Genomic DNA, 576,716 nt, shown 5'->3' with positions numbered 1-576,716 from the left:
CTCATGTCATCTCACATGATTCGCTTAAATTACGAGAGGTCACAGGGCTGGATTAAGATGTGTATTAGTGGCTGGGTGAGGCGGCTTATGCCTGTGATCCCAGCACTTCGGGAGGTCCAGGCAGGTGGATCACCTGAGGTCAGGAGATCGAGACCAACCTGATAAACATGGAGAAACCCAGTCTCTACTGAAAATACAAAAAGTAGCCAAGCATGGTGGTGGGCATCTGTAATCCCAGCTATTCAGGAGGCTGAGGCAGGAGAGTCGCTTGAACCAGGGAGGCAGAGGTTGTAGTGAGCCAAGATTATGTCACTGCACTCCAGCCTGGGTGACAAGATAGAGACTTCATCTAAAAAAAAAAAAAAAAAAAAAAAAGATGTGTCTTAGCTCTAGAGTCAGGAACCATAGTAAGAAGAGGGTAAGAGGAGGGGCTAGGAACATAGGAAGTAAGAGGAAGGCTAGGGAAAGGGATAACTTTGAGAAAGCCAGATTCACAAGGCTCAATTTGCTTAACAAAGAAAGATAGAAACACAACAACAAAGACTCTAAAAGCCAGTGCTTCCATTCTGTTTTGCATTTTCTGAGCACGAGGATGGGTTCCCTTTGAGACCACAGGCATCTTGAGTCTCAGAATCCCCATCTTAAGGGACAATCATTCTCTGTTGGAGAACACTCTTTCTGTCCCCTCTGCCCCTTTAATAAGGACCTGGGTATCCAGGAACCTATGTCAGGACTGACGTATGAAATTAGCTAATCCACAACCTCCCGCAAATATTCACTGAGCTCCTACTTTATGCCAGCATATTTTTCTACCACCATAAATTTGCAAAGTAATATTATTCTTCCTATTCACAAATGAGGGAACCATGCTGGGAGATGGCCAGGCAACTCTCTGAGGTCCTGGTACAAGGCAGAAGCTGACTTCAGATTCCGTCACGTCTGATGCTACAAACCATTGCTTTTTCTACTGAATGGCACTGCTCAGTGTGATCCTGACCGTTCCCAAGGACTGTTTCGTTTTTCAAGACATGAGAGTCCACAGAGGCAGCTGAGCCCCATGAAACACCTTCAGAGAGGGGACTGGGGCAAGTTGCAGGTGCCTGTGTGCATCCTCAGTCCAGACTCCAGACTCATTTAGGGAACGTAGTCTGCCGACGGGGAGGAGAAATGATGTTTTTGTCAAGACCTGTTTTTTTCAGATGTTTAATTGCAAGCTATGCTAGTCCTGCCTGAAACCCTGAAGTACCCGCTAATGAGAGTGATGGAAGTACATTTTCCCCTAATTCAAGATGAGAGAAGAGGGTGGAGACTCCTGGAATGTATGTCTCCGTCTATTGCGAATGGTATCCTAGAGCCTATCTGTGAAGTGACGGAACAGTTTTCATGCCAGGCTGTCTACTGTCCATGATGACCACATGGTCCTGACAAGCCTGGGTCTGGGCTGTCCTCTGCTGTCATCCCAGAACTCATGGTCTAGTGACTAGCATCCTTTTACCCTTGTCCTTCTAAAGGATAAAACTGTTCAGCACTGATGAACTGCAATGTACCATCGTACCCAAAGAGACCCCCAAATACCAAGTCAGTGGTCAGTGTGAGTCCTGACCTCCACCAAGTCAAGCCTCAAAGTACCTTGTTTACATGGCCTCACTTCAGGAAACCACTTTGGCTTTATTTGGTGGCAATATTACTGATTTGTCACACTCATTCAAAAATAAAATCGGTTGTCAACATAAACTTCTGTAAGCACTTTGTGGTCAGAGCAGGTGAGTTTGAATTTTAGGCAGGTCATGTTCACCATTAGTCACCTCCCTCCCTGCCCAAAGGGGGTGCCAAGATGAACTCATCTCTATCCCTACCTTGAGGCCAAGAATTTAAAATTTTTGTATGTAGGTCCTTCTAACATGAAATTCTTCACATTGCCATACTCTCTGAAATCCCACCAATTAGAGAAAATTCACTTATCCTGAAAGCCGCCTGATTCTGCAGTAAGTGACTCTTAAATGCACTGATCTCAGTGTGGCAGTGGGAGTGTCAGAGACCAGTCATTAGTACAGGACCAGCAGAAAAGGGGTGCTTGCCTGGAGGCTTGGCAGTCCTGACACACAAGAGGCAACCAGAAGAGCTGGCTGAGTTGCGTGTGTGTGTGTGTGTGTGCGCGCGCGTGTGTGTGTGTGTTTGTGTGTGTGTGTGTTGGCAGCTCCCACAGCTCAGAGGCAGGAGGTATCACAGAGCGAGAACTCTACTATATTGTTTGGAGTGAAGAGTAGAACACTATCGTATTGGCTGGATTGAAGAGCAGAAACTGTACCGTATTGGCTGGATTGAGGAGCAGAAACTTTACCGTATTGGCTGGATTGAAGAGCAGGGACCCTACCATATTGACTGGATTGAGGAGCAAGAACCCTATCATATTGGTTGGATTGAGGAGCAGGAACCCTACCATATTGGCTGGATCGAGGAGCAGAAAGATTGAGAAAGGACTTCCTAAATAAACACAGAAATCATGCAGCAAAGGGTAGCAAGACTTGGGCACAGGAGAAGCAAGGTACAAACTCAGGTTCCTCCTTGATAGGCAGAGCAGAGAAAGCTGATGATCTGAAGCAGCAGGGGCTTCCCTACTGCCGCGAGGCCCCTTCACTTTTCTTACCTGGATCAGCACTTCTGTCATCGCTTAGCTCCAGGCTTGCTGTCCATAGGTCAGGGACAACTGCTCCAACTGTGGAGGACAGAGAGGCTTTGGGGACGGGAGACAAGTGTAGAACTCTGGTGAAGATGGAGCCTAATTTCATAGCCCGGAGAACCAAGGAAAAGGAAGCCTGGGAGTTCTCCCAGATACAGGCTCTCTTACCCTGGTGTGTTAGGGCCAATCCTGAATGGCGTGATCTGGAGAGAGGAATTACAACACTTTGCCTTTTCCAAAACCAAACTGGTTTGCTCTGCCCTGATATCATTGCTTTTAACATTAGGGAAAAGTCTGACTATATTTCCATTTCTTAATCAGCTGAGTGCTTATGTCAATAATTTTTATTTTGAGACAGGGTCTCGCTCTGTTGCCCAGGCTGGAGTGCAGTGGTGTGATCATGGCTCACTGCAGCTTCCAGCTCCTGGGCTCAAGTGATCCTCCCACCTCAGCCTCCCAAGTAGCTGGAATTACAGGTACACAGCACCAGGCCAGATAATATCTTTTGTTTACAGAGACACGGTCTCACTGTGCTGCCCAGGCTGGTCTCAAACTCCTGGGCTTAAGCAATCCTCCTGCCTCACCCTCCCAAAATGCGGAGATTACAGATGTGAGCCACAATGCTTGGCCAGTGATTTTGTTCTGAACCCATCTGTGTTACTGGAGGGGCTGCAGTTGGGTATTGGGTTGTGAGGCCCCAGTTTGCTTTTCTAGATAGCAGGCTTAAAAATGATTGCTGCTTCTCAGGGAGGTAGGTAATTACTTCTTGCAGGTTTTGCAGTCCCTGTCTTTTTAAAGGGAGAAAATGATTGTTCATTTGCCCACTACCACATATGCCATATGTGTCCAATGTCTCAATTTTAGTTCATCAGCGAAGTACGAAATTATTTTAAAATGACATATCTTTCGATATTCCAATGAGACTCAATCTGGCATGGAAAATTACATCGTGTTAATTATTCTTTGTGCATATAAATCAGCTGTGAAATCACTTGAAACTCCTGTGTGTCTGGGTTCTTTGTCGACAGTGCCGAATAATTATCAACAAACCTCAGTAAGCCTCACTTAGCAAAAGGTCTCACTATTCAATGTGAGTGTGGCTTTGAACTTGGAAGTAGAGGTACTCTCCAGCATGTGAAATGCATAGCCAAGCTTGGCCTCGGGCTGAGCGTACCTGGAAAAGCTAAGTGATGTCTGTCCAGTTTCCCAATAATCAGAATCATCTTTGGAGAACAGAAGATGTGAGGAACTTGATTAGAGAGAGAGAGAGAGAGAGAGAGAGAGAGAGAGAAACCGAGCCATCTGTAACAGCAGACATGCTAAATCAAGAGTAGAAACAGATACTTAGAAATTAGAAGTTACTTCTTACAATGATATTCAAAGTGTGACTCTCATCACATATAACCCCTTCCCACTCACATTTTGCTTCTCTCCATCCTTCTCTCTCCCCACTGCAAACTCAGAACATGGCATTGAGTAGAAGAGGACAGAAGTGAAATCTCCTTAAAAAGATAAACATTATTTATTGTTTTCTTGTTCATTTCAAGCGGCACAGTGGCTTTAGTGATTGCAACAGGCTCTGAAAATACACTAGCAGGCTGGGCGTGATGCCTCATGCCTGTAATCCCAGCACTTTGGGAGGCTCACCTGAGGGTGGGCAGATCACCTGAGGTCCGGAGTTTGAGACCAGCCTAGCCAACATGGTAAAACCCCGTCTCTACTAAAAATACAAAAATTAGCCTGGCATATTCCCAGCTACTCTGGAGACTGAGGCATGAGAATTGTTTGAACCTGGGAGTTGGAAAGCTGCAGTGAGCCGAGATTGCACCACTGTATTCCAGTCTGGGCAACAGAGTGAGACTCTGTCTCAACAACAACAACAACAACACAACACCAGTGACAGCCACTGGCCTAGTGACTCTCACCTCCCCTGAGATGACCCACGCCTCCACATGGAGCAGGCACAACTTCTACATAAAGTCATTATGGTGCCCTCTCCCTGAAATCACCTTTTCTCCATTGGGACCAGCCCTCACTGTGTGTGCAAGGGGGGAATTCTTCCTTTCTTCCCACATACCTAGCGTGGAGGTCAAATCCAGGCTTCTCTCTTGGAAGAGCTGCTCTTTGGAAGGCAACAGACTACACTGTCATTGGCTCCACTGCATTTTCTTTGGAGTTCTTGACAAAAAGAGTCAAATAGGGGTTGGGTGTGGTGACTCATGCCTGTAATCCCAGCACTTCTGGAGGCCAAGGCAGGAGGATCACTTGAGCCAGCCAAGAGTTCAAGACCAGCTTGGGCAACATAGGGAAATCCTGTCTCTACAAAATATCCAAAAATTAGCCAGGCATGGTGGCATACCCCTACAATCCCAGCTGCTTGGGAGGCTGAGGTGAGAGGATCACTTCTGCCTGGGAGGTTGAGGCTACAGTGAGGTATGATTGCAATACTGCACTCCAGCCTGGCTACCAGAGCAACCATGTCTCAAAATGAGAGAAAGAGGTGCGGGGCGGGGGGATGGATGTGGGATGGATGCTCCATTTCTCTACCCTCATCAATTCTTTTCTGCTAATCAACTAACTGAAAAGATTTTAGGGGACTCTTCTCTAAAATGGATCATCTAGAAAAGGGAACTTTGCCCTGCACTCCCTCAAATCACTTCCTTTGCAAAGGGCATGCATTAGTCCACTGCTCTGCTCAGGGGAGAAGTCCTGTGCATCTCAAAGACAGGACAGGGCTGCTTCGCCCCATCCGATAGAGAGAACTAGCGCCTCTCTTTCCTGCCAAAAGAAAAAGAGAAAGTGTGCAGAAAGCCAACTCCACAAAAATAGCCCAGTTTCTGGGGGATGTCTCAAAGAACCAAGGCCCTTGTTCCTAAGAGTGTTGCAGACACCTGCAGATCTGCCTCTGTGCTCCAAGATCTCTCTGCCATCCTCCTTCTTCTGCAGCTCTTTGTAGCTTTCCTGGAACACTTACCATAGTCACCTAGGTATGTGTCCACCTCCCCACCAAAGGGGGGCCCTGTGAGAGCACAGCTGTGTTTTCTTTCACTTTGTCTTTCTTCCCTCATTTAAGCTCCTACTCAGACTAGGGAGAAAGACTTTGCTCCCAGCCAATTAAAAGGCCAGTTAATCTATTCACCAGGGAAGCATTCTGGATGGTCAAAATTGTTTGCGCCTTAATTAAATTTTGAATTTTTTTTTTCCTGTAAAGAGTTTGGAAGTATTAGCAACTGGCAAACCAGCCTACGTGTACAAAATTCGAACTGTAAGTTTTAACCATTCAGGGACCCACCAAGATTCCAATCCCAAAGCAGCGAAAGATAAGAGAGGAAGCTTAAAAGAGACTTTCATTTATCTCCTTGGAGCATATGAATTTTGGTGACAGACTGTGTTAAGAGGAGAGAATTGACTAATTTCATTTCACTGGCCTGAAGCTATGGGGACACAAGGCCTCAAGTTTTGTCAACTCTTTTTTGTAAGTCTAACTTGCAGCTAATGTAAAGCAGGTCCAGAGGAAGCCGTTGTTCACCTAGTTAATAAAGTGGAAGGAAAATATCCAAGAGGACTCAAAGCTACAAAGGCAAATCTTCAGCAAATGTGCTCTGCCTGTTCTCACCATGAAGCACGTCAACTGTACTCTGGAAGAACTCAAGCATTACCCACGGTAAGAGAGTCACCCGACTGCAAAGAAGCCTGACATTCTTGTTAGAATTTGCAGGAAGAGTGAAAGAATACATACAAACCAGATGGCAGTAAGTTAATAATATTTTACAAATTAACACAAAACATCGCTGAAAAACATTTAGCCTAAAAGCATCACTACTAAAATCATCTCTTTGAACATATTAGATTTATAAAATATAAATGAGAAGTACAGTGAAATCTCATCCCCAACCCTCAATCCCAACCCCATGGCCAAGAATGTGGAAATGAAAAAAGAGAAACTTTAAAATCAACACCTAATGGATTAAAGCAGATACGCAATTGTTTCAGAGAAGGCAAGAGGTCCTAGGGTAGCAGGAAAAGTCTTCCATCTGATTGAAGAGATTAATATTCCCAAGGGAAACTGGGCCTTCATTTACACGGAGTGGGTCATCTATGGAAACAGTACAAATAGCAAAAGGAAATTCTTTTAGATGAGATTTGGCCCCACTTCCATGCACTGTCCAGGGCAGAGGGCAGCCAGCTGACAGCTGATGGGACAGAGGGAGGTACAGTCTGCTTGGCAATCCCCTCCCGATTGTGGCGAGGACAACATCAGGCTATGGCAGCCTGGTCTCATTACAAATGCACACTATTAACTCCTTTGTTCTCACTGCATGTGCACCAAACAACCTTCTGATGATTTGCTTCCCGCTGTAGCTCTTCTGTAAGTGATAGAAGAGGCTGGTTAGACAGACACGTGTATCTGTTCTACCTGCCAGTTCAATTTCTCCTGATACATGAATAAACTGGTGTTTGGGTTCTAGATATTGTTGCTAAGTTTTGTATGAGTCAGAATCTCCTAGTGTGATCTAGGGCCATCTCGAAGGGGCCATTTCTTGGCCAAAGCTGGCCTCTGGGTGGTCAGTCATTCTATGGATACGCTGGTCTCGCTAGTTCCCGCAAGTAAATATTCTAAAGCAATGCATAATGAGGCTTTTTCGTCTGCTTCATGTGTGAAGAAAGTGTCCGATACCAAAGTTATAGTAGTGTTCTCTCTCAGGTCACCTCCTTTGAATGGTTTTTCATTTTAATTATTTTAAATTTTACTTTAAGTTCCAGGATACATGCGCAGAATGCGCGGGTTTGTTACGTAGGTATGCATGTGCCACGGTGGTTTGCTGCCCTGTCTACCCATCACCCAGGTTTTAAGCCCTGCATATTTCCCCTTGGTGAGTTACGTGCAGCTGACTCCCCAGTCAGAAACTCCATGCCCCGCTCTCTCTCCCAAGCCTGGACCACCCAACTGCTCCCTGTACCTCTCTCCTTGGAGATCACACAGGCACCCAAAGCCAACATGTTAGAAATGACGTTATCATCATATACGTCTGTGTGTTTCAGCTCCTTTGTTTCTGTTCCAGAGACCCAGTGGCTTCAATGATAGAAATGTATCCACAACGGTTTCGCAGTTCTGGAAACAAGAAATGCCACAGCTAGGTTTTGCAGTGTTGGCTCCTTCGAGCACCACACTGGAAGGATCCCTTCCAGGCCTCTGTCTCCCTGGCTGGTAGATGGATGTCTTCTCCCTGGGGCTTCACATCTTCCCTCTGTCTGGGTCTGTGTCCAAACTTCCCTGTGTTCTAAGGACATGGCTGGCTAGGACTCCAACACAGAAATGTGAGGAGAACACAGTTCAACACAAGGCACCGTCCTGCATTCCTCAGCCTCCCCTGGTCACCACAGCAGATGCGTGGACCAGCCTGCAAGCCTCCACCTCCTGAGGGTCTCTCAGTCATGCCGCTGCCATCTGCTAGGCAGTCATCCTTCCTGTTTGTCTCCTGGCCCACTTTACTGCCCTCCTGCTCCCCACTGCCTCCCAAAACCCCAGTTGACTTCTCACACCTAGAATGAGATGTCTTTCTTTAAAACACCTGCCATTACCTTTAAAGCACTTCAATGGGGCCCAAAGACCCTCCTATAAAGTTAAAAAGTTTTATCATAGTTCTTCACGCCTGTCAGGGTCTAGTGCCCACTCACCCAGCCTCATGGCCGGGCCACTCCCCACAAGGGCCATACATGCCAGCAAGACACATCTCCTTCCAATTCCATGAAGGTGCCAAGCTTTCTCTTGCACCCAGGGGCTTGGGATGCTCTTCCCTCAGCCTAGAGCACTCTGGTTCCTCTCTTTGGTCTCCTCCTCCTCCTCCTCCTCTTCCTTTCTTCTCCTTCTACTTCTCCTCCTTCTTCCTCTTCTTCTTCCTCCTCTTCTTCCTCCTGCTCCTCTCCATCTTCTTTTCTTTTGAGGCAGTCTCACTCTGTCACCCAGGCTGGAGTGCAGTGCCATGATCTCAGCTCACTGCAACTCTCACCTCCTGGGTTCAAGTGATTCTCCTGCCTCAGCCTCCTGAGTAGCTGGGATTACAGGCATGCACCCTCACACCTGGCTAATTTTTGTATTTTTAGTAGAGATGGGGATTTTGCCATGTTGGCCAGGCTGGTCTTGAACCTCTGACCTCAAGTGATCTGCCTGCCTGGGTCTCCCAATGTGCTGGGATTATAGGCATGGGCCAGGGTGTCCAGCCTCTCTTGAGTCTTCTGGCCTCCCCATTCCTATGCTTTCAGCTTGGGCATCACTTACACCGAGGCTGCATGAGGTGTCCTCTTTCTGTTTTCTCATAGCATCCTTTCTCTTACTCATAAAATACCAAATTACCCCATTTCTGCATCCACATTCTTCACTAGATTGGAAGCTCTGGGATGCGTTAGACGCTATTGGTCACATAGTCACATCTCTAGACCCCAGCAGAGTTTCCTGGCTCAATAGTTTCCTGTTGACCAGCATAGCTAAGAATTTGTTGAAAATAATAACTTTATAATTATTTTGCTTTCTCACAAAGTTTTCTGGCCAGATTTTTATTTATTTTTTATTTTTTTATTTTTTATTTTTTTGAGTTGGAGTTTCGCTCTTGTTACCCAGGCTGGAGTGCAATGGCGCGATCTCGGCTCACCGCAACCTCCGCCTCCTGGGTTCAGGCAATTCTCCTGCCTCAGCCTCCTGAGTAGCTAGGATTACAGGCACACGCCACCATGCCCAGCTAATTTTTTGTATTTTTAGTAGAGACGGGGTTTCACCATGTTGACCGGGATGGTCTCGATCTCTTGACCTCGTGATCCACCCGCCTCGGCCTCCCAAAGTGCTGGGATTACAGGCGTGAGCCACTGCGCCTGGCCTTTTTATTTTTATTTTATTTTTTTGAGACGGAGTCTCACTCTCTTACCCAGGCTGAAGTACAGTGGTGCAATCTCGGCTCACTGCAACCTCTGCCTCCCAGGTTCAAGCGATTCTCCTGCCTCAGCCTCCTGAGTACCTGCGACTACAGGCATGCAGCACCACACCTGGCTAGTTTTAGCATTTTTTGGTAGAGATGGGGTTTCACCATGTAGGCCAGGCTTGCCTTGAACTCCTGACCTCAGGTGATCCAGATGCCTCAGCCTCCCAAAATTCTGGGAATACAGGTGTGAGCCACCATGCCCTGCCCAGAAATTTTAATCAAATCATTTAGATTCAAAGTTGTTGATGATGTTGGAAGATTTCTGTCATTGTTTTTGTTGTAAAACTCAAGCCCAGGAATTCAAATCCAATTTCTATCCTCACAGAGGGTATACAATGACAATATATTCACAAAAAATACAGTGAACATATGTTCCCACTTGATTGGGACCATCCAGCTTAAGTTTATTGTCTGAGCATAATTATTAATAATGTTCCCACTGACTCTCCTGAGGGGTCTGGCTTGGGTGATTAATTACCTACTCATAAGTCAATTTGCAAACGTTTAATTTTGTAGGTGAAAATAGTGTTTTGCTAACCCTATTTTCTTAGAAGAAAGCACAAAGTTATTGTCCAAAATGCAGAATGAAGTTTGAGAAAATCTCATTTAGAAACAAGAGGGCGATATAGCCAAGGTTTGTTAGATGCAGACTTTTAACGTATAGCAAAAGTGAAACAAAGAATTTGAGTCCACTTACAACCAAGCCAACAGGAGGTTCCTACATATGGAGTAAGAGTTAAAGCAGATAAGGTTCTAGATTAATACAAATCACTAAATTCTATTTGTTTGCTTTTTTAAGTAGTTGAAAAATACATGCAATTAATTTCTGACATGAAGAAAAATTACAATCAATCCCTCACTGTCCAAAAGCAGAAATCTAGGTAGGTCAGTTGTCTAGACCTTCTGCATCCATTGGTCCAAGGTTGCTTTATAATTTAATTTTAAGCACTGAGTATTCCCACGATAGCAGTTTAACCACGGTATGAGAGTAGCATTAAAACACACCCCACAGTCTAACATGAACCCTGGTGGAATGATCTGTTCACGTGGACTTTTCTTATCTTTGCTCCCTTCCAGCAGTACTAATGTTGGAGAAATGTTTTTTTAAGATGCTAAAATCAGGCCTTTTGAATGATGGGAGGGGAAGAGACCCTGAATTCATTTCCAGAATAAGACGACTTTCTCATTTGACCAGTTCAATTTTTAAAAAGCCTGCTTAAGAAAATACATTCTAATAGAGGTAATAAAATAAAGCATTGACCACATAAGCATTGACCTAGGATTTAAACACATTATTTAAAATCAAGTTGGTTGCATGGGTGGATATGTGAGTTGCATATATCCTATCAATCATTTAAACTTGTGCTGCTCAAAATATTACATTTTTTTAAGTAGACCCACTTTTGAAACTGAAATCACCTATGGAAATACAGCAACCAGAAAACCTTATGTACTCTTACAAAATAAAGTATGTACTCTTATGATTTGAGCAATCATAGCTCACTGCAGCCTCGACCTCCTATGCTCAAGAGATCCTCCCACCCCAGCCTCTAGAGTAGCTGGGAATACAGGTGTGCACCACGATGCTCGGCTAATTAAAAAAAAAAATTGTAGAGACAGGGTCTCAATAAGTTGCCCAGACTGGTCTTGAACTCATGGGCACAAGCAATCCTCCCACCTCAGCCTCTCAAAGTGTTGGAATTACAGGTGGGAGCCACTGCACCCAGCAATACACACACATACATACACCCACACCCACACCCACACACCCACACACACACACACACACACACACACACAAAACACACATTTATTTTAAAAACCAAGCCATTTAACATCAGCATATCCTATATAAAATATAAAATTAAAGTTCTGACTCCCTAGAGCTAACACATTGAAACAAAACTGAACGCTCACACAATCCAGCTAGCCTGGCCTCTCTACATGGGGTCATTCTGCCCCAAATCAAAACATGAATTGTCCTATGAACTATAAAAGTTGAGTTCATGCCCTTTGAGAATTGGTGGAAAATCCAATTTTCTTCTTTCCATCTCAGTCTACAGAGGAAGGCTGATCTAATTGTGAGAGAGGTTTTCCGAGCTCAACTGCGTAGGGAGCTTCTTGTAAACAGTCACTGCCCGTCTTTCTAATGACAGCTGTGTATACACATTTCTAAATAAAAAACAAGCAAAGGTACACAGCTCTTCTTTACAGTCTACAGAGGTTCACCACAGTTGCTCATTTCCCAGATCAGAGATGTGGGCCCCTCTCCCTGCTAGCATCACGGGATAAAAACAAGGACTTCAGGTATCATTTGGCCAGCTGCTGTCATCACTAAAGAATGGTTAAGAATGTGGAATCTGGATCCTGGGTAGACCTCAGTTTGAAGCTCAACTCCACTAAGAAAAATGTGTGTCCTGTGCACATTTCTTTAGCTAGTCTAGGTCTCACTTTCCCAGTTTTTGAAATGGGAATAAAAACAGTCTCTAAATCACAAAATGACTGTGAGCATTATTAAGACAATGTACATAAAGATCCTGGCTCCTAGTAGATGCTCGATCCATATTAGTTGTCATTATTGTCATTTGTTTTGGTTGTGGCTGTGTGATTGCTACTCACAGGAGCTGTCATTGGTACTCCTAATTCCTGACAATAATTTCTTTTATTTTTTATTATGTTTTTTTTTTCTTTCCAACTTTTATTTTAGGTTCAGGGGATATATTTTGGAGTTTTGCCCAATTGCTCTGGTTAGGACTTCCAATAATTTTAGTTCTACAGATAGAGTTGTATAGTAGAAAAAAATACATGAGACAGGTATTTCAACCCAGTCTGACACATAGTAGTTGTATGCTTCTCTGGCATTTACTTAATCCTTTTGAGACTCAGTTTCCTTATCTGTAAGATGTGAATAATGTCAACAGGATTATTGTGAACTAAAGGTAATGCATATTACATGTAACTGAGACAGTGTAAGCAGTCATTAAATGGTTGCTCTTGATATGATATGATTAATTATTCTACCCCCATTGAAAAGCAAAAAATATATATCCTCAGAACCACCCAATTCCATGAAATCCTCCTCCAACAAAATTCAATCATCCAGCTAGGTACAGTGGCTCATGTCTGTAATCCCGACACTTTGGGAGGCCGAGGCAGGCGGATCACCTGAGGTCAGGAGTTCAGTACTAGCCTGGCCAACATGGTGAAACCCCATCTCTACTAAAAATACAAAAAATTGGCCAGGCATGATGGTGCATACCTATAATCCCAGCTACTCAGGAGTCTGAGGGAGGAGAATTGCTGGAACCCAGGAGGTGGAGGTTGCAGTGGGTTGAGATTGCACTACTGCACTCCAGCCTGGGTGATAGAGCGAGGTTCCATTTCAAAACAAACAAACAAATACCTCAATCATCCTGAGTGCATTTGTGGCCCTAGTTAGTACAGGATGTGAGAGCTTTGGATATTCACAAGAATCAGAACAGACTGGAAAAGAATAAAAACAGGCCTGCTGAAAAAGACTCATTGCGTTTGCTGCCCTACAAAAGACTGCGTTCAGCACAGTTGGGAGGCAGGGAGAAGGAGGGGAGCGGCGATTAGGCCGCACAGCCATGCAGTTGATTGGCTTTTGCAATTTCAGGAGCTAAAGTCAGAATCAGAATCTGCTTCACATTTTAATTCAGCATGTAAAAGGCTGGAGAGATGTTTTTGAAAGTGAGTCTGCAATAATAAATCAATGTGACACAGGGAAAATACTCTAAATAGGCAACATTTTGCCACTGCTGAAAATTTAAATCTCTCTTCCTTTCTGCTGTGCCAAGATAAAGGGCTAAGAAAGAAATCCCAAGCTAATGGCATAGAAAACTAATGTATTACCTCTGAAGACTAAGCACAGAACACACATTCTCACTCTGCTCAGCCGCAGACAGGCAGATAAATGAAATGCATCTTTTCTGCCTGAACTCTTGACATAGCATCTCTGAAGACAAGCATCTAGTAATATCTATTCCCTATACAGTAGGACTTCAGGGAAGAAGAAAAAACAATCCAGCAGTGGCTGAACCAACCACTGCAACCCTACGTTTCTGGGTTGGTTTGTTTGAGTCCCTGGCATAATGTCTGTAAGTTTCTGAGGCCGCCCATCACACTGAACAAAACATCAGAGACCGACTTTGGTTTTATCTCTGTGCATTCAACGAAGTTCTTATCAGCAATGTTCTCTTTTCCATGGGTCCCCTGGATCTCAGAGGGATTCTGGGGTTGATGTGAAATTAAGCATGGGAGAATTCCTCTCAGGTAGGAGTCAGTCCACGTTACCCTGGGATGTCAGATACAAGTCTGTGGCTCTACTGGGGACGCCATAGCAGGGCTGGAATTCGGCATTTCTAAAGGCACATTTAATGCCAAAGCCAGTCTTTTGTGACTAGGGTCTATGGATTTGTCATGTGGGTCCCAATTAGAAGGGACTTGGCTTTGTTATCCAAACAGAACCTGATAACCACAGTGTGAGCTCGATGCTAAACACCAATTCTCCCATACTAAGATGGCTAACGCTTTTTAGCCAGAGCAGCTGGGGAGGTGTCTCTAGGCTGGGCATTCAAACCTTCCCCTTTGATCATCAGATGCCGCATCCTCATAATCCCACATCTACTAACAGCCCCTGTAGCTCTCCGTTAGATCAGGTGCGGCTGTGTCTCATGCAGGATCCACGAATTACAGGGAATTTTTAGCATCGCACTAGAATCGCTCCAAGCTCCGACTTTCAAGTGTTTATCTTTAGCAACTGTACTTTTGTAGTGCTCGTTGCTTTGTTCTTATTTGTTGCTATATAGGTGCCTGCAGAGGCGGAAGGGGTAGTTCCCTTCCAGTTCTGTAATTAGTTCACCTGTTGTTGTTTGGGCTGGCACAGCAGGGTGTTTTCTGGGTCTGCGTGATGTAAAAGGCAGGGCTTTAGAGGTAACCTAACCTGCCTTTTACAGGTTAGGGGCAGTACCCAATGGCATCATTTTTCCACATACACTCATCTCTGCGTCGCCAGGAGGTGCTCTATTTTATGGTTGTTCCTGGTTGACACTAGAATACATCTTCCAGAGCAATGTTAACACCTATCCATTTGTTGCTTGGATAGAGTGTTTGTTCCTGAGCACTTGTTACGCCTGCTAACACGTGTATTACAGAATACACCACTGCCATGGGTTCAGTGGGTGAGCTTCCCACCAGTGATTCTCCTGCAGCTTGAGACAGCTGTGCTGTTGCAGCCTTCACACAAAATCAGCAGAGGATCCCAGAGCGCAGCAAAATATCTTCTGTCCTTGGGACTCTTTGCTGGTGTTGCCATGTAGTAGGCAAAGGACATAATTAGGCTTGAGCTGCCATGATTTTCTAAGTACTGTATGGAATTAGCACATACCATGATCCCCATGCCAAACTGTATTCACCCGTAATTCTTGCAAGAATCAGGTAGCAAAGCCAAACTTTGACATTTAAAGATGCAACAACCCAGGCCAAAAGAGAGAGTTTCTAAGTCTCACTAAATCCTGGCAAGAATTTGGCAGGTCCTGGAAGAAGGTGAAACAGAGAGGGCTTCATCTAGCTTCACACATGATCATCCGCCAGGGAGTCTCTTTGAGTCTTTCTTTCCTATTCTTGAGGATTTCCTAAAAGGGATGCTCTTCGTGTACTTGCCTTCAGCCTGATGGCAAAAGACATCAGAGTAAAACCCTTTTCCTCAGTCCCATTTCATCCTCAGCCTTGTCCCTGTTTACAGGTCTTTAGGAGGAGCTGGGTCCTGGGCAGACCACACCATCAGTAGAATGTACACACGAAGCATGGATGAGGAGCTCTTGGTTGTAATCCAAGAAGGAAATTCAGGCTGATCCAAGCAAAGAGGTGTGATTGGAAGGATTTGAAGAACTCACTGAACTGGGAGTGAGACTAGAGAACTACAGGTAGAGGATGAGCAGGAGTCGGATTCTAGGTGGCAGAAGAGACAGCTGATGTCCCAGAGTCACAACCAGGACACTGCTGCTGGCCCTGTACTACTGGATGCTGCTGGAGCCTGGGCCAGCTCTGAAGATCTCTACCTGCCCTGCTGGGGTACACACTGCCTCTGCGAACCCCAGAACCAGACAAGGGCTTCTAATCAGCTGGGTCTAGGTCACAAGTTTGTGCCCAGGTTCCTGAGGGCCAGAGAGCCCCATTCAGGTGTCATACTGCCTTACCTACTGGATGAGAGAGTACCTAAATCAGCAAGGTGTTCAGAGGATGGTCAGCCAACAGATAAACAAATAATGCGACAATGAGCAAACATCCAGAACAGATGCTATTTAATAACAAGGACAGATGGCGTTTCAAGAGAGACCCACCTTCCTCCTGTGTGATCACGGTTCTGTGTTTGGGTCCAGGTCTGCTTATCTATAAAGTATAGCTAGTGAAACTTGTATTTTAAGAGTTTCTGTGAGAATTAGAGGTACTGTATTTAAATTATCCTTGGAAGGAACTCAGGTCAGAAAAAAAAATTGGTCTTTAAAAAAATGTTTAAACTTTTTTGGTAGAGACGGGGTCTTGCTATACCGCCCATGCTGGTTTCGAACTCCTGGCCTCAAGCAATCCTCTTGCCTCAGCCTCCCAAAGTGTTGAAATTATAGGCATGAACCACAGTGACCAGCCTTGATTACTGTTATTCAACCATAAAAAAATGACTTCACCGAAGAACACTTTCGTAAGAACAGGGTCGACACCTGTCTGGCTCATTCTCTTTTTCTATAGGACTTAGAAGCAAAATTACACAATTGAAGATGTAAAAGGGTGACAAATGCTATAACAGGGAGGAACTGGAAAGGGAGGGAGGAAGAAGGGACTTCGGGGGTCTGTAGTAGTTTTCTGGCATAGTTGAGTGTGTAGCAGAGAGATCTTGTTAAGCTGGGAGAAGAGAGAGGAGGGTTGTGGAGGAGGACAGGTGTTTGTGAACACTGGAAAGGGAGACAGACATTCTGAGCAGATTTCCCAACCCGGTGCCAGTTCGGTGTTGAAGAGCTAGGCCAGGCAAGAGCTCCACAGCCCTGAAGGGTGGGGTGTGGTCGGGTGGGGGCCGTAACTACAGCCAGACAATGGAGTCCGTGGCTCAGTTCCTGGCCCAGGATGTACAGACCCAGGAATAGCTTAGAGAATGACAGAAATTACTTTCTGCGTTTCCTCCCAGACTGTAGGTGGCCAGCAGTCCCAGCTTGTCTGGGATTAAGTGGGTTCTTCAGAAGAGTCTCTGGAGTACTTAAAAGAACTCCCTTTACTGGAGCTGTTGCAGAATAAGACGCAGGGAATCCCAACCCTGGGGTCCTGGTGTAAACTCTAACGAGGTACCCATAGGAGCAATGCCAACTAGTGTCTTTGGTAACCATCCTCCCTGGACCAGACCATGGATGGAGTGGGTTTCTTACCCAACCGAAGAGGAGCTCCATGTCCCTTGGGGATGGTACTCCGGAGCACCTGGTTTACTGCTGAATGTTGCAATACCTTCTTGAAACTTTCTTGTTCTCTAGCTACATTCCAGAGCTCATTGTATGCAGGGCATGGCTTTGAAAAGCACGGGCATGCTGGCATCGCTCAGATTCATTTCTCCATCCCAGGCATCTCTCCTGAGGGCTGCATGCAAATATCCAACTGCATGCGTCATCAACACTTACATGCGCTTAGTTGGGCTAAGCTGCGTTTAGGACGTGGAGCCCTCACAAGCTTTAGCAATACTCATTGACTGTAATTTGACATCAACTGCATCAAAGACCTCACACCGTTCACATTCTCTGCTACTGAGTTTGGCAGAAAAGATCAATAGCTAGCACTGCACGATTAGTAGTACTTCTCACGCTTATTGCAGCCAAGATGAGCTACAAATGTGAAAGCTGAAGGGAACTTACATGTGTGTTAAATCACTAGAGAGACCACTACTGGACTGTAACTTCACTGAGCATGATTTGCCCGAAAGAAAATCTGATGAAAAGACTTAGATGCTAAGTACAGAGCAGTCAAATTTCCGACACTTAAATGTTAAATGTTAAGGTATTTTAAAAAGACGTACATTAAGTAAAGGTCAAAATTTCCCAAGATTCTGTCTATTCTTTTGTTATAATGCTTATTGTGACTAAATAAAGACAAATATTTCTTCTATTATGTGAGTAGATGGAGTGGGAACTTACTTTTTAATATTTCCTATATATAGCACATTGATATGAAGGATTATTGATGGCATTTATTTTGTATATTGACGTATTTTCAACAGGCAGTGATATGGTTTGGTCGTGTTTCTGCCCAAATCTCATCTTGAATTGCGGCTCCCCTAATTCCCACGTGTTGTGGGAGGGACCTGGTGGGAGATGATTGAATCACGGGGGCAGTTTCCCTCACACTGTTCTCATGGTAGTGAATAAGTCTCATGAGATCTGGTTTTTGTTTGTTTGTTTTGTTTGTTTTTGTTTTTGTTTTTTTGAGACGGAGTTTTACTCTGTCGCCCAGGCTGGAGTATAGTGGTGTGATCTTGGCTCACTGCAATCTCCACCTCTCGGGGTCAAGCAATTCTCCTGCCTCAGCTTCTGGAGTAGCTGGGATTACAGGTGTATGCCAGCATGCCCAGCTAATTTTTGTATTTTTTAATAGAGACGGGGTTTCACCGTGTTGGTCAGGCTGGTCTTGAACTGCTGATCTCGTGATCTGCCTGCCTCAGCCTCCCGAAGTGCTGGGATTACAGGCGTGATCCATTGCGCCAGCCAATCTGATGTTTTTATACCAGGTTTCCCCTTCTGCTTGGCCCTTATTCTCTCTTGCCAGCTACCATGATTGTGAGGCCTCTCCAGCTACATGGAACTGTGAGTCCATTAAACCTCTTTTTCTTTGTAAATTACCCAGTCTCGGGTATGTCTTTATCAGCAGGGTGAAAATGGACTGATACAGGCAGAGTTTACACTACAGATCAAGTCTCCGTGAGTGCAATATTCAGAGCTTCTTCGCCTTCAGCAAACCCTGTGCTCTTCATTCTAAATTTGAATGAAAAAAATTCTAATGCCCACAAATACTTAAATGTTGTATTTCTCTACTAGAAAAATATTCTACCCAGTGGTTTGTGCCTTCTGATGTTTTGATAACTACAGCATGTAATTACTAATGAAGTTTGAAAATTCTTACTATGGAGTGATTTAAGGAACATAGCCATGCACGCATGAGTCATTTTTCAACTTTTTGGTTTTCTGAGACCGAGTCTTGCTCTGTTGCCAGGCTGAAGTGCAGTGGTGCCGTCACAGCTCACTGCAGCCTCCACCTCCTAGGCTTAAGCGATCCTCCCACCTCAGTCTCTCCTCCTCCTGAGTAGCTGGAACTACAAGCATGAACCAACATACCCGACTAAGTTTTAAATTACTATATTGTAGAGATGGAAGTCTCCCTATGTTTCCCAGGCTGGTCTTGAACTCCTGAGCTTAAGGGATCTTCCCACCTTGGCCTCTCAAAGTGCTGGGATTACAGGCATGACCCACCATGCCCAGCCTTACCAACTGTTTTGAGCTCGCACTATGCACTCAGCCCTGTGTCAGTTACTGAGATGCTGTCTTGACCAGGGCATTGCCTTTGTGGTGCTGTAGAAAATGCAGACAAAGCACAGGCAACAACAGCACTGTGTGGGAGGAAGGGCTCTGACAGGTCAAGTTCAAGGTGGCAGGAGGTCACAGGGGCACCTGTCAGAGACTTAGTGGAGGGGTGGTCAGGGTAGGCTTCCTGGAGGAGGTGGCCTCTAAGCTGAGATGTGAAAGAAGAGAGCAGTGAGCCGGGCAACGAGGGCCTGGAGGCAGAGGGTGACATGGGTGCCCAGTCAGAGTTCACAGCAGCCTCAGCAGATGGGATTTCCTGGCAGGGGACTTGTTATCTTTTCTCTTCCCTCTTTTTCCCTTTCCTGTCTTCTAAAGCTACTAACTAAAGGGGGTTTTATTCCCTTTGGTTTTCCAAGCCTTTTTACATCTGTCTCCACATCTGTGCCTGCAACAACCCCCCGAGGTCTACGTCTTTCATGCCATAGCTTCGCCTTTGCAAAGGAGGACGATGGAGCCTCAGAGGGCAGAACTGACTTGCCCATGTCCAACAGCAACCAGAGAGAAGAGTCTGAGCCCCAGCCCAGGGGTGCTTCCCTGACAGCCCCTGCCCGTCCCATTGGGTAAGGAGCCAGGGAGAGGCGGCGAAATCCAGGAGCTGAGCCGGCCCTGATCCAGTGATTCTGACCTTTTACTCCATGCTTTGTGGTGGGATTTTCAAGGCTGAAGGAGAGGGAAAGACTTGCTCTTAACATTTCTGTATGATTCCAGCAAAGGGAATGGACGCTGTGGGGGCCGTGCTTCAGCACCCCCTGCATCCGGGCAAGGCAACAGCCCAGGGACGGCATATCCACAGGGACACAGGCCACCTGGCCCCACAGAAGGCAAACCCATGAGCCAGCCCAGCAACCGCCCAGCAACTACACATCTTCCTTTTACCCTGTTGAATGTTGCATCCCAGTGGAATTTTTTTTTTTTCTTACAAAATCTACAAGCTGAGCATCTTCAAATATTAAACTGGCACCTTCCTAAGGCTCTGGCCTCTGTTCTTCCTGGTGACAGATGCCTTATGTTGTTAGAGCTTGTTAAAGGTTTATAAAGCAGTCTGAGTTTGGGTTCCCTGAAGGCAGGGTGTGAGAGGAAATCCCAAGAATTAGTAGTGAGGGCAGGAAGGTGAGACAGAGAAAGAGATAGCCACAACGTTTCGTTGCTGAATGGAGTGCCACAGTGTACTGGTGGGCTGAGGCTTGCTGGGGGCCCTCTGAGCAGCCTAGCAGAATGACCTCAGAACTGTCCCTCCAAGGACGGGAAGCTGGCCCATTTATCTACCACCTCCCATCCCTCCTGGTTAATGGTTTCCCCTAAGGTTGTTAACTTCCCCCTTCAGGGTCAAAGTCTTCTAGGGAAATCCGGGAACTAGAAAACAACGAGAGCAAGATACTGAGAAACCGAGATACTGTTGTTTTTGGTGAATTCTTGGCCACACGTAGGGTGCCACAGTGGCACAGAAGTCAGGTGGGATGAAGAGGTAGAACCTGGAGTGACGAGCATTGCCACGGTAAGCCAAGACCCTACAGTACAGAATTTGGGGTCAGGAGATGTGTTTCTTATATTTTTCAGCTGATGCATTTAATCAGGGACAAGTCGCACATTTTGAACATCAATTTCTCTTTTTTTGAGATGGAGTCACAGCCTGTCGCCCAGGCTGGAGTGGTGCAGTGGCACAATCTCAGCTCACTGCAACCTCCGCCTCCGGGGTTCACGTGATTCTTCTGCCTCAGCCTCCCGTGTAGCTGGGATTACAGGTGCACATCACAACACCTGGCTAATTTTTGTATTTCTTGTAGAAACGGGGTTTCACCAGGCTGGCCAGGCTGGTCTTAAACTCCTGATCTCAACTGATCCATCCACCTTGGCCTCCCAAAGTGCTGGGATTATAGGGGTGAGCCACCATGCCTGGCTGCATCAATTTCTCTTCTGTTGCAAGAGACAGATAAACAAGGACAGAGAGAGAGAGAGAAAGAATTCCAGCTCGGTTTATGCTATACGGCTGTTGCTAGGTCCAAACAGGATAATGTGAGGAACAACCAGCTGGTAGGCAAATGTTATTTATTATGTTGACCACTTAAGGTCCCTTCTGGAAATCCATTATTTACTCTGGGTCCACAGAACACTGACCATGATGAGGGGGCTAAGGCTGCTGGCGAGGGTCCTCCTCTGCCAGCTTCTCCTCGCAGCAGGGCACACACAGCCCTGGTTTCTCATATGCTTTCAGTAGCATTTACCTCCTATGCCACTCGGGTCACTCAAGGTTCCCACGATAGGTCTGTGCATTCACAGGACCCCTCCCACTACTGCTCCCTCCTGGAGTTCGCCTGAAACTCTCCCAGTAATGTAACAGAACAACAAGGTACCAGTTACACTTCTCTACCCTCTACTGCCAAGTTACAATGGGCCAGACACTATACTAAGCACCTTATATGTAGGGTGTCATCTCATTCTCATAATAATTGTGCAAGGTGGATAGAATTATCTTTCCAAGTTTCTGTGAGAAGTGGAGACTTACTTAGATTAAATAACTTGTCTAATCAAATGTTCTGGCGCTCAATGCTGAAAACAGTCAGTGGGTCCAGGTCTGAGTCTTAACCACTGTGTGAGGTTGCACAAGAAATCCGATAGTCACCAACTTTATTTCTTCCTTAGGAAAATAATTGCATACTGTGTCCCATCATGTCCTCAAAGAATCTGTTAACATATCTCTTTCCTTTCCCCCTTTCTTTCTGAGCAAGAGGCGCTTTTAATTTTTATTTATTTATTTATTTATGTTTCAAGTTCTGTGATACATGTGCAGAACGTGCAGGTTTGTTAAAGAGGTATACCTGTGCCATGATGGTTTGCTGCACCTATCAACCCATCATCTAGGTTTTAAGCCCCACATGCATTAGGTATTTGTCCTAATGCTCTCCCTCCCCTTGTCCCCATGACTCCCAACAGGCCCCAGTGTGTGATGTTCCCCTCCCTGTGTCCATGTGTTCTCACTGTTCAACTCTCACTTATGCGTGAGAATAGGTGGTGTTTGGTTTTCTGTTCCTATGTGAGTTTGCTGAGAATGATGGTTTCCAGCTTTATCCATGTCCCTGCATAGTTGCAAAGAACATGAACTCATTCTTTTTTATGGCTGTATAGTATTCCATTGTATATGTGTGCCACGTTTTCTTTATCCAGCCTATCACTGATGGGCATTTGGGTTGGTTCCAAGTCTTTGCTATTGTAAATAGGAGACACTTTTATCGATTAATTTCTACTCTTCCTTTCTCATGACCTATAAAAATGTATGTCAATATTGAGAACACACAGTTAGGCTTGACATTTCACCCTGAAGCTGCTGTCATTTTAATTATCTGGCACACTCATAGAAAAGCATCCCAGAGATGCCTGACTCGACTTTTCATCTGTTGGATCATTTAGGAATTAAAATCTCAGAAACAAGAATGCCACTTAGGTTGTGTAACACTGCATGGCTTAGTAGACTCATTAATCTCCTTCATTTGCTCTAATTAAAAGTGCCTTTTAAATTGATAAAAGCAAAACGTTTTGTTGAGAATTGTTCTTTCAAAACTGGCCAAAGCCAGGTAGGGTAGGCAGGTTTCTATTGATCTAAAATGTAACTATTCAAACTACCTGAATTTCAGCCCGACTGTTGAGATTGCACAGACTGGCCAAGGGGAACAGAGAACAGGAGAGAGAAAGGGAAAAAGAAAAGAAAAGATGCTTTCTGAGTGAGTGAGTGCTCAACTCAAAGCATGGTGTGATTTTTGGAAATATCCATTCATGCTAGGATTACTTTTAGCCAATCTGTTCAATGAATAGAGGTGTTTTTGCTGGAATGGATGTAACACCTTTAGAAAAGTAAATAACATGGTCCTTTGCACCTCAGAGAGTGCATTACATCATGAGACATTTGGTGAACTGTAAATCAAATCAAGTATCGATTTAGAGGATGCTCCAAATGTGTGCTCACCTGGCTACTGTTAACAGATTCTACTATGTTGATGGTCCCTAAAGTCACAGTCCCAACACTGATGGAGCAACAGCATCTTCATTATTCTCGCCCGTGCTCTCTTCCCTTCCTCTCTGAACCTTCCCCCAAAGAGGCAGGGTGGTTACGCAGTAAATCTAACGCTGTCGCACAACGAAAAGGCCCTGTTGTAAGTTTCAGACAGAAATCACAAAGGCAGATGCATGACGATGACCTATGATTTCTCAGACTTTTCTCCAATGCTTTCCTTTCCCAGTGTGTGCGTGACATTTCTATCATGTGGCATTCTCAGTGCATGTGTCAGGCCTCACCCTTAGCAGGCCTGCTGGTGTATGAAGATAAATAGTGCCATGATCTGCAGTGATTCCCACCCCTCCACATCCTGGCAAAAGTCGCCTAGCAACTGTTGTTATGGGCAACACCAGCAGGTTCAGTTTAATTCAGTGGCTACAGGCCATCTTTGGTCTCCTGATGGAGGTTCAAGTCTATGCCCTGGAGATTCGGATCCCCTCACACATGTAGACACCTGTGATAACTCCCCTTGCACCTGCACAAGATTTAACCATTATTACTAAATTTGTCCATTTAGCAAGACGAAAACTGCCATTCTGAAGCTTCTGCACCTTCCACATAGGCAGTGAAAAAGGGCCCACATCTGAATTTTACCACAAGGTAACAGCTTGGCTTCTTTCTCTTTGATGTTTAATAGTCACAACATGGACTTTAAAATGGTTTCCAAACTGTGGTGTGTGGTATAAAAACAAAAAGTAAGAACAGAATAAAAAAGTCCTTTATTAAGCCCCTGCTGAGATCCCTTTCTCTTTAATGCACTTCAAAAAAAAAAAAAATCTGGGCAATTTTGTATTCAGATGCATCAATGGAACCAGGCTGCAAATGTCTGCAATGGTGGATTACATCACCCCCTACTGATTGATCCTCTTAATGGCTCAGCATTTTGCAAATGAAGAAGCAGTTACCTCTGTTCTGTTGGCTATTAATTCTGTCTATATAGGTTTCTGCTGGTTTAATGAGGGCTGAATATCTTCCACCAAAATGCAGTGCTTTCAAGGTATGCAATAAAATAGCCTTTGTTAAAACTAGCCTATAAAAGTAGCTTATAGTAAAATTGCCCAGCTAATATAAAATTTAATTCCTTCACTGTATTTAGGAAATAAGCAATCAGTCCCCATTCAGAGAAAACAGAATGCATACCAGTGTATACCAGGCAAAATCAGCTTTGACCTGATCTCTTTAAACTCAACCTTAACTCACTTGGAACCATCTGAACTTTTTTTCTGAAAAAGCTGCTAGAAACTTCTTGTGACTGTCAGCATTTTCAGAACAAGTTTGTATTCAGGTGAGCCTGATTATTCAACGCTAATTAAGATTTCCATTTGGCATAAAAGAGATGTTCAGTTATGAGTTTATTTTTAATTCTCTGTTAAAAACGTTTTCTGTTCTTGAAAAGCAGAAGTACAATGGCCTGCAGGACTACTGTGCATTCAGACGCTGAGTACACAGTAGCCAACACCGAATTCCACAGTGATTCGAATCCCCTTTTGCAGAATATTGGAGGGGGATTTGTTTTTCCTTCCTTAAAAAAAAGCCAATTGATGAGAATTAAACAGAGGTGTTGCCAGAACACACATTACAAATGTAAAATGAATAGAACAGAAGAGCTATCGAGGTGTTTGCTGTCCATCTGCCTGCAGCATGGGAAGAGTGGCTTTCTGACGACCCCAAGGCCGTGCATGCTGGGATTTCTGGAGTGACAGGATGAGTGAGACCATCCTAAGGATATCTTTTGTCTTCCTAAGCTGCATCACCACCAAGCTGCTTTGCCTGTGACGCTGAGCACAGGAGAAAGAGGGAACTGCTGTTTTCTAAGACAGTGCTGATGCTCCAGTGGGTATCAGCCTGGAGGAGGACCTGGTGCCTAGCTCTATACTCACTCCTCAAGGTACTCGCACCTGCTGTCCCACACTAAGCACACCAGGCTTGAGACCTCAGACGTGGGGAAAAAAATAACCACTTTCAAAGTGAAAAGGGATAGCCAGCTCTGAGAAGACAGAGACAGAGTCCATGGGTTGGATATTTATTACCATCGGGAGTCGTATGGAGCATAGGGAGGGGAAGGAGAACGTCCAGAGATGATGCTTTCCTTATTCCCCAAGAGTTCTTTTCCAGTATGTTGTTAGATTTATCTAGCACACCTAAGAGTCAGACGCTAAACTCACATCAGAAGCATTCCTCAAGCTAATTTTATTCTCACAAATCTCTAAGGGACTGCATTATTATATTAGATTTTGAAGATATTTCTTACACGCTGTTGCTAAGGATGTTGGAGAAATTCAGTGATAGATAGCCCACAGGTATAGGTAGTATATTAATGGTAATAAAAAATGACAAAAATCCAATAAAGACATACAAAGGATAACTTCTGCATTCACATGTTCTTTGTAAGGATTTAAAGTGTAACCTATGCCTCTAGCGCATGACCTCTGAACAAAATTACAAAGTAAAACAAGGATAAGGAGGCAATAAATGCCAAATTAAGTCAAGATAGATGGAACACAAGAGGGGCCCTGTCCTTTGTACAAATAATCTGAAACAAAACAACTATACTCTCGGACTCTTCATGGGGAGGTCAGACATGGAGTTAGAAGCCAAAAAGATGCTGCTGATGACAGTGAAAATTGTGCATTCACTGTGGAAAACAGTATGAAGGTTCCTCAAAAAATTAAAAACAGAATTACAGAACAATCCCACAATTCCACTTCTGGATATAGATCCAAAGGCATTAAAAACAATGTCTCCAACAGATACTCTGAGATATCCATGCTCATGGAAGCATTATTCATAAACGGCTAAAAGGTGGAAGTAAACTTTGTACCCATTACAGATGAATGGATAAACAAAATATGGTGTCTATCTATCCATCTATCTGTCCATCCATTTATGTATTCATCCATCCATCCATCTGTCTATCCATTTATACACACAGGCTGGAATATTATTCAACCTTAAAAAGGCAGGAAATTCTGACCCATGCTACAACACAAATAAACCTTGAGGACATTCTGCTGAATGAAATAAGCCAGTGATATAGTTTGGCGCTGTGTCCTACCCCATAATGCTCACGTGTTGAGGGAGGGACCTGGTGGGAGATGATTGGATCATGGGGGTGGTTTCCCCATGTTGTTCTTGTGATGGTGAGTTCCCATGAGAGCTGATGGTTTTATAAGTGTTTCACAGTTCCTCCTTCACATGCTTTCTCGCCTGCCAACATGTAAGACACACCTGTTTCCTCTTCTGCCATGATTGTAAGTTTCCTGAGGCCATCCCAGCCATGCAGAATTGTCAGTCAATCAAACCTCTTTTTCAAGTAAATTACCCAGTCTCAGGCAGTTCTTTATAGCAGCGTGAAAACAGATTAGTACAGCCAGTCACAAAAACACAAATATTATGTGAGTTCATGTATATGAGGTACCTAGAATATGTTGGTCAAATTCATAGAGACAGAATGTAGAATGGTGGTTCCTAGAGGCCGGGGTGGGGAAATGGGGAGTTCTTGTCTAATGGATACAGAGTTTCCATTTGGGAAGACTAAAAAAAAAGAAAATCCTCTAGTGATGGATGATAATGACAGTTGCACAATATGAATGTACATTCACATTGCTATTAAACTGAACACTGAAAAATGGTTCAAAAGATACATTTTTGTGTTATGCATATATTACCACAATAAAAAAAAGGAGTAGTCAGCCCCAGGACTGCAATCTAATTACATTTAGGTGGGCATTAAGAAGAAATGGGACCCTCAGTTGTGTATCTAAAATAAAAGTGATCATCAAAATCTTCTTCTCAACCTGTGGTCAAAGGCCTTCTTTATCAATGAATCTACACAACTCCACCTGGAAAGCTCAGAGAGTAACAGTTGACTTTGGTATATAAATGGCTAATTTTCCCCAAAGATGAGGGAGCAAAAAGACATGTGAACAAATCAATTTGCCCTTTTAATGAGTATGAATTAAGTCTTGCTTGAAAGAAAGCAAATGGAACAGAACACAATCACTTTTTAAAAAGCAGGAGGAGGTGTAATAATTGCTACCCTTCACTGAACACCTCAGATGCTACCCTGTGCTAAGGGGGCATCCTCACTGCTGTTGACCAGCCTTCCACCTTCTAGGCACCAGAGTGCCTACCCTCTGGCCCCCTCATGGTTAGGTGGAGCCCAGTGATTAGTGTCTAACGAGCTATAAGCAGAAGCAACAAATGTCATATCCAAACTCAAGCATCTCATTGCTGGTGCAAGAGTCCAGCAATCTCTGCCCATTACAGTGCCTGAGATGGGGGCTCTTGTATTAGAATGAGGAATCATGGTAGACATTTGACATTTGAATATGATATTTATATGATATTATAATTTGATGTGACATTTAAAGGTAGCTATAAACTACTAAGATCAGGGATAATTTGTTACCATGTTTTAGCCTACCCTATTTTTCCTACAAAATAAAATGAAAAACCAACCTGAACACTGACCCGGGCACATTACCTATATAATCGATAATCCTATAACAACCCTGCAAGGAAATATTACATACCCATTTTCCAGATGAAGCAACTGAATCTGAAACATCACACCCAGGAAGGCAGCACTTACTATCAAATACAAATACATCTGACTCCACAACCTGTGCTCTTTCCATAGTAATACTGAGTTCTCTTAAATGTTCAGGCTTGCTTTGACCATTAATACGCATCAAGAGTCATTTTCTGTCACCTCTAAACGGCTATAATGCTCTTTCTCCTCAAGCAGTAAAAGATGGTTTCTCTGGCTCACTTTATTGGCCTCTAGTTAGGCACAATCTTTCTCGAAGAACAATCTCCTTTGGTCAGCAGAGACCTTCTGAGCTCTTACATTCCTTGAATATGGAATCTTGTACTAAAGACTCAGGCTCTTAGTTTGCAAGCTGTGAAATGGGAGTACTAATGACTCATCACAAGCTTGCTCATGGACATTGCAAGGTCATAACCACACCTGTGCCTGGGTCCCCAGAAGCAGGTGAAGTCATGGACCTTTCTTAGGCTGCCAGAGCTGGGATCAGAGGTGATGGAGGACATGGGCCATAGGTCAGCATGGGAGGAGAGTGTGGGCACTGGCCTCAGGTCTTGGGGTTCACTGGTCAGGTACCAGCTCTGAGGCATGAGCAGTCTGTCTTTTCTCCAGTTTCCTCTTGAGTAAAATGCAGATGACCAAGGGATTGCTTTGTGAAGGAAATTAGTTCAAACAAATAAAACACCCAGGGAGTAATGTAAAGAGGAACATCTAGAGTATCTGCAGCATTTCAGAAGCTGTTCAAGTCCTGTCGTGGGCTAAATTGTTATCTCCCTTTCCCCCCAAACTCATCTGCTGAAGTCCTAACCCCCGCTACCTTGGAATGTGAATGTTTTCCGTGACAGGGTCATTAAAAAGGTAATTAAGTTAAAGGAGGTTATTAGGGTGGCCCTAATCCAATAAGGCTGATGTCTCTATAAGAGAAGGAAATTTGGACAGACATAGCAAGACCATGTGAAGACACAGGGAGGAGACAGCATCTACTAGCCAAGGAGAGAGATCTCGGAAGGAACTTCTGCCGATGCCTTAATCTTGGACTGCTGATCTCCAGAACTGTAATAAATTTTTGTTGTCTAACCCTCTCAGTCTGTGGTACTTTACTATGGCAGCCCAAGAAAACTCATATGAGCTCCTTCCAGTTCCAAGAGCCAGATTAACTCTGAAAACCCTCACTGGATGCTGAGGCTGAGCCACTTAGCTGGCTGTGCCTGGAACAGGACACAGCAGCATATCAGCCACGCAGAACTTCCCTCTGTCTTCTGCCTTTGCTGTCATCATTCCAAAAACCGAGTCAAAGGAGGCTCAAGGGCTGTCTGCCCTGCTACTGCGAGGGGCTCCTCAGATGCTCCCATCCCCAAAGACTGACGTGGTCCCAGATTCAAAAGAGAAATTCCATGTCAATGCTTAGTTTGCTGTTGAATCAACATTGGTCTCCCAGGTCCAATTAAAGAGTTAGGTCTTCAATTTAGAAGTGTTACAGAGAGATGGGGGCAAAATCAATTTACCAAGAAGAAACTCGGTTTCACAACTAAGCACAAAACCTAATGTCATTGGCATCAGGAAAGCAGTTTATGAGCAGCTACGCAGATCCATAAAGTGCTGGTTCAGAAACAAATAAACACACACACACACACACACACATTACAAACATACACACATGCATACACACACATTCATGCACTCATACACAATCACACACACATGTATATACATGTACACACAAATACACACATACATACGCATACATGCACACATGTGTATGTATACAATCACATGTGCATGTACATACACGCACACATGCATGCACACATATTCACAGTCACACATGCAATCACACATGTACACACATACACGCTCATATACACATTTGCGCACACACACGCATATACAGCCTTAATGCCACTGATATAATATTGAGCTGTAAGTAATTAAGTTACTTTGACTAAACTCCAGATCCACCAGGGAAAAGTGTTTAACACCAGTCCCAAAGGACGTTCGGTGCCAAAAAGCAAGAAGGGAGGTTAGGTCCTGCCTCGGGGAAATACAAAAGAGAGAAAACACAGAGACAGTGAAGTCTAAACGCTTACAGGAGGAGAAAGACTGTGCTTCAGGTGGAAGGGGAGGGGTGTGCAGCAGGAAGGGAAAGGGCGCCCAGGGACCGTGGCAGGGAAGGGGTGGTCACCAGGTAGTGCAGCTACACTGTGTGAACACGGCAGGGGCAGAGGGAGCGGGCTGCCCTGAGGGTCTATCAGGCTCTAGAATGCTTTTTCTTCACAGGAGGTTTTAAAAGACAACCTAGATAGTTCTCCACTTCCCTTTCTGTACAGACAGGACTCATAAGCTCTTCCAGCGCATGCACCGATCTGGGTTGGAGCATAACGTAAACCACATCTCAGCTCAACCCTGCCGATCCCCGCTGGCCACACAGAGAGACTAGTGACCCAGAAACCAGTGGGGGACTGTGATGGCCATGCTCAGCGTTACCCCACTTCCATCCTGGTGGAAGTCAGTTTCCCAGCTACACGACTAGAGAGAGACATTCCCTTTTAGCCCAGACAGTCCCCCACTGCTAAAGCACTGGGCCTGCAGAACTAGATTCCAGCCTCAGGCCCCGGGGTACAGACATTTACACGGTGCCCAGAACAATGGCAAATTGAAAATGCAGCTCATAGCACCTGTCAAAAGAAATAAGATCACATTAAAATTCTTGCCATTTCCTTTTTTTGCTACACTAGGTAGGTTAACATGCGGATAGGCCCCTCTCTTGCTCTCTCACTTTCTCTCTCTTCACTCCAGTCAGTTGTCTGGAGTGTGGCCCAAAGATCCATATGTCAAAACCTGGCAGAGGAAACTGGTACCACAACCACATTTATTTCCTTCCTTTCAAAAGGCCTTGGGAAATTAGCCCCTTCATTTAGGGAAGTGCGGCTGAAGAAGCGGGAAGAGAGGGGAAGGCCTTATGGGGCACAGGACTAGTTCTGAATGCTGGAAGTCTCAGCCTTGGCCGAAAGCCCGGCCTCTGCTCTCTGCTTAGAGTGCCTGCGAGGGAACAGGAGATCTTGGTTGTAATTTTTAAAATGCTTCCAAGCGTTGTGTAAAAGTCAGAGAGCTCTGCTGGACCTTCACACAAAACAGCATCTTCATGAGTCAAAAAAAAAAAAAAAAAAAAAAAAAGGAAACAAATGACTCTCTGTGGCCAAACCCCATCCTAAGCCAAATGATAAAATAAGTCAAGTTTGCCTTCTGTTCCCTCTGTTGTAAAATTTCCTGTTGTCCCTACCCCCAGCACCTCGGTGAGTGCTTGTCTGTTCCGGACCTCAGCTGCCCGACTCTCCCCACGTAAAATGAGCTAGCATTAATTGAGCACCTGCTGTGTGCCAGGCAGAGACATACGTGCCTTGTAAACATCACATTTTTATTCCCTCACAACATCATGAGTCACAAAACGAATACATCTGCCTAAATGTAAGCAGACCCATCTTCTCCAATGAGAAGCTCTCCCATCAACACTTTTAAAAAATCCAGTTGACTATATGAATTCAAGGATATAAATAAAATAAATACGACTTAGAAAATGTATTAATTCAGTTGCACATGCATATTTAAAACCACATACCATTTAAATAATACATTAATGTAGAAATAGTGCCATTTTCCAGTCTTACATATTACATAACTTTATTCATCAATGTGTTCGTTATCTCCAGAGCCAATTTTAGAGTCATTCATTTCATTTTTTGCAGGACACGTCACCTTCATTTCCATCTCAATTGTCTGAGATGTAGTGCACTGTCACTGGAAATTTTTTTCCCAAGCTGAGAATAAACATGCATTAATATCACATTAGGACAGCTGTTTGATTTATTCACGCTATTGGTGTATATTAAGGAGTTCCACAATATAACTATTTACCTTATTGCTCTTTAAAAGAATCTTCACATTGTTTACAGTGGCCTCCAATGCTTGCATTCATGAGGTCATACTCCAAGGAATAATTGCTAAATGGGTTTTCAATTACTTTGCCTCCTTTCTGTTCACTGATTCCATCAGAATACCTCAGTAAGTACTCCTAACTGGCACTGATCAAAGTCCTTTCAGGCCATGTGCTGTCCTTGAACAATTCCACGTTTGGCAAGTTAAACTAAATGAAACAGCATCCCAAGGTCTGAAACAATTGGTAAGAATTCTTTTATTTGGAAATGCCTTCTTTTTTAAGGTAGACTTTTGGTAAAATCATTTGGACCTATGTTTTGACATACATTTAAGTCCATTTTACAGATGACCAAACTGAGGTTCCGATATTGAAACAACTGGCCTGTTGCGGCGACTTGAGCCTCTAATCCCAGCACTTTGGGAGGCTGAGGTGGTCAGATCATCTGAGGTCAGGAGTTTGAGACCAGTCTGGCCAACATGGTGAAACCCTGTCTCTACTAAAAATACAAAAATTATCCGGACATGGTGGTGTACACCTGTAATCCCAGCTACTCAGGAAGCTGAGGCAGCAGAATCATTTGAACCCGGGAGGCAGAGGTTGCAGTGAGCCAAGATCGCACCATTGTACTCCAGCCTGGGCAACAGAGCAAGACTCCATCTCAAACAAACAAACAAACAAACAAACAAATCCCCAATAGACACTGAAATAACTTTCCTAAAATCAAAGAACCAGTGTTTGTGTGGAATGAAGCTGGGACCAGAGGCCAGGACTGTCTTCCTGTAGGACCCCCGTGCTGAGCCCCCAGGGTGCACTGCTCATACCACCCCAGTGTGTCCATCACCTCATGTCCACTTCTGTAGCTACTTCCCTTCCAGAGCCTTCAATGCTGCTCTCAGCATCCGTAATAATGTCCACTTCTTCTGACCCAGAAATTTCACTTACAATAATGTCACTGAAGAAAAGCCTCACAGATATGCAAAATAGTTTAGCACAGGGAGATTCATGACAGCATTATTCTTAAGGGAAAAAAACTTGTAAACAAAGTAAAAATTCACGATGGGGGATCCATCACACTAAGCTATAGGCACATGATAGAAGACAAAGCAATCATGCTTAACATTCATGAAATCTTAAGCAGAAAAAGCGAGAGGTTCATAAAGTAATTCTAGTTTTATCTTTTAATAAAAATATGTGTCAAAAAATAAGAAAGAATCACAACAACATATTAATGTAGTTACTCTCTGGGTGATGGAACTAAATAAGATGATTATCTTGTTTTTACTTTTCTTATTTATTTGTTATTTTATTTTTAAGATGGTGTTTTGCTCTTATTGCCCAGGCTGGGGTGCAATGGTGTGATCTCAGCTCACTGCAACCCCCGCCTTCTGGGCTCAAGTGAATTCTCTTGTCTCAGCCTCCCGAGTAGCTAGGATTGCAGATGGATGCTACCACGTCTGGCTAATTTTTGTAATTTTAGTAGAGATGGGGTTTCACCATGTTGGCCATGCTGGTCTCCATGCTGGTCTCAAACTCCTGACCTCAGGTGATCCACCCACCTCGGCCTCCCCAAGTGCTGGGATTATGGGTACGAGCTACCGCACCTGGCCTGTTTTTACTTTTCTATTCTTCCTCCTCATAAAAACTGTGCCCATTTCAAAGGAAAAATTCCAACAGTGAAAATTTGGGAGTAAAGAAAGAGGAAACACAGAATAGCAGGACAAATACTACCTGGTGAAATGGCATCTTGTTTTATAAGCTGCTGCCTACTCTACTTTTTACAAAGGTGTTGCCCTATGAAAGGATTTTTCCAATTAAGGGGAAAAGATTAGGGCTGTAATCCTGGGATGTTACCAAGTCTATAATCTGCTTGGCCTCTCTATTACAACTACCCAGGTATAATAGCCTGTCTTGTAGAACCAACAAAGTGTATAAACCACTCAGCCATATGTCAGACGCTCTACAGGGCCAAAAACCAAGCAAGCTCTCCTAGAGAATTCTCTAGTTCTCCTTTAAACCACTCCTGGCTTCAGGGCTGTGCTACGTGGGAAGGAACAGATTTAGCGAAAATGACACATTTCCCACCCTCGGGGAGTCCACCATCGGTGGCTGATGAAGACATGGGCACAGTGAGCAGAGAGGGAATGGGCAGTCTGAGGGGGAGGCCCAGGAGTGACGGCCAGGCACTTGCTGGTCTCTGGGAGTGATGTCCAGCACCTACAGGGCTAACAGTACCAGAATGCAAAACATAATACAAGGCCAATTTGCATGCATTGCCAGGAAGAGGCAAAGCTGCCTCTTAGAAAGTTAGCATTCCATGCCCTAGTTGCACAGTTTCTAGCTGTATTCAAAACCTGGCCTCTTTCAAGAGATCACAATCCCCAAAGGGAACAGCCAAAAATATGTCCCCTGCCAGTATCTAAACTCTATAGTGGGCAGCCTCAAGACAGCCCCACCTCCTAGGAGTTACCTCCAGTGTAACCCCTCTCTTTCAGAGCAGGATAAACTTACTGATTTGTTCCTAACTATTCGTTAGACTATTAATTAGAAACAAATCAATACAGCAGAAGTGAAGGAATGTCACTTCTGGGATTTGATTGTAAAAAGATTGTAGCTTCTGTCTGGGGTGTGTTCTCTTTTATTCTTTCTTGTTTTGCTAATCCAGGGGAGGCCAGCTGCTATGTCATGAAGCAGCTCCGTGGGAGGTCTACATAGTGCTGAACACAGGCCTGCCAACGATGACAAGAATGGTCTTAGAAGCAAATATCTCCCACTTGAGCCTTCAGATAAAACTGCAGCCCCAGTCAAATTCTTCACTACAACCTCAGGAGAGATCTTGAAGCAGAGGTATTTTGCACCCAAATTCCCATCCACAGAAACTGCAAGATACTAAATGTCTGTCATTTCAAGCCACTAAGTTTTGGGGTAATATGTGAGGCATAAACAGATAACTAATACAGACTCCAAATAAAGACTTTCAAAGAGGAGTTCCAGATGGTATTCAGGAGTTTTGAAATAAGAAGACTCTTTGATTGGCTCAGTCTTTACATGGACCCTGGAGCCAGATTCTTGGAGTTCATATCCCAGCCCTAACACTGACTAGGATTAGTCTAGAGGCAAATCACTTAACCTTTCTGTCCCTTCATTTTCTGCTGTGAAAATGGGAATAATATTGCTAAGTTTATGGAAGGAAGATAAATGTGTATGTGTACACACATGCATGCTCACACACACACACACACACACACACACACACAATTTAAAACAGAGGCTGGCAGAGAGTAAATGCGGTATATATGCTTATTGTGATGGTTATTAAAGCATAAGAATAGAAAAGGAGACATTAGAATCATACTATGTATTTTTAAGTTTTTAAATTGTATTGCATATTTTATTTGAACAAACTTTGTACTTATAGAAAAGTTTCAAGAATAGAAAAAAATAATGACGAACGCTCTTATCCTAGATTCCTCAGATGCTAACATTTTATTAAGTTTGTTTCAGCCTTCTCTTTCTCTTTTCCCCTCCTATTTTATTTTTGGGTTGATTTAAGACAAATGCATCCATAAATACTCCAGGATGTCTTTCCACAAAATGAAAAATTTTTCTACCTAAATACAGGAAATTATCAAAATGGACATATGAACATTGAAGTAATATTATCATCTAATTAAGACTGTCCTAAGCTGGGCACAATGGCTCACGCCTGTTATCCCAGCACTTTGGGAGGCTGAAGCAGGTAAATCACTTGAGGTCGGGAGTTTGAGACCAGCCTGACCAACATGGAGAAACCCCGTCTCTACTAAAAATACAAAATTAGCAGGGCATGGTGGTGCATGCCTGTAATCCCAGCTACTCGGGAAACAGACAGGAGAATTGCTTGAACCTGGGAGTTGGAGGTTGCAGTGAGCAGAGATTACACCATTGCACTCCAGCCTGGGCAACAAGAGTGAAACTCACACACACTCTCTCCTCCCTCTCTCTCTCTCTCTCTCTCAAAAAAAAAAAAGTCCTTTGCAGGAAAAGAAAAACCAAAAATCATGGGCTACATTGAGATTTCATGTCTCTTTAGTAACAATTCTTCACTTTTTGGGGGGTATTTTATGACATTGATGTTTCTGAAGAGCATCAGCCAGGCATTTTGAAGAATATTCCTCAATTTGGGGTTGCCCAGTATTTCCTCATAATTAGATTCAGGTTATGCCCCTTGGGCAGGAGTACTCCAGAAATGATGGTGAGTTCTCAGGTCACTCATAGGAGGAGGCCCATGCTGTTGATTCATGCCATTTCTGGGAATGTTAACTTCGATCATTGGTTAAGGTGGTATGCACCACATATCTCTATCGTAATATTACTTTTTATCCTTTGTAATAAGAAATACCTTAAGGGAATATACTTTGAGACCATGTAAATATTCTTTTATTCCTCAAACTTTAATACACTATGTTAGAACCAATAATTACTATGATGGTTAGCAAATTGATATTTTTCTAATTCCATCATTCATTCTATATTTATCTGTTAGTATTCTACTAAGCATAAGGAAGAGCTTTCCCTTCTTCTCCATCCATCCATCCATTCATTCATTCATTCTTTCTTTCTTCATTCATTTATATCAGTGTAGACTCATGGACTCCCACCTTAATAGATAAGTTGTAACCTTTCATTATACATAATTTACATTAAACCCAAATATAAATCTAAAAAGCTTTGAGTCAAATAGATTCTTTCAACATTTATTGACCGAGAAAAGATATATTTATCTCTAAAAAACACAGATATATTTTCTTTTATGAGAGCAGAAATTTTGCTCATGTTAAAAACTGTTGTTTTTGTCCATGCTCTGGTCAAGGTTAGTACCGCTGAAGACCGAGAAACTGTGTTGGCATCATTATTAATCATCACTGCAGAATGTGACAGTAAGAAACTTCAAGATAAATACTGGATGTCTGCTATGAATTTAAGAAACCTGGTTTTATTCCCATATTTTCCCAGAAGCTTAGCAAAGAATTCCCACATGACTAACTTTTTTATAGGTGTTTCTGTGCAAGTGTAATTGGTATAGCAAGTGGACTGATTTCATAGAGTGGAATATGAGAAATCAACTTTTTTTTGAAAAGCATTTTCTTTAGATAAATTCTAATTCTTTATCATAGTCCTGGACAAATCATTATAGCTTTAGTTAATTCTTTCTGGTATCAGAAGGACTTCATGACAAAGTACCCAAAACTCCTGCTCAATAGAAATAAATGTCTCATACTAGGCATGGTGCCTCATACCTGTAATCCCAGCACTTTGGGAGGCCAAGGTGGGCAGACCATGAGGTCAAAATATTGATGCCACCCTGGCCAACATGGTGAAACATCATCTCTACTAAAAATGCAAAAATTAACTGGGCGTGATGGCACACGCCTGTAATCACAGCTACTCAGGAGGCTGAGGCAGAAGAATTGCTTGAACCCGGTAGGCGGAGGTTGAAGTGAGCTAAGATTGCACCACTGAACTCCAACCTGGTGACAGAATGAGATTCTGTGAAAGAAAGAAAGAAAGAAGGAAAGAAGGAAGGAAGGAAGGAAGGAAGGAAGGAAGGAAAGAAAGAGAAAGAAAGGAAAGAAAGAAAGAGAAAAGAAAGAAAGAAAGAAAAAAGAAAGAAAAAGAAAGAGAAGGAAGGAAGGAAAAGAAAAAAGAAGGAAGAAGGAAGAGGAGGAGGAGGAAGGAAGGAAGGAAGGAGAGAGAGAGAGAAAGAGAAAGAGAGAGAGAGAGAGAGAGAGAGAGAGAGAGAGAGAGAAAGAGAAATGCAGAAATGCTTCAGTTGCTCGTTCATTTAAAATTCTTCCCTTCCCCAGGAGCTCTAGACAAAGATAAAGAGACTTCAGTGGAGTTCGCAGCGACAGACATGGGGACAGAGAACATGGTCTGTTCACTCTTCCTTCACCTTGCTCTTTTTTAGCTTCTTCCTCTGCTTATTGTTTTACTCTTGGATTCTCTAGCACCAAGGACAGGGCAAAGTGTTGAATAGGGAAGCAGGGTGAGAGAGCAAGAATCTTGCTTGGCGGGTAATGTAATTTGGTTTATGTATCCTCTGTGGGCCAATTGCCCAAATGCCAACTCTCTCTCTTTCATAGGGTGTTTCTCTGGGCCCAGCAGAGACAGCCACCTCTCTGACACCTCCAGCATGCAGTTCCCCTCTGCAGATGATACACTCTCGCACTAACCTCTCATGACTCTCCTGACACTAGGTTCCTCTGTTGGCCTCTGTCATGCTCGCTGGCTCAAGGAAAAATGCTATGTCTTTGCCCCTACACTCTGGAGGTGCAGGCTACTCCTCCTCCCTCAGCCCTCCATTGAGCTCCAATCAGCCTTTCACCCTTAGACATTCTTCCAGGCAAAAATCCACGGAATGTGATGGCACCTTCCTCCTACTTCAACTCCAGAAACCAAGTCAATTTCTTCCAGAAACTCATCACTTTACACCCTTAGTTGGGCAAACAGGATTTCTCCAGTTCAGTATGCAACTATTCAGGATGATATGTCAAGTTCTCTTTCTGGAAAGTAACCCTACTCTCTACAAGTAATTCTGTTTAAATGTCCTTTGCTTGGGCTAAGGTGGAAGAAGGACATCCTTCAGGAGGGAGAACACAGGACATGCTGACAACTTTCTCCAGGGAAATCTTGGCTCTCCCTCACCAGCACAATCCCTCCTTCTCTTATGTACCAGGCTTGAAGTGGGAGCCAGCTAATGGTGGAAGATCCGTTTGGATCACATGTTTTTTTGTGGATATGTCTAGCACCTTTCTTTAGAATGTGGGCGTTCTTGCCACCTTCTTAACCTCAAATACTACAAAAAGTCTAATATTTGCAAAAGAAATGCTTTGCAAATTGTATTTCTTCTCATCTATTATAAGAATAATAGCCTAGGTTTTAATGGGAAGAGTAGATAAGGCAGTAATGCAGGAAGAGCTTGTACAAATGTTCAAGAAAAAATCCTCTTTCCATAAAACCTTCTGAGCTTTGATGGAGCATTCCAATCAATCAACCCCAGTCCTTAAAGTCTCAACTTCATTTTTCTCCAAGCTGCTCATCTTCTCAACTTCCTATTAAGAATGGCATTCTTTGTAGGGACATGAATGAATCTGGAAACCATCAGTCTCGGCAAACTGACACAAGAACAGAAAAAAAATACTGCATGTTCTCACTCATAGGTGCCTGCTGAACAATGAGAATACATGAGCACAGGGAGGGAAGCATCACACATCGGGGTCTGTTGAGGGGGTAAGGTAGGGATGGTGGGGTTGGGGAGGTTGGGGAAGGATAACATGGGGAGAAATGCCAGATACAGGGGATGGGGGAGGGTAGAGGCAGCAAACCACATTGCCATGTATGTACCTAGGCAACAGTCCTGTGTGATCTGCACATGTACCCCAGAACCTAAAGTACAATTTTAAAAAGAAATTGCAACTAGCTTATAACTCCCTAAGCAAATGCTACCAGCTTCCCATTGACATGCCTATGAAATAGGAGGAAAAGTTCAGAATGTGCAACCACCTCAAAATCAGCAGCAGAAGCTATTTGTTTCTAAAATCTGGAAGAATTTCCATTACCTGCAAAAACGACAGAAAAATGCCAGCAAAGGAACTAAACCATCCTCCAAAAAGCGAAAGAAAAATCGTTCCTGCCTCTTCCGTTGTCTGCTTTCTCTGTTTATAAATCTGGACCAAGCTGAAAGCCAGACAACCTCCTCTATTGGCTATTTGCTGCCTTCTCACATAGCCACAGCGCTGCCCACATCAGCCCTCTTCCACATGTGGACAGAGTCATTCTCAGAAAAACACACAAGGCATGAACTAGGATAGAAACTGGTAACGGAACATTGTACCAAAATATGGCATCAAAAGGGAAGACCTCTAGATGGGGACAGAAAAAGAACCCTGCTTGCACCACATACTTGGAATTGTACATTTTGGTGCACCTCGATGTTCAGAGTTTCAGAGACCAATGCAGCAAGGCCAGGAGACAATCGAATTGGCACAGTGGCTCTTTGCCGGATTCTGGAAATTAAGCTATGGCTAAAGACATAAACCTGCCCTCAGATTGCAGCTCTGAAAGGAACTTAGTCCAGCCACCAGAAAACAAGTCAGCAAGAAGACTAGAAGAAAAAAAGCCTTAAGTTTAAATTTTGGTTGCCAGGCCGGGTGCAGTGGCTCATGTCTGTAATTCCAGTGCTTTGGGAGGCCAAGGCAGATGCATCACTTGAGGCCACTTCAAGACCAGCCTGGCCAACATAGCAAAACCCCATGTCTACTAAAAATACAAAAATTAGCCAGGCCTGGTGGCATGTACCTGCAATCTCAGCTACTTGGGAGGCTCAGGCATAAGAATTGCTTGAACCTGGGAGGCAAAGTTTGCAGTGACTCAAGATCATGCCACTGCACTCCAGCCTGGGCAACAGAGAAGCCACCATCTTAAAAAAAAGAAAAGCTTGCTAAAAGGAAATGAAAACAATTTTTTAAAACTATAAATTAATAAGTAATTTTAGTAAGTGACCAGATAAAAGATAAATGTACCAAGCACATCTGTGTTCCTATCTACCAGCAAAAACTGATTTTTAAAATATAATAGGAAAAGATTTATAATATATGACAACAATTGAAAAATATCTCAGAATGCCTTGCTAAGAAGAAATGTGTAATAGAAACCCAGATGATGAAAGCTATGAAGCTTTAATGAAAGACATAAAAGACTTACAAAAAAAGAAGACATATACAAATTTCTCTATGGCATGACCGTAATTGAGAAAGTGACAGTGATCCCCCAAATCGTGCATTGGTAAAATGCTATTTCACTAGAAATTATGATGGACTGGAATCTGACCATTTAAAAATAATTATTTTAAACCTCATCTTGAAGAATAAGCAGAGAAAAAATGAAAGTAATGGGAAAACTTTTCTAAATTTTTCATGGCAATTATAATGTTATAATGAATATAAGAGTGTTGGTACAATGAATCTCAATAATAGGAACATAGTAAAATAATCACTGAATTGGCCCTAACATATAAGTTTATAAAAACTTATTATATTGTAAAGGAAATCACACAAAGTTAATGAGATAAATTATTCTACAAACAGAATTTTTGTTAAAGTGTATGTGAGCTGGGTGCAGTGGCTCTTGCCTATGATACCAATACTTTGGGTGGCTGAGGTGTAAGGATTGCTAGAGGCCAGAAGTTTGAGACCAGTCTGGGCAACAGTGAGAACCTCTCTCTTCAAAAAACTTTTAAAATAAATATGTAAAATAAATGTATATGCACTAACATATAAGTATTTATGCAAAGTTATAAACATGCATGCGTGTTTAGAAAAATTTTTAAAAATAAATACTAGGCAGTAGGATAAGAGAGATATTGTTTATTTTGGGGGGAAAAAATCTTTCAGTGTAACCAGACACCATACTCCAAAATTTACTACAGATTTTTGAAAATTAATTAACCGGCTGGGTGTGGCAGTTCATGCCTGTAATCCCAGAACTTTGGGAGGCCAAGGCAGGGCAGATCACCTGAGGTCAGGAGTTCGAGACCAGCCTGGCCAACTTGGTAAAACCCCATCTCTACTAAAAATACAAAAATTGCATTCTCTTCCTTCTGTACTGCACAGACTCTCATGTGCTTTAAGTGGAATTGGAATTTGGCATGAGGATCTATTTATCCTTGAGTAAACAGAGAAGTTTTAGTCCCCAAAGGCAAAACCATCCAGCAGAGAGAGACTGTCCAGTCTGCAAATATTGACACCAAATGGTGTCTGTGTCAAGAGGTCAAGCCACAGAACAGCTGCAGTGATGCAGGGAAAGCATGAAATGTCCTATCGGGCTCAGAGTTCACACACAGTACCCAATCAAAGGCGTATCAGTCATCCTACATGCTCATTAAATCACAAGAATAGAGTGTTTCCTTTCATGGCATGGCAGCTCAAGGACAGTGCTGAATAATTTTTAAGATTAGACCTGAAGCCAGAGCAATCACTATTCAAAGCACATTCAGATCATCACCACTTCAAATGGGCCACACCTGGCTATCTCCCTTCACTAGACAAAAATGTTCACAGCCTCACGGCCAGAACCTTTGCCTTTGTTCTTAGGAGAAACACCCAGAGGTGATGAAACAGGGATTTTGTCAAGGCAAATGATTTCCTTAACTATAAAAGTGCATTAAAAATAAAACATGAATATGGGTAAAAACCTGGATGCTTCCCCAAGGACCCAAGCAGAGAGACATAAAGCTCAGAACACTGGATTCTGAGAAGAGTCCTGGGGTCAGGCTTGGCCACTAACTCCGCTGAGCACTTCATTCACCTCACTTGGTCTCAGTTTTTTCATCTGGTAAAACGAGTGCATGGAGGTGATGTCTAAAATCTTTGTACCTGTTAAATGCTAGGTGTATGATTGCTGAAAAACACTGAGTGTATGACAGAATATATTGATTGCTAGGAAGAACGATAGCAAGGAAAACCTAGCCGGCCTCCCACAAGTAGAAGACTACGTGGGCATTCTAAAGTGGCAGGACGATATATAAATATCATACACCAGTTAAAACAATTCTTTAAGCGCAGGACATCTGACCCTGCCCCCGTGGCTCCCTCGTGGAGAATACCTTTTAGTTTGCCTATGATCAGTGGCAGGAGGACACCAGCTGCCTACTTGGTATATTTTGTGTTATGCAAAAATACAGAACATCTGTTTGTTAACGGTTATCACCTGTTCACAGAGAATAACTAGGTGGGTCAGAGTCTGCTGGAGGCCCTCAGCCCGGAATGCGGTCAGGCCCTGAGGCTCTCAGCTTGGAAGGCTGTTGGTGCACCCAGAGTCCCACTTTGCTGTTCTGTCTGGGTGTCTGCTTTTCAATTCCTTCAGCGCTGCCTCAATTCCTTCCATGGCTAAGCTGGACTTGGTATGCACCTAACCATCTAAATGGAATTCAAATACAAAATAGGATCTCATCAGTAAACACGTGGGACTGAGAGGGTCAGAGCTTGGCTTTGAGCCATAAGCAGTTTATGGTCTCTCTGCTTCAGGCAGGGCCCATCCCTCCTTCCCTAGGGCAGTTCGCCTCATGGTTCAGCCTTGGAGATAGTGGCTTCGTGGAACCGTGATTTAGGAGGGTGTCAAAACATCCTGGTTAAACACTGGCAAATATGATCACCATTATATTTGCTTATGTGCTTGATTATGAGTTACTTATACATGATGGGTTAAATAACTATTTACAGAGTGAATGAATGAATGAATGAATGCAGTATGCAGAATTCTGTGGGCCATGTTTTAATGTAGCTAACCTGACTGCTGTTGTCCACTTGGGTATTCAGTTTTCCTGAACCAAAAACTGACTTGCTTACCAACGAGTCTAATATTTTTTCTTCCCTGAGGACTCAAATCAAAGCTGCCACTTCTGTCAATGAAATGGCTGTCAGACAAGGAACTTCCCAACAGCTGCTACTTCCCAGTAAATGCTCCTCCAAGGAGCATCTCATTGCAATGCTATCCTATCCGGCTTTAACCTGGGCTCTACAACCCCAAGGGAGGGAGGCAGTGGGCACCAGCCTAGGGAAGACCCGGGCTCTCGTTCCGGCTCTGCCCATGGTTAGTTGTGCAGCCCTGGGTCCATCATTCAGTTTCTTTGGATCTTAGTATCTTTGTCTATAAACTGAGAGCTGGAGCCAGGAGGGATCGTTTTCCCCCTCAGCACTAATGTAGAAACTGTAAAGGTCTCTTAATCCTTAATCTAGGTTATTTGGTGCTAATCTGTGTCTCAGACATAATAAATTAGGTGCTCCAACCCAGCTTCTATTATTTCAATGTGGCTTGTTAACCAGCCAGGGGCTGCTGAGAGGCAGATATTCAGATTCCATTTCTTACCCTCCCACAAAGACACACACACACACACACACACACACACACACACACCCCATCTCACTTTCCCCAGTTTCTCCCGCCCCTGCTTCTCTGTCTCTCTCTCCATCTCGTTTTATCTGTCTTCAGCATAATTCCTCTCCCTCTGTGCAATTCCAAAATTTGAAAAGCAATCTTTGATTGATAAGAGTTTGGGGGAAAACCCCTCTTTCAAGTGGCAAAACCACAAACTGCAGAGAGATTTCACATTTCAGTTTATGCCTTTCTCCAAATTTCTAGGTAGGGGCTGAGAGATCACTTTCCATTACCTACTTAGCCAGGTTATCTCTTCTCTTAGCCCCTGACCCTAACTAGGTAGCTCTGGTGAGTTACCCACCGTCTCTGAATCCCGGTTCTGTAACAAGGGGGAGGAAATGCCAACTTCATCGGGTAATGTGCATGTTAAAATTCCAGGGCTTGGCAAAGGGTAAATTCTTGGTAACTATTATATAGAAATACTAGTAATGATATTACTGACCTCACTTGTGTGTCAAGGCTTATCTGAAAGGCTCTGGAAGGCAAGTATATGTGGTTCTGTTAGCTCAGTCCGGCTGGAGTAAGTACAGAACTGGGTCTTCCCCATCCTGGGGCTAAATCGCCCTCACCTCATTCTCCTGACTCAGTCCCTTGCCAGAGCTCATGAGTTAAAGACACACAAAAGGCTCCAGGGCAGTGAGGAGCAGAAGGAATTTAAAATGAGCCTCTTTTCTTTCTTGGAGAACTTAAGAGAGAAATTATAAAGCTCCAGTAATGGGAAAAAAGACAGAACCCCTCCGACCTGAGAGCGGTCATCTCGGGGTCTCAGACCACCATGCTGGTTCATAAGGACGTAGGTGCACTCAGCATCAGCACACTTTAAGTCGGTCTTAAAGTACATTTTCTTTTACAAGTAAATCAAACAAGTCAGCACGCGGAATAGTTCCCCTACTCATCAGGAAATCCAGAGGGCAAGCTATGAAAGAAGCAAACAACAACCAGCCCATGCTGTTCTCATTCTGTCAGCGCAGGCGACGGGGGAAACACACCAGCCCAGTATTGCCCTGGCCGGGATCCTTGCCCATCCTTGCTCAGAAATTTTCTTTCGGGACAAATGGCCTGTGAAGGGGACCCATGTGCTATTTTCTGATGACAGCTTTAATGTAAATACAGCCATAAGGCTTGGACTGACTTGATTCTAGAAAGCAGGAAATGAATGCCCATTTTTAGGAACTGGCATGAATGCCCACGTTTAGGAACTGGCATGACAGCCCGGTGGCCCAGCTTGGTTCCCTCCCTGCCAGCCCCGTCTGGGTGAAGTTCCTGCTTGGTAGAGCTCAGGCCTCTGCACAGGAACAGGGCATATGGCTTTGACTTCACCCGGCACAGGAGGGGGAAGGGGAAGGACCCCATAAATCACTTGCGAGGCTGCCGGCCAGACTTGCTGTTAAGAATCGCCCCAAATTTCCTTGGTCTTCCTTGGTTTTGTGAACTGTTTTTTAATTTCAAGAAGCGTCTCCATTCCACGTGCTCCGAAAATATCAACATTGCTCATTATTGATTGCCTTCACCCTTCACCAGAAAGTCACCCTTGCCCACAATCAGCTCTGAGTCCCCTTAATCTCTTCTCTCATCACAAACTTACTGTCCTCTGCTCCAGGAAGATGCTTCTGTGACTGTAACAGAGATGAAGTCATCAAGGATGGGACCTTTGGATCCCAGAGGTGGGCTCTCTAAGCTCCTTTGTGTTTCAGGGTTAGGGCACGGGCGGAGCACAGACAATGTTCAGGGATGTCCCTGGAGTCACCAGAGGATGACTATCAGGTTCTTGGTTTTCACCGTGACTGGCACCCACCCTTGATAAGCTGAAGGCAAATCCAATTAAGACATTCCAGCAGCCAGGTCAGTTGTCATTAAAGGCATCACAGAGGAAGGCATTTGGGGCAGATTGGAGCTGGGGAATAAGTAGTCATTAGGAATTGAAAGGAAGTAACCAGCGGAAGCAGCACCAAGCCCCTCTCCTGTGAGCAAGCATTGCACCAACAGCAAAGAGCAGTTGCACTAATTACATGTCTCCTTGCTAAGATTCGCTCCCAGAGTGTCTACGAAAACTAATCACTGCAATCACAGCACCTCTCAAGAACTTTTCACCTGCCAAGCGCTTTACAAGATTAGCTCATTAATCTACTCTGCCCTCCTGTGAAGCTGGTAATTATCATTGTGCCCAGTTCAGAGATGGGGCAACTGGGCAGCCATGAAGCAGTCGCCTGAAATCCCTGGGCACATCACAGCCTCTCTCGTTCTGCAAAGCAAAGCACAGGTCTCTGAGCTGTCTTATTTCTATTTTGCCTTTTATCCCAGCTTCCTCACTCATACAAGCAGCCCAGAAGAGGGCAGAAAGTAGATGAGCTGGATCTTCATTCCATGCAACTGCTGAATTAATTCCCCTTTAAAGCAATCAGTACCAAAAGCAACAAAGAAAAGTGACTGTTTTATAAACGAGGTATTGCTGGACCCTAGCCACAGACCTACTTATTGCCAAAACAATGAATTAATTCAGTCAACAGGTACTTATCAAATACCTCCCATATTTCAAACACTATACCACGTACTGTGTACAGTGCTTACTGTAAATAATACAGATGCACCTTATTTTGTTGTAATGTTATTTAATCCAAATATAGGGAATTCATATGCACTATTTAATTAAAATACCTATTGTGTTTTAATTCCCTTTGACCCTAACTTTTGCTTCCTCTAGATTGCATTGATACAAGAACTAATTGTTTCACACTGATCCATCAACACTGTCCCAGGTCTTGGAAAAGAAACACAACTTTTTCCCATTAATGGCTCTGAACTTTTTCTACAGAGACTTCTGCTAACTGACCCAAGTGGGTGTTTCTCCTCTCAGTACCCACAGTTGAGCAGGCAATGTGAGAGGAAAACGTAGAGTGTCAAAGATTTAGGATGTTAATTTTCGTTATGATCATGGTCCTTTTTTTAAAAAACCTCTCCTTCAATGCCTTGAGTTTAAGGTTCTGGGAGTCTGGGAGATGAAAATGAGGTGATGTTTTATCTTTGGCTATGTGTCTAGGATCATAGGAATGAGACAAGATTTTTGTTTTGTAACCTAAAGGTTTCCATAAGGATCCAAGGCTGACACATTTGTATTTGTGAAATATTAAATACATGCGATTACTTCTTGGATTGAAATTTTAAAAAGGAAATCATACGAATTTTGAAACAAGAACCCATGTACACAAGTTTGTAGAGGCTAGAAACTGTAAGAATAAAGTTTTTAAAACCTCAGTGCATTCTGAGGGTAGAAAAGCAAAACTGATGATTTCTCCAGTGATTTCTGATGATCCCAACTGGGATTAAAAGCAAGTGGCCAATGTACGAACATGGGAAGGATAGAGGAATGATTCCAGCTCAAAGACGCAGCTATGGAAGTCTAGGATATAGAGATAGTTCAGATCTGCATATTAAAATCCCAAATCAGTTCCTTCCAGAAAGGTCTGGAATGTGACTGCCCCTGTATGTACTGTTGGTGGCCAGAGCAGCTGGGAAGGGAGAGGGAAGCATTTATCATAAATCCCTCCTGGGATGCCTTATCACATCCTCCTTGTGTTAGGCAAACCACCTCTACCAGCCCCAAAGGCACAGTAAAGACCTGATCACATAGAGTCATTGAGAATGAATGATCAAGGTGTCAACTGGGCCAATATCTGCAGTTCGAAGGAGGAAGACTCAAGACTTGGAAGCCACAAATGCAAATACTGTGGGGCCACTGGAACCAGTGAGCTGAATGGGTGTGGGTTTCGAGCAGCTTTCCCAACCTTGGTAGCAGTGACTCTCTGGGCTGGTTAATTCTTTGTCCTGGTGGTGGTGGGGAGGGGGGTGTCTGCCCCTTGCATTGTAGGATGTGAAGCAGCACCCCCATCTCTACCTACTAAAAGCCAATAGTGCCCCCAAACTGTGACAACCAAAAATCCCTCCAGACAAAGACGAATGTCCTGGGGGTGAGAGGAGTGAACGAAATACCCCAATTAAGAACTACTGTTTATCTCAAGTTCTTTTTCCCAAAGTTAGATAAAATCTGGGGAGATGCTTTCAGAGTCTATATAATATTTTCTGTTAAATGCCATTGAACTACTGTATGAGGTAAAGCTCATTTCTAGTAGATGTTGTGCTCTGTGTATGTGGGGGGGGGAGGGAGGGGGGCTATGTAGGGTTGTTTCACACAAACACTCAGAAAAGCATAAAGCAGACAAATCTGTTTGAAAATATTCCCCAAAAGATTCAAGACATAAAGAGAATGCGTTCATAAAAGAAAAAAATGGGAGGAGAAAAAAATCATGTTTTTATACTTCAGATATGCATCAATTGAACTGCCTTTATTTTCTTTTTTATCATAAAGAGACTCCAAGATATGTAACTAAAGTTAATTATACTATTATAAATTATGTCCTTTTACTACTTCCCGGGGAACACTAAGAATTTTAGGGTGAATAGATGTGTATAAAAATACCTGGAGTAGTCAATATAGGACTCATAGCACTGAGCTAGCATAAATATAATGAATCCCACGATGTGCCATGGAAATAAACAAGACAAGACTCTTTCTTCTTTGGAATTTCTAAGAAGCATTTAAGGTTTAGTGTCGCTAGCGCTGTGTATTGACAAAACACATTTTGTTCGAGAGACTCCGCCTGGGGCAGGCAGATAGGTGCAGTTAACAGAGTTAGCACAAATGTACACAAAGAAGATATAATGGGCTTGAATTCTACAAATAGCATCTATGGCTTAAGAGAAAATGTGAGATTAAGAAAGGTATGAGGTCAAGACCTTGGGATTTTTAAAGTTATTTCATAAACCACATGTCTCTTTCAGACACACGAGGCTCTGTTGGAGTTCCAGGGAACACACATCTCTCTGGAGGTCTACAATAAGGAAGAGAAGAAATAAGGAAAAAACAAGCAGCTCAAAGGGACATCTTCATATATCACCTCATTTTATTCTTATGATATCCCTGGTCAGTAGCTATTATTACTCCGTTTTAAAGATCACAAAGCTAGAGCCCTGCAAGTAACCTGTCCAATGTCAAGGAGAAAGCAAAGATGCCAGATGCCACAGCCTAAGCTGAGGTCTGTCCAATTTCAAGGCCCTTCTTTTACTCATTTGCCATTTGGCAGTAGCCTTTCTGGCCGGAATAACTATGTTTATATCTCGAATGGACTACACCCTTCATTTCCTTTCAACATCTACAATTCAAGCAATTAGGAATTCATTTAGAATAAATAAATTTAAAACTACAAATAAGTCTTGGTTCAAAACATACAAATCAAGTATGCATTCAGATAAATAAATATAAAGAGATGAGCACATTTTTCTGAATTTTAAATCTGAGACCTGGCTTCTTTGTTTACCAGCTAAGTGTAGTGGAGAATATCACTTAGACATGGGAAAACTCAGATGCCATATGTTGACACAGGACCTAATCTAGATACCTAACCACTCTGTAGGATTATTTTATAGGAAATAATGCATTCTGGAACCTGAATCACTGCATTACAAACGTTAGACTACAGCCCCTCACATTAAACAGAGGACATTCATATCTTAAATCTAGCTTTGGTCTAGTCGTTTGTTAATGAGTAACTAATCTGGGTTTTATAATTTGTAAAATAATATTTATGCCACCTCTGTCATGACGGTGTTGTAGGCATCACATGGGATAATGTATGGCAGGCTTCTCTGGAACATGATGAAAAGGGTGTCATTATTGCCATTATTACTTAAATGTGTGTGTATGTATGTCTGCTTTTCAACTACAAAAAGAAAAAAATAATTACTGTGTTCTCTATCATCTATACATTTGTGTTGTTTTCTGTTTTTTTGTTTTGTTTTGTTTTCATTTTGCTTTAAAATCTAAAATACAATGGTCAATTCATGGCATAGCTACAAACTACAAAAAAAAAAAAATACCTTTCAATATAAATGTCACAAGCAAAAGGCAGTTTCTCCCAGCATGACAGGCCACTTGTGCCATCCACAGCAATGCCCACGACAGATCACTGAACAGGATTTCCTTTTATAAATGTTGTCAGTCTAATCAATGCACACCTTACATGCTCTTCATCCATACTGCTTCAGCCCGAGATCTATTTATTTCTGCAAATAGCCCTAAACAGTGCAAATGTAATATATTGTAACACTCCCTCAATTTATTTATTTTTTCATTCATCTTCATAAGAAAAATACAGCAGTGAAATAGCTGTAGTTCTTTACACGCTACCTACCTGCCAAGGACTCCAATGAACTAGTGAAGATTAACTCATATTTTGAGAAAGCCTTTTAAAGCCTGAAATATTTGATGCATCATGAAATCTATAACACATCCCTGTGGAAATACAAAGCTTGGGGACACTTTATCTGCAATTCATGTGTATGCATGAGACAATCAGAGGCAATATTCTACCCAGGCTAAGCCAATAGCCAATAGAGGCATGTCAGCATTTCCCGCTATGTGAAAGCTCCCAGGGAGCTCGGCTAATTTTTCAGAGTTTCCACATATCTTGTGCTTCTAAACATTTCAAATCAAGTGAAAGTTGGGCTTAACAGTCCCCCCATATTTGAAGCAACAATTGGATAATAATTGCCTACCAAGTGTATCACGTTAAGATGAAAGCCAATGACAGGTAGCCAGTAACGAGACTTTCTGAGGTTTGGGTAAAATAATTGAGGGCAGAAATGGGGAGCCTCAGATATATTTCTGTTTCTAGTTGATTGCATGCAGAGCTGCGAAGTCCCATGACAATAGCTCTGGGATGCCATTGGATTGGGCTGGTGGGATGGGCTGGTGGCTATTCCTGAAGTCATGAAAGCAACTTTATAGGCAGCATCACTAATGCATCTATTCATAGGCTCAGCACAGAACATGCTCAAAACAGCAACTGTAGCATAGGTTAGCTGTATCTGAAACTGGCTGCTTTATGGGTAGCCTGAAAATCACCCATGGTTGGATTCATTGTCTATTGCTGCTATACAAAAAATAGCACGAGTTTAGCAGCTTAAACAACCCAACTATTATGTTACAGTTCTGCAGGTCAGGGTCTGAGATTTCATGGGGCTGAAATCAGGGTGTCCACAGGGCTGTGTTCCTTCTGGAGGCCCTAGAAAAGAATCCATTTCCTTGCCTTTCCCAGCTTCTAGAGGCTATCTGCCTTCCTTGGCTTGTGGCCCCTTCCTCTGCCTTCAGAGCCAGTGGCATAGCACCTCTCTGACCCTACTTGATCATTGCATCTCTTTCTCTGACTTCAACATGGAAAAGTTCTCTGTACCTAAGGAACACGGTGGGATTAAGGTCTGCATTGCCATAATTAGACCAGGACCATCTGCATAATTAGGATACTCTCCTCTCCCTATCTCAAGGTGCTTAACCTTAATCCCTTTTGCAAGGTCCCTGTGATGGATGATTTTGGATGTCAATGTGATTGAATTAAGTGATAATAATTAACGGATGGTAATTAAGGGAATGAATTATTTATTTTGAATCATTGCATTAATTATTCTCAATGCTTCATCAGGATGGAACCAGCCCCTCTCCTGCAGAAAGGGAAACCCAGGTAATTTGGCATTTGATTAGAATGTTTGGGCTGCCCCAGGGGTGGGGAAGATATGCCCTCAGTGTGGGTGGGCACCATCCCATTGTCTGGAGGCCCAGATGGAACAAACAAGCTTAAGGATGGATTTTTGCTATCTCTCCTAGATCTGGGGTGCTGTCTTCTGTCCTTGGATGTCAGGACTCCAGGTTCTCTGGCTTTGGGACTTCAGGAGGAGAACCAGTGGCCCTCCCAGGCTCTTGGGCCTTTGGCCTCAGACTGACTAAGAGTGACACCATCATCATCTCTGGTTCTGAAGCCTTGGGACTCCAACTGAGCCATGTTATGGTTTTTGCTGATTGTCCAGCTTGCAGATGGCCTATCATGAGACGTCTCCCTGCACAGTCAAATGAGCCAATTCCCCTGATAAATTTCTTCTCATCTCTCCCCCTAAACATTTATCATGTCAGTTCTGTCTCTCTGGAAAACCCTGACTCAACAGTTTCTTTTGCAATATAAGGTAACATTGTCATGGGTTCTAGGGATTAGGACAAGGGCAGCTTTGGGAGGCTGTTATCCTGTCTACTACCATGGTCTATGATCTAGAGATGACCAAATCTTTTACCTATCTATCCACTTAGTGGGAAATGCCTCCCATCCTCTGCAGAGAGCCATCTGGAGTTAGGCAGAGCATAGCTGCAGAACTCATTCTCCCTGCAGCATATTAACCCTGAGAACCCATTATTGCTATTAATCATTTATACAACAAACTCTCAAAGCTTCTCGTGACAGGTGTCATTAGGACAACTGTTAGAGCACAGGAAATTCTCATTTAACGTTGTCAATAGACTCTTGGAAAATGCAACTTTAAGTGAAAAGACGTAAAACAGAATGACTTTCCCATGGGCTAAGTGATACACATAAAAGTGACATTCACAGGGCATGTTTCAGGTTACAGAAACATCACCAAACTTCTAAGTAAAGATAAAATGACTCCTAATACTAAACATTAAGATAGATGTGAACTACATGTATTACACTATTCTTGAATTGTTGTAAAGATACACCTGAGACTGTGTAATTTATAAGAAAAGAGACTTCATTGGCTCATGGTTTTGCAGGCGGCTGGACAGGAGTGTAACACCAGTATCTGCTTCTGGGGAGGCTTCAGGAAGCTCCCAACTATGGTAGAAGGCAAAGGAGGGTAAGTGTAACACATGACAGGTGCAGGGACAAGGCTGGAGGTGCCACACACTTTTAGATGACCAGATCTTGGGTGAACTCAGAGCGATGGCTCACTTGTCACCAAGGGGATGGCCCCCATGATCCAAATGCCTCCTACCAGACTCCATCTCCAACACTGGGGATCACATTTCAACATGAGATTCAGGCAGGGACAAATATCCAAAGTACATCACGATACATACATTTTGTTTAAAGATTAGTAAAAATAAAATTATTTACCCCATAATTCCCATTCAGGGTTGCAGGTGGCTGGAGCCCATCCCGGCAGCTCAGGGCACAAGGCAGGGCCCAGGCCCTAGATAGGACACTACCCCTTCACAGGTTACTCACACACACACCCGCACTCACACTGGGACACGAATCTCACATGCACATCTTTGGGATGTGTGAGAAAACAGGAGTACCTGAAGAAACTCCTTGCACATGGGTGGTACAGCAGGCCAGCTCCACAAAGAGAGTGGCCTCCACCAGGAAGCAATTTTTTTTCTCATCAATGTTATGAAGAAATGCTGTTGAGTGAAAAGTCCTTATTCAAGGATCCAGTGGATAGCTGTGTTCTATTATTGCCTCCTTTGTTCATCTTCTGACAATACTGGATCTGGGATAACTTAGCATTAAATATCTTTCTTATTTAATGACTGGCATCTATAAAAATGTAAAGCTCACTGGGAAGGCAGGGAAGCAGTTTTCTGAGGACCTGAGGCATGTTTTGCATTTTTAAAAATCCGCTTCCAAAGCACTTAGCTGGAGTGAAATAAAATTGTAAGTACTCTGAGAAACTGCAGAGTGGCCGAGGTCACGGCATTTATGAAGTCTTATCAGTGGAACTCTTATGGCTGCTACCTCGTAATTAGCTTACTTGGTACATTATAATTAATTTTTATAATAATTTAATTTAATGATTAATATTTTGTTCTTTCACCCAACCACACTGGCAAAGAAAAATCAGGAAAAAAAAAAACAAAAACAAAAACACAAACATACTGATCAGGTTAGGATAGGCCATGCAGCAGCATGAACAAATCCTGGTATCTCAAAACAATCTAATAAAATAAAGGTTTAGATTTTTCTTATGTAAAGTTGGAGGCAGCTCAGGTAACCTCACCCCAGCTTGCAGTTACGCCATCAGGAAAGCACAGTTGCCCAGCTGGGAGGAAAGAGATGGAATGGCCATGCTGGCTCTGAACTGCTGAGCTAGAAAGGGACACATGTCACTTCCCCTCACATGACCCTAACCTGCGTCCAGAGGAGACCAGGTAATCCAGGGGTGCACATGGTCATGGGGTGAGGGCTGTTTGTCACTGCCAATCTATGACTGTCAACCCTTTCATTGACTCCATTGACCTTCTTGTGAAAGATGATGAAATGGAGGTCAATGTGATCTACAGGCAAACTGACCAAGACACTCTCCATCCTAACACGTCTATTAGCATCCTGACATTTTGATTCTCTAGAATTTTCTGAAGGTAGGATCACTTTCTCTATGACCAAGTCTCTCAAGAATTTATAAGAAAAGAGGTTTAATTGGTTCATGGTTCTGCAGGCTATACAGGAAGCATAACCCAGTGCAACTAAATTCAATTAAAGTCATGGCAATTTCAGTGACTGGCACTTTGAAGCCACATCATTTGTCTTTCTCTGGCTGACTTTCCTTGAAGGTGGCCAGGAATATTGACTTGCTTTAATCTCTTACTTCACCATGGGGCTTGAATTCCACTTCCTCAGATATGTTTGAGGTTAGTATTGAATCAGTTTGATTTATGATTATTTTACTCAAATAGACATCTTGGTCTTTGGAATACCTTCCTGTTACCTTTTAAAAACATACCTTGGCTGGACACGGTGGCTCACACCTGTAAACCCAGCACTTTGGGAACCTGAGCCAGATGGATTGCCTAAGCTCAGGAGTTCAAGACCAGCCTGGGAAAAACATCCAAACCCTGTCTTTACCAGAAATACACACACACACACACACACACACACACACACACACACACACACACAGAGCCAGGCATGGTGGTGCATACCTATGGTCCTAGCTACTCAGGAGGCTGAGGTGGGAGGATTGCTTGAGCCTGGGAGTTGGAGGTTGCAGTGAACAAAGATCGTGCCACTGTACCCTAGCCTGGGTGACAAAGTGAGAACCCGCCTCAGAAAAATATATATATATATCTTTTTAGGAGGCAACGAAATAACCAATTCCACCACTTAAGAGAGCTTGGGTAATTTGAAATTACATGGCCAGATTAAGAAATGTAAGGACACCCCTTTAGTCTGTTGATCTGTGTTCAAACATGCAACTTTCATCTCTTGGTCATAACATTTGCTTCTTACAACATTGCAAAAAATTATATTTCCAAATGAAATACTAAAATTAGTAATATAAATGTATCAGCTCACATGAGCTGAAGATTTTTTTAAGTGAATGAAATTAGCAGTCTTCCCTGCTCATCTTTTCAAATTGGAATAGAGCCTGGATCAAGATAGCGATGAATTCTAACCTCTTCATAGGCTCTTCTAGATTCAATCACTAGGCACAGTCATGACCAGAGATGTGATGAGATCTAATCACCACACACCTATGGCTTGAGGTTCTAGATGGTCAATGTAGGCTCCAGGGTTCTTGTTTACAAAGGGGCTCCGTATCCTCCAGGAAGAGGAGAGAGGAGGACTCTGGGTCCTCTGATTAAAATTGACGGATATTAATAGTCAGGCTGTCTCATAGAGAAGTTGAGACTTATTAAGTCATTCAATAAACACTTTTGAGCACTTACTAGTGCCAGGCACTGTGCTGGAATCTCTTCTAGAACAATCAGTTATATGAAGAAGAAAACATCAACCCTGACCTTTGAAGGTCGGGAGTTAGTGAGAAAGAGGATGCTGAGGGAGATGGTGGGGGAAGAAATAAACTCCAAAATATTAATTATGAATAATGCTCGGTGCCATTGGGGAAAATAAAAAGGGTGTTTGTGCAGATAATCCCAAAGCGGGGTGCTGTGTACAGACAGGGAACGTGCCCTGAAGCAAGGCCTGGAGGAAGAGCTGAGTCTTGCCCTTAACACAGAGAGGTGCCAGGCAGGCCCCCAGTGACCATCAGTTCAGGCCTGGGGCAGCCACCCATGAAAGCCAACCCCTGGAGGGATGGCAGAACTTGATGACCACCCTCTGCCCTATCTCTACAGATTATGATCACCAGGAAGCTTCTTGACGATGACCCCAGTTCTAAGCTCTTCCTATGCTTCATATGGGTAAGGACACAGAAGCACAGAGAGGTGAGGTAACTCACCTCAGGTCACACAGTGGTGGATCCAGGGCCCACTTTTTTTTTTTTTTTTTTTTGCTCTGTCACCCAGTGGAGTGCAAAGGCATGATCTCAGCTCACTGCAACCTCCACCTCCCAGGTTTAAACGATTCTCTTGCCTTAGCCTCCTGAGTAGCTGGGACTACAGGCACCCACCACCATTCCCAGCTAATTTTTAGTTTTAGTAGAGATGGGGTTTCTCCATGTTGGTCAGGCTGGTCTCAAACTCCTGACCTCAGGTGATCCATGCACCTCAGCCTCCCAAAGTGCTGGGATTACAGGTGTGAGCCACTGCACCCAGCGGGGCCCACACTCTTATCCACTCTGCTATTTCACCATAGAGAGGTTTGCTCCGAGGAAAGGAAAAGCTCGTAGGAGATCTCAAAGCTTGGCAACCAGAGAAAGGAGCGCCCAGCCAGTTCCTGGAAGGCTGTTAGAGCTGCCGCTCCAATGTGGCTGCAGCCAGAGAGTCTCAATGAACAAGGGTTCTTAATATTTCTACAAGGCTGGAAACACAAAGGCTGAACCTCAACCAGGGATGCTGAAGGGAGGATTTGGAGAAAGGAAGAGACAAAAGAGGATCCTCTCCCGCATCTTACCAACATAATAATTAACGTATTGCTCAGCCAGGGTGCATTTTTCAAGTGCCTCCTGTCCAACCCATCTCCACATCATGGTGGCACCTGGAAAGTCCCTGGCCTAGCCAGCCAGAAAGGGCTGCACCAGGGCTGCTCCCAGGAGTACCTGACCCTTCCTTTGCCAGGTCCTCACCCTTCTCCCATTTTGGTTTGGGACCTGAATTCTGAATCAGTTCTCACTCCTGTCCTTGGGTCTTCACATTGAAATTTCAGTTTACAGGTTGACTTCTGTCTGTCTCTCAAGGTGTGATCTTAGATGGTTCTAGCACGTCTGCCCTGTTTGCAACAGTCTCTGGTGCACACTTCCTGCCCGGGTCAATCCTTCAAAACCCAAACTGAGACTCCAGCTGCTGGTCAGCACCAGTCTATTCCCCCTGAATCCTCCTGGGGGTCAGGCTCTCGGCTCCATCCAGATGCATGGAGACCACACAAGAAGCCTCTCCTTGACTCTGACCTCCCAGGACTTACAGTCAAGTCATAGCAACTAGACCGACTGAAGGAGAGTAACAGCGATTGCTGGAATCCCAGCTGCTCCCAAACAGACTGAGACATTTAAAAATCCACTTAACATTATAAGAAGAGTCTAAACACCGGACATGATTACATGGTGAAGATGGGCAAAGCACATCGCGGAGACGTCACAACCTTGTTTTCCTTTTTAACCAAAATGTCCAGACACAACTTGTATTTCCATAAGCACCCACATGGTCGGTGGCCATTTGAATATTTTAAGGCTAGGGACAGATGTCAGGCAGTGCAAAGAAAGGGAGAAAGGACGACGACAAAATCTAAGAGAAGAATAAAGCCAGTTTACACTTTCAGATGGCATTTCTTAAGTTCAGTTTGTTTTAAAATTTTTTCCTTTTCTTTTGTATAACCAGACTTCCACGAGATGATCAAGGTGGAATGTAAGTAAATTCAAGCATCTCTGAATTTAAGTAAAGCGCTAAGCCTTTTTTCTCAAGCGTCCACCCCCTGTCTTCAAAAGTACAAAATGGAGAGTGGCCGGGAGTGGTGGCTCACACCTGTAACCCCAGCACTTTGGGAGGCTGAGGCAGGAGGATCACTTGAGCCCAGGAGTTCGAGACCAGGCTGAGCAACATAGCAAGACCCCATCCCTACAAAAAATACAAAAATCAGCCAGGAGTAGTGATGCATGCCTGCAGTCTCAGCTACTTGGGAGGCTGAGGTGGGAGGATCACTTGAGCCTGGGAGGAGGAGGCGTCAGTGAGCTATGATCGCACCACTGCTCTCCAGCCTGGGCAACAGGGCAAGACCTTGTCTCCAAAAAAAAAAAAAAAACACAAAAAACAAAAGCAAACAAACAAAATGTCAGAGTGAGTCAAGAGACCTGGCTCTGGCCTTGGCCCTGCTGATACTTGACACTGGTCAAATCACGTGACCTCTGGGGGAAGCTGTCCCACAGGAAGGCAGTATTTTATATCAGTCAACCTGCAAGGACGCTTTTTGCTCTAAAATCCCTGCCTCACTATCAGGCCTGCCAGATGCTGCCTGTGGCACTGGCCAGGCAAGGGCATGGAGCACTCATGTGAGCTGGGGAGGAAGAGATGAGAAGAAGCTGCAAGTGAACAGCTTCACGATCTGGTACGGTTTTGAGTCAACTTGGCGACTTCCTCTGTGTGGCCTCCCGAGACGGCCATGAGAGCCGCTTGGCGCAAACCTCACCACACGTCTTTTGCTTTGCTCCGGCCTCTTGGGAAACCTATTCAGAAGGAAAGCTCCCTTGAGAATCTCTTCATGAAAAGGCCCCAGTCATGTGGCCTTTTGGCTCAGAAACTTCGTGTCCTCATTTTAAGGTACAATTTGCCACTTTGGCCCTCTGCCTCTGGCTACTGTTCCTGCCCAGGGAAGCCCAAAGTTGGGTAAAATCGTGTGAGAAGAGACAGCCCTGGCGCCGGTCCCCACGGGCAGAAGGAAACAGAAGAGAGGATCCTCGCATCTCCAGAGCCAGCCAGGGGGATCCTCGCATCTCCAGAGCCGGCCAGGGGGATCCTCGCATCTCCAGAGCCAGCCAGGGGGATCCTCGCATCTCCGGAGCCGGCCAGGGGGATCCTCGCATCTTCGGAGCCAGCCAGGGGGATCCTCGCATCTCCAGAGCCGGCCAGGGGGATCCTCGCATCTCCAGAGCCAGCCAGGGGGATCCTCGCATCTTCGGAGCCAGCCAGGGGGATCCTCGCATCTCCAGAGCCGGCCAGGGGGATCCTCGCATCTCCAGAGCCAGCCAGGGGGATCCTCGCATCTCCAGAGCCAGCCAGGGGGATCCTCGCATCTCCAGAGCCGGCCAGGGGGATCCTCGCATCTTCGGAGCCAGCCAGGAGGATCCTCGCATCTCCAGAGCCGGCCAGGGGCCCCCACCTTTCTGTTGGTTTGCTCGCTTCTCTGTGGTATGAAGCCTGACCTTCCCATCTGCCCCTCTGTTATTCATGCCCCACACTACTCACATCTGTGAGGATGTTGCAGGCACGATCTTAACCCCGAGCTGGGATTTTATTATTATTTAAATGTTTACTTATTTGAGACAGGGTCTCACTCTGTCTTCCAGGCTGGAGTCCAGTGGCACAAACTTGGCTCACTACAACCTCTGCCTCCCGGGTTCAAGTGATCCTCCCACCTCAGCCTCCCAAATAGCTGGTATTACAGGTGACTGCCACCACACCTGGCTAAGTTTTGTATGTTTTGTAGAGATAGGGTTTTGCTGTCTTTCCCAGGTTAGTCTCAAACTCCTGGATTTGAGCAGTCCTCCTGCCTCGGCCTCCCAAAGTGCTGGGATTATAGGGGTGAGCCACCACACCTGGCCCCAGGCTGGGATCTGAATGTTGACCACATGAGAGTCTCAGAAGAAGCCCTCACAGTAACAGGAAAAAAGGTTCAAATATGAACCTGAGCTCCAGGATGGATGAAAGAGGCTCTGGTCTGAATAACTGTGTCCCCGCCCCCAAATTTACATGTTGAAATCCTCACCTGCAAGGTGATGGTATTAGGAGGGGGGTGGTTGGGAGGTGAACAGGTTATGAGGATGGAACTATTATGAATGGGATTAGCGTGCTTATAAAAGGAACCCCAGGCCAGGTGCAGTGGCTCATGCCTGTAATCCCAGCACTTTGGGAGGCTGAGGTGGGCAGATCACAAGGTCAGGAGTTCAAGACCAGCCTGGCCAATACGGTGAAACTCCATGTCTACTAAAAATACAAAAGTTAGCCAGGAGTGGTGGCGGGTGCCTGTAATCCCAGCTACCTGAGAGGCTGCAACAGGAGAATCACTTGAACCCAGGAGGCAGAGGTTGCAGTGAGCTGAGATCGTGCCACTGTTCTGTCTCAAAAAAAAAAAAAAGGGACCCCAGTGAGCTGCCTCACCCCTTCCGTCCTGTGAGAATGTGGAGAGAAGCTGCCACCTATGAGCCAGAAAGCAGATTCCAAATTCCCAGATTCCAAATCTGCCAGTGCCTTGATCTTAGACTTCCCAGCCTCCAGAACTCTGAGCAATAACTACTTGTTGTTAAGTCACCCAGTTCATGGTATTAGCACTGATTTTGTTAGAACAGCCTGAACAAACCAAGACAGGGAAGTCAGAGTTCAAGCATGAACATAAGCATCTCAGTGAACCAGGAGGCCGTGCCTCGCCCGTTTCACTCTTCCCTCCAGCCTCTCCACTCCTCACGCTGAGTTGCCTGCTGAAGACACTGTGTGCTGATTCTTAAGTTCTTTGCCTGCTGAGGAAGGGGGGCCCAGATCAGCAGGACCCAGAGAGAGGGGAGCTCAGGCATTCTCTGACTCCTCAAGGTCATGTTCTCCCAGTGGCCTGAGCTCCCTTTAATGAACACTACAGTTGGTTGGAAACATACCTATTGAAATTCAGCACAAGGGAGTAGGTCATGCCCTGCCATGTTTCAAATGGTTGCATGGTGCTCAGTTACCCCAGTACCTCCCTCCCAGCTGACATCTGGCCTGAGCTGCCCACCCAACCCCCAGCACAATGCCCATCACTTTCCCTGACATTCTCGACCACTTTGGCAGGTTGGGGTTCTCCATTCCTCATCTGTTGGGAGGCTTTCTGGGTTCAAAACCGGGGGCTTTCCCAGACAGAGCTCTACCCTGTTGGTTCTCAGGTCACTCAGTAACGGAGTCCAAGGAATGACCTGTCCTTGAAACTGCATTTGCTAAGACTAAACAGCTGAGAGCTAAATAACGTATTTTTAAATTTCCTTTTTCCACCCTACCCTTGTTCCCCTGATTGACAGATAGTTTCCAAAATCAAGATTGTTGATTTCACCACACTGCTGTCTCCAGGTTCCCCAGCTGGGTAATTGAGGCTAAGGCTCTGATTGTGGCTTGAAGTGCCATCGATGGTTTATTTCTTGTTACTGTCTTGAAAATACTTATCAACGGTCATCATAATTTAGCATGAAAATGCGACAATTCCCCGACATTCCCAGAAGTCTTCCTTTCAGTGACGCCTCCAAGTAGCTTTAAAACATTTACTCTTACAAACCTTTCTTGAAATAAATAAATAGGGCCAGGCTGCACTTTCTTAATTGAAACAAAAGCCGAAAGAAGTGGCACGTGTTAAGCGGGTCTGCAGGTAAGAAGGGGAAAATAACCTGGCTTGCCTGAGCCTGGAATTGGAATGGGGACGTGTGTTTTCCAGCTGAGCACGACAAACAGGCTGTGCAGGCTTCACATCTCCCAAGCTCTGTGCTGGCCTAATGAAGCCATTGATTTCCTCCCGTCTGACAAATGTTACAAGGAGACCGGCAGCCAGGAGAATGAGAAGGCAATCTTTTTATTCTCTGCTTTTTTGCTTTTAATTTTGTGTACTCAGGAAGAAATGTATGGATTTCTTTCTTCTAGCTAATCACAGCGGCACCGCTGTAACTGCCTCCTCTCCCTTTAGGGCTTGTTTTCCTTGGTTCATCACCTGGGAAAGGTATGGACGTTTCTTTCCTCTCATGCATCTAACAGGGTTGGGGCCGTTTCAGGGAATGTGGAGCACCCATGCTGGGCTCCACTGCAGTGAACCTGCTGGGATCGATCTGCGGGTATTTGGAAAGCGAGGTGGATTCACCCCAAACCCTCTACCAAACCACCATGTAAGTGATTCGTGCATAGAAACAACATAACCTACCTCCATTCAAATCAATGCTTAAAAATTAAATAGAATCATCACTCCCAAACATATCCCAATAACAAACAGCTCTAGTGTTAGCTATCAAAGGGACACTGATTCTGTCCTTCTGTCTTGCCAGACTTTGCTCTCAGAGAGGTATTTGAAAATATCTTGGTCTTTGTATGGAGATTCTAAAAGTCCCTAGGTACGTGGATTTCCAAAAAGCCTGCAGGAAACTCTTGCGCTTCATTTGAGAACCTGAGTGAAAAGTCTGAAGTTTTGGGCTCCCTCTGATAACCAAGTCCCATCTGCTCTATTGTTAGGGTTGCTGTGACAGGCTCCACGGTGTTCCCCCAATATTTATTTGAAGCCCCAGCCCCTGTACTCACAAAGTGACTATATTTAAAGATAGGGCCTAAAATGGAGTCATACAGGTGAGCCCTGATCCAATCTGACTGGTTTCACTGTAAGAAGAAGAAATTAGGGCACAGACTGGTACAACGGGAAGACCACTTAAAGACACAGGAAAGACAGCCAGCTATCAGGTTGGTGCAAAAGTAACTGCGGTTTTTGCCGCAAGTCAAGGAGCAAGACCGTGGAAAAAAACAACCCAGCTGACATATTGATCTCAGACTTCCAGCCTCCAGGACTGTGAGAACATGAATTCCTTTTGTTTAAACGCTCCAGTCTGTGGTACTTTATTATGGCAGCCCTGGAAAACTAACACAACTGTGGTAAAAGACACACATCATAACATGTACCAATGTAACCATTTTTCTTTTTTTTAGATGGAGTTTCACTCTTGTTATCCAGGCCAGAGTGCAGTGGTGCTATCTCAGCTCACTGCAACCTCCGCCTCTCGGGTTCAAGTGATTCTCCTGCCTCACCCTCCTGACTAGCTGGGACTGCAGGCGTATACCACAATGTCCAGCTAATTTTTTGTATTTTTAGTAGAGACGGGGTTTCACCTTGTTGCCCAGGCTGGTCTCAAACTCCTGGCCTCAGGTGATCCACCTGCCTCAACCTCCCAAAGTACTGGGATTACAGGTGTGAGCCACCGTGCCTGGCCAGCATTGTAACCATTTTTAAGTGTACAGTTCAGTGGCATTAAGTACATTACAAGGTTGTGCAACCATTGCCCCATTCAACTCAAGAACATTTTCCTCTTTCCCCGCTGAAACTCTGCACCCGTTAAATATTACCACCCCATTTTAATTTAGTCTTAAATCATATGCAGTGCAACTGCCTACCTTCTAGGCCAAAACCACCTTTTCTCACCTGCTTCCAATGCACGTGGGGTAAACTCACACAGGGACGTGTAGTAGCAAGTTGGTCTATACCAGGTGTCCCCAAACTTTTTACACAGGGGGCCAGTTCACTGTCCCTCAGACCGTTGGAGGGCCACCACATACTGTGCTCCTCTCACTGACCACCAATGAAAGAGGTGCCCCTTCCTGAAGTGCGGTGGGGGGCCGGATAAATGGCCTCAGGGGGCCGCATGCAGCCTGCGGGCTGTAGTTTGGGGACACCTGGTCTATACATTAGGGGCCATGTGTGAAAATATATGTATTAGTCCATTTTCACACTGCTGATAAAGAAATACCGGGAGGGTAGGTGATTTATAAAGAAAAAGGGGGTTAATCCACTCACAGTTCCACCAGGCTGGGGAAGCCTCATATCATGGGGGAAGGTGAAAAGCACATCTTACGTAGCAGCAGACAAGAGAAAGAATGAGAACCAAGCGAAAGGGGTTTCGCTTTAAAAAAAACAATCAGATCTCATGAGACTTATTCACTCCCGTGAGAACAGTACGGGGAAAACCACTTCATGATTCAATTAGTTCCCACTGACTCCTTCCCACAACACATAGGAAATAGGGAAGCTACAATTCAAGATGAGATTTGGGTGGGCACATAGCCTGAACATCCATATCCATTAGGGACCAGCAAGTGACCCTCCTAGAGGCACGGGGGCTTGATGTAGACTCTGATCCACACCCAGAAGCTTCACAGTCTCCTAAGTCAACTCTCCTGCTTGCAGACAAGACAAACTACCAATTCTGATTCATCTATCCTTCCAGAAGGCTGAGCAGTCTCCAGGCAAGTGCCCTAATAAAATGAGTAATCGCCCTTGCTTTAGCCACGAGGAAGCGACAACAGCTCAGCAGCTTAAGTAAAGGTAGGAGGGATGGGGAAACTGATAAATTCTAATACAGCCTCGTCACAGGCTCCCAAGGAGATTCTCTGCAGTTACCCTCCCTACTAACTGGAGCCAAACACACTGTGAAAAAGTGTGGGGGCCTTCCAGCATTTAAAGCAAAATCAACTATATAAGGAAACTGAGAAATCAGTGGTGCCCAGACTACAGGTCTTAGTAGAAACAGGTTTAATGAGAACACATCTACAAAGGGACCTGTACAGTACAAGTTTGCTCATCAATTGCTTGATCATTTGGCTGTGGTAAAAATTTACAATCAGGGTTCTCCAAGCAAAAATTTATATAAACAACCTTCCTTCTGCCTACTGCGCTGAGAGACACCTTATTACACAGACTGATAAGTTCTCCTGAGGTTGTTGAGTCGGGAGACATCACTTAAGCCTTAGCTACAACCAGAAAAAGTGGTTTGCTAGGATTTGCTATATCATTAAAGTGCATCCCTCCAGAAAGCACTGCAAAAGCTAAAATCCAAATAACATTGCCACTGGACATTTAAGAGCTACGTCTTCAAGGGATGTCAGTGTCTCCTACGAGTTCCGGGCATCAGCCTGAAGCTTAAACTCACAAATTTGAAGGGATTATCAAACAACAGTGTCAACAGAGAACAGCACTTGCTAAATGTCATTCACAAGCTTCTCCTTCAACCAGAATTCTCAGCTGAATCACCCAACCTCAGATTTGGATTTCTTGTAGAAGCTAAGTTTAGTAAGATTTCAAGGTTTAAATGGTTTTCAATTTGAATGACTTCTGTCAAATTTTGTGGCTGTTAAATAGCATTGTCCAAATTGTCAATGGCTGAAAAGCTGATCATTGAAAACACAGTGAAATGTAAAAGAAACTACATAACAGGCCTAATTACAAGCTTATTTTATTATCTTACCCTATAGATCCCTATATTCATGGTAAAGACGGAAAAGACCAAGAAAAACAACCCAGATAAAATAGACTATGAAAAAGATAAAACACAGATAAAATGGACTGTGAAAAGCAAATCCAAGAAGGGGAAATTTGTGTATTGGCTCTGTGTATTGCTTTTCAAAATTCTGGAGCGTTTCTTTTCCCCTGTGCTCAGACCCATTTACTCACCACCTCATAATTACAAGGATTCCTTTGACAGTGTATAATGTTGATCTTCACTTATTTGTTTATAATATACATCATTTCAACAACTTTGTTTTCTTGAAAATTTGCCTGTAGGTCATTGCATCTGAGCTCTGGTTTTAAAACACCCTATCCTGGGCAAGTTTCTCAACCTCTCTGAGAATAAGAATAATTAAAAATATCTATCATTTATTCAGATTTATTATGGAGCCAGGCCTGGGCCAAGGGTCAAACAGATCATCTCAACTGATCCTTTGACAAGCCTTTGAGGAGTGTGCCGATATTTACTCTCAATTTGCTAATGAGGAAATTGATACTTGAACAGATAAGTCACTTGCTCATGGTCAAAAAAAATAGCTGGTAAGCAAAGAGTTAGTGTCTACACCCAATAGTCCAACTATCCTATTTTACTTCTCGGTTATCTCAACTATAAAATATGGGTAAAAATACTCAATATATAAGGCTGTTGTAACATTTAAAAAATTGCTTACGTAATCAGTTCCACAAAGGCTGGTAAATAGCAGGAACTCAAGAAGCATTAGACTGCTAATACTGCCCACCCTCCTACAGCGGCCAAAATTGTCACAATGCCCACAACCATCAAATAAACTCTACCAACACGTACTTCATGGAAGTATGCCAAATCACAGTTTTAGACAGCGAAGGTGATAGCTGAAATGTATACCAACAAAACCCAATTTAAAATCTTGTTGCAGACTATATACATTAATAAGGATCTCTCAGCAATAAAATATAAATGTAGTGACCTAAAACTTGTGTGGTGCTATATGCACTGGTGTACTACTTATGTTATATGCTTCTATGGTGGTAATACAGCTCCGGTCCTCATTCTTGCCTTCCCTGCCTGGAAAACTCCTATTCATCCTTCAAGCTCCCACTCAAATGCTTCTTTCTCTGGGAGGTCTTCTTTTATGCCCACAGGAGGAGGGAACTGCCCTCTCCTCTGTCCTACTACAAAAGTACACTAGATGGTAGTCTAGAACAGGGACCACGTCCCAGGAAACATTTGATATCCAGGTCCAATGCAGAGCCCGATCCAAAGAATGCATACAACATTTGTTTATTTAATGAAGGAACACTTTCAACCTGCTGATTTTGAATTTTTAATAGTCTGAATATCTAAGATTGTATAGAGTAAGGCTTAACGTGTTAAGTATTGCGAAGTCCTCCAATGCTCATTAGACTTTTCATAGTAGAGTAAGTGACACAGCTTCACAGTGTGGTAAGAGTGAGGGTCAGACAAGCAAAGTAGGGCTCCTCCAACTCAGCTTTCCTAACTTCCATATTCACGTTCTTGGGTCTGAGCCCAATTACTGTCTTCACAAAGCCCTGTCTAGGGTTCCTAGTTGCACTGGGGCTATAGGCATCAGCCTGCATTTCACAGGCAAGAGAAAAGATGCAGGTGAAAAACACAAGCTTGAACAGCAAAGCTCAATAGGGTCACCATCGGAGGCACTGGGGTCAGCTCTCTCTTTAACCTAAATGGAGTTTTACAAGATTTCACTAGCAGGACAGCTCCTGGCCCTGGAGCCACGTGGAAAGCAAAATCCTAACATCCCTTGTTGCTCCAATCACTGCCTTCGTGTTGTGGAAAGACGGCAGCTTCAGAGTGACACTGGTCTGTCCTCTGGGTCTATCACGTGCTGTGAGACTATAAGTGATTGAGTCAACTCATCTGACCATCTGTAAAATAGGCATAATAATACATCTCAAAGTTGTGAGGTCTACATCAAATACCAGGTATTAAGTACCTACTGTGGAACTGCAGAATGAATATGCTCAATAAACATTAATTCCCTTGTTGATTTCCTTCCCCCTTCACTAGCTTTTTCCACTGAAGTCATCTAAGTCATGGTCCAACGTCGTGGATCACTGCCAGCAGACTGGCAAACAATCCATCACATTCTCAATTTGCCTCAACCTCCAGTAAACTAATCAAAGGGTAATGATGACCTTTTGGTCTTAACAGGTGGAACGGGGAAACACTATTCTGCTACCCATCTAATCAAAAACGCAAAATGGCGGATCCATAAAATTCAAAATGGCGGATCCGTGAAAGAACTTCCAAGTTCCCAAAATATCACATCAGTGTAACATGTGGATCATTAGAATTCTCCTCGTGTTTTGTGGTGCTAATTTAAGATCAGAAATTGTCCTTACTTATTCTTAATTCCAAAGTGTTGGCATTCTCATTTAAGCTCCTGTTCTTCTTGGACTCAGTAAATGGATCTGTTTTTGGCTGGCTGAGAAAAGGAATTGCAAATGCTCCATAGAGCTTTCTTCTCTCATCCTCTCAACACTAAGAAACTCAAAAAGAGAAAGAACGGATATGGTAGCTTTTGATTCTATTCTCCCACAACCATTCCTTAGACTGTCTCTTGAATGGAAGCATGGGAAGGAAAAGACCCTCCTGTGTCCCTCAGAAACATTGCCAAACCTCCTGGCTGAATGAACCTCTGCATCTTGGCCTCTTGCCTTTCCAAGTCTTTGCTCAAATGGCATTTTTTATATTCATGCTGCTCCTTTTTAAGTTATGGCTTGAGAAAAAGTGTGCCAGGAAAATCAAATTTTTTATGATGGGAAAAGAGCTACCTGAAGAGAAACGACAAAATCTCCCACTCCTGAGTGAGTCTGAGAATCTAATAACACCCTAGAAGTCAAACAGCTGTGTTTTCCAGCAAGATGCAAGAATCCTGGTATGCACCTGTCTCCATTGCCAGAAGTCACTATCACTGTTGCAGACGTGCCCTTTGGAGGCCATAATTTTTCCCCAGCATGAGGAGTATGAAAACCCTTCGTCTGCTCTATGTAAAATAAGCCTAAAAAAAATTCACCCTTCAGAAAATCCATTTGGTTTGAAGGCAGCGATGAGACCAAAGGACGTGATGGAGGGAGACAGAGTCCACAGTGGGAAGCTCCCTTGACGGGGCAAACTATCAAACAATAGGACTCTCACTGCCCTCGATGCTGAGGCCACCGGAAGAAGTGAAATGGTAATGGTCACATGGCCTCCTGTTAAATGACAGGAACAACACATTTGCATTCTCACGTAGACTATGTTTCAAGTCACTCTTGACATTCTGCACTGTAAGGATCAATCTCTAATAAAATTGCAAAGCAGGCAAAGTCTGTCTTCTGACTTCACCCACCAGTGTCCCAATATTTCTTCTTGCTGCCTTCTCACTTTTTGACAGGGTCCCCTGTGATGCTTTCATGCTCTCAGGTGATCATCAGGCATGGACCTGCTCAGATATAGACTGGCCTATATCTGGCCTATATTGTGCTGGTCCTCTTCTGTGTTTCTATAGAGATTGTATGTGTGTCTATTTGTGTAAAGAAACTGATCCCATTGTTAAGATTATAGTTTTCTTACATGAACTGCACTAGCCTGCAAGTTCCTTAAGGGAAAAGGCTCTGTCTCCTTCGTTTTTGAATCCTCTCAGGTTAGCTTTGATTTTTACACTAGTAGTTACAGAATGCACTTTTTAAAAAAATGAATTGAATGAAGTGATTAGGATATTAGTTGATAAAACCTCAAGTATATTTTCTCTGAGCCATATAAATATTTCAAAAGAAGATAACAAAGGACCACAAAATCTTTAGGATCCAAAGAGTAAGATGTCAATCAATGGGAACAGGAGACTGCACCCAACAACTTCTCAGACACAATTGTTTGGATAGTCACCGCCAACATTTACAAAGGAGACGGTTTGTATTGTGAAGGTATTTGTCTTTTCACTAGTTAGGAAATACGGTGCCTCTCCATTGCCACGCCAAAAAATAAAATAAATAAAATACTTAGAAATGAACCTACCTTGTTACTCACCACTCACAATATACTCCACCTTCTTAGGAATGCTTTCTCTGCCAGTTCTTGAGGTCTTTTCTGCAAAGACTTAGCAGGTAAAATGAATGACAAATGCCAGTTTTGAGATAAATAGGATGTTAGAATCATAATTCTTTAACTTCAGAATTGACAAAACAGCTCTTATTCAAAAAGCTCAAAATGCCTTAACACATTAACCATATGAATTCTTCCTAGACTCCCATCAAAAAACAAGATGTTTATCCTTCATTTTCAGAGGAAATTGACTCTCTAGATGAAATGACTTTCTACAGTGAAGAGATGTGGATGAAAAGACACTGGCCCTGAGAAGAAAGACTTCTGCCAGCCCATCCCCTCTCATTGCCCTTGTTCATCTTTTCCATTCCTTTTTTCAAGATATGTGAGTATGACCTGGAGAGTTTAATCAGGTTAGTTAAGAACGGGGGGATTCATAACAAAGCTCACAGCTGAACTTCCCAACAGTAAAGCAGTAGGATGCCCCATTGCTCCCAAATCAAAATCGCAAAATCTTTAAAGTGAGCCTTCAGCCCTCTTAGAATGTACTGATGTGGTTTACCTGGAGTTGGGGGTGATGCGGGGTGGAGGTAAGGGAAGGGGACACAGGTTTGCTCAAATTAAAATGAAAGCTAACATACGAAGGGAAATATGTACAATTGTACACTGGGAACTTAGACTTTCTATGGCCTAAAGAAGCCATCACCATGTGTTAATAATACCCCAATTGGCTAAGGGATGCTGCATTATGGTATGGAAGAAGAACGATATTGTGGGGCTTCATCTTGTAAGATTTTAAGCAAGTTATGCAACCTTTTAAAAAATATTAACTTATTTTTTAAATTTCTACTGTGCCAAGAACACAACATGAGATCTACTCTGACAAATTTTTAAGTGTACAATATTTTAAATTGTTAACAATATAGCTATTGTTACCTATAGGCACAATGTTATACAGCATGTCTTAGGATGTATTCTTGCATGACTATAACTTTATGCCTGCTGAACAGCAATGCCCCATTTCTCCCTCTCCTCCAGACCCTGCAACCACCTTCAACTCTCTGTTTCCATGACTGACTATTTTATATTTCTCAGGGATGTAATCGTGCCGTATTTGTCCTTCTGTGCCTTGCTTATTTCGCTTAACATAATGTCCTCCAGGTTCAACAACCCATGTTGTTGCATATGACAGGATTTCTTCTTTTTCTTAATGATGATAACATTCGATGATATGTATATACTACATTTTCTTCATCTTTCAATGAACATTTCCATTGTTTCTATATCTGGACTATTGTAAATAATGCTGCAATGAACATACGAGTACCTATGTCTCTTCAAGATCTTGATTTCAATTCTTTTGAATATATACCCACAAGTGGAATTGCTGGTTTATATGATAACTTCATTTTTAATTTTTTGAGGACTCATCATACTGTTTTTCATAGTGGCTGCACAAATTTTATATTTCCATGAATGGTGTACAAGGGTTCCAATTTCTTTATATCTCACCAATATTTGTTGTCTATTGTTTTTTTGTTTTTCTAAATAAAATAACAGCTATCATAACAAACGTGATGTGATATCACGCTGTTGTTTCATATGCATTTTCCTGATGATTAGTGACGTTGAGCACTGTTGGCTATTTATATGTCTACTTTGGAGAAACATCTATTCAAGTCCTTTGTCCAGTTTTTAGTTGAGTTATTACTTATATGCAATTCAGTTGTAGAAATTCCTTGTATATTTTGGATTTTAATCCCTTGTCAGATATATGGTATGCAAATATTTTCTCCGATTTTGTAGACTGCCTTTTTACAACAAACTAAGTAGAAAAGTAGTTTGCCTCAACACAATAAAGTCCATATATGAAAAGCCCCCAGCTAACACCATACTCAATGGTGAAAACTTGTAAGAGTGGAAACAAAGCAAGGATGCCTACTTTCATCACTTTCATAAAATGCAATATTGGAAGTCCTAGCCAGAGTGATTGAGTAAGAAAAAGAAAGAAGTCCAAATCAAAAAGGAAGTAGTTAAATTACTACTGTTTCCAGATGATATGCTCTTATATACAGAAAAATTCTAAAGACTCCACAAAAAAACTCTTAGGACAAATAATAAAGTTGCAAGACACAAGTCAACATACAAAAATCAGTCGTCTTTCTATATATTAATGATGAACTATCTGAAAAGGAAATTGAGAAAACAATCTTATTTATAATTATGTCAAATCAAATAAAATACTTACAAATAAGATGTGCTCACTTTGGCAGCACATATTCTAAAATACTTAGAAATAAGCTTAACTAAAGAGATGAAAGACTTGACACTGGAAATTATAAATCAAGATACAAATGGAAAGATACCCTGTGTTTATGGCTAGACTTAATATTGCCCAAATGTCCATATTACCAAAAGCCACCTATAGATTTATTGCAATCCCTATCAAAATTCTAATGGCATTTTTATAGAAATTTTTTTAAAGTCCTAAAAATCATTTGAAGCTACAAATGACCCTGAATCACCAAAGCAATCTTGAGAAAGAACAACAAAATGGAAGGCATCAAACGTCCTGATTTCAAAATACAATACAAAGTTATAATAATTAAAACAGTATGGTGCTGGCATAAAAACAGACATACATACCAATGGAAGAGAAAAGAGAGCTCAGAAATCAACTCGTATTTATATGCAGTCAACTGATCTTTGACAATGGTGCCAAAAACACATACTGGGGAAGGGACAATCTTTTCAACCAACAGTGTTACCAAAATTGAGCAACCACATGCAAAAAAATAAAATTGGACCCTTATCTTACGGCACACACACAACATAAATCAAATCAAAATGAACAAAAAAACGTAAGCACAAGACCTGGAACTATAACACTTCTAGAAGAAAACAGGGAATAGCATCATGAGATTGTGCTTGGCAATGATTTCTTGGATGTGATGCCAAAAGAACAGGCAACAAAGGCAAAATTAGACAAGTGGAACAACTACAAACTAAAAAGTTTCTGCCTAGCAAAGGATATTCAAATTCTTTTAAATCCACTCTCCTCGCCTGTAAAATGGGAATAATGGTACCTATCTCACTTATCTTGGGTTCCAAAATAAGTAAAATACATGATAAATGACTCAGCACAATGTCTGGTAAATAGGAACTCAATAAAAGGTGTCTATTACTACTAGTAAAATTATTTTTTTTACCCCAGTATAATTAATGGACACTTCAGGAATGTGGCAATTATCCACAGCAAGTTGGAAGATAAATAAAGTGAAACAACAACAACAACAACAAAACTATGATCTTTTTCACTCAACCATTACTTCCTGAGAGTGATACTATGAAGAAAGGGAAGATTCAAGTTAAACCAGGGAATTCCTTCCTATTTTCAACTTTTATAACAATAGAAAGAATGAAGAATATTTGCTTTTTCCTGGATATAGATCCATAATATTGGAAATAACAAAGAGATCACAAATTCATACATTTGTAATACCATCTAAAATTTGTAATTACTTTCCAATTTTCTTACAAAAGAGGAAACTGAAAATAAGAGATTGACAAATTAGAAAATTAGTGCTATTTCAATTAAAATCAGGTAGCCTGACAACAGCACGTGGGTTTTATTATGAAAAGCGTAAGCTGGAGAAAGACTTAAATATAGATATCCTGACTCAGGGTCTAGATCTTTCTACTACACTACCATGTATAAAAATGGCTAATCATCATGTTTTTTTGGTTTTATGCCAAAAATGCAAGGTTGGCTTAATAGAGTAATATAGTTTACCTCATTAACAGCTTAAAGAATAAATACCATCTGATCATTTCTGCAGATGTCAAAATAATTCAACAAAATATAACATTTATTTATAATAAAAATAAACAATTTAGGAATAGAAAGAAACTTCATCATTCTGATATCTTTAAAAAGTTTATTTATATGGAAACCTCTAGAAAATAACTTATTTAATGGCAAAATGTTAAAAGCATTACATTTAAGAGCAGGAACAAGCTAAAAATTCCCACCATTACTACTCCTACTGTAGTAGCATGGTAAGATAAAAAACTATATACATATATAGGAATTGGAATGATATTATTGTTAATATAAAACTTAAAAAAAATTAGTGAATAAATTATTAATAGGTAAGCTTAAAAGATTAAATGATTTATTAAATTCAGTCACTTTAAAATGTTATGTGTTAAATTTACCATCATTCTAGTTATACAAGCATACATATTTCTTAGGAATAAATCTAAGTACATACAGGTGCTTTGTAAAGAAAATGAGAAAACTTTAATCAAAGACTACAGAGACCTAAAGGGACATCTAAATAATTCATGGATAGGAAGATTTGAAGTGGTAATTTCCCCCAAAGTGATCCATGTATTTTATGCAATTCCATTGAAAATTCCAAAAGGGATATTTATAAAACTGGATGAGATGATTCTGCAGTTTATATGGAAACATAACTTGGAAGGAGGATTTGTCTTACAGATGTCACATGTTTTATGAAACTATAGTAGTTAAGACAGTGAGATATTGGCATATGTATGAGAAATAAGCCAATGGAATAGAACCGAATGCTCAGAAACAAGCCCTTGCTTATATGGAGATTTATCACAGAAGGACATTGAAGACCAGTGGGGAAATGACAGACAAGTCAATCAATGAGGCAGAGACATCATTCCAAATGCAAAAACTTAAATGGCATATCTTCCCCACATGCTACAAAAAATACATTCCTGGTGAATTTTATTATATTTAACAAGAAAACTGAAAACTTTTTTAGAAGAAATAGGAGTCTATGACATTCAGGCAGAATTTCTTTAAAAAAAAACATGAATACATAATCCATAAAAGATTTGTAAATTTGATTACATTAAAATAAAAAATGTCTGTTCACCAAAAGCTATTAAGAGGAGTGAAAATATAAGCCACCAAATGGAGATATTACATTTATAGCTGACAAGGGATAAGTATCATGAACATGTAACAAACTGAAAAAATTAAGAAAGAGACAAACAAGTGATAGAAAAAATGTGCAAAAGATATTGCTATGGTTTGAATGTGTTCCCCAAAGTTCATAGGTTAGAAACTTAATCTCCAGTGCAACAGTGTTGAGAGGTATGGCCTAATAAGAGGTAACTACATCATAAGGGCAAAGCCTAATAAATTCACGTTGTTATCATGGGAGTGGGTTGGTTATCACAGAAGTGGGCTTTTTAGATCCTTTCTGCTCTCTTACACTTGCACTCTCTTGCCCTCCCACCTTCCACCATAGAATGATGCAGCACAAAGGTCCTCACCAGATGCTGGTGTCATGCTTTGGACTTCCCAGCCTCCAGAACTGTGAGCCAAATAAATTCAATCTGCTTATACCTAGCCTCATTTATTTCACTCATAGCAACACAAAATAGACTAAGCCATACAATGACTGGGATTTTACAAAAGAGTAAATGCAAATGTCCTATGAACAAAAATGCTGTACTTCACTGATAATCAGGCAAATAACAAAAGTCATCTAACACTTAGCATTGTATTATCACTTTACACCAGTCATCCCAAAACCACGGCCTGCAGGCCGCATGCAGCCCCCTGAGGCCATTTGTCCGGCCCCCCGCCACACTTCGGGAAGGGGCACCTCCCTCTTTCATTGGTGGTCAGTGAGAAGAGCACAGTATGTGGCGGCCCTCCAACGGTTTGAGGGACAGTGAACTGGCCCTCTGTGTAAAAAGTTTGGGGACGCCTGCTTTACACTATCAGGTTGGCAATTTTAATTTTTGATGAAGATAGAGAAAAAAACAAGCAATGCTTGTTGACTGCTGATTAGAGATTAAAATGTAGTGCAACCTCTTAGGAAACATTTTGACATGATTCAAGTTGTGTTTATTCTAAGATCCAACCATTCCACTTCTTGTTATAAACCCTGGACAAACTCTTGCACCAGGAAACATAATTCAAGAATGTCCACATAGCATCGTCACACTTATGAAAATCTGGAAACAACCCAGATGTTTATCAACAGTAGAATGAATCAATAAATGTGGTATGTTCACAATTGAACATTATATCAATGTCAAGGAACCTCAAAGATAATGTAAAGTTAAAGAAGAAAGAAGAATACATGCAGGATGATGCCAATTATATAGAGTTAGGCAAAACTCATTACACTCATACACTTAGTATTACTTGGGAATAATTACACAGAACAACTACCAAGAAAAGCAATGAAATTATTAACACAAAATACAGGCTGGTTGATACCTCCAGGTGGGGTGGGAGAGTGTGCAGTCAGGCAGAGGCACCCAGGGGATTCCTAAGTGCCACTAATCTTGTTTCCCGATCAGACTGGTAGTTATATTGATGTTTATTTTATCCTTCTTCTTTACACCAGCCATATGTTTGCTATATTATTTTGTGTGTATGATGTATTTTCTAATTTTTAATAAAAGAAATAGGCATGTTTTGCTTTAAGCCATCGTGATTCTAAAAGTCAAGACCTCATAGGCCAGAGGTCCAAACAGCTTAGTGTGGAATAATAAAACAGAAACAGGTAAACATACATATTAGGTGCCCTCCATGTTCACAAGGCTTGAGGTAGATAAAATAATAAGGCCATGGGGCTTTGCAGTAAGTGCAATATCTCTGCAAAGTATTGCAATCCATAGTTCACTGACCCTCGATATAGGCATGATTATCATGGTCTCTTCATGCATAGCGTAAACTGGCCCCCAATTCAGGCAGATTCTAAGGGACAAACCAGTGAAATGGAAGCTGCAGTAGTCTTTAAAAAAAAAAGACTAATAAAGACATAAAGCCTTTTTCTCTACAACACTGAGCACATTCTGCATTGCGTTAACCTGCTGACACTATTTGTAATGGCATAGAAAGGTCACTAAAACCTAAATCCGCTCAGCAAGATTCGCTACCACAGTCTTCAAAAAAAAAACAAAACAAAAAAAAAACCACGAGCTTTATTAAATATCAGCTCTCATCTTATTTCCAAGAAGGCAATTCAAAGGTTATGGTGGGCTCAGGTGTGAGGAGCATGGCTATTATTGCGTCTTGCATTTACATAGCATCTGCCCTGAGAATCATTCAGCACTGCCTCCTTTACGGTCTCACATTAATCAGCAATCTATCCTGGTAACACAGGGATGGGTAAGCTGGGATTCCCTGCTTTTTTGTAAATGGTGAAACCAAAGTCAGACAAGAAGACAAAGTACTTTTAGTAATAAGATGAATTCTCTCCCTCGTTAAGGCAGTAATTCCAAAGGATGTCAGCCTCTATGAACTCAGGTCTTGGCATAGTTTTACATGGAGTGGAAGAAATGAGAGGGCCCAACATCAACCTGTGTGCGGTCTTTGCAACCTTCCAGATTATCCCAGTGGGTGAGCCCCTTGGTATGGCATCAGGTACGTGGAAAAGCCACTTCCTGATTTCACTCCTGCCTCTATGTCATGCCCTACTTTTACTGGGAGGATTTACTCAGGGTGGTGAAATACCCAACTTCTACTAAAGACCTAATTCACTCTGGTTTTTTTCTTAAAGTAAAGTGGTTGACAAACTTCCAATCAAAAGAACACTGCAAGCTGGTTTCATTTCTGTTTTCCTTGTTGAGATGCAAGAAGGAGAGATGTTGAAGTCACCCTGGTCCCGTTCCTTGAGCTTTCCATTTCAGCCTCTGCCGCCTCAGTCTCTCCATGTTTCCCAATTCCAGACCAAGAAAACGGCTGCACTCAGCTCCTGTTTTGTGGCAGATCTATTAGAGTCGTATGCTAAGGGCATTGTCTGGACTCTGGGCTACCCCTTCTCCAGTGGGGCGGTGGTGAGAAGAGATGAGGAGGGGATGCACCTTATAAAATACAGCTGCAGCATGTGGGCTGTGGGTGGCCGGCTCTCCCTTAGGTGGAGTTTGGGAGAGGGGGAGTGGGCAGAAATATAGTTTTTTGTTTATTTCACATCTTAAAGAAATGTACTTCAATGTACTTAAAGAAAAAGCCTCTGCATATACTAACATGTACATAAATTCAACATAACAAGCCTTCAAAACAGAACTGCTAGGTTATCTCAAAAATAACTAAAGACAATGAAATGCAGCAGTTTAAACACTATCAACATAAACCAGCGAAATGATCTTTTTCAAAGCGCCGTGACATGTTATGTCTCTCTTTGCTTAGGTGCTTTATTTAAAAATTTTTTTCCTATGACTGTTTCTACTTTTTAAATTGCTTAACAAAAAAATGACTTCATGGCTGTAGGAGAAAATGCAAAAGTAATCAGCTAGCCTGGCAGAAGAGGGGCTGTGGTCATAACTCACCTCCTACTCCCACCAGAAGAAAAATAGAGCCAAGGGAGACTGGGTGATGTATGCAAAATTTTAAGCACTTTATTGGGTGAGAATATTTCCTGCAAAGGCCTTTGGCCAAAGTAATAAAATTCTAGCCTGGCTGCTCATGGGCAGGAACACACAGACAGAAACCCCGGGCCAGGGCTCTGTAGCAAGAGCTAATATTTGACCTCCTGCTCTGAGATGTGGAGGGCAGAGTTTTTTGCCCTGCAGTAGAATTCTCTGCTCAATTCCCTGGCTGTCTCCTGAGAAAGCCCTTCCTGCCCTTTCCTCTCTCAAGTCTCTGGGCCTGACCTTCCAGAGGTCATGTTTCTGATCCCCATGCCTTTGTGACTCGCCTCCAAACTGCCCCCAAGTGTCAGCTGGCTCCATTTCCCTACAGTGTCTGTAACACTCAGATGATCCCAGACACACCAGTAAAATGGGTTAGTGTCTCTGATTCCCTAATATAAAAATGCTAACATGGAAACCAAATGAGAAAAAGAGAGATCAAGTGCTTAATGCCAAAAGGGAATTCATTCATGAATTCCTGTCTATTTTCTCATTTATATTCTTGAGTCATTACCATAAATTACAACCACTCTCTCCCCCAACCCCGCCCACCTGGAACATTTCTCCATCATCGAATCTTCAGTTTTGCAGCTTAGTCTTCATTATCACCTCAGGGAGGAACAGCAAAGGGAAACGAAGATCATACAATTGTCTTCCTCCCGCCCCCAGTTCTCATCCTGTCCTAACTTAGGGAAAGGAAACACATGGCCTTCGTGCTCTAGTCCTTCCTTCTGTGCCAGGGCAGACATCACCAGTCAATCACAGAGCTCTCCAAGCCTGGACACAGCTTCCAGTACTTTTCATCATAGTGCTGCAGGTATCAGGGACAACTGAACAGAAACAGCTCGCAAGATGATGCCTACTTGTCATCTCCCACCAACCGTCCTTCCAGATCCGGAGAATGCCAGCTCACCATAGGTTCTTTTTAGATGTTCTCTTTCTCATTTTTTTTTCTTTGAAAAAGTCAAGAAGATATAGAAGAAGAACATGCTTATCACTCAGGCTGCCATTTTAGGAAATCATACTTGGAGCAAAAGCGATGGGTACTGTACTTCTAAGGCACATGAGTCAAGTCATTACAGACGAATAAGGGAGAAACAGCCCCTTATCACACGTTTTGCTAAACTTCCGTCCTTATTCCTGCAGCTCCAATCATATCACAGTATCCAGAAAGGTAGGGGTAAAATCCAGGGTGGGAAGCAGACCCAGGAGTAAAAGTCAGACCATGAGAACCAGGGTCAGAAAGGCAGAGAGGGAACGGTGTAAGGAAGTAAGGATGGCTCATCATTATCAGAATCGCTTCAGGGAAACTTCACTGGTGAGGTGAACAAATATTGTCATCAATGCTTCCTACCTCCCCACACCCACTGGAACCTATTCCAGGTATCCAACTGACTAAATAGTGGCTACTACAAAAAACATTCTGCATCTAAAGATTTCTGTAGGATTTTTTTTTCATTTACATTATCTTCTATAATCTCAAACCCTATTCATAAAACTGTATTTCATATATAGTTCCTTTTCTATAAGAAAACATGTTTTCCAATGTAATGGCAGGCTTCAGAAATGCCAAATTCACTAAGGACCAGAAAAGATTCATGAGCAGTAAAATTTGATACTGCAATTCAAGAAGGGGAAATTGAGCCTCTGATTGTTAAAAAGGTAAATAGAAATTGCCTGACGAATAGAATATATAACACTGGATGTTGGGTGCAGGCTGGAGGAACTCAGTGAGCAGGAGTTCAGTGGTCCAAGGATGCCAAATAGGAAAGGATTGAGAGAAGAAATTCATTCCCAGGGGAGTATTTCAGACAAATCTGGGGAGAGAAAATTCTGAAACCATCACCTCAAAGTCCAAATAGCTATGGAAATGACCCCATTGTAATGGAAAGGGTTTGATTTTTATATAGTGCATTTGATGGTCATTCTTCTTAAGTCCCTTTGTGAATTTCTCATTTACTCCAACCCTGTCCTTAAATGTCAGTTTCCCTCCAGGTTCTTTTTTCTACCCACCTGCCTGAAGCCAACTCTAGGACATGACAAATCTTGACCATTATTAGAAGCTGATCCAGTTGGTTTGGGGAAAAAAATACAAGTTGTAACTGTTACGAACCAAACTTAAATGTCAAGCAGAGCCAAGCTGGATTCAGCAAAAGAGCCACACAGTAAAACCCCCTGCCCCCACGTAATGTATCGACTCAGGTCTTCTCACTTTGTATTAAAGAAACTTTATACAAAAATAGCATCATGGTTAAAAGTATGGTCTCTGGAGTCAGACTCTGGATTCCAACTTTGCCACAAACAAGCTATGCTACTTTGAACAAGTTACTAAACTCTGCACTTCAACTTTCTTCAATACACAATGGAGATAAATAGGTTTTTATGAGGATTAAATCAGGGAACATATATGGACTTCTTACAATAGTGCCTAGCACGTAATAATAGCACAAAAGATAGAGAATGGTAGGGTAAAGGCTCCACTTTCCATACAGTCAGAGGCGAAAGTCATTCTAGTGTCCAAATATGGTATAACAGTTTAAATCCTAATTACAAAAGTTAATACTAGAATATCTCATTAGATGGGCAGGGACCGTATACTTACATGTCCTGACTGCTGATGGTCAGGTGATCACCAGCCAAGAATATGGTACACAGGGACAGAATTTGGTTAGGAGTAAGCCCTATATCAAGGCAGAGGTCCAGGTCCAGAAAGAGGGACTCTCAAAAGCAACATTAGACAGCAGGACTCTCCAGAAAAAAAAAAAAAAGACTGATCTTGGAGGAGCAGTGGGTAGGGAAACAAGACATTGAAAAGAATGGTATCTCAGGCAGGAATCCTATTGTTCAAATAATGTCAATGCAAGGTGCCAAAACTTGCCCTATAGGAGTCGATCCTGGCCGTAGCTGCATGGTAGAATTCCCTGGAGAGCTTTTGAAAAACGTCAAGGCCCATAGTCCATTTCAAGGCAACCCAATCAGAATTTGAGTACTGGCAATTTTCAGATAACCTTCTCATACGCCTTAACCCCGCAATTCTAATGGGTAATACAGGTTAAGATCCACAGCTCTGGAGTCTACCCAACTGCTTCTTAAATTTTAACATGCACAGGAATCACCAGGGGTCCTTGCTGAAATTCAGGCTCTCAATGGGTCAGGGTGAGACACAAGGTTCTGCATTTCCCACAAGCTCCCTGGTGATGCCACTGCCACTGGTCAGCGGGTTGCAGGCGCTAGGGCCTGGCAACACAGGCTGTGTTTGGGAAGAAGCCTAACGTGGGTGCTAAATAATTGCAATTTGGCTACCAAGTCTTTGGATTGGAGAGTGTGTTCAATCCTAAGCCCTACTGGACAAGAAGAAAGGAAAATCCATCATACCTTTCTCATGCCCTGGGGTAGGCAGAAGATTAAATTTATGGGCAGTCAGTGAATTCAGCTGTGCAGAACTGGGGAAGCAGAGGACAGGGGCTGACGCAGACAGCATTTGTAGCCAGGATGAGGGCGTCTAAGACTTCAAAGTAAAAAGAGGTAGAGGAGTTAGAGGAGTCTGGTACATGGCAGCAGTAGCTTTCCCCCCTTCATTCCCCCTTTCTCATCCTTGGCAACCATCATCCTGATTTCTGTCTCTATGGTTTATTATTATTATGGTTTATTCTTCTCTAGAATACATTCTAGTTCCTCTTATAAGTAGAACCATGCGCTATTTGTCCTTTTGTGGCTTACATCCTTGAGTGCAATGTCATCGAGGTTTATCTATGTTGTAGCATATGTCAGAGTTCTCTTTCTTTTTAAGGTTGAATAATATTCCATTTTACATACATAGCACATCTTTGGGTTGGTTTGTTTGTTTTTGCTTTCGTATTTTTAATAGAGACAGCATTTCACTACGTTGGCTAGAGGCTGATCTTGACCTCTTGACCTCGTGATCCATCTGCCTCAGCCTCCCAAAGTGCTGGGATTATAGACGTGAGCCACGGCACCTGGCCAGCACATCTTTTTTATCCATCCATCCACTGATAGACACTTGAGTTGTTTCCACCTTTTGGCCACTATGAATAATGCTGCTATGATATAAAAATATCTCAATACCCTGCTTTCAATTCTTCTGGATATATACCCGGAATTGCAGGATCATATGGTAATTCTATTTTTAGGTTTTTGAGGAACTGCCATACCCACTTTCCAAATAGCAGCTGCACCATTTTACATTCTCACCAACAGGGCACAAGGGCTCCACTTCCTTAGAACCTTGCCAATACCCGCTGTTTTCTGTGGATTCTTTTTATCATTGCCATCCTGATGGGTGTGAAGGGGCATCTCATTTTGGCTTTGATGTGCATTTCCCTAATGATTAGTGATGTCGACAGCAGCTGTTTTGGTAAAAACGGAAACATCTCACTCTTGGCTTCATAGGCTGTATCTCCTGATTTCCTGCTTCATCATATACTTGCTCACGTTACCTGCTCAGGCCAGCATGAATGCTAGTCTTACTTCCAATCTAGGTTGAAGAATGCTTGGATCAAGGAGATGTCACTTCTCTCCCACGGCCTGGGAGCACGTTGAGTCTGGCCAAGTTCATGAGGACTTCTCTGTTCATTGATTTTGTGGAAGGGACTGTCTATGTCCCACCAGATCTCCTCAATCATGCTACCATTTTAAAACTGTCTGCCTGAGGGCTCTGGGGCTAGGCAGTATGGGAACTTTCTTTCCCCACAGAGCATACTATTAATGCCAAATCAGAAATGCTGGAGAATTAATGGCCCCAGAACTCACTCCACCAGTGGTGATGGGAAGCTGGTGGATAAATATCCCGGCTACATCTCCCTTGAGCTGGGATAACTCTAAAGTGTGTTCTAGACTGTCTCCCAGAGTGTCCCGACTGTGAAGCAGCTGCTCACAGTGGAAAGAGGTTTGATAAGGCCTCTCTTTTTGGTTTCCCTACCTTGCTTCCCTACTTTCCCACAAGTGTTTGCTGGGATCACCCCCTTCATAAACCACCTGAGCTTGAATCCTTATCTTAGGGTCCACTTCTGGGGGAAACCAACTCAATACAGATAGTATGATGCCTCTTTCAGCTATCAATACCTGTTACCAGCATGTGTCCAGTCTTGGTCAGTGTGAAAAGCAATTAGTGAAAGATTTTTTAGGTCCATAAAAATGCTCAGGGGAACCTGTGCTTTTTCCTTAAGCTATTTACCAAGTTCCATTATTTACATTTCCCCAAAATATGTATGTGCCTAAGGAAGATTCCTGTGTCCCATATCCTCACCTCTAGTTACAAAATACTCTAAGGTAGCATACGGCACACAGGAAATTGCTGAAAAATAGTGAATAGATTATATATCTAAGAAATATGGTTTGTAATCTCGCCCATTAAATACTGAGGACAGACATTAATCTGGGAGTTTGTAATCTCTCCCATTGTTATACTGGGGACAGACATTAATCTGTGGTGATGGGAAGCTGGTGGATAAATATCTGTTATACCGGTGGACATTCATCTGTCCCCAGTATAACAATGTAACATACATTGGAATCCACAAAGCTCCCATGCCAAGGAAACATCCTTGAAGAGTTTCATGCTGGTAACAAAATAATACGCTTGCTAATCAAGGCAATCTTGAAGGCCAGATGGTATCTCTGCTGGGCTCTTCTTGGGGCTTTCTGTACCTTCAGAAACGTGGCTCTTGGCTGTTCTACAGAGAGTGAGACTCTATAAAAATTGTCTTATAAGTATACATGCACACATACGTTCACTGCAGCACCGTTCACAAGAGCAAAGACATGGAACCAACCTAAATGCCTATCACTGAGAGACTGGATAAAGAAAATGTGGTTCATACGCACTAGGGAATACTATGCAGCCATAAAAAGGAATGAGATCGTGTCCTTTGCAGGGTCATGGATGGAGCTAAAAGTCATTATCCTCTGCAAATCAATGGAGGAATAGAAAATCAAATACTGCGTATTCTTACTTATAAGTGGGAGGTGAATGATGAGAACAAATGGACACATAGGAAAAAGCAAAACACACCGGGACCTGTTTGGGGGTTGGAGATGGGAGAAGAGATGGCGTCGGGGAGAATAGCTAATGGATGCTAAGGCTTAATACCTAGGTGATGGGATAATCTGTACTGCAGATCACCATGGCACACGTTCATACAACAAACATGGGCATCCTGCACACGGACCCTTGAACTTTTAAAATAAAATCTGGAAATTTAAAACGGGGAAATCTTGTTTAAAAAGAAAGAAATTCTCTGTTCACGCAACTGTTAGTTGAGAAGCATAAAAGCTTTTCCTGTAGGAGATTATATATACATTTTAAAGCAGAAGAGTGAAAATCAATATTAGCCAAGGTCAAAATGGAAAAGAGAGGAAGGAACAGCGAAATGCCCGTTCCCAACACAGAGAGGTCATCAGAGCTATCATCGTGGGAAAGGAAAAGTTTACCCAAGAGAAGCCCACAGACTGCTCCAAAATGGAACCATAAATAGTGACCAGTTAATGCTTGTAATACAGCAAACAGCTGAGCAAACTGAGATGACACAGAATCTTGTCAAAGCTCTGTTTCAAGGTTATGGACATTATACTAGCAGGTCCTGAGCATCTTTGAATTTCAATATATGAAAAACGGAAGCCCTCCCTACCAGGCATCTGTTCATTTTCTCCATGGAAAAGCATTTAGGGAGCCTATTCTGATATTTTATGAAGTTTGTTTTTAATCCTATGCCCTGTAAGGGGAATGCACTAGTTATAAAAAAAAAAAAAAAAAAAAAAAAAAAGAAGAAGAAGAAGAAGAAAGGCGGAGATAATGACTCAGTAGACATTCAGCGGAGGTTTCTCTGTTTAAGGGGTAATGGTTGCAAATTTTATTTTAAATGTCTTCAGCTCTTGAAAGGGTAAAATGATCTGTCCATGATTTTAAATTCATGATGTTACTTTACCTGTATATATTTGAAACTCTGAACCTAAAGCAATTTTAATGTGTATAGGTGGGGGATGGGAAGAGAAGGCAGAGGAACCAAGGACAGGCACAACATTTAGCAAATTCCTAATCCTATTAAAAAACATTTTTAGCTTCCAGTAAGACCATACTCCTCTTACTAACATAGGAGCCAGGAAAATGCAGAACATGTGAAATGCAACCATGCTGATGACAGGCAAATGTGTCTGCTATTTACAAATCCATTCACATTTATTAGCCATTAATTCTGCTTATTAATTTTCTTTGATTCATGGTTTCTGACTTCTGATACTTCTCTGAGAAAACATTTGCATTTATGCGTCGCTAAAAACAAAATATGCATTATTAAAGCTACTAATTTAGAACCCAAGAATGAACTCGAGAAAAGTATACAGAGAAGAAAATTGACACTGCAGGAAGGATCAGAGCCTTGCAGGAAGCACTGTTAGCCAATCAGGGACAATGTCTGCCAGTGACAAATCACTCCCCCCAAAAATTAGCCATCAAAAGAAAAAGAAGATGAGCACACGACAGATTTTATTTGTCCTGGCTTGTCATTAGTGACATGCACACAACATGTTTGAAATCCATCTTGAAGAGCAAATGCTAAGACTCTGTTTCTTCTCTTTTTAATTCCACACCATCCTGAACCGGAACAGCAAACCTAAACTCTGTCCCTCTGATTGGAACATTTCTCTCACCTGCTACACATGTTCAGCTAATGCAGAAGGAAACCTACAGGCAAGAAACAAGGTGGTCCTTCCTAGGGTGACAACTTGCGTGATAGGCATAGTCCACCTCCATTGGAGGGGGGGGCTTTCAGACATAAGAAGCAGAGATTGTGAAAACCCACAGACAGTTTCTGTCCAGTTACATTGATTTACCTTCTCAACCATCCCCTCTTCACAGAGCTCCACAGAAGGTAATGGAATTAGTCCTAGAGGAGCCGGGAGTTACAGGCACACTGGAGAGAGAGAGAGATGTTTGTCTTCATCTTAGAATAGACTCTAGCCCTGGGTCCTCGTTCTTTACTGGGGTCCTTACTTCAATTTCTTACTCTCTACCTTCTCATTCTTTCCTTTCTCAACTGAATTCATTATGAGATGAGTTGTTGAAAATCGGTGCCAAAATCTGTGTGGCAAAGGCACTAAAGTACAGAGACACAGTTTGCCCCCTCTGAGTCGACAACTACAATAAAGTGAAATACTAATTTTCAGGGCTCTGAGGCTTAGTCTTTCAAACAAAGGAGGACTTGCTCAATAAAGTTTCATTTGGAATCCTTTAGCTATAGTTAAACAAAGCCAATTTTGAAGAGCATTTCAAAATGTACTGATGACCAAATTGCACTATTGATTGATACCAACTGTAAACTCACAGCTCCTCATCCACATCCCTTTAATTGGTCTTGAATGACACTTTTAATTGACTTTGGGAAGTGAAGGGGAAGAAATGTGCCAATGATAATTTGCACAAAGAAAATTTACATCTCGTCTTTGTTTCATTTTTTTCTGGCATAGATACTGACTACCAATTTATTATTTATTTTTCCTTGAGGAAAGTAATGAGAATACGAACGGCAGTCTGGATTTTTCTTGTTCTGTTTCCATAATTAGAAAAATAGACTAAAATTATGCAGCAGCAGATTGAGGGAAAAATACAACCTGCTCTCCTATGATATAGCTAACTCTTTTTTAAATTCAAAGATCTCCCCTCTCCCCCCCCGCCACAGGCCTCTTTTTATCTCTGCCTAGTTACTGTGTCTCTTAAGTTTATTTTCAGGTTTAATGACAAGAGCATTATTCAAAAAGGTTTAAGCAATGAAGTGTGTTCATCATCATACCACTGTTTGTTTGAAAACAATATACTAATACCCTGCTGTCTTCCCAGTAGACTCAGGCAATAAAAACCAGCACCCCACAATCACAGGGTACTTACAAAATTAGGTTGGGCTTGAAGAAACTAGTCAAATTGTTTTCATATAAGTTAAAAATGTGACCTACCAAATAACCCATTGGTTAGTCATCCTAGAAGGCACAGCTAGTATGGGGAAAAATTATGAAAATTCATTCAGCAGATGCATTTTTAAATGTACCTAAAAAGTCATTCAAAGATTTGGTGGTATTTCCACTTCGACACCTGCCTTTCTTTCCATCTCCTTTTTTTTTGAAAAAATAAAAAGCACTTTATGCAAGCCTGAATTCAAACCACAGTCAGCTCACAGATAAAGACGCTAGGAGACAGAAGATTTCTCAACATGCAATCACTTGCAAAACAATCGCCTGTTAAAAATTATACATATAGACTGGGCATGGTGGCTAAGGCTTGTAGTCCCAGCTACTCAGGAGGCCAAGGTGAGAGAATCATTTGAGCTTAGGAATTCAAGACAAGCTTGGGCAACATAGTGAGACCCCATCTCTACAAAAATTTTAAAAATTAGCTGGATGAACAATGAGTTCGTGTCCTTTGTAGGGACTTGGATGAATCTGGATATAACCATTCTCAGCAAATTGACACAAGAACAGAAAGCCAAACACTACATGTTCTCACTCATAGGTGGGTGTTGAATAATGAGAACACGTGGACTCAGGGAGAGGAGCATCACACACTGGGGGCAGCTGGCAGGGGTAGGGGAGAGACAGCGGGGGGTGGGGGTGGGGTGGGGAGGGATAACACGGGGAGAAATGCCAGATATAGTATGCACCTAAAGTAAAATTTAAAAAAAGAAATCAGCTGGGTGTAATGGCTCACATCTGTAATCCCAGTTACTCCGGTGGCTGAGGCGGGACAATAGTTCGAGCCCAGGAGATTGAGGCTGCAGTGAGCCCCGTGATCATGCCACTGCACTCCAGCCTGGGCCACAGAGAGACACTGTCTCAAAAAACCAGCCAAACAAACCAACAAACAAAAACAATTTTTAGAGCTACCCAAGACTCAGAGAATTAGAACCTCAGAAGTTAAGGCCCTGAAACATGGATTTTACATAAACTGCCAATGCAGTTCCTGGTCCATTTAAGTTCTGAGGACCCCCGAGGTAGCCACAAGTCATGACGGCTTCACCGAGCAGCATGTGAACCTCAGCTTCTTGGCTCCGCCTCCCAGCTCTGTATCTAACAGTGGGTACAGGGTTTTCACCGCTCAGGCTCCCTATGCCTCCCTCAAGTCCTGCGGTCACTTCCTAACAGATCAGCCCACGACCATCTCCTCTTCCCAATGTAGTCTTCTCATCACATAACTGCCTGCTCAAGAATCTGTCATGAATCCTCGCTTGCTTCCTATTTCAAACCTTATTCTTCAGCTTAAACATCAAGAATCCCTTCTAACCCGATTCCCTCCCGGCCCCCTGCACCCTCCCCACATTCCCTCCCTCTGAACCTCCAGCAGGACTGGCTATTCTTCCAGCACTTGCAATGTCCTTCGCCCTCCTGCATCTCGCGGTGCTGGGGGGCTGCTCTCCCAGCTCCTCTTCTGCAGCCCTAGGAGTTGACCCCAATGCATCCTCGAGGATCCTGCGTTGGATGAGGGCCTGCCTCCCCCGCTGGCTGGGATCTCCCTGGTCTTTGGGCCCCTGCAGCATTTTGCTTAGCCTTCTCTGGAGCTCACGCCTTACTGGGTTTTGCTGTTCATTTCTTTAGCCACTCAATTTGCCCTTCACTGCCCTTCACATCCTAACTCCTTGAATGAACGAGCTCTCCTGGTTGGCTTTTCACACCCCTTCGGCAACTGATGATATACAGGAGCTAAAAAGAAATTATTTAGGCAGATAGTGAGGGCAAAAGAGTTCTTGGCAGAATTTCCCTTTTAACAAAAAGCAGCCCCAAAGTAATTTCTTTCTTAACAAAGAGCAGCCTGAAAAATCGAGCTGTAAACATAGAGAAGCAAGCTAAAAGCCTGCACAGGTGAATGCCAGCAGCCGCGCCAATAGGAAAAGGCTGCCTGGAACCCAGGTATGTTCCGCATGGAGGCTCCATCCTCCCTTTTCTTCGTCCACAGGTACAGTAAAGGAACAGGCAACAAGGAGCCAGCCAGGTAGCAAATCCATCTGCATAATAAAGGTGGGGACTACCAGAAATTCATGCCCTATGCAAACAGCATACCTACCCTAACCAGTTTTTTTGTGCCCTATGAAAATAGCACACCTCATCCGACCAATCATTTGTGCCCTATGTAAATCAGACACTACCTCCTCAAGTTTAGCCATAACCAAAAATCCATTCAGGAACCCCTCTCTGCAAGCGAGAGAGCTCTTCTCTCTTCTTTCACTGTTAAAGTTTCTGCTCTTAAGCTCATTCCTCGTGTGTCCGTGTCTTAGTTTTCTGTGGCTGTTAGAAAACAAATCTTGGGTATTTACCTCAGATGAATGACACCACTTCACTAGCGTGGGTTCAACCACAGCAGACCCTCAAGGAGGGCTTACTAGGTCGTTTGATAGAATCTCCTGCCACCTTCTTCACATGTCTCCCAAGCGGTGGCTCCTGGCTTGGAAACCCCTCTTGCATCTCCCTGCGTGTCCGTGGGCACCAGTGCACCAGCAACACAGCCCTTTGCAGTCCCACACTTCAAATCCCACACAAGCCTCCCCACCTGGCTCCTGAATTTCCACCTCCTCCTTCCCCCACCACCACAGTCCCTAGTGGAAGAGCTTCTTGAACATCTCCCTGAGTCCTGGAAGACAGCTATCTTGACCTCTGCAAACTTGACACATTTAGATAAATTCATAAAGCTTTGGAACATAAGAAGGGTCACATTTTCTAAGAAAGTTCCAATGCCAATTCAACCGGCTGAGTGTGAGATCCCAGAACATAAGCCATCTGGTTCTACAGGACCACGCTGTCTATAGAGCATCCTCTCGTCTCCCAAATGCCCTTTCCGGTATGGCCAATTCATTTTACATTATTTCTTATATTTTTCCTACCAAGCATGGCCTTCTGCCACATAGTACCCCCACCCTCACACCCACACTCATTTCTGTATCTCTCTCTCTCTCTCCCCTCTCCATCTTTCCTCACCTTCCAGCTCATGCTTTACTCAGCTCCAGGTGGTCATGGCAGCCACATCTTGCTCTCCAGGGTGTTCTATCTTCTCCCTCCTGTCCCACAAAACCAAGCCAACCCCCCCATCTGTCTCTTAGAGGTTCCTGACAGCTCCTATGCACAATGATTTCTTCCTTCTTTGTATTTCCAAGATGAATAAACTATGTAGTTTAGCACTTACATATTCTGTTTCATCTGTCCTTTCATTACTTGAGTTGTAGAGAGTATGTTGATTTTTCCACCCAGATCATAAGGTCATTGAGGGTAGGGACCACGTCTTAAAATTTTTCTGATATGGAACTCCCTGGTGTTAAACAATTACCAGGGACCAGCATGTATTCATAGATGAAATTTCAAGCTTCAAAATCTGCTCAGTAAAATGTGCAAGGTTTCTTTGTGCTGTTGGTTAAAATTAATTTGATCTCTGAAAAGCATAATAAACCATTTCCTCAGTGAAAGTAAGAAAGAGCGGGGAGCATTCTGAGAATGAGAGTGAAATTTGGGTGTGATTCGTGGGATATAAAATTAAAAGGCCATCTGCCTTTGAGAGGCAGCAGATGTGTAATTGATATTCGCTGCTCATTTGCCACTCGAATTCTGCAGACATTTAATGCTGTGATTGTTTAGACAGTAAGATTCTAAACGCCCTTTGGAGAATAGCTTACTTTTCCTACAGTTCCCATACTTCCAATCAGCCTATAAGAACCAGTCCTTATTTTCCTGGAACTTCAAAAGTAGAATTTTTTAAAAAGAAAATGCATGCTATCCTTTTGAAGACGATAATTTTACAATATCTACAAGAATTTAAAATTATATACCTTTGATCCAGCATCATCCACTTACGAATTTATTGCACGTTATACACAAGCCATATGCACAAAGATGTATGCACATAAATGTTCACTGCAGGATAGTTTATAATTATAAAATATTTAAAATAGCTTAAATGTCCATCAATGAGGGACTGATTAAATAAATTATGAGTCATTTATACAATATAATACTAGGCAGCCTTTACAAAGAATGAAGTAGCAAAACCGTATGTATATTTAAAAAAATACAAAAAATTAGCCAGGCATAATGGTGGATGCCTGTAGTCCCAGCTACTCAAGAGGCTGAGATGGGAGGATCACCAGAGCCTGGAAGATGGAGGCTGCAGTGAGCCGTGAGTGTGCCACTGCACTCCCGCTTGGTCAACACAGTGAGACCCTGTCACAAAAAATAAATAAAAAAGAGTGAGGTTGCACCACAGGAATTGACAAGCAAAGATGCTGCATATGTGCCAATAATTTCTAGAAGGATACACAAGAAACTACAGTATTAAGAGTCTAGAGTAGTAGGCAAACCTGGTTTTATTGTATAAATGTTTGTATTTTTTTAACCATGTGAACGCATTTTTATTTTCAAAAGCTAAGTCCAGGAGTGGTGGCTCAAACCTGTAATCCCAGTATTTTGGGAGACTGGGGTGGGAAAACCACTTGAGCCCAGTTCCTCACCAGCCTGGGCAACATAGTGAGATCCCATTTCTAAAAAAAAAAATTCTTTTTGTTAATTAACCAGGTATGGTTGTGCATGTCTGTATTCCTAGCTATAAGGAAGGCTGAGATGGGAGGATCACTTGAGCCCAGGATGCTGAAGGCACAGTGAGCTACGATTGCACCACTGCACTCCACCTTACATAACAGAGCAAGACCCTGTCTCAGAAGTAAATAAATAAAAACTAATTTAAAAAATTAACATGCAAAAAATGGTAATAGTTAAAAGGATTTGGATTCAATATTGGCATGGCTAATTATCTACCCAGAGTTTCAGAAATGTCTTTGTCATATTGCCTCTTTGTCTACACAATCGTAACTAAAATTATAATACTTACGTTTTTTCTTTTTCTATTTTCTTTTTGCTCATTAGATTCCAACTATTTGGGAACTATTATCTCTCAGATTTGGACAGGGTTCTGACCACTGTCAGCTGTGTGAACAGAGATGGAATAGGGACAGATGTTTGTATGAACAGTTCTTTCATGGAATGATGGCAATATTTTCAATATTTTGAAATCCTCCTAAGAAACTCATGTACCAAATAAAAGAAAGCATGTCTCATCTACTCTATTCACAGAATTATCTATATCCACACTTATCTAGAAGATTCTTTTGGTTGTCTGCACAGCCGCCATTGCTCTGAATGTTCTTTCTTACAGGAAGAGCCTAAAAATGCAGCTACTCTGTTCCCAGCCTCCATGACAGCTGCCTTGTGTATTGCTCAGGGTTGTTAGTTGCAGACAACAAAGTCTACCCTAACTAGATTAAGCAGAAAGGGATTTCTTATTGAATATTAGGCAGTTTAAGAACATATGGGAAAACCAGATAACAAAGTACATTTGCCAGAAAGGCAAAAGAAATGCCCAACCACAGCTCAAGACTGTTACAGCAAAGATGCCACTACTGTCATTCAGCACCACCCCTGACACCAGAGAGCAGCCACTGGCACTTCCACAGGAGCTGGTCCAAAACAATCTAACACTTCAGGCACCTCGCTTGCTAGAAAGTCTGATCCACAATTGCTCCTTCAAGTTAGTCACTTCACCTCACCTCTCCATGGCAGGCACCAGTGACCTGGCATGGTGGAAGTCAGATCACATGCAGGACCCTAGCTGTAAGGAAGGCAAGGAAATGCATCTTTTAAGATCCCCAGCCTCTATTGTTTAGAAAGGAATTCTGGTGAGGGGTTATGGGAGGAGGCCCTGTGAGCTAACCTGCCCTATTTTGGCCAGTGAAAAATAAGGGGAAGTGCTCTGGGGGAACTTCTGGGAGAGATTTTCCTCCTTGATAAAAAGAAACACAAGGAGAGCTCTCTTTACCATTCCTCCTCTTTTCTGCTTTTGGACACAGGTGCAAGGGATATGAAGAGTTGTGAACAACCTTGTATATATCTACAAGGTGGGAGGTGCTTTTGCTTTTTTTTTTTTTTTCTCCAGTGGGCTAGATTCAAGCCCTCTATTTTGCCTACCTTGGAATAGACTACAGGGGACCATGGGACGGTAAGTAGACCAGTTCTTCCTTCTTGGGAAAAAAGAAGGCCAAAGAAGTCCAGAAAACAGTCACAGATTTTACTCTGAACGGCCCAAATAACTAGTTGTCCTGTCTAGATACAGGGTCTGAGATTTAATGCATTTTCTTGCTAGAAAATTCAAAATATATAAAAGGATGTTGCACTCAAAGGACCTCAGCTTCAAATTTTCCCTGCCATTGGTGCTTCATGCCTGTGGGATGTATGTTGAAGAGGTTGCCTCACTCAGTCATCGCAGAGAATGGAAGGAAAACAAATAGTTGTTGATACAGGTAATGTTCATGTTTCCCCACTGCAGCAGCATATGGCACTAGTTGTAATGGCCTAACGTAAAGCATTCCCGGACAATATTAATGACCAGCTAGGTTAATGACCAAAGACTCAGCCTCAGGCCCCAAACATATTCTCCTGTTCATTAATCCCTAGGAAATGACCTCAGCCATGTTCATTATGGCTCAATTACACTCACATTCCCTCATGAGAAAAGAAAGCATTGCAGTCCTAATACCAAACTATATCCTTTTTTTTTTTTTTACTTTGACATATTGGCAATAAAGACACAAAACATGTTATTGGTCCTAAGGTCAAGCACGTAAAGGAAGCAACACGATTGCCTTATCAGCTCCCAATCATCAATAAGAACTAAATTTGGGACCTCAGAGGTCACAGAGCAGGCAGACCAGGACTGATGAGTGTTCTTGGAAGGCGTGATATGCACTAAGCTCATGTTAGCCTCAACTGTTCAGGGTCTGGACAAAAATCTGAAAACTCAAAAGGCAACTCTTTTCTAGTGTGAAAAAAAAAGACTTCTTCAGATATCAACCTATCGTTCAATCAATCAATATTTATATGTTTCCTCTGAGTAAAGTCCCATAGACAGGTTGTAAAAGAGCATCAAGGAACATAAAATCATAGAAAGTTACATAGAATGAACATACCCCATGGTGGCTTGAAACATGTCCTGAACCACATTGATGCCTCCTGCATCAACAGGCAGTCTACGTCCTTTCACCTTGGATCTAGCCGTAACGACTTGTCTGTAACCAAGAAAATGCAACAGGAGCAAGTCTGCATGACTTCTGAGACTAGGTTATGAGAGATCATGCAGCTCTGCCTTGTTATCTCAGATACTCAGTTTTGGACCCTGGGCCACTGTGCAAATCCACCTACCCTGAAGCAGCCATATTTTGAGGATGCCCACACCATGTGAGGAGGCTCTTGTGTTATGGTTCACAGAACCAGCTGTGGTCCAGCTGACAGTGGCATCCACCACCATACATATGAGTGAAGACTGATCTCCAGAAGATTCCAGGGCTAGCTGTTTAATCACCCCAGCCATCAGCTCTTCACAGCTGAGGCTCCGGTGTGGAGCAGAGACAAGCCATTCCCATTGTAACCTATTGAAACTCCTGACCCACAACAATTTTTGAGGGTAACAAAATTGTTGTTTTGTACTGAATTTTGTAAAAAATTACAAAGAGTGAGACAGTTTGTTATATAGCAGTAGTAACTGAATCTCTCCTCTCTCTCTCTCTCTCTCTCTCTCTCTCTCTCTCTCTCTCTCACACACACACACACACACACACTAAATACATACCAGCCACCTCGTGAGGTTTAGTAATAGTTTGCATGGGTATGTTCCTAGTTTGGCCACACCTACAGAAATCTTTGAGGAAGCGCCATCATCTAATGGAACTACATTTAACTTGCATCTATTAATAGCAAAAATCATCAAGACTTCTTCAATGGGGCCATGTGACACTTTCAATGTGAAGAAAATTAGTTCCAAAGTCAAGGGAACATTGATCGGGTACAAACACTGCCTTGCATCATAAGGTGATAAACTTCTGACTGTCCATTAGAATGTACCTCTCTCAGGCCTGGCCTCCTGTTGTTTCCTCTCTATAGTCTCTAGGATTGCTGAGCTTCAGTGTCACTGCCAGATACGCCCCCCATACCAAATCCAATCTAGGACCTACCCCAGCCTGTACCTCCAAGTGCCCACCCTCCACCTCTACTGGCAAATCTCATTATTTCCTCAGCACCTTCAGCTCTGTAGTCCTCAGTCAATAGGAAGCTACTCTCACTCAAATAGTATTTCCCACTCCAGAGTGGCTTGTATGTGTCATGGTCCCTGCACCTCCAGAAGCCATAGAGTGGTCCCAGCTGGCTCCTCCCTGTGTACACCCCTGTCATCCATCTCCCATCCAATCCTGATACTTCTCCCTTCAGAATGTTCCAGAATTCATTCCCCCTTCCTCTTTTCTTACTGCCAGCCTCGTGCCACCTCTTTACCTCCCACCCAAATTCATGCAATTGCCTCTAAACTGGCCTTCTCCTTCCAGTGTCTCCAGCATACCCTGCCCTTCACCACTAAGTTAAGCATTACGATTCCCATCCCCGCCCATTAAATCAGTCGCATCCAAGAACCTGGAGAGGCTTCAGTGTCTGCAGCCACAATCCAGATGCTCCTGAGAGCACTTGCAATGCCTTCCCTTATTCTTTAGCCAGCATTCCACCTCCTTCATGAGACAGACCCTTTAGCAAAATACCAGTCCCTCCCTTCATACTCCCACATCTGCCCTCCCCAACCCTACCCTTGGCTGTTTATCATTTCCTCCTGAATTTCCTAATGATTTTGTTTCCTCCACTGGGAAGCTACTCTTTCCCTCCCTTCCCTAGTCAACATGATATATACTCTTCAAAATAGTTCAATGCCAGTTTTCTACAAACTATCTGGACTAGGTTTCTAGATCTCACACCCCTGTCCCTGCCCCTGCCTCTGATTTCTTCAAACATCTTGTTAGTAAATACCACACCTTCCATGTGGGGCGATTTCCCATCATGCAACGAGCTTCAGTGACACTGAAGCTCAGCAATTCTAGAGACCGTAGAGAAGAAAGAACATACAACATGCATGTTAACCATGTTCAGTGCTTCTTATTTCTCTAGTGAGACATAAGAGCCCAGGCAAAGGCCATGCACTGTACTCACCAGAATTCCTCCCAGAGCCTGGTGTGAGGCTAAGCTACCAGGAAGCAGTCAATCAATACCTCCATCTACCAATTATATTGAGAAGAGCGCATGTTCCTGGAACCTGCTGAATTCCTTCCCACCCAGGGGCCATGGCCCTGGTTGGAAGGCACGCACATGACTTTTCCACCCTTGGCTGCTTCTTGTAACTTACCCTTCAGCTCAAATGTGACCTCTTCTAAGAAGGCATCCACAATCACTCCTCGAAAGCTGTCTTCCAAGCGCTGTCTCCAAATAATTTTTAATTCTCTATAGGGCCCATATAGTATAGTTATCCTGTTTATTTTCAATGTGAGTGTGTGTGTGTGTGTGTGTGTGTGTGTGTGTGTGTATTCCTCCTATTGAAACACTGTCTAGAAGAGAGTATGTGTTTAATAAATATGGGTTAAATGAATGGATGAATGAATGGAATGAATAAAGTATAGAGAAACATTCTATACTCATGAAGCACTCACAATCTACTAAGAAAAAACAGATACAAATGTCAAATACCATGTAGCAATAAGTAAAATTATGTATATATGAAATAAAGGAGAAAGAGAGGAAGGTAGAATAACATTCCAAATAATAGAAAGTGTACAATTCAGAAGTGCACAGGCTTGAGCCTGCATATCATCTGTGGGGGATGTGCAACACTTCATGAAAGTATGAATTTTGAGGGGTGGAGAGACTGTGGGACATGAGGTTGGGCAGGTAGGCAGAGACCAGATCTGTAAGTGACTAATGTGGTATATTAAAAAGCTAGAGCCTTATCCTATGTAAAATTAGGCACAATTGAACAATTTTAGGTAGAGAAATTAAACCTTTATTTTATAACTATCACTCCAGAGAAAGTACAGAAGACAGGCAACAGTGTTAAGAGACTAGAAGCAGGAAGACCAGGTAAGCGGCCCTTGCAGGTAGCCAGGTGTTATGGTTTGCCACTGTACCCCTGCCCAAATCTCAAGTCTGAATTGTAATCCCCGGTTATGAAGGAGGGGCCTGGTGGGGGGGTGACTTCTCCCTTGCTGTTCCTGTGACAGCGAGTGAGTTCTCATGAGAGCTGGCTGTTTAGAAGTGTGTAGCACTTCCCCCTTTGGTCCCTCTTCCTCCTGCTGCCATCATTTAAGACGTGCCTCCTCCCTCTTCATCTTCTGCCATGACTCTAAGTTTCCTGAGGCTTCTCCAGCCATGCTTCCTGCACAGCCTGTGAAACTGTGAGTCAATTAAACCTCTTTTCTTTATAAATTACCCAGTCTCAGGTAGCTCTTTATAGCAACACAAGAATGAACCACTATACTAGGTATGAGAGAGTGGAGGCCTGGACTAAGGCAGGGTAGGTGAGTACATAGGAGGGGCCAGATTCAAGAGAAAGTGAGACATCAGAAGCAGCATGGCCCAGCTCAACCAGGTGGATAAGAGAGAGCAAGGACTCAAAAGCTAATCCCGGGGTAACGAGCACAATGGTGCCACCACCAACCAAGGTTGGGGAGAAGGTCATAAATTCTGCATTTGAGCTGGGCTGAGGTGTTCTGAGTTTCACATCCCTGTGGAACAAGCAGGAGAATAAATCTAATAAGCACTCGGACTCACAGTTACTAGGAGCCTGGGGCAAGGCCTGAGCCAAAGACATGATTTGGGAGCCGTTAGGGTAAAGATGACAGTAAAAACCACAGGTGCACATGATGTGCTTGGAAAGATGAATTAGATCTACCACTCAGGAAATTGCTTCTCCAGGTCCAGCCTCTGAGGCTAAGATTTCAATATCCAGGATTATAAAAAGCACTCATCACAATGCAACAGAAGTTGCAGGCCAGTGTTGCCTTGACATTGGAATTCAGTCTCCCCACTCAATGGGAACCACATGGTCTGGGTAGAGCGTGTTTTCAGGACCTTTGATTACTATCAGGCTAAATACCATATGTTCCATTAAGCTTCATATTCTGGCATAGAAGTCAATGAGAAACTGCTACCTGCACCAGTAACATATGCTTTCCAAACCACTATTACACTTTGCAAAGCTGCTGTACAATTAATTTTTAGCAGAGATGCACTCATAGCTGCCCCATCATGTGTAAAATGTACGCATTTTGCCTTTGCCAGAGAGAACATATTGCAGCCCATATTTTAGTCATCTCCCTTCAAAGGGTAAGAAAATTTTGTGAGTTATTCAAGATAGGAGTGCAAATTTAAATTTGCTCATGACTAGAATGGCTCACAAGACCAGAAGAACAACTGTTTTTGTGAAAGCACTAGCTGATTGTCTAGAGGTGGTCACTCATTGTCCAGAGACTGGGATGAAGAAGGAGAGAACTGGACAACTTGTTTTTACATTTATTTTGTCTCATGCAAGAGTCCCATGAGGTGAATTCAGGCAGACGATCATTTCATACCTTTTTAAGATGAAGGAAGGGGCTGCTAGTATGTACTGCGCTATTTGCTTTGGGCCAAAAATACCACTAGGAACTCTACATGCATATCTGGTTGAATTATCCCAAATCTCACATAGTAGCTGCTATTATCTCATTTTACAGATGGCGAGACTTGTTCAACCTAGCATAAAATATTTAGACAATTGTGCTTCTCCATTTATGTTTATTTTGGGGACAACTGAAGCCATGATTTGGGATTTACCGACGCTTTACCTCCCTGACTAGTTTTGCAGATGACCTATCAGGGTATACCACTGTAATAGGTATCTATAGGTATCGACAGTTTTTACCTTCCTGGCATTCCCTTCTGAGAAAATAGCATCCTCTCTCCTGATAATGTAACTCTTCTTTTTTTTGCAACCTGCCCCTCCCACCTCATGTGATTCAGACAGAGTTATCTGCCAGTTGACTCCTTCCTTCCTCTCAACAGATCTAGACACATTAGCCAGCCTGATTACTCAGGAATCTCCTTCTCTATACCCAGTAATTGGCCTGCAACAAGGTTATTATTCAAGAGATCCAAAGACAGCTTGTAAAAGATGACCGTGAAAGAGAGTCCTGCTCATTTACCTACATTCACTAACTCCAAGAACAAGTAACCCTGCAGCTGCTAGGGGAAGAATCTGCCAAACCATAAAGTCAACACAAAGAAAAGCAGAGCCAAGACATGGCAGAGCCAGAGAAACAGGGTTCAGTTGCCACCATTCAAAGTCCTTGATCCAGCTTCTCCTGGAGCTGGTTTATTCCTGAGACTCTCTGGTCACGTCAGTCAATAAATTTCCCTTTTTGCCAATGCTAGCAGTTTAAGTTAGTCTCTGAATTAAACTTGTGGAAATGGGTCTGGCAGAAAATGAAATCAAAATATATTTGGCAAAATATTATCTGAGTTAGTTTTACAGTCATTGATTTCAAATTTCACCATTTGAGACACCGATTTATATACTAAATAGTGACTAAAAAATATTAATAGCAAGATATCAAAGATACCCATTGGTAAATTTTATCTTGAGTGCAATAATTTAAACTTAAGAAGGATTTTGCCACTGACTTAGATGTAACAATGACAGGATCATTTCTCAGAGATTTTTTTTGACACTTGTCTTACTTATGAATAAACCAGGAAGATAGATGATAATAAATATCAGTATCACCCTTAAACCCAAATATCTAGGACCTCTCCCCTGGGCCCCAAGCCTGGCCGGCCCTACTCTGTATACAGCGCTTTGGGTGGCTACTCTGTATTACCATGTAATTATTATTCTCCAAATTTCTATAAAAGTTGTCAATATCACTTTTTTCAAATGTATGCATGAACCATCATGACAACTGGAGTAATATCTCAATGTTGTGTTTTTATTTATTTGTTTATTTATTATTTACTTTTTTGAGATGGAGTCCCACTCTGTCACCCAGGCTGGAATGGAGCAGCATGATCTCAGCTCACTGCAACCTCTGCCTCCTTGGTTCAAGTGATTCTCCTGCCTCGGCCTCCCAAGCAGCTGGGACAGTAGGTACATGCCATCATTCCTGGCTAATTTTTGTATTTTTAGTAGAGCTGGGGTTTTACCTTATTGGCCAGGCTAGTCTCAAACTCCTGACCTCAGATAATCTGCCTGCCTCAGCTTCCCAAAGTGCTGGGATTATAGACATTAGCCACCACACCTGGCTTGTATCTCAATTTTATCACAAATTATCTGAGTCATCTTGGGCAAGCCCTTTGACTTCTGTGGACCCCTGCTTCATCAGATAATAGGAAGATGTTGTACCTAAACTGCCTGGATTGTTGAGGATGTCTGGTGGGACAAAGATGGAAAAGCACTTTGAAAAACACAGAGATTATTGATTTAAGAGCAAGAGTCCTTAAGACAGAACTCAATTATATTCTATGCTTTTTGCCAGTTGGGATCTGGGGAAAAGCCATAGGCTTATTCAAAATTCTAGCTCTCTTTTCAGGATCTATTCTGAATCTGTCAGATTAGACCTGTCACAGGTCAAATGCAGAGGATTCGATTATAGTAATAGAATTAGGATCTTGGTCACACCTCCAACCTGCCTTGCTGACCTTGCAACCCTTTGTCATCTACAGGGAATCTGCCCAAACCAGTCTACTCCCCATCTCCCAAACACGACCTAGATTTTGCAGTGATTCAACCACTCCTCTCACCTCAAATCTGCTCTCTTAACTCATCCATCACTCAACAGCTTACTTGAACCTCAAGAACAAGTTCCTCCACTCTGACAACCAGTGCCCCCTAGGGCTCACTTGGTGATGAGTTATGCACTATCTTGTTACAGTTCTTATGTGATTCTCTGAAGATATCCTGTAAATTTCCGATTGTTATAGTTCCGGTGTATCTCCAACCTGTCTTGCCAATTAGACTCTAAGTATGCTAAAGCCAGTCACTGCCTTGTATTTTTCTTGCACAAAGTAGATATTCAGCAAATATTTGTGGATTAGTTAAAAAGAAAATTGTCCAAAGGAGGAGAATGGCTAAGAAAAGAATTTATAGGCCGGGCACGGTGGCTCAAGCCTGTAATCCCAGCACTTTGGGAGGCCGAGGCGGGTGGATCACGAGGTCGAGAGATCGAGACCCATCCTGGTCAACATGGTGAAACCCCGTCTCTACTAAAAATACAAAAAATTAGCTGGGCATGGTGGCGCTTGCCTGTAATCCCAGCTACTCAGGAGGCTGAGGCAGGAGAATTGCCTGAACCCAGGAGGCAGAGGTTGCGGTGAGCCGAGATCGCGCCATTGCACTCCAGCCTGGGTAACAAGAGCAAAAACTCTGTCTCAAAAAAAAAAAAAGAAAAAAAAAAAAGAATTTATAATGAAATGAAATGAGGGAGATAAAATCACAGAACAGCAGGTTATCCATTGAAATCTATTCAACATAGACCAGGGAGCTGGTCTATTCAAAAGAAGCCCAGAAATCTGAAATCAAATTTTTAGAATGGAAAGAAACTTCAGGATAATCTACTTGACATTCTTCATTCACTGTGGTTAATCACTCACTAATTTCTCTGAGTTGTGAATTGAATTTTTACATATTAAAATTTTTATATTATAAAACATGACTCTAGGCAATTTCCTAGAAACAAGGTCTGAGAGAATAGAACCTTGAAAAATGGCAGGTATTTCATGGATATGAAAAATACTTGTTAGAGTCAAGCCAGACATCTTGAGCCAGACTTGCATCACTTTTTATTTTACACTTCAATATGGAAAAGAACAGATGATTTACAGAAAGACAGGATTCCCCATCTAGAAACACAGAAAATGCTGACTGGTTCAGAGGGGAGATCCCTTCAGGAGAGAATCCAAAGTGTTTGAAGGTCCTAGAAGTCAAATTGTTGAACTTTGATATGTTGTCAGAGAAAGCACTGGCTTGGGACTGAGAGGACCTAGATTTTTAGAGCTTGCTTCATCAATTTCAGTTGTGTGACCACTGATGGGTTCCCAGATTCTAATTATCAGAATTTTGGGGGTCTAAAAATAGGGTCATGGATGGAATTAAATGAGATGATGTACGGAATGACACTTTGTTTATAGAAAAGCATAATTTGCATTATTTATTATCCAGTTAATTTACATTAAAAACTATTTTAATCTAGCTGTCCCAAAGGTGTGAGCTTTTAGAATCTAAGAACCAAAATATCATCATACCACTACTGAAGACCCTTGGTTTTACATCCTTTTCCTGGCTTTAAAGAAATGATCAGGCTGGGCACGGTGGCTCACACCTGCAATTCCCGCACTTTGGGAGGCCAAGGCAGGTGGATTGCGTGGTCAGGAGACGGAGATCAGCCTGGCCAACATGGTGAAACCCTGTCTCTATTAAAGACACAAAAATTAGCTGGGTGTGGTGACATACATCTGTCATCTCAGCTACTCAGGAGGATGAGGCAGGAGAATCATTTGAACCTGGGAGGCAAAGTTTGCAGTGAGCAGAGATCACACCACTGCATTCCAGCCTGGGCAACAAAGCAAGACTCTATCCCACACACACAAAAAAAAGAAAAAAAGAAAGAAATGATCAATGAATCCTCAGCTCTAGCATGTTCCAGCCCTTGCAAGTTTCCCTGAACTCATACGCCCTCAACAAATGACACACAGCCAAGAGTTTCCTGCTCGACAGTTAGTCGCATCACTCTGAAGGCTCCTCACAGTTTGGTGAACACAGCAGTCTTTTCTTTCACTTCCTGAGATTCTTGCAAAGATGGAAGAGGCAGCTTTTCAACAGCCTGAAAGGCCACCTCCACCACCAGAACCTGTGTTCTCTCCAAGCCTACCCTCCTGTGGTCATTTGACCGGCTCCATCTTACATGGAGAGGCATCACTGCCCTCTGTGAGCTCTCGGCTAAAAGAATCAGTGCGGTCCTCCCACGTCAAGATGGTCCAGGCAAGCTCACCAACCCCTCCCAGCTGACCACAACCCAGCCCGAGCTTGGAGAAGCCGCTGAGACATTGTTCAAAAGTCAATGGTTTTTGTCCCGTAGACTAGCTTAGGTTTTTGTGGGGTAAGATTCCTGACAGCAGAGTATGAATGAACACCAGTGATCGTCCATGTCAGCTAATAATATGAAACATATCTGCCCTGGCATAAAAGCCAGAGTGGGAATACACTCCACCATTCTCAGAGCAATACTGCTCATGTGTGAAGTTGGAAATCGAGACATAATGCTAAATAAAGCCCTCGAATCGGCTAACCCAGAACTCCATCTGTACCTTGTTTCTTAGAGATCTTAAATTGTGTTTAACAGATCCGAAGGGACCCTGGACATCAGACAGCATGCTCAGTTAGCAAATGGCATCACTAAGGCACAGAAAAAGTAAGTGACATTCCCAGGATCACTCAATGAGAGGCAAGGCTAGCATGGAGCGCAGGGCTGTCCAACCCTCCAGGTTCTGTGGCCGATTCTCTAACCGAATAAACATGCTCTTCCCTGAAGCATTTAGCATCTCAACTGAATGTAACCTCTGGTTGTCTCCTTGTCCAAAAGCAAGGGGTATGGCCAGATAATTTCCCCAGCTATCCCTTAGCCCCGATGATTCCACAGCACGAAATCAGAACAGTAATCCAGCAACCTGGTATCAACCTTCCACAGCCTGTGAGGTGACGAGATCTGGCTCTTGCTATTACACCAGGCTACTTTCCGCAGTGAGCAGACACTCGATAAATACTAACAACTGATTGGCTGATGAACGAGCAATAAATAATACTGTTTACAGCTTCCTTCCTGAACTCACAGCCAAAGCGACTCCGCTAAACAGCCTCTTTCCCTCCGTTCTTTCCTCCTCAGCTTGCTTATAAATTTTAAGACATATCATACAAGATGTCAGGGAAGCAATTACTTCGGGGTTTACCCTTAAAAAGGAAAAAAAAAAAAAAAGTACCACCGAAGTCCATAGGGAAAAATTTCCCTGAACTAAACCTGAACCAGAAAATGTACACTGACTTCAATTACACGCAGTGCTCCAGGGTTCTTGAATCAAATGGTCCATCAAGGTATCAAGAGCTCTTTTCCCTGGTTTCCGAGAGATGAGAACACCATCCTTTATTCCGGGCGAGAGGTGAGTGCCAGGGAGTGAGCTAAGGTCAGAGGCCACTGACAAACTGAAGGTAAGGTCTGAGATGTAGACCCCGCCACGACAGCAGCCGCAGTATATGGAAGACCCAGGGACAGAAAAACCCTTAGTGTGTGCGTTGTGTGTGTATGTGTGTTTGTGTGTGTGTGTCTGCGTGTGTGCCTATGTGTGTGCATTTAACAGCAGAAATGAATGCTATTCATTCAATTTGGATACCGAGGATTTATGCTTAGGGGCTTGGAATAAAGCAGATACACATCTTTCCTCTAAGCACAGAGGAAGGGTCCAACCAAGTAGAAGGCTAAGGCAAGCAGGTCTAACTCTCCCTGAAGCTATTTTCCAAGAAAACTTTTATCCTCTATATTCATATTACACAGGATTTATTTGTTAAGTATACTAGATACCGTACATATGCATGTGTGTGTGCATGTGTGTGCCTGTATTCCAGTGCATACAACCCAGGTTCCCAGGTTCCAAGAAGTCTCCTAGTCCCCAAAGAGACTGCATTTTAGTGCCAGATACCATCACGAATACTCAATGATAGTCTAAAAATTCCCATCCAATTTACTTGACCATAGGTAGACAATGGAGGATAAAGTATCATCAGACGATAGAATTAGTAAGGGAAAGAAGTCAGGTAACGGGTAATTTCTCTTGAAAATGACAATTTCATTTCTTCTAGTCCTTCTCCCCTAGTGAAATCAGAAGTCAGCAGAGGCCCATGAGATAGATTTCAGGTGATTCAACTAGCTCTGTGGACCCAATGGCATTCTGAGCAACAAATAAGGAAGATACCAGTTCCTTTGCATTTGACCTGGCTTCCACCCAGGGGGCCAGCTTGCCACTGACGGCTCTTCCAAGTCACCTCCACAAACTCATCAGGCCTTGCAAAGCTGCATTTACTCTCCTCAGTCAGAAGACACAAATCAATATACACAGAAGCACTTAGGCTTGGTTCATAAAATCTCCTGTGCAAATGCTGGAACCATTTCCATGCCAAACCTGAGGCAGGCTACTTCCGAAGACAGCCAGCATCACTGCGGTGTGCGGGGGCGGGTGGGGGGAGCTCTAGGAAAGGAGAGAGAGTGCAAAACCATGGCAAAAGCCAATGCTGAACCCAGTGTCAAGCCAGAAGCCAGCTGGGCTGGAACAGGACAGCGCCTCTGTCCTTGTGCGCTTTCATATGACAAGAGCAAAGGCTTTCTTCACATGGTGAAAATCCCAGAGGGGCATAAGGTGAGTCAGCTGCCCACACCCAGATAAATGCCCGGATGAGGCCTGCCAAGGTTTGCCATCAATGGTAGATAAGAAACCAGCTGCACCCAACTCAGCAGCCCAAGCGTCACTGAGGCCACAGCCAACCTCCTCCGCCACCTCTACAGGAAAATACGAGCAGACATGTGGGTGGCTAGGAAGAAGACCTCACTCCATCACCCCATGGGCAAAAGATTCCACACTTGCCAGGAGAAGATACCCAAAAACAAACAAACACAATTTAGATGCAAAAGACAAGGGGGAGAGGATGCCGGGAGCTGGAGGAGGCATCCCAGCAGTCTATTTCGAGGGGCTCTTAGCACCTGTTTGCAAGCACAGCTCTCAAAATAGCATTCAGCAACAAGTTTCTGAAATGGCAAATCTAGCTTCTTTTCCCCGCGAGTGCTTTGTCATGCTGATACTCTGACCCAAGAAAGCATTTTCAAAGAGCCTGCGGGATAAAGCGGAGCAACGCTGAACATGTCTGCAGCCACTGCAGCGGCGGCGGCAGCCCACGGAGCAGGGGAGGCTGGAGTGGACTCTGCCTAGGCCCCACCTCCTCGCTCAACACTCACCATCAGCAGGCCGAGAGCGGAGTCGGGCACCAGCTGCACTGCCATGGTCTCCGATTCCCATGCACGAATCTTGCTGCGCAGTCAGTCCGCCTGGGCCCCGGGTGGCTACAGAGCATCCAAAGGCACCTGCAGGAAAAGCAGCGGAAATCCGGACTTAGGGAGCAAAAGGCTCAAGGGGAAAGGAGGCCACCTTACACAGGGTGGGGAGGAGGGCAGGGGATATTTGGAAAGAAGACAGGGTGGGAACTGTGCTTAGGAAGAAAAAAAAAAAAAGAAGAAGAAGGAAAAGAGGAAGCTGCAGGTTATTTAAAGGTGAGCCCTCCCTAGCTTCACTAAGCTGCACAGACACAGAGACCGCATCAAACACAAATGTGAAAGCTTAGAACATGGAATTTTTAACTGCTACCTTCACCTTGGCAGCAATTCTTCCTTTAACTGACAATTAAAATGAAACATTCCTTATTGCAGATAAATCAAGCAGCCGAGCCATCCCCCCCACTCCCCGCATCTCTCAGCAATTCTGCTGCATAAACATGCTGAATGTCACAACATACCGCTCGCAATCTGGTCAGTGTCTTCTTTGCTGCGGATAGGTGTGTCCCTTTTTGCAAAATCAGATATCTTAGAGTGAGGGAGCCGGGTCTGACCATGAGGCTCCAGCAGTCACTGGAGATCAGCAGATGCCCTCACCATCCCCGAGGAGGAAGTCACTGAGGGACTGACCCTTCCACCTTCCCCTAATCTACTTTTCCTCTCCAAGTAGACTGGCCAGCTCAGCTCCCGGAAGGGCTAACATACTTAGGAGGAACATGGAATTGCACTGCCTGTTCTGTGAGCGTTCTGATCTCCCTGGCTGTACCACATGTACGCCGCATACAGACACACTCTACCTCTCTCTCCTCCCTTCCTCCCGCCCTTCCTCCCTCCCATCCCTTCCCTCCCATCTCTCCACAGGGCTGCTTGTTAGGAATTTTGAAGGAGCCTCCCTAGCTCAGGGAGGCAGGGGAGGCAGATTTGTCACAACGGACACTGCTTGAGAGAAAAAGACAAGTTAGCCTTGAAAATCCTATCATGCAGCTTTTTCCCTGGAAGATGTCAATGAAGGGAAAAAAAGAAAAAGAAAAAAGCCTGCCGAATCTTGTTATATAATGGGTGGCTCAAAGGGCTTTCCAGAGTCAAAGAGTTAAGAAAATTAGACATCTACTGGGCACAGTGGCTCATGCCTGTAATCCCAGCACTTTGAGAGGCTGAGATGGGCAGATCACAAGGTCAGGAGATCAAGATTATCTTGGCTGACACAGTGAAACCCCGTCGCTACTAAAAATAAAAAAAATTAGCCAGTGTGGTGGCACACACCTGTAATCCCAGCTACTTGGGAGGCTGAGGCAGGAGAATCGCTTGTGTCTGGGAGGCGGAGGTTGCAGTGAGCCAAGATCGTACCACTGCACTCCATCCTGGAGACAGAGACTCAGTCTCAAAGGAAAAAAAAATAAAAGGAAAAGGAAAAAAAAAGAAAATTAGATATCTTTTCATGAGCACTGTCAAGCTTGTAATCTTCTTATGAAGTCCATGTATTCAACTAAAAATGGTGATTCCTGGTACCCTTAGGGTGTTCTTTTCTGATCTCTTTCTTTCCTTACCTCCTGCAATGGTTCCAAAAAATCCTTAAAATTAACTAGATAGTGTGAAATGTAGAAACACAGAGAGCAATTTTCTAAATAAGAAACTAGGGGGAGGAAATTAATGACCTTTAAATGTTTCTGTGCATGAGCAGAGCAGTTGTTTCTATATTACTTATACTTTTAAAAGTATCGATTTGAGCCAAGCATGGGAGCTCACTCCTGTATTCTCAGCACTTAGGGGGGCTGAGGCTAGAAAATAGCTTAAGCCCAGTAATTCAGGATGAGCCTAGGAAAGATAGCAAGACTTCATCTCTACAAAAAATAGAAAAAAATTAGCCAAGCGTGGTAGTGTGTGCCTAGAGTCTCAGCTACTCGGGGGGCTGAGGTGGGAGGATCAGGTCAGCCCAAGAATTTGAGGCTGCAGGGAGCTATGATTGCACTTCTGCACTCCAGCCTGGGGGACAAAGCAAGACTCTGTCTCCAAAAAAAATTAAAAAGTATTTGCTCATTGCAGTGCTTGGCACAGAGTAAGTGGTAAAATACATTCAAAAAGTGAGTGAAGGCTGGGTATGGTGGCTGACGCCTGTAACCCCAGCACTTTGGGAGGCTGAGGCTGGTGGATCACCTGTGGTCAGGAGTTCGAGACCAGCCTAGCCAACATGGTGAAACCCTGTCTCTACCAAAAAAAAAAAAAAAAAAAAAAAAAAAAAAAAAACCACAAAAAAAACCCACAAAAATTAGCCAGGCTTGGTGGGTACCTGTAATCCCACCTACTTGGGAGGCTGAGGCAGAAGAATCGATTGAACCTGGGAGGCGGAGGTTGCAGTGAGCTGAGATTGCACCATTGCACTCCAGCCTGGGCAACAGAGCGAGACTCTGTCTCAAAAACAAAATACAATAATAAGTGAGTGAAAAGGTTTCTCCCTCATTGTTTTTCCTATGGTGGCCCAATGAGCTTGAAACTTCATTCTACCGTGTGTGGATGGAGTCTAATGTTACTGACCTCCAGAACACCTGAGAGCATCACTCCTTGCCAGTAGGTGGCTGGATTCAAAGTATGACCTGTGTTGTATGCATGTGGCCTTGCACAAGACTGTCAGGACATACTGGCCATGCTGTGGATTGCAATACTATCCAAAATAATATGTATGTTCGCAGTTGAAAAATAATAGCAATCACTTAAGGAACAAGTCTATAATAATGATTTAAGGGACTTTATCCTAATGTAACTTTACAGATGGATTTCTAAATGTATTCAACTGATATTTGCACAATGCTGACTTTGTACCTCTGCCTTCAAGGAACTTTTAATCTGGTAGAATCGTTTATGATACAAGATAATATGTAACAAATGCAAAACAAACAAACAAACAAAACCCTCCAAATAGTTTAGATTCCATGGAGTAGGGATAGTTTACTTTTCTTTTTTTTTTTTTTTTTTTTTGCAGCTTTTGCGCTGGAACTTCAGGAACAGCAGACTATCTTTTTCACGACGTTTGTTTTCTGACTCTACATGGAATTTTGGAAAATAATGAAAGTATAAGAAAAAAAAAGTTAATATTGGAGCTATTGCCACTGCTGGATATGGGCAGAGGGAGGACAAGCCCTGAGGAGAAACAGGCAGGAGCAGCCTCACGTTCTGAGGAAAATGTGATTCTCCTGAGAGCTGTGGTGCGGTGTGGGTGGCTTTGAGCCCGGAAAACCCGCCAGGCTATTTTATTCTCAGGAATCTGAAGGCTTATTCTGTCATTTTCTCTAGGATCTAGAGCAAAAATTACAAGGGTGAGGTGAGACTCAAAATATTATTTATGGCCCGGCGCAGTAGCTCATGCCTGTAATCCCAGCACTTTGGGAGGCCAAGGCAAGCGGATCACCTGAGGTCAGGAGTTTGAGACCAGAATGATCAACCTGGTGAAACACCATCTCTACTCAAAATACAAAAATTAGCCAGGCATGGTGGTGCATGCCTGTAATCCCAGCTACTTGGGAGGCTGAGGCAGGAGAATCGCTTGAATCTGGGAGCAGGAGGTTGTGGTGAGCACTCCCACCACCAACCAAAAAGAAAATATTATTTATTAGACCTTTTTTCAAGTTGCACATAGTAGACATTCAAAAACTGTGAGTTCTCTTTCAGTCCCCTTTTAATTCTGATAATAAGAATAATGCACCTAATCACACTTGGCACATTTGACTGTTGGAATGCCCAAAACCTAATTTCACTTTCAATTACAGCAGATATTATCATAGTTGGCATTATTACTTCCCTCGTTTTTTCAATCTTATTTTTCCTTCTAATTCATACTGTATTACTCTTATTTAGTAGGCCTTTTTGCCAGTAAGCCATCTGAAATTCATTTTTAGAAAGAGATGGGACATAAATCATTCGTTAATGTATAAACTGTGCTCAAGTAGATTTGGCACACTGTGAAATATTTTGCAGCTATTAAAATGGCAATTATGAAACTATTTAGAAGTATTGCAAATGTCCGAGATGTTTATTTGCAAGTAATATGAGACATATTCTCTAACTTCAACTATGTCAATATTTGTATTTTAAGAATATATAAAGGAACTCCTGCTTCTATCCAAGATGGAATTAGAGGAAGCACGTCTACACTTCAAATGAAACAAACAAAAAAAGGTAAAATAAATGAAACGTTACTTTTCAAGACAATGGACAACAAAGGAGAGTGATCCATGAAAGATAAGAAACAAATGAGATAAGCCTTACAATCGTCCTGGATTACTGAATTAAGAGTATTTCCAGGCCACAGAGCAGAGTGGGGCTACGTGGAAACAAGTATTCTCCCAGAATCATGGAGACAGAGCGGAGAGTCAGGAAAGACTGGGATGAACACAGTTCACAAGACAGAGCACCAAAGAGGAGAAAGGTGCAGAGAGAAAGAGAACTTCCGAGGTCTTCAGAGAGGCCCAATGAGCATTCAGTTGAGTGCTGATCACCATATAGCTGTAGGGAAACCACTCGAGGCTGGGGAAAGAGCCACATAAGAAGACTGGAAGGAATGGTGACCAGTGCTCACCAGGGTCAGGAACAGTGCATGCTCATAGCCGCCAGACTGGAGAACTTCATAATTCCTGGTACATCATTAGAACACTCAGTGAGAAATAATTGGTCATAAATTGATCACTGTCCTGAATCTGCCCAGCAATTCTGAAAAGTGAGACCCAAAAGGATTAAACTATTTCCACATAACTGCATTCCAAACAAACTTAAAGAACATTTATAAAACTACAAAAATATCCAACTTTCAATGAGGTTAAATTTAGAATGCAAATTTACATTGTATATAGTTTACATGTAGATTTACAAATTACAATATCATCGGATAAAAATTACCAGGTATGAAAGAAGTAGGAAAATATGGCCACTAAATAGAAAACAAATCAACCAAAATCTTCCAGAACAAACATCGATGTTAGAGGAAGCAGAAAATAACATTAAAACAATTATTTTAATAATTGTATTCAATATATTCAAAATGTTAGAGACATGGAAAATAAGAATTCCAAAAACAAAAGAAGCATCAGTCAGTTATGGAACATTTTCAAATAGCCTAATATATATTTAATTTATATACTCTAAAAAAGAGAGACATAGAAAATATAGTTGAAGAAATAATAGCCAGTATGTCCCCAGATTACATGAACAAATTCTAAGCATTAGAAACATGAAGAAAACTATACCAAGGCACATCATAACTAAATTGCTCAACATCAGTGATAAAGAGAATCTTTTGAAAGCAACCAGGAATGGAAAAACATGTATCAAATACACAGGTTCAAAATAAGGATAACAGTAGATTTTGTTTTTGGAAACAATGCAAAGAAGAACCCAGCATTCTTCTAAAAATTTAAAGAAAAATTATCGGTATGAAATTCTATGCCTATAAAACTGTCACTCAAAAGTGAAAGCCACATAAAGATTATTTTAGACACATAAAGTAAATAAAAGGCAAACCGATTGGAACAGAAGTAAAAATTCTCACAAAGAAAACCCCAGGCCCAGAGAGTTTTACTGGTAGATTCTAGCAAAGATTTAAGGAAGATTATACCAACTTTGCATACATTCTTTGCGAACACTGAAGAGGAGTCAATATTTATGAACTCATTTATGGGACACCAACATTACCCTGTTATCAAAAACAAAGACAACAAAAGAAAAGAAAGCAGCAGCTCATTGTCCCTCATAAGCAAAGATGCAAAAATTTTCGACAAAATGGCAACATATAGAACCCAACAATATATTAAAAAGTTAATGCATTGTGACCAACCAGGCCGTACTGTAGGACTGCAAGGTTAGTTTATAATTCTAAAAGCATTCAGTGTAATTTACTATATTAACTAAAAGTAGAAAAACCATATGATTGGCTGAATATAGGAATAAAAAGCATTTGGTAAAATACAATGTCTATTCCTGATTTTTTAAAACAATTCAGCAAACAAGGAATAGAAGGGAACTTCCTTAATCTCAATAAAGAACATGTACAAAAAAGTATAGCTGTGTTTACAATTAATGCAAAAGATTGCATGTTTTTCCCCTAAAATCAGAAACAAGGCAAGGATGTCCATTTTCAGCACCCTTCCTCAACATTATACTGGAAATTCTAGACACTGCAGTAAGTCAAGAAAAGATAAAAGCTATCCAGATTGAAAAAGAGAAAGTAAAACTATATAATCATAGCCAATATGATCTTTTTTGGGGTGGTAAAATTGTTCTAAAATTGTACAGTGTTGATGGTTGCAGAGTTCTGGAAATTTACTAGAAATAACTGAATAATATATTTGCAATAGGTGAATTTTATGATGTGTAAATTATACCTTCATAAAGCTAGAATTTTTAATAATGAATGAGTTATTAATACAATCAGCAATGTGCATAAATCTCAAAATAATTTAGTTTTCAATGTTAGTTTCCATGAGATGGAAAAGAAAGGAAAACAAAGGTAAAAATGCCAAGAATTATGTGAAAGGGTGTAAAGAGATTTTAATATGGTAAGAACTGGCAGATCTCTTCATTCAAGCGTCTTGATCTCAGCAGAGCCTCTGCATGTTTCTGCTCCCTTCTTCTTCTGCCTTGACCATGATAATGGTATACCCTGATAGCTGCTGGTCCCAGGTTGATGGCTCCTGCCTCCAGCATCCTCCCCTGCACCAGGCCCCTCCCTCAGAGTTGCCGCCTAACCTGACTGTAGAAGGCTCCAGAGTGGATGCAGAAAAAGCTCCCAAGATGCAAGTTGGAACCTGCTCTACACACCCAGAGCTCTGGGGACTGAGAGGAAACTGACTAGGGAAGATCTGACCACCCAACACAAGGCCTGGTTGAGCCAGGTTTCTCTGGACACTCTCCCTATTGCTGTCTGAGAGTCCTGAGCCCAGGTCTGGACTAGTCCCCCTGCAGCCCAGCCCCAGGCTGAAACACCTACCACTCTGAAGTAGAGCTGTCCATGGTAGCCCCACTCTGGTCTCTGCCGGGCCTCCTAGGAGGGTCAGGGATGCCTCAGCTGTCTCAGCTCTGAGTCAGTATAAACCAGAGTGAGGGTTCCATAGGTATCATCCTGCATTGCCCCAAGGGGACCTGGTACTTGCAGCCTTCACTGGCCACATCCGTGCTTGGGCAGCTGGACTCATAGAGCTGCTTCTTTCCATGTCCTCTACCAAGCATTCCGGTCTCACCAAACTCCATCCCTGGCCCCAACCCCTAGGTCATGTGGCTGTGGTCCAAAAACCCTAGGAAGCTCTTGCCTCTTCGGGCAGGCTGCATCCTCTTTGGCCCTCATTTTCTCCAGCCCCTTGCCCAGCTACTGACCACTGTCCTACTGGCAAACAACCTGTCTTCAAATGGCAACATCTGCTTGGGGGGACTCAGCTTGATGGCTCCCCCAAGACCTAGAGTCTCACAGCTCAGGTGCCTCCTCAGTGCCTCCTGAGTCAACTTTCCCAGTCCCACACACCCCATGACTCCCTGCCTCAAGAAGCCACAAAACAAAGGTGTAAATAGACTTGAAGTTCATGCCCATCCCAATTCTAAAAAAAAAAAAAAAATGACCAATACTGTCTAAGGAGGTCAAAGCATAGAAAATGCTCATTCAATACATTTTTTTTGAGACAGTGTTTTGCTCTTGTTGCTGAGGCTGGAGTGTAATGGCATGATCTCGGCTCATTGCAACCTCTACCTTCTGGGTGGAAGCAATTCTCCTGCCTCAGCCTCCCAAGTAGCTGCAATTACAGGCATGCTCCACCACACCCAGCTAATTTTACATTTTTAGTAGAGACAGGTTTTCACCATATTGGTCAGGCTGGTCTCGAACTCCTGACCTCAGGTAATCCACCCACTTTGGCCTCCCAAAGTGCTGGGATTACAGGTGTGAGTCACCGCGCCCGGCCTTAATACATTTTTTTGCAACACCCAAACATCGCCTACCAATCCACTAATACAGTATGTCGATGTTTACATTAGTTCTTCAATGTTAACTTTTGAAATTTCACACAAATTACAATCCAGATTTCTTCACCTAGACTCAACCGCCTTTCTCGATAACATCTTCTGTATTTATCCATATGTAAACATTTTCCTATACCTGGATCATGGGGAGAATGTCGTGTTCTACTTTTTCTATTTTTCTACTTTTCTACCTCAGATTCACAGTAAGCATAAATCTGATTTAGGCATCAGATTATTAAACTATAGATTACTTTATCATCGTTCTCCAGTTTTTAAACATTTATTTGGTTTCTAGTTATTGTTTATAATTACAGGTAACCCAATGCTACTATAAGGCATCTTTGTAAAAGTAGCACTTATCTCCTTTTAAATTATTTTCAAATAAAAACTTCCCTTCAATAGGTCTCCCAAAATAAACCTCAAAATATTTTATTTTTATTTATTTTTGAGAGGGAGTCTCACTGTGTCACCCAGGCTGAAGTGCAATGGCACGATCTTGGCTTATGGCAACCTCCGTCTCCCAGCTTTAAGCGATTCTCCTGCCTCAGCCTCCTGGGTACCTGAGACTACAGGCATGCACCATCACACCCAGCTAATTTTTGTATTTTTACTAGAGATGGAGGTTCACTACATTGGCCAGGCCGGTCTTGAACTCCTGGCCTCAAATGATCCACCTGCCTTAGCCTCCCAGTTCTGGGATTGCAGGCATGAGCCACCATGCCTGGCAGCTAAGAATATTTTAATGGTGCCTAAAACATCACTCTATTAAAGGACTGAGCTCATAAATAATGTAATTTCTAATGCAGAAGGCACCTTTCCTTCAAGATTCACCAACACTTCCCCCAGATTTGGGCTTATTAAGTAGGTGTGAAATTTACCTCAGAAATTATTTAATTTCTATTTCTTGCCTTGTAAATGATGTGAAGTAATTTCTCTTTTGTGTGACTTATTTGTGTGTGTGTCAGTATATTTGTCTATTGGAAACTAGGTGGTAATTTTCGAAATTTTATGAGCTTCTTAAGTCTCCATCTGTTGTAAGGAGATTTGAAAAATGTCAGAAACTCTAAAGAACATTTGGTAGAACTGCCCAGATGATACTTGGACTTCCTGCAGTTACTTAAAACAAAATATTTAATTTTGCTACTATTTTGTCTTTTAATTGTACAGATGTTGGAATTCTACTAAAACACCTTTGTCCATTTTTTCTTCAAAACGTCTTCAATAATGTAACCTGGTTTCTCCATTTGGTTAAACAAACTATTTCTTTGTGTAAGATTTAATTTTTCATTGCAATTCTTTGAAATAATTTTTGCCATATTGAAAGTTATTCCAGCAGCACATACAAAATAATTGTGTTCTTTATGATTTTACTATACTCATTTGCCATGTTTTCATATGTATTTAAAATTATTAATGCATACTCTTATTATATTTCAGCAGCCTATATTTCTCCTTCTAATCCAATGTTACCCTGGTTCAGTTACTGTTGTTTTTAAAAACAGTCCATTTTGTGAGATAATTATTACTCTTTCATTAGCCCTCTAATATTCTTATCTATCTTTCCCAGCACACTGTGGAATCAATTATTCTGAATTCTATAAAATGGCAATGATAGCATTAGTATTTTAACTGAAGTTATATTAAACCTACAAATTAAACCAGAAATAATGACAACTTCCATTTGATCTCTCTACCCAGGAGCAGAACATATTTCTCGTGTTTTCAAGCCGTTTTCCCCCATTAAACTTTTGTAGACTTCTTTGATACATATTACACACTCTTATGTAAGTTTAATTAATACGTAATTCAATTTTGTGGCTATGATAAATCAGAAGTCTTCTATTACCATAGTTTTGGCTGGCTAATAAAGGTATTTGAGTATTGAACTGACTTGTTGTTGTATCTTTTGAACAGCAGTTTTTCTGTGCTGTTCTTTGCCTCTAATAGATTTCTGGTTGATTCATTTAGCTCTTCTAAGTATTTAATCACATAGGCTTCTAACAGTGTTCCTTTTAAATCTCCTTTCTTTCCTGCACTTTATTATGCTGCCAGAAAAACATAAATCTCTATCAAATAGTCATTACAAAAGTTCTCCCTTCATTCTTCCTGTGACTCATGCCAAAAAGAAACTTTAATTCCGTATCTGACCTGTCAGTAACACCTGCTGCTGCTCCCTTCAAAACAGCTCCATCATCCAGCTCCTTCTCTCCACCTCCCCTCTACTACCCTGCGCTCGGCCACCCACCACTCTCACGTGGATGACTGTGCTGTCCCACTAATCATAAGCCCAAGATCGCTAGAGCTATTTCTGAGAACTGTCAGATATGGTCACCGCACTCAAAACCCTCCAGAGTCCTGATAGTCCCTCGCACAGTCCCGTGTGCTCTGCCTCCTCCACCTGTCTTAACTTTACTTCCTACTGCCCAGCCCCGGCAGACTTTTCTTTCCAGACCCAGGAGACTCCGTGTTATTGCCTGAGCACAGCAGCTACGCTCCTGCCTCAAGGCCTTTGCACTGGCTGCTTCCTCTGCCTGGAAAACCCTTCCCTGGGTATCTGCACCAGCCTCTCCACTTACCTCCTCCAAGGGTTTGCTCAAATGTCAGAGTCTCAGGGAGGCCTTCCCCAACTCCCTTATTTAAATTGGCATCACCTTCCTCTTTGTTCCCTAAGCCCTTCTTCTTCCATTGTTTTCCACTGTACTTTTTACCATCTGACGTTCTATGTATTTATTTCTCATCTCCCAATCTTCTTTTTATAGACATACTACCAAACTAAAATATAAGCTTCAGAGAGCAAGGATTTCTACCTCTTTCCCTCTTTATTGTCTCCTTGGCATGAGAAAATAGATGCTTAATAAATAATTGTACTGACTTAGAGCACATCCATGTTTTTATCAGGTTATGTGTGAGCTGCTCTGAAATATCTAAATGATTTTTATCTGTGATATTAAGTGGACCTTTTTATCATATTGATGAAGAATACTTTTATCCATAATTTTCATGGGTGAGGTTAGGAATAGGTGCTGAATTTTATTAAACACTCATTAGGCAGATGTTATTTTATGTACTATGGCATCCTACTGAGGGGTAAATAGGTCACTTAGGGTCTCTCTTCAATAATGAAATAAAGTGTCTCCAGGGATAAACCTAAAACTATTGGATGTGCCAGGCACAGTGGCTCATGTCTGTAATCCTAGCACTTTGGGAGGCTGAGGTGGGCAGATCACCTGAGTGAGATCGGGAGCTTGAGACCAGCCTGACCAACATGGAGAAACCTCGTCTCTACTGAAAATACAAAATTAGCTGAATGTGATGGTGCATGCCTGTAATCCCAGCTACTTGGGAAGCTGAGGCAGAGAACTGCTTGAACCCAGGAGGCAGAGGTTACGGTGAACTGAGATCGCGCCATTGCACTCCAGCCTGGGCAACATAACCTTGTCTCAAAATATGTATATAGGATATATTGTTCAGCTAGGCTTATTTCCTTCTCATGATTACAGACCAATGGTTGGTACACCAGAGAGCAATAAGAGGAAATTCTAGTGATTTAACAAATATGAAAATTAAGCAAGATGAGAAGATGCCTTGCTGACATATTTCAAATCGACCCCTGTGAATGTTTCATCTATTTGTGTCTATAGCACTGATTAATGGTTGTGTCTGGATTTGTTGATGGGAGTCCAATGATCAACAATGACTTTTATGCAGACAATATTTCATTGTATTATACAGCCTAGAGTTGTCATTTCTTTTAATCTCTTTGATCGCCTGGAAGTCTCTCTATTGCCTATATTCTTACAAATAATAGACACACAGGTAAGAAGATGTAAAAGGTAAACTTACTCATTTGGGTTTTAATTCTAACATGTATCTGTGATTCTAGCATGGAAAGTGTACAAGTATTTTAACAAATAAATTGCATTAACATTTGTCTTTCAGTGGTAAAAATCTGCTGTTTACCATAAGAGTCTGAAGACTTAGAATTTTTACATTTTTATACTTTTAATATTAAAAAGCCAGTTGAAATTTTAACCATCAGAAATTCAAATATTTTGCCAATTTTAGGTAGTTTGGGTTCATTTCATGTCAATATAGTCTTTCACTATCCAAAGTTAACATTATGGTCATACTTTGTTTCAAGTTAAAGCTGTGTTCTCAGTAGGTAGCACATAAACTTCTTTATCATCTTTTAAGCATGCAGCGGAAATTTGTCATTTATAAAAGGCTATACCTGGCAAACACTACCTCAGCTGGGTGTAATCAATGTCAAATCAACAGCAATAAGTCATGTTGGCATTATGTGCCCTTAATACAATACGATAAAATGGCGCCCCACCTCTGTGATCTTTCCTCAAAACATACAACTCCAGTCTAAGAATGAGAAGAGCATCAGGCAAATCCCAATTGGGGGACAGTCTACAAAACACCTGAGCAGTATTCCTCAAAGCTGCCAAGGTCATCAAACACAAGGAAAGTCTGAGAAACTGTCACAGCCAAGAGAAAACTAAGAGATATGTCAGCTAAATGTAGTAAGGTATTCCAGACAGGATCCCAGAACAGAAAAAAGGACATGAGAAAAGAATATGGCCTTCAGTTAATAATTACACATTAATATTGGTTCATTAATTGAGATGACCATACCCTAAGCTGTAAGCATTAAATATAAAGAAAACTATATGGAAGTTCTCTGTACTATCTTTGTAACTTTTGTGTAAATCTAGTATTACTCTAAAATAAAAAGCTTATTTAAAAAAATAGAATTGTTAACATGGCTGAAACTTGGCCAACGTTTTAATTATTCTTGTGATTGGTTTTCATAACTGATAATGAAAAGAGTTTGAAACCTGTATGTGAATATTTGAATCAGATATTTTGTAGGTAAATAATAATATCCATTCAGGTAAATGACAGTATGCATTCAGGTGACTTTTCCTTCAATTTTGTAGAGATTTCACAGGAATCTTTAGCTTGAATTACCTAGATGATTATCTCAGTATCCCATGCTGCTTATATTTGTGAAAATAACCTATCTTTATAAAAACTTGAACAAAGAGATAGCAAATCAAAAAAAAAAGGTAACAGAGCAACATTGGTTTTAACTGGTAAATGGAATAATAAAGAATAGATACGGATCCTACTCAAAAGAGAAAAGAATGCTGTGAGAAATATTTTTGAAAACTGGTGACCTTGTAACATATACAACCATTGGGTTTTTTCTCTTCATAAATACTGATTTTTACATACTATGTTTATTTAAGGCAATGTGTATCTCTACAAACAAAAAACTGTAAAGTATATCCACTAGTATCAAACCAAAAATCACCCTAGAAAGCAGGGGTCACCAGCCAAATAACCACAAAGATCAGAAAGCTCTGGGCCTATTTACACAGTCAGAAACAGAGCACCAGCCAGAAGGAAAACTTCCTGCACTTGTGAATTGATAAATCCATCAATATCCCAGAGGAGCTAATGGGGTTGGGCCCCATCAGAGCAACAAGCTGAATACACACGACTTCACACATCAAGTTAGCCTCTTTTTTTTTTTTTTTTTTAAAGGTGGAGTTTCACTCTTGTTGCCCAGGCTGGAGTGCAACGGTGCCATCTCACCTCACTGCAACCTCCACCTGCTGGGTTCAAGCAATTCTCCTGCCTCAGCCTCCCCAGTAGCTAGGATTACAGGTATGTGCCACCATGCCCAGCTAACTTTGTATTTTTCATAGAGACAGGGTTTCTCCATGTTGGTCAGGCTGGTCTTGAACCCCCGACCTCAGGTGATCTGCCTACCTCGGGCTTCCAAAGTGCTGGGATTACAGCCATGAGCCACTGTGCCCTGCCAAAGTTAGCCTTTTTACTCATCACCCTAGCTAGTGTCAAGGAAGAAAACAAATGCAGCCTAATTAGATCTTGAAAAATAATTGCAGAGAATGTTTGACATAAAATAATTAATGCCAAAAGCCCAAAAGGTCAATAACTACATGGTAACATTCACGTTTACTGTGAAATAGTCTTAACCACATGGTTATGTTAAATATTTGTGTTTCTATACACCATGTGTTAATATACAGCAAGAGAAAACACATAAATGCTGGGAGTTCTACTTTAATTACTGGTTTTGCCCATTTGCTTTATAGTTGCTGTTGGGGATTGGTGTTGAGTACCTGGACAGAATATGGTTAAGACTAATTTTACGTAATATCTAAGTACTCCTCTCATTTTTCCACCAAAGTGGCCAAACACATCTCATTATGTCCCAATTATCTGCTTATAAAGGCTCTGTAAAGCCTTTCCCAGGCTCACACGCTTGCTAAACAGTTTTATAAACAAGATTAGCCCTCCTTTTAGAATCTGCAAAGTGACAGCGTCTCCAAGTCTCAAAAGTCCATTCCAAGAACTTCATTTCCATACTGGGTCATGCACTGCTTCTTCCCAGGAACACCACGGCCATTCTGTGTGGGGAGAGAGCTAAAGAGCTCTGGGTAGGGGGTACCCATCAGGGGGTGTGCTGGCTCCTTGCCCAGGACAAATCCCTTGTGACAGCCTCCTCGAATGGGAGGCAGGAGGCAGGAGGCAGGGCTGCCAGCAGGGAGTTGCATCCACAATGGTTTCCTCCATTTAAACTTTGGAAAAATAGGGGCTAAAAGCATCTACAAGAAAGGGGAGAAAAAGGATGCTGAGTCATTTGTTCTGGCCAGGAGTGTAGAAATTCAAGCAGCATTCTGCAGCAACCAGCACTATGCTTCTGACCTCTTCTAGTCTCAGTATCCAAATCCAACAACTTATCCCAAATACAGAAAGAAACGCAGGCCCAAAGGTCCAGAATTTAAAACCCACTGATGTCCTGGTAGACATTTGGCAATGAGCTTATTAGAAATGTAACGTATTTTTTAAACATTTGCTCCATTTTCCTCCACTTTTTTTGGTATGGGCTTCTGTAGTGACAGGGACATTCTAAGGGTATATGCAGTAGACAGAAGATGGAATTAGTTGGAATACCTATAAATGGGCTTGGGACCAATGCATTGAAATGAAACGGCCTGTGAGGTTACTCAGCTTTCTCAAACTCAGAGCTGCTCAGTCCATTGATGTCTTACATGATGTGTTAGTCAGGGTTCTCTAGAGGGACAGAACTAATAGGATAGACATATACATAAAGGGGAATTTATTAAGGAGTATTCACTCATAAGATTGCAAGGTGACATCCCACAACAGGCCATCTGCAAGCTGAGAAGCAAGGAAGTTAGTCCAAGTCCTAAAACTTCTAAAGTAGGGAAGCCAACAGTGCAGACTTCTGTCTGTGATCAAAGGGCCAGGAGTTCCAGAGCTGAAGAACTTGGGATCTGATGTTCAAGGACAGGAAGCATCCAATATGGGGATGGAGGGATGGAAGACTAAGCCAGTCTAGTTTTTCCCCGTTCCTCTGTCTGCTTCTATCCTGGCTGCACTGGCAGTTGATTAGATGCTGACCACCCAGATTGAGGGTGGCTCTGCCTCTCCCAGCCCACTGACTCAAATGTTAATCTCCTTTAGCAACACCCTCACAGACACACCTAGAAACGATATTTTGCATCTCTCAATCCAATCAAGTTGACACTCAATATTTACCATCACAGACAGGGAGAATGAGTCTAAGAGGAAGAGCAAGAGAGTGTCCTTAAGGTGAGTTCAAACAAGTTCTTAAAGAAGAGGGCCTCTAGAGCAAGAGAGGAGTGGCGCCCACTGCCAGCTGAACCAGTTAGACTGCGTGCTTGCACCCCTCTTCTGGATTCTGACGCTCCAAACACAAAGAAGTCCCCCGAAAAGCCATCTGAGTAGGTCTACTTTAAAATGCCAGAGCCTGTGCTCACAACCAGTTCATATTCCATTTGTGATTTTGTAAATAGGGTGTGATGACTGATTTTCTGTGTCAACTTACCTGGCCTAAGGGATGCCCAGATAGCTGGTAAAACATTAATTTTGGGTTTTTCTGGAAGAGACTAGCATTTGAATCAAAGGCTGGGTAGAGATCCACCCTCACCAAGGCAGGTAGGCATTATCTAATCTGCTGAGGGTTTGAACACAACAGAAAAATCAAAGGACAGGCAAATTCTCTCAACTTGATCTGGGACTTCCCTTGGACATCTGAGCTCCCGATTCTCAGGCATTAGTGAAGCGGTGCTGTCCTTTGGAGTAATAGCTAAAGTTCGTCCTCTCGTGCCAAGGAAAGTGAGTACGTGGACACAAGAAGTGAGTTTAGGAGTGGAGGTTTAATAAGAAAAAAAAAAAAAAGGAGAAAGGAGAACAGCTCTCACTCTTCCAAGAGAGAGGGGCACGCAAGTGGGACTTCCAGCCGACACCAGAGTGCTCTGGATTTTATCGATTGGCTGGAGGAGGCGGTGTCTGATTTACACAGGGCCCAGAGACTGGTTGGATCAGGTGCGACGTTTACATAGTTCGTGGGAAAGCTGGCTGTCCCATCCTAATCTTATTAACCAAATGGGGTCTTTGCCCGGCCGGGCCATGTTTTCTGCTCTCTACTGTGCATGTGTGGTTGACAAGGAAAGGGGAAGAGGGAGCCTCCACGTTGACCATGCCTAGCCTCAGGTAGCCTTTGCCTACTGACACAGCTGCCAGCATTCACCTGTGCAAGGGTCCAGCTTGCTTATCTATGTCTACAGCTTGATTTTACAGGCTGCTCTTTGTTAGAGACGAAAGTATTTTGGGGCTGCTCTTCATTAAAAGGGAAATCTTACCGGACTTCTTTACCCTCCCCTATTTTCCTAAATAATTTCTTTTTCACACACACACACACACACACACACACACACACACACACACTTGTTCTCAGGTTTTCAAACTAATACTAAATTACAACACTGACTTTCTTGATTCTCCAGCTTTTAGGTGGTAGGTAGTGGGACTTTTTGACCTCCATAATCATGTGAGCCAATTCCCATAATAAAACACACACTCTGTGTGTATGCATTATGTATTGTCTGTCTGTCTCTCTCTCTCTCTCTGTCTCTCTGTCTCTATCATCTATCTAATCATCTATACTCATCCCTCCGTATCTATGAGGAATTGATTCCAGGAGCCCCCACAGATATCAAAATCCACATATAATCAAGTCCTTATTTAGAATGGTGTAGTCTTTGCATGTAACCTATACAGATCCTCCCATGTACTTTAAATCACCTCTAGATTACTTACAATACCTAATACAATGTAAATGCCATGTAAATAGTATTTCTATTTTTAATTTGTAATGTTTTTATTGTTGTATCATTATTTTTATTGCCTTTTTTTCTCAATATTTTTGATTCAAAGTTGGTTGAATTAGTGGATGTAGAATCCCCACTTATGAAGGGCCAAGTGTATCTATCTATCCAATTGGTTCTGTTTCACCAGAGAACCCCACTGATACATAGGGCCAATCCTAAGTAAAGTGCAAGGTGTGTCAAGTGCTCCAGTGACCCTCATGTCACTGGACCCCCGCGCCCTCAGGTCCCTATGTAGGCGAGCAGTGGCCGGGGCCTCTGTAGATGCTCTTTTAGTGGGAATAATTTACTCTTCCTGAAGCCCCTTCCTTCACCACTTCTAACACACAGCCTATGTTGCTGTGCATACTTATTAACCTGCATGTGCAGCCTACCAAGCTGCATGTGCTCTAGCAGAATCAAGTTTATCTGTATCTTTATGTTCTCCCACAGTGCCCTAACAATGTTGATCGCAATAAAGATTTGCTGAGTCAACAAACGCATGCATAAAATGGACAGGCACTACTTCAGAGGCTGAGGTGCAAGGACCACTGGCCTCTAGGAGTTCAAGGCTGCAGTAAGCTATGATCCTACGCCTGCACTCCAGCCTGGGTGACAGAGTGAGAAACTGTCTCTTAAAAAACAAAAGGACAGACAATGTATAACCCAAAAGAACAAAAAGAATGATCTCTAATGGCACGTCATTCTCCATGACACCTGAGTGCTATAAAGAAGGACTTTCTATTTGCTTGTATCTAGAAGTGTTTTCTTGTGAGTCTCATGAGTTTCTGCAGACATGCATGAATTTTTAAGCATTTTTTGAAAGAGACTTTGAGGGACATAAACAACAAAAATACTGAAATCACTCTTTGCTTCCTGGGATATAAAACATAAACATAAATGATTTTCTCTGTTCTTCTTTTACATTGAAATTTGACATTTCATGATCCATAGTCACAAATCACAGCACAGCATAATTTGTCTTCTTCTACCCCTAGCTTGATTTGCCAGCAAAGCAAGAGATATCCCAAACATCCGGCCTACCAGAATCAAAAAAATCCGTCTTTCTAGATTAATATTTGTCCCTTCATGATTGTGGTGTCAATATATAGTCCTATCAGTTACCATTACATTATTACAGATGGTTTCAAATCTCTATTCTCAAAAAAAAATTAGAGAAAATTATTCCTGTTTGTCCAAACTTTATACATGCAAATTGGCAGATGAAGTGCAGAGATTTTTTTTTTGCTTTTCTTGAGAAAGCTCCTTCTGCTTTATATACACATGGGATCTTACTGTTAATTAGGTTTTAGCACATGAACAAATTTTCTCCTTATATAAACAAAGTTAACAGATGATAGATCAGACAGGTAGAGAAACATAAACATACATGTGTGGAAGAGAGGATTGACATGACTTGATTCAGTGTATATTCATATTGTATCAAGGCAAAATTCCAATCAATCTAGGAAAATGCCTTACAGGTGGTGAGATATAACTTAGGTATGAAAAAAAATTGAAGGCAAAAGGCTGACCAGATGTAAGTTATCCAGGCAAAAAGAGAGGCTTTCTTAGAGGGTCAGGGAGGGAAGAGTGATGAGCTCTGAAGCCAGGTGAGTGAGTGGTGACAGATGGGTAGCATGAGGGAAAGCAGAGCCAAATAGTTCTAGTCTTAATCATTTTAACTCAATTATGTTTATTAAGATCATTAAAGATTCATGCAGTAAGGATTCATTTACTAAAGACATTATGTCATTCATTTTTCTAGCACTTCCAGTAGAAATGATGTTTATATATAATGACATATGTACAATTATGGACAAATATAATTTATTCACATAAAAAATCCTTATAGCTTAGCAATAAATTATATTCATGATTTAGCTATCATAATCATAAATGTAACTGTACACATACACACACACACAGAGAGAGAGAGAGAAGAGGGCTGAGGGAGATCCCACAGATACTCATACGGGTAGGCTGAGATCCCTTCTGTTAAAAGATATAGAAAGCCATGGTACAGGTGATTTGTAAGAAATTAACTATGTTTTGGTTTTGTTTGGTTTGATTCTTGTACTGAAGTTTCCTCACAACAGAATGATGTATTTTCTCAACACTTCACCATTTAAGAAGACAGTCCAAAGCCTTTGAGCCTTAGAAATCAGGACTTACCTTATCTGAAAGGAATGAACAGATTCTGTTTTCAAAAGTGTAGGCTATCAAGAGGCGAGCAGAGACTTATTGAAAAAGAGGAGAGCTCTGAGAATTGGAAGACAGAGAATTGGCCCAGCCAAGGAGATAGTAGGAATTCCTCAAGACAGGGAGGAGGGAAAGGGGTAATGCAGTCCACCTGTGGTAGGGGCTTGCCTTCTGTCTCCATGAGGCTGCCTGGAGATGGGATGGCAGGAAGGCTGGACACTAAGCCCATAGCATTATGATCTAAGCAAGGGTACCCTCAGTTCTCAGTGAGGAGCTCCCCACAATCAGTGCAGCTGTCTGGAAATCAGAACAGCAAGGGCTTCATGTGGCAGACGCAGCTGTGACAACACTGGTGTACCTGTCAGGGTGTTCTGATTGTAAGCAAATAATGCTGGCCACCAAAAAAGGATAAATAGGGAGTATTTCACAGAATCAGTGAGAAAGCTGGAAACCAGGCCTCAGAAAAGAAAGAAATAAAAGCAGTTCAGGAGACCTAGATAACCAGCCATGCCCACTCTCCTGGGGACTCCACTGTGGCAAGGCATCAGTTTTCACCCATCCAGATATCAAGAACACAGCTCCAGTTTAAACTCCCAGAAAACTGAGTGTGACTGGCTTGGCTGGATTGGTCACCCACCTATTGGCCCAGGAGGGGCAGGTCACTTGATTGACAGTCCCATTAAGCTATATACAACTGGGGAGGAATCATTTGCCAAATGAACACGAGAAGCTCATGGCTAAAACAAGGGAGCATGCTGGCAAAAACGCAGGTGTCCACTACAGATGGTGATCACTGTAAGCTAAAGGAACGGCCTCTTCCAATTTTTTCCCATACTCACACAAGATCCAGGATTTTTATATAACCCATTGTCAAATAGTGGAGTCTCCTGAGGACAGCTATTTGTGATCTATGATAATAATGGCACCTTGAGCCAGTTTTATCGTGATTGCATAAAACAGTGAGGCATTTCTTATGCTTGGCATAGTGGGGAAAATTCATTCCTACTGTGGCTGCTGGTGATCTTCTGTTTGTTTCTTCACATCCCCTTTCTACCCTTCACGGATACCCACAAAGGCTGACCTATGTGAGGTGCATACGGGCTCCCTGACCCTCTGGTTTCTGACTGTGTTGGCTTCTTCACAGGAGGTAACAGCTTCATCTCATTGAAGGGGACTTCATTGTCTCTTGTTGGTATTCCTAATCCCCCTAACCTCAACTTACATAAAGTCCCTCTCGGAGTTTAACTCCATCATACTCCCTTACTACAAAACCCCAGTGCAGTAGCCTCCCTTGAATAGTCTTCCTTTCCACATTGAACACATGTCAGGAAAAGTTTTTATTTAGCAGCTATGGCACCTGCAATTTGGACAGAATCAGATTCATCACTGGATCCTCAGACCTCGCTCAGAACCCCAAATATGTACCTTTGAAGCCCTGTGTTCACTCCTGGCCAGCTGATTGGAAATCGTTTGTGAGTCCAACTCCTGAGCCAGTAATCTCAATGGCAGACCACTGAAGTACAAGATTCCCCCCATAAAATGCCAGATAGCTTACACTATTCACCAGATATCCTCTACCACCAAGTCCCAACAGATGGGCTGCCTGATCCTTAATGAACAAATGGCAGCTGAAGGAGAAAATGGACTTATATTGTTCAAAGGAAAGAAGCCTGTCTCTTCTTGAATGAGAAGGGGGACTGGGGACTGAAAAAGACTATCTTTTTGACCTACCTCTAGTCAGGCTCCTCCACGTCCTCAGGGACCCTGAACTGGGGCTCTGTCGTTGGCCTGTTTTGTCCAGGTTTAGCAAGAATCCTGCTCCATTTGTTTAGCAAAATCTCCATGGTTGATATCTGATCAATTGCTCATCATCTGCCCTCAATACTGGATCACACGGGCCCTTCCTCAGCAAGAATCCTGTTGAGTGGATTAAGCAAGAATTCCCTATTCTTGATCTTAGTAATTTCCATCCATTGACCCTATCCTGCTTCGTGGCTGTAAATCTCCACCTGTCCTTGTTGTATCTAGAGTTGAGTTTGATTTTCTACCTACTGTAAAACTACATGGCAGCAGACCCTCTTGACTTGAATAAAATCTTCCTTGCCATCTTAAAAATAAAGTCTCTTTGATTAACCTTCTGTACTTACTCCATTGGAGTATTCCATCTGTTTCTTGCCAGGACCCTGACTGATACATTACAGAACAAATTCAGATAATTCAGATTGAATAATCAGAAAACCAATAACTAGCGTGACTCGATCAATCACATCCTGTTGTCCAAGCATGTGCTCGTCCCTCCTTCTCCCAAGATTAAACATGATCTGAGCAGCTGTGAATCTGTGTTTAACAAAGAGCTCAGGAAGGCCAGGGAGCAGCTTTCAGTGCAGCTTGCTCTCAGGAGAGCCTGGAGCCAAAAGTCACAGGAGTCCATAAAACTCCCCAGCTCCTTACATCAAAGAAATGAAAATGCAGGGTTAGCTCAGCTCACCTGACACCCATAAAAGGGCGAGATGGCTGCTGGGTTTGGGCACCACTGCACCTTCATGCCCTTCCTCACCACATCACATGGGGCCATTGCCAGAGCCCATTCTCACCCCACTGGCTGTCAAGCGCTGTGTCAGGGCCACCTTGGAAGGTTTGTGTCCAGTTGAAATAGTGGAAGTGGGTGGCTAGGCCACACGCATTACATATGTGAAAGTGAGTGCTAGTGCCAACTGGCAGCATATGCTATTGATCCTCTTTCAAAACATGAGACAGTCAGTGGCATCAGGAAAGAGAAGAAGGTGGAGCCAATCAGAGGTAGATTTGGAGGCAGAATACCATGCAGTGTTACTGTTAGAGCTGCAGCCTGTCCCAGGAATAGAACTGTGAGAATAAAAGCCACAGCAGAGGGATGTGGTGCTTAGAGGTTTAAAGAATCACCTTTTGCTTGTAATATGCTGGGAAGACAGATGCAACAACTGTCTGATAGTTTTTTCTACAGGTTGGAAAGTAGCTGCTATCAATTGTCAGAGCCTTCTAATGTAAACTTCATAGCCTTCACAAAGAAAAGAGCATGAAAAAGTTAAATCTCAAATCCCAAATCTTTGCTAGATGACAAAGAGGGGGAGGGAGGCAGAACTTAAGGGTATGCCAAAAGTAGAAACGATGGAGAAGTCTAAAGAAATGAGGATGTCTAAAATCACTTGGAGGGTTTTCTCCTCTAAACAAAGGCCAAGGCAGACGAGAAATGTTGTGCCACCTCTGGCAGACGCTAAGGCTGGCTGACTTGACACCAATCCAGCTTATCCAGCTTCTTTGTGTCCCTTGCTCGATTACAGATACACAAATGTCAAAAATGACATCATTCCTCAGACTCTCCTGCATCTGGAGTTCTGCATATGAGTTGTGTTCAACTAATTCAGTGCATCCACGACAGACATAAATGCAGCACTAGTTACAAGGAGAGATAGGAGGTGAGGAGCGTCCACAGTGCTGGCTCAGATCATGGCAGAGGCAGGATGGCTCTGCAGTCAGCAGTTTCCTGGGTTGTGTTTATCCTGTGGCAGAAGCAGCGATGCCCCCAGTCTCCCAGGATTTACATAGATGTGTAAGGGTGGAGTATGGTGAACAGGGGATCAGGCTCAGTTGCAAAAAGCAAACTTTTCTAACTAGTTTAAGCAGAAAGAAATTTGACATCAGATTTTAAGTGGCTTACATATTTGGGAGGTGTAGAGGAGCAAACCCCAGGCCAAGTTCTCAGGACATTTTCCTGAGTCATGAAACCACACATCATGATAAATGACATAGGAATTAGAGCACAGGACCTAAAGAGAAATAAGAGACAAGAAAAGACCCAAGAGCTCCACATCATGCAGTCCTTGTACTGGTTTCTCATGGCTGCTAATGAAATACTACAGACTGGGTAGTTTAAGAAAATAGAAATTTATTGTCTCACAGTTCAGGAGGCTGGAAGTCTGAAACTGAGGGGTTAGTAGGGTTGGCTCCTCCTAAATGCTCTGGAGAATAAACCTGCTCATGCCTCTCTCCTAGCTTCTGATGGTTGCTGGCAAGCCTTGGTGCTCCTTGGCCTGTGGTGATATAACTTCCATCTCTGCTGCCGTTGTCACATGGCATTTTCCCTGTGTGTGTGTGTGTGTCTGTGCCTCTTCTCTTCTTATGAGGATACCAGTCATACTGGATTATGGCCCTCCCTACTCTAGTATGACTTCATCTTGATTACATCTATAAAGGTAACATTCATAGGACAGTAGAATTTGAACTTCAAGATATGTTTTTGGAAGATACAGTTCAACCCACAGCAGTCCTTTTTTCCTCCTGAAAAAAAAATGGAAGTTCACTCCAGAGTCTTACCGTGGTTATAGCTGTGTAGTTTGGTGGTTGCTGAATTAATCGAAAGTTTAACTGTCACTCAATAGAATGTGTTTAGCTTCTCAACTCATCTTTTTGTTCCCTTTGAAACAACTCAGAGCTTTCAATAGCCCCATGGTATGCAAAAACTCTAAGTTGAAAATAAAACATATATTATTTAGAGAAAATGAGAAAAATCTAAAATGATCAAGGTCTATACCCTGCCATCGTGAACAAGATGAACCAAACGAGAGAACTTCCAGACTTTGTACGTCCTATTTTAAAGCTATGGTATTGGTATACTATATATTACTAATATAAGGCAAGAATAGAATAGACACAAGAATAATCAAAATGACCAGTGGAATAGAAGACCCACACATATACAGTCACATAAGTACAAACTTATGACTTTGAAGTAGGCAGAGATTTCTTAAACAGGAAACACCCACAAACCTAAACTTAAAGGGAAAATTGATAAATTGTACCGTATTAAAATCAAGAAATTCTGTTTATCAAAAGTCATCTTGAAGAAACAAAAAGACAATTCACAGAGGACTTCCACCAAGATGGTTGAATTGTAACATCTCTGGTGCGCAGATCCCAGTGTGAGAGATGCAGAAAGCGGAGTGATCTCTGCATCTCCAAACGAGGTACCAGACTCATTTCAATCAGACTGGTTGGACAGTTGGCATAGTCCAAAGAGGGAAAACCGAGGCGGGGCAGAGTGCTGTTCCACCTAGGAAGGGCATCTGATTGGAAGATCAGGGGCTTCCCCCTCCCCTGGCACACGGGTCCACATACTGCACTTCTCCCATAGCCTCTGCAACCCACAGACCAGAATATCTTCACAGGGCTGAAAATTGCCCGAGTTACCTGCATAGAGCTGAATAGCAGCCCTGGTTGGTGCTGCGGATTGTCGGAACAGATCTAGGTGGACGCATTGGCTGGTCAGAAGGATCGAGTTTAGTGTGGGGAAGGGTATCCGTCATTACAGAGGAAGGCCTAATCTCCCTGTGTAAACAAAAGGCACAGGAAGTCTAAACAGCAGCAGGACTGCATCTGTGGCAGCCCAGCAGCACCTCTACAGACAGACATGGGACAGACTATATCATCATCAGCTCCCTAAGATCAAAGCTAGATAAATCCACAAAGATGGGAAGAAACCAGCGAAAAAAAGATGAAACCATCAAAGACCAGAATGCCTCTCCTCCTCTAAGGGATCACAACTCCTCACCAGCAAGGGAACAAAACAGAATGGAGAATGAGTTTGAAAAATTGATAGAAGCAGGCTTGAGAAGGTGGATAATAACAAACTTCTCTGAGCTAAAGGAACATGTTCTAACCCAATGCAAAGAAACCAAAACCCTTGGGGAAAAAAAAGTTAGATGAAATGCTAACTAGAATAACCACACTAGAGAAGAACATTAGCAACCTGATGAAGCTGAAAAACACAGCACGAGAACTTTGTGAAGCATATACAAGTTTCAATAGCCAAACTGGTTAAGCAGAAGAAAGGATATCAGAGATTGAAGATCAACTCAATGAAATAAAATGAGAAGGCAAGACTAGAGAAAAAAGAGTAGAAAGAAATGAACAAACTTCCAAGAAATGTGGGATTATGTGAAAAGACCTAATCTGTGCTTGATCAGTGTACCCAAATATGACAGGGAGAATGAATCCAAGCTGAAAAACACTCTCTAGGATATTAACCAGGAGAACTTCCCCAACCTAGCAAAGTAGGCCAACATTCAAATCCAGGAAATACAGAGAACACCACAGAAACATTCCTCAAGAAGAGCAACCCCAAAGCACATAATGGTCAGATTCACCAGGGTTGAGTGAAGGAAAAAATGCTAAGGGCAGCCAGAGACAAAGGCCAGGTCCTCCACAAAGGGAAGCCCATCAGACTGACAGTGGATCTCTCTGAAGAAACCCTATAAGCCAGAAGAGAATGGGGGCCAATATTCAACATCCTTAAAGAAAAGACCTTTCAATTCAGAATCTCATAACCAGCCAAACTAAGCTTCATAAGTGAAGGAGAAATAAAATCCTTTATGGACAAGCAACTACTGAGAGACTTTGTCACCACCAGATCTGCCTTACAAGAGCTTCTAAAGGGAACATTAAACATGAAAAGAAAAAACCAGTACCAGCCAGTACAAAAATATATCAAATGGTAAAGACCAATGACACAATGAAGAAATCACATCAACTAATGGGCAAAAAAACCCAGCCAATAACAAAAATTGCAGGATCGAATTCATACATAACAATATTAACATTAAATGTAAATGGCCTGAACACCCCAATCAAAAGACACAGACTGGCAAACTGGATAAAAAGTCAAGACCCATCAGTGTGCTGTATTCAGGAGACCCATCTCACAAGCAAAGACACACATAGACTCAAAATAAAGGGATGGAAGAAGATTTACCAAGCAAATGGAGAGCAAAACAAAGCAGGGGTTGTGATCCTAACCTCTGATAAAACAAACTTCAAAGCAGGAAAGATCAAAATAGACAAAGAAGGACATTACATAATGGTAAAAGGATCAATCCAAAAAGAACACGTAACTATTCTAAATATATATGCACTTAATGCAGGAGCACCCAGATACATAAAGCAAGTTCTTAATGACCTACAAAGAGACTTAGACTCTCACATAATAATAGTTTAACTATTATTTAACACTCCACTGTCAACATTAGACAGATCAATCAGACAAAAAAAAAAACACCTTGCCATGTATATACCTATGCAACAATCCTGCAAGACCTGCACATGTACCCCCAAACCTAAGGTACAATAAAAAAAAAAGACAATTCACAGAACGGAAGAAGGTATTTGCAGTACACATATGTGACAAGTAATTTATATGCAAACAATATCAAGAAGTCCTACTAATTGATTTAAAAAAAGAAAAGAAACCCTAATAGAAAAACTGACTGGAACCAACACTTCACACACACACAAAAAGACTGGAACCAACACTTCAGAAAAGGGGATTGCCAAATGCTAGTAAACAGATTGAAAGTGTTTGTCATCACTGTTTATCAGGGAAATGCAAATTAAACCTACAATGTGATACCACTACACACCTGCCAAAATGGCTACAACAAAAAAGGCAGACTATATCATATCACATATTGGCAAGGATTTGAAGGAAGTCCTTAGAACCTGCAAAGTGATAGCTTCTCCAAGTCTCAAAAGTTCATTCTAAGAACTTCATTTCCATAAACATTCGAAACATGAAGAAAACCACACCAAGGCAAATCATAATCAGACTGCTCAATATAACTGACAAAGAGAACGTTTGAAATCAACCAGGAGAGGAAAAACGTATTTCACAAACACAGGGACAAAGATAAGGATAACAGAGTTCTTCTAAAAATGTAAAGAAAAATTAGTGTAAGATTCTATACCCTACAAAACTATCTTTCAAAAGTGAAAGCTACTGCTGAAGAGAATTTAAGTTTGTACAATCACTTTTAAAATCCATTTCATAGTATCTTCTAAAGCTGAACATATGCAGAAACATCCCGGATTCTAGTAATATTCTCTACCTTCACCTAAGTGTTTGCTTCATGAATATCCTTGAGCCATATACTTTTCTATGTGCACTCTATGAATATTACTTTTAAAAAGTTTGATGTATTGTTTAATAGTTCTTTTGAATATTGTTAAGCAAGTAGCTTGGCTTTATGAACCTACCTAGATAATCACGAGAACTTTGGAGCCTAGAGTTAACATAGGTGTCTTAGCTTGGGTTTCCCCAGAAACAAACCCTGAGACAGAGAGATTTAAGAAGTGAACCCAGGAAATACTGATATGAAAATAGGGAAGTGATACAGGGAATGAAAGAAGCCAATAAAGGATCCATAATCAGAGCAGTTACCATTGAGGGCAAGTGAAGCTGAAGGGTACCCTAGGAGATGCAAGAAAGTTGGTATTTTTTCACCAACTTTCCACCTGTCATGTGCCCAGAGCTGCTCCCAAGCCATTATTAAATCTCCAGCATGTCTTGGTTTTCCCTGAAAGTAGACTGAGCATGCTCACCAAACAGACAGTTGTCTTGAGGCAGAGTCTCAGTTGCTCACAGTATGCACTTTGGTGTCTAGAGGAAAGCCAGAGGATATAGTTATGGTGCCAGCTCAAATCCACTCTCCTGCATGTTAGGTTCGCTGTGTCCTTCAAGATGGTGATGACTTACAATTAAAAATATTTTTTTAAAGGCTTGCATTGGGAGTATCAGTGGGGCAAGCTATGACTTGATTTCTGCAGTTGGCCTCAACCCTAATGGACACTCACCTTCTTCTCCTCCACCACCTACTCTCGATTCCTCACACCCTTGGTCAGCATTTCTGTTGTTGTAGTTTGCCTGCATGGTCAGTAACCCAGACCTTCCTTCCTAAAGAGATCTGAGTCCTGGGTACCATGCCCTTATCAGGCTGTGGTTGTTGCCATTGTCTGTTTTCAATAGTCAGTGGTATGGACACACCAATATGTTCCCAATTAATCATCTGGTTTCCAGACATGCAATTCCACTATGGTTCGAATAATGGCATTACCTCCAAAATTTATGTTGAGACTTAATTCCTATTGAGGTGGGCCTTTTGTGAAGGTGATTAGGTCATGAGCCTTCATGAATAGATTATGACCCTTATAAAAAAGCTCTTCCACTCTTCTACCTTGTAAAGGACACATTATTCATCCCCCCTTTTGCCCTTCAGTCTTCTGCCATGTAAGGACACAGCAAGAAGGTTCTCACTAGACACCAAATGCTGGCAACTTGATCTTGGACTTTCCAGCCTCCGGAACTGTGAGAAAGAAATCTCTGTTCTTGATAAATTATCCAGTCTTAGGTATTTTGTTACAGCCACACAAATAGACTGTGACACCTTTCCTACCCCATTATGTAGTAGCTGCCATAATTCCTCATGACAATCTATGCCAGTTATGACTGCCAGTGCAGTAACACCTTTGCCTGCTAGACTACTGGCAGGAGGAGCCCAAAATGACCAGGAGGTAGTTGGAGCTTTAGATTTAGTGGTATCCTTTTAAGGTATCCCCTGCTAGGAGAACCTCACTTCCCCCCCACCCAAAAAAAAAAAAAGAAAAAACTTGAAATTAAAACAACGGTAAGAAAACATTCCCCACTGGGTCACTAGGGTATGATGAGAGAAGCCAATTCTACCTATACCCACTCCTGATTGCCAGATCAATTTATTCTCTTTCTCAAGCACACAGCATCACATAATAGCCATTGGTTCAAAATATGGCATCTTGAAAAAGAGTACCTTAAACCCCCAGGGTTTCATCTCTAAGCTGGCCCCTTAGCTGCCCATTTAAGGGACGATTCCAACATTCAGGTTGGCAATTTCTGGCAGATTCAGCATTGTAGGACTCGTGGACCCTGTAGTCATCTCTTTTGTGATAAAGTTGGTCTCTTGGTCCAAGATGATGCTATTGAAGATCCCATGACAATAAGACAGACACTGAGTGAGCCCTTGGAGAGATTTACTGTCTGAGACACAGTGGGCAAAAAAGTCAAACTCGTATCTATAACATACAGACTCATTGCAATATAGAAGAATTGATGAGTATATTTGTAAAAAGTATTGATGTCAGCCAGGCACAGTGGCTCACACCTGTAGTACCAGCACTTTGGGAAGCTTAGGTGGGTGGATCACAAGGTCAGGAGATCAAGACAATCCTGATTAACATGGTGAAACCCCGTCTCTACTAAAAATACAAAATAAAATTAGCCAGGCATAGTGGCACGTGCCTGTAGTCCCAGCTACTTGGGAGGCTGAGGCAGAAGAATTGCTTTAACCTAGGGGGCGGAGGTTGCAGTGAGCCAAGATCATGCCACTGCACTCAAGCCTGGGTGACAAGGCAAGATTCCATCTCAAACAAACAAACAAACAAACAAACCTTGATGTCATAGAAGACAAAGAAAGGCTATGGAAATGTTCTATTAATAAATGGAAGGAGACTGAAGAGACTTCACAATAAACGCAATACCTGATCCTAGAGCAGCTGCTATACCAGAGGGAGAATATAAGTTATAAATAACACTTTGGGATAATTAAGACTGTTGAAATACCAGTGATAGAACAGATAAAGTACTGGGTTAGTGTTAAATTTGCTGAGGTTAATTATACAGTTTCGTAGAGAATATATTTATTCTAAGCAAACACACACTAGCATTTGAGGATAAACAACCATGGTATATGCAACCTAGTCTCAAATGATTCCGGAAAAAATACTATTATGAATACAGAAAGAGAGAGAAAGCGAGAAAAACAAAGCATGTGCAAATGAAAATGTCAACAAACAGTAGTGAATCTGAGTCAAGTATATATACTTTTCCTTGCGTCTATTCTTTCAGTTTGAATTTCCAAATAAAAGATTTTAAGTTCCAACTGAGTTCAGCAGAAAAATACTCACAGAGAACTTACTATACACCAAGCCTTGTGGACACGAATCTGACAAAGACCAGGCCTCTGTCTTTTAGGAGCTCTTGTCTAGTGCAGAAGGAGGAACAGCCCTTGAATTAGGACAATGTGTTGCATTCATTTTCTCTAGGACCAAAATTTCGTTTGACCCACAGGAATGGATAATTCCCTCTCCTACTTTATGAATTCCTTCTGCTCACTGGCCTAACCACCCATTGAATGATTCTTTACCACTTGATTTTTTGTGTGCAACAAAATCTCCCACATGTACACCACACCAGCTGGGCTCTACACAAAGGGGCCAAGCATGGAGCCCTGGATTGAAACCCACAGCCCACACAGCCTCTGTTGTCTGTTTCCCTTCTAGGCCACCTGAAAACCAGACCTGAAAGCCATAGGGAAGATGCGATTCACCCTAGCATGTCAGGGGTCTCCAAAGGCGGAGTGGCCTACAGAAAAGCTGAGCTGCCCCCAGGAAGGCTGACCACCTCATTTGGGTCAATGGGCTGGATTTTTGGCAGAACTTTGCTTGCCCTCAAATTTCAATTGCAAATGACCCTTCTGGGCCAGACTAATTGGCTTTGTCTTTATTGTACTCATTACCAAGGGTTATTGGAAGCTAAATAAGTCAACGTGTTCCAACTTGCTACATCCACCTCCAGCTCAGAGCAGGTGTTCTAAAAAGCAACTCTCTGAAATCATGCGCAATGAATGAACGAATCCTTTCTGTCTGCAACACAGTTGCTGTGGACTAAGACAGTGAGTGACAGGACGGGACTTGTAACCTGAAATACACAATTCTCCGAAAAGACTGTTTTAAAATGGGATTCACCATAACCATGCTGTTGGCACTGAGCTTCCCACTGGGATTGAGTTTGTGCTTTACTTTTCAAACAGCATGTTTATTCTGAAGGGAAAGTCTGTCCTATTTTACAGGAGTGATGGGTCATTGCACCAGCCACCTTGCTTGTAGTCAGTTTTGAAGCCATCTAGATCTCACGGGGTTTCATCAATGCTGGCAGAGCCTGAGCTCTGCCAGATGTCAACAGTATCTTACATATTTTTTCTGAAATTCTCTTTCTGTACCACCTGCATTTGGTACAATACATTGTGTCTCTCCACTAAAATGTTAAACTACTTGAGACTGCTATTTCTCCACTGTATTAGTCCATTTTGTGCTGCTATTACAAAATACCTGAAACTGGGTTATTTATAGACAACAGAGATTTATTTCTTATAGTTCTGGAGGCTGGTCAAAAGGCTGGCATCTGGTGAGAATCTGCTTGCTACATCATCTCATGGCAGAAGGTGGAAGGGAAAGCAGGCACATATGCCCAAGAAAATATGTGCATACACAAGAGAGGGGAAGAGAGAAAGAGACAGAGAAGAAAAGGGGGCCGAGCTCATCCTTTTATCAGAAACCCATTCCCATGATCTCCCACGATGACACCATTAATTGGTCATAAGTTCAGAGCTCTCATGACCTCATCACCTCTTAAAAGTCCCACCTGTCCACACCATTGCATTGGGGATTAAGTTTCCAACACATAAACTTTGGGAAATGCATAGAAACCATAACACGTACCTCCCACCCACATCTTGGCTCTTCAATGTCAAGGTATATTGGTTGTTGAGGGAATAGAAGCACACTCATTGTATAAACACATGAAAACCTGTATCTCCTTTCAATCCAAGACTTACTGGAATTATGTCAAGCCTCTTGTGGTCAGAGATGAGAACTTCTCTTTATTTTGTCATTCTTCTATTCCCATGAGTCCAAATAACAGTGAAATGTTAAGAACCTAGACAGCCTCCAATAAATGCCCACTGCCTCCCTTGCTCTCAGCAGTGGCGGTTTCTCTGCTGATCTTCAGCTGAGTGCCACCCAGATTGGGAGATGCCAGAAGCATGGCTACAGAAAAGCAATCTTTCTCCACAGTGACTGTCACGCCGCTGCTGCTGTTCCCATTTGTATTTCTATCACCACCACCATGGTTGGGAAGCTGCCACGCCAGATGATGTCAGAGCACTTTACAAACATGCCCCATTTACACCCTACGATATACATCCACAGTCTCAAACATTTTTTAATCTCAGTATGAAAATCTGAAGAATTTCCATCACAGAAATTTAAACTGGTAAATTTTTTAAATAGTTACTAACTTATTTAACATAATAACAAAACCTTACATTACCCAAATAACGATATTTTTTAATCCAAGCACACTTCAGTGAAAAGGGTGGCATGAGTTTACATTTTTGTAAAAACTCTTAAACGTCTGGCTCAAAAGGAAACAGCTGGCATTCTCATATCTGCTTCTACATTCAATCAGTTGAGCTATTATACATCATGAAGCCTCTGGAAAATTCCACCATACACTTGTGGGAGAATGAGAATGATGACAATGTAAAAGGAAAATATGCTTTGTATTACTGTACACAATAGTTTTGGCCTTTCAGATCCCCTAAGAATAGCCAGTATAGATATGGTAGTTATAATCAAAGTATGGTGGTTGAATTCTGGCTCCAATATCTCTCTGCCCTAGCTCAAAATGTACCACTCACTCACTATGTACCTCTTCCTCTCCATTAATTCTTTTAATCAGAAAAAGTATATTGAGAGCCCATTGTGGGCTACGTATAGTTCTAGGTGCTGGGAATACACCACTGAGTGTTTCTGTCTCTGCAAAATTTCTGTATTGAGGTTTCAACCCTCAGCATGATGGTATTTGGAGCTAGGGCCTTTGAGAGGTAATTAGGTCATGAAGGTATGGCCCTCACAAATGGGATTACCCCCTTAAAAAAATGGACTCCAGAGAGCTCTCTTGCTGTCCTTCTACCAAGTAAAGATACAAGAAGACGATCAAATGCCCTCCCCAGAACCCAACCATGCTGGCACTCACGTGATCTTAGACCAGCCTCTAGAACCAAGAAAAATAAATCTCTGTTGCTGGAAAGCTGTCCAGTATACAGAACTTTACTACAGCAGCCTAAATGGACTACAGCACTGAGCAAAGCAGACAGCCCTTGTACTGAGGGAGCTGATATTCTAGAGAAGGAATAATAAAAGTTCCTAAATCATTGCAAAGACTCACCAGGGAATTCATGTAAAGTGCCTTCGATATAATCATGTTAGCCACCATTATTATACCTATTTTATATATGAAGAAATTAAGACAGATAAGTTAAACAACATGTCCAGGGTCACATGATACAAGGTGACAGCCAGGATTTGAACCCAAGTCTTAACCACAAGCCCTATTACTGGCGTTCAGTCCCTGCCCCTCTTGTCTGTCACAAGGTGCAAAAGCGAAGACAAGAGAAAGTGGCTAAGGAAGGATGATCCTTGCAGGAGTACCCTGATAGAAGAGCAGATGGCTAGCACCTTCTCAAATGTAACTAAGAGAACATGATGAAGGCATTAACGTTACATTTTAAGATCCACTCTCCCCCAAAAGCTGCTCTTCCACCTAAATCTTAGGATGCTCAAACTGCAAAAGATCTCAGATGTATTCACACCATATCCAAATGTAACAGATGAGTCAGAGGAGGTTCCAACTGAGATATTTTCAAAAATTAGATACGCATGCTTTCTACATATTTGCTTTTCCTACAAAACCCAGGAGCTACTCAAGGGGCTACCAAGAACCCAGCTGGGGCTACAGAAGCCAAGTCAGGGCCCAGCAGACAGCATGAGTTTCAGACTCTGAGGTCATGACAGATTGGAAGCCCCCACCTCTCTGCAGCAGCCAAGGCTGGCCCCTCGTGTCCTCTTAAAACATTCTCACCCTCTCTCGTGGTAGCTTCCCTCCCTCACACCTCTCTGGTCCTTCTTTTCAGTGTCCTCTTCATGGACACTTGCATGAAGGATTCATGTGTCATTTTTAAATTTTTCATAAAGGCAGGGTCTCACTCTGTTGCCCAGGCTGGAGTGCAATGGTATAATCACTGCTCGCTGCCGCCTTGATCTCCCAGGCTCAAGAGATCCTCACGTCTCAGCCTCCTGAGTAGCTGGGACTACAGGCGGCATGCACCACTATGCCTGGCTAATGTTTTTATGTTTTGTAGATGCAGGGTCTCACGATGTTTCCCAGGCTGGTCTCAAACTCCTGGGCTCAAATAATCCTCCTGCCTCTGTCACCAAAAGTGCTAGAATTACAGGCATGAGCCACAGTGCCTGGCCACATAGAGCTTTTACATTATATCTGATGACTTCAAGTCTCTCTCTGTAGCCTCAACCTCTCCATGCACTTGAGGTTTGAGTAGCCAACAACTGACACCCACTTCCCCTTGTGTGCCCCACAGACACCTGGTGATAGCCAAGACCCCTCACAAACCAACCACTCAGGTGTCAAGGCCAGAGAAATGTCGCCTCTTCAATATCATTCAAATATGTCCAGATGCCTGAAACTACCCTCCAGTTTGGGGCTTCTCCACTCACATGAACTATCATGATTCCCTTTTAACGGCACCCCTAAAACAGCACCCCTGACCAATTACTCCTAGTGGTACAAGCACCTAAGGAGGGCCTACTGCATGCCAGGCATGAGGCTCCACGCACAAAAGTATCCCACCTGGTCTCCTTTAAATTCACCATTCACACCGTAGGCAGAGGTTTCAAGTCCTAGCCCTTTCCCACTTAGGTAGTATCGAAAACGGGCTCGGTGTGTGGGTTTTCGAGACAGACCTGGGTAAACATTCTGGTTGTTCTATTTGGACCTGCATAACCTGGGGAAAGTTGACTTCTTGGTACTTCAGTTTTCTTCCTTGTAAAACGGAGGACGATCATTCCTAACCACAAGGTTATTTCCAAAATTCAGTAGTCTGTGAAGCGCCCGGCGCACTGGATAGCACATAGCAAATTCTCATTACGGGGTAATTATTGACGGCCATGTAAAGCCCTTACAGAGCATGCCAGCCTCAACAGAAAGTCTTCTGTGTGCCCCACAACAGCATCCAAGGCTGCTGCTGCTGCCCTCTGAGCCTCAGTGCCCAACGCCCAGCCTCTGCTACTCGTAGTTCCCACTCAACTCCATGGTGCTGCCCCTGTGGTCTCTCCTCCCCGAACATGCTCACCTCTTCTCTGTCATCCATCAGCTCTCCCGGGAAGCCTCCTCCAGTGCCCTGGGTGGGCCAGATGCTGCTCCCCAGCAATGTTGAGTCTGCACATGAGGTACAGCTGCAACAAACGGGGTGAAGTCAAGGCCCAGCAGACCTACGCTGTCACAAATCTTTTCTTTTTTTAAACAGAATCTTACTCTGTCTCCAGGCTGGAGTGCAATGGCATAATCTCAGCTCACTGCAACCTCCACCTCCTGGGTTCAAGTGATTCTCCTGCCTCAGCCTCCTGGGTAGCTGGGACTACAGGCCTATGCCACCACATCCAGCTAATTTTTGTATTTTCAGTAGAGACGGGGTTTCACCGTATTGGCCAGGATGGTTGCAATCTCTTGACCTCGTGGTACACCCACCTCAGCCTCCCAAAGTGCTGGGATTACAGGCGTGAGCCACCGCACCCAGAAACCTACACTGTCACCTTGGTGAAGAGCTGCTGCCCAGGCCCACTTCATGCCCCTCATCCTAACCACTCTGGGCTTCCTTTTCCCACAAAATCTCTTCAGCTGGAGTGAGCTGGACAGTGGGAGGAAGAGGGCTGCCCTGGTGAATTTCTGGCACCCTGGTAGGCAAACACCCAGTGCCCCCAAGTCTCCCGAGGGGGTGACCACCCACCGCCAGCCAGGGCTGCCCCAGTGTCACTTCCACCTGTCACCTTATGGGAACTACAGCCTCTGTAGGACACTACGCAGACTGCTACATGTCGGGGCTGCCATAGCCTAGCGCTCCAGGGCTCGTCGTGAAATCGTCAAATCCTTCCCTGCCCAAACTCATATACCTAAATGATGAAATGTTTCCTGTTTTATTAACTCCAGTTAACAGCTGATTTTCCGCAGAGTTGACATTCAGCCAATGATGTGCCCCATGACCTAGCTCATCAGCTGTCCAGGGGCAATGGTCACTTGCAGAGGCCCACATTCCCAGGCAGGATTGACGTCAACAGTCGCCACCATCACCATCTCATGGCTCTATCCAATCACCGCTTGTCACCCTGAACTTGCCTGTTCGCCTTCCTCTGACACACTGTTCTGTAGGTGGGGTCAAGATGAGGAGGGTGTTTAATGCGTCTTTATACCCCTAGCACCAAGCCCAGCCTGGCACATCAGCAGCAGCCAGTGAAATGCTGAATTCTTTGCTGACTGGCCCAGTTCTCCTCCCCACCTCAGGAAGCTGAGAGTTGGCTGCAGGGATTCCAGAGGCAGCTTAGAAAACACAGCACTCAGAGCTAAGGAGGGCAAATGGAGCTGCCAGTGACCCCAACTTCTCCTCCGACCCTTTCTAAAAACAGAAGACTCCGGAAGAGGGGCTGACAGCCACCTCCAGTCAGTGGAGCCTTCCGGAGGTGCCACTCACACAGGCAGACTGCAGACAGAACAGACCTGGCACCATATCATTCATCCTAAACAGAAATAAAAGCCATCACGTGTCACCGAACATCCTCTGTCCCATCCAATTTAAATAATACTGGCTCCAGGCTTGCTGGCGTACTCCATTTTAATAGCTCAGCCTACTGTTTTAGTTGTAGACGGAGATATCGGCTGTTTTCAAATTAGCCTCTAGTGCCCATCATTAAGTCATCAAATCTTTCCTTGCCAAAACTCATATACCCAAATGCTGAAATATTTCCTGTTTTGTTAACTCCAGTAAACAGCTGATTTTCCCCAGAGTTGACGTTCAGCTGATGATGTGCCCCATGGCCTAGCTGATGCGCTGTCCCAGGGCACGTGGTCACCTGCAGAGGCCCATGTTCTCATCTATGTTGACAACTGCTGTTCCCGATGGGCAACCTGCCTCTAGCAAAGAATACTTGGGGAAAGTGTAATAGACAAGCTGTTTGCTAGTCACTTGGCCTCTGCTATAACACAGCAGCGGGGAAAAGCTTTGGCACCAGAAATCCCAGGGTTCAAATCCCAGCCCTATTATTTACCATTCATGTGACCCCAGGCAAGAGGTTGCTTAACCTCTCTGAACTTGTTTTCTCTTCTGCAAAACCTGGGCTAATCATACCCACCTCAGAGTTTGGGGTGTGAACACTGAAGGAGTTAATATATACTAAGTGCCTGGTGCCTAATCAGCCTTAGACAAATGCTAGCTCCCTTTCCATTCCTTTCTCTCAACTAGAGTGGTATTCATTGGTGTTTTATGTTTCATGAACCACTGAGAAGGTTAGAACTGGAAGAAAACTTATTTGAGAGTTTCTGCTGTGAGCTGCTAAGTTTACAGTTGATAAAGACGAGGCCTAAAGCTCAAATCCCTCCTAAAAAAACCTAAGAATTAGTGGCTATGCAAACTCTCCCCTTCTTTCTTGCCTTAATTGTGACATTGCTCCTCAGTTGAGTGGGAAACCCTTCACATCCACCAGAAAGAGACTCTGCTTATGGCTTCAGCACTGACACTTATGCACTGCACAATTAAGTAAGTGCATTCACACAGACAATGGTGGGAATGGCACCCCCAAAATTTTGAGCCACAGATCCTTGGATGTCCTATAAAGAAAGGGATACCCCTTGTCCTGTGAGGTGGAACCAACCTCACACCTGGCTACTGTTGTGGAGTTCGTGGAGCTCAAGAGGGCTGACCGGCACCTTGGCCTCAGAGAATGAGGTGGAAATTCTGGTTTCTGACAGCACCTGAGCTTGAAACAGGAGCCCGGCCTGGCGTGGTGGCTCACGCCTGTAATCCAAGCACTTTGGAGGCCAAGGCAGGCAGATCATCTGACGTTGGGCGTTCAAGACCAGCCTTACCAACATGGTGAAATGAAAGAAAGAAAGAAAGAAAGAAAGAGAGAGAGAGAGAGAGAGAGAGAGAGAGAGAGAAAGAGAAAGAGAAAGAGAAAGAGAAAGAGAAAGAGAAAGAGAAAAAGAGAAAAAGAGAAAAAGAGAAAGAGAAAGAGAAAGAGAAAGAGAAAGAAAGAAAGAAAGAAAGAAAGAAAGAAAGAAAGAAAAGAAAAGAAAAGAAAAGAAAAGAAAAGAAAAGAAAAGAAAAGAAAAGAAAAGAAAAGAACAAACAAACCAACAAACGGGCCAGATTACTAATACTCAAGGGGTAAGCAGTCACAAAAATTCTATGGGGTGCTACAGCACACTACAACAGGAACAGCCCCCATTTGCTCCTACCTCCTGGCATCCATGCCTGCAGGTGTTCCCTCTCATGCTGACTCTGGGCTTGGCCATGTGACTTGCTTGGGTCAATAGGGCAACGGACAAATGTGATGGAACTGGGGACCTGAAGAGGGCTTGCAACGCAGAATGTGCCATCTTGGTGCTCCTGGACTCTGCAGCCAGCATGTCAGCAGGCCCCAGCCAGGCTGCTTGAGGACAAACGACCCTGTGGAAAGGGCCCCCAGCCATCCAGCACCCAAGCTGACCATAGACTCATGAGCCAGCCTAGCTAAGATATGCGGAGCCCAGCCAAGAACAGAGTCGCCCAGCCATATTCAGCCCAAATTGCCAACATGCAAAACGACCAAGGGTTCAGCTGGTTTGTTACACAGCAAAAACAAGCTGATGCAGGTGCCACCCTAGGCTTCTCAGGGGAGTCCTGAGATTGATAAAAGGAGAAAGAAATAAACTATAAGACCCATCATCTACTTGGACAGAAAGGCTGTGTGCATATGAAGAAACAGGTAGATTAAAGCTAAGAGTCAAATGAGGGCTAAGTACTCAGAGGAGCCCTCATGGAGGAGAAACTTGAGCTGTCCTTGAAGGACATCACTAATTCCCTCCAGCAAACACTTATCACATGTTTATCACATAGTACTGCCTGGTCTGCCCCGCAGACTCTGCTCAAGTGAGGGATGGAAGGAGCTCACAGACACAGTGGTTCTGCCTGTGAGCACGGCACGGGGACCAAATTGCTTAGCACAGCTCCCAGTAAGCTGCAGATGCTCACATTTATTCAGTACAGATTTAATGACCAAGGCCTAGAGCAAACACCATTTGTGGGTAATTAACACTGTCAACACCCCCCCCCCAACCCCACCCAGAAGGAGGCAGTCTACGAAAGGATGATCAAGTCAGTTTCCAGAGAAATCGGTAAATGAACTTATCTAGAAAAATTCCTTTGCCCTCCCTTGTTATCTGCCCTCTGCCGTTAGCTCAAGGTAGGAGGATTAAGCTGCCTTCAGCCATAACCATTTCCCAAAGCTTTTGCAAAACTTCCTGGCCTTCCAAGAGGGTTTGCAGCTTTTCTATAATTTTTCCACCACCCTGACCAATCTACACAGTACTGGGTGCTACACTGAGTGTGCGCCTCAGGTATAGCACCCCCCGCCCCCAGCATTCTCATCTCCTATGTGAGGGTGTGATTGTTATCTGTACTTGCAGATAAGGTTCTTGCCGAGATTCACACAGAAACAAAGTGGCAGTCCAGGAATTTGAATCCAGACAGTCTCACTCCATAACTCAACATCTTTATCACATAGTTCTGCCAAATTCAGGGGTAACTGATACAATATCCAACATGTACCTTTGATTAGAGCCGTTCTAGTGCCCTGCATGTTAGCTCCAAGACACAGCCATGTGGAGCAGCCATACAATTCCATAATGAATATTTTATTCTCATCTCGTTATTTTTCTTTCTTTTTTTTTTTAGAGGCAAAGTCCCACTCTGTCACCCAGGCTGGAGTGCAGTGGCACAATTCACAGCTCACTGTAGCCTCAACCTCCCCAGGCTCAGGCAGTCATCTCACTGAGCACCCTGAGTAGCTGGGACTACAGATGCACACCATCGAGTCCAGCTAATTTTCACATATATATATACAGTAGAGATGGGGTCTTGCCACATTACCCAGGCTGGTCTCAAACTCCTGGGCTCAAGCAGTCTGCCTATCTCAGCCTCCCAAAGTGTGTTGGGATTATAGTTGTAAGCCACTGTACCTGGCTTTTTTTTTTTTTTTTTTTTTTGCCAAACAGAGTAAATGACTGAAGGGACCATTTTCCACATTTATTGTACCAATTTTGGGTGGGAGGAACTTGGTGTCAGACGATGATGGCAGCCAGTGGAGAAGGAACCTTGCTGGCCCTCCACTAAAGCTTCTGTCATCCAGTAGGGTCAGGTGGGAAGGAGGTCGATGGCTACAGGAATGCAAGAGGTAAGTCCAAGCATTCCAGTGCCTGCCTGTTACTAGGTAGATGAACCCAGGAAAAGGGAATAACATGGTTATTCCCTTTTAAGAATAAGATCTGCTTGATGCTAGGAAGATGGCCGCCTAAGAACAGCGCAGGACTACAGCTCCTAGTGAAAGTGCAGAGGGTGAGTGGACGCCGCATTTCCAGACGAACCCTTATTGCCCACAGACCAGGAGATACCCAGGCAGAGGGGTCGCCAGCGTCGCAGTCCCAGCCGGTGCGGCTGTTTTGGCCCCTGCGCGGCTGATTCCGCCCACACGGCTGCTGTGACCACGCCCTGTTGCTGCGGTTCTCCGTACAAAAGCCACTGGTCTGGGAGCCCTCTTAGCTGGCGAGCAGAGCCCTGAGACGGCAGAATAGCCCATTCATCTGAAATAGCGAGTCAGGCCAGGAGATTCCTAGGCAAAAAATCCGCCAGGAGCCGGCGCCGCAGTTCGAGCCGACTCCGTGAGTCGCAGCGTGGGAGATCCCGGCGCCTTTTCAGCAGGCGACCCGAACGCGGGGTCGTTCAACTTAAAAGAAAAGACTCTGAGTCAGGGAGCCAGGTGATCAGGCTCGGTTGGTCCCACCCCTCCACCCCCAACAACAACGAAAACAAAAACAGTAATTGGAAACCCTCTGGGTTGAGCCCTTCAAACCAAGCACAGCTGAACCGGGGGACGGTCCGGCTCGGTGGGGGAGGGGCTTCCGCCACTACTGAGACTCTACGGCTACGAGGCAGGCTGCCGTTGCCGAGGCAACCTGCCACAACAGAGAGAGTCCGCCATAACAGAGGCGGGGCCACCATTGCCCAGACAGTTCTAACTATGCCCATATAAAAAGGACTACAGGGAAGAGCTCAGGGCAGCTGGGCGGAGCCCACAGCAGCTCAGCAAAGCCCCTGCGGGCAGGCAGTGGCTAGGCGTGCTGCTAGCTGGGCGGGTCAGACCTGAAAGAAAAATCAAAAAAGGCAGTAGTGCAACGGAAACTCATAAAGCTCCAACTCCCTGGGACAGAGACAGACAACAGGTGGATAAACCCACAAAAATGGGAAGAAACCAGTGCAAAAAGGATGAAAACTCCCAAAACCAGAACACCTCTCCTCCTAAAAGGGATCACAACTCCTCACCAGCAAGGGAACCAGACTGGATGGAGAAGGAGGGTGATGAAATGACAGAATCAGACTTCAGAAGGTGGGTAGTAAGAAACTACAGTGAGCTAAAAGAACATGTTCTAACCGAACGCAAAGAAAAGAGGAATCTTGAAAAAAGATTGGACGAACTGCTGACGAGAATGGACAGCATAGAGAGGAGAATAAGTGAATTGATGGAGCTGAAAAACGCAACACGAGAACTTCGTGAAGCATGCACAAGCTTCAACAGCCGAATTGACCAAGCAGAAGAAAGGATATCAGAGGTCGAAGATCAACTCAATGAAATAAAAAGAGAAGGCAAGAACAGAGAAAAAAACGCAAAAAGGAATGAACAAAATCTTCAAGAAATGTGGGACTATGTGAAAAGACCTAATCTACGTCTGATAGGTGTACCTGAATGTGATGAAGAGAATGAATCCAAGCTGGAAAATACTCTTCAGGATATTATCCAGGAAAACTTGCCCAACCTAGCAAGGCACACCAATATTCAAATCCAGGAAATACAGAAAACACCACAAAGATATTCCTCAAGAAGAGCAACCCCAAGGCACATAATCGTCAGATTCGCTGGGGTTGAAATGAAAGAGAAAATGCTAAGGGCAGCCAGAGAGAAAGGTAGGGTTACCCACAAAGGGAAGCCCATTAGGCTCACAGCAGATCTCTCAGCAGAAACCCTACAAGCCAGAAGAGATTGGGGGCCAATATTCAACATCCTTAAAGAAAAGAACTTTCAACCCAGAATCTCCTATCCAGCCAAACTAAGCTTCATAAGTGAAGGAAAAATAAAATCCTTTGTGAAAAAGCAAGCACTCAGAGATTTTATCACCACCAAACCTGCCCTACAAGAACTCCTGAAAGAGGCTCTACACATATAAAGGAACAACCAGTACCAGCCACTCCAAAAACACACCAAATGGTAAAAGAGCATCAACACAATCAAGAATCTGCATCAACTAACCAACAAAACAGCCAGGTAGCATCAAAATGACAGTATCAAATTCACACATAACAATACTATCCCTAAATGTCAATGGACTAAATGCCCCAATCAAAAGACACAGACTGGCAAATTGGATAAAAAGCCAAAACCCATCAGTGTGCTGTATCCAGGAAACCCATCTTACATGCAAGGATACACAAAGGCTCAAAATAAAGGGATGGAGGAAGATCTACCAAGCAAATGGAGAGCAAAAAAAGGCAGGAGTAGCAATTCTCATCTCTGATAAAATAGACTTTAAAGCAACAAAGATCAAAAGAGACAAAGAAGGACATTACATAATGGTAAAAGGATCACTGCAACAAGAAGAGCTAACGATCCTAAATATATACGCACCCAATACAGGAGCACCCAGATACATAAGGCAAGTTCTTAATGACTTACAAAGAGACTTAGACTCCCACACAATAATAGTGGGAGACTTTAACACCCCATTGTCAATATTAGACAGATCAACCAGACAGAAAATCAACAAGGATATCCAGGACCTGAATACAGACCTGGAACAAGCAAACCTAATAGACATTTACAGAACTCTCCACCTCAAATCCACAGAATATACATTCTTCTCAGCACCACATCACACCTACTCTAAAATTGACCACATAATTGGCAATAAATCACTCCTCAGCAAATGCAAAAGAACAGAAATCATAACAAACAGTCTCTCAGACCACAGTGCAATCGAGTTAGAACTCAGAATGCAGAAACTAACTCAGAACCGCACAGCTTCATGGAAACTGAATAACTTGCTCTTGAATGTTGACTGGATAAACAATGAAATGAAGGCAGAAATAAAGATGTTCTTCGAAACCAATGAGAACGAAGACACAACATACCAGAATCTCTGGGACACATTTAAAGCAGTCTCTAGAGGAAAATATATAGCAATGAGTGCCCACATGAGAAGAAAGGAGAGATCGAAAATTGACACCCTATCATCAAAATTGAAAGAGCTAGAGGAGCAAGATCAAAAAAACTCAAAACCTAGCAGAAGACAGGAAATAACTAAGATCAGAGCAGAACTGAAGGAAATAGAGACACAAAAAACTCTTCAAAAAATCAATAAATCCAGGAGCTCGTTTTTTGAAAAGATCAACAAAATAGACAGACCACTAGCCAGATTAATAAAAAAGAAAAGAGAGAATAACCAAATTGATGCAATAAGAAACGATAAAGGGGATATCACCACAGATTCCACAGAAATCCAAACCATCATCAGAGATTATTACAAACAACTCTATGCCCATAAACTAGTAAACCTGGAAGAAATGGATAAATTCCTGGACACCTGCATCCTCCCAAGCCTAAACCTGGAAGAAGCCGAAATCCTGAATAGACCAATAACATGGTCTGAAGTCGAGGCAGCAATAAAGAGCCTATCACCCAAAAAAAGCCCAGGTCCAGATGGGTTCATAGCTGAATTCTACCAGACATACAAAGAGGAGCTGATACCATTCCTTCTGAAACTATTCCAGACAATCCAAAAAGAGGGAATCCTTCCCAAATCATTTTACGAGACAAACATCATCCTGATACCAAAACCCAGCAGAGACTCAACAAGAAAAGAAAATTTCAGGCCAATATCCATGATGAACATAGATGCAAAAATCTTCAATAAAATACTGGCAAACCGATTGCAACAGCATATCAAAAAGCTCATCCACCATGATCAAGTAGGATTCATCCCGGGGATGCAAGGCTGGTTCAACATACGCAAGTCCATAAACGTAATCCACCACATAAACAGAACAAAAGACAAAAACCACATGATTATCTCGATTGATGCAGAGAAGGCTTTTGACAAAATTCAACAACACTTTATGTTAAAAACCCTCAATAAACTAGGTATTGATGGAACGTATCTCAAAACAATAAAAGCTATTTATGACAAACCAACAGCCAATATCATACTGAATGGGCAAAAACTGGAAGCATTCCCTTTGAAATCTGGCACTAGACAAGGATGCCCTCTCTCACCACTCCTATTCAATATAGTACTGGAAGTTCTAGCCAGAGCAATCAGGCAAGAAAAAGAAATAAAGGGTATCCAAATTGGAAAGGAGGAAATCAAATTGTCTCTATTTGCAGATGACATGATTGTATATCTGGAAGACCCCATCATCTCAGCCCAAAATCTCCTGAAACTGATAAACAACTTCAACAAAGTCTCAGGATACAAAATCAACGTGCAAAAATCACAAGCATTCCTATACACCAGTAATAGACTTCAAGAGAGCCAAATCAAGAACGAACTGCCATTCACAATTGCTACAAAGAGAATAAAGTACCTAGGAATACAACTAACAAGGAACGTAAAGGACCTCTTCAAGGAGAACTACAAGCCATTGCTCAACGAAATAAGAGAGGATACAAACAGATGGAGAAACATTCCATGTTCATGGTTAGGAAGAATCAACATCGTGAAAATGGCCATACTGCCCAAAGGAATTTACAGATTCAACGCTATTCCCATCAAGCTACCAATGACCTTCTTCACAGAACTGGAAAAAAACACCTTAAACTTCATATGGAACCAAAAGAGAGCCCGCATAGCCAAGTCAATTCTAAGCAAAAAGAACAAAGCAGGAGGCATCACACTACCGGACTTCAAACTATACTACAAGGCTACAGTAATCAAAACAGCATGGTACTGGTACCAAAACAGAGATACAGACCAATGGAACAGAACAGAGGCTTCAGAGGAAATACAACATACCTACAACCATCTGATCTTCGACAAACCTGACAAAAACAAGCAATGGGGAAAGGACTCCCTGTTTAATAAATGGTGTTGGGAAAACTGGCTAGCCATGTGCAGAAAGCAGAAACAGGACCCCTTCCTGACACCTTACACCAAAATTAACTCCAGATGGATTAAAGACTTAAACATCAGACCTAATACCATAAAAACCTTAGAAGAAAATCTAGGCAAAACCATTCAGGGCATAGGTGTAGGCAAGGGCTTCATGACCAAAACGCCAAAAGCAATGGCAACAAAAGCCAAAATAGACAAATGGGACCTAATCAAACTCCACAGCTTCTGCACGGCAAAAGAAACAGTCAGTAGAGTGAATCGGCAACCAACAGAATGGGAAAAAATTTTTGCAGCCTACCCATCTGACAAGGGGCTGATATCCAGAATTTACAAAGAACTAAAGGAGATCTACAAGAAAAAAACAAACAAGCCCATTCAAAAATGGGCGAAGGATATGAACAGATACTTTACAAAAGAAGACATACAGGAGGCCAACAAACATATGAAAAAATGCTCATCATCACTGGTCATCAGAGAAATGCAAATCAAAACCACATTGAGATACCATCTCACACCAGTTAGAATGGCGATCATTAAAAAATCGGGAAACAACAGATGCTGGAGAGGATGTGGAGAAATAGGAACACTTTTACACTGTTGGTGGGAATGTAAATTAATTCAACCATTGTGGAAGACAGTGTGGCGATTCCTCAAGGACCTAAAAATAGAAATCCCATTTGACCCAGCAATCCCATTACTGGGTATATATCCAAAGGATTATAAATCATTCTACTACAAGGACACGTGCACACGAATGTTCATTGCGGCACTGGTTACAATAGCAAAGACCTGGAACCAACCCAAATGCCCAAGGATGATAGACTGGATAGGGAAAATGTGGTACATATACACCATGGAATATTACGCAGCCATCAAAAACGATGAGTTCACGTCCTTTGTAGGGACATGGATGAACCTGGAAACCATCATTCTCAGCAAACTGACCCAAGAGCAGAAAATCAAACACCGTATATTCTCACTCATAGGCGGGTGTTGAACAATGAGAACATATGGACACAGGGAGGGGAGCACTACACACTGGGGTCCGTTGGGGGGAAATGGGGGAGGGGCGGGGGGTGGGGAGGTGGGAAGAGATAGCATGGGGAGAAATGACAGATACAGGTGAGGGGATGGAAGGCAGCAAACCACACTGCTATGTGTGTACCTACGCAACAATCTTGCATGTTCATCACATGTACCCCAAAACCTAAAATGCAGAAGAAAAAAAAAAAGAAAAAAAAAGAAAAAACAGAAACAAACAAACAAAAAAAATCGACTTCCTTGGGGGAGATTTCCCTTAGATCCCAAGTCTCTGCAGATAACTCCTGTGTACACTCTACTCCCTTTGTAGCAGCAGTTCTATTGCCCATGTAATATCTTTCTCCTCCATGATGTCTGAGCTCTTGAGGGCAAGAATCACAACGAACTTGTTCACCTTGTGTATCTCCAGTGCCCAGTACAGTGTCTGGCACATTAGTTTTGCTTAGCAAATATTGAATAGATGGATGGAGGAAATAAAGAAGATTGGAAAGGCCAGAAAGAAATTCCATGAGCTAATTTTCTAGATTAACTGTTACAGGTTATTGTCTCCTTACTCACCAAATCCTGGAAGACTGGCTATTCAGTGTGAGACCTAATGATTGTATTGAGCTAGTCTTTCATTTGGCCTGTAGTTTATCCCTGAAACATCTCTATTTTCAGAAACAAGAGATGTAGTTGGTAGATGTGTAGCAGGGTATATGTACATGAGGATATGTATTTTTCAGTTCCTCATTCCCTTTACAACTAGTTCACTATAAAAGTTTCCTCTCTGGTCTTCCTACATCCAACGCCTTTTCTCTCTCCTCTAACCTACATATTGTTGCCAAGTAATTTTTTCTTTCCACACCATCGTTTACATGTTCAAGGATCTTCATTGGTTCTAATTTAGAAGATCTGGCACAGAACTAAAACATGTAGAGTTTTGCAAAATTCCTCCAGATAATTCTGATGTGTAACGATGGCTAAGAATTACTGAAAAACGTAAAATATACCTCAGTTTTCTGAAGAAAAGAACAGTCTAAATGGACATGGGCTCAATTATATTTCTGACTCTTACTAGTTGTGTGATCTTGCACAAGTTACTTAGCATTTCAATGTGTCAACTTTCTCATTTGCAAAATGAAAATAACGTCTACTACATAGGATTATGGTAAAGGGTAAATTAGATAATGTATGTAAAGTGAATGCACAGTGCATTGTATATACTAAGCACTCAACAAATGTTAGCAGTTATTTTGTTGTTAGTCATTCAATTGTTCATTCATCAATTATTCTTTCAGTATGTGTTAAACACTGTGTTGGGGCTATGGAAGATATTAAGGGGTACAGCATATGAACCCTGCTCTTGAGACTCTTAGAATTAGTTGGGAAGATAAAACTTTCATAGCACTATACAACTGGAGGATAATAAAGTGAAATGTAAATATTATAAAAGATAAAAAAAAAGATCTTGCCTTTATAAATCTCATAATAACCAGTACCATCTTTTCTCCTGTATTATGCTTAATCTGGGAATGTAATAGATCTGGTTCTAGTTATGCTTTGTGGGAGTTATAATTTCACTTGTTTATACCTATAAAAAGAGAGGATATTATTTACTCACATCATTCTAGGCAGGGATTATGATGATGTTGATAAGACTGTGTGGGCATGTGCTTAGACATTCTCAAAAATGGAAGATACATCTAGACCCCAGATTAAACAGTAGTTAATATTTATTACACAGTTACTAAGCACCAGACACTGTGCTAATTGCTTTCCATGTATTATATCAGTTGAAACTCTCAACAAGGCTGTGAAAAAAGGGCTATTAGTTTTTCCATTTTAAAGATGAAAAAATTGAGACAACAGAAATAATTTATCTGAGGTCACACAGCTAGTAAGTGAAAGAGACAGAATTTAATCCTGGTAATTTGGCATTATAGCCCATGCTTTGAGCCACTCTTCCATTCTATCTCAATTTAAACAGATGATATCGAGCTCGAAGAAGAAGAATTTTCAGGGATTCAAAATACATGTAACAAACAGGAAGAATAAGATATTCTCTCAAAGACATTGTGCAGACAAAAAACATTTACAGGCAAACTCAAGATTCCTAGCTTGAGACAGAGCTATTAAAGGAAATTTAGATACACTAGAAAAATAACCCTAAGCCACCTAGAATAATATATGGTAGAAATTTAAAATCCAGGCTAGTTAGTATTGAATTTAGCTGCAAAGAACAAAAGAACCCTCGTAGTGATATAAAGCAGGTCAGCAATTTATTTTGCTCTTATATAAACAAAGGCACTTAATTTTTATTGCTCTTCCCACCTCCACAAGTATCTTCGATCTGGTTCATGAGGCTACTGTAGCTCCAGCCATCATATCTGCATTCCAGCTAGCAGGAGAGTGGAAAGGAAGAGACAGACACACCCTCTCCCTGAAGGACAATTCCTGAAAATTGAACATACCACTTCCATTTACAGCCCATTGGCCAGGATTTCATCACATGATCCATATCCATTTGCAAGGGAGGCAGAAATACATGGTTTTTATTCTAAGAGGCCATATACAGAGCAGATTTGGTGGAGAGAATGGATGTCGGTAGCACAATGAGCAGCATCTGTCACAGAATAATAAGACTTTACAGTCAGGTCACTTCTCTTCTGTCTTTGACAATCCACCAGTCCCAAGTCAACACCCATCCCCTCCGTTTCAACCATGTTTAACTATATGTATTTACCTAAGCACATGAGACCCTCCCCACACTCTGGGCCTTTTCTCTCTGCCTGGTTGAGTTTCTGTGCCTCCTTTCTCCTCTCCAACTTCTTCCCTCCTACCTCTTTGTCAAGCCCATTCTCCTGTGGGCTGCCCTGATGACCCTCTCTCCCCTTTCCCCAGCAGCTGCCTCTTCTCTGAGATCCACAATCCCTGTGCTTCCCTCGCATTTGGCTCTCAATACATCATCACTAGCCGCTGTAGTTGGAATGAGTCCCCAAAAATTCATGTGTTGGGAACTTAATCTCCAACGCAACAGTGCTGGGAAGTGGGGCCTTTGTGGAGGTGTTTAGGTCATCAGGTGTCTGCTTTCGTGAATGGATTAATGCCACCACAAAAATAACTCAACACAGGGAATTCATCCTTCTTGTCCTTCTACCTTTCACCTTGTGAGGACATCGTGCTCCTCTCCTCCAGAGGAGGCAGCAACAAGGTGTCATCTTAAAAACAGAGACTGGACCCTTACCAGACACCAAACATGCTGGTGAATACACAGAGGGTCATGCGCCCATGTTTCTATCCACTCCATTTCTACTGCCTCTCAAAGGAACTATTTTTATTAGTTTTCTCCTACCCGCCAGGGTTTCTTTCTACATATGTGAACAAATATGAATATATGCATATTTTCCTCTATTTCTGCTTCTTGCTTTTTTTCCACTGAACATATCCTAGCAATCTTACTACGTCAGTAAAAAGAGAGTGTTCCGATTCCTCTTTCCAGGGGCATAGCACGCCGTTACGCACATGGAGCACTGCTTTTCTTCACTAGTCCTTTGTCATCAACAAAAAAAGATACAGATGATATTTCACATGCATGAAAGTGAACCTATGAAATACATTCAGGAAGTGGGCCTTCTGCATGAAAGCGTAAACGCCTTTCTCATTTTGGTAGCTATTGTGGCGTGGCACTCTTAAACTTAAAAAAAAAAAAAAGAAAGAAAGAAAAAAAGACTAAATCTGAAGAAAGTTCTTCGGTGAGCACTGGAAACATCATTTTCTCTAAGGAAATAGACCAAGAAAACAGGGCCAATTACTTCAGTCACAGGGATATTTTCTCACTTCCATAGGAGATGAGGGTGGGCACCAGGTGTGAGAAATTACTCTGGTTTTGCTCCTTTCTATACACACAGGGCCTCTCAACCCAGCGACTTCCTTGGCATTTATAAAAAGACCATTTCTGTCCAGGGCTTGTGCTACTACAAAGCTTGTAATGGACTTAGAGACAAAATGACACATTTTCCACACTGGGGGCACTTTCCTGGAAGCATGTACTTGAGCTTCATGTCCCATTCTGGGAGCTTTGGAAACACTGCAATATATCAAATCACTGTGCCATCTGTGGTTTCCTGTCCATGGGTAGAGATAGAGGACAGACAGAAGCTGCCTCTCTGGACCTCAGCAAATGTGCTGGGCTGAGGCCACAAACCAGGGCACCAGGACCCTTCTGTTCCCAACAGATGCCATTTGTGAGTTCAGAGCTTCTGCCACCTGTCTGAACAGGCACCCAAACTAGCAGCTGAAACATCCTCCACTCCACAAAAGCCAGTCTTCCAGGAGCTTATACACTTAGCAGCTTATCCACAGTCACACAGAAACCAGAGCTGTCAAGGACTAGAATGAGGTAAGGAGGGCCGATGCCCCCAACCTACTGCAAACAAGCCCGAAGCGCCGGCATGCCTCTGCATGAGGTGGGGATGTCCCTGCAAGTCACGGCTGCTGCATGAGCGCACTCAGGGTGGTGAGGTCGCCTGGCCCGTGCCCCAGGGCCTGGTACAGCAGGGTCAGTAGTGGGTGGCCCCTCCCATGGACTTGCAGGTGATTCTGCAGTCAGATGCGTCTTCAGGAGGCAGAGCAACATGGGGCAACACCGGAATAGACAAAGTTACAAAGATGACAGCTTCTTGGCTTCCGGGTCCTCGAATCTAAATCCTCCTTTGCATATTTCCCTTTGCCGCATCCCCCACTGTCATTGTCACCTGGATCATGGCCACAGGCTCCCCACTGACTCCACCATTTTCCCATGCTATCCTAAACCGAGGGGCCACAGTAATAAACAGTCTCAGTTTAATCTGACTATGTGGATTCTCTGCTCAAAACCTGTAACAGCCCCTGTTCCATTCAGAGCATGATCTGACCTCCCTGGGCTTTCTGGCCTCCTCTGCCCGCCTTCTTCCAGGGCCCTGCACTCCCACCATACCAGCCCTTTGCTGCTCTTCCACTGCCGTCAGAGACCCACCTCCGGGCTTCTGCCCTCCCTGTGCCCGTGGCCTGGGACAATCCCCAGCATCTAATGACACAGGTCTCCTCTTTCAGGTCCTCATTTATCCCTGGACCATCTGCACTTTCCTGTCCAGGGGCTGGGATAGAGGCAGAGTGAAGCTGCCTTTCTGGACCTCAGCAAAGGTGCTGGGGCATGGCCATGGGCAGGGGCACCAGGCTCCTTCTGTGCCCAACAGATGCCATTCACGAGCTCAGAGTCTCTGCCACTTGTCTGAGCCGGCAGCTAAATCAGCAGCTCCAACCTCCTCCACCACATAAAAGCCAGTCTGTGCGCTCTGTTCAAACATTGGCTCTTTCCTGACCAACCTTCTCAAAAAAGGCACCACTAATCCCCCTCCCATTGGAAACCTTTACCTCCCTCTGCTTTTTCTCCAAAACTCTCAGCATAATCTATATAAATTGTTCATTTTATATAATTATGTGTTCATCATCCCCTCCCCACACTAGACTAGAAGTTCTGTGGGGGCACAGACTTGTATTCGTTTTGATTACCACCATACCCCCCGCATCTAAAGCACTACCAGAGCATATAGTAGGCCCCTGAATATCTGCTGAATGAATACAGAAACGAGGAATGTATGTCCTGCAAGCAACTTCATCTCAATTGTCACAGAAGAAGCTGTCTAGAAACCCATGCACGAGAAGATTCTATCACTGCCCCGCCCCTGTCCGTCCCTGACACCATAAAGGGCATGTTGTCACTGTTGCATTTTAAATGAGAAAGGCCACTGTCTAACATGAAGGGAAGGAGCTGTATCGTGGATGTTTTAGGCCAGGGCGAGTGGGGGAGGTCATGTTGAGCACAGAGCTTTCCTGGGTATTGCGGGGCCCACCTGCATCATTTGCCCCAGCCTCTGGCAGTAACGGTGTGAAAGAGCTCTCACAGGCTCTGGTGTGCCAGCACAGAGGTCATGGGACTGCATCAGACCCCTGGAGGGAAAGTCGCCGGCTGGGTGTGACCAGAGCACCTGGCCACGGCAGCTCAAGTGGTGAGCAAATAAATAGAGCGCCATGGGTCCTCTTCCACCAAAGTTATGCTTTCCTGGTTAGTTTGCATTTGACATCAAGGCCAAATGACAATACTTTGTTTCCTTTTGAAACTGGGTCTCACTCTGTTACCCAGGTTGGAGTGCAGTGGCACCACCTCGGCCCACAGCAGCCTTGACCTTCCCCGGCTCACCTGATCCTCCCAACCAAGCCTCCCAAGTAGCTGGGGATACAGGCGCATTCCACCATGCCCATCATATTTTTGTTATCATTATTAATTTTTTGGTAGCAATAGGGTTTCACCATGTTGCCAAGCTGATCTTGAACTCCTGAGCTCGAGCAGTCCACCTGCCTCAGCCTTCCAAAGTTCCGGGGTTCCAGGTATGAGCCATTGCAGTGCCAGCCTTTACGGTCACTTTCAAGTTATTTAACTTTTCTAGTGACCTAATGATTCATCCTTTTATTTGATCATGCTTTTTCATATCCATATCTCTATATAAAATATATACACACAGATATGTATAAAATACATATGCAGATATGTATGTATATATATAGATAGATGGTCTATAGTTCTATGCACACACACATATACATATATATGGTCTATAAACACACATTTTATTACGTACTTTGGACGCTAACCACCATGTGGTCTTTCTAGAAAGTGATAGGCTAGAGAGTAATAAACCATCTCTCTAGTCTAGGTGTAATTTCTCTGCAGGGCATGTTGTTGTAAAAGAACAACTTGGAGCCTCATGGTGGTGCTGGTAAAGGAAGTTCCAAAAAGCAGCTGAGGGTCTGCAGGTGGAATATGACAAGCTGGGACTGCCAGTCCTAAGCCCTCATGGCTTCCTCCCATGGTAGCTGTGAGGCCTCGGGAGGTCATGCAATCATCTGAGCGCCCATATTCTTGGCTGATAATATGAGAGTTATGCTAGAGGCAGTCTGATATCTTTCAAAATGGACATGTCTCCTCAAGACCAAAGCAGCCTCTCTCAGGCAAAGCAGGAACTGGGAAAGAGGCAATTAAAAGATGACTCTGAGGCAGGGCACAGTGGCTCGCACCTGTAATCCCAGCACTTTGTGGGGGGCCGAGGCAGGTGGATCATCTGAGGCCAGGAGTTGGAGACCAGCCTGGCCAACATGGTAAAATCCCCTCTCTACTAAAAATACAAAAAAAAAAAAAAATTAGCCAGGCATAGTGGTAGGCACCTGTAATCCCAGCTACTCTGGAAGCTTAGGAAGGTAGCTCACTTGAACCAGTGAGCCAAGATTGTGCCACTGCACTCCAGCCTGGGTGACAGAGTGACACTCTGTCTCACAAATAAATAAATAAATAAATAACAACTCTATGAGTCCTGATGGTACTCTAAATCAAAGTTCTTGAAGTCTGGAACACCAGAGCTTCCATACAGGCTTTCCATGGTTTGACCCAAATTAATAGATCTGAAGTGTCATTTAGATGAATGTGCCAGCAGTTCTCTGGAAATCCCCTCTGAAGTCAGATTTCACTGTCTGCTCTGAAGCTTGTTTCAAGAAAGGAAATTGTCAGTAAAAGCCTCATCTGCTTCCCTATGATATAGACAACTAGCCAGGCTCAGCTTTTACTGCCATCATCGCTATTTAATCATTTACATCAATCTTCTCAGTGGCCCAGGGAAATTGGAGTGCCATCATTAATTTGAAACATAATAAAAGTTCTACACTGAGCCATTTCCTGCATTCTTAAAACAAGGAATATCTATATCTAACCTTCTACATTCCCAAGGTCAAGGTCACCAACTCTCTCCAGGTTAGGTCAAGAGATCGGTCTCCATTCCCCTCCTCTTCCTAGCGACCTATCCTTCCTCACTTACATTCGCTCCCATCATTATAGTTTGAGGACCAGAGCCCTTTCCCCTTTGGGCTCCTGTCATCAGTGAGGCCCTGGCTGTCCCACCAAGTATTTCCCTAGAGGCCATTCTTGAAACCGCCTTTGCAAAATTATGACTGAGACAGTGAAAGAAATCTAACAAATGACTCCATCTTGCTTCTAACCTCTAAGCTGTCCTTGTTCATTCCTGGGTGTAGGCTGAACTAACTTTGGGAGAAACTTTACAGTTTATAGTTTAAAACAAAGATAACAGCCCTTTCCCAAAGCAGACCTCCTTCTTGCCTGGGGACTAGATTGCATTTGTAGGACTAACATCAGCCACAAGATTAGAAATTATGGTTTAGGAGTCATGCAGCTGGAGGCTATGAGATTTTGACCCTTCCAAAACTGCTCCTAAGATCAGTGCCTGAGATAGTTTGCAGATCCTGCACTTGATGGATCAGCTGGCACCACCCAGATCAATAAAATGGCTCATCTGATTGTGTGGCCCCCACCCAGGAATGGACTCAGCACAAGAAGACAGCTCTGACTCCCTACGATTTCATCTCTGACCAATCAGCACTCCTGACTCACTGGTTAGCCCCCCACCCACCAAGTTATCCTTGAAAACTCTGCTCCTTGAATGTTCAAGGAAACTGATTTGAGTAATAATAAAACTCCAGTCTCCCGCACAGCTGGCTCTGCGTGAATTATTCTTTCTCTATTGCAATTCCTCTGTCTTGATGAACCAGCTCTATATAGGCAGCAGGCAAGGAGAACCCACTGGGGAGTTACAATCTTAGCTATTTGCATGTGCTTTCTTGGGATTTCATTTTCTTCTTTCTCTCCAATTCTGCCATGAGCCTGCACCTGGACTGTTGAAATTCCTCCGATCTGGTCTTCTTGCCTCTGGTTCCTCATCTACATACATCTAGAATGATCTTCCTATAGGACAAATGGGATCCCCTCAATCACCTTAGTTCACTTTAACGCTTATTGAGCAAGGTCTGGTGGATATAAAAAGCGGAAGCAGAGACATCCCTAGTATGACAGTTAACATGAGTGTCAACTTGAAGGATTGAAGGATACAAAGTATTGATCCTGGGTGGGTTTGTGAGGGTGTTGCCCAAGGAAATTAACATTTGAGTCAGTGGACTGGGAGAGGCAGATCCACCCTCAGTCTTGGGGGGCACTCATCAGCTGCCAGCACAGCTAGGATCAAAGCAGACAGAGGAATGTTGAAGGACCATACTGGCTGAGTCTTCCTGCCTTCATCTTTCTCCCGTGCTGGATGCCTCCTGCCCTCAAACATCAGACTCCAGGTTCTTCAGCTTTTAGACTCTTGGGTGTACATCATTGGTTTGCCAGGGGCTCTCAGGTCTTTGGCCACAGACTGAAGGCTGCACCGTTGGCTCCTCTGCTTTTGAGGTTTTGGGACTCGGACTAGCTTCCTTGCCCCTCAGCTTGCAGATGGTCTATTGTAGAAATTCATCTTGTGGTTGCATGAGTCAGTAGTCCTTAATAATCTCCCTTTCGTATGTACATCTATCCTATTAGTCCTGTCCCTTCTAATATACCTGTCTCCAAAAAATGCAGCTCTAGGAGTTTGATGACTCCCCACAATTGCAGGGTCTTCAGTCTGCAAACATGCTCTTTCATCAGCTGCCCCTGCTTGTTTCTCCCGCTCATTTCCATGCATTTTCTCACATGCATACTCCACCCCAGCCACCTGCTACCAGGACCACTGGAATATTCTGAGCCCCTTCCTCCTCTCTTCCTCTGTATCCTTAATGTCTCAATTCAAACTTCTTCCCTAGTTGCATTCAATTTTTATTCCGGAATAAGTTACATTCCTCCTCTGATGTCCTAGACAAAATGCTATTAAAGTTTTTTTTTTTTTTAATTTTGCTTTAATTGTGCATTTTATTTACATTGTTTATTTTCTTGCCTGTCTCTCTCAATAGGCTATGCTCTGTGAGGGCATGTCAATGCCATAGGCATTTTGACCAGAGCAACTTCACCTTGAATAGGGGCTGGATAAGATAAGGCTGAGACCTACTGGGCTGCATTCCCAATCGCTAGGCATTCTTAGTCACAGGATGAGATAGGAGGTTGTAGGCACAAGACAGGTGGCAGTAAAGAAGTTAGCCAATGCCATCAAAACCAAGATGGCAACAAGAGTGACCTGGTCATCCTCACTGCTTATTATATGCTAATTATAATATATTAGCATACTAAAGGACACTCCCACCTGCTCCATGACAGTTTACAGATGTCTGGCAATAGTCAGGAAGTTACTCTATACAGTCTAACAAGGGGAGGAACCCTCAGTTCTAGAAACCACCCATCCTTTTTGGAAAACTCATGAACAATCCACACCCTATTTAGCATAAAATCAAGAAATAACTGTAAGTATCCCTAGTCCAGCAGCCCAAGCTGCTGCTCTGCCTATGGAGTAGCCATTTTTATTTCTTTACTTTCTTAATTAACGTGTTTTCACTTTACTTTATGGACTCATTTCAAATTCTTTATTGCACCAGATCCAAAAACCCTCTCCTAGGGTCTGGACTAGGACCCCTTTCCAGTAACATTAATATTTTATTCATAGGCCGGGCGTGGTGGCTCAAGCCTGTAATCCCAGCACTTTGGGAGGCCGAGGCGGGTGGATCACGAGGTCAAGAGATCGAGACCATCCTGGTCAACATGGTGAAACCCCGTCTCTACTAAAAAATACAAAAAAGTAGCTGGGCATGGTGGCACGTGCCTGTAATCCAAGTTACTCAGGAGGCTGAGGCAGGAGAATTGCCTGAACCCAGGAGGCGGAGGTTGCAGTGAGCCGAGATCGTGCCATTGCACTCCAGCCTGGGTAACAAGAGCGAAACTCTGTCTCAAAAAAAAAAAAAAAAAAAAATATATATATATATATATATATATATATATATATATATATATACACATATATATATATATATTTTATTCATTTTTCTACCCATAGCCTTTCACAGTGTCTGGCATAAGCAGGCAATCAGTAGAAATTTTGTTCAATAAATAAGAGCTTTGTGAAATGACCTCATTATTTTTTCCCTTGTGTAGATGAGGTAGACCCACAGCCAAGTTTGACTTCTTGCATTGCTACCAAGCAAACGAAGGGCTTGTTTTCCAATGTGCATAGTAGCCAGTACCATGGCACCAGCTTTTGAGATAAAAAAAAAAAAAGCTTTATTGCAAGTTGACTAGAAAAGAGACTAAACGAAATGCTCAAATCTGTCTCCCTGGGTAAGGGACTGAGTGTGGGGTTTTATAAACCTAGGGTAATGAGGCGAGATCTGATTGGGTCTTGCAATGACATGATGCTGGGAGGCACAATCTGATTGGATCCTGCCACAGAGCACTACCAGGCTCAATCTGATTGGATCTTGAATCCGGTCATGTGGTGTCCACTTCTTAATTCAATCCTGCTCTTCTGTCAAAGCACTTAGGTTCTGCCTGCAGGTGCATGCTTGGTATATCTGCACATGCATAGGACACGTGACCTTCAACCTCTGGGCAGTCCATGGCAACTGAAAAACAACTGGCAACTTCGTTGCATAAAAGCTGAGCCACATTGGTCTGGCACAATGACAGCATTACCTAAAGCATGTGTTCATGCATGTGAGGTTCTGGGTCCCTGTTCAGTGACAGATGACACTGTCACTCCAGCAGCCTCGTCACTTTCTTCCTCCTAAGTGTGTCTCCGTGATAAAAGACACTGTGGACTCATTCTAGGCCTGTCAATTCTAACGCAGGTTAATCTTTTCAATGCAAGTTGACTAGAAAGGAGACCAAACGGAATGCTCAAATCTGTCTTCCTGGGTCAGGCGCTGAGCTTGGGGTCTTATAGGCATAGGGTAACGAGGCAAGATCTGATTGGGTCTTACAATGACATGATATTGGGAGGCACGATCTGATTGGATCCTGCCACAGAGCAACGCCAGGCTCAATCTGATTGGATCTTGAATCTTTTCAATGCCAAGTAACCTCAACTCTAAGAAAAGCCTCTGTATTCTAAATACAAACAGGTCCCCAACACCGCCAGGTTCTGCACCTGCAAAAATGACCCCAATGGCATCACAGGTATCGGAGGAGGTGGGCTTTACCCTGAGCTTAGCACAAAGAGCCTCTTCCATCATCTCCCCAGCCCCTGTCTCCTTCCTTCCCACAAGCCCTTGAACCCAAGTCCAGCCAGGTCCCTGCTGGCCACTTCACCCGCAGAAGGTGAGGGTGACACCAGTCCCCAGGTTCCAATTTAGAAGGAGAAAGGAAAGGAGCGGAACTGCTCTGCATACAAAAGTAGAACACATTTGAGATTCTTCTGTGGAGAGGAATAATTAAACTTCAAAATGGGGAGAGGAGGAGAGCTGGGAGAAGGTCACAGCGGGAAGAGAGAAACTTAGGGAAATGGTGGTAGGCAAGACGTGGCCAATGAGCAACTGGGAATGAGGCAGGGAACGCGTCTGAAAGACACTCGTCTTACTACCCAAGCCTTACACCATAGTTTGCCCTGTCCTCGAATTCTACTCCGTGCCTGCAAACACTCCAGCAAGTGATGCAATGCAGCAGCCCAACACCAGTGATTCTTACGGGGATGAACAGACACAGGGGCCAGCGCTTGGCATCCTTGGCTGGGAAGGAAGACAGCAGCCCCAGGAGCGAGGGCCAGCAGGAGCTAACCGGAACAAAACTGCCTTTGTGGCTGAACAAGAAGACATGGCATGGAGAAACTGTATTCTCAAAAATTACAGACCCCCGAGACCTTCCTCTTCGAAATCCTATCGGTAAGAATGGAAGATCCCATTCCTGCCTGGAAAATCTGAGGTCTCTTTGACACAGAGAGGCAGCCTAGATTTCCAAGGCAAGTGCAGTGCTTCAGATAAGGGGTTTGAGGGCACAGCATTCTACATTTCTCTTAACCCTGTAGTTTCCAAGGAAACGGAACCCTGAGTCAGCTCCCCAGCTCAGCCTGATGTTAATTACACACAGCCCTGCTTTGCACTCATCAAAACACTGCTTCATTTGAATTTTAGTTAAATCCCTTCATTTCCTCAAATCCTAGAATAACCTCTTGCTTGCTCTGTTTGATAAGGTCCTCTGTGGCTTTCTGGGGGTGCTTGCCTTTTTTGCAACATGGTGTTAACAATAAACTCTGGCCGGGCATGGTGGCTCATGCCTGTAAGCCCAAAACTGGAAGGCTGAGGTGGGTGGATCACCTGAAATCAGGAGTTTGAAACCAGCCTGGCCAACATGGAGAAACTCCACCTCTACTAAAAATAAAAATAAATTAGTTGGGCGTGATGGTGCATGCCTGTAATCCCAACTACTCGGGAGGCTGATGCGGGAGAATCGATTGAACCCGGAAGGCGGAGGCTGTAGTGAGCCAAGATCACACCGCTGCATTCCAGCCTGGGTGACAGAGCGAGACTTCATCTCAAAAATAATAATAATACTAATAAACTTCACTCTGGAAAATGCATGTTTACTTCTGGTCTCTATTATTTCAGATGTGCCAGGGAACGTCTATCATCCCTAAACTTGTGAGATACTGTGGAAGGTGAGAAATGATCCCCCAAACTGTAAGAGTTTGGGAGCAATGTGGAGATTTAAAAAATATTAATGATTGGCCGGGTGTGGTGGCTCATGCTGGTAATCCAAGCACTTTGGAGGCCAAGGCGGGCGGATCATCTGAGGTCGGGAGTTCAAGACCAGCCTGACCAACATGGTGAAACCCCGTCTTTTTTAAAAATATATAAAAAAAGGAAAAAATATATTAATGAAGAAAAGGAGCGTAGCATAGTAGGAAGCAACCAGAGGTTTCAGAGTGAGGAAGTCCCAGGTAAAGTTCCAGATCTCTGACTTACTAGTAGGGTGTTACTTAACCTGTCTAAACTTTTGGAGTGATTTTCGTTTGTATCCTACAATACTGCTTTCCTTTTATCCTTGCAGTCCTTTCTCTCCTGGGCATGCGGTGATACCACAGGTCTGCTCTTCTCCCAATTCCTGTCTTGGGTAAATGGCAGCTCCACTCATCCAGGTGCTTAGATCAAAGAACTTAGAGTCAACCTTGATCCCCTGTCTCCTGCCTCCCATCCAAAATGTGGTAAACCCTGTTGGCTCTTCCTTCAGCGTCTCTCCGAAATTCTACCCCTTGTTGCCACCTTCACCGCTACAATCTCATCCAATCACGCTTCACCTCGATTATTGAAACTGCATCCTAACGAGGCTTCCTGATTCTACTATAACCCCCTTACATTCACCCTCCGCTTAGCAGCAGGGCGATCCTTCCAATATGTAAACACCCTCCTGGGCTTAGTACCCTACAGTGACTCCCACTAAATCCTTACAATAGCTTACGAGGTCCTACACAATCTGGCCCTGATCATCTGTCTGAACTCTTCTCTCCCATCTCCTTTTCTTCATGACCCTGCACCAGCCATACCAGCCTCTGGGCTATTCTTGAAATGCTGAGAATGTGCTCACCTTAGGGCTTTCATGCTTGCTGTTCCCACTGCCTGGAGCACTCTTCCCCCAGATCTCCATGTTGCTCCTTCCTTCACTTGCTTCAAAGCCTATGCTCAAGTGTCACCTTGTTGGAGATAATTCCCTGACCACGATGCATGCACACGTGCACACACACACACACACGCACACACACACACACACATGCACACACATACTCACATATACACATGCACACATGCACACACATGTGCATGCACACACAGACTCACACATGCACACATGCACATACACATACACTCACATATACACACATGCACATACACACACACAGTAATTCCTCCCATAGCATCTATTGGCCATGGACACACAACACGTTTACTTTTTTTTTTTTTTTTTTTTGAGATGCAGTCTTACTCTGTCACCAGGCTGGAGTGCAGCGGCACGATCTGGGCTCACTCACTGCCACCTACGCCTCCTGGGTTCAAGCAGTTCTCCTGCCTCAGCCTCCCAAGTAGCTGGGATTACAGGCACATGCCACCACACCCAGCTAATTTTTGTATTTCAGTAGACATGGTGTTGTACCATGTTAGCCAGGATGGTCTCCATCTCCTGATCTTGTGATCCACCAACCTCAGCCTCCCCAAGTGCCGCGATTACAGGCATGAGCCACCATGGCCGGCCTCACATTTCTATATGTTTATTTCTTACCCCTGTCACCAGGAAAAAAAAAAGTTCCATGTGATCAGGGACTTACTCTGTTTTGTTCACTACTCTGTCTCTAGCAGATGGAACAGAGTGGCATAAAGGAGATGTTCAAGTAACATGTATTTAATGAACTGAATGAAGTCAAAGGTTTTAAGGAGTAATAATTCCCATGCACACCTGAGTGAGAGAAACAATCTCATTTTTCCTTTTGATCACATGAAAGAAACAATAGAAAAAAAGTAAGTGGGTTTCCCCCAGCGGTAACAGTGCCAGGAACTTTCCACCGCTGCTTCTGTTTAGAGAAGCAGTGGTATTTGAAGAATTCTTGGAGGTCATGAGCTCAGGTGTCTCTGTTCTGACACCTACCCCCACACACACCCTTGCACAGTGCGAAACAGAAGGAAACCCTCCTGAGAGAGGTAGGCCGTCCATGTCCGAGCTGCAGAGAACAGTAGCTGAAATCACTGCTACGTTAAGGACCCTAAATTAGCTTGCTTCATGACCCCACAGAGTTACACTGATGGTTTTCATGCGCTGTGTCTCAAAGAGTGGGCCAGGGCAGCAGCGGTACCTGGGAACTTGCTGGAAATTTGAATTCTTCAACCCACCCTAGACCCACTGAATAGAAGCCTGGAAGTGTTCAGCCCAGCATTCTGTGTTTTAACAGGCCCTTTGGGTATTCTGATGCACTGAAGTTTAAGAACTTCTGCCTTAGTGGACAAACAAGAATGTCTTGGAGGAAGATAAAGTATCAAAAAGCCAGCAACATTTTTAAAATGCCATGTTAACGCTGGTGTAGTGGCTCATGCCTGTAATCTTAGTACTTTGGAAGGCTGACACAAGAGGACTGCTTGAGCCCAGGAGTTTGAGACCAGCTTGAGCAACATAAGCAGAGTCTATCTCTACAAAAAACATTTTTAAATAGTCAGGCATGATGGTGTATGCCTGTAATCCCAGTTATTTGGAAGGCTGAGGTGGGAGGATCACTTGAGACCAGGAATGGAGGTGCAGTGAGCCATGATCTTGTCACTGCACTATAGCATCTAGGTAACAGAGTGAGACCCTGTCTCCAAACAAAACAAAACAAAACAAAACAAAACAAAACAAACAAAAAAGGCCATGTTAATCCTAACACTGAGCTCTGGCTTTACTTATCGAGCTATAAGAAACTGAAATAAGAAAGCTGGGCACGGTGGCTCACGCCTGTAATCCCAGCATTTTGGAAGGCTGAGTCAGGCAGATCACCTGAGGTCAGGAGTTCGAGACCAGTCTGACCAATATGGTGAAACCCTGTCTTAGAAAATAAAAAAATAAATAAACAAATAAATGAAACCGAAATAAGAACATCAGGGTGAGGGAACTGCTCTCAGGATTGGGGAAATCCTATTTCTTCTTCATTGCTGACTGCTTGCTCCAATCTGGCTGTTTCTGTCAGGCTGGTGTGAAATGAATTAGCAATATCACCAGCTTCCCAAGGAACAGGTGTCTCTGCCATACTTCTGGCAGCCAGGATCAGGACTTTCACTAATTGCTCTGCCCTTATGAGGCCCTTTGCAGATCGCAGGAACCAAGTGGGCCCTGAAGACTCCGTGACCCTTTGCCTGCTCAGAGCTGCCTTTAATCCCAACCACATACCCCCACCCCAGTGGAGCCCCAGTGCACAGCAAATATGGAGCAATACAGAAGCATGAGTCACTGCTGAAGCCTGTGAGAGGAAAACAGAACTCAGGCCTTCTGCTGTAATTACACTTGATTTTTTCCTATTGTGAACAGGGACTCATGGCTGATGATATCCCTGGCATCTGCCCACTCTGCTGCTGGATCCAGGAGCCGATATTGCTGGAGAAATTCACACAGAGAATGGAATCACTTCTTCTTAAAATGAACATTTGGGCCAGGTGCAGTCGTTCATGCCTGTAATCCCAGCCTGTGTCAAGTGGTGGTTAGGCAGAGGTGGGCAGATCACATGAGACCAGGAGTTTGAGACCAGCCTGGTCAACACGGTGAAACCCCGTCTCTACTAAAAATATAAAAGTTAGCCAGGAATGGTGATACACATCTGTAATCCCAGCCACTGGGGAGCTGAGGCATGAGAATTGCCTGAATCCAGGAGGATGGCAGTGAGCCAAGATTGTGCCACCATACTCCAGCCTGGGTGACAGAGTGAGATGCTGTCTGGGAAAGAAAAGAAAAGAAAGAAAAGAGAAGGGAGGGAAGGAATGAAAGAAAGAGAGAAAGAAAAGAAGGAAATGAAGGAAGGAAGAAAAGAAAGGAAGGAAGGAGGGAGGGAGGGAAGGAAAATGAAAATTAGCTCGTGTCACTCCTCTGCTTCAGTACCCCACAATGCCTTTCCATTGAACTTAGAATAGAATCTCAAACTCCTCAATAACAAAATTTTGAATAGAGATTTCTCCAAAGAAGACACAGAAACACCCACTACACACATGGAGAGATGCTCACTGTCACTCACCAGCAGAGAAATGCAAATCAAAGCCACAGTGAGATGGGACTTCACATCCACCGGATGCTATTACAAAACACACACATTCAGAAAATTACGAGTGTCGGCAAAGAAGTGGAAAAGCTGGAACACTTGCAAATGGCCAGTGGAAATGTAAAATGCCGCAATCGCTGTGGAAAACAGTATGGCAGGTCCTCAAAAACCTAAACATAGAATGACTGTAGGCTGCAGCAATTCCATTCCTGGATATAGTTCCTGAATTGAAAGTAGGGACTCAAACAGGTATTTGTACACCGGGTTCACTGCAGCATTATTCACAATAGCCAAGAGGTGGAAGCAACCAAAATGTCTCTCACCGGGTGAACAGACCAGCAAAATGTCACATATCCACACAGTGGAATATTATTCAGCCTTGAAAAGAAAAGAAATTCTAGCACATGCTCCAAAGTGCTGAATCGTGAAGACGTTATGCTCAGTGAAGTAAGCCAGACATAAAAGGACAAAATTAGTAAGATTCCTCTGTTGAGGCTCCTAGAGTAGCCAATTCAGAGAAAGAGAAAGTAGAGTAGAGATTACCAGGGGCTGCGGGGGAGAGAGGAATGGGGAGTTAGTATTTAATGGGTAGAGAGTTGCAATTTGAGATGATGAAAAAGTTATGGAGAGGCTGGGCACGGTGGCTGACGCCTGTGATCCCAGCACTTTGGGAGGCCCCGGCAGGTGGATCACCTGAGATTGGGAGTTTGAGACCAGCCTTACCAACGTGGAGAAACCCTGTCTCTAATAAAAATACAAAATCAGCCAGGTGTGGTGGCACATGCCTGTAAATCCCAGCTATTTGAGAGGCTGAGGCAGGAGAATTGCTTGAGCCCAGGAGGTGGAGGTTGCAGTGAGCCAAGATTGTGCCATTGCACTCCAGTCTGAGCAACAAGAGCAAAACGCCATCTCAAAAAAAAAAAAAAAAAAAAAAGAAAGAAAGAAAGAAAGAAAGAAAGAAAAGAAAAAGTTATGGAGATAGATGGTGGTGATGGTGAACTGCATGAACATACTTAGTGCCACTTAAACATAATTAAGATGGTAACTTTGGTATTACGTATATTTTTCAACAATAAGAAATTTTCAAATCCCAAACCCCTCTCCTGTATGGCCCCTTCTCATCCATCCACCACTCCCTGACATTCCTTCATCTCTTGCTTCTGTACTTCAGACATCCTGTTTTAATTTCAGCTCCTCAAAAAATGCCAATCTTGTTCTCAACTTCAGAGCCTTTGCACCTAGCACTTCCTCTGTGGGGAACTTTTTTTTTTTTTTTTTTTTTTTGAGACGGAGTCTCACTCTGTCGCCCAGGCTGGAGTGCAGTGGCATGATCTCGACTCACTGCAACCTCCAACTCCCTGGTTCAAGTGATTCTCCTGCCTCAGCCTCCCAAGTAGCTGGGATTACAGGCACGTGCCACCACACCCAGCTAAGTTTTGTATTTTTAGTAGAGACGGGGTTTCACCATGTTGATCAGGCTGGTCTCAAACTCCTGACCTCAGGTAATACACCTGTGTTGGCCTTCCAAAGTGCTGGGATTACAGGCATGAGCCACCACACTTGGCCTGCGAATATTTTTCTCTCTATTCTTTACACGGATTAATCCTTTTAATGTTTTGTATGTGTGGCAGAGACTAGCTAAATGCTCAAATTCAAGTTGTTTTCTCTCCTACCTGGGCACACCTATCTCACTCAGCATACCTGGTCTTCCTGGGCTACACCTTACATCCCAGCCTCCCTTGCAATTAGATGTGTCAAGTGTTGGTGAGAAAGAAAATTGCCGTCATTATTTGTAGGCTTTTTATCCACTCTGGAGAAAACCCTGACACTGAAGAGCATGGGGCTTTTGGGTGGGAAATGTTAAAAACTGAAGAGCCACAGATGGATGTAGCCAGGGTCACTGAATCACCACATGGAAGCAAGGCACCTACTAATCAAGCCATGTTCATTTTGAATCTTTTGTGGGTGGGAAGGAAACAACTTGTTTTTTAGCCACGATGCACTTTGGGGTGATCTTATTAGGCTTAAAACAGCTAGTTTTACTGTAATATGAACCCAAGGCAGGGTCTTCTCTATCCATCAATGTCATATCTTGCCCCCCACCCCCGTCCATCATTCTCTGTCCCATTGTGTTGTTTCTTGTCCTAGTTTCATAGTTTGTAACTTGTTTATTCATTTTAATACACCGATGTGGGGACATTTTCCCCTCTAGATGGCAACCTTCTTTGATACACAAACTGTTTATCTTGTCACTGCATTTCCCTAACATGCCTAACACAAGCTCCATAAACATTTACTGCACGAAGGAATCAAGGTCTGAATTTCAGCCTGGTCATAAGTGGTGCTTACCCATTCCGTTAGACTCTCCTCTGCACTCCTGCCATTTCCTGTCTTATGCCTTTAGTCACTGTCCCTTCACTGATGGCCTCAGAGCTATTTGAAACCTGTGCACATTCTGGATGAACCTTTTAACACAGCATTTGGTGATGCTGCAATGAATGCTGAATGCCGGTCTCTCCCGACAGACTGAGTCTCTCTAGGGTGCATTAGCATTCCTAGGGTCTAACAGGTAGTGAGCTGGCAAATGAATCAATGAACCGGTGAACTAATGAATTTGTCTGAAGAATTTGAGACTGATCCTATCTCAATTCAGAGGCAGAGCACAAAATGCAACATCGTCAAATACTGGCCTGTTCCTCTTCTAGACAAGTGCTGCAGAGTCACCACATCCTGGCACACTGTCTGGCTGGGAAAGAGCCCTGGCTGAGCTGCAGGGGATGTAAAGTCAGAGCCTGCCCTGTGCCCAGCTCACTGAGCACTCTGGCAAGCTACCTTCTCTTTCCCTGACTCAGTCATCTTATCCACAAAACGTGAGATTTGGGCTAAACAATACCAAAACTGTGTTAACCTTACAGTGACATAATTTAAACCCAGGCAGCCAAAGAGAAAGTAAAGAACAACGCTTTCTACCTGTGTTGTCTAATTCAGAAGCCACAAACCACACGTGGCTACCTAACACTTGAAATGTGGCCTGTCCAAATTCAGATGTATTGTAAGTACAAAACACACCAGATTTCAGAGACTTAGTACAAAAAATGTACATTTCTCATTAATAATGTTTATATTGATTTCATGTTGAAATATTTTTGAAATATCAGGTTCAATAAAACACACTATGAGTCATTTTGCCCATTTCTGTTTACTTTTCTTAAATGTGGCTACTAGAAATTTTAAAATTACACATGTGAGCTACATTTTGGCCAGCACCACTCTATGCCGTTATTAGCACTGAAATTCAGCTACATACTTCAAACTGTAATGCAGAAGTCATTGCTTCTAAGTCCTTTCTGGAGTTCTCCAAACTCATTGTCAAATGAATCCTAAAAAGTTTCACTAAAGTCAATCTAGCTACAATGAAACTTCACTAGGAATGGGCACCCACGTAAACATCATGCTGTTTTTATTTCGTAACCAGTGGGTTTTAGGTTAAAACCATTTCTGAGAAAGAAAACAATTCCAGCAATTGAAAATGATAGGGCAGGCCAGGTGTGGTCGCTTACACCTGTAATCCTAGAACTTCGGGAGGCCGAGGCAGGTGGATCATCTGAGGTCGGGAGTTCAAGACCAGCCTGACTAACATGATGAAACCTCATCTCTACCAAAATACAAAAAAATTAGCCAGGTGTGGTGGCAGGCGCCTGTAGTCCCAGCTGCTTGGGAGGCTGAGACAGGAGAATTGCTTGAATCCTGGAGGTGGAGATTTCAGTGAGCTGAGATCAAGCCACTGCACTCCAGCCTGGTGACAGATCAAGACTCAGTCTCAAAAAAATAAAAACAAAAACAAAAACAAATAAAATACTAGGCTTACATGTAGGAAAAGCTCTTAGTGATAGCAGCACTGGACTTACGTTGTTACCAGATAAATGTGCTCAGCTCTGTACTGTTATGTTGCAAAATCAAATGGCATTAGAGATGCTTACCGCAGCCCAAGGAGGGGTTTGCGCCTTACTGCGTACTGAATGCTGTGTGTATATCCCTGACAATTCTCACAATGCTACACTCCTTGCAAAGCCATGGTGGGTGTAGTTTTTTATTAACTGTGCTTTTAATTCTCTTGTGTTTACCCTGTATCTGTAATCTATATCAGCTATGCCTTCCCCATGTATCGGTAAGGGTATTTTCCTACAGCTAAGTATCAAATTGAGGCCGAATGTGAAAGAAAAGTTAAATATTAGATTTGAACTCAATTGATCACGGACACAAACAACGGTCACCAAGTCCCAGAACAGGTTGTATGAGCCCCTTAAGGCTTTCATCCAGTGCCGTTTCAGAGAAATCTCTATTTCAATCTATTCCTGTACATTAGTTATTGAAAAACAATAGTCCATCACAAAAACTAATTGACCTTTTTGTGTTCCTTGAGACCAGTCAGGAAGGGGCCTCATGACTGGACCTCATGCCAAAACCCTCGTCACGAAAAAAGCTAGAGTCCCAGACTGCACTGAAGCCTTATGAGGCCTCTCCTTGTCTGTGCGTGGACGAGGGGCTGGCTCTGGAGCACGGGCCATTGCTTCCCGGTCTGGTGGTGAATCCTCCATAGTCTGGTGAGTGTAAATATCTTTTCCCTTCTCCCCTTCCCATTGCAATTTGCTTATATCAATCTGCTTATTATATCATGTGTTGATTACATCAGTTGCCTATCACATCATTTGCTTATTATGTCTACATTGCCATTTACATGGGATAAAGGTTGTTTACCCTTACAGATATAGCGTGGGTGTCCTTGCTTCTCCCCTGCACAGAACATTTTAGGCGTCATGAACAGGATTTGAAAAGGATAGTATGCTTCTTTTTGGCCACAAGGACCGGGCTGGAAGCTCAGGGACCTCCCACACCCCGGGATGAGAACTCTCCTGGTTCTCCTCCTTGGTCATTGCATGGTCCAGGGAACCGGCCTTTGTGAAAACTGGGAATCTAAATTAGCGCATTTTGAACCTTTGGCCGTGCGTGAGGTGCTGCAGGGGCTCCCAGTTAGTAAATGGGACGCTGAGGGGAATTTCCCGGCATGGATGCTGCTTGCTTACTGCTTCTAAGTTAATGTGTCAAGATAGGGTCTGGTTGCTACAGAGAAATCTAAGCTGGAGAAGGAAAATGCTAATCTGACTTCTAGACTGGCCCGGGCCCAATGCCAGACCTGTGACTTGGCTGATCAGGCTCAAAGCTATCAGCCTACTGCTGAAAAAAGCAGCTCTCCTAGTAGACCGGGCAGGGTAAAACTGAAGAACTAACCAGCCAAGGCTTAGAGCAGCTAAAAACCCAGCTCCTATCTCAAGGACGGGAAATTGACCCTAGGACAATTCCAGGACCTGCCCAAACTGTCAAATTCCTCAGCATCCTATGGAATAAGGGAAATAGTCCATTATACCAAAGGCTGAGGCTAAAACACTAGAACGTGCAAGCCCTACCACTAAAAATGAGGCCCAGAAATGTATTGGCTTGTTTGGATTCTGGAGACATTGTATTCCCCAAAAACATTTCACAACCTCTGCATGCATGCGGTTACTAGAAAATGCTATGACTTTCATGGGGGAGAGGAAGAGACCATGGCTTTTATACAAGCTAAACAAGCGGAGCAACTGGTCCCGGGTCTATGGTCCTTACGGGACGCGCCAGCAGAACTGCAAGTAACTGTCCTAGATCAACATGCTCATCGGCGCCTTTGGCAAAAACAAGACGGGAACTGGCTGTCTTTGGAGTTTTGAACCGGAAGCTACCAGAGGCCGACAAAGCTTATTATACTCCTTTCGAAAAGCAACTGTTAGCTTGCTGTTGGGCTTTGCTGGAAACAGAGCACCTCTGCTTCAATCATGATGTCTTTATGAGGCCTGAAATTCCTATTACGATTTGGCTCGGGAGTTCCCCCGAAAGTCACCATATAGGGCACACCCAAGAAGGTAGCATCGTCAACTGTAAATGATACATACATACAACACCAGGCTAAGCCAAAACCAAAGGGGATATCACTTTTACATCAGGAGGTTCAAAACTTGCCAGCTCAGGAAACCACCAGGCAAGTCCTGCAGATAGGGAAAGAAATCCTACCCCTGACATGTCCAGTGAGGCAAATCCTTTAAAGAACTAAGCCTAGAGGATCAGAAACACGCTTGGTTGACTGATGAATCTGCCACATACATTGGTGGGACCCAATGCTAGAAGGCTGTGGCTTACAGTCCTGTCACAAACATAAGCATTTCTGATGAAGGAAGGGGTAAGAGTAGCCAGCTGGCTGAACTCGTAGTCATCCTCTGAGCTATTTAGGAGGAGCCCAGAGGGATTTGTTATTTGTATACCGACTCTTGGTCAGTAGCAAATGGTCTTACTACCTGGATGCCCCCATGGCAACAAAACAAACGGTTAATTGGGAAAGAAGAGGTTTGGGGAAAACAACACTGGGAAGATATCTGAATCCTGGTGCACACCACCATTATCACTGCTTTCTGTGTTGATGCTCATGCATCTCTGCTTTCTCTCGGCAGACTATTTAATCAGCAGGAAGATCAACAGGCGAAAATTTCCACCATAACTGCAAACTTGAATGTGGATGAATGGATTACCACATGTACAATCCCTTACAATCACAGGGATTATAATGTATGGTGGTATAAAGGATAGTGATTACCAAGGAGAGTGAAAGGTCATTTTATACAATACACTCCAGATTCTTTTGCTATAAAACGGCAGATGCAGGTTGCTCAATTGTTAGTGGTACCTTGTCAATAATTAACCCCCAAGGAAATTGCTGCCCCAGTAGAAATAATATATAGAACCAGAGCATTCAGGTTCATCGGTATGGGCAATTTAAATCCTAGAGTCAAAATATGGGTACGGAGTCCATCAGATCTTCCTCCTAAGGCTGGTGACCTTGTAGCTATGGGAGCAGAAAATGAAGGCATAGCGCAATTTCCTAAAGATGAAAAACAGTATCATGGTCCCCCTACCCCTTTGTTATTACAGAGAATAACCTGGCTGCTAGGAATCAGTACCTGGGTCACCATATCTGAGGCTGAGAACGAGTTAGTTCATCATCAGCCACCACCGCAACAGAAGCCAACTGCAGTCAGTGCCGGCTATGTGTCGAGCTGCTGGGGGCCGCTGGGAACGGGCTACCTTGGAGAATCGTCCCTGCTAACATTTCTGAATGGATACGCCACTACCAATAGGGGTGGGATAATAACACTTGTAATCCAATCTGGACTTCCTTTAACCAAACAGTCTATTTTTGCCCAAGCCCAAACGAAACACAGCAAATGCATAGTTATTTAAACTACACATTACAGCAAAACAACTATAATAGCTCTTCCCGTTCCCTGGGGTGCCCTTTGGGTATGCAGATGCTATGAGTGGTGATACCTGCCCCCACATTGGATGGGGAGGTGCACTTGGGGGTGGCCATTAATTCCACTCACCACCTGGGATGATATTCCCCTCCCCAGTAACCCTAGATGCTTACAGACGTCACTGTTTATGAATGCGCTGGACTCCTGGTGGTGGTACCCTATGACGGTATTCTCCCCTGCGCCAGTACAATCCTGCTTCAGCAACCAATTAAAATATTAAGTGTATATGTAGAAGAAAGGTCTTAATAATAATAGCACTGAAGTTATGTTGTTATCAGATCAATTTGCTCAGCTCTGTGCTGCTGTGTTGCAAAATCGAATGGCATTAGAGATGCTTACCGTAGCCCAAGGAGGGGTTTGCATTTACTGCGTACTGAATGCTGTGTGTATATCCCTGACAATTCTCACAATGCTACTCTCCTTGCAAAACCATGGTGGGTATAGTTTTTTATTATTATTATTAATTGTGCTTTTAATTCTCCTGTATCTCTATCTGTAATCTTTATCAACTGTGTCTTCCCCATGTATTGGTAAGGGTATTTTCCTACACATTTAGTATCAAATTGAAGCCGAATGTGAAGGAAAAGTTAAATATTAGATTTGAACTCAACTGAACACAGACATGAACAATGGTCACCAAATCCCGGAACAGGTTTTGTGAGCCCCTCGGGGCTTTCATCCAGTGCTGTTTCAGAGAAATCTCTATTTCAATCTATTCCTGTACATTAGTTATTGAAAAACAATAGTCGATCACAAAAACAAATTGACCTTTTTGTGCTCCTTGAGACCAGTCAGGAAGGGCTCTCATGACTGGACCTCATGCCAAACAACTCTTTACAAAAAGAGCTAGGGTCCAAGACTGCACTGAAGCCTTATGAGACCTCGCCTCATCTGTGCACAGACAAGTGGCCGACTCTGGAGCCCAGGATGTTGCTTCCCGGTCTGGTGGTGAATCCTCCATAGTCTGGTGAGTGTAAGTATCTTTTCCCTTCTCCCCTTCCCATTGCAATTTGCTTTTTATAGCAATCTGCTTATTATCTCATTTGCTTATCATTATACCATTTTCTTATTATATCTGCATTGCCATTTACATGGGATAAAGGTTGTTTACCCATAAAGGTATTGTGTCTGTGTCTTTTCTTCTCCTCTCACGCGTTTCCTGCCCAGAACATCGGTCTCCCAATGTGCTGGAATTATGGGCATGAGTCACCACTCCTGGCCTGTTTCATTCATTTTAGAAATGACCAAATTGTGAGCTGAGATGGAGGTTGGGGTCTGGTAGATTTCTAAAAAGGAGAAATAGTGATAAGAAGTGTAGGTAAGAGTAAGTGTCCATATGAGAAGTGAGAAATTTGAGGGAAACAGAGAGAAACCAGGAGAGAGACCTCGGAGGTTGCCTGCAGGGTCAGCAGCATCAACATCACCCGGGAACTTGATGGAAACACACATTCTTGGGCCCATCCAGCAGGTTAATACGGCAGCACTCAGCTGCTATCCAGGACTTTTTCCTGTTTGTGGAGTCTTGGAAAAGCACGCCTCTAGGACTGGGGTTTCCAAGGTGTAGGTCTCAAAACTTTTCTGGATAAATCCTGAAGCCAGTTATCATCCTTGTCTCTACAGCAACATCCCACCTCCATAGGTCACCTGGAATTATTAGATTGGTGCAAACATAATTGCAGTTTTGCATTGTTGGAATTTGCTGTTTGATGTTGAAATGATGTTAGACAAAAAGCAAATTCAAGTGCTTTTCTTAACTGAGTTCAAAATGGGTCGTAAAGCAGCAAAGACAACTTGCAACATCAACAATGCATCTGGCCCACTGTACCAATAACCATACAGTGCAGTGGTGGTTCAAGAAGTTTTGCAAAGAAGACGAGAGCCTTGAAGATGAAGAGCGCAGTAGCCGGCCACTGGTTGAGAGCAGTCATCGGAGCTGATCCTCTTACGACTACAGGAGAAGTTGCCGATAACTCAGTGACAACAATTCTACAGTCATTCGGCATTTGAAGCAAATTGGAAAGATGTAAAAGCTCGATAAGTGAGTGCCTCATGAGCTGAGCAAAAATAAGAAAATGTCATTGTTTCGACATGTCATCTCTTATTTTATGCAAAACAACCAGCCACTTTTTGATCAGGTTGTGACATGCAAACAAAAGTGGATCTTATACGCCAACCAGTGACCACCAGTTTGGAGGCTGGACCAGGAAAAAACTCCAAACCACCTCCCAATGTGAAACTTCCACCAAAACAAGGTCATGGTCACTGTTTGGTGGTCTACTGCTAGCCCGATCCACCACAGTTTTGTGAATCCCAGGGAAGCCATTACATCTGAGAAGTACGCTCAGCAGGTCAATGAGACGCACTGAACACAGCAACGTCTGTGCTGGCATCAGCCCCCAGAAAGGGCCCAATCCTTCTCCACGGCAATGCCTGACCGCACATTGCGCAACCAACGCTTCCAAAATTGAACAAATTGGACTACAAAGTTTTGCCTCATGCGCCATCCTCACGTGACTTATTGCCAACCAACTACTACTTCTTCGAGCACCCTGACAACTTTTTGCAGGGAAAACGCTTCCACAACCAGCAGGATGCAGAAAATGCTTTCAGAGTTCGGTGAATCCCAAAACACAGACTTTTATGCTACAGGAATAAACCAGCTTGTTTCTTGTTGGCAAATATGTGTTGATTTTAATGGTCCCAATTTTTACCCTATTTTTATTAATGAAGATGTTTTTGAACCTAGTTATAGTGATGTAAAATTCATGGCTCAAAACTTCAATTACTTTTGCACTAACAGGGCAGGAAGGTCCTCTACTTTGGCCTCAGGGCCTTATTGTCAGCAAAGTCTTCCTCCCACCAACAGTACCTATCCCGTTCCCTCCCCAGTGACTCCACCACCTTCGTAGAAAAGGTTCATCTGTTGAACTATGAATCTGGTACTTTCCAAATGAATTACACAGACACTGAAAACAGGGTAGGAGATAACTCATCTCTAGATGTTATGTAGTTCCTTGGTTTCAATTATCAAAGCACCAAAAGGGAAAAGAATAAAGAGCCACACCCAGGCAAGTTTGTTTTAAAAAGCCTCAAGAGTTGCTGTTATTGCTGTCTTAATTCTCAGCCATGCCCTTAATAAAAGTGGACTCTAAACATAAAGGAGGAACTATGCCTTTAGGCTGAAAGTCACCTCTCCCAGGAAGCCCTCCATCTCAATCAGGTTCCCCAGTTTTAATATTTCATTACACCTTTCTTTATAACACTTATTGCAACTGGAAAAATGTGTACATATATTTATTTGCTTAATTTCAGTTCTTCCACTCAACCGTATGCTCTGTGGAGACAAAAACCTTTTCTATCTTTTTCACCTCCGTACCCTTGGGACCTGCCAGTGTGCAGGTGTCTACCGGATATTTAAGAAATATTTGCTGGAGGGATAAGTATCCGAAAAGTACTTTGTAATTATGAAATAACCCTAAGACTTTGTACTTCCATTTTTTTCTGAACAGAAACTGGATCTGTAGAAGTGTCGTGGCCAAGAGCAGCAAACAGGCCAGCAAAGGGGTCAGGGCCCTGAGAGCTTTGGGCTCATTTTGTTCATGACAGCTCTCAACATGGGTCAAAAAGCCTGAGAGCCAACACCCACCTGGCACTAAAGGGAAGTAAAGTGATTCCAAGGGAAGAAACCTTCTGGGTGTAACTGACCCATAACCAACACAGAGACCAGAGAAAACTACAGAAGTTGAATTTTTTTTAAAGGCCGGTGTTCATGGTGAGATTTTCCAGTGACAAATTAAGGAACTTATGTCTTCCTGAACTGGGTCTAACCTGGGTGAAATCCCAAATGAGTCTCCTAAGTATTTATTGGATCTCATTTCCACAGTTGAGTGGACAACTCTTACCCATCACTATCTTCCTTCTACACAATGTTGCTAATGATACCTTCTTCTCCACTTCTTCTAGAACCTTCTCAACAAAACACACCAGAAGAGAGAGCCTAAGAAGATACATAGCAGGAAGTCCCCAGTGAACCGTTATCTGTTTTCTCCACAGATCTACAATCCCAAATTGTTCAGCTGAAAACACTAGTAGGCTTCGCCGCTTGCCCTAAATAAATAAGCTTTGCAGAAATGAACAGATGGAGGAAAATTTCAAAGCAGCATGTGGGCGTTTCAGGCCCAAATCCCATTAACAGATAACAGGATTTATAACAGCAGTTCCCACGCAAAGCTTTGGAAATTCTGAATTTGTGTGTAATAGATTGGGCTCCCTCTCCCCTAAAATATCTACACGTTGTTCCTGCATTAGGGCCAAGCTCCTTTCTTCAAGCTAAAGAACCCACACTGTCAGCTAAGAAACGTGTGTATTGGCTGGGTACGGTGGCTCACACCTGTAATCCCAGCACTCTGGGAGGTCAAGGTAGGCAGATCACTTGAGGTCAGGAGTTCGAGACCAGCCTGGCCAACATGATGAAACCCCGTACCTAGTAAAAATACAAAAATTATCCAGGTGTGGCGGTGCATGTCTGTAATCCCAGCTACTCAGGAGGCTGAGGCAGAAGAATCCTTGAACCTGGGAAGCAGGGAGCTGAGATCACGCCACTGTATCCAGGCTGGATGGCAGACTGAGACTGAGCCTCCAAAAAAAAGCAGAAGAACAACAACAACAAGAAGAAATGTGTGTGTTGGGAGCAGCAGGAATGGGGCACCGGCCCACAGGTGGGCAGCACCAAGTGGTCTTCTTTATATTGTTTTTTAATTCTCTTGTTCTTCCGCAGAAGAATTGCGACAAGTTCTGGAGGGGTGGGGGATGGGTTGTGGCACACTGGAATCTTGGATCAAAGGAAAGACAACTGGAAGATTGGATGTGGTCCGGAACCCAAAGCACATGGCTGCCCTGTCTCAACAAAACAAGAGAACCTAGACCCAACTGAATATCAGCATATTGGAATGCACCTCCTGGCACTATCGCAAAGGTATTGACACAGTGACTGAAACAGGCCCAAATCACTCAGAGGCAGTCTGGAAAGAACTTCTCATAGCTACGCAGAAGCAGATCTGAGAAACCTCAAGCATTCCTCGATGGGACGGGGTGGACTTGTGGGCTGAACTCCCAGAGGGAGCTGTTGACTAGATGCCATTGTCAGTGAGATGTGTAATTGCTTTATACTCCCCTACAGTCTGATAGGGGTGTGAAAACCTGAATTACCCTAAGTATTAGGACTAGAGTAGAAAGGAAGGCTCTTAATCAGGTCATTGACTACCCTGAAACTGTTTTAATATTTAAGGATAAAAATCCATAAACAGCCATGGCTCGAGGTTGAAGAAAGCCTGTAAGGTTCCCCACTCCCGCAACTGACCTGGGTGCAAGTCTCCTAAGTTCATGCATGTCCCATTGAATCACTGTCCTCCAGAAACACAGAGACACAGGAAGCAGCTTTATCACCAATTCAAGTGGCCACAGAATACAATATCAGTGAGTGGGGGGTTCCAGCCACATCTTATAACCAAGTCAAAATAGCATCCATACTACACACTGATACACAAATACTTCCAACCTGTTTCAGCTTTGATTTCCACAAGGAAGCCTTCCTGACTTGCCTGGCTCCCTCTTAAATGTGCCCATGACACCCAGTTCTTCTTCACTGGATCTCCTCTGCCTGTCATTAGGCAATTAATGAGTTTCCATTATATACTTCAAATGTCTTCTTTGCTAGACTGTGAGAGTGGAAAACATGTCTATTTGTCTCACAATGTTAACACAAGAGCTTAAAAAGCGTATGTTAACTAACTCCCAACTAATGGCCTAGAATAGTTCAGGCATTATTTAATAAAGAACAGAGTGAATAAATGACTGAATTGGTTAACCAATAGCAGTCAATAATTTGGGGGAGTGGATTTTATAACATTTCTTCAAATAGGGGAGGATACTGCATGAAGAGTTATAACCAAAGCCCAAGTCATACACTATAAAATCAAAATCACTATTAACAGGACTCAGTTGGGCTGGATGGGCATACTGGCCTTCAAAAGGTTCAATGAAAACCCTTGGTTGAAGGTGATAAGCCAAAACGTCAACTTCAACGCTCGTCGAATGTTTCTCCAATCTGGTTTATTTTCAGCAGCCCTGGCAAGCAAGAAGTGTCTTGATCTATTTCCTTTGCTGAACCAGATCCCCTGAGAAAATTATGGTATTACTTATAGCGATGATCACCTGTGGATAACCAGACAGCCATTATTCAAGAATTCAGAATGTATACTCAAAAAGTGTACATGACACTGAATCCTAAATACCACAGGAGTCCGAAAGCAATCTTTGCTCACTTTACCCATTTCTCTTGAACATATACATATACACTATTTACTAGGCTATATTTATGCTGACAATCTAGAACATGGTAGCCCTAAGTGCATCATTACATATTCATTACATAACTTTGGCTGCCTACTTTTATTTTTGTAAAATGAATCAGACTCCTAGTTGAACACAGATGGACTAATGGACCACCACATATATTAATCTTACTGGTTCAGTGAGGCTTTTGTGTTGATTTATGCATTTTCTCAGTCTCTCACACCTGATCAACAGCAGTCATATCAGGTATCAAAGTCTTGGATTCTGGAAGTATAGCACACTCATTTAAGCTTAAGAGCAAAGGTTGACAGACCTCATTTTAAACCATGTGAGCTTTCTGGTTGTGATGGTTCATTTTTTGTGTCAGCTTAACTGGGCTAAGGGATGCCCAGATAACTGGTAAAACTTAGTTCCACGTGTGTGTGTGAGGGTGTTTTCAGAAGAGGTTAGCATTTGAATTGGCAGGCTGAGTAAAGAAGATCACCTCACCAATGTGACAAGCATCATTCAATTTATTGAGGCCAGAAGAAAATTTTAAAAATGGAGGAAGGACAAATTTGCTTAATTTTAATTATTTTTTTTAAGAGATGAGGTCTTGCTTTGTTACCCAGGCAGGCTGGTCTGGAACTGCTGCCTCAAGTGATCCTCCCACCTCAGCTTCCCAAAGTGCTGGGATTACAAGTGTGAGCCACTATGCCCAGCCATCTCTTCTTAAGCTGAGTGAGACATACATCTTCTCCTGCCCTCAGACATTAGAGCTCCTGGTTCTTGGGCCTTTGGACTTGGAGATATAACATTAATGGAGTCCCAATTTCTTAGGTCTTTGGACTCAGACTGACAGATGCACCAGTGGCTGCCCTAGTTCTGAAGTCTTCAGACTCGGACTGTATCACCCCATGAGCTTCCCCAGGTCTTCAGTTAGAAGACACCATATCATGGGACTTTATGGCCTCCATCATTATGTGAAGAAACTCCCTTAATCAATCTGTCAATCAATCTCTTTCCTTCTCCCTGATCCTCTTCCCCACACCCAAAGGTTTCTTCTTTTGGCTGAAGGTTGTTGTAAAATTGTATTCTGTTGACCACCAAATATGAGAACTGCTTAATTTAACTTTTCTTATTTTGTTGAGATTAGGAAGCGCTTAGCCCGGCACTTTGAGTTTTTGTTTTTGTTTTGAGATGGAGTCTCACTCTGTTGTCCAGGCTGGAGTGCAGTGGTGAGATCTCAGCTCACTGCAACCTCTGCCTCCCAGTTTCAGGCCATTCTCATGCCTCAGCCTCCCGAGAAACTGGAATTACAGCTGTGCGCCAGCACGCCCAGCTAATGTTTGTATTTTTAGTAGAGATGAGGTTTCACTGTGTTGGCCAGGCTGGTCTCAAATTCCTGACCTCAGGTGATCCACCGCCTTAGCCCACCGAAGTGCTAGGATTAGAGGCATAAGCTACTGCACCCAACTACTTTGAGTTCTTGAACTCATTTTACAAACAGAGTTTATTTTATTTCAAAATTTGACCCCATCAAAGCCATTGTAACCTTACCTTTTTCTAGTTTTTACTAAGACTATAATAATATGATTCTAAGTTTATCATTTTTTATTTTCATAGGAGCAATCTTAATTTGGGAAAATAAAGGAGATACAGTTATACTCCAAGGACAACAGGACTATTTATGGCTGTTATTTTTAATATAGGTACAATATTGTAGTTTTAATGACTTAACCCGCTTAGCATGAGTTTGTGGAAAACTTTTGTGTTGTCATATGGTGTCCTGAGAGCTGATACAAAGGACTGTGGACTATGAAATGCTTTGTTGGAGTGGGAGGAGTAGGGAGAGGGGGAATATATGAAAATGCATTAAGCTATGTGTTTTATACCCAGGAAAAGTTAAGTAAGACACGCCCTTGGGCCTTACTCAATGCACTGCTGTGCTATAATGTACAGGCTGGGTTGTCCCAGCAGAATGCTGTAAAACACGGTTAGAGCAGAATTCTAAACATGTCTCTCTTCCTATCACTATTACTTTGGTGCCATTACTTCTAGCGGTAAAAACCGCAATTACTTTTGCACCAATCTAATATCGTCTACATCTTGAGTTCCCATCATTCTGTTCCATAACAGTGCCAGGCCTAGGAAAACGTGTGCAGTGAGCCCCTGTTTCTTTGCCCTCCCCTTCTCTGACAGCCCCTCTCCTGATTCGTCACACCACTCACTTGTTCAGTGCCTCATTCTTTCCCTTTTTTTTTTTTTTTTTTTTTTTTTTTTTGAGACAGAGTCTCACTCAGTCGCCCAGGTTGGAGTTCAGTGGCACGATCTTGGCTCACTGCAACCTCCACCTCCTGGGTTCAGGCAATTCTCCCTGTCTCAACCTCCCAAGTAGCCAGAATTCCAGGTGCCTGCCATCACGCCTGCTAATTTTTGTATTTTTAGTAGAGTCGGGGTTTCATTACATTGGCCAGGCTGGTCTAGAACTCCTGACCTTAGGTGATCTGCCTGCCTTGGCCTCCCAAAGTGCTGGGATTATAGGCATGAGCCACTGTGCCCAGCCCGTTCTTTCATTTTTTGAGCTCTCCAACAAAATCCAACCTCAGGAAGTGATCTGATAAACTCATGTACATTTAGGCATTCATGTCTGAAAACAGATGAACTGGCGACCTCTTCCAGGAGCACTTGCTTGCCGATAAAATAACAGGCTTAAGTCAGAAGAATGATTTTCTGTTGGCAAACTTTTGGGACTCATTGATTTGGTGGCCATGAGTGGAATCACACTTTGGGAGGCCCCATAGTCTACTACCTTTTTGTTGAATGCCTGGTATCCATTTCCCCCACTACCCCAGGTTACAGTTTTATTCGTTGTTTCTACTTTGAAATTCCCTCTCTGATCCAGAGCACACCAACTTCTGTTATCAGATGACGAACAGGGTGCAAAAGTCACCTCCAAACATTTCTTGGACTCTAATTACAGTAAAATCAGTCCCAGAACTGATGGTACCCACGATCCATCTAATGCCAGAGAGGAGTTGAAGGCATGGGTCTGGGGAAATTGTGACTAGAGAAACAAAAGCGTCAAAAGCTCACAAAAATGCGATTGTCATCTTAAAGGTTAGGGGCCCAATACATTAAGAAGTTTCACGGGGTATTGCAATCCCCATCAATATGACAGTTGTAAAAAAAAAAAAAATGGCTGCTACTAACCACATGCAGCGTGGTTTAAATCTGACTCATCTGCTAGGCATCCCATCCTAATCAAAAGCTATTCAGTGACTGGAAGGCAACCACCAAGCTCAAGCAGCAACGTGCCAGGGCCCACAGCTGCATGGCTGAAAATGTCACGCCAGGGGCTGGCTGCCTTCCTTGCCCTGAACACTGCATCCCTCCTGCTGAGTGGGAGCTGGCGGGGCTGCCCAGCCAGCTGTGTCTGATTTCCCAGTTCCCCGTGAGTCTCACCTTCCTTTTTCCTTGACCTGTGGAGTTTGGGTTTCAAAGGAAAACAAAAGCTGCAAAGTCAAACAATGAAGAGACCAGGGAATTGAAAACAGTTTCCTGCCCAAACCAAATAATATCCTCTCCTGCAGGGACTCTGGTAAACCTTCCAGTTCATTTTTCTCAAGATGTGCAACCAGACCATCTTTTATCTACTTAAGGCATTAAGTCGAGGTTGTTCTGTTTATTAGTACTCGGAAGCAGGTACTATAAGGAAGAGAAAATCAGCAATGAAACAAAGAGAGCATATATATACATATATACATGTATATATGTATGTGTATATACATACATACATATATATGTATGTGTGTGTATATATATACATATATATATATATATATATACTTGAGATGGAGTATTGCTCTGTCACCCAGTATGGAGTGCAGTAGCAAAATCTCAGCTCAATGCAACCTCCACCTCCTGGGTTCAAGTGATTCTCTGCCTCAGCCTCCCGAATAGCTGGGATTACAGGCGACCACCACCATGCCCGGCTACTTTTTGTATTTTTAGTAGAAATAGGGTTTCACCATCTTAGCCAGGCTGGTCTTGAACTCTTGAGCTCGTGATCCACCCACCTCAGCCTCTCAAAGTGATGGGATTACAGGCATGAGCCACCACGCTCGGCTATATATTTCATTTTTTAAATTTTAAAACAAACCATCTTTGAGGACCATTGCATTCCTCAAGAACATGAGGAGTCAAAGTGGTCCCTAGCCTCTGCATTTCTACAATTTCAAAATTAGAAAGCGGGGGCTTCTAAATAAAGCCTCAATAATGTATTGAGCCTGTGGCGTGCCCAAAAGACCAGTGCAGATCTTACATCTGTCAACAGAGACTTGGGACGCCCTGAGATTTACTCAAAATCACAATGTTAATATCTTAGAGCACTAGGTTTAGAAGCTAAGTTCCCTTACTCTCCTTTCAGGATTTTCTGCCATATCATGTTGACTTTCCCAAGAATTTTTGGATCTGGCAAAAAGGAAAAGAAATACAAAATAAATAACTAATGCATAGTATTACATAAACTATGCCTGGTGGCCTCAGAAAGACATACTCCACATGTCCTCACTTATTTCCAGAAGCTGAAAATTAAAGCAGTTGAACTCATGGCAACAGAGAATGATGGTAACAGAAGGTTAGTGACTGGTGAGGTGGTAGGGGAGCATGGTTAATAGGTAGAAATAAATAGTTAGAAATAATGAATAATATCGGGTATTTGGTAGAACAAGAGGGTAACTATAGTCAATAAGAATTTAATTGTACATTTTTAAGTAGCTAAGAGTATAATTGGATTGTAGGTAACACAAAGGATAAATGCCTGAGGCTATGGAGCTCCATTCACACTGATGCGATTATTACACACTGCACGAGTGTACCCAAATATCTCAGGTATCCCAGAAATATATACACCATGTACCCACAAAATTAAAAGTAAAAATATTGAAAAATAAAATATGCTCCATGAACGATACAGTTAAGAAAAGCTAAAAGAAGTTGCTAGAAATCAAAAAGTTGGTGAAAGTCTAAAATGGTGGGAGAAGAATTCAGAGAGGATATAGGACATCATTTGTAGCTTGAGAAAATATGGACTAAGTAGAGTGACCAAGAAAGTCGGTAATTCCAGTATATAAGAATGTGATTACAGTGGTTTTGCAGGGGAAAGAAATGGTTTGGGTCATTCTGGCTGTAAAGGACAACTTGCAGGAGAATTATGTGAGAAAGCTCACAGGAAGTCAGATAACAGAGACTAGTAATAGGAATTTCACCTTGTAGAAAATGGGAAAACACAAGAGTTTCATGTAAAAGAAATGTATAGAAACTTTCCGGTTGGGAGTGGTGACTCATGTCCATAATTCCAGCACTTTGGGAGGCCAAGGCAGGAGGATCACTTGAGCCCAGAAGTTCAAGACCAGCCTGGGCAACGTAGTATAATCGCATCTCTACGAAAATCAGCTGACGTGGTAGCACATGCCATTAGTCCTAGCTACTTGGGAGACTGAGGTGGGAGGATCGCTTGAGCCCAGGAAATTGAAATCTATGGAAAGCCTCGTTATTCTTCTCTAGAAATTCCATGATTCCTATGGCCTATGAAACAAAATTAGGGTAGAGCAGGGACTAGAAGTGTGGCTAGGACCTGGACGTTCCCTCCTTAAATCTAGCACAAGGTGATGAGGTTGTGAGCTCAGGTGGAGGTGGCGGAAAGGAAAGGAAGGGTTGAGTGTCAAGGTGCACTGAGAAAGGACAGGGTTCGGTAAGGCTAAACATGGATCAGATCCATCAGTCAGGGTGGTGCATATTAACATTGCCCTCATTCCAGTCTCTTCCTTGCCACTGATTGTCAAGTGTGACTTTGGATTCGTCCATTCGGCACCAAGGAAAGGTTTTATGAGTGATTAGTCATCACTGAGATTAATGCACTTTTTTATTCTATTATATTTCGTAGGAGCAACTTCTCTTTACCCACAACACCTTCACTTAGCTAAACATGAAACTGTCTTGGTTGAAATGAGAAAGTTAAAGTTATTATGAATAACCATTAGCATCTGTGCTTGGAGGCACTCTATTATATCTCACAATCTAATCAATTGCTATCTCCCTCTCTTCAGTCCATCAGTGTCTCCTGGTCCCTCCTCCTTTCTCATCAGCCTCAACTCCATGGCTGATCATCTGAGCTTATCTGCTGTCTTGTACCCAATTCTCTTGCTCCCAATTCCTACTGCCCACTTACCTACCAATACCTCATTCTTACATTAGTACTATGTTCTACCTTCTCTGTTTCTGAACACAAAAGAAAAAAAACTCATAATAAGGGACATTGCATAGCGTGTCTACAAAATCCTGGTCTGCATCTGAAAAGGGTTCTTAGTCTTTTACTCACTGCTGGCCAGCTCCCTCTCCCCTTAATGACTATTCCAAATCATCTCTCTTCCATTAACAAACTTGACGCTGCCATCCTCCTCCTGAAACTGTCCATTTCCATTTCTGTGATGCAGTCTCTCCTGGTTCTGCCAGGCTTTCCTCTCCTTTATATGTGGCTTCTCTGTCTGCACTAGCTCCAAATGTTGGTGTTTCATCCTCAACTCTTTACCCCTGTCTTGAATGAGCTCATAATCCCATTGTTATAAACACCAAATAGATGTTGTATTCGGTAGAACAGGATCCCCTCCCAAAAATCTATGTTTTTCCTGGAGCCTCAGAACGTGAGCTGATTTGTAAATGGGGTCTCTGAAGATGTAATTAGTTATGATGAGGTCATGTGGAATAGGATGGCCCTAAACCAGTGACTAGAGTCTCCGTAAGAGGAGAAGAGACACAGAGACAGACATGGGGAGAATGCCTGGTGAAGACAGTGGCAGGGATGGGAGTGATAGGTCCAAAAGCCAGTGGACTCCAAGGATCGTGGGCAACCATCAGAAGCCAGGAGAGACACATGGAGCAGATTCTCCCTGGAGCTTCCAGTAGGAGCCAAGCCTGCTGACACCTTGACTTCAGACTTCCGGCCTCCAAAAACTGAGAGAATGCATTTCTGTTGTTGTCAGCCACCCAGTCTACGGTTCTCAGCAACGGCAGCCACTGGAAACACATGCTGATTACTTGCAAATAGATACCACCAGCTTAGCCTCCTCCCCAAGCCCCCAACTCATGTTTCCAATTCCTGTTTCCACCTGGCCTCTCTTCCTGGACTTTCTGTCTGTGGACCACAGCAAAAATCATGCTCCTCCCTGTTCTCACCGCCACTCTTCTGTGCTGGGGATGTCGACGGCGTTTTCTGGCCTCTCCTCTCTCACAATACCCAGTAACTAAGTCCAGGCCTTGATCTTCTGTTGACTGAATTTCTGCAAAAGCTTCCTTCGCTGATCTCCTGCTCAGCTTCCCCACCCTCCAGTCTCTTCTACGCAGCCAAGAGTGTGTCGTCTACAAGGCAAATCTGACTCTATAAAAGCTTAAAATACTTATCAACACTCAAAGGTTTTCTATCCATTAAGAGCCATGCTCTGTGCTTAGCATGGTGTACAGGCCTCCCAGAATCTGCCCTGCCTATCTCTGTGGACTCATCACACACTCCCTCCTCCCTCTCCACGCTCAGAGAATCCCATGTTGCCTCCAGGACCCCATGTTTGTTGATTGGCCCTGTGCCTGTGCTTCCGTGGCCAGTCCTCATTCCCTCTTCCTATCCCCTCCCTCCACAGCATCTTTCATGTCTGACTTGACTCTTTCTTTCAGATTTGACTCAGTGTCACCTCCCTCAGGAAGCCTGCCCTGATACACCACTTACCCCTCTCTCTCTGCACCCCACCCCTAAGCATGTTGCATGCTTCCTCTCCGCACCTGTAATCCTTTGAGAATAGCTCAAGTTTTGTACTCCCCATATTGTATTGTAATCTTTTCTTAAATTTTACGTTAAGTAAAATAAGAACTTCACTTAAGTTCTGGGATACATGTGCAGAACGTGCAGGTTTGTTACATACGTATACATGTGCCATGGTGGTTTGCTGCACCCATCAAACCATCATTCATTAGGTATTTGTCCTAATGCTCTGCCTCCCCTTACCCTCACCCCCCAACAGGCCCCGGTGTGTGATGTTCCCCTCCCTGTGTCGTGTTCTCATTGTTCAGCTCCCACTTATGAGTGAGAACATGCAGTATTTGGTTTTCTGTTCCTGTGTCAGTTCGCTGAGAATGATCCTTTCCAGTTTTATCCATGTCCCTGCAAAGGACACGAACCTACTCTTTTTCTGGCTGCATAGTATTCCATGCTGTATATGTGCCACATTTCCTTTATCCAGTCTGCCACTGATGGGCATCCTTGTTGGTTTCAAGTCTTTGATCGACATATGAGTTCTTCCCTAGACTGTTGGCTTTATGAGGACAGGAAAAATGTCTTGACAGGTAGCCTATGGTCACAGCAGGGACAGCTCAGGCCCTCAATCAGTGTTTGCTGAATGAATGAATGAATGAATGAGGGTCTGTCTTCTTTACCAGTCACAATCCATGTTTCTTTTTGGTCAGTTGAACAATAACTCTTTCCAGTCTCATTTCTCTCTTTCTGCCATGTGTGCCCGTCTAAGCAACTGAGAATATGGCAGTTTAGGACGAAGTTTAAACCGAAGCCAAATCAATGGCTTCAACGCCTTCTGGTTGTTCCATTTCTCACACACACCTCTCATCTCCATCATGGCCGGCTGAGATGTGTTCAACGGCGGCCCCAAGAAAGGTTTGGCCCCGTCTTAGAACTGTGAATGTGACCTCATTTGGGGGGGGGGGGGACCACCTTTACAGATATAACTAAGTTAAGGACCTTAAGATGAGATCAGAGATGAGATCCTGCATTATCTGGGTGGGTCCTAAACCCAGTGATAAATTTTCTCATAAGACAGACACGAGGACAGACACATGAAGAAGTGAGAAGGCATGTGGAGGTGGGGACAGAGGGTGGGGTGATGAGGGAACAAGATAAGACACTGAAGGAGGCAAAGAACAATCCTCTTCTGAAGGCTTTGGCGGGGGCATGGCCCAGGTGGTCCCTTGACTCTGGACTTCTTGCCTCCCAAACTCTGAAAGAATCAGTATCTATTATTTAAACCCACCAATTTGGGAGTAATTTGTTACAGCAGACCTAGAAGATAAATACTCTGGCAATCTTAGAACTGCATGCTGCCGCCTGCAAGAAACCAGCATTAAGGACCCAGGTGATCACTGAGTGTCTCTATTCTTGGAAAAAGAATCCTGAGCAAGCACTGAGTCAATAATAAAAATAGGTTATTTTTATTAGTACAGCAACAAGAATAGTTTAGCTGTATTGAGGTTACCAAGTGCCAGATGGAGTCCTAATCATTTCACATCTAGTAACTCCTTTAATCCTCCTGAGAACCCTAAGAGGCAGCTACTGTTACTATCTCCATTTTGCAGACAAGCAAACTGAACTAGGAGTGGTTTTCTCACTTTCCCAGGCTCTCATAGAAATGAGCAGCAGGCAGGGCTCAGGCACGTCTTTGCCTGAAGTACAGTGAAGTGCAGAAGAGGGTGCTAGGTCCAGATGTCTTTGGGGAGGTTGCCTGACCTCTCTGAGCTGACGGAAGCTCTGGCCCACCTCCCCAGTTCTGACATTCTGGGGTCTCCCAAATCTGCCCTAGCTCTAAAATGTTATGATTTCTAAACCAGGTTTTTCCTATTAATGGTGATTTTCTTTTACATTCTCACAGAGTTCTCCTGCCAGAATCTAGACACCTGGTCTGCTTTGCCATTCAGTCAGGAAAAATCACCAGAAACGCAGCAGAATCAGCGCATTCCCCGAGCCATACCGAGGGACGGCAAGAAATGTGCCTCATATTTTTAAATGTCTCCTTCCTCCCACAGCCAGGCCTCACTGACAAAGCAGGCCCTGGGGCTGCCAGGGAACCAAACTGCCTTTCATTCTTATATTTAAATTTAATTTAACCGTAGTGTTACCCTACATGTCAACAGTTCAGGACAAATTGATGGATTCTAGTTTAACTATTATCTGTGCCAGTGGTAATGTGTGCGACCATGCATTAAATTAAAAATGACACTTGGAAATACGTATATCCTGGACCTCAGTGCTGTGCACCAAGTAGGAAAAAGATTTAAAACGCTGTCTACTGGAGGATTACCACTGAAGAAGCATGAATCTCATTACCACAGGCTGCACAGAACACATTTGCAAAGCTCTGTTTAAAAGCTCTCTGATGGTAGCAGCCTGGTTATCTGGCTGGATAAACATGACATTTCCTTTCCATAATAGAAAGCCCAGTTGCTGCCAAAGCAAAGATGTTGTCAGTGTCCTCAGCCTCCTCACACCCACCTTGATTCTGGGCACCCTCGCTCAGCTTATGTGTCACCCACGCCAGCTGTCCTCTCCTACCAAGATCACAGCCCCATCCTTCACACAGACATTAATGAACTTATCCACAGACAAATCACTAGACAAGTATAATCAATACCGTTTCTTAAGTACCTACTATGTGCTAGCCATATTGCCAGGCAGTTCTTACAATATCTTATTTAACATTCCTATGATATTGTTCTTACTTCATTTCGGCATATACAGAAATTGATGCTCAGAGAGGTGAAGTACATTTTTCAAGATCACACAGTGATGACGGGCAGAGCCAAGGCCTGTCTAATTCCAAAGCTTGGTCTCTTTAACCATAGGGAGCAGCGCTACTGGAACCATCACTCCTAAAAATGCCCAGTTAATTGAGCTTCTGTTCATATTTGGCATTCATCCATGCAATCAAATGAGCCTAAGGTACATCCCAGGTAAGAATTGCCAAGTAAAGTGCATTTGCTTAGAATTCTCCTACTCTTGGGCAGCACCCTCTCACCAAGCAGCCTGAAAGAATTCTCCTACTCTCACTGCTGTGTGCTTTCTCTCCGCAGGCAGGCAAGTCCGTCTGCTATGAACTCCTTATGGGTAGGGATCAGATTTATGTATCTCCTATATCCAACACTCCGCCCCACGCCTAGCCTAGAGAGGATGCCCATGGGCATTTGTCTAGGTACAATGTCTTGGGTGCTGGGCACAAGATGGGAGAGAACATGAAGGGGTGCCAGTGAGGTCCAGGAAGAGCAGGGGCAGAAGACGTGCCCATTGGAGGAACACAGTCATCAGGAATGTAATGGCGGGAGAGAGAAAGCTCATCACCCTCGTTCTCACACTAACAGAAAGGCATTTTCCCCCAGGGGCCAAGCCATTGTTATTACGGAAATAGCAGCCTTCAAATTTTTTCATCTTCCTGAAATGTAACTTCAGATCATTTGACTCTGAATCACAAGAGGAAGCCTAACAGCAAATTTTCTCCACACTAAGTACAAATTTGGGTAAACAAGAAAGCAAAACGGAATGCGGGGCAAGAAGAGAAAGACAAATGATCTAAAACGGAGCTGCGTTAGTCTGGTGGGTGATTGCACAGCCTGGCACTGTCTTCCTGCTTCTCCACATAGATGGGCACTACCATCACATCAGCAAAAATGCAAATCAACCTCACTGTTTCGTCAAAAAGTCCAACCACATAACCCAATTAAGTCCACTGTTCCTGAAACAAATGGATCTTCTAGGAAATGAACACAGATCAAGTCGAAGACATTTTCCTATTCACCCGACTCCGATTCTGCCGATTTGTCTCCTTTTCCCATGCTCCATCCCACTTCCATCTCCTAATGACAAGCTAGCAGTATCTTTTCTAAACAGAAACTTAACAGCCACCCAGTTTTGCATTTATTCAGCACATTTCCTGCTGAGAACTGTCCATTAGTGGGAGTTTTACCATGACCTAACCTTGCAGCGTTCTGGGTTGAGTTGGCACGGGCTGGGGAAAGGATGGGAGCAGGAGGCGGCTGAAATTAACCTGATTTCAGCAGTTGGCTCCTGAGTGTGTTTGCATCTGTTGTCTTAATGGACTCTGAGAGCTGCCAGGTTGTCTGCCAGAACTTGCCATCAAGGTGGAGGGACACAGGCAGGCAGCCGGGGGGAGCCTGCAGCCTGGGCACTCACCTTGCACTGCCAGGTTGGTCTACCTGGAAGCCTTCAGTTTCTGGCTAAGTTGTTTTGTTTTGTTTTGTTTTGTTTTTGAGATGGAGTCTCGCTCTGTTGCCCAGCCTGGAGTACAATGGCACGATCATGGCTCACTGTAACCTCTGCCTCCCGGATTCAAGTGATTCTTATGCCTCAGCCTCCTCAGTAGCTAGGATTACAGATGCATGCTACCACACCTGGCTAATTTTTGTATTTTTAGTAAAGGCAGAGTTTCATCATGTTGGCCAGGCTGGTCTTGTACTTCTGACCTCAAGCAATCTGCACACCTCAACCTCCCAAAGTGCTGGGATTACAGGTGTGAGCCACCACACCTCACCAGTTTTTCCTTTAAAAATAAAGGAACTATTCAGTCCAGGGTGGGTTTGTTCAATCAGAACCCAAACAAAACATTTTCATCAACCATGATTCCTGGGAACCCATTTTCATGTCTTATTCATGGTGAGAAGGCAGGTTCTTCCACGTCCAATTCCCAATCACAGACCCCAGCAAAGCACACTCACTGAGAGCCCTCAACCATGTAAAGGGGTTCTATTCAATCAAACTGAAATGACACCTTCTTGCCTCCTAAAGTTACAACTGTTATTCCTTTCTTTTATTTTCTTTCTTCTTTTTTTTTTTTTTTTTTTTTTTTTTTTGAGACACTGTCTCGCTCTATCACCCAGGCTGGAGTGTAGTAGCACAATCTTGCCTCACTGCAACCTCTGCCTCCCAGGTTCAAGTGACTTTCTTACCTCAGCATCCTGAGTAGCTGGGATTACAGGTATGTGCCACCACACCCAACTAATTTTTTTTTTTTTTTTTTTCAGTAGAGACAGGGTTTCACCATGTTGGCCAGGCTGGTCTCAAACTCCTCACCCCGTGATTCACCCACCTTGGCCTCCCAAAGTGCTAGGATTACAGGCGTGAGCCACCACACCCAGCCACAACTGTTATTATTTCTAAAACACAATAAGCTATTACTTATTGAATATAAACTGCCTTCCAAGCTTTATGGTCAACACCTTAAGTAACCTGATTATTGTCCCCATATCACAGATGAGAACACAGAGGTAAACAGAGAGCATGGACTCTGGCCAGAAGAGGTCTTACAGAGCTAGAAAGGGAGGAACAGGGCTGAAATTCAAACCCAAGTCATTTGATTCCACAGTCTATCCTTGTTGGTTTCTGTAAGGAGACAGGTTCTACTCCGAGGAACCTCCATCACTTTATCTGGTTCCTGGGAACAGAAACCAACTCTAAAGAGGAAAGTACTTTGCTGAGGCTCATTCTGCTCCACTATTTCCATCCTTTTCCAATATTAAAATCACTTTGAGCGTTTTTTTGTTTTGTTTTGTTTTGTTTTGAGATGGAGACTTGCTCTCTTGCCCAGGTTAGACTGCAGTGGTGTGATCTCAGCTCACTACAACCTCCACCTCCCAGGGTGAAGCGATTCTCCTGCCTCAGCCTCCCAAGTAGCTGGGATTACAGGTGCCCATCATCATGCCTGGCTAATGTTTGTATTTTTAGTAGAGCCAGGGTTTCACCATGTTGGCCAGGCTGGTCTTGAACTCCTGACCTCAGGTGATCCACCTGCCTCAGCCTCCCAAAGTGCCAGGATTACAGGATTATGCCCAGCCTCCTTTGTGCTTTTCAAAACAGTATCATGATAATCACTACATCTTCAGTCCACATTGAATAAGGGAACAGGCTATGAATTTAATGACGTTAATAAATAAACGTGTGTCTTATTCATGACAATCAAATCCACAGACATTTCACATGTGGATAAGTCATGTTATCCAGGCAACGCACACTTCTTAGAGCACATGGGGAGTCTTGGATTCCATGAATCGATCTAGAAATCCACAGCCGGCATTGATTTCTGTCTCTGCTCTTTGTCGCACGGGTGGGTACCCAAATTAGATGATGTAAAGATGGATAAGAATTCTAGCTTTAAAATAACAGCACAACAACGAAAACAAAGGAAATACATCTAAATGCTTCAATAAAGTGGGAATCTAATGAGATACTGAACTTACTGCCAAAGAACTTACCCTTCTTCTTAGGGTCTGACACGAAGTCAGCTTGCAGAAGGATTAAAGGTTGTTTGCCATGTAAAGAGAGCTTCCAGAGCCTTGAAGAAAGGGCCTGATTGAAATGAATTTTTTGTCACATGAGGACAAAATGCCCAGGACTGCCCACTTACTGCCTGGGGTCCCACCAGGATTGTGTGTTGGATTATTTTATTTTGCCAGAATGCCAGGGTCTTGTCTCTCCAGTTTGGTTATGTTACCACACTTAGTGGAAAAACACCAAGGCAATCTGTCCCTTCCTTTGGATCTGATCAGCCCTGGATCAGCCCTAACAAAAAAAGCAAGGTAGCTTCTTTCAAATTGCTGTTTACTCTTTTGATGGAGTTGTCAGGGGCCTATGAACCAGAGCAACTCCATCTTGAACAGGAGCTGAGCAAAATGAGGCTGAAACCTACTGGGTTGCATTCCCAGATGGTTAAGGCATTCTAAGTCACAGGCTGAGACAGGAGTTTGGCGCAAGATACAGGTCATAAAGACCTTGCTGATAAAACAGGCATCAGTAAAGAAGCCAGCCAAAACCTACCAAAACCAAGAAGGCAATGAGAGCGACCTCTGGTCATCCTCACTGCTACACTCTCACCAGCGTCACAACAGTTTACAAATGGCATAGCAACATCAGACTTTACCCTATATGGTCTAAAAAGGGGAGGCGTGAATAATCTACCCCTTGTGTAGCATATCATCAAGAAATAACCGTAAAAATGGGCAACCAGAAGCCTTCGGGGCTGCTCTGTCTATGGAGTAACCACGCTTTATTCCTTTCCTTTCCTAAGAAACTTTCTTTCATTTTATGGATTCACCTTGAATTTTTTTCTTACATGAGGTCTGAGAACCCTCTCTTGGGGTCTGGATTGAGACCCCTTTTCTGTAACAGTGACCCGACTTTCTGAGTTTCATGGTCTCACATGGCTGCAGGAAAGCTAAGCAATCTATCATCACAATGCTGCCTAACCAGAGACACAACAAGATCTGCTGTCCTTACCACTAGCAAATATTGTCACTTCTCTTATTCTTAAGAAGAGTTTTGAATAATTCCTGGCATCAAAGGAATAATCACCTTCCCAGAATTATAGGGAGGCTCTCAATGCTGGATATGTGTTTATTCTGAAATCAATATGGAAAGGACAGTTCATTCTGAATGTATTTGATCAGAGACCTGGACTTTAAATCCATATTACTGCCATTGCCATCCCAGGCAGAGGAAGCTAGCAAAGGATTACTTGCATGTGTAACATGAGAGGTGTCCCTATGGGGCCCCACCAATTCCTGTGTCTCTGTTTGGATAAGGTTTATTCAACAGGGTCTAACAGTCTTGTCCACACATGACAGTGCTCACTCAAGTACCTTTAGCTGTGAAGTTGACATCTGGGAGAGAATTTCTGACTCCAGCCCCACCTCCAGTTCTTACCCCTCCGAAGTGCAACTCAGACTCTGAGCTCTGCCTCAGCCAGGGAACCAGAGTCCCCTCAATTTGTGATTTGTCAAGGAATTCATTTGCAACAGAAACTGGAAGAGCATGGTACATACGACCAGGGGAAGGACACTGATTCTTGTGGATTCTTAAGTGAGGTTTCGTGGGTTTTATTTTTTAAGAGATGGGGTCTTGCTGTGTTGCCCAGGCTGGAGTGCAGCGGCATGATCATAGCTCACTGCAGTCTCGTGGTTGTTCATGCAATCTTCCCACCTTAGTCTCCCAGGTAGCTGGGATTACAGAGCATGCTACCATGCCCGACTAATTTTTTATATTTTAAATTTTCAGTAGAAAAGGAGTCTCACTGTATTTCCCAGGCTGGTCTTGAATACCTGGGCTCAAGTGATCCTCCTGCTTCAGCCTCCCACAGTGCTGGGATTCTAGATGTGAACCCCTGTGCTCAGCTTCTAAAGGGGTTTTATAGCAGCCTTGACTTGCCAATCTTCAAAATTCTCTGTGAGACAAACCACATTTTGATTTCTTTTCTTGACTTAGGAAGGTCTGAGACAGAGATCTTGTGCTGTGTGAGGTCAAACAAGTCAGTCAGCAAAGCCACACATACAACTGGCATTCCATCACTCACCTTTTCTACTAACACCACTGGGGCATGAGGAAAAGACTTGGCATCGGACTCCCAAACCCCCAAACTGAATGAACAAAGAAACTGAGATAAAACTGAAAGGTTTTTTAGAACGTGAGGAAAGCGGTGGCTCACGCTTGTAATCCCAGCACTTTGAGAGGCTGAGACAGGTGGATCACTTGAGGTCGTGAGTTCGAGACCAGCCTGGTAAACATGGCAAAATTCCATTCTCTACTAAAATTACAAAAATTAGCCAGGTATGGTGGCACATGCCTGTAATCCCAGGTACTCCAGAAGGCTGAAGCAGGAGAATCACTTGAACCTGGAAGACGGAGGTTGCAATGAGCTGAAACCTCGCTACTGAACTGCAGCCTGGGTGACAAAGTGATACCCCATCTGAGAAAAAAAAAAGAAGAGAGAAGAGGAGAGGAGAGGAGAAGAGATGAGAAGGAAAATTTAAAAAAAAAAAAAGAAAAGAAAAGAAAGCAAGGGAAGGGGAAAGGGCCCAGAACACAGGTGAGGCTGGCTTTGGATACTGGATATGGGATACTAGCTGTCAGCATGTGGTCAACTGTGCAACTACCTAAGTATCAGTTTCCTCGGCCGTCAATGGGATTAAATAGCAGTTGTATCATATAGCTGTCACAAGGATTAGTGAAGTTAAGATATGTAAGGCTTTGAACAAACATGTTTCTGTCCTCTAACGTGGATTTAGCTCAGGGTGGAGCTAGTCTCCAACACATGGCTTTCACAGTCCTTATATAACCCTGAGCCTCATTGTGTGGTTGTGGATCAGGGTCACAACAAAAGAACAATAATCCATGTGGAAATTTCAATCACCGCTTCTAACTCAAATGTTTAAGGCAAATCAGAAGCTAAGTCCATGCCACTGGTATTAAGATCTCCTCTCCTGGCTGGGTTCAGTGGCTCATGCCTGTAATCCCAGCACTCTGGGAGGCCAAGGCAGGTGGATTGCCTGAGATCAGGAGTTCGAGACAAGCCTGGCCAACGTGGTGAAACCCTGTCTCTACTAAAAAATTAGCTGGGCATGGTAGCACATGCCTGTAATCCCAGCTAATCAGGAGGCTGAGACCAGAAAACCCAGGAGGCGAAGGTTGTGGTGAGCTGAGATTGCGCCACCGCACTTCAGCCTGGGTGATAGAGCAAGACTCCATCTCTCGAAGAAAAAAAAAAAAAAAAAAGATATCTTCTCCTTTGTATTTCTCTGGTCCTTCAGTCTCCTGGGGCTTTTTCACTCTATTGCTCAAATCAAATGCCTCATCCACTCCTTCCTGCTCACATCCCTGCCCCCAGTTCCTTTGCTTCTCCACGTTAATAGGCTACTTACACCTTAGCACATTGCCTCAACTCTCTCCACCGCCAAGAACTATGTATTTATATTTTTCTAAGAATCTGATCATGTAGTCTATTCCTTTTTTCTTCCAATAAAGCAAGGTTGGAGAAGATGCCAAGACAAAGGGAACCGGGGAGCTGTGAACTCTTGCACGTAAATAATTTTTATACCATCTCATAGAATTAAAACACAAGATTCTTTATTTTCTCAAGTAGTATCCTGGTACATATAGTTTTGAAATTTCCCAGGAGTTTAAGTAAAACCTTTTATATGGTCCATAAATTGTGATATTAGCCCATGGATGGCATGGGAAACACTGTAATTTTTTCCTGGCCAACAAAATTATTCCTAGCATCACTGCCAACTCAGAACGGTTTATAACCCTCTGTGGATTTTTTTTTTCATTCCAATACTTATTTATATTTTAACAGTCATTTGACCAAAGTCTCCTTTTTTTATAAACTTAACTGAAAACATATTTTTCGCTCTTGACATAGCCAAGAATAGCCAAGGGTAGCCTGTTTCCATGCACTATTATAAGATAAGAATATTTACTACTGAATTTACTCACTCTGTAGGGAACAAGCTTGGAGACTATAAAAAGTCATAGGAAATTTAGATTTGTTCATTATAAATGCTAATTGATGAGGGAGATAGCAATAGACCGTCTTTGGTGTGTCGAAGTAAAATAGAAGAAATATCTCAATAAAAACCAACACCTTACTACTATTTTTAAATTATGAAACTAAATTGATTCCCTGGAACCTAAATACTCTGATTTGATTTCTTGATTGTTCTGCTTCTGCATGTGGGTAAATTCCTAGATTTCTGCCTTTACGTCACCCGTGTGAATGCTCCTCAGCACCCAACTCACCCTGGCGGTGTCCTTCAATCTATCTGACCTCCAATGGGTGACTCTCTTTTTTTTTGTTAGCCTCTTCAGTGCTTGCCCCCTCCTTCTACCTTCTGTACTAGTAACTATCAGAATTAAGCTAAAATAAACACTAAAAGCAAAGATAGAAACACTAGTTACCGCTTCACCTAGAACTGTTTGCTTATATCACCAAGGACTTAGAGGAGAGGAGCCTAGGCAGAAAACCCATTCATCTGAGCACCTGTGACAAGAAACAAGAAAGTGGCTGCTTGAGATGAAGACAAAGGTCACAGCAAATTGGAAAATACATTACTGCCAAAACGTCTGGCATCCACCAAGAGGGTGGAGTTGTCCGAATTAAAAATCAAAACAATTGAAAATGGAAAGTCTCAATCTTGGGCTTTATCCTAGCTGTGCCCTTGATTTGTGGTATAACTTTACAGGGAACAGCTTCTCCCTCATTGAATTAGATTGGTAAGTCCCAATGCATTGTATTATTCTCATTTCTTTCCTACCATTTGGCCAAAAATGGTACAACCATCTCACCTTCAGCAGGAAGACTACTGGAAGTAACTAGAAATCAGGACAGCCTCCTGACTAGCAATAGTAATTACACAAAGCAGAATCACACAGTCACTAATCTGTGTCAGAAAAACACAGATGTCCTTGGAACTAAAACCATGAAAAACCACCACCACCAATTAGTCTTTCTGAGTCACAGCACTATGGGCAATTTCATATTCTTGTTTACTTCAATTTTTCTAATTTTTTTCTACAGAAACCTGTGTTACTTGAATAGTAAGAAAACCGTAAAAATCCTATGACGGTTTTTATCTTATTTTTTGGATAAATTTGTGATTTTTAAAATCACTCTTCTATTCTAAACTGTATACTGTTTTACGTAAATTAGTAACATTATCATTACAACTATTGACAGATGACCTGGTAACGTTACTTAATCTTCAGAAATCCAGGAGGTACGTTACCATGTAACTCAGAAATAAAATCGTGATTTTTATTAAGAGTGTTTGGAGGGCTTTCTTGTTTGCTACAATTAAAGGCCTGTGTTGTGCAAATTTCACTTACAGCAATGATTCTCTCTTTTCAGTAATTCAAGTGTCAAGCAGGGAGCTAAGATGCAATGGTTTCCTTCAGATTGCTCCTAAATGACCTGATTTATTCAAAGAATGCAGCTATCTGACAATCCTTGCCTTTCCATTGAAAAGCTTTTGGTTAGAAATTTTTTTAAACATAATTTCGTTGTTCAGAAATGATCATTGTAATTAAAACAAATATTAACAAATCAAAAGGGGTATACGATGGGACAGCTGTCTTAGATTTTATTAGACAATGTACACATTGACCCAAAAGTATCACCACAAATCAAATTTTATAGTGACCATGAGCTGAAAAAGCTGTTGATTTTATTGCTGTCAGATTTCTTTGAGTTTCAGCTGTTACATGAAGATTTAGAGCACTACCTGCAGCTCCACTCACAACAGCCAAGATGTGGAAACAGCTAAGTGTCAGCTGATGCATGCGTGCATGCGGGCACACACATACACAGAATATTATTCAGCTATAGAAAAGGAAATCCTCTCATTTGCAACAGCACGGATGGCCCTGGAGGACGTTATGCTAAGTAAAATCAGCCAGGCAAATAAAGACAAATACTGCATGACCTCACTTATACATGAATTTTAAAAAGTGAAACTTGCAGAAAAAGAGAGCAGACTGGTAGTTACCAGCAACTAGGGAGTTGGAAAATGGGGAGATATTGGTCAAAGGACACAACGTTTCAGTTATAGGAGGAAGAAGTTTTGGAGACCTAAGGTACAGCATGCTGACTATGGTTCATAATACCGCGTTGTATACTTGAGATTTGTTTGAAGAGCAGATCTTAAATATTCCAGAAAGAAAGAAGAAAGGGAGGGGAGGAAGGTAGGAAGTTCTGGTACTTGATAGTACAACAGGGTGACTAGAGTCAATAATAATTTAATTGTGCATTTTAAAATAACTAAAAGAGTATACCTGGATTGCCTGTAACACAAACGTTAGTGCTTGAGGGGACAGATTCTCCATTTACCCTGATGTGATTATTACACATTGTATGCCTGTATCAACATATCTCATATACCCCATAAACATATATACCTACTATATACCCACAAAAATACAAATTAAAAATTGAAAGAAGAAAAAGAAAAGAGATGGGAACAGAAGCGAATGAGGGAGGGAAGGATGGAGGGAGACAGGAAGGCAGGCAAGGCTGGCTGGTTATGTTAGGTGACGGATAAGTTAATTAGCTGGTTTGTGGTCATCATTTCACAATGTTTATGTGTATCAAATCATCACATTGTACATCTTGAATATATACAATTTTTACTTGTCAATTACACCTCAATATGGCTAGGAGACAGATTAGGGCACTGTGGGAGCTGCTGGCCACCTAAGACTCTGCAATGGGGATCCTAACAGCACAGCAGATTCTCAATTAACATCTTCAGTAGGTTCTTGGAAACTGCAACGTCAGGCAAAATGATGTATAATGAAACCATTTTTTTTTCCTCTATCGACAAAACAATGTTGAAGGAAACAGCATTATTCCAGGACCAGCTATACACCGTTTCACTTAAAGTCACAGTTTCCAAGAATCTACCAAGAACGTTAAGTGAGGACCTACTGTACCCATCTCATAGGGCATAGGGAGGATTTAATTACATAATTATATACATAAGAGCCTAGAACAATGATGGATATGTCCTGAAAACGCTACTTGAGTAACAGTCATTGTCCTCTTGGGATCACAAAGGTCTGTGAATCTGTGTCCTCATATCCTCGACATCCTCTTCTCACCCTCCCAGCTCGGGCTTGAACCCTAGAAATACGTGTTACAGTGAAGTTGGGTAACTCCAACCTCAGGGTTATGTGGCCTTAGGCTTACTCGTCCATCCTAAAATCTGTTAGCGCAACCTGGTCCAAGTTTGAACCCCAGCCTTACTGCTTTATATTGCAAGCCTAGCACATCTATAACATAAGCACAGTCCCTGGCCTGCAAGGGTGCTTTAAGGCTCTAAGTCAGTGTGTATAAGAATTATACTGTAAAACTTGGTACATCACCGGCACTCCACGCATGGTAAATAATAGCATTGTTATTACAATTTCTAAAAGCTAAAGAAAGCACCGAGTTAACTGGGGGTTCTTTTGTTTCCCAGATTTCTTACCCTTGATATAGCCATGGAGAAAAAGTGAGAAAAGAGCTCTGAAAACCTTGCAGTTCTTCCCTAGTGGAAACAGCCAATGAGGATGTCAGAGAGGTTTGAACCAGAGCAACTCCATCTTGAATAGGAGCTGGACAATATAAGTCTGACACCTACTGGGCTGCGTGCCCAGGTGTTTAAGGCATTCTAAGTCATGGAATCAGATAGGAGGTCAGCACAAAATACAGGTCATAAAGACCTTGCTGATCAAACAGTCTGCAGTAAGGAAACCCTCAAAAACCCACCAAAACCAAGATGGCAATGAGAGTGACGTCTGGTCATCCTAACTGCTGTACTCCCACCAGCACCAGGACACTTTACAAATGCCATGGCAACGTCAGGAAGTTACCCTACATGGCCCATGAAGGGGAGGCATGAATAATCCACCCCTTGTTTAGCATATCATCAAGAAATAACCATAAAAATGGGCAACCAGCAGCCCCTGGGGCCACTCTGCCTATGGAGTAGCCATTCTTTTATTTCTCTGCTTTCTTAATAAACTTGCTTTCACTTTACTCTATGGACTGCCCTGAATTCTTTCTTCTTTGAGATCCCATCTCATGGGGTCACAGGGAGGATTAATTGCATAATTATGAATATAAGAGCCAGGAACTTGGATTGGGTCTGGACTGGTCTTGGACTGGGTCTAGATTGGTCTTGAATTGGGTCTGGATTGGTCTTGGATTGGGTATGGATTAGGACCCCTTTCTAGTAACAAAGACTCTCCCATGAAACAGCTAACACTGAAGGAATGTGAGATGTGTATGGTGATGTCAGCTTTCTTGTCTGAGTCCTGGCAGGTTCAGAAACAGGAATGCCCCTGGGGAAGGAGCAACTCGCTACATGTAACCATTTTACACTACTGGGGGAATTGAGACAAATACCCAGTTACAGGCTGTGATGTGTGTATTACTATGCCTTCCCAGATCTCAAAGCTACCACTACAAGCTAAACCTCAGACCTGGAGTCTAGCAAAATAAATTGAACCCATGGAAGTGCCCCTGGGAAGTTACTTTATATGCAATGGTCAGCTTACCCTGCCTAGGCTTCATCGAACTTAATTATTTGATTTATGAATGGTCAATGTTATTGACCATCCAGCCGCCCATAAACTCTTCCACTTAATAAAACAGTGGCCTATTAGCCCACACGTTCAATAAACAAGCATTGAAGGGAAGCAGAATCTGTGGGGAGAGCCAACGAGAGGCAGCCAGACTCTCCTGGCTCCATCAGCAACCTCCCAAAGAGGGTAAAGATTTCACTTTAAATCTATAGATGCCTTGTTGGGTTTTGCATAAAGAAAATTATTAGAGTAACTGAACCATAACTTAGTTCTTCTAAATAGCAGTGAGCATTTAAAAGCTTCAAGGACACTGCTGGAAACTTTGCCAAATATATACATACCTAGGAAAAAAGAGCATATTCATCCTGTAGACTACTCAGCATTCCAGCCATACTCCAAGTCTTATAAATGTCAATGAACAGAGTCAAACTCTATCAAATATTCGAAGAGATTTATTCTGAGCCAAATATGAGTGACCATGACCCATGACACATCCCTCTGGAGGTCCTGAGAACATGTGCCCAAGGTGGCTAGAGGGCAGCTTGGCTTTATACGCTTTAGGGAAGCATGAAAGATCAAAGACATCTGAGAAATACATTGGTTTGGTCGAGAAAGGAAGGAATTCAAAGTGGGAGGCTTCTAGGTCACAGATAAATTTAAATACTTTCTGGTTGACAATTGATGAAGTTTGTCTAAAGACCTGGGATCAATAGAAAGAAAATATTCAAGTTCAGAGAAAAGATTGTGGAGACCGAGGTTATTTCAAAGTCTCATAGTGGCTGCTCTTAGAGAAGACAGAAGACAAATGTTTCCCTTTCAGACCCTCAAAGGGTGCTAGACTCTCAGTTACTCTCTTCAGGACTGGAAAGGCCTGCCATAAAAAGATCTAGCTGTGTTAATAGAGATTCTTTACAGATGCACATTTTCCCCCACAAAGGACGGCTTTGCAGGGCCATTTCAAAATATGCCAAAGAAACATGTTTCGGGATAAAATATTTTGATTTTCTTCTTTGTCACATAATGTTATACCAGAGTCAGATTGGAAAGTAACTCACAATATATAGGGTTACACAGAACACATCTGATGAAAATTTATGGTTGGTAGGGCATGACTCCCCAGACCCCTCAGATACTTGGTCAAGATAAGAAAAAAATCAGAGCTTAGTTCTCACAAAACAGTTAATTAATTCCTGTGCTGCTGGATTTGCAACTCCGTTACAAAGAACACGGTTAGGAGGGACACCTTTTGCAGTGCAATAATATTCAGTCCACGGCAAGGAAACAAGGGGTTCTTTAAGATGATAACCCCAGCATGAGCACAAGGTCTCTGTGTGTCTCCTTTCTTTGAAGATTTGCTGGATCTCACATCTGACAAAAAGATCCAACCCTAGGCCATCATCCTAATGAAGTGTCCCCCTAGTCTGGCAGGTTTCTGCACTCTCATCCCTTCCACTATAATCAAACTGTAACCTAGGAGTTCTCATTTTGAGCACATACAGCCAAGATCAGAGTTTAATACTTGTCTCTTGCTGTCTCGACAGATTGTGAGTTCGGTCTTCAATATAAGAGCACATTAAGAATTCCAAGACTCTTACATTCCTCACTGGAAGCAATGCTTGAGACTTGCTTTACAAACCCTACAACAACAGGCAAGCAGAAATCCCATTCTACCTCACTTGGCATGTGGTTCTGAATAAAGCTTTCTACAAATAGCAACCTGAGGATGTCAGAGGTGTGTGAACCAGAGTGACTCCATCTTGAATAGGGGATGGGTAAAATAAGGCTGAGACCTACTGGGCTGTGTTCCCAGATGGTTAAGGCCTTCTAAGTCACAGAATGAGATACGAGGTCAGCACAAGATACAGGCCATAAAGACCTTGAGAGGCTGTAGTAGAGAAGCCAGCCCAAATCCACCAAAACAAGATGGCGAAGAGTGACCTCTGATTTTTCTCACTGCTACAATCCCACCAGCACTGCCATGATGGTTTACAAATGACATGGTAATTTCAGGAAGTTACCCTAGATGGTCTAAAAAGACATTAATTGTAAGGTCTTTTAGGCTGACTGATGGCACTGTGAATGCTGTGGCAACCCTGTGAACTGCACATACACCTCTGGAGGGCCTTCTAGAATTAGAAAACCCAAAGTAACTGGGAAACCATGAAAATCAGAAGAATCATCAACCCCAGCAGTGCCTAACTAACTTGAGACATTCTTCTATTGTTTCTTATTCTGGCTCCGATTGATAAGGCCATTGGACTTTATAACTGACCTAGGTCAACCTTGTGACTCCAGACCCTATGATCCCGCCTCTCAGCTTGCAAAAAAACTGCCCTAAGCTATAACTTCCGTAACTTTCCACTGTTTACCCCAAACCTATAAAACCAACTTCTAACCCACCACCCTCCAATGACTCTCTTTTCAGACTCAGCCTGCCCACACCTGGGTGAATAAACAGCCATGTTGCTCACACAAAGCCTGGGGGGTCAATTCATTCAGAGCACCCATTTTAACATTAATAACAAATAATCAAGAAATAACCATAAAAATGGGCAACCAGCAGCCCTCAGGACTGCTCTATGGAGCAGCCATTCTTTTACTCCTTTACTTTCCTAATAAACCTGCTTTTACTTTACTCTGTGAACTTGCCCTGAATTTTTTCTAGTGCAAGATCCAAGAACCCTCTCTTGGGGTCTGGACTGGGACCCTTTCCAGTAACAAGAGCATTCTATTGCACTATGTTCACCACCCACGTACTACTAAGTACTACTGATTTTGTTCCTTAATTTACTCAGACCTCTCATTTAAGCCCCTGTATCTACATAAGTATGTGTGAGGGCTGGAACAGTCTGGAAGGGAACAGTTATTAGCAAACAAATACTGGAGTGGGCCAGGCCAGGGCTGAACTGATCTTTAAATGTTACAATCGTCCATGAAAACTTGGTAATCTGGAAGCCACTGAGACATGCAAGAGAACTGAGAACTTCTGAGAATGTTTTTTTCATTTTGCTAAATATTTTTAAAATAATTTTATCATTTATGAATTAATTCAATACTCTTGGGTCAATAATATTCACTGTTGGGCATGAATTATCATTTAAACATAAATAACTTATACCTTAATTTGGTTTGCCTGGTATTCCATAGTTGTTATTCACAAAAAAATTGAGGAAAAATTATAATGCATGCCCACTCAAATAGAAAACTTTTGTAACGGGGCGGGGTGGGGGGGAGCCATCACATAGAGGTGTGAGTGGCAGCATCTGTATACTTCCATGTTATGAAAAGAAAGATGATTAAAATTGCCGGAAAGTATACTTTTACACTTAGCTATGCAACTCCTCAATTTATTAAAACGTAAATGAAATCTTGAGCAACTGGAAAGTTGCTGCACTTCACTTTTGAAAGGAAAAGGCAAACGAAAACAAAGCAACCTGATATTAAGGATTGATACTATAACACTTACTGTAACATCCTGAAGTATATGTAGATGACACTGCCTACACGGAACTGTCAGCTATATAAGATGTTTTCAAATATTAAATAATGGCTGGGCGTGGTGGCTCACCCCTGTAAGCCCAGAACTTCGGGAGGCAGAGGCAAGTGGATCACGAAGTCGGGAGTTCGAGACCAGCCTGACCAATATGGTGAGACCCCATCTCTACTAAAAATACAAAAATTAGCCAGGCATAGTGGTGGGTGCCTGTAATCCCAGATACTCAGGAGGCTGAGGCAGGAGAACAGCTTGAACTGCTAACCTCAGGTGATCCACCAACCTCAGTCTCCCAAAGTGCTGGGTGTACAGGCATGAGCCACCACGCCCGGCCACATGCATTTCTTCATTGTAAAGTTCATGAGCCATAGAGAAGACATTTTAAAAATCGTTACGCCTGGTAAGTGGGGTGATTGTCCCTCTCTACAGAACTAAATCAGCCACAGAACATGCCACAGCTCTAAGGGTATTTTTAGGTTTCCTTTTTTAGACTATAAATATGTACAACTCCAGTGGCATCCGCCCACTCCTGTTAATTCTGCCTGGATAATTTCTATTTACACCACTGCTTGCAAATTTTCCTCTCACAAAAGAGACCTCCGTGGGCCCACGGGCAACAGACTGAAAGACCCTAATAGGTTCTATTACTTCATTTAATGGTATTCAGTGACAGCAAAGGCTAAAAGCCTGAAGTGGAAAGGAAACCCTTAATTCTATCCCTAATTATCATGATTAAGTAGAAGCTCTGACATTTGATTTTCTTCTTTTGCTCAGAACTCTTGCTGTCTTTCACCATCCGCAGCCAGCGTGCTTGGAAGGCTTTCTGCTGTAATGAGCTGAACTCTCGGCCTGACAAAAGCCATTCTCTCAGCTACACAGTCTACTTGAAGCCAAAGGAATCCAGGCACTGTTACCCTCAACACATCGGGCCATTCAAGCCCTCCACCCCCAGGTTTGCACAGCATGTTTCTGCCACCACGAAGCCTCTTACTTGCGTATCTGCCTGGTTAACTCAATTCTGATGACCCAGCTCGAGTATCATCTTCTAAGTCTTCTTTCTTTTTGACCCTTTTATCTGCAAGCTGCTCCTTTCCCTAGGCTTCTATAGCATTGAGCTCATGTCTGAATATTAGTGTTGATCAATTTATCTGTCAGTTTAGGTTTTGCTACAGTAAGAATCAACACTCCAAATCTTAACTGTTATGTAAACAAAGGCTTCTTTCTATTTCAGGTGAAGCCTGCTCAAGAAATGGCGATTCTCCAGGACCAGGCTGATAAGTAGTAGCTGGACAATTGGGAATGTGGGGTCCATTCTTTGAGACAGCAGGGGAGGAGAGGGCTGGCCTAGAATTTATGCTGTCACTTGCATGCACAGCTCATTGGCTAGAAAGAGTCACGTTGGTCATACCTAACTGCAAGGGGGAAATCTGTGCCCAGGAAAATCACTTAAGATATGAGCGAGCATCACAAATCTGACCGTAACTAATTTCGATGTACCCAGTCAAAGGCAGTGTCTCCAACGAGAGGGTGTGAGCCTCTTAATCAGGGGAATCATGGCTATTCATCTCACTGCTGTAGCCCTGGTTCCAAAAACAGTGCCTAGAACTGAAAACATAGCCAGTAAATATTGAATGGATGAATTAATGGTTTAGGCTAATTGAGACCAGCTGCCTGGGACTGAGGGCGAGTCTAGCTTCTCCAAAAGTAAAGGGCTGCCCGAAAACATAAAGAAATCAAGGTTTGTTGGAAAAATAAAGGAGAAAAAGTGGCTGCTGAGGAGGTATCGGTGTGGGCTGTAGCACTTCAGAGAGACTTGTTGATTGAGGGAAGGGACGGATCAGTGGGTGGGTGGAAGAGGGTGGGGGGATGGGAGTACATTACTTCCCTGTCCCTATTGCCGCTGCTTCTGCTCTTGCACAGATCACCATCATGATCACGTGATTATTACAATGGCTCTGCATGCACGGCATCATCTACCACTGTTTTTCTCCCTCTCAGCATATGATCGACATTGATGTGAGAATCTCTTCTAAAACTCAGTTTGAATCATGACATCAGACTCTTTAAAAAAAAAAAATTCCGTAATTCCAAAAAATCACCCAAGTCCTTCCTATGATATTCAAGATCCTTCGCAATTTGATTGCAACATGTGCACTCTAGCTTCCTCCACGTACGTGGTCTTCCCAGACACACCCAACTCACTATAGCTACACTGTACAACTGAAGAGTGTGTATCTCCACACTTGAGGTCCTCTGCTTAGTCTTCTGTTTCTATCAGACATCTAAGCCAACTATTGCTTCCTCCCTAAAACCTTCCTAGAACTCTTCAGACAGAATTTATCACTCCCTTTTATAGTTCTCCAATTATACATAGTGCATATTTCTGGGAAAAAAAAAACACTTCAAACTGCTTTGTATTTGTCTTTAAACTATTAGAGCTGGGAAAAGGATTCTCTAGTTTTGTATGTGTATCTGTTGTATTGTGGTGTTGTCGGAGATGTTTGAACCAGAGCAAGTCCATCTTAAATGGGGGCTGGGTAAAATGAGGCTGAGACCTAGTGGGCTGCATTCCCAGATGATTAAAGCATTCTAAGTAACAGGGTGAGACAGGAGGTTTGGCACAAGATACAGATCATAAAGACCTTGCTGATGAAACAGGCATCAGTGCGAGAGTGACCTCTGGTCGTCCTCACTGCTGCACTTCCACCAGCACCATGACAGTTTATAAATGCCATGGCAACATCAGAAAGTCAACCTATATGACTAGAAAGGAGAGGCATAAATAATCCACCCCTTGTTTCGCATACCATCAAGAAATAACGTAAAAATGGACAACCAGCAGCCCTTGGGGCTGTTCTGCCTATAGAGTAGACATTCTTTTATTCCTTTACTTTCCCAATAAGCTTGCTTTCACTTTATGGACTCACTCTCAATTCTCTCCTGTGTGAGATCCAAGAACCGTCTCTTGGGGTCTGGATCCAGACCCCTTTCCTGTAACAGTTTCTTGAGAACAAGAGCCATATTTGACTCTGTTGATTAGAATAATGCATGGTGTATTACAAGCAGTCATTCATGCTTTCATTCAACAAGTGCTATGGATTGCCAAATACGTGCCAGACCGTGAACAAGACAATTAACATTCATAGAAATGAATTAAATTCTAAGTAGACTTCCATTCGCCCATGGCCCTTTGTCATTTTCACAGAGTACATAATGCCATGTGATGGTTAATTCATTAAGTAACTGGTTTCACAATTTAATGTAAACTTCATTATCTTGTCCAAATGCCTATAGCACTCCTGATACACAGTCTTAAAACAAAACAGAGACCCTCACTGTGAAATGCTTCCCAGATAATATCTCATATTCCTTTCCCAAGAGATTAGGTTGCCACTCTCTGAATTTTATGAAACTTTTTATTGGCCCACCTGACCTTTTGGAGACACACTTGTATTGGTGACAAGATGCAGAAGTTGGGCTCCCTGCGTTTATTGCTGCTCATATCCCATTACTCAACACGAAATGTTTGTGATGTTTTTAAGATGATCCTTAATCTTTTGAATGGCCACATAAAACTACTCTTGTGTACACTGGAGCTTCCTTTCACTTCTTTGTAAGGCACTGATAGAGAAAAATGTACATGTTTTCAAACATGTACAAATTTCCTCACAGTGCAGAGGTTGCACATTGAAATGTGCACTGTGTTTCCTTTCTGTGGCTTTAGTAGCACAGAGCTAGCACTCCACAGTAAACCATCATTCCTATTTCAGATCCAGCCCCTGAACTCCCATTAAAGTTAATGGAGACAATTACGTCCGTAAACCAAAGAGAAAAGAAACCCCTTCATTTATAAATTAGCCCAATTCCAGTGGATTTTCTATGTCAAACCAAGAAAGAATAACATGAAAACATGTCAATCATGAGTCCCTCTATTTAATTGTCTGAAATAAGTGTTGATCTGGGAAGCTTACCATTCATTCCCTCTTAGAAGAAAAGGAATAAGGAACTCTCAACAGCTACTTGGGACATCGGTCTGCAAGCTTTCCCTATTTTCTTCCTAAATCTTTTCGCTAAACACTAAATGGCCAGTCTGGGGGTTGCTTTTTGTGCCCCCACAAATCCATGTAGATCAAGTCCCACTTTCCAGAAGTCATTCCTTACGGAGATAGATTGGCTTTCTTTTCATTGTGCTCCTTGTTTATTAGAATGAATGAGAGTAGACATCTTTTTAAGATGATTAAATACTGAAAAGCACTTTTCTCCTTTCTATGAATGAGTGCATCTAAGAACAACTGCATCTAAATTTGGTTCTCATTTAAGGAAGTCATAGGTTGACTACCAGTGATAGGACTGAAATCTCCAAGAACACTGGCCCAGAAGAGCATTTGGAATTTATCTTAGGAGTTTCTTCCTTTCCAGGGAAAGACACTCAGCAAACATCCCATTGTCATTGAGATGTGGGGACTAAAGGGAAGCTTCTGATACAACAGGCAAGATTCACCTGCCTACCTCTCCCTTAGAGGAAAACTAGTGTGTTTCAAAAGTGAAATGAAGTGTGGAGATTTATTTCCACCTACAGAAGCTGTGGAGATTTATTTCTACCTACAGAAGCTGTTGTCCATGCAGCATTCCCCTAGGACATTCCATCTTCATCTTGACTATTTGACTATTCTCCTCCCACACCACAGTGACTAAGAATATAACTCAAAACAAGAACATGCATTCTCTTCCCTCTGGGCACTTTGCCCTCACCAGGGATGTGCTGCCCCTGGTTAATAATTGCCTTATAGCTAAGGCTGCTTGGTCCTGACAGCCAGAAATCCCAACAGGTTAACAGAGGAGCGGCTGCCTTCCCTTGTTCTCATTAATTCTGTCTACATTCAAAGTCAAGCCCATTATACTTCAAAAAGATTATTTCAAATCCAAAATTAAAGTTATAGAAAGATGATATACACAGATATTTACAAGCTATTTTACAAAGATACACAATTAAAACAAAATTTAAGGAAATTAAGACTTTCAGAATGTTAGTAAGGATGATTGCAGGATTATTGATAGTAATGAGAAATTATTTCTGTTGTATTCAGTGCTGAGTAGCCTGTGTAGTTTATTATACAGCAAACATTAAAAAATTGTTAAATTGATGAATGGTAAATAACTTATGAGTCTTTCCTAGTTTAAAACCTCAATTCCCTTTAGATCAGAAATATAATTCTCCAATAATGCTGCAAGTCAGAACCAAACAATACCTGGAGGTATTGGGTAGAGGAGGGACAAGTCCATGGGACACTGCAGGTACTGATATGGGTAGTGGTTACATGAAGATACACACACACACACACACACACACACACACACTCACTCACTCATCCAGATAAGTCCATGGGACACTGCAGGTACTGATATGGGTAGTGGTTACATGAAGATACACACACACACACACACACACACACACTCACTCGTCCAGATAAGTCCATGGGACACTGCAGGTACTGATATGGGTAGTGGTTACATGAAGATACACACACACACACACACACACACACACACACACACACACTCACTCGTCCAGATGAACGTTTATGATTAGTGCATTTTAGGTACTTGATTGCTTCTACGATATCCTCAGTTTTTTAGAAAGTAGACAACTATGGTATGATGCTTCTAATCTATGTGAAAATCTGTTTTGTTCTCCACTGAGAAGGCCCTTCTCTACTTTTGCTTTTTAAGGATGCTTTATTCCTGGGCCTATGTGTTTGCTGTTTGATTAGTATACACCTATCGGCCCTATTTTCCATTAGCTCTTGCTTAAATGATTTATAGTTCCAAATAATTATCCGATTTCATTTTGCTTTTCTGAAAAACAAAACCCACAAAACTTGAAACCATGCAACAAAAAACCTAAAAAAAATAACAAATATACAAATTGTCAAACACATTTGGACACACTAGAATATGATTTTACAAAAATAATATAAAGTTGATCACTATTCAGTGTTCTTAGAATCCTAAGACTTCTAATTAAGGAGGCAACAAAAGTAACACTGAATCCCCTCTCTGGTTTGCAATATTGATGGGCCTCTCTTGCCAAGCAAATGTACTCTACTCAGAGAGCTCCTAAAAATGTCAGACCACAGTCACCAGTGAATGTGCTACTATGGAGGAGACTCCCTTACAATGGAACTTTGAACTGGCCCTATAGCCCCTTTCTCCACGCTTCAATCTCCCCAAAACATAAGAGGCTGCAATTAGATCTGAGGTCACAATCAATGCTATCTTTCTCTGTTTCAATAAAAGATGAATTTTAGTTATATTAGCAGTACTTCTGAAGTCTTCAGTTTGGTTGAATAACTAGATATTGTACCACTGTTGACAACAGCCAAAATATGGACTCAATCTAAGTATCCCTCAATGGATAAGCAGATGAAGAAAACGTGGGGAAAAAAAATGAAATCCTGTCATTGCAGCATCATAGATGAAACTAGAGGTCATTAAGTGAAATAAGCCAAGCACAGATGGACAAATATCACGTTTTCACTCATAAGTGGGAGCTTACAAAGTGGATTTCATCAATATAGAGAATAGACTGGTGGTTACCAGAGGCCAGGAAGGGGTGGGGGAAGAAGATGATCCAGAGAAGTTGGTTAATGGGTACAAATATATCATTGGCTAGAAGAAACAAGACCTAGTGCTACATAGAACGGTAGGGTGACTATGGCTTACAACATGCTATTATATATTTCAAAATAGCTGGAAGATGTCAATTCAAATAGGTATACAATAAAGAAAAGACAAATATTTGAGGTGATGGGTATCCCAGGTACACTGATTTGATCCTTACAAATTATATGAATGTATTAAATGATCACATGAAATTATATACATCTTTTATGCATCAGTTTATGAAAAGAATAACTAGAATTTGTCTTCGTTCATGGTCTACATAAAAATGATTTAGGTTTCATTTCCCAAGTCAATAATGCAAATGATTGTTGTCTCCTATAATAAAGGTTTAACAAATATTAGTTAGAGGCAAAGAACTTGATTCTTTGTTACATGGCACCAAATTGAGTATACTTTACTGTCTCTTAATAAATATTAATGACTTTGTAACTATTAAAATTAGTATCTCCAGTGCCCCAGAGTTAATACATTATTACTAAGTAAGCAGCTCATCTCCATTTTAGAAGTCTGGACCATCTCTAGAATTTTCCTAGAGTTTATAATCAGACCACCCTTGATGTTAATAAGTATTAATATTTTGATCAAACTGGGTGAAAACCAGAAAAAGTTGAAAATAAAGGCTCAAAGTCAGCTCTGTACTTGTTCTATGAACATAAAAAGGCCAGAAATAAATGAGGCATATCACATTAAGCTTCTCTGCACTTCCATACTAATCTGCTGGCAGGATTAGTTTGGTTGTTTTAAAGGAATAATGAGCTCAAGATATTGTCTTAACCTTAAGCTGGAATTTCTTAATATTGATTTAGTGTCACCATGAACTAAATGGACTTGTGCTGCTAAGCTGAAGATATCTATTATTTCTTCATCATCATCATCCCTTGTTCAAGACTCTCCCTCATCCACAGCTCAGAGGGGGGCAAATCCACCTATGACAGCTTCTAGAATTTGGGAAGGTGGCACCCAACCTAGACCAGCCCATGAGATCCTTCCATGCAGAAATTTGAAAGTGAGGAACAAATTGTGAAGTCATCAGATGGTGCTGAATTGAAAGCATGGCCATATAAACTTAGGTGCCATTTGGCATATAAAAACCAAATACAAGGTAAAGTCATGGTGATCAGGAACCAGGAAGCTGGCTGAGAAAGCAGGTAACTGAGTGGGGAATATCACAGATCGCAGAGGGAAGATTTGACCCAGAAAGAACAGGTTAGAGATAATGCATACCTTATGGCATCTGGTCCCTGTGATACACTGCTATACCCCTGGACATTGGGCTTGTGTGTGTGTGTGTTAGTATATTTAAAGTAGACACATAATAATTATACTTATTTATGGAGTACAGTGTTATGTATCAGTGCATATCTGCATTGCATAGTGAATGCTACTGGGTTTTAAAAGATCATCTGTAGTCTTAATCAATCCCTACTTAGCTTTGCCATTAAAAAATTGATAAATATGAGTATTTATAGCCTCATCCTGTCTCTCACACTCATCCACATACACGTTTACACACACTCATATAACCGGTATGTAGAGCCAGTGCCAAATTAAAGAAGGCAGAATGATTAGACTTGATGTGTATTAGAGAAGAAGGCTACTCAAGGCGGGAGCCTGTGCTGCAGAAATATACCCAGGACAGACTGTGTGGGGAGAAGTTTGAGATATTTTGAGAGAATTAAATAAGACTAAAGGTAGGTAGGATAATGAATGAGACATTAGAAAAGAGTTTACAATGTGTTTACCATTTGTTTAAATGGAATCCTTTTTTGGAACTCTTCAGGTCATTTTGGTAAAGATTTTATGTTCCAAAGCCTTCTTAAGAAACAGTTTTGCATTTCTTTCTTAATGAGATCCTGTGCTGAGACTGGACAGAAGGCAGCCTAGTGTTATCTGGGTTATGGCAAACCCCAATCTCTTTCATAGACGAGTGTTTCTCAACAGGACTCTAATAGCATTTTTAATGGGACAATTCTTCATTGTGCAAATACCATCCATTAGCTTGCACTAGGTTTAGCATCACTCGTCCCTGGGCACTAAATGACAGAGCATTTCTCAGTCACTCTGACAACTAAACACATTCTGCACACATTTCCAAATGCCCCCAGGAAAGGAGGATGTCCCCAGTGGTGGAACACCACTGATCTAGACATTAATAAATTGGTTTCCATTCATTGCAATGTAACAATTCCTGATGAAGACACTGACTCATAAATAAGAATATCAGAATCATTTTAGTTCTTCCCTAAAGCACTCAACTCAATGATATATGGGATCCTAGGTAGCAAACATGATGCTATTTGTTTCATGATGCACAAGGATTGCAAATGCAGCATAAGATACTATCCTCCTAGTCCTAACACAGAATCCTGAAACCGAAAATGAGTAATGACAACTAACATCAATGGAAAGACAGTAGAGGAAGCCTTTCGTGTAAAGAACATGGTGGATGGCAGGGAGAAAATGGGCCTCAGTCTAGAGATGAGGTTAAGACAGTTCATGACCATTCAGTATGATATTGGCTGTGGGTTGGTCATAAATAACATTCCCTTTGAAATACGGCACTAGACAAGGATGCCCTCCCTCACCACTCCTATTCAATATAGTATTGGAAGTTCTAACCAGATCAATCAGGCAAGAAAAAGAAATAAAGAGTAGCTGGGCGTGGTGGCTCACGCCTGTAATCCCAGCACTTTGGGAGGCCCAGGCGGGTGGATCACAAGCTCAAGAGATTGAGACCATCCTGGTAAACATGGTGAAACCCCGTCTCTACTAAAAATACAGAAAATCAGCTGGGCATGGTGGTGCGTGCCTGTAATCCCAGTTACTCGGGAGGCTGAGGCAGGAGAATTGCCTGAACCCAGGAGGTGGAGGTTGCGGTGAGCCGAGATCGTGCCATTGCACTCCAGCCTGGGTAACAAGAGCAAAACTCCGTCTCAAAAAAAAAAAAAAAAAAAAAAAAAAAGAAAGAAAGAAAGGGTATTCAATTAGGAAAGGAGGAAGTCAAATCGTCTCTATTTGCAGATGACATGATTGTATATTTAAAAGACTCCATCGTCTCGGCCCAAAATCTCCTGAAACTGATAAGCAATTTCAGCAAAGACTCAGGATACAAAATCAATGTGCAAAAATCACAAGCATTCCTATACATCAATAACAGACTTAAAGAAAGCCAAATCAAAATGAACTGCCATTCACAATGCTTCCTGTACAGCCTGCAGAACCAGGAGCCAGATAAACCTCTCTTCTTTATAAATTACCCTGCGGCAGGTATTTCCTTATAGCAACACAAAATGGACTAAGACAACATACATTGTTCATAATTATGGAAATCCCATAATACCAAGGCTAAAAGCATGAATGACAGTAACTGACTTGAGCACACCCTGTGCTAGGCACTGGCTGGAAAATGCTACCATTCTTAGACAAATAAAGGCAAGCACTACTTCATAAGATGAGGTTCTTAAAAACTGTGGTTCAGCAAAAATGCATTTTAAAGACAGGAGTCTTTTTAAGAACATTTACGTGGTGGACAACTTTCAGGTACTCCAGTCTAAAACCAGGCTGGCATGGTGGCTCCCATCTGTAATCCCAGCAGTTTGGGAGGCCAAGGCGGGCAGATCTCTTGAGGCCAGGAGTTCGAGACCAGCCTGGCCAACAAGGTGAAACCCTGTCTTTACTAAAAATACAAAATAAACCACCCAGGCATGGTGGTGCATGTCTGTAATCCAAGCTACTCAGAAGGCTGCAGCATGAGAATTACTTGAACCCAGGAGGCAGAGGTTGCGGTGAGCTGAGACAGTGCTGCTGCACTCCAGCCTGGATGACAAAGTAAGGTTCTGTCTCAATCAATCAATCAATCAATCAAATAATAAAACCAAAAGATCTGTAGAATTGCCCTACTCTGCTCTTCCACCGCTAATCCTGACCCTAATCATACAAAAACTACTCTAAACAAAGTGTCCTCCAGAGTGGCATTTTGGAAAGAGCCTAAGCTAAAGATGCCAGACAGCCAACTGCAGTCACTAGGCAGAGAACCTCAGCACTATGTCGGGATTCTGAGACCGCAGCCCGCTGAAGGAAGGCTTTGTGGCACGGTGTGCACAGACACAGGGAGCAAGAGGAAGATCCTGTGTGCCCGCATGGGGAGATTCCTGCACTAAAGTCTGGGCCACAGTTGCATGATCTCCTCAAGTACAACCCCCAGCAAGCAAAATGTGGAAGGCAAAGGTCCCATTTAGATGAACCTCTGTGTAAAGTACCTGAAAATAAATGCAACACAAGATTTATCTTAAGAACAAAACCTTGGATACCCCATTTGCTCTGATGTCATTACTGCACATTGCACGCCTGTATCAAAATACTTCATGTGACCCATAAATATGTACACCTATTATGTATCCAGAAAAATTAAACATTAAAAAAGGAAAGATTACTTCTGATGACACTAAAAAAAAATAGTAAAAAAAAAAAAAAGAAGAGTGGAGGAAGCAAATCCAATTGAGCTCTTACTGGTCCTGTTGTTCTGTTCTGAATTTTAAAACCTCCTAGTTGGGAAGACAAATGAAAAGGCTAATAACAAAGTTAAAGTCCAGGCTGCAAAAGAAACCCACCCCCACAACCACATAAATGGCATGACAATGTCTGGGTGTTGCCTCAGACCTCACAGTGACTATCTTTGTGTGAAGCATAAAACAGACCGATTCAGACAGAACTGAAAATGTACCAGAAAAGAATCATCTGGACCCTGTTGAAAAATCAAATCTATTTCAAAAACTTCAATCCTCCCTTTACTGCACTGGCCTGTAAGTGATCATGAATGTAAGAGTTGCGTTTCATTATTAATTGCAATATTTTTCAAAGCTATTATATTCTAGGTCTGGTGACCACATTTGACTCAGGTTTGGTGGTCTGCCGCAGAGAGAGATTTCTTTTTTGAAGATTTTCTTTTCTTGGGATGAGGACAAAAGGGAATCAAGATGGGTGGAAATCATAGCTGTCGTCCTTAGTGAGGAGTTATGGCTTCTAGAAATAGCCACCACCTGTTCCTATGACAGTCATTGGACAAATTTCTGTTGAGTACCCATATATGCTAGACACTGTTCTAGACCCTTGGGATACATCAACAATTAAAACAGAGAAGCAGCCTGCCCTCCTGCAGCTTCCTTTCTGGAGAAAATTCTAAAATATGACTTCAGATACTCTTTGATTATTTGACCTATTGATTTCTGTTTAGCAGAAGATTTTGTGACAGCATGGAGGGTTGAGAACGAGTTTTCAGGCTGGGTGCAGTGGCTCACACCTATAATCCCAGCGTTTCAGGAGACTGAGGTGGGCAGATCAACTGAGGTCAGGAGTTCCAGACCAGTCTGACCAACATAGCAAAACCCCATTTCTACTAAAAATACAAAAAAATTATCCAGGTATGGTAGCATGTGCCTGTGATAGCTCTTCAGGAGGCTGAGGCAGGAGAATCACTTGAACCCAGAAGGCGGAGGTTGCAGTGAGCCAAGATTGTGCCACTGCACTCCAGCCCAGGTGACAGCAAGACTCTGTCCCCCCCGCCCCCCGCCAAAAAAAAAAAAGAGTGTTCAAAAAATTTTCTGGTGCTCCCTTAGAAACCGTCACTAAAAATTTCATCTTTGCTTCCACTTATAGTGGAAGCATTTTGTTCATATCAGAAATACATATGCAGAGAGTGTTCTGTGGTAAGGAATTGTGCTAAGAAGCAGGAGGGGATAGAAACATATGTGAGACATGTCTGTCCACTTATCCTTTGATGGGTTCCACCCACAGCACAGTTTCAAAGGAAAATACTATCATCTCTGTGTTACAATAGCCAGGCAACAGCATACTGCCTATGTTACCTCCAGTAAATACAGAGCAGAGCTGGGACTCTACCTGTCACTCAATTAAAGCCCCTTGTGGTTCAAATATTTGCACCATAGAAACCAACAAAGGAAGCAAAGGCCAAACAGCAGTGGATGGGGCAGAAAGGTCTTTTAATCCTGGGTCTGAGAATCAGCGTTCTAAAGAGATAAAAACCCATCCAGTGTCAGCAGAGGCAGAAATAGGATGCACGCTGCCTGTTGCCTGATGGTCAGAAACCATATATTGTTCTCTCTGTTCAGATCCATCACTGAGGTTTTTATGACAGAAGGCTATCTTGAAGGATTGCTTTATCTCGATTTGCACATACGACAAGACAACCAGAGCTGGAGGGAGCTGTCACGTTTGTGCTGGAAGTGACAGAGCTGGGCTGCAGGGGGGTGGAGGATGGGGGAGGTAGGAGAGCAGAGGGCTACTGATTCTGCTTTTTTAGCTAATCAACATATGGTTTGGGACTCAAGATGTGGTCAAATGTTGTTAAGGTATGTTCAGCAATAATACTTGACCACATCTTGAGTACCAAAACTTATTCTACAACTTTTTTCATATATTTGGTGTAATCCTCAATTTTCTATTTTTATGTTTGACAGAAAGGGGTCAAGAAAATATAAATGCATTTTGAGAGTTTGTTTGTTTGTTTTGTTTTGTTTTGTTTGAGATGGAGTCTTGCTCTGTCACCCAGGCTGGAGTGCAGTGGCACCATCTTGGCTCACTGCAACCTCTGCCTCCCAAGTTCAAGTGATTCCCCTGACTCAGCCTCCCAAGTAGCTGGGACTACAGGTACCCACCACCACACCCAGCTAATTTTTGTATTTTTAGTAGAGACGGGGTTTCAGTATCTTGGCCATGATGGTCTTGAACTCCTGACCTCGTAATCCACCCATCTCGGCCTCTCAAAGTGCTAGGATCAAAGGCGTGAGCCACCACGCCTAGCCCATTTTGAAAGTATCCTAGATCTCCAAGGGTCTGGAAGAATAATACTTTTCTAGGTTACGTATAAATAATTCAGAAACATATGGATAAAATTTACTTCTATATATCAGAATTTAACACTAAGTAAGGAGAAATATTAAGCTCTATCAGCTTGGTGGCAGCCCAATGTTTAAGGAAGTATATCAGCATGAACAGTCTAGGCTGCTTCCCCTCACACTTTGGTATGCATCTTTTTCTCTTTTTCTCTCTTCCCTTCAAGCTGCCTAGAACATGTACTAGACTTCAGGTATATTGTAAGGAATAATAGCTGGTAGCTTGAGGAATCCCCACATCCATTTTCCGGCAAGAATCATGATTCCCCAGAGATGCGACGTTCAGCAAATATGAACAAACAGCAAAAATCTCTGCTGTGCTCTCAGCCACATTGACAGAGGCTTTTCTAGCATTCCGTCCAATTCCAGCCTTCTGCTTGTCTGAGAAATGGATGCGGGTCAGGGGTGTGACAGGAACAGCTTCCTAAGTGGAAGAACTCAGTACAAAATGAAAATGTAGGTCCCTTGTTCAATAAGTATTAAGAATTTTAGGATGGCATCAGCAGAGTGTTTGAAGAAGGCTGAGGAGTTTGGCCCAGGAAGCTGGCCCCACATGGCAATGCCCTGAGGCATTTTTCCCCTTAAACATTTCTTTGTTTCTTGAGACAGAGTCTTGCTCTGTTGCCCAGGCTAGAGTACAGTGGTACAATTTCGACTCACCGAAACTTCTGCCTCCTGGGTTCAAACGATTCTCCAGCCTAAGCCACCTGAGTAGCTGGAATTACAGGCACCGGGCTAATTTTTGTATTTTTAGTAGAAACTGGGTTTCACCATCTTGGTCACGCTGGTCTTGAACTCCTGACCTCAAGTGATCCGCCTGCTTCAGCCTCCCAAACTGCTGGGATTATAGGCAAGAGCCACCACACCCAGCCACCCTTTAACATTTCTTTTTGGCTAATAAAAACAAGATGATGACAGAATAATAAATGTGAACCCAGATTTAAAATGCAGTATGACCTGGGATTGTAATGGAAGGATTCGGATTTCCTAAGCACTGCTAACCAATATCCAGTAATAGGACCAGTGATCAGCAAACATTTCAAAAGGAATCACCATACAGTGAAAAGAGCTAACGCTATAGACTGAGCCAGCTGAGATCTAATTAGCAAAGAAGTGAGCAATTCAGAAGAGTAGTGAGGCTACAGTTCTTGAGGCCATCTTCCAATTTTTATTTTAAACAGAGACTCTAAGGAAAACCATTAATGCAAAGAAACAAATTCTCTTTAAACCTGATGGTGTTGTGTTGCATTAGGTTGGTACAAGCGTAATTGTAGTTTTTGCCATTAAAGGTAATAATAATATGGCCAGATGTGGTGGCTCATGCCTGTAATTGTAGCACTTTGGGAGACAGAAGTGGGCAGATCACCTGAGGTCAGGAGTCTGAGACCAGCCTTGTGCTTGGCAGTGAGTCAAGGTAGTCCCACTGCACTCTAGCCTGGGTGACAGAGTGAGACTACATCTCAGGAAAAAAAAAAAAGTAATAATAATAAGTCCAAAGAAGGTTTTAAAAGAAATGTTGAATCACTTATGGGATGTTTAATATGTGGGCAAGCTCTGCGTTTTTAATTTTAAATTTTTTTGAGACAGAGTCTCATTCTGTCCCCCAGACTGGGGCACAGTGGCACTATCTCCACTCACTGCAACCTCTGCTTCCTGGGTTCAAGAGATTCTCCTGCATCAGCCTCCCAAGTAGCCAGGATTACAGGCACCCACCACCATGTATGGCTAATTTTTTTTGTATTTTTAGTAGATACGGGGGTTTCACCATGTTGGCCAGACTGGTCTTGAACTCCTTGCCTCAAGTGATCTGCCTGCCTTGACCTCCCAAAGTGCTGAAGTTACAGGCATGAGCCACCATGCCCGCCTACTTGTACAATTTTTTATTTTACCACATGCCTTATTCAGTGTTGCCTAGAGATCTCCACCTATTCCCCCACAGTTACCAGAGACAATAAACTTATAAAGCAACAGCTCCTGCCCTCTGAAGTCACCTCACAACAATCTCTTTCAAGATGAGTCTTGAGAATGAGGGCACCTAATGTAAATATGGGCATTGCCCATGGCATTTCTTTCTAGAAATTTTGCACATGGCTCACTTTTATCTGCTTATTTTTTAAAGAAATATTTTTCTGTTGATAAAAATTTGAGCAATAATATAGAAAGTATGTGGAGTACAAAAGTGAAATCCCTTGGTTATTTCCATCTCTTTTAAGAAGCCTGTTAATATCCTTTGAAGTTTTTCTACAAGCTTTGTCATAGTATATTATAAAGAGCACTTTATAGGCTCAGCATTTTTTATAGTTTCTCATTTGTCCTTTTTTGTTTGTTTGCCTGCACAGTCTATTAAGACTTGCTTTTAGAAAAAAAAAAAAAAAAAAAGGGAGCCAGAAACAGTGTGTCGCATTCTTTACACAGAATTTACTCTCCTTTTTAAAGAATTGATTCTATTTTTTAGTTGATCGGCGTAAAGTGCTTTATTACGCATTCAACTGTACCAGGTACTTTATCTTGTTTATTTAAGTTGAACGTGCTTTATGCATATAGTTAAAAATGATCAAAAAAGCAACACTCAGTGCTTCATACGTTACAGATAATAAGTGTTAATTCAGTAAACAAACTAGAAACTATTCAGTATGCCAAAGACTTGGCTTTAGATGAACTATCAATGTAGTTGCATTCAGGAAGTATCTATTAAGTATCTGCTGATGCTGCCTTTACTGAGCTACTAACTGCAGTAAGTCGGACTACGTTCTGACCCAGTGCAATTCTGCTCGATTGAACTCTTATAGGTGGTAAAATGCACAAATACTATAGCCTAAATGAAGTATTAGAACAGGCGTCCCCAAACTTTTTACACAGGGGGCCAGTTTGCTGTCCCTCAGACCCTTGGAGGGCTGCCACATACTGTGCTCCTCTCACTGACCACCAATGAAAGAGGTGCCTGTTCCTGAAGTGCAGCAGGGGGCCGCAAAGAAGGCCTCAGGGGGTCGCACACGGCCCACGGGCGGGGCTGTAGTTTGGGGACGCCTGTACTAGAAGGAAAGAAGCCTTTCCTGGCAGAGTGGGCCAGAAGACTTAGTAAGTCTTTCATTTCAAATCTCTATCATCTCATAAATAGCAGAGCCATGTGTGACAACACAAAGACCTCCCTTTGCACACTCCTCTAGGGAACACTTCCCAGAAGACTGGAAAGTATTTCAAACAACATAATCTACACTTGTCAGATTGAGTGAGCAAAGGGCATCTGAGGACACATTTATTTTCTCTGACTCTTCTCTGGAGCTTTTTCAATTCCTTGCAAATTTTCAAGATTTGGTAGTTGATGGCTGATTCCAGAGCAAGAGCAAAGAATCGGGCGGGTCTGATGGCAAGAACCACTGGAACATTCTGCTTAGACTGAAACCGTCCTAAGCAAGCCAAGCTGAGGAAATTGAGGCTGTATAGGAATTCCTACTGAGCCTGGCATGGTGGCTCATACCTGTAATCCCAGCACTTTGGGAGACCAAGGGAGGCGGATCGCTTGAGGTCGGGAGTTTGAGAATTCCTACAGAGAAAACATTAAATTGGAAAGAAAAGTTCCATCTGAGCTGATCCTCATTTCTTTATATTTTAATTAGTTGAGGTGGTATGAATGGAAGGACTTCCTTTCTTGCCACTGAATCTATTGCATTCGAAGGTGTGTTTGTACAGCTGTAATGTGCATGGGTGTACGTGCGCATGTGTGTTTCTATCTTCAGGAGAGGGAGAGGATGTCAGGCGAGGGTGAGAGAGGTAGCACCACACGGCCCTGCTGAGCAAGGCGGAAGAGATGCGGGTGTCCACCGAAAGCCCGCCTGCATGCTGCTGCGGCTCTAGCTTCTACTCTTTCCTGCTCTAAGTGTCTGATGTCTCCTTCCTTTGGCCTTGCCTTTGCTCTGCCAGGCAGGGCAGCCGCAGGGCGGCCCCAGGGCAGACACTGTGGTCTGGGCAGGATTGAGTAGAGTGAATGGAGTAGAAGCCCCTTGACTCTGTCCGTTCTTCTTCCCAGGTATTCCCCCATCTTCCTCAGGCCAGTGAAGCCTCCTGACACCTAGATTTAACTGGACACATATTATTGGCCTTATCCTTCCATTAAGCACCAGGTTTCCCCTGACTAACTCTAAGACACTTCTAGATACTACAGGTTAATGTAAAGGTAATTGTGGCTTTGGTCATTAAAAGTAACGGCACCTTTGCACCAACCTAATAGAGAAGCCAACTTAGGCTAGTGTCATGCTCAAGAATGTTCATGACCACATTATTTATAATGCCAAAAAAAGACACAATAAAGCCACAGCTGGAATGAAAACAGGTATATAAATATATGGCCCACTAAGTCTATGGACTATTACAGAACAATTAAAAGTCACTAATTACAATGACATACACTAATAGATTTTATTAAGAATACATCTCTGGGCCAGGTGCAGTGGCTCACGTCTGTGATCCCAGCACTTTGGGAGGCCGAGGTGGGCAGATCACCTGAAGTCAGGAATTTGACACCAGCCTGATCAACATGAAGAAACCCCGTCTCTATTAAAAGTGCAAAATTAGCCAGGTGTGGTGGTGCATGCCTTTAATCCCAGCTATTTGGGAGGCTGAAGCAGGAGAATCGCTTGAACACAGGAGGTGGAGGTTGCCATAAGCCAAGATCATGCCATTGCACTCCAGCCTGGGCAACAAGAGCAAAACTCTGTCTCAAAACAAAAAGAGAATACTTCCTTCAAACATGAATATATTTAAAAATCACAGAATAAAAGTAGTATGATAGTATTAATACAAGTATCAAAAAACACAAAAACTTATTGAGAAAGATTTATACTTACGTAATAAAACTATAATTAAAAGCAAGGAAATGATGGGCACAAAAATTAGAATATTCTTAATCCCTGGGAATGAAGAAAGAAAATATGAACATAAAGTACTAGCAATATTCTTAAACCGGCTGTCAATCATTCTTCATACATTAAATATATGTCTTTTTACATACAAAATTGGTTATAATTATTTTTAAATTAAGAAAGAAAAATACGAAAAAATCAAGAAACAACTAGCCAGGGAATTTAGGTACATGCATCAAAATTTTTACTTCTGTAAAAAAATAAACCAGCAAAACATTGTGTTATAAAGTGATAGGGGGCTTGGGGCTTTTTCTGTGCACCACTTTTAATTTCTCATCATATCAACCTTTGCTTTAGGGCTACTGGCTGCAGTCAAGAGCAAAACCCAGTATGCCCCCTTGTTGACATTTTCTTTTAATCAAAGTATGTATTTTACGTCTTCTTACAAGAGTGGACACTGTTTGGGCACCCCTTTGGGTTAGAAAGGCAGTTCATTTCATTTCTCAGTGGTAAACAAATTTGTCAGGCAATCTGGCAGCACAAAATGTCAAAGTGCTCATGTGGAAAGGAAGCAGGAGAGAAGAGAGGGCAGCAATATTTATTCCATGATGCCATTTAATTATTGATATGTGGGAGGCCCAAATGTACACGGGCTTTTTAAAAATAATGGGACTGTGCTATAGAAAAATGTGTTCCTGGAGCTGGGCTGTCACTACGCAGAAATCAGCCATTGGGAAACGCTCTGTTCTTTCTTCCAAAAACTAAACACTGTTTTGTTCGTTGTTACTGTAACTGCGAGAAAGAAGAAATGTACATATGATAACTTTTGTTTATAAAATTATTCTGAATATATAAATAGGCAGCTAGGCAAGCTGTTAATTACTGTTACCCTTCTTCCCCAGATAAAGTACTTGAGGCAGGAATAAGGAACCAATTTGCCACAGGTTAGACTCTGAACCAGGGTTAGAAAATCACCTTCATCTCCTGCCTAATCTGAGGCTGATTCAGTAGGACAGTGGGTTTTTAATTGTTTTAACCATAAAGCTCTTTGCACAATAAAGTCTCACAAATTGTTAACTAATACAATGATTAGAAGTTGAGTAACTCTGGCCTGAACAGGAGGATCTGGGGACAGTCAGCTTAGCCCCTTGCCTAGAAAGAGGGGACAGATGGCCACATCTAACGCCCTGGCAGCCAAAGACCACTCCTGACCTTGAAGCTGCTGAAGGTCAGAGGGAAGGAGCCAGGAGCTTTCCAAGCAATCCATCTGGATCCCAAGTGATACAGTGTTTTGTTGGCCCCCAACATGAAGTCACTTTCTCCAAGGTCAGCTGGTAATGCCTGGGTGGCTGAGTCAGGGAGAGTCAAGGGTCCGCAGCAGCCAGAACAGTACTTTCCACCCAGTAGGCACTCAGGGACCATCTACCATGACTAAGCAAATGAACAAGCACATACACACTGAAGAAGCGATGCTGCCCGACACCATCACCCACCATGGCGCCCGAGGCTGAGGCCCTCTTGTGCCAGTCTGTCCTGTTACTGCTGAAAGAAGGGACCTCAGAACTCGATGTCTTTCCTGTCTTTCTCACACTGTGGTGTTGAAGCAGGTGTCCTCTCATTTGTCCCCACCATGGTCTGCTGCAGGCAACACCTTCAGGGAATTCTGCGGCCACCACAGCAACAGGGCCTGGCTGGGCAAGCTCCTGCCCACAGCTGTCCTCACCATGTCCCCAGCCCCTGTGCTCAGGCCGTGGTGCCATGTAGCAGGTGCTCCTGCAGGGCCCTCTCCGACAGCCTCCCTCCCTGACCTTCCCTGTGAGGATGCTGGAGGTGCTCACTGTCTTGTATCACCATTTGTCACCCACTTTCTCCTGTGCATTTGGCTTTCAGTGACAGGTCCCAGACGCAAGAGAGGGGGGAAGGGGATCAGGGAGGCCTGGGGTTGCCTGTTCTACTGGGTTGCCTGTTCTCTACAAAGGAAATAAGATGTGAGCTGAACACAAGGTGGGGACATGCGACAGAAGCTGGCTTTAAAGCCACGAACAGTTAGCTACAAAGAAATCCAGTCACAGCCAGGGCGGGAGAGGGGAAGGACAGGCAGAGAAAGCAGCACAGGCAAGGAGGGAGGAGACAGAGGGAGGAATAAAGGAGAGGGACGATCAGCAGGAGGGGAGGGGCAAGGAGGGCGGGGGAGGTGGCTCTCTCCTTTTGATGGCTGAGAGCCATCTGGGTGGTGGAGCAAATGTTGGGATGTGAAAGGATCACGACACCAGCTTTTAACTAGTCCCAGCTGTGGGAGCTGCCTTGCTCAGGAAGTCCACGTTTCTCTTCTGCCTCTAAACCCTCCACGTTTGGTGATTACATTCCCCTTCCACTCCAACATACCACCTCTGACATGCGCATACACATGTATATACATAAAACCACACACACACGTGCAAACATACACATGCACATACATACATATGTGGGCACACATACAACCATGTAAACACAACTGCATATACACACGTGCACACAGCATACACATGCACACAATATACACATGCATACATATGTAGGCACACATACATCCACATACACAACCACACATACACATGTACACACATACACATGCACACACACACGTGTGGGCACACATACAACCATTTAAACAGAATCATACATACACACATATATACACAATATACACATGCACATTCATACACATATGGGCACACAACCATGTACACAACCACACATACACAGGCAATATACACATGCACATACGTGTGCACATACATACAACTGTATATGCACACAACCACACATACCCATGTGCACACAATATACACATGTACATGCAGGCACACAAACACCTACACACATGCACTCATAAACCTGCACACAATTGCATAAAACACTCATGTACATGCATACATGCACACACACGTGCAAACAACCATGTGTGCACACACATATGTACACAGCATATACATATATACATGCATGAGCACACACATAAACACATATACACATACACACATACAAACGTGTGTGTATGCATATACACTTACACATATACACATGTACATGCATGACACACAAATACACATACACGTGTAATACATACATGCATGATACAAATACACCTACATACACACGTCTAAGTATGCATGTACATTTACACACGATATACGTGTGTGCGTGCATGACACATGAATACACATACATACACATAGGTAAAACACGTATGCACATATATACACATGCAAACGTATGTGAGTGCATTCATGCTCACACAGATACACATGCACACATAAACATACAGATACATAGTACACACATGCAGACATACACGAACGCACACATATATATCCACACATATACACACACAAGCACATCCATACACACACCATGACATTTAATGATCAAACGGTTACACTTAATGCCAGTAAAAGAAAAGCAAGTCAAATGCAGAGGCAATTCTGGATCTGACATCTGATCATGTGAACAGAAATGGGGCCCTCTGATTCAGCTGAGGCCTCCCTGGAAGAACCATGTGGAAATTCTTGAGGAAGGAATAAGACTTTCCACTCTCCAGCAAGCAGAGCCACTCTGCCTGGCAGGACCATAAACGCTTCTCCCTCAGCCAGTGCTGGCCCCACCCACCGTGCAGAAGGATCACGGAGGTCCTGGGGTACCCCCGACACTGTCAGGGTCACAAGTCAAGGGCCTTTCAAACTCTTCCTTGAATGCCTATCCCAGCTAAGAGAGGGCAGCTGGCAGGGCCCCGGGCCAGCTTGGCATTTTGAAAAACAGTCCACTTTGGTTATCTGTGGTAGTTATGTTCTACAAAGTCACTGCAACCGCTGAATTAGTGAAGAGTGAATCACTGCTTCTAGGGGATTATCATCTTAGACTCTAAAAACAACTCTTCCTATAGATGCTATTTCTTCCATTTCATAAACGAGTATGAGGCTCGGAATGGTGAAGTGACTTCCCTAGGCCTGCCATGTGAACAGGTGGCAGGCCTGGGATTTCAACCTGGCAGCTGGCCCCAGAGCAGCGCTCCCTGCAGGGACCGGCCACCTCCCTCCTCTGGTCATCCTGTATGGAGCCCAGACAGAAAGCCTGGTTGAACCCTAGTGGGAAACATGATTTTACAGCAATTCAAATGTCTCACCGAAAGAACTGATTTGGGGTTACAAATAAATGCTCACAAGAGGCAAATTTGTAAATACAGAATCCACCAATGAGAAGGATCAATTATTTGTCCATATGTTGAGTTTCCACAGTGGGTAGCATCTGAAGGATGCCTGCGATAACCATTTTTGGACAAACAGTGATATAGTTTCACCCTCTTTATTTTTATTTTTTTCAGACAGAGTCACACTGTCACCCAGGCTGGAGTGCAATGGCACAGTCTCAGCTTACTGCAACCTCTGCCTCCTGGATTCAAGCAATTCTCCTGCCTCAGTCTCCCAAGTAGCTGGGATTACAGGCATGTGCCACCATACCCAGCTAATGTTTATATTTTTAGCAGAGACGGGGTTTCGCTGTGTTGGCCAGGCTGGTCTCAAGCTCCTGATCTCATGATTCACCCGCCTCAGCCTCCCAAAGTGCTGAGACTACAGGTGTATGCCACCACACCCGGCTAATTTTTGTATTTTTAGTAGAGATGGGGTTTCACCATCTTGGCCAGGCTCATCTTGAACTCCTGAACTCGTGATGTACCAACCTCGACCTCCCAAAGTGCTGGGATTACAGGCGTGAGCCATTGTGCCCAACAACCCTCATTTTTTAGGAGGAGAGACAGGATTGGGTTGTGGGAGCATGTCCAGTGCACTGGGAGTGGCTCCTTGGAGGATTCTACATCTAGGCAGGGCTTGGTGGGCAAAGGACTGGAGGCTTGGCCAGGCATGCAGATGCTGCATGTTGACCACCTGCAGTTCTAAAGGAAACTGACTCTAGGCAATGCTACCCGAGGCCTCACAGCAAGTCAGTGGCTCTGCTGGTACAAACACGAGGCCCCCGGCTTCCAGCTCAGGTAATTCTACTCTGCTGAGCTACGTTCTGTGCCAAGCCATGAGAAGAAAATGAACTTCAAATCAAGGCACTGAGTTCCCCCGTCGGCTCTGCTGCATCCTCTGCTGGGTGACCTTAGACAAGGCCCTTGCTTTGCAAATCACCATCTATTACAGGTTGAAGCTTCAGGCTGGGGCCTCCTGGCAAAGATGGCCACAGTGACTTCATAATCAGTGGAAGTCCTCCCGTCACTATATTTGCCCAGGAGCTGGAGATGTAACCTGAAGAGCAGGAAACCGTGTGCCCAGGGCTTTCCAAATTACCCCCCGTACAAATAAAGGTTCACGTCTAGAGTGCTGCCCTGTTTTTGCCTCCTTCACAATAGAGACACTCTTTGGATATACACGGCCAACAAGCATATGAAAAAATGCTCACCATCACTGATCATCAGAGAAATGCAAACCAAACCACTATGAGATACCATCTCACACCAGTCAGAATGGCGATTATGAAAAAGTCAAAAAATAACAGATATTGGCAAAGTTGTGGAGAAAGGGCAGTCTCTTTGATAAATGGTGCTGGGAAAACTGGATATCCACATACAGAAGAATAAAACTAAACCCCTACCTCTCGACATACACAAGCATCAAATAAAAATGAAATAATCATTCAAAGGCAAGACCCAAAACTATAAAATTACTAGAAGAAAACAGAAGAAAAATCTTTTTTACTTCAACCTTGGTGATCAGTTTTTTTGGATATGGCACTAAAAACACAGGCACGAAAAGCACAGAGAACTGGGGCTACATCAAATGAGAAAACTTCTTCACCACAAAGGAAACCATCAACACAGGGAAGAGGCAAGCACAGAATGGGAGAGAGTACTTGCAAACCACATATCCGCTAAGGGGTTGATACGGTTTGGCTGTGTCCCCACCAAAATCTCCACTTGAACTGTATCTCCCAGAATTCCCGCATGTTGTGGGAGGGACCCAGGGGAGGTAACTGAGTCATAGGCACCAGCCTTTCCTGTGCTATTCTCGTGACAGTGGGTAAGTCTCACAAGATCGGATGGGTTTCTCAGGAGTTTCTGCTTTTGCCTCCTCTCCTCATTCTCTCTTGCCGCTGCCATGTAAGAAGTGCCTCCTATATTGCGCCATGATTCTGAGGCCTCCCCAGCCACGTGGAACCGTAGGTGCAATTAAAACTCTCTTCTCAGTATCGGATATGGTAGCTGTGAGAAAACAGACTAATATAGGGGTTAATATTTAAAATACAAGCCTTCCCTCGAAGGACTGCATGGACATTCTTACATTTAAAAAAATTCAATAGCAAAAAATTCTCATGCAACTCAAATTCTCCTACAACTCAATAGCAAAAAAAAAAAAAAAAAAACCCACAAATAGCCAAATTTAGAAATGAATGAAAGTTCCTCAAAAAACTAAAAAACGAGGTACCATATGATCCAGCAATCCCACTGCTGAGCATATACCCAAAAGAAAGGCGATCCATGTATAAAAGAGATCCCTGCGCTCCCATTTGTTGCAGCTCTTTTGAAAACAGCCAAGATTTATGAGTAACCATTCATCCATTGACAGAAGAATAAATAAAGAACATGTAGTCCTTAAACACAATGGAGCACTATTCAACCATAAAGAAGAATGAGATCCAGTCATTTGCAGTAACATACATGGAACCGGAGGTCATGATGTTAAGTGAAATAGACCAGGCACAGAAAGACAAATATCACATGTTCTCACTTATTTGTGGAATCTAAAAATCCAAAACTTGAACACATGAAGATAGAGAGTAGAAGGATGGTTATCGGGGGCAGGGAAGGGGAATGGGAAGGTGGGAGGTGGGGATGGTTAATGGGTACAAAAAAATAGAGTCAGTAAGACCTGGTATTTGATAGCACAGCAGGGTGACAATAGTCAATAATAATTTAACTGTACTTTTTATTAAAATAACTAAAACAGCATGAATGGATTGTCTGTAACAAAGAATAAATGCTTCAGAGAGTGAGTACCCCACACTCCATGATGTGATAACTATGCATTGCATGCCTGTATGAAAACATCTCACATACCCCATAAAAATGTGTATCTACTATGGATCCTCAAAAATTAAAGATTAAATTTTTTTTAAAGTCCATCAATAATAGACCAGGTAAAGAAAACATAGCACATATACACTATGGAATACTATGCAGCAATAAAAAAGAGTGAGTTCATATCCTTTGCAGGGACATGGATGAAGCTGGAAACCATCATTCTCAGCAAACTAACACAGAAACAGAAAACCGAACACCGCATGTTCTCACTCATAAGTGGGAGTTGAACAATGAGAACACACAGACACAGGAAGGGGAACATCACACAGTGGGGCCTGCTAAGAGCCGGAAAGGGGAGGGAGAGCATTAAGACAAATACCTAATGTATGCGTGGCTTAAAACTTAGATGACAGGTTGATAGGCGCAGCAAACCACCTCGGCACATCTGTACCTATTTAACCTGCCCGTTCTGCGCATGTATCCCAGAACTTAAAGTAAAAGAAAATTTTTTTAAAAAAAAGGAGAAAAAAGTGAAAACATGAGTAAAGGACCAGGCATTTCCAAAAAGGAGGAAAACAAATGGCTGAGAGAGAGTAGCTCCATTTTTGCAAGGGCTTCCTCCTTCTCACAGATTAAGATTACCTCTTTCATTTTGAAGCTGCAGCTGAAGGAGAAGTAAGGACGTTCTTTCGTGAGCTGGGATCCAGTGACTGTTCAGGGACACGGGTGGGCGGCAGATAGGCACCACTGCAGAGCCGAGAGTGGCCAAGGCGCCCCAGTCCCACAGGGAGAGACCAGACTGCAGCCATTAGCTGGCCTGGGCCTGGGACCGTGCTCCTGACAAATCGCCCCACTAGGTGCACTCGAAAAATACTTCCTTATGTTTTCAATCCACAGGTGTTTGACGAAACGGTCCTTGAAGTAAGTCTCACGTCTGCAGTCTGAGCACTGTGCCTGGCATATGAAGGGCACGTGACAAGCATTTGTTGAATAAACGTAATAAAGAAAAGATAGGAGCTCCTGAGACACAGCAGCCCTGGAGAATGTAGCGTCCTTAGCTCCAAACTGAATCCCAATGGCGAGTGGATATATCCAAGGATAAAGGCACTGTTGATTTGAAAACCGCCTTTCTGCGTGGGCAATTCCACCCCTCCCTAGGTAGGATTCTGTAAATGTCCCAGGCCGATAAGGAGCAGCTGGGGAGAGGGGGAAAGCCTGGAAGCCGTGGCCCACCTGTGCCTGGAAAGTAAGACACCCAAAGAACACTTGCCTTTAAAATTACATTTTAATCTTCCTTGCATAGTTAATTGAGAGCCAATTATTTCTCCGTCCAGAAGGGTGACTGCATTCTCCGAAACCCAACAGTGGAAAAGTATTCATGTCATGCCCTTTCATTTCCGACAAAAGATAATTTGCACATGCTCTTTCCACAGGAGCATGTCATTTCAACGAAAAGCAGCTTCCTTTAAAAAAATCAAAAAAGGAAAATGAAAGGAAAAAAATTAATGAGACATTCAGGAAAAAAAAAGCCATCACCCAGAAAATGTACCAGTCCATGTCCAAATGACCATATCCACGGGAACTCTGCACAGAGGACCATTACCGCATTCCCCTTGCCCATCACTCTTACATCTTAGAAGACTTAATAAAAATCAGACGCTCATAGTAATCACCACGGGCTGAGTTTACATCCACTTTTGAGTCTCAAATGGGAAACAGTCCTGTAAGGCTACAGCAGCACGTTGGTTTATTGATGGCGCAGGTCTTCTTAATGGAATGGATTATTTCCTTGGCGTGATTATGATCAGCTGCCTCTGGCACTGCATTTATTCGGTCCACACAGCCTGACTATGAAAGAGAATCTCCTAGAGACTACGTTTCCTTCCTACTTCAATATGCAAATTGTTAAAAGAAAATTGCTGACTTAAAGAGTTGGCATAAGTGAAAAATGAATATGGGATATCAAAATTCAGCTGTCTTGGAACTGTAATACGAAGGCAAAATGACATCCTTTCTCTCTACCGCAGAAGGCGAAGAGTAAGAGCCAGCACATCAGTATCCTCACAGCAAAAAGTAATTCTAATGCCACATGGTCAGAGTGATAGGCCCCTTGCAAAGCCTTCTGCAGCTCCACTTCGAACACCTGGCCCAAGCCACCATCTCTCTCACCTGGGTGGTTAGAGAGGCCTTTCACAAACCTCACCTCCCCTGCAGGCCAGAGCTAGTAACGTGCTCACCTCACATGCAAAGTACAAAAGGCTGCAAAACCACTCAGCAATCAATATCTATAGTATTTTAATGCAATAGTTTTTTTTTAATCGTTAGCACAAAGATATCCATGATAAAACAAAAATTTTACATAAAGACAGGACACAACAGTACTGTGCCACGTTACAATAGTTCCAGAAGTTAAAGGAAAACTGTTTACATCCATCTCTACAGGCATTTTTTGTTTTGTTTTGTTTTGTTTTTTGAGACAGAGTCTTGCTCTGTCGCCCAGGCTGGAGTGCAGTGGTGTGATCTCAGCTCTCTGCAACCTCTGCCTCCCAGGTTCAAGTGATTCTCCCACCTCAGCCTCCCAAGTAGCTGGGCTTACAGGCTTGCACCACCACGCCTGGCTAATTTTTATATTTTTAGTAGAGATGGGGTTTTGCCATGTTGGCCAAGCTGGTCTTGAACTCCTGGCCTCAGGTGATCCACCTGCCTCAGCCTTCCCAAGTGCTGGGATTATAGGCGTTAGCCACCATGCTCAGCCTATATACAGGCTTTTAACATACATTTAAAATGTTTTTTACATAACGTTAAAAGTAGTTTAAAATACTGAAACAAACAGTTGATGTATTAAAAATCACAATGTCATCTTAAGTTTAAATATTTTATTTATACCCCCAAAGGAATTTGCTGTGATTTTACTTTTCTGGATATAATGAAAGCAAACACATTAATAATATGTTCAAAATCTACTTCTTTGCTTATCTTCTTTTTAATTGAAAGTTGTTTATTGTAACACAGAAGACAAAGTAATTGAAAGTGTGTTTGATGGATGTTAAATTTTAGAGGAGATATAAATACATTTTCTGAGTATTTTGATGTAAAATAATTACACAAGTTTTAATACACCTACTTTCCCATTTCCCCAAATTTTTCAATTACTTTAATGTTCTTAAAAAATTAACCATTAAAAAATATATAAAAACAAGTAAAACAGGGCACCCATCTTCCTTCACGTGAGGCCTCAGTGTGGCTCAGTACGACACTGTCAGATATGGTTTTTATTTAAAACTTTGATATTTGGCTCATTAGGAATTTTTTGTTGCATTAACTTTTTTCTTTTCCTTTTTCTTTTCTTTTCTTTTTTTTTTTTTTTTTTTGGAGATTAAGTATCTCTCTGTCACCCAGGCTGGAGTGCAGTGGTACAATCTCAGCTCACTGTATTTTTAGCAGAGATGAGGTTTCACTATGTTGGCCAGGCTGGTCTCGAACTCCTGACCTCATGATCTGCCCTCCTCGGCCTCCCAAAGTGCTGGGATTACACGCGTGAGCCACCACGCCCAGCTTGCATTAACCTTATTTCTAAAACTTTGCGTTAAAGTATTATCTATTTTGATGACCACATTTTCTGTGTTGCCTTGACTTTCTCAGCCACTTCATCCTTATTCTGGCCTTCTTCCTACTCTGACTCTACTCGCCGAAGCACAGAAAGATGGATTCTCTCAGGATTAAATAAGCTCACAGCACTGCTGCACTTAAAACCCTCCAGGGGTGTCCTGTGCCCTTTGGATGCAATCCAGACTTAGGGTCCTGACAAGTAAGGTTCTGTGTGAGCCAGCTCCTGCCTCTCTCTCCAACCCCATTTCTTCTCTCTCATTATAATCCAGACACACAACGTCAAATTCTCTGCCTCCACGCCTGGGAGACTTCTGCCTCTGTCCTGTGGCTGGCTCCTTCTCATCCTTGTAATCCCTCTATAAACATCCCCTTCCACAGAGACCTCCTGCACCCAGCTTGTCTACAGTTAAGCCCCTGTGATGGTTATTAACTTTATACGTCGACCTGGCTAGGCTGTGGCACACAGGTTTTAGTCATACACCAGTCAAGATGTCGCTATGAAGGTACTTTTTAGATATGAAGAATACAATCAGTGAACTCTGAGTAAAGCAGAGAAATCTCCCTCTATAAAGTGGGTGGGCTTCATCCAGTCAGTTGAAGACCCTCTAACAAAGTCTGAGTTTTCCAGGAAAAGAACAAATTCTGCCACAAGACTGTAGCGGCCAATCCTGCCTGAGTTTCTGCTGGTCTGCCCTGCGGATTTTGGACTTGGCAGCTCCCAGCATCATATAGCCCCATTCTTTAGAATAAGTCACTATCTCTTTCTCGCCCACCTCTCCCTCTTTATTTTAACCTTCTTTGGTCCTTCACAGAGCTTAAAATAATGCCATTAAATGTAATGGCAAAAATTATCATTGCTTTTGCACCAACCGAATACACAGGCTGTAATTAAGGCATTCAATGGTTTTAGCTGGGGTGTGTGGGTTAGTTTCACGGCTGTTTCAATGTTCAATATTCCTCTGCTAGACAGTCAGCCCTCTGAGGACAGGAACTGTGTCCTGTCCATCTCTGTACCCCAGCTCTTGGCACAGAACCTGGCCGGGAAGCAGGGAAAATGCTGGCCTCTGAGGCAACCCAGGTAACAGTGCCACAGCCACAGGCCTGGGCTATGGGAAGAGGTCAGAAAGGAAGTACTGGGCTCCAGGCACCTTGGCAGCAAGGGTTGTTTGGGCACAGAGCTCAAGGAGGAGACAGTCTCCAGAACCCAGAGAATAAAAGGCAGGCAGTGTTTGGAGAAGAAAATACTATGGTCACCAGGATGAGCATATCACTAGATGCTGTTCCCCAGAAAGTTAGAGCTGCCCAACTATTGAGCTAATCCTCCAGCTTGTGGCCTGCTGCTGCCTTTGCTTGGCTGGTATCTTCTATAGTCACACAGAGCCCATTACAACACTGTTGGGTCCCATCATTCCCTCGCCTAGACCCCCTCCAATGGCATTTCCATCCAGAGCAAAAGACTCAAATTCCTTACAACAGCCCTCAAAGAGTTGAAGACCAGCCCGGCCAACACACTGAAACACCGTCTCTACTAAAAATACACAAATTAGCTGGGCATGGTGGCAGGACCCTACATTCCTAGCTACTCAGGAGGCTGAGGCGGAGGTGGCAGTGAGACGAGATTGTGCCACTGCACTCCAGCCTTGGGGACAGAGCGAGACTCCATCTCAAAAAAAAAAAAAGTTAAAATTCAAGATGTAAGTAGATAAACAATCTCAGACCAAGGCAATACAATGGATTTTCTGCCTTGGTGTTGGGCGAGGATGGAGCTTGTCAGCTTGTCGGCAGCGTTTTACCCAGCTGCTGCTTCCAGACTCAAAGGAGGCAGCATGGCCCATCCTACACCTGCAGCTGGAAAGAGAACCCATAGCTTTCATCAGATTATATGACTATTCCTTCCTCCTACCCCGCAACAACATAAAAGGAGTTTTTAAAGCACTGATATAGGCAAGAAAATGCGAAAGTCAAGAACTGGGCCTTAGTAAAAATGAACACTTTTAAGAGACAAGCAAATAAAATGTTGGAGACTAGGAGTGGTTCAAGAATTCGCAACACAAGCAGAGAGGAATTTTGTGCTTGTTAAAGCGACGTAAGGAAAGAGATGGAAGGAAGGAGCAGTGGATGATGTCATGTCTTTTTGACACAAACCTGAAGTAAAACTCTGAACAGTTGGATCAGAGGTAACCTTATGAAATGTAGGTGGGTTAGGAGGAAATGGCTGTTCAGAAACTGGGGCAGGTACACATTGGTTTCTTTCCTCTAGGTAGGATGTAAAAGCTCACATTGAATCAACACACCTGCTAAAGTGACTGGGAGAAAGTGGATATTTTTAAATGTCACTTATTTTTAAAAGACCTAGGACTTCTATGGATGCAAAGAGGTCTAAAGGAACTAAGTGTGGTGTCCTTCCCGGGTGACCAGAGGCCAGCAGCCACTCTCCTCCCGGGGGCATCTGCTGAGTCTAGAGATAGAAAGAGAGGGGATCTGGGAGGCCAGAGTTAGAAACTTTTTTGGCAAATGGAGAAAAGAGATGAGTTTTGAATAACCCCCAGGAAGTGGTATGACAGACTGGAATCTGCAGGAAAGCTAATTCTCCCCACTCACTATTCTCTCCCATGGGATATTCTGTGGATTACACAGCAGCAGCATACCTGAGTGTAAGGGTGGGAACTGGGCTAGAAAATAGAGAAAGATCTCCACAGCTTCATGGTGCCTACACCAGAAAACTTGAAGACAGGTCGACAGAAATTCTCCAAACTAAAACACAGAGATGAGACCAAAAACATAAAAGAGATACAAAGGAATAAGAGACATTTGGGACAACATCAACAGGTCTAAGAAACATGTAACCAGCATCCAAGAAGGAGCGAGACAATAGGGCATAATAAATGCTTGAAGAAGTAATGGCTTAGAAGTTTCCAAAACTGGTGAAAGACACAAGCCGACAGATTCAAGACGCTCAGACGATCCCAGTCAAAAGAAACAAAAAGAAAACCATACCAAGGCACACTGTAGTCAAACTGCTGAAAGCCAGTGATAAAAAGACAGGAAGCATCGATTCATTGTTTTAAAAGTATGTTATTGAAAAGAAAGTGAAATCAAAGTGTTGGAGTGTATTTAAATGCATTGTTTTCCTACAAGATGGGAAATACTGAGTGCAAATATAAGCAAAGGGAGAAAGAAAACAGAAGAGGAAATACTTAAGCAGTATCTTATGGTAGTTAGGATCTGTGGGGTTGGAGATGTATTCGTCTGTTCTCAACTGCTCATAGAGACATACCAGAGACTGGGTAATTTCTAAAGAAAAATAGGTTTAATGGATTCACAGTTCCACGTGGCTCGGGAGGCCTCACAATCATGGCAGAAGACAAAGGAGGAGCACAGTCCAGTCTTAGGTGGCAGTAGCCGAGAGAGAAAGCATGTCCTGAGGAACTCTCCCTTATAAAATTGTCAGATCTCATGAGACTTATTCACTCTCACAAGAACAGCATGGGAAAAACCCGCCCTCATGATTCAGTTACCTCCTACCAGGTCCCTCCTCTGACACATGAGAATTGTAGGAGCTACAGTTTGAGATTTGGGTGGAGACACAGCCAAACCATAGCAAGTGAGAGATCAATATGGGTATGAATCTCGATTCTGACTTACCACTATGTAACCCTTGGCAGATAACACCATCTCTAATAATCTGTTTTATCAGTTTTAAATGGGGCTGGTGATGATAGTAACTACCTCTTACAGTTGTTGTGAGGCTTAATTTAAATAACTCATATATTGTGATTGTAGAGCATCTAGTTCATAGATGGTATGTTAGTCTGTTCTCACACTGCTTAAAGAAATACCTGAGACTGGGTAATTTACAAAGAAAAGTTTAGTTGGCTCATGGTTCTGCAGGCTGTGAATGAAGTGTTAAAGATAGTGAGCTCCAAAATTCTTCAAAGAATCAGGATGTCAGTATGTTCAACTCTCTTATTCTTTGTTCTCCATTTTAAAGTTTAACTTCCTAGTTCTCTTCACCCCTTGCCTCTAGTTTCAGTAAACAACTTTCCTACCAGTTCTAATCAGTAGTTCACATCTATTCCACTAGTCACCTGTTCTGATCTGAGTCTCCTTTAGTTACCTATTCCATAACCATCCTTCCCACCAAACTGCTCACTCCACCGCTCTGGCTCACATCCCTGCTCCATTTAAAATAGTCAGTCAGAATTAGCTTAGACTGTGCAGTGCAACCCTAGCCAATAAAGGCTACCTGCATCAGGAATAAGAACCCCTTCCCCTCCCCTGTTCAGGTGTGTGCTCGCCATTGCTTCATCTGTAAGACGCACCCTTCTATAGAGGTAAATTGCCTTGCTAAGAAACTTTATATTCAGGTGCTATTTCTTTTGCAGCACTGACAATTTACATATGACAGGAAGCATAGCAGCTTCTGCTTCTGGGAAGGCCTCAGGAAACTTACAACCATAGTGGAAGGTGAAGGGGAAGCAGGCATGTCTTACATGGCCAGAGCAGGATCAAGAGAGAGGGATGGGGGAGGTACTGCACACTTTTAAGCAACCAGATCTTGCCATAAATCACTCACTATTTGGAGAACAGCACAACAAAGACAGTGCTAAACCATTCATGAGGGATCCACCCCCATGATCAAATCACCTCCCACCACACCCCACCTTCAACATTGGGGATTATAATTTGACATGAGATTTGGGTGGGGACACAGATCCCAACCATATCAGAAGACATTCAGTAAATGGTAGCCAGCAGTGCTGCTAGCAGAAGTAGCACTTACTGAAGTACAAGTTATCAAACTGTGGGAGAGGAGAAGGAGAAGCATTCACAAAGAAAGGTCTTAAAGGAGGCAGGAAAAGACAGAGGAATACTGTGGTTGAAGAAACCAGTCTTGAAAAGTTACTAACATTAGATAAAATCATGGCAGACAAAGTAATTCAGGCCAACTTTCTCGCTGAAGACACCTAGAAAATCTGAACAAAATATAAAACTCTTTGCAACAGAGATAAATGAGATCAATAAGACAGTGAAGAATTTACTGTGCTGGGATATATAGAGGTCCAGAGAAGGCAGCTGGTATTTAGGACTGATTTCCCCTAAAAGTGTTTGCCAGTTTCTAAGGCCAGCTAAGAGACTAACTGCTGCTTCTGACAGGGCAATAGGCTTAAAGTCCAGAGTTAAGAACGGAGAAGTCCCATGAATGCTCTTTTCTTTGAGTTAGGACATTAAAGTGCTACATCCTAGGAGACATATCTAGATAGTGCTGCTTGGCTGAATGATCTTTTTTTCTTTTCTTTTTCTTTTTCTTTCTTTCTTTTTTTTTTTTTTTTTTTTGTAACTACCTCTTACAGTTGTTGTGAGGCTTAATTTAAATAACTCATATATCATGACTGTAGAACATCTAGTTTATAGAAGGTATATTTAGTCCATTCTCGCACTGCTATAAAGAAATACCGGTGAATGAATGCTCCTTTCTTTGAGTTAGGACATTAAAGTGCTACATCCTAGGAATCATCATCTTTTTTTTTTTTTTTGAGATGGAGTTTTACTCTGGTTGCCCAGGCTGGAGTACAATGGTGCAATCTCAGCTTACTGCAACCTTTACCTCCCAGGTTCAAGTGATTCTTCTGCCTCAACCTCCAAAGTATCTAGGATTTGTGCCACCACACCTGCCTAAAAATATTAGCCACGTTTTTCCATGTTGGTCAGGCTGGTCTCAAACTCCCCACCTCAGGTGATTCACCTGCCTTGGCCTCCCAAAGTGGACTGAATGATCTGAATTCTTAAAATTGTTACTGAGGAAATCTCAGATGGTTAGTGCCACCCACACTACTGGCAGAGGAAAATAAAATCATCCTAGATCTCATAAGACATCTACAAATAATTTTGTAAATGCACAATCAAAAATAACCCAGCACACATGAATATATATGGCAATCATGATGAAAATGAGCAGAAATAACAGTAAAGAGAAACAGACCTGCAGGATTCTAGATATTGTATTATCAAACACAGACTTTATGGTTACAAGGCTCAAGGAGATCAATGAGACAGAAAATTTCAACAGAAAACTTGAAAACAAGAAAGTGAAGTAACTGTCATCTATATCTAGTGAAATTATCCAACAATAATTAATGTGAGATAGAGATTTTTTTTTTTTTTTTTTTTTTTTTTTTGAGACGGAGTTTCGCTCTTGTTACCCAGGCTGGAGTGCAATGGCGCAATCTCGGCTCACCGCAACCTCCGCCTCCTGGGTTCAGGCAATTCTCCTGCCTCAGCCTCCTGAGTAGCTGGGATTACAGGCACACGCCACCACGCCCAGCTAGTTTTTTGTATTTTTAGCAGAGACGGGGTTTCACCATGTTGACCAGGATGGTCTCGATCTCTCAACCTCATGATCCACCCGCCTCGGCCTCCCAAAGTGCTGGGATTACAGGCTTGAGCCACCGCACCCGGCCTGAGATACTTTCAAACAAGCAAAAGCAGAGAATTTATCACTAGCAACTTGCTCTGCAAGAAATACAAAGACAAAATTCTTTTTCAGGACAGAGGCCCACTGAAAAAGAAAAGTATTTAGGCAAATACTAATAATTTTTATTTTTGAGACAGGGTCTTGCTGTGTTGCCCAGGCTAGAGTGTGGTGGCACCATCACAGCTCACTGCAGCCTCGACTTACCAGGCTCAATTGATCCTCCTACCTCAGCCTCCCAAGTAGCTGGGACTAGAGGCACACAAAACCACATTCAGCTAATTTTTGTAGTTTTTCTGTAGAGATAGGGTCTTGCCATGTTGCCCAGGTCAGTCTTGAACTCCTGGGCTCAAGTGATCCACCTACCTCAGCCTCCCAAAGGGCAGGGATTACAGGCATGCACCACTGCATCCAGCCATGAGTAAGTTTTGACTGCTTAAAGAAAAGGTGTTGTAGTGTATAAAATAAAGAATTCAAATACTCAGAAGTGGATGGCACATGAATTGGAAAAGGGTTCAACTTAGAAAAATGTTACAAGGACCTTGTGTTATCCAAAAATAGCTGAAAGTAGCAGTTAGACTTCAGTTAGACTTTGAGAAGTCAGAGGTTATGATGTAAAATTGAAGAAAACACTTGAAATTATAATAAAAAGAAAGTCAGCATTTAAGCTAATAGCAGGCTGTCTTTATGTCTTCTAAGACTCTTTCCTAAAGAATTTATCTGAAACTCAAGCAAAGATGAATGTACAAATTTATCCACTGTAGTGATATTTGTGATAGCAAACATTAGAATCAAATGTTCAGGATTGGAAAATCTTTATTGGTGTGATGAAATATTATATGGCATTTAAAATGATGCCTTCATGGTTGGGCACAGTGGCTCATGCCTGTAATCCCAGCACTTTGAGAAGCCAAGGTGGGAGGATCACTGGAAGTTAGGAGTTCAAGACCAGCCTGGCCAACACGCTGAAACCTCATTGCTACTAAAACTACAAAAAATATTAGCTGGGTGTGGTGACTCACATCTGTACTACCAGCTACTCAAGAGGCTGAGGCAGGAGAATCACTTGAACCCGGGAGGCGAAGGTTGCAGTGAGCCAAGATCATGCCACTGCACTCCAGCCTGGGTGACAAAGTGAGACTCCATCTAAAAATAATAATAATAAAACAAAAATAAATAAAATAAAATGATGCCTCCAAATAATATTTAGTGAAATTGAGAAAATGTTATGGAAATAACCATAAGTGAAAAGGGCCAGAAATAAACATTGTTCATAAAGTATAACCAAATTTAGTCTTTAAAGTCCACATTCACAGAGAAGACACTATAAAATATAAACAAAATAGAACTTCCACGCCCGGGGAGAAAATCATAAGTGACTTTTATTTTCTTCTCCCTATTTTTACTGATTTTGTATCATAAGCATATGTTACTTTATAATCAGAAAAAAGTACTTAACTAGCAATAAACTGATTGTTTTCTTTTAAAAGTAAAAGAAATTATGATGCCTCTTTCTCTTAGACAAAAGAAAACTCAGGATATGTGAAAACAGATCTTTGCCATGTTGGTTTTTTAAATCCCTCTGAATAAATGAGGATACCTGCTGTACAGCTTTTTATCCATATAGCTGTTTATGTCTATGTACAGCCAGACAATGTAGCAAATTCATTGATTCAAAGTCTCAAATCTCTTTTGTTTCCACTATCTATCTATCTATCTATCTATCTATATATATATATATATATATATATATATATAAAAAATACGTGAACACAAGAAAAATAAAATATATACTGTACTGGAACATTGGGATTCTGGGTTGTTTTATAAAAAAAAAAAATCCCTGTTACTGCTTTTATAGCATGGTTCATGTCATTTTCTTTTTAAAGCCTGGCTTGGTTTAGCTGGCTCCATGGTAACTTCTGGAAAGGTTAAGTGCAGTGTTCCCTAACCACCTATCAATCATCCTCCGGGAGCGAGATCTTGGAGCTTGGAAGTGTTACTCACAATGACCAGCCATCTGTGACCCGGACTTGTGTCCTTCATGGCTTGTGAAAGTCCACGGTATGATGTGAAGTCATCCTGGAAGAAGACAGAGCGAGTGCTGGAGTCCTGGAACACTGCCCACACTCTAGAAGGAAATAGGCATCCATTTAGTTTGACGCTAATGTCTTCTCCATTTTCAATCTGTTTTGAGTTTATTTCCAGAGAGGGCTACTGAGGATTATAAGAAAGATACCCTGGCATGGCTCAGGGGTTTTAGACTTCTTAGATTTTTTCCCTCAATTTCCCTATCTATAGTTATTTTTTAAGACTATTTGTTGAAGTTAGATTCATAAAGTTAATTAAAAAGCAATATAAAAATCAGGATATGCCAAACAGGTGTTCTGCTCTCATATTTCCTCAGAACTCCCTGCAGGAACATTACATCTGTGATAGCTCAGAGTGGCTTTTCCTAAGAACAGACACCATTCCTAACAGAGCCAGCGGGAGAGGAGGGGACATGGGGGTCAGCTGTCTACTGGGCAGGTTGAGCAACACAGCCAGGGCCAAGGTCTCCCCGGAGCCTGCCCGGGAATAAGGGCCACAATGCCCCTGTCTCCAGGCAGCTCATTTCTTCACCTTCCAACAAGAGATTCCTAGGTCACCATGAAAACCTTTGCCGAAGGACTATGCATCTTTCATTAAAAAGAAACAGCGTAAGTCCCAGCTTGAGCCTCCGCCATGATTTGTACAGGTGACTGAGGCATTTCCTGGGCGAGAATCATTCTAGTGGGAGAAGAAGCGAGTCTGGAATGCAGGGGCTGTAAGTGGAGCACGTGGACTCCTCCAAGAAGAGGGAAGGCTACAAGTGAACACAGAAAGGCTGTTTCATTAAAATACTTGCAGGAGGACAGCACTTTGGGAGGCCAAGGTGGGTGGATCACCTGAGGTCAGGAGTTCGAGACCAGCCTGGCCAACATGGTGAAACCTCATCTCTACTAAAAATACAAAAATTAGCCGGGCGTGGTTGCAGGCATCTATAATCCCAGCTCCTCAGGAAGCTGAGGCAGGAGAACTGCTTGAACACAGGAGGCAAAGGCTGCAGTGAGCCGAGATCATGCCATTGCACTCCAGCTTAAGTAACAGAGCAAAATTCTGTCTCCAAAAAAAAAAAAAGAGCTTCATGATTCATGGTAGAATTTCATGGTGCATGCATCACAGGTTGCACACACACACACATGAACACACACGTGTAAATGTGCACACTCAGAGCAACACACAGAGAGGAGTTGGTTCCCTTCATCCTGCCCCAGGCCACTACACAGTTCTGGTATCAGGAGGGACCCAGTGAATGAGGAGCAATGCCCAGAGGAAGTTGTGAAGGTATCTGTGGAAAACCACAGGGACTAGCAAAAGATAGCAGGACACTAAGTGTGCCAGGGGGCTCCCACATGCTCACTGCAGGGGCAGCCCTCCAAGGGGCCACTTACTCAAAGGCAAGGAAGCCTCCCCCTGGGGAGATTCTGAGGGGCACTGAAATTGAGGTCACCGGGGTGAACAGAGGGGCAAGGGGGCATTAGTAAGAGACAATAAAATTTGAGTTACAACTCATAATGTGACCCCATTAGACGCACAGGCTAGTGAAGCTCAGGGAACTGCAGGCTCCAAGAACATCTGAGGCTGTAATTAACAGCCCATTTATTTTCACTGGTGACAGGGGCAGAAGCTTGGTAATTGGAGAAGAGCTGTGCAAATGCTCAGACAAATTGTGTTCCCTTCTATTCCATATTTTACAGAGAACGCGTACAACCACCTGAACTCTGGAACAGACCATGGCTCGTTACTTTTGACAAGTTGTGCCAGAAAACATGTATCGCCAAGTGATTCATCAGTGCTTCTACCCAGATCATAAATTCTTATTTTCCAAAAGCTGTGCTTTGGATTCGGGGCAGAACGTCATGTTGATTCTCTCTGGTTGGCGGTTGGAAGAATTGTCTACTGATGCCTTTTTTTATGGATTTTATTGGCTCTCTGGGAACCATTCTACTCTCTAGCTTGTGACTTGTTTTCCACTCAACTAGAAAAAAAAAGTACAGTTTCAGTAAAGGTGGAAGGGATTTTCATAAGTCAGTGTTCAAATACTTTTGGGGTGATTGTGTTGACTTAACCCCCTTTAAACTGTAGTTCACTGGTTCATCTATAATATAGAATTATAAATGGTGCCTAAACCTAAAAAAAACTTTCTGAAATTTCTAAGGTTGTGAAATTAATATTTTTTAAAATCTTACTTTTTAAAGAAATGATGTTAAGATTATAAACAAAAAGCATGAAAGGAATGGTTTATCACTCACCAGATAACAGGCCCTTCATAGAAATACAGCAAGCCTCATTTAATCCTCCCACAAACCCTGCCAAATGGTCATTGTTAGAGTGCCAAGACACTTTTCTCCATCACTGGAGACTTCTGGGGTTCTGGAGTAATGTAAAGGTTAACATTGATATGGCTCCAAGTGTTCCAAGAAGATTTTGTTGACATGATGTCAGCTGGACATCATGGGAACCATACCATGAAAATCTACATCCCTAGGGACATTCTAGTCAAGGCTTGTCCATGAAAAAGCAAACCCTGCTCACATTTCACAATCCCCTCATGACATTAGCCCTACCCCATATGGGCAGCCCATATCCTGCATATAAGAGGGTTGGAGAACACGATTAGGGAGATTCAGGATGCATGAGCTTTCTTCCAGAACCTTCCTTCGACTCAGAGACATTGGTCCCGGAAGATGCCTTCTATTTCCCTGCAAGGGTTCTTGTCACCTGGCCACATTCAGGTAGACATTGGATACTTAGGACCCCTCTTTACTTTTCAAATCAGATGACAATACCAAAATCATAGATATCATTCGTGTCATTTTGGGGAACATAAAGGCAAAATATTCATAGAGTGTACTGTACATTACCATGGGAGTGTCTGTTTTAAAGATAAGAAAATGCAGGTGTTCAGGCAGCAACAGGGAAGAAATACTCAGGAAAGTTGCTGTGTCTCCAGTGTTACTTCCTCTACTGATAACAGTATTCACCCAATTCAGATAGTGATTCAGGTATTGATTTCCCCCAATTGAGGTGCAATGTCCAATTCATATACCTCAAGGTTATGCTCATCTTATTTTAAAGAGATGAAACTGACCAGGGAAGTCAAGTAATGATACAGGAGGTAGAAAGAAATGATTTAGGCAGATAGTGAGGGCACAGGAATTCTCAGCAGAGCTTCTTTTCTAACGAAAGGCAGCCCCAAAATTATTTCTTTTCTAACAAAGAGCAGCCTAAAAACTCAAGCTACACGTGGTGACTCACATCTGTAATCCAAGCACTTTGGAAGGCCAAGGTGGGCAGATCACAAGATCAAGAGACTGAGACCATTCTGGCCAACATGGTGAAACCCCGTCTCTACTAAAAAATACAAAAATTTGTTGGCTGGGCATGGTGGTGCACACCCGTAATCCTAGCTACTCGGGAGGCTGAGGCAGGAGAATTGCTTGAACCCGGGAGGTGGAGGTTGCAGTGAGCCGAGATTGTGCTGCTGCACTCCAGGGTGGCAACAGAGTGAGACTCCGTCTTAAAAAAAAATGATGAGGAGAGGAAGGCAGTAAACTACCTTGCCATGTAGGTACCTATGCAACAATCCTGCATGATCTGCACATGTACCCCAGAACCTAAAGTACGATTTAAAAAAAATGGAGCTACAAATAGAGAAGCTAGAGGCTTGCACGGGGCAATGCTGGCAGCTGCACCCATACAAAAGTGCTACCTGGGGGTCAGGCATGCCCAACATGGAGGCTCCATCTTCTCTTTTGTTGTTGTTGCCACATGTACAGTAACAAAGAAATGGGCAACTTGGCACAGCTCAGGCAGAGAGCTCGCCTGCAGAGTAAAAGATTAGGGTAGGGGCTACCAGAAATTCACACCCTATGCAAATGGCACAACTGGTCTAACCAGGTTTTCCTGCCTTATGTAAATCAGACATCACCTCCTCACCAACTCTTCTATATAACCCCCTGCATTTCACCATGGATCCAGCAAACGCATTTTTTCAGGACCCCTCTCTGCGGCAGAGAACTCTTCTTTCTTTCGCCTGTCAAACTTCCCCTCTCACCCTCACCCCTTGTGTGTCCACGTCCTTGTTCTCCATGACCATACAACGATGAACCTCGAGTGTTACTCCAAAGAATGAGGCTATTTTTAATAATTTGTTCCATATCACACAGCAACTAATGGAGAGGCCAGGATTTGAAGTCAAGTTTGACCACAAGGCTCGTGATCTGTGCATTGTGCTGTGTTGTGTCCGTGGAGGTAGCCAGCATGACTCTGTGCCTGGTGATAAATGACCTGAGCTCAACAGAGGTGATCATTGCCCTGAACTTGCTTCATACCTCAGACTTCAGGAGTGTGGCTGCATAAGTGACAATGGGCACCAATGTCAGCACAGAAGTCCAATGAACAGAGGAAGAATACACATCCCGCATTTTAAAATTCATACGTTAAAAACCCTGGCATTACTTTCAAAAAAATCAAGCAAAGCAAGGGAGAAAGAATAACTAGACTGTGGAGACTCCTGGCAAGCATCTCCTGACCCCGGGATTGAAGCCTACATCATCAGTAATGACCCGTGGAAGCCATGTGCCCTGGTAAGATGGAGGGCAGAACAAAACTTCACCTCTGTGTCCTTCCTCCCAGAGACCCACAACCCCAGTCTAATGAGAAAAACATCAGACAGACTCAAACTGAGGGACTTTCTACAAATAGCTGACCAGTACTCAGCAAAACTACAAAGGTGAAAAACAACTAGGAAAGACTAAGAAACTGTCCTAGGCAACAAGAAACTTAGGAATTGGAACAACTGAGCACGTGTCAAGGGGGTGCACTGAACCCCAGATCAGGAAAGAACAGTAAAGACAAAAAACAGGTGAAATCCAAACAAAACCTGGAATTGAGTCGGCAGTAACGCACCCACGTGGATCTCCTGTCTTTGAGAAACATACCACAGTCATGTAAGACAGCACTGAAGGAAAGTGAAACAGGTGAGTGTACACAGAATTGCTCTACACTCACTTTGTAACTTGGCTATAAATCTAAAATTACTCTAAAATAAAAAGGGTATTTTTAAAAAATAAAATGGCAATAAACACCCTGATCCTTTTAAAAAAAAATTGAATGAACACATCTGTAATCCCAGCACTTTAGGAGGCTGAGCTGTCAGATCATCTGATATCAGGAGTTCAAGACCAGCCTGGCCAATGTGACGAAACCCTATCTCCACTAAAAATACAAAAACTTAGCCAGGTGTGGTGGCACATGCCTGTACTTGCAGCTACTTGGGAGGCTGAGGCAGGAGAATTGCTTGAACCTGGGAGGCAGAGGTTACAAAGAGCCAAGATCATGCCACTGCACTCCAGCCTGGGTGACAGGGTGAGATTCCATCTCAAAAAATAAATAAATAAATAAGAAGAATGAATTTTCTCTCAAAAAAAGAGAAAAAGTCTTCATTCACACACACACACACACACACACACACACACACACACACACACACACACAGAGAGTCATACCCCCACATCATGTTTGGTCAACAAGAGACCACATACAGGACAGTATGACTGTGATCCTGTAAGATGATGATACAGGATTTTTCCTGTGCCTCTTCTACGTTTAGATAGGATACGTTTAGATATACAAATATTCCCATTGTGCTATAGTTGCCTACAGTATTCAGTACAGTCACATGCTGCAGAAGCGTGTAGCCCAGGAGCAATAGGCTTTTATTCACCTAGCCTAGGTGTGCAGTAGGCTGTACATCTGATTTGGGTAAGTACGGTCAGTTCTGTGGTGTTCACACAATGAAAAAATCACTTAATGATGTGTTTCTCATAATATATCCTGTGGTTAAAGCAATGCATGACTACAGTTGTAAATTACACACTACCAAGTGGCTGATTAAACAACTGGGAACCTCAGTAAAGACAGACCTTTTGTTAAAGGGGTCTGCATCGCCTCCCTGTTGCATTAGGATAGGTGTCCGGCCGAAGAAAGGTTTCAATAGAGGCAGAGAATATGGCAGCCTGGGCCAGAAAGACCCGAGCAGAAAGAGAGTCAGTTTCAAGAAAACAGCAGCTGCAGAGGGAAGGACAAACAGGGAAACTTTGGCTGAATGTGGAAGAAACAGTCGCCTCCTAGAACTATACATCCTCCAACCCTCATACCACACACACACACACACACACACACACACACACACACACACCCCATTCCTCACACCCAAGCCACCAGCCAAGCCCTGCCAATTTTAACTCTAAACCACTCCTCATGTCCTTCCCTGCTCTCCATTACCACAATCACTGCCCTCCTTCAGCCTTCGTGAGATCTCCTGAACTCTTGCAAGAGTCTCTCTACAGAATCCCCTGCTCCTGGGCTCTCCCTCTAGCCCCCTTCCACTCAACCCCAGAGCAATACGTAGAAAAGCGAAACCAACCATTTCACCTCCCTTCTAAAAATGCTTCAGTGCCTGGGATGGGTTCTGTTTATTAAAATGCTGTTGCTCCTACAAAAAAAAAAAAAAAAATGCTTCAGCAGCTCCCATCCTCAGACACCCTTCATTGCTCCCCAACCAGCCTCTGAGTCCTCTGCAGGCTGGACATCACCCCCTCTCCCTCTAGAACCCTAGCAGCCTCTCCCCTCCTAGAGAGTCAAACCCCATTACCTTCATCTAAACTCTTCCCCAGGCCAGCTAGATCTTCTCTGCATTCTTTGCCCACTGACTCTACCCAGCCCTAGGGATCTGGTCCATAGAACCTTCCCTTGATCCCCCCTCTGTCCACCAGGGCTCTTGACTAACCCTGTTGAAACCCACTTTCTGGGTCTGTCTCCTCCACTCCTGGACCCTAAGTTCTCAAAACACAGACACCATTTATACATCCCTGGCACCCAGCACCATGCCTGGCCTGGGATGGTTCTTTCAGAAAAGTTGGCTGAACTGACTAGAAATAGGTGGAGAAGCTCTGAGAAATAGGGCATCCAGAGCCAGCGTGAGGGGCAGGCTTGTGGCTCCTGGTGAGAATCATCCAGAAAAGGTGGGAAAACCAAAAAAGGAGTGGAGAAGACAGTGGTAGATCCTGGAACAGAAACAACTCCATAAACCAAGCAAGAGAAGATAAGGGCTGTGACAGAGGGCGTGAGGAAGATGAGGAAGGAGATGATACAAGCAGGTGACCCCATGCCCACCTGACGCCATGTCACAGACTCCTATGGATTTTTTTGTCTTTTTTTTTTTTTTACAGTAATTCAAATTACTTTTAGGGGAAGAGTTATAAGAAAGCAAGCTATTCTTATTAGAAAACAAAGGCCAGGTGTGGTGGCTCATGCTTGTAATCCCAGCACTTTGGAATGCCAAGGCGGGTGGATCACCAGGTCAGAAGATCGAGACCAGGCGTCCCCAAACTACGGCCCGCGGGCCGCATGCGGCCCCCTGAGGCCATTTATCCGCCCTTCCACCCCCCCTCCCCACACTTCAGGAAGGGCACCTCTTTCATTGGTGGTCAGTGAGAGGAGCACAGTATGTGGCGGCCCTCCAACGGTCTGAGGGACAGTGAACTGGCCCCCTGTGTAAAAAGTTTGGGGACGCCTGATCGAGACCATCCTGGCCAACATGGTGAAACTCTGTCTCCACTAAAAATACAAAAATTAGCTGGGCATGGTGATGTGTGCCTGTAATCCCAGCTACTTGGGAAAATGAGACAAGAGAATCACTTGAACCCAGGAGGCGGAGGTTGCAGTGAGCCGAGATCACCGTGCCATTGCACTCCAGCCTGGCGACAAAGTGAGACTCCATCTGAAAAAAAAAAAAAAACTGTTGTAAAATATTTGTAACATAAAATGTAGCATTTCAGCCATTTTTACGTGCACAGTCAGTGACGTGACATACACCCCCATGGCCATGCTTTTGTAAAAGACAACTGAAATAGCAGGAAAATGACAGAAAAAAAACAAGCATGTACAAAAAGGAACCCACATTTTTCAATGTTATGTTCAGTGGGGCGCGGTGGCTCATGCCTCTAATCTCAGCACTTTGTGGGGCTGAGGCGGCAGAGCAACCTCTGTCTCAAAACCAAATAAAGGGGATGGACAACGATGACTCTTCTCAGGCGGGACAGCCAAAGCCCTGCAGCTGCTGCCCAAGTTTCTTGAACCTCTGACCCCACATGTTAAGAGGTCCAGTTGCCCTAAAGCAGCCAACACTGGAGACAGCACCCCCAAAGACCACAGAGCAAGAGAGAAGCAGAGAGAAGGAGAGAGTGAGCAGGAGATCACAGGGTGCGGGGCGGGGCGGCCCCAGCTAATCATTGCAGCTGCAGTCCCAGATGTTGTGAAGCAAAAATGGGTCATCCCCACTGACCTCTGTCCAAATTGTAGACTCATGACTTTTTTTTTTTTTTGAGACGGAGTTTCGCTCTTGTTACCCAGGCTGGAGTGCAATGGTGCGATCTCAGCTCACCGCAACCTCCACCTCCCGGGTTCAGGCAATTCTCCTGCCTCAGCCTCCCAAGTAGCTGGGATTACAGGCACGCGCCACCATGCCCAGCTAATTTTTTGTATTTTTAGTAGAGACGAGGTTTCACCTTGTTGACCAGGATGGTCTTGATCTCTTGACCTCGTGATCCACCCGCCTCGGCCTCCCAAAGTGCTGGGATTACAGGCGTGAGCCACCGCGCCCGGCCGACTCATGACTTTTATGGTCAAAACTGTGTCCTCTCAAAGGTGTGTATGCTGAAGTCCCAACCCACACCACCTCAGAATGTGACTGTACGCAGCTGTTAAAGAGGATAAGTTAAATGCAGGTCATTAGAGTGGGTCCTCATTCAACAGGACGAGTGGTCCTTATAACAGTAGGAGATTGGGACGCCGGTACAGAGGGAAGACCACATGGAGACACAGGACAAGGCAGCTATCCACAGGCCAACGAGCGAGGCCTCAGGAGAAGCCCACCCTGCCGACCCCTTGACCTCATACTTCCAGCCTCGGGAACTATAGGAAAATTAATTTCTGTTGTTTAAGCCAGGGGTCCCCAACCCTTAAACTATCAGGTCTCTCAATGTGCAATCATCTATTAGCATCATGACAACTGTAGAATTAGGTGAAGCAAACGGGCTTCCCAGCCTCCCAGCTGAAACGTGGCTAAAGGTTAGCTGGATTTCATTGCAAAATCTGAGCACCTCCTAGGAGGTGGCATTTGTTCACAGCAAAACAAGGTGCAGGATGGTGAGAGACTGGAACCCGTCCACGCATGGCCTGTTAGGAACCTGCCACATGGCAGGAGGTGAGCAGGGGCAAGAAGCCACTCCCCATCGCTGGCGTTACCGCCTAAGCTCCACGCCCTGTCAGGTCAGCAACAGCATTAGATTCTCACAGGAGCATGAGCCCTACTGTGAACTGCGCATGCCAGGGATCTAGGCTGCATGCTCCTTATGAGAATCTAATGCCTGATGATCTGTCACTGTCTCCCATCACCCTCACATGGGACCTTCTAGTTGCAGGAAAACAAGCTCAGGGCTCCCACTGATTCTACATGATAGTGAGTTGTAGAATTATTTCATTAGATATTATAATGTAATAATAATAGAAATAAAGTACGCAATAAATATAATAGGATTGAATCATCCTGAAACCTTCCCCGTCCATCCATTAGTGGAAAATTGTCTTCCACGAAACCAGTCCTTAGTGCCAAAAAGGTTGAGGACCATGGTTTAAGCCACCCCAATGGTGATACCTTGTTACAACAGCCTGAGCAAACTAATGCAATGACAATAGATGAATATTGTTGTTTCAAGCTACTAGAGTTTTGGGGTAATCTGCTACATAGCAATGCATAATCAGCATATCCCAATCTTCCAGAAATAAGTAGTTTTAAATTACTGGCACAGAAGAGGTTCTACAACTTCCACAGAAATGTATTTCATATGGAAAAGTGATCGTAATGTTTTGAAACCCACATTCTTCTTCCTGACGCTTAATTGTTATTTTGTTGTGTCCCACTGAGAAGAGAAAATGAGGGAGTGGGCTTTCCAGGCACCTGCAGAACAAACATGCACCACAGCCCAGAAGACAGGGGAACTGTGACAGAGAACCCTGCCCGCAAGATTCCAGCCTCCCAGGCTGCTATAAAAGTGGAGACGTTAATTGCTGAGCTATAAAAATGCAATGACTATTAGATCTCTCAATGTGCAATCATCTATTAGCATCATGACAACTGCAGAATTAGGTGAAGCAAATGTGCTTCCCAGCCTCCCAGCTGAAACACTGCTAAAGGTTAACTGGATTTCATTGCAAAATCTGTGCACCTCCTAGGAGCCTGCACAGTTCATAGCAAAACAAGGTGCAGGATGGTGAGAGAATTCGGTTCCCCCGTGGTCCAAAGGGGCACGTTGCCTATCCCTAAATTGACAAGAATGCCATTGTCAGATTTTGAGCTTTTTTGCCCCAAAGCCTCAAGCCACCCGCAATGAACAGATGTTCCTGCTCCCTGACTTGAACATCGACGAAGATCTCGGAATTGTGTCCCTTTGTAAAGAAAATGAAGTGTGGAGTGAGCTACGGAATTTCCAGAATCATTTCACTCCTGTGGGTGAGTCCAGGGTTGCCAATAACATGTGAAATGCATTGATTTCCTCCCAATTTGTGGTTATGTCACAGCCGGCTGAAAAGACTCTGCCAAAACCCCAAGTAGAATTCCAGGGCTGCAAACCAACGTGTCCATAGTCTGATGTATGGCTTTTGAAACTGAGGTGTCAGGAATTTCTAAGGTACTGCTCCCAACACGAAGGTATGTCTGGGACAGCACCCAATCCCATTTTTCCTTTGGGCCTTCCACACTCCCAGCAAGGAGGAAATGTGGAGGTCACCATTCAGCCTGATGATTGTAAAACCCATTCAAAAGCTCTGAATGAGGGTCCCAAAATGTGTACAATGTCAACTCTTTCTCTGTGTAACCCACTTTGGAATGAGTTGGGGCACCGGTAAGGAACGTTGAATTGAGCCAGTAACTTGTACAATTTAAAGCCACTTCCAAACTAGGTCCAAACTCTCTATGAGAAGACAGGGCTAGGTGCAGTGGCTCATGCTTGTAATTCCAGCGCTTTGGGAGGCTAAGGTAGCAGGATCACTTGCGCTCAGTTCAAGACCAGCCTGGGAAATATAATGAGGCCCCATCTCTACAAAATATTAAGAAATCGGCCGGGTGTGGTGGCATGTGGCATATGCCTGTAGTTCCAGCTACTTGGGAGGCTAAGATGGGAGGATTGCTTGGCCTGGGCGGCAGAGTGAGATGCTTTGAAAAAAAGAAGACAGCACTTGTTGACCAAGCATCTGCTCCCCACATTTTCTTTGCTACACACAGTTTATGCCAAGTTCAAAGCCACAGGATTTGGCAAAAATCCTAAAGGACATAGCCACTGGATGTGAGAAAAGAAACTGGTTGGGTTAGTCGGTGGGTATCCTTGTCCTGAGCTTGAGAAGGCTCTAACCCAGGGAGCTCAGGACAGGAAACTGGAAGACAAAGGAAGGGAGAATGGAGATGTTGGGAACAGCCTGTACCACTCTCAAGCCTGGCCAACCAGAGCCCTGCCCTCAGGGCCTAACTGCTCCTTCTCCAGCCAGGATGCTCCGCTTGGAGAGAGCAGTTCCCAAGGCCAAGGAAATGCTCCAGTGTCCAAGCTCGTGCCCGTGCTTCTAGGCCCTGGAATTCTCCAATTAAACTGTCTAGTGATCCCTTCCAGAGCGGCCACTGCCCTGTTCTCCATTCTCTGGTCTGCAGAGAGGCCCGAGCTGTGTAAGTGCACCACCTGGACGAAGAGTACCGAGGGGTGGGTGTGTGCAGGGGAAGGGGATGGAGGTCCCCATGGTGCTGATCGGGAGAGACAGGCCACGTTCTGAGCTCTGCCATACCACTTCCAGGAGTCCACAAACGATGAAGCCTTTAGCCACAGGAGGCCATGGGAGAACCTACCCCATGTTCCTCCCCTTCCTCCCTACTCCACCACCCCCAAGACAGCAGACTGAACCATCATGCCCTTAGTTCATCCTTCTTTTCTTTGTCTAACACAAGTGAAATGTTCTGTGTCTCATTCATTTCAGAAGCAAACTTCACCCTTTTGCTGTGTCCCTGGACTGATTTCTTTTCTTCCAAGTTTCTGATCCTTGCTAGAAAACACAGCACGCCCTGCCGAGGCTCTTGTCTCTCGTACTGGCTAGTTGTATGTGAGGAATGAGAGGTGCTTCGTGGCTGGGAGGAGCCCTGCCCCTGGAGGGGTAAAGCCAGGCCTGGATAAGTCACAGCTGAGCAACAGCGACTCAGCCCTGAGTTTATATTCCCATAACCCTCAGAACCCTCGGAGGGACAGGGGACTCCGTGACTTGCTCATATTCGGCAGATATTTCAGTGTAAAACCAGTTACCCAACCCAGATTGCTTCCCAGATGGGAATAAGAGAAAAAAATTTGAATAAAGTCACATGGCTAACTCAAGAACCAGATCGAAATAGAATAAAATTAAACTGGAACTGGGATTCAGGAGAAGAAAATAGTACTTTTCATGTGTCTGTGCCAGAGCCTCAGCAGTGCAGGCTTGAGGTAGGAGATTTAATTTGCAAAGCCACAAGGAATCTGCTAGTTCAAATTTCCTCTACTCCTCACTTTTTGTTCCAAGTCAGAAACCACCAAAGCTAGCAGCCGCCCCAGGCAGGTCCACTGGAAGCTATGGAGACAGGGACCTCTAGTGTTGAGATACTTTGCTGTCATCCAGCAGCACCATCTGCTGTGGTCATTTTCTATTTATCTGTGATTTTTCCAACACTGTTCCTCTGAGAAAAACTTCTATGCAAATGTCTAAAATGAGCAGTGTTTTTTCGCTTCTGAGAAAACTTTAAGAAATACAGGAATGGCAGCATACAGGCTGTAACAAGATTAAGGAAAGTCTTAAGTAACCAAAAAATATGTGTTAAGAGCGTGGTACCATGTGCCAGTAGTCCCCGCTACTCAGGAGGCCGAGGCAGGAGGATCACTTGAGGAGGAGAGTTCGAGGCTGCAGTGAGCCATGATCGCACCACTGCATTCCAGTCTGGGTGAAAGACAGACTCTATCTCAAAAAATAAGAGTGGGGAGCCTATTAAATCTTCAAGCCTGGAATAGGTGCTGTATTCATCTGTTTTCACACTGCTCTGATGATACTAAGACTGGATAATGTATAAAGGGAAGAGTTTTAACTAATTCTCAGTTCCACATGGCTGAGGAAGCCTCAGGAATCTTACAAGCACGACAGAAGGCAAAAGGGAAGCAGGCATCTTCTCTACATTGTGGCAAGAGAGAGAAGTGCAAGCAGGGAAATGCCAGCCACTTATTAAAAAACTATCAGATCTTGGCCAGGTGCAGTGGGTCATGCGTGTAATCCCAGCACTTTTGGAGATTGAGGTGGGCAGATCACTTGAGGTAAGGAGTTCAAAATGAGCCTGACCAACATGGTGAAACCCTGTCTCTACTGAAAACACACACACAAAAAAAAGTTACCTGGGCATTGTGGCATGTGTCTGCAGTCCCAGCTACTTGGGAAGCTGAGAGAGGAGAATCACTTGAACCCAGAGGCAAAGGTTGCAGTGATCCAAGATCGCACCACTGCACTCCAGCCTGGGCGACAGAGCAAGTCTCCGTCTCAAAAAGAAAAACAAAAGGCCATCAGCTCTCATAAGAACGCTCTGCAAGTGACCCGTCCCATCTGACCGGAGTCCAGCTAAGGAGACGGGGGTGCCTCCTGAAGGCGATGAGAACCATAAAACTAGGGAGGATCAAAACAGGATGTCCTTAAGGTCCCCCATAGGGAGAGCAAGTGGCATTTTTTTCAGGACTTTGGAAGACAAGACAGGAAGTAGGTGATAAGATTTTCATTTTTTAAATACTAACAGGTGATTGCTTGAAAGATGGATTAAAGGGCACAGAAGTCTTCTTTGCATAATTGCAATCGCACACCACTCAGAGACTCTTGAATTCGACTTTAGGGACCTCTATCATTTTGGTTATCATTCTTCCCATTACTCTCTAGAATTAATGATAACAGTAATAACCACCAAATCACAAATATTTTGTATGCCTTTAGAATATGCAAGGCCTGGTTCTAAGAGACCTACATGGAAACCCTTATGAGAGAGACTCCCCATTTAACAGATAAAGCAATCAAGGATCCCAGAAGCTAGGAATTAGCCAGAGTTCATATAGCTACCCAGTAGAGGATCTCAGATTTTTCAGACCCTCAAGCCCACCTTTTTACCCGTATATTATCTTCCATTTCCTTGCCGTTAATCAGGGCCCCTTGCCGATGATAAACACTCTTGCTAGAATGTATGCCACTGTGTTATTTGTCTGAGATATCATACTACTGGGCATGGGGCAGGAGGAAGAGTCAAGTGATATCTTTGTTGTCAACATGTTAAATGAAGGCTGGAACTTGTTCAGTGCTCACAGGACAGTGTTATCTGTCTCATACGACGCTGACCACGAACCAGAAGAACATAAAAAGACAACTGCAAGGCCAAATGGAGGCAAAACTTACAAGATCCCTCCCCTCTTCCTCGATTGTCCTATCAGTGATCCCATCCATGATCAGAGCATCTGGTTTGGGTGCCAGCAGGAGGCACTAAACCAGGAGGGAATTATGAAAGGGTCAAAGAGGGCCGGGCAAGGTGGTTCACGCCTGTAATCCCAGCACTTTGGGAGGCTGAGGCAGGAGGATCATGAGGTCAAGAGACTGAGACCATCCTGGCCATCATGGTGAAGCCCGTCTCTACTAAAAATACAAAAAAATAGCTGGGCATGGTGGCACATGCCTTTAATCCCGGGTACTCGGGAGGCTGAGGCAGAAGGATCACCAACCAGGGAGGTGGAGGTTGCAGTGAGCCAGGATCACTCCACTGCACTCCAGCCTGGTGACAGAACAAGAATCCATCTCAAGAAAGAAAGAGAGAGAGAGAGGAAAGAAAGAAGGAAGGAAGGAAGGAAGGAAGGAGGGAAGGTGGGAAGGCGGGAAGGAGGGAAGGAGGGAGGGAGGGAGGGAGGGTCAAAGAGGAAAGGAGTTTTTCTTCAACAGAGCTCTGATGAAAAGCTCCCTTTGAGCTAGTCTTCTACCATATCCATAATCTGCTCCAACATGGCAGCTGACCTGAAGAGTTCTGTAAAATATCCTAGAAATTCTGGAAGCCAGGGAAGTCTCTGGCTTCTTGACAATAACTCAGGACTCTGAATTTCTAACGGGAAAAGGAGGAATTCTGGGAGCAGCAAGCAGGACCTTCGTTAAGTCTGCCCATGGGTAACAGCTTCACTTTATAATTGGAAGACTGTCCAAGTCCTGAAACGCTGCTTCGAGAGCTGACAACGTCCAGGGCCACTGGGGCAACATCAGAGCACTTTGCAGCCATTCTTCAGACGTCGAATGGCAAGGCGAGAACAGATCCTTGCCCTGCTTACTAGGTTTCTAGATTGAAGACCTTGCGCTGAGGCTTTGAGCAAAATTCTATGGTTGTGACATTCTGTTTCTTCCTAACAAAAACGATTTCTTCTCTTTTTTTCTCCTCTCTGTCTCTTCTGTTATCTCCTTCCTCACAAGCTTTTTTTTTTTTTTTTTCCGGTGGCGTATGCCTCTTCCCTGGAGGAATTCCATTACCACAGCATGCTGATCACCGCAAGGCTAGCGAGATGGCTAACCCTTGGCATTGCCCAAAAGCTGTGTCAGAGGGTCGGCCTAACGTATGCTGGTGTGCTCAGTCCACCTCGGACACTTTTTCCCACTTTAACCCTCCTTGGTACTTAAATTCTACGTGGAGCAATTACTTTCCACCTTGAGCGGTTCGTCTCTCCTTGAATAGGCAGCTGGAGGTAGTCAAAGCAGAGCTGAAATGATCATTTACTATTGTAAAACTCCCTTCACCCATACGCTTACCATTCATCACCCAGGAAAATAACAGAATGGCAAAGAGTGATTGCTGGTATTAATAGAATCATGTCAGCCGAGGACAGAACCAACCAAACACAGCCATTGGGAACTATTCTACCACCTCATTATCTCTGAAGGATTGTCCCGCTGGTAGACCAGAGCTATGTGCTCATAAAGAAAAGCCTGCACTTCAGAGGGGTCTGCAGACCCGCAGCAGACAGACCACTGGCCGCAGGGCTCAGCCATCTGACACGCTTACATCTCCAGGTTTGGTTTTGTTTTTTCATTTGGAGGCAAAGTCTCACTCTATTGCCCAGGCTGGAGTGCCGGGTTGCGATCTCAGATCACTGCAAACTCCACCTCCCGGGTTCAAGGGATTCTCATACCTCAGCCTCCCAAGTAGCTGGGATTATGGCCATGTGCCACCGCACTCAGCTAATTTTTGTATTTTCGGTAGAGACGGAGTTTCACCGTGTTGGCCAGGCTGGTCTCGAACTCCTGATCTCAAGTGATCTGCTCACTTTGGCTTCCCAGAGTGCTGGGATTACGGGTGTGAGCCACCTTGCTCAGCCTATCTCCCAGATTTTTAGAAGGCTGATTTGTTAACTAGAAGCTCGATCGAGTACCACGCAATAAAATGCAAGGTATTTTTAATTCAGTCATGAACATCTACTAAAATTCTAAGAAAGTTGTTTTGTAAAATCCAGCACCACCGAAGGGGAAAAATGTGGTTAACTCAGCTCAACTAGTCACCCTTCTCAATGTCCACAGATGATAAGTGAAAAGGGAATCAAGTTCACACATTCAGAAAATTTTTTTAAGAGCCAGAGTCATGTTCTGTTGCCCAGGCTGGAGTACAGTGCTGTGATGACCGCTCACCGCAGCCTCAACTTCTGGTCTCAAGCGATCCTCCCACCTCAGCCTCCAAGTAGCTAAGACTGTAGGTGCATGCCACCACACCCAACCCATTTTTATTTTTTTATTTTTAGTAGAGATAGAGCCTCCCTATGTTGCCCAGGCTGGTCTCAAACTGCTGGGCTCAAGCATCGGCCTCCGAAAGTCCTGGGATTACAGGCGAGAGCCACCATGCCCAGCCACATTCAGCAAATATTGAGCGAAGCGAAGGCTTCTACATGCCACATGTTGTTCTAGGTGCTGAGGAGAAAGAAGTCAGCAAACAAAGCCCCTAGCCTCTTGGGGGCTTTGTTTACATCTACATTGAGGGGAAACATGAAAAGAAAATATATAAATACATAATACAACATCAAAAAATGACAAGTTCCAAGAAATAAAAATAAAGCAAGGAAAGTTAATGTGGGGAATGGTGGGAAGATGAGACACAGGAACGGCCCTTCTCAGAAGGGAACATGTGAGCGGAGACCTGAGTGAAGCAAGGAGATGAGCTTCGAGAGCATCTGGGGAGGGGCCAGCCTGCAGCAGGAAGAGTCGTGCAAAGGCCCTGGGGCAGCACGCTTGGCAGGCTCAAAGGAATGGGCTTCATTTCTTAAAAAGTATACGGTAGCAGACGTGGTGCAGCCAAGCGAGTGCTTTACCATCTAAGTCATGAGAGTGGATGTGTCACAATGAAGGGGCTGCCGCTTTTGGAATCCCCCTTTCAGAATCACCTTCAGATTGCTATTCACATCCCCTCTTCTCCAGCTCCCACTCGAATAACCAAAGATCATAAAAAGAAACAAACCGGTTGCTCACGCCTGTAATCCCAACACTCTGGGAGGCTGAGGCAGGCGGATCACGAGGTCAGGAGATCGAGACCATCCTGGCCATGGTGAAACCCCATCTCTACTAAAATACAAAAACTTAGCTGGAGGTGGTGGCACACACCAGTAGTCCCAGCTACTCAGGAGGCTCAGGCAGGGGAATCGCTTGAATCCGGGAGACAGGGGTTACAGTGAGCTGAGATCATGCCACTGCACTCCAGCCTGGTAAAAGAGCAAGACTCCGTCTCAAAAAAAAGAAAAGAAACAAAAATGAATAGCGTCAGGAAATAGCAGAGAGGGCCATTCAGCAGGCCAGAAACTGAGAAAATGTTGGATAGTGTGAGGCAGGTGGGATCAAATTGACAGAAAAAATGATCAGGGCTGACTGACTGATGCAGAGTTGACCAGGAGCCTCACTGAGAAGGGGAAGAACTCCAACAGAGTCCTGATGAATCCCCAGCTCCGCTCCGACCGGGTATAGGAGTGAGCTGAAGACACATTTAGCAAAGAATAAACAGGAAAACATCTCTTAACTGCACAGGTGGCCAGTCCGCATCCCCAGCTGCAGGTGGGGTGGAGGTAAAACGTCACGTCCTGACGCCAATGTCAGGTGGAGAACCGAGAAGGTGGTACCCCAGGTAGCCTGTGTGTGCCACAGCAAATGGAAAAGGGAACATTTATTTATAGCAGCTTAGCATCTATGTTCACGTCTCGAAGGTTAATTACGTGAACTGGGTCACTTTTGTCATACCCAGCTAAGACAGAGTTGAGAAGCCAAGGCATGGGGGATGCACTCTGGATACACAACATACAAGGTTGCTCCAACAATGTCATTCCCTGCAAGCCCACTGCCAACACTGCCTGCTGGAACCCAAAACCAGTTGTATATAATGGCTACGAAACCACCTGCTGGGACTCTAAGACTAGTTTTACCTGCTGCCACCACTTGCCAATCAGAAAGTTCCAGCTACCCGAAACTTTACCAGTGCCAGTGAATTTCCTTGAAGGACAAAACCTAACGTTTCTCTCTCTTTTCCAAAGGAAAAAAAAAAAAAAAAAGGAAACCTTTGGCCAGGCGCGGTGACTCAGGCCTGTAATCCCAGCACTTTGGGAGCCCAAGGTGGGTGGATCACGAGGTCAGGAGTTTGAGACCAGCCTGGCCAACATGGTGAAACCCTGTCTCTACTAAAAATACAAAAATTAGCCAGGCGCAGTGGCGAGTGCCTGTAATCCCAGCAACTGAGGAGGCTGAGGCAGGAGAATCACTTGAATCCTGGAGGCAGAGGTTGCAGTGAGCCAAGATCGTGCCACTGCATTCTAGCCTGGGCAACAGAGCCAGACTGTACTTCACAATAAATAAATAAATAAATAAATAAATAAATAAATAAATAAATAAAAGCTCTCATCTTCTCTTTGTTCTCTGGACATCCCGAAGACCACCTGGTCTGTCTGTATGTCCCAAACTGCAATTTTTGTTTCCCCAGTAAAAAGTCCTAAATGTACAGATTCATTTTTGTATTTTATTTGACTTCGACCACTCCTTCCCTATTTCCTACCCCTAACCACATCCAGAAGATCTCAAGTAGACAGACAGGATGGGGACGAACCAGGTGTTGTCACTTTCCTGACAGCCCCATCCAAGGAGCAGCCAAATGACCTCCAAGCTGCCTCAGATAAAAGGGCGCTCATCCCCAAAGGAAGCCCTGCCTGCACCGTAGATACCCAAACACCAGCCACCAGTCCACTTCCAGGCCACACGCCCCTGCGGGAAACCACCTGCAGCTTCTCCTGCCCCTGCAGCAGACCCAGAACCACTCTGTCGTTCACTCGAGAATCTATGTCCTGGCATCTGTAACGGTGCCAAGGCCACTGATGTTTTCTCTGTGTATTTTCTTCGTGTTTTTCTTTTCCTTTCCTAACATATGTGGGGCCCGTTACATTTTTCATTGTTCTTTCCCATATTCGTTTTGAAGTTCTACGTCCTATTTCTATTCTACTAGAATGTTACTTCAATTTTAGCTAACTCAATTCAACAATATACTTCTGCATCATTAATAATTTAATAATATGCATTAAACCCCTCCCCCTTTTTTCCAAGTCTAACAAAGTGAAGTGCTTGCAACCTTTTGTTCCCCTCCTGTTAATGGCTCCTTGAAGTTAATTTCAAGATTATAATGATTATTACAGGGCTTATTTTATTTTGCTTTGTATACACCTTTTATCTTCTAATAGGCTCTATGTCTGTTAGCAGTCTTAAGAACACAGTAAAATTGAGCAGAAAGTCCAGAAAGTTCCCATATATCCCCCACCCTCACATATACACAGCTTTCTTCATCAACATCCTGCATCAAAACAGCACACCTGTTATCATTGATAAACCTACATTCACACATCATCATCCAAAGTCCACAGGTTACATTAGGGATCATTGCTGGAGCTGTACATTCTATTACTCTTGATAAATGTATAATAACATGTATCCACCATTATAGCATCTTACGAAATAATTTCACTGGCCCCATATCTTCTATGTTCCACTAGTTATCTTTCCTTTTCCCCAACCCCTGACAACCCCTGATCTTTTTACTGTCTTCTACAGTTTTGCCTTGGGCTGAATGTCATATAGTTGGAATCATACACTATGTACGTATCCTTTTCAGACTGGCTTTCTCACTTAGTAATATACATTTGAGGTTCTGCCATGCCTTTGTTGGCTTGATAGCACCTTTTCATCACTGAATAATATTCCATTGTCTGGACACACCAGAGTTTATCATCTACAGAAGAACACCCTGGTTGCTTCCAAACTTTGGCAATTATGAACAAAGCTGCCATAAGCATCTGTGTGTTATTTTTTCAATTATTATTATACTTTTCTGGGGTACATGTGCAGAATGTGCAGGTTTGTTACATAGGTATACACGTGCCATGGTGGTTTGCTGCACCCATCAACCCATCATCTACATTAACTATTCCTCCTAATGCTATTCTTTCCCTAGCCCCCCACCCCATGACAGGCTCTGGTGTATGATATTCCCCCTCCCTGTGTCCATGTGTTCTCATTGTTTAACTCCCATTTATGAGTGAGAACATGTAGTGTTTGATTTTGTGTTCTTGTGTTAGTTTGCTGAGAATGATGGTTTCCAGCTTCACCCATGTCCCTGCAAAGGATATTAACTCATCCTTTTTATGGCTGCATAGTATTCCATGGTGTATGTGTGCCACATTTTCTTTATCCATTCTACCATTGATGGGAATTTGGTTTGGTTCCAAGTCTTTGCTACTGCGAACAGTGCAGCAATAAACATACGTGTGCATGTGTCTTTATAACGGAGTGATTTCTAATCCTTTGGGTATATACTCATTAATGGGATTGCTGGGTCAAATGGTATTTCTGGTTCTAGATCCTTGAGGAATCAACACATTGTCTTCCACATGGTTGAACTAAGTTACACTCTCACCAACAGTGTAAAAACATTCCTATTTCTCCACATGCTCTCCAGCATCTGTTGTTTCCTGACTTTTTAATGATCACCATTCTAACTGGCATGAGATCGTATCTCAGTGTGGTTTTGATTTGCATTTCTCTAATGACCAGTGATGATGAGTTTTTTTCATGTTTGTTGACTGCATAAATGTCTTCTTTGGAGAATTGTCTGTTCATATCCTTCACCCACTTTTAATGGAGTTGCTTGTATATTTCTTGTAAATTTGTTGAAGTTCTTTGTAGATTCTGGATATTAGCCCTGTCATATGGAAAGACTGCAAAAATTTTCTCCCATTCTTTAGGTTGCCGGTTCACTCTGATGATAGTTTCTTTTGCTATGCAGAAGCTCTCTAGTTTATTAGATCCCATATGTCTATTTCGGCTTTTGAGTGTCGGTTTTTATGTGGACGTAAGCTTTCATTTCCTTTGAGTAAATATCAAGGAGCATGAACGCTGGGTCATACAGTAAGAGTATGTTTCATTTTGTGAGAAACTGCCTAACTGTCTTCCCAAGTGGCTGTGCCATTTTTGCGTTCCTCCAGCATGAGTGAGAATTGCTGCTGTTCTGCAGCTTCACCAGCATTTGCTGTTAGTGTTTTGGATTATGGCCATTTTAACAGGTGTGTAGGAATATCTCATTTTTTGAATTTACAATTCCCTAAAGACAGATACTGCTTATTCTTTAAAATATTTTTAAAATGTGTTAAACCTCGCAACCTATATTATCAACATTTAAATTCAATTCTTAATGGCTTTATTACTCACTAAATAATACAGGATTTATTTCCCTTTTAAAAGTGTATTCAGTGCCTGGTGTGTGCCCTGCATGGAAATCTATAGTTACAAACTGACAAAACCTCTGTCTTCATGGAGCATTACTCCCCATAAAGGCTTTAAATTATTTTGTGTTTGGCTACAGTGTATGCTCATGTAATTCATTTGCAGAGTGTTGCTTTGTTTGTTTATTCTGTTGGTTGTTGCTGCTGTTCTTCCCGAAACGCTCTGTTCTAGAAGGAAGCATGGCTCCTCCCCCGGACCCCTCTAGGTCTTCGCTCAAACGTCACCTTCCCAGTGAGCACTTCCATGGCCACACCATTTAAAACTGCATCTTCCTCCCCACAGTGCCCCCTGTTTCATCTCCTCCATACTATTTCTAACACACAGCACATCGTATTTCATGTACGACATCAGTGTTGAGCCACACTATTACGTTACGTGTCAATAAGAGAGAAGGGTTGCCAACTGAGCCATGGCCGTGACATTAGATCACACTGATGCAGGCCAGCTGAGCCTCACAGTGGAGCTTAGCCTACAAGGCTTCTTGGCTTTGCCCAGGAAAGAATTCAAGGGCAAACCAAAGTTTAAAAAAAAAAAAAAAAACACAGTTTTGGTGCTGCAGTCTATGACTGCTCCTGCAGAGCAGGCTACCCAGTAAGCAGAGAGTAGCAGCTCAGGGTAGAGCAATTTTGCAGTTCTACTTATACCTACGTTTAGTTGCATACAGATTAAGGAAGAAAGGAAGGAAGGTTTATTCAGGGGAGTGGAAGTAACTTTTGGATCATTGGGTGCCATGGAAAGGGGCAGTATGCCCGAGTGTTGCCATGGGAACAGTAAAGTGACCTGGCACACTGGTGGGTGGGTCTGGTTGGCAGCTGTTTTCACGCCCTGTTTTAGCTAGCCCTCAATCTGATCTGGTGTCCAAGCTCCGCCGCTGGAGCTGAGTCCTGCCTCTGACCTCAACACCTCGCAATTTTCTTTTATTAATCTGGAGATTTTTAAGAGACTTCTCATGCCTTGAAAACGTTTGCATATTGTGTGGAATCTGCACTGAAAAGAAGAGGGGAAAAACCCCTTTGCATGTGATAGGCAATCCTTTCACAAACATAGCTCAGTAATAAGACGTGACACGGCTTCACCCTCTTGCGGGTATCTTCTTTGCTTACAGTGCCGAAACATTACTGGTAATTTACAAGGAAATACGGAATTGCAGTCACTCTTCCAAAGACGAATACTTGCTTTTGGGTTTCCATGCCTCTCCGTGTACAAAATAACTTTCTGTTTCTAGGACAGATCATCATGGAATCTTTTTGGAGTTAAGTTAACGGCAAATTAAATCCTTTATGCATGGCACTGACAAGGAGCCCAACTGAGTTGAAACACCAGCACTACCAGCAGCTTTTCTCAGGTTTGCACCTTCTGGGGAAATGGCAGTTCCTTAAAGGCAGCTGCCTGGCTGCAACTGTAAGACACCAGCCGTGATTGAGAGCACCCCAGTTTCAGAGCTGCTAATGTGAAACATCGTGCTTCCAAGAATCAACAAAACCTAGTCATGTACTCACTGTGTCTATTATCCAGCTGCCTCTACTAGTGAGCAAGCTCTGTGATGACAGCAAACTTTGAGTATCTACTGACACCTCACCAGGGCCTAAAGCAGGACTTGGCCCATCGTAGCAGGAAACGAAGAATGACCACGATTCCATGTTTTCTCATAAACAACCTGTCATGTTTTGACACTGTAAGGAAAGAAGAGACCTCCAACCAAGTGAATGGACCGACTTCTGGCCAAGGGAATCTCAGAAAAAGCTTAAGAACGAAGTTCCCAGCCATGATGGAAGAGGAGGTCAGACACGGCTTTTCATATCCCTTTCCTTTTGTGGTGTAGACACAACTGACCAGCATTCCTGTTGAAACAGGGATCATCAGACCGATGGAATGGAGGCTTTGTGGCACGAAGATACCAAGTTATGAACAGGACCTAAAGCAGGTAAAACCTTTTTACACAGGGGGCCAGTTCACTGTCCCTCCGACCGTTGGAGGGCCGCCACATACTGTGCTCCTCTCACTGACCACCAATGAAAGAGGTGCCACTTCCTGAAGTGTGGCGGGGGGCCGGATAAATGGCCTCAGGGGACTGCATGTGGCCCACAGGCCGTAGTTTGGGGATGCCTGACCTAAAGCCTTGCCAGGCACACACCCTACACTTCAAAAGAATAAACTATGACCAAGCGCGGTGACTCATGCCTGTAATCCCAATACTTTGGGAGGCCCAGGCCAGTGGATCACATGATAAGGAGATCGAGACCATCCTGGCCAACGTGGTGAAACCCCATCTCTACCAAAAATACAAAACTTAGCTGGGCATGGTGGCCAGTGCCTGTAATCCCGAGGCAGTAGAATCGCGTGAACCCAGGAGTCAGAGGTTGCAGTGAGCTGAGATTTCATCACTACACCCCAGCCTGGAGACAGAGCCAGACTCCTTCTTTATAAAAGAGAGAATAAACTACGTTCTAATGGCCACAGGTTTTCTTTTTCTGTAGCAGCTGAACAAACACTGGCCTTGACATAAGCAATATGAAAACAAATCGCAGCCCATCTACTTCCAGACGATGATTAACTGACCCCCATGCCGCCAGCCATCACAGCAGCTTTGATTAAAGAAGAGACTGGTTTCAGTAACTTTCTTCTGACTAGAAGCTGCCGACCATGGACTGGTTCTGGCTGGTTTACAGAGGTTGAGTACTCAGTGCTGGAAGGAAGGAAGGAAGGAAGGAAGGAAGGAAGGAAGGAGGGAAGGAGGGAAGGAGGGAAAGGAGGGGAGGGAGGGAAAGGAGGGGAGGGAGGGAGGGAGGGAAGGGGGGAAGGAGGAGGGGAAAGGGAGGGAAGAGAGAGGGGAGCGGCGGGGGGAGATGGAAGATGGGGAGCGGGGGAGGCGGAGGAAGGTGGGGAGGGAGAAATTTACTACCTATACACAGTAAGAAGTTCACTCACTGATGCAAGTGGATCTGGAGTTCCTGCTTTACCTTTTGATGTACAGGGTCTAACTCAAACACACTTAAATGTTAAGTCTCCAGCCCAGAGTAAACATGGAATACATGTAACATACAAGCTTCCTTATCATGCATGTGTCCTCGCATTGTGAGAACGCATAGCTTTTTCTGTAATCTGCTGAATATATATACTTGGCCAACCTGTTCAACGTAAATTCCTGTTTCACTTCCTCCAAGGGCTTGCCTTTGGGTTTATAATGTTATTTTTCATGTTATGCCATTTTCACTGAATAGCATATTAGGCTGTGCTGCATAGCCAGTCAAGATGGCCACCTTGCAGGCTATAGCCTTTTATAATAAATAAAGTCTCCTTTCTGAATGTATAGATGGGGTGATTTTTAAGCTGACAGTATGCATTCAAGTGTTTATTTGTCATTTATCGCACAGATGAGACAGGCGAGAAAGGATTTCACACCAGCTCCACCTCGCTGGAAAACCACAGTCTCCCACTGCCTCCACGGCACACGGCACTTCCCTCCAGCTGGGCACGCAGGTGCATGTCGTAGTCACTCTGCTTTGCTCCCTGCCCCTTTGGCTGGCTAAAAACCTCTTTTCAAGTAAAAGAGGGAACAGTGGCCTGACTGACACACGTCTCCAAAAGATGACTGAGGATTTTCTAGGCTACTGTGGGCTTTTTAGCGAATTCTTGTAGAATCAAGTAGGAAGGCCAAAGCTTCACCCACAACATTCTTGTCTTTATAAATCAAAACAAGAGCAGAAGAAGGAATAAAGGGGCAAAAAACAAGAAGGACAGAGAAGGAAGGGAGGAAGGAAGGAAGGGAAGGGAGGAAAGGAGGAAGGGGAGGGGAGGGCAGGAGAAGGAAGGGGAGGGGAAAGAAGGGGAGGGGAGGGGAGGGGAGGGGAGGGGAGGGGAGGGGAGGGGAGGGGAGGGGAGGGGACTCCTGCACATTAAAAAGTCCACTTACTGATGCAATTGGATCTTGGTCTAATGGGTTCGTGAGAAAGCAAAGATGTTGATTCTCTGCGCTCTTGAATGTCTCAGAAGCCAAGGAAGTTCTCAGGCAACCCGGGAAGCAATGCAACCCTCATTAGGAAAAATGATCAGGTTCTTAACCTCCTGTGCTTCCGAGGAGTCTATCTGTGCCTGCCTGCCCCCAAATCGTATGCCCAGAGTGTGGGAAGACAGCCTTCAGAATTATTCAATTTAATAAACAGCTAAACGAGAAGGAAAGAGGAAAAAAATATTTCTAACTGGCTGCACATTGCTTTAAGTCCTTGTCCTTGTGGTTTTATTTCATGGAAATCTCTGGTTGGAAAACACAATGAGTGTCCTCTAGGAACAGATACTCTTTTTCTTCTGTGCTCGTGACACAAAAATGTGCTTCTACAGCTATCATGGGAGGGGCTCCTAGTACCTCCTTCAGATCCGACACAGGTGTTGGAAGCCTAATGATGCGGGGCGTCTTTTGAATGATCTTGACAGCCATCCAAACTCACCTGTCACACAGCATGTACATTTCACTTAAATAATGAAATATGCGATGTGCCGTTCCACGTTAATTTGCTCAGCTCAGCTTTTCATTTCAGATGCCAGTGCCATCTTGCATCTTTAAGGTCCTTAATCTCAACAAACTTAAGCCTAAGGTTATTCATGACTTTATTGCTTTGCGCTTTTGTGACCTTTTTCCACTCAAAATCCACAAATTAGCAAGCTAAAGAAAAAGCCTCTTCATTCAGGGATTCTGAAAGTGCGGTTGGGCCGAAGCAATAATCCCAGCTTGGACACATGGCCTAACATTTGTCTCATTCAACAGGATTCCGTGGGTCCCTGCTAGAGGCTGCGGCTAAGCTTCGTGCCAGTCAGTGGGGCTGCAAAATGCATGAGGCATGGCCAGTGTCTTGGGAGGGAGGAGGAACTTAAATGATAAAGTCTTTTATTGGAATAAATTTAAATTTCTCTTACTCAGTATTTATCATCTTCCTCACATGATGCTCTCTTCAAGGAACACAGTCTTTCTGTTAAAACAGTAATAGGCCAGGCGTGGTGGCTCACGCCTGTAATCCTAACACTTTGGGAGGCCAAGGCGGGCAGATCAAGAGGTCAGAAGTTCAAGACCAGCCTGGCCAACATGATGAAACCCCGTCTCTACTAAAAATACAAAAATTAGCCAACCATGGTGACAGGTGCCTGTAATCCCAGCTACTCAGGAGGCTGAGGCAGGAGAGTTGCTTGAACTCGGGAGGTGGAGGTTGTAGTGTGCTGAGATTGCGCCACTGCACTCCAGCCTGGGCAACAGAGTGAGACTCCATCTCAAAAACAAACAAACAAGCAAACAACAATAATAAAATCCTTTACAGGGAAAGCTGATTGAACTAGGGCATGGCTGCATGGATTCTACCTCACTAGATGGTCCAGTAAAGGCCCTTCTTCCAAATTCCTGGCAGAAACATCCTAAAGTACTGTCTCCAAGAACAAAGGACATTCCAACTCTGGACAGGCACACGCCAATGTCTCCTCACTCTCCAAAGTAGAAAAACAGTTTAAACATTTAAATCAGGTGTGAAAGGAGAGCTGAGGGCCAAAGGAAACGAGCACTGATAAGTGAAGGTGAAAACTCATTTGATATGCACGGGTTCTCCTCTGCTTCACCTCCATTTGCTTAGCTTTTATGGAAATCTGGTTTTTCAAGGGAACTCCCAATGGGAATTTTCTACAAGGATATGTTTGTGGTCTCTTAGCCTCATGCTAGGGGACCAGAACAAGAAGATGAAGACACGGGTATCCTGGGTTTGCACTGACAAACATGGTAACGCCACCATGACTTCTACAGATTTATTACAACTGTTGCCAGTGATACTGATTTTTAAAACTCATAGCTAAAGCAAATCTCATCTGAATGCTTTTGCTACAATATTCATGCACTCTAATTGTCTTATCCTTGTCCTTTGGAACCATAAAATTGTATTTACTTCACTGTGTACTGGCATTCGTCAGATCCCATGGGGAACACTGGTTGGTCACCAGGATACCATTATAGAGCAGAGGGAAAGGCATCTCTCTGAGATGAAAGTAGAGATCCTTTCTTTCAAGACCATCTTCTTGTGAAAACCTCCTGGTTGACTCCTTTGAACTAGCCCCTGGGTTCCTTTTCTTCTCCAGAAGTTTCAGTCTTCACTTCCTTGATAACCAACATTTTTCTTCCTGCTTATAACATGAATCATAGGGTTTGCTAGTCACTGAATGAGAAGTCAGAGAGATCCAAAGCCTGAGAAGGATTAATGTGCTGTTGCTGGCCAAAGAGAGGCCTCTAGGATCAGGGAATGACCACGCACACACATGCATGCATGCACACACACACATGCACGCACACACACATGCACACACGCAGACACAGGCACGCACACACACAGAGGCATGCACACACACACATGCACGCACGCACACACAGGCACACACACACGCACAGGCATGCACACACACACAGGCATGCACACACACACGCATGCACACACGCATACACACACACGTGCACGCACACACAGGAACACACACACACAGGCACCAATACACACACATGCACGCACACACATGCACACACACATACATAGAAATCAATGGCAAATCAATAAAATAGAGACCTCAGCCCTATGCCCACAAGGAACTAAATCCTTTCAGTGAGCTGAATGAGCTTGGAATGAATTCTTCCACAAAGCTTCAGGTAAGAGCTCAGCCCAGCCCAGCCTAGCCAACATCTTGACTTTGGCCTTGTGAGAGATTTAGCAGAGAAGCCAGTTAAGCCTATCTAGACTTCTGACCTATAGGACTGTGAGCTAAAATTAGAGTGATATTTTAAGTTGCTAAATTTGTAGTGATTTTTTTACAGAGCAGTAGAGATTAACACAATATTGGCCAGGCACAGTGGCTCACATCTGTAATCCCAGCACTTTGGGAGGCCAAGGTGAGTGGATCACTTGAGGCCAGGAGTTTGAAACCAGCCTAACCAACATGGTGAAACCCTGTCTTTGCTAAAAATACAAAAATGAGCCAGACGTGGTTGTGAGCACCTGTAATCCCAGCTACTAGGGAGGCTGAGGCAGGAGAATCACTTAAACCTGGGAGACGGAGGTTGCAGTGAGCCAAGGTCGAGCCACTGCACTCCAGCCGGGGCAATAGAGCGAGATTCCATCTCAAAAAAAAAAAAAAAATTAACACAGCATCCATTCAAGTGAAATTCTTAGGTCACAGTGTGTGCACATGCTCAAAATTATAAAGTAGTATCAATTGTTTTCCAAAGTATTGTAGCAATATTTACTCCCATCCCCAGTGTACAATAGTCCCAATTATTCATATTCTTGTCAACACATAATACTGTCAGTTTTTTTAAATTTTCAAATATGGTATATGTGTAATGCTATTACACCACAGCTTTAATATGCGTTCTTATCATTACTAATGAGACTGACCATTGATTTCTTAATATATTTTGTAGCCACTAAGTTTTCTTTCTATGGGGCAATATTTGTTCACATCTTTTAACCCAGTTTTTATTGGGTGCTTGTCTCTTATGCATTAATGGGATTTCTTTAAATATTCTGCATATGTATCCCTCATCAATTATTATTTCTCAACTATCATCTTACAGGTTTTGTCTAAAGAAATGTTTCACTATTTCAAAGTCAGGAAAATATTCTTTTATAAATGTGTTATACTTTGCTTTTATATTTAGGTTTTTTAATCCACCTGGAACTGAATTTTTGGGTTGTGGTAGGATTCAATTCTTTTTTTTTTTTTTTTTTTCCATCTGGCTAACCGATTATTTTTGCAGCATTTATTCAAGTATCAGTTCTTTTATCTCTCCTCTGCAACATCACCTGTGTTGTATGCCCAGTGACATTATCTGTGTAGATCTGGTTTTTGCACCCCATTCTGTCCTGTTGTTCATCTTTTTAAAATTTCTGCATGCATACTACACTGTCTTAATTATTCTATTTTTATACCATATCTTGACAACTTGTAGGCCTAGCTTTTCTCGGCTGGTTTATTTTCTTTGGCTGTACTTGGTCATTTATGTTTCTATGTAAGTTTAAAATCAGCTTATAAAGTTCCAAACACATACACACACACAATCCCTTTTGAGATCGTTTTGAATGTATAAGTCAGTTTGGAGAGCGTATGTTTTAATCCATGAACATAGTGCGTTTCTCCACTTAATTAGGACTTCTTTCATAGTGCTCAATAAAGATTTTGTTAAAGGCTTAGAATTTTTAGACCTTTTGTGCTCTTCTTTTACATACGAAGTAAATTTAAATATTTTATAATGCACACAAAAGCAACAACAGAATAGTGAAACTTTCGAGGACTTATGAAACATTTTCCTTATCTTCTTCTAAGGCAATATGATATATCTACTGTGGTTATTCATCTAATAATATTTTTTATTATTTTTATTTTATATATTTAAGGTGTACAACATGATATTTTGGTAAACATATTCATACTGAAAGGACTGTTTACAGGCAAGAAAATTATCTTATTCATCACCTTCTATTGTTACCCTGCACGTGACAGAGAGAAAAAGAGGGCCTGAAATCCACTCTCGTGGCAAATGTTCAGTAGTATACAACACAATGTTATATTGTCTTTTTTGTAGAGACAGGGTTTCACTATGTTGCCTAGGCTGGTCTTGAACTCCTGAGCTCAAGCAGTCCCTTATTCTTCACGTTGGCTCCCTAGACATATTCATGCTACCAAACTGCACATTTGTAGCCTTTGGCCTACTTCTCCCCAATTTCTTTCCCTCTCTACCCCAATAACCACTATTATACCCTGTTTCCATTTATTTGGCTTTTTAATGCTTTTTAGTGCTATTCTGACATGTTTTTTAAACTAATGAACTTTATTTTTAGAGGTTTTAGGTTCACAGCAAAAAAATAAAGGCGTCTCTTTCATTTCATTTTCCAAATGTTATGAACTTTGTTTTTAGAGGTTTTAGGTTCACAGCAAAAAAATAAAGGCGTCTCTTTCATTTCATTTTCCAAATGTTTGTTGCCAGTACATAAAAAGATAATTGATTTTCTTATATTGGTATTCTATCCATAATCCTGATAAGCTTTTTATTAAATCTAATTAGTTTTATATAGATTTGTTTCCATTTCCCATATATACATCATGATATCTACAAATAATGACAATGTTGTTTCTTTACAATCCTTATACTTTATTTTTCTTGCTTTACTGTACTTTATAAGACCACCATTATAATGATTATTAAAGATCTTGGCCAGGTACGGTGGCTCAGGCCTGCAATCCTGGCACTTTGGGAGGTCAAGGTGAAAGGACTGCTTGAGCTCAGGAGTTCAAGACCAGCCTAGGCAACATAGTGAAACCCTGTCTCTACAAAAAAGACAAAATTAGCCAGGTGCGGTGGTGAACATCCAGTTGTCCCAGCTACTCTGGAGGCTGAGGTGGGAGGATTGCTTGAGCCCAGAGGTTGCAGTGAGATGAGATTGCACCACTGCACTCCAGTCTGGACAACAGGTTTACTTTTTTAGGTATAATTTATGTTAAGGCTGCTACATACTAGCTGTGTGACCTCAGACACATTCCTTTACTTCTCTCTGCCTCAGTTTCCCCACAGATAAATGGAGGCAATAACACAACATCACTCTTAAGATGAATGGACAAACTGATATGTAAAGCACTGAGAAAAATACCTGGCACATGGTAAAGGTTGCCTGCCGTTATATCAGAAAACCGTAAGTAGCTTGAAGAAGCTGGCCGGTGTGACTGGGACTGTAGCTCTCATGATAGAAAAATTGAACCGTATGATATTGACAAGGAAGAAGGTTTCTCTGCAAGGCAGTAAGAGGCTCAGATTTGTGCTTCAGGAAATAACTGGCCTATTATGAATGAAGAGCGATGGGAAGCAGGGAATGGAGGAGGTGAGCCTTCTGTTAGTCACTGTGAGAAATGGTTTCATGTTCTGTCCATTGTATATGTGTGTTTGTGTTCATGGATGTGCACGCGTGTGTGTGAGTGATCTCTGCCTTCCCCCACAGACATCCATCTACCCAGTGGCAAGAGCCCTGGCTCCCTTACTCACCCGGGGCTCCTGTGCCTGGTACCCACGTGCAGGATGAATGAATGTGTGAAACTGCAATTCTCACAACACTTGACCATGGGCAGCAACAGGATAGCGAGACCATTTTACAGACAAGGAAAACCACATCAGGAGGCTCAGTGACTCCCCCACTGCCCTCCCGGTAAGAGGCAGCACCGGGTCTAGAAAAGAGGAATTTTTGTTCTTGGTGCCTGAACCTGTCCTATCAAACGGATAGACGTAATCATGCCTAGCAACTCATGATTTGAACTAGTTGACCTCAGACCAAGAACAGAAGACAAGAACTAAATAAATTAATTAATAGATTATAATTCTTGTTTTTATAGAGATAGAACGGAGTCTCACTATATTGCCCAGGCTGGTCTTGAACTCCTGGGTTCAAGCCATTCTCCCACCTCACCCTCCCGAAGTGCTAGAATTATAGGTGTGAGCCACCACGCTTAGCTAACTTTTTTTGTATAGAGATGGGACGGGAGTGGGGGGGGGGGTCTTGCTATGTTCTCCAGACTAGTCTCGAACTTCTGACCGCAAGCAATCCTCCCGCCTTAGCCTCCCAAAGTGCTGGGATTCCAGGCATGAGCCACTCTGTGCCCAGCCTATGAATCGCTCTTCTAATTTCAAAAAACTAAAAAGTTCTGCTGGTGCACACTAGGTGGCAGCATCGCGCATCATTTTAAAGACGGTGAGCGTCCCGACCGCACCCCCGATAGGGTCTGTGTCACCCTGGCCCTCAGCTAGGGCTGCTAGGGCTGGCTTTTATGATTTCATACAAGCCTCCCAGACGCTCGATATTGCAGATGTAAACATCTTAGCAGAAAGGATTAAGTCCCAAGTTGCAGAAGCCTAATGTCACCAACCTCGCGATTGCCAGAGCAGCCAAGGGCAAGTGTCCCTTCCTCTCTGCAGGCCAGCAACTGACTGTCTCGCCAAGTCACAGAAGAAGCCACTCAGGGGAAGCCTTGATTTCCAGAAACGGCTTAATGAGGGGTTCTTCCTGCAGGGACGTAGGCGTCCTCTGGGCCTTAGAACCGGCCGACAAAACCGACCATCTACCTTCCTCGCCGGCAAGGCACCTTGACTCCGGCTCGGTTGGGCCAGCCCTGGACACACTGGTGACAAGCCACACAGGCCAGTGCCCGGCTCCCTCTTTCCAAGCCCTGTCACTTAATAGCAAATATTTACTGAGGACCTACTATGCGCCAGGCCGTATGTCCCAGCCTCCAACTCCACAGGCTTCATGCCCACACCGTCTGCCACTGACCCCCTCCTGTCCCAGGCTCCTCAGGGCTTTTGACTGGCTTCCCCACACCTGAGTGCTCAGGGCCTGGCCCCGCTTCTCTGTTCCCACGCCACAAGGGGTTGTCCTGGCTGTCCCTCATGCTTGAGGGTGCATTCAGTATCTCTGCAGGTAGAAAGGGGTCAACGCACTGTCTTTCTCCAGACGATGGTGTGTTGAAATTTTACCACTGCATGGTGGTTGGGACTTTAAAGGTTAATGCAGGGCTGGGAGCAAAGGCTCACGCCTGTAATCCCACCACTTTGGGAGGCGGAGGCAGGTGGATCACCTGAGGTCAGAAGTTCGAGACCAGCCTGGCCAAAATGGTGAAACCCCGTCTCTACTAAACATACAAAAATTAGCCAGGCGTGGTGGCGCATGCTGTAATCCCAGCTACTTTGGAGACTGAGTCTCTTGAACCCGGGAGACGGAGTTTGCGGAGACCCAAGATGGCGCCGCTGTACTCCAGCCTGGGCGACAAGAGCAAAACTCTGCCTCAAAAAAAAAAAAAAAAAGTTAACACTAGGATTTTAGAAGAGGCATTTGGGGGCAGGTGGACGTTATGGCTTCAAATCATTCCCTGTGGTGAGAGGCTGCAGCTAGGATGGCCGGTCCCGTGTAACATGGCAGCCACTCTGACCACACCAGAGCCCATGACTGAGCCTGGACTTCCTGAACCTTATAAATACAACATGAAGATAACAAATAGGAACAAAAGAACACCAACAATCATCATCACTAATGTTCACTAAGCACCTTACACAAATCTCCTCTAACACCTCTTTTTTCAACGAGGCATCTCCCTCTGACACCCAGGCCGGAGTGCAGGGGTGCAGTCGTGGCTCACTGCAGCCTCAGCTTCCTGGGCTCAAGCAATCCTCCCACCTCATCCTCTCAAGTAGCGGGGACTACAGGCCAGTGCCACCATGTCTGGCTATATTTTTTTATTAGAGACAGGGTTTCACTATGTTCCCTCAAGTGATCCTCTCATCTCGGCCTCCCAAAGTGCTGAGATTACAGGCATAAGCCACTCCTAAGCCACATTCTTAGCCTACTCCTTTAACTCTTACTACAACTCAATGAAGCAAAAAAAATTATGATGTCCATTTTATTTTATTTTTTAGTTTTTGAGACAGAGTCTTGCTCTGTTACCCAGACTGGGGTGCAATGGCACAATCACAACTCCCTGCAACTTCTGCCCCCTGGGTTCAAGCAATTCTTGTGTTTCAGCCTCCCGAGTAGCTGGGATTTCAGGCACACACCATCATGCCTGGCTCGTTTTTGTATTTTCAGTAGAGACGGGGTTTCACCATGTTGGCCAGGCTGGTTTCGAACTCCTGACCTCAAGTGATCTACCCACCTCAGCTTCTCAAAGTACTGGGATTGCAGGTGTGAGCCACCATGCCTCATGGCCAACATGGCCAAAATGGCCAGTTATGCCCATTTTAAAGAGGAGAAAACAGGCCAAAGGATTGATTTTCCCAGAATCACAAAGCTAGAAAGGGACTACGATTCAAATCCAAGTTCCCTGATTCCAGAGCCTGCGCTGCATATTCTATTGCCCACTCAATTTTTCCCCCAAAATCCAACCCAACATCCCATGTGAATTCCATCTGACCTTGGTTATGGAAGGCAGTCCCCTCCCCTACACCCACACGCACCCCCCACACACACATACATGCACACGCACACGCACACGCACACACACACATAGCCCTTCTATCAAAGGAGACCAGCCCCCAGTGCCTCCTGGCATCATACCGTCAGCAGTGAGGACTAGTGCCGCAGCTGGAGAGAGGACGCCACCAAGAACCGAGAGCTGCCTGTTGCCTTCATTCTCTGCGTTTTGCTCTCATACAAAGCAGCGTGCGTGTGTGGAGCCTCTAAGTACGTCCACACGGTGACACAGACAAGACCGTGGTACTTTCTTGTGACACCTGGATCTGACCCTCCCTGGAACTCTTAGAAAAATGTAAATTTGCCCTATTCACTTTTTATTCTCATGCCGACTAGCACAAGGCCAGTACCCGATGTCCATCAGTTGACACTAAATACAGTGAGCACGCCCTAGGGAGAGGAGAGGAGAGGAAAAGGTGGGTCTCCTCTTGACTCTCATCACCCTTGCTACCTGGGGAACCTGCTCCTTCACCTCACTTCCCTGGAGCCTCCCAGTCTGTCTTCCCTCATTGCTCTGTCACAGGGAGAGAGGGGTGACAACTCCCAAGACCCAAAGCCATCCTGTGCAAAATCAGGTAGGAGGAAAGAATACACAGTGCTGCCCAAAGAGCCAGCCCAGCCTGGAGGAGTATGACGCTTTAGGAGGGATCCTGTATAAGAAATGTAAGCCATGATACAAAATAAAGTCGTGCAAGCAGTAACCTCCAAGACAGAAAGGGGACTCATTAGTGCCTCTGGGTTGCATGACTGTAGAAAGAGCTCTCCTGGCTGAATAACCATTTATGATCAGCAGTAAAGACATCTCGCTTGTTTTACTTTGTAAGAAGAAGAGAGTCGGGGAGAAAGGGAGGGAAAGGAAATGAGTTGTGTTGAGGTTGAGAGCAGAGATTTATCTTTAAGACTAATAGCTTGTCAATGAGAGTCTGTAAATAGCCTGCCTTTGAGATCAGCCAAGTCCTAATTATATATTACATTCCCTTGCCTGAAAAATAAACTGTGAACGAGAAAGGGAAATTATGTACATTCCATGTTATGGGAATCAGACTTGGCCATGATCTTCCTTTCTGCCTAGTGGTTTCCACTTGGCTGGATCTACTGTTATGACTTGCCTTGTGGGTTCACCCTCCCTGGGCTCCTGCTTCTACAAGGGGCTAAGAGTCTTTGTGGGCCATGCAACAATATGAGAGAGGGCCCTTCCATGCAGACCCACCCACAGTGTCCACAGAGAGAAGCCAGGGGCAGAGCTCTGAGATTGCAGGGTGGTGTCTTACAGCACATTGGTAAGTAACAAGCTTTGTGTTAAATTTGCAATGCAAAATAACCACTTACAGCTGCCAGAGTGGATACATTTTACTTTTTTTTTTTTTGGTATGTATTAGTAATTTATTCTTTTTTTAAAATTGTACTTTAGGTGGGCTACATGTGCAAATCATGCAGGTTTGTTGCATAGGTACATGCATGTCAAGGTGGTTTACCGCCTCCATCCCCGTCACCTATATCTGGCATTTCTCCCCATGTTATCCCTCCCCAACCTCCCCATCCCCCACTGTCCCTCCCCTAGCCCTCCCCAACAGACCCCAGTGTGTGATGCTCCCCTCCCTGTGTCCGCCTGTGAGTGAGAACATGCGGTGTTTGATTTTCTGTTCTTGTGTCAGTTTGCTGAGAATGACGGTTTCCAGATTCATCCATGTCCCTACAAAGGACATGAACTCATCATTTTTGATGGCTGCGACATTTTACTTTAAGTGTTCTGTGTACCCTTAAATATCTGTAGTGCCTAACTGGAGTTGCTTTGAGTTTGTCGAAAGGATTCAATCCTTGATTGATTGATTTATTTTTGATTGTGTCTTATATTTTTGTTCAAGCCACTCGGCAAACAGGTGCCCTATAGATTATCCTTTGAGAGAATCCAGTACTATTGATCCTCCTACACCAAGCTTCAAACACTGGAATTTTGATAGAGATTGCTTTGAATCTATAGGTTGCTTTGGGTAGTATGGACATTTTAACAATATTAATTCTTCCAATCCATGAACATAGGATATCTTTCCATTTATCTGTGTCTTTTTCAATGTCTTTCATCATTGTTTTATAAGCTTCAGTGTACAAGTCTTTCATCTCCTTGCTTAAATTTATTCCAAAGTATCTTCTTTTTTTATAGCTATTGTAAATGGGATTGTTCCCTTGATTTCTTTTCTGATAGTTCATTGTTAGCATATAGAAATGCAACTGATTGTTGTGTGTTGATTTTGCAGCCCGCAACTTTACTGTGTTTATTAGGTGTAACAGTTTTTTAGGAAAATGCATAAGATTTTCTATATATAAGATCATTTTCTCACCAATGATTATGTATCTTACTTTTTATTTATTCCTTTTGTCTGATAACTCTGGCAAAGACGTCCAATACTATGTTGCATATGGCAAGAAGTGGGCATCTTTGTCTTACTGCAGATCTTAGAGAAAAGGCTTTCAATTTTTTACTGCTGCACAAAATGTTAGGTGTGAGCTTCTCATATACGTTGTTTATAATATTGAGGTATACTTCTTCAGTAAGAATTTTTCTTTCTTTCCTTTTCAAATTACTGCTCCTTGCAAAACAGGGCTACCGCATAGGCAACATGCCCAGAGCAGCTAGTACACTTTTTTTTTTTTTTAATCATGAAAGAACGTTGAATTTTGTCAAATGCTGTTTTCTAATCCAATGAAATGGTCATATAATTTTTGTCCTTCATTCTGTTAATGTGATGTATCACATTTATTGGTTTGTGTATGTTGCATTCTTTCTGCATGCCAAGGATAAATCCTACATGATTACAGTGGATGATCCTTTTAATGTGGTGTTTAATTCAATTTGCTAGTATTTTCTTGAGGATTTTTGCATCTATGTTTATCACGAATAGTGGCATATAATTTTCTTTTCTTGTAATGTCTCTTTTTGACTTTGATATCAGGTAATCCTGGCCTTGTAAGATGATTTAAGAAGCATTTTTCTCCTCTTAACTATCAGAAAGAGTTTGAGAAGAGTCAGTAATAGGTTCTTTTTTAGAAGTCTGATAAAATTCAGAAATAAATCTATTAGGTCTTGCGCTTTTTACATTTTTTTAAGAATCAGGGTCTCACTCTGTCACCCTGGCTGGAGTACAGTGACATGATCATAGTTCACTGCGACTCAAACTCCTGGGCTCAAGTGTTTTCACTACCTCAGCCTCCCGAGTAACTAGGACAGCCATCAATTACCTTTAATGACATGGAGTCTCATTATGTTCCTCAAGCTGGTGTTGAACTGGCTTCAGCCTCCCAAAGTGCTGGGATTACAGGTGTGAGCTACCATGCTCTCCCCTGTGCTTTTCTTTGATGAGAGAGTTGTGTGTTTTGTTTTCCTTTGTGTTTTTTTTTTTTTTTTTTTTTTTTTTTTACTGATTCAATGTCCTTACTCATTACTACTCTATTCAGACTTTCGGCTTCTCTATGATTCAATCTTGATAGATTATATGTGTCTAGGAATTTATCTGTTTCTATATTATCCAATTAAAATTCCACTCTTTTTAATCTATCTTCTTTTTGGCTAAGAATACTTTTTAATCTATCCTTTTTTGGATAAGAGTAATTTTTAATCTATCTTGTTTTTGGCTAAGAATACTTTTTAAACCTCTTGATTTTTTTCACTAGCTCTTTTCCTGGCTCACTTCAGTAGAAGCACATGTGAGAATAAGTAAAAGGCAACAGCATCACCTTGAGCGGCAATTGCTGCCCAACATTCTATTAAAGAGAACACAGAGGTTTATTCTGTATACAGTAAACTTGTGCTCAAGCTCTTAATGTCTTTAAGCCATTCTCATGGTGGTGGTATAGATGACAATCGTAGAATACAGAGATTAAAAGCATAAACTCTGATATCAGTCAAACTGGGCTGGAGTCCTGGTTCTGCCATATACTGACCATGTATACTCTGGGAAGTTCACTCATTCATTCGACAAATATTTGTTGAGTGTCTATTGTATGCCAAGCCCTAAACGGAGAACACTGCAGTGAACAAGACGGATGTTATACCCAACTTCATAGCTCACATACCTGAGAGACATTAATTAATTACACATGGATTGATTTACCTAATGCTGCAAAGAAGAAGTAAAACTGTGTTATGAGATTGATTCAACATGCTCTCCACAGTTAAGAACGCTTCCCTAAGGAAGTTGGGACTGAAGGGTCCAACATGAGTTAACTAATCACAAAGAGGAGATGGGAACTTTGAGGCAAGGAAATTGGTAGGTGGGAAAGCCCTGGAGCAGAGAGGAGGCTGCTAAGTCTGGAACAAGGAGAACAAGGGCAGATGTGCAAGAGGAATTGGTAACGGAGGCAGGGGCCACAGCACGATGGGCCTAGGGGCCATGTGAAGGATTTTGGTCTTCAACCTAAAATCAATGGGAAGTCTTCAAGCAAGGGAGGAACACAGTCAGATTTGCCTTTGCCAAACATCATTTGGAGAGCACAGAGCAGATTGAGGCCAAAGTGAGAGTAGGGCCCATCACAAAGCTGCTGTTCTAAAACGGGTAGTGGGATTGCAGAGGAGTAGAGAAATTCACCGGATATTTATGAGGTAGAGTGGAAAGAAGTCCATTGAATTGGAGGGTGAGGCTGGGTCAAAGATGACTCCCCAATTTCCAACTTACAGGACTGGATGGAGAGTGATGCCATTTATGAAGACTGGAACTATGGATGAGGGTGCAATTTCGGAGGAGCAGGCCTTCAGTTCAGTTACAGTAGTCTCCCTTAAAATGCGATTTCACTTCCCATGGTTTGACTGTTACCCACAGTCAACCACAGGTCAAAAATACTCAACGGAAAATTCCAGAAATAAACAAGTCATAAGGTTTTCATCACAGGGCATTCAGAGTAGTGTGATGAAGTCTCACACCACCCACCCAGGATGGGAATCCTCCCTCTGTCCAGGATATCCAGGTTGTCTACCAGGCGTCCCCAAACTACGGACCGCGGGCCGCATGCGGCCCCCTGAGGCCATTTATCCGCCCCCGCCCCCCCGCCGCACTTCAGGAAGGGGCACCTCTTTCATTGGTGGTCAGTGAGAGGAGCACAGTATGTAGCAGCCCTCCAACGGTCTGAGGGACAGTGAACTGGCCCCCTGTGTAAAAAGTTTGGGGACGCCTGGTCTACACTATTGGTACATTAGTCATTCAGTAAGCTATCTTGGTTATCAGATGGAAGAAACATAATATATCAAGGGTTTGGTACTATCTGTGGCTTCAGGCACCCACTGGGAGTCTTGGAAGAAACCCCCAAGGAGAAGCAGGGACTACTGTCCTCAACTATGGCGACCTTCAGTTCCCTCTCCCCTACAGTAGAGATGACAATAATGTTCTCCCCACAGGAATATGGTGAGAATTCCACTGGACCCCAAATTTGAAGCACTCAGCGTGGTGCCTGGCACCTAGAGAGTGGCAATGGCTGGTGACTTTTGTTCTGCTCATCGGCCATTAGGTACAGAGGCACCTGTTCTCATAGCGTCCTGCCCTCAGTGTGACCTATACCATTCACCATAGTTGTCATTTTACATGCATTTCTGTGTGATTCCGTGAATAACATTTATCTCCTCCATGTTAAGCTCCGAAAAGGCAGGGGCTGATGTGATTTTGCCTCGCATTGTATTCCTGATGCTGGGCATTGTGATGAAAATGAACAAACACACAACCTGAGCATGAAACACACGCTTCCTCAGAGTCCCATTCATTCCTGCCACCAGGTACCCGCAGCAGGTGCACGGGGACAGCCTGCCATTTGGCTGTTATTGACTACGCCATAGCAAACCACACAGGCTCTTCAGATTTTACTGCTAGGACGCAAATCAAAACTCACCCGTAGCCTAACCTCCAGCACCTGAGGAAGTTATTTGGCAATAAACCACAGGTGTCTCCTAGCAACAATGCAAGTGGTTGTGCCTCGGGGAAGCAGTAGGCTGATTTGCTGTTCCCGCTTCCTGCTCACCCTCTCCCCAGCGTCCTATTACTGCTACCCACAAAAACCTGGCTTCTCAAACTGTTCCGTCATATTTTTTTGAAGAACAGTCTGCGAAGCAGAGTGGAAGATCAAGAAGAAAAGAAAATTTACATTTAATTTAAAACATCATTTGAACCATTAATTTCCACTGCCTCCCTCGGAGAACATTAATACGAGCATCTATCTAGCAATAAAACCATTTGATTTAGTGTATTTTCTTTTCTTAATTTGCTCCTATAGTTCTTATCTTCGAAGTATTCATGTGGCATTTAATTTCATGCCTGTTATTATTTATTATATCTGATGCAACGTCTCATCTCTACGATTATAAACATCTTCCAGGGCTGGAACTAGCTCCTAGCAAGACATCTTGTCAACATACTCAGTAAGCACGTGTGCCTAATTGATTTGCTTATCTCTGAGAAACACTGAAATCACTGAGGAAGGCAAAGGGAAGAGGAAGAAAGAGAGCAAACCGCAGTGAGTCCCACCAGATAGCAAAGCACCAACACACTGAATTAAAGCCACATTGCAGCAGCTAGAATGTTCCCTTCATGCACATGAGTTTTGCACGGTGAATTTTTTCTTCACTGAGCTTATAGGCTGGCTATCAACTCTAAAGGAGGCTTCTACAAACCCTGATTCTGGTTCATAGTCTGTTGTGGAAGGTACTTCCCTCCTGGATGGCAGATTTTTGTTTTGTTTTGTTTTTGAGAGGGAATCCTACTCTGTCGCCCAGGCTGAAGTGCAGTAGCGCAATCTCATCTCACTGCAACCGCCCCCTCCCTGGTTCAAGCAATTCTCCTACCTCAGCCTCCAGAGTAGTAGGGCTTACAGGCATACACCACCCCGCCCAGCGAATTTCTGTATTTTCTGTAGAGCTGGTGGGGGTGAGGGTGGGTTTCACCATGTTGGCCAGGCTGGTCTCGAACTGCCAACCTCAGGTGATCCACCGGCCTCAGCCTCCCAAAGGGCTGCGCCCCTCCAAAGCAGTAGACGTTTTTAATCATGCTGCTTTCACGCTTTGTTGGCACCTGGCTAACACAGGTGCCATTATTTCCTGGACCCTCTTAAACGAGTAAATAACCACGGAAAACCAACCAAGGAGGTCCCCATGTCACCGCACGTCGAGCTTCAATCTTGAAGTCACAACAGGGGAGGCTCCAGCTGCCACTCTCTGCTGCTACATCTACCCTTAGCCAGCCTCTGTGACGGCTTCTATGAAGCCTCATAAATTAAATCCAAGGAGTCAGCATTTCTCCAAGGCTTGGCTAGCTCCTTTCCTAAGCTTCTATCTCAAGTATTCAACCAGAAGGAAAGGAAACAGTAATAAATCGACTCTTAGTAATACGATGAAGGCCCCACCTGGAATCAAGGGAGAAGGGAAACAGAATTCCGCCATCATCCAAGAGAGAACATCTGCCAGGAAGACGTTGGCCAAGCTGGGGCTCCCCAGGGCCCTGCGCACACCGAGGAGCAGTGTTTTATTGCTGAGCCGCTGAATCCTCACTTCCAAGTCAGTTTGACCCCGGCCAATGAAAACAATAGAAGGAAAACCTGAGGTCTCTAAGTAACCTCAGTCGCTGAGTTCCCGGGAGCAGCGGAAAACTCCGACGGGCCATGCTGTTTTCACGGCAACGCTTGCGCCCCTCTGGTCTCTTACGAGGAGCCCCAGCTCGGGTCTTTGTTCCACCCTTCCGGGTTAGCAAAACATGGAAACATGTCTCACTGCTCCTCTGGAGTCAAAGCTTCTCTCTCTCTTTTGCTAGACCTTTTTTCCTTCGACGATTTCAACTGTATTTTATTTATTTTTGAGACGGAGTCTCCTCTGTCACCTAGGCGGGAGTGCGATGGCGCGATCTCGGCTCACTGCGACCTGCGCCTCCCGGGTGCACGTGATTCTCTGCCTCAGCCCCCTGAGTAGCTGGGATTACGGGCGCTCACCACCGTGCCCGGCTAACTTTTTGTATTTTGAGTAGAGACGGGGTTTCACTGTGTTGGCCAGAGTGGTCTCAAACTCCTAACCTCGTGATCCGCCCGCCTCGGCCTCCCTAAATTCTGGGATTACAGCCGTGCGCCACCGCTCCCAGATGATTTCAGCTATAGGTCTGCATATTTGGGGAACATTGAAACCACTCTTGTATTCTCAGTGCATTCACTGCACACACCAATAATGATGACATTAACCGTGTTTAGATAAGGGATAGTTTTGTATTAAGCACATTTATTTTCCAAGCTTTGCTTTTCTTTTATGCCCTTCTAAACACCCGTGATTCAAGGACTCATTCTGATTGTAAACAATTTTAAATACATACTAATATTGGCCAGGTGCGGTGGCTTAGGCCTGTAATCCCAGCACTTTGGGAGGCTGAGAAGGCTGAATCGCTTGAGCCCAAGAGTTTGAGACAAGCCTGGGCAACATAGTAAGAGCCTGTCTCCACAAAAATAAAAAATTAAAATTAAAATTAAAAAACAGAAAAATTAGCCAGATTTGGTGGTGAGTGCCTGTAGTCCTAGCTACTCAGGAGGCTGAGGTAAGAGGATCACCTGGGCCTGGGAGGTTGAGGCTGCAGTGAGCCATGATCGCCCCACTGCCTGAGTGACAGTGAGACCCTGTCTTGGGGGAAAAAAAATCACAAATATTAAGATTACATACAGAAGCCCCTCTATTTCTGGCTTTAAATTCCTTCCCTTTCCTACAAGTTGCCACTGTCTGTAGGTTAGGTAAACTTCCAGTCCTATTTGCAAGCATTTGTATAGATGTATGGATATGAAATACTTAAAAATTTTTTCATCTAAATGAGATTATACATCTGTCATTCTACAGATTGCTTCTTTGTTGTTAATAATAATAATAATTTAATTTTAGGTCATTCCAAACAGAAAAGCAAGGTCAATCCATAAATGTTTTCAGGTTTCTGCAGGGAGAAAAATGAAACTGTATTATAACAGAAATACTTTATTTTGAGCAGTTTATAGGCTATTGGGGTCAATACTTATTTTCAGGAATTTTAGTTTATAATTTTTTTATTTTTAATTATTTTGGATACAGAATAGTTGTACATATTCATGGGATATAGCTTCAAAGCCTTAGTTATATATATATATGTATAATATTTTATTTTTAAAGCTGCATTATAGTCCATGAAGAGAATGTGAATGTACTAGACTTAATCTATCAAACTACTACTAGATAAGCAGGTTGTTTACAAGAAAAATTATGATAAATGCTGTAAATACTTCTTTTTTAGAGACAAAAATGTTTACCCAAAAAATGTTTGCTCTGTGTTGCCCAGGCTGGTCTGGAACTCCTGGGCTCAAGCAGTCCTCACATCCTGGCCTTCAGAGTAGCTTTGACTACAGGCACACACCACCACACTTGGCCGCAAATGTCTCTGCAAGAATGATCTCTATGTGCATAAATATTTCTGAAGGTCACATTCCTAGAAATGCAATTGGTGTGTCCAAAGATATGTGCATTTTTTAAAAATTTTATTGTTTCAGAGGTTTATCCATGTTGTAGCATTTATCAGTGCTTTATTTCTTTTTATGGCTGAATAATATTTTACTGTGTGGCCATACCATATTTGCATATCCATTTATCAATTCATGGATGTTTGGGTTTCTTCCACACTTTATTATAAATAATCTTGCTGTAAACATTTGTGTGCAAGACTCTGTGTGTGGGTATATATTTTCCTTTCTCTTGGGTAAACACTTAGGAGCAGGATTGCTGGGTCATATGCTATATCTATGTTTAACTCCTTAAGAAACTATCAAACATTTCCAAAGTGCCTACGCCGTTTTACATTTCACCAGCAATGAAACAAGGCATTTAATTTCTCCACATCCTAGTCAACATTTGTTATTGTCTATCTTTTTTTGTTATATCTATTCTAGAGGGTGTGAAAATATGTTTTTAAATTGGCTTTACTAATTTGCACTTCCCCTGATGTTGTATATATAATACTTGCTTCTCTACGTCCTCACCAACCATAGCTATTATCAGTCTTTTAAATTGTTGCCTTGTGAATATTCGTGTGAAGTTACCTCATTGTTGTTTTAGTTTGCATTTTCCTGACAGTAGTGAGTGAACATGACTTCATATGTTGATGGACCATTTTAATTTCATTTTCTGTGAACTGCCTGTTCATATACTTTTTTTTTTTTTACTAGATTGACATTTACAGACATTAGGTATGTAATCCAGATATTGCTGTATATGTAATATGCCTTAGTCTGTGACATTTAACTTGTCTTATATTTTGTACAAAAGCATTTAATTTGCACTGGTTAAATCTGTCAGTTTTCTTCAGTATGGATTTTGGGCTAAATGTTATGCTTAGGAAAGCTTCCTTCAACCCTAGGATTATAGAAACATTTCCTTGTATTTTCTTCTAATAATTCTACAGTTTTGCTTTTATGCTGAACACTAATAAACCTGGAAATTATTCTTACACAAAAGAATATATATTTGTTTCATTCCAATTGCCCCCAAAATTTTCTTTCTTTTCTTTTTCTTTTTTTTTTTTTTTACTAAAGACGGGGTTTCACCATGTTGGTCAGGCTGGTCTTGAACTCCGGACCTCAGGTGATCCACCCGCCTTGGCCTCCAAAGTGCTTGGATTACAGGCGTGAGCCACTACGCCCGGCCGCCCCAAACTTTTCACTGAATTGGTTATCCTTTCCTAACTGATCTGAAATAAAACTCTGCCTCTATCATTGTCAATTTCAACATGCAAATCAGTCTTTTTCTGGACTTTGTATGCCACTCCATTGATCAATTTGTCTTCTCTGAGCCAACATTGGTCCCATTAAAATTGCTATTGCTTGAAGGTGTGTTTTGGTATCCGGTCTGGAAAAGTCCCTTTCATAACTCTTATCTGTAAGGAAAATATCTCAACTAATCTTTATAAGTGTAATGAAAATATTTCTGGTTTAACAAGACCTCATACTATAAGAAAAATAAGGTAGAACCACATGAAGAGTTAAAATGAGAAAACAATGATGATTTTACCTTTTTTAGCTCTGTCATTACTGCAAGCGCAAGGAAACTTCTGTCCACTAGCAACTTTCTTGTGTACTTCTAGAGCCAGATCATGTGTTTCTATTCTTCATCCAAAAAAATAAATAAGTCCTCCTTGAAAGGCACACAGTCCTATATCTTGTCAGAATAAAAAAAAAAAAAAAAATAGGATGGCCCCCAACACCCTACTGTTGTAACAAAGTAAGAATGCTGTCGTGTCAAAAACAAAAGAATAAGCTTGAAGGGCTTCCAGCCAAGCTGTAATATTCTGAGTGTCTGAAAAAGGAGATGAAAAAATAATTTGAGTTTCTAAAGGGCCACACATTCATAGAGACTCCAAAAGAAAAAGGAGTTCTAATATAAAATTAAGATGATTATAGGGTACGGCTAAGGGACTATTCATATATGTATGAACGTTTTGTTTGCTGTATGAAGAATACACATGTTCGTAAACCATAGGTATGTTTGTTTCTAGCAATGCTCACAGGAAAGAATAAACAAAATCATAGGATAAACTGGAAAAACATAGCAGAAAAAGACAAAAGAAGCCAAGCGCAGGGGCACACACCTGTCAGGAGGCTGAGGAAGGAGGATCACTTGAGGCCAGGAGTTCAAGAGCAACCTGGGCTGTAACATAATGAGACCCTGTCTCTTCAAAAAACTTTTAAAAAATTACGCAGGCATGGTGGTGCATGCCTGTAGTCTCAGCTATCTGGGAGGCTGAGATGGAAGGATCGCTTGAGCCTGGGAGGTCAAGGCTGCAGTAAGCCAAGATCGCACCACTGCACTCCAGCCTGGGCGACAGAATCCTGAGACTCTGTCTCAAAAAAACATAAAACAAAATCATCATCAGCGGTCATATATAATAAACACAAATAAAGGAGTCCACTTGATCATATAGGATCACAGATTAAAGAGAATCCAGCAGTTATGACCAAAGATAATAAATAGCCAAATATCCCAGAAACAAGAGTTCACCACACAGACTTGATGATTCTTACTAGCCAAAAATCTCCAAATGATCCTAGTTATGTGAGATATTAAGAAGGCATACGTAAGTTTTCAATAACACTAATGGACAAGATCAATAGATCATAAAGGAAAGACAATGAGGTCAGGCCATGCAAAATGAAAGCATGCACCATTTCTGGGAGGGACACCAAGTTTCCAAAATGAAAGAAGAAATGGCAAGATATTAAAAATTCCATTACAAAGCAAGGAAGAATTAATTGTAACAGAGGACTTTATCCAGGGCCCGTGGCCCATGATTGCAGCGGCTTAAACTGTGCTGCCAGGCCCTCTGTTTTAATAATCAGTCAACAACCCGTATCTTGCTCGTAAGTGAGCGTAAGTGGGTATTTCTTTCCTTTTAATCTTGATAAAATCACTGCAAGCCCAGGAGGTAGAGTATAAGTGAATACCTAGGAGAATACGAAAATAAATACAGCCGTAGTAGGAAAGTGCTTTTAAAAGTATAAAACTAATGGACAAATGGCCAAGCATGGTGGCTCATGCTTGTAATCCCAGTGTGTTGGGAGGCCAAGGTAGGAGGATCACTTCAGGCCAGGAGTTCCAGACCAGTCTGGGCAACACAGGGTGACCTTCTCTACAAAAAAAAAATAGTTAGCAGGCATGGTGGCGTGCACCCGTAGTTCCAGCTACTTGGGAGGCTGAGGCGAGAGGATAGGTTGACCCAGGCAGTCAAGGCTGCAGTGAGCTATGATCACACCATTGCACTCTAGCCTGGGTAACAGAGAGATTCTATCTCAAAAACAATAATGGACACAAAGCTTGCTTTTAAAAATGGGTGTATGTAAGTTATTTTCAAAATGTGCTAACCATTGTGTTCAAGTATAGTCAATATATTGTTTAAGGAGTTTATAAGGTTTCAAACAATCAGATATTCTCAATCTGTAGTTGCACTTTAGGCTGTTTGAAGGGATTTAATTAATTCACAATACGTGTTTAAATGCTCAAGAAAAATTGCTCTTCGTTTTCTTTCTTCCTTCCTTCCTAGTTCAGTCAAAAAGCCACTAGGCAGTGACTGGGTGGTGAAGGTGGACGAGGAAGGCCAGGGGATTGAGAAAATAAATAAATGAAAGCCAGGGTTGTCCCTGCTGGAGGAGGGAGTGACAATTTCGGCAAGGGGAAAAATAACATACCACCAGGATGGAAGTGGAGGAAGCAATGTGACCTCATGATGTTCTATAAATATAGATGTAAAAATAAACATCAATACAAATGTGTGCATCTGTATTTACACTTAGACACACACGCACAGATAATAGATTGAGGGGGTCCAGGAGTGGCAGCCCTGCAACAGAAGTAAACACACTTTCAATAAATAAGCGAGTGTTGTTGGTACCACGGTGGTAATTATCTTGCTAAAAAATCTAGGAGCATCTGGGAAGATATTCAGAGGATCCCCAATTGACAAGGAGACTACGTTTTCTCATGAGACAAAAAAGTAGAAACTGTGATTGTTAGGCTAGCTCGTAAAGATGTTATTTATCTGAAGACCCTGGAGGTAAAATACTTCATTTCTTATTATACTAGAAAATGTATGCCGGGTAGTATTATTTTAATACTTCTAGTATTTTAAATCTTACTAAAGTCTATAATTGCCCTGTCTTCTTTCAACTGTACTACCAATACTACTGTAAAACACACCCACCAACCCACTCCCTCCCCCCGCCACACACACACAGAGGTAATGGTCCAATTAAATGGATTGACAGCCTCAACACGGTCACGCGGGCAAACTGCCTAGCTATTAGGATGCAGCTACTGCTCAAATCATTTTTGTAATCTATCTTCTACACTGGCTTTAGAGTTCATGGTCTAACCTTAGAGGTAGTAAATGTTTACTCTCCTGAGTAGATACAATGTTTAAAAGAGTCCAAAGACACAAGAAGTTGAGTGATCAAGCTGAGTAATAATTTGCAGTTGAAAAAGGCATAATCATAAAAAGACTTGAACCTCCAAAGTATTTTAACCAGTAGCATAATGCAATCAGGTGTATACCTTTCCAAAGTCTCTTCTTTGAGGAATAACATTAATTTAGTTGAATAAGCAAAAAAAAAAAAACCTCATTATCACACTTCAGACACGCCATACGTACTGGGGTCAAACGCACTCATCAAAGGCCCTTCCCAAACCAGGTCCCCCACTGTCCTACCAAACTACCTAAAATTCACAATACTTTGAGCTAAGGACTGACGGCTGCTGCCAACAGGCCATATGGTCTATTGCGAAGTGTAACTGACAGTGCCATAAATATCTGATGACTGTTTGAGATGATGAACTGTCAGCTTGACTCCCTCAAGACATTGGACATAAGCGATTTAGGGGCAAGGTTGTCAATTAGGACAGTCATCAAAAGGGAGAGCCTGGACCCACCTCTCACCTTTGAACTGAACCCTGCCCCGTTCAGTTCCAGATGCCCACCTTCAACAGATCAGACAAACATAGCTGCATGGTCCAAGCATGTGGTGATTTTTATTAAGAATAACTTTGGTTCTAAGAATTCCACCCTCAATTCTTTAATACTTTCCGTTAAAAACAATTATACAAGAGCAAATACAAAAAATATTAAATTATGAAAAGCAATCCATTAAGGCTCCCTTTATATATATTATATACACTCAAACAAGTCAAGGTTTTTTCAGAGTAGAAGAATAAAGTCGACTGTTATAGCTTAGAAAGCAACACTACTACTATGAGACTATAAAACACTGAACTATTTTAAGAAAACCACACTGTGGGAAAATGGAGCCATTTTTGTCAAAAAGTGGCTCAAAGCACAAAGCTCGGATGTTCAAGAGTCCTAGGGTTTGCGCTGCACAGTATTAAGGGGTGAGAGGAGGCTGACAGTCTGTGTCAATCAGGCTTGTGAGCCCAGCTGATCTGACAACTTCAAAGAGCTTCCCTGCCTATACATTCCACCGTTCAGCATAAGACACCACTTTACGCTATTTACAAGTCTCCTTTTGGCCATATTTTATATTATGAATTACAAATAATTCTGCAGATTTGAGGGATACTAGGAAAAAAAAAAAAAAGCTTTTTTAGTTAACTTTTTTTTTTTTAGTGAAGAATGAATTCTAGTTAAGTTCTAGGAACAGAATTGGTCCTTCTAAAGGAGCCTGTCAGGGCCCTTGTGAATTTGATCACATGGCAGAATTGCTTCAAGAACACAGATCTCAAGATCTGACATCTAGTTAGATAAAAAGATACGAGCCAGTCCCGAATCTGCATTTTGCAAACAGCGTCACTAGTCCAGAGGAAGGACTCTAGTCAATGTGCAATCAGCAGTGGACTTCTCAACACCATCCATCATCACTTTTTTTTCTCAAAACGAAGAACGATAGAAAAAAATAGTTATCATTCCATTCTTCGAAACCAAGTTACTATAGAGCAACAATTTTTCTTAAGCATCTCTTATTTTATTCAAATAATACTTGCTGATGAGATAAATAATCCATTTCAGGTGTAATCAACGACCGTGTTTCTCTAACTAGCAGCATGTTATCATTGCGTTTACTTTTGTTCCCATTCGGATTGAATATGAGCCTAATTGTCAACTGCTAACATGAAAGCATTGCCATAGAAAGCTAATTTTTACTATGCTAATGAAGGATTCCAATGCTCTGGATCCAGCTTTCTGTGAGTTTTCGAAAGAAGTATAAGAGTCTCCAATGCAGAAATGACTGGCTGAATTGTCTCTAAGGAGAGAATACGAAATCCCCCCAAATTCTTCCATATCATCAGGCAGAAGGTACTGGTGCCCACACCAGCAGTTTAAAACTAATTCTGCATGAGAATGCTGCTGCTGTCTGTAACTCGGCCCCCTCTGTGAGGAGTGGGCTGCTAGCTAGAACGAGGGAACTCAGCAGCCCCTCCCTTCCTGTCGGCTGTTCCTGAGAGATGCAATATAGTAGTCATCGACATCATCTGTGTCAACAGCACCATCACTGAGACAGTGGCAAAACAGTCTTTCTTCACAAGAAAAAAAGCAAAGAAAGAATGAGCATTAGTCAGAAACGTTCAAAGCTTGGATTCTAATATTATCATTAGACACCCAAATGCTATAAATCTTCTGATGAAGCCTCCTTGAGACCGATCTACACTTATTTCACACTCAAATACCTAGAGAAATCCTCACTGTCCAGATGGTCACGGGAACCTTCCCCACACTCCTCTGGGAAGAATGAAAAGGCCCCACCACGTGAGGCCTTCTACTTTTGCTACTGAAGCTGGGTTATAGGGACTAGTTCCACTCTCTAAAGGACTGGAAGATTATTCCATCTACAAGAACTAGCCCAGCAAGAGATTTCAAAATAAAACTGAACAAAGACCCTTCTAGTAATCAAAGCAATAAACAAACGGACAGGATGTACCTTCTGGGAACTGGAATGTCACTATGTAGTCTGCTGTTATCACATAGAGAACCAAAAGGAATCAAAGTAAAATCAAGATGGGTGTTTTCAGGCTTTTAAACCCTCTCACCCTGCTTCTAAATTTAGTGCCAACGAGGGTAGTGGCTGTGCTCAACATTAACGGTCCTGCTGTGGTGGTAACTGTAGCATGGGTGAAAGTATACATTCAACAAGAAGATTCTAGATGCTCAAAATAAAATTACAAACAGTGGGTGTACAGATTAAATGCATTTCTAGGTGATCTAAATTACCTAAGAGATAACAAAAAGAGGAATTAAACACTTTTTTTTAGCTTTTAAAAGAAAAAGGGCTCTGGGTCCCACTGAACTTGGACTAGAAGAAAAACCAAGTAGTGCAACTCTCAAGAACGGATTCCAGTGTCCGCCTCCTCTCCCTTGTTTGGTTTGTTGGTTCTGATATGTCTCTAATGGACACAGGCCCATCATTCCGACTTATGTGCGGGGCGCTGCCCTTCATTTGGCGAATAGGAACGGCAACTGTCACAGCAAGGCATCCACCCAGAGAGGGGGAAAATCAAACCAAATCCTCTGAAAGTCAAGATTCTCTGCTGGCTGGAATGTTCTCCAGGGGCTTCTGCCCTGAGACTGAGGAGGCACCCACAGACAGCTCTGTGAGGTGACAAGCAGGGACATGCGGGGTCTTGGTGCAGCCTCGGCCTAGGACTCCTGGGCTTGGGCGACTTCTTGGCCTGTTCTCCTGAGATTGCCTTTCACCTTCACAAACTCGGGGGCATTTTCTTGCTCTTCTTGAAGTTTCTGCTTCTCAAGTTCAAGCTAAATGAAATTCAGGAAAGGAAAAATTATTGACAAACCAAGCAGCCTTTCAAAATACTCTCCTCTCTCTTTTCAAAGACCCTGACAACTTTTTACTTCCCCGTGGAAGAAATTCCCTCCTGGTCCCCCACTTTTAAAGAAAAATAGACGGACAGAGTCTGGGTAATTCTGCACAGAAACAGAAGCCACTTGGTTGCCACTGCAAATAGGACCACAAGATGACAAGAACCGAAAAGACAGAGCTAAGGAAACAAATCCTCAGGTCAACACACAGCTGCTCTGGAGTCTTCGTGAAGATGAATTTGGTTAAATGACTCCAGCACACTGTGTGAATTCAGTGCCATGTCCCTGTTTTGCTTTTGCCCCTGGGATCTCTTTTAGGTCCTCAGTAGGATTCTTGTCACTGCCTTGAACGTATTTGACCCCATTTGCTGACATTTGTCTCCAATATTTCTTTCATGGTATAAATGTACACACGAACATGTCTGATAAATCCTGCCTGCTCCGACACACCAACATTCGTCAGGACAAAAAAAAAAAAAAAAAAAGACAGCTTCCAGCCAATCCCCCTCACCTGCTCCAACTTCTGCTGCCGTTTCAATAGCTCTATTTCCAAGTCTGATTTCTTCTTCTGTGCTTCTTCTTCCTTCTGCTTTATCACTTGGTCTCGTTTTCTTTTTTCCATCACCTTTTGCAATTCTGGTTTGTTCTGAGGAGCAAGACCCCTGCAAAAAAGCATTAACAACAACAACAACAACAAAAAAAAACCATTAATCTAATGGCTGCATTTTTTATGAACAGAAATTTAACCTACAATTTTTTTTCTTTTTTCTATTTTTTCTTTCAGTTCTTTTTTTTTTATTCTTTAACCTACAATATTAACCACAGAAGAGAGGTCTACAGAATTAGTGTGATAAGTACTAGGCTATGGTAGGCAACATGCTGATCTCAGAAATTCACCAGGATGAAAGAAAGGCAAGAAGAGATCTCCAAAGAGTCTATAAAATCCATTCATTGAAGAGAAATGTATTGGCCACCTGCTGTGTGCAAGACACTAGGCTACCTGAAGGAGGGCAGTGAGGGTGGGGATGCTCGTATGATGACGGTGACGGGTGCCCATGACAGAGACAGAGATGGAGGCGGAGAAGCTCAGGAAATGAGGGGGCTCTGAATGGAGGGGAGGCTTCCCAAAATCTAATCCCTGATTTTTTTTTTTTTTTTTTTTTTTTTTTTTTGAGACAGAGCTTCACTCTGTTGCCCAGGCTAGAGTACAGTAGCACAATCTGGGCTCACTGCAACCTCCACCTCCCAGGTTCAAGCAGTTCTCCTGCCTCAGCCTCCCAAGTAGCTGGGATTGCACACATGTGCCACCACACCCAGCTAATTTTTGTTATTTTTAGTAGAGATGGGGTTTCACCATGTTGGCCAGGCTGGTCTCAAACTCCTGACCTCGCGATCCGCTCACCTTGGCCTCCCAAAATGCTGGGATTACAGGCGTGAGCCACCATGCCTGGCCTCTAGCCCCGGATCTTAGGCACTAAAGGCAGCCTCAAGACCCGCTGGCACAGAAATTTACACAGTAAAATGGCCCTGGAAACATTCCCACCCTTCACTTTTCAGATCTGAAAGAGGATTCCTGCATATTTAAAGGCACATCCAAGGTTGTATCGTTACTGAAGGGCAGGGCCATGCAGAGACGTGACCCCCTAACTCCCAGTGCAGTGCTCCTCCACCAAAGCCCTTCCAGGTACCTAGTTTATTATTTACAGTGCAAGCAGGTCAGACTTCAGGGATGTTCTATGTTTCTGACTGATACATTAGGCTGCCATCTGTCCAAACGGGGAGAAACAAAACCAAACAGGCCATGAACTAGCCACCCTCCATATGAAATAATTGACAAGTCAAGGGAAAAACGTGTCTCACCATTTTCTCCGGTGTGATCTCTGTCTGTTTAACTGTTAACTAAAGATTTGCTTTTTCTATTTCCTTAGGCTTTCTCCCAGGGCTTTCCAGGATGCTGGACGATCCAGCCCACCTCTTTCTCCTTATTGTCTTCCTTTTCACTTACCTTAGTCAGTGTCCACCAACTCATAAGTAATCTCAACTTGACGTTAAAATTTACCAAGAGCATTTAAAATAAAAATAGGACAAACTACCGAAGACGAAAAGCACTGTCAATTTCAGACGGCACAGGGTGCAGGTAACAGCATACACACACCATGCTAGGCACAGTCATTCATGCTTTTCTGAACTGCAGGCAAGGAGCACTGCTGACTCCGCCTTGGACTCCAGGATGGGCTGTGTACCTTCCCACACACCTGCTGGTCTGGCTGCTGGTGACTGCTACTCTGTAGACAACTGAGAGGGTTGTTCTCTAAATGACCCCGATCAACTACCCTGACTAACCAACTAGGAGTCATCTGAGCAACTGTTTAATCAAGTAACAATTTCCAGGAGATGTGCTCTGGCCAGAGAAATTCAACAGCACACTCACCTTGATCCCTCTGAAGTCCACACAATCACATCTGTAACCCAGTCCTCAACTGCATACTTCCCCGTTCATCTAGAATTTCTAAAAATTCTAGCATCTCTCCTATCTAGATGTTTTTAAAAGTCACAATAAAAACTTAATTCAAAGTTGTAGTTTAGAGTAAAAATCAGTATATTCCATCTTTTTGGTTTTGGTTTTGTATTTTTGAGACAGGACTCTCTGTTGCCTGGGCTGTAATGAAGAGGCATGATCTCAGCTCACTGCAACCTCTGTCTTCTGGGCTCCAGTGATCCTCCTACCTCAGCCTCCTGAGTAGCTGAGACCACAAGCACATGCCACCACGCCCTGCTCATTTTTTATATTTTTAGCAGAGACAGGGTTTCGCCAGGTTGCCATGGCTGGTCTCGAACTCCTGAGCTCAAGCCATCCACCCACCTCGGCCTACTGAAGTGGTGGGATTATAGGCATGAGTGACCACAGCCAGCTAGTGTATTCCATCTTTAATGACAGAGGACACGCAGTCAGATTAACATATGTCTCCAATTTTCCAATTTTCATTAGCAGAACTTTCTGTTAGAAAAAAAAAAAAATTGGCCAAATTTCCGGTGAAACAAAAGAGACAGGTAGCTTTTGTGATTTAATTACGGTTTGTTTCATAGTTATCAAGACTGAACAAGAGGATCAAAAATATGGACAGATTAAATCTTTAATCAGCACAGTGTAAGTTGCTCTGTTGAAAATAAAGGTGTTATTAACCACAGGAAAAGATGTTTTCAAGTACATAATCTGAATAAATACTCAAGTTTCATGACTATTAAGAAATCCGGATATACCGACAGGCAAGGTGGTTCACACCTGTAATCCCAGCACTTTGGGACGCCAAGGCAGGTAGATCACGAGGTCAGGAGTTCAAAATCAACCTGGCCAAATTGATGAAACCCTATCTCTACTAAAAATGCAAAAATCAGCCAGGCGTGGTGGTGGGTGCCCATAATCCCAGCTACTTCGGAGGCTGAGGCAGGAGAATTGCTTCAACCCGGGAGGCGGAAGTTGTAGTGAGCCAAGATCATGCTATTGCACTCTAGCCTGGGCAACAGAGCAAGATTCGGTCTCAAAAAATAATAATAATAAATAAATAAATCTTGATATAACACTACAGACAGAATTAAGGGATTTAAATTTTAGGATTAAGAATTTAGCTATCGGCCGGGCGCGGTGGCTCAAGCCTGTAATCCCAGTACTTTGGGAGGCCGAGGCGGGTGGATCACAAGGTCGAAAGATCGAGACCATCCTGGTCAACACGGTGAAACCCCGTCTCTACTAAAAATACAAAAAAAAAAAAAAAAAAAAAAAGAATTTAGCTATCTGAATAATTTAAATTTCAAACATTTTTCTTTCCTTACATTTCACTGGCAAAATTAACTTCAACCATTATTAAATTCTTCTGGATTATGCAAAAGCTGCTGAACATCTGATGTATGGCACATCTGGCTGACACTCTACTGCAACCTATGAATGGGTTTCAGTGTTATACAGTATTCATTTCCCTATCAAAGATTTTATACAATAGTGACAGTAAGATAAAATATGTAGCAACAAAAAATTTAGGAAAATGGTGCTTATATGATAAATATTCTCCACTTATAGCAGTCAAGAAGTCATAGAAGTTTGGTTAATATTTTATCACAGTGGATTACTTAACTTTCTGTGCTGAATGGAAAAAGTCAGGCATTGCCCATATAATTCTCTAAGCCTAAACGGAGCAGAGATAGTGTCGACAGACAGAGATAAGCTTCTCTAAATTCTGTAATTAACCATGATGCCATCCCTTGCATGAGAATAGTTGGTTCTCTTTAATCAATTCTGACATACACAGCTAACAAGCACTTTCAAACCCTTTAAGACAGTATCACCCAAGAGCAACAGTAATCTCCAAGTCGGCTTCTTGCTCGGAACTACCTGTGACTACTAAGGTGGGCAAAGCCAATTTAAAAAATTATAAAATCATTAAGTATTCTTTGCAGAAAAAGAAAGGTAATATATCCATATGTTAAATAAAAAGCAAAAGCTCCATTAAACAAATCAGCGGAGCACCATCTCTACTGCAAATGTCCTATGTGAACAGTGGCCCCAAAATTAGACAAAGTAGAGGCCTCGTACCCATCCACCACTACCTATTCCTACATCCAGAGATAAGCATTACCAACAGCTCGGTGTGTGTTCCTCCACACTTTCTATACCTATGTGAACGTCTTAGCATCTGCACAACACATCATAGCACAGGAGTGCCACAATTCTGCCACACCCCTATTGACAAACATCTAGTTGGTTTCCAGTTGTCACTATTAAAAACAACGAGGCACTGAGCCTCTGTGGTCATTTATAGCTGCACTCTTCTGCAAGTATTTCTGCTGGCTAGAGTTACACATGTGGAATCGCTGGCTAAGCATCTGCATATTGCATATTTTGATGAGTACTGCCAAAGCGCCCTACAAAAAGGCTGGAATGGTTAAAATTCCCACCACCAGAGTATGAAACATACAGACAACGCTGAAAGGCACATTTCACATAAACCACTAAACATATTCGAGGGCAGACGGGGAGAGTCTACCATCATTCCACACCTACCTGAACTCTGTGTACCTGTGCATTCATAAATGAAGTCATTTTCTCACCTGGAAGAGTACTCAACCAGAGGAAAGGTCTGGGGCTCCGCCCATCACAGAACATGCCTGCCCACCTAGCCAAACATCTCCTGGCCTCATTCTTTTTCTTGGGGTACAGGGAAAAGTTGCATTGGAATTTCAGCCCTTGTTCTTTACTCTTGCAATCTTCTGGTTTGGCCTGCATCATTTACATTTCTGAGTTAGTCAGTTTTACCTGTACGGATTCAAATACGAATACTCATATCTTTATCTCTAGAACTGCCCCGTCTTTTCCCATGTTGTAAAGCAGCAAGTATTTATTGAGGAACTATCCGTCTAGCAAAGCATGCCGAAAGAATGTCAGCTAAAAACAAGGAACTACAAGCCACTGGCTTGGAAATATACAAGTCAAAGAACCAACTTTAGGGATATTTTTACGTGACCTATTTATTCCAAAAAGCACTCTTTGTAGAATCCAGAATCTCTCCAAATTATATCAGAAATATTCTTAATTTTTTTTAAAGATCCCTCTAATAATAATCTTTTAACAACAACAACAAAATGTCTTTTGAAATCTGCCTTTTTATACCATGGAGAACACCTATAGAAACTGAGACCCTGACACAGGGTTTTAACAGTCGGACCTAGTGGCTTCAAGACTTTTAGCCTGAAACTAAGCCTGGCCCCAAAGATGGTAAAAGAGGAGGAGGATTATATGCTAGAAAGAGCACAGGCTTCACACCGAGAAGACCTGTGGGTGCTTGTTCTCTTAAGCAGAGACTTGGCCTTTAACATATAATCTCTAAAACATAACTGGAAAAACTGTCTAAACTGCTACCAAGCTTTGAGCTAAATTCGTAGTATGCACAGCAAAGGTGCAAGTCTCCATGTAAACTTGTTTTTATTTCCAAACATTATTTCAAAAACTGTTATGCGATCTTGAGATGATTCCTTAACCAGTTACCCTAAGACTACTCAGGTAAGTGAGGGTAATCTCAAGATACCACATGCTGGGTTATTACAAAGAGCACTGGATGAGACAAAATACAGGAAGACTTGTTATAAATTGAGGAAAGGAAACCGATTTTCATTACAATACCATGCAGTAGTCAAGACTGGTTATTCCTTAACCAAACATGCATATTATTGATGTGATATGTATTATTGTTTGGCACTAAATTTTAGAAATGAAAATCCTAGTCTCTAAAGACTATAAAAAATAAAAGATGAATAAAAGAAACTGAGAAAGTCTCACTCTAAAACCATTGTATTTCTAACAAGTTTCTACCAAACTATGACCTTGGAAGTTAAATATAGACATGACTAAGCGATCACTTACTATGTTAAGCATTTTCATACAAGCTATTATTTAATTTTTTTTTTTTTTTTTTTTTTTTGAGAGAGTCTTGCTCTGTCACCCAGGCTGGAGTGCAGTGGTGTGGTCCTGGTTCACTGCAACCTCCACCTCCCAGGTTCAAGCAATTCTCCTGCCTCAGCCTCCTGAGTAGTTGGGATTACAGATGTGCACCACCAAGCCTGGCTAATTTTTATATTTTTAGTAGAGACAAAGTTTCCACATGTTGGCCAGACTGGTCTCAAACTCCTGACCTCAGATGATCCACCCACCTCAGCCTCCCAAAGTGCTGGGATTACAAGTCTGAGCAATGGTGTCCAGCCTATTTTAATTTTTATAAGAAAGATACTGTTATCTCCTACTTTATCGATGAAGAAACAGATCTCGACAGGGGGTGCCTTGGCCAAGATCATAAGGTAGGCAAAGTTAAATCCTGGTAAAACAGGATTCCTACCATTTCTCTCCAGCGTCAAAGCCCACGTCCTCTCTACACCATAGTACTTTAGGGAAATTCGGCATTCTCTCAGGTTAGTTGAGCTGGGCAAACGAGGAGGAAAAAGAAAGGGCCAAAGACAAAACGGAAGTGCTTTCTCTAAAAAATGTGGACACAGACTCAACTGCACAAATCTGTAGGTGTTACATCAATATGACCCGAATTACTAAATACATTTTTGCAGAATAATTTATAGCCTATAATTTAGAGGACACTTATTCTGCAAATGGTGGTTTTACTCTGACCTCTATTCTGACTTGGAGCCCTGTCATAGGTTTCCTAGACGAAAAAGTCTGAGCTAAAATGCTTCTTACAGAACAGCTAAGTCCCCTACCTTACACTTTACAGATAAGGGACCTGAGACCAAAGAGGTGAAGGCAATCTAAAAGTCTGTGAGTGACAACTCCTACTCTGTTTTGAAGTCTACTAAACCGACGACCTTTCCGCCAAAATGAAGACATGACTTCCCAGACAGGATAGGATGGCTTCCAAATTCTGTGGTCTATTTTAGGAACTTGATAGTCTTATTTTTGCTTTGGGCATAATACCACCAAATTCATGTATTCTTTCTTCTATTGTGTGACAAAGACGGATGGAAGCTAAACACTTATTAAAAATGATCATATTTGCATTCAATTTAATAAACATTAATCTAGCAGCTTCCTAGTATATGCTGGGGATAAAACAGGAGCAAGCCACATTCCCACACTCTAGAGGGAGAAATGTTATTTACAAAGAATGCCTGGGATACGAGTCATTAGTTCTAGCTGGAGTGTACTCTCAGGAGAGAGAACTGCCATAAAAATGCCCCCTTGATGCTCTGTCAAACATGTTGTTTAAGTTTCACCAGGCTTCCCTCCAAAAAATTACCCTACTGCTGAACTTGATCTGCATATCTTTCAGTTCAACGGTAGACCTTTCACCAGGGCTCAGCAGAGTGGGAAAACGAGCCATCCATTACGAGATCTGAAAATAATCCTAAACAAAGGTTCCTGGTTCTTAAATTGAAAAGTAGCTTTGCATCCTCATTTCTCCTACTCTCCTGTCCCACCCAAATTACTTAAAAGGCAGAGCACACCAGCCCAACATCCAAAATTATTTATGGCACAGATGGAATCTGCAAAGTAGATCGAAGGTAAATGTTTTCCTGTCCTACAAAATAGTTAATAACAAAAACTATGATAGTCATAATTCAAAATGCTACTCAAAAACAAAAACAGGAGTGGTGTCCTATCTATTAAGTCTAATATGGTTCTAGAGACTTCTCCCCATCATTGGCAAATGCCTGATCAGACAATATATAGTTACGTGATTCCTACACCTGCCCTGATAGAAGGAGAAAATTCAGAGACTGTATTTCCCTTCTACTTGGGACATTCTCTTCTATCCTTAATCCAGCCTCTTCCATCCGGATTTTGCAATGCGCATCCACTTTGGAAAGCCTGCAGAAGTCTGGAAGCACTGCCGGCCACTGCAGTGACAGCTGCCGCCTGCTGGGGCTCTGCCTCAGGGAGGGATAACCTGGTACAAGCACTAGGCTGTCAGAAGGAATAAGGAAGCTTTAACAAAAGGCAAGAAATCAAACACTCTTTGAAGTCTCTGTAAATACAACTAAAATTAATTATCATTATCTTAAAAGTCCCCTAAAAAAAGACTATGCTCAAGAAACCATTTTACCTTTTTTGATTCATAAGCAGTTCTCTGTGAAGATCTTGATGGTTCCGGGAGGTTTTGACAGGATTGATCAGTTTCTGAGGCCTAATGAGTTCAGGATTGTCATCTTCCATGTAGTCTGGCTCGGCCATGATGTTTCTTGGAATGAGATAGGAGTCCTTAGGGTCTGAATTCTCAGGTGGGCCGTCTGCGAGAGAAAGATGAGAAATACTCATTTGCGGTCTTTTCTGCTAGGGTTTCTCCTTCACATTCAGAGCTCCGCAGATCTGTGCTCACCATCGAACACACGCCACCCTCCTGGGTCCACTCTGGGGCATCACTGATACATTTTCTAAAGCGCTTGGAATGTAACTGGAGGGGACAAGGAAGAGAATGGTGGCCTGGTCTTGTCTTGCCCATGACTAAGGCCAAGGAGCCCTGTGGCCTGACTTCTATCATTGCCACTGGCACATCTTGAGTTCCAGTCACACAGGATGCTTCCTGCCACCCTGTCTCCATACCACTTCACAACAAGCACTTGAGTACGTCAGAAAAAAAGAAAGTTCAGCCAGGTGCGGTGGCTCACACCTGTAATCCCAGCACTTTGAGAGACTGAGGTGGATGCATCACAAGGTTAACAGATCGAGACCATCCTGGCTAACATGGTGAAGCCCCATCTCTACTATCCATACAAAAATCAGCCGGGCGTGGTGGCATGCGCCTGTAGTCCCAGCTACTCGGGAGGCGGAGACACGACAATCCCTTGAACTCGGGCGGCGGAGGTTGCAGTGAGCCTAGATTGTGCCACTGTACTCCAACCTGGTGACAGATCGAGACTCCGTCCCCCACCCCCCAAAAGACACAAACAAAGTTTAAAGGAAAATTCTAACACTGGCCCACAATGGCTGCAGTCAGACACATGCGTCAGGAAAGCGAGGCCTATAAACTAAAGCCAACCTCTTGCCTGTCTAACTGGAGTTTGTTAAATATTTCACTGACAGTCATTGGTTATAAACCTATTTAACAGATACAGAACAAAGACAGGATGGAATCAATCACCCTCCACCAGACCCCAAGAGGCCTAACCTTTCTCCTACCCACTCAGCTGCGTATTTCCCTTACCTTACGCGTAGCATCGCTGCGTGCCAGTCACAATCACAGGACCTAAACTGCTGCTTCACTGCGCTTCTCCCACCTCTGCGCCACATGTATTCCTCATAGAAAATACAAGGCCGGGCGCAATGGCTCATGCCTGTAATCCCAGCACTTTGGGAGGCTGATGTGGGAGGATTGCTGAGGCCAGGAGCTCAAGACCAGCCTGGGCGACATGGTAAGGCCACATATGTTAAAAAAAAAAAAAAAAGTTTTAAGTTTCCTGGGCACTCTGGTGCATGCCTGTAGTCTCAGCTACTCAGAAGGCTGAGGTGGGATGATCTTGAGCCCAGGAGTTGGAGGCTGCAGTGGGCTATGACTGCACCACTGCATTCCAGCCTGGGCGACACAGCAAGAGCAAGACCTCATATCTCTAAAATATTTTTTGTTTTTTAATGAAGAGGTTGGGCACAGTGGCTCATGTCTGTAACCCCAGCACTTTGGAAGGCTGAGGCAGGCAGTTCACTTGAGGCCAAGAGTTCAGCCTGGCCAATATGGTGAAACCCTGTCTCTACTAAAAACACAAAAATTAGCCAGATGTGGTGGTGCATGCCTGTAATCCTAGCTACTTGGGAGGCTGAGGCAGGAGAACTGCTTGAACCTGGAGGCAGAGGCTGCAGTGAGCTAAGATTGTACCACTGCACTGCAGCCTGGGCAGCACACCGAGACTCTGTCCAAACAAAACCAAACAGAAAAGAAAAGGAAAGGAAATGTATATCCATAGTGCCTCCCATAACTTCCTTTGAGACACATTCTCCGTCTACACTGAGTCTGTATTCCCAGGTTTAAGTTAAGTCCTCAAAGCCGGCTCAGAATGAATCTGGGATTTCGCTACGTTTTAGTGCTTGTTGTTTTACCTGTTGGTAAACAGGCACCAGACCCAGGCCCTTTATTGCTTCCTTCAGCCTCAGCAAACCAACCTGTACTACAAACACATCAATGCTGACCCTGCGCCAATGGCAGAGGTTTCTCATGCCCAGCGCGGTGCTCACTGGCCTGTGACACTGCTGTCTCCTTCCTTAAGTTTCAACCTGCTCTCTTCCTTCCAGGTCTTTCCCCAAGCATCACCTTCTCAGAGAGGCCTGCCCTGCTCACCGCCCTGCCGAAAAGTACGACTCTGCCCCCAGCACTTCCTGGTGTTACCTCTGTCCACCAAACTACAGCAACATCTTTAGAAAGTTGATGTGAAAATGAAGAGAATGAGAATCCAAAGACTAAGTCAACTAAAAAATAATGTAGCTACAACATATGTTTAAATATCTTAAGTATCACTACATGATTAAGGCTCAAAATTATCAAACAATAAGGCATAGATAATAAATTACACCAAACGCTCCTCAGGCACTATCTGCATTGATCTTCTAAAAACAAGAATGCCTGAAATCTGAACGTAATTGACAATTACAAACCTCGCAGAGGGTGACTCAGGGAACCCATCACAGCCAGCCTGACTTCAATGCACTGTCCCATGGAAAAACATCTCCTAGGCTGAAATCCTACATGCACACTACACACACCTCTATGCAGCCGCAGGAGTCTGAAAAACCAACCACAGTTTCATTTTAGTTAATTATAGACAAGAAGGCTGCACACTTCCATAAAAGGCTCTGTATCTCTGCCCTACGCCATGGATAATCTCCATGATGTCACGCCCAAACAGACAAGTGCCTCTGACCTTGACCTAGCTATTATAGTCGGGAGGAGCTGGAGGGAACATGCCAGAAGAGCAGGCTGGTGATCAGCAGCGCGGGAAGAGGGCGTGCAAAGGCCACGGGGCAGGAGGGCGACTGGTGGGGATGAGGAATGGCAAAGCAGCCTGGGTGGTTGCAGGGGAGGGAGGGATGCTGAGGACAGAGAGTGTGGGTACTTGAAGGCCTGTGCCAGCAGTGCCAGCACTCTGGTCGTCACCCTGAGGGCCATGGGAAGGCATTTCCAGGTTTTGAGCAGATAAATGACGAGATCTGACTCACAGGTTCAAAGATTACTCCAGCTCCTAGATTTAGAATGGGCTGAAGGCAGGCAGGCAGGGAGTCAAGATGGTAGCTGCAAGGGTCATCCAGGTGAGAGATGCTTCAGACCCGCACAACCGTAGCACAGGTGGGCGGAGAGCCTGATTCAAGATATATTTTAAAGGTGAAGTCTCTGGGACCTCCTGAAGGACTGGACGCGAGGCGTGACAAGCACAGAGGCATCAAGCATGACTCAGAGGTTTCTGGCCTGAGCAACCAGAAGGCTCGAGTTGCCACGACGGGCGGCTAAAAGAACAAGTCCATCTGGGTCATGCTGAGTCTGAGATGCCTGATCGACCTGGAAGTGGTGACAGCAAGGCAGGAGCAGTCAGCACTCAAGCCCAGGCGGCTCACTCTCCTTTACCCGACTGACCGGCCCCCATGGTCTCAGGCTTTGCCCGCCCTCCTCTTTCCATCCCCTCTTCCTCTGTCCCTCCACTCCCACTACTCCCACAACTAGAAACAGCATAAGATGCCCACTCCCAGTCTTTCCTAAAACTCAGGGTTGGAATACAAACATGCCGTGGGCCTTGCTGCCAGGAGGGAGGTTGGGCTTCCAGCATGTAGCACAGAACGGCTCTAGTTCTGAGTCCAGGAAACAGGCCCCTCTTGGGACTTTTTTCTGACTTCTCTTTAGATTTAGTTGCTTGGAAGTCTTTCTTCTCCCATAGGACCAGTGTGGGGAGGCTGAGCCTGTCTCCTATTAGAGAGACACAGGCGCTGGGAGCAGGTGCAGAAGGGGAGCACTGTGGTGGACTTCTCAGCCACAGAGGTGTCCTGCACAGAGGTGTGTGTAAGGCATTTAGCATTCCAGCCCAGGAGCAGCACGTTTTTCCGTGGGACAGCATGTTTAAGTGTATGTATATGCTGTCAACACGGGCAAACATCTTCCTTCTTTTTCACTGGTTTGTCCTTCTTCACAGCTGGAGCTGGGAAAGCGGGCACAGAAGCCCCTCAGTCTGAGTTAAGCATGGAGACCTAAGCCTGGCCTCGGAACAGGCAGCAGGGTCCCTGCAGCTCCTCATGTACAGGCCGCACCGGGGGCTGGGAAATGGTCGTTTAGTAACAAGGGGGTGAGCGGGCCTGGAGCAACCCCATCCCTGAGTCTCTGTACTCTGGGCAGTGGTGGTGGAGAACCATGTGGGATCGGGGTTCCAGCTGCTTCTCAGCGATGCCCCACCCTGCAGCTGTGACGAGCACACAATAACCATCACGGTGACTTTTTCCACAACTCTCTTCCCTCTGCCAGCCAGCTAACTCACTGCTACCAATGCTGGAAATACAACTCTGGTATAAGGAAATGCTTGCATCTCACGAATCCTATCTTCGAATCAAACTGAAACAAACACTCTTGCTCCCTACGTCCTCACACCCCGCCTTCCTCGCCCGCATCTTACAGCAGCAGGGCTCCCTCAGAAGGCATGCTGAGCCTTTTCCCACCACAGCCCTAGATCTCCACGAAGCCAAACTCACGCATCCTGCAGATCCAAGTAAACGCCACATCTGCCTGACGCCTTCCCATATTCTATGGAATGTTCTTTGCTCTCTTTTCCTAAGTATTCGTCGATCGTCACCTTGTATCACAGCCACGTAGATATAAATCTTACCCTGTCTTCACTGCAAAGAGCATGTCTGGTTTATGTTCCTATTCCTTTGACCCCTTGCACTTGTTCAGTAAATATGACTTAAATGAAGTAGCAAAGGCATGGGCTAACGACAGAGGGCGCCCATGAGCCATCTGGATTCCACAGCCACCGGCCTAGTGCAGAAAGCAGGGTTGAGTGGCCAGGTAGGTTTCCACACTGAGCATCAAGAAACCCAGGAGCCTGAGAGTTAAAGATGTGGTGGAAATGTCTGGAGGTCCAAGTACTTTGCAAGCAAATGTTACCACTGACACCCGACACGGTTTCTAGAAATAAACATCATGATAACCTTGCCGCAGTCACCTCATTGGTCAAGTAACTTATTCAATCAAGGTCATTTACTTTAAACGTAGCAAGTCAATTAAGGAAAACCAGGACCAGCTCAGTGAAGGAGAAATAAAACTGGTTTGAGATCTTGAACAAAGCTTAACTTCCCTGACCCCCAGTTCTCCTACGTGTAAAATAAATGTTGTAAGAATTGAGTAAAATGTGTATGCAAGGGCTCTCTAAAATCCCTGGTACAAACATGAGAACTCAGTAAAAAGAAGCTATCAGAGGCCCAAGTATGTGACCACCAACGTTACATATTCCGTTTAGGGGCCTGGGGAACTCCGTATAGGAAGCTCTGCTTCTCTAGGCTTTGATTTATTCAAAAATGTCAGTTCAACAGAGTGACCCACAGATTTTCTCACTGATAACATTCAGTGGTTCTTGGACCCATTCATGCAACCACCGTAAGAAGCTTCTGGAAAGTATAAAAAGCTCTGTCCATCACCCTGCCAAGGTGCTACATGAAGTTCTGAATGGCTCCAGTTATTCAGAGTACGGCAAGAAAAGGGGCCTGATGACAAGGACCTCTCATGCTGTTCTGAACGGAGGTAGATTTTTAAGCTATTGAATAGTAACAGAGAATTGCGTTCTAGACAGACACACCATGCACTGAAAAACGCTGCCTGATGAGAATTCTACCTTTAATTTCCACTAAGCAACACATGGACGTCATTATTCAACTGTACTACCCCGAGGGTAAGGAAGTCCCCTCCTTATGGATTGATTTGGAGTCTTTGCTTTTCATGTTTTTCTCTTTCCAAATTTCACTCTGGGCCCAGCTCTCTGGCCATCCCAGGTACTTCTGTTGACTGCTTTCCAGAGGTGAATTACCATTCGCTCGGAAAACTTTCACAACTGGGCTGATAAAACGAACAGAGACCGCAGCTGGCTCGCCCGGCAGACTGCTCTGGCTCCACGTCTGCACAGTTCTACACCAAACAGATAAAATAGATTCAAAACCTAATCCTATAAGATTTCAATGTCAGGTCAGAATTTAGAGATTATGCTAATTTTCATATTTACCTAAATATTTAAGGCCTAATTCTATCTAGAAGCACTAATATTTGAATCGTTTTTAAAACAATCTCTTGGCACATGACGACATGTACAGTTTACAGGTGTGCTACCACCAACCAAAGTGAAACAAACTTTTAAACTGCCACAACTTCTGGAAAGTTAAAAGTAATTCCAAGATATTTTTGGAGAATCTGTTTCCTAAGCTGTCTATAAGATTCTGGCAACCCACCGTCAATTCCCTGAGAAGCCCATGTTACATAAGTTGGAGGCGGCAGACTCCAGGCTGGGTCAGCTTGAAAAGGGAAAAACGCCTCTTAGATCCAAAGCATCTCTCTCAGCACCCACAGTTCCCAGACAGGCAGGAGCCTGAGTTCCAGTCAGAATTTTTTCCAAAGGGCAGTTGGTTTCATCTGACAAATCCCTGACTTGCCTGGCACTAAGGCAAATCTAAAAATTCCACCTTAGACCAGGAGACAGTGGCATCAAAGAACTCAAAGGTAACAGACAAGGGCCCAGAGGACTTCTGTGACCACCAACACTTAAAAACAACATCCCACCAGAGTCATCTGCGTAAGTGCAGAAATGTTACTGTTTCATACTCTGCCAGGCTCCACTATGGCTGCAGGACAGTCCCCTGTGGCTTCCCAGGACGGTCATTTAAAACAAGAACGAACTCAAGAACTTTGCCGCCAATATGCTGCTGGACAAATGCCCAACAGTGATGCTCTTGGGAAAGTATCAAATTCATTTTCTCATCAGTTTTTTCATCCCCCAAAAATGTATTTCTACAAATCAGGCACATATTTTATGTTTAGAAAATGGTAGAGGAGGAGGGAGTGAGGACTAAGGAGGGCAAGAAACAGCTGACAGACAGGACATCTGCCAAGATCCACCAGAAGCTGGCCCAAGGGAGTGGGGAGTGACCAGTAGGTGGCGACAGCTGCTCAACTAATCAGGGGTCCAGAGCCAGAATGGCAGATCTGCTTTCCTTAGGACAGCCAGAGCAGAGCAGCCATGCCCGCCCTGCCCTCTTGCACTGTGGTCAAAGCACACCCCAAAACCATCTGGCCATTCAGAGAGATGTGGCAAAAGGCATCCATCTTGGAATTGGTGTACATGTGACCTGGGTGATATTTGCAAGCTTCCCCCATCATTTGGTCCTCACATGGCCCATGAGGTGGGGGTCATGACTTTCCAGTCTCCGAATGAGGCTGACAGCTTCAAGAGCATAGGTTTGGGTGGGGCTGCTTGCATCTGCGTTCCAGCTTCTTCACTTACTTTAAGTATGATCTTGGGTAAAAGCCCTCGCCAGTTCAACAACCACAGCAATAAAACAGGAGTGGCAGGTCTCACAGGGCTGCTATAAAGAGCAAATAAGAAACGCACCAAACACAGTGCCTGCAATACAGTAAGCCTTCAACACAGGTCACCTGCTATTAGCACTGTCACTGGTAAAGAATGAGAATAAATTAGTAACAGTAACACTGTCACTGCTGCCCAAGGTTACCCAGCTGCCAAGGGCAGGACCAAGATCTGACCTTGAGTCTGTGTGATTCCAAAAGGAAGCTCTTAAGCATTCCATGGGCTGCGATGACAGATGGAGTAACCAGGCTTGACTTTAACAGAATGATTTCCTGTCTCTAACAGGACTTCAGAAGCCTTCTAATATCACAGCTTAATCATCTCAAACAGAAAACGTTTTGCAAAGGACGACACTAAAGTGAGATGGGAGGCAGGAAAGACACATTTCGTGGAAAAAGTCCATGTACATAATGTTCAAAACCAGGCAAAACCAGCCTTTGAAAACCAACCTTTGACATTAGGTGTCAGGATAATGGTTATTTGGGGAGTGGATAAATGGCAATAAAAATGGGGCTTCCAGGGTCTGGATAAGATCGTTTCTGGAAAATACAGATTCTTGTGACACAGGTGTGTTCCCTCTGAAAATTCACCCCCAATCAGTACACTTTTTTGCATGCCCACAAAGAGTACATGTTCCATAGCTATTAAAATTACTGTCCAGAGTCACTAGGTTGCGGCTGCATTCTGACAATTCTGTTATTCATCCACCTTTAACTGTGTACTGTCCATGGGAAGTTATACAGCATCATGGGAAAAAAGCATCAGGCCTGAAGACCACCCACTTTGGACTAGAATCCCTGGTTAGGTTACTCATCAGTTACGTGATTTTATAAAATAGTTTAAGCTGAGTCTTGATTTTCTCAAGTGGAAATGAGAGCCAGTATATGTGCATGTGCACAGTTGGTCTAAGCATTCGTGAAAACTCATAGAAAATATCTACCATCCACAGTACTTGGCCACATGGCAGATGCCCAACAAAGTGGGCAAACAGTCCCAACAAACTAATTCATGACTCTAACTCTCCGTTACCTAATGCTCCAGCAACATAAAAGTGAATGACCGTAGACCACAATTACACTAGTTTAAGACAAGGAAGAAGGAGGATGAACTCAATCTTGGCCTCTGTTCATTTTTCCAATGTGGACCGGGAAGGATAACAAAGAGGGGACAGGGAGGGAGAAAGTGTTGTGGAAGAAAGACAAGGACTGGAGCAGGATCTCAGAAAGGTTTGTACCAAAGCTGGGCACCCAAGACCCAGCTGCTGTCAGAAGAAAGTAAGGCTAATGGTCAACCAATGAGTTTGGCTTGCTTTCCATGGAAACTAGCAAATCCCTCCTGCAACTAAATTTCTTCTGCCTTCTACCTCCCCAAAGCCTGAATCTTGGTTAAAAAGAGGCATTTTCTATACTGTCCAAATACATCATGATCAAAGCCAAAGTTAAAAAAACAGGCCGGGCGCGGTGGCTCAAGCCTGTAATCCCAGCACTTTGGGAGGCTGAGGCGGGTGGATCACGAGGTCGAAAGATCGAGACCATCCTGGTCAACATGGTGAAACCCCGTCTCTACTAAAAATACAAAAAAACTAGCTGGGCGTGGTGGTGAGTGCCTGTAATCCCAGCTACTCAGGAGGCTGAGGTAGGAGAATTGCCTGAGCCCAGGAGGCGGAGGTTGCGGTGAGCCGAGATCGCGCCATTGCACTCCAGCCTGGGTAACAAGAGCGAAACTCCGTCTCAAAAAAAAAAAAAAAAAAAAAAAAAAAAAAAAAAAAAAGCAGTTCTTGCCTCATCTAGTTTTGCCAGAAAGTTGGATAGTCAAACAAACTTAGAAAAGATTGAAGACAAAATAAGACAGAAAATGAAAACAATAACAAAAACACTCTAGAGTGTGAGAACAGAAGTCTCTAGATAGAAGAAAACTAATATAAAATAAATAAAGATTCAATAAATCCCTGGCTCAGGGGAGGAGGTAAAAATGGTTTAAGAGGTGAATAAAATCCTTCAAGAGCCCACAGCCAACTACAACAGCCCCTTGTCTTGGCAAGAGGCTGATCCTTGGTGATTTTCTTCACTCAGTTGAAAGTCCTAGGTAAGACATAAACCCCGCACATTCACTTCCTCCACTCCTGCACAGATTCTGGAATTCCCTGGCAGGCTGCAGAACCACCCTCATCCTGTGAGTAGTTCGTGATGGGAGGGAAGAATGTCCCCGAGGCTCAGCCGACAGCAGCACATCTATGTGAGAAACGAGGGCAACCAGATGCCCACCATCTCCACCATATGGAGGTGACACACAGCCAGAGCCAGCTCTACTCTGCAGTTCTGGATGTCCCAGCCTAGTCAGTCCCATCTGAAGCCCAAAAGCAGAATGTTTATCAACCAAACAAGTGCATTTGGGCTTATTCCCAGGACAATGGCTGGGCCTGAGAACTATTCTAGAGAAACTTCACTCTGAGAAGGGCCTTGGCTAATGCTCCCCAGACTGACTGCTACCTAGGGGCTGGCAGTGTCCCTTGGCCTGTCAGGTGCTTTTTCTAGTAAGAAGTACCTGTGCTTCTGGTCCTCAAGGTCTGTCTCAACAGCTGTGATCCGTGGTCACTCACAGAAAACAAATGTCATTCTTTAAATATTCACAGCAAGCAGCATGTTTCTATCTGCCTGACAGTCCAATACGGGGGGCTTCCCTCAGGCAATCCAGGGCTCCCTCCTTTGGTGACACTCTCCTGGGTCTGGGGCTGGTGTCCCTCTCCTTGCTGATGCAGAGGCAGCTCTGGACCACCCTCCCCCCGTCTGCCCCAGCTTTCTGCCCACGCTTCCTCTTCCCTCCCTTTAGTGCCACCAGCAGTCCTCGCAGAGGGCCACAGCCCTGTCCTCTTCTCTCAATCATGCCTCTGGAGACGCCACACACCTTTACCCCTTCTGCTATGTGAGCTGTTTCTAAAGCGTGTATGAAGATCATTCCTGTCTTCCCGAGCTCTGACTCTGAAATTCCAACTTCGATCTGGAATGTTCACCTCAGGATCAACAAGCGTCGAGTTGAACTCGACCTGACTCGCCATTTACTGAAGGCTCCGAGGTGCCCCACACTGCCCAGATGCTGGAGAGGACACTCAGGCATAGCCAACCCCACCCCTCAGGCTTACACTGTAGCAGAAGTCATCCAAGGCAAATTTGAGTTGGAGCTGTTGTTTTTCAAAAGCAACAAAGAAGACACCACACACACCATTCCTCCACCGAGAAATAATCCCTTGCCATCTTCCCTTAACTTCCTTATTTTTCCCAAAGGTCCTGTCACACAGGTTTCAACCCTGAGTACAGGATCAACCGTCAGTTTCCTTCCGTAAACGCATCTGAAAATCGTCCCTATCACCTGTCATTCTTCTCTCATCCTGGGAATTGGCTTCTCCATGGCCTCCATCCCCCGCCCCTCCCCTCCACCCCCGGCTGCCTTTCCCTCTAATCCAGCTGCATCCTCAGTCAAATCCAATGAGCTAACTCATTTAATCAGATCAGGGCCGCCAAGCCGAGCATCAGTTGTCACCTCAGGAGAGGATGCTAAACCGCTTGGCCTTCCGTGGCCTCAAACTTCTCCAGCGAGTCCTCAATTACCTTTTCACATGTGTGGTTCTTAACTTTCTGGCATCAACTCTAGTCAACCAGTACACACTGAGCCCATGCGCATTCCCATCTCCACCTCTGCTCCCAATTTCCTCTTGGGCAGAAATCCCTGCCCCCAGCCAGTAAAACTCCAGGCACCTTGCAAAGACCAGCTCACAACCTGCCTCCCCCATCTTCCCCGGGCCTCTCCTCCGGGGAGATCTCCTCTGGTTTGAACTGCTATAGAAGACCACACTGGACGCCCCTTGTCCCAGGCACTTCCCCGCCCTGTGAGCTAATTTCCCACGTTTCCATGTTGTCTCCCCTTGAAGGACACAGAAGTAAATCTCTGCAGAAGGGAAAAGACCTCTGAGTGACTTCCATCCTCTCCCCTCTGCTCTGGCATGATGACTTGTACATAAGCCATACAAAGTAGCAGTGGCCACACAGTGACTGGCAGACACAGAAGAGCTAGGAGAAAGCTGGAGCAACCAACTCCTTGTGCCTCTGGCTGACCTCCAGAGGCCCGCAAATCTCTGGTCATTGCCTCTCCCAGCCCCAGGCTGTATGTCACACTGTATGCACCTTATTAAAATGCACTGAATGGGCCAGGCATGGTGGCTCACACCTGTAATCCCAGCACCTCGGGAGGCTGAGGCAGGCAGATCGCTTGAGGTCAGGCTCAAGTTTGAGACCAGCCTGGCCAACAAGGTAAAACTCCGTCTCTACTAAAAAATAAATAAATAAATAAATAAATAAATGTTTTTTAAAAAAATAAGCCAGGCATGGACCACCCTTCTCCCTGTCCCAGCTGTAGTCCCAGCTACTTGGGAGAGGCTGAGGCATGAGAATTGCTTGCACTCAGGAGGCAGAAGTTGCATGAGCTGAGATTACACCACTTCACTCCAGCCTGGGCAATGCAGTGAGACTCCATCTCAAATTTAAAAAAAAACAAATGTAGTCCCAGCTACTCAGGAGGCTGAGGCACAAGAATCACTTGAACCCAGGAGGCAGAGGTTGCAGTGAGCTGAGATCGCACCATTTCACTCCAGCCTGGACAATGCAACAACACTCCATTGCCCCCCAAAAAAAAAGTATCAAATGAAAAGGATAACATGGGCAGCTTAGAGCATCCAAATGGAGGGACTCACTCCACCAAATCTTCCCTGGCTCCTTCTCAGTGCTTCCCCTTTACATTCCTGCAGGACTCCATTAATACCTTTCCTAGGATACTAAAGTCACTCACTTGCACTCATTTCCTATCCTCAGAAACATATCAATCACACTTAGTGGTCAGCTGAAATTGACCAGATAATGCTCAAGTTATGCTCAGAAGGGCAGACATCAGATTTCCAAAAGGAGCCAAAAATAGAGTCAACCCATGCTTTGCACCAGTTCTCTGCCTTTGATTTTGAAAGACATCAGAACTAGTGAGACATACATTCTTAACACATACCAGTACAGAGAAACAAATACCCATCTCTCTAATCAACACACTTGCTTCCTCTTCAATAAGATGGCTCAAAAAAATCCTCACTAAAAATCTGTAACATTAATTGCTGTGTATGAACAGTGAGTCTTTTGCCAAAGAAAGGTAACTTAGACTTTTCTCTGGTGGGAAATAGATACATTAGTACATTGGCTTACATAAATAGTCCCATGAAATAATTAGTAGTTCTTTAATATGCAGCACAGTAATCTGCAAAAACTTTTAGGCAATTGAAATCCTGCCCAATTAATGGATTTATTTAATAACTGATTACCTTAAACTCATTGGCCTTAAAACTGATAAATTACACTTATCAAATAACATTTGATAGATGACTATTAAGTGATTTGGAGTTTCTTTCTCCTATGTAAAGTAGCTTGATGAAATCTGAAATTCAAGAACTCTTGATTTTACCAGTGAAGAATGTTCTGTGGTCTAACAGTGTCATCCAGTGGTAAAAGGCACAGCTTATAGTCAGGGGAGCTGTTGCTCTTTAAAAGGAATAACTGTCATATGTGCTTCTTTGCTAAAAGGAAAAGAAGAAAACACTTTTTTGAATTCCAAGAAGAAAACCAGTTCAGGAGCAGTGCAGAAGGAGTTGAAATCAGCCCGTTCCCCAGGCCGAACAAGAGACCACAGGCCACCCTCACTCGTGACTGCATTGTGTCCTTCCCACTTCTCCCGTCCATCATGCAGCCCTAACTCTCCAAAGTTCAGCTCTTCCAGAAAAAGGAAATAAAAAGTAGCCAATTCTGTTTGCTAACTGGTCCTAAAAACTTTAAAAAAAAAAAAAAAAAAACTTATTATACGGTAAAGCTGAACTGAAATACTAAATTCTTAGCTTCCTTATCTGCAAAAAGAGAAGACTGTGCCAGATGACCCTTGAGATCCCTTATTAGTGAAATGTTCTAATAATAAAGAATAGTTTGGCTTACCTGCTGGTCTTCACCACACAGGCTTATAACCAAGGGCTCCACAGCTCTTGTCCCACCTTGAGGGCCTGACTGACCTGCGCAGGGCCCCACCTTGGCCTCCACTCACACTTACCCCTGTTCCTAAGAATCACTGACTTCTCTACATGAAGCCTACTTTAAGTTTTTAGGTACTGATGCTGAATTTCCCAAGCTGCACCCACCCTTGCTCCAAGCACCCCAAGGAAAGCTTCAACTCCTTGGCCCAGGGTTAGAGAGGCCCACACAGGAAGGCAGAGAGGAACAGATGTTATTTAAACAAAAGTCTCAGTCCTGGGGCTCCCAGCTACCACAGTCAAGAAACACATTTTTAAAAAATCAAGACCCCTGAACTAGCAGCAATGTTACCCATATCATATGTGATAAATAAAAAGAAGCCAATGTTTTTTCTTCTTTGCATAAAATCACCGATACCAAGTATACATTAGAGCATCATTCAATTAATTCAAGTCTGAATCCCAGAAACTCCCCTGAAATTGAGCCACAGTTCAGCCCTATTATTCCTCACTAGTTTTTCCTGACATATCTTTGCTTACTCTATAAATCCACGGATATTTTTCTTGCCTACTCCCACCAAAGCCCAAATAAACATGAAAAAAGTTAATGATGAAGTTTTCTCCTTATTCCCTTACATTTAGAAAACCAGCATCTACTCTCATAGACTAATTATAAGAAGATAAATTTCTGCTACTCTCGTTCTGAAGAATATGTTGGCAATATGTAGCAAAAGGCCTTATCATGAACACACCCTTGAACCTGGTAATTCCACTTCTAGGAATTTACACTAAAGAGACCAACAGAGATGTAGACGAGTGTATACAGAATAATATTTATTCCAGCATGATCTATCATAGTGGAAAAAACAGAAATCATTTAAATATCTAATAAGGAATACAATGCAGCTTAAAATCATCTATTATTAGAATAAATAATGAAAGGGAAAATATTCACAATGCACTAAATAGGAGAAAAACATCAGGTTCCAAACAGTAGGCATTTTATTTAAACTAAATGCCTACATGTATGTCTGTGTGTACAAACACACAGCATGCGACCCTCACTGTCATCCCAGGCTCCGAAGCATGAGCACCACCATGGAATTGGTTAAACACAAATACCTGAGATGCAGTCAATCAGGGTCTCTGGGGGATGGGCCTGGCAACCTGTGTTTTCAGGTTTGCTAAGTGTCATATAACCTTTGCGGTAGACACTGAATTTATTCCATTGGACAGATGGGGAAATTAAGGCCCAGAGAGGCTAGGTGACTTGCCTAAATCCACAAAGCTAATTAAGTGTCAGCATCACGCAGCTAGCTCCAGAGTCCATGCTCTGAATCACTTTGCTACAGCGCCTCTCTATATTAACCCTCCTATTTGGATGCCTGCTCTGTGCTCTTTCTGCTAAATTAATGGCAGGATGCATCGCACTGCTGCCTGATCATCTTCATAGTGGTTTAGCACTTCTGCCACAAAGCTACTGATCTGGGGGTCGGGGGTATCTTGGGCACTATCACCAACATCCCCATTAACATACCTCTTGATGAATACCTGGTTGACATCTTTGAAGGCTAAAAAAAGATATTTAGATCTAAGTGTACATTAAATACCAGCGCATGTAAGCAAAAATTAGAACGCTATCAGCAACAGCATGCAGCATGATACTGACTAAACACAAAAGGCATTTGTTGCCTGCTAGAATGGAGGAATCCCATACACAGTTTCCATGCAGAATCCCAGACAGTTTCCAAACCACCTGGCCATCAGCTTTAAAATGATAACAACTTTTGACTGACTTATTTTCCTTTTTTTGGTTTTGGCGTGATTTCAAAATTTGTATTTAACAGAATCCTTAAATATTTACATTATGTGATTTTTATGGTCCCAAAATTAAAATCAGCAAAATTAAGTTATCACACTTAATTCCTAAACTGCAAGTTCCTGAATAAAAAGTCTCCCTTCGTATTTTTCTACTATGTTATTTTCTGAGGAGAAAACACCTCAGTCATTCATCTCAGGAAACTACAAAGGGGAAGGACTAAGAAGATGGTTGATTTAGGCCTAATCATTCCTGAGAGGAAGGAAAAATTTCCTGCTGGACAAGCTTTCAAAGCCCTCGGACATTCCTGTCTTCATGAGCTGAATAATAATTCCATAATGTTTATGACCTGGCCCAACTGGCCAAACAAACTAGTATTTCCAAAAGAACAGACTCTATCTTCAAACAGACTTAATGACAGAAACTTTAGAAGGGACACAGAGACCATGTGATCAACTTCCTCATTATGACAGATGAGGAAACTGAGGCCCAGAGAGATGAAATGACTAAGTTCAGAGAGTGACAAAGACATTCTGGACCACACGGTGGCACAGCTCAGACTAGGACCAAGATCGGAACCCGGGCCACTCTTCACTATCCAACACAGTGCCAAAACACCCCCAGATCAGTGGAAAATGTGGACAAGGAATTTAGGAAATTTACAAAAGCAGTCCGAAGCTTGGCACTGTCAGTAACACCACCATTCACGGTACCTCTTGATCAGTAACTGGATGGCATTTTTGAAGACTATAAAAATATATTCCAATTATAAGTACACTTTAATAACAGCCCGACAGTTTTATCTGCTTCTACAGTCTATCAAAATTCGGTACAAAGTCATTATGATGATTTTTAAAGCTTCTCGAGGTAAGAGAAAACTAACCATTTGTCTTTTTTAATTTGCAGTATTACCACTGAGTAGCTACAATGTTTAAAAAAGTGACTGCTCAGACAGTTTTTTAGACATCCTCTAAATCTCTATTTACCACTTCATCTTGCTCCTATTAAAACCTCCAATTCCTCCAGCATCTGCATTTAGAATGAAATTAAGTTGGTGAACAAATTAAATTCAACCCTACCGACCACTAAACCAGCCCCAACATTCCCATCAGAACATAACGAATGCTCAAAAAAGGACACAGACATGCCCACAGTACTACCACGAAAATAACCACATGCCCCCTTTTCTCACCAACACATATGACTGCAAAGTCTTTACTGAAGTGGACACTCTAACTCCACTTTAATCCCCTCCCTCCTAGATCTAGATAAAAATTGTTAGGATACCCAATCACTGAATCATCCCTGCCTACTGGCCACCTCCAACCCAGTTCTGGCCCCAATTCCCTAATTCTGCCTTCAAATCACTTAGTACAAGCACAACCCCAAGTCTGCCTTTCCAAAATAATCCCAGGAGTTTTGTGGGTACACTGGCCCTGGCTGACCAACTTCCATATAACCACACGTTGTGTTCGTAGTGGTTTCTGGCTGATGAAATTCGACACTGTTGTCAGAAGTAACTAGGAATGTATGGCAGAGTAGAAAGTACCCTAAATAAAAGGTCCACAAACCTAAATCCTGACTTCACTTCTCTGGGTTTGTTTCCTTACTGTTAAAATCACAACCAGTCATCCTATCATTTTGTAAGCTTTTCATCTCAAATCTCTGTACATTGGCCAAGTTGTGGGTCAAAGAGGTTTGTTTCTACGGATGATTATGTTCTAACTTCCAACCACTCACTTACTACAAGTTGAGCATCCCTTGTCCAAAACACCAGAAATGCCTCGGATTTCAAAGCTTTTCGGATTTTAGAATATTTCCAAATGTTTGGAATATTTCTGAATGTCTACAATCTAAAATGCTTCAGTAAGCACTTCCTCTGAGCCGCATGTCAGCGCTCAAAAAGTTTTGGATTTGGGATGTTCAGCCTGTATTTTCCACTTTTGACATACTGAATTAGTTAAGTGTTTGTCTGGAAAACTTCATTTTTCACTCTTAAAAAGAGAAAAGAGACCTTAATGCCAGAAACAATGGTGACAATGATGTGTTTTTTCTGGATGCTTAGAATGTTCCATAATTAAAAGAATTTAAGCTGGCTCTTACTTGATTTCTGCTTCCACAATGAAAACTGAGCGTGAGGATTGGGACACATCTCTGTCTGGGTCTTTGGAGGACTGTCTGTCTCTAACCAAACCCTAGAGAACAGCTATTTCCATGGCCCAGGCCCTTTTAATTATAGTCTGTTTTCCCACGTCCCTTTCTTCCGGCCACCTCGTGGGCTTTCTGCGAACGACCAAGTAGGCTTCTTAGAGAGGACACCAAAATCAAGACAGGAGCCAACCAACCGCTGTCAGCAAGACCAGGACCCGGAGCACTGGCTGGGTGACTGAACCGTTCACTAGGTCACTATGTTTCCTACGGGGGACCACAGGGTGGGCCTAAAGATCGAGAGGGGAGCGAGACGGGGTCCAGGCGCTCCCAGCCTGGAGAAGAGAGCAGACGCGACAGGCGCACCCAAGGGTCAACAACCGCAAATAGGGACACCCCGGGGTGCAGGGGGAGGCACAGGGGGGCCTCAGGGACCATACGCTCTTCCGACTGCACCTCCCACCAGCTGGAGGGAAGGCACGCGTGCCCTGTGCCCGGGTCCCTGAGGATGCGTGGGGCACAGGTAACAGCACCTGGCTGCAAGTAGCAGGAAGCGCGGGGCTCCTCTGCAGCTCACAGGAGAAGGCTAGAGTTAGCCCAGGGCGGCTTCAGCCTTGGCAGGAGGGACCTGGGCTGTTCTCCTAGCCCTGCCTCAGCCGCCCCAGGCACACAGGCGAGGGAGACAGGCAGCGCTCCTGCTGGCAGGGAAGGCACTCCCAGAAGCCCCCGGGACTTCCTCCCCCCACCTCATTGGCCAGAACAGGGTCACATGACCAGTCCCGCGCAAAGGGTGGGGGGAATGCAAATTTGAGCCCAGCCCCCCGGATCTACAGAGACACGTGCCCGCGCAGCGCACACACAATGTTTGTTACCGACTGAATGCTGGGTCTCCCCAAAATTCGTATGTTCAAACCCTAACCCCCGAAGTGACCGTATTTGTAGGCAGGACCTTTGGAAGATAATTAGGTTTAGATGAGGTCATGAGGCTACAGCCCACATGATGGGATCCGTGTCCTTATAAAAAAGGAGACCAGAACTCTTTCTTTCTCAGTCTCTCTCCCTGCACTCTCCAGCCCCAATACCATGTGAGGGCACAGTGAGAAGATGGCTGTCGGCAAGCCAGGAACCCAATCTGCTGGCACCATGATCTGGGGCTTCCAGCCTCCACAAGTGTGAGGAAATAAACATCTATTGTTTAAGCCACTGTCTATGATATCTGTCATGGTGGCCTGAAGAGACTAAGACACATACAAAATTCAGCTGCCTTCAAAGGCAGGCCATCCTCCCGACAAGGGGCAAAGCCAGGCCCCTCATTTAGCTACGCTGGACCCCAGCTCCAAGCTGAAAGGGAAACAAGAGCAATGGGAGTTTCTTAGAAATGCTGAGTACTCACAGCATCTATAATGAAAGCTTCAATAAGTAACAAAGATGAGATCCATTTACGTGAAGCCTCCCTTTTAAACTAAGGGGGCTTTGGCAAAAGTTGAAATGTAAACACATTTGTAGTGACCATGGGTACTGGAATAAGGCAATAAACTACACCAATTCTGAACCTTCTCTGATTCAACTCTGCACATTAATGCAACTCCCTCTGGAGGATTGTGGTTCCAAGACACCAGGCCTTGCCATTTTCCCACAGGCTGCCTTGCCGAGTCACGAGTAAACAAAAGCAAGGCAACCCTGGCTGCATGAGACCGCTCACTCACCATCACCAGTGAGCTGGGTCACCCCATCACAGCACATCCAACCAGAAACTCATCTCCCCACAGGAGTCAGCTGAAGCCTTTCACTACCTGTACAGACAGTAACAGACACAGGAAAACTTAAAAGCAGAATGGGAAAATGACAGCATCCTCCTTGGCAAACAAGGAACACAGAACGATGAAAGCCTAAAAACAAAGAGCTCACCGGTAAATACCCAGACAGACATCGGGTGCCTCAAGGTCTACAGAGCATAACAACCTTTTTTCTTACGGGAATGGAAAGGAAGTTGTTTAGAAAATATTCAACATTTCAAAAATTCATGTAATTCTAGAGTTAAAAGAGGCCTTGGAGAAATATTATTTCATTTTAGTGATGAGGAACAGAGACATCAGTCATAATCCAGATCGTACAGAAGTGAAGTGGTCCGATTCATCTTGACTCAAACAGGATGCTTTTAAGGATCATTTAAGACGACTGCAATAATCTCGTGTTTACTTTGTAGCTTCCATCCTCAAGTCAATTCTCTCTCTGTCTCTCTCAAAACAAAGCCTTACCAGTCACTCCTCCTCCCACTACACGTCTGTGAGAACCACCACCATCTACCCCAGAGTCTGCCGCTCTAGTCCTTGGTTGTCTGGCATGAGGACTTTTGCCCCAAGAACCAATACATCCTCCATCAAATTACTCACGCTGGCAATTCATTGCATTGCAATCAAGTCTGTTACTACCTAATAATTTTATGGTCAAGTAATGTTTCCCCAGAGTCTCAACACATCATCGAGAGATTTTTATTTTATTTTATTTTATTTTATTTTTTTTGAGATGGAGTTTCGCTCTTGTTACCCAGGCTGGATTGCAATGGCGCGATCTCGGCTCACCGCAACCTCCGCCTCCTGGGTTCAGGCAATTCTCCTGCCTCAGCCTCCTGAGTAGCTGGGATTACAGGCATGTGCCACCATGCCCAGCTAATTTTTTGTATTTTTAGTAGAGACGGGGTTTCACCATGTTGACCAGGATGGTCTCGATCTCTCGACCTCGTGATCCACCCGCCTCGGCCTCCCAAAGTGCTGGGATTACAAGCTTGAGCCACCGCGCCCGGCCTATTTTATTTATTTTTTGAGACAGTCTTGCTCAGCTGCCAAGGCTGGAATGCAATGGTGTGATCTCCGCTCACTGCAACCACCATCTCCCGGGTTCAAGTGATTCTCCTGTCTCAACCTCCCAAGTAACTGGAATTACAGGCACCCACCATCATACCTGGCTAATTTTTATATTTTAGTAGAGACGGGTTTCACCATGTTGGCCAGGCTTGTAGGTCTTGAACTCCTGGCCTCAGGTGATCTGCCCACCTCAGCCTCCCAAAGTGCTAGGATTACAGGCGTGAGTCACCGGACCCAGCCCATTATCGAGAGATTTAAATCCCACAGCAGCAATAATGACTCAGGGAAAGAACAGAATAGGGTGCCATGGGAACCCTTAAGTAAATGCTCTACCTGATTCTAAGTCCACATGAAGTGGAGAACCCTGCTTCTTTCCCTGAAGTGACCCAAGCTGTCATGCTTTCATTTCTTTTGTTGCAACAGAATTCATTACCCAAGAACCCAGCATGCCATCAGCTTTGACTTCCCTCACAGCTCTTATCACAAAGGTCAGAACTTTTTTAACAGTATCTTTTTAAAATTTACATAAATAGCAGCTACTGGTTACTTTAAATGAAAAGGACAAGGACAAAGGACATGTCAACATATTCATAATGAAAACTTTTACTGACAGCTGGAAGTAAAGCAAATCATTAATTATTTCTGCAGGAACAATTATAAAATAATTCTCTAGCAAGAAACCACAGATGTATCATAGCTAACTACTTCCTTTATGCCAAAAAAAAAAAAAACCTGAAAAGCTTAATTACAGTAGGATAGTTTTACCTTCTTAAATGGATTGAGTACTTAAAATGCAGCACAAAGGCTGTGAAAAATGAGACAATTCTTTAAAAGTTTTCCAAGGCAATTCAGGGTTGAAAGAACAAAATCCAAAAGCAACCCTCTAAATCTTGGTTTATAATTTTTTTTTTTTTTTTTTTTTTAATGAGTCTTGCTCTGTCATCCAGGCTGCAGTGCAGTGGCACAATTTCGGCTCACTACAACCTCTGCCTCCCAGGTTCAAGCAATTCTCCTGCCTTAGCCTCCTGAGTAGCTGGGACTACAGGCAACCACCATGCCCGGTTTTTATATTTTTAAAAGAGATGGGGTTTCACCGTATCGGCCAGGCTGGTCTTGAACTCCTGAGATCAGGTGATCTGTCTGCCTTGGCCTCCCAAAGTGCTTGGATTACAGGCATGAGCCACTATGCCCAGCTGATAACCTTACAAACGCCAAACTGAGTAAGATTTGAAGTATTTGTGAGTATACTTTTTCCAAGATTTTAAAATTCGGTTTATAGTAGAAAATACATAAATACAATGGTACACAGGACATGTTAATTAGAAAGGACATTATTTTCCTAATTTCATCTATGAATCTTTAGAATTGAAGACATAAACCTTATTTTCCAGTTACAAAATACATTAGCTCTGGGGGAAAAAATCTCTGTATCACTATTACTAAAAATTGTTATACCTGATAACTGTATTATCACCAATGTTAAGGAATCTCTTTTTCTCCTTCTATAGCGTCATCTACTGAAATGCCAGTCTCAACAACAGTCCCTATTTGTACCTTTCTGGCTTTATCAAATTCTCCCCAATTCTATGTTCAAGTAATGTTATTTATTTATTTATGAGACAGAGTCTCACTCAGCCTCCCACTACAACCACTGTCTCCCAGGTGGCAGTGCCTTCTTGGTGGTAAGTATTGTTTGGGCAAATGTTACTTAACCTTTGGAGCCTTCTTCATGGCCTGTGACACTAGTTTTTCATATTTCAGCCCTACAGAGGTTGGACTGTGCCTCTTGTCTGCTTCTGCCACACATTTAGCCTCTCAGAGACCTGCCTTCCGTGCCATACAGTGCAGTTCTATTGTAAAGGATCTCGAACTATTGTTTTTAGTGTAGAGAAAAGAAAAATGACAGCCTTAGAGAAACAAAATATTTTTAATCTGAAAAGGACAGTCTGTGTGGTCACATCTACTCTGTGTAATTGTGCCTGTGACAACTGGCTTGGCTGTGTGACTCTCCCCCCTAGGAATGATGCTTGGGAAGATCTTAGTGGGGAACCATGGAAGGAAGGAATATGTTGCAAAACGTTGTCACTGTGATGACCAAAGTCCTAAACCCTGAAAACGGTCATGGTCAATACACTCAATGGTGATGAAAATATAGCTAAGAAAGACTCTGTTATAAGCACTTCCTCCTACACACAATTAGACTTGCTCCAAAGAACTCTGGGCCAGGTGCGGTGGCTCACGCCTGTAATCCCAGTACTTTGGAAGGCCGAAGTGGGCAGATCATGAGGTCAGGAGATCAAGACCATCCTGGTTAACACAGTGAAACTCCATCTCTACTAAAAATACAAAAACTTAGCCAGGTGTGGTGGCACATTCCTATAGTCCCAGCTACTCAGGAGACTGTGGCCTAAGACTTGCTTGAACCCAGGAGGCGGAGGTTGCAGTGAGCCAAGATTGCACCACTGCACTCCAGCCTGGGCAACAGAACAAAACTCGGTCTCAAAAAAACAAAAGTCTGATAAACTTTCTAAAATATTCCAGATCAGAGGCTTTCAAATTTTTCTGTCTGTAACCCACTTTATTTATATACAATGGCCCAATACCCCAACACACCCCACAATGAAAAAATGAAGTCAAGCTTTCCAGGAGAAATACTTGCCTTTACGACATGTTGTATACTCTGGTAAGTTCATTATTTTGGCCAGGCATGGTAGCTCACACCTATAATCCCAGCATTTTGGGAAGCTGAGGTGGATGGATTACTTGAGGCCAGGAGTTCAAGACCAGCCTGGGCAACATAGAAAAACCCTATTACTACTAAAAATACAAAAATTCACCAGCTACACACTCATAATCCCAGCTACTCAGGAGGCTGAGGCACGAGAATCGCTTGAACTCGGGAGGTGGAAGGGTAGCAGTGAGCCAAATTCTCGACACTGTACTCCAGCCTGGATGACAGAATAAGACTTTATTTAAAAAAAAAAAAAAAAGGGTTCATTATTTCACTTTGTTGTAATGCTTGTTGTGACCCACTAAACTAATTTTATGACCCATTAACAGACTGCCCAGCAGCTTGAAAAATCCTGCCCTAATTCACTTACTTAAAACTTGCCACAATAAATTAGCAGCTCTCTTAAGACTAGTGAAAGCACACGAAAACGTCCAACAGAAATGTACATTTGGGTAAGCTCCTGTACACCACCTTTCAGGATCCCTTCCAAATGGGAAACATTTAAACAGTTTTATCTGGATTAGTATTACTGATAGTAAGACATCATCTTCTCCTCCCCCTAATCTCTAAACTACCCTTCTCCAATTGTTAAAAAATAATCTCAAATCTTTTTACCTGTATGTGAATGAGGAAAGGAATACAAATTAAAGATGACTTCAATAATTCTATTTGTTCACAGTGAGTATGTTTTTTCCCTACATCATGATGAAAGCTGAGGGATAAAGATGACTGAAACTGTCCATTTCCCCCCACTTATTAACATACTTTGTAAGGCAGTTCCAACAGTTTATCCACAAGTCAAATGAAATTAGCTTCAACTGCATTTTCCTTCATTTAAAAAAAAAAAAAAAAGCAGTGAAAGTCAGTTAATAGGTTTCTTAATGGCAAAACAATAATTCTATCTATATAATATTCTAAGCAGCTGAACAAAATCCCCCACCCTTAGCTCAAACTAACAATGGGTAGAAGAAAGTTTGCCAGTCCCTGGCACCAGGAACCAGAGAGTCAAGGGCCATTTAACCCCAACACACAGGAAACTGGGCAAAAACAGTAGGGGAGACACTAAGAAGTGAGGTACTTTTCTTCCTGACCAAAAGAGACAAGGCAATGGTAACAGTATGACTCGAAGAAGGAGCCCGAGCTTTAGACTCTGAGAAACTCAGCCCGGCTCTGCCCTGTATCAGCTACTCCTAGTTCAGCAACAAAAACAAGGACAATAATCACTCAACTAATATTAGCTTTGAGCTGGGCAGTCCTAACCGCCATTATCTCAGTGACTTTTTACAACACTCTCAGGTAGGTTGAGGGCCAGAGAGGCTAAGAAACTTGCTGAAATTCATACAATTAACAATGGGAGGGCCAGGCTTCAAATGCAGGCTGACTTGTCTTAAAGCCATTCGAAGGGGGTCCGGTGGCTTTCAGAGCCCGTTTTTCCTTGTCTTCATCTCCCAGGCTTGCTGCATGGATTGACGCCTCTGGCCCATCCTAAGAAGCTCATTACCATGCACATATAATAGGTAATTAATGTATAGTACACATGGACTCACCTCATCACAGGCATCTCAGGTTAGCTGGCCTCGCCTCTTCAGAGAGTTGGAAACAGGGTTTTTTTTCTTTATCTCTTTTTCCCCTGCCTTCCCACTGCCTGACCTGACAAACACACCTTCCCCATGAATACTTTCCACCGACTTTACGGCAGCAGGACCTAGTTCACAGTGCTGCAGGCATGAGAAACTGACACCCATCATGAGTATGTTTACTAAAGGAAGGGAGGTGGGTGCTAGCATTGCGCAGACAGGGCAAAGGTGCCAGGCTTAATTCAAAGCCAAGACAATGGCAGGCGGAGAGCCATAAGGGCCGGGACTCAGACCGGGAAGGAGGAATGTGCTGGAACAGTCACTAGACGAAACGTATTCACCCAACAAGGTCTTTGTCACCCAACAGAAGGGAGGCAGAGAGGGATAAAGGCTGGTACTGCTGGTGTGGAATGGATTGGGCCAGTTGTAACCTGGAGATCTCGCATAAATGAGGGGCGGGGTCTCCATGCCAGGAGTGCTGCTAAAGGCAATAAACAATCTCACAATGGAGTGTGGCATTGCATAAACACTGGTTTTGGAAACAGGAAGTACCAGTACTAAGCAGCTAGTAAGTTTCAACAGAATTTTTCAAAACAGGGTTACACGGTCCCTTTCTTTCCTATGTACAGTAGTTGACAAATGCTATCCCCTTCGATCCTCTACTGAAAAAGCGGGTCAACACGAAGCAGCGATGGGTGGTCACTGAAGTTAACTGAAGTACATCAACCAAAAGTTCATTTAACCAAGTGGATGAAAGACAGGCCAATGATGCACCATCACCTGAGGACTGAATCCGGCGTTTTTTAAAACAAGCATAGAACAACTGTGAGCATGCAAGCTCCGATGGTGTAACGAGTCACCTGTAATTGTCAGGCCTAAAGCATTAACTGTCACAGCACAGTACACAACACTGCCTGCTCAGATCAGTCATAAGCAGTTGAGCTCCTTGTTTTACCTTATAAATATACAACTGATTGTTATCAAAACTACCTCCCAAGTTATTAAGAAATCACTACTTTTTGAAACCAGAGGAATTTATAACCAAAGTCATAATCTTGACTTGGAGAAAAGTGCCAATAAGCCTACATGATATAAATTGAATTTATAAATGTTCGGGAAACAGGACATTGTTATTTTAAGGTTGTTTAATAATCTGAAGAGATACAATGTTTTTTTACCTCAAGGAAAAAAAAAATCAGTGATTATAAAACTACTGGATTAAATAATATCTAACAAACGCGGACTTACATCTAGTATTTTAATTAAGTTGTGATGACATTATGAACTTGGAATCGTACTCCCACTGACATAATATAATGCCTGATTACCAAAGTATTCTAAACATGTTACTTCTGTCTTTACTCTACTTTTATTTTGCTCACTCTTAGTTTCTTTAAATAAGTTGTTTCCACCCGATTAGCAAGAAACACATTTTGTTTTCTCTTAAAATGTTCACCGCAGAGATAAAAAGATTCGCTTCAGTGACTTGGAAAAACTGGGCATTCTTTGTTTCCTCACTGCATCTGCTGCTGCACCATTTTCTCTGCAATTAAACATCATGGCTTTGTCAATGAGCACAGATCTAAACAGCAGAAATTTCAGGCCCAGTCCTTGCTCTGCCACCCGGGAGGCTCTGTGCCTTCAGAAAGCAAGTTCACCCCTCAACGTCAAAAAGTCCTCACCTGAGCCCCAGCCTAGGCGATCAGAGGTCTCACCAGTCAGGACAGGCCAACGCTAAACCGGCAGACTTCCTTCACACACACACACACACACACACACACACACACACACACACACGTACCTACCACACTGGACAGTGCAGTCAGGCCAAGCATGACAGGCCTTTCAGACCCACACACCCAACCCCCAAAAGGGAAGACATGAGAAATCTGATTTTACCTGTCTGCAGGTATAATGCAGAATAACCACGTGAGCCCTAGGAGGCCTCTGATCCATAGGAATCCCTGTGTGCTGCTGTCTGGGGCCTTCAGGGCTTGCAGGTGACCCAGCACAGAGAGAAGGCACACTGTGGTCACACAGCATTACATTCCCTTCTCAATACTCAATATAAATAACAGCACTATTTGACTAATAATGATTGGCTTAAAGTGACTTTCCAGAGCCCTGGTCCTTCCTGTCATCAGAACTGACTGATTGAAAGGCCAGTAATTTGATGTCAGAAATTTTCAATTGATAAAGTCATCGAAGGTGACTCCTCCCAAATGCATAGAAGATCTAGAAATGCTGATCTTAGGGTTTCTGGACTGTTCGGGGCTTGGCCAGGATTCTCTGGTTGAAAAAGGAAATACACCAGTCAGCACTCAACATGCCAGATATCAGGCCAGGCCATAATATTCGCATTTGTCACGAAACCAACCTAAGGAGAGCTCTCTGCTCTGGACGAAACAAAGCCATGCGTAACCTCTAGACTTGACTAACACCTACTGTGTGCCCCGCGCAACTGCCCCTCACTCGAGGTCTCCCTGGCCCGTGTGGGCCACAGGCCATACCTCGCTTCACAAGGCATCCTGCAATGGAACAGCAGGCGAAGATTTAGAAGGTCACCTCAGCCGGGCGCAGTGGCTCACACCTGTAATCCCAGCACTTTGGGAGACTGAGGCGGGTGGATCACGAGGTCAGGAGATCAATACCATCCTGGCCAACATGGTGAAACCCTGTCTCTACTAAAAATACAAAAATTAGCTGGGCGTGGGGGTGCATGCCTGTAATCCCAGCTACTTGGGAGGCTGAGGCAGGAGAATGGCTTGAACCCGAGAGGTGAAGGTTGCAGTGAGCCCAGATTGCGCCACTGCACTCCAACTTGGCAACAGAACGAGACTCTGTCTCAAAAAAACAAAAAGAAGAAGGCCACCTCAGCAGTGCTTCTGACGTTCAGACCTGTGCTCACTTCTCAAAAATACACAGATAGTTTTGTCGCTAAAATAAATACAGTATCCATGTCTTCGTTATTGAATAGAAAAGGGTCAAAGCAGGAAAATGCACTAAGAATGGACCTTCTCCGAATGGGACTGCAGGGCCTCTCAATAGCTTCTCCGATGTCCTGGCAGCAGCCCTCACTCCCGACCTGATCTGACCTGGGCCTGCTTCTCACGACTCGTGCCAGTCTCTCCCCGCCTTAGCCACACAGGCCTGCCTTCATTCCTGGAATGCACCGAAGTCTTCCTGGGCTGCATGTCTTGGTGCACACGATGTCCCTACCTGGGGCACGCCCCCGCAAGCCAGCCCCCTTCCCACACTTCGCCGGACCCCTGGCTCTTCCCCACCTTCTCCGTTGTACTTGAATGTCACCTTCCTGGATCACTGATCCGAAACCGGTCCCTCCACGGTCAATCTCTGTCCTAAGCTTGTTTCCCAGCTCTCACCATCTCTAATTGTTTAATTTATTGCCAGACCAATGTGTGCTATTTGGTCCTCTCCCCTCTAGATACTTAGCTGCCCGAGGGCCAGGGACATTTCCGGTTTGCACCTCACTGGGTCTTCACAGGGCTGGGAATACTAAATGTTCGATTATCATTTGTTAAAGTGATGAAATACCTCAATAAATTGTGCATGGAGAAAAGACACAGCCTATAAACAGGTTTATTTGTACTAAACTGGTCACGGTGCAAAAATCTCTCTTCACTGGTAGGGAGCACAACTCTTCATTTCTAGCCTCTATTTCTCCCTACTAAGTACCCACCCCGGTTGGGTCTGTGCTCTACTGTAATCTCTTGATTAAAATGGGATTCTTTGTTATTTAACTGTTTGAAACTTGTCATAGAAATTATACCACCAATGATGGTTTGGTTTCTCAGGTAATCCACAAAAATAAGAGTGCTACTGCTGCTAATATGCGAGTACTCACTGTATGCCAGGCCCTGCCATAAACACTCGTATTTCATCTCAACTTCACAACAGTTCTATGAGGGAGACATCATCATCCTTTTTGACGGAGGAGTAGCTGAGGCCAGGGGGATTAGCAACCTGCCCACGGTGACGCCACTGGAGGGGCCTAGCCAGGGCCCAGCCAGGACCACCAGATGCCAGAGTGCGAGCTCTTATTCGATAGTTCACCCCTTGCTAAGGGAGCCCACAGGCTAGGAGGAAGGAGAGATGGGGTACAGCTGTCTCTTCCTGATTTGAGTCAGGCAAACCACTTTTTAAAATGTTTTTAGAAAAGACTGAATTCATCGTCTGAGCCCCTCTCCCTGAGTCCAGGTAATTCCCTCCTAATCCCTCAAGCCTGCCCTCCCTGTTTCTCAGTTTCCTCACACCTCCCTGGACACCCCCATTAAATGCATCGCTAGGCTTGGGAATTCATGACACAGCCCATAATCACTTGCCTCCCCTACGTGTGTGTGTGTGTGTGTGTGTGTGTGTGTGGCTGCACACGCACACATACACACACACACACACACATGCACACGCACACATACACACACACACACACACGCACACGCACACACACAGACTCAAAAGCTCCGATTTGCTCCCTCTAGTTTTCAGAAGACACAGGGTAAATAAGTCGCCTAATTAAATTATTTCACCCTGAGGTGTAAAAGGAAAATAATTTCTTGACCTTCCTAGAGATGCTAAAATGTGTCACTTTTAAAAGGTGACTTACAAAGCACCGTTTGAATTATTATACAGCCAAAAAAATGACCAAAATTGGATGGCAGTTTCCAGAAGCGTCCAGAAAAAGAGTTAAATGGAGAACCCATCTGGCCACTGCTCACCTGAGCTTGATTTTTTTTTTCACTGTATTCCTTCTCCATTTCTGAACTCACATCTAAGGTGCTCCTGACTGTGCCTCTGGTGAACCCAAGAAGGCCTGGAAAATGGGTCAGGTTGGGAGCTGAGTGGGGGCTTGCTAAATGTGTGGAGCTGGAGACCAACTACAGTTTGTGGCGACATTTTTTTTAAAAACGTAACACCTTAATATATTCTGCCAGGAGTAATGAAAATGTGCCCGATGAGTCCGAATTCTCATTTGCTTCCAAAAGCTCTATGTGAAGGGGAGTCCAAATTAGGAGAGGAAAACGCAGGAGGAAAAAAAAACAAACTTCAAGTGCTGAGTTGTGTGGGCCCAGCAGAGTGAGGGAATTCTACATCCCCCAAAGCCATGCTGGTTTTGTGGATTTTCATGTGAACCAACTGGCCTAAGGAGACCTCCACTTCCCTTCCAACGCCATCCTGCTGTGACTTTCAACCCCGGCTCACACATCAAAATCACCTGTGGAATTAAAAAAAAAAAAAAAAACTTCAGTCTAGCTCCAGCACAGGGAGCAGAGGAGAGTCGGTAAGATCAGCCACAGGGACAGCACGGCCTGTGCCACAACACAGCCATGTCCAGAGATCGGGCTGGGGAGAAGGGCAAGAACCATTTGGTGGACACTCGTCTCTTCTCGCCCATCTCCAAGACCAAGCGCAGGAGCCAGCCACCCACCCATGCAGCCAGCCTTCATCAGCACAGCTTGGCCAGCGCTGTGATCCGAGTACCAGGGACACAGTGATGAATGGTCCTGGCAGACCGGCCAAAGAACTTCCATTCTAATGGAAACCACAGCAGGGTGATGTAAACGACCCTGTTCTCTTTGGAGAAAAAAAAAAAAAAAAAAAAAAAAAAGGCAACTGAAAAGGGTTCCCTAAGCAATTTCAACACCAAACTTCAGTCCTATAAGCCCGTGGCTTCTCACTCAGTTCTCAGAGGACTTTTTTTGCTTTTTTGTGTGGCATTGGATTAAAGGAACTGTAAGAGCCTTCTCTAAATGTAGAGATAATTATTCTAGTATAAACCTCAACTTCCTCCTCCTAATTCTTTCAATTTTCATACCAGCTCTGGATTAACAAATGCACAGCCCTTGCTTCCTGCCTGCCAGACACTATACAACCCGCTGCTCTACTCAGCAGCCTGATCCAGACAATCAAACAGTCTTAGTTCAGTGGCCCTCAAGTGCCCCACACTCTCAGCCAGGGTGACCGCTGCATGCCAAGACCAACAGCTGCCCAACTGCATCCTGGGTGGCTTAATTTTTGTTTTCTTCTTTCCCGTTTGAGACAAACGCTCATCACAGGCTTAGGAGATATAAAAGATGTACAAGAACAACTCCAAGATCCCTTTTCAGAGTCTTTCATCTTTCTGTAAAAACTAAACCAAGCTATATAACATATGAGTGTCCCATAATATCACATGCTAATTCAGAAGCAAGCTATATGGCTTAGGAAAAACAGAGCAGCCGGACTGGGAAAGCCCCAGGAGGCACAGGTCAGCAATGACACTGCAGGGCATTTTTTTTGTTCTTTTTGAGACGGAGTCTCTCTCTGTCACTCAAGTTGTGGTGCAGGGGCACAATCTGGTCTCACTGCAACCTCCGCCCTCTGGGTTCAAGTGATTCTTCTGCCTCAGCCTCCCAAGTAGCTGGGACTACAGGCATAGCAGAGATGAGGTTTCACCATATTGGCCATGCTGGTCTCAAACTTCTGACCTCATGATCCACCCTCCTCAGCTTCCCAAAATGATGGGATTACAGCTGTGAGCCACCAGGCCAGGCCCACTGAAGAGCATTTTAAGGAGCACCAATGGCCTGCAGCTGGGACAACATGGAGGAACCAGCCTGACTCAAGGGGACTCACCAGGTAAGGGCAGGAAATAGGGTTGAAGAGTTAGAATCAGCAGTCAATGTAGGGCTCAGAAGTCAGACATGGTTCATCTGTGACACAGGCCTCAGCAAGAGACAGGGATGAGGGACACTGTTTTAGGCACACAGATTAAAAACACAGCTGCCATCAACACTGATTCAGCCAATGTAAATGTCTGGCGCACCAGTTTATTCTCAAAAAGAACTTAATCAGGTGGCTCTTACCTCCATTTCTATCATCAAAATCGTTCCAAGTATGCCAAAGTCCCAGTGTTTACAAATCAGAAATTCCACACCGCTTCCTGACAGCCTTCCTGGGCTTTTCATGTCCCTGTTTCTCCCCCTACAGAGCAGATGACTGTTCTGGGAGACAGCCGGCAGGGATGAGGATCAGCAGCCGACTCTGTGGCCATCCCGTTGTAATTCTGTTTCCGACACATCTGATTGTCAACTGGGTGGCAGGTGCAGGGTGCACCACTGAGTTGAGCTGGGACAAAACCAGCCATCACTCTCTGTCTTCTGAAGGCAGCAGGACACCATCACCCACAAGAGGGAATCTGGAGAATTCATCCTCCCATGAATTCATCAAGTATTTAGTCTGTTTCTGTTAAGTGCCAGGAGCACTGCTCCCAACAACATGGGCTTAACAGCAAAGGACACAAAGCCGCTGCCACCTTGGAGCCTGCATTCGGGGCAGGCAGGCAACTGACAAACCAAGGGAAATGCAATATCAGGCCATGGAAAGTGCCATGCGGGGGACATACTGGTAAGGCCACAACAGAGTGGCGCTACTATGGATATTCACGCAAGACGTGCTGAGAAGAGAGCAGACACTGAAGGAAGTGAGGGACAGAGCCAAGGGCTACCAAGGGGAAGAGCTTCAGACAGACCAAGCCGCAAACACAGAGGCCTGGGGCAGGTGGGGACAGCGAGAAGCCGGACCAGGACAGTGGCTGGGAGGCAGCATGGTTAGGAACCAGGTTATAGTAAGGCTTCCAGATTTTACCCTCAAAACCACGGTGCGGGGGCCAAGGGCAAGAGGTCCCACAGTGGTGACAGCAATACAACAATAGTAATGATGCTTCTCGCTCCTCAGATCTGCAAACCTTCCTGGTCCAGTCTAATACATAAAAGAAACAAATAAACATAAATAGTGGTTTTGACAATAAAATGTATTTTCATTTCTTTTTTCCTTTTTTTTTTTTGAGGCAGAGGCTCACTCTGCCACCCAGGATGGAATGCTCGCTGCAACCTCTGCCTCCTGGGTTCAAGGGATTCTCTTCCCTCAGCCTCCCAAGTAGCTGGGACTACAGGCGTTTACCATCACACCGGCTAATTTTTTGTATTTTTAGTAGTGGCAGGGTTTCGCCATGTTGGCCAGGCTGGTCTCAGACCCCTGACCTCAAACGATCCACCCACCCTGGCCTCTCAAAGTGGTATGATTATAGGCATGAGCCACTGTGCCCGGCCTTAGAGTGCATTTTCTATGCCAGAATGTTCAACTCATACTTACTGATGGAAAGTAAATTCAAACATTTTTAAATGTAATGATGACGTTAACCATTTGGGATGCCCTCAAATATAATATCGTCAGTTGCTTTAAGCAAAAGACAGAATGGCCTTTTAATCTAACAATATTAGAATATGCAATTAACTAGTCTTCCATCACAGTCTACACTTCAAAGGGTGATGTACCTTCCTAAATGGTCTTGGGAGAGATGCTAAACCCTGAGAGTCACTGGCACATTTAACTAAAGCCACAGAACTAAACATTCCACTGGGAAGTCGAAGTGATCACGTCCTCAAGTTTTACTACAAGTGGTAGAGACAAAGTTGCGAATTTCCTGCTTTGTGGGTGCTCTGTAGCTTCTGCAGACATCTTAATAATCAATTATATCATATCATAAGACATGTAAAACAAATAAATACAAACATGATGAAATCCTCCATTTGCAGGAAAACAGGCCATCGTCAAATCTGGAGTCGTGTCCACAGAGGACAAAAGTCTGGAAGTAGCGATCCTTTACGACAGTACCACGTCAGTCACATTATTAGTTGTAAACATCCTTTCTAAATCCAGGGGTAAGCAGGGAACTAATCCCCAGATGTGAGCTGCCCTTTGCATTTCTGAAGCCATGTGAACTTTCAGCCATAAAACTGTGACACTCAGACCACTGGCAAACAGCTCAGACACAATAATTCAGAAGCTGACTGCATGCTAATTTCCATGTTATTTCTCAACCATAAGCATAGCTCTATTATCCCTGTAGGACAAGATTTCTTTTTGCCATTTCACTTGGATAAGACATAGAGCTTACCTGAGCTATAACAGATATGAGAAAAAGCAAATAATGTCTATTCTATATGTGAAAGTTTAATTTATGCACCTTTTCTTGAAAAAGCCAAAGTTTCTCTCTTGAATCAATGAATTGCTACTGAAATAAAGTGGAAAAATTGTGAAACATAAAACAGCCACAGAAAGGTTACAGTAGTCTGTTAAATAAATAAAAACTTGAAGGGGGAAAACAGATCTTTGTTACCCACTCAAACTGAAAATACTGGGGTTTTACACAAAGAAGGCAACCTACAGGTGAGGGAAACAGTTTAACAGACATTCCTCTCGTAACAAAAAATACTCATTTGTTTTTCCTTCTGATTTGAGAAGCAATGTGCTAATCACACAAAATTTGGAAAACAGAAAAGTATAAAGAAAATTTCCCCCATGAATGCATCATTTAAAATACATTTTGGTCCTTTTCCTTTTAACACAAATACACACCTCTTTGCATTTTTTAGCAAAATTGGGATATTAAATATGTAATTACATTTATAAGCAATTCACCTGTAATAATATTTTCAATATATGGCAGTAAAATATGCCATTACATGAATGTATTATAGCTGACCTAACTATTCCTCTATTGTCCTATTCAAAACACAACAGACTAATTTTAATGTAATAGAGTAGGGAAGATCACTGCTATGGCTTCAGAATACTGTAACCTTTCAGACACCACCACTTGTCACGTTTGGGTGTGGTATCAAGGAAGAATGTCCGTAATTATCTGAAAAGGTTATTTCAATTCTCTGACCTTTCCCAGTGGTATATCTGTGTGAGGCTAGACTTTCTGCATAAACGGCCCCCAAAACAACCTATCACAACAGACTGATTACAGAAGCAGGTATGAGAACCCACCTATTTTCTATCAAAGCCGGTTATGAAACATTCACAAAAATGGAAAACAATGTCATTCTTCTCACTAATTTTTTTTTGTTTTCATTTTAAAAATCACTAAAAAGATAAATAAAACAACGTCAAACATTCGTCTCATACTTTTTTTGTTTTCAGGAGGTTATTCTTCCTTATAAATGGCTTTTTTATTAGTATGTAACAGGTTTATTATTATGTTTGTTATTGTTAAGTGAACTTTTAAAATTCCTCAGTTTTAAATCTTAACACAGTAAAATATCAATAAATATAACCAAAAAAAGTTTTTTTTAAGATTCTCAAGTACTTTCTAAAACAGTGTAAAGAGACCTTGAAGTCAAAAAGATTGAGACCCAGTAGGTAACAGAATAAAGAGTTTCTGTAACAGATAAATAAATCCATTGACTACTGTATTTGCTTGTTACTGACTTCTGCTTAAAATGATACTGCTCCGAGACCTTGGGCAGATCAGCAGCTTTCCTGGGTAGAATTTTTCCTCTTCCGGCCACATTTAGTCTCTGAATAATTTGGGCCCCAAATACCTGATCCATTTCACCACTCTGTATCAACATACTTTTTCAAAGCAGACACTGCAGGCTTGTGAGGAAACAGAGCCCCCAAGAACCAGAGATGCAGATCTCTCACCACTACTACCTCACCACTTATTTGTCAGAAAAAAAAAAATAGGATAAAATATTATCAAAATATTTTTGCTGCAGTAAGAGCAAACTGATTCAGTTAACGGTATCTGAAAGACACTTATCTTCATGGTTTATTATCATCTACTTTTACTTCCTCCCGCCCAAACTGCACAAGTTAATTCTGTGAATTCTGCGGGGCAACTGGCCCAAGTTTCCTTCCATCTGTTAGTGCCCAGATCTCAACAGAAATAAGAAAATACCCATTTATTTCCTGTTACAGCTTTACTTTCTAATCACTAACGATCCAACTGAAAGGCCCAAACTATTACAACATTACAGATATTTCTAATATCTCAAGAACAGGACTCCTACTATACCACTGTCCTATTCTTCCAAATATAGTATTTTCTACACTTTTGTTCTAAAAGAGCAAAATGGTCACACTTTAAAAAAATTGGGCTTGACTGGGCTGGGCATGGTGGCTCACGCCTGTAATCCCAGCTAACCGGAAGTCGGAGGCAGAAGCATAACCTGAGCCCAAGAGTTCAACACTACCTTGGGCAACACAGCAAGACCCTGTCTCTAAAAATACCAATTTATTTACGTATTTATTTTGAGACAGGGTCTCGCTTTGTCACCCAGGCTGGAGTGCAGTGGTGCAATCTCAGCTCACTACAACCTCCGCCTCCTGGGTTCAAACGATTCTTCCCCCTCAACCTGCTGAGTGGCTGGGATCACAGGTGCCCACCACCGTTCCGAGCTAATTTTTGTATTTTTTAGTAGATACAGGGTTTTACCATGTTGGCCAGGGTGGCCTCAAACTGCTAACCTTAAGTGATCCGCCCACCTCAGCCTCCCAAAGTGTTGGGATTACAGGCATCAGCCACCACACCTGGCCAATTTAATTTAATTCTTTAAAAAACTGGGCTGAAAATTAAAACAAACTCTTTCATTAAAACACATATTAACTGAATGTATAGGAGGCGCCAGGCATATGTTTTGACACTGAGGATAAAACAGTAAAGCTCCCTTCTTTCATGGACTAATTTATCATAGCTTATTTTCTAATGGGGGAAGCAGGCATTTGACAAAGGAGCAGCAATAAAGTGTGCTGGGTTTTAACAGACGAAGCCCAGGTCACAGGTCACCATGAGACTAGACCGCGGGAGTCCAGGGAAAGCAACCTGATGAAATGCAGTCCGAGGGGAGAACCCTCGACATACAGATGGCGCACGGACTTCGAGCACAAGATGAGCCAGAAGAAGAAAGATGGGGCTCAGGCCTGGGGTTAGGGCACAGATACTAACCCAGACTCCCCAGATGAAGAGTGAGGCCATGTGCAAAAATGGAGGACGCTGAGGAAGAATCAGTTCAATGGATCAGAGAAAACAAGGAACTCCGTCAGAGACTCACTGCATTTTAGATACCTGCAAAGCACGCGGGCGAACCTACAAAGGACTCGCAGACTCGCGTGCTTGAGCTCAGAGGTTAGTACAGGCTGGACACGTAGATGTGAGAGTCAAAACCCGACAACAAACCAAGCAGCTGAAACTGCTGATATTCCTCAGCAGGGTGACAGAAGTGCCCTCAAAATGCCCAAATATAAAGGGGTGGAGAGAGGAAAGGGAGGCTGCAGGGGATAATCGAGAGGGAGAAGAAAATCCAGGGGAGGGTGTCTCCGGTGCTCAGACACAAGGGGATGTTTCACGGAGGAGGATGCGCTCCACAGGGGTAAATCCTGGCTGGTAAATGCTGCTGAGAGGGCAAGCAGGAGTGCAACAGAAGGGCCCTGTGGAACCAGCAGCAGGGCGGACAAAAGGCCTCTCTGCAGGGCTGGCTTTGTGGGCATGCGACCTTCACAGCCCCCGTGCCTGAGGGCCCCATGCTTCATCTAATGCTTTACTGCTACCATCTTGAAATTCTTAATTTTGGAACAAAGAACACTGTATTTTCACTTTGCACTGGGCCCAAAAAATGCTGTAGCCAATCCTGACCCTCTGGTCAGTTTCACTAAAGTAGCAGAGATAAAAAACAGAATATAGTGGATTGAGAAGTAAATGGGAAGTGAAAAAATAAGTAGGTGGCAGAGTGACTTGAAGGTGATCCCACATTCCTCTCCTCCTCTTGTTCCCCTGTCACCTGCTTCTAACAACAGAAGATGGCAAAGGTGATGAGATGTCACTCGTGTGATGCCATCATGCTGGAATCTTCCACCCTGGCCAGCTCTGAGGAACCCACGCGGCAGGAAAATGCAGGCAACCAAGTCTCACAACTGCAGGGAAATGAATTCTGTCGATAACCTGAGCAAGCCCAGAAGCAGATGCTTCCTCAGCTGAGCCTCTGATGAGACCACAGTCCTGGCACCCGCCTGGCAGCAGCCTGGTGACAACCTGAAGCATAGAAACCAGCTAAGCTGTGCCTGGACTCCTGACTCATGGAACTGGTGAGGGAACCAACACCAGGAAGAAGTGGAAAGGCGAGCAGTAGTGAGCAAAGGGAGCACATGGCCGCAGAAAAGCCTCCCCTTGGAAGTCAGGTAGGATCTGAGGGATGTGCTATCCAGGCTCCGAGACTGCGCCCTGAATGGAGGAAAACAGTAAAGGCGTGGTAAGCGCTTTGTGTGTGCCCAGCACTCTTCCACTCTTGACAGACATCATCACAGAACCTCCCCACACAGATGAGGAAACTGAGGCTCAGAGTTGTTTGTGCCACTGAGTGTGGAATCATTTGCTGTGTGGCAATAGGTAATAGGACAAGGCAGAAAGCAGAACATGCTCTCAAAACGTTTAATCAAGGGAAGGAGAGAGAAAGTGGTTGCTGAAAGAGGAGAGTTCCAAGAAGGGCTGTTTTTGTCTTAAGACAGGAGAGACCTGAGCAGTCGTAAACACTCATGAGAAGGAAACACCAAGAGAGAGGTTGAAATCGGAGGTCGGAGAGAATGGTGGTGCAGAAATGAATTTTTCGAGAATACATAGGATTCCTCTTTCACCATGCACAGAAAAATGAGAAAAGGATCGGTCTAGGAGCAGGCAGATTTGCAAAGGGGCGGTGGGAAGGTCAGAGAATGGCCTTGGCATAACTGTCCCATGAGCTGTGGAAAGATCATCTGCTGAGAGGGAAAAGCGAGGAGGGATGAGCTGACTCTGAACCTGGAGACTGAAGAAGTGTGGAGGAGGTTGGAAAAGTCATTACGGAGAGGAAGAGGGTTGATGAGGAAAATGTTTGATTTCCAGGCAGGGCTGAGGCCTGGTGAGGTGAAGATCGGGATCACAGAGGCAACTGTGTAAATTTCTCTGGCAGAACTCGAAGTCCAGGGACAGGAATGGGTGGGCGTCCAGTCCTCCAGGACAGTGAAGGACAGGACTCCAGCCTGTGGACAAGTGCATCGCTGAAATGCTGGAATTCAAAAGCAGAGCCAAAGTCCAGCAGGAACTGAGGGGTTGGAAAGGGACCTGGAACGGCAAAACTCTGATGTTCTTATAGCAATCTGTCAGCTGAGCTGAAGGACAGACGCTTCTGGTGAGTGGGATCTCTGGATTTCAGCTCAGAAGCGGTTCCTGGTATTAAGATCCACAATGGGCTGGGCGCAGTGGCTCAGGCCTGTAATCCCAGCACTTTGGGAGGCTGAAGCGGGCAAATCACCTGAGGTCAGGAGTTCGAGACCCACCTGACCAACATGGAGAAACTCCATCTCTACTAAAAATACAAAATTAGCCAGGTGTGGTGGCGCATGCCTGTAATCCCAGCTACTTGGAAGACTGAGGCAGGAGAATCACTTGAAGCTGGGAGGTAGAGGTTGTGGTGAGCCAAGATCACACTATTGCACTGCAGCCTGGGCAACAAGAGCAAAACTCTGTCTCAAAATAAAGCGGTGGCTCAAGCCTATAATCCCAGCACTTTGGGAGGCCGAGGCGGGTGGATCACAAGGTCAAGAGATCGAGACCATCCTGGTCAACACGCGCCATTGCACTCCAGCCTGGGTAACAAGAGCAAAACTCCGTCTCAAAAAATAAAAAATAATTAATAAATAATAAATAAATAAAATAAAAATAAATTTAAAAATTTGCCGGGCGCAGTGGCTCACGCCTGTAATCCCAGCACCTTGGGAGGCCGAGGCGGGTGGATCACGAGGTCAAGAGATCGGGACCATCCTGGTCAACACGGTGAAACCCCGTCTCTACTAAAAATACAAAAATTAGCTGGGCACGGTGGCGCGTGCCTGTAATCCCAGCTACTCAGGAGGCTGAGGCAGGAGAATTGCCTGAACCCAGGAGGCGGAGGTTGCGGTGAGCCGAGATCACGCCATTGCACTCCAGCCTGGGTAAGAAGAGCGAAACTCCGTCTCAAAAAAAAAAAAAAAAAAAAAAAAAAATTTAAAAATGCCCAAATGGTGACTTTTTAGGCTAACCTCCTCCTCCCAGTTTGAGCATTGGAAGTTCTGCGTCCTGTGAAACTCCCTGGTCCTCAGACTGAACATTTCCATCCTGTAAAGCTCCAGCTGCCACTCCAATCTCAGGCAAACCAGGCTGCTGGCTGCCCAGCTGCCATGGAGTCCCCAGTGAGCTTTAACAAATGCTGACCCCTGCAGCAGATGACCATGAGCAGCCCTGCCTCTAGATCCCACAGCACACATGGGTGGGAGAAGGTGCATTCCCATTCCCAAGGGAGCCGAGGCAGCAGTGAACTGAGAACACAGCTCTCGGTTAGATTAGGAAGTGAAGATTCTGGGGGAGGAGTCTGGTTGATGATCCCAGGATTAGACCAGGAGGTGAAGATACTCAGGTAGGAGGAGGCTGGTTGATGATCCCTGGGTTAGACAAGGAGGTGAAGATATTCAGGTAGGAGGAGGCTGGCTGATCCCTGGGTTAGACCAGGAGGTGAAGATACTCAGGTAGGAGGAGGCTGGCTGATCTCAGGGTTACACCAGGAGGTGAAGATACTCGGGTAGGAGGAGGCTGGCTGACCTCAGGATTACACCAGGAGGTGAAGATACTCGGGTAGGAGGAGGCTGGCTGATCTCAGGATTACACCAGGAGGTGAAGATACTCGGGTAGGAGGAGGCTGGCTGACCTCAGGATTACACCAGGAGGTGAAGATACTCGGGTAGGAGGAGGCTGGCTGATCTCAGGATTACACCAGGTGAAGATACTCGGGTAGGAGGAGGCTGGCTGATCTCAGAGTCAGACCAGGAGGTGAAGATACTCGGGTAGGAGGAGGCTGGCTGATCTCAGAGTTAGACCAGGAGGTGAAGATACTCAGGTAGGAGGAGGCTGGTTGATGATCCCTGGGTTAGACCAGGAGGTGAAGATACTCAGGTAGGAGGAGGCTGGCTGATCTCAGGATTACACCAGGAGGTGAAGATACTCGGGTAGGAGGAGGCTGGCTGATCTCAGGATTACACCAGGAGGTGAAGATACTCGGGTAGGAGGAGGCTGGCTGATCTCAGAGTTAGACCAGGAGGTGAAGATACTCGGGTAGGAGGAGGCTGGCTGATCTCAGAGTTAGACCAGGAGGTGAAGATACTCAGGTAGAAGGAGGCTGGCTGATCTCAGAGTTAGACCAGGAGGTGAAGATACTCGGGTAGAAGGAGGCTGGCTGATCTCAGGATTACACCAGGAAGTGAAGATACTCGGGTAGGAGGAGGCTGGCTGATCTCAGAGTTAGACCAGGAGGTGAAGATACTCGAGTAGGAGGAGGCTGGCTGATCCCAGGGTTAGACCAGGAGGTGAAGATACTCAGGTAGGAGGAGGCTGGCTGATCCCTGGGTTAGACAGGAGGTGAAGATACAGGGGAAGGAGGTGGCATGAGAGCTGGCTGATCCCAAGGCAGGAGCACAGCACCTGGTGGAAGAGGCTGGAAGGGAAGGGAGTGGGGATGGAGGCGAAGGGGGAGGCACAGAGCAGTCCCAGGACCCTGGAAGGAACCGGAGGAACAGAGCATGGGGGTGGGAGCTACACCCCATGTGATTTGTAGGACCCTAAATCCCACAGTCGTCAGCGACATAATAAACAGCAACTCCAGGAGAGCTGGAGTCTACCAATGCCTGTGGGACACAGTGCAAAGGTAGATTTTAACACACTGAGATTGCTATTTGGTATAATGACATGTTTAGCCTAAAGAAATGAAGTTAGGGATTTTCCGAGCTACAGAATGAATTCCTTTTGGTCCTGATTGGAAAGTCCTTTGCTCTTGGAACTCAATTCTCAGATGTCTGTTTCACAAATCATCATCCTCGTTCTGATACTTACTCAAACCTTTGCCCACCCTCGAGTCTCTTTATTTTTCATATTCCACAAATGATGTGTGTTTGTTATCTGAATCCAGAAAACCCTCATGGGTTTCCAGCTACAACTGCCAATAACTGATACAGAACTAGAGAGTGTAGAAAATATTTCTTGACAATAAAAGCCAGAAGGAAGATTCCAGTTCTCCCATCCCCATGAAAGGAAGGGGCGGGGGTGGGGGTAATGCTGTGTTGTGGTGAGCTGCAGTTTGCACTGTACACGTGTGTGTGCATGCATGCACACATGTGTTATGTTAAGATCATAACATCTGGTGACTTAAGTCCTTGGGAAGCTAGACAGACTCAACATATTATTCCAGCAAAAACTTCAGCATCATTTAGAAGAAAATATAGCAGAGAAAAAAATCCCTCAAGTAAGAACAATGCAGGTACTTCTATTCAGTGTAACTAACCTTCCTCTAAAGTCGGGAAGAGGGAAGTAAGCCAGAACTGGAGGGTGTGGAGCTCTAACACAGTCAGCTCACAGGTCAGCAGAAGAGACAGGTACTCCAGACTTCAGACCTTGGGGCAAACCGAGGTTCCTCGGTCCCTTCTCTGACATAACTGACTTCTTTCTTTCCTTCTCCCTCCTCAATGCAAGGCCGAGCTTCCCTAAACAAGAACTGGGACTTTCATGCCTACTGAGACAGGCAGAGAGTCTCACAGGTGTCAACAGTTTCAAGAACCTTGCCCAGCCTCAGCCACCAACCAACCAGGCAGGCTGGGCAAGCCCAGAGGCTCCTGGAAACCAGAAACTAGGGCAGAAACACCCAGCAACTCAGTCCCTTTTCTAAAACACAGCTACCAATAAATACATATTCATAAATCACTGTCATGAGCCATAGAAAGGGAATGCTTTTATAAATTAAAGCACCCAAACGTTAAACCAACATTACTTAGGACAGCATTTGTCATTGCTACAGAAAAACATTTTATGTAAATATGAATGCACACAAGGTAAGTAAGTGTCTTCTATTCATAGAAGAGTAGCCTGTATTTTTTTCTGACATGAAAAGACACTGAAAACACACCTACCAAAAAAACGTGGGGGGGGGGGGGTGTGTATGTGTGTGTGTGTGTGTGTGTGTAATCTGTTTGTCTAGGTCGACATTAGAATTTCACCCAATACCTGTGTACACCAAGGCCCAGCAGGGCAGTGTGGTTAATCAGTGTATGTAGCAAGACAAGCCAGAGCCGCTCTGAGACGATTGCACAGGAAGAAGGAGACTGTTTAAATCTCCTTCGATAGGTACTGATAGGGACTGGAAACGATATTTTCACAGTGGACACCCAAGACACTCTCTTCCTAATCCTAACCAAGGAATAAGAAGCAAACTAAAGGCCAGGAGTGGTGCCTGACGCCTATAATCCCAGCCCTTTGGGAGGCCAAGGTGGACACATTGCTTGAGGTCAGGAGTTAGAGATCAGCCTGGCCAACATGGTGAAACTTCATCTCTACTAAAAATATAAAAATTGGCCAGGCGTGGTGGCAGGTTCCTGTAATCCCAGCTACTCAGAAGGCTGAGGCAGAAGAACAGCTTGAACCTGAGAGGCAGAGGTGGCAGTGAGCTCAGATCACACCACCAGACTTCAGCCTGGGCGACAGAGTGCGACTTCATCTCAAAAAACAAAAAAGCAAATTAAACTCGGCACATATCAGTGTTTCGTTGTGGTCAGGTGTTTGGTCTTTTTTTTTATATCCATACCTACGAGGGAGGAAGTGAAGGCAATGAGCGAATGCCTTCAAATCAAGTGCTATTTTACTAAAATCAAGTATGTCTTAGTCAGCTCAGGCTGCTCTAACAAGCTGCCATAGGCTGGGGGCCTTAAACAATACTCGTCAATTTCTCACACTTCTAGAGGCTGGGAGATCCAAGATCGAGGTGCCAGTAGGTCGGATGTCTGGTGACGGCTCTGTTCCTGAATGGTACATGTCCACCATCTGGGTGTGTCCTCACAAGGTGGACAGAAGAGAGAGAGAGAAAAAAAAGCTCTCCTGTCTCTTCTCGTGGAAGCACCAATCCCATTCTCAGGGACTCTGCCCTCATGACCTAATCACCTCCCAAAGGCCCCTCCTCCTAAAACCGTAACCTAAGGGGTTGAGATTTCAACATACGCATTTTGGGGCTGACTCAGACCGTAACAAATACTTCAAAATACATTTATCAGGACTACAATCCTCACTGCATAGTCACATTTTACCAGAAATAGTTATCTTCAGAGAAAATGCATAATTTAATTATCAAGATCCTAGACACTTAATACAGCATGGATAAAATAATGCAGATAAAAGTTAGTGAATCCAAAAAGATTTCTTAAAAGGCTAAGTAAAGGGTGACTCATCCAGAGTTTGACAGACATGGTTGGCATCTGAAAAAACTTTAGGAAAGAAAAAAAATAGTTCACAACTGCACAAGACACAGGCTATTACAAAACTATCTTTCTGGCAAAGACACCCTATTCAATACCACTCACTAGAACAACACGTAATTTTTATTTAATCTCACATAGGTATGCTATTCTGTTAACAAGTCTAAATTCACATAACATCTTCTAGAGAAGGACTACATTATTCAACAGCCACAGAAAGATCCCAGTGTTTATTCTTACCTCAGATATCTATTTTCCTGTTAATGTTTTAATCATGAGCATTCAAGGTGGTGAAAAATCATCTTTCAGCAAGGGAAGAGTTAGCCCAGGAAGTCATCCCCATCCCTGTCACCCATCAAGGCCTAAGTGACAAAAGTTACAGAGACTGACCTCACCTCAGTAGCTATCGGCAGGCTTTTCACATCCAAGGTGGCAAATAAAAAGACTTTAGTAGGAATGCACCTTCTGACTCTGGTGGTTTCTTACAGCGGTGAAGAAGAGCGCCCAAAGCAAGAATTAACCATCCCCCCCAAAGAGCTCTTTCTGGAAATCAAAAAAGCCACAGTTCAAGTTCAAAGAGAAAGCCTTTAGCAACTTCTGAAAGCAGGAACTATGTACAAGTGAATGACCTCATCCAGCACAGAAGCCAGAGCAAACAATGAAAAACAACCCGTACCAACTCTGGTACCAGTCACTGACCTTCCAGACCCATGGAACGTGCTCGCAGCCCTGATAAATGTGCTTGTACGTAAAAAATCAGTTCCTCTACGTGGAAGCAAACATGCAAGCAGACCTCTCCAGCCCTGGATGGGCACCATTCCCATTCCGACACTCATACAATCTGACTGCAGGAAGCGCGAGTGAGTTAATCTCCAATTGGAGGAGGCAGAGTTCTCGTACTTGTGAGGGCATCACCACAACCCCCACAGCATGAAGGCCGGACAGCAACGAGAACGGCCCTCCTGAGGCTGGGATTCAACGCCTCAAAGCCCGCTTTATAAAATGTGCTGAGACTTTTCAATGGGGAAGGGCTGTGTTTAATACAGCAGAAGCCAGGTGCGGCAGTGCGCACCTGTGGTCCTAGCTACCCCAGAGGACCACTTGAGCCCAGGAGTCTGAGACTGCAGTGCACTACGATCACACACGTAAACAGCCACTGCATTCCAACCTGGGCGACAGAAAGAGCCCACCTCTAAAAAAAAAAAAAAAGGGGGGGGGGGGAATACATATTAGAGAGAGAGAGACAGAGAGAAAAAATGAGTGTGTGTGTGTGTGTGTGTGTGTGTGTGTTTGTGTGTGTGTGTGTGTATTAGGGTAGAAACAAATTACAAGCAGAAGGGTCTTGAGTTCCAATCCTAATTCTGTCCAACTATACCTGTATGACCTCTGGGCTGAAGGTTCAAATCCCCTCTAAAGCAAGGAGGTTCCTTCCAGTTCCAGATTGTTATTACTAAATTATTAGGAAATAGTAAATATACATCAAAGCGAAAGTGTGAAATTACCATTGCAGAGGCACATACAGATGCCCATTTGGTGACATCTGGCCCATAAGTACGTTTCAACCCCTGCACCAAGCCCAATGCACAGCAGACACCAGCCACGTTCCAGAGCCACGGCCCTGCTCAGTCAGTGCACTACGGAGAGACACAGGCTCGGTGGAAAGCTCTGAAAACTGTCTGCTGTGGTTTGACTATGTCCCCTAAAGTTCGTATGTTCAAACTGAATCCTCCTTGCAACAGTGATGAGGTCACGCAGGCTCCACCTCATGAATGGATTAATGCCATTATCATGGAAGTGGGTTATAAAAGGGAAGAGTTCAGCCCCCTTTCCTCTCTTGCCCTTCCACCTTCCACCATGGGATGAGGCAGCAGGAAGGCCCTTGCCAGATGCAAGCCCTCGACCTTGGACTTCCCAGTCTCCAGAAACTGTAAGACATATATTGTTGGCTGGGGGCAGTGGTTCCCACCTGTAATCCCAGCACTTTGGGAGACCAAGGCTGGAGGATCACTTGAGGTCAGGAGCCCAAGACCAGCCTAGACAACCGACATGGTGAAACCCTGTCTCTACTAAAAATACAACAACAAAAATTAGCAGGGCGTGGTGGAGCACACCTATAGTCCTGGCTACTCGGGAGGCAGAGGCAGGAAAATCACTTGGACCCCAGAGGCAAAGGTTGAAGTAAGTCTAGATCACACCACTGCACTCCAGCCTGGGCAACTCCATCTCAAAATAAATTAATAAGTAAGTTTCTTTTCTTTGTAAGTTACCCAGTCTACGGTATTCTGTTACAGCAGCACAGAACAGACTACAGCAGTGTCTACTAACAATGCTTGGTTCACTTGGATTCTTTCCAAATGATCATCATTGTGAATATGTGATATTAAAATAAATAAATAAAAATAAACTAGGGCCCAGGAGTTTATCTGCTCTTTCTGCTCCTTCTCTCATCCCATGACACAGGAAATATTTTGGCATTCTCAACATGAAATGCCACAAGACCAGGGTAGATATTTAAAGGTTCAGCTCCTCTCTGCTTAGAAAAAGTGTAAAATATCAGTTCAGTAAGAACAGAGTTTAGTACAATACACAAACAATACTGAATGCGCACTCCACCCTGAGAAAAAATCTTGAATTAGTGTTTAATAAACAGATAAGAAGGTGACAGTTCCCCAGGCATCCTAACACAGTTATTCCCAACTGAATCTGTAAGAGTGAACTATCTCTCTTTAAATTCTGTGCCGAGACATTACACTATGCATGCATGGTGGATATAATCTATGCAATATCTCAAAACTAAACCACGGTTTTGTTGTTGTTTTAATCTATACATTGTTAAGAAGGATCTTCAGTAGGACATTTTGCAGATGGGTACAAATGCTGGTCGAGGACCTGCATCCAGTGAGGGCCTTCTTGCTGCATCATCCCATGGTAGAATCCCTAGGCCAACAGCATTTGGGAAACACTGCTCCCACCTACGCTTGCAGAGTTCCTGCCAATCAGGAGTTTCCACTGCCACCCAAGTCTCAGAACAAAGCTATGGTGGAGGATCACAGCCATCCACCTCTCGGCAGCCAATCAGACTAGCAGGCCAGACATACAGTTTTTATCCATGGACCACAATCGGCCAAGAGAGAAGACTGAGAAAAAACTTAGCACAGACCTCTCACAGATTATTAGGACATTTTAGTCAACTCCTAGAAAAATAATTAGGAAATCATATTGTTAGTGTGAAGTGTAGGAAATAAAATTGCACGATTTTAATAACACGACATCACACTTTTCCCCAATGCCTCTCCACCCACAACACAAGTCACACATGCCCCTATAAATTCTGTATGAAGATGGTGAAATCTCTTCATAATTTGTGTCTAATTGGCCACAGCTAGCAAGTAACAGGATGCTTGAATCCAGGGCTGTTTTATTCCAAAAATCATATTACCCTAGGCTATAATGCACCCATCAGATGACACACCAGGAAAAGAAATATGACCTCCTTTTATTAAGTCTTTCATACTGACCTTTAATAAAAACACTGACTTTGCTGACCTTTGGGAAAGTAGCTCATAAACTACATTATCTGTATGAATCAATAATAAGCACTAAAGGGGATGAGCTGCTTGCATTGAAGAAAGCAGGTGGCATATTTTCTTGAATTTCTAGTTTAAGTAGCTTGTAATTCCCTGTACTAGGGAAGAAGCTTTTCTTTTCTTTTTCTTTTTTTTTTTTTGAGATGGAGTCTCACTCTGTCTCTCAGGCTGGAGCGCAGTGGTGCGATCTTGACTTAACTGCAGCCTCCACCTACTGGGTTTAAGCAATTTTCCTGCAGGAGCCTCCTGAATAACTGGGATTACAAGCACATGCCACCACACCTGCTAATTTTTGTATTTTTAGTAGAGATGGGATTTCATCATGTTGGCCAGGCTGGTCTCGAACTCCTGACCTCAAGTGATCTGCCCGCCTCAACCTCCCCAAGTACTGGGATTACAGGTGTGAGCCACTGCGCCTGGCCAAGAAGCTTTTCAATGGAGAACAATACAAACGCAGCAAAGAAAAAGCACTGTGTGATGGCCTGGACACCAAGGGAACACCACATGTCACAAAGGAGCTCACAGCCACAGGGGCCTGGGGAAACCCCAACATCTAAAGAATCTTTAGGGCATGGCTTCCAAACTTTTCTGACAGCCACTGACAATCAGAAAAACATTTAACATCACTATGTAGACAGACATATGTGTGTACGGGCTTCACAAAACAATATGAACGCCTCATGTGGGCACGTATTTCCTATTCTACTTCACATTTCGAAACGCAGGCTGTGACCCTTGGTGTAAAACCGGTGAGTTAGATCCAGCAAGGGATGAATGGATAAGCAATGTGGTCTATCTACACAATTTAGGTATTTTTCAGCCTTAAAAAGGAAGGAAATTGTCACTTATGCTACCACACAGACGAACCTTGAAGACGTCACACTAAGTGAAATCAATCAGTCATAAAAAGACAAGTACTATGTGGTTCATTTATATGAGGTCCCTAGATTAGTCAAACTCATAGAAAGTAGAATGTTGGTTCCCAGAAGCTGGGGGGAGAAGGAAATGGGGAGGAATTGTATTATGGGTACGGAGTTTTGGTTTGGGAGGATGAAAAAGTTCTAAAGATGAACGGCAGAGATGGCTCCACAGCAATGTGGTTAAAATCATCTACTTTGTTACGTACCTTTCACAATTGTTTTAAAAGCCACTAAGTTGTCTGGGCGCAGTGGCTCACACCTGTAATCTCAGCAGTTCAGAAGGCCAAGGCGGGCAGATCACGAGGTCAGGAGTTCGAGACCAGCATGGCCAATATGGTGAAACTCCGTCTCTACTAAAAATACAAAAATTAGCTGGGTGTGGTGGCGCACACCTATAATCCCAGCTACTCAGGAGGCTCAGGCAGGAGAACTGTTTGAACCAGGAGGTGGGTTGCAGTGAGCCAAGATCGTGCCACCGCACTCTAGCCTGGGCTACAGTATAAGACTACATCTCAAAAAAAAAAAAAAAAAAAAAGCCACTGAGTTATAAAGCAGTGAACAGTGGGAAAACTCTCCCAAATTTATGGCTTTCTGTACTACATGATATTAGTAAAACTGGCACAACTGGAAAGAAACAGTTACAGTCGTATTCTGTGCTATTAGAATCCTAACAATGCAAACACATCTTTGTTCTTTACTTTTTTCTATCTATAAAACAAGAATAAGGATATTTACTATAAAATTAAAGAATATCGCAATGCCAAAAAGTATTTTGTTAGGAAGGTAGAGAATACCATGAAAACCTAGTTAAGAACAGAAATGATCAGATCCCTAAATAGAAAAGGGATATTTTATTAGATTAAATCTTCCCAGAATATTTGCAATTAGTAATGTGTTGCCTCTACTAAACACGATGAAAAAAACAGAAACATTGATTTCAAGCAGATCTGAAAAAATATATAATCATGCATTGCTTTTTTGGATCAATGGTTGTTTCTTCATATTGTCAAAGTATGCTTACAAGAAGCTTCTCTATCAAATGCTTCCATTCACTCACAGAGCACTGCTTATGATGAAATCTTACAGAAACATGAAAAATGCCTTTCATGGTTAGATATGGCTCCTTCCTTTCTAGGGTCCAATTGAGAAAATATTCTAATTGCATATTCTCAATGTGTACTTACAAAGGTGTTTCTCTGTCAAATCCTTCCGTTCCCTGACAGAAAACAGTTTCTGATACATCTTAAAGAAAGCATGCTCACATTTGCATTTTATTGCTAGGTTTTTCTGCTTGGTCTCATAGGGCCCAATGAAGAAAGAATACGTTCTAATAACGTATTCTTGATGTGGGCTTACAAAGGTGTTTCTCTGTCAAACGCTTCCATTCACGGAAAGAAAACAGCTTCAGGTGAATCTTCAAGAAAGCAACCTTACATGTGCCTTTTATAGCTACATATATAAACCTGCATAATACAAACAAATATTTTTAAAGTTCTAGTTTTAAAAATTGTTTCTTTTTAAAAACTATATTTCCAAAAGTACACAGATCGATATCAGAGGGTTAGCCCTTGATTTTCGGGTTGAGATCCTAGGATTTCAGCTCCCAGGATGGCACGGGAGGCCTTGTTCTTCAACTCTAATCTCAGGTCAGTTCCAAGTGCCAGACCTTGAAACTTAGATCTGTAAACCTCTGCATATACACACAACAACACAGACGCACATTAATAACCCTAATGAAGCAGCCTCAATGTTTTCAACCCCCGACGTGAACAAAGTACTTATAATCTACAGTTTTTCTGTGCATTCTCCAATATTAAAGCCATTTTTCTCTCTAAAATAAACATTTTTGGACAGTCAATATTTCTGTAACTGCAGCCAGCCAGGAAACACATTGAGTTACATGAGGTTTTTTTAATTATTAAAGGTAGTATGGCTAACGCCACCTAAAAATGATTCCTTTCCCCAGTTCTTCCCAATGGAACTTAGTCATAAAGTTGACACCCATTTTCACGTTTAAATAAGAGCTTCACGGGCTCTCAACCTCTATATCCAGAGCCAGTGCCATCAGTACAAAGCTTTCTTTCCATTTGGAAAAGTTCATTAATTGAAATGGTAATGACTTTGCTTCCAAGCAGAATGAGCAACTACTCTAACACTTCTGTGAACTGCAAGCAGGTGCCAGCCTCCCTAACTATGCGGAAGTTGCCCGAGGGCAAATATCCTGCACCTATCTGTGCCCTGGGTGCCGGATCCTGCATTTGGAATTGAATGGACATCAACTGAATTAATACATTCCACAAACTCAGTCCAATCTCACTCAGCTGTCTTCACTCTGACAAACCTCTTTGAGTAATTTCCTCAACATTAGAAATATAGTGAAGAAAAATCCAGAATAAACAAGTTGCTTCCCTATTACAGATGTACATTTCCTTTGGAGATTCTGAAATAACACCACTGGCTTATGAGTATGACAAGTCTTCACTGGGGGAAAAAAATCCATCAGACTTGCCGAGAGAGGGGATCTTGCCAAATTGCTCACTTTCTCGTCCTGTTTACAGAGTGAGTGATAGCAGTCTTCATTTAAGACATTTTTTCTGGAGTCAGGAAGCAGCTACAGGCCATTCAGAAGGCAAGAAGACCTCACCAACTGCACCCTGGGTCACAAGAAAGAATTATTAACTTGGGAATTCCTGTTCAACAAAAGGAAAACAGAACTATTTTAGAAGAGATTAGGAGGAGAAAGAATGAGGCAGAACATGAGTAAACACACCATGCCTGGCAAATCACTGTTGGGAGCAAACAATGACACAATCAAATTTGAATCTAAAGAATGCAGCTAGTTGGCCGGGTGTGGTGGCTCACACCTGCAATCCCAGCACTTTGGGAGGCTGAGGTGGGCGGATCACCTGAGGTCAGGAGTCTGAGACTGTCCTGGCCAACATGGTGGAACCCCATCTCTACTAAAAACACAAAATACTAGCCAGGCATGTTGGCTCGTGCCTGTAATCCCAGCTACTCGGGAGGCTGAGGCAGAAGAATCGCTTAAACCCGGGAGGAGGAGGTTGCAGTGAGCCGAGCTTGCACTATTGCACTCCAGCCTGGGCACCAAGGGCAAAACTCCTTCTCAAAAAAGAATGTGGCAAGTTCGCTCACCTGTGCTTCATCATGACCCCAAGTACTAATTACTCAATCAGAGTTTCCAAAAAGTATAGCATGTTCTTGTTCAAACACAGACTAAAAATGATGGCCTTGTTCACATTTCACTGTAAGACTTTACCAAAATTGTAACAGAAAAAAAAAGCTACATTCCTTTTCTATTAATATAGACAGGCCTTTCAGGAACGCCCCCCACCGCCACCCCATGACAAACACCCAGAAAAGACTCATTCGTTGCATGAAGCAATAAGTTCAAGTCCATAAACTGATTTTCTAATATGTTATCTTAAGTTGCTTCTGAAACAATTACCAATTTGACATACCAACTGTGAAAACTAATTTCTTAAAATGTAAGCTTTTCCAAAGCAGGCTCAGCCATTTAAGCATCATCTGGAAACATCCATACCAATGAGTAGAATTCCTTGAATAGAGGAAGGCACTGACTCTCTTCTGGAAACGGCAAGGCTGAAGAAACCGCATTTTAATCTTCAGAAGCCGGTTAACCAGCGGCTGTAAAAACGTGCATATTTAAAGCCTCTATTGCAAAGTATCCAAAATCTCACAATTGGAATAAACAGAGGAAACCAGTGAGAGGGTCATCTCAAAACTGTTCCTACCTCTCTACCCAGCTGGGAACTGCCCTAAAAGTATTCCCAGCCCTAAAAGTACAACCCTGGGCTTTATCAAGCAAAGAAATGAAAATTCTATTTAAGCAAATCCAGAAATATCTGTTGGTCTCATTACCCAAGTAAAAACACACAAGGGCAACCGAATTTCAAAACCAAGTTGGTTACTCAATACCCCATATTAGGAGATAAGAGGAGGATACAACTGTTCTGTCATTCACTAGTTCCTTTCAAAGAAGGTTTGGAGTATGTTAAAAGTCATACATGTCTCATGTCTATCATCCTAGCACTTTGGGAGGCTGACGCGGACAGATCACTTGAGGTCAGGAGTTCAAGACCAGCCTGGTGAAGTCGGTGAAATCCCATCTCTACTAAAATTACAAAAATGAGCCGAGCATGCAGGCAGGTGCCTATAGTCCCAGCTACTCGGGATGCTGAGTCAGGAGAATTGCTTGAACTCAGGAAGCAGAGGTTGTAGTGAGCTGAGATCACACTGTTGCACTCCAGCCTGGGCACTGCAGCAAGACTCTGTCTCAAAAAATAAATAAATAAATAAAAAGCCATACATGCAAGTAGGTAAATAGAATTAGAAAGTCAAAGCTACTCTACAAAAGAAACAGCAAAAGTGTTATACACGAGAGCTACTATAATTTCCAGATCTCTGTATTAAGTGTTGTTTTGAGCTTGCTGGGGACCAGGCAAAAATAAAAAGGTACATACTGTACATTCTTAGAAAAAAATAAGTATCCATCTTCTCAAGAAAAGAAAAAAACATGGCATCATTGTCTAAAAGAAGTTTTCTACATGGAATCTTACACAAGGAACAACGCACTACAGCATGAAAAAAAGCCTTTATTCATTCATGCCAAATAAAAGTACACTGAACACATGGCTGCTTATTTTTAAAATAAAAATTGTTAAAGGCCAAAGGCATAGGATTATGCCTAGCCTTTAATTCACCGGTCTTTAAATCATTTTAATTCACTGAAAGAAAATGCTAACAGATCCTCACACTTGGCCTCCCAGTATCCTAACTTCATTCCAAGCTGAAGCTTAATGTATTCTGCAGAACATTCCTCCCAGAGATCATTTCCTTCTGCCGGTTTATTGAGAAGACAACGATTAAAACCTCCAGGACTCTTACTCTGTTGCTTTGGGAAGTTCAATGAGCAATCTCACCTGGCTGAGTGCACCTGAAGTTACAGCAAATCAGAACAAGAACGAAAGCAAGGCTCTGCTGCTGGAAACAGCAAGTACAAAACCCTAAGTCCAAGGAATGCAGGTTCTAGTGGCTGGGCCAGGGGATGAGGAGGCTGGGCAATTTGCAAATGAGCACACACGTATCTGCAGTGGGACTGGTGCAGTGTTCAGAAGAAAAACAACAGAGCTGAGTAAGAGAGCACGCGGGTCAGACGCTGAGTTTACAAAGACAGCGTGCGGATCAGACGCTGCATTTACAAAGGTGCAAGCGCGTGGGGTGCAAGCTTTCCAAAGAGAGATCAGGAGAAACCCAGAGGCCCTGGACAAGCACATGAGTGACTGCTCAGGGAAAACAGCAAAGAGGCCAGTGTGGCTGGGGCAGGGTGCCAGGAGGGAAGCGGCTGGAACCCGCATCAGGCTCAGCTTCAGATGCATTCCACGACTCAAGAAGCAGTTGATTCAAGTCTCAGAGTTCCAGGCCACAGAATGCAGTGGAAAAATCAACCGGCCTGAAAGACATTCGTTCAGAGCCATCCCTGCCACAGCCTCACCCGGCCATCAGGATGTTCCCAGGGACATCTAACTCTGGCTGCCATCACCAGCAGGTGTCCACACCAGAAGCAGTTTTAAAATCTATGCCCTGCTGGGCCGGGTGGCTCACACCTGTACTCCCAGCTCTCTGGGAAGCCAACACAGGATGACTATTTGAAGTCATAAGTTGGTGAACAGCCTGGGCACCATAGCAAGACCCCGTTTCTACAGAAAACATATTAAAACTCAGGTGAGCGTGGTGGTACACTCTCAGTCTCAGCTACTCAGAAGGCTGGGGTGGGAGGATCACTTGAGTCCAGGGGTCAGAGGCTGCAGTGAGCTGTGATCACATCACTGTATTCCAGCCTGGGCAACAGGGCAAGACCTTACCCCCCAAAAATACAATAAATATAAATAAAATCAGTGCCCATTTACCATAAGGAGATTATGCTGTACAAAATTTTGATTGTTTAAAATTGTACAGGATGCTTGCCCAAGATGACAGTTTCAATTCTCGTATATTGTTGACATACTCTTTGGGACAAAGGTTAACACTCCCAGTTACGGCACATGAGAATAAAACCCTGTCTTCAACCATCCAGAGCATCAGCAGCAGCCTGTGTGTTTGCCATGGGTTACCAATGGGATCCAAAGTTGCTATGACCCTTCAATTTCTTTCCTTTTTTTTTTTTTTTTTTCGAAACAGTCTCACTCTGTCGCCTAGGCTGGAGTGTAGAGGTGCAATCTTGGCTCACTGCAATCTCTGCCACCCAGGTTCAAGCAATTCTCTGCCTAAGCCTTCCAAATAGCTGGGATTACAGGCGCCTCCCACCACACCTGGCTAATTTTTGGAGTTTTAGTAAAGATGGGGTTTCATCATCTTGGCCAGGCTGGTCTTGAACTCCTGACCTCATGATCTACCCACCTTGGCCTCCCAAAGTGCTAGGATTACAGGCATGAGCCACCGTGCCCAGCCAACTCTTCAATTTCAAATCTTTCTTTGCTATCCCTGTATGTGCACACGTATTCTCAAACAATTCACTCTGACCCAGATTAGAGAATAAACTGTGACCACACCTCTAAGAAACAGAGTGTCTTTCTAAAAACAGCACCACAGTATGAAAATGTAAGTTACTGCAACCACATACCCACATGTTTTAACGCTGTACTGTACTGAGTGCTTATTCCCTGGAGGCACACCACTCATGCACCAACTTTATTACCGTATAACTCTATGAAGGAGGCACATTATTATCCCCATTTTGTTGATAAGAAAGCCAAAACTCACCAGGCACAGTGGCTCACGCCTGTAATCCCAGCACTTTGAGAGGCCAGGGCAGGTGGATCACCTGAGGTCATGAGTTCAAGACTAGCCTGGCCAACATGGTGAAACCCCATCTCTATTAAAAATATAAAAATTAGCCGGGCGTAGTGGCACACACCTATAATCCCAGCTACTGGGAAGGCTAAGGCAGGAGAATCACTTGAACCTGGGGGGCAGAAGTTGCAGTGAGCCAAGATCACGCCACCGCACTCCAGCCTGGGCACAAGAGCAAGACTCTGTCTCAAAAAAAAAAAAAACCAGCAAGCCAAAACTCAAGCAGGTGAGTCCCTTGCCTAAGATCACAAACCTGGTAAATGGCAGAGCTGTAACGTGGGCCCTATAGTCTCACTCCAGAGCGTGGCAAATCATACTATTACTATTTCTGCATTTAAAGAAACCAGAAAGAGAAAAATTCTTCATCTGGCAGAAGTTACCCAGGGAGAGAGGAGAGGACATAGGACATATCCCTTTCACTTGGTTAATGGGACAGCCTATGTCTTATTTAAGAGTCAGGGCTGGCGGAGCACAGTGACTCACACCTGTAATCCCACCACTTTGGGAGGCTGAGGCAGGCAGATCACCTGAAGTCAGGAGTTCGAGGCCAGCAGGGCCAATGTGATGAAACGCTATCTCTACTAAAAATACAAAAATTAGCCAGGTGTGGTGGCGCATGCTTGTAATCTCAGCTATTCAGGAAGCTGAGGCAGGAGAATCGCTTGAACCTGGAAGGCAGAGGTTGCAGTGAGCCGAGACTGCGCCACTGCACTCCAGCCTAGGCAACAAGAGCAAAACTCTGTCTCAAAAAAAAAAGAGTCAGGGCCCTGGCAGGGTAGGGTCAGAGATGCATACACTGCAGGGAAATTCGCTGCTGCTGCTCCTTAACGACAGGTGACATGAAGCGCAGGACCACAGCACAGACCACAGAACTCTGAAAACAGGACCCAAGCTCACCTCAGCGGGAAGTCTCCACCCACTCACTGCCACCCTTCTCCTAGAGCTAAGTATTCTTTCACCTGTGCAAGTCACAAGCACGTGGTGTGGCTCAACATTTTTGACTTTTTTTTTTTTTTTTTTAACGCAGGGTCCAGGCCTGAGAGCATTTTTAATGTTTTTAAAAAGGAGTCACGGAAGTTGTGGCCAGACACATCACCCCACCCCAATCATAAAGAGGGTGGGGGAGGGTAGAGGAAGAAGAACAGGCTCAGCCTAACTAACCTGGGCACGTCCTCATCAACATCTCCTGACGTGAAGGAGAGGGAGAAGTTGACAGTGGAAGGAAGCTACAGAGAAAAAGGAAAAGAAGCGACCGCACAAGGCCACAAGTTCATCCACTCACCGGAAGAATCGTCCTTACACAAACACTGCTGGCCATTCTCCTGGATGTCCCAAGGCCACCCCTCAGGACCCAGGGCCTGAGACCAACACAGAGTACAAAAAGACACCCTCCCTGAAAGAGATTCGTGGTCGCCATTGTTCATGGGAGTGTTTCATGGCAAGTCTTAGGAAAGAGGGTTTTGAGTTCAGGAAACGTGGGACTAAAATGATACAAATACGGAACGAAATGCTGCCTTTCCACAGACAAAGTTTCAGCGGAAAACTTCTTTTGGACAATCATGCCATGATATTTTTTCCTTTTCTTTGAGAAGATGGATACTTACTTTTTTCTAAGAATGTATAGTATGTACCTTTTTATTTTTGGTCCTGGCCTCCGGGAAGCTCAAAACCACACTTAATACAGAGATCTGGAAATTCTATTAGCTCCTGTGTATAACACTTTTGCTGTTTCTTGTATAGGGTGGCCTTGACTTTCTAATTCTATTTTATTTACCTAGTTGCGTGTATGACTTTTTTTTTTCTCCTGCAACACCCATGCTGAAGTGCAATGGTGTGATCTCAGCTTCTCCTGGATCTAGCGACTCCTGCAGATCCAGATGTGGAGACATGCTGAGCCTGAAACCAAGACTGACACAAGGACCCAGCCAGGCAGGCCTCGTGATGCCCAGCCCCGCCCACCGAGAGCAGCAGCAGAAGTCCGGGCCTGATTTCGGCAGCAGCAACGACTCGGGAAGCAGCACTTCCTCCCTGTAGGACCCTCAGAAGACACAGAGATGAGGACTCCAGGGTCCCTGTCCTCAGAGCTGCCAACTAGATATGGAAAAATGCTGTGTGTAACCAAGCAACCAGGGGAAAACCCAAAGGTGGGAAAGCACTTCCCAGGTCCAGCTGCAGATGAGAATTATGCTTCCATTCTGCAGAACGTTCTTCCCACAGATCATTTCCTTCTGCCGGCTTATTGAGAAGACAGTGATTAAAACCTCCAGGACTCTTACTCTGTTGCTTTGGGACGTTCAATGAGCAATCTCACCTGGCTGAGTGCACCTGAAGTTACAGCAAATCAGAACAAGAACGAAAGCAAGGCTCTGCTGCCGGAAACAGCAAGTACAAAACCCTAAGTCCAAGGAATGCAGGTGCTGGGAGCCCACGGCCCTCGGCACTCAGAGTACACTCATGTATAAACGCTCATGGATTTATGTTCAGAAATATATTCTCATATATTTCTTTAGAAAGAACTCCCATATTTATCCAATCACAGGAAGTTGCTCAGCCCTAGAAGTCAACATGCGGACAACAGATACAGTCGACAAAGATAAGTTCTCACCCATTTAAATAGATGCTAGGCTTTTGTTCACAGTATGAATAACTACTTTCATGCTTCATGTTTTTAAGACTTTCTGTTAGTATGAATAAGAATTTGTGTTACACAAACATCCAAAAAAAAAGAGTTTTTTTAGGATGACATATTTTAAACATTATTTTTTCTGCTATAAAATCGGCACCATAACCCTGGTAACTAGGAGGTTTTGTTTCCTGTTCTTGTTTTTATTCTTTTGTGGTGTCAAGTCCCAGCATGTGGGGTAGGCAGGGTGAGGCAAGGTGGGTGACAGCAAAGGACACTGTGCTCAATTTGAAGCTACGGGAAGAGAGAGCTCTAGTCTCAGATTTGCACCGAGGAGCTTTCTGCTCTGAGTAATTCAGCGCCCTAGGCTGTCATTTCATTTATAAACTAAGACTGCTGGGTGTTCTCTACCACCTCCTCCTGCATTCAGTCCTCTGATAACTGCTGAAAACTCCAGCTTGGGCGAATTACTAGTGTGACACACTGGAGAGAAATGGTGGGCTGTGTGTGTAAAGAAAACTACCTGATGACTCATCCGTGAGTAAAAAGTCATTTACCTCCATTTTACAATCCACATCAATTGACGTGACGTTAGCAGAGACAGCGCCGCATGTCTGACAGCGACTCGTAAGAGGATATAAATAGGCGGTTTTTGAAATTAGTCAGCTGTGTGCCATGGTCCACCAAGAAGCACACGCAGGCGACATGCTCCAGGCTGTGCGTGCAAGCTGTTCTGTTTCCAGCACAAATGGAGAAAAGGGGGAAAGGAAAAAACAGTCCTGGGAGATTTTCAGTCATCACATATTTCAGCTGTAAGTATGAAACAGGAAGCTCACAAAGAATCGTCACTTAGAAGCGTTTCAAACAAAACAAACCTACTCCAGGCAAAAATACCAGATAGCTGCAGAGCCAACTGTGCTATTTAATTGTTTAAAGTCGCCAGTGGGTCAGAGTACAAACCACGCCCACGTGCAAGTCTCCCTGGATGCTGCCAGGGTCTACCCATTCTCCCCTCCCTGTGAGCCTGCTTCACACAGGTAAGTATGTCCCATAAACCCTCGGACACACCCATATCCGGCTCTTTGTGGGCAGTGCCAATGGAGAAAAGGACAGTTGACCAACCATCCCAAGAACAAAAGGCTGACACTCAAAAAATCAACACCAAACACCCTCTCCCATTGCCACAGGGTGAATTCTCACCTCCTGTCCTCCCCGCCCATTAGCCCACACAGCTATCTCCCAAAAACACAGTGATCTTTATGAAATCTCAGCTTCAGGACTGCCCAGGATGTTACTGAAGGGGAGTGAAAAGGAGGAAGAAGACAGAGAATGAGGGCTCCAAACCCATTCCAAGTCGATTCCCCCATGATGTTTTCAAGAATTTAAAGAATCAGTGGTGAGACTGGGCGCGGTGGCTCACGCCTGTAATCCCTGAACTTTGGGATGCCAAGGCAGACGGGTCACTTGCGATCAGGAGGTCAAGACCAGCCTGGTCAGCATGGTGAAACCCCATCCCTACTAAAAACACAAAAATTAGCCAAGCGTGGTGGTGTGTGCCTGTGGTCCCAACGACTTGGGAGGCTTAGGAAGGAGAGTCACTTAAGCCTAGGAGGCAGAGGCTGCAGTGAGCTGAGATTGTGCCACTACACTCCAGCCTGGGTGACACAGAGAGACTGTCTCAAAAAAAAAAAAAAAAAAGGAATAACTGGTGACTTTCTTAAAGAATGGTCAGAGGAATTATTTTTAAAAGAAAGAAACTAGCAGTTCAAACTTACCTAAATAACTTTTAAGAGTTCTAAACCATCTATAATCTGAAAGTTTTTCAAACTAACAAGCCAAGCACAATGACCAATTCTTAAAATAGTATTTATGATAGTTAGTGCATAACTTTCCACTGGCCATATCTGCAATAATTAGAGCTGGTGGGTTTTTAAAAATATAGATTTTAAGCACATATGGAAAGTCCTTGAAAGGCAATGTTTACAGGCTATTAGGAATAAGGTACTCCTTTAACACGAAATAATGAATTTTAAATAGTAATAATAGTAAAAAAGAAGAAATGAATGAACGAACAAATGAATCAAAAGGCAGTACCATAGGGTGAATAACAGTACATTCTCAGGGGATGGGGGTAAGGGAAGAGAGAGCATTAGGACAAATACCTAATGTATTCAGGGCTTAAAACCTAGATGACGGGTTGACGGGTGCAGCAAACCACCATGGCACATGTATACCTATGTAACCATCCTGCATATTCTGCACATGTATCACAGAACATAAAGTAAAATTAAAAATTTTTTTTTAAGTACATTCTCTGTAGTGAATATATCTGAGTCCTGAGTGATCTTGGGCAAGCTACTGAACGTCTCTATGCCTCAACATCCTCCTCAGGAAATAAAGCCAATTACAGTCCTAAATCACCGGGCTGTCGTGACCATCCAAAAATGATGCATGTAAAAAGCATGTAGCATGTTCAAAAGAAACACTTACATATTAATGGTCCTTGTTCCAGGATGAGTTTTGGTTCCAACTCTACAAATTATTAGCTGTGTGGTCTTGGGCAAGTGATTTAACACATCTAAGCGTGGGTTTATTCACCAAAAATGAAGAGTCTTGATTAGATGGCCTCTTTATTTCTATGGCTTCTCCAAGCTCCCGACCTCGCTGACAACAAAAGCATCATTTGTGATTTCCAGCTCTTTCAGGTTTCCAGTTTTCACATCTTTGTTTTAGGACTTACTGGTCACAGCCATGATTTACATGAAACGAAGTGTTTGGTCAACAGCATGACTCTTCAGTATGAGACTGTGACTGCGGGAATCCTAGAACCTACTTCATAATGATCCTTTTTGTAATCGGATTTCAAGGAACACATTGTGGCAAAAGACAGGCTTGCCCATGGTAGTTAGAATCAATATATTTCCACTCTGGTGGCCTTCAAATATCGAAATTGTCCCCAAATCTGCAGGTGTAGGATGTCACCGTGCAGCCTGGTGCTGATGGAGCACATATAAACTAAATTCATTTGCTATGACCATGCTCCTTTCAAAGGAACTCTCCATGTCTTCGTAACAGAAACAATGCAAGCATCTACCCTTTCCAGACAACCTTAACAATGAAGTCGAGAGTTGCCATTAAAAGATCCACTTCTCCAGTACTTTTGCAGAAGAAAACACACAACTATTTCAGATGTATCATGCTCCTGTAGCGATTTTACTCATCAATGACTGATCTTTTATAAGAAAAGACTGAGCATGAATGTCTCCTTATATGTCAGAAATTTTTAAATGACAATTGAAAAAAATACTCTCTATTATGATCTGCACCATGACGGAGACTCTATCTCCCAAACCTAGGTCTTTATCTCCTAACTAAGGTGAACAGGCACCCCCGTTATGTACACAACAGAGTCAGCACATATGCACAGAATATTGCTGTTACTCAAGGCTGAAATAACAAAAGTAACCTGACACGGTAGCATCCATAGAAGACCGTGCAAATGGTAATCAGCTTTAATAACAGAAGGCTCTCACAAGGACTGCAAGAGCCAAGCCAATTTTGCTTTTTCCTGTTAATTCTTTAGATGCCCCTAAGCTGTATCAATGTTGTCAGTTTTCCCTGATGCCCTGGTCAGTTTAAATCTCATCTCATGCTCACTGCCATCTCATTAAGAGAGAAGAATCAACAATCTCTAATGAAATAATTAAGTCAAACAACAGTCATCAATGAATGCTAAAGGCACTGGGAGAAAGATCGATGAGGAAATGAAAGGGTCAAGCTGCCACGCACAACAGGACCCCAACGCTAAGTTTTAGAATCACTACACGTGAGACAGTCAGACCCTTTCCTAAGTTGATGCAACGTTAAGCCAGATGACACCACCAACAAATTAATCCTGCCAAAAACGTTGTACATAAATCTGACGAAGCTTTTATGCTAACTTCCAGTTTATAGAAATAGAGGGACTAGTGGGATGAGTTTAAAAGAAAACCAGCACTAAATCCAGAATGTGGAACATTCTACCAAACAAATGACCTGATTCCTTCAACAAGTCAGTAGCATGGGGGGAAGGGGCGGGGGCAGAAGAACTCTTCTAGATGCATACAGCTTTCAGAGGCATCACCATCAAATGCAATTTACAGACTGTTCACATCCTAGTCCTTAAGAAAAGCCATTTTTAAGTGAATAAGAGATGAAATCAGTGCTGGGGAGGTAGGAAGTTCAACAGATCCCTGGGCTTCCCCCATCCCTTGCCATCTGATTTCCCAAACTGCATGTCCAACCACCCTTGAGTTGAAAAGCCAGGTCGAATCTAGGCTATGAATGGCTGGGCCACATCCAGCTCAGGACCAGGAAGCCCTCAAGGAAGACCACTCAGGTTTGGCAAAGGAAGAGGCAGTTCCTCAGGTTATTAGAGAGGAAATGTACAGGTTTCTCTGCTGGCAATTTTTGCCGACAGGTTCATAGCAACCCTGTGGCTTCATGTGACAGCAATTTGCCTAAAAAGCATAAAATCACAGGTCTGTGCAGAGTGATTTTATCACATAAATCAAAGCAAGGCACCTCTGACGCGGGAGGGGAGAAAAAGAGACAACAGCCAAGGGGTGACTTAGATTTGGCATCTTCAACAGTGTCTACTCCAGGGTTTCTACCCATGGGGTTTTGTGGTTTGGCTTTGTTTTTTGTAGATCTTTTAAAAATATATGTAATTGGCCGGGCGCAGTGGCTCAAGCCTGTAATCCCAGCACTTTGGGAGGCCGAGGCGGGTGGATCACGAGGTCGAGAGATCGAGACCATCCTGGTCAACAAGGTGAAACCCCGTCTCTACTAAAAATACAAAAAATTAGCTGGGCATGGTGGTGCGTGCCTGTAATCCCAGCTACTCAGGAGGCTGAGGCAGGAGAATTGCCTGAACCCAGGAGGCGGAGGTTGCGGTGAGCCGAGATCACGCCATTGCACTCCAGCCTGGGTAACAAGAGTGAAATTCCGTCTCCAAAAAAAAAAAAAAAAACATATGTAATTGAGGCATAACTTGCATAAAATGCACACATTACATGTACAGCCCAATTTTTACTTGCTGCAATTTCAATTTTACTTGGATCGGTTTTGCAGTATCTCCTCTCTTCAAGGCATGTGCCAATCAGAAGTGACTCTGGAATGGAAAAAGAAACAGGCTGGGGCCTGCTTCCTTCCAGCTCCTGCGCCTGCACACTGGTAGCCTGGGCAGCTGACATGCAACATCCAGCCGGGGCACAGATTAAAGCTGAACAGAGTCCTGTAGCAATGGAAGAGCACAGCTTCTTCACTGCACCGTTCCAGCCTCTACCGCTGCTCCCACATCCTCCTTTCCACCAGGTTTCTAGCTCAAGTCATGAGGATTTTTAAACTGCCGCTGCACTGCCTGGAATTGCCCAAAAAATATGGAACAATAGTTGACCTCTTTCACTCATTTCCAAGGCCTACCATTCTATGGGTTAATCTTCTTTTAAAAAATGGCAGGCTTCCCTGCAACCCTAACCATATAAAGAGATTAACAAAGATTTGAAGAAAGTCTTTTTAAATTAAAATTTCATATTATTAATTCTCAATTTTTATTCTGAAAACTAGGTATTCTAACATAAAAAGCTCTTTCATTTGCTACTTTGAACTGGTAAAATAGAATTATAATTAAAAATCCCTAAAAGTGAAAAATGTACTGAATGTGAAAAATCAGTTTAACAATGCCATAACTCCATTTGAGAAAGTTTAGTAAGATATGACACCAGTAAAAAGTGTTCTACCAGAAACCAGGGTAGAACCCAGTTTAACATTAGTGCTTATTGCAAAAAATGTATTGCTGGCCAGACGCGGCGGCACTTTGGGAGGCTGAGGTGGATAGATCACTTGAGGCCAGGAGTTCAAGACCAGCCTGGCCAACATGGTGAAACCCCGTCTCTACTAAAAATAAAAATTAATGACAAAAAAAAAAAAAATTAGCCAGGCATGGTGGCAGGGACCTATAATCCCGGCTACTTCAGAGGTGGAGGCAGGAGAATCGCTTGAACCTGGGAAGCAGAGGGTGCGGTGAGCTGAGATCACACCACTGCACTCCAGCCTGGGTGACAAGTGTGAGACCCTGTCTCAAAAAAAAAAAAAAAAAAAAAAAAAAAAGTATTGCTTATCATGGCTAAAATTATGTAACCAGCTTTTACCAAACTACTTGTGTGTGTTAGGTGTTTAAAATCTTTTCTAAAATTTCAGAATTCTTGTGATATGCAAAAAACTCCTCTGCAACATAAAACATGCAATCTTCTAATATAGACTCTATGTGGGTAGGAAAAAATACTGTTTAGATATAGAATTGTCTGAGAGTAAAATGTATTAACATATAATACAACTAGATAAACATCTTGAAAAATGAATGGTGCCTAATTAAATTCCATTCATTAATAGGGTAACAGCCCTGGCACATTGAACAAAAATGGCATTTCTGGTAGACACAAACTTTAAAACACAACTCAAACACACAAGTTCTGCCTCATGACGTAATTACACGTTTTTAATTTGGAGCCAACCTAACACTACACCTAAGAAAACTGCTTCACAAATGGATCACTTTAAGATGATATCTTCTCCACATGGTAACACCAAAATAAAAATTCAGTACAAATATTCTCCTTAAAACTACAATTTTCAGCCAGGCACAGTGGCTCACACCCATACTCTGGGAGGCCAACACAAGAAGACTGCTTGAGGCCAGGAGTTCAAGACCAACTGGGCAACATAGCAAGACCCCATCTCTACAAAACATCAAATTTAAAAGGTAGAGAGGTAAAGCACTCTGTAGTCCTAGCTACTCAGGAGGCTGAGATCAGAGATCCCTTGAGCCTAGCAGTTCAAGGCTACAGTCAGTTATGATGGCGCCGCTACACTCCAGCCTGCATGGCAGAGCAAGACTCTGCCAAAAAACAAAACCAAACCCCAAAAACTGGTAAATGCATTCTCCAACTGAAATCCCAATCCCCTTGTGAGGCTCCGAAGTCACAAGCCTGAAATACATAGTGAAGGGAGTGCGAAGGAGTAGGGCCTGATCTCAGCTCTTCAAACCCTGAGCCAGCTTTTAAGCTCTCCATGCTTTGGTTTCCTCACTTGTAAAACATTGATCACGGTACCTCTCATGCATTGGTTGGTGCTTCTAAAAGTGATTTCTAGAAATCACAGAAAATAATGGACATAACTGTGCCTGGCATATAACAAATGCTCAGGACATGCTGGCCACTGTTATTTTTATTCTTATCTTCAGGCACATCTCAGGGAATATTCTCATCAGCAGAGAACCTCTTATGACATATGACAAACGCTGAGAAGGTTCCTTAAAAGCAGATGTCCGGGCAACAATGGATGGATCTGAAAAACACGATGCTAAATCAATGGAACCAGACACAAGAGGCCACGCTGCGATTCTAGCTGTACAAAGGCAAAATGTTAGAGACAGAGAAACGATCACTGATTAACTAAGGCTGGGGGTGGGAGGGGGAGCTGACGGCAAAGTCTAAAACTGGAGGAGGCTGCCCACCCTTACAAACTTACTAAAGATACATGTACTAAAAATTACAGAACCGTACACATGCAACGGGTGAATTATACGGCATATAAATTACACTGCAATAAAGCTATACTAAAAACAAAACAGATGCATCTCCCAAGCGTTTCTGCAGGTACTTTCATATCAATCTGGCCACGAAAGTAAATGCAGACATGACAGATATAGCAAAAATGATTGAAAATGCAAGGCTTGGACATGGATCAGACTTGGATCCTAATCCTGGCTCAGCTTCTTCCTAGCACAACCTTTTTTGTTTTTTTCTTTTTTTTATTTTTGAGAGGGAGTCTTGCTCTGTCACCCAGGCTGGAGTGCAGCGGTACGATCTTGGCTCACTGCAACCTCCGCCTCTTGAGTTCGAGCGATTCTCCTGCCTCACTCTCCCAAGTAGCTGGGACCACAGGCATGCACCACCATGCCCAGTTAATTTTTGTCACTTTAGTAGAAACGGGGTTTCACCGTGTTGGCCAGGCTCTAGGGCAAACTTTTTACTTCTCTCCCCGTTGGTTTCCACATCTGTAAACTGGGAATCAAACAATACAAAGTCCAGAGGCTGATGTGAATATCATAAAGCTCCTCCTCCACCAGTCTCCCCAGATCAATCAATGGCAACAAGGCCAAAAGAGCAGTATCATTCGTAATGCCTTTCTCTCTTGTATCAACTCCAATCCACCTCCCTAGTGGCAGCCCGGTGGGTCTCCCTGCTTGCATTCCCGACCATCTGCAGTCCACGGTGCCCTCCACAGCCACAGGGACACACTTACAAAATGCAAGGCCAATCTCCTGCACACCCTGCTCAGAACCCTCCTGTGGCTTCTTCATCAGCCACGTCCTGACCGTGGTCTGCCAGGCCTCCTCCGACCCCATGTATTTCTCTTCCTGCCATGCCCACCGTCTCCCACACGGGCCCTCTGGCCATTCCTTCCACAGCAAGATCCTGCCAGCCACTGGACCAATATTTGCAACTGGTTCTACAAGGCTGATCCCCTTGCCTCACTCAAATCTCAAATTCTCCTCCTCAGAGGGGCCTCAACCTAATAAAAACCCCTGCTCTCCCACCAGACTCCAGCCACCTGACCTGAGTTAGTTTTCTTCACAGCACTGACCACAGGAATCACCTCATCCACATGTCTTATTTACTTTCTGTCATCCACTAGCATATAAACTCCATGTAGGCAGGGATTCTGTCTGTCCCATCCTCCATCCTAGCCAGGGATCCCACTGACCCCCAGAGCCTGGAACAATGGCTAGCATACGGCAGCCTTCATTAAATAGTTGCTGCATGAATGAAGAAATGTCATAAAGCACTGAACACCATGCCTGGCCACATAGGAGGTGATCAAGAACTATTCACTGACGATAATATTATTATTATTACTGCATTTCGCAGGTCAGAATATGGGAGCTCCAAGAGGACAACGGACTCACCCAGGTCAAACTCTACGTCTGATGTCTTCTATGGCACCTCCCATCCCGCAGGCACAAAATAACAGAATTCACCCACCACGGCAGGAACCTAAAAGGTGATGTAGCTGATTCTCCTGTGCACCCCAGGCCCTGCCTCCTCCCACCTTCCAAGAGTCACCTATCCTAAGGAGTGTTCCCATTCCAGAGCATTCCCTAGAAGGACAAGTAGGCATAAAGAATGCTAACTTTTGGCCTGGTGCAGTGGCTCAGGCTGAGGCGGGCAGACCACCTAAGGTCAGGATTTCAAGACCAATCTGGCCAACATGGTGAAACTCCATCTCTACAAAAAATAAAAAATTAGCCGGGTGTGGTGGCGTGTGCCTGTAATCCCAACTACTTGGGAGGCTGAGGCAGGAGAATCGCTTGAACCTGGGAGGTGGAGGTTGCAGTGAGCCGGGATCACACCACTGCATACCAGCCTGGGTGACAGAGTGAGTGTCCATCTCAAAAAAAAAAAAAAGAATGCAGGCTTTCCATCTCACCCTAAGCCAACTCTATGAGGTGAGTGAGTGTGACTATTTCTGTTTCACAGAAGACAACGTTGGAAAACAGAAATAACGGCCTGCTCAAAAGTCATATACTAATTCACGGCAAGCTTTGGCTTAAGATTCAGAAAACTTTTAAAGTCTAGACCTCTCTCTTTCCAATACACTACTTTACCCTGCACATCCAGTAACAAAAGAAACGACGAAAAAGAACTCTGACCAGTTTTACATGTTTCAAATAACATCAAGTTACAAGGGAAAGAATATTATAAAGCCCCCTCTACATACCCATATGCATGCATGGCATTCTCAACTTCCTTCACAACACGGAGATTTTGATATACCTACACTAGATACTCATAAACCACTTGTGATTATTTATACTGCAGGATTTCATGATGGGGCTATACTGTTTTTGTAAATTCATTAGCTTCCACCAGGCCCAGATACCTTAAAACCTGGATAAGGCGTGAGTTTTAACTTTCACGAAGTATGCTCTGTCTCATCTATTAATAATGACACAGAAAAGCTTATACTGCAATCTGACAGCTCTCTTTCCTATACACTTCATTATGACACTTTAGGAACGGTGCCAAAACTCATGTCCAGGAATAGAATAAAATATGCTATTCCTAATATGAAAACCGTTATCTTTAACACTCTCCTGAAGGCATGAAGAGATACTGAGGAGCAGGTGGGGACAGGGACAAAGCTCCCATCCTCCCTCCCAAGTGTCCCTGTGTCCACATCTTGACATCACCGCTGGCTGCATTACTAACACTCTGAGTGGAGGCCAGGCGCGGTGGCTCACACCTGTTATCTCAGCTCTTTGGGAGGCCGAGGCAGGCAGATCATGAGGTCAGGAGTTCATGACCAACCTGGCCAACATGGTGAAACCTCATCTCTACTAAAATTACAAGTTAGCTGGACATGGTGGCACATGTACTCCCAGCTACTTGGGAGGCTGAGGCTGGAGAATCGCTTGAACCCAGGAGGCGGAGGTTGCAGTGAGCCAAGACGGCACTACTGCACTCCAGCCTGGGCACCAGAGTAAGACTCCATGTCAAATAAAAATAAAACTCTGAGTTGAAATGTTTGTTTAAGTCCTTAGCACATTTTTGAGTTGGGTTCTTCATTTTGTTACTGTTGATTTGCGGGAATCCCTTATACTTTTTGGGTATTAACCCCTTATAGGGGTTTATATCTAAAAATATTTGCCCGTATTTTCCCCCAGTCCGCAGGTTGCCTTTTCACTCTGTTGACTGTTTCCTTTGCTGTGCAGAAGCTCTTTAGTTCCATGCCATCCCATTTATTTCTGGTTTTGTTGCCTGTGCTTTTAGTGTCATAGCCACATAATCACTGCCAAGACCGGTATCCTGAATGTCTTCCCCTGTTTTCTTCCCGGAGTTTTGTGAAACCAACTTCACCATTAAGGACAGATGAATGGGTAAAGAAATGTGGTAATATACATAGAGTAGAATACCATGCAGCCCTCGAAAAGAAGTAGTTCCGCCACAAGCACCAGCATGCATGAACCTGGGAGACTAAGAAAGAAGCCAGGGACAGAAGGACAAATACCATGAGACCCCTGTTAGATTAAGCATCTAAGTAGCTAAATCCATAGACTTGAAGTGTGGAATGGTGGTTGTCAGGGACTGGGGTGGAGGAAAATGGGGAGGTACCAATCAATGGGCGGAAGGTTTCAGTTCAGCAAGGGGAATACGCTCTAGAGAGCTGCCCTACAACACTGCACCTGTAGTCGGCAATAAAATATTGTACACTTAAAAATCTGTTAAGAGGGTAGATCTTGGCCAGGCGCAGTGGCTCACGCCTGTAATCCCAGTATTTTGGGAGACTGAGGCAGGCGGATCGCGAGGTCAGGAGTTCAAAACCAGCCTGGCTAACGTAGCAAAACCCTGTCTCTACTAAAAATACAAAAATTAGCCGGGCACCTGTAATTCCAGCTACTGAGGAGGCTGAGGCAGGAGAATCTCTTGAACCCAGGAGGCAGAGCTTGCAGTGAGCAGAGATCACACCACTGCACTTCAGCCTGGTCTTGCTCGCACTACAGAGCAAGACTCCCTGTGAGGGGTGGGAAGAAGATAGAGCTCATGTTAAGTGCTCTTATCACAGTAACATTTGGCAAAGAACATTTTTTTTAATGGCTGCAGACACGGACAACAGCATAAACACCCCTCATTTGCCAAATTTCTGGGGCCACATGTCCCCACAGTGCAATGGAAGTGCATATAACCCAGGCAGTCTCACAGATGAGAATGCTAGAGCTCAAAGGGGTTATGGGACTTGCTGGAGGTCACAGAGCCAGGCCTGGACCCTCACCCTGACAGGCCTGGCTGGGTCTCCAAACCTTTCCCCCACACCACATGAAGTGCCTTGCTCCGTTCAGCAACTCCACTCCTCCCACCCAGGGCTGTGGCAGAGCAGGGCTCTCACCTGCAGATGCTCCAGCATCTTTCAAGTCAGCACTGACCACAGAAAGGAGAGCAGAGAACAAGGAGGGAAAACCCTCTAGCACCTGCACCTACGACCAGCCATGGTGGGAAGAGCCGGTCTGCAACCTCCATTTCTTCGACCGTATTTCCGCAGAAGACTTGACAACACATACATAACCTGAGGGTTCCTGGGGCTCAGTGTCCCCCCACTTCAAGACTTCTTAGTCTCCTGAGTGCTAAGGACTTGAGCAGCCCCACCACAGAGAGCCCTGCTGAGCAGCCCAGAGTCCCCTGCTCTCTCACGGTCTCTAAAGGGGTGCTCTCCTTAGACCCCAGTCTCTCTGCCACAGCAGGAACCCCAAGACTACACACAGACACCCAACACCACTACAGACCACAGAGCCTATTTTAGGACTATTAAGGTGTGCTTTACTCACATCCTTGGTAGGCTAGGCCTGGTGGCTCACACCTATAATCCCAGCACTTCAGGAGGCCAAGGCAAGAGGATCACTTGAGCCCAGGAGTTTGAGATCAGTTTGAGATCAGTTTGGGATCTCAACATGGTGAGAACCCATAGCTACATTTTTTTAAAAAGGTAGGCTTAACTCGCATCTTTGGCGAAACATCTTTGATAGTGGAAAATAAAAGAATTTAGAATCTGCAGCTGAATAATGATTTTTGTTTCCACAGAACATACACACTCAAAACTATTCACTCCTCGTGGGGAAGCCCTCCTTCTTTAACTCTCTCAGTGCCAGCATGTACCCTGCTATGGGATCACTGCTTAAAAAAAAAAAAAAAAAGCTCTTTTCCATCACATACATCTCGGGAATCTCAGAACTCAATTTTACTCTTTAAATATTTTTAAAGCTGAAAGATTTATTTTCATGTAAAAAAAGTCAGTCTCAAAGTCAAGAGTTCATCCAGGGTCAAACCACTGTCCCTCCTTTTTCTGCACGTCTCTCCCCGTTTCCTTCCTATAGCTCATCTGAGTCTGAATAACGTTCTTAAATAAGTCTTCTCACTCTTTCCCCACAAATCCTTCTTATCTTTTCATCTGCAACAAAACCTCTGGTGGGCACAGCTGTAGTTGGTGCCCCTTGCGTGACACAAGTCCTCCCTGCTGGAATCCAGGCCAACTCAGGACACCACATCCCACCACAGCTGGCTTCCCGGGTCACTGACCATGACATTTACCTTCAACAAGGATCCTGCAACAGAGCCATACGGTTTCCCGATCCATCTCAAATCCAACGACGAAGCATCCCAAACCCTCAGCCAAATTCCATTCAGAACTGAACAGTCCACCTCATCTGTTCAGCCAAGCCCCTACAGCAGGCCCTGAACTGATGGGCCCTGAGCAAATCCACATGCAGCTCCACAGCCCGCCCCACCCACCCACCCTGAAGTTTCCACCATCAGATACCCAACCCCCTCCTTCATTGCCAATGACATCATTCTTTCTGAGCACCTTAATTCATAAAGCACTGTTTTCCCTTTCCAGTTCTTAACTGCAATTAAACAATTTTTGTGTAAGTTTGTATAATTCTTTTTAAAATTATTATATATATATATATTTTTAATGAGAGGTTCTCACTCTGCTGCCCAGGCTGGAGTGCAGTGGTGTGATCACAGTTCACTGCAGCCTTGAACTCCTGGGCTCAAGTGATCCACCCGCCTCGGCCTCCAGAGTAGCTGGGACTACCGACACACACCAGCAATCCCAGCTAATTTTTAAAAACTTGTTGTAGAGATGGGGATCACTATGTTGCCCAGCCTGGTCTCAAACTCTTGGCCACAAGCAATCTGCCTGCCTCAGCCTCCCGAGCACCTTCAACTACAGGAGCACGCCGCCACACTCCGCTAATTTTTTGTAGAGATGAGGGTCACTACATTGCCCAGGCTGGTCTCAAACTCCTGGCCTCAAGGGATCCACCTGCCTCAGACTCCCAAAGACTAGGATTACAGGCACGAGCCACTGTACCCAGCCCAGTTCTTTAAGTATCTTCCTCACCTGCCTTGCAGTCTTGTTAACAGCAGTAAGCCCAGTGCCTGGCACAAGACAGGCACTAAATGTCCAGTGAATGGAGAGTAAATGACAAGCAAAGCCTCCCGTTAACCTTAAAATAGCCCCTTGTCCATGCACCATGACTAAATGGCAATCTAAGCCAACTTGCCAAATAATCTTATTTCTTTCATTGATGGGGGTACTGGCATAAGTGATAGAAGATAGGTAAGCCTGTCCATTCCTCTTCAGCATGTTCCCTAAGTATTTATGGTGAGGCAATGGTCAGATGGATCAGGCTCAGTCCTTCTTGAACTAGAAAGGAAAACGGGAGAAAAATGGTTTGCTTCAAGAAGGAAAAGCAAAAATAGGCCATGATTAGACAAGGGAACTATACAAGGAAATGCGGCAAGATCTCATAAGGTTATCCCAAGGCCACACTCGACCCCATGACGCACACAGAGGACATCCCACTCCACGGCAGCATTCCCACCCCCGAGTGTGCTTCGCAGCATGCTGGCACCCACAGCCACCTTCTCTAGGCTGAAAGAAGAGTGACGACTCCCCCAGAGAACCGGGGCCTTCTACGAATGCTCAAAATCTAGATCTCACGTACCCAAACTCCCCAACTCATTTTCTCAAAACACCTGCACACAGAACTCTGGAGGGAGGGGGCAGAATGTAAGTTAGAAATAGCATTAAGCCATATCCCTCATCTACTGTGTTCCCTCTTTCCGTCAGGAGAGAAGTCTTCTACCTCTCCACCATCCTAAAGAAAATCAGTAAAAATCCTTTCCACCTTTACTTGTGACATTTTAAACAATTAAGAGTCAAAGGAATGAATCAATGATGGCCCGTCCTCCCACATCAGAACACGATTTCTCCTATCAATTTCTCAGGAGCGCAAACCAAGTCCACTTTTAACCATCTAAGGAATGGTATCTCCAGTCCCCTGGGGTAGGAGGTTGTGACATTTCTTATTGGACCTTTGTTTGACTTTTGCACGTAGAAAAGCATCATGACTCCTGAAGAAATGCCGATCGTTAGAGAGGACCGTGTGTATGACTCACTCACTCACAGGCCACTACCACACTAGTACGCTCCCCTTCGTGTGAGTGCAAATTAAGGAGCCCCAAGTGTTAGGAACTACAACAAAAATGCACCTGAGTTTACATAACCCACAACTTCCTTCTTGTAAATTCTTCTAACTTCAAAAATTATTGCATCATCCCAATGATCAACCTACTTCTAAACGGTTGTCTGAAGTCCTCTTTTTGTTTTGCATATTAGAGAATTCGAAAGTCCAAAAATGTTACAAGGGGAAAATAAAAGTATGTAATAACAAAAGCGTCCAGTGGCCAAATCTGTGGCTTAGTAACGATTTTTTTTTAAAAGAACATACGCACTCAACACAACTGACGACTCTCAGGGAAACTCTTCTTTTACTTTCTCAGTGTGAGGTCTTTAAGAAGCCAGCATGCATCCAGTTGTACAATCACAGCTATTCCCTGTTCCATAAACAAGAATTCCTTCCCATCACATACATCTCATGAATCTCAACACAGTTTAACTTTTTAAATATTTTTAATGAAAGACAAATATTTAAATGAAAGATTTCATTTAAAGACAAAAGTCAATCCCAAATGACTCCTAAATTCAAAAATATAGTAGTCCATGTAACTTTTTTGTCAGTCCATTCTTCCAAATAAAGTGGAAATTTACATTGTTTTTCCTGTATCTTTCTTCTCCCTTCTGTACAGGTGGTTATGTATGTGCAAGCCTATAAGAAAATGTATTTCAAAACAACTTGTCCGTATTAATCTTAGATGTAAGTGGTATACCAATATTGCAGAATTATCATGATTCAATGTATTTTAGGCTGATATGGCTGGCCAGTAATGCTCTCATTTACCACCCCACCCTCTCTCCCTCCCTCTGTCTTTCTCTTCCCCTCTCTCTCTCTCTCTCTCTCTCTCTCTCACACACACACACACACACACACACACTATGGCTGCCAAGTCATAAATTAAGCAAAGATGCCTTCATCCTTAGGGTGTGTTTGGGCGATGAGCTCATGAGTGATTTTTTTCTATATTTTTTCTATTAATTAATATATAAAATTTTCTAATGAAAAGTTTTAAACCAGAAACTACCAGAGCTAAGAAATCTCTGGACAGGCAGCCCAGACACTCTTTCAACTTAAAGCCACTTTGACAGAATTTCCAAAGTGATGTAAGGAAAACGTGGCTGGGGGAGAAAACCGATGTACTTGATAGCAAGAAATCTCAAGTTTAAGAATGTGAAGTCGAACAGGCCTCATTTCCTTTTTCTTTACGTCCTCTCAAAATCGCACCCATCCTATCAAGTAACTCTGCTCCGCTGTCACTGAGTAAAATCTTTGGGAGGAAGGAAGGGGAGGCTTGGTACCTCGCAGCAGAGAACGAGATCTTCAATTCATCCTCTCAAACCTAACTCCTCTTGCAGACTTCATACGCCGCGGACACCATCCCCTACGCAACACTAACACTTGGCCATACGCAACGGTGCCACCTCCAAGTACCTAAAGATGCCTGGAGGGAATTGTGGGAACCCAATTTTAGGACCCCTTGTGTGTGTCACACCACCACCTATGCTGGGTTCACTGGAACAGTGGAGAAAAAGAATAGGCGAAAGGGGAAAAGTTACTTGCGGACTGGAGTCAGTGTCACGGCCACCTTCGGAGCGGCGCATACCCCCGACGGCCCCGGCTTTGTCTGCCTGGCGGGGGCTGGCGTCGGGGCGCGACCCGGTCCACGCCAGGCGGCGCGGGGCGAGGGGCGCCGAGGGCGGGCATCTGGCGCACCCGGCCGGGCAGCGCACCCCGCGGCGGCGCGGAGGAGGCAACAATGAGCCGGCCGGCCGCCGGGCCCCTTCCCGCAGCGGCCCCCGCCTCGCCGGCGCCCCTCGCCCGCCCGTCCCCGCCGCGCGTCGGCCCCGAGCCCCGGCACCTCCCGGGCGCCACGCTGGGTGACCCGCGGTCCCTGCACGCCCCCCGCCCTCCCGCGCACGGGGACCCCCGCCCGCCCAGCCGCCTGCCGAGAGGGTCCCCGGGGCCGGGGTCGGGCCGGGCCGCCGCCCGCCTCCCCGCGCCCCTCTTCTTTGTGTGCAAAGTAAGTGCGGGAGGCGGCGAACCTACCTCGGCGCGCACAAAGGCGCGCGGCTCCCTCCCCGCTCGCTCTGGGCGCCCGCGGCGGCGCCCAGAGACCCGACTGCTCGGCGGCGGCCGGAGGCGGCGCGAGGGCGGCTCGAGCGGCGGCGACGGCCCAGCCCGCAAGCCCGGCTCTGGGCGGCTCTTGCTCCCCGCGGCCCAGTGCGTCCGAATTAAGTGGCGGGGCGGGGCGCGGGGGGCGGGGACGGTGCTGGAGGGGCGGGGACGTTGAGGCCACGCCCCCGCCCCGCCCCGCCCCCGCCTTCCTTCCCCGGCTCGCGCCCGTCGAGCGAAGACCGAGAGCGGTCGGGCTTCCGGGCCAGGAGGGGCGCCAGCCGGGCTCCCGCGCTCGCTCGGCCTCGGGAACGCGGGGCAGCGGGAGCTGGAAGGGAAGCGCGGCGGCCCAGGACGGCCGCCAAAGTGGGGAGGAGGCCGCGCGGGTCACGGCCGCAAAGCGCCGGCGCGCTCAGTGCCCTCTCTCGTCTCACTCCTTCGTTCCCTCGCTCGCTCTCCATCCCGCCCGCCTTCTCTCTCATTCTTCCTTCTTCTCTTTCTCTCTCCCTTAATCGCTTTCTCTCTCGTTCCTCTCTCTCTCTCCCATTCTTTTTCACTCTCCCTCATTCTCTCATTTTCTTTCATTCTCTCTCCCCCGTCTCATTCTCTCTCTCTCTCTCTCTCTGTCCGCGCCCCCTCCCCATTCTCTCACACACTCAAGTACCCGAGAGCGTCTGGCGCCCGGGTGTCCCGGCTCCTGTCCCCCGCAAGCCTGCGCTGCTCAGGGGCCGTCACCACAGAAATCCTGCCGATTCCTCTTGGAAGAAAACGCAGAATCAGGGAGGAAAAGGAGACATTTGCTGTAATTGCACAAATTTCCGGTCAAGCCAGGGCCCAAAACCCACTGACCTGGGGATTCACCCGTTTTCCTCCCCTCCCTTCATCCAAGGGTAATTGGAGATTTAAATATGCAAAAAAGAAAGGGCTTATTCTGCCTGTCCTTTGCCCTCTGATCTCCGTTTCTTCAGCTCGCTTACAAGAGCTTCTCCGGCCAGCCCTGTCTCTGAGATTACCATCTACTTGAATCACAGCAGGTAGAAAACCAGGGACTCTGGCAGTGTCTGTTTCAGTGTAGCAAAAGGGACAACAGGTTCGTGGATTTTAGATGAGAAGTTTTTTAATTGTCCTGGCAACAGATGACTAAGGCCTCATTTACTGGGAAATTTTTCTGACTAAGACAGTTTGGGTCATAGTCATACAGAGAAGTTACATCAGTTAAGGATTGTGGTAAATAAATTACTTATTCTTAAGATATCTATCACATGCCCTGCTCTAAGCCATAGCCCCCCCAGCCGTGAAAGTGCCTGGCCATCCCTGGGTCCCTGGAGCCCACTGTGGGGTGGAATCACAGCCAGAGAACTTAAAGAAGCTCCCTCCAAGCTGGGCGTGGTGGCTCACGCTTGTAATCCCAGCACTTTGGGAGGCTGAGGCGGGCGGATCACGAGGTCAAGAGATTGAGACTATCCTGGCCAACATGGTGAAACCCTGTCTCTACTAAAAATACAAAAATTAGCTGGACGTGGTTGTGCAAGCCTGTAATCCCAGCTACTCGGGAGGCCGAGTCGGGAGAATCCTTGAACCCAGGAGGCGGAGGTTTCAGTGAGCCAAGATGGCGTCACGGCACTCCAGCCTGGGCGACAGAGCAAGACTCTGTCTCCAAAAAAGAGAGAGAAAAAAAAAAAAAACTCCTTCCCAGCTCAGGAAACTGAACTGCAGGACCTGTATGCATGGTGTTCCCTGTGGTTCCTGTCCTTGAACTGTGTTTCAGTTCTTGACAATGGCGACACCAGTCACCAAACCAGAACCTAGGATCCAGCCTAAACTGTCTCCCTCCCTCCCCATGTTCGTATCAACTCCAACACCCATGAAATATGCACAATTCCTGGCTACATCCCTCCCCTCCGCTGGCATTGCCACTTTTGCCTTTGGGCTCTGTTACAATATGGTGGCAGGGGTTGCCTAAGTGGCCCCAGCCTCTGATCTAACACATGCTTTTCCTCTCAACTTTCCAGGTGCCAGTTGCTCAGTTTCCTCCTCTGCTTGAAACACGTCAGTGGATGCCTGCTGCCTGCTGCATGACCAAGTCCAAGCTCCCCAGAGTGCCCTATTTCCTAAGTGGCCCCACCTTCTTTGATGAAGACTGGGTTGAATAATGAACACAGGGCCTTGTTTTGCTCTGCCACGGCTTCCCCTCTGCCTACCAGACCTTCACCAATCCCCAAGAGCTCCTCCCTTCTCTGAGAATCAGCCTTCTCTGGAAAGCCTTTCCTGACCTGCTCACACTAAATGGATCTTTTCTGCCCCTCCCATACCTGGCATGACATTGTCATAATCGCCCGATATCATAAATATGTGCCTCTGTGAGCCCAGAGTTTGTGCTTGACATACATACATATCTTCATATCCACTTGCCTAATGTAACGTCCGGCATATGAGAAGTGTTTTGGACTAAACTGTGTACCATGTACCCCCATAATTCACATGTTGAAGCCCTAACCCCAAATGTGACTGGAGACAGGACCTAAAGAGAGGTGATTAAGGTTAAATGAGGTCATAGGGTGTGACCTAATCTCATAGGTCTGGTGGCCTTACATAAAGAGGAAGAGACACCAAATACCTCCTTCCTTGTCTCTCCCTCTCTCCTTCCCCACTGTCCCTCTCCCCACTCGCCCTTTCTCTGCCCAAACACAGAGAAGAGGCCACATGAAGACACGATGAGAAGGCAGCCAACTACAAGCCAGAAAGAGAGGCCTCACCAGAAACCAACCCTGCTGCCATCTTGATCTTGGACTTCCAGCCTTCAGAACTATGGGAAACTGAAACGCCTTGTTTAAGCCGCTCAGTCTGGGGTATTCTGTTACGGCAGCTCCATCAGATGAATAGGAGCAGCATGCATTGGATTCTAGATTCTAACCTTGGTAAACCCCAACTCAGCAGTGAGCCTGACTTCTCCACATAAAGTAGCCTGGACGAACATTTATGATACAAGGCCATGTGCAGAGTGTCTCAATGTGAGAAGTGACCACGGTCTTTTCCCTACCCCGTGAGAGAAATGGAAACAAAGGTTCGTTACATACTCTGGAGTATAAATGGCTACAGGCTCAAAGCACGATGCTACCTTTTGCACCAGGTACCATAATTTTTAACCAAAAACAAGTAAAGAGCAAATATTTACTCTGAATTTATTAATTCAAACAAAAGACAGGAGGCCAGTAGCAATATATTAAATCTGCTCTTTTAGGCTGAATATTTCATATCCCTAGGAATCTTAGTGGGATTCTAATACAGGTAAGATCAAGTACCCAATTTGGTTTGGGATGCCCGGAGCCACCGTGGGTGGATCCCAGGAAATAAGAACTTGAAGGTTATGAGCTATGGTGGTATTTCCGTTTGTTTCCACACCATCCTCCACAGTGTCTGCAACATAGCACACTGTGTGTGATAGACGTTTGTTGAATGAATAAGCCTGGTACTTCCCAGGGTTACACCAGGCAACACCAGACCCTTAGCTCAAGTCTGATATACTGTGGATTTTACATTCTGAATGCAGACAGGTCTCTGGAAAAAGTCAGGGGAATTAGTGGCCTACATAGCCTGCTGGGCTCTATTTAAGATTTTGTTCCGGGGCTGACACAGTTTATCAGGTGGCTTAGAGGGTCTTTACTGATTTGCTTTCAATACAAATACTGATTCCCTTACAGTACAAAGGGAACACTCCTCTGAATGGTTTCTGAGTCATTTAACCCATCATTGGTGATAGATTCTCAGATCTCGAATTACTGGAAAACATACATAATAATTTTCCATTTCACAGCAGCAACCTACAGGGTCACCCATACACTCTGCTATGACCTCACCCTTTTGCTTTAACATCTGAGGACCTCATAAATTCATCCCTAAGGAAAACTGAAGAAAGCAGAAATGAATATTTGGGGATATAAAACAGTACAAAGCAAATCAACTTGGAATGACATGTTGCTTTTATATCTTCTCCTTTGGTCATTCTCCTCATGCATAATCTTAAAATTGTTACTTTATACCCTAACTGCCAGGCTGAAGAGCTCCAGAGAGAGGAGAAAAACTTAATACCCTAGAGGAGGGAAATTTGTTTTGACATGTACACTCTTTTGTATCTTAAATTTTGCACTGTGTACATGGACATTCGAATCGTCGTCCATTCAAAAAGAAATAAAATATTAATTTTAAAATCCCATTTTTAAGCCATGCCCTCTGATTCTGGGTCAATTATCGATTGCTGTGTAACACATCACCTCAAAACTTTAGTGGCTTAAAATAAGAACACATGATTTGCTCGCAATACTGTGGGTTAGCAATTTGGACGTGCTCAGCTGGGAGATCTTATTTCTGCCCCTTGTGGCATTAGCTTGGCTCCGTCATGCGTTTGCAGTCAACTGGGAGGTTGGCCAGGGGCTGGCTTGCCCTGAGTGGCCTCAAAGTCCAGAAGTTGACGGCAGCTGTCAGCTCAGGCATCTCAGATCCCTTTCCATGGCCTCTCAGCGGGCTAGCTGGGACTTCCTCACATAGCAGCCTGGTCCAGGAGGGCAAAAGAAGAAGTGGTCAGGCCCCTGGAGCTCTGGCCTTACTATCATTACATATCAGTATAGCAGAATGATAGAATTCCGCTGCATTCCGCCTAAAAATGTCACAAGGTCAGCCCAAATCCAAGGTGTGGGGAAACTGACCCTCCTTGATGATAGAAGCAGTAGTCATATTGCAACAGGGCGTGCGTGCAGTAGTAGGAGAGGAAGGATTCTTGTGGCCATCCTTGCAAATAATCTGCCTCTGAATCAGACGTGAAGAACTACAGAGTGGAGGGTAAAGTAACAGGTGCTCACAATAGTCTCAAGGGAAATCTTTCTGATGATAAGACAAAAGCTCTTTGCCATTCAACGTAAGACCCACGAGAACAGATTGAATACAGTGGTACTGGCCTCATGTCCTCAATGGATAGGTCAAAGAAAAGAGTGAATTTCTGCTTCTTTGTTTTTGGTTTAAATAAAAAAAAAAAAGATGGGGACAAGAAAAAGCAAAGGCTTTGGGACTCAGTGCAACTAAGGTTGGCTGGGTTCTAAGTCAGTGTTTTAGATTACCTACTGCTGCGTAACATCTTAACATAGACTTAGTGACTTATAACACCCATATACTGGGTCATCTTTTTTTTTTAGTCCAGAAATGGCATGACTGGGGTCTCTACTGAAGGCCTCCCAAAGCCAAAATCAAGATCTCGGCAGGGCTCATAGTTCGTCTCGTCTGGAGCTCAAGGTCCTCTTCTAAGGTCGCTCAGATTGCTGGCAGAATTCAGTTCTTCGCGGTTATAGGACTGAGGACCCAGTTTCTTTGCTGGCTGTCAGCTGGGAGCCACTCTCCACTGCTAAAGGCTGCCCAGAAACCTCATCCTGTGGCCCTCGCCATCTTCCAGTCAGCAGTGTCTCAACAAAGCCTTCTATGCTTCCAATCTCTGACTCAACCATCTTGGACTCTAGGCTCAGATTTAAAGTGCTCATGTGATTAGATCAGGCATACCCAGATCATCTTCCTATCTTGATAGGCAACTGACTGGAGACCTTCCTCACTTCGGCAATCCCTAGATTAGTGTATGACTGAGTATCCGGAGAAGATGTGTGTACACCAGGGGCCAGAATTGTGGAGGCTATCTTAGAATTCTGCGATAGATGTAAGGATAGGCAGACAGATGCTCTTCAATATAAACACGGAATGTGAGAGTGGACAGAAAGAAGGTAGACGCCTTGGAGAGGCATCACATGCGGCGCTCAGCAGTAAACCAGGAATTCCTAAGAAGGAATTAATACTTATTGAGTGTTAAGTGAGCTCCCACGGAGTTCAATGGTTACTAAGTCTTCATTGAACCCTGATGACCTGAATACTGAAAAAAATAGGGAAAGGAAAACAAAGTGAGGAATATAGGCATCCTAATCATATCACTTAAACAGCATAATCATGTGAATATAATAGTATTTCCTTTATTTTGCTTAACTAGTTTGCACAATTTGTTGCATAACATTAACGCAATGTTCCATAACCCAGGAAGATAATGCTTTTCAATAAGGAGACATAGAGAACTCATTTGCTGAAAATTTTTGTGAAAAGCTGTGTGGTTTGCCAAGCAAATATAGCACGTGAGCACCTTTTTAAATTAATAGTATTTAGCAAGGATCAAAATGATATGCCCAAATCTGAAAGAATGTGCTAGACACCAGATGATAAGCTGTTTCATTAAAAGAGCCTCCATGCATGTGCATTTGTGAGCACAGGAATGGAATTACTTCATTAAATATGCTAACAGCACCAATAGTAACGATGAATATTGTCCCCTGCGGTAGTTACCCGCTACAAAAGCATTTTGCAAGCTCCAAAACAGAGCTGTATTTCATAATGTAACTGAGTACTTTGCTAATTCTAGAGAGTTTAAAAATTCAGGAGAGTTTTAATTTCCAAACATTTAATATATGTATTGCCTAAAATACTTAATTTCATTTTTAAAGAACACTTGCTTTTCATTCTTCACGATTTTAAAATCAAAGGGACTCTATGAAATGGTGGCTCTAATTTGTAACTGAACATCACTAAGAATCAGGAGAAACAGCTGTTACTCACATAAACAACTACTGAATGTTGCAAAGATCTGCATTTGACGTCTTTTTTTTTTTCTTTACATGAATCCAAAACCAGAAAAAAGGATTTCCTGAGCGTCTTCCTGTGTATTAAAACTAAAATCTCTAAAAAGCAAAGAGAGGGGGGAAAATCCTTAAGTGCTCATCCTGTCAAAAATATTAAGATACCTTAATGATAGATATTAGTGAGTAAACAAATCATCTCTGCATTTAAGCAATATAAAGGTAATTCCCGTAAATTTTCTAATTCAACTAACACATAATACAAATGGCCAAATTTCTGTGAACATTCTACAATTCGCTCCAACTTTTTCTTCTTCTTTCTGATATTCACTCTAGATACACACATTTCCATTGGCAGGAAGCATCCTTTGGAATGCTTATATTAGTAATAACTAGTTGAATGCCAGTTATACATATATTCACCTAACTTCTATTGATTGTAATAAAGTAACTATTGATTGTAATAAAATAAGTTCCATGAACTTATTTTGTTCATGGAAGAATGGAAGGGAGGCTAGGCTAGGACTAAAGAGACCTTCCTGGTGACCTTGGATAAGAAACTTATCCAAAGCTTCAGTTTCCTCTGGATTTAACAGTAAATGAATTCGTAGTTATTTCTATAGTCCAGAAATGCCATGGCTGGATTCTGAGGCAGGGCTCCAAGTGCATCTTGTCTGCAGCTCAAGGTCCTCTTCTATGCTCATTCGTGTATAAATAGATATAAAAATATCTATGTGTATATTTTTCCTTGCTAGTTATTAGTTGGGAGTCATTCTCAGTCCCTAAATACATGTATTTATATATTTATAATCTCATACATATAAAACATTTATATATGTGTGTGTATGTGTACGTGTGTGTGAGTATATATATATATATATATATACGTGTTTTATATATAGGTTCTTATACATAGAAAAAGTTCAGCTTTAGTTATGTTGCTGCCCAGACTTGGCTTACGTGGGGGCTGTGTGATCCCCTGCAAGCTTAGAAGTAAAGTCCAAACTGCAGCTCATGTGAAATTGTGCCAGAAAAGGTTTGCTTATTAACTCTGCTAAGAGAAGTGTGCCACCCACACTTTTGAACTGCTAATGATTACTGGACTTTTAAAACTGCTTTTCAAGTGATAACATTCTTCTATTCCATCAAACTTAACATGAACTAAAATTCTAATGAATGTTAGTGTTAGTTGGATGCTGCTCGTTTTAATAAAAATTTGACCTTTATAAGGACAAAGAGAACAAATGAATGACGAAAGGACAGAGTCCTTCTTGGGCAGCTGAATGCAGATTCCGGAGAGGTTTTGCAGTTCTCTTCATTCATCTCATGGTTGCCATCAGCACTCAGAACAACCTGCCTCATCCTTACCCTGTCCAAGATTCCAGCTCGTTCTGGTGGCCTCCCTTTTCTAAATCAACAGCTGACATGACACGTGTCACAAGAAACCATACTTTCACAGGCACCTGCTTTTCTCAGCTCATTTCTCTTTGCGACAACTGCTTCAGCCATTTGCTGTCATTTGGATCACTTCATACACAATTATATGGGTAAAAGAAAGAAATACAAAAATATGATAGAATGATCTTTGTCTTTGACAGACTAGAGAAAGTCACAGACCTTTGTCCAAAATGATCAGTGACGGACAGGCTGAGACACAAAAATGCACAGAGAAAGAACAAGGAAAAAGAGATGGGGAATAAAAATGTAGACATAACTGTAGATACCCCAAAACTAAAAAGAGCATACAAAAATACTATAAGTGACTTTGTCTGGAAATGTAGATGAAATAAAAATTCCTAGAAAAATACAACTCACTGCAAGTGACTCAGGATGAAACAGGTAAACTGGAAAGTCTCATAAACTTTCATTCATTCATTCACTCATCCGTTCATTTATTTTGAGATGGAGTCTCGCTCTTTCGCTCAGGCTGGAGTGCAGTGGCTCGATCTCTGCTCAGTGCAACCTCCACCTCCTAGATTCAAGCAATTTTCCTGCCTCAGCCCCCCGCCCTAGTAACTAGGATTATAGGCGTGCACCACCACGGCCAGCTAATTTTTGAATTTTTTGGAGAGATGGGGTTTCACCATCTTGGCAAGGCTGGTCTTGAACTCCTGACCTCAAGTGATCCACCTACCTCGGCCTCCCAAAGTGTTGGGATTACAGGTGTGAACCACTACACCAGCTTATAAACTTTCAATGAGTCAAACTGGTAATTAAAATGTTCTCACAGAACAGGGGGAACCTAATTCTCTGGAAATTGATTTTCAGAATGATTTGCTCATGATCATTCTTAGCTTGATTGGAGAGATTCAGAATCTTTTAAGAGACAGTTTATGCATGTGACTAATGAAAAGCAGAACTTCGCTTTTTATTCGGAACTTACCCCTGTGCCCCCTTATTAACCCTGACAGCTTTTTCACTGCACAAACTTCAACATAATCTTAATTTCCTCACTTAAGCCCAACATCTACTTTGGTGACAAAACCAAGATTGCTTTCTCTATCATTTCTCTCAAATCTACATTTTTCTCTCCATCTCTCTCAAATTCTGCCTGGCCCACAGACACACAATCCTCAGAATGCATTGCCACCACTACTATCTCCTTCCATCTACCCCCACACAAGTATACACACTATGACTCAAGTCATCTCACAAGCAGGCCACATCAGCTAGGCGAATCCAGTAAAACAAATTATATAGCACTTTGCCCACAAAGCTGGACCACTGGCTTTTCTTTTATTAAAATTCAAAGTCAGCTTGGGGCGGTGGCTGACACCTGTTAACCCAGCACTTTGGGAGGGCAAGATGGGCAGATCACTTGAGGTCAAGAGTTCAAGATCAGCCTGGGCAACATGGTGAAACCCCATCTCTACTAAAAATACAAAAATTGGCCAGGCATGGTGGCAGGCGCCAGTAGTCCCAGGTACTCGGGAGGCTGATACAGGAGAATCACTTGAACTTGGGAGGCAGAGGCTGTAGTGAGGTGAGATCACACCACTGCACTCCAGCCTGGGTGACAGAGTGAGATTCCATCTCAATAATTAAATAAATAAATAAATAAATAAATAAATAAATAAATAAAATTCAAAGTCACTTGTTTTTCCCCCCCCCAAATAGTTGGTGACAGAGACTCCATCTCAATAAATAAATAAATAAAATTTAAAGTCACTTCTTTTTTTTTCCCTAAATAGTTGTTGTCCCAAGGAACCAATGCAAACTGGTTCTGCTGAGCTAATGATTAAGGAACTACACAGAGGCAGGGGAAGTTCACTGTCATAGAATAATGTATTCTCTCATGAATTACAGCCACCGATCAGAATGATTACTTTGAAAGAAGAACCTCACACATCTTCAGAAAGAGTAGCTCCTTAAGGACTTAGAGAGACCTAGGTTTTAAGTATCATTATTGATCAAAACACGTCTAGATAATTGTTTCCAGATTAGCCATTTTCTTGATTTGTTTAGGATGAAATAGACCAACCAAGTCATGAGGACTCTGAACATTTCTTCTTTCATAAAATTTTTCAGACGCTATACTACTCTGGATACTAAATTTAATTCGATTCCTGATGTTTCTTGTGTCCCAAAATAGAAATGAATCCCGGAATAAAACCACTAGTGTTCTATAAAATAAAATGTGGATTTGTAATTAATGTTATTTCATCACCCTTACTTAGTTTTGAGCAAGTTGCAACTCTCAGTAATGGGAAAAAAATTCATAAATTTTTTTCATTACAGCGATGGCATCAAATAACCCAATTTAAAATGCCTTAGAGAACACCCCTATGTCTGTGTAAGATAAAGTGAAGAATGTTTGCTTTGCCTATCAGAAGGGTCAGATATCACGGTAATTAGATCCACAGATCAACCAACAGATGTGAGTTTTTGTCCCATGTCCCCCAGCCTTATTGGCTGAATAACCTTAGCTAAGTCATTCCATTTCTCTAAGACTCAGTTTTCTCATCCATAAAATGGGAATCTACTCATTTATTTATTTACTCAACAAATCCTAGCCAGGCACAGTAGCCCATGCCTGTAAACCCAGCACTTTGGGAGGCTGAGGCAGGTGGCTCACTTGAACCCAGGAGTTCAAGGCTCATGGGCTCAAGCAATCTGGCTTTACCCATGAGCGTCATCCAACCTCGTCACCTGCCACCCTGTTTTGCTCACACTCTCAGCCATGTTGGAAAACGTAATGAAACCCCATCTCTGAAACAAAAAATACAAAAATTAGCTGAGTGTGGTGGTGTGCACCTGTAGTCTCAGCTACGTGGGAGGCTGAGATACAAGCATGGCTTGAGCCCAAGAGGCAGAGGTTACAGTAAAATTTGCAGCTGAAATTTTGTGCTAAAATTGTACCACTGCAGTCCAGCCTGGGTGACAGAGCCAGACCCTGTCTCAAAACAAACAAACAAACAAAACAAACAAACATACATACAACCCCCACCACCACAAATCCTTTTTAGTGAGCACACTTTGTGCCAGGCATTGTTCTAATCCCTGAGAATACAGCAGTGAACAACAACAACAACAACAAAAATCTCTACCAATAAGGAATGTATATACTAGAAGAGTGAGTCGAATAGAAAAGAAAAAACAGAAAGGAAGAAAACAAATAACGAAAATAGAAAGGCATATGGTAGTCAGACAGCCTGCACTATTGTTAAGCTTAAGGAAAAAATAAGCTGGGAAGAGGACAGAAAGTGGTAGGAGCGTGTCATTTTAAATAGGGTGACAAGGGAGAGTTTCTTTGGAAAAACGGGGTTTGAGAGAACACCAGAAGTCAAGGGGTGTTTGTGCAGACACCTGGAGGAAAAGCTTTCCACGCAGCTAGAATAGCAGGTGCAGAGGTGTTGAGCCAAGCATGCACTGTAAGTTCAAGGTCAGCATGGCTGAGAGCAGGAGCAAGACGGCGTGGCAGATGATGAGATCAGAAAAAGAACGGGGCAAGGGCCACAGACCGCATGTGGCCCTGTGGGATCTTAGAGGCTCTGAGCACAATCAGAAGCCACTGGAGGATTTTGGGCGGAGGGGAGACTGGTCTGATGGACGTTCTCAGAAGATCATCTGGTAACTGTATTGAAAATAGACTTTATGGAACACACAAAGATGGAAACAGAAAGACCGGTCAGGAGGCCACTACACTTATCCAGTAGAGGGAAGGAGGCGTCTGAACCAAGGTGATGAGAAATGGTTGCATGGTGGGTATTTTGAAAGGACAGCCAGAAGAATTTGCTAATAGATTCAACGTGCAATGGGAATAAAGAAAAGTTAGGGTCTGACAACCTGGCTATAATTCCAGCACTTTGGGAGGCCAGGGTGAGAGTATCGCTTGATCCCAGGAATTCAAGACCAGCCTGGGCAACATAGTGAGACCTCATCTCTACTAAAAACTTTAAAATTTGGGGGTAAAGAGCCCAGCGCAGTGGCTCACGCCTATAATCCCAGCAAGTTGGGAGGCTGAGGCAGGCGGATCACGAGGTCAAGAAATCAAGACCATCTTGACCAACATGGTGAAAACCCATCTCTACTAAAAATACAAAAATTAGCTGGGCATGGTGGCACGTGCCTGTAATCCCAGCTACTCGGGAGGCTGAGGCAGGAGAATTGCTTGAACCTGGGAGGCAGAGGTTGCAGTGAGCCAAGACAGTGCCACTTCACTCCAGCCTGGTTGGGGGGGAAAAATAGAGTCCCAGGGCAACTCCAACCATCTGGACCTGCGGGATTGAAAGAATGAAGTCTTCTCTTCTGAGAAGGTGGAGGCTATGAGAGGTTCTGCCTTTGGAGAGAACATCGGGAATCCAGTTTTAGGCATATTGGGTCTGAGACACCACCAGTCATTTAACTGAAGATACCAAGAAAGCAGTGGGATATGGGTTAAGAGTGAAGAAGGAGGTCCAGGCTGGAGCTACAGACTCAGGACCCATCATCAGTGTGTGTGATACTGAAAGCCAGAAGCCTGTGTTCACCACCAAGGGAGAAACTGAGGCCTGTGTCCAGGACGCCCTGGCATTTAGCAGTCAGGGAGATGCTGGCAACTGGCAAAAGAGATAGAGAAGGGGCCAGGCACCGTGGCTCACGCCTGTAATCCCAGCACTTTGGAAGGCTGAGGCAGGTGGATCACCTGAGGTCAGGAGTTCCAGACCAGCCTGACCAACATGGTGAAATCTGTCTCTACTAAAAATACAAAAATCAGCCAAATGAGGTGGTGCATGCCTGTAATCCCAGCTACTTGGGAGGCTGAGACAGGAGAATTACTTGAACCCAGGAAGCAGAGCTACAGTGAGCCGAGATCGCCCCATTGCACTCCAGCCTGGGTGACACAGCGAGACTGTCTCAAAAAAAAGGAAGAAAAGAAAAGAGACAGAGAAGGAATGGCCAGTGAAAGGGAATGGGACCCAAGGGAGCTATGAGGCCTGGAAACCAAGGGTTTCAAGCAGGAGAGGAGAAGCACCTTTGTCAAATGCTGCAAGTGGCGTGAGGCAGGGGCTGTTTACCAACCCAAGCATCCCTCGGGGAGCAGAGCGAATGGAGACCCGCCTGGAGTGGCTTCAAGGCAGAATGGGAGGAGAGGAGACAGCTAGTATAGGCAGCTTTGTCAAGGGCAGTAGACGGAGGTAATGCAGGGCCAAGAAAGGTTTTGTTTCACTGTTTTGCTTGTTGTTAAAAATGACAGAAACTGCTGGGCATGGTGGCTCACGCCTGTCATTCTAGCACTTTAGGAGTCTGAGGCAGACGGATCACCTGAGGTCAGGAGTTGGAGACCAGCCTGGCCAACATGGTGAAACCCTGTCTCTACTAAAAATGCAAAAATTAGCTGGGCATGGTGGCGTGTACCTATAGTCCCAGGTACTCAGGAGGCTGAGGCAGAAGGATCACTTGAACCTGGGAGGTGGAGGTTGCAGTGAGCCAAGATTGCCAGACTGCACTCCAGCCTGGGTGACAGAGCAAGACTCCATTTCAAAAAAAAAAAAAAGGCAAAAATGAATAATTTTCTGTAAGCTGATAGGGATGACCTTGTAGAGAGATAATAAATGGATTTTTTTTGGTCTTCAGGACATTAAACCTAGCCTTTACTGAAGTGAACTCTACTCCAGCCATTTTTTCCCATGAGGCATAAACATGCTCTCACCTCCACCTCCCCGATCTTCATTCACGATGTTCCTTCTGGCAGAAATGCTCTTTCTCCCCTCTGTTAGCAGATCCAAATTTTGCCTGGGAATGAAGCTTCTGTTCAAATCTTAGGTCTGCCATGAGACCTTCCTTAACTTTTATAACCTAGACTAAGCACTTCTTCAATTATTTTCTGTAGCACTTAGTATTTATAAATTACTTATGATGTATCTCTGTGTAGAAAGGAGTGAGCTAGATTTAGGAACAGAGGAAGTTAAATAAAAAGCACCATTCTATCTTCAAGAAGCTAACCAACTTCTTGTTCTATGTAATATTTCTTTGTACGTGTTCCCTAATTACCTTGTCAACCTTGATGGCAGGTAAGAATCAATGTTTTAATCCTTTTCTAGTACCTAGCACAATAAGAACTTCATAATCAGAGCTAGACAGATATTTATGAAATTAAATTAAAAATCAGTACGATGGAATTACTTAGGCATCATTGTATTAGTCCCCAATTACATAAAATAATCACAAAAACTTTCCTTAATAGCTTATTTCTTCAAATATTTTGTAACAATTATTTTAAAACTTTCTAGAAAGAGGTAAGATATTTCCCTGCTATGTTAAATAAAGAGCTTTAAGGACAGTGGTTTTCTTTAAAAATCATCATCATATTGATCTGCTTGTGGATGGCAGAACTGAGTGTCTTTATTGGAAATTTTGATAAAGCTGAATGAAGGGCATGTTGCACATTTGTTGGAATGACTATTCTGAAGACTCGGTTTTATATACAGGAAAAACATCTGGTTAGCAGTTCCACAGAGCTATTGGAAACTCCAGCTTCAACAGTACCACGGAAATGAAAAGACAAGGGGCATTGTTTTTACGGAGATTTCTGTAATCCTTACTCCTCTCCTGATGACATAAAATAAACCCAGGGGACCATTAATGAGGGTGAAAATGAATATGAATGAGCTGGAGTCACACCAAGAAGCTGATAAAAGGTATTGTTCCATTGCCTAGGTCAGCCTGGTATTAAAAAATGGGAAGCCCCAGTAGGTGTGTTATTGACAAGTTTGTGCAGACTTTCTTCTAAGCGTATTGGAGAACACAAAACTTCACTGAATCAGAACAGCAATAATGAAAGGTACACTCGAAAGAGTAAGGAGGCGGGGCTTGGTGGTTCATGCCTGTAATCCCAGCACTGTGGGAGGCCAAGGCAAGCAGATCGCTCAAGCCCAGAAGTTGGAGACCAGCCTGGGCAACATGGGGAAACCCTGTTCCTACATTAAAAAATACAAAAATTAGCTGGTTGTGATGGCACATATCTGTGGTCCCAGCTACTCGGGAGGCTGAAGTGGGAGGATGCCTTGATCCCTGGGAGGTCAAGGCTGTAGTGAGCCATGATTGCGCCAATGCACTCCAGCCTGGGTGACAGAGGGAGACCATGTCTAAAAAAAAACAAAAAACAAAAAACGAGGGCTGGACGTAGTGGCTCACACCTATAATCCCAGCACTTTGGGAGGCTGAGGCTGGCAGATCACCAGGTCAGGAGTTCAAGACCACCCTGACCAGGATGGTGAAACCCCATCTCTACCACAAATACAAAATTTAGCTAGGCATGCGCCTGTAATCCCAGCTACTCAGGAGGCTGAGGCACAAGAATCACTTGAACCCAGGAGGCAGAGGTTGCAGTGAGCCGAGATCGTGCCACTGCACACCAGCTTGGGCCATAGAGAGAGACTTCGTCTCAAAAAAAAATAATTGCCGGGCGCGGTGGCTCAAGCCTGTAATCCCAGCACTTTGGGAGGCCGAGGCGGGTGGATCACGAGGTCGAGAGATCGAGACCATCCTGATCAACATGGTGAAACCCCGTCTCTACTAAAAATACAAAAAATTAGCTGGGCATGGTGGCGTGTGCCTGTAATCCCAGCTACTCAGGAGGCTGAGGCAGGAGAATTGCTTGAACCCAGGAGGCGGAGGTTGCGGTGAGCCGAGATCGCGCCATTGCACTCCAGCCTGGGTAACAAGAGCGAAACTCTGTCTCAAAAATAATAATAATAATAATAATAATAATAATAATAACAATTGAGAGAGAAAGTAAAGTAAAAATAAAAATAAGGAAGGCAGGTGGGTGAATAATAGAAGGATGAGGAAGAGAAGAAAAAGGAGGAGGAGCAATAGGAGAAAAGAGAGAGGAGAAAGAGGACCAAGAGGAAGAACTAATCACAGACAAAAATGGGGTCGGAGCGAGGAAAAGGAAATAAAGAGGCTGGGAAGAAAAAGGAAATTGACCGACTTGAGATATTTTCAGGTTTTTTTAAAGGTCACACCCTGGTTTTCGCTGTAAATTAAAGACTCAGGAAACAAGCCTTTCCTGTTGAGATCTGTGTATAATTCCTGCTCTGTACCTTGCTAGCGATTGTTGCATATTAAGATAAAAGCATCTGCAGAGAGAAGGAGCTTGCACCTGAAGGCGAGGGGCCTTACAAGTTTAAACCCCTGGGGAGGATACATGTCTCTCAAACTTGCAACAGGAAGTGAGGGAGAGCCTGGGTCTTGCTCACAAGGCATCAAACCACTCAGGAGACACTGTCTTTTCAAAAATGGTCTAAACTGAATATGATTTAACATAAAATTGGACGTTCTGGCATCTGAAGCTTAAGACATCCTAATTTCACAATTGATGGCTGCTTAGAAGTGATGAAACACGGAAGTGTCTATCTATATTTGATCAGAGACAAGAGTGAAACTGTGTGCTCGGAGCTTGACCAGATGAAAACCAAGAGAGAGCTGTCCTGTAGGGAAGGAAGGACACCGCGATATCCAGGAAGGTGCTGTCTTGTCAGGAGTAAGGAATGTAGAATTAGGGCCAGGCGTGGTGGCTCACACCTGTAATCCCAGCACTTTGGGACGCTGAAAATTGCCCCTGCAATTTTCGCTCCACAGTTTTCCCTTTTCCAGAATGCAACGTAAATGGTATGATAGAGTTCAGGGTCTCCTGCAGGGCTACTTTCACATCGCATAATGCTTTTGAGATTTCTCTATGTTCTTTAGTGTATCAGTAATTTTTTTTTTTAATTTCCAAGTGGTATTCCATTCTACTGTGTATCTCAGTTTATCCATTTACAGTTGATGAACATTTGGCTTGTTTGAAGCTTGGGGTGACTATCAATGAAGCCACTATAAACATCTCACACAGATCTTCGTGAGAACATGTCTTTTCATTTCTCTTCGGTGAAAACCTAGGAGTGGGACTGTTGGGCTGTATGGTGTTATGGGTTTGAATTCTGTCCCCTGCTCCCATGACCTCCCACCCAAAAGATGTTGAATCCTAATCCCCAGGACCTTAGGATGTGACTTTATTTGGAAATAAATCACTGGCTGGGTGTGGTGGCTCTTGCCTGTAAGCCCAGCACTTTGAGAGGCCAAGGCAGGTGGATCACTTGAGGCCCAGGAGTTCGAGACCAGCCTGGCCAACATGGCAAAACCCCATCTCCACTAAAAATACACACATTAGCAGGAGTGGTGGTGCACACCTGTCATCTCAGCTACTCAGGAGGCTGAGGCAGGAGAGTCGCTTGGACCTGGGAGGTGGAGGTTGCAGTGAGTCGAGATTGTACCACTGTACAGTAGCCCAGGCAACAGAGCAAGACTGTATCAAAAAAAAATCATTGCAGATGATGTGATTAATTAAGATGAGGTCATATTATAGTAGGGTGGCCCTTAGTCTGACTGGTAGGTATCCTCATAAGAAGAGGAGAAGAGACACAAAAACAGACACACAGGAAGAAGACGGACATGTAACAAAAGGGGCAGAGATGGGATTGTGCACCAATAAAGGTGCCAAGGATTGCCAGCAAGCAAGAGGTTAGAAGATGTGAGGAAGGAAACTCTCCTAGAAGCTTCAGAGGGAGCACGGTTTGCAGACCCCCTTCATTCCACACTGTAGCCACCAGAAGTGTGACATGTAAATTGCTGTTGTTCTAAGCCACTCGCTTTGTGATACTTTGTTACAGCAACCCTAGGAAAGTAACATGCGCAGCATGGTCAGTGTGTATTTCACTTAACAGGCACTTTTTCCCAAAGTGCCGGTATTTACCTTCCCACCAGCAATGCATGAGAGTTCTGGTTGCTCTACCATCCATCAGCACTTGACACTACCAGTGTTTTTCATTGCAGCCATTCCAACAGGGGAACAGTGGTTTTGATTTTTATTTTTCTAATGGCTTATGATGTTGAGCATCTTTTCATGTGCTGTTTGCCATCCATGTGTCTTCCTTAGTGAAGTGCCTGTTCCAGCCTTTTATCCAGTTTTTATTGGTTGTGTGTGTTTTCTTAATTGTCAAGAGTTGTAAGCGTTCTTTTATCCTATATTAGGTGTGTGTTTTCTAAGCATTTTCTCCCCGTCTTTGGCTTCTATTTCCTTAACAACGCCTTTCAAAAAAGAAAAATCTTTAAATTTGAAGGCTGATTCATCGATGTTTTCTGTTATAATCTGTGTTCATGTCCTAGCAAAAACAAAACAAAACAAAATTGCCCAAGCTAAGCGCCCAATTACTTTCTCTTATGTTTTCTTAGAAGTTTTGTAGTTTTTGCTTTTGCGTTTAGGTCTATGATGTATTTCAAATTAATATTTTCATATAGTGCTAGGTAATGGTGTAAAAGCTGAATTTTTTTTTTTTAATTTTTTTTTAAAGATGAGTTTTTCACCATGATGGCCAGGCTGGTCTTGAACTCCTGACCTCAGGTAATCCACCCACCTCGGCCTCCCAAAGTGCTAGGATTACAGGCGTGAGCCACAGCGCCCAGCCATTTTTTTTTTTCATTAGTATACAGAAATTCCATTGTTTTGTTTGTTAAAAGGCCTATGTTTTGAACACAGATGACCTTGGTAGCTTTGTTGGAGATCAACTGACTGTGTAAATCTACATCTATCTCTGGATTTTCTTACCCTGTTCCACGTGTCTGTATATCTAACCTTTCATCAACACCACCCTATCTTATTTGTATTGCTTTATAGTAAGTCCAAAAATCAAGTTTCGTGAGTCATCTAACTTTGTTGTTCTCCAAAATTATTTTGGTTGCACTAGGACCTTTGCTTTCATATACATTTTAGAATAACACTGATTTTTTTCAAAATGCTTACTGTATTTTTTTATTATACTTTAAATTCTGGGATACATGTGCAGAAGGTGCAGGTTTGTTGCATAGGGATACATGTGCCATGGTGGTTTGCTGCACCCATCAAACCGTCATCTACATTAAGTATTTCTCCTAATGCTATCCCTTCTCTAGCCCCCCCACCTCCCGGCAGGCCCCGGTGTGTGATGTTCCCCTCCCTGTGTCCATGTGTTTTCACTGTTCAAATCCCACTTACGAGTAAGAACATGTGGTGTTTAATTGATGCCTTAATATACAACCTTCTGATGCATGAACATAGCGTATCTTTCCATTTATCTGTATCTTCTTAGATTTCCTCATCAATGTTTTGTACTTTTTAGCACACAAACCTTACATATATTTTGTTAAAGTCATCCCTAAGTATTTCTTGGGATATTATTGTAAATTATACATTTTTAGAATTTCAATTCCAATTATTTTTTGCTAGTATATAAAAATACAGTTTATTCCCACAGTCTGACCTTGTATCTTATGAACTTGACAAACTCACAGATTATAGTCATTTTTTAAATAATTCTTTAGGATATTTAACATAGATAATCATGTCATTTGCAATAAAGACTATTTTATTTCTTAGGTTCTCTGTTTTGTTTTGTTTTGTTTTGTTTTGTTTTTGTTTGTTTTTTTAAATTTGGCATTCTTTTTAGGGAATTCCAGAACAGGCATGTCCACAGCCAGTGAGGAGAATGAGATGTGGTTTCACATTTTGATGTTTTGAAAGCAACATTAAACTGCTGTTTATATCACACAGACTTATTTCTAAATTTTTCTGTTAAATTGTGCCCCTGTTATTTGTGCTCTGTGACTGACTCCTACTGCAGACTCTTTGACTCTAAGATCTTAAGTGTTCAAACTATCATGTTCCCTTTGGATAAAATATTTCCTCCTGTGGTCCACTTTTTAGAACATATATGAAATGGGACATTTTGTGGCTAGGCATAAGCTGTTGCCACAGGGCAAGGAAAAATTAAAACAGGACCTTTGATTAAAGAGTGAAGACAAGGAATTAAAGAATATGCAAAGGACAAAACGGAAGCTAATTCTTACCTTAGTTAAGCTGCAACTCTATTAAAAGAAACAGGATACGTGGCCTTGAGAACTCCCATAGATTCCCAGACTAGAAGCATCTGTTGATTTGAAGTTGGGGACGAGAGGAAGGAACGTAAACAAGATTTGAAACAGGATTTAGATTTTCTGAGGCCTTCCCAGATAATGTGGGTGGCACCAGCCCCATTCCACAGCTTACTTATTAGTTGCTGAAAGTGGGATATCACACTTGGAGAGCAAAAAAAAAAGGCGGGGAAGGAAAAATTCTTCAGGGTAAAAAAAGATGTACAAAAGTACTTGCAGTTAAGAGAGGACCTGCCAAGTCAACAAACACTAACAACGAAATACATTCGAGTGGCTCTGTGATTCCAGGTCTTTTCTCTTTCAACTGGTCACATACATCTTAAATACCCCCCAAAAGGACCCCCTTATACCAACAAAGCTTTTCCACCGTCTCTCCATAAAGTAATATGCCTGGCTTTTCATCTTAGCTTTTCCATCAACACATTTAATAAAGTCCATCTTTCAACATTCATTCAATAAACATCGATGCATCCAACTGGGGCCAGGCAATACATCAGGACCTAAGAATATGAGGATGAAAAATGAGGTCGCTGCCCTCATCAGGCTCATAGCCCAGCCGAGGAGACAGACAATGGAGCAAACATAATACAGTAAATGCTGTGATGGACAAGCACCTGGGAGCCAGGATGAGAGATTCATTTCTTTCTATTTCTTTTTTCTTTTTTTTTTTTTTTGAGACAGAGTCCCACTCTGTCACCCAGGCCGGAGTACAGTGCTGCGATCTCAGCTCACTGCAACCTCCACCTACTGGGTTCAAGTGATTCTCCTGCCTCAGCCTCCCCAGTCGCTGGGATTACTGGCACGTGCCACCACACTTGACTAATGCTTTTGTATTTTTAGTAAAGACAGGGTTTCACCACGTTAGCCAAGATGGTCTCAATCTCCTGAGCTCGTGATCCGCCTGCCTCAGCCTCCCAAAGTGCATAAGCCACGGAGTCTGGCCAAGAGATTCTTAAACCAAGCCAGAGAGAGAGAGTCAGAAAGCTTCCTGGAGGAGAAGGCATCTCAGTGGCACATTAAAGCTTCTGTACACTAGAAACCCTCTTAGTGGCTATTTTGGTTCAAGTACATGGTCAGTTACTCAGAACCAGAAATTACAGAAACATAATGTATGCCTTAAACACTTAATTTAACATAAACATATGTGGAACATTTATGTCCCAGTTTATTTGCCTTTGGGTGTAACATTTTCCTTTAAGCATAAATCTTCTAATTAGAGTTTCCTGCAGAAATCATAGGGATTTATTTCCTGTAGAAATCACGCTTTTAATGCATTCATTAACTACACAATTTCTAGTTTGCCTCTTCAAAGGGGAGCAGGGATGTGGAGAGAACTGCAAATCAAACTGAGTACAGCATCCTTCTTGACTGACACTAGTTTATCCATCTGATACAATTATCTTGCCCACACCTACGCTGACAGCATTTTGTCTTAAGCAGCTCATGGTCATTCTTTTCAAAGCATTTAACTTGATTTTGATCATCACAACCCTCTCTCTTTTGGTGTTCATGTTTAGGTGATTTAATATTTAATTATGTAACACTATTAAAATAACAACTAGCAGAAGTTTGAGGCAAACACACCTTTTTCTTCTGAAGCAAACAACCCAATCAGTAGACACAGAAGTAGATGGAGAATAGCTGATCACCTGAAAGAGTCCAGCAGGCCATAGGATTCATCCTCTGCATCTTACATCAGGAATTCAAGTGGCAGTTCATCCCATCCATAGCTAAGCAGATATCTGTTAAAACATCTGCTACGGGCCGGGAGCGGTGGCTCAAGCCTGTAATCCCAGCACTTTGGGAGGCCGAGGCGGGTGGATCACGAGGTCGAGAGATCGAGACCATCCTGGTCAACATAGTGAAACCCCGTCTCTACTAAAAATACAAAAAACTAGCTGGGCGTGGTGGCGCATGCCTGTAATCCCAGCTACTTGGGAGGCTGAGGCAGGAGAATTGCTTGAACCTGGAAGGTGGAGGTTGCAGTGAGCAGAGATCATGCTGCTGCATGCCAGCCTGGACAGCAGAGCAAGATTCCATTAAAAAAAAAAAAAAAAGAAAGAAAGAAAAAAAAAAAAAAGATGAGCCAGGCATGGTGGCTCATGCCTGTAATCCTAGCACTTTGGGAGGCCGAGGTGGGTGGATCACCTGAGGTCAGGAGTTCAAGGCCAGCCTGGCCATCATGGTGAAACCCCATCTTAAAAAAAAAAAAAAAAAAAAAAGACTTGAGGGTCAACTCCCAAAGAGTTTGAACGTCCCTGAGTTGGTTTTCATATCTGAGCACAACAAGCTGCAAACACGACAAATATCATAAAATAACTGAGGCAGCTGGCAAACGTAAGAATAAAAGAACAGAGTGGGGGGAGCTATTAAATCAGTAACACAGAGGTCTGATAAACAAAAAGCACATACGTAAGGAAGTTTATTTCTCTTGATCAGTAAATATTAAGGGTAGGAAACTCTGGTACTCCTGGTAGTCCACTGATGTAGATGGATGACAATAGTTTTGTTGATCAGAATGTCGCGTGTGGCTGAATGCAGTGGCTCATGCCCCTAATCCCAGCACTTTCAGAGATCTAGGCAGGTATAGCACTTGAGGTCAGGAGTTCGAGACCAGCCTAGCCAACAGAGTGAAACCCTATGTCTACTAAAAATACAAAAATTAGCGAGGCGTGGTGGCAGGCGCCTGTAATTCCAGCTACTCGGGAGGCTGAGGCAGGAGAATTGCTTTAACCCAGGGAAACAGAGGTTGCAGTGAGCTGAGATGGCACCACTATACTACAGCCTGGGCGACAGAGTGAGACTGTCTCCAAAAAAAAAAAAAGGAGTGCCGTGTGCACGCATGTGTGTGTGTGTGTGTCTGTGTGCATTTGTATGTGCGTGTGTCTGTGTGTGTGTGTGTGTGTGCGTCTGTATCTGTGTGTGTGTGTCTGTGTGTCTGTGTGTGTGTCTGTGTGTGTATCTGTGTGTGTGTGTGTCTGTGTCTGTGTGTGTGTCTGTGTGTGTATGTGTGTATGTGTGTGTGAATCCCTCCCAGCCCTGGGAATTTTTCAGCCTGGCGTTAAATCTCTGTTTTGTTTCAGAGTCATCCTTCGTTTCTTCAACTCTGTGATGACGCCTCATCTAGTCCCAAACACCTCCCCAGAACAGTGAGCAGAGCTTGGCCCCTGCTCTGAGATGAAGCCTTTGTAACTGCTCCAGCCAGGGCCTGACAGCCATGAGTACGGCCGTCCTGGCAGCTCTGCAGGGAGCTCATAAGAAAAGGGAAACAGGAGGGACCAGCTCTGCCTGGCAGCTGTGACATGGTGTGCCAAAATAGGCATTAATGTCGCGTGCAAGAGAAACAGGCGGAAGGGACAGAAGGATTTATCTCTTGTTAGAACTGAGCTGCGTTTTACAATCCAGATCAAATTTCTTGGTCACTTTTTACGGTGAAATTCTCGTGGTTTCAGAATCCAGTGCTATTGCTTAGAAGGAAAAAAAAAAAAAGGCATAGAATATCAAATAAATATTCAAGAGTGCTTTGGCCCAGACACACTCAGTATGATACAACAAGCAAAACCATCTGACCTTCATGCAGCTGCTCATGGATAAAAAAAAAAAAAAAAAAAAAAATCAGCTAATTTCAACAGGGCTGCTGAATAATCAAGGCTTAAAAGGAAAGGTCCTAATGGAATCTGATCTGTCGCCTACATCGTTAGGGAGCATACAGCTTTGTACATCAAAGCAAAGCACACCCTCCTTCCTCATTACAGCCAAGGGGAGGCTTGGGACACTGGGTTCCCCTGGTACACTTGGGACTCAATTTTAAGACTGTGGTTGTTTTGAAGCTGGCAAAGCAGAGAAGAGAAAAGCCATCTTCCCTTACGGTGATGATTTTATTTACTCTGTTTCAGGCTGGTCACTGCTGGTCACTGCCAGCCCCTGAGTCACCCGGGATTTATAGAAGACTCTGTTCATATAGCATGAGTTCACCGAGATTGCTCCCTGCTCCTCTGTCTTCAATATACAGTTCATTACATAAACAATAAAAAACAATGCTGGTCTATATGTGAAAGGAATTTTACAGTTTTCAATCAGATGGTGTAATTGTCTAAGAGCTGGAAATCTTGGAATTTAGGTGCAAAAGAGCATATTCTCCCACAACATTTCTGCTATTCAGTTTCTCATGCGAGTTGTTAGCTATCATAGGACCTGACTTTGATGGAAACAAAGTGTGCAATTCGAGATGGATCATTTCAGAGTATTAGCTGTCTTGTGCTGCATGGTTCCTTTAAGAGTCTCCAGATATCTCAGCAAAGCTCTTTGGCCATGCATAAATAGTACTACAAAGTGCATCCTTGATGGCCTCTGATTTAGTGTTTGAAGTGCACCTGCATGATCTATTTGTACCTCTTTCTATCTTTTGGGCATCTGGATATAAATCCTCATTTATTATCCAGATTTGCTTCTGCACCAAATGACTATGCTCCCTCTTCTCATCAACATCTCTTCCCTCTCCGGACGCTCTTAATTAGATATGACCATAACCCGAAGGTGAGCTTCAAACAGGATATTTACAAGACAGACACTGGTGTGCCTAGTCCCTGCCAGGCACCAATTACTACAGGGCAATTTAGGTAAATTACTATGTTTGAACAGCCGTCTAAATTGTGGTCATAAGATTTAAAAAGGAAAATTTCCTAAATGGATGTTATTAATTCTTAAAGTATTGCAATCTGATTCTACCAAAACATACTTTCGTCACAGTCCTAATTTTCTTCATCTCAAGCTGTTTAATACTATATTCAGAATATTATCATTAGAGTGACGTTAGTAATGGACCATATGAATAAACAGGCAAAAGGAGACATGCAAAATGTAGAGGATGTTACACAAATACCTGTTAAAATCATGCAAATGTCCATTAAAATAGCAGCTCTGCTGATAGGAAGACAGAATGTAAAAAGAATGCAGAGGACACCTGTCATCTCAACATTTGGGGAGGCCAAGGTAAGAGGATCACTTGAGGCCAGCAGTTTGAGACCAGCCTGGGCAACATAGTGACACCCTATCTCTACAAAGAAATTTTTAAAATGAGCTGTGATGGAGCACATCTGTACTTCCAGCTACTTGGGATGCTGAGGCAGGCAGATCGCTTGAGGCCGGGAGTTCAAGGTTGCAGTGAGCTGGGATGACACATCTGCAACCTCACCTGGGGGACAGAGTGAAACCCTGTCTCTATAAAAAGAAAAAAAAATCAGAGTAGAAATAAGCATTTAACAGATTGTTTGAATCCAGTGAGGGAGTGGTACAAAGAGGGAGATCAGAATCGGGGTTTGGAAGGAAGATCACAGGATGTCATTTGCCTTAACCAGAAGATAAAACTGGAGAAACTACAAAGGGTAAGCGTGAATTCAGGCGCTTAGGGTGGAAGACATGGCCTTGGAGTTCACAGTTAGTATAAGCCACAATTAATATAAAAAGGTCAATACAGCAGTCTATTGGTGAAAGAAGTACACTGGAAATCTGTAGCTCTTTTTATTTTTATTTTTATTTTTTTTTGAGACGGAGTTTCGCTCTTTTTGCCCAGGCTGCAGTGCGGTGGCACGATCTCGGCTCACTGCAACCTCCACATCTTGGGTTCAAGCGATGCTCCTGCCTCAGCCTCCTGAGTAGAGTAGCTGGGATTACAGGTGTCTGCCACCACACCTGGCTAACTTTTGTATTTTTTTTTTTTTTTAGACAGAGTTTCGCTCTTGTTACCCAGGCTGGAGTGCAATGGCGCGATCTCGGCTCACCGCAACCTCCGCCTCCTGGGTTCAGGCAATTCTCCTGCCTCAGCCTCCTGAGTAGCTGGGATTATAGGCACGCGCCACCATGCCCAGCTAATTTTTTTTTTTTTGTATTTTTAGTAGAGACAGGGTTTCACCATGTTGACCAGGATAGTCTCGATCTCTCGACCTTGTGATCCACCCGCCTCGGCCTCCCAAAGTGCTGGGATTACAGGCTTGAGCCACCGCGCCCGGCCAACTTTTGTATTTTTAGTAGAGATGGGATTTTGCCATGTTGGCCCAGGCTGGTCTCGAACTCCTGACCTCAGGTGATCCACCCACCTTAATCTGCCAAAGTGTTGGGATTACAGGTGTGAGCCACTGTGCCCAGCCCATAACTCTATCTTTCCTACACAGATGGTCTTTCCAGTTTATGTGCTACTCAGTCTCTGAGAAGGTAACCCCAATGCACTAGGAATGGAAACCTCAGCTTCTTTGGGGAAGTATTTTTAAATTTCTTAGAAAGATAAATTAAATGAATGTGAGATACTGTAATTGGTTATTTGGTGGGTAAATATATTTTAACCCCAGGCAAGGTTAGATCCAAGTCAAGTCTAAAGATGATTAAATAAATCAAACGCACCGTAGTATTTGTGTGTTAATAAAGGGAATCATTTTTATGTGCCTTATATTTTAAATGTTTGTATTGTATAAAATAGTTTGGGATCTGGGTGTGGTGGCTTACACCTGTAATCCCAGCACTTTGGGAGGCTGAGGTGGGAGAATTGCTTGAGCCTATGAGTTTGAGACCAGCCTGGGCAACACAGCAAGACCCCATCTCTACAAAATAAAATAACTTGATTTGACTAATAGATTTAGACTTATGCTTTTAGGTTCACACTAAAACCAAATTTGTAAACAGTAGTGAAAAACTTAAGAGAATTAAAGTGTACAAAAAAACATATAAATATATTACATATATTAGCTTTATAATACAAGTCTCAGGAAAGTTGTGGTATTAAAAACTTGAAGGATTTAGAAAGAAAATTAGATATATAAAATATATAAATATGAATGCAATTTAAGATGTTTAAAGGAGTTTAACATCTTAAGGCGAGCAAATCGCTTGAGGCAGGCAGTGGAACCAAATATTAACCAAGGATGCAAACATGATTTTTAAAAATATCATATATGGCATACCATAAATTTAAGTAAAATATCATAATTTTTACATTTACTTTAAAAAAATCAAGTATTAACACTAAAAAAAAACATGTAAATCACAAAAGTGCAAACACACTTTCAACTTAAGATACATGAAAATGGATTTCTCTTCTTTGATGTTACACAATAAAGGAACAATGTTTATCACGTGCAACCTTGGCAGAGTGTATCCCTTTCCACAGGATGCTGTGTATAAGTAGGAGTTTCCTTCACTGAAGAATTTCCTGTTCTGTGTACTTCAATCTCAGGGCAAGAATCAAGAGTTGTGTTTTTTTTGTTTGTTTGTTTTGTTTTGTTTTGTTTTGTTTGACAGGGTTTCGCTCTTGTTACCCAGGCTGGAGTGCAATGGCGCGATCTCAGCTCACGGCAACCTCCGCCTCCTGGGTTCAAGCAATTCTCCTGCCTCAGCCTCCTGAGTAGCTGGGACTACAGGCACGCACCACCATGCCCAGCTAATTTTTATATTTTTAGTAGAGACGGGGTTTCACCTTGTTGACCAGGATGGTCTCGATCTCTTGACCTCATGATCCACCCACCTCGGCCTCCCAAAGTGCTGGGATTATAGGCATGAGCCACCGTGCCCGGTCCAAGAACCAAGAATTTTAAGAGAATGTGCAAAATGTCTTTCTCTTGCTTACCTGAGCAGTTTCACCTAAAGTAAGTGCTTTAAGTCCCATACACAAGGTTAAGGCATGTTTATGCAGTTCACTATGCCTCACTTCTCTCCTGATGCTAAAAAAAAAAAAAAAAAAAAAAGATGGAAACAGAATTGTAGGAAAAATCGCTGAATTGCAGGATTTACCAATGTGATCATTAGCAAAATATAGAATCACCTACAAATGCCCACTGCTCCCAAAGAATCCCAACAAACAAGAAAAAAAAATGCACTTAGGCAGAGTTGAATTTTACATATGTAAGTTAAATATTTCTTAGTTTTCCTTTTCAAAACTATGTTTTGAAGTTAATTCTCTTTTAGAGTAGTCAGTTTTGCGTTTTTTTTGTTTGTTTGTTTGTTTGTTTGTTTTTTTAAATAACACTGGGCTGGCTCACACCTATAATCCCAGCATTTTAGGAGGTTGAGGCGGGAGGATCACTTGAGCCCAGGAGGTTGAGGCTGTGGTGAGCCATGATTGTGCCACTGCACTCCAGTTTCGGCAACAGAGGGAGACCCTGTCTCAAATAATAATAATAATAACAAAAATTTTAAAATAAAATAAAATAGAATATCAGTAAACAACCTTCAAATGCTCTTGTCTGAATTCTACGAACATAAAGGGATCGAGTCAGTTTGAAATGATTTACCTTATAGACTTTTACTATTTTATATTTATTGAGATCAAGCAAAACAATGAATAAAAAGGAAACAGAAAGGTATGAATCTGTCATCTAAACCCTGCATCCCTTTCTATTGTACTGATCATTACAAAAATCTTCCTGGCCGGGTGAGGTAGCTCATGCCTGTAATCCCAGCAGTTTGGGAGGCTGAGGCAGGCAGATCAACTGAGGTCAGGAGTTCAAGACCAGCTTGGCCAACATGATGAAACCCCCGTCTGTATTGAAAATACAAAAATTAGCCAGGCATGGTGGCGTGTGCCTGTAATACCAGCTACTCAAGAGGCTGGGGCAGGAGAATCACTGGAACCCCGGAGGCGTAGGATACAGTGAGCTGAGATTATACCATTGTACTCTAGCTTGGGGGATAAGAGCAAGACTTCATCTCAAACAAAACCCAACCAAATAAACCAACCAAAAACAACCCTTCCTATTAGGATAAACAGACACTTTTCTCCCTGGGACAGTTTGTAATTATCTCATGTCTTCCTTCTCACAGATGAGTCTCAGAGCGCATCCCCTGACTGGGTCTGGGCACCATCCTATCATACCTTCACTAGAGCGACATCACAATTCTCTTCCCAGTTTACTCTTCCAGGATTTTTCTTGTGAACCACCACCATAAAACCTCCTTACAAGTAACAGCCATATAAAGTACCATGTCGGGACAAGATTTGCCATGGCTGTCTTGGGATAATCTTGTCTATCCTTTTATATTGGGTTATCTGTTTAAACAGGCGTCCCCAAACTTTTTACACAAGGGGCCAGTTCACGGTCCCTCAGACCGTTGGAGGGCCACCACATACTGTGCTCCTCTCACTGACCACCAATGAAAGAGGTGCCCCTTCCTGAAGTGCGGCGGGGGGCCGGATAAATGGCCTCAGGGGGCCGCATGCGGCCCGGGGCCGTAGTTTGGGACTGCCTGGTTTAAATGGAAGAGATGATCCAGTGTGCAAATTCTATAGCACAACTTTTAGAATCCATCTATTTTTAGAGACAGATTGCTTTTCTGGAATTTGGCAGAAATTCCTTAAGAGATCAGAACTGACTGTGACCATTTGATCAAAGATGAGGCTGGACACCCATTTGCAGAAATAAGCAATGATTTTAAATCATACAGCTGGATGCCGGGCACAGTGGCTCACATCTGTAATTCCAGTACTTTTGGAAGCTGAGGTGGACAGATCACTTAAGGTCCGGAGTTCAAGACCAGCCTGGCCAAAATGGTGAACCCTCATCTCTATGAAAAAGACAAAAATTAGCCAGGCATGGTGGTGCACACCTGTAATCCCAGCTACACCAGAGGCTGAGGCAGGAGAATCGCTTGAACCCAGGAGGCTGAGGTTTCAGTGAGGCAAGATCGTGCCACTGCACTCCAGCCTGAGTGATAGAGTGAGACTCTATCTCACCAAAAAAAAAAAAAAAAAAAAAAAAAAAAATTATACAGCTGATCAGAAGCACCTCACTGAGGGATGGTCCCCTTGGAGAGATTATGTGTAATTTATATAACTCTTTAATTGTGAAACAAACTAATGAAAAAGAGAATCTACATAATTCCTTAAGGGAAACAATACATATACAAACAAACTCCTGGTTTTCAAATACTACTGCAAGGAGATATAATTGATGTCAAAACTATTCTAAGAAAACTTAATCAACCTAATACTGCAGAAGGCGTTCCGACATCTTGTAGTACCTTCTAATAACCAGTAGGAAGTTAATGATACATTAACTGAATTACATTCATAAACTATATTAATTTATTGATGAATGAAAGCATAATATACAAGCTAACCTATAATCCACAGAATACTAAATTAGCTTTCATTAGAAACACTAAATTAAATAATATTCAGTGGTGGTCTAATAAATTTTTGTTGAGCCAGTCAATAAAACATAGAAAAATTCCTTATTAGCCCCCAAATCTCAGAATCATAATCTTCCAATCTGTAACTTGACAACTTCCATAAGACTGCTAGAGAAGATATTGATTCAATAGACACCTGATTTGCAAAATTAATCTCATATTTCTTTACTACCTTCACCAATTAATCTGAGCATCCTCCTCCCCATACACAATAGTGGCATCCTATGCCCAATCAGAGTGGGGTGGATAAGCGCCGGATTTTACCATAGTGTGACTCCTTTAAAAAGGAAGAAAACAAAAGCCAACCCCAATCCCAGGAGTGTGTGAGAGAGAGAGCAAGGGAGAGAGAGAGAAATATCTACTTCTATGTGCCCATAGAACTAAATACATACATTCTGCCTGTTCTCTACATACCTCTAGCTCTTCTTGGGGGGTAGTGTCTATAAACTATTTAATAACACCAAGTAATGATGTTGCATTTTAGAATAAGAACCAAGGAATCAGATTTCAGTAGAAAAGCAAAGCATTGAACACTGCATCTCTTGAGTGTCCAAATATTCTCTTCTTCTCAGGACACCAGTCATATTGGATGATGGTCCTCTCTAACAGCCTCATTTTAACTCCATCAGTTCTCTAAAGGTCCAGCACTAAACACAATGACATAGCGAGGCGCTGGGGTTAGGGCTCAGCATGTGAATTTTAGTGGGGGGAGTGGGTATGAAGAGAATTCAGCTGATAACACATATTGCTCTCTACTGAGAAAAGTTCTTGGAGGTCGAATCCCACTGCTATAGCCTTGAACTCCAACTCACTGTGGCTCGGCTCCTTGCAGGGTTTATAATTTGGAATTGCTTGAGTTGATGGCCCATGCAGCTTTATCTGCTGGTATCCTTCCAAAGGATTGTGGGCATATCTTTCCAAAGAGGTTTTGCATTTGTTTTTTCCAGGTGTCCTGGAGGATTTACTGTTCTATGATGTTTTGTATGGTCACTTTTCAACTTAGAAAGTCATTATACTCTACAGGTGGACTTAAAGCTCAAACCCATGCACCGTATAACTTGTGATTATGAATTCTCAGGGGAGACTTTGCTCCTACTCGGTGCTTATGCCGAGACAGACAAGCTTCATCAAGTCTCCCCACTGTTTTTTGTTTTGTTTTGTTTTGTTTTTTTGAGACAGAGTTTCACTCTGTTGCCTAGGCTGGAGTGCAGTGGCGTGATCTCAACTCACTGCAACCTTCGCCTCCCGGGTTCAAGCGATTCTCCTGCCTTAGAGATTACAGGCATGTGCCACCATGCCCAGCTGTTTTGTTTTGTTTTGTTTTAGTAGAGACAGGGTTTCACTATGTTGGTCAGGCTGGTCTTGAACTCCTGACCTGATGATCTGCTCACCTCAGCCTCTGAAAGTGCTGGGATTACAGGCATGAGCCACCACACCTTTTAAAAAGGGTATCATTCCTCAAGGTCTTGGCTTCACAAGGGTCTTATTTCTAAAACCATACCTCTCCTAGCACCAGGCCTTTCCCTGTGGCAGTCAGATTTTTGGGGTAGCCCCCACAATCCCTACCTCCTGGTATTCATGTCCTTGTATAATACCCTCCTCTTGAGCGTAGGCAGGACCTGTAACTTAACTAAAACCAATAGAATATGAGATCAGCTGCAGTGACTCACACCTGTAATTCTAACACTTTAGAAGGTTGAGGCAGGTGGGTCACTTGAGCCCAGGAGTTCGAGACCAGCCTGGGCAATATGGCGAAACCCATTCTTATTTTTAAAAATGCAAAATTTACCCAGGTGTGGTGGCTAACTTTTTGTGGTGCCTGTAGTCCCAGCTACTCAGGAGGCTGAGGTCAGAGGATGGCTTTAGCCTGTGAGGCTGAAGCTGCAATGAGTTGTGATCATGCTACTGCACTCCAACCCGGGCAGCACAGCAAGACCCTGTCTCCAAAAAACAAACAAACAAAGACGTCAAGAGTGACAGGACGGGCGTGATTCCAGACCTGACTCCTCTTGCTGGAGCTTCTCACTCTCTTCCTGGCTTTGACAAAGCAAGCTGACATGTTGGGGTGGTCTATATTAGGGTGCTCATGTGGCATTAAGGCTGACAACCAGGAAAAAACGGGAAGCTTTCAATCCCACCTACACCTGCAAAGTGCTGAATTCTGCCAACAAGAGTGGATTCCTCCCCAGTGGAGACCTCAGCCCAGCAGACAGACACCTTGATTGCAGTCATTTGAGACCCCAAGCAGACAACCTAGCCACACCATTCTCAGCCTCTTGACCGCAGAAACTGGAACATCATAAATATATGTTGTGGTTTTTTTGTCACTAAGTTTGTTACATAGCCAAAGATAACTAATATACTCTCCCAACTCAGATGGTCACCAAAGGCCAAAGATTGCTAAGATCTGCCTCAAAGGCAGTGATAATGGCAATTTATAAAATTACTACTCTGGTTTTCAGTTTCTTCCCTGTTTTTGGTCCCTGGGAATGTCTACTACTTTTTTTTTTAACAATTAGCTGTGCATTTACAAAAATCTTATGCTATATACAGCCTACTAAGGGTTTTTTTCCTCCTTAAACTGGATATGTTTCATATTATAAAGTCCTCCATATTGCTAGAAACGGAAGAATGCCTAAATGGTTTCCAATCCTAGCAGAAGCATTATGCTCTCTTCTCTTTGAATGAATTTTCTGTTCTCCAGAAAATCCATCTACTCCCATTGTTGGCATGTAGCCTTTAAATTTGAGATTCCACTTTATCTCAAATGCTAACGTTTTCTCAAAATGTCAATCCATATTTTTAGCTGCCTCTTAGAAATAGTTTTCTTTTGGAGGTCTTATCTTGACATTAAGCACCTTACCTTTCAAACTCCCTGCTACCTATTTTTGCCTGCCTTTCAGGGAGATTATTTCCTAATCATTTCCCAATGTTCACCTCCACTCACCCCTTATCCAGTTAGTGACCAACAACTCTTTTTTCTCACTTATAATTCTTCTCACAGCGGCTTCTCCTTTGGCCATGCTGCAGCCCATACCACCGTGGTTCAGGCTCTCAGCATCTCATGTCTAGATGTTGTACTGTTTTCTCTTTAGTGCCCTTTCTTTTGTATTCATATTTTTTCAACTTTGCTCATGTGGTTTCTTTCTCCTAGAGAATTTGGCAGGCACAATGCTGTGCACCTATTGTTCAAGCTATTTAGGGGGCTCAAGTGGGAAGATCGCTTGAGCCTGAGAGGTCCAGATGCAGTGAGCAGCGATGGCACCACTGCACTCCAGCCTGGGTGACAGAACAAGATCCTGTCTCTAAAAAACATAATTTTACCTACCATTAAACATCCAGCTCAAAGACAGGTTCCTCCAGGCAGCTTTCTCTGACTAACAAAAAGCCAAAGACATGTCTTTTTCCTCCGAACTCAAACAAGACTAGCAACCTCAGTGTTAGGTACCACCATGGTTTACATCTTTATATCTGTTCTGAGTGTAGCGCTTTCCATATAGCAAGTGTCAAATCCAAGTTAAAAGATCGTGACCCAGATTTGAAAATTGCCTGATTTTTGCTTCAGGAAATGTGGGACTAGTCAGGAAATCCAGTATAAAGAAGTGACATGGAGCTGGGAAGCATGAAGTCAGCGAAAATTAACAAGATTTCTCATTGTTCCCAAGACTACCTCCAGGATCCACCAGACCCTGGATTTGAGTTCAGTCCCATTCCTTGAATCCCCTTCTCATTCCAATTCCAGCCTTGCTCCAAACCTGATGGTTTCCTGGTTATGCCACTGTCCAGCTTAAAACACCTTCAATGGCTTCCATGGAGCATAGACCGTCCCCATCTCGGAGCCCTCCGTGACCTCACCTGCTCTTCCAGCCTCGTCTCCCACCTTGCCTTCCCTTCTCCTATATTCCAGCCACACTCAGCGCAGGCATCTGAATTTAAGCATGACTGGCACCTTCCTCCTTGAGCTAATGCTGCCGCTACTACCTGCAGTGACCTTCTTTCTTTGTCTAACAAAAGCTTACCTTAACTTTAAGTTCTCGGCTGAAATTGCCTCCGATATGAAATTCACCGTGACTGCCACCCGCTTCCTTCTGTGTATGCTGATGCTGATCTTGTTCATAGTGACATCTCTCAGAGATCCCATCTGTATCTATTAATAATACACAGCTTGGCCATGGTTACCCATAACCATCATTGAATACTCACAGTAAGCGCCAGTTACATGAATGAGTGCACAACTGAATGATTTCTCCAGAATGATAGAAGGTGATCAGCTGTTCTTTCCCATATGCCTTCATTGCTCACTTTAGCATACTCAAAGTAAACTCTCTTTGGATCCACATCTCTCAAGGAAGGTTCCCATGTGCTTGAGTTCTCTTGGAAACAAAGCAGAGAACTGGTCAACCCTGGACCAATAGAGCTCTGAGATGAGCCCAGCGTGACCTAGCTGAGTGGCAAATACCGGATAATAAAGAGGTGCTTTCCTGCAAGTGAAATAAAAGCAATGGATTTTCTTTTTGTCTACTGGATTCCCTAAGATAGCACCTTCCATAAATCCTAGTAAATATCGGCCGGGCGCAGTGGCTCCAGCCTGTTATCCCAGCACTTTGGGAGGCCGAGGCGGGTGGATCACGAGGTCGAGAGATCGAGACCATCCTGGTCAACATGGTGAAACCCCGTCTCTACTAAAAATACAAAAAATTAGCTGGGCATGGTGGTGCATGCCTGTAATCCCAGCTACTCAGGAGGCTGAGGCAGGAGAATTGCCTGAACCCAGGAGGCGGAGGTTGCGGTGAGCCGAGATCGCGCCATTGCACTCCAGCCTGGGTAACAAGAGCAAAACTCTGCCTCAAAAAAAAAAAAAAAAAATCCAAGTAAATATCACAGAAATTGACAACTGGCATGATAGATGATGCATCTCAACCCCTTAACTTAATGATAAGGAAACTGAGGTTCAGATCAGCAAAACAGTCAAACTGTTCATTGTCACACAGCTAATAACGATTCCTGGGCTAGAAGAGACAAAATACTCTCAAAGGATATTGGCACATTCCTTTTCTTCAAGGGGACTGCCTAATTCTCACATTTTTCCCTTTCTTTTTAATTTAAAAAAAAAACAAACAACTTGCTTTAAAAATGTTTTCATCTAGATTTAATTGTTTCCTCCTAACGTAGCGTAATTATCTATGGTTTCCACTTCCAAGTTGGCTTGGACCCCAGTGAGTTACGGTGGCCCTCTAATGTCCTGCTAGGCGAGAATGTTCTTTTGTCTCATAAATGAAGAGATTACTTTGCTTATCTTACTAGCTGCTTTAGCAGAAGGAGAAAACGTGTTTTCACCAAATGTGTTTGCTTAAAGAATATAACTGATTATCAACAAAGCCCTACCTCCTTCCGTAGTTTCCTCCTAGGTAGATATGATAACCAAGCTGGTACTTCTCATTCCTAACAGCTACATTTCCGAGCTATATATTAACTATTGATTTTGACAGAAAAACAGATAAAATGCAATTTGGTGTCCTCTGGCACATGAGAATTCTGATTAATTTGAGCCAACATTGGTTTGCTGCACTGAGCTCTGTACTTGGACATCTATTAGAATAGATGAAAAACCAAGTTAGGCTAGTTTCAGATGACTGGCTCTCTTAGTTCAGGCTGCCATAACAAAATCCCATAGTCTGGATGGCTTAAACAACAGAAATTCTTTTTCTCAGAGTTCTACAGGCTGGAAGTGCAGGATCTGCTTACCATTATGGTTGGGTTATGGTGAGGACTCACTTCTCGGCTTGTAGATGGCTACCTTCTTATTGTGTTCTCACATGACAAAGAGAGAAAGAGAGAGGAAGCTCTCTGATGTCTTTTCTTCTGAGGTCACTACTCACATCATGAGGGCCCCAACATCACCACCTCATCTGAACTAGATTATCTCCCAAATGCCCTATCTCCAAATACCATCACATCAAGGGTTAGGGCTTCAACATATGAATGTGTGGCAGGGTGGGGTAATGGAGACACAATTCAGTCCATAGCATTATATCCCTGGTCCCCCAAATTCACATGCTTCTTGTATGCAAAATATATTCATTTCATCTCAACAGCTCCAAGAATCTTAACTTGTTCCAGCATCAACTGTAATGTCTAAAGTCCAAAGTCTCCTTTAAATATCATCTCAATCAGATATGAGTGAAATTTAAGGTACAATTTATCCTGAGGCAAAATTCCTCTCCTCTCCAGATGTGAACTTGTGGAACCAGACAAATTACACACTGCCAAAATGCAACATTGGGACAGGCATAAGATGGGTGTTCCCACTCCAAAAGGGAGAAATCAGAAGAAAGAAAGAAAGGGGTGACAAGCCCAAGCAAATCCAAAACCTAGCAAGGCAAATCCTATTAGATCTTAAGGCTTGGGAATTGTCCTCTTTGGCCCAGTGTCCCATCTGCCAGGCTCACTGGGGTGGCAGCATCACCCCAATGGCTCCAGGCAGAGGTTCTGACTCTGTGGCTTTTGCAGGCCCCGGGTCTTGTTAGAAGGTTGTGTCCCCAGGGCTCCACTGGGTGGTCCTCCTGCAAAGCTCCAGGTAGGGGCTGTCCAATGGTTGAAACCAAGGTCCTGGCCCTGATGAGCTCTGAATCAACTTCAGTATCATTTTCTTCTCTTCTGGGAGAACACTGCATGTTCCAAGTAGCTCTACTTTCTCATCCAGTGAAATCGAAGAATTTAAATACCCTCACTTCATTTTGTCACATCTCCATCCCCTTCAGTTCAAACTGGCAGTGTTTCTGCTCATATAACCCTATAAACACTATCAAGTGATAGTTTGGCTATGCCCTTGGTGTTCTCTTTAGAAAATGCTTTCTCACTTTTTGCAATGAAGTATTTTCCAAGTCTGCAAGTTCTTTTTTTTTTTTTTGGCTTAATAATTCTTTCTTCAATCAATGTTTCTCTCCCACATTTCCCTATAAGCAATCAGAAGGAACCAAGCCATTCCTTCAACACTTTGCTTAGAAACCTCCTCAGCTAAACATCCAATTTTATCACTCACACATTCTGTCTTTCACAAAACACTGGAACACAGTTTGCACAACTTCTTTATTACTTTATGAAAAGAATCATTTTTCCTCCAGTTTCCAGTAACACAATCCTCATTTCTGAGACCTTGCCAGAATTTCCCTTAATGTCCATATTTCTAGTGTGCACTTCCAAATTCTTCCGGCCTCTACTCATTACCCAATTCCAAAGCCTTTTGGACATTTTTAAGTATTTGTTACAGCTGCATTCCACTACTTGGTTCCAAAATTTGTATTAGGTTTCTCCAGAAGAACAGAACTAATTGGACATAGGTAGGTAGGTAGATGATAGATAAGTAGACAGTTAGATACATAGACAGATAGTTTTATTATAAGGAATTAGCTCATGTGATTATGGAGGATGAGAACCACGCCAGCTGATTTTTTTTTTGTATTTTCAGTAAAGACAGGGTTTCACCATATTGGCCAAGCTGGTCTTCAACTCCTGACCTCAAGCGATCTCCTATCCTCAGCCTTTCAAAGTGCTGGGATTATAGGCATGAGCTACTGTGCCCGGCTGTCAGTCTGTTTTATGTGGCAAATGTACTCAAACATTAATCTCATTCAGAAACATCCTCACAGACACACCCAAAATAATGTTTGACCAAATGTCTTGGCACCCCAGAGCCCAGTCAAGTTGACACATAAAACTTATCATCACAGGGACCTTCAGGACCTGTTATTTTAGCACTCCACAACCATGGCAGGCTTCCAGGAAATAATTCCTCCAGAAGACAATTTTAAGAACATCACTTTGGACAAAGACATAAGAAAACAGCTGTCCAATTTAAGAATTTTTATAGCTGCTGTTGTATTACTTACTTAGAAATTGTCTAATGATACCAATAATGAGAAGGAGAGATTGAGGATAAGAATGAAGAATGTTTCCTTTCCCGGTTTGTATTCTTAATCTCTCTCATTCTGTGTAAGTAATCCTGTTACTACAGTAAGATAGTAGAATCATGGGGGAAGAGACCAACATTTATTGAAAATTTACAATAATATAATAGTAATGATGATGGCTAGCATATACCAAATGCTTCCTATGTTCCAGGCAATCTTCTCATTTAATTCTCTATTTCACCCTTTACTATACCCAGCATTGTACATTCCGTATATTATATTGTGTTATCTTCACACCTAGCTGATGAAGTAGGTCATTTACCTATTTCCATTATTCTACAGATAAAGATCATTCCCAAAGTCAAACAACAAACCAGAGGTTGAGCTGGAATTTGCTTCCCACATGGCCCATGTTGTTCTTTCACATGTACGCTGCCTGCCCTGCTAAGACCCATGAGCATCACGTGCATTCGTACGTTCACAGAAATAAATAATACAGATACCGCCGATGTTCCCCTCTGCGCTGGAACTCAGAAGATGTGAAAATCTCATCTTGGTTTCGCTCCTCATTTGCCACGTGACGTTAAGCATCTTACTTAATTTCTCTACGACTCAATTTCTTTACCTGGAAAGTGAATACTCTTTCTGTCCCATCCTATGTCAAGGCATTTGAATGACAGGTCTAAACTAAATGATTGTGAAAGCATTATGAAAAATGCTATACACAAATGAGGATATTGGTATGAGTGTGTTTACTACAAAACATGAAAACTTTCCTCCTTTTTTGCATCAGACGGAAGAGGTCTTTCTTAGATGCTTTCTCTACCCTATCATCTTTGTGGCCAACTGTACAAAGCAGGAAATAAATTGCCTCCTAATTATAAGAAGGGGTATACATAACATGCTTAGCCTAGTAGGTGCTCAATAAATATTAATTTCCTTACTTTGTAGGCATAGGAGTCGAAGCCTGGTGCCTACCTGCTCACCAAGTGTCACGGGGAATCCATTTCCAGCATTCTAAAAATGATAATCAACCACTATCTTTCTTGTACATGATTCAATCCAAAACTGAAAACACTGAGCGTGGTGGGGTGAGGGAACTACGCCTTAGGAACCACTTAGTTACAACAGGGCCCTAGCCTTGTGATTCAGGACATGTCGCTGGGGATATCTGGTTCTTTTCATAAATGGGACCTGACTCTCCTTTCTGCCCAAGGGTGCGAATCACTTATTTGGCTACAAAAAGCTCCTTGATTGCCTGTCTCGAATTCTCCACTTCATAAATCTTCCAGAGGTGTCGACTGCCCAGAAGGCAGCAGCGATTTTAGTCAGTTTGCAATGATCCCCAAAGGCTTGCCGCCTGTATACATCAAGAATGGCTTTTAGGTTTAACAGCACGCCATGTCTGTCTGATTTCCATGGTCCTTTCTCGCCCCCACATCTCCGTTCATTGATAACTCAGTCTTTCTTGTTCACCGAGACCGTGGTTGTAACTGAGCACAGGACCCCGGAGGGACTCAGCTTGCGGGGGGATGTGGCTGTTAAAGAGAGACCCTCGCTCCCAGAGGGCTTGGCTACTGACATGTATTTTTCTTCCTTTCTCGTATTTATGAGTGGAAAATAATGCCTGGGAGGAAAATGAGACAAACAGTGGCAATTCAAATTTCCCCTAAGCTAGGGTTTATTTTGTTATTATTCCCAGCTCCCAGATAAATTCTCTTCCTGACTTCTGTTATATGTCACTGTGGCTGACATATGTCCAGTTCTTAACATTGATTAAAAATAACCCACTGGGTGGAAATGAGTATCAGGATGCAGAGGGGATTTTACTGTTCCGTTATTTTAATGAATGAAAGGTTAACAACAAGAATTGGACTAATAGTCTTGGAAACAAGCCCTCGATTTATCTGCAGAACAGAGGCAAGCTTCTCAGCTCTCCTCCGTCCTCACCAATTGATCACTCTCAAGGTGGGTGACCCTAAAACTCCACGACCGCCCTCTCAGGGGAAGAGGTGATTAAACAGATTGTAATACATAGCTTATATTTCTTTAGCCTGTGATCTTGCTTGATAGTCACTGGTTACATATGTACCTATCTTACCCCACTGTTTTTATTTTTATTTATTTTTATTGCATTTTAGGTTTGGGGGTACTCATGAAGAACATGCAAGATTGTTGCATAGGTACACACATGGCAGTGTGATTTGCTGCCTTCCTCCCCATCACCTATATCTGGCGTTTCTCCCCATGCTATCCCTCCCCAGCTCCCCACTCCCCGCTGTCCCTCCCCTACTTCCCCCCTACAGACCCCAGTATGTAGTGCTCCCCTCCCTGTATCCGTGTGTTCTCATTGTTCAACACCCGCCTGTGAGTGAGAACATGCGGTGTTTGATTTTCTGCTCTTGTGTCAGTTTGCTGAATTTTTTTTTTTTTTATTTCAGTAGCTCTGGAAGTACAAGTGGTTTTTGGTTACATGGATGAATTATATAGCAGCGGTGTCTGGGCTTTTAGTGTACCTGTCACCCAAACAGTGTACATTGTACCTAACAGGGAATTTTTCATCCCTCACCCCATTGCCCTCTCCCTCCTTCTGAGCCTCCAATGTCCACTATACTACTCTATATGCCCCTGTGCACCCATCGCTTAGCTCCCACTTAGGAGTAAGAACATGCAGTATTAGGGTTTCCATTGCCGAGTTACTTCACTTAGGATAATGGCCTCCGGCTCCATCAAAGTTGCTGCAAAGACATTTTATTGTTTTTTATAGCTGAGTAGTATTCCATAGTATATATATGCCACGTTTTCTTTATCCACTCACTGGTTGATGGGCACTTACAGTGGTTGTCTGTGATAAACATATGAGTGCAAGGTGTCTTTTTGATATAATGATTTCTTTTCCTTTGGGTGGGTACCCAGCAGTGGAATTGCTGGGTCAAATGGTAGATCTACTCTTAGTTCCTTGAGGGCCCTCCATACTGTTTTCTATAGAGGTTCTACTGATTTACATTCCATCTTCTCCTCTTCTAAAGAAAGATCTTCCTAAGAAGGACCATTCATGTTTTTCCCACAAGACGTAACAGAATGTCTTCCACATAGCAGACACTCAATTACAATTACAAATATTTGTTGGTTGAATGAATGAAGGAAAGAAAATATTTTAAAAGATACAGACAAGAAGTCTGGGAGCTCTTAGGCTCAATTATAACTTAGCTGTATGCTGTCATTCATCACCACAGTCTTGGCCAGATTTTCAGTGCTATAGATTGATACCAGCCAATTGGTAGGCAGAGACGTATAACCATCTTCTATAAGATTGCTAATTCAGGCCAGGCACGGTGGCTCATGCCTGTAATCCTGGCACTTTGGGAGGCTGAGGCGGGCAGAGCACTTGAGGTCAGGAGTTCAAGACCAGGCTGACCAACATAGCAAAGCGTTGTTTCTATCAAAAAAAAAAAAAAAAAAAAAAAAAGAGCCAGGCTTGGTGGCAGACACCTGAAATCCCAGCTACTCAGAAGGCTGAGGCAGGAGAATCACTTGAACCTGGGAGATGGAGGTTGCAGTGAGCCAAGATGGCACCACTGCACTCCAGTGTAGGTGACAAAGTTAGACTCCATCTCAAAAAAAAAAAAAAAAAGATTGCTAATTCAAACAGCAGTATAGATTGCAGTTTGAAAATGGAAAAAGGCGTTTGTAGTCAACAATTCCAGATTCATCGCAGAGTTATATGCCAAGATCTTTACCAACAACCAGTGTGTCCGGCAAGGGCTGTCTCTAGACCCCAAGGCAACTCGGTAAACACCCTCTAATATCGCCCCAACCAAATCACATATTCACATATATACTGAGATGCGGACATAGTTAAGGAAGGCAGAATTTGTTTTATTTTCTGCAGAAAAAAACGAAAGTAAGAATGAAGTGAGAATCCATTTTTCAGCAGGAAAAAAAAAGGCGATATAAAACATTTTCTTAAGAGATTTAGCACATTTGAAAAGACATGCCAAAAAAGGGGATTCTTTTACTAATTCAATTAAAATGATCTCAGTCACTTCAGTATTTTTCACTTCTGGTCAAAATCTAGACAACAAAGAAGGAAGTGCGATCTGAGGTAATTAGGGTCTAACCAGGAGCAAAACAGGCACCAGACCTCATGAGGAGGCTTGACCAAAAAGAGGAACAGAGCCCCTCGACTTAGTGAAACCGAACTGCTGGGGTCGAACTGACCCGCTCTAATTCGGAGCAGGTGCAATCTCTCTGGCCGTTTGCTGACAGGCAGCGTGGACGACAGGAAACAAAAAGCCCTGAGAAGTACTGAGTGCTAAGAGGCTTTCAGAGGCGCCTGTTGCTAGGGAACCACTTCCTCTGTGTTCATACCCAGCGAACTCAAGCTATTCAGATATCACTGGAATAATCTCAGGCTCCGAGGGGAAAAGAAACAGCTCTCAAAGCTCAGACGTCATGGTAACACTAGGAAAAACCCAGCTTTTCCAGCAGACACCACCAAAGAGCCAGCGACGCCAGCGAGAACCAGAAGTGAATGGGCGTCTTGTGTTTTATTGAGACACTGAGAACTGGCACCTTCTGCGTGGCCCTACCCAGGTGTGTCAGTGGCAAACAGTGACACACCCACATGCAATGTTATCATCAGTTCTTGGAGCATGAGATACTGTTCTCTTCATCATCAGAACCCACACCATCAAGCCCAGTGCTTTCTACACTCTTCTCCAAGTTGGTTGAATCCAACTTCTTCATTCCACAAAGATTTATCCAGGACTTGGTTCTGTGTGCACTGCCTGGGTGTTATGATAGAGATAAAAAAGACACAGAGACAATTCTTCTAAAGAAGCTTCCAGGTCTTAGAAACACAAATGAGGATGAGGTGTCTTCACATAATGGTAACACAAATACCAGTGGTATAAACATAGCAGGTTTTGTTCATGAACCAAATATCAAATTCTAAGCCACACAACCAAATGAATGGACCCCTCCTATCAGTCAAGGGAATTCTAAAGTAAGCCTGAAACACCAGTTCAGGCACCGTGATGGGAATGTGTGATCAGACATGGTTCAGTTTACAATGCTCTTGCTGGAATTCAGGCACAGCTGACCAGCATTAGAATTAAAACAGAGACCATACAACTGACCAAATGGACTCTTCGTAGTGATAAGATACCAACGTGACAAGCAGCAGGACCTGAAAGGAATCAAAATATCTTATCCCAAAATGTATTTCCTTGACACAGTTTGAAATGGCACTGCAAAGCCGTCTCTTGTGGGGAAAACCTATATTTTATAGAGAAGCCTCTTCCATTTGCAGGTCTTTTTCCTGATCCTGGCACCTTTTAAAGTCTGTTAAGAAACATTTGCCGGGTGCGGTGGCTCAAGCCTGTAATCCCAGCACTTTGGGAGGCCGAGGCGGGTGGATCACGAGGTCAAGAGATCGAGACCATCCTGGTCAACATGGTGAAACCCAGTCTCTACTAAAAATACAAAACATTAGCTGGGCATGGTGGCGCGTGCCTGTAATCCCAGCTACTCAGGAGGCTGAGGCAGGAGAATTGCCTGAGCCCAGGAGGCGGAGGTTGCGGTGAGCCGAGATCGCGCCATTGCACTCTAGCCTGGGTAACAAGAGCGAAACTCCGTCTCAAAAAAAAAAAAAAAAAAAAAAAAAAGAAACATTTACCATCTAGTCTCTGGGAAACCTGCTACCCCTACGCTTCATCTACAGTAGTCTCTAGTACAATAGAAGGGAGTGTCTGCGTTGAGATAAGAAGTCTCCACAACTCCTTATCTTAACCCAGACACTCCCTTCTATCCTGCTTTTAGATAATAACACTTTCAATCAATTGCCAATCAGAAAATCTTTGAATTCACATGTGACCTGGAAACTCCCCTACTTTGAGTTGTCCCCCACTTTTCAGACTGAACCAATGTACACGTTGCATGTATTAATTTATGTCTTAACATTTTTTTTTTTTATTGTATAAAACCAAGCTGTAGTCTGACCACCTGGGCACATGCTCTTAGGATCTCCTGGAGTGGTGTCACAGGCCATGGCCACTCATATTTGGCTCAGAATACATCTCTTCAAATGTTTTATAGAGTTTATTCTTTTCATGGGCACATTGCTTGGCTGTTACACATCATGAGGGCCAGCCGGCAGGCAGTGCAGAGTAGGTACTGCCGCTCCAGTCATCAGAGCTGCAGGCATCCCCTGTGCTTTTCCTCCGGTATCCTTAACCCATGGTTTCATCTCTTGGGTCACAGTCAGGTCTGAGGTGGCTGCCATAATATCCTGTCAATGTTCCAGATAGGAAGAAGGAGGAGGAACATGCTCCCTGGAGGAAGCTTTCCAGAAGCCTTACTGTTGTCAATGCTACATTCGAAGTCTTCCTAGCAACAGCATGAAAGCCTCTTTACCCGCGTTATTGCTTCGGGTTGTAAAATCAGAAATCGGTCTAATTTGTACATAGTGGTTTTTTTTTTTTTTTTAATTAGTAAGGTTATAGAAGGTAATTACAGAAAATTTGGAAAATAAATAAATTCATTCTTAACTCCAATACTTTTTTTTTTTTTTTTGAGATGGAGTCTTGCTCTGTTGCCCAAGCTAGAGTGCAGTGGCGCGATCTCGGCTCACGGCAACCTCTGCCTCCTGGGTTCAATCGATTCTTCTGCCTCAGCCTTCTGAGTAGCTGAGATCACAGGCATGTGCCACCATGCACAGCTCATTTTTGTATTTTTAGTAGAGACAGGGTTTTACTATGTTGGCCAGGCTGGTCTCAAACTCCTGACCTGAGGTGATCCTCCCACCTTGGCCTCCCAAAGTGCTGGGATCACAGACATGAGCCACTGCCCCTGGCCTCTCAATACTTATTTGAGAGTAACAAATGTTTATTGCATATGTATTGTGCTAGGAGCCAGGATTGCGAAGGGGAGCAACTGCTGTGAGCACTCTGGTCTAGTTTCTCCGTTGCATAAAGCTATGCATCAGTTGTTGTGTTCTGTACTTGCAGTTATGGTAAACAATTTTACATCCTACTTCCTTCTACACAGCATTAACTCATTGGCCTTTTTTCCTGTTTTGTTTTATCACTAAATTTCAAGAAGTCATATATCCTCATAGTAAAAGTGAAAATAATATTTTTTAAAACTCAGCCATATCCCCTTGTTCTTCCCCTTACAGTGCACTCTACTCCAATTTTAGGCGAAGTTTGGTGTTAAGTGTTAATGAAAGTGAAGGAAACTTCTAGCATCTGAGCCACATCCCAGAGTTTCCCCAGTAGGATGAAACTCCAGTCACCAAAGTGATTTTGTTCCTAAGAGGCAATGCTTTATTGGTCTCTTTCTACTACTGATGCTTCCTGAGACAACCTCCAAATTAAGCAAGCTGTACTAGAATCCTTATCTCAGGGACTGCTTCCCGGGGGAACCAAATTAACACACCGCTTGACAACTTCAGCTTGTGTATCATTGGCCAGTCATATCTCTAAGGAGGCTGGGAACTGGAGTTTTAGAGCTTGGGCTGTTACTGCATTTGACAATATTAGGATTCTCTGGCTAAAGAAAAGAATATGAATATTGGATAAACACCTGGCCATCTCTGCCATGGGTGATAAAATATATCCACACATAGTCGTAAATTGTGAGCCATAAGAAGGGTACTGGAGAGGTTACTCTCTTGCAGGTACTTAATGACTTCCTTGAGACAGTAGAATCTGACTTGCACCCTCAAGTCTAGGTTGGGCTTTAACAGGTGAACAGAACTCTGACAGTGAGCGGTGTGTGGGGTTTATAAGAACAGGGAAAGCCGGGACACAGAAAGACGAGTTAGGAGATGATGAACATGGTTTGGGTGTAAGAGAACAATAACCCAAACTAGAGTGTGATACAAGACTGGACAATTCGGAATACGTATGAGAAATACAGCAAAGGAGCTCCATACGATTCATGTAGTGGTTAAGTGGAAAGAAGGAATCCAACATAACCCTGAAGCTTGAAGCCAGGATGGATGGTAGCACCATACACATTAGTTGTACAATCAGAGAGCACAGCCAAGTTCAAGGGATGTTTGTTGTCTTTGATACGACCAGAGTTAAACACAATGTTTTGATGGGGTGGAGACAGACTTAAAACATTGATACTCAACTTCAAATGTTAATAAATAAAAAGCAGGGATTCTCATTTCTCTACTTCATCTCAACCAAAACATGACTTTCTATGAGCAGGGAAAATTCCAAGAGCTCCCTCTCCTGCAGAGCTCCGTCCTGACAGAAACCAGAAGGGTTAGGCTTTCTAAAGAGCACCAGATCCCAGCTCCCTACTGATAAACTCACTAAGTGAGAACAAAATCAACCCTCTAACTATGGAGAGAAATTCTCACCCCTGTCCAGAAACATACTTGTTTTTGCAGAGCTGCTGAAATGACAAAAAGTAGAGGGTTTTGGACTCGACCAGGTCTGGACTGAGTCCTGGCTCCAGCTCTGTCTTGCCATATGACCTTGGTTTAATTAACTTTTAAAGCTTGAGTTTTCTTATCAGCAAAGGGGAGATAACATAGAACTACTTTCTAAGGCTAAGAGGATTAAGTAAACAATCCATGTAAAGCACTTAGCATGGTGCTTACGCAATGCAGCAACACTACTTAGAAAATGTCAGCTATTGTTACTGCTATAGTACCAAGGCTAGCGTGGATAGCAGACGTTTTGTGTTCAGTTGTGAAAACAGACCAATTAAGATAATACACGTCCCTGAATGTGCTAAAATCAAATGTGACAGCTGGACTAGATTAACTCAGGATACCACCACTGGATTAGCACTGGTAGGAAGCTGAGAAAGTTATAGTCACCTGAAGGAATTAATGCAATTATCCATTTTCTTTAAGCCTTTTCAGGTTGGGAGACACTACATTCTGTAAGCCCACTTGGAGCAGGGCAGTCATGAAATCAGAAAAAAGTGTGACTTATCGACTTCTAGAAACATGGCCATCAGGGTTGAAGGCTATAATTGGCCTTGGCTGAACCCAAAACCAGGTAGGCAAAACTCACAATCCCTGAGCAGAGGGAAGGCTCCGTAAATGCTTCATGAACACATGGACCAATTAAACTTGTGACCAAATGAACCCATGCCCCGGGATTTACAGTTAAGGCCAAACACTAGAATCAGGCCTTTGCAAAATGTGCCCTGACTTTTCGAGTCTTAGAACTGTTTTGTTTCCATAGCTCAGAAAAAAGCCAAGGGCAGTTTGTTCCCGTTATCAGTTTCTCCTTGGACAGGAAAGCTGAAAATTTCCATGATGACTGTGCACACTGGAGTCAGTTTGGTCAAAGTCGATCTAAAAGATGCCAGGCCCACAGCCAGGCAGGCAAACGCTCTCAAAGGCAATTTCACATCACCAGCCTTGCTGAGCAGGAGCAGAAGCTGTCCTCTCCAGCCTCTCAGGAGCACACAGTGGTCTCTCAGTTCTCCCCTTTGAAGGAGGAACCCTGGGAGAAAAGCCCATGGTTCTGGAACTTTTCCTGAGACCTCCAGGAAACCTGTGTCATGTCATCATGGTACAAGCTAGAACTGTCATTTCTTTCTTTTCTTTTCTTTTCTTTTTTTTTTTTTTTTTTTGAGACGGAGTTTCACTCTTGTTACCCAGGCTGGAGTGCAATGGCACGATCTCGGCTCACTGCAACCTCCGCCTCCTGGGTTCAGGCAATTCTCCTGCCTCAACCTCCTGAGTAGCTGGGATTACAGGCACGCGCCACCATGCCCAGCTAATGTTTTGTATTTTTAGTAGAGACGGGGTTTCACCATGTTGACCAGGATGGTCTCGATCTCTTGACCTCGTGATCCACCCGCCTCAGCCTCCCAAAGTGCTGGGATTACAGGCGTGAGCCACCGCGCCCGGCTAGAACTGTCATTTCTAGCTGTACAGTCATAGCCATCCACGTGGTTCCACTTCCTGGTGGCAGTCTTCATACTTGCAAAATATTTTGTAAGTATTCATTACTGAAATCACACAAAAAAGCCCCTAAACAGTATCGTATTAGCGTCTTATACACAGTGAAATGTAACTGCAGGAAACTTCAGGGAACTGACTCAAGATCGCTGGGCGAGGTAACGCCCCCAAGCTCGATGCCAGTGTTTCTCCTGTTTCCATAGCAGTGACCCCACACAATTCTACCTGCTCCTCAGACCACAGCCAAAGAAGAGATTTCTGATAAAGAAGCAAAAACACAACACCCGTCCACACAACTACAAGTATGCAAGAAAGAGTTTCTTCTTGCCTGAAAACTGTAAAGTTTATTATTTGTTTGTGTTTCTTCCTTTTATCTCCTATTTCTTCTAACGTCATAAGCCTGGCATTTAAACCCCAAATGCCTGTAGGGGCCAGGCAGGATGGGGAGGAACCAGCTAAAAAGGCAACTCCAGCTGATTTTTTTCCATTGCTTAGGAACGCAGGCCTGGTTTGGCTGGTTCTTACAATTTCTCAAGAGAAATTGGAACCTAGATTTTTACATGAAATTTTCCAGTTTCTAAACATTGGCAACCAATTTTCAAAAAATTTGCAGGCCACAAAAACACATCTACATCTGAGTTTGCTCTGTTTGTAACATCAGTCTGAAATCACCTTTCTGGTCTCTAGAATTCTTTCTATTTTCTGAGTATCTGTGTCGAATGTAGACTGCATATTAACCCTAATTAGGAATTATAGCTACAATGCACTAATTCCTTAATGGGAAAGCCTTAATTCTTTGGAGAAAGGTCTTTATTAACATGTTGCAGCTGTATTTTATTGTCTCTTGCTCTCATCATCTCTCTGTAATGAAGGATAAGAAATCAGAGGTGATCTTAGCTGGTTTCATTTAAGACTCAGCTATTTTTTTTTTTTAAGGCTCAAAACAAAATATGTGATTATATATTCTAGTTTACACAAAACTAAACAGCAATTAACCCAAATATTTTGGCCCGCATTGGGGAATTTAAAAATAAATGATATTATTATTTAAATCCATTCTTAAGTTCAAACAAGCATGTTCAAGGTAAGTTCAAACACGGCAGTAACTACGTAGATAATGCTTTGTGATAGTTACTTCAAGATGGAAAAATCCCGTTCCCTTTTCTTAATCATTAAATGTCCCTCAATGGATACATAGGATAGAACACTGTTCAGAAAAGATCAGAAAACTGTGTTCAGAAAAGGATTTTAAGAAGCTTCAGAATGCTACCATTTTGACCAGTCAGTGGGGTCGTGTCTTAGTCCATTTTGCATTGCTGTAAAGAATACCTGGCCAGGTGCAGTGGCTCGCGCCTGTAATCCCAACACTTGGGGAGGCCAAGGTGGGCGGATCATTAGGTCAGGAGTTCAAGACCAGCCTGACCAACATGGTGAAACCCCATCTCTACTAAAAATACCAAAAATTAGCCTGGCATGGTGGCACGTGCCTATAATTCCAGCTACTCAGGTGGCTGAAGCACGAGAATTGCTTGAACCTCAAAGACAGAGGTTGCAGTCAGCCGAGATCTCACCACTGCACTCCAGCCTGGGCGACAGAGACTTCGTCTCAAAAATAAAAAATAAAAAAATAAAAAAATAAAAAACAGAAATACCTGAAGCTGGGCAATTCATAAAGGAAAGAAGTTTATTTGGCTCATGGTTCTGCAGGCTGTACAAGCATGGCACCAGCATCTGAGGGAAAGGGGGAGCTGGCGTGTGCAGAGATACATGGCGAGAGGGGGTGCAAGAGAGAGAAGGAGGTGCCAGATTCTTTAACAATCAGGGCTCATGGGAACTAAGTGTGAGAGCTCCCTCAATCCATCAAGATTGGCACTAAGCCATTCATGAAGGAGGATCTGCACTTATCACCGTAAAACGCCTCCCTTTAGGCCCCACCTCCAACACTGGGATCACATTTCAGCATAAGTTTTGGGGGGGGGACTAATATCCAAACCATAGCAGATAGTACGTAGTCAAAAAGATACTTTGCATTTATTTTTTTAATGATTTTTGACAGGGTTTTTTTCTTTTGTGTGATAAAGTCAGGCTCACAAATGTTTCTTTGTTTGTTTTGAGACGGAGTTCTCGCTCTGCCACTCTGTCGCCCAGGCTGGAGTGCAGTGACACAATCTCGGCTCACTGCAACCTCCACCTCCTGAGTTCAAGCAATTCTCCCACCTCAGCCTCCAGAGCAGCTGGGACTACAGGGGCCCCACCACCACCCTCAGCTAATTTTTGTATTTTTAGTAGAGATGAGGTTTCGCCATGTTGGCCAGGATGGTCTCAATCTCTTGACCTCATTATCCGCCTGCCTCAGCCTCCCTCACGAATGTTTTAAAATATGTTACAGTTGTGTTCAATACAGTGACTGTGCCAAGGGACCCTCTGTTAGTTCAGGTTCCCTCAGAAGCAGACCCTGAGACAGGGATTCAGGGCGAAGCAGTTCACATGGGAGGTGAAGGACACAGAAGGAGGTGGGGAGCTGGGATAGGATTTATACAGCTGGCTGCTCCTGTGGGGACTGGGGCTTAACCCTGCTGGGGAGCCCTGGGAGCCAGCGCCACAGCTACCTACCCTCGGGCAAGTGAGCTGCGATATTTCTTCCCAAAGTTCCATCAGGGACTGGGTGACAACTACTCCTCGGGGACTGACACAGGTTCTAGGGTAAGAGGAGGCGTTTAGGGAGAGGCATGCAGGTGCCAGAAGTGGGGTCACAGGCACCGACACGAAGGGTAAGGGGAGAAGGGCTGGGTGCTGAGTGTCGGCCACGCACCCGATTCATCAGCCCCTCCTCCTCCTCCTGGACTGAAACAATTGACATTTTCTTATGTTCCAGAAAGGGCTGTGCAGGGATGACTTTAGGACAAGTGTCTTAATGTCTTTTCAACCTGTTCTTGCCCCTGTGCTCCTCCTAGATACAAATTCTGGAGCAGCAACTGATTTTCCAGGAAACACTGAGGTGTAGAGCAAGGTATGGTGGCTCCCACACAACCCAGAACCAGAGCCGGGGGGCCTGGGGAGACAAACAGGCTGACTGCACGGGGAACTTCCAGGGCCAAAATTTCTCATTTAAAGGTTTTCAGGAAAACATGGATAAATAGCAAAAACAACACAAAAAACAACCATCTTTGAGATCTGTACACTTGGATATTCTCTCTTCAGAGCCTTTGTGACCATCGGTGGAAATTTCTAGATGAGTTTCCACCCTCCATATCATCAGAATGGGAGGAGAGGTGCTCTCCAAGGAGACAGGTGATTGGGCATTGAGGTCCCTGGCACGCAATACAAGTTCATCTTTTTATTCCTATGTGGGGGATGGAAGTGAGAAGCAAGAAGTGGGTAGAGAGATTCCTTCAGGATGGAACCATTTAAAGACCATCACTTTACTTCCGATTTTGGATTTTAAGGTCACCTTCAGACTTCCGCCTCCTCTAGGGAATTTTTACAAAGGGCCAACATTAAATTTTAAACAAACAAATAAGAAAATATTAAAGGAAACTGAAATAGTATAGAAACACATCTTGGGCCACACACAAAAAACTGGGCAATTCTGCCCCAATTTGTGCACACTGAAAATTTGATTCCTGGTAACCGGTAACTGGTTCACCTTACAACCTGGGTAAGCTTCTGGAAAGTTCCAAGCCTCCATTCCCAGGACATAGGATTGGTTGGAGAAGAACATGTGGGCACAGTGTCAAGGCTAAACACCTTGCTGCACAGGTGCAGCTTAGTGCCACTTTAAGGCACATGTGTCCAGTCCATCAACAACACATCAGGCTTACCTTGAATACAGAGGACTAAATCAAATCCTCATTTTACATATTTTTGTATTTTCCTGTCTATGAACAATAAATGGTCTGTTACATTTTCAAAATAAAAAAATCTGGAAGCAATTCACTCTCTGCCCATGGAGAGAGGGGAAAGCACAGATTGCTCTCCAGTGACCCTAAGAAGTCTGAATGCCAGGGTTTCCAAACCCTGGGTAGTGATACCACTTAACAGAGTCGGCCTAGGAAGGTGCTGAGTACTTGGAAACCCTATCTCATTAGCCTGACACCTTCTCAAGGCAAAATGGCGAGGACTGGATGCAGATTGGAACATCTTGAATAAGGCAGGTCAGGACGTCTCCCTTCACTTCGGACCCGGAGCATACCAGTGCTGGCCTTCCCCTCCCCAAGACAGACACCTCCAGCCTCAAACCCCCACCCCACTTCTGGTCACCAGAGAAACATCTCCTTGGATTCTAGGGTGATTTCAGTGGACTTCACAGGTGGGAAAAAAAGGTAGAACCTAAACAGAAAGCCAACCAACTTTCTCCTACTTACACTTAATAACGCAAGATCTACAAATGAATTCTAGAAACATTTTCTCTTTGTGAATATATATTAGAGCCCGTGGCCTCTTGTCCACTGGTGTTTTCAGTTCTTAGAACAGGGAACATACCACTTTCATGTCTATGTTCCTCTAACAAATCTCCAGCAACAAGCATGTTGTCACCTTCACTTTTTTTTTTTTTTTTTTTTTTTTTGAGTCAGGGTCTCACTTTGTCACCCAGGCTGGAGCGCAGTAGCATGATCCCAGCTCACTGCAGCCTCAGCAGCCCAGACTCAAGAGATCCTCTCACCTCAGCCTCCCAAGTAGCTGGGACTGCAGGTGCACACCTGGCTAATGTTTTCTATTTTTTTGTAGGTTAGGGTTTTGTCATGTCGCTCAAGCTGCTCTCCAGGTCCTGGGCTCAAGCAGTCTGTCCCTTTTGGCCTCCCCAAGTGCTGGGATGACAGGTGTGAGCCACTGCACCTAGCTAACATCCATTTCTTGGGAAGAATTTACATGACAGTGAAAATTCAATTACTATTATATGAAATAGAGAGAAAATGGTGAGATTCTTTAGACTGAAATAGAAGCTATGACAGTTGAGTCCTATAAAAGAGTTGAGAGACCAGGTCTTCACTGAGAGTCATCATTAACAATCCCAAGGAACATTTTCCCTAAGTTAAGGCTTCCTGTGACCTCACAGACTGTCTGTCCTAGGGTTAAGGGAGCAGAAAGAAAGTAAACTCAGGACAAATGAAGTACTTTTAGCATCGTGAAGACAAGACTAGGTCTGACTCATCTTTGACTCTCGGTGGATTAGCATGATTTGCTTTCTGTTTGTTAAGCATCCAAATTAACAACAGTTTTTATACCAAACGTTGCGTTGTAAACCAGACTCAATCATCCATTCACACATCCATACTTTAGCCAAACAACCACTAATTTTCAGCTTTTACATCATCCAAGCATTGCACAAGGAGCTGGGGGTAGAAAACGAAGAGGAAAAGGCGCACTGTTCAGTTTCTGATTCCTCTCCTTCACTTGATCTTAGCCAAAAGGCCAAGAAGCGATTGATTCATCTACTTCCTTTAGCAAGTTTTTAAAAGCAAGTATTCATTCCTCATTTAACAAATATTCACTGAGCACCTGTTGCATGTCAGGCTCCATCCTCAGCATTCATTATGTTTGCAGCAGGACACAAAATGGTCAAACAGGCCTGCCTCTGTGATGCTTAACTTCTAGAAGGGGAAGACAGACAAAAAGCAAGTGAATTATAAAATGTATGGATAGTGACAAGTGGCTTCAAAACCAAAAGCAACTAAAGAGGTAAGAGTTGAAGGAAAGGGTACAGTTTTGCAGAAAGTGGTCAAGGAACCTCTCACTAGAACCAAAGATCTGACAGGAGCTGTGCAGACCAGAAAGTCCCATGAAGAGTTTGGGGACCAGCCAAGCGCCACCACATCCATAATCTCAGCACTATGGGAGGCCGAGGCAGGTAGATCACCTGAGGTCAGGAGTTCAAGACCAGCCTGGACAACATGGTGAAACCCCGTCTCTAGTAAAAATACAAAAATTAGCTGGGGGTGGTGGTGGTAGGCACCTAGGTACTTGGGAGGCTGAGGCAGGAGAATCACTTGAAACTGGGGAGTTGAGGTTGCAGTGAGCCAAGATTGCACTATTGCACTCCAGCCTGGGCAACAAGAGTGAAACTCCATCTCAAAAAAAGAAAAAAAGAAGAAAGAAAAAAAAGTTTGAGGACCATATCTTCACTAAAAGTCATCTACTACTCTCAGTAGCATTTTCCATAATAAAAGGCCTCCCATGAACCCTCAAATTGTCTGCCCTAGCTGGGCATGATGGCTCAAACCTGAAATCCCAGCCCTTTGGGAGGCCAAAGTGGGTGGATCCCCTGAGGTCAGGAGTTCTAGACCAGCCTGGTCAACATGGTAAAACCCCGTCCGTACTAAATATGCAAAAATTAGCCAGGCATGGTGAGATGCACCTGTAGTCCCAGCTACTCCAGAGGCTGAGGCAGGAGAACCGCTTGAATCCAGGGGTGGGGGCAGAGGTTGCAGTGAGCCGAGACTGGCCCACTTCACAGCAGCCTGGGTGAAAGAGCGAAACTACATCTCAAAAAAAAAAAAAAAAAAAAACCACCAAAAACAAAACACTGTCTGCCCGATATGGTTAAGGGAATGGAAAGAAAGCAAACTCAGGGTAAGTTCCCCTTCTTTTTTTTTCTCACCTTCCTACCTGAACAGTTTCCTGTTCATCCGTGGCCAGAGACTCAGACAAGTCTGTATGGAAGATAAGCAACCCTTGTGCAAAATCAGAGGGGTGAGTGGCTGAGATACAGCGGGTTCTGGTGGAAACTGCGCTGCTGACTGTCCTCCCACGACGTGAAAGTCAAAGCAGACGCTTTATTTGTCTGAATTATGAGAAAATGGGTCTGGTTTTTGTCACCTCCTGAGAGGCCCAGCCAGGAGATGTGAACTCCAGGGTCATGGACCTTCCCGCAGAGGGGCTGGCCTGTGAGCGCAGCAACGAGGCACTGCCCAGTGGAACCCCAGTCTCACTTCCCCATAGAAGTTACAAAAATACATGTATGGTTTCCTCATTGCATCCATTTTTAGGTAAAGAATTTTAACCGTTTGGGGTTCGTTACTTCAAACTTAAGAAATCTACAAACCACAGGAAATGAAACTTGACTAAACACAGATGATACAGACAGCCAACTCCCAAAATGTGCTGGGCGCCACTCAGTTCTAGATGACCTTTAGCAAAAAGAGGGTGTTCTGGTGAAACCCTCTGACTGTAACCAACTGCCTCCCACTTACAGGATACTCCCCTCGTGTGACCAAGCGGTGTCATCTTTGAGGCCCTGGCAGCACAGGTTGAGTGGAACCTAAAAGAGAACAGGATTCCACAAGGTCTTCTGGAATGGGACACGTGTTGGAAAGTCGTTTCAGCATTTGAAAAGACTTGGCGTGTTTCTAAAGCAATCCATAGTTTGAGAAGAATGGCAAAATTAAGCCAACTTTTTTCAAACACATTTCACCTTTTTTTTTTTTTTTTAATGACCACTAGGAAGAACGTAACTTATTTTCAAAAAGAATTCTCTCAAGAAAACTGTAGTTGGCCCATTTATCTGTCTCCCTGCTCACAAGGGAATGAATGAAAGAAGACAACATGTACCACCTCTGAAAGACTGTTATTCTCCCTCTCTGTGTAAAAGTAGTACTGTGTAATTTCTACTCATTTGGTTACAAAGAAAATTAGCAAGTGAAGGATCCGTCGTTTCAGTATGTCACCTATAAACCTGAATCCTTTGTGCTAAAATTGTTCAAATGTTCAACTGAATCTTATTCAATACCAGTGCCTTTGTATATTGCAAGTTGTATATATGCATGGTCCTTGGCTTGTTCTGAGAGGCATTTGGTGGAATAAGAAGAGATTAAATGAAGCCTCGTTCTAGCACATCCTTTCTAAAATAAACAGGCAGAGCACTTATAGAAGGTTCTAGAAAAAGAACACATACCATGTAAAGGCAAAAAGGAAAGAGGTGCTACACTACCCAGATCATATGGTTTGGATTTGTGTCCCTGCCCAAATCTCACATCAAATTGTAATCCCAAACATTGGAGGAGGGGCCTGGTGGGAGGCGACTGGATTGTGTGAGTATATTTTCCCCTGTTCTCGTGATAGTCAGTTTAGAACTGGTTGTTTAAAGGCATGTAGCACCTCCCACTTCTCCCTCTTCCTCCTTCTCCAGCCATGTAGGACGTTCCTACTTCCCCTTCACCTTCCGCCATCACTGTAAGTTTCCCAAGGCCTCCCCAGCAATGCTTCCCATACAGCCTGCAGAACTGTGTGCCAATTAAACTTCTTTTCTTTGTAAATTATCCAGTCTCAGTTAGTTCTTTACAGAAATACAAGAACAGACTAATTCACCAGGGAAGTGTGACTGGCACCACTGGCTCTCCTGGTTCTCAGACCTTTGGACTTGGACTAGAATTTTACCACTGGTGCCCTTGGATATTCACTCTGTAGAGAGCAGATCATGGAACTTCTCAGCCTCCGTGATCATACGAGCCAATTCCTCATAATAAATCTCCTTCTATACCTATGTTCCAGTGGTTCTGTTTTGCTGGAGAATTCTGACTAGTTCAGGTAGAAAGTGATTTGGGGTTAGCAGCTGTTGAGAAGTGAGGCATAAGCCCAGGTGAGAACAGGTAAACTAACCCCTGTCCCTGTCCTCAGCAACTCTGAATCACTGGCTCATCCTCAGAGAGTCATGTAGTGAGGTTTCAAATTCTGCCTTCTTGCTGACATGCAGTTAGTTCTCTCTGTCTGTGGCATTATGGCCTTTTCCTTGTCACTAGGAGTAAAGGACCTTTGTTTTAGTCTCTATTATAAGGACAGCATCCTGGCCACATCAAAGGAACTCTGAAGTGTGGAAAACTTTCCTCTGCAGAGTCTCCACCCTGTAACATATCACCGTTTCCCCATTACCTCATTCTTCCTTTTCCAAATGAGTTACAAACATAGACCAAGTTCAGTTGTTTATCTTATTCTTTGTTTCCGCATTGAATAGGATAGAGAAGGGATTGCAAAGCACCTTAAAAATGACGCCTTTCAATAAAGGACCTCACCTCACCTTTAAACAGGCATAATCCCTGCTTTGGGGGAGCACACAGTCTAACAGAGTCTTCACTGACTGCTCCCATCATTCAGGGTCTTCTATGCTCAGGTGGAGAAAGTGACTAACCACGCAGTGTCATTGCTGCTGGAAGCAATTCTCCCTACATCTCTGTTTTTGTTTTTTTGTTTTTTGTTTTTTGTTTTTTGAGACAGGATCTCACTCTGTCACCCAGGCTGGAGTGCAGAGGCACAATCATGGCTCATTGCAGCCTCGACTACCTGGGTTTAAGTGATCCTCCCACATCAGCCTCCCCAATAGTTGGGACCACAGGCATGCACCACCATGCCCAGGGATTTTTTAAATTTTTTGTAGGGACTGAGTCTCACCATGATGCCCAGGTTGGTCACTGTCCTTCTTTACCTATTTGCTAATGTTTAAAATCCTTTCATAAGCACCACATCTTTTCATTCCATAAGTAGATATCTGAGGCTTAACATACCAATAGGCTGAGAGAGGTGACACAGTGCACAATGCCTTTCTGATGACAGAGAAACTGGGAAGTGAAAGTGTAGAGGAGGGAACCCCACTGTGAGGGTTAACATTGAGTGTCAACTTAATTGAATTGAGTGTCAACTTGATTGGATTGAAGAATACAAAGTATTGTTTCTGGGTATGTTAGTGAGAGGGGCGCCAAAGGAGATTAACATTTCAATCAGTGGATTGGGAGAGGTAGATCCACCCTCAGTCTGGGTGAGCATCATCGAGGCAGCTGCCAGCCTGGCTAGAATAAAAGCAGGAAAAAGACGGCGGAAAGAGCAGGCTTGCCGAGTCTTCCGTTTGCATCGTTCTCCTGTGCTGGAGGCTCCCTGCCCTTGGACATCGGACTCCAAGTCCTTCAGCTGTTGGACTCTTGGACTTACACCAGTGGTTTGCCAGGGGCTGTGAGGCCTTTGGCCACAGACTGGAGGCTGCAGAGTCGGCTTCCTTACTTCTGAGATTTGGGGTTTGGACTGTCTTCCTTGCTCCTCAGCTTGCAGGTCTATTGTGTGACTTCACCTTGTGATCATGTGAGTTAATACTCCTTAATAAATTCCCCTTCATATATACATCTAACCTATTAGTTCTGTCCCTCTAGAGAACCCTGACTAATACACTCACTGAGGAGGCTTGGGACACAGAAAGGGCAGCTGTGAGAAAAAAGCAAACTTCATCTCTCTGCAGAACCTGCCTGGCACTTCTCTTGCTGAAATGGGGCACCCGTTGACAGTAAACCACAATGTATCACATTGAAAGGAACATCTTATAATTGGGCTAATGTATCCATGAAGCTAGTATATCCAGAGTGATGAAGAAATGCTACCTGATTTCAGGAAAGGCACTAAGGTTCTATCTTTCAATCACCTACTAAGAAAGGTTTCAAATGTACATAGACACAATTATCTGAGGGCAGAAGACAGGTAATGATGGTGGTAAAGACAGCGCACACTCCTAACTGGTCTGTCACTGTCACACGTGTGGCTCCTGTAAGTATTAATACAAATTATAGACCTCAAGATAAAGTGTCAGACGCCCAATTAGATCATCAGCCAAAATGTGGACTGAAAACTCCAAGTAGGTATCACTTGGAATTCAATTTACAGTATTTGGGTTTTGCTTTATAAACACTCTGGCTGATGTGTCTTCCTTCACAAATGAATTTCATCTCTATCCTTCAAGGCCCAGCTCTTATGGTGTATTCTCTTGAAAAACTTCCTGGATTCCTTCAGCTGGGATTCTTTCACCTCTTTAGTGCTCCCCAGGCCCTACCCATGTCTCTGTTTTGGCACATGCTGTATTCTACCTTTTATCCTAGAGTTCTGTATGTTCATGCTTTAAAGGCTCTATTTGACTAAAGCTCTGTGAAGGCAAGACTTCCACAGTATTCTGCTTTCTCTAAAACTTACATTTTACCAATTTTAAGGCTACCATTTCTCTATAACTCACATTTTATCTGTCTAATGGCTGTATTTCTCACTTTCCATATGTTCTAAGAGGCATGGAGTCATGTATGTTATATTTACCACTCTAAAAACAGTCATGTGCCATGTAACAATGTTTTGGTCAACAGCAAACCACATACGCAACAGTGGAACCATAAGATTATACTACTGTACTTTTTACTGTACCTCTTTTATGGTGAGATATGTTTATATAAACAAATACTTGCCACTGTTATAACTGCCTACAATTTTCAGTGCAATAACATGCTGTACAGGTTTATAGCCTAGAAGCAACAGGCTACACCAGCCAGTCTCAGGGTGTAGTAGGCTATACCACCTAGGTTTGTGTAAGTTCCCTCTAGATGTTTACACAGTGACAAAATTGCCTAGTGACACATTTCTCAGAATATATCCTCCTCCTCATTCTCAGATTCATGACTATATAGCATAATTCCTATTATAATATCTGGCATATAGTAGACATTCAGTAAAAGTTTTTTGAATGAATATAGTATATGTTCACACTTTTCAAATAATTCAGCGGACACAACTTACACCTAACAGGATTTTAAAGAATGGTTAATCAATATGGGAGATCTGGTAGAATGAACTAGAACCAGAGACACGAGTACACCCAAAGCAAGATGCAATGCAGAGACACACGTTTAGGAATAAATCCTGAATTAGGAAGAAGAGGCACTCTACAGCAAGCCCCAAAGTCAGCGGACCCAAGTATTTTAAAGAAATAATGAGAAACAGTATTTTCTGCTTGACACTTCCACTTAGACAACAGCATTGTTAGGTGTTTATGAAGAAAGTAAAATAATAAGCCTCTTGTTCTTGTGTCAAATATCTAAAACGTTACTGGATGATCACAGAGAAATTGGGATTCTATATGTCTACCTACAGTTCGTTCATTCTTTTCTGCAGAATTATTTTCGGGGAGAAATCCAACTCCAAATGCATTTGCTTAGAGAAATCTTTATCATTTTGCTGGATCAAACACACACTGAGGGCCTGAGGAGCTGGGAACCCTAGCAGAATTTTTCAGAATGGGATGTCTAATTTCTCACCCTGAGGCGTCAGAAAAGAACTCAGCAAAGTCATCTCATTTCCTAGAAAGTCTTCAGTGATTAGTGATGCCCTCCCAACATGCGTGAACAAATGTGCTCAAAATACAGTGGGCACTATGCCAACAGAGCAAACAAAAGCATTTATAACAGCAGCTGGGAATTTCATACCCTCTAAGTTGGATGCATTTGCATTGATGCAGCAATGATCATCCTCCCAGCCTTCTTCTCTAGCTGAGAAATGAAAGATCAAGGGTAAATGTGTAAAAGTGGTACTCGGAGCCATTTTCAAAGGTATAATACGTAAGTTCCACCTCTGCCCCTATTATGAAAGTGAAAGTAGGCTTTCAAACTCCAATCTTCATTACAAGTATCATCAACTCCAAGATACCTTCTTTGATCCTGCCTCCCAATGCAAATTGAACTGTTCCATCCTCAGTGCTCCCAGCAGCACTTTGATTATATAGATATTTTCACATTATTTATCATATTGCAAACATAATTTGTTGTCTTGAGGGCAAGAGCCACGCCATATTCTTTTTTATAGCCCAGAAATCTAAAATAGGCAGTGTTGGTCTATATCAAACCTACCCCACTGTACCCCGACTACAGACAGGAAGAGAGTGCCTTGCCCATAATGGACATGAGGGAGGCACTTAACAAGAATTTACTGAATTGCTACTATGTACCAGACACAGTCCAAGGTGCTAGGGATACCATTAAAGAAGACTGGTAATGTCCCTGCTCTCTAAGAGACAATATTTTAATAAACCACAGATTAACAGAAATATGATTTTGGATTATGTGTTAGGCCATTCTCATGCTGCTGCAAAGAACTGCCAGAGACTGAGTAATATATAAAGGAAATAAGTTTAATTGACTCACAGTTCTACAAGACTTAGGGAGGCCTCAGGAAACTTAAAATCATGGCAGAAGCAGAGGCAAACATGTCCTTCCTCACATGACAGCAGCAAAGAGAAGTGCAGACTGAAGGAGGAACAGCCCTTTATAAAACCATCAGATTTTGGAGAACTTACTATCATGAGAATAGCATGAGGGTAACTTCCCCCATGATTAAATTACCTCCCACTGGTTCCTTCCCACAACACATGGGGATTATGGGAACTACAATCCAAGGTGAGATTTGGATGGGGACGCAGAGCCAAACCATATCAGATTGGAAGGAGCATCGTGAAAAAAACAAAAATGTGTAATGGGATGATGAGTGGTTTGGAAGAATGCCAAGATGGTTGGGAAAGTTTTCTCTGGGACAGGATATTTGAACGGAGCCATCTGTACAAGCATCTGCAAGGGGAGAGTGTCCTAGGAGAAGGCACTAAACTAAAGCAATGTTGGTAATTGATGGGGATACAGGCAACTTGGGATGGCACAGGTGTAGAGGGAAAGGGTGGAGCTGATTAATTGCTCACTCTGTCTCCTCCATCTGTACCAGAGCATGGTGCTACTTCTCCTCTCACTCTGCATGCTTTTTTCATTACCACTTCCAATTTCTTTTTTTTTTTTTTTTTTTTTTGAGACGGAGTTTTGCTCTTGTTACCCAGGCTGGAGTGCAATGGCACGATCTCGGCTCACCGCAACCTCCGCCTCCTGGGTTCAGGCAATTCTCCTGCCTCAGCCTCCTGAGTAGCTGGGATTACAGGCACACGCCACCATGCCCAGCTAATTTTTTGTATTTTTAGTAGAGACGGGGTTTCACCATGTTGACCAGGATGGTCTCGATCTCTCGACCTCGTGATCCACCCGCCTCGGCCTCCCAAAGTGCTGGGATTACAGGCTTGAGCCACCGCGCCCGGCCTGACCACTTCCAATTTCTTAATTCTTCTCCCTAATTGCTATTAAATTATAAGAACATCAACCTTTGCCAGCAGCAAACACATCTGGAGCCATCTTCCAACACTGAATCATATAAAACGCCAAACCAAAAGCCGTTGGTAAATAGAGGCTGAGAGTATTAAGATTTAGCTTTCATTATTATTAGGTCCATTCAACTAATGTTTATTTTATGACAATTACAACTCATTATCATTACAGATCTTAGTCATAAACTAAGTTATAAATTCACTCCTCATTTATTTCTTTCCACATTAGCTCCTAGGGCATCCTATTGTGACATAAATCACTTTAGCAAAGCTTCATACTAGACCATACAAGAACATAAAAAAAAAACAAAAAACATTAGCTCTAGGGCATCCTATTGTGACATAAATCACTTTAGCAAAGCTTCATACTTGACCATACAAGAACATAAAAAAAAAAAAAGACAGCAAACTTATCTAAATAATGTTTTCCAAGATAATCATACATATTTCAGGAAATAATGATACTTCTTAGTTTAGCATTACTGAATTGAAATTTTTTCATCATTATCATCATCTACTTCTTTGCAAGTATTTGTTCATCTTGCAAAGAAATGTAATCAACAAAATAAAGAAGAAAAGAAGAGAACAAGCTATTTTCTGCATCACGACCAGATTGCTCAGATGTGGCGCCTGGAATACATCACACATGACACTTCTAGCCATGTTTCCAATCATTTGGAACATACAGGTTTTCCTTTGCAATCTGCAAAGCTTCTGGATGCTCCACGCACTGCTGTCAGCAACAGCAGCCGGAAAAGGAACCACACAGAATGTACTCTACCTGATGTCATCTTCTGCTCCAACTCGAGGCATTTAGGTTCTTCTCGAAATTCTTCTTCCTAAGTGCCAGCCCCCACAAACCAGAAAAGCAGGGAGAAAGTAAAAATAATGCATTAATGTGAGGCAATACTTTTTGCAAGCCTACTGATTAATATTAGATCAAGACTTGAAAAAATTAAACCACTCCTTAAAGAACTGAGGCTTTGGACAAGCTACTACAAATCAACAATAAATGCTAAGCAGACTAACTACAGGGGTGTTGGGCTACACAACTCCAGGGTGCCATTCACATGGTAGTATCTATGCATGTTGTCCCTGGACTGGTACAGCCAAGAGGCTCCCTGTGACTGATACATTTAAAGGCACCCATGACTTAGAAATGATGGTGATTAGTTTTTCATAAGATTAAATGTCACCAGCATGTTTGAACAAAGAGAATTATGTTTCGTTTTTCATCATTTAGGGAACTCATTTCATGTACTGTTGAAAGCTCCATCACTATTCAGTTATATCTTTATCTCTAAGAAGGTAGGTGTACACATTTGTCTAAGTGTGCACTGGGATGATATTCTTTAATGCCAGTGGCTGCCACTGCAGTAAACTGATAAAAGTAGACCCCATTAGAAATGAGGGAGATAAATTAAGAGGAATATCTAAATTATCCTTTTCTAACTTTGTCTGCAAGATGACTTTATATCAATTCATTTAATTATTTTTCCTTTCATTAAACAAATATTTGTTGAGTGTCTGCTATGGGCTATTTCTGTGGAATCTTTTTTTTTTTTTTTTGAGATGGAGTTTCGCTCTTGTTACCCAGACTTGGGAGTGCAATGGCGCAATCTCGGCTCACCGCAACCTCCAGCTCCCAGGTTCAAGCAATTCTCCCACCTCAGCCTCCTGAGTAGCTGGGACTACAGGCGTGCGCCACCATGCCCAGATAATTTTTGTATTTTTAGTAGAGACGGGGTTTCACCATGTTGACCAGGATGGTCTTGATCTCTTGACCTCGTGATCCACCCGCCTCGGCCTCCCAAAGTGCTGGGATTACAAGCGTGGGTCACCGCACCTGGCCTTCTGTGGGATCTTAATCTTTAGGCAGGATACCTTCTAACATCTCTTGAATTAAATGGCAGAAAGTTACGTCCTCAGCTTTCTTCTTAGCCTGGCAGGAAGGCTACTGTGCTGACTTTGTTCTTTCTAAGAATTTAGCGCAATAGAAGACAGGCTAGACCACAGTAAAGTATATGGGTGTAGGTTTCCATAAATAAAAACTGGGGCTATTCTATAACCAGAGTGAAAAATGGAATTCAAAAACTAATATCATTCATTATAGGAAGACTCTCTCAAATTTGCCCTAAGTTTGCCAGTTCTAGGTAATATCTCATCTGGTTTAGAACTCACCAGACTCTAGAGCTCAGTTAATAACATAATGTTGAGGCCGGGCACAGCAGCTCACGCCTGTAATCCTAGCACTTAGGAAGGATGAGGCGGGTGAATTCCCTTAGTTCAGGAGTTCAAGAGCAGTCTGGGCCACATGGAAAAACCCCATCTCTACAGAAAATACAAAAACATTAGCCGGGTATGGTTTCACCTGCCTAGTAATCCCAGCTACTCAGGAGGCTGTGGCAGGAGAATCACTTGAGCCTGGGAGGTGGAGGTTACAGAGAGCTGAGATAGCACCACTGTACTCCAGCTAGGGCAGCAGAGTGAGACTCTGTCTCAAAAAAAAAAAAAAGAAGAAGAAGAAGAAGAAAAAGAAAGAAATGTCTTTTTCAAAGGAAATTAGTATATCAAAGGGATATCTGCACTCCCATTCTTCTTTCTAAGTGACAGCCCCACAAACCAGTAAAGCAGGGAGAAAGTAAAAATAATGCATTAGTGCATTACTTTTATTGCAGCACTATTCACAATAGCAAAGATGTGGAATCAACCTGAGCATCCATCACCAGATAAATGGATAAAAAGTGATAAACATACACAACAGAATACTATTCAGCCATAAAAAAGAATGAAATTCTGTCATTTGCGGCAACAAGAATGGAACTGGAGGTCATTAAATGGACAAGCCAGGCACGGAAAGCTAAGTATCTGTTTGCCCTTCTCATATGTTCTTATTGTTGTTGCATGTTCTCACTCACACGTGGGAACGAAAAAAGTTGATCTCATGGAAATTGAGAGTAGAATGATAGTTACCAGAGGCTGGGAAGGGTGTAGTGTGGGGAATGAAGAGAGGTTTGTTAAGGGCTACAAATGTACAGCTAGATAGAAGCAATATATTCAAATGTTCACAGCAGAGCAGGGTGACTAGAGTTAACAACAACGGATGGCATATTTCAAAGGAGCTAGAAGAGAGGATTTGAAATGTCCCAATACATAGAAATCATAAACACATAATGAATATCCTAAATGCCTTGACTTGATCATCACACATTCTATGCACATAACAAAATATCACAAGTACCCCATAAATATGTAAAATATTATATATCAATAAAAATGATTTTAAAAAGAAATGTCCTCAATTCATAAAAAGTGGTTTCATTAAATTGCCGTTTAAGTATCAACTTGTAAGTGAATTGATTTCACCTGTGTTGGGAACAAATGTTTTTTCAGAGATTAAAAATCATCTCCGAATATTCATCATCAGAGACCATTTCCAAAAATGTGTCCTACTTTTAAAACTCAAGGAATAGTACTGGCATAAGCAATTTGGATAAACAAGGCCTCAGTTCAATTTTCTCCCATGTATGTGTTATAAGAAATTTTAATGAAAATTGCCTCCAGAATTACTTATTTGAAGGGGGTATGAATTAAGAGTATACCAAAGAATGTGTAAACAACAGAAAGGCTCCGTCACACAGCAAATAAAAGCAGCAAGTCATTTCTTGTTTCACAGGGCCCAACAGAACAGTATATAATGAAAACATGAGTTATTTTATGACACAGTCACAGGGAAAGTCTCTTGAGATGCCAAAATAATCCAAATAAAGTTGTTTCCAAGATGAAAAGACTCTCCCCTTTGAGCCAACAAGGCTGTTTACTTTTTTATTGCTCTGAATTCCAGAACTGTGAAATAACATAGCCCTTTAGCTCTTCTTCAAACATACTTATGACTCTGTCTTAAATAGCCCCTCCCCAAGGTTTCCCTTTGACTAGGGAGAGTTGCAAAGTCCCGCCACAATCTGCAGAGGGAAGGATGAAATGCTCTGGGCTGGAGAGCTCTCAGCACAGAATAAATAAGCATCTGTCCTCAGTAGTATAAGCTACGTTCTATTTAGAGAAAAGAACCTGAGCTCCTTCAATTCCTGTGTCTCTTCTTTTCAGCGCAAGTCTGCAGTTTGCTGAATGCATTCATAGTGGCGTTTTCCCAGTAAAGCTAGAGTAAAATGACAACAGTCCAACTGTGGTAGACAATGTTGATTTTGCTGCCTGCTGTTCACTCACTATCTAGAAAGTGTGTCCTGACTTCCTCGTTAGCCATCTTATCCCATTCTTAAGGAATTGTGGTTTTCTGTGCTCCATGAAACTGATGCCTTCCCCGACATCCCACTCCAGGGGTGGAACATGTGACCCAAGCCTGTGCGCTTCAGTCCGCGGCATTTCCCTCTGATTGGTAGAGTGGTCATGTCGTTGCAAAGACTTTTCTTTAGTTCAGCTAAAGACAGGGTTCTTTGTCCCATGGCCATGAAAATTAAGGCTCAAAGACCATTTGAAAAGGCTTGACAACAATTTGAATGGTGAGCAAGACAAGGTTTTACCAGGTGAAAAGGAAGAAAAGGGGGAAGGGGAAACAGGGACGCTTGCTAGGTCAGAGTCCCCACTAAAGCCCTTCCCTCTTGGCCGTTGGGATCCCAGGTTACACGCGAGAAGAAGATGGGCCAGGCTCCTCCCTGATGGAAAACGCGCAAACTTCCCAAGGCTCCACCCCAAGTGGGCAGGCTGGTTGGAGGTTTTCCAGGGACCCCTTCCCACCTCACTGTCACAATGTGACCCACTTAGGGTTAATGAGACATAATGACGTTTTCTCTGGACTTCTGGGAGAATGACTCCTGTTCTTAAACACTGGCCCTGAAACCAGAGACAAGGGTTGCAGCTGCTACTGTAGCCACACCTTGTTATCATGTGCAGCTGAAACTGAAACCCACACAAAGGAAGGCGGAGCCAAGAGATGGTCCCAAGCTTTCTTCTGTTGATATCAACTAAGCCCCCAATTCAGCCATGCCTGAAGCAAGCTTAACCCCGGACTCTTCCACATAAGCCAGTTAATACACTCACTTTTATTTTTTAAAAAAACTATTTCTTTTTTAAACTAATTCCTATCAGGTTTTCTGTCACTTCTAAAACAACAAGTCCTAGCTCTGATAGACCAATATAAAAACCCTAGCTCTGGGAAGCCAGAAGTCAAGTGTGCTGATCATTGGTTCTGTACCTCACCTGCCATTGTGAGTTTTTTCTTTCTTTTTTGAGACCGAGTTTTGCTCTGTTGCTCAGGCTGGTGTACAATGGCGTGATCTCAGCTCACTGTAACCTCTGCCTCCCAGGTTCAAGTGATTCTCCTGCCTCAGCCTCCCAAGTAGCTGGAATTACAGGAACCTGCCACCATGCCCAACTAATCTTTGGGTTTTTAGCAGAGACGGGGTTTCACCATAGTGGTCAGGCTAGTCTCAAACTCTTGACCTCAGGTGATCCACGCTTGTCAGCCTCCCAAAGTGCTTAGATTACAGGTGTGAGACACTGTGCCCCTCCCCATCATAAGTTTTACAATGCTAATTAAATTGAAGGTGGCCATGATGATGTACCAAGAAGGTACTATTAAAATTTGTCAAACAAATGGACTTTTCATTTAGTCATATGTTGCCACTTAACATGAATATGTCCTGAGAAATGCATCACTAGGTGATTTGATCATTGTGAGAACATCACAGATTGTCCTTACACAAACCTAGGTGGTCTAGGCCTACTACACATCTGGGTTAAATGGATTAGCCTATTTTTCCTAGGCTACAAACCTGTGCAGCACATTAATGTACCAAATACTGCAAGCAATTGTAACACACTGGTAAGTATTTGTGTTTCTAAACATAGAAAAGGTACAGTAAAAAGACAGTTTATGGGGGCAGGCATAGTGGCTCACGCCTGTCCTGTAATCCCAGCACTTTGGGAGCCTGAGGCAGGCAGATCATGAGGTCAAGAGATCAAGACTATCCTGGCTAACACGATAGTCTGTCTAAAAATACAAAAATTAGCTGGGCATGGCGGCACACGCCTGTAGTCCCCTCTACTTGGGAGGCTGAGGCAGGAGAATTGCTTGAATCTAGAGGCCAGGGTTGCAGTGAGCCAAGATCACTCCACTGCACTCCAGCCTGGTGACAGAGTAAGACTCTGTCTCAAAAAAAAAAAAAAAAAAAAAAAAAAAAAAAAAAAAAAAAAAAAAAAAAAGACAGTTTATAACCTGATGGGACCACCATTCTCTAGGGAGTCTGCTGCTGACTGAAACATAGTTATATGTCTCCTGACTGTATTTCCCTTGAGGACTAACCCCAACGTGCCTCATTGAAACCAAACAGTAGGTTTATACTTAGTGAGTTCAAGGTAAGATTTTGGTACAAATTAGTGTCTTTTCCTAAGATTTGCCTGACTGAACATTGGTGGAAATAAAGAAAGAAGAAAGGGAAAAAACGGAAAAGCATGAACCAAATGCCTTCACTAACACACATCAAGTCACGTTCCTTTGGCCTCACAGTTTGGCAGCACTGGGAGTTAACATTTCACTCTAGGGCAGTGAGTTTAGAAGCAAAAAGGCAGTTTGTTTGAAACAGAAGTAGCATTCCTGACCAAGAATTAAAGAAGCCTGGTTCCATTCTTTTAAATTGACACATAATAATTACACATATTTATGGGTACATGTGATATTTCAATACATGTATACATGTGGAATGACCGAGGCAGGGTGATTAGCCTATGCGTCACCTCAAACATTCATCATTTCTTTGTGTTGAGAACATTCAATATCTGTTCTTCCAGCTATTTGAAAATATACAATAAATTATCGTTAACTACAGTCATGGCCAGGCATGGTGGTTCACGCCTATAATCCCAGCACTTTGGGAGGCCAGGGCAGGCAGATCACCTGAGGTTGGAGTTCGAGACCAGCCTGACCAACATGAAGAAACCCCATCTCTACTAAAAATACAAACATTAGCCAGGCGTGGTGGCACACGCCAGTAATCCCAGCTACTTGGGAGGCTGAGGCAGGAAAATTGCTTGAACCCGGGAGGCAGAGGTTGCGGTGAGCCAAGATCCCGCCATTGCACTCCAGCCTGGGCAACAAGAGTGAAACTCTGTCTCAAAACAAACAAACAAACAAAACAACGACAACAAAAACTATAGTCACTCTGCAGTGCTGTAGAACGCTAGAACCTACTCCTTCCATCCGGCTGTAATTTTGTACTTCCTAACATCCTCTCCCTATTCCTCCTTCCCCCTACCCTTCCCGCCCTCTAGTAACCACTGTTCTCTCTACTTCCAGGATACCAACTTTTTCAGCTCTCCCATATGAGTCAGAACACGTGGTATTTGTCTTTCTGTGTCTGGCTTATTTCACATAAGATAATGTCCTCTGGGCTCATCTATTTTGCTGCAAATAACAGGATTTTATTCTTTGTTAAAATGTCTGAATAGTATTCTATTGTATAAGTACCTCATTTTCTTTATGCAGTCATCTGCTAATGGACACTCAGGCTGACTCTATATCTTAGCTATTGTGAATAGTACTGCAATCAACATGGGGGGGTGGAGATCCCTGCCATGCTGCTCTCCTTCCCTTTGGATGCATACCCAGCAGTGGAATTGCTGGATCATGTGGTCATTTTATTTTAGCTTTTGGAGAAAACTTCATACTGTTTTTCATAATGGCTGGACTGTAGGAGCTCCCCTTTCTCCATAGCCTTTCCGGAGTTTATTTTTTGTCTCTTTGATAATTGCCATTTGAACTCGGCTGAGACGATATCGCACTTTGGTTTTGATTTGCATTTCCCTGATGATTAGTGATGGTGAGCATTTTTTTTAATATACTTGGCCATTTGTATGTCTTCTTTTGAGAAATGTCGACTCCAATCTTTTGCCCATTTTTAATCAGATTATTTTTTGTTTTTGTTTTGTTTGTTGCTATTTGCATTCTAAGAGTCTCTAGGAAAAGACGGTATCCACATGCAGCAGAATGAAGGTAGACGTCTATCTCTCACCAGACACAAAAATCAACTCAAAATGCATCGAAGATTTAAATGTAAGCCCCGAAGCTATGAAACTAGTAGAAGAAAACATAGGGAAAGCACTTCAGCAGATTGGTCTAGGCAAACATTTTATGGATAATATCTCAAAAACAGTCAACAAAAGCAAAAATAGATAAATGAGATTATATCAGTCTCCAAGGCTTGTGCACAGCAAAGGAAGCAATCAACAGAGTGAAGCGACAACCTGCCGTTTGGGAGAAAATATCTGCAAAATATTCATCGGACAAGGGAGTCCCAACCAGAATATACAGCAGCTGTGTTTTTTAAACCCCTTCTCAGCACTGCTCCCTGGGGGATGGAGTCCTTCAAATTGCTTATGTACTCTTTATAATATAAAACCACCACTTTTTTTCTCTGAAGTCTGGAGAGACATGTGTTTGCCAGTCCTTTCCTTTCTCTGAACTAGGAGATTTAGGACTCAGATCCTTAGGTGGGTGTTTCAAGAGCTGGAGTGCTTAGTGTGAGCACAAACTCCTCTCAGGCTGGTGGTGAGTTAATAATTGACTGTCTCATTAACTCTCCAAGCAAGTTAGTTAAAAGCCAGGCCACCAGGTAGCAGCTACAGGTATGTTTTGTCAACTCCTTCCAAGGGGAAACAGAGTTGTTTGTTTTGTTTGGTTGAGACAGGGTCTCACTCTCTTTCTGTTGCCCAGGCTGGAGTGCACTGGTACAATCTTTGCCCACTGCAGCTTTGACCTCCTGGGCTCAAGTGATCCTCCCACCTCAGCCTCCCAAGAAGCTGGGGCTATAGGCATGTACCACCACACCTGGCTAACTTTTGTAATTTTTTTTTTTTTTGGAGAGACAGCGTTTTGCCATGTTGTCCAGGCTGGTCTCGAACTCCTGGGCTCAAGTGATCTGCCCACCTCAGCTTCCCAAAGTGCTGGAATTACAAACATGAGCCATCATGCTTGGCCATGTGTGTTTTTAAGCCTGTTCTCTGAACTGATCCCAGTGGTATAAAGTCTCTGAAAGTACTTGCATGCCCATATTAAACTCCTGGTTTCTTTTCCTACACACGTGTATCTAATCCCCTCTGTTCTTGTGGTCGGTGCCTTAAGTGTTACACCATGGGAAACATGGGATTAGAGCCCTTCATGTGGGGCTCAGACCATCCACCCGCTAGGAATAAGCAGGTGTTGGGAACTCCTTTGGCGCAGTGGTCAGGGTGCGTACTGCACCTAAGTGTGCCTCAGCTTTTCCTGTCCATCTGATATCAACCATTCCTCAGCTGTGTGGTGGGTAGGAGTCTCTCAACTGGTCTCCGACTTTCAGAGGAAGTAGATCTGTGAGTCAATCCTTATTTGGTGCATCTGTACATGGAGGGAGCTCAGTAGCTTTCTGTTCCGTTATACTCCCAATGTCACCCAAGGCCTGGTTCTGTTTGTCCGCACCTGTCACAAGTCTATGACCGATTAATGGCCTCAACTTCTTTCATTTGGAAAATGGGTCCCAAATGAAACCCAACCCTTTCAAAGAAAATTGAATTTTAATTTTAAATAAATGTTTATCACGAAACACTGAAGGAATTTTCGGATTCTTTCTATTAGGAGCCATATAACAAAGAAAACATCTTTCAGTTGATAGCTTTTTATTTTATTTTATTTTATTTATTTTGAGACTAAGTCTCACTCTGTAGCCCATGCTGGAGTGCAGTGGTGCGATCTCAGCTCACTGCAGCCTCCACCTCCTGGGTCCCAGTTCAAGCAATTCTCGTGCCTCAGCCTCCCAAGTAGTGGGGACTACAGGCACAAGCCACCATGCCCAGCTAATTTCTGTATTTTTAGTAGAGATGGGGTTTCACCATGTTGGCCAGGCTGGTCTTGAACTCCTGACCTTGTGATCCACTTACCTTGGCCTCCCAAAGTGCTGGGATGACAGGAGTGAGCCACCACACCTGGCCACTTTTTATTTTTTCTCATTTCAAATAATTCTGGATTTGAGTCTCAAGGGTAGGATTCTGTTTCAAAGGACACAGGTGTTTTTGAGGCCCTTCATGTAGATTTAAAAGTGCCCCCACAAATGTCCCAGCAAGTTAACGTGTTAAAGCGCAGAGTTCTATTACAACTTCCCCCACAGCCGGGTGCAGTGAATCATGCCTGGAATCCCAGTACTTTGGGAGGCCGAGACGAAAGGATCGCTTGAGCCCAGGAGTTCAAGACCAGTCTAGGCAACACAGTGAAACCCTGTCTCTGCAAATAACAGAAGGAAAATAGCCAGATGTGGTGGTGCATGCCTGTAGTCCCAGCTACTTGGAAGTCTGAAGTGGAAGGATGATTTGAGCCTGGGGATATGAAGGCTTCAGTGAGCCGAGATCATGCCACTACACTCCAGCCTGAGTAACAAAGCAAGACACTGTCTCAGAAAAAATAAAAATAAAAAATAACATACCTAGCAGCAGCATCTAATTCCACATTTTGATAGATATGAAGAGTCTCTTATTGCAGGTAATTTAGAACCCAGTATCCAACACCCACCAAATTCCAGTACCAAGAGTCTTCCCTCCTGCATTGCATTGCTACTAATAAAAATGTGTTTACTTTTCCATGGGATCTCTTATAGAAGCCAGCTGTAGCCCACTACATTATAGGTTCTTCCAGAACAAAAATTGTGCTTCCTTTTTCAAGCTTCATTCAGAGTCTATACTCTCTCAACAGGTATTTATTAAACAATTGTAAAATGAACTCACTTGTTTACCCACTTGATATCTTTGCTTCATGCCCAACATAGTAACATATCCCACAATAAAAATTCAAACATTGTTGTTTCTAGTAACATAGATAAGTCAGACATTCCTCCACGAAAGCTTTCTGAAGCAGCCCTACCTCCATCTCAAAGTCTACCGCATTCTATCTTTAAAGTATTATATTAACTAAAATGACTTATGTGCTGGCAGTGTGTCGGAGAGACTGCATTGTATGTATGCACTTAATCCTCAACAACCCTCTGTGCAGGTAATCTTATTAATTCTTTGAGGAGCTGAGTAACTGATCCTGCAGGGGATGCTGTGATGTGATACTTGAAAAAGTTGTCCCCTACGAGATTGATTCTCAAAGCTGCAAGAAATACTTTTGACAGACAGCCCTCAGCTGTCAGCCTCCCAGTAGATGGCTGTGGGGTAGCCAGCATCCACTGATTTGGTTGACATGAGAGCAGAAAGACCCGGTCACCTCACTCCAACTCAGGACAACCCTAATGGCCCTCCTCTCTCCAGAGCTTTCTGTGAGGTTGGCTGAAGCCTTCATCAGGACTTCACTGTGGCCCAATGCTGCCCTCTGCCCAGTCTTGCCCTTTTTCTCCTCTTTCCATCCACAAGGGTTGTTCCCAGGAGCACTCCCAAATCAACACTATACCTGCTACTCTCCATTGCCCAGTGGGCTTCCCAGGATCTCATCAACACAGCCAAAGTGATGCTTCTCAAAAACAACAAAAACAAGATTCAAACCTAGGTCTACTCGGCTCTCAAACCCATGATATAAACCACCACACGAAACGCTCTCCCTAATACCAATGCCTCTCTCTTGCTAAAGCTACAGGTACCTGAACCCCACATCCAGAGATTCTGATCCAGGTAGTACAGGTGGTCAGTGACTAACCATCGTGTTTAGGACTGAGGCGCTCCCCAGGACGCAGGACTTTCAGTGCTAAAACCAGGAAAGTCCTGGGAAAACTGGGGCAAGCTGGTCACCCTAATGGGGGTGTGTCCCTGGTATCTGCAATTTCAACAAGCTCCTTGGATATTTCTGGTACACGCTAAAGCTTTAAAAAAAAAGTGGTAATTGATAAAAAGAAGTCCTAATGATGGGCAAGTGTTTTTCCACTACCATCGTCAAACTCTATTCTGTATTAGGCACTGTCTTTACAGGGCAATCTGTTTTACTAGATATTATCATCCCCATTTTACAGATGAGGAAACTAAGATCAGAGAAATCATGGTGGCATATGCCTGTAATCCCAGCTACTGGAGAGGCTGAGGCAGGAGAATCGCTTGAACCCAGGAGGCAGAGGTTGCAATGAGCTGAGATCATGCTGCTGCACTCCAGCCTGGGTGACAAAGACTCCATCTCACAGAGGCAGTGAGCTGAGATCATGCCGCTGCACGCCAGCCTGGGTGACAAAGACTCCATCTCACAGAGGTTACATGTAATGTCGGATGATAGCATTCAAAACACTAAACAGCATGAATGGCATGGGATACCAGCTAAGCAAACAGGATGGGCCCCAGAGTCCTGGGGTACAGGCTTAACCCTTTAGTTCCTGGACCATGCAGAGTTCAGAGATCCACGAAAGGGATGATGATGAAAATGGACACCACTAACCATATCAGAGTCTCTGGGTGTGGGATCCAGGTGCCTCTAGCTTTTTGTTTGTTTGTTGTTGTTTTTGTTTTGTTTTGTTTTGTTTTTTGTTTTGTTTTGTTTTGTTTGAGATGGAGTTTCGCTCTTGTTACCCAGGCTGGAGTGCAATGGCGCGATCTCGGCTCACCACAACCTCCGTCTCCTGGGTTCAAGCAATTCTTCTGCCTCAGCCTCCCGAGTAGCTGGGATTACAGGTACGCGCCACTATGCCCAGCTAATTTTTGTATTTTTAGTAGAGACGGGGTTTCACCATGTTGACCAGGATGGTCTCGATCTCGACCTCATGATCCACCCATCTCGGCCTCCCAAAGTGCTGGGATTATAGACATGAGCCACCGCGCCCGGCCCTCTGTAGCTTTAACAAGGGAGAGGCACTGGCATTAGGGGGAGAGTTTAGTGTAGTGGTTTATAGCATGGCTTTGAAAGCACCTACACACCAGTCCAAACAAATAGGTTTCAGTATTGTAACAGCCCAGTGTTCTCACAGATGCACACCTGTTGAACATTTTCAGCCCTGAGTATCCTCTTAATAACCAGACTTCTAGAACATCAGTATGTATTGTGCAGGATGTTGGAGTCCTGCAAAAGCCTCTTTCTGGAGCACTTATTTTACTCAAATATTTGAGAGGGAAAACATTATTTGTATATTAAAACAAATCTGATTACATTGCCCAGAGTGCAGAACAGACACAAATGTTTAGGATGAACATAAAATGTCAAGGAAGCCTAGACTGGGTGCAGTGGCTCACACTTGTAATCTCAGCACTTTGGGAGGCCGAGACAGGTGGATCACTTGAGGCCAGGAGTTCAAGACCAGCCTGGCCAACATAGTGAAACCTCATCTCTACTAAAAATACAAAAATTAGCTGGGCATGGCGGTGTACACCTGTAGTCCCAGCTACTCAGGAGGCTGAGGCAGGAGGATTGCTTGGACCAAGGAGGCAGAAGTGGCAGTGAGTTGAGATCACGCCACTCCAGTCCAGTATGGGTGACAGAGCAAGACTCTGTCTCAAAAAATAAAAATAATATTGAGGAAGCTTGAATGTGGAATACCTGATATAATGGGTACTCCTGCAGCAAAGACTGCAAAGAATTGTCAGAGAAACTGCCAGGTAGACAATGTTTGAGTCCCCATTACACAGTGTGGGACTGGCAGGGTGAAGATGTGGTCTAAAGAAGCAATGTGTACTTTTAAGTGGAGCAGGAATCCACACCATCCTGCTGGCTCAGAGCACCTGCCCTCTCACCAATATCACACTGCCTTACTGAACCCTAGCTCCCTGCAGGTCTTGCTGCTGTTAGTTTGATTTGGGGGAAATCTAATCTTCAGTTGAAAGAAAAGTTATTAAACTGCTCTCCTTAGTGAAAGAACTCACTAAGGAGAACTTTGAGGTAAGGAAGAGGGTGGGTGGTACAGTTCTGCAGTGGAATGAGTGATTGTTTCAAACAGTTAGGGAAAGCCTTTGCAGAGACAAACCATTGTGTGTTTCAAGGTTTAGAGAGCCACAGGCCAAGAAAACCACAGGAACAAACCAACATGCCTTGCAGGGTGGAAATTTCAGAACCAGTCGCATAGGAAAGTTTGACACAGTCTTTTGGCTGCAATTCAACCTGCTGGTCCAAAGTTCAGAGTTGTAGGATGATTGTAAAAAGATCTGCATTAAAGTAAACACTTATCAGACTCCTGGAAGACGGAGGGTAAGACTGGGTGTCTATACCGATGGGCTGAGAATCATTAGAAACTTCGAATGGAGATAGGGTTACAGATCCTAAGAGAGCGCCAACAGAATCACGACCCCCCAGCTACTTAGAGCATCGAACTTTACTCCACAAGTCCTCTATAAACACTTGTGGAATGAATGCATAAATAAGTGAATGCACCATCTTTTTTCAAAGAAAAATGTTTCTTTGAAAAATCATTTTGCATGTAACAGAAGCTCCCGGAGGCTACGCATGCATATCCTCTGGCCTTAAGCTCTCCAGGGCACTGTTACATATCTCTGGAAGACAATGCCCAGTTAAAGAGAGATGTGTGTCTTAGTCCATTTGGGCTGCTACAATAAAATATTACAGACTACCTGGCTTATAATCAACAGCGACTTATTTCTTGCAGTTCTAGGGGCTGCAAAGTCCAAGAACAAGGCAGTGGCAGACTTGGTGTTTGATGAGGGCATGGTTCCTTGTTCATAGATGCTGCCTTCTCAGCTGTGTCTTCATGTGCTGGAAGGGGTGAACAAACTCCCTGGGGTCTCTTTTAAAAAGGCAACAACGGCCGGTCGCAGTGACTCATGCCTTGAATCCTAGCACTTTGGGAGGTCGAGGGGGCAGGTCAGTGAAGGTCAGGAGTTTGAGACCAGCCTGGCCAACGTGGTGAAACCCTGTCTCTACTACAAATACAAAAATTAGCCTGGTGTGTTGGCTGGCACCTGTAGTCCCAGCTACTCAGGAGGCTGGGGCAGGAGAATCACTTGAACCTAGGAGGCAGTGGTTGCAGTGTGCTGAGATTGCACCACTGCCCTCCAGCCTAGGTGACAGAGCAAGACTCCATCTCAAAAAAAAAAAAAAAAAAAAAGCATGATGGCAAGGTGAGATTTGGGTGGGGACACAGCCAAGTCATATCACCCTCTCAAGAGGCACTGTAAGCCTGGTATTTGTCGAAGCTGGAATTACATCTACGAGCAGAAGTCACAGGCACAGGCAGTGACACTCAGCAACCTTTCTGGTTCCCTGTAGAACCTTTCAAAATGAATGGAAACTCAGTAGCGAATTTCTTTAGTAAACCTACATTTTTCTTGTCCTTGCTGAATTGGGGCTGTAAGTTTAGACTCCAGGCCTGGCAACCCAACCTCTTCCTGAGGTGAGGCTTAAGTGAGCACAAAGTACTACGCATAAAGCACCCAAATGAACTTGAAATATGATCTGAATTTATCCTAGGAAGAAATGCTAAACTGAAGTTGTTGAAAGTCAACGAAAGAATTGAAGAGAGAGGGGCAGGGGGAGCCAATGGCCTCTCCTCCAGCTCTCTCCTGAGCTCCACCAATGCACAGGGCACTTGCTATGCATAACTGTTAAGGCAACTTTTTTTTTTCTTTTTTTTTGAGAGGGAGTCTCACTCTGGCACCCAGGCTGGAGTGCACGATCTTGGCTCACTGCAACTTCCGCCTCCCAGGTTCAAGCAATTCTCCTGCCTCAGCCTCCTGAGTAGCTGAGATTACAGGCGCCCACCACTACATCTGGCTAATTTTTGTATTTTTAGTTATAGATGGGGTTTCACCATGTTGGTTAGGTTGGTCTCAAACTCCTGACCTCAGATGATCTGCCCGCCTCGGCCTCCCAAAGTGCTGGGATTACAGGCGTGAGCCACTGCGCCCAGCCAATGCAACTTTTAAAGCAATATTATTTTTGAATATATTTGTGCAAGTTCATTTAATTACTGTCATGTCATGTAACTCATTGCTTTTCAGGAATTTCAGGAAATTTTATGCTCAAAAAGCCTGGTCAAGCCTCACAGAGAGGCTAAACTATTTCCTTGTTTCAGTAAAATAGCTCTCATCTTCAGGCTGCCCCCAACACAACAATTATTTTCTAAATAATGTGCTTCCTACTAATTCTTGTTAACCTCATTCTAGAAAAGCAATGTCGTCTAATGGAAAACGAGAGTCAGGAGACCACGTTCCAGTACAACGTAATTACGTGAACCTGACCAAATTCACGCTTCTCTGGCTTCATTTTCTTCTTAACAAAACGGAGAGAATAACAGCTCTTTGTAACCTCATGGTCAAATAAACCTACAGATCAAATAAGGGAGGAACCCTGAAAAGCATCCTGAGCTCTTTAGACGAACAGGAAGTTCAACACTCTCTTTATTTGGAAAGAGATTAATTATAAAGGTCAGTATGTATCTTTAGAATTTTCTCAATAGAACCCAGGCATTTGTGTGCAAATAAAAAACCAACACAATGCTTGGAACTTTGTCACCTTTACACAGCGATCACTGAGCAAATATTTGTTGTTTGTGGAGTGACCTCACCCTACAGATCATTTCAAGTCTGCATGGAGAATCCAGGAAAACACAGCAAAAGAACGGATGGGTGGGTGGGGGAAGAATGGGAGGGCTGGGCGGGGGTGGGGGGGGAAGGTGATAATGAAAAGTGCTCCTGTGAGTTATTTTCTTCCATTCTCATTCCATTTCTGCCTCTAAATGTTTCTCTGCCCAGTTATTTTTCCTAGATAGAGGCTGACAGAACCACTTCTAGACCATAAAGACTGGGTTAGCACCTGCACACACACACAAACATGCATGCGTCCACAATCACATACACACACGAACAGCCACTCACATGCACTGTGATGGTTAATACTATCAACTTGATTGGATTGAAGGATGCAAAGTATCGATGTTGGGTGTGTCTGTGAGCATGCTGCCAAAGGAGATGAACGTTTGAGTCAGTGGACTGGGAAAAGCAGACCCAGCCTCAATCGCTTGGGTACCATCTAATCAGCTACCAGCGTGGCTAGAGTAAAGCAGGCAGGAGAAGTTGGGAGAAGGTGACTTGCTTTGTCTTCCAGCCTTTGTTTCTCTCCTGTGCGGGATGCTTCCTGCCCTTGAACATCAGACTCCAGGTTCTTCAGCTTTTGGATTCTAACGCTTACACCAGCGCTTTGCCACAGACTGAAGGCTTGCTTCACTGTCGGCTTCCCTACTTTTGAGGTTCTGGGACTCAGACTGGCTTCCTTGCTCCTCAGCTGGCAGATGGCCTATTGTGGGACTTCACCTTGTGATCCTGTGAGTTGATCCTCCTTAAAACACTCCCCTTCATATATCCATCGATCCTGTGAGTCCTGTCCCTCTGGAGAACTCTAATATACACACACACAGAGGCATGCATACACACACATGCATGTACACACATAAATACACGCACACACAACTGACCAAAAGTGAACCAACAACAAACAATAAACCCACTAAAAAGATTTCCTGTCGTCCAGCCTTCCCAAGCCTCCTGTCCATGCCGCTGATCTCCAGAACGGGACGCACACCGTTTTGTTTTAGTGTCTCTTTTGTCAGAGCCTCCAGAAAGCAAAGCAATATTGCCCAGCATTTGAGTGTGAATTTAAGTGGTGCTCAAGCTTTCTTTACAAGGAATGAGGAAACAGAGTTTTCATTTTCCAGACATCGTTCCGCAATCTGACCACCCTCTCCACCCACACCTTCCTGCTGCTTTGCTGCTTCCCACAGCTGCTGCTAACGCAATCCAGATGTTCAAATCTACCAATGCCCTTTGACCTCTTTCTGAACATGCCTGCTACTCTAACGGAGAAAAGAGGTATTTGCTGGGGCAAGGGGTTGATTCTGGGCTAGAAAACCGAGGGAGGACTTCATTGTCATCTAAGGGCAAGCATTCTTTCATTTCATGGGAAACATTTTGTTTTATTTATTCAACAAACACTGACTGAGATCCTTCCATGTGCATGTCACTGAGCTAGAGTGGGAGATACGAGGAGAACCAACACATGGACCTTGTCCTCAGGAAGCTCCTGGTGGCCAGGTGTGGTGGCTCAGGCCTGTAACGGTGGACAGACCGCTTGAGCTCAGGAGTTCGAGACCAGCCTGGGCCACATAGCCAAACCTCATCTCTACAAAAAATACAAAAATTAGCTAGGCATGGTAGTATGCACCTGAAGTCCCAGCTCCTCAGGAGGCTGAGGAGGGAGGATTGCTTGAGCTCAGGAGATCAAGGCTGCAGGGAGCCGAGATCGAATCACTGCGCTCCAGCCTGAGCAATAGAGTAAGACCCTGTCTCAAAAAGAAGAAGATGAAGAAAGAAGAAGAAGAAAGAAGAAAGGAAGAAAGAAGAAGAAAGAAGAAAGAGAAGAAGAAGGAAGAAGAAGAAGAAGAAGAAGAAGAAGAAAGGAGGAGGAGGAGGAGGAGGAGGAGGAGGAGGAGGAGGAAGAAGAAAGAAGAAGAGAAGAAGAAGAAGAAAAGAAGAAGAGGAAGAAAGGGAAGAAGAAGAAGAAGGAGAAGAAGAAGAAGAAAGAAGAAGAAGAAGGAGAAGAAGAAAGAAGAAAGAAGGAGAAGGAGAAGGAGAAGGAGAAGAAGAAGAAGAAGAAGAAGAAGAAGAAGAAGAAGAAGAAGAAGAAGAAGAAGAAGAAGAAGAGGAGGAGGAGGAGGAGGAGGAGAAGAAGAAGAAGAAAGAAGGGGAGGAAGAAGCAGCTCGTAGAGAAGGAAATTGATCATGGCAAACTCGGCAGTGCTAGGGTAGAGTTTAGAGCAATGCACTCAGGAGTCCTAAGAAGGACACCTCCTAGCCTGAAGGTAATGAGAGGTAAGTACAAGGAAGACGTCTCAGGGAAGAGGGCATGTGCCAGGAAGGTGGAGGTGGTGGCATCCAGGTTGGGGACTACTTAAGGGAACAAAGCCTCTGATCATATTTTTCGCTTTTAATTTTTGTTTAAGAAAAGATACCTTGACCAGGCGCAGTGCCGCACACCTGTAATCCCAGAACTTTGGAAAGCTGAGGCAGGAGGATCACTTGAGCCCAGGAGTTTGAGACCAGCCTGGGCAATATAGCAAAAGCCCATCTCTACATTTTTTTTTTAATTAGCTGGGTGTGGTAGTGAATTCCTATAATACCAGCTTCTCCAGAGGCGGAGGCAGGAGGATTACTTGAGTCTGGAGAGGTCGAGGCTGCAGTGAGCTGAGCTTGTACCACAGCACTCCAGCCTGGGTAACAGAGCAGGACTCTGTCTCAAAAAAAGAAATGAAAAGAAATAAAGAAGAAAGAAGGACAGAAGGAAGGAAGGAGGGAAGGAAGGAAGGAAAGAAGGAGGGAAGGAGGGAAGGAAGGAGGGAAGGAAGGGGAAGGAAGGAAGGAGGGTAGGAGGGAAGGAGGGAAGGAAGGAAGGGGAAGGAAGGAGGGAAGGAAGGAAAAGGAGGGAAGGAGAAAGGGAAGGAAGGAGGGAAAGAAGAAAGGAAGAGAGGAAAGGAGAGAGAAGGGGAAGGAAGGAGGGAAGGAAGGAAAGAAAGAAGGGAGGGAAGAGGGAGGAAGGAAGGAGATACCTGGTGTCTCAGAGACAGCATATGTATCCAGTATCCTCCATGTGACCCATCCTTCTCCTCCTGCCTGTTGACTGATCACACTGGCTTTAGTTGATGGCGATCACTAGCAGAGCTGAGTGAGGGAGGAGAGTGAGGTCAAGACACTTACTCCACCGGCTGTCACCTTCAGGTCACTAAAGGTCAAGGCTCCCTTCAAGGCAGTCTTTCCTATGAAAGGCTCTGCTTCCAACTCCTGTTTCTGCTTCCTCCTGTCAGTCCTCTGGGAGTAGGAGTGCAGCTCTTTCCCCATTACTAGTATCCCTGGTGGATGTTCCACATCTCACCCATACTTTCATAACTAGTCCCTTTATTAAGCTCTCCTTGAATTATTCTCATTTGAGGGCCGTCTGTTTCCTGCTGGAACCTTGACTGATATAGATCAGGGAGAACAGGATGCAAAAGCTGTATATATGCTATGACGGTAGTGACGACGTCTGACTGATCCACTCATCATTTCATGGGCATTTGTTGATTGATTGATTGATGGCCAACAAAGTAAAAAACACAATGGCTAAGAAAACCATACTTCCTGGATTGTATGACACAGTGTTAGTGACGATATTACCTGTTATAATCAACCTTATTTTTAGAGACAAAGTCTAGCTGCCATGACCCAGGCTGGAGTGCTGGTGCTGTCATAGTTCACTGAAGCCTTGACCTCCTGGGTTCAAGTGATCCTCTCATCTCGGCCTCCCAAAGTGCTGGGCTTACAGGCATGAGCCCCTGTGCCCAGCCGTAGGCTATGTACTTTAATTTGGGGTTCGGAAAATATGATCTTGGCCAGGTGCTGTGGCTCACGCCTGTAATCCCAGCACTTTGGGAGGCCCAGGCAGGTGGATCACCTGAGGTCAAGAGTTTGAGACCAGCCTGGCTAACATGGTGAAACCCTGTCTCTACTAAAATTACAAAAATCAATCAGGTGTAGTGGCATGCACCTGTAATCCCAGCTACTCAGGAGGCTGAGGCAGGAGAACTGCTTTAACCTGGGAGGTGGAGGTTGCAGTGAGCTAATATCATGCCACTGCACTCCAGTCTGGGCAACAGAGTGAGACTGTCTCTAAAAAAAAAAAAAAAAAGTGATCTCAGTAGCTATGGGTAAGGGGAGAATGAGAAACGTGGGATCTGAACTCTTAGAGTGCAAAGGTTAGCTCAGTTCTGCAGAGTCCACGTCGCTAAAAGAAAAGAGCAAGCAGAGAAAGTCTAAGACGTGATCAAGTGCCAGCCCTGCCCTCTTCAGGTTGCTCTGTGGGCCAAGCTCCCCACCTGCTGAGTGGTAAGGCTGCTGCTTTGGGGTCAAAACTTCCATAATCACAAAGGCCCAGTATGAGCCAGGCAGTGAGCTGAAAGCTTTACACACAATATCGAATTTATCTTTATAACAACCCTATAAAGCAGGCCTTGTCTTCCTCATTCAACAGAAGAGAAAACTGAGGGTTAAAACATTAAACTTGGCTGGGTGTGGTGGCTCATGCCTGTAATCCTAGCCCTTTGGGAGGCCGAGGTGGGTGGATCACTTAAGGTCAGAAGTTTGAGACCAGCCTAGCCAACATGGTGAAACCCCATGTCTACTAAAAATACAAAAAATTAGCCAGGCATGGTGGCAGGTGCCTGTAATTGCAGCTACTCAGGAAACTGAGGCAGGAGAATCACTTGAACCTGTGAGGTGGAGGTTGCAGTGAACCAAGATCGTGCCACTGCACTCCAGCCTGGGCAACACAGTGAGACTCCATAGCAAATAAATAAATAAACTAGGAGTAGGCAGCATCTGGACTTGCATCTGCATCTGGAGCGAAGACTGTGCTCCTACCTACACCCCTGTATGTCTCTCCCAGGCATAGACAATCCTTGGCCAAGACCAAAGGGTGTTTGGTGAAAAGGGAACAATTATAGGTTTGGAGGCAAGGGCTATCCTGCAATTGTGGTTTAATCTCTGTTATTCCCTCCACCCAGTAAGAACCAGGCTGGGAAGGCAATCGAGGGGAGCCCTGTTGGCATTCTGCAGGGTACAATCAGACATTCACCCACAATGTGCTCTGGGTGGAAAGAAAGGAGAGAGGTCAAGCAAAACAAGGTGTACCCCTGGGGTACACCAAAGAAAGCTCCCACGGAGGCTCTGCTTCCTTGGAACCATCTAATCGTTATCGCTTTACTGGAGATTGGGGTATTCATAGGAGGGGTACTAAACCCATTTGGAATTTGAGGCTGTTCTACTTGTGACTGGGGCTGAGGGTGAGGCGACTTCTTCCTTTAGGGACAAGGGCAGGCAACCTAGCCACACAGGAGGGTTTTTATGAGTGGCAAGCAATACAAATGGTTGTAAATGTGAAGTACCCCATAAATTCTGTAGAATTCATATTTAAGACCCATTGATGCCCTCATAAAAATCTGCCTGACTCTCCCCCTCTGCCGAACACGCCCATTTGTCATGGTTTACGCCTGTCGTCTCAGCATGACTATTAACAGTGTCCCATGTACTCTCAACAGTGTTGATTTGGATGATAAATTATCACTCTTCCTCCATTATGCGCAACTGATCAACAAAGAAAGGTGGGTGAGGCAGTGGGCTCTGAGCTTCGAATAGCCCATGCGGTTGCAGAATGAATGTTGTCTTGCTGCGGGGCCAGGGTTATTCAATTAACCTCTCTGATCCTTTATGTGCCAAGGGAGAATAAAATATGTGGCCAGTGACTTTTACAAGCCATAATAAATCGAGGTGGTTCATAGAGTTATAGATCGTAGAGCTAGAAACGATCTCAAGAGGCGATTCAGTGCATGGGGCTATGACAAGCCACGCAAAAACCCCAGGGATGCAGTCCGCCTTCACTAGGGTCCTCTGTTACCGTTTTGGAGAAATTACCAAGTCAATCCAGCCATGGTAAATGACATCACAGAGAGCCGAAGACTTGGTGACTTACTCTTTTATCAAGTGGAATTCCAACTTCCAACTAGTCTACATCTGTGTGTGTGTTTTCAAATATAACTTTTATTGTATATATTTAAGGTACAGGACACTACTGGGTATGTATGACTAGTCAAATGGTTACTATAGTGAAGCAAATTAACACATCCATTATCTCACAAAATTACCCTTTTGTTTAATTTTGTGTGGCAAGAGCAGCTAAAATCTACTCATCTAGCAGGAGCTGCAAATACAGTACAATTTTATAAGAGACAGTCTTCACGTCCTACATAACATTCCTAGACATGTTTATCCTATGTATCCACTACTTTGTATCTGCTCACCTCCATCTCCCCATCTACCCTTCCCAACCCTGGTAACCACTGTTTATTCTCTACCTCTGTATGAAGTATCTGGTTTTTTTTCCACATGTGAGCGATCACATAATATTGTAAACAGTATTAGATTTTCCATATGTAGGTGAGATAAGTGAGATGGTGTGTCTGCATACAGCATTTGATATTTTTTTTAGATTCCACGTGAAAATTACATCATACAATATTTTTCTTTCTGAGTCTGGTCTATTTCACTTAGCATATTGTCTTCCAGGTTCATCTGTGTTGAGGTAGATAGGTGGATTTTCTTTTTTACGGTTGAATAATATTCCACTGTATGTATATACTACAGTTTCCTTATCTATTCATCCACTGCTGGACACTGGTTGTTTCCATATCTTGGCTGGTAGGAATAATGCTTCATTGAACCTGAGAGTAAAGATATCTTCATGAAGTGGGGATTTCATTTCCATTGGATATATGCCCAAAGAGGGATTGCTGGGGCATATGGTCGTTGATTTTTAACTTCTTTAGTACCTCCATATTGTTTTCCATAATGGCTGCATCAATCTACATTCCCTCAGTCCCTGAAAGGGGAGCTAGAAAGAGCTGCCTTGTCGCCCCTGCCACTTCATCAGCTCATGGCCAACTCCTCTTTCCTCCTCTCCTGAGACCCCCCAACCCAGCCTTCTCCCAGCCTAACTGGGTCCCAGAAAAGGGAACAGAACAGTTCCTTCAGATTTTCCACGGCCTGGAATCCAGAATCATTTTCAGAGAAACTGCCGTGTGCTTTGGAAATAACACAGGGCTCTGCGTTTATGTAATTGGCAAGTTTGCCCTGCTAGCCCAGGAATTCATCGGAGGCCAAATTCTAATTTGGCTGCAAGCAATTTGTAAACTACTGTGTTCCAGAATCTGTTTTTCTTCCTCTTACAATAGCCTTGAAGGATCAGGGATAGGAGAAGCTGCTTTCTGAAGACTTTACTTTTAGGACAAACACAGAGGTGTTCTTGAAAGCTGTTTTATTCCTCTGCAAAATGCATTCATTGCCTGGTGCTCAGGCCTTGCTGCTGCTGTCTCCTCATGCACAGGGAGTTCCTGACATCTGTCTCAAAGGGGCTCTCCCTAGACTGTTTCTACAATTTTGTACCTTTATTGCTGTGAGGCCACGTGCCACACAGTGACCCAGCCCTAATTCAGCTTTTGTTCTCGAAATACAGATACCAAGGGCTGGGCACGGTAGCTCAGGCTTGTAATCTCAGCACTTTTGGAGGCCAAGGCGGGTGGATCGCTTGAGTCAGGAGTTTGAAACCAGCCTGGCCAACATGGCAAAACCCCGTCTTTATGAAAAATACAAAAATTAGCTGGGCAAGGTGGTGTGTGCCTGTAGTGCCAGCTACTCAGGAGGCTGAGGCACAAGAATTGTTTGAACTTGGGAGGCGGAGGTTGCAATGAGCCGGTATCATGCCAGTGCACTCCAGCATGGGAGACAGAGTGAAACTTCGTCCCCAAAAAAAAATAAAAAAGGAAAGAAAGAAAGAAAAAGAAATACCAACACCAAGATTTAAAATAATGTGTAGTCAGAGTCACTTTTATTTGCACAAAAACAAATCATTCATGCGGTAGTACTCCAAAGCCCACTTAAATCGTGGTGGCTTTGCTAGGAGAGAGGTCAAAAATCTACTGAGCTCGATTCTCTGTGTCTATTTTTTTTTTTTTTTTTTTTGGTGGGGGGAGAGTTTCACTCTTGTTGCCCAGGCTGGAGTGCAATGGCGAGATCTGGACTCCACAGCCCAGGTCTAAGCAATTCTCCTGCCTCAGCCTCCCAGATAGCTGGGATTATAGGTGCCTACTACCTCACCTGGCTAATTTTTGTATTTTAATAGAGATGAGGTTTCATCATGTTGGCCAGACTGGTCTCAAACTCCTGACTTCAGGTGATCTGCCTGCCTCAACCTCCCAAAGTCCTGGGATTACAGGCATAAGCCACCGTGCCCAGCCAACAGTCCCTTTTTAAAAAGCAGCAGTGACAATTACGATGCAGGGAGAGTGACGGACTAAATAAGGACAAGCAAAAGCCAGGAGAGAATCAGCAAAGCACTGAGAGATGACCCCTGGCTGGGAGAACTATTCTTTGAATATGAGCTATTTCTTTGGGCAATTTGTGCACCTCCAGGAAGTCGTTGTCACCATGAACAGCCATTACGCCTGGCACCATCTGGGGCATGTTGAGGGTTGAGAGAGCCCCTGGACCCCCAGCTTGTAACTTTCAGAACTCGAAAGGAATGCAGTGGGAGGTTTGCTTCCACATGGAAGCCTTATGGGTATTTCAGTGCTCCCATCGAATTTAACACAGGGATAGTCATTAGTGACAATATCAGGTTAATCTCATTTAATTCCCACTAATAAATTTATTTTTTAAAAGCTTAATGCCAGGCAAAAACTCTTTATTTTATTTATTTATTATTTTATTTGGAGACAGAGTCTTGCTCTGTCACCCAGGCTGGAGTGCAGTGGTGCCACTTCGGCTCACCGCAACCTCCACCTCCCGGGTTCAAGCAAGTCTCCAGCTTCAATCTCTTGAGAAGCTGGGATCACAGGCTTGCGCCACCACACCAGGCTAATTTTTATATTTTTAGTAGAGATGGGGTTTCTCCATGTTGGCCAGGCTGGTCTGGAACTCCTGACCTCAGGTGATCTACCCACCTCAGCCTCAGCCTCCCGAAGTGCTGGGATTACAGGTGTGAGTGGCCACACCCAGTCAAAGTGATGTTGTTGTTGTTGTTGTTTGAGACAGAGTTTCACTCTTTTTGCCCAGGCTGGAGTGCAATGGCGCGATCTCGGCTCACTGCAACCTCCGCCTCCCGAGTTCAAGCAATTCTCCTGCCTCAGCCTCCTGAGTAGCTGGGATTACAGGCATGCACCACCACACCCAACTAATTTTGTATTTTCAGTAGAGACGGGGTTTCTCCATGTTGGTCAGCCTGGTCTCAGGTGATCCACCCGTCTTGTCCCTCTGAAGTGTTAGGATTATAGGGGTGAGCCACTGCACTCAGATGAAGTGTATTATTTTTAAAATTCAGTAGAAAGCCATGCATTTGGTGCTTTGCGACAGGAAGACCAGCTCTCCCATTGCAGAATAAGTTTTGAGTTGAAGGAGCGCAGCAAATTCCACGTGGAAACATGGCTCCCTTGTAAAATGTGTATTTTGTCCTTCAAGATCAACAGAAACTGGAAGAGACTTCTCCCCTACCTATAGAAAGACCAGGCAGACCCACCGGGAATCACTTTTCCTTCTCTCCCTGTTATCTCATTATCGATTGCAGTCAAAAGGACCAAGAATGTCACCAGACCTGATTGGACCCTGTTACAAAATCATGTTTGTCTCTCAGGCTCATTCAATTTACAAGTTAATCTCTATTCCCCCATTCATTTGTTCTCCCAGCTAATCATTTATTGCCCCTCAACCACAGTACCTATATTCCCCATCTCTCCCTCCCCTCTGAGGTGAGGCCATATAGGCACTTGGGCCCCACTGGGATATGAGGTCATCACTGTGACTTTCCCCATGTGCGTGCTAATGAATGTGCATGCCTTTTCTCCTAATCATCAGTCTTTGTCAACTGATTTTTCAAGGAACCCTCTAAGAGCAAAGGGCAAGTTTTCCCTTTGCACCTACAGGGTCTTCTTTTTCTTTCTTTCCTTTCTTTCTTTTTTTTTTTTTTTTTTTTTTGAGAAGGAGTCTCTCCCTGTCCCCCAGGCTATAGTGCAAGTGGCATGATCTCGGCTCACTGCAACCTCAGCCTCCTGGATTCAAGTGATTCTTGCGCCTCAGCTTCCCAAGTAGCTTGGATTACAGGCATGCGCCATCTTGCCCAGCGAATTTCTGTATAATTAGTAAAGATGCCGTCTCAACATGTTGGCCAGACTGGTCTTGAACTCCTGGCCTCAAGTGATCCACCTGCCTTGGCCTCCCAAAGTGCTGGGATTACAGGCGTGAGCCACCGCGCCCAGCCTAGGTCTTCCTAAGTTTGAACAAAACACGAAACAAAAACTAATCTTTTAAAAGTGACACTGACTCATTTTGAAGTCTCCTTTGAATTAAAACAAAATGTGGTATTCAATTCTGCTTTAGCAATCAGTCAGGAAAAGCTTCCAGTTTTCACATTTACATCAGGACTTGATGTCAAATATGGTTTGAAAATCTTTTTTTGTTGTTGTTGTTCAGAAATGCTGCCTCAATGTTTTAAAGTTGCCATTTCTGAGCAGCTGAACATTATTATGTCTATTGACAACAATTTTTCCCCCGGTTTGGCTGCGGCTGGAATGCTTGAGTAGGGAACCAGGTATGATGACTGTAAAACAAACATTTTTAAAGGAGGAGAGGAAAAGAAGGAGAAACACGCTAAAATGTTGGGACAGAAAACTGAGTTCTCCTCCCAGTGGGTATTAAGTGAACTTTGTGGGTTTTACACAAACGTTTTGAGAGAAGCAGCGATTATGGTTCCCATTCTGCAGACTGTAGGAGCCACCTTCTAGGCCCAGTGACAATACACCCAGGTGGTCTATCTGCACATGCTCGAAGAATGTTAAATGCCCTTAGAGATTTTAAGGCTGAGAAGGAGAAATCCAATCACTTCATTTTCTCCTAAATTTGTAAATTATCGAAGAGGCTAATTGTAAAGGTTTAGGTAAACTGTTCTCTCTCTCTCTCTCTCTCTCTCTCTCTCTCTCTCTCTCTCTAGTATAAATAAAATAAATACAATAAATGAGTCATCCAAACGCTCAGGAACAGGTTTTAACTAATAGCCAACAAAATGCTAAGTGCCATGGAAGAATCCAATAGCAAATTGTTTCCAACTATTTACTCCAAAAATGTTGTGTGCTTGCAGCGTATCTTCAAAAAGATAGGTCTATCCAGAGACAGGCCCCTGAAAAAATCTACAAAATACAGAGGGGAGGCCTGGCCAAGACTGGGCAGCCTTCAAAGTTCAAGATGGTTAAAAATTAAACTGAATATGTCATTGAATCTGAGGTGAAATCAAAACAGTATAACACATACAATGAGAGAAAATATTTGTAAATGATGTATCTGATATGGGATTAATATACAGAATATTTAGAGAATGCCTACAATTCAATAAGAACAAAACAAACAATCCAATTCAAAATAGGCAAAGGGACTGGGTACCGTAGCTCATGCTTGTATTCCCAGCATTTTGGAAGACCAAGGCAGGTGGACCATTTGAGGTCAGGAGTTTGAGACCAGCCTGGCCAACATGATGAAACCCCATCTCTACTAAAAATACAAAAACTAGCTGAGCATGGTGGTGGTCATCTATAATCCCAGCTATTCAGGAGGCTAAGGCAGGAGAATTGCTTATACCCGGGAGGCACAGGTTGCCATAAGCCAAGATGGCACCACTGCACTCCAGCCTTGGGCAATAAAGTGAGACTCCATCTTACAAACACACACACACACACACACACAAACTTGAATAAACATTTCTCCAAAGAAGATATTCAAATGCTAATAAGCGCATGGATTGCTGCTCCGAATCACTAATCATCAGGGAAATGTAAATCAAAACCACAATGAGATACGATTTTCACACCCATTAGAATGACTACTATTTAAAAAAAAGAAAAAAGAAAATAATAAGCAGTGGTGAGAATGTAGAGAAACTGGAACCCTTGTACACTGCTGGAGGAAATGTAATGGTGCAGCTGTTTTAGAAAACAGTACTCAGTCCTAAAAAATAATTACACTTAGAACTACTCTAGGAGCCAGCAATTATACTTCTGCATATTTACCCAAAAGAATGGAAACAGAGTCTAGAACAGAAATTTGCACACCCATGCTCATAGCAGCATTATTCGCAATAGCCAAAGGTGTGAACAACCCAAATTTTCCCTGATAGAAAGATGGCTGAATCAAGTGTGGTCTAGCCATACCATGGAATGTGCTTCCGCTTTAAAAAGGAAGGAAATCTGACACATGCCACAACATGACTGGATCTTGGACACATTATAATCAGTGAAATAAGCTAGCCACAGAAAGACAAATCCTATATGATCCCACTCCTACAAGGTCCCTATCACAGTCAAATGCATAGAGAGGACAAGCAGAATGGTGGTTGCCAAGGGCTGAAGGGAGGGGAGAGAATGGGGACTTGTTTCATGGGTATGGAGATTCGGTTTTGCAAGATGGAAGAGTTCTGGAGACAGACAGCAGTGTCGGCTGCACAACAACGCAAATGTATTTGATGCTACTTGTCATCTGAGACACCAAAACAGATGCCCTTTTGTCAACTCAGAGAAAGCCTAAGGTTAAGGAAACAGAAGTTACGTGCAGGTAAAGGGTTCAGGACCCAGCTGGCAGGGCAAATTTCTAAATTCCTATGGCTATAAGAAAAACCACACTCTTGCTAAACTCCTATGCAATAGGAGTTCTCAGGCAAATTATACTCTTCCTAATTCTGGTTTACAGCCTAGACCACAACTCTGTCGGACAGAGGACTGGTGGGAAAAACATTCTTTCCTGATGCACTGCTGCAGAGCTTACGCCAGTTTCAGCAGCTCATGGAGTCTGTGCACAAACTGTCTTTGTGTCCTATATATCCTTTTTTGATATATATTATCAAATTCCACCTAATTTTTAAATTTTATTTTAAGAGACATGGTCTCACTCTGCCACCCAGGTGGAAGTGCAGTGGTACAACGGCAACTCACTGAAGCCTCAAATTCCAAAGTTTGTTTTTTTCGAGACAGCTCAAGTGTCCCTCTTGCCTCAGCCACCCAAGCAGCTGGCACCACAGGCACATACCACCACACATGGCTAATTTTATTTATTTATTTTTTTGTAGAGATATAGTCTCATTATGTTTTCCGGGCTGGTCTTGAACTCCTGGCTTCAAGTGATCCTCCCACCTTAGCCTTCCAAAGTGCTGGGATATCTGCCTCATTTTAATGCTAAAACCTCACCCCAAAGTGAACTGGGATGTATGTTACATGTATGTTTATCTATTGCATATGTGCTCAATCTCATCCTTATAAATATGTATAACTTTTCCCCAAATCTGCTGAATATGGATAACTGTTGTGTAATATAGACATCATAAGGCATAAAACCCAACCTGCTCTTCCCCTCTTCAAAGACTGAGCAGCTTCAGTCCATGTAGGAGTCTATCTTTTCCTGATTTGTAAATTGATATTGCCAGTAACACTCTCCCCACTACTCTTCAGCCATCATGGTGGTCTTTTGGATGATGAACTGAACTATACACTTAAAAAATGGTGACAACTAAAACACCAAAAGCATTGGCAACAAAAGCCAAAACAGACAAATGGGACCTAATCAAACTCCACAGCTTCTGCACAGCAAAAGAAACAGTCATTAGAGTGAATCGGCAACCAACAGAATGGGAAAAAATTTTTGCAGTTTACCCATCTGACAAGGGGCTGATATCCAGAATTTACAAAGAGCTAAAACAGATTTACAAGAAAAAAAACAAACAAGCCCATTCAAAAGTGGGCAAAAGATATGAACAGACACTTTACAAAAGAAGACATACATGAGGCCAACAAACATATGAAAAAATGTTCATCATCACTGGTCATTAGAGAAATGCAAATCAAAACTGCATTGAGATACCATCTCATGCCAGTTAGAATGGCGATCATTAAAACAAGAGCAAAACTCCGTCTCAAAAAATAAAAATAAAAATAAAAATAAAAAAATCTGGAGACAACAGATGCTGGAGAGGATGTGGAGAAATAGGAACACTTTTACACTGTTGGTGGGAGTGTAAATTAGTTCAACCATTGTGGAAGACAGTGTGGCGATTCCTCAAGGATCTAGAAATAGAAATCCCATTTGACCCAGCAATCCCATTACTAGGTATATATCCAAAGGATTATAAATCATTCTACTATAAGGACACATGCAGACGAATGTTCATTGCAGCACAGTTTACAATAGCAAAGACCTGGAACCAACCCAAATGCCCATCGATGACAGACTGGACAGGGAAAATGTGGCACATAGACATCATGGAATATTATGCAACCATCAAAAATGATGAGTTCGTGTCCTTTGTAGGGACATGAATGAACCTGGAAACCATCATTCTCAGCAAACTGACACAAGAGCAGAAAATCAAACACCGCATGTTCTCACTCATAGACAGGTGTTGAACAATGAGAACACATGGACACAGGGAGGGGAGCACTACACATTGTGGTCTGTTGGAGGGAAATAGGGGAGGGACAGCAGGGGGTTGGAGTTGGGGAGAGTTAGCATGGGGAGAAATGCCAGATATAGGTGATGGGGAGGAAGGCAGCAAATCACACTGCCACATGTGTACCTGTGCAACAATCTTGCATGTTCTTCACATGTACCCCCAAAACTAAAATGCAATAAAAAAATTAAAATTTAAATTTAAAAAATGGTGACAGTGGTAAATTCCATGTTATGTGTACTTTATCATCACCCTAACGAAAGAAAATTGAGGAAAGATGATTTTAAGTGGTCTAGCTCTGATTCAATCAGCACCACCTCCTACATGAGTTCAGGGGCTGTCTAACCTTCTTTCAACTACCCACCAATTGCATTCCCACAGGGAAATTCTCAAAGACACAAAGAGAGACTGCATCATTGCTCCAGAAGCTCAAAGAATTTGCATTCCCAGGTACCTCCCTGTGATCTCTAATAAGATCTGAGGCAAAAGGACAAAAAGAATAAGGATCATCCAGCGGGATGTCCCAAGACTGAAGAGAGGGTGAATCCATGACTGCAGAGGAAAAGACCCTTCAACCACTTTGCGATTTCTGTGGGCATTTATTGCAACTCAGGGCATGCTGGTCTCACGGGACAGATTCTCCACTCCCTGCTGAGCTCTGTGACATCTGGAATAGATTAAGGAACCACAGGGCCACCTTCAGGGGGAGGGCCCAATTATGTATTCTTGTTTTCTTTTGTATTCTTCATTCTGTTAAAATCACTTTGCTTTTTCCATCCATAAACATGACTCCCAGCTCTATCATGCAAGTGAAATGTGTACATGTTTAAGAAACATGAGTCTTTCAATGAATCCCAGCTTGTGAAGGAGACACAAGCTTAGGAAGAAAAAAAAAGAAAAATACAAATTCAGACCAGGCTGTGGAAGGCACAGCACAGGCTAAAATAGCTACGACTGGCTCTGTCTTCAGCCCCAAGCTGTCTTAACAACTATGTCCAACCCAGTGCTCTGTCTTCACCCTCTCCTTTCCATTTCCAGCTGTGTCCATTCTTTTCGTCTTAGGAGGACTTTTCTTTTTTCTTTTTCTTTTTTTTTTTTTTTTTTTTTTTTTTTTTGAGATAGGGTCTCACTCTGTCACCCAAGCTGAGTGCTGTGGCATGATCTTGGCTCACCGCAACCTCCACCTCCCAGGTTCAAGAGATTCTCCTGTCTCAGCCTCTTGAGTAGCTGGGATTATAGATGCCCACCACCACACCCGCCATGCTAACCATGTTAGCCAGGCTGGTCTTGAACTCCTGACTTTAAGTTATCCACCTGCTGAGGCCTCCCTAAGTGCTGGGATTATAGGCGTGAGCCACCACACCTGGTCCACCTTAGGAGGACTGAACCCCGGATCACCCTGACCATTTCCCTGTCTCATGACTGTGTGTACATTTCAGACAGTCATCTGCCATGAGGACACAACAGGGTATTTCCCACTCAGGATCCACGGAAATACTTTGAGACCCGTGGTAAAGCAAACGTGCAGCCAGGCCATATTTACTCTTTGAGCGTTGGATCTCAACTCAGCAGTATGTCTGAAGAAGAAAAAATTGGTAAGTCGGACTTCATTGAAATTAAAAATTTCTGATCTGCAAAAGTCACCATTAAGAGAATGAAAAGACAAGACTGGGAGAAAATATTTGCAAAGCACATAGCTGATAAAGGCTTGGTACCCCAAATACTCAAAGAAAGAATGTTTCGAACTCAACAATAAGAAAACAAATAACCCAATTTTAAAATGAGCAAAAAAGCTGAACAGACACGTCACCAAAGAAAATATACAGGTGGAAAACAAGCATATGAGAAGATGCTCAACATAGACATCATTAGGGAATTGCAAATTAAAACAGTGAGATACCACTACATACCTATTAGAAAGGCTAAATTCCAAGACACTGATATCAACAGATGCTGTCCAGGATGTGGAGCAGAAGGAACTCTCATTCATTACTGGTAAAATGCAACATGGTACAGCCACTTAGGAAGACAGTTTGGTAGTTTCTCACAAAGCTAAATACACTCTTACCATATGATCCAGCAATTCCACTCCTAGGTATTTACCCAAATGACTGGAAATGTAAGTTCACACAAAGAAACCTGCACAGGGATGTTTATAGAAGTTTTATGCACAATTGCTTTTATTAGTTCATTTGCACACTGCTGATAAAGACATACCTGAGACTGGGCAATTTACAAAAGAAAAACATTTAACAAACTTACAGTTCCACATGGCTGGGCAAGCCTCACAATCATGGCAGAGGGCAAGGAGGAGCAAGCCATGTCTTACATGGACGGCAGCAGGCAAAGAGAGAGAGCTTGTGCAGGGAAAGTCCAGTTTTTGTGACCATCAGATCCTGTGAGACTTATTCATTATCACGAGAACAGCATGGGAAAGACCAGCTCCTATGATTGAATTACCTCCCATGGGGTTCCTCCCAGGACACGTGGGAATTGTGGGAGTTATAATTCAAAATGAGATTTGGGTGGGGACACAGCCAAACCATATAATCACTAAAATTTACAAGCCACCAAGATGTCCTTCAATAGGTAAATGGCAAAACAAACTATGGCATATCCAGACAATGGGATATTATTCAGTGATAAAAAGAAATGTGCTATCAAGTCATGAAAAGACATAGAAGAACATTAAATGCATATTGCTAAATGAAATAAGACAATCAGAAAAGGCTATACACTATATGATTCCAAATATATGACATTCTGGAAAATGCAAAACTGTGTAGATAATAAAAAGATAGCTGTTGCCTGGGACATGGGGGAGAGGAGAGAAAAAAGAATACAATAGAGCACAGGAGATTTTTCAGGACAGGGAAAGTATTCTGTATGATACTACAATGGTAGATACATATCATTAGACATTTGTCCAAACCCACTGAATGTGCAGCACCAAGAGTGACCCTAATGTAAACTCTAAACCTTAGTGTATAATAATGTTTCCATTTTGACTCAGTAATTATAATACAAGATGTCAGTAACAGGAGAATTTAGGAGGACAGGTAGACAGGAACTCTCTACTTGATGCTAGATTTTCTTGTAAACCTAAAACTACTAAAAAATAATAGGCTACTAATTTAAAAATGTAGTCAGACACCATCTCTACAAAAAATGAAAAAATTAGCCAAGCTGAGGCAGGAAGATCGCTTGAGCCCAGGAGGTTGATGCTATTGTGAGCTACAATTGTACCACAGCACTCCAGCGTGGGATAAAAAACATATATATATATTTTTTGCCTGTCTCTAAAAATACACACACACACACACACACACACACACACACACACACACACACACACACAATGTTTTAAAATGCCAATGCTTAGGGCCCACTCCAGAGGTTCTGATTTACAATTATTTATTTCATAATAACATTTCGGTCGGTGATAGGCACTGTTCACAACAGTGATCCTATAAAAGAATAATTGAGCTGAAAAATTCCTATCACCTGGTGACATCCTGATGATCCTAACCCTGTGACAGCCTAGGCTAATAATGTGTGAGCTTGTTTCTTCGTTTTTAACAAAAAAGTTTCAAAAATTAAAAATATGTTTTAAAAAGAAACAAGATTATAGAAAATAGATATAAAGAAAGAAATAATATTTGCATAGAGCTGAACAATGTGTTTGTATTTTAAGCTAAGTGTTGTTATAAAAGAGTCAAAAAGTTTGAAAAAGTAAAAGGTTTATAAGGTAAAACAGTTACAGTAAACTAAGGTTTTTGTTGTCGTTTTGTTATTTACATATATTTACACACACGTATACACACAAACATATTTGTAACAAAATAAAGAGGAAATACTCAGAATAACTACAATTCTTGTTTTTGTAGTTGGTCATGTGGCCATAGATGGTATTGATAACTACTTCCTTCTGCAACCCATTCTGTATTTCCTTTGCCTTCAGCAATCACATAGCTGATTATGTTTCTTTCCCTGGTAGAGTGACTTCAACCTTCATTGCTGAAGGATCTAGGCTGTTAGCAGTCCTGCCTGCATTGGCTTGCTGTAATTTTCCATTGGCAATAATCACAGGGCATGGTAGACTAAGAGACACCCTAGGAGAGCCCCTGTATGCCACACATACTCCTCCTTATCTTCACTGTAGAATAGCAGTCCCATTTCCCCTTGCTAGCCAGGGTCAGTCACCCCAGCCAGCACAGTAACTCCCTTCTTCGCCTGTTGATTCAGGGAAATGAAGAGTCCAAAGTGGCCAGGGAGCAATCTTAACTTTCATTTCATTGTTGTGTCTCCTGAAAGAAGCATTCTTCCTTTGAGAGCTGAGACCTCTATACCAGCAGAGCATAAGGTCATGGAAACAGGAAGCAAACATTTTGCTAGTGGGTCACTCAGGATAATAGTGAATGGCACTACTCCCATTTTTACCCTTGATTCCTAGACCCATAAATTTGGGCCATGAGAGAAATAGCACCATATGTTTAACATGGATTCAGAGGATATAGAGTCTTGGAGAACCTTGCCTTAGCCTTGCAAGGCATTCCCACCTGAGGTGGCACTGCAACTGAGGCTTCGAAAGGCCTTTCCACCATCAAGCCAGCAGCTTCAAAATGTTGGAGAACATTGTAAGGCCAATGAATTCCAGGAGCATGGGACTTCTGCCCCACTTCTTTTGCTATAAAGTGAGTTCTGATCAGAAGCAATGCTGTGTGTATGCTGTGAGGGTAGATGAGACTTTGTATAAGTCCATGGATGGTAGTTTAGCAAAAACATTATATACAGGAAAGACACATTCATATCTACAGTGTCTGTTCCAGTAAGAACAAAATGCTTCACCATCTATGATGGAAGAAGCCCGATGTAATCAACCTGCCACCACGTAGCTGACTGATCCCCCTGGAGAATGGTGCCATATCCAGGACTAAGTGCCGGTCTCTGCTACTGTCAGATTGTGCACTCAGCAGTGGGTATAGCCAGGTCATCCTTCGAGAGTGGAAGTCCATATTGGTTTGGTTCCCAGTCTTTGCTATTGTGAACAGTGCTGCAATAAACATATGTGCGCATGTGTCCTTATAATACAGTGATTTATAATCCTTTGGTTATATACCCAGTAATGGGATTGCTGGGTCAAATGGTATTTCTATTTCTAGATCCTTCAGGAATCGCCACACTGTCTTCCCCAATGTTTTAGTGCCTAGGCAGGTGTATCATTTTTATCTCATGCTGTATGTTCACTATACCTTTTCTTATGTTTAAGCACCCAAATACCACATTGCTGAGCCCATGTATAACCACCATCCCTGCCACAGTGGCTACCTTGTTTGTGAGCCAATTGAATGAGAACAGGTGTGCTGGAGCAAGAAGCTCACTGGTACTTGCAAAAACTGTCACCCTATCTACTTGATTATTAAAATCCTCTTCTGCTGAGGTCACCCATTGGTGATCATTCACATAGAACACAAACATCTACAAGTTTTTTGCCCATTCAGATGGGTCTATCTATATACCTCTTCTCCAAATTTCCTTGTCACCAATTTTCCAATCTGTTCCTTCCAAATCCCTGATTGTCCAGAAAAATCACTGGACCCAACCCATAAATCAGGATGTAATCACATGTCTGGTCATTTCTCCTTCCAAGCAAACTTTACAACCGGGTGCCCAGCTTGAAGTCTGCCCACAGGCAGGTTTCCCTTTACCGCTGTCCTTCAGGGGTATCCCAGAAAAGAACTACAGTGTTATTGCTGTCCACTTTCACATGGTGTCGGTGGAAACATCTGTAAAGCTGGCCCAGGTCTCTCCTCCTCTCTCAACTGATCATAAGGAACTTTCTGTGAGGCCATAGGTACAGGCTGGGAGAAAAAAGGCAGGGCAGCAAGAGCTGGGACCAGAGGCATTTGGGCTACTTCTTCATGTAACTTACTTGTGTCTTCTCTTTCCTACTGGAAATGGAGTCATTTAGCTCTTTATTTATCTATTTTGGTTTTTAAATTTATTTATTACACTTCTGGGGCACATATGCAGATCGTGCGTTTCTTACATAGGTATACATGGCGGCATCCATCACCCTGTCATCTACATTAGGTATTTCTCCTAATGCTATCCCTCCCCAATCCTGCCACCCCACTGCTGTTCCTTCCCTAACGTTCCACCCTCCAGGCACCAGTGTGTGATCTTCCCCTCCCCGCCTCCGTGTGTTCTCATTGTTCAACACCCACTTACGAGTGAGAACATGCGGTGTTTGGTTTTCTATTCTTGTGTCAGTTTGCTGAGAATGATGGTTTCCAGTTTCATCCATGTCCCTTCAAAGGACATGAACTCATCCTTTTTTATGGCTGCATAGTATTCCATGGTACATATGTGCCACATTTTCTTTATCCAGTCTATCAGTGATGGGCATTTGGGTTGGTTCCTAGTCTTTGCTATTGTGAATAGTGCTGCAATAAACATACGTGTGCATGTGTTCTTATAATACAATGATTTATAATCCTTTGGACATATACCCAGTAAAGAGATTGCTGGGTCAAATGGCATTTCTATTTCTAGATCCTTGAGGAATCGCCACACTGTGTTTCACAAGCAGAGTGCCTAGACAGGTGTATCATTTTTATCTCATGCTGTATTTTTACTATACCTTTTCTTATGTTTAAATACACAAATACTTACCACTGTGTTACAATTGCCTACAGTATTCAGTACAATCACATGCTATACAGGTAGCCTAGGAGTAATAGGCTATACTATCTAGCCTAGGTGTGTAGTAGGCTAGACCAGCTCGGTGTGTGTAAGCACACTCTATGATATTCACATAATGATGAAATTGCCTAATGAGGCATTTTGGAAAATGTATCCCTGGTTGGTTTTTTTTTTTTTTTTTTTTTTTTTTTGAGACAGTGTCTCGCTCTGTCACCCAGGCTGGGGTGCAGTGGTATGATCTCAGCTCACTACAACCTCCACCTCCCAGGTTCAAGTGATTCTCCTGCCTCAGCCTTCTAAGTAGCTGGGATCACAGGTACATGCCACCACACCTAGCTAATGTTTGCATTTGCAGTAGAGACCAGGTTTCACCATGTTGGCCAGGCTGGTCTCAAACTCCTGACTTCAAGTGATCTGCCTGCCTTGGCTTCCCAAATTGCTGGGATTACAGGCATGAGCCACCATGCACAGCCTCAAGATGTATCCCTGCTGTTAAGTGATGCATGACTTTAATGAGTGTTCAGTGGTACACGTCGGTTTCCCTGCAGTAGTATAAGGCTTAAACCCACAGGTTCTTGCAAAAGAGCAAAAAATTCCCCAAGGTTACAAAGTCAAGAAGACAGGACTTTCAAACCTAACCAGTCAGCATCACTTAAAAAAAACACAGATTTATTGATATGTTTTGAGGTTACAGAAATTTGGATATTTAATTTTCCATGATGTGATTATTATACATTGCATGCCTATACCAAAATATCTCATATACCCCATAAACATATACATCTACTTTATACCCATGAATATTAAAAAATACATTTTTTAAAAAAAATTGGGGCAGAGCACGGTGACTCAAGCCTGTAATCCCAACACTTTGGGAGGGTGAGGTGGGAGGATCATTCGAGATCAGGAGTTCAAGACCAGCCTGGCCAACATAGTGAAACTGTCTCTAGTAAAAATATTAAAAAGTTAGCCAGCTATGGTGACGGGCGCCTATGATCCCACCTACTCGGGAGGCTGAGATAGGAGAATCGCTTGAACCCAGGAGGTGGAGGTTGCAGTGAGCCACGATTGCATCATTGCACTCCAGCCTGCGCAACAGAGTGAGATTACATCCCTCCCGCGCCCCATCAGAAAAACAAAAACAAAACAAAACAAAAGGATAAAATGAATAGAAGCCAAGAGATTTGATCAGTGAGTCTAAGCCTTAGTAAGTTACAAACCGTTGCTGGGAAAAGGTTTAAAAAAACAACATGGTCAGAGGTTCAGATGACAAGTGTTGTTGTTGTTTTTTCTTTGTTTCTTAAATTTCCTTTTCTTGGAACCACCCAGGAAGGGCTTTGTTTTAGGACATGAGTCCAAAATTTATATTCGCCTTGGGCTCTAGTTTCCAGCAATTTCCTTGATGGTGACTTAAGACTAAAAGTCTGCTCACTTTTCACCTTAAGGCTTGTTGATTCCTTCCTGGGTCCTTCTTCCCACACTGCAGGCTTCTGCTGCAGACCCTGATCCTCCCCTCCCCTATCCCAGGACTGAACTCCCCGATACGATTTGCTTTACTGTACGGGTTTAGAATCACACTCAAATCCATACTCTCTCTGGCTAATCAGATTAAGTAAACCGCACTGTTGTAATGGAGGATAATGGGTTATTATGTTATCTCTCTCGACAATGGACAATTCGCGTCAAAAGCCTACATATTGTTCTTCACCCTGAACCCGGCAATTCCATAAATGCAAGCAAAGCTTTATCTAGAATGTTCATATTACAGCGGGGATAATGTTACATAGAAAACATCCTGAAAATATTTGACAAGTGACTCTGCCTCAAACACAAAGTTCCCTGTAACCATTCGCCATGATGGCCCAACACTGGAAGACTCGAGGAGAGGGAATGTCATCAAGACCTGGAGGAATCTGTGACCCAGGGATAGTCTTTCAGCAGGAAGAACTGCCACAAATCTCTTGCCATTTCTGGAAGAGAGGGAAAGAGCAGAAAACTGAGCTGAAGGGAAACAGACACTGGTATCTTCTTTTCCCTATTCGACACCAAAATTCTGGAACAGGTAGTAAGTGAATTGAGTGGAAGAAAAAGATCAGGGTTCACGGTTTCTTAGTTTGTGAGCTCCTGCAAACATCCAGGAGAAGAAAATCATAATTTGATGTCATTTGAACTAAAGCCGCATGTCAACCTTGAGAAAAACAGACACACGCACACGAATGTTCATTGCAGCACTATTCACAATGGCAAAGACATGAAATTAGCCTTAAATGCCCATCAACAGTGGACTGGATTAGGAAAATGTGGTACATATATACCATGGAATACTATGCAGCCATAATAAAGAATAAGATCATGGTCTTTGCAGCGACGTAGATGGAGCTAGAGGTTATTATTCTAGGTGAATTAATACAGGCACAGAAAACCAAATACTATGTGTTCTCACTTATAAATGGAAGCTAAACATTGAGTACTCACAAACACAAAGAAGGAAAAAAGAGGCCAGGCGTGGTGGCTCATGCCTATAATACCAGCACTTTGGGAGGCTGAGCGGGGGTTGATCACGAGGTCAAGAGATCGAGACCATCTTGGCCATCATGGTGAAACCCCGTCTCTACTAAAAATACAAAAATTAGCTGGGTGTGGTGGTGCACACTTGTGATCCCAGCTACTCGGGAGGCAGAGGCAGGAGAATCACTTGAACCCAGGAGGCAGAGGTTGCAGTGAGCTGAGATCATGCCACTGCACTGCAGCCTGGACAACACAGTAAGACGTCATTTCAAAAAAAAGAAAAGAAGGGAAAAGAGATACAGGGGACTACTTGAGGGTGGAGAGCGGGAGGAGGATGAGGATTAAAAAACTACCTATTAGGTACTAGGCTTATTACCTATATGACAGAATAATCTGTACACCATCCCCCTGTGACACACAATTTACCTATTAACAAACCTGCGTATGTACCCCTGAGCCTAAAATAAAAGTTTAAAAAAATCTAGGAGAAGGCTCTTACTCAGCTTCATTCAACCTGGGGTTGGAATAGCATCGCTGGTAGGAGGGGGCTGGGCGGAGGACTCCCAGGCCATGTTCCTGGACCTCCACAGCCTCTGTTAGCTCAGGGACTTTACAAGTTTCCCTGTGCCTCGGCGTGGGCACAGAGGATTTGTGGACTGGCAGATGCCTTGGCTCAGGACATGGGGCAACGGTGTGCCGAGACTTGAAAATAAGATGCAAATGACTGGAACCATGACATCCAGTAGCAGGAGCCACCGGCAGGTTCAGAACACTCTAAGATGCAGCCACACCTCAGTAGACAGCAGGCCGGGGGCAAATCCAGACCTGCACCCTTCATTAGCAGGCAACAAGAGTGCAGACGGCAGCACACCCACCCGAAGACATTAATCAACACCACTGACCCCTTATATGTCCAGACTCCATCTTAGGAGCTGAGGGAGGGAGCGGGACCCTGAAAAACTGAGCATTCGTCCAGAGAAACTGCCCTGAAAAGGATAACTTCACCTGGAAAAAACTGCAAGAATTTTTATTTACTTCTCAAAATAGTGACAGAGACCAGAGAAGAAAGATTAGATCAATGGAAGACAAATTATATATATAAAGAGAGAAAGAGAGACGGAGTTTCACTCTTGTTGCCCAGGCTGGAGTGCAACGGTCCGATCTCAGCTCACTGCAACCTCCGCCTCCTGGGTTCAAGCGATTCTCCCACCTCAGCTTCCCAAGTAGTTGGGAATACAGGCATGTGCCACCATGCCCAGCTAATTTTATATATATATATATATATATATATATATATATATATATATTTTTTTTTTTTTTTTTTTTTTTTTTTTTTTAGAGACAAGGTTTCTCCATGTTGGTCAGGCTGGTCTTAAACTCCCAATCTCAGGTGATTCAGCTGCCTCTGCCTCCCAAAGTGCTGGGATTACAGACTTGAGCCAAGGCACCTGGCTGACAAAATATATTTTTTCGTTCATCTGAATAGTATTGCATTAATTTTTTATGCCCACTACATTTACATATATATAGCTAAGTTTATCCTCAAGGCAGGAGACTAGAGGACCCTTCTTCACAGACCAGCAAGAGACCATCAAATATTAATATTTGGATGTTGACACAAGAAGCATGGTCCTGTAGTGAAGTCACTAATGGGCAAACTCCATGTCACACAAAAAGAGTCCCTAACCCCCTCTCTTCCAAATATAAATGGACATGTAGTGATCAGCCGATATTCAAGAGCAGCTTCTAACACAAGACAGAAAAGGAAACAAGTAACTCAGAAAATCAGAGAATATAGGGAGTGGGAGAAATAAGGGCTCTTCAGGGAGGAAGGAGAAGATCCCTCAAACAAGGACAGACTGATAGGGAAAAAAACAACAACCATCAGAGCTCAAGAAAGAACCTTTCTTGGGAAACTAAAAATATAATCACTGAAATTAAAAGAGGCTGGTAGGTACAGAACCAAAGGAATCTCCCAGGATGTAAAACAAAAAGACACAGGAAGATTAGGAAAATAGAAAAACACACGAAATTTAGATCAACTTAGGAGTTTGTATTATCTGTCACTATATAACAACTTACCCCAGAACACAGTGGCTGTGATGGTTAATTTTTTGTGTCAAGTTAACTGGGCTAAGAGATGCCCAGATAGCTGGTGAAACATGATTTCTGGGCATGTCTGTGAGGGTGTCTCTGGGAGAGATTAGCATATTAATTAGGAGACTAAGTAAAGAAGACGTATCCTCCCCAGCATCAGTGGGCACCATCCAATCTATGGAGGCCTGAATAAAACAGAAAGGTGGAGGAAGAGGGAATTCACTTGCTCTTCTTGAGCTGGGACATCCATCTTCTCCTGCCCTTGGACATCAGCATGCATTGTTCCTTGGTCTTCATGCTCCAGGATCAACATCGGTGCCTCCCAGGCTCCTGGGGCTTCTCAAACCCTTGGCCTTGGAATGGGGGTCACACCATTGGCTACCATGATTCCCAGGCCTTTGGACTCTGACTGAGTTACACCATCTTTCCTGGTGCTCCAGCCTGCAGGTGCAGATTGTGGGATTTCTTGGCGTCCACAACCATGTGAGCCAATTTCCATAATAAATCCCCTCTCATAAATCTACACTTATCTAGACATAGGAGTCTCCAAAGAAATAGATATATAGAATGTATATATCTCTCTACATCCCCGGTGAGACTGGAATCCAGGGTAAGTAGGAGCCCAATTGGCTTTCCGTCTACCCTTCCACAGAAGAAGAGCATCTCTAATCATCTACCTGGCTTCTGTGAAACACACCTGTTTCTCTGAAGAACTCTAAGACACTGGCTTAAAACAACCATGAACATTTATTAGGTCACTTAGCACTTAGTTGGGTGGTTCTAGCTTGAGGCCTATTCTGAGGTTGTAGCCAAGATGTTGGCCAGGGCCACGGTCATCTGAGGCTCCACTGGGTTCCAGGATCCATTTCCAAGATGGCTCCCTCATAGGTAAGCCCCTGGCAGGAGGCCCAGTGCAGTGCCATGTGGGCCTCTCCACTAGACTGAGTGTCCTCATGACATGGCAGCTGGCTTCCCCCAGAACAAGTAACCCAAGAAAGGGTGCAAGGAGAAGGTCACCATGCTTTTCAGAAATAACACACTGAAACTTCCATCACCGGCTACTTTTGAGAAGTGAGTTCCTAAGTCTGGTTCACAGAGAGCAAGCTGGAAAGGGGTAACAGTCATGAGATGGCCACCATGATGCCAGGGAGTGGTAGGGTGGGGTGGGAAGAAGACTTGATTTGACGTCAAGTGATCATGAATTTGAATCTTGGCTCCTCCTCAAGCACATAATTTAACCTCTCCTAGTTTCCGCATCTGTAAAATCGGGATGATATTGCCACTGTGCAGAGACTTGTTGAGAGTCAACTATTTAAAGTGACTTGTGCTGGGTGCAGGGGTTCATGCCTGTAATCCCAAAACTTTGGGAGGCTGAGACTGGCAGATCACCTGAGGTCAGGAGTTTGAGACTAGCCTGGCCAATATGGTGAAACCCTGTCTCTACTAAAAATACAAAAATTATATGGGTGTGGTGGCGAGCACCTGTAATCCCAGCTACTAGGGAGGCTAAGGCAGGAAAATCCCTGGAACCCGGGATGTGGAGGTTGCAGTGAGCTGAGATCTCGCCACTGCACTCCAGCCTGAGTGACAGAGTGAGACTCTGTCTCAAAAAAAAAAAAAAAAAGTGATTTGTACATGGTAAGCACCTAATAAAGTAGAGTTATTATTAATATTGAAATGCCATTGGGTAAGGTAGTGAGCATGTGGTTTGTTCTGAAGTCCTGGCTTAGGTCCAAACAAAAACTCAGAAAACCCAGCCAGAGCTCCTCTGCATCAGTCCGGGTCCTCTAGAGGGCCAGAACCAATCAGATCTATGTATATGTAAAAGTGAGTGTACTAGGGAGAACCGGCTTGCAGGTTTGCAAGGGGAGGTCTCACAAGAGGCCATCAGCAAGCTGAGGAAAGAGAGAAGCTGGTAGCGTGGCTCAGTCCCAGCTCGAGAGTCTCAAAGCAGGGGAAGCCAACAGTGCAGCCCTAAGTCTGAGAGCTCCTGGGAGGCCACCGGTGTGAGGCCTGGAGTCCAAAGGCTGAAGAACTTAGAGTCTGATGTCCAAGGGCAGAGGAGGGGAAGCAAGCATCCCGGCCCAGTAAGAGAGAGTGCGTGAGAGACGCAGCAAGCTGCTTCTCCCCTGTCTTCCGCCTGCCTTGTTCCAGCCACGCTGGCAGCCAACTGCTTGGTGTCCACACACATCAAGGTGGGTCTGCCTCTCTCAGTCCGTGGACTCAAAGGTCAGTCTCCTCTGGCAACCCCCTCCCAGACACACCCGGGAGCAATGCTTCATAGCCATGCAGGCATCCTTGAATCCAGTCAGGTTGACACCTAATATTAACCACCACACCCTCTCAACTGTCTCAGAAACAGACGGCTGAACGACTGGAATGCACCACTCTATCATTTTTGAATGATGATGGGGATTCTGCTTACTGCCCAGAGACATCTGGAATATGGGTTTTATGAATTTGGAGGAAACTTATTAGCTAAAAAAAAAGGTCATGTTGGTTCTTGGTTCCTGGGAGGTACAGGAGAAGAAATATATTTGAATCTTACCAGGCATGGTAGCTCATGCCCTGTAATCTCAGCACTTTGGAAGACCAAGGCAGAACACTTGAGGTCGGGAGTTTGAGACCAGCCTGGCCAACATGGTGAAACCCCATCTCTACTAAAACTACAAAACTTAGTTGAGCATGGTGGCACATGCCTGTAGTCCCAGCTACTTGGAAGGCTGAGGTGAGAGAATCGCTTAAACCTGGGAGGTGGAGGTTGCAGTGAGCCAAAATCGCATCACTGCACTCCAAACTGGGCAATAGAGCAAGACTCTGTATAAGGTGGAGAGAAAGAGGAAGAGGAAGAGAAAGGGAAAGAAAGAGAAGAAAAGAGAAAGGAAGGAAAGAAAGAGGGAGGGAGGGAGGGAGGCAGGAAGAGAGAGAAAGAAAAGAAAGGAAGGAAGGAAGGAAAGAAAGAAAGACAGAACGACATTTGAATCTCCGACCTCACAGCCTGAGTTAGGTGAGCAGCAGGAAGAGTGCATCAACCATCTGAAGACAAGACCATCTTCCAGATGAGGCTGACATCCAAGGGTAACTAGAAGTCTAATTGGTTTTCCATTTACACTTCCGTAGAAGAAAGACATCTCTATAATCTGCCTGGCCTTTGTGAAATAGATTATGCAAGACATGGAAAAGCAGTACAGCCTTGTGTGGCAATGCTGGTTCTCATCACTGTGGTTGATGAACATTATGAGGAATGCTAACGGCTTTGAGTGTGCCTCTTCACACTGCACTGCCATGATCGTTTTTGACCCTCAACAACCTTGAGAGGTGGGAAAAGTCTACATTTTTATTCCCAGTTCTACAGATGAGGAAAGAAGATACTCAAAGAGATAATAGGACAGTCCTGAGATTTTACTGGTGCAGAACTAAGACTAGAGTTCAGGCCTTCTCCAGGTTTAGGGCCATTCCTATTATCAGCCCATCAAATGCACTTAGCTCGTGATAGGAGGGGATGTGCCTTTGCAGTCAGACAGGCTTCAGCTGTCAGACGATGGGCTCAGAGCAGGATCCAAGGATCACTGGTTTTCAGTTCACTGGACTAAGCCTGCCCAAGAAACACACACCCATGCCTGGGGTCAGGAGTCAGAGCTCCAGCCAGGGACTCATTCTCTCATGGCCCTGTTTTCTTGCCTCTAAAATAAGAATCCTGACCTACTTCATTGGCCTGTCCTCAGGGAAGAGATAACCATTTTTAAATTAAACTAGAAATGGGTCTGTAAGTGTCCTAATACAACAAAATTAATACTTTGCCTTTAATGATGCTTTTTTTTCATCTTGAGAATCAAAATGAAATCCATTCCTGTTCCTTCAACGAACACAAATATTCTGCAGACAGTAAAAGATACAAATGAACTAGTCATTTGTTCTGGGGAACACACGCCAGTCATTTGCCAATTTGTTCTCAGACTCATCCGGTTCCCCCATAGCGGACATTTCCCATGCTCCTTTGCCTACTGCCTTCCTGCCAAGTAAGGCCAATGGGAGGCACTAGCGGATTGGAGGCAGAGAGAAAGGAGAAGCCAGGGTATCTATGGCCCTGTCCCTCTCTGCTCCAGGCAGCACTCCCTACAGTGGCTGTGTCTCCGCTGTGGTTCCTCCTCCAGCCAGGTGGCCTTGGCTCGTGGGCTCCTCGTGGCATGCACACCATCTCTGCCTTCTCTCTTTCCCGCCCCAAGGGTGGGAGCTGCTTCCCGCTATTACTGATCTCTGGGTTGCTTTACCATGACCTGAAGGCTGTTCAGCTCTCTTATGCCTTTGTCTCCAGTTCTTTGTGTTAGATTCTGTTAAATGCCATGGCATGGGCTCTTTTCCTCCCTGGGCCCTGATGGACTGGGTACCCCACAGAGAAAGTGTGTTGGGAAAATGCCTTCTCGTAGAAGGCAAGAGATCTGGGCCTGAGTTGGGGCACTTTCTCCAAGGAGTTGGTGACCTCAGGCAAGCCACAACCTCTTTGGGCTTTGGTTTCCTTTCCTGCAAAATGAAAGAGCTACACTCGATGGTTCCTGCCATCTGTTTCATAGTTATCAAGCAGGTAGGTGATTCCCTGACGGTGCCAGAACCCCTTCCAACTTGTTTCCAGTAAAAAGATGTACGTTTTTGGTATCTTTTTGTTCTTTGAGAAGGAATCCTGCACTGCCACCCAGGCTAGAGTGCAATGGCACAATCTTGGCTCACTGCAACCGCTGCCTCCCACATTCAACTGATTCTCCTGCCTCAGCCTCCCAAGTAGCTGGGATTACAAGCATGCACCACAATGTCCGGCTAATTTTTGTATTTTTAGTAGAGGCAGGGTTTCACCATGTTGGCCAGGCTGGTCTTGAACTCCTGGCTTCAGGTGGTCCACCTGCCTCAACCTCCCAAAGTGCTGGGATTACAGGGGTGAGTCACCACGCCTGGCCTGTTTTTGGTCTTTTTAAAGTAAATTTTAAAACTTGTAGGGCTTTATCAGCTCCACTTCATCAATCAGCTGAATGGTCATTTTGGAAATATAAGAAAATTATAAGGAACAGAAGAGTTCCCTCAAAAATTCTACCAGACACCATTGTCTTAAACTCTAGAAGTTCCCAGGCAAACATTTGAAGAACGAAAGTAATCCAAAGGACCTAGAATTCATTGAAAAATACTGCTTTCATCACCTTTCCCCTCCCTGTAAAATCACTTTTTTTTTTTTTTTGGGAGACAGAGTCTCGCTCTGCCGACAGGTACCAGGCTGGAGTGCAGTGGCACGATCTCAGCTCACTGCAACCTCCTTCTCCTGGATTCAAGCAATTCTCCTGCCTCAGCCTCCTGAGTAGCTGGGACTACAAGTGTGCATCACCATGCCCAGCTAATTTTTGTATTTTTTTAGTAGAGACGGGGTTTCACCATGTTGGCCAGGATGGTCTCGATCTCTTGACCTTGTGATCTGCCCGCCCCGGCCTCCCAAAGTGCTGGGATTACAGGCATGAGCCACCGCGCCCAGCCAGAAAATCACATAATTTTAAAGGAACAGAGTTTTTGATGGTTTTATTTTCTAAGTGTACAATTCAGAATTTTGTTACTGTAGCCACAAAATTGTGCAAACATCACTACTAATTCCAGAATATTTTCATTACTCTAAAAATATCCCTCACACCTATTAGCAGTCATTCCCTGTTCCTTCCTCCCATACAATTCCTAACAAACACTATTCAATTTTGTCTTTATAGGTTTGCCAATTTTGCACATTTCATAAAAATGAAATCACATGATATATGGCATTTGTGAACGGCTTCTTTCACTTAGCATAATGTTTTCAAGGTTGTAACCTGTTGCAGCCTGCATCTGTACTTCATCCGTTTTCATTTGCCAAATCATATTTCATTGTATAGATACAGCCCATGCTGCTTATCCATTCCTCAGTTGATGGATATTGGGCTGTTCTTTGCATCCTTGTCAAGAGCTGTTATTATCTGTCTTTTATTTATCACAGCCATCCTAAAGGGTGTAAAGTTGTACTCTCTGCTGTTTTGATTTGTATGTCCCTAATGATCAATACTGAGAATCTTTTCATGTAATTCTTGGCCATTTATATATCTTCTTTGGATAAATATCAACCTCCAAACACCTTCATGTAAGTTCCTGGGAACCCAGGAATAGTGAGGACAGGGAAAAGACTGAAGGAAATGACGGAAGCTCATCCACATGGAAGAGTGGAGAAGTTCCCAGGCCCCAACACATGGGTCCTAAAGCACTGGACTCCAGAGTCTTCTCTTCCAGGGCCACAGGCTGTGAGGAATGAAGTAGGGACATTTCTAGAGTTCATTTTAGAATGAAGGCTCAAAAGTAAACATTTGCAGAACCATCCATAAAGCTCCCATAACTTCAAAAGGCTGCAAGGAAACAACATTGCTTTTAATGTAATGTAAATAAAATGGAAGCATATGATTTAGATTTTCACAAAAACAAACCCAGCTTTGCAGGGAGAAGAGAAGCAGCACCTGAGGACCAGATGCCTTTGGGTAAGACTTTGTGTTTCTAGATCCACAGGGCTGCAGGAAGAGCTGAGACTCAGACCGTCAGCATCCTCCCACCTCCCTGCAGAGCCAGGCTCATTGGGCTGGTTTACGGAGCTTGGCTGAGTTTTCTAGATGCTAGAGACTCCACTTGCAACTAGAGACACTTAGGGGTCCCTTATAGAGAATGGGTGGGAGAAGAAAAGGGAAGGGAATGGAGAAAGATATTGAGACGTCTCCACAAAGGCAAGGTTCGTGAACCACAGAATGTCTTTTATTCTGGATTTTTTGTTCAATCAAAGTGCCCGTCTTAGTTGTTTGGACTGCTATATCAAATATGCCATAGGCTGACTGGCTTAAACAACAAACTTATTTCTTAGAGTGCTGGAAGCTGGGAAGTCCAAGATTAAGGCTCTGGCAGATCGAGGGTCTAATTAAGGCTCCCTTCCTGGTTTGCACATGGCTGTCTTCTGGTCATATCCTCACACGGTGGGGGTGGGGGTGGGGGTAGGGGAAGCTCTCCTCTGTCGCTTCTTGTAATTGTCTGGTATCTCTAATCCAATTATGGGTTTTCTACCTTCACGATGTCATCTAAACCTGATTATCTTCCAAAGTCCCTACCTCCTAATTTCATCCCATTACAGGTTAAGGCTTCAACATATGAATTTCTAAGGAACCGAAGCAGTCAAATCCTTTTTCTTTTCACCCAGGCTGGAGTGCAATGGCATGATCTCAGCTCACTGCGACCTCCACCTCCCAGGTTCAAGCAATTCTCCTGCCTCAGCCTCCTAAGTAGCTGGGATTACACACCCAGCTAATTTTGCATTTTCAGTAGAGATGGAGTTTCTCCATGTTGGCCAAGCTGGTCTTGAACTCCTGACCTCAAGTGATCCGCCTGCCTCAGCCTCCCAAAGTGCTGGGATTACAGGCGTGAGCCACCGTGCCTGGCCAAAAGCAGTCAAATCTGGGGAAAATGAACACATAAGAATGCTATGCGGGAAGCATCTCGTGTTACAAATCAGGGACGATGGTGTTGTTTGTATACCTGCCTCAGAGCCGAGCAGAACAGTTGCAGCAGGTCAGGACGTCGGCACCAGGCTTGAGAAAGGAAAGAACCAAAGCCATAGCACAGCACAGCACGGAGCCAGACTTGAAACACAGTCAAGCATTTGTCAGGTTCCCCAAGGCTAAATTTGGGGGGTCATATTCCAAGACAAAGATCAATAATGTCATGCTTCCCCCTGGAAGCCACATCTAGCCACACAGCAGCTAGAAATCTATACAGCCAAATTTCTGCAAATAGCTTGATCCTATGCAGGAAGTATTGCCCAAAAGTACCAGGGCAGATTAAATGACTTTTCCATATTTCCCAAATTATCAGCTAATTTTGCATTTTCAGTACTTATTTCAGTACTTATTAGATATGACAATGTAATAATAATAGAAATAAAGTATACAATAAATGTAATGCACTTGAATCATCCTAATGTCCTATCTAATAAGCACTTTGGGAGGCCAGGGTGGGCAGATCACGAGGTCAAGAGATCGAGACCATCCTGGCCAACATGGTGAAACCCCATGTTTACTAAAAAAATACATACTTTTTAGAGGTTCCCTATGGTATTAAGTTCCTGCTTTCTTGTGCCTTCCCACCTGAAGAGTCCTTTAAACCAGAGGTCCCCAATTTGTTTGGCATCAGGGGCCAGTTTCACGGAAGACAGGTTTTCCACAGACCGGGGTGTGGGGATGGTTTTAGGGTGATTCAAGTGCATTTACAGTTATTGTGTACTTTATTTCTATTATTATTACATTGTCATATCTAATGAAATAATTCTACAACTCAACATAATGTAGAATTAGTGGGAACCCTGAGCTTGTTTTCTTGCAACTCGATGGTCCCTATTTGAGGGTGATGGGAGGCAGTAGCAGATCATCAGGATTTAGATTCTCATAAGGAGCAGGCAACCTAGATCCCTCACGCGTCCAGTAAACAATAGGGCTCACGCTCCTGTGAGAATCTGATGCCACACTGATCTGACAGGAGGTGGAGCCCAGGTGGCAATGCAAACAATGGGGAGCAGCTGTAAATACAGGTAAAGCTTCACTCATTCACCCACTGCTCACTCTTGCTGAAGGGCCCAGTTCATAACAGGCCACAGTACTGGTCCATGGTCCAGGAGTTTGGGACCTCTGCTTTAAACTGTGACTTTTCCCTAATCTTCAAAAACAGGCACATATTGTTTTAGAAATAGCATCATCATGCTTGGGTTTTTGTCACACTGCCTGAGCCACGTCTCTTGGGTTTTAACCATTACAATGTGTTCCAGCCTGGACTTGCAACTGTCAGCAGCTGCACGTCTGTGCCATGGGGCATCTTCTAAAGCCAAGGAAGATGACAGCCTAGAACTCCACCGGCTGGAAGTGACAAGCAATGAATACCTCCTGGGAGCAGCGCTCAACTGATGACTCTTGGGAATTGGTGTATAAATACCCCAGCTCCCCCACCCTCCAGTGGGACTACTCTGAGGCATATGTTTTACGTACTTTTTAGAGGTTCCCTATGGTATTAAGATCCGGTTGCCCACTGTGGCAGCTGACGTAATAGACTTCCCTTCCTTGAATCACTTCCCCACTCTCCCACCAGGGCTTCTGGGGAAACCCACACTAAAACAGACATCAAGATGCTTCGCTACATTTCCATGCTTTAATAGCTCACCTCACTTGCTAATTTTAAGTAAGAAACTTAAAAAAGTGATTTCAGGGAGTTTGGGGTACATAGAAAAGTTCTATGCAGATGGAAAAAAAGATAAAAATACATTTGAACAGCAAACGCTTAGATCCCAAACAAAGGAAAAGGAACTGGGCTAAGTATGCTAGCGATCAGTAACCTATCATCATATTCTCTCCTCTTCTCCCTCTCTCTCCCTCTGTCTCTTCTTTACTGCCACCCTCCTCCCCCTCATATATTTATGGAGTAAGGAAGCCTCTTGAATAATCTAAAAAGTAAAACGAAGTGTCCAGCCAACACAGTGTTTGTGAGCTTGTGGGTGGCCTGAGAGCTGGGCTCAAAGCCATGGTTTGGATCATTATTTGCATTTTTAATATCAGCTGCATTTGCATCATTTTTTTTTTAGTCAAAGTTTTTCCATTGATCAAAACTCACTCCAATCCATAAACTCTCTTGAAAAATAGCCAACAATGATCTTTCTCTCATTTTGATTATTTCTTTCTTTGGTGGTATAAGGGGTATAGCGTGTGCGTGTGTGTGTGTGTGTGTGCGTGTGTGCGCGCGCACTTTCTTTTTAATTGCCAGTGATAGAAATTAAAATCTTTGAAAATAAAGCCAGTGAGAGATATAAAGACAGAAGACAAAGACACTAAATAGAAGTCAAGTGGAAAGGAAAGAAGAACTCCCCCTGGGGTGTCCATTCCAAGTGGCTATAGAAGTCAAGCTGGACCAGCAGGGGTAATTTTTGTGGGTTATCCATCACTGAAGGCCTAAAGAAACACATCCTTCTCTTTGTCAACAGCTTCCCCACCCTGATTATCTCCCTATAGATGAGAATACTGGGTTAGGGGGTCATATTGTTTCCCTCTTACCGCATGGTGATTTATTTGCAAAACTGTAAATCACAGATGGGCTTGCAAAGCAGTCAGCAGGGGAGGGCACACGTGCTTCCTGTATCCAGCCACCAGCAAAACACTACATACATTCACCTCCAGCCACCTCTGAACACTTTAAAGTCATGATCTTATTCAGCCTTCCTGGCTTATGAGATAAGGAGTATGTAGGCATTAATTCTGAGTTGACTTGAGGGGCGAGGGAGTGGAGGTGGAAAATCAAAGCCGACTGCCTGGTTTCTGGTTGAGCAACTGATGGAAGGGTGCTGTCACTGTGACTGAAGGCAGGGAGCAGGCTTAGTGGGCCCAGGTAGGTATTACAGACTTTCTTTTGAACCTGCTCCATTTGGTGGATCTAAACCAAAATCCAAAATTTGGATAATGGTACCCAAATATCCAACAATCCACTGGTCCATTTATTGGTCACCTGCTAGGTGTCAGGTACTAAAAAACAAGACAGAAAAGCTGCTTGCCCCGTGGAGCTCTCAGTCCAGTGAGGGAGTGGAATTAAATCAATGAGTTTAAGGGCAGGCACAGTGGCTCAGGCTTGTAATCCCAGCAGTTTGGGAGGCTGAGGTGGGTAGATCACCTGAGGTTAGGAGTTCAAGACCAGCCTGACCAACATCATGAAGCCCCGTCTCTCCTAAAAATACAAAAATTAGCCAGGTGTGGTGTAATCCCAGCTACCCAGGAGGCTGAGGCAGGAGAATTGTTTAAACCCAGGCAGGAGATGGAGATTGCAGTGAGCCAAGATCGTGCCACTGCACTCCAGCCTGACTCTAGCGAGACTGAGTCACTGTCTCAAAAAATTGCTCAATCCATCAATCGATGAGTTTACAAGACTTTTTTAAAATTTCTCAATGCATGCACAGTCATGTCCTTGATAATGATGTTTGAGTCAACAGCAGACCTCATATGTGACAGTGGTCCCATACGCGTGTAATACCATACTTTTATTGTACCTTTTCTGTGCTTAGATACACAAGTGTCATTATGTTCCAACTGCCTCCAGTCTTCAGTACTGTCATATGCTGTACAGGTTTGCAGCCTAGGAGCAATAGGCTACAGCATCTAGCCCAGGTGTGCAGTGGGCTACCCCATCTAGGTTTATGTGAGTACACCCCGTGATGTTCACACAATGGCAAAATCACGTTATGATGCATTTCTCGGAACAGATCCCCATTGTTAAGCAGTGCATGACGGTACTTCTCCGCTTCACCATTTACCCTCCTGTAATGCTACTGTTTCTGAGATGGCCAAACATCTGCTTCACCTGGAAAAGTAACAATTTCCACCTGTGATCCCTATGTCATTATTAATAACAACACCTTGCGCTCTCAGAAGTGCCCCAGTTTCTATGGTGAAGTAGATAATGACCTAACTCCACTCCCTACACCACCTCAATCACACTATTGATTTTCTGTGTTCATTTTCTTACAACGGCTATCTCTCTGCACAGACATCATCGTTCAGCCGGTATCGACTAATTCCAAACCCACGAGCAAGTGCACAGACATGAAGCAGACCTATTTCTTCACTCTATAAACCGGTCTCTCCCAGACATTGGCAATTAATCAGCTCGTCAGGGAGGCAGTGCCATGTGGTGGGAAAATATTGATTGGTCCAGGATTTCCAAGAGCTTTTTTTAATGGTGGCTTAATCATTTGCTAGATGCCAGTTCATTTCCTGGCTCCTCAGTAAGTGGCCTTATCTTCAAATGGGAATAACAATGTCTGCCTGGACTATTTTAGAGGACTGTTTTGAGAAGTAAATGTATGTAAAAGTATTTCTAAACTGTGAAGTGCTATATCAATTTGAAGTTTTCTAAATATGAAACTAGAAGACACTTGATACTCTATATTGTAACCGATATAGTTAATCCACAATAGAATTCTTGCTGATGGGAATGTAGAATGTCTGTGTGCAAAGTACAAGTATTTAGAAGGCATGTATCATAATAATATCATGTAATAAACAATATTCTTTAATAACATTGTTAAATATATAACATATTCTATAGAATACATTATACATAGTGTATAATGTATAATTCTGTACAATACATGTATTATGTATAGTGTATTCTATAGACTATACTATAATATTATATAACTAACATATATTTTGCATTATATATCTATATATCATAGATATATGTAATTATATCTAACAATTATTAGATACAATGTGATCTATAGAATACATTATACATAACAATATATAACATATCTTTATATATACAAAATATGAGGTATTAAGAAACCAAATACATTATTCAAATTGCATACAGCATTTGAACTTTCTTGGCTGTCACTATAACTTCTGTCAGAAAAGAACAGAAGCTATAGCACATGCAACCAACGTCACCTGCCTTTTCAAAATCAAACAGCCCTAGAGTTGATCTAATGTGTCTCATTCAATTTTGCATCAATTGATCACATTTTATTTCAATTTTGTTAGCATCATGCAAAGATCACTGAGATCTTTTGTTAACAAAATGCCGTCATGTTTCATACAAACCTGACTAAAATGATGTTAAGCAGAAATGACACCCAGCAAGATAGGCTTCTTTTACCCATGATGATAAACCAGTTCCTAAATGCAGCATAGAGTGACAGCAGTCTGTCTCAACCAGGAAATTATACTGGCAAATGATATACCATGGGGCTCTTAAATATTAGAATAAATACCCTTAGCAATGGAGAAAGGTCATCCAAAATAATGACAAGGGAATCTATGGTTAATTCAGCTCCTATTAGCTAACTTATTTCTCTCACAACCCTGAGAGGCAGGTTTTATCATTTTCCTTTAACAAAGAAAAATCGGCAGCTCAGAGGGACTACGCAACTTGCCGAAGATCAAACAGTGAGCAAACAGCCAAGACTCGGGTCCAAGTCTGTCTGATTGCAGACCTCATATTCTTCCCAGCAAGCCACATGGCTTCTCCACATTTCTTCCCTGAACAGGTTTTTCATTTGGCTGTATTAACTGCATAAACCCTTTGGAAGGATTTTCAATGAATGTCCTTGAAAAGAGTTTCTGGGCACCTGGTATTTAGAGAGGACTTTGGGAGGCAAAATGGTACCAAACCAATGTGTTCAACCCTTGAGCCACTGAATTAATAAATGGACCGCTAAATACACTCTACATAATCTTTAGATATGTTCAAGTTCACATATTTGGACTTCCTTTAACAGAAAAAAAAAAAAAAACAATTCTTGTTCTGAAGCTGGGCTTCAGAATAGAGCTCACACCTATAATCCCAGCACTTTGGGTGGCCGAGGTGGAAGGATCAGGAGGTCAGGATTTCAAGACTAGCTTGGCCAACATGGTGAAACCCTTTCTCTATTAAAAATACAAAAATTAGCTGGGTGAGGTGGTGGGCGCCTGTAGACCCAGCTACTTGGGAGGCTGAGGCAGGAGAATCATTTGAACCCAGGAGGCAGAGGTTGCGGTGAGCCAGGATCTCACCATTGCACTTTAGTCTGGGGAGACAAGGAGAGACTCTGCCTCAAAAAACAAAACAAACAAACAAAAAAAAACAACTTCTTGTTCTGAAAACAATGCCAATCAATTTGTGATGAGATTACAATGTTGTGATAATAAGAGAAATAAATGTCCTGTCACACACAGAATCAAAAATTCATTGCATCATGGCTTAACAAGCCACTGGGGCGAAAGTGCATGGTTTCCATGATAATGAGTGGTGCACTCAGCCACACCAAATCTGTCCCACGTCAACTACAGCCCAACTGTATTTTCCTTACATTGGCCCATCCTGACCTACAGGGGGTTAGAAGCATCTACTAAATCAAGCTTGTCCAACCTGCAGCCCACAGGCCACATGTGGCCCAAGGCAGCTTCGAAGGCAGCCCAACTAACACACATTCATAAATTTTCTTGAAACATAATAAAAAATTTTTGCGAGTTTTTTGTTTTGTTTTTTTTTTAGCTCCTCAGCTATCGTTACTGCTCGTGTATTTTATGGATGGCCCAAGATAATTCTTCTTCCAGGGTGGCCCAGGGAAGCCAAAAGATTGGATACCTGTGAATTGTACCAGTGATTACTAAGAATGAGCAGGACCTGTGCTCCAGAACTTAGGACACGCCTCCATTGCTCAAGCCGAGTGACAGTTTGGGTCTATCAATGTATCACTGACCCTGGCATTACTTTACAGCTTTGTGCTTTTAAATAGTTCATCTGTCAAGTACCTTGGTAGTGAAATGCAGTGGACACAGTTGCATAAATCCCTTGAAGAAAACAAATTGATATACGCAAACTCCTCCCCTGGCACACAGAAGCCCATCTGTTCGGGCCAAATCTGCCAAGTCAGCAGAGTGAGTCTCTAGCCAGCCTGCGTCGGCTGCCACACGTGCAGGCGTCCAGCAAGATGTCACGCACCTGCCGTCTCCAGGCTTCTCTTGCAAAGGTAGGGTATCGTTCGATGTTCATTCTGAGGTCCTGTCCATTCCACCAGATAAAATAAGTAGAATGTATTCCTTAAAAGCCAATGGCCTTTTGTGATAGGTAGGATAGATCAAGCATGTCCAACCCATGGCCTGTAGGCTGCATGGGGCCCAGAACAGCTTTCAAGGCAGCTCAACACAAATTTGCAAATTTTTGTAAAACATTAAGAGATTTTTTTTTTTTTTGCAATTTTTTTTTTTTTTTTTTTGCCCATCAGCTATCATTCGTGCTAGTGTATTTTATGAGTGGCCCAAGACAATTCTGCTTCTCCCAGTGAGGCCCCGGGAAGCCAAAAGATTGGACACCTGTGGTAGATACTCATCTGTTGGCGCTATTTGGGGGTGGCTTTTACTCAAAGCCAATTGCTGGCCGCCAAGATGACTCACAGGACGTCTGCCTACCCAGTAGAGGAGAAGGTGCTTAGGTTTCAGGTCCATTTTGGTGAAATGCATCATTAAAAGATAAGCAAGAACATTTGGGGCAAAAGATAGTGTGCTTTAGAATGACTCTAGGAAAAATTCTCTAACGGCAAGGGGATAAAGCATTGGACTGTACTGTTCAGGGAGCCCAGGAAAACTCCTTCCCATAGAATTTAAAGCAGAAGCGTAGCTGGATTCTGCCAAGCCTGTCTGAGCCAGGGCATACACTGGAACGCCCTTCGTAGTCAACTCCCAGGGATCTGTGATTATCCAGCTTTGCTAAGTGGGTTCCACAGTTCATCTCTAGGAAATGTGGCAACGCTCATACCTAAGATGTGAGGTCAGCATGACTACATTTCTCAAGGACGTTACTACCTTTCTACATTATTAAAATGTCCCAAAGGGCTATTATACATCTATTATGTTTTATTATTACAAGAAATCTAAGAGGAAGGTAAGGCATGATTATGACATGTTAAATGCAATAAAATGCCATGAAAGGTTTTATCTATGGTGCCTGGGAAAAGGAGAAGGAAGACAGGGAGGGAGCAGATAACAAAGATGGCAGTCCTCAAAGATGGCAGTCCCCCTGTGTGGCAAAGCCTCTAAAATAGCATGTACTTCCAGAACATATTACGGTGGCCAGCCTTAAACGGGACAAGCTGAAAGGGACCTGAGAGATCTCCAATTTGTTCTCCAGTTTTCAGGACACAAGCTCATAGACAGGAAGCGATTAGGGCAAAGTCACATGTCAGGAGACAGGCAAAGCTAAAGAAAAACACAGGTAGAATCCAAAATCCATATTCTACTGGGCTCCTTAAGAAAGCTGAAAGAAACAACATGTTAACATCAACCTCTCAGTGTATTGACAGCAGACCTCTGGTGATTTGAGTAGGTCACCCTAACCTAAGGGACAAGCCAACCTGTGTGGGATGGCTTTCTTACAGACCCACAATTAGGCCTCTATCCTTGGTATATTCTTTATCCTATTGCACTAAAGTGAATAATACTTTATATAAAAACAGTAAGTCCACTACCAAAAAATAAAAACAAGAAAAATACATTATCACTCAATCTCCTTCCCTGGTTCTACAAATCAATGCTATTTTCTGAGTCCACGGTCCTTGAAAAACCTTTACTAAGTATAAACATCATAAATCATTAACTGATCATTTCCAAAAACTTACTTTAACTCTGGCCAGGGGTAAATATTCCTGGGATTAATGTCCAATCACAAGCATCCAATATTATTTCAGCACTCTCAACACTAGAATTTTGAAAGGGTCATCTAAAAATCGATTTTCAATGACTGCAGTGTGAAATTGCGCCCACAGAACAGCAGTGGAACGTTGTGGTTTAGAGCCGCAGAGGGGCCCACCGAAGCCTTGATGATGTTGTCCCCCAGCACTCAGACAGGAAGCCGGCACCAGGCAGCCTTGTTGGCAATCCTGGTAAGGCCACACACCAGACCCCACTGCCTGAGGAAGAGCGGGAGCGTGAAGGCTTGAGAGCCCAGAGGCAGACAAGGAAAAGGGAAGGAGAAATGAAGGAAGCAAAAACAAGGAGGCGAAGAGGAGTTCTCGGAGCACCATGGGGCAGAGATCTCGTCAGCGCTCTGAGAAAAAGCAGAGACTCTATTCATCTGTGCCTTACAGTGGGCTCTTTTGTTAGGCTTGTAGGGTTTCTCTTTCATTCATATATTACAGAAGGGGAGCTGGGATGATATGGGGACAAAGGGGAAGTGAGAGGGAAAGAGAGGAGAGGAGAAGATGGGAAAAAAGCATTTCCTCTCTATAGAAGAAGCATTTTAGGCCAGGCGCAGTGGATCATGGGAGCATTTTGGCAGGTCTAGGTGGGTGGACTGCCTGAACTAAGGATTTGGGGACTAGCCCTCTCTCTACTAAAAATACAAAAAATTAGCCTGGCATGGTGGCGGGCACCTGTAATCCTGGCTACTTGGAAGGCTGAGGCAGGAGAATGGCTTGAACCTATGAGGCAGAGGCTGCTGGGAGCTGGGATCACGCCACCATACTCCAGCCTGGGCGACAGAGAGAAACTCAGCCTTCAAATAAAAAAAAAAAAAGGCATTTCATTTTCACAAGAAAATGCCATAAGAAAAACGTATCTTCCCCAACCAAGAGGCTCCACTGAAAAAGTTTCCCAGGCCGGCCCGGCCCACGCAATGCTGTACGCTCGCTCTCTCGCTCTCTCTCGCTCTCTCTCTCCTCTCTCTCCCCCCTCCTTCATAGGCTAAACTTGGACCAGCCACCAGCACTGTGCCTCAGTTCATTTGTTTTTTCTCCATCTGAAAATGCAGTTCATCCCCCTGCCTGGTGACAATGTAATAAAACGTGCTGAACATCTTGGAACAACATGTATTCACGGATAAAAGCTCTGTCTCTAGACATTTCATTCCCCCGACACAGCAGTCACTAATGCCACCACTGTAGAATATTTGCCACGTGCCAGCACTGTGAGGACCAATTCACACACATGGTCTCATTGGAATTTACCATATTTACACATATAAATGTGCGGCAACAGGGAGGAAGTTTTCCCCATTCTACAATGAAGGAAGCTTAAATTCTAAAAAGTTAAGTAACTTGCCCAACACCCCTAAGGTAATAAGTGACTGGATTGGAACCTGACACATGTGACTCCAGAGTGCAGGTTATCTTAAAATACTCTTAAAAGAGATAAGATAAAGCTACCAGCATAGCAAATCTGTTAGGAGTAGGAGTTAGGAAAAAGATAAGGGGTAGTTCAGAGAAAAGTGGCACTATCCAGGTCACCAATGAGCTCATCCACTTATCTAGAGAATCAGTTATTGACTAGAAAGTGATGTAATTGATGGTTGTCTTGAGTTGCAGGCCAGGCTTCCTCCTGACCACAGCCCCCTCGCTGAACCTCCTTAGGGCTCTTTAAATCTTAGCTCTAAAATGAGATGGTCTCTCAGGACCCTTTCAGATCCAAAAGATTCCCTTAGGATTCCCAGTGGTAACCTATTTCTGGGTACCCTGAAGCATGTCACACGCCACCTACGAAAGGAGGTTAAGGAGTGAATGCAAAATGAGGCCAACAGCACCTGCAGGACTTCCTGCACGCCTTGGGAAGGCAAGGTATCTGCACATCACCACTAACACGTGGACTGGCCCTTTGGGTTGGTGTGCTTCATTTCCACTGATTGTATCATAATATTAGTTGCTGTCTTTCTGGACATTGTTGCTGGATAGCAAGCAACCCCAAAACCAGCAGTTTAAAGCAAAGATTTTCTTTTGCTGACAATTTTGTGGGTCAAGAATTTGGAAAGGACTCAGCTGGGCTGTCTGACTCTCACCCGTGTGCACCAGCTGGGGCGGCTTGGGTTGAAGGGGGCCCTTTCACCATGGCTTCCTTCTCCATGTACCTGGAGCCTTGTGGTTTCCACTTTTCCCAGCTCGGTGGTCTCAGGATATTCAGACTTCTAACATGGTGGGCGGCTTCTAAAAGGCGAGGGTAAAAGTTGCCAGTCCTTTTAAAGGACAAGTCCAGAAGTAGAACAACTTTCATCATGCACATTCCATTGTGTAAAGCAATCACAGGGTGGCCCAGATTCAAAAGGAGGAGAAGCAGCCTCCATCTCTCAATGGCAGGAGTGCTAATCTGCCATGGTGTCCTACCTTGGGATCTGACCAGAAAGGGTCCAGCCAACTGCTGGATTTGGAGAAATTAGAATCATCTAGAAATGGGAAACTGGAATGATACACAGAACTGTACTCACCCCCAATGAGTAGGGCAGGCTCTGTGGACAGACTCCACAATTTTAAGTGGAGGACAAGGTATTTTTACCTGCCAGGCATCCATGATCTATCTAGCTTTCTTCTGATAACAGCACCTTGGGGAAACTTACTGCCTCAGCTCTCAGTCCATGGGGTTTGGGCAGAGGATCAATTTTACCCCTGGAATGTGTGACTTGGGCCTCAACCATCGTCAGTGCCTGGCATATAGTAGGTGTTCATGATGAATGAATGAATGAATGGACAATATTTCATTCCCCAGGCCACAAGGATTGTTATTGGGATAGAGACGTAATTTAAGTTTTACAACTTGTGCTAGAAAGAGGTATTCTCTTTATGCTGAACGTGTAGTTGTGAGCGTGTATTCCTAGAGCCAATGAGAGACACCATGAAGTGAATCCCTGGAGGAGACTGGAGCTGGCCCAGGGAAAAGGAAAGCCAAGAGCTAGAAGGAGCAAGACAGAGTCTTGATGACATCGTTTGACATCCAGCTATGTCTAGTTGGTCTATCCCCTGAATTATTCATGTGAATGGCTGAAATGTATGCACTGACAACATTAAATGCTGGAGAAGATATGGAGGAACAGAAATGCTCATTCACTGCTTGTGGGAATGCAGAACGGTACAGCTATTTTGGAAGACAGTGTGGCAATTTCTTACAAAGCTAAACATAGGCTTACCCTATGATCCAGAAATTATGGTCCTTGATATTTACCTAAATGAGTTGAAAACTTGAAATCACACAAAGACCTATACATTAATGTTTATAGCAGCGATATTCATATTCACCAAAACTTGGAACCAACCAAGATGTCCTTCAATAGGTGAATGAATAAACACACTGTGGAACATCCAGACAATGGACTATTATTCAGGTATAAAAGGAAATGAGCTATTAAGGCACAAAAAGACATGTAGGAACCCTAAATGCATATTGCTAAGTGAAAAGCCAGTCTGAAGAGGATACACACTGTATGATTTCAACTTAATGCCACATTGGAAAATGCAAAACTATACAGGCAATAAAATGATCAGTGGTGGCCAGAAGTCTGGGGTTGGGAAGGAGAACAACTTTCAATCTCTGTTCTCTGGGTGGAGAACAGAAGTTTTAGGGCAGTGAAACTATTCTATATGATACTCTCATGGTAGAAAAGTGACTTTATGCATTTTTCAAAACCCATGCAACTACACAACACAAAGAGCTAACCCTAATGTATACATGGGCTTTAGTTAATGATAGTGAACGAATATTGTTTCCTCAATTGTGATCCATATATGACATCAACACGAGACGTTAAAAATAGGGAAAACTGTGCACACGGAGGGGACAGTAAGAGGGGATTATGCAAGCACTCTGTACCTCCCTTCAATTTTCCTATAGACCCAAAACTGCTCTAAAAAACAATGTCTATTTTTAAAAGGAGCTAGACAGAGTCCTGATGACATCATTTGTTATGCAGCTGTGCCTAAAAATAGTCTAGCCCCTGCACTATTCAGCTGCAAGTCAATACATCCTCTTTTTGCCTTAAGCAAGTGTGGATTCATTTTCTGTCACTTGTGATCCAAAATGTTCTGTTAAGTGCTAAGAGGAAATCCAGTTTGGTGGCCAGGAAACAATGTGTGAAGACTACAACAGGACCTGACTGGCTGCGAGAACAGTCAACAGGTGACATTAGGATTTTCCAACACGCAGGCAGCCCTGGGATGGGGCTCCCCATGGCTCTGGGAGTCAGAAGGGTGGCTGGCAATTAGACAGCCAGAATCAGGGTACCAGGTGAGGGTTTGGGGGCAGGAACCTGGGCTAGAGAGAGAGGAATGAAGAGAGCCAGGTAGAAGCTGAGATACTGATTGTCAAGACAATCTGCTCAGGGAACAGGCAAAACCGGAATGGAGTAAGGATTGGAGTGTCGGACTAGTGATGCCCAAAGCCAGGCACCTGAAAGAACAGGGAGCGTGAGCCTAAGCGGGCTTATTTGCCCCACCTGAGAGCAAGAAGAGAGGAGGGCAGGAGAGGAGCCCCATGTTTCAGGCCAGGCAGAGAGCATCCATGAAGATCACCACATCAGCCTACAAAGAAGTATTTGAAGGAAAGCAGCACTGAGTGGAGAAAGGTGTGAATCTCTGCATCTCCAGGAGGGATGGAGGATACCCTCTGCCCAGCCAAACACTAACCCTGGATCTCAGCCCCAAGGAGAGTCTGTTTTAAATAGATTTATTGAAAACCCATCAATTCCTTCAAATTCAGTCACCAGCACTGGTTTTTTTTTGTTTTTTTTTTTTCTCATTACATGAGACAAAATGGTGTTATTCTTCCTCTTCTCTTCTTTCCACGCACAACTTTCTAAATAAATTCTGCCCCTGAATTAACAAGTGCCACAGAATTACCTGCAGGTAACATTTTCACACGTGTTTTTTGTCTGTTTGAGAAAGGGTCTTGCTCTGTGGCTCAGACTGGAGTGCAGTGGCATAATCATGACTCAGCTCACTGCAGCCTCGACCTCCTGGGCTCAAGCAATCCTCCTACCTTGGCCTCCTGAGCAGCTGGAACTACAGTTGCATGTCACCACACCAGCTCTTTTTTTTTTTTTTTTTTTTTTTCTGCAGAGACAGGGGTCTCACTATGTTGCCCGGGCTGGTGTCAAACTTCTGGTCCCAAACAATCCTCCTACCTCTACTTCCCAAAGTGCTGGGATTACAGGCGTGAGCCACCACCCCCAGCTCAGTGTTTATTTTGACATCAGATTATGCTAACAAAGTACATCATTAATGCTGCTTGCAATGGGCTTTATGAGATCATCAGTCACTGTTTGTTCACTGATGAACTGAGAGCAGTGTCTGGAATAGGGTAGCTACTCGCTAAATATTCATGAAATGCTAGATGAGTTATTTCTCTTTTCCTCCTTGGCTGAGATGAAGGGAGAGAAACACAAGAGTGACAGTGGATTGCATGCATTCAAAGACCAGTATCTTCTTGGCAATAAGATGCTGGAGAGGTAGTATTGGCCATGTTTTAGCAATTCTGCTGTGGACTCAATATCCAGCCCCCCCCACCACCGCCACCGTTTTAGCTGTGGACTCAATATCCGCGCCCCACCCTCCTCTGCAACCCCCTAGTTCCTGTCCTATCTTGTTTCTTCTTCTTCATAATCAAACTTCCTGAAGAATATCCTGCACTTCTTATCTCCTCTATTTGACTTTCCTTCTCTCCTTTACTTACTGTAATCTTCCTGGTCACCACTGTACTGAGACAGCTCTCAAAAAGGTCACCGATGACGTCTTTCCACCAAGATCAAATGCACACTTTTTAATCTCTGTGTTTCTTGATCTTCCTACTTCCTCTTTCTTAAAGTTCTCTCTCCTGTTAGCTTTCACTCTTCTGGCTTTCTTCCCGCCTCTGTTTACCATTCTCAGTCTCCCATTACTCTGTTCTTTAAATGCTAATGACTCATGCCCTGTGGGCTCCTTGAATCTCCCCACTCTGTTTATTCTTCACACGCCCTAACTCCCTAACCAGCCACTTTCATGACTCTGAGGATGACCAAGATGTTGATTCTCCAACCCCTATCTCCAGCTTAGCCCACTTTCCTGAAATTCAGATTTGCATGTCCCTCTGGCCACCAGTTGTCACCACTCCACTGCCTCACAGGCACCTCAAATTCACTATTTCCAAAACCAAACACAACCTCTTTCCTCCAACTCTGTGATGTCACTTTCCGCATAACTGCCCAAGCCATTAAGCTAGAAGTCATTTGCGACTTCTCTCCCTCTCATACATCTCAGATTTAATCAGTTAGCAGGTGCCACACTGTCTTCCACAATGGTTGAACTAGTTAACATTCCCACAGCCTTGCTACCATCTGTTGTTTCTTGACTTTTTAACAAAAGAGAAAACATCCAACACCATTCTGACTGGCATTAGACGGTCTTTCATCATGGTTTTGATTCACATTTCTCTAATGATTAGTGATGCTGAGCTTTTTTTCATATGTTTATTGGCTGCATGTAGTCTTTTTTTTTTTTTTTTTTTTTTTTTGAGAGGTATCTGTTCGTGTCCTTTGCCCACATTTTAAAGTTTTTTTTTTTTTTTTCCTCATAAATTTGTTTAAGCTCCTTGTATATTCTGGATATTATACCTTCAGCAGATTGATAGATTGCAAAAATTTTCTCCCATTCTGCAGGTCGTCTGTTCACTCGGATAATAGTTTCTATTGCTGTGCAAAAGCTCTTTAGTTTAATTGGATCCCGTTTGCTAATGTTCACTTCTGTTGCAATTGCTTTTGACATATTTATCATGAAATCTTTGCCCATGCCTGTGTCCTGAATGGTATTGCCTAAATTTTCTTCCTTGGTTTTCATAGTTGTGGGTTTTACACTGAAGTCTTTAATACTACCTTGAGTTAATTTTTGTATATGGTGTAAGGAAGGGGTCTGGTTTCAATTTTCTGCATTTGGCTAGCCAGTTCTCCCCGCACCATTTGTTAAACAGGAAATCATTTCTCCATTGCTTGTTTGTTGAAGATCAGATGGTTGTAGATGTGCAGTCTTATTTCTGAGATCTCTGTGGTGTTCCATTGGTCTATGTATCTGTTTTTGTACCAGTACCATGATGTTTTGGTTACTGTAAGCCTTGTAGTATAGTTTGAAGTTGGGTAGCATAATGCCTTCAGCTTTGTTCTTTTCACTTATAGCTGTCTTGGCTATATGGGCTCTTTTTTAGTTCCATATGAAATTTAAAGTAGTTTTTTTCTAAGTCTGTGAAGAATGTCAATGGTAGTTTAATGGGAATAGCACTGAATCTATAAACTACTTTGGGCAGTATGGTTATTTTCACAATATTGATTCTTGCTATCCATGAATATGGAATATCTTTTCATTTGTTTGTGTCCTCTCTGATTTCCTTAAGTGGTGGTTTGTACTTCTCCTTGAAGAGGTCCTTCTCTTGTTAGCTGTATTCCTAGGTATTTTATTCTTTTTGTAGTAATTTTGAATGGGAATTCACTCATCATTTGGCTCTCTGCTTGTCTATTATTGGTGTATAGGAAAGCTTGTGATTTTTGCACACTGATTTTGTATCCTGAGACTTTGCTGAAGTTGTTTATCAGCTTAAGGAGCATTTGGGCTGAGATGATGGGGTTTTCTAGATATAGGATCATGTCATCTGCAAACAGAGACAGTTTGACTTCCTCTCTTCCTATTTTAATACCTTTATTTCTTTCCCTTGCCTGATTGCCCTGGCCAGAACTTCCAATGCTATGTTGAATAGGAGTGGTGTCAGAAGACATCCTTGTCTCTGGCCGGTTTTCAAGGGGAGTGCTTCCAGCCTTTGCCCATTCCGTTTAACATTGGCTGTGGGTCTGTCATAGATGGCTCTTAGTATTTTGAGGCATATTTCCATCAATAGCTAGTTTATTGAGAGTTTTTAACATGAAGGGAAGTTGAATTTTATTGAAGGCCTTTTCTGTAGCTATTGAGATAATCATGTTGTTTTTGTCTTTAGTTCTATTTTTGTGATTAATTACATTTATTGATTTGTATATGTTGAACCAGCCTTGCATCCCAAGGATAAAGCCAACTTGATCGTGGTGGATAAGCTTTTTGATGTGCTGCTATATTTGGTTTTCCAGTATTTTATTGAGAATTTTTGCGTTGATGTTCACCAGGGATATTGGCCTAAAGTTTTCAAATGTTTGGAATTGTTTCAGAAGAAATGGTATGAGCTCCTCTTTGTAACTCTGGTAGAATTCAGCTGTATATCTGTCTGGTCCTGGTTTTTTTGTTGGTGGTGATGGTGGTGGTAGTAGGCTATTTATTACTGCCTTAATTTGAGAACTTGTTACTGGTCTATTCAGGGATTCACCTTCTTCTTGGTTCAGTCTTGGGAGGATGTATGTGTCCAGGAATTTATCAATTTCTTTTAGATTTTCCAGTTGATTTGCATATAGGTATTTATAGCATTCTCTGATGGTTGGTTGTATTTCTGTGGGGTCAGTGGTAATATCCCCTTTATCACTTTTTATTGTGTCTATTTTATTCCTCTTTCTTTTCTTCTTTGTCTAGTTAGGGGTCCATTATATTAATTTTTTTCAAAAAACATGCTCCTGGATTTACTAATTTCTGAAGGATTTTTTGTGTCTCTGTCTCCTTCAGTTATACTCTGATCTTGATTTTTTCTCGTCTAGTTTTGAGGTTTGTTTACACTTGGTTCTCTAGTTCTTTTAGTTGTGATGTTAAGATGTCAATTTGAGATCTTTCTAGCTTTTTTATGTGGGCATTTAGTGATATAAATTTCTCTCCTAACACTACTTTAGCTGCATTTCAGAGATTCTGGTATGTTGTCTCTTTGTTCTCACTGGTTTCAAAGAACTTCTTGATTTCTACCTTAATTTCATTATTTACCCAGGAGTCATTCAGAAGCAGGTTCAATTTCCATGTAGTTGTATGGTTTTGAGTGAATTTCTTAATTTTGAGTTCTAATTTGTTTGCTCTGTGGTCTGAGACTGTTTGTTATGATTTCGGTTCTTTTGCGTTTGCTGAGGAGTGTTTTACTTCCAATTATGTGATTGATTTTAGAGTAAGTGCCATTGTTACTGTGAAGAATGTGTATTCTGTTCCTTTTGAGTGGAGAGTTCTGTAGCTATATATCAAATCCACTTGATCCAGAGCTGCGTTCAGGCTCTGAATATCCTTGTTAATTTTCTGTCTCAATGATCTGTCTAATATTGACAGTGGGGTGTTAATGTCTCCCATTATTATTGTGAAGGAGTCTAAGTCTCTGTAAATCACTAAGAACTTGTTTTATGAATCTGGGTGCTCCTGTATTGGATGCATATATATTTAGGATAGTTAACTCTTCTTGTTAAGTTGATCCCTTTACCACCATTATGAATGCCATTCTTTGTCTTTTTTATCTTTGTCCAAGTCTGTTTTGCCAGAAACTAGAATTGCAACCCTGCTTTTTTTCTGCTTTCCATATGCTTGGTAAATTTTTCTGCATCCCTTTATTTTAAGCCTATGTGCATCTTTGCACATGAGGTGGGTCTCTTGAATCAGCACACTGATGGGTCTTGACTCTTTATTCAGCTTGCCATTCTGCATCTTTTAATTGGGGCATTTAGCCCACTTACAATTAAGGCTAATATTGTATGTGTGAATTTCATTTTGTCGTCATCATGCTACCTGGTTATGTTGCAGACTTGTTGAGTAGTTGCTTCATAGTGTCACTGTTCTTTGTATTTCAGTATGTTTTTGCAGTGGCTGGTAATGGTTTTTCCTTTCCATATGTAGTGCTTCCTTCTGGAGCCCTTGCAAGGCAGGCTGGTGGTGATGAATTACTTCAGCATTTGCTTGTCTGAAAAGGATTTTATTTCTCCTTTGCTTAGGAACTTAGTTTTGCCAAATATAAAATTCTGGGTTGGAAATTATTTTCTTTAAGAATGTTGAATATTGGCCCCCAATCTCTTCTGCCATGTAGAGTTTCTGCTGAGAGGTCCACTGTCAGTCTAATGGACTTCCCTTTGTAGGTGACCTGGCCTTTCTCTCTGGCTGTCCTTAACATTTTTTCTTTCATTTTGACCTTGGAGAATCTGATGACTGTATCTTAGGGGTTGATCTTCTCATGGAGTATTTTACTGGGGTTCTCTGAATTTCCTGAACTTGAATGTTGACCTGTCTTGTTAGGTTGGGGAAGTTCCGGATGATATCCTGAAGCATGTTTTCCAACTTGGTTCCATTCTCCCTGTCTCTTTCAGGTATCCCAGTCAGTCACAGGTCAGTCTTTTTACATAATCCCGTCATTCTTGGAGGTTATGTTCAGTCCTTTCCATTCTTTTTTCTCTAATCATGTCTGCCAGTCTTATTTCAGCAAGATAACCTTCAAGCTCTGAATTTCTTTCCTCCACTTGATCAGTGTTGCTATTGATATTTGTGGTTGCATCGTGAAGTTCTTGTGTTGTGTTTCTCAGCTCCATCAGGTCATTTATGTTCCTCTCTAAACTCGTTATTCTGGTTAACAGCTTCTGTAACGTTTTATCTTGGTTTTTGTAAGGATTTTTTGTTGATGCTGTTGTTGTTGTTGCTTTCTGTTTGTTTTTCTTTCACCAGTCAGGCCCCTCTTCCAGAGGGCTGCTGCAGTTTGCTGGGGGTCCACTCCAGACCCTGTGCACTTAGGTCCCTCCCACACCTGGAGTTGTCACCAGCGGAGGCTGCAGAACCACAAAGATGGCTGCCTGCTCCTTCCTCTGGGATCTCTGTCTCAGAGAGGTACCAACCTGATGCCAGCAGGAACACTCCTATATAAGGTATCTGTCAACCCCCATTTGGGGGGTCTCACCCAGTTAGGAGGCACAAGATCTGGGACCTGATCAATGAAGCACTCTTGGCTGCCCCTTGGTGGAGGGGGTGCACTGTACCCCAATAATTCTTCACAATATTCAGAATAAAATCCAAACTCCTCTGCAAGACATGCAAAGCCCTTATGATCTGTCTTTGCCTGTCCCTCCATCTCCAGCCCCACCAGGTTCCTTTCACCCACATGCAACTACAGTAACATTCTTCTTCCTGAAACACACTCACTCTCTTCCTTTGCCCTGGCAATTCCCAGTAATCCTTCAAGATTCAATTTACGTGTTGCCTCCTCTGACAAGATGGCTTGATGCATACTTCCATCAAAGCACTTACTATACCATTCTTATTTTGTTTACTTGTCTATTTTCCCAGCTAGACTGTGGGCTACTTAAGAAGGTCATTTTCTTGTATCTCTATATTTTTAGAAGTAATCACAGTGCCTGGCTTTTAATAAGTGCCAATAAATGTATGTTGAATGAATAATTGAATGTCCTCAAGTTGGGAAGCAGCACAGTTCAGCTGTAACAGAGGGTAGTGGACAGCTGTCATTCTTTTTGGCCATCTAGTAGCTGAACTGTTCTTCCATGTCTATGGAATTCCTCACTTTCAGTTTCAAGAAGAAGCAGAGCCCACCTGCCACTGTAGATGCTGAAGATATCAGTAGCTCACTGGCCCCATCTTTCCTGTATCTGTGGCATTGGCTCTGACCTGACTTCTTGCAATCCAAGTTATGTCCCCTCCCCAAGACTGAATGAGGAGATAGCAGCTTAAAGCAGAGGAGCTGGAAACGGGGGGCACTAAACAAATTTGAACTCTTGGCCCAATAACAGTGGTCTAGCATGGCCAGCCAGCAGAATCAGAGGACCAGACTGCCGCTTCTGAGGTCAAAGTTGCAGCAGAGCTGTCACCAGGCTCGGTCTGCAGCAGTCTGGGGTGTTGTCCCAGGATGTCAGCCCAGAGCCTAATTCTCCAGCGTCCTGGTGACTCCATTTCTATTGCGTGCGACTACAAACCCTGATACCCAGAGGTTTTGAAGGTACACCTTGTCACCAAGATGTAGCACAATGAAAACCAGGTAAAATTCCAGAGCCCTCAAAGCCTGAGCAATCCCCAGAGAGACCATGTGGCCTCCTTGCTCAAGTGCCCACTGGCCTGGATTTTACCCCCTTCTTCCTCAAAGCAGGGTACAAGAATAGATCTGATTATACCTTTGGGATTTAGAATAACTTTCCTTTAAAACAAGAAAAGGAGCTAGAATGTTTGTCACAGGGCCCAAACCTGTGTGTTCTATCCTATGCTCAGAGTTCAGCACCAGATGAGAAAACCCAAGGGCAGCAAGACGGCTGGAGCTTAGTGCCAGCCACACTTTCTGTTAGGGATGAATTGCCAAGGTGAAAAGGCTATGTATGTAAGCTAGGAAACAATGCCACTCAGAAGAAACAAAGCCACTCAGAAGAAACAAAAAACCAGACTGTGTGATCTGCCAGACTCTTAAAAGTCAGCTTGTCTGAGGACGCAGGGCCTGATTCAGACTCTGAGGGGTGGCTGGTGGGTGGAATTCTGTGCCTTCCATGTAACCTAATATGCCACATGCCATCAGCTCAGCCTCACCACTGAGGTCCTCCTTCTCCTTCCCCTGCTCAATCAATCTGGCCTCTGAAACACCAGTGCCTCGTCCCTTCTTCCTGACTAAAATCTACTCAGCATATCAAAGCTAGACTGTGAATTCATCCATTTACTAAAACACACAGTTCATTATATAATAATTTCCCTTGGCCCTAGCACCCTTTCTCCCTAGTCAAATGAATAATATAACAGTCTTACTAGAACCAAGTCATGACCAAAGTTCACATCCCTGCCACGGCAAGGACTTCACAGAGATGGGAACAGAGCCAGCAGCCCAGAAGCTGCTTATTCTATATCCCTCTATCTGGACCAAGTCTCCCATTGCTTTACTCCATACCAGGGAGCTGGGGCACCAAGAGCCCACCCATCCCTACATACCCTCCCTACTGTCCTGCTGAAGTCCCTCTGCTGATTGCCAGCATCCATGTTTTTTAAGAGAAGGCACAATTCCAAAACCACATTTTGCCATCACAAATGTGTTATGGCAGGGTCATGAGAACCACTAGCACATCCACAGAGAGTTCTTGAGAGAATGAAACCTAAGGTCAGAAGCAGGGAAGGAAGGAAAGGTCTAATCCCATCTGAGAATGCCAGGAAGGCTGGCATAGGCAAGGCACCTCAGAGGCCACCCTGAAGAGCCAGGGCGTGGGGCTTAAGGCATCTGGGAACTCTGGGAGATGGACACGAACAGCTCCAGTGAGGAGGGCACCCAGAAAAAAAAAAACACCTAGGGCCAGAACAAGCTGGAGGCAAAGCCAGGATGAAAACCCGTCGGTAGCATCCTCAAGTCTTTCTTATGGAAGCAGAATTGCTCTCATCTGCAAGTGTCTTCTAAAGGTATCCCCTTCAGACAACTGTCTGTGGCCACAGCCAAGACTTGGGGCATGAGGTATCTTTGGGAACTGGGGGAGACACATCATAATGGAAAGACATAAACACAAAACTCCCTGGAAAAGCATTTTTTTTTTTTAAGGCACTGCAGGCCGGTCATGGTCGCTCACACCTATAATCCCAGCACTTCGGGAAAACAGGTCGGGCAGATCCCTTGAGGTCAGGAGTTTGAGACGAGCCTGGCCAACATGGCAAAACCCCGTCCCTATTAAAAATTCAAAAATTAGCTGGGTCTGATGGTGTATGCCTGTAATCCTAGCTACTTGGGAGGCTGAAACAGGAGAATCACTTGAACCCGGGAGGAACAGATTGCAGTGAGCTGAGATCATGCCTCTGCACTCCAGCCTGGGCAACTGAGTGAGACTCTGTCTCAAAATAAAAATAAAATAAAACAGCACTGCAAAGCTATCAGAGGCAAACCTATTTGAGTCTCAGTTGGATGTGTGATCTGCCAGATCTCCTAGTACTCTGGGAGGCTGAGGTGGGAGAATTGTTTGAGCCTAGGAGTTTGAGACCAGCCTGGGTGACGTAGTGAGATACTGTCTCTACAAAGAAATTTTTTAATTAGCTGGGTGGGGCTGGGTGTGGTGGCTCACGCCTGTAATCCCAGCACTTTGGGAGGCCAAGGCAGGTGGATCACCTGAGGTCAGGAGTTTGAGACCAGCCTAGTCAACATGGCAAAACTCCATCTCTACTAAAAATACAAAAATTAGCCAGGCATGGTGGTGGGTGCCTGTAATCCCAGCTACTCGGGAGACTGTGGCAGGAGAATCGCTTGAACCTGGAGATGGAGGTTGCAGTGAGCTGAGACTACTCCATTGCATTCTAGCTGGGATGACAAAGCAAGACTCAAAAAAGGCAAAATTATCTGGGTGATGTGGCTCACATCTGCAGTTCCAGCTACTCAGGAGTCTGAGCCAGGAGGATGGAGTCGACCTGGCCTTTGAAAGCCTGCAATCCTGTAGTCGGGAGGATGGAGTTGACCTGGCACTCTCATGGCACCACTGGAGTGCAGTGGCACAATTATAGCTCACTCCTGGCTCCTCGATCCCAGGAGCTCAAAGCTGTAGTGAGCTACAATTGCACCACTGCACTCCAGCCTGAGTGACAGAGCAAGACTTTGTCTCTATTTAAAAAATAAATAAATGAATGAAAAATACTTGGATCTATGTAAAGTACATACACAGCATGCTACTTGAACTGATATTGTACAGGCGACATCACAGAGCTGTAGGACCTCCAATCCAGCCCTTAGACTCAGGTACCAGGGCCTTCTCCCAGAGTGATTAGCAAGAAAGAACCCCACTCAGAGTCCTCAGGACCAGCAAACATGCCCACCCTGCACCCTTCTAAACCATGCTCCAGATACTTGGGGCCCAGGAATTCCCTGACCAAACCACCCCACGTGGGGCTTTCTTCCTCAGATGGGCCTCAGGCTCCTGGTGGACCTCACGCCAAGGGGAAAGGGGCTCTGAGGGCTGGCTCTTTGGAGAGGGATGGGACAGTGGGGACCTGCAGGCTGTGGGGTGCATGGGCAGATGCTGGACATACGGTGCCATAAGAATCAGAGGCGGCCATGATCGGGGAGCTTGGCCTCGGGCTTTTTCACTCTTGCCCCAGTTGTGCAAACATCAGAAGCAGACCTGCCCAAGGCCTGGTTTCCACGGCGGCACATCTGGGAGGGGCTGGCCCCATGTGCTGTTGACATCGGCGAGGTAACGGGGAGGAGGAAGCACATAGGCCCCAGCTGGGCAGACGGGCTCTGCACATCTGCTGCTTCCCTTCCTCATTAGGGTCCCAGGGGACAGGCACAAAGATCCCACCCCAGCCTCACCAAGGAGGATGTGCCAGCACAGACCCTCACACGTGGGTTTCCAACGGAACTCCCTTTGCTATTAAAATGAGAGAATGTTTTGGGAAAATGTTTGATGTTTGTACAATTTCTAATATACAGCCCTTGTCCTGCAAGGGGCTGAGTGTGCTCGGACCATACAGCATGGCCTGGGCTTGCTTTTGTGAGCTGAGCAGTCAGGCTGACGAGGGGAGTCTGAAAACGTGAGCTGAGCAGCACTGCGCAGAGCTCCCAGGGAAGGCAGGTTGAATGCAGTGACCTTAAAAGGGACTTTTTTTTTTCTTAGAGACAAGGTCCAGCTCTGTCGCCCAGACTGGATGCAGTGGTGTGATCAAAGCTAATCACAGCCTTTACCGACCTCCTGCGTTCAAGCGATCCTCCCAACTCGGCTTCCCAAAGTGATGAAATTACAGGTGTGAGCCACCATTCCCAGCCTCCTTATATGGAAATAATTTTAAAAAGTGTGAGGAGTCTTGGGATGTCCAGAGATCTCTAGACCCTGCACAGCTGCTTCTAGAGTTGTCTCTGAGCTCCGTGTGCCTGGTCTATGGCTGTGAGAGATGCAAGGTCAAGAGCACGAGGAAGTGCCAGACTGCTGAGAAGGCTGTGATGTACCTAGACTGAAGCTCAGGCCTGGGCTTCCGCCTCTACCTACAAAGGAGGTAAAGGGCTGGAAACAAAACCAGCGAGTTTCCCACATGGCTGAGAAGGTGAGGAGGTTGCGAAACGAATGAAAAGAATCCGAAAAGAGGTCTGAAACACAGTACCTCCTTGCTCTGGGTTTCCAGTGTTTTTGAAATACCCACTGGTTTCCCTATTGTGATATTTACTAAGCCAGGGAGGATTTTTTTCCATTTCAGAATGATGTCACTCCCAGCCTGTAAGTTTCCCAATATCCCATCTGCTGAGGCAGCAGACCCCCACAGGGAGCCCGAGCCGTGGGCTCTGGCCAGAGAGGCAGGATATCCATCCTTCCTGTTTTTGCTCAGCCTGGAAAAAAGGACTCGGCGAATGCCCCTGACTTCAGGGCTTCTTTGCTTTCGCTCCTCGCTCACCTCTTCAAGGTGTAATCATCTCTGAGCCACCCTCCCGGGGAGGAAGGACGGGGTGCCTGGAAGGGATACAGCTTTGCTGTTTCTCAGTCCTGTACCCGAGAGGTTTCCCTCTCCCATTCCACTGGCAACCCATTCGGATGAGAGTTTTGTTTCCTCTCTAGGGCCTAGTAGAGATACAAAGACATACAGGTTCCAGTAAACCTTGGTTGTGGATAAGAAGAGTTTTGGTATAGGACACAAGCTGCCAATTCTGATGGAAGCAAATCGTGCTGTGGAGTTTAATCACGTTGCGTATGGGGACCTCTGTGTAGGAGAGAAACTGTTGGCAACTGTAAGATGAATGCATCAGACTCATAAAAGCTGGCCAGGTGTGGTGGTTCACACCTGTAATCCCAGCACTTTGGGAGATGGAGCCAGGTGGCTCACTGGAGCCATAGGAGTTCAAGATCAGCCTGGGCAATGTGATGAGACCCCATCTCTACAAAAAAAAAATTGAAAAGTTAGCTGGGTGTGGTGGTTTGTGCCTGTGATCACAGCTGCTTTGGAAGCTGAGGCTGGGGGACTGCTTCAGCCAAGGAGGTTGAGGCTGCTGTTAGCTGTGATCATGTCACTGTACTCCAGCCTGAGCAACAGAGCAAGACCCTGTCTCAAAAAAAAAAAAAAAAAAAAAAAAAAAAAAAGACTCGTAAAGCACGCAAATAGCATATTGTATAAGAGAAATGCCAAGAATGGGTCATTTTTATCCACCAAGTATAACTGTAATAAAATATAAGTGTTCCCAAAGTACAAAGCTGACACAGGCATAGCACACACACATGTTCACACCTGCACACACAAGTATACACTCAGAAACACACATACGTATCAACACACACACATAAAAAGTTTTTATGGCCACTCTTTCCCCAACGACCCAAGCTCTACCACCGGCTCCTGGCAAGGATAGCAACGGCGACAAGGAGTGATAAGTGGGAGCATAAAACCCCATTCTATCCAAGCTGCGAAGATTAGATTGAAAAGCAAGTTCTCCCTCCCTACCCTGACACCTTCATCATGGGCAGGTCTTCCTCGAACTTGTTCATGCTCAGGTGAAATTCACAATATGCAGGAAGAACTTCTAGATTTTACCAGAAAGCACCATCGTCATTATTTGGTGCTTGGTTAACTCCCAAAGTGAAATCAAGCTCATCTTTTTCAGTTTTCTTCAGATTTGTTATATTTGTTGCATGTAGATAGGCGGAAAGAAAATGAGGGGAAAGGAACGAAATAAAAAATTAAGGATAAATGTTTCCATGACTGACTTTTGTTTCGTTTTTTACTTCACATCTGTTCTTCCATGAGAATAATAAATGTTACTGTTTCTCAAGGAAGAGAAGAAAATATGCTTCACATTTCCATTTTAGTAGCCAGAGAAAGTATTTCATGATTTGTTTCCCCAAATTTCAACATCCTCTTCCCCCATATAAAAGATAACAAATACAATGGCTAAAAAAAAAAAAACACCTTGAATTCAACTAACCGATTTTTTATATCACAGATAAAAATTCTTTTTCTTTCTGTTTCTTGAGATGAAGTCTTGCTGTCACCCAGGCTGGAGTAAAGTGGCACTATCTCAGTTCATTGCAACTTCTGACTCCTGTGTTCAGGAGATTCTCCTGCCTCAGCCTCCCGAGCAGCTGGGATTACAGGTGCCCATGACCACGCCTAGCTAATTTTTGTATTTTTAGTAGAGACGGGGTTTCACCATGTTGGCCCGGCTGGTCTCAAACTCCTGACCTCAGGTAGTTCACCCGCCTCGGCCTCCCAAAGTGCTGGGATTACATACAGGCAGGAGCCACCACACCCAGCCACCAGTGAAAATTCTTAAAGGGAAAATGAATCCAAATAATCTGCGAAATGCATCTGTCGGGGTCATTGAGCCTCCTCTGAGTCCACGGTGCCTCTGTCCTGCTGAATGGCAATGTGCTGTGGGAAAGACCTCATCACTTCCAGCCCCAGAGGTGAAATCTGACTTGACTAATCCAAGCAGAGTGGTCTTATCCCTTAAACACGAGGACAGCAGAAGAAAGCCAATGACTTTTTCTATGGTTGGAAAAGAAATGCGCCCTCTCGCTGCTAATCTCTCTCCTCCAGCTGAACGAGGATGTGAAGAGACGAAAACCCTAAGTACTACTGGCAGTCACATGGCCACCACAAGAGGAGGGAGTCAGCTTCTAAAAGGAGCTGACATCGTGAAAAGCAGAGGCCACATAGAAGGAGATGGTCTTCAGTGCCATTTTTGAGCCATCCTATCAAGCCACTGTGATGCCTGCCCTGACTCTGGACTTTGCAGTGGCAAAATCTGTAATTGCCTTACTCGGTTGAGCTGTGATTTCTGCCACTAAGATGCAAATGCACCTTGACAAGGACAGCACGTCCCCTATGTGTCTGCAACCACATGGATCATTTTATTTTTCTTATTGCAATCCATTCACAAACTTCTTTCCTTTTAAAGTTATCGAGTCAAAGATGAAATACAGATCTGGGGAAAATGAAAAATGGTTCTTAACACGAAGCTTGGATTTGATTCCTAACTATCTATCTGAGGTCATCTCTGCTTACCAGGGCCAGGACTTGAGTCAAGAGCTGCTTTAGTGGCAGTATAATTTATCTGATAACATTTTCACTGCCAGAGAAAAGCATGTTTTAGATGAATAGAAACTTAAAAACCAACCATTTGAGCGAACTCAGCAAACATACTGGTTTCATCACTTGACACTACTAAGGAGTATTTAACACCAATCGTGGTCTAAATGAAACTTAAAATAATTCAGTGGTCCTGGAGAAATCTATTTTGAGCATGAACAAGTCGCATTAGATAGCAGGCCAGGATTTGGCCTGGGAGAGTAGAACTACCAACCATGGAATTGAAAGTAAGATTCCCCACCCAGGGTCAGGAGTTCAAGACCAGCCTGGCCAACATGGTGAAACCTTGTCTCTACAAAGATACAACAATTAGCCGAGCGTGATGGTAGGTGCCTGCAATCCCAGCTACTTGGGAGGCTGAGGTGAGAGAATCGCTTGAACCCAGGAGGTGAAGGTTGCGCAAAACTCCATCTCAAAAACAAAGAAAAAAAAAAAAAGAAAGGAAGATTCCCCCAAGCAAAGGCTCTGTAACCACCATGCTACACCATCATCAATTTAATCCTGCCCATCAATTCCCTTATAACTGTTCTCTCTAAAAATCCCACCCTCAATTCCTTTTTCACCCATCCTTTTCCAGAGAACACTTTTTCACTCACTGAAATGAAACTCTAGCACAAAATCCATAACCGCAAGGTGTTTATATTTTTAAGATGTTGAGGAAAGTATTCAGGATCCTGAATTATCTTGAAAGATTCCAAATTTTAGAGACAAATTACACATCATTGCCCATCTACACCCCACCCCCAATTTTCAGAAGATTAAATTTTGCTCTTAAAATTTAAGAGGTGAGCTCAATATCCATTTAGAAAGTCGGTGGAGAGCTAAGGCTCAGCTTTTTCTGACTCCAAAACCCAGTAAGTATATACTACTATATATTTGTTTATGTGTCTAACTCTTTCACTAGACTAAAAATTTAAGGGCAGGGCTCCTTTTTTATCTTTTTATCTATTATGATTGGCACCAGGAGCAAATACCTGGCACAAAGGAAGTGCTTAATAAATGCTGATTGATCAAATTAAAGGATGGATCAATAACATCAAAATCAGGGGAAGCTTTACAGTATAGTGTCCTCATCTGTTCTTCTCACTTAATCTTTGTTTAGTATTGTGAATATTTTTGTGGCTCATTCATTATTCTAGAAATTGATGAAATATAATTATCTTCACACACTCTTTGTGATAGTTAGTCTTGGGTATCAACTTGGCTAGGATACAGTACCAAGGTATTTGATCAAATACTAATCCAGGTGAAGCTGTGAAAGCATTTTGTAGATATGGTTAACATCTACAATCAGTTGACTTCAAAGAAAGCCTTGATCATGTGGGTGGGCCTCATCCAATCAATCAACGGCTTTAAGAAGAAAGACTGGGATTTCCCAACACAGAAGTATTCTGCCTCAAGACTGAAACATCCAGCGAGGTTGTGGAGAAAACGGAACATTTATCCACTGATGGTAGGTGTGCAATTTAGTTCAGCCATTGTGGAAGACAGTGTGGTGATTTTTCAAAGTCCTAAAGATAGAAATACCATTCAACCCAGCAATCCCATTACTGGGTATATACCCAAAGGGATACAAATTGTTCTACCATAAAGACACCCATGCGTATGTTTATTGCAGCACCACTCACAATAGCAAAGACATGGAATCAACCTAAATGCCCATCAATGATAGACTGGATAAAGAAAATATGGTGCATATGCACCATGGATTACTATGCAGCCATAAAAAGAAATGAGATCATGTCCTTTGCAAGGACATGGATGGAGCTGGAGGTCATTATCCTTAGCAAACTAACACAAGAACAGAAAACGAAATACCACATGTTCTCACTAATAGTGGGAGCTAAATGATGAAAACACATGGACACACAGAGGGGAACAACACCCACTGGGGCCTTTTGGAGGATGGAGGAGGGAGACGATCAGGAAAAATAACTAATGGGCACTAGGCTTAATACCTGGGTGATAAAATAATCTCTACGACAAACCCCCATGACACAAGGTTACCTATGTAACATCAAACCTGCATTTGTAACCCTAAACTTAAAAGTTAAAATAAATAAGTAATAAAACATTTTTTAGAAACCAACCAAACGAAAACCATTCAAGTTCCTCTAGGGTTGGGAATTGTGTTTAATGCATCCTATGTACCTAATATAGTCCATGTTTCTTAGCAAATAATAGATTCACAACAAATATTTTTGCTGACTAGAAAACAACAACAAAGACTGCCGTGTCCGGTCCTGCCTGAGTTCCCAGGCTGCTCACCTCTCCTGGGAACGTCGGACTTGCCAGCCCCTACAACTGCATGAGTCAACTCCTTAAAATTTCTCTCTCTTTTGCTCTCTCTTTCTGTTCTCTCTCTCTCTGCCTCTCTCAGTTCTATTTCTTGAAAGAACCCTGGCTAATAAACTATTCAGTGAGCCAGATGGAGCAAATTCAAAATTTCCCTGCAGAGAGTTGAGAGATTGAGAGGGCAGCCTGTGCAATGCAAGAAACCACTCTGCCTAATGACTTCCGCAGGGAGATGGAGAGGTGAGAACGAGACCTCAAGGCTGCAATGTCACATAGTAAACCAAGCAGGAAATCTCTAGCAGCTAAAGAAAAGACATTACCTTTGAGGATTTCTGAAAGCAGGCAGAGTCGTTTTTTCCTAATGTCCAAGGTAAAAGAAAAACAAGATCTCCCACTGAAATCATTTGGTCGACATCCATTCTAAAGAAGGAAGGATAAAACCCTTCTGCCATTTTTCTTCATTCTCTTCACAAAACCATCTGGTTGGGTGTGTGTGTGTGTGTGTTTTTCTTGGAGGGGACAACTCATAGAGCTTGAAATTAAGTTTTGAAAAATCTCTAATTAGTCACCAAGTATGTAATTATGCTTTTGAGACTGATATTTGAAGGATGCCATTGATTCTCTTTGCAAGATAGGAGGGGAAATAAGTCTATGTGCAGCGCTCATAAGCTGAGCAATTTTTGTTTTGAGTTTCAAAGGAGATTTGACAAGGCATGACTTACAGATTGTGAAAGAGTCATTTAAAAACACTGAATACCTTATGGAAACTTCCTTTTCCCCTTCCTACTTTGTTCTGCCCTTGACAAAGGAATGGCCAGAAATCCTTCACACCTGGTAAGGGGAACTGTTTTCCTTAAGGAACTTAGAAAATTGTGAGGATAACAGAAGCCACTGCCTAGGATTTTTCATTGCCCATTTCACAGAAACCCTGCCAGCCACTTCTCAGAGACTGCCTTTCACAAATCCTCGATCTCCAGGAGGTAGATCCGTGGTTCACAATTTTGGCTACACGTTAGAATCACTAGAGGGAGCTCTTTAAAAATACGGATACCATAGTTCTACCTCTGAACAATTAAATAATACTAAGTTCTGGAGTGTTAGCATTAGTATCAGTAACTTTTTCTTTCTTTTTTTTTTTTTTTTTTTTTTTTGAAATGGAGTCTCGATCTGTTGTCCAGCCTGGAGTGCAGTGATGCAATCTTGGCTCACTGCAATCTCTACCTCCCAGGTTCAAGCAATTCCCCTGCCTCAGCCTCCCAAGTAGCTGGGACTACAGGCATGCACCACCAAGCCCAGCTAATTTTGGTATTTTTAGTAGAGACGGGGTGTCACCATATTGGCCAGGCTGGTCTCGTACTCCTGACCACTTGATCTACCCACCTCAGACTCCCAAAGTGCTGATGTGAACCACCACGCCCAGCTAGAATTAGTATTAGTAACTTAAAAAAAAATTGTTCCAAGTGATTTTGAGCATCCAAGAGCAGGGCAGGGCCTGAGAGCCTTTGCAGGGGGTGGGAGTAGAGCATGGCACAGACAGCCCTAGATGTCCAGCCTGGCTTCCCGTCTGGGGCGAGTGCCATCAGGCCGGCCCCTGAGAAATCCAGGAGCGTGAAATATTCATCTTAAAAGTCTGGGGCTGGAAGTGCTGGCACACCTGGAATCCCAGGACTTTGGGAGGCTGAGGTGAGAAGATCACTTGAGGTCAGCAGTTGCAGGCTCCAGTGAGCTAGGATCACCACTGTACTCCAGCCTCAGCAACAGAGCAAGACTCTGTCTCAAAATAAAAGTCTGGGCTGCTGACATGCATTCTCAGGAAGGCAGAAGAAGTATAGAAGAAACAGTTCCAGCAGACTGATTATTTTTTTTTAAATCTTTGTTCTTTGAGAGTTTTTATTTTAACACTGTATGCTTATATAGCTACGATTCTGGCCCCTTCTCTGCCATTCTTTTCTGACACCATCCCCAACATCCATTTCTGGTCTGCCCTCTCCTGGGCTGCCAGGCACTTGGTGCTTACCTCAGTTGAAGCACTTATTAAATAACACTGCTGTTTATTTTTTTCTGTGTCTGACTCTCCGACCATACGATGAAGAAATTGAGGGTGGGGGCTCTGTCATTTGGTCTTTTTATATATTAAGATCATTATCTAGAACGATGCCTGGCACCTAGAGGGCATTTAATAAATGTTTATTGAATAAATTAAAGGATAAAACAATAAAATAAAAATCAGGGAGAGATTTATGGTATGGAGCCCTCATCTTTTTTGTTGTTGTTGTTTTGGATGGAGTCTCACCTCTGTTGCCCGGGCTGGAGTGCAGTGGTGTGATCTCGATTCACTGCAACCTCTACCTCCCAGGTACAAGCAATTCTCGTGTCTCAGCCTCCCGAGGATCTGGGACTACAGGCTTCCACCACCATGCCCAGCTAACTTTTGTATTTTTAGCAGAGCCAGGGTTTCGCCATGCTGGCCAGGCTGGTCTCAAAGTCCACCTGCCTCGGCCTCTCTAAGTGCTGGGATTACAGGTGTGAGCTACCACACCTGGCCAAGCCTTCATCTATTCTTATCATTTCATCTTCGTTTAGCATTGCTAATATTTTTGTGATTCATTCATTATTGTGGAACTTGATAAAAATAATTTAAGGCCATGTGGAAGAATAGGATCCAAGAAAATTTTTTCCTTTGAAGAAGGAACTACGTATTATTCAGATTTGAAAGAAAATACTCAGAAAACTTTATTTTCAAGGGAACTGTTAAAGCAAATAGTTTCCTGTGACTGTCCTCTTCTCCCATTTCCCAGGCCCTCGCTGAAATTTCTTTCATGGCGAAGAACTAACCTTTTGATGCTCCAGTTTGCCTGTTTTCAAAATGAGCATAATCGCTTTTATGACTGTAGTACTATATTAGAAAGAGCAACTGCCTATCCAGAACTTTAAGCATTACAGGAGAAAATACAGAATACTAATAACATAAATAATGATACCACTGAAATAGGAACAGAAGAAAACAAAGAGACACATGTACCTTATTATTCTCTGTGACATTAATAACACATGGAGAAGAATATAAATAATATTGGTCACATTAATGAGACACCTAACTATATTAAGCATATTGCCAAGAAGAGATTTATGATTTTTCACAATTCTAGCTTTACGATGATTTTGGTTGAGGTTTTTTTCTGATTTGCAGAGAGCTCAATATCTAAAAGACGTTTTTAGTTCATCTGATTTAAGTATGAAGGATGCAATCTTGTACTTAATGGGTTACTTTCTAAATTGGAGAGCAAAGCCAAAGCCATATATTATAGTTTGAGGTAGGCAGACCACTTGTGGTCAGGAGTTCGAGAACAGCCTGGCCAACATGGTGAAACTCTGTGTCTACTAAAAATACAAAAATTAGCCAGACATGGTGGCACATGCCTGTCATTCCAGCTACTCTGGAGGCTGAAGCAGGAGAATCGCTTGAACCTGGGAGGCAGAGGTTGCAGTGAGCTGAGATCGTGCCACTCCACTCCAGCCTGAGTGAGAGAGTGAGACTCCATCTCAAAAAAAGAAAAAAAAACTCCACATATTATAGTTATGCTAGAGGGTGTTACATGAGAAAAAAAAAGAATTTTGATTTAATCAAATAATTTCAAATAAGATCTTGAGCAGGTTATTTCTTTTGTGCTTCCTCAGTGATTAGTGTGAAATCTAACTGAAGTGTTAAAGTGTTCACTCCTTCTCAGGGTAACAAACTGTGATGAGACCTAATATGTGCTGAAGACGCTATGAAGAGCCAAGCATTGGTTTCGCCTTTGAGTCACTTGCTAGGTAAGAAGCCAGCCAAATCAGCATACACGATAATAAATGCTAAAATGGCATTTAATATTCATCTTGTTTCCGTGGCTTATCGTTAAAAGTACTCATACAATTACCACACACACTTTTTCTCTACACTGGAGCTTTTTATATGTGAGATAATACATCTGCAAAGTATTTAGTTTGAGTAAGATTTTCTGGGGTTTGCCACTAAAAGCATGATAAGTAATACAAGGAGAAAGTTTAGGAAGAAAGTTTTTGTTTTCTTTTTGAGACAGAGTCGATTTGTCACCCAGGCTGGAGTGTAGTGGTGTGATCTCAGCTCACTGCAACCTCCGCCTCCCAGGTTCAAGCAACTCTCCCACCTTCCTCCCAAGTAGCTGGGAGCACAGATGTGCTCCATCACACCAGGCTAATTTTTGTATTTTTAGTAGAGACGGGGTTTCACAATGTTGGCCATGCTGGTCTCGAACTCCTGGCCTCAAGTGATCCACCCACTTCAGCCTCCCAAAGTGCTGAGATTACAGGCGTGAGCCACCGCACCCAGCTGATGGCTCATTTTTCAACACATTGAGTTTGAGATGGCTGTGAGGCCACCTAGAGATTTCCCAGGAGTAGTTAGGACTATCTGTGGAAAACACAAACGTGTTATAACGGTTCTGGACTATTTTAAAATACTTTAGTGTAAGCACTGTGAGTATCTCTACCCCAAGGACAGGCAGTGGTGCCTGGGGTGGTTCCATGGCATCATGGAAGACCCAGGTTCTTCCTTGTCTTCTGCTGTCCTACCTAAATGGTTTGCTTTTCCTTGCAGGCTTGTACTCTCATGCTCACCAGATGGTGACAGCATCACTGGGCTTCCCCTTCTCAGCTAACAATGATCAAAAGGCAAATTCATGCACCTTCTTCCTCATTTTCCTACCTGATATCAAAGTCAGTTTTGGTGTCTACACTCACAGATGGTTAGTTAGTGATTGAAGAACCCTGTTCTAGAACCTGCACCCAGACAGTGCTACGGCAAGTGTTTCATGGGAGGCTATCTGAACCTGAACCAGGGGGTTTGTAGATTAGCATAAGAGATCTGGGACACCTTTTTTTCACTTGTGAGAACAACAGCATTCAAGAGACGTGACTGACCGGCATCTTTGCCTTTGCTAAATGAAGTATAAGATCCAAGGTGGGTGGATCACCAGAGGTCAGGAGTTCGAGATCAGTCTGACCAACATGGTGAAAACACGTCGCTACTAAAAAATACAAAAATTAGGCAGGTACGGTGGTGCACGCCCGTAATCCCAGCTACTCAGGAGGCTGAGGTTGCAGTGAGCCGAGATAGTGCCACTGCACTCCAGCCTGGGCGACAGAGCAAAACTCCATCACCAAAAAGAAAAAAAAAAAATAAGGCACATTCAGATGTCCAATTCCTCTAAAGAAGCATCCTGGATCTTGAACTTCATTTGGTCCTTTATCCCTGTTTGACTAGAAACCTTGAATGGTGTTGCCATTCGAATATTGTTGTATTCCTATGTGTTAATTTATTCATGCAATGAGCTACTATTTTAAAGAATGGGGACCATGTGCGGTGGCTCATGCCTATAATCCTAGCACTTTGGGAGGCCGAGGGAGGTAGATCACCTGAGGTCAGGAGTTCCAGACCAGCCTGGCCAAAATGGCAAAACCCCATCTCTACTAAAAATACAGAAAATTAGCTGGGTGTGGTGGCAGGTGCCTGTAATCTCAGCTACTTGGGAGGCTGGGCAGGAGAATAGCTTGAACCTGGGAAGCAGAGGTTGCAGTGAGCCGAGACGGCTCCACCGCACTCCAGCCTGGGCGACAGAACAAGACTCCATCTCAGAATAAATAAATAATAAAAGGGCCGAGCGTGGTGGCTCACGCCTGTAATCTCAGCACTTTGGGAGGCCGAGGTGGGCGGATCACCTGAGGTCAGGAGTTCAAGACCAGCCTGTCCAACATGGTGAAACCCCGTCGACGAAGAAAGAAGAAAGAGAAAGAAGAAAGAAGAAAGAGAAAGAAAAGAAGAGGAAGAGGAAGAGGAAGAGGAAGAAGAAGAAGAAGAAGAAGAGGAGGAGGAGGAGGAGGAGGAGGAGGAGGAAGAGGAGGAAGAAGAAGAAGAAGGAAGGAAGAAAGAAGGAGAGGAGGAGGAGGAGGAGGAAAAGGAGGAAGAGGAGGAGGAGAAGGAGGAAGAGGAAGCGGAAGAGGAAGAGGAAGGAAGAAGAGGAAGAGGAGGAGGAAGAAGGAAGAAGAAAGAAAAAGAAGAAGAAGAGGAAGAAGATAATAGTAATAAATAATAAAAGGACCGAATCTGGCGACTTTGCTCGGTATACAGGATCAGTGCAGCAGAATTCACAGTACCTGTGGCAGAATTCACAAGAGACATTCTTTATTACAAAGACATTCTTTGTATCACCAGGGAGCAAGCCACAGGAAGGCAGACATGTAGCCCCCATGTGCCTCTAATTTTTGGAGGCTACCAATGTTTGCTGCATGGTTTTGAATGGTGAAAATACTTCAGGTATTTGCAACAACACTGCACCAAATCACTTCTACCTATAGAGACACAACACTTATGCAGCCAGGTCAGATGGGTTCCGGCAGAAACTCAGTCAAAAGAGCTGTCTTTCCTACAAGAGTACCTCTGGAACCCTCAGAAAAGGCCTGGAGATGAGAGGCATCTGGGAGATCCTTCACCTTCCCAAGTACCAGGATCTAAGCCGCTGGTCTCCTTGTTCCATTACTGTCTCAAGTCTGTCCCCATCTGAAGCTCCTGAAGCGTCCAGCTTCGTCAAAAGGGAAAATGATTCCCAGATAGAGAGGAACTATTACTGTTCAAGAATATACACATTGCTGCTGCTGAGGGTATACACATTATTATTACTGCTTAAGGGCATACACATTGCTATACCCATTTGAGAGCCTCCTGAGACAGGGTTCCGCCCTTCATTCAGCCTCTGTGCCCATGATTTTCTTGTACCATGATTTTCTTTTCTATTCACAGTCAGGAGCATGGTCAGGAACTCCTGGTGACCAGCAATTTCCCATCTCTCCTGCTGCCTTTCTTCCCACCTTGAGTTGCTATGTCAGAAAGCAGATGGGTGAGAGTGGTTTTATGAAAGGGGTCACTTTGAATCAACACTAGGTGTTCATAGAAAGAGTTTGCACTTTGACACGCTCATGCATTGTTTTATATCAAAAATTCCTTAAGTTTTCAAAGTCAGTTTCTCGTTTGCAAATTGCACTGCATGTTATAATTAATAAGTGATGTGAGGCACATCTTACTACCCTTTTCTTTTTGTTGAGAGTTGATGTTTTAAGTTACAGGACTGTGCAGGTAACTCGTTTGCTGGGAAGTTTCTCCTTTTTTTTTTTTTTTTTTTTTTTTTTTTTTGAGATGGAGTCTAGCTCTGCCACCCATGCTAGAGTGCAGTGGCATGATCTTGGCTCACTGCAACCTCCACCTCCCAAATTCAAGTGCTTCTTCTGCCTCAGCCTCCCAAGTAGCTGGGACTAGAGGTGCATGCCACCATACTCAGCTAATTGTTGTATTTTTAGTAAACATGGGGGTGGCATCATATTGACCAGGCTGGTCTCAAACTCCTGATCCCGTGATCTGCCCACCTCGGCCTCCCAAAGTGCTGGGATTACAGGCATGAGCCACCATGCCTGACCAAGTTTCTCCTTCACAATGGGCAGTCAAATCCTGCCTACGTGCTTAGGTTCCAACAGTTACCTCAGTTGTCATTTTCCATTTAAATGAACGTGGAACACACACAAACCTGCTTTTCAGAACAAGATCATAAACACCTCCCACGGCATTTTGACACCCTTTGTGGAGGATTGCCCTTTCCTCTAATTGCCTAAAATTTCCAACCTCCAGCCTCCCCTGGTGCAGAATTACAAAGCTAAGTGTGTCAACCTCAGATTGGAAAAAGTGTTAACTTGATGAGCCATATTTTCTTTGGAAAGGAGGAACTGCAAGTGGAACACTAAAGGCAGTTCAGATCAGGTTAACCATGTCTGTGGCTGGAAAAAACATCTCTAGTTTCCCATAATTGATATAGCACATCCATTCAACCAGCCCCTGTGGTTCCCAGACTATAAGACATTTTAAAGTTTCCAATATACCCAATGAGTGGAATCGTGAAATTATTATTTTTCCACAGACGTACAACTGCAAGTTATTTCATCAAGATACTAGAAATTTCAGTTATACACACAGGTATTTTACAAAAACGGGTCTTGTCAATAAATTGAAATCTCCCCCGTGACTCTTTGGGAAGGCCCTCTAGGCCACTGCTGGTGAACAACATCAACCCTAAACTTGTATCTTCTACCTGTGAGAAATGGGGGCAAAGGAACAACCAGGTCATGGGCAGATTGGTAGATTTTTTCTCTGACAAGCTGGAAATACAAGTGCTCCTCAAAGATCTGGGTCAGCCTCTTCCCTTTGTCTCTCTCCCCACAACATAAAGACACCTATTTAGAGAACAGTCCCTATTTCTAACTGGATTGTAAATGCAATGGTAACCTCACTTGAAAATAGTGCTTTAAAATTTGGTTAAAGTATCCCTTCATCTTTTATTTCTTAGTCTGGGATATAAGTATATGCCTTTCATCTCAGAATTGTCTGAAAATTTTGCATTCTTGCCACTCTCTGCAGTCTTTTATGGAGAGTTGCCAATAGCCAAATCTGCACCACGTAAATGCTCATGGTTTATGAGAGCTATTCATTTTTCGCATTCTAAGAGAAGCCAAGAAGCTGCCTCCCTCTTTTCCGGTTGGGATGCAACTGAATATCCAGATTGGAAAATTCCTGAATGGGTATATCATTCACGATCATGGCACTGTGTTTAACATCTTTTGAAAGTAGAAACCTGGCATAAGAAAGGATCAGGGCTTAAATGGAACAGAATGGGATTCTCACCAGGTCATTCAAACATCTTCTGTGTTTGAGGAGGCAGGGACAGTTAGTAATACTGCTCGGGAGAATTAAAAAAAAAAAAAAGGAATTAGAAAACTAATGTTTGATTGCAATAATCTATTATTTGCCATATATTTTAAAATGTTGATGTCAAATAATATGTTTAACGGAAACCTTTGCTAATAGGGCATTTGCTTTTGTAGGTAGGCTAAAATTCTCTCATCTTCTGTTCAGGCCCATAGGGAATGGTAAGGCAAGTTGCATTGCAAAGAAATGCAGGAAAATTGGTTTTATCAGAAAATGGAAATTTAGCCCAGCAGAGCTCTTCCAAGTGATGCTATTAGATAAGGGGGATGCAGAGTGCAGGTGGGATGAGGGGGATGCAGAGTGCGGGTGGGATGAGGGAGATGCAGAGTGCGGGTGGGATGAGGGGGATGCAGGTGGGATGAGGCGGATGCAGAGTGCAGGTGGGATGAGCGGTGATGGGTGATTACACATGAATTTACAATAGGCTTCCAAGCAGCACTGACATTTACAGGTGGTACCCCAAGTCTTGGCTTCCAGACAGCTTCAAGACATTGAAATAAAAATCGATATATTGAGTATCAGTCACCGATATATATAGAGGTGAACAAGAGTTCCAAGAGTTTTTCTGTTAATAGATACCCAAGGAATCTCTCAAACACCAAATTCCAGTTAAGATGGCTTCAGGAGAACATGGCTTGAGTCTGCTTCTAACCAAGGAAGCTGAAATTGATTTAATGAAATGATCCCAGGTATTAGAAAAGACTGTGCCGAGAAAAGGGGAAGGATGGGCCTGGAGCCTAGACAAGGAGCACAAATGAAAGGTTATTTACTTATTTGCAGCGTGGTTCTGCACAGCCCACAGAAGCTGTGTCTGACCTGTTGACCTGAGTTTCCCATGTTCCTGGGAGGGTTATTGTTACAGTGGAAATGGAGCAGACGCTTAGCCTCACTGAGTTCCAGTTTCCCTGTCAGGTAGAACAGCAAGAGGTGAGTTCAGAGAGGTATTTTGTATTGGATTTATGGACCACTGTAAGGACTTCCTTTTTACCCTGAGGGAAATAGGGAGACTTTGAAGGGTTTTGAGCAGAGGAGTAAGTGGGATTATCAGGAACTAATATTGCAAGAGGACTAGCAGGATCAAACGATCTAAGCCATGTAAAGGTAAGGCATTCAGCACCATGCCTTGTCTATTAATAGTGCTCAGTGGTACTTGTAATTGCCATAGCTCAGTGATGCTATCAAAGTAGCTCCTCTTCGCCAAAACTGATTCAGGAAGATACAGAAAACCTGAACAGACCTATAACTGGTAAGGAGATTGAATTCACAACCAAACATTGTCCGACAATAACAACAGAAAGCCTTGGACTATATGGTTTCACTGATGAATTCTACCAAACATGTTAAGAATCTTTCTCAAACTCTTCCAAAGAACTGAAGAGGAGGGAACACTTCCTAATTCATTCTTTAAAGCCAGCACTAACCTGATACCAAAGGTAGACAAAGATACTACAAGAAAAGAAAACTACGAAACAATATCCCTGATTAAAAAAAAAAAAATTTTTTTTGAGATGGAGTCTCCTTCTGTCGCCCAGGCTGGAGTGCAGTGGCACGATCTCAGCTCACTGCAACCTCCGCCTCTCAGAGTCAAGTGATTCTCCTGCTTCAGCCTCCTGAGTAACTGGGATTACAGGCCCTCTCCTATGCCCGGCTAATTTTTGTATTTTTAGTAGAGACAGCATTTCACCATGCTGGCCAGGCTGGTCTCAAACTCCTGACCTCATGTGATCCACCCACCTCAGTCTCCCAAAGGGATTACAGGCATGAGCCACGACACCCAGCCCCTGATGAATATTAATAGAAAGATCCTCAACAAAATACTAGCAAACAGAAGTTTGCAGCCTATTAAAAAGATTACACCATGACTAAGTGGGATTTGTTCCTGGAATGCAATGATGGTTCAACATAGAAAAATCAATTCGTGTAACATACCACATTAACAGAATGAAGGAAAGAAAACATATGTGATCATCTCAATTGATGCAAAAACATTTACAAAATTCAACACCCTTTCATAATTAAAAAAATACTCAAAAACTTCGGAATAGAAGGAAACTACCTCAACACAATAAAGTTTATATAAGAAAAACCCACTACTAGCCTCATATTTAACAGTGAAAGACTGAAAGCTTTTAAACTAAAATCAGGAACAAAACAAGGATGCTTACTTTGCCATTTCTATTCAATGCAGTATTGTGTTTCCATCAGAATAATTAAGCAAGAAAAAGAAATAGGTGGGGTGCAGTGGCTCACACCTGTAATCCCAGCACTTCAGGAGGCCAAGAGGGGAGGATCACCTGAGGTTGGGAGTTTGAGACCAATCTGACCAACATGGAGAAACCCCATCTCTACTAAAAATACAAAATTAGCCAGGCATGGTGGTGCATGCCCATAATCCCAGCTACTCAGGAGACTGAGGCAGGAGAATCACTTAAACCCAAGAGGTGGAGGTTGTGGTGAGCCAAGATCGTGCCATTGCACTTTAGCCTCAGCAACAAGAGAAGCTCTGCCTCAAAAAAGAAAGAGAGAGAGAGAGAAAGAGGCATCCAAATTGGAAATGAAGAAGTAAAATTATCTGTTTGTTGATGACATGATCTTGTATATAGAAAATTAAAAATATAGAGAGCTAATAAATAAACTTAGCAAAATTGTAAAATAAAGACCCTTGCACAAAAATCAGTTGCATTTCTATACACTAACAATGAATACTCTGAAAAGGAAATTAAACAATGTCATTTATAGTAGCATCAAAAAGAATAAAATATTTAGGAATTAGCTTAACCTAGGAGGAAAAAGAAGTGTACACTGAAAACTACAAAATGTTCCTGAAAGAAATTAAAGAAAACATAAATATAATAAGCAGAAAGATATCCCATGTTCATGGATTAGATATAAGATGTCAATACTGTTCAAAGATATCTATATACTTAATGCAACCCCTATCAAAATCCCAATAATGCTTTTTGCAAAAATAGAAAAATTCATCCTAAAATTTATATAGAATCTCAAGAGACCCCAAATGATCAAAACAATCTTGAAATGGGAGAACAACATTGGAAGTCTCACACTTTGAGATTTCAAAGTTCACTACAAAACTATAGTAATCAAAACAATGTGATACTGTGACAGACATATAGACCAACGGAACAGAATAAAAGCTCAGAAATAAATCCTCACATATATATGGTCAAACGATTTCAACAAGGGTGCCAAGACCATTCAATGCGGAAAAAGACAGTGTTTTCAACAAATGGTGCTGAGAAATTTGCAAAAGAATGATGGTTGCACTACAATGTGAATATGCTTAATGCCACAGCATTATATGCTTTAAAATAATTACAATGGTAAAATTTATATTATGTGTATTTTATCACAATAAAATGAATCACTTTCCTTCCTCTGAGTCCGTGCTTTCCAACAAAATTTTGGCTATCATTTCTCTTAACTTGTGATTTTCCAATGGGGAGAATACCTGACTCAGTCAGCCCAACCCTGCCCATTAGTGCTCAAAGCTTACGACTAAATGGGTATTCTGACTTAAACAGCAGGCTCATCTTCCTGCTGTCCCTATTAGGTTTATTACAATGGCCCTGATGCTCCAACCTTCCTGACGCTAATCCATCCTACACCTACCCATGGCTTTGCCCTGCTAAATGAACAGTAACTACAGATGTTGTCCCCACTGTGTGTTATCGGTTCTATTCTAACGCATCTGCTTGCCTTGAGCCCCTGCGTCCCATGTGTCACTAAAGCAGAAAGATAAAATCAAATTGACCCTGCCATATCCAGCAACATAGGGTATCTCTATTCTCTAGAGAAAGCTGATTGACAAAACCGTGTTAGAGACAGCAATGCTGACGCTCAGACTCTAGAAATCAGCAACTGCCAGAGCCTGTGAATCTTCATCCAGGCCACTGCTGGGGTGCTAGGATGGTGTGGTTACCACTTCTCTGCCTAGATGCTAAACCAAACTGCCCCAAAGATCAATGCAGTTGTCAACTCCAAGATGGGGGCCCTTGCTTTTGTACAAACGTATTTTTCTCTTTGTCTCAAAAAAAAAAAAAAAAAAAAAAAAAAAAAAAAAAGAGTCTTGCATTATCACCAGGAACTGGAGTGCAATGGTGCAACATCAGCTCACTGCAACCTCCACCTCCTGGGTTCAAGCGATTCTCCTGCCTCAGCCTCCTGAGTAGCTGGGATCACAGTCACCTGCCACCATGACTAGCTAATTTTTTTGTATTTTTAGTAGAGACAGCGTTTCACCATGTTGGCCAAGCTGGTCTCAAACTCTTGACCTCATGATTCATCTGCCTCGGCCTCCCAAAGTGCTGGGATTACAGGCGTGAGCCACCACACCCGGCCACAATTGACTTTTTATTTAAAAACCAGAAATCATTTCCCAAACCACAATTACTATCTCTTCCTATATGATGCTGGCTACTCCCAGTTCAAGTACAAACTACATGGAACTTACAACTGCTATGGGAAGACATTCTCAAACTACCAAAACACTCTGAAACTTCTAGCTGCTTAGTGTGTGAACTCTCCCTTTCTCACGCTGCCTACATCATGAGGAGAGAAAAGAGTGAAACAACACCATTCAACCAGACAGGGTGCAACGTTTAGTTGGATGCACAATTAGAACAGAATAAGATTGAAGCCCTTATATTCTTTTTTTTTTTTTTTTTTTTTTTTTTTTTTTTTTTTTGAGACGGAGTTTCACTCGTTACCCAGGCTGGAGTGCAATCTCGGCTCACCGGAACCTCCACCTCCTGGGCTCCTGAGTAGCTGGGATTACAGGCACGCGCCACCACGCCCAGCTAGTTTTTTTGTATTTTTAGTAGAGACGGGGTTTCACCATGTTGACCAGGATGGTCTCGATCTCTCAACCTCGTGATCCACCCGCCTCGGCCTCCCAAAGTGCTGGGATTACAGATTTGAGCCACCGCGCCCAGCCAAAGCCCTTATATTCTAATCTCCCCTGTCTTCTTCCCAAGGCTAAGCATGGAGCCCCTTCCTGTGTTTGTATATCATCCAGTGCTGATAAGCCCTCTCACACTGCACTGATTCTGCCTGTTTACCCAACTGAACTTCCCACTTGAACATCAGCAACCCCAGAGACTGCGTCACCGTCAGCAGTGTTTCCCCAGGGCGAATGCCATCCTCAACAGTGAGCAATAGCACAAAAATTTTGGCTAAAAAAATAAACAGCAGTATTGCTGAATTTCATTGAGTCTACAGTTCCACCAGTGATAGATACTTCAACTACAAGACTACTAGGAAGGGAAAAAGTTATCATTAAAAGGTACCAGCGGCTGGGTGCAGTGGCTCAGGCTTGTAATCCCAGCACTCTAGGAGGCCGAGGAGGGTGGATCACGAGATCAGGAATTCAATGCCAGCCTGGCCAACACAGTGAAACCCTGTCTCTACTAAAAATACAAAAATTAGCTGGGCATGGTGGCACCCAGCTGTAATCCCAGCTACCAGGGAGGCTGAGGCAGGAGAATCACTTGAACCTGGGAGGTGGAGGTTGCAGTGAGTTGAGACTACACCACTGCACTCCAGCCTGGGTGACAGAGCTAGACTCCATCTATTAAAAAAAAAAAAAAAAAAAGAATGGTACTAGCAATTATAAGACACATTCCCATTTTAGGGTTGTTATCACTTGGGTTTCAGGTTTGGAACAGAAAAGAGATGAATACAAAAAGGTTGAAGACTAATGGATTCTACCTCTTCAGTGCAGACACGTGCACCAATAATTACCCCAAACAAAAATGTTTCCTATTTGTTTAGTTTGCTTAGCTTCATTACCTCAAACTTCTTCTCTTGAGCCAGATACTGTTTCAAACATAAGCGAGCCACCCTCCCGTCTGAACATCAGGTAATTAAAGATGGATTGAAGGACTTGTCCCCATTTCTTACCTATCACTATGTCTGAGGCTGAAATGAAAAAAGCAAAAAGTATTTTTTGTGGCCTCTGCCGAGGCAGCTTAAATAATGAGGATCCGAGCATCCAAAAGGGAAATATTTTTGCTGCCAGGCAAGACTGTAACAAAAGCATCTCATTCATCATCTGCTAAGAGAAAACAAGCTACTGCAAAATCACTTGGTAATGAAAAATCCGGGCAGTTCTAAGCCACTTTTAATCAGATCTCAAAGTAATCCCCCACACTGTCAGCAACAAAACTTTGTCACTAGCAGGATACAAAATGGACAGGATCCCCTTCGGTGGCGTTATACAGCATGAAGCTATGGTAGAAAAGCAAAGTGTTGAGCAAATGAATAAAAACAAATCAATTTTGAATATAATTAAGAGCAGTTGGTTATTGAATACAAAAGTATAGTTGAAATAAATTCTAGTATTTGACAGTACCACTGGGAAATTATACTTAACAATAATTTATTGTGTATTTCAAAATAGCTAGAAGAAAGGAATTGTAATGTTCCCAACACAAAGAAAAGGTAAGTGTTTGAGCTGGTGGAGATCTCAGTTACCCTAATTTGATTACATATTCATACACATATCAAAATATCACATGTACCCAAAAAAATGTACAACTGTGATATATCAATTAAAAATAACAACAAATAAAAATAAATTAAAAACAAACAGGCCAGGTGTGGTGGCTCACACCTGTAATCCCAGCACTTTGGGAGGCTGAGGAGGGTGGATCACCAAGTCAAGAGAGCAAGATCAACCTGGTTAACATGGTGAAATCCCATCTCTATTAAAAATACAAAAAATTAGCCAGGCATGGTCGCAACACACCTATAGTCCCAGCCACTTGGGAGGCTGAGGCAGGAGATCGCTTGAACACGGGAGGCAGAGGCTGCAGTGAGCCGAGATGGCGCCACTGTACTCCAGCCTGGGTGACAAAGCAAGACTCTGTCTTGAAAAAATAAATAAATAAAAACAAATAATTATATAGGCATCTACATATAAATATATGGAAGTAATTCATTTATTCTTGTAGAGATGAGGTTTTGTTATGTTGCCCAGACTGGTCTCAAACTTCTGGCCTCAAGTGATCTTCCCGCCTTGGGTTTCCAAAGCCCTGGGTGACAGGCATGAGCCACCATGCCTAGCCAATACGTATGATATTTAAATGTGATTGCATATCAAGTGAGATCACGTGTGAATATTTGATCTTAAATCCTCAAACACTACACAATGAATTAGTAGTAGAAGCACATTATAATTCAGAGGATGGACTTTGGAGTCAAACAGAATTGGGCTTCGGTCCTGTCTCTGTCACATCCTCTCTTTGTGGCCTCTCTAAACACCAATGTTCTCCTCTGTAAAGTGGGCATCGTAAGAATACGCACCTCACTGTCACCAGGGTTGGCTGAGATACTCCACATAAAGCACTTAGAAGAATGGCTAGCGGACTGCATGTGCTCTGCATAGCTTAGCTCTTGAACTAGAAGAGATGCCCATTTGCCCACAGCACACCTTCTCCCTGCGCTTCCTGGCACTTGATTTCTGCATTTGCTTTCCATCACTCCCTGTCTGCTCTCACTCCCTCCCTGCCTGGTTTGGACCCCACGATCAAATGCTGCGTGTGCTGCCTCACAGAGTCGCCCCCACTTTATCTTCCTGTTGTTCCTGTCTGGATTACAATGCTCTGCTCCAGCCTTCCTGACTCTAATCGATCCTACACCTGCCCATGGCTTTGCTCTGCTAAGTGAACGGTAACTACAGATGTGTCCCTGCTGTGTGTTTTTAGTTCTATTCTAATGCATCTGCTTGCCTTAAGCCCCTGCGTCCCCTGTGTCACTAAGACAGATTAAATCAAATTGACTCTGCCATATCCAGCAACATAGGGTGTCTCTAATCCCTCAGAGAAAGCTAACTGACAAAACTGTGTTTAGAGACAGCAATGCTGAGGCTCAGAACCCAAAAATCAGCAACCACCAGAGCCTGTGAATCTTCATCCAGGCCACTGTTGGAGGAGGCTAGGATGGCTTGGTTACCACTTCTCTGCCTAGATGCTAAACAAACCTGTTCCAAAAATCAGTGCAACTGTCAATTCCAAGATGGGCCCTGTTTCCCATCACTTTTGTACAGCTGATTTTTTTTTTTTTTTTTTTTTTTTTTTTTGAGATGGAGTCTCATACTGTCGTCCGGGCTGGAGTGCAGTGGCGCTGTGCTCCCAACTGTAATGTATCCGATGCTATAGACTACCCCTGGCTTTGCTCCTGCCAAGTGAACACTAAACTTGGATGTGGCCCCACTTTGTGTTATTGGTTCTATTTGAATTCACATGCTTGTCTTGAGCCCCTGAGTCCCACATGCAACTAAAACAAAGATAAAATCACAGTAACCCTTTGTTCTTGCTGCTGTCTTCAGTAATATACGGTGGTTCTGCGTGGCTGGAATCTCTGCTCAACAGAAAGTCTTCCAGTTCATTAAAACTGTACGTCATCAGTTTCACGAATAGCCAACAAATATAAACTTGGCCGTGAATTCTAATCAGCTACCTACGGTACTACCAAAAATATCTTAATCCAGATGCTGCTACACACTGAAAATTTTGGGTTTTGTTCATTTGTTTGGGGTTTTGATTTAGCATGGCTAGATAAAAACAATGTAGTTATTGCTGTAACAGAGGATTTGGTAAAACTCTGTCTAATTTCAGAATGCAGGCTTCCATCTGGGGATGGAAGCCTGAACAGGGCCGAGCTTTAATCATTTCATATAAACCTGCAGGGTGTCAAATGAAACTATTTTTAAAATGATATTTTAACCCTATCTTTGCTGCTTGGCTGTGTTCATTGCTAATGAGGCTTCTTACACTCCGTTAAGTAAGTCAGGCCAATAATTTGTTAAATGGATGTGGAAAAATGATTTTAAAAATCAGAATACTTTATTAATGGATTCCCAAAGAATTCTCAAATTTTTAAGTCTGGTCCCAAGCTACTTGGCTAGGAAATGACCAAAAGTGCCCCAGAGATATCTTTGGAGTGTACCCTTTAGAAAACCTTTCCTCTACACTGAGTCTCCAAATTGGGATTACCAGAAACTTTGAAATAATTGTGCAGCTCAATCTAATCAGAATGTTCAACAATTAAAATTCACTGATGCCAAAAATGGAAAGAAAATAAGTAAATAACTCTTAAGAGCAGTGACACCATTTTTTCTCAAATAACTTTCTCCTCCTGCCTTCAACGCTCTGAAGATTATCACAAAAACATCCACATTATGAATAGTTTTATAGGTCAGTTTCCCTCCATACCACTAGGCATACGCTGATGATCATTTCCAAATTTTCCCAGACTGTTCTGATAGCATGTGATTCATTTTAAGTAGAGGCGGCTTTGTGAATTCCCTAGCCAAACTTTTTAGACTATGGATTTTCATATAAATAAATTTACAGAGCAGTTGGGGGAAATACAAAAAGGAAAATAATGTTTTTATAAACTATCTTACTCCTAACATTTTACTGAGTGAGTTACTGTTGGCTCCAAGGTACCCAAGCCCGTTAATTCAAGGTCATTTCAGCCATGGCTCCAGTGCTTGTTATCATTGCCTCATCCACATTTTTTTTTTTTTTTTTTTTTAGACGGAGTCTAGCTCTGTAGGCCAGGCTTGAGTGCAATGGCGAGATCTTGGCTCATTGCAACCTCTGCCTCCCGGGTTCAAGCCATTCTCCTGCCTCAGGCCCCTGAGTAGGGGAATTACAGGCGCTCGCCACCAGACTCAGCTAATTTTTGTGTTTTTATTAGAGACGGGGGTTTCACCATGTTGGTCAGGCTGGTCTTGAACTCCTGACCTCATGACCCTCTCGCCTCGGCCTCCCAAAATGCTGGTATTACAGGCGTGCGCTACCGCTCCCAGCCTTGCCTCATCCACATCTTTTGAGAACACTCTGAGAATCTATGGCTTTAACACACTTCCGCTCACTAGTGAGAGTACCCCGCAATGCCTTATTCAGCAAGAAAGTTAAAGGAGTTTGTTTGCTGAAGCATTCGCCAAACAATCCCAACACTCCTCCAGCTCCATTCCTTCTGCAATCGCGCAGCGAACACTCACCTTGGGCGAATCAATAATTGATGGTCTGGGGATGGAAGCCTGAAACGCCACTGCTTCACAGTCCGCCCCTTCATCCAGGGACCCGGGCACATCCTCGGGCATCGCTGCTGGCTGGACAGCAGTGTGGTGACTTGAATTCCGATTCGCACTGCCATTTCTCTCTGCATGAGTGCCCGAATCTTGCCTTTTCTCTGGAGCTCCTTCTGCGCTTGGGTGACTTGGCTGTCTGCCTGCTTTGGCCACCGGCTGCGCACAGACGGTGGGATGAGTATCAGCTACGCCGGACTGATTGAAGGAAGCACTCTCCCTCGTGTTCCCAAAACAAGTGAGCAGAGCTGAGCATGGAAACGGATGCATGCTTCTAGAGGGAGACTTCAGTCTTTTGGTGAGTCTTGCTTTCCACGTGGACATGACTTGCGGTGAAACATTGCAAAGTTCAAATGGGCCAAGGAAAGTTTCCAGGGGTCCACGTCACCTCCACTTCCCTTACAGGAACTCCTTTCTTGCCCGAAGAGAAGAACTTGCTAGTGGTTGCCACTAAGTAGAAGTTGAGATGGCAAAGCAACCTTCCCTGAGAGTCACTTAGCAGCTGAGCCCCCTTTGAAAGCGTCCATCCTGGGCAAGTTCGCGCTCTTCCTTTTCTGATGCTGTCAGTGGCTAAAGAAAGCTGTTGGGGAGGCATGTGAGTGGCTCGGGTTACAGTCCCTAGGCAGGGCAGACGCTTCAGGGTAGGGTAGTGCCAAGTCAATAGGCAATTGCTTCAGGTTACCTAGGAGGCATAAAGATAATGTAGCCTGATAGCATCTGCCATTATAGCGTCAGCCTGTGTATCAATAACATCATAACAGCAGCAAAACCTTCTTTGGTTACCCCCCTTCAAATATTTATTCCCCCAAACAAAACAAAAATGACCCGGTTGTCCATCACACATGCAGACCCCTAGAGGGGCCACGACCCTAGCAGCTGTTTCATAATTAAAATAGGAGGTAGACTCAGTCTTTCACCTGGAGAGATCCATGTTTGGGGTGTAATGTGTTTTCTCAATCTTTCTGAATTTTGGGGGATCTTTCTGGAATCTTCTCCCACCCCCAAAACAAGCTTCTTGGTTTCCAGATTCACATTGCCCTTTCTGATAACTGTAAATGGGTCTTTGGTAATTTGATTTTTTTTTTTTTTAAACTACTTAGGCTAAGTTCTTGGTTAGTTTCCAACAACACCAAATAAGAAAAAAAGAGAGATCCTCACATGAACAACTACCCTTATGTTTTATGTTATTATGTGTGAAGAAGGTATTAGGTACATTTGAAGAAATACTCTACCTGTGGAATTAGTATATCACCTAAATTAGTATATCACCTAATTTCAGAAAGTAACTCCCTTTTGAACACAGATCTTCTATTTCTCAACACATTAATATGTGAATGGTGAAAAAATAATAAATTATAAACATATTCTGAGACAATTCAAAATCAAGACTTTTCCTTAGCCAACCGTCTGCTAGGAATGTTATAGAAATGTATTACTGTGGCCGGGCGCGGTGGCTCAAGCTTGTAATCCCAGCACTTTGGGAGGCCGAGGCGAGTGGATCACGAGGTCGAGAGATCGAGACCATCCTGGTCAACATGGTGAAACCCCGTCTCTACTAAAAATACAAACAAACAAAAAAATTAGCTGGGCATGGTGGCTCGTGCCTGTAATCCCAGCTACTCAGGAGGCTGAGGCAGGAGAATTGCCTGAACCCAGGGGGCGGAGGTTGCGGTGAGCCGAGATCGCGCCATTGCACTCCAGCCTGGGTAACAAGAGCGAAACTCCATCTCAAAAAAAAAAAAAAAAAAAAAAAAAGAAAAGAAAAGAAAAGAAATGTATTACTGTAAGCTTTTACCATTAATAGTGACTTTGGGGTCAAGATTTCACGGCATGGTACCCACTCTTAATTTATTTGTTTGTACTCTCTTTTAATTTAATGTCAAGATTTGCTCTTCAGCCCAGACAGGTGATAGTTATTATATTACAGCCCTGATTTCCATTCTGCAGAGGCAAAAACCAATTCTTTGAAATTTCAGGTGACTAAGGCAAGTTTACGCTGCTAAAAAGGGCGTGTTGGAAACCCAAGATCCTTGCTGTCCTATCTGGACTCTGAGTCTCATTCTATCTGACAATCATTTTATAGGCGTAATGGTCACACTGGAAATTCTGTTCTAAATGGACAGTCATATTCATAATTTTTAAAAAGGCAGATATGGCTTAAGAAAGAGGGGATAAGGCAGGCTGGGCGTGGTGGCTCATGCCTGTAATCCCAGCACTTTGGGAGGCTGACGTGGGCAGATCACGAGGTCAAGAGTTCGAGACCAGTCTGACCAACGTAGTGAAACCCCATCTTAACTAAAAACACAACAAATTAGCCAGGCGTGGCTAATGTTTTCTGTCTCAAAAAAAAAAGAAAAAGAGGCCGGGCGCGGTGGCTCAAGCCTGTAATCCCAGCACTTTGGGAGGCCGAGGCGGGTGGATCACGAGGTCGAAAGATCGAGACCATCCTGGTCAACATGGTGAAACCCCGTCTCTACTAAAAATACAAAAAACTAGCTGGGCGTGGTGGCGCGTGCCTGTAATCCCAGCTACTTAGGAGGCTGAGGCAGGAGAATTGCCTGAGCCCAGGAGGCGGAGGTTGCAGTGAGCCGAGAACGCACCATTGCACTCCAGCCTGGGTAACAAGAGCGAAACTCCGTCTCAAAGAAAAAAAGAAAAAAGAAAAAGAAAAAGAAAGAGTGGATAAGGTGTCATATGCACATTTTATCTTAGTCTCTACCAAAAGTTAGAAAAAGAGTATAGAAAGCTGTTGTTTATTAGAGGTTACCATGTGGCAGGCCCTATGCTATCCAAGCTGGTCCAGGCATCCCAGGGGTGCGAGCTCATTCTTCTTTCATTGTGTTCCAAGTCCATGCAGTCCAAAACCCCCATCCACAAGAAATCAGGGGGTCCAGGCTTCTACCAGGATGCCCCCCAAGTATCCTGGGGACCCCTGGGAACTTCACTGTGTCTCCCGTTTGGGTTGGTTGTTAGAGTACACTCAGGTAGGGTCATGCCCTGCTGTGCCTCTTCAAACATGCTTATAGTAAACGGGGCTGTGATAGAGCCCAAGACATTTTTGAAGGCTTGGAGGTCAGGAAGGGATTTAAGAAAAGAAAAAATCCACTTTTACACCTGGTTTCATTCACTCATTCGTGTCTTCATTCAGTTATGTGCCAAGCCCCTTCTGGAACTGGAGAGACAGTGGTTCACAGTGCAGCTTGCGAGGGGCTACAGTCAGGAGATCCCTGAGTAAGAAAGCTCAGAGCTGCTTTCTGGGTCTGCTGAGGCCCTGGGCTTGCACCCCTGCTCTGAGGACCACCTCTCTGTCCTCCACAGGTGTGTTCAGAGGCATGCATGAACTCATCGGAGTTCCGGCACCAACCCACTGAGAACGGCAGACTTTCTGATTAGTGTGGTTGCTAAGTCTGACCTAGAATAACACTCAATAACAGGCCATGGTTATTGAGTGTCTGGTATCAGACATGAATCTCAGCAAATTAACTCACTTAATCCTCACAACCCTAGGAGAAAGGTGATATTATTATTCCCATTTTTACTCATGAGAAAATCAAGACACAGAAACTTAAGTCACTTGCCCAAGGTCACAGCACTGCTTGAGGAAATGAGAAAAGGTTATGAGTCCAGCAACCTGGCCCCAGAGCTCATACTTTTCTCAGTAAGCAATCCAGCTTTCCGAATACACACACACACGTGCACACACACAGACACACACTCCAAAGAGGAAATTTCCAATGACCTTGATCCAACACTCTTCCTCTAAGAATTTATTCTGCAGATATACTTGTGCATAAAGGCATGTCCAAGAATGTTCACAGCACAGTTTGTAATCACATGATTAAATGTTAATTAATAGAAGACAAGTTCATATATAAGAAAACAGGCCAGTCGCAGTGGCTCATGCCTGTAATCCCAGCACTTTGGGAGACCAAGGCGGGTGAATTACCTGAGGTGGGGAGTTCGAGACCAGCCTGACCAACACAGAGAAACCCAATCTCTACTTAAAACACAAAATTAGCTGGGCATAGTGGCACATGCCTGTAGTCCCAGCTACTCAGGAGACTAAGGCAGGAGAATCGATTTTACCCAGGAGGTGGAGGTGGAGGTTACGGTGAGCTGAGATCATGCCATTTGCACTCCAGCCTGGGCAATAAAAGCGAAACTCTGTCAAAGAAAAAAGAAAGAAAGAAAGAAAGGGGAGGGGAGAGAGGGAGTGAGGGAAGGAAAGCAAAGGAAAGGAAGGAAAAGAAAAGAGAGAAAGAGAGAAAGAGGGAAAGAAAGGAAGAGAAGAGAACAGAAAAGAGAAAAGAGAAACCATCAGCTGGGTGTAATGGCTCATGCCTGTAATCCCAACACTTCAGGAAGCCTAGGTGGGAGGATCCTTTGAAACTAGGAGTTCAAGACCCATCTGGGCAACATAGTGAGGACCCATTTCTCCAAAAAAAGTTTTAAAAATCAGCTGCACATGCTGGTGAGTGACTTTAGTCACTTTTAGTCCCAGCTACTTGAGAGGCTGAAGTGAGAGGATCACTTGAGCCCAGGAGGTGGGGGTTGCAGTAAGCCAAGATCGCCCCACTATACTTCAGAACTTTGGTGACAGAGCGAGACTCTGTCTTAAAAATTAAAAATAAAAATAAAAATGCAAAGAGATCACAAAGTATCACAAGGCATTTGAGAAGAACTGTTACCAGAAAGGAGTCCTGATCCAGACCCCAAGGGTTCTTGGATCTTGCACAAGAAGTTCAGGGTGAGTCCACAGAGAAAACTGAAAGCAAGGTTATTAAGAAAGCAGAAGAATGAAAGAATGGCTGCTCCATAGACAGAGCAGGGCATTCCTGAAAGCAAGAGGAGGAACTACCTGAGGTGCAATGCTTGTTTCTATGACATATAAGCCCAAAATAATGAGGGAGATGTGCTCTGCTACAAGGCTTAATCTTTGTGTAATTACTGTCTTCCACAAGAACCTGTATTGTTATCTTTAAAGCAAAACTTATTCTTAAACCAAGAATGCTTTTGTTCTTAAGATATGGGGACATCACGACACTTCCTGGCTCTGTTAAGTCCTGGATCTCTTCAGTAAACATTATTAACTTGTTCCCTTAACTGTAAATATCCTGTTGACTAAGAAAGCCTGACCTGGAAAGCAGTCCAGCAGGTCTCGGCATCATTTTACCCAGTCACTTTTGAACCAAAGTGACTCCATCTTGAACAGGAGCTGAGTAAAATGAGGTTGAGACCTGCTGGGCTGTATTCCCACTACATCTTGAACAGTACTGCCTATGACAGAACTGCCACATAAATGACAACAGCCAAGGTAAACAAAAGGAAAGATCTCAGCCAGGATGAAAGAGGAAACGGTAGTTGGACAGGCAACGGAATCTGTCACTCAGAGGATAGTGCAGGTATGCAGTAAGTCACAATGCAGACTGATTCCGAGCAAAGATCCTGGGAGTGGAAGGGGGAGAGAATCTTAGCAACTTGATACCAGGAACATTCTCATTGAGTGCCACATGACAGAATTCCTAGAGAATTTTAAAACATTAACTCACTCTGCCCTAAAAAACTGTTTACATAGCTGTAATCATGTAAATGCTATCCACATTTTTTTCAGTTTTCAAAAGGAATATACAGGCCAACAGTTGCATATGATGACTCTCAAAAACAATATGGCCACCAGATGGATTTTGTTTGGTTTATGACATTTTTAAAAAATGACTGTACAGCTATTAGGCCACAGGAACCATTATTCTCTGTATCTCTCACCACGTTAGTTCACAAATTTTTGTCACTAGGGTCCTGAAGGCATTCGAGTTTGATGTCTTGGGTGGGCAATGCCTGCCCTTGGTCCCTGTTCAGGGACTGGAATGAGAACACATGGTTCCAATCAGGATAAATCCCGAAACAGGCTGGGCACCGTGGGTCACGCCTGTAATCCCAGCACTTTAGAAGACCGAGGCTGGCAGATCATGAGGTCAGGAGATCGAGACCAGCCTGACCAACATGGTAAAACCCTATCTCTACTAAAAATACAAAAATTAGCCAGGCATGGTGGCACGCACCTGTAATCCCAGCTACTCGGGAGGTTGAGGTGGGAGAATCGCACCCAGGAGGCAGAGGTTGCAGTGAACTGAGACCACGCCATTGCACTCCAGCCTGGGCGAGACTCCGCCTAAAAAAAAAAAAAAAAAAAAAAAAGAAAACCTAAACAGGACTACTTAGAAGAAACTTTCTCACTGGATTTACTGGATTTAAACCTGAGAAAGGGAAGGGAAAAGCAGCTGCCAACATCTTGGCTCCTTGGGGGACACTCACCGAAGCTGCCGCCAACACAAAGCAGATGTAAGAGCTGCAGAAAGAGAACCCGGGTCCTGATAACATTTTTGAATGAATCTTGACCTGCGGCGGCATCTATCCCTACATAATTGCTGCTTGTGTTGTAAAGCAAACGAATTTCTTTTCCTGCTTCACTCACTTCAAGTTGAATTTTCTGTCACTTTTTACTAAATGAGTCCTAATCAGTATATGACTCAGGTGTACCAGCAAATCATGGAAACCTTCACCATGGTTGCAGAAGAGAATGACAATTTTGTTGACCTTGCCAGTGGCAAAATAAAGGGAAAGCTGAAAGGTTTTGAAAGATAGGAAGGCTGCTGTGGAGGGGGTGATATGAGCAAAGGGAACGTTGAGTTTGCTGATATTCTTATATTTCAAATTCAAATGATGCTTCCTATGGTTGACATGAAAAGTAATTGAGTTTTAAGTATGGTGTCTGAGGTTGCAGAGGGGACAAGGGGAGGAACCGGAAAAAAAGAGATATTCCCACTATTGGGAAGAGATGGGGTGCAGTGAGTAGCTAAGTGCTCATCTATCTTATTAGAAAATCAACAGATAATGTCTAAAGCTGACAGATAAATAAATGGAGGCACGAGCATATTAGTGGGCGAGATCTCCATCTATCACAGTCAAATGTCAATAAATACTTTAAGTCAATGAATTAAGAAATGGAAATATAAACATATTATTTATATTATAGTGCTATCTATCAAAAAAAAAAAACTAAAGACAAACAATTATAAGAGGTTTCCCTTAAGGAAGAATAAGAATGGAAATGAGACAGAAGATGATTCCTTCTACTATAATCTCTTAGGTATGTTTTATGTTTAAATCATAGAAAAGTATTACTTAATACAATTTTTTAATTTAAAAGGAATAAAGTCAAATTTACATGGGACAATATGGAAAATTACCAGGAAATACTCTGAATGACAAAAGCAAATTGAAAAGTTAAGCACATGTGGATATCTAAAAATATACCCATATAAATATGTACATGTATGTGCTTACTTTTATATAGAAAAGCTTCAGAGGGGCCAGGCACAGTGGCTCACGCCTTAATCCCAGCACTTTGGGAGGCCGAGGCAGGCGGATCACCTGAGGTCGGGAGTTTTGAGATCAGCCTGGCCAACATGCAGAAACCCCTTTTCTAAAAACACAAAATTTGCCAGGTGTGGTGGCACATGCCTGTAATCCCAGCTACTCAGGATGTTGAGGCAGGAGACTCGCCTTGAACCCAGGAGGCGAAGGTTGCTGCTGGCCAAGATCACCCCATTGCACTCCAGCCTGGGCAACAAGAGCAAAACTCCATCTCAAAAAGAAAAAGAAATGCTTCAGAGGAATTACCGAGAAGTCTTCTGCCTCCGGAAAGGGGACACAAGGTCTGATCTGGGAGGAAGACACTTTTCATCGTATACTCTATTGTACTGTTTGACCTTTTTTTTTTCTTTTTTTTTTTTTACCATGTGCCAACATTAACTTTTCTACTGGAAAAAAATAGCAAGGAAACACTCCAAGGTGACAGTGCACCAACATGCTCATTTCTAGGTGAGCTCTCAGATGAAAGTCAAATATGTGGCACCAATGATCTCTCTAAAGCGGAGACCAGCAGAGCGGATCTCAGCCATTCAGTGCCCCCGTCAGAATGCCTTAAGGGGATTCGTCATTTTCCATAGAGAACTCATAGAGAAAGCACTAACACTGGGACCCACGTCTTCAAACATCATTGATTGACAACCCACTACAGAGTAGGTTCTGGGTCAGGTACTGCCCTGATGGGCCTTAGAGTGAAATAAGCCAGGATCCTGCGTTCTTGGAACCCAAAGGCCAGTAGAGCACATGAATGAGTGTGGTGAGTGCGGTGAGGAAACCCGCTGGCTCCTGGAAATGAAATAATGACCCAAGTCGGGAAGCCTGGCTGACCTTGCAGCCCACGGTCTGTTCCCTGAGTCTCACTTTCCCTGTGAGGATCCCATTCATCACTCCCCCACCGCAATGGCCTTGGGAGGCACTGCCCTCTGCCTTAAAAATCCAGCCCAAGAAAAGGGCAACTGTCCCTTCTCCTGCACAATTCAGTAGATAATCATCTTTGGTGCATGACCAGACTTTGCTGATTACAAAACGGAATTATGCCTCTCTAAAAATAAGTTTTCTTTTTTTTTTTTTTTTGAAATGGAGTCTCACTCTGTCGCCCAGGCTGGAGTGCAATGGCACGATCTTGGCTCACTGCAAACCCTGCCGCCCGGGTTCAAGGTATTCTCCTGCCTCAGCCTCCTGAGTAGCTGGGATTACAGGTGGCAGCCACAGTGCCTGGCTAATTTTTGTATTTTTAGTAGAGACAGGGTTTCATCCTTTTGGCCAGGCTGGTCTTGAACTGCTGACATCATGATCCACCCCCCGCCCCCACCACTTAGCTTTGCAAAGTGCTGGGATTATAGGCGTGAACCACCGCACCGGCCAAAGTTTTCTTTCTGTCTGTTTGCTGGGTAACATCATTGTCAGTGCCCTAAAGCCCCCAGGTTATCCTTGCAGGGTCTCCCACGACTTCCTGTCTGTGGAGTTCCTGTCCAGCATCTGGGTGGTGTAGAACATATTACCCCTCCAAGCTCATCTAGACTCCTTGGAATCTAGGCTGAAGACATAGGGCCCTGGGTTCCCTCTCCCTCTTAAGAGGCACCTTGCTAGTCATTTCCTGTCCCAGGATGATTCCTGCTGAGAACATCCTCTGCCCCAAGGGAAGACCTCCTTTTGTCCCCAGGCCTCAGCTTTGGTCCCAGCAAGACAGCTTGCATCGTGGAATTCAGGAGTCCCAACATCAGCCCCCAAAGAAACAGAAAGCATCATTGCTTTGTCAGTGTGGAGGAAGGAAGGTCACCTAACCAAGACAGGAGGGGCAGAGGAAGGGGCAGGAAACAGGGGATCTGGGGTATAAGACCCAGAAACACAGCAGTGGTTGTAGCTAAGGCCGGGGTCAGTGCCGCTGTCTGATTTCACATCCTCTCCCTTTTCCCATACTCACACTCAGGCACGGCATAATGTTGTTTCTGGTCAATAAGGGACCTTATGCATGGCAGTGCTCCCCTACGACAATAATACTGTATTTTTACTGTTGCTTTTCTAGGTTTAGAGACACAAACACTTACCTGTGTTAGAATTGCCTGCGGGATTCAGTACAGTCACATGCTGTCCAGGTTTGTAGCGGAGGAGTGACAGGCTATACCCTAGAGCCCAGGTATACCGTGGACTCTACCATCTATGCTTGTGTGAGTACACTCTGTGATGTTTGTACAATGAAATTGCCTAAGTTTACATTTCTCAGAATGTATTCCCGTCGTTAACCAATACACGACTGTATTTTTCAATCAAAGTGAATTTAAAATGGGGATACATTTCCATTTTTTCGGTAAAAATTTCTTTTTTTGAGATGGCGTCTCGCTCTATCACCCAGGCTGGAGTGCAGTGGCGCCGTCTCGGCTCACTGCAACTTCCGCCTCCCAGGTTCAAGCCATTCTCCTGCCTCAGCCTCTGAGTAGATGAGATTACAGGCACCTGCCACCATGCCTTGCTAATTATTGTGTTTTTAGTAGAAACGGGGTTTCACCATTATTGGCCAGGCTGGTCTTGAACTCCTGACCTCAAGTGATCTCCCCACCTTGGCCTCCCAAAGTGTTGAGATTACAGGCATGAGCCACTACACCTGGTCTTTGGTAAGAATTTCGCAAACATTTTGAGATCATTGTAAATGCCCTAATTTGTTGCAAAACTAGATTTGACTGTCATCGGATTTGCCTGGAAACAAGACTGCCCTGCCTTCACGAGCTGGAATTCTCTTTCCTGCTCTTTTTAATCCTCACAGTGAATTCCCAGCTGATTACAATATCATCTTCCTTCAGGAAAAAGAATATCAAAAGCCTTTCCACTTTCTACCCAAAAGTGTTGCTGAAATGAAAGCACCTGGTGAATCAGGTGGCCTGAGAAAAACATACCTCTTCTGTTTGATGCTCAGCAATGCCCCGACCTTCAGGATCCTGTCGACTGACATCATTATCTTTTTTTTTTTTTGAGATGGAATCTTGCTTTGGTGCCCAGGCAGGAGTGCAATGGTGTAGTCTTGGCCCACTGCAACCTCCACCTCCCAGGCTCAAGCAATTCTCCTGTCTCAGCCTCCCGAGTAGCTGGGATTACAGGTCCCTACCACCATGCCCGCCTAATTTTTGTATTTTTATTAGAGATGGGGTTTCACCATGTTGGCCAGGCTGGTTTCAAACTTCTGACTTCAAATGATCCAACCACCTTGGCATCCCAAAGTGCTGGGATTACAGGTGTGAGCCACCACACCCAGCCATTAACGATATTATCACATCTACTAATACTTCAGAGGAAATACTGATCAGGTTCATATTTAGCTTCGATGGACCTTTGTACTTTGGGTGGATTCAGAGACCCCCAGATATGCCCACTCCCCATCTCCTGTCACCATTCTTCTTGGCCCACAGCCTGCATTCAGGGGGTTATTTAGCCCCCTGCGGTGGCAAGAACAGGCAGGGGAAGTCAAGGCCAACCCTGGGGTGTTAATAAAGGCAAATAGAATCCTATCCTTGGGACAGTGGCTAGGCCATCTCACTGCACAATCGGTACGATGTCTTATCTGCAGATAGTGTCCAGCTATCTATAAATTTTTGCTCTAGTCATTTCAGAGTGAAAAAGCATCTGCCTTAAGCCACATGCCCTGTATCCTTTCCCAATGGCTGCCCCTTGGCAAAGTGTTGTCCCGTATTCACATCCCACCTGCCCTAGGACTTCCAGCCCCTTGCACTCCATCCTCCCAGGGCCAAGTGTGCTGACCATGCTTTTCTTCCTGTGTGGCACACTATGGGCAGGTGGTGGTGAAGGAATGAAGAGAGCAGGCCCCATGGCAAGTTGGTCACAACTGAAAACTCTTCATACTGTATTAATTTTTTAAAGCAGATTATAAAGCATTATATATGATCTCGTTTGTTAAAGAGCCATTAAAGTTTAAAGAAAAAGTGAATACGATTCCCGATATGGTTCAAAGCACTAACGCAAGTTCTAAATGACTAAAAGGATAGTAAGATAATTCCACTAAAATAACAGCGCAATTTTTTTTTTTTTTTTTTTTTTTTTTTTTTGAGACGGAGTTTCACTCTTGTTGCCCAGGCCGGAGTGCAATGGTGTGATCTCAGCGCACTGCAACCTCCGCCTCCCGGGTTCAAGAGATTCTCCTACCTCAGCCTCCTGAGTAGCTGGGATTACAGGCATGCACCACAGTACCCAGCTAATTTTGTATTTTTAGTAGTGATGGGGTTTCTCCATGTTGGTCAGACTGGTCTCAAACTCCCTACCTCAAGTGGTTCGCCCACCTCAGCCTCCCAAAACAGTACAATAATTTAAAGGGTTTAAAATGATAATGACAAAGAGGGCAGAGGAAGAGGCAATAGATGACAAGAGACATACATGGAAACTGGAAAAAGAGCAATAACCAGACTTAGCTGAATGCAACCTATGCATCTGCAGAGAGTACATGATGAGAAGCACATCACTGAACCCACACACTCTCCCACCCCTGCTCTTTCCCAGAGCCCTAGAAATCAGGGGCACCAGGTGATCTGGAGGTCCTGAGGGGTGGGGGATTACTTGAAAATTCGCCAAAATAACAGTTAGACACTGCTATGGTTGGAATGTTCGTGTATGTTTGTTAGGTGCATACGTGTTCATGATGATTATGTCTTCTTGCCCTTTCTATACTTTCTGATGATAGGTAAGAGCAGTCTTATATACTGCTTCTTACTTTGTTGAGTATTAAAACTGCTTCCCAAGTTAAAAGTTTGATGTCTTTGGTTACTTGCACTAGATACATTTGAGATGGTATATGTTTCTTTTTTATTTTGTTTTGTTTTGTTTTTGAAACAGGGTCTCACTCTCTCACCCAGCCTGAATGCAATGACTTAATGACAGCTCACTGCAGCCACAGTCTCTCAGGCTCAGGTGGTCCTCCCACAGCCTCACAAGTAGCTGGACTACAGGCATGTGCCACCATGCCTGGCTATTTTTTGTTTTGTAGAAATAGGGTTTCACCACGTTACCCGGGCTGGTCTTGAACTCCTGGGCTCAAGTGATCTGCCTGCCTCAGCCTCTCAAAGTACTGGGATTACAGACATGGGTAGATACCGTGGTTTCCAAATACCATTCTTCAATAAAAGAAAACAGGGCACTTTGGAGAGGCAGTTGGGGCAAAGAAAACACAAGATGAACCTGGAGACATACTGTGGCCCCAGAAAGTAAGGAAGGGCTGAGAAAAAAAGAACAGGAATAATGCCATGTCAAAATCCAACCCGGAAGAGTTCCCAGCAACCAAAGCTGAAACAAATTAAACAACAAAACCATTTTTTAAAGTATGAGCATATAGAATTTGCCAGGTGCGGTGGTTCATGCCTGTAATTCCAGCACTTTGGGAGGCCAAGGTAAGTGGATCACTTGAGGCCAGGAGTTCGGAAGGAACCTGGCCAACATGGTGAAACCTCGTCTCTACCAAAAATACAAAAATTACCCAGGCGTGGTGGTAGGTGCCTGCAGTCCCAGCTACTTGGGATGCTGAGGCAGGAGGATCACTTGAGCCCAGGAGGCAGAGGTTGCAGTAGGCTGAGACCGTGCCACTGCACTCCAGCCCGGGTGACAGAGTAAGACCTTGTCTCAAAAATAATAACAACAGAATTATAAACCAAAGAATGAAATCAATATCCACAATCCTGGCACTTTAGGAGGCCAAGGCCACTGGATCACAAGGTCAGGAGTTCGAGACCAGCCTGGCCAATATGGTGAAATCCCGTCTCTACTAAAAAAATACCAAAAAAAAAAAAATTAGCCAGGTGTGGTGGTGCAAGCCTGTCGTCTCAGCTACTTGGTAGGCTGGGGCAGAAGAATGGCTTGAACCTGGGAGGCAGAGGTTACAGTGAGCCAAGATTGCACCACTGCACTTCAGCCTGGGCAACAGAGCAAGACTCTGTCTCAAAAAAAAAAAGAAAAAGAAAAAAATCAATATTCACAAGACCATATTGATTTAAATAAATACACGGGGGAAAAGAGCCTTTTGTTCAGAAGAACACAAATTAATCAAGATAGAAATAAGGAAAATAGAAAATCGCCATTAAAACACCACATGGACTAAGGAAAATTACTGTGGATGAATTGTAATTCCCCAAAGGAAAGGACTGTCCACTATAAAATTTACATTTTCCTAAGACACTATAATTTTGTTATTATGTCAGTCAGGGCCTAAGTGTCAGTTGGGGTCTCAGCAGGCAACAAATGGTACCTTCAAAGCATTATATTGAAGAGAATTTAATGAGGGACTCTGTACAGAGAGGTGAGCAGGATTAAGGGAACCCACAAGAGAAGGCAAAACATCACAACCCATGGGTCTGAAAGGTCAAGGGAAGGGAACCTGGAACCCAGAAAGAGCTGGAGCTCATCAGCATGTAACAGAAGCAGATGAGACACATTGTAGAGAAACGTACTGCCGGAATTTCACCGACATAAGCTGGGAATGGGGAAAATAAGCACGCTACCTTTCCCCCCTGCCCCCTGATCTGTTGATACCTCTCATTGGTCAAACCCAAGAAAAAGACAGAGACAGAGGAATCCACTGACACAGTCCACAGAGATCAGCCTCTGGGATACAAAGCAGGGCGAGAAGTGCAGAGAATGATTTCAGAGGGGCAAATGAAAATATGTTCGCATGTATCGGGGAAACCACCGCGAATTTTAATTTTATGTATAGTGCTTATGTGAATCAGGGGAAACAATTTAATTTTAATTTCTGTCACATAGGAAAAAATTTTCACTTAGTGAAACCCACAATTGTCCTAATGGTCTTTATATTTCACTTTTGGGACAGCAGCATTTAAAAAAATATATTTCAAGGATTTATTTTTAAACCATATTATTTCCTAGGTTTTTTTAAATGTACCTCATCCATACTGCATGATGAGAACTGAAATTGGCATAGGCATAGATGGTTACAGAATCCTTTGCAGCTAAGAGCAAATTATGCTGCATATACTTCATTTGTGCAGGAAACGGACTGATAATACATTATATATTTTGACAGTAAAAACTGGAATAGAATAGCTTGTTATATTCACTCACAGTAAACCAAAAACCTAAAATTTTAAAACAATTTCTTAAGCAGAAATTTTTTGTTTGTTTGTTTGCTTTTAGAGACAGGGTCTTGCTCTGCTACCCAGGCTGGAGTGCAGTGAGTCAGTCATAGCTCACTGCACTCTTGAACTCCTGGGATGAAGCAATCCTCCTGCTGTAGCCTCCCAGTGCACTGGAATTCCAGGCGTACGCTACTGCATTCAGCTAAGCAGAAGTTTATTATCTTTATTACACGAAGTTATCCTCATTCTTTATCTCATGAGATGTTACTGTTACTATCCCCAGCATCCTATGATCCTGATAGGGTGGCTGAAAGAGAAAGTCATTTGTAGAGTGAACCGGTGCGATGGCTGACTTCATACCCTATGGAGAGTAGCAAGCTAAATCCAAAAGGGAATCAAAAATGTTTTTAACATTCCTCAATAGATTGCCCTCTGCTGGCTGATCACATTTCTGTATAAGCTTGTTTCTCTGACTACGCCTCTGAACGATAAAACAATTGTGTTTGGGGCCACGAGGATACATTTCAAAGAGCAGCGGGCTCTAAGTCACCAGTCTCATATTCTAGTCCCAACCCTGTCACCGTGGAGCCGTGGGACCTTGGACAAATTATGGCTCTCTCTTGGCTTCCATTTCTTCCAATGGAAAATAAAAGTCCAGGGCTACACTCTTACTATCGGGCCACTCTGAGAGGGTTTCTCTGTCAGCTACTGGTGAGTTATGTATATTACTAAATAACCTGTAATTCACAAAATGATATTCAAATATCTGATCTGCAAACACAGCCCTCAATTGCTGTGATCCATGAGAAACTTGGGGAATTTGCATATGTGTGGATCATCAGATGCTTAAGAAAGGCTTTAGAAATAACCAACGGACCATGCCATGCATGGAGGGTCACAGAAAGCTGCATTGTCAGGGATAGTTCTGGGTTTATCCAGGAGCTTCCCTTCTAGGAAGCTTTGCCTTCAGACTCCTACTCCCCTTGCCTAGAGGCTCCCAGCTGCTCTGTTGGCTTCCCTAAGACCAGTTCATTCCACCTTCAAGATTTGAGCCCAGAATGCAGCATCAGAAGCCCTCGTTTCTTTGCCTATCAATAGCCTTGGCTTTCTCTCCTTGGGCCTGAATTAATCATACTAACCAGAAGTATATTTAGGAACCTTTAAGACTCAAGCAGACTTAGGCCAGCTAACAGACACAAGCTGTCGGTGGGTGCAACCGACACCTATTAGATATTCCCCCAGTTCCCCTTCCTGTGTTCAAAAACCCTTTTATTTGCTACCTTCCTAAAAGTGATTTTCTCTGCATGTTGGAGGATGATTGCATCAGTTTCCTAACCATCAGTTATGTTGGCGGTGGATGCCTGTAATCCTAGCTACTCAGGAAGCTAAGACACAAGAATTGTTTGAACCCGGGAGGCGGAGACTGCAGTGAGCCAAGATCATGCCATTGCACTCCAGCCTGGGTGACAGAACGAGACTCCAGCTCAAAAAAAAAAAAAAAAAAAAAAAAAAAAAAAAAAAAAAGTGCTACTAGCTGGGCCTTTGACATTTTTAAAGAATTGGCTGACCCTGGCAGGGCGCAATGGCTCATAGCTGTAATCCCAGCACTTTGGGAGGCTGAGGCAGGTAGATCACAAGGTCAGGAGTTTGAGACCAGCCTGGCCAATATGGTGAAACCCTGTCTCTACTAAAAATACAAAAATTAGGCAGGTGTGGTGGCATGCACCAGCAGTCCCAGCAATTCAGGAGGCTGAGGCAGGAGAACTGCTTGAACCCAGGAAGCAGAGGTTGCAGTGAGCTGAGGTCGCACCACTGCACTCTAGCCTGGGCGACAAGAGCAAACCTCTGTCTCAAAATAAAAACAAAAAGCAAAACAAACAAACAAACACCCTGCTTGCCATCCCCGTGAATGAATAGACTCAAAATCTTACTCTTTTTAAGTTCTTAGTAGTGTCAAATTTATTCTTTGAAGATAGGAGCCGAGTAAAACGAGGACACTGAGGCCAGCACAGGAAAATTAGATGCCAATTCCAACTTACTCAGCTCCAGGACGAGATTCCGTGGTACCGGACAGCGAGGCCACGGAAATCGCGCAGCTTCCTCGCAGGAGTGGGATTTTATAGGGAGTGAAGGCGTTTGATTGGATTTGGGGAGACAGGATGTGGACAGCGGGAGCTGCTATTGGTAGGGAGGTGGGACTTCCTATGAGTGGAAGGTGGAACTTCCTGTGAGCGGGCTAAGTGCCGAGTGCAGAGATTTCCCAGGCAGGCTAGGTGCCGAGTGCAAAGGGGATTTCCAAGACGGAGCTTAAATAATTGACGTATTCTAATTTTCAAGCGGGGAGGGAGATGGGCGTGTCAGAACTCCAGGCGAGGCAACCAGCCTTACAAGTAGTAATGCACCTTTTTCTAAATTTGTTTCAGGATTTAAATATGTCTTTGTGTCTGAAAATGATGAAGTGCTCCATTGGTTTAGGTTACTTATTTACCTTTACTCAGACATTAACAGACCTAGTTTCAGATGTTACCCATTGTGACCAAGGTCATAAGGAAGTCCATGCACTTGAAACTATTACCAAGAGAGGAAAGAAAAATATAATCAAAGGAAGGCTGGCAAATACTAACTTTACTCTCATCCATACTAAGAAATTATTCTTCAAATATGCAAATAAACTCTTTAGCAGGTAATGTGAGTAAAAATCAGTAACTAGCCACTCTAATTTTTGTTCCTAAAATATTAAAATTAACCTAATTTTAAATGTTTTTTAGAGATTTATTAATTAATTTATTTTCATTTTCATGTACAATATGACTGTCTTCCAAACCAGGAAGAGAGCCTTTACCAGACAACAGATCTGCCAGCACCGTTATGATGGACCACCAGCCTCCAGAACTATGAAAACCAAATGTTTGTTGTTAAGTCACCCAGTCAATACTTAAAATACTTGAAACCAAGACATTTCAGACATCAGATAAGTTACCAAAGTTCCCTTAAACTGTGTCTATTCCTTTGTGACATCATGTTGCTTAAGAAGATAACAGGGTGACAGCTCAAAATAAAACCATGGACACCCCCCAACCAACTATAATGGTAACTTTTTTTTTTTTTTTTTTTTTTTTTTTGAGATGGGATCTCACTTTGTCACTCAGGCTGGAATGCAGTGGTGTGATCTCATTTTACTGCAACCTCTGTCTTCCAGGTTTAAGTGATTCTCCTGCCTCAGCCTCCCAAGTAGCTGGGACTATGGGCACGTGCCACCACACGTGGCTGATTTTTGTATTTTTAGTAGAGACGGAGGTTTCACCATGTTGGCCAGACTGGTCTCTAACTCCTGACCTCAGGTGATCCACCCGCTTCGGCCTCCCAAAGTACTGGGATTACAGGCATGAGCCACTGCACCTGGCCCTACTTTCTTAAAGTATTAGATATATCTAGTAAATTTAAAAGCTATTTATCATATACTTAAACCTACACAGTCTTGGAAAATGGATATTAAAAATTTCTAAAGCCCAGGCCCAGTAGCTCATGCCTGTAATCCCAACACTTTGGGAGGCCAAGGTGGGCAGATCACTTAAGCCCAGGAATTCAAGACCAATCTGGGTAACATGGCAAAACCCCGCCTCTCCAAAAAAACCAAAAACTTAGCCAGGTGTGCTAGCATGCACCTGTGGTCCCAGCTATACAGGAGGCTGAAGAGGGAGGATCTCTTGAGCCTGAGAAGTCAAGGCTACAGAGAGCTGAGATGGCGCCACTGCACTCCAGCCTGGGTAACAGAGTGAGACCTTGTCTCAAAAAAAAAAAAAACAACCTATAATTCCACCATCCTAGGACTAATATAATTTCTAGTCTACACGAGAGAGTACTCTATATACAACATAGTAATCCTGTTTTCCTTGCTTACTATGGCATATTTTATGCTGCTACAGGGTCCTCACATCACTGTGTTCAGTGGCTGCCTGGTGTGTGCTGTATGGCTACTCTCTGCTTTTCACTAGCATAGAGAAAGAATTTTCATGAAAACAGCCTTTTCCCTATAGGAGAAAAAGAATCTTCATGATTCCCTTTTTCCCCATATTTTAGATTATTCAATCAAGATATCAGCACAAAGAAGATAAAACTTCTCAAGTTTCTTAAAATTGCCAAATCTTTTCCTGAAAGAGTAAATCTTACCTCCCTTCAACAGTAGTCACTGGACCTACCAGATAAGAAAGAAGCACTAAGCAGAAGTTTGCAATAGAAGAGTCTGTTAGCCAATAACGCTTTTAAAAAAAAAAAAATGTGACTCAAATTCTAGATTTTTGTGGATTGGAATTTTGTTAAAATGTCCATATAACCCAAAGCAATCTGCAGACTCAATACAATCCCCATCAAAATCCCACAGGCATTTTTTTTTAAATAGAAAAACAAATCCTAAAATTTATCTGGAACTACAACATATCCCCAATTTGAGGAATAAAACAAAGCTGGAGACATCATACTTTCTACAAAATGTAATACCAAGCTGTGGTAATTAAAACACTGTCATACTGGTGTAAAGATAGACACAGAGACCAATGGAACAGAATAGAGAGCCCACATATCTATGATCAACGCATCTTCAACAAGGATGCTGTGGATACACAATGGGAAAATGATTGTCTCTTTTACAAATGGTATTGGGAAAATGAAATATCCAGATGCAAAAGAATGAAAATGGACTTATGCTCACATAAAAATCAACCCAAAATGTTTTAAAGATTTAAATGTAAGACCCTGAACTGTAAAACTCCTGCAAGAAAGCATAGGAGGAAAGCTTCTTGACATCGATCTTAGCAATGATTTCTTGGATGTATAACAGAATCACAGGGAACAAAGGCAAAAATAGACACGTAGGATTACATCAAACTAAAAGGTTTCTCCACAGCAAAGGAAACAATCAACAAAACAAAAAGGCAACCCACAGAATGGGACATATATTTGCAAACCATCTATCTGATAAGGGGTTAATATCCAAAATATATAAAGAACTTATACAACTCAATAGGGAAAAAAAATTAATGGGAAAAGGATTTTAATATTTAAATAGACACTTCCCCAAAGAAGACATATGCATGGCCAACAGGTATATGAAAAGGAGTCCAGCATAACTAATCACAGGGAAATGCAAATCAAAACCACAATGAGATACCACTTCACATCTGTTAAGATGGCTATTGTAAAAAGACAAAAGACAAATGTTGTCAAGGATGCAGAGAAAAGGGAACCCTCACACACTCTTGGGAATGTAAAATGGTGCAGCTACTATTTAAAAAGTGGTGGTTCCTCAATAAATTAAAAATAGAACTACCACATGATCCTGTTATCCCATTTCTGGGTATATAAACAAAACAACTGAAATTAGGGTCTTGAAGAGGTCTCTGCACTCCTGTGTTCAATGAAGCATTATTCACAAAAGCCAAGATATGGAAACAACATACATGTCCATCATTGAATGAATGGGCAAAGCCACTGTGGTATATACATACAATGGGAAACTATTCAGCTTTTTAAAAGGAGGAAATCCTGCCAGATGTGACAACATGGGCGAACCTGGAGGATAGTATGTTTAGTGAAATAAGCCAGTCACAGAAGGACAAATACTGTGGGATTCCACTTACATGGGGGTATTTAAAAGATTACCGTAGAGGCAGAGAGCAGAAAAGTGGTTACTGGAGACTGGTGGGAGAGAGAAATGGAGAATCCTCATTTAGCGGGTGTAACATTTCAGTTACATATTTTATTTAAAACAACAAAACATTTATTAGGTTTTTAATTCAGAGAAATAAAAAGGAAAAAATAAACAAGCAAAATTCGCCCATCATTTACATGCTGAGATTACTGTTGTCAGCATGTTCTAATGAAAGCAATAGGGGTACTCAGAAAATGGAACTGCATAGGAAACAAGGCCACATAAAAAGTAAAAGCCTCCATATTCTGCGATCTTTCTCCATGAAGCTATTTACAGCTCAAATTTTAGTTCAAAATATACAATCTATCATTCCTGTGAGGCAAAGGGGAGAATTTGAAGCTCACAGAAGAATATAAAGCAAAGGGCTTCTTGCCTACATTTTAGAAAATAATGTATTTAGATAAGACGTTATTATCCCATAGAATAGAAAATTGTGGCTGGGCACAGTAGGTCATGCTTATAATCCTAGCACTTTGGGAGGCCAAGGCAGAAAGATTGCTTCAGACCATGAGTTTGGGAACAGCCTGGGCAATATTGTGAGACCCTGTCTTTACACAAAATTTTAAAAAATTTAGCTGGGGGTGGTGGTGCCAGCCTATAGGCCTGGCTACTCTGGAGGCTGAGGCCAGAGGATCCCTTGAGCCTGGGAGGTCAAGGCTGTAGTGAGCTATGATCAAGCCACTGCACTCCAGCCTCTCACAACAAAGCAAGACCCTATCTCAAAAAAGAAAAAAAGAAGTAGAAGAAGAAGAAGAAAGAGAGAGAAAAAAAATTGGAAGTAAGGAGCTAGAGATAATTCTTTCAAGATATGTTGCTATTAAGGAGAGCAGAGATACAGGGTAATAGTGGGGATTTGGGGAGATTCCCGATTTGGGTTTTTGTTTGTGGGAAATAATACAACATCTTTGATGTTAATGGGAATATCCAAATGAAGGAAGGAAGTCAAGGAGAGAGGAGAGAGGAGAGAGAAGGAGGCAGGAACAAAGTTCTAGAGGCGGTGAGGAGGAATGAGCATAAGCTGATCCTTATCTAACCGGAGAGAGAGTAAAGTCTGAGGGTCCAATGGCAAGGAGATTGGTAGATTTTGTGGGGAAAGTAGGGGAGTTTCTCTCATCATCACTTCTATTTTCTCAGTTGGACTGAAGGTCATCAGCGGAGAGGGAGGACCAGGGGAAGGTATCATCAGGAAAGGACAGAAGATGTGAAGTGGTCTCCTCTAAGTACAGAAGAGTCGATTGACTAGAGAAATGATGTAAGTCTACCAGAGGTAGTGAGGGCTCCTGGGGTTGAGAGCCTGTGGTTGATGTGGGACAGTCTTCATGTTTTTCTCTAGATATGTTCAGCCGCTCAGGGGCAGGAGCAGAGCAGGCCAGAGGTAGATTTCATTAGAGTTTGCCAGGAGAGTACTGGGCAGGCGTAAAGTAGCTGAGGATTTATATGCAAAGCAGTGATTACAGCATTGCTAATGTTGGTGAGAAGGTAAGTAAGGAAATGGTGCAGGGTGGAGAGGGGTGATAGATTTAAATGAAAGAAATGAGCTATATCTGAATGCTCGTCAGAGGATGAAACTAGCAAACTCTGCAAAGGGGCGGAGATGATACATGGTTTTACTTCCTCCTTCGGCACTTTCCACATCCCCTTTGGTGGCCTCCACTCCATGTACGCATTTAACCCTGATCCAGGATCAACTAATACACAGCAAGACGCTCACAGACAAAGCCCAAGGGTCATTTGTGGGGGTTTTGTCTTGTTTTCATTAATTTTATTTTTTTAGCGACCTGGTCTTGCTGTGTCTCCCAGGCTGGCATGCAGCGATGTGACCACGGCATACTGCAGCCTCTAACTTCCAGGCTCAAGTGACCCTCCCACCTCAGCCTCCAGAGTAGCTGGGGCCACAGGTATGTGCCACCACACCTGGCTCTCATCTGTGTTTCAATCAGACACTTCCTTTTTGGTGAATAAAACTTTCCAGACACAAAAACCTCACATAATTCAAAGTGGTATTTCAAATCATTAACAAGCACTAAATGTGGGCAAAACACCTACCACATATTAACAGGTTTATTAAATGAATGGACATATGAAGATGACAGTACCAGAACAGGGGCCTGGACTGGTGAGTTCCAATGGACGCACATGATGGGAACATCCATAAATCCTCAGAGGAAATATTCAGAGATGCAAAGTAAACTTGAACTTGGATGGGCATCCTTACATTGGTCCTGTGATGAAAATGCTGAGAAAAAGCAGCTAACTTTTACATACCACCCCCACAACCTTTTTCTCCCCAGGCACTCATACATGTTTTGCAGTCTTTGAGAATACAGAAAAATATTTACACAATGATCAAGCATGTAGTCAGCGGACCAGGGGACAAGCTGGGTCAACGTCAAAGAAAGGGCAGGAGGGATGGGATGTCCATGAGCTAATGTGTGTACATCTCCTAGAGCTGTGATCTCCACCCAGAGTTCACACCTACATACCCCCACATCCTCTGAATCTATTCTAGAGCCACATTTGCCAGAGAAGCTTCAATGAGTAGCACTGGAATAGGAAAGGTTTGTACTGCTGTTTCCTTTAGGGTCTGGGCTCCAGCCAGCTTCTGCAGTAAATGACTCGTTAAGATCAAAGAGCGAGGAAACCTGCTCCCTGACCTTCTGCACCTGGGAAGGAAGAAGGGCCTCCTGTGAAGGAGGAGTTACAGACAGAGGTGCCCATCAGAAGGAGTGCATGGTGTATCATCCACACGGTGCACACGTGGGTCCAGCCTGCCTGCCAACTGTGTTGTGGGGGTATTGTACGGCCGGAGCCAGCCAGCGAGAGGCTCAGGAGAGTCAGGTAATGGCACCCAGAGGGAATCTGGTCCTCACTTTGCACAGAAAGAGAAGAGAGGATTAAGGATTTATAGTTGATAGAAACAAGACTGAAAGAATCTATGTCAAAATGGAAGCGACTGTTATTTTCATGCTGGGAGACTATCGGTGATGACTATGTCTATTATCTTACTTTTGCTTATCTGGGTTTTCTTTTTTTTTTAATTAAAAAAAATCTTTTTAGAGGCAGAGTCTTGCTCTATCGTCCAGGCTGGTGTAGAGTGGCATGATCATAGCTCACTGCAGTCTTGAACTCTGGGACTAAAACAATCCTCCTGGCACATGCCACCATACCTGGCCAATTTTATTATTTTTTAATTTTTTGTAAAGATAGGTTACCGCTGTGCTACCCAGACTGGTCTCAAACTCCTGGCCTCAAATGAACCTCCCATCTGGGCCTCCCAAAGGGCTGGGATTACTGGCATGGATTACTAGTGGGCTTTCTACAGGGAATGTATATTATTTTTTAAAAGGGGTTGCAGGTGGGAGTGGGAAGTATTATTTAAATATTTCCCACTTCACGCACTGAGGAACATTAGCTTTGATCTTCATACAATTCTCTAAGGTAGGGAAGCCCGCATGAACATTCTCAGTTTGCAAACAAAGAAACTGAGGCCCCAGATGTACATTATTCTGCAGTGGGTGAGAATTATCCCAAGTGGATTGATGTGTGGGCAAGCCCCTTTAATACTTCCCCTTCCGTCAGCTGGTGCAGCCACACACTACCTGAAGCCTCTTTGATGCTCCAACTGAAGTTGCCGCTCGTTGCTCATCCAATGGATATTTGACAGGAGAGGGCAGAATCCTTCATTCTGAGACTCAAGATCTATGCCCCAATCAGCAAGAAACAGCAGGATGACCTAATCTCTCCCTGCTATGGCCTCCCTTTAAAGAGAGGTATCTTAGCACTAGAGGAAGTTACCTAGTTTGTCCAGGGTTGCATGGCTAGCAGGTGGCACAGCTGTCATGCAAACTTGACCTTCTGACTGCAGACACCTCGCACTCCACCACAATGTTTTGAATGAATCTTGATTATTTTACTGAAGGGGGTTTTACTCCTGGTTAAGTGGCAGCTGGCACTTAACTGCAAGTAAACGCCCCTTCAGTAAAATAGTCAAGAAACTAATGTTTCTTGACCTGCACTGGCCAATGAGAGTTAGAAACTCTGGGGTCTAAGACAACCACAATGAATAGGAGGTTGGTTGCATCCCAAAGAACAAATTGAGTAAATGGAGGATAAAGGCAACCAGCTTTCTCACTGTTGAAGGTAGGTACAAATATGGAGAAAGGAAGACTAGAATAAATTATGTGATGTTGGACTGTCATTGGAGGCAATAGTGTGAATGCAGCATTTCCAAAATATGTAGATACAGATAATATATGCATGGGTGTGTTTGTGTTTATATAGCTGTGCCCACTCAGAGGGTCTGGGATCAATGACACCCTTGTAGCAATGAGCACTTTGAATACCTAAACATTGGTTTCTAAATACCATTCTCAACTAAAAGAAACTAGGACTCCTTGAAGGGACGACTAACTCCATGGCTAGGGCATGAAAAATACAAGATAAGCTTGGAATTTCTTGTGGCAGGAAGTTGTCCAAGAATGATCAGGACTGTGAAAAATCACAGACATCAGCTTGAAAGGCTCTCACTGGCCAAATCTAGGTCAGTTTGATCTTCAAAGTAAAGAATGCTAGTAATTATGCTGAGCTATAATTTATTCAATAAAATAGGAATCCATGACTTCCTACTGATTTAAATAAATAATAAGGGAATGTTGTGCCTTATAGTAGAATGTTAACCAATAATTGTAGAAGGGACGGCAGCATTATATATTTAATCAAGCATCTTAATATTTTTTTCCATTAAGAAGCCTCTATGGGTGCCAAAATTAATGAACGGAGGTTTAATAAACAACCAAATATTTATACAGTCTGAAACTATCTCTTCACAAAACACTTATTAACATCTTATTGGATACTTATCAACCCTTACCAATACTTAATACTTATTAAAATTCCTTCACTAAACACTTACTAACTTTTCCGTGGAAGAAACCTGACAGACATTATCTTAACCAAATGATAAAAGTTAACATTACCAGTAACGGGTTAAATGAACATTGTGTGCCTGTTGATAATATGGACTGGGAAGAACATACCATCGTTTCTGAGATAGTCCTGCAATACACCTGAATCTAATCATGACAATGTCAGACAACCTCAACTTGAGGACATTCTTCAAAGTAACAGGCCTGTACTTGAAAAATGTCAAAGCCACAAAAGACAGACTGAGTAACTTTTCCAGATTGATGATACCTAGACACATGCTAACTGTATGCAATGCATGATCCTGGATTGAATCTTGGACCTCAAAGACCATTATTAGGATAATCAGTGAAATTTGGCTGAGGGCAGTGGCTTGCACCTGTAATCCTAGCACTTTGAGAGGCCAAGGTGGGAAGATCACTTGAGCCCAGGTGTTTAAAGACCACCCTGGGCAACATAGTGAGACTCCATCGCTATGAAAATAAAAATAAAAATTTTAATTAAAACTGTTTTTTAAATTAGTGAAATTTGAGTAGGGATCTGTGGATTAGGAGATGGTATTGTATCAATGTTAGTTTCCTGATTTTGATAGGTGTCTGGTGGCTATGGAGGGACTGTCCTTGTTTTAAGAAAATACACACTGAGGTATCTAGAGGTAACGGGGCATCGTGTTTTTTGCAACATTTTCTCAAATGGTTGAGGAAAGAAAATGTATTACAGAAAAAGAGCTTGGAAATTAAGAGGGACTGATAATGATTGGTGAATCTGAGGGAGGATATACAGGACTTCTATGTGCTGTTCTTGAAATTTCAAACATTGTGTAAATTTAAAATGATTTTAAATAAAAGTTATTCAAGGTTGGGTGTGGTGGCTCACTCCTGTAATCCCAGTACTTTGGGATGCTGAGTTGGGAGGATTGCTTGCATCCAGAAGTTCAAGACCAGCCTGAGCAACATAACGAGACCCTGTTTCTACCAAAAAATAAAAAATTATGTGGGCCTGGTGGGATACCCCTATAGTCTCAGCTACTTGGAAGTTTAAGATGTGAGGCTCACTTGAGCCCAGGAGGTTGAGGCTGCAGTGAGCCGTGATCATGACACTGCACTCAGCCTGGGTGACAGAATGAGACCCTGTCTCAAAAAAGAATGTACATGTGTGTGTGTATATATACATATACATAAATCAATGTTTCTTGGCCTTTTGGCTAAGGTCAAGTATAGTAAAAATATTAAATCATAATTCTTAGAGGTGTAAAAAAATCCATTGAGTTAACTGCAATGATTACTAAAACCACTTAAGTGGCCTTTTGTTTTTTCAATATGGTATTTACTCATGAAGGCCTAAGTTTCATTAAGGCAGTAAGTAGGCTTTAAAACACATCAATAGATACCATTGATTTTTCCTACAATGTACTGCACATTTTCCCTCCCTCCGGAAGAGACATGTGTAACTTAGGGTGTGTACCAGTAAGTGTATAGGTTAGAGGAAAATCAGTGATACTACTGTGCAAACAGGAAAAGAAAACAACCCTTATATTTTCTAACCTTTTAAACAAGTGGGAAAAAAAACTCTTAAAAATAGAATAGAGTATCACATTCTAATGTATTATGTTTTTCCCCGATAGAAAAGTGTATATAGGAAAATGACTAATAGTCAAACTAGCTAAAAAAAAAACAAAAAAGTACAACCCAGCTGGGCGCAGTGGCTCACACCTGTAATCTCAGTACTTTGGGAGGCCAAGGTGGACAGATCACCTGAGGTCAGGAGTTTGAGATACACCTGGCCAACATGGTGAAACGCTATCTCTACTAAAAATACAAAAATTAGCTGGGTATGGTGGCAGGTGCCTGTAATCCCAGCTACTCAGGAGGCTGAGACAGGAGAATCGCTTGAACCCAGGAGGCAGAGGTTGCAATGAGTCAAGATTGCGCCATTGCACTCCAGCCTGGGCAACAAAAGTGAAACTCTGTCTCAATTTAAAAAAAAAAAAAAGCACAACTCACAAAATGCGTTACTTTAGGTTACCAAGTTGCAAGAGTTTTAATAAGGAGTCCAGAGACATATGCTGATGAGTCAACATCTCAGGTGTTTCTAGAGAACTGGTTTATGTGGCTGTAATTAAAAGGTCCCTGAAGACATTCATTACTCTTTGTGTTGCTGGACACAACAGTTGACCTAAATTGTCCTAGATCTCACATGATGTAATAACATCATGGAGATGTGAAAAATTAAAGGATGCTCAGAAATACTGAGTCACCCCAAATAAAAGAGATCGTCCTTCACTGATCACAGCTGCCATTCCAGAACACATTATGGTCACTGCTTATTTATTTAATATTTTTAGGGTTACAAGTGGCTTTGGGTTACATGGGTGAATTGGATAGTGGTGAAGTCTGGGCTTTTAGTGTACCTGGTAACTATCCAATAAGTGATTTTTGCATACCTCTCTCACCCTTCTCCCTCCAAGTCTCCAAAACCACTCTGTATGCCCCTAGATACCCACCCCTATCTCCCACTTATATGTGAAAACGTGCAGTATTTGCTTTTTCATTGCTGAGTTACTTCACTGAGACTAACGGCCTCTGGTTCCATCCAAGTTGCTGCAAAAGACATTATTTTGTTCTTTTTTTATGGCTGCAGTCACATTCCAATGTGTGTGTGTGTGTGTGTGTGCGCGCACGCGCGTGTGCACACACACACACACATATATACACTATATATATCTCATTTTATTTATTCACTCATTAGTTGGTGGGCACTCAGGTTGATTCCGTATCTTTGCAATTGTTAATTGTTCTGTGATAAACATCTGAGTGCACGTGTGAAAAACATAAGGACTTCTTTTCTTTTGGGTGTAGTGGAATTGCTGGATTGAATGGCAGATCTACTTTCAGTTCTGTGAGAAATCCCCATACTGTCTTTCACAGAGTTTTGCTAATTTACATTTCCACCAACAGTGTATAAGTGCTCCCTTTTCACCACTTACATACCAACATATATTGTTTTTTGATTTTTTGGTAATGGCCATTCTGGCTGGGGTAAGGTGGTATTTCATTGCGATGTTAACTTATACTGTATTTACTATTTATTTAATTCCAATTGCGTAAGGTCATTTTTATTTAATGTTTCTTGTAATCCCTTTAAGAATTCAAAGGCTCAAAGTGTCAAACAAACAATGTCTGTTTCCTGAAGATCAATCACTTTAAAGTCCTAGCCTCCAAATCATCCAAGTGTTATCCCTGAATTTCTCAGCATAAAAGTTACAAAAATTCAAGTCAGGATACCTGAATTCATTTCCTGGCCTCGGTGGGCATATTACTAAATGTCACCTCTGCCTCACTTCGTCAGCTAAGAAATGAGCCAATACTCATCTTTGCCTTCACGTAGAATCTTTGCCTTTGCGAGAATCAGTGAAGTCTTTAAAAGAAAAGCACCATTCAGATTCAGCTCATATTACTGAGGTGTCTGCTCCACACTAGGCACTCTGTTACATATGTTACTTATACTTTTCCATTTAATCCTCTCAATGACCCTATTAGGTAGACATCATTAACTGCATTCTAAGATGAAACACAAAGGGTCAGAGAAGTTGAACAACTCTTCACCTGTCTTAGCACAACTACCCACAGCCAAACCTAGGATTCAAATTCCAATTCAGTGCTCTCTCTTCACCTCATTATTTCTCCTTCTATCTGTGTATATTCAGGATAATATTACAGTAATAATATTTTCCAGTAGAATGAACCTTTAGGGACAGGGCATGGTGGCTCACACCTGTAATCCCAGCACTTTGGGAGATCAAGGCCGGCAGATCACTTGAGGTCAGGAGTTCAAGACCAGGCTGGCCAACAGGAAGAAACTCTGTCTCTACTAAAAATACAACAATTATCTGGGCACGGTGATACGTGCCTGTAATTGCAGCTAATTGAGAGGCTGAGGCAAGCAAATCACTTGAACCTGAGAGGCAGAGGCTGCAAGTGAGCCAAGATCGCACCTTTGCACTCCAGCAGAGTGAGACCCTGTCTCAAAAAAAAAAAAAAAAAAAATCACCAACAAACTGTTAGAGAAAGCAGACTTCAGAGCTCATGTTCAAAGTCTGTGTCTGAATCAGAATTTTGAGTACTCATTGCCCAAGGTCAAGGTGCTGTGACACTACGAACTTTCTGGAGAGGCAAAAACATATAAATATCTGGCAAGGAAAAAAGTCTGGATTCCTTTCTATAAGCAACAAGGAACCTCCTATTAATTCAGGATTGAAGAAGAATGGAGATTTATAAGTAAATATTTAGCTGACGGGAAGAGTTTAGAAGTGAGGGGAACACCTGAATTCCTGGGATACACACACACATTCTTAGATATTATCTAGCAGGTGAGCAAGTTCACCACCTGCTAGAAACTGTCCAGCCCAAAGTCCCTCAGAATGTATTTACAGCTGCTCCGCCAGTAAGGAGCCAACATTTGATCCGTTCTTTCCAAAATAGGTCTTAAAAGATTCAAAAGGAAACAAGGCTAGAGCCCTGTAAACAGCGGCTTCTGCAGTCAATTGAAACACTGCAGGTAGAGAAACTTAGAGGACAATTGTTTGTAAAGTCTGAAAAAGGTAGTTTTTTTTCAGTCTGATGAGAAAGGAGTTGTGAGGGTGGGGGTGGCAGAAAAGAGAAGCAGCTGCTCATTTCAGCTTCTTAGCTCACGCCACCTGAAGAAGAAAAACCACAGCTGATGTGCCTGAGCAGGGAAAGAAGCAACACGATGAGCGCATTTCCCAGGTGCGTAGTTCTTGTTACCCTGCTCCATGCTCCAGGAAGGGAAGTGGCCCAAATAAAGAAGTGAGGCACCTCAAGTCCTGGTTCCTGAGGCCGCAGATGTTTTCCAGCTTCTACAAGTCTATAGAATGATGGAAGGCAGAGGTTTTGCAAAATAGCCCGAAGTCTCAATTAGTGATTACACCCAGACTGGTGTGTCACCGCAACCTCTCATTCAAATCCTGAAATCTAGAAAACTCTGAAAATCAAAACTTCTTTTATGTAACTAAATAAGTGGCCTGAATTATTCTGGTAACAAAACCTGACCTAGATTCTCGGGAGGGTGTTGCAGGGTGTTGCCCCGGCCTCATGGTGGGAGAGGGAGGGTATGTGGTATGGGTATATGCCCCATACTCCCTTTCTAAAATATGAAAAACTATTAAATCCAAGAACATCTAACTCCAAGGATTATGGTAATCGGATTGTGGGCTCATCTTCTGTCTTTATGTACTCTTTTCTTTCTTCTTTGTTTCTGTTTTTTTGAGCTGGATCTTGCTCTGTCACCCAGGTCGGAGTGCAGTGGCACAATCTCGGCTCACAGCAATCTCTGCAGCCCAGGTCCAAGCAATTCTCCTGCCTCATCCTCCCAAATAGCTGGGATTATAGGTGCCCACCACCTCACCTGGCTAATTTTTGTATTTTAGTAGAGATGGGGTTTCATCATGTTGGCCAGACTGGTCTCAAACTCCTGACTTCAGATGATCTGCCTGCCTCGACCTCCCAAAGTGCTGTGATTACAGGCAGGAGCCAATTTGCCCAGCCATTCTTTGTTTCTAAATATGGGTTAATCCATCCACTACTCAGCAGAGAGAGCCAATTCACAGTAACTTAATAAGCAGGTATATGTTCGCAGAAGATACACCACTTACCAGACCATGTATGTAAATTGCAAGGTCAACCATCAAACCTTGAGAGATCAAAACTGCAGAGATTGAGCTTCATACATCAAGTCACCGCCAGGACCGTGGTTCTCAAACTTGGCTTCACACTAAAATCACCTGGGAAACTTTAAAAAAAAAAAAAAAACACTGACCCCTGGACTCTCTCGCCCCTCTTAACTACCACACACAAATGGAATTTCTTGGTCTAGGGAGTGGCCTGGCCCTTGAGATGTTTAAACATTCCCCAGGTGACTCTGATACACAGCACAGATTAAAAGCCACTGGGCAAGGAGGTAAAAATCCACATTTAAAGTGTGTACTTTCAAACCAATCCATTTTACTCACAATGAACTGCCTGACTTCTGCCAACTACCACACTTGAGATTTTAGTTTGTCCATTTCACATAGCCCACTGGTGAACGTTGGAAATTCAGCCTCAGGTCTGCCTGTTCAATCCCAATTCTTAAAACTTATGCCAGTGAAAAACATAATGCATGTTACTCATTTCTTTTTCTGTAGATCTTTGTTTTGTGTTACCAGAAAATAATTATTATCAAGGGAAGAATAACTTCATGCACTTCAATTTTAAGTTTAATCCCTTGTTGAAACTACAAACTTAAGATTTCCATATTAAAACAAAAAGGGGAAGACACTAAAATAAACGATAGAGACTAATCAGAAAGTTTCTAAATTCATAATGATGGTGTACCCAAGAGGATTTCCCTTTGGCTGTTCTGCTTTAAACACACAGTGGAAGAATGGCTACTGAGAATCATTTCTTTTGGGTGAGACTTAAGATCAAAATGCACATCTGTCTGCTTAGAAATGACACTGATCAAGAGGTATTCCAACCCATAGATGGGGCCTTTGGATCATAAAATCCTCTCCTGTTTAGGGATCCACTCATTAATATTTTCTTGTCTTATATGCCAAGCTAATTTGGTCTAAATTTAAAACACTTTTTAGTGGAGTGTGTATTACAGATTATCCACACCCAAATGAAAAACTATAAGTTTTAGATTGTGCTCCAAATGTTATATCTGCTCTGCCATGTTTATTTAAGAGCCAAAGTAAAGGGTCTTCTGCTTGGAATTTTTGAAATTGAGACTAGATCTGAAATAATGCCTGTCCTAGATTACTACTGTTGAGGCAGGAGAATAGGGTCTGGAGGCAGGCAACCTAAGGCCAATTCATGCTGATTTCTTAGAACTAAATCAAAAGGAAAACCCCAACTTTCCGAACCTAAGTAACAAAGGACCAGAGGCTACTCCCTCTGCAACCACCCCCCTACACCCCCACCCTGTTTCTGGGTGGCAGATGAAAAATTGGAAGTACCTCTGATTGGTTGCTTCCCACAACCAATCAGACAGTTGCACAGGAGTGTAACTTTGTAACTTCACTTCAGCCTCTGATTGGTTACTTTCCACAGCCAATCAAACTGATTTGCAGGATGTCTTCATTTGCATAGGAATGTAACTTTGTAACTTCAGCCTCTGATTAGTTGCTTTCTGCAACCAATCAGACTGATCATGGGCCACTACTTCATTTGCATGGAGTATATACCAAGTGGCCAATGGAAAACCTCTAGACTCTAGAGTCCAGAGTATTTGGACCCCAGAAGATCCTGTAACTGGGCCTCTTAAGCCACTTGTTCTGGCTGTTCCCACTCTGTGAAGTGTACTTCCATTTTAAATAAATCTCTGCTTTTTTTGCTTCATTCTTTCCTTACTTTGTTGTGCGTTTTGTCCAATTCTTTATTCAAAACGCCAAGAACCTGGACAACTTGCAGTCAGAGACGCTCCACCAGTAACACTGTTTAGATGAAAGGTTTTTGTTCTTTGGTTTTGTTTTGTTTGAAATGGGGTCTCGCTCTGTCTCCCAGGCTGGAGTGCAGTGGCATGATGACAGCTCACTGCAGCTTTAATCTCCTGGGCTCGAGTGATCCTCCCACTTCAGCCTCCCAAGTAGCTGGGACTCAGGTGTGTACCACAACTCACAGGTTGTTTTTTATTTTTATTTTATTTTTTATTACCCAGGTAATTTTTTATTTTTTGTAGAGACAGGGTCTCACTATGTTGCTCAGGCTGATCCTAAACTCCTGGGCTCAAGCAATCCTTCCAC

General features: G+C 43.4%; 2 protein-coding genes across 9 annotated transcripts in view; both read right to left on the bottom strand.

Moving 5' to 3' along the window:
• FRMD4A (FERM domain containing 4A) overlaps window positions 1–106,043 on the bottom strand; it is a 682,989-nt gene extending 576,946 nt beyond the window's left edge. For both annotated transcript variants that reach the window (XM_074405013.1, XM_074405018.1), the window contains exons 1-2: window positions 105,709–106,043; window positions 105,155–105,280 (exon numbers count right to left, since the gene is read on the bottom strand). In XM_074405013.1, coding sequence (XP_074261114.1) covers window positions 105,155–105,199 — 45 coding nt within the window. In that variant the 5' untranslated portion in view covers window positions 105,200–105,280; window positions 105,709–106,043. The remainder of the gene's footprint in view (window positions 1–105,154; window positions 105,281–105,708) is intronic.
• A 190,386-nt stretch (window positions 106,044–296,429) lies between these two features.
• On the bottom strand, window positions 296,430–574,666 carry FAM107B (family with sequence similarity 107 member B). 7 transcript variants are annotated; one of them, XM_003930623.4, is made up of 6 exons: window positions 574,584–574,666; window positions 543,683–544,451; window positions 445,739–445,796; window positions 307,850–308,033; window positions 299,764–299,914; window positions 296,430–299,189 (listed from the first exon to the last, which is right to left on the bottom strand). In XM_003930623.4, exons 2-6 carry the CDS (start codon window positions 544,091–544,093, stop codon window positions 299,073–299,075), a joined length of 921 nt encoding a protein of 306 aa, XP_003930672.1. In that variant the 5' UTR covers window positions 544,094–544,451; window positions 574,584–574,666; the 3' UTR covers window positions 296,430–299,072. The 7 variants fall into 7 exon arrangements, with proteins under 7 accessions (XP_003930672.1, XP_074261105.1, XP_074261107.1 ...); XM_074405004.1 differs by lacking the exon at window positions 574,584–574,666 and adding an exon at window positions 560,322–560,337; XM_074405006.1 differs by lacking the exons at window positions 445,739–445,796; window positions 543,683–544,451; window positions 574,584–574,666 and adding an exon at window positions 383,585–383,602.
• Between the last annotated feature and the right edge of the window lie 2,050 nt (window positions 574,667–576,716).

Source organism: Saimiri boliviensis, chromosome 8 (assembly GCF_048565385.1).
Source record: "Saimiri boliviensis isolate mSaiBol1 chromosome 8, mSaiBol1.pri, whole genome shotgun sequence".
NCBI classification, from domain to species: Eukaryota; Metazoa; Chordata; class Mammalia; order Primates; family Cebidae; genus Saimiri; species Saimiri boliviensis.
The sequence above is the reverse complement of the archived record's forward strand: the minus strand, read 5'-3'. Positions and strand labels throughout refer to the sequence as shown.

Excerpts from the sequence above, each read along its gene's own strand:
- FAM107B (XM_003930623.4), bottom strand. The coding sequence starts at position 544,093 with ATGTCCACGTGGAAAGCAAGACTCACCAAAAGACTGAAGTCTCCCTCT. Across the intron at positions 445,797-543,682 it reads CAATTATTGATTCGCCCAAG|GAAGAAGAATTTCGAGAAGA; the intron begins GTGAGTGTTCGC and ends GCTGGCACTTAG. Across the intron at positions 299,915-307,849 it reads CTGCTTATGAATCAAAAAAG|GGGTCTTGCTCCTCAGAACA; the intron begins GTAAAATGGTTT and ends GCTTTTTTGCAG.